Below are 550,495 nucleotides of genomic sequence, written 5' to 3' on the forward strand. Positions count from 1 at the left end.
TGTAGATTTGTGTGCATGCATGTGCACATGTATGGTAAATAGAGAAGTCTTTCTCTCAAGCCAAGTTTTAATTTCTCATTACTCAAGATCATGCGCTTTAGACAAAATCAAGTAAGGATGACAATGAACTGAACACATAATTTTTACCTGTGCCAATTTTCTCAATGTTCTATGCTACAAAAAGCAATGGTACTAAAACTGATTGGACATGGCATTCATCACTTAGAATGTAAAAGTCCTGTACCTTCTTTGAAGCACACTTGGGAAAATCATTTTGAGGCAATAATGCTTCAAGAGTGGCAAAGAGCTGTGATCTATTAGCTTTTCCATTGGGCAACCAGGGATGTTGCCATTTATCTTCATTTATGATGCCCATTCCTCCCAGAGAAGGCCCAAGCATGTCAACTGACATGCCAAGTCAGCAAATTACTTCAACTATTTTGACCAGTGGTTTCCCAATATAAATTTTGTTCACTTAATTTAATGCCTTTATTTGGAGAAATGTATTGTACATCTAGAAAAACTACTCAGACCTCTTTTTGTGGAGGAGCTGTATCAAATTGTAAATTTTTTGAAATAAAATGCCAAAATAGCAGCTTAAGAGATTGCCTTGAGAAGAAGATCCAGAGGTGACAGACTTACACAGACTGCTCAACCAGCTCCTAGCACTGCAGAAGGTTTAATCCCCATCATAAGCCCTCATTTTATATCATGCATAGTAGTTCTGCTTCTCTGATTAAACCATTACTAATACAGACATTTTGCCCCTTGCCCTCTCAAATCTTACCAATTCCTGTTGCCTCAAGCACTGAAGAGAAGTGTAGTTGGCTTAGTTTGGGTTCTCCCCGAAGCAAATTTTGAGAAAAGGACTTGAGAGTAGATAATTTATTTGGGAGATAGCCCCACAAAACACAATGAGGGAGTGGGGAGAGTGTGACAGGGAGGAGAGCAGAGCCAATAAAGAGTATATTGATGGGTGTTACCCCTGGGCTCTACACTGATGAGCAATCAGCCTCAGAGTCATATCCCAGTGGGCAGAAAGGCTGGACCTCGTCCACTTCCTTCCATCCTCTGTTGGGTGAGGGTTGCCCAAAAGGTATGAACTCCATTGCTCTTCTTGTGTGATCCTGCTTGTAGCTCCACGAGCTTCAAAGGTGCCAGACAGAGCCCTCAGGCAGGTGGAGACAGGTAGAGCTGCAGGTGAACTCAGGGGAACTGGGGGATGTGAGGTGTGGCATCAACAGCATCAGCTACATAAAACATGCCCTAATGAATAAACCCAGGACAGAGGATCAGCAAACATGGGTTTTGACTTCCTGTCTATGGTTCAGATATGAGCTTTGCAGTGGTGGAAAACTACCTACTCTCTCTGAGCCTCCAACTTTCCACTTGGGAAATGATGTCATTGGACTATTTTTCTAGGCCAGGTAAAAGTATACTAAACAAACACCTATAAGGAGGGATGGCATTATCAGGAGATGGAGAATCACTAACTCTCTCCCCTTCTTCAATTTGTGTCTTTAGTATGGCTGTCCTAATAAAATCTTAGTTCCATTTATAAGAATGAAATGTTATAATCTTTTCCTCTTGTCCTTTAAAAATCCCCATCACTATTAGTCAGATTTTGCTGCCTACAAAGCAGTTGGTTTACAACAACATTTATCTTCTTGTTTATAGTCTGCGGATCGGCTTTGTCTCAGCTGGGCTTGGTTAGAATCAGCTGGACTTGGCTCAAGTTGGGTTTATGTCTACTCCACATGATTCTCTTTGACCAGTTACTGGGGATATGCTCTTCTCATAGAGATTCACAGCAGTGGGAGAGGCAAGCCAAAGCGCATAAGCACATTTAGGGTCTCTGTTCCAATGGAATTCATTAATATCCCATTAGCCGAAGCAAGTGGGCATGGGTCAGGACCAAATCAAGGAGTGAAAAAGTGCACTAAGCCCACCATGAAGCCATGGAGACTGCAGGGATGTTTAATTCTGTCACTTACAGAGTAAAAAATTGAGAGCAATAATGCTACCCACCGCACTGTTGTTGTGCTCAAAGTCATCTTCCATGTGAGCCTTAATAATACCCACTCTCTTGGCCTTTCTTTAACCATTGTAGTATTGCCCGGTGTCTTAGTCTGTTTTGTGCTGCTATAAGAGAATACTACAGACTGGGCAATTTATAATGAAATAAAATTTATATCTTACAGCTCCAAGATCAAGGGGCTAACATCTGTCAAGGACATTCATGCTGTGTCATCCCATGGTGGAAGGTCTAACACGCAAGTAGGGGAAGGGAACTGAACTCATCCTTTTATCAGGAACCCACTTCCATGACAACCAACCCCCTCCCTCAATAATTCATCACAAGGAAAGATACCTCATGACCTAATCACCTCTTAAAGGTTCCTCATCTTAACACTGTTGTATGGGGATAAAATTTCCAACATGTGGACTTTGGGAGACACATTCTAACTGTAGCACCTGGCTAGGTCTGTCAAATAGGACTTATTTGTCCTCACTTGTCCTGGCATTTTCATTCCTGTGGGGAAAATGCTTGTAGTCAGTGATCTGTGCACACTGTCATGCAACCATTCTCCAGCTGCTGTGGGTGAGTGTTGGCTGTTAATGGTTCATGGTGTTCCCCTTCTCTGGGGTTATTAACAGATGGAACATTTTTCTACTGATGGGACATCCTACCCTGGAAGTGGCAGCCCAGAGACATAATTGATTTATATGGAGTACAAAAGTCAGCCTCCTTGCCTCAAGGGGAGGGTAATTTGGCAGTATAATTTATGCTCTAGAACCCCCTGTGAATCAGGCCAAGTCTAAATTTTCTTTGACATCACATTCTTGATTATCTCCTTTCTATCTTGCTTCTTTTATTCCCTGCAGTTTTCTCCTAAAGTATGTCCTCATAAAATCACATGCACCTAAGTCCTTTTTCTCAGGCTCTGCTCCTAGGGAAACTGACCTATCTTTTGATGTCTCTTTTAGTACCTTCTCTGTACCCTGCACAGGTCACAAACTGTAACTATACATGGAATACATAAAAATTTAGATTTTTTTTTAATTTAGGATGGACACCAGAAACCACCTCAAGGTCTACTCCAATATCCCCAGTCATCTGAAATAGTCACTTCATCTTGACCACGTGGCCATCATGATTTCTTAACCAGTATCTTACAAGATATGCATATGTCTGTAGTGCCTCCTTATTCATCACTAGAAAGAATTGTGTCTGGTCAGATGGGCCTCGACCTGGTGAGCTCTGAGAGTTTGTAGCACCCACTCTCCCTTTTCTTTACATGAAGATGTTAACCTGGGGCCCAAGGAGAGTTGACATTGATGTTCAGGGAAGGAGAAGGGCATGAAGTAAGCATGGTCTCTAGAAATTACCCATCTATGTTCAAATCATGGTTTTGCTGTTTGTAAGCTGTTTTGTTGGCCAAATTTGTTAATAATAAGCCTTAATTTCTATAAATTAAGGACAATACTTCAAGAACAAGAATGTTCTCCTTTATACCCAGAAATAATGTGCGTTAATAACTCTGATTTCCTACAAGACTGTGAACCACTGGTTGTCTGGCACTTTTTAGTAGCAGCCTGAATCTGAAGTTTGTTTCATGTGGAGCCAATAAGATTATGCAAGACTACGAGGCAGACCTGAGCCTGAAACATTATGGCAATAGCGTTCATTCATTAAGAGCTTCTTACATGGCAGCCCCTATGCTCAGCCCCTTGCCTGTGTTGCCTAGAAATCCCATCAACAACCTTATATTATTCCATCTCCTGACTCCTTGTAACTATGAGCAGTTGATTAATCAAGTGACCTTGAAAATGTTTGCAGCTGCTAACTTCCAACTCAGGAAATCAAGATTTAGAAGAAGGTAGAGGAATTGGACTAAAAAATATAGAAGTGTGTGGACTGGAAGGATTGTATGTTATGAAAAAACTCAACATGTGCACTCAGTGAGTGCCCAGTTAGAGCATCTAAAATATTTGGAGCTAAGAGGCTTGCAGGGTTTGTACCCCAATTATGCATTGAATGATGCATTTTTGTTTTCTTTCTGCAGAAGTAGGTCTTTATCATCACTTCAAGACCCACTGGTTCCATCAATTCTCCTAAAAGTACATGATGTCCTTATTTCAGTTTTCTTCTGTATGTCCAAATTCTTTCTCCAGCTTCTTCTTCATGTTCAGATTTCTGCCTTACCCCATATAAATTGCCTGGACTTTGGGGGCCTAACCCTGATTTAGAGGAACAGAGATAAAAAAGATAAAAATATCCTCCTCTCCTTTACACCCAGGAAAATGTGTGGTTTTCTACAAGGCTGTGAGCTGCTGGGTGCATAGTGCTTATTAGCAGTGCCCTGGCTCTGAAATGATAGCTCCGTGGGTTTTTTCCATATCCACATCTTACACTGGCACCAAATGCAGCTGTATAAATCTCCAGCCACTAAATTCTGCTCTGCAATTCCCCCAGGCTGTTCATTTATTATTAATTATAACCATTATTTACATAGAACTGGAGAGTTTTACGTCAAGGCTGAGGCCTGGCTGGGATGTAAAGCAGTATGATGAGCTCAGCGGCAAAACACTCCAGAGATCAGTGGTCTTGTCTGTCTGCACCGCTACCATCCCCTACTAAAGGCAGAGGTGGTGAAAGGAGGTGTGAATAGGTACAGACAGGAAGTCAAGGGAGGAGCAGGCCTTGCATGAGCTTTTGTTCTCTGACAAGTTTTCTTTTGAGGCACAGGGAGCCGCTGAGAGGCAGGGGGGTGATGCATTCTGAAGTTTTGTGGTTGTAATAGTAGATGATTTTATACAGGAATTTATTAATTTAATCTACAGCCAATCATTGAGTTTGATTATGTGCTAGGGTATAGAATACAGAGATTCACAAAGAAGACATGGTCTCGATCCTCCTGGAATTTACATTCTCTTGAATTCAAGGTCAAAAGTGAGGTTGGGACAGGAGTCTGGGTGTTGGGAGAGGGGAGGGCTGTGGAGTGGGGTGGCCAGGTGTCGGGAGTAGAAGCAGAAGCAGACAATGACTCAAGAGCAAACAGCGTGAATGTTCTTTTTTATGAAGAGCCATTCCATCTCAGCATGGCAGTTTTCTAGTCCTAGATTTTTGTTCTGATTCTCTCTTGGAAGATGAACTCGCAGGAGACTCCGACATCAATGGAGTATGGCGTCAGTTGCATTTAACACTCCCTACACCAGCTTTCTATGTGCTAGGCACTGTTCTGGGGGTTTTCCACACATTAACTCATTCAATTGTCACAACAACTTCTAAAGGTAGATACTATTATTGTTTTTATCTTGTAGGTGAGAAAATGGAGTTACAAGAGCTCAGCTATCTTGCTGAGCTATACAGATGACAAAACTGAGGCAGTCTGGATCCAGTGATTCTCTCACCCATGGGGTCCCTTGAGTGAAGATGCTGCCATACCACCCCCGGCCTCTTCTCACATCCAATTATCATTTACTTGCCCCCCCGCCAAAAAAAAAATTGATTGAATACTGACAACATACCCAGTGCTAAGAATACAGGGACAGAAAGCAGATTGGTGGTTGCCAGGGGCTGAGGCCCTGGAGGGGGAAGAGACAGGAACTGCCTAATGGATTATGGGGTTTTCTGCTGGGGTGATGAAAATATTTTGGAACTAGACAGAGGTGGTGGCTACACAACATTGTGAATATACTACATGCTACTAAACTGTTCACTTTAAAATGATTAATTATGTTATGTAAATTTCATCTCAATGAAAATAAAATATGGAGGAGGAGGCAGGGAGAGGCGAGGGAGGTGTCCCCACTGCCTCATAATGATGGATTCTAATAGAATCTTGCACATTTCTTATATGTTGCTGAGAAGACCCAGAGGAGGCAGGGATTCATTCAGCCTTAGTAGTCAGGAAAACTTTCACTAAGAGTTTCTATTTGAGCTGAGCCTTAACAAAGATTATAAGCTCAGGAGCCTTCGCAAGCCGGGACAGTCATGTATGTGTGTTGTCAGCAGAAAGCAGCAGGACATGGTGAAGACTTTGCAGGCTGAAGTGTCCAGACTCCTCCCAGGGATATTCAAAATTAAAAAATTTTAAATGTGATGGCCAAAGAAATGACCTTGTTGACTTCAGTTAAGCACATTAGGGGTGGATTTTTAACCACCCCTTTAAAAAGGGGTGATCTTTTTTTTTTTCAACAAAGTTATAAGTTTTATTAAACAGTGTTGGTGGGGAAAACATTTCAAGGGTTCCAAATAGGCACAGTTGTCTTGTATTTTTTGTCCAAAATTCAACCCAGGAAAGACAATTCAGTTACATGTCATCTTGACCTGTCTAGTGAACCTTTTGAGATTTGGCAAATGGAGTTCATCCAGCCTCTTCCCATTCAAGGTTATAAATATGTTCTTGTTATGATTTGTTTTTTCTCATTAGGTAGATGGTTCACTTGCTGACATGCCACAGTCTCAGCTGTTATAAAACTGTTATTAGAAAAGGTTATTCCTAGATGGGGCATACCTTCAGACTTACATAATGACCAAGGAACTCATTTCACTAGCCATGTTATAAAACACATTTGTGAAGTATGCCCCATATAACAACACTTTTTATTGCACCTACCATTTCCAATCTTGCACATTAATGGAAAGAACAAATGGCATCATTAAAACTCAACTGGTGAAATTTGTGGAAACTTTACAATTGCTTCTGGTCCTGTTAAATCAAAGGTCTGCATTTTTTTGGAAAACATGAGTTGTTACCTTTTGAAATAATCACTGGATGGCAGATCTTTTTAGCTTCCTCTGCCTTTGATATTCAGTCGATTAAAGGAGACATTCTCCAATATAATAAATAATTAAGGCTAAAGGCAAAAATCATACTCTGGTAGCACAATCTTTCCACAGTGTGCTCCCAGGAGACAAAGACACAAAACATCACAACCTTTAGCCTAGTGATTTTTCTTTGTTGCAAGAGGCATTTACATCAGGATTTCCTTCAACCTTGATGGAAAGGTCCCTCTCAGATGCTTCTTACCAATTCCAGTGCTGCCAAACAGGTATTGGCTCTTTTATTCATGTTTCTCACTTAAAGAAATCTTCTACCGCCTTCTGGAATTCTCTTACACAAGCTCAGGAAAAGTTTGTTTGTTTTTTTTTTTTGATGTGGGCCCTCCATAAAAAGTTGTTTTCAAAGACAGTTCATTGGCTATGCAGAAATCCTAAATTGCAAATCCATTCTGATTGTTTAATTAGGGTACTCCCAGCTGAGAGATGTTAAAGGCTGGAGTATACTGACTTCTGTTATTATCCAAGTCTATTGGAACATCCTGTGGTTTGACTCAGCAGGTGTGGGTGCAATCCTCTCACAATCTCCTGACTCCACTTTAAAGTCTTAGCCTTAAGTACATTCTTTTCTTTCACATTTGCCTCTTTTGATCAATATTTTTTCCAGAAAACATTGGAGATCAATTAGTGAGTCCGATTTTGTTCTTCACTGCCTGGATGGGCCTGTTTCAGGGGGTCATGTCCTTTGTTGAAGTATCTCCAGGTCTAAAAGTGTGTATAGCTAGATTGGGCCACATTTGAATAACGAGATTTTGAGGGGAGTGCTCTCCAGTCTGCTTAAGTCCCAAAAAAGTTGTCAAATCAGATATCTTTTCTGAACCATAGGCTTGATTGACTGTATTGAGCATCTTGGCAACCATTACTTTGGTTACACTGTTATTTCTAAGCAAACTCGTGTAAGGAATAACTTGAATAACTTAAATATTACAACAAGAACAACAATGGCAACAATAATCGCAATAGTGAGTAACAAAAGTTGAAGACTGAATGTTGGCCATGTTCTGACTTTAGAGAGTAGTCAGCTGAAGAGATAAAAAAGCCAAACATTTTAACACTGGACGCTCTAATTCACTATTTAGCGTGTGTATGGATTTTTCCAACTTGATCTCTACTTTGTTAGAAGTACTTATCCAAGTGTAACAGTGGGTATTGGCTACGGTGCAAACACCTCCTTCCTCAGCCATGATATAATTCAAGGCAACCATTGTACAAGGGAATAGAAGGCAAAAACCAAGACTATAGAGAAACCAACATATAACAGGCTGAATATTTCAGGGAGCTTATTCATATACAGGGGGATGTTGGGTAAGCAGTCAACTTCAGCTGTTGTCTGCTTCACTTCCAGGTCAATGTTAGCTTTAAGTTTCTGATTGCTTCTGAATTTAACCCTGATCTTAAAGGATGAGGAGAATTTTAATGGGAGAAGACACTTTCAGGTGGATATCTTAACATGAGTTAGCCCAGAAACAGACCCAGAGACAAGAATTTGGTGGCAAGTGGCTTATTCAGGAGGTGGAGGAAGAGCAGTGAACCTGGGAAGGGGGACATAGAAGGGCAGGGGCTCAGAAAGGGTGGACTTACATGCCAGTTTCTTCTTTGGGCAACTGGAACCTGATCCCTGTGTGGAAAGTTAGGAGTTTGTGTAAGACACACATTTCAGAATCATCCTAGTTTGAGGATGAGGGAGCTGGGGTGTTTATACACCTGTTACTATCAGCCATTGGCTCAGGGCTGCTGTCAGGGAAAGGAAGTCCTCAAAGACAGAAATGCAGAGGCTGACAGTTGGTCATCCACTGGGCTCAAGAAATAGTAAGGTTAGAGGGATGTGGGAAGAGCACCAACAGCATTTGATATAGTGAGTGTCCTTGCTGCAGAAGGAAGTAGAAATATCTAAGCAAAAGCAGAGTTAATGGCTTGTTGGCAGAAGGTCAGGATCTGGGCTACCTGACAGAGAGTCAGCCAATTGGATGCTCTCAGCACCTTGAATCCAGTTGATGATCAATTTATGGCTGCAGCATTTGGTGGGAGTACTGAGCCCATGGTGATTGGTAGTATAATAACCAGCCTGCTACTAGACTCCTCATCATCCAGTGTTCCTTGAGCTTTTCCACCACCTGAGCCTGGTTCTTCAGTTTTCCCTTTGATTCTAGAGAGTTGTTGATATCCTTCTACTAAAGTTTGTTCTCCACTTAAATTAGCCCAAGTCCATTTCTATTCGTTGCAACCAAAAACCTCACCAGTACAAGTATGGAATCGAATAACCTGCTTTAGGAAAAAGATTATGCTTAATGTGGGTGTCAAGGCATAAATACGAGAAGAGATGGAGAGCATAACTGTAATAATATAATACCAAGCAATAATATTGGATGAGGTCTAAAGAAAGAGAGTGAAATTTTGACAGAAAAGAGAAATAGTCCCTCAGTGCATAAAGCTCGGATGTCATCTGGGGAGAATTCTTGGATAAGAAGGGACTTGAGCTCTGAAGAAAACCACAGGAGTTATCATGGGAAGACTTGTCTTTAATCAAGATATCAAATGCCAAAATGCCTACAAGAAACACTGCTATCAGCTTCCTAGGGAGTGACCCTGAATTGACAGCCAAAAAGTGTGATCCATCTTCCCTCATCCAATTTCCCCAGAGGCCTAGCTTGGGTATTGCTGGTATCCCCAGGGTCCTTCTTAGTGCTTTGTAACTAATGGGTAAGATGGTTCCGTTCATTGTTTCCTCCTGTTGGTGTTATGTATTCGCCATTTCAATTCCTTCTGGCTTAGTGCTGAGAAACTGACTAGAGAAGGCAACAGGGCAGGATTAGCAAAGTGGCTTGAAATTTAACAACCACTTCTTACGTGATGCATGAAAGATTACTGTTGCAGTCTTAAGGTTCATTGGCAAAAAAAAATGCAAAATGGCCACCCAGAGTGGAAACACTGAGATATGATTAACAATCGATTATGCATTCATGTGAGATTTAGGTGCCAAACAAAAATACATGCTGGCTACAGATCACAGGTGGATACTTTGATTAGAGATTACAGAAGATAGTCCTTAGGAGAGGAAAGATAAAACGAAGAATGGAGAGAAAGTCTGAATGCAGAGGGAGGAGGTGAGGGGCTCACTTTCAGTTCTGCTAACAAGAAAATAATTGAGGAAAATCACTGCATTCAATGGGCCTTGGTATCTGTATCTGATAAGTCTGGTGGACAGTCAGCTACAGGAAGTGGACCTTTTGAATGCCATTCTCTCCCCAATATCCGATAGCCCTTATCCTTCCTTTCCACCAAGGTTTGTGCACACACCAACACTCACTCATCTGAGAATTACTGAATCACTGCGGAAGTCACCATTTTCCACAGGATGTGTTGGAAGCCAAAGGAAGGTAAGTAAGAAGCTCTGAGACACATTGGGATTGAACAAGAATGTTTTCTAAATTTCCTCCTATTTTAACTCTTGCTTTTACAAGCTGATGTTACTGAAAAGGCACTCCTCAGTTCTTCCAGGGTTTGGGTTATGTAGAGGGGGTCTGCCCACCTCTCAGGGAGTTGAGCCACTCTCTGCAGTTCCTTCCAAAGCAGCATCCTTAGGGGGCACATGTTGCACCTGAGATCTGGGTCTGAAACACAACCAGGAACTACAGTGGCTATCCCAGGACTTCAAGTATGTCCTGCAAGGTAAAATGTGTTGAGATCAAACTTAGATCTCTGGACAATTCTTGACCAAATCATGATGAACTTGAAGTTTGCCTTTGTCTCAGTGAAATTGTGGGTATCACATGGGATCCTTAGGAGCAGAGTATAAGCACAGATAAAATCAAGTCCAGGTTTGTCAAAGATCAGATGATTGTAGATATGTGATGTTATTTATGAGTCCTCAGTTCTGTTCCATTGGTCCATATATCTGTTTTGGTAGCAGCACCATGCTGTTTTGGTTACTGTAGCCTTGTAGTATAGTTTGAAGTCAGGTGGCATAATGCTTCCATCTTTGTTCTTTTTGCTTAGGATTGTCTTAGCTATGTGGGCTCTTTTTTGGTTCCATATGAAATTTAAAGTAGTTTTTTCTAATTCTGTGAAAACAGTCCATGGTAGCTTGACAGGGATACCACTGAATCTATAAATTACTTTAGGCAGTATGGCCATTTTCATGATATTGATTCTTCCTATCCCTGAGCATGGAATGTTTTTCCATTTGTTTATGTCCTCCTTTATGTCCTTGTGCAGTGGTTTGTAGTTCTCCTTGAAGAGATCCTTCACATCCCTTGTAAGTTGTGTTCTGATCTTTGACAAACCTGACAAAAACAAGCAATGGGGAAAGGATTCCCTATTTAATAAATGGTGTTGGCAAAACTGGCCAGCCACATGCAGAAAACTGAAACTGGACTCCTTCCTTACACCTTATACAAAAATTAACTCAAGATGGATTAAAGACTTAAATGTAAGACCTAAAACCACAAAAACCCTAGAAGAAAACCTAGGCAATACCATTCAGGACATAGGCATGGGCAGACTTCATGACTAAAACACCAAAAGCAATGGCAACAAAAGCAAAAGGTGACAAATGAGATCTAATTAAACTAAAGAGCTTCTGCACAGCAAACAAAACAAAAACAAAAACAAATACTATCATCAGAGTGAACAGACAACCTACAGAATGGGAGAAAATTTTTGCAATCTATCCATCTGACAAAGGGCTAATATCCAGAATCTACAAAGAACTTAAACAAATTTACAAGAAAAAAAAAACCCATCAAAAAGTGGGCGAGGGATATGAACTGACACTTCTCAAAAGAAGACATTTACGCAGCCAACAAACATATGAAAAAAAGCTCATCGTTGTGCACATGTACCCTAAAACTTAAAGTATAATAATAATAATAAAATGGAAAACTGAAAAACAAACAAACAAACAAAAAAACAATCATGCAAACTGAAAGTGTGCAAAGCAATCTTCACACTTGAACTGGTCTTGAAAGATGCCTATTAGATTGCTGGGTGGGAGGCATTTTAAGCCAAGTGATTGCTCCAAAAGCATGCATGCATAATTGCAATTGTTCTGTGACTTCTTAAATTTTTATCAAGACATTAAAAATTCTCTTCCTGTTGGCTAAAAAAAAAAAAAGCTCGTCATCACTGGTCATTAGAGAAATGCAAATCAAAACCACAATGAGATGCCATCTCACACCAGTTAGAATGACCATCATTAAAAAGTCAGGAAACAACAGATACTGGAGAGGATGTGGAGAAATGGGAATGCTTTTTCACTGTTGGTGGGAGTGTAAATTACTTCAACCATTGTAGAAGACAATGTGGCAATTCCTCAAGGATCTAGAACCAGAAATGTCATTTGACCCAGCAATCCCATTACTGGGTATATACCCAAAGGATTATAAATCATTCTACTATAAAGACACATGCACATGTATGTTTATTGTGACACTATTCACAATAGCAAAGACTTGGAACCAACCCAAATGCCCATCAATGATAGACTGGATAAAGAACATGTGGCACATATATACCATGGAATACTATGCAGCCATCAAAAAAGGGTGAGTTCATGTCCTTTGCAGGGACATGGATGAAGCTGGAAACCATCATTCTCAGCAAATTAACACAAGAACAGAAAACCAAACACAGCATGTTCTCACTCATAAGTGGAAGGTGAAGAATGAGAACACATGAACACAGGGAGGGGAGCATCACACACCGGGGCCTGTCAGGGTGGAGAGATAGCACTAGGAGAAATACTTAATGTAGATGACAGGTTGATAGGTGCAGCAAACCACCATGGTACGTGTATACCCATGTAACAAACCTGCAGGTTCTGCACATTTATCCCAGAACTTAAAATGTAATAAAAAAAATTTTTTTAAATCAAATTCAAGTGGTTTGCCAGGAAATACCAGTAGGAAATGAGAAAGTGATGCAAACCAACAAGGGGAGAGGAAGCTGGAGCATTTTCCTCCAAACCCTGGCCATCAATGGTTGAAGGTTATTTCCAGGGGTGCCAACTTTGTGGCACTTCTGGCTTGTCCTGAGTAATTTTAGAAAGGGCTCCTATATCCAGAGACAAAACATACAAACAAAACCCTCTCAGCAGAGAGCCTTAGGTGTTTGAAATAAGCAGCCTTCAGTGTGTGTAGATGACTACCACAGGAATCTCGGCAGGGCACTGGCATCATTTGCACTTGTGGGGGGCTGCACTAAACTCCTTTGCAGTTTATAAAGCATTGAACACATGATGACATTTCTAAGCTCTTTCACCATTCTTTTTCTCTGCTGCCCCCACAAACTACCATAATAATAATCTATCACAAGCATGGAATGCTGCTGCTGGTTTATAATTTATTGTGCTCAGCTCTTTCCTTTCATCAGTTATTTCTTTATTCAATCATTCAACCAAAATGTATAGAACATTCCCCAATCCCAGGAGCTGCAATGGGTCCTGGGGGCAAAAGCATGAACCAAACAGGTGCTACCTGCCCATTTCTGTGCTACTCAAATGAAGCAGATGGCATCATTAATTTGTTTAACGCTTACTCAGCTTCTAAGGATGGGTACTAATAGTATCTTGCTCATTTTATGAATAAGGAAACAGCAGCTCAGACAGTTTAAGAAATGTGCCCAAGGGCATACAGCTAACAAGTGGCAAAGCAAGGCCATAAATGAAGGGCAGGTGGGCATTACAACCGAGACTCTATCACCCTCTTCATGGCACCTTCTCCATTACCCGTCCTATGCTACTGGCTTCCTCATGGTGTCTTTGTTTGTCTATATGCTTTCTCTCCAATTATACACAGCCACTGTGTAGCTGTTATCTTCTTGGGAACCTTCTCAGTACTGGGCGCCATCCAATAAACTAATCAATAAAACTAATTTGTGCCAACGGGGGCCAGATGCACATATTTTATTACAGGCTTTCTGAACAGTGCCTTTGTGTGACACTTCATGAACAGCACTCAGGACTTTCACACACGACCTGGTAGCTGGTGGCCTCACTAAAAATCTTGCATGGAGTTTCTCTCCCGACCCATCTACTGCAGCACTGGCTCTGTTGGAAGGAAAGGGCTTAGGGTCATGTCAGAGTCCCCAAGCAAACTGCCTTCATCCCTAAGATCAGGTTCAAGAAGAAACAGAATGAGAAGCCCGTGGTGTTCATTCTTTGTAACTTTAGCAGCCGTCCTACTTAAAAGCACACTCTAGAAAGAGACTCTGATGGGCCTGGGATTTTCTAGAAGCTGTCGGCAAGCTCTCAACTTATAAATCAGGAATTTTAAATGAAATCTGGACTCCTAGGGAATACTCAAAACAATTTTTATTTCCAAACATGGTTCTTTATATTATGAAAAAGTAATAGTAATTCTAATAAACCCAATGTATTCACATATTGCACTCATGAAGATTTTTTTCATTCTCAGAAATCACCTAAAGTGAGCAACACAAGAAATCTAAAGGAAAGTTGTTGTCCAAATTTAATGCAAACTTGTACAGATGACCCAGCCCTGTTAACTCAGTACCACAAATATTCTCAAGAGGTTTCAGATATTCTCTCTCCACCTGTGGAAACTCTGTGGCTGGAGTGGGACCTCACCACAAAGAAAGTACCAAACACTCTTTTGTTTTAGATTTTTTTAATTTTTAATTTTTGTAGATACATACTAAGTGTATATATTTATGGGGTATAAGGGATATTTTGATACAGGCATACAATGATTAATAATTACATCAGGGTAAATAAGATATCCATCACCTCAAGCATTTATCCTTTTTGTTACAAACAATCCAATTATACTCTTTTAGTTACTTTTAAGTGTACAGTTAAATTATTATTGACTATAGTCACTCTGTTGTACTATCAAATATTAAATTTGATTCATTTTTTCTATTTTTTGTACCCATTAACCATCCCTACCTCCCCCTGACCTCCCCCAACTACCCCTCCCGGCCTCTGGTAACCATTGTTCTATTCTCTATCTCCATGAGTTCAATCGTTTTAATTTTCAGCCCCCACAGATAAGTGAGAACATGCCAAATTTGTTTTTCTGTCCCTGGCTTATTTCACTTAACATAATGACCTCCAGTACTAAGCACTCTTAAGTAGCTACACGTAGTTATGTGTCAAGAGAAGGTTTGTGCCTCACTAAGACCCTGATGAGTTAATCTGCTCAACACCACTGATATGCAGTCAGTAGGAAGTGCCATACCAAAGGGCAGTGGTCAGGGCACTGTGTTTAATAATCACCTCCATCTCAGGTACACACCCTGTGAGCTCAGAAGCAGGTGCAGTCAGGATGAGAACTTCATTTGGCTGCTTGTTTTTGAGTGCATAGCTTTCCTGCCAGCCTTTGTCTTCTTTTCCTTCAATGACTGGCTTACTGTCAACAGATAGATAAAGAAAAACATTCCCAATAAAGTCCCTTTTAAGTATTTGATCCTCTGAATAGATGAGGAATGATGTTTAAAAAGACACCCTCCATCAGACTTCTGCAGAGGAGTTGTTTTGTGACAAAAACCTATTCTGATTGAGAACATTACAGAAACATTAAAAATTCTTCCTCCAAAGCTTGGAAATTATGTTTTTCAAAATCCCTCAGAGGCTTTGATAAAGTCTCTAAATCTGAGCCATCTTGAGTTTGCTATTGGTTCTGATTTTTAGAAAGACAAATTGTCATTCTAGGGCCATAGCAAGTTCTTTTCCATTTCCCTGGAAAACAGAGCAAAGAAAAAGTAATGCCCATTTCAGCAAGGATCATATTTTAGTGTTTTAGGAAAAACTTGGAAATACAAAAATATAAGCTGGGCTAAGTTTTCATAATAAATGCCTTAAATGGTAACATGAATACTTTGTGTGATAGTAGAAACATGGACAAGATCTCATTTACCACTGGAAAGGTCTGCCAAAGGAGTGATCTCCACATTGAGTAGGCTCCATATGCTTAGGGCATATATGGTATATTAGCCAGGATTCTTCAGAGAAACAGAACTAACAGGACACATATACACACATATATGTAAACAAAGTTTTTTATATAAAATATGTATATATATCCACAGATATTGAGAGATAGATTGATTGACTGATTGATTGGTGTAAACAAATAAATTGGCTCCCACAATTACAGAAGCTAAAAAGTCGCACGATCTACTATCTGCAAGCTGTGTATCAGGAAAGTTGGTGGTGTAGTTCTAGTCATCCTGAATATGAAAGAAATAGCACCATACTTTGGATGCTGATTTGGAGGATATGTAGCCTTGTGGAGTACCTTGCCCCCTAGCTGGTGCTGTAATTAAATCCTCCAAAGGCCATTTTGTCATTTTATCAAGCCAGCTGCTTCAAGATGGTGGGAAACATGGTGAGACCAGTGAATTCCATAAGCATCGGCTCATTGTGACACTCCATTGCAGTGAAGTTAATTCCTTGATCAGAAGCAATGATGTATGAAATACCATGGAGGTGGACAAGGCATTCACATACAGTCACTACGCTCTTTGCTTCTTATAAGTGATTGATCAGTAGCATTCAATCTTCATTGAATATTTTGCATATCTCTAGGAATAAAATAAAGATAGCCATGTCGGTAATTTCCACCTAAATTGTTGATAGTCAATGCTGTAAGTGAATGAAATTATTGCAAGCATTGAAGAGGAAGAAATAAAATAGTCATTATTTACTGATGATATGATTATCTACATTAAAAATTTCCCAATATACAAACTATTTATTACTACAAATTCAGAAAGATTGAAAGACTGCTAGATATCTGATCAATACGCATCAGCAGCTAATTAGAAAATATAATAATGATGATAATAACAGTAATAAACCCATAATTAAAACCAACAAAAATGCTTTGAGATAAGAAATATTTATCAAAAGGAAGAGATCATGTCTTTTGTGGGAACATGAGTGGACTGGAGGCTATTATCCTCAGCAAACTAACGCAGAACAGAAAACTAAATATCACATGTTCTCACTTATAAGTGGGAGCTAAATGATGAGAATATATGGACACAAAGAAGGAAACAACAGACACTGGGGCCTACTTAAGGGCAAAGGGTGGGAGCGGGGAGAGGAGCAGAAGAGACAACTATTGGGAACTGGGCTTAATTCCTGGGCGATGAAATAATCTGTACGACAAACCTCGAGACATGAGTTTACCTATGTAACAAACCTTTACATGCACCTCTGAACCTAAAATAAAAGTTAGGAAAAAAATAAATATTTATCTAACAAAATAAGTATAAAACCTTCATGGGGAAAAACGTAAGACTTTAGTGAAATATATACCAAAAAATCTAAATAAAAGGAAAGATTATAGCATGTTCATAGATAGGATGTTGAAATTGCAACTACTCTGTAACTCCAGCAATTTTATTTCCAGGCATATACCTTAGAAGAATTATCAGAAATGAACACTGAGAGATGATTTAGAATATTCATTGTAGAACTGTATATAAAGGAAAAATAAAAATCAAGTAGCTTAACTGTCAATCAATAGAAGAAATGTATGTATGTGTGTATATATACATATATATGTGCCACATATATATAACAGTATTTAAATAAAATGGGAAAATATACCACAATCAAAACATATGAACAAATATGTGTGAGTTTAAAACAATGTTGATTCAGAAATGAAGATTGGGAAGAAATATACAGAGTATGATGCTGTGTAAAATTTTAAAACAAAGAAAATGAGACTGTGTACTTTCAATGAATATTCTTTTATGTAGTAAAAGTATAAAACTATGGCTGGTAAAAATGCATGCCACATTGTGAATCATGACTACCTCTGGGTGAGAAGGAAATGTGATGGGTAAAGGAATCAACTCCATGTGGAATTTTATTTTATTTTATTTTATTTTATTTTATTTTATTTTATTTTATTTTATTTTATTTTATTTTATTACGACAAGGTCTGGCTCTGTCGCCTAGGCTGGAGTGCATTGTGGTAATCTTGGCTTACTGCAACCTCTGCCTCCCAGACTCAACCAGTCCTCCCACCTCAGCCTCCCAAGTAGCTGGGACTACAAGTACGTGCCATCACGCCTGGCCAATTTTTGTATTCAGTAGACAAGGGTTTCACCATGTTGCCCAGGCTGGTCTCGAACTCCTGGGTTCAAGCAATCCACCCTTCTTGGCCTCCTAAAGTGTTGGGATTACAGGCATGATCCACTGTACCCAGTCAGAATATTTTATTTCTTAAGAAAAAAGAAAAAAAAGGAGAATCTGAAATAAACTATGTTGATATTTGTTAAATATGAATGGTGTGTTAGTTGTGCCATTAGTTAAATTCATAATCAATTATTGCTCTCAATTTATTTCATCCCTGCTTGTTTCATTGTAGAAATTAACCTTCCCATAAGTGATAGTCACCTAAATGGCAGGAACTGTATCATATACTTTTGTTTCTCCCAAAGTCCTTAGCACAGTGCTGTACTCACAGGTAATATGCAGTGAATGCATTTGTTTTAATTCTGATGAAAAATAGGGAACACTCTAAGTTACAATGAAAACCAGCAGAGGAAACCTCCTGGAAGTTATTAGCTGCATTCTCACTGTATCCTGGCAGAGCTTTGCATTGAGATCTCTCAAGAGTTCTTCTCACCAAAACTTTAATTCCAAAATAAGTAATCAGCCACCTCTATAGTGCAGACCAGAGTGTGGTGAGTTCTCTCAAAAGACCTCTTGAGTGTTTAGAAACGATGTACCTGATCCTAAGCACATCCATATAATCTCCCTGACAAAGGTGCCATTTTTTTATTAACCCACTTTATAAAAACCCTGAATATTTGTTCCCTTTCTTAGTCTCCACTCAGTGGTTTAAGAATTAATTACAAATCTTTTACCAGGCCTCATAGCAGAAAAATAGTAAGAAGTCCTCTGTGCAGGTAAGCCTACTAGAAACATAGTTGGCTCCAAATGCAGTTTCCATAGTGGGCCTCCTTCTGAATGTCTGTGCTGGTCTCATGGCTTCATACTACCAGAAGTTTGTAAAAAAGGACAACTAATCACTTCCTACAACTTGTCTTCAAGCAACGATAGAAGGAACTAGATCATCCATAACAAGAATTCAAGAATCACACACACCCCACTCCTTGGGAGGATAAAGGATGGGTATATAAATATGCAAATAATGAAAGTGAACCACACAGGTGAGCATGGGCACCTGGAGTTTAAATGTAGACCCCACCTGTGGAAGCCAAGAGATAGGATTGTTTGATGGAGTAGTAGATACGAGAGACAGGGGGATTCTCAGTTTAGAGAAAAAGACCAAGAGCCCAGTTACTGGTTTCATGAGGCAAGGCAAGAAAGTAGATGAAAAGGTCAACTTTTCTTTTCTTTTTTTTTTTTTTTTTTTTGAGAAGGAGTCTTGCTCTGTCGCCCAGGCTGGAATGCAGTGGTGCGATCTCAGCTCACTGCAAGCTCTGCCTCCCGGGTTCACGCCATTCTTCTGCCTCAGCTTCCCAAGTATCTGTGACTACAGGCACCCGCCACCATGCCCAACTAATTTTTTTATTTTTATTTTTAGTAGAGATGGGGTTTCACCGTGTTAGCCAGGATGGTCTCGATCTCCCGACCTCATGATCCACCCGCCTCGGCCTCCCAACGTGCTGGGATTACAGGCTTGGAAAAGGTCGACTTTTCATTCCATGCAGAGAAATGAAAATCAGAGACCAGTAATTTAATCTAGCATATTGGGCCAAAACTACCTCATTCTCCAAAACACACACACACACACACACACACACACACACACACACACACACACACACCAGACAGCACCCCCGACAGCGGTTTCCAGCATCTGAAATTTCACCAATGCTTAACAACTTCTTTGGATGAGAAATTATTTCTGATAAAAAAAAAAACTCTTGTTAAAATGCAAATATCTTACCGTGAAGTTAACAAATGAAGCCTTTAATAGTTATAAATAAAAGGAAAGTAATATTAAGTCTAGTCTGTATTGAATAAAACTCTATGAGGTAGCTCTTGTTATCCTCAGATGAGAAAACTGGTTCAGCACAAAAGGTCGTTGAATATTGCTGAAGGCCTCATGGTTGTCACTGGGATTTAAATCCACATCCCTGTGACAACAAAACCCTTGCACTTTCCACCACTGCATGCGCTTCGTTATCAGTTAATGGACAACTCAGTAGGCCCTGAAATTGGCACCTCCGAGAGCAATTTTGATGAGGAGTGAAGAACAGACCACACTAGGGAGCCGCCAATTGTGGACATGGGCAGATTCTGCAGCAAGCCTAGACCCCTGGTGAGGGGACACAATGGGTGAAATAAGCCTACCTCACAATTTGGTCTCTGGCTGGTCCCACTGTCGAGCTTGTTAATCTTCCAGATTTGCCAGGTGGCTCTTCATCCAAGACATCAAAGAACAGCTATATATAAAGTCACATTGGCCCCACTCCTATTCTGATAAACTTCACTTTGCCCACCGTTTCAGAACCCAGGACAGCTCCTCCTTCCCGGCCTACTCTGCAGAAGAAATGGTGCCCCCAGTAGGTTTTGAAAACTCCACATATAGCTTCCTGGCAATAGTCTAAATCTATAGACAGCAGACAGCATCTGAGAGTGGAAATTTAAAAAGCTATTAGTTGGTTCTGGTTCTGAGATTGGCATCAAAGGCTAAGTAAATAATGTAATGTTTCTAATCAGAGTCATGCAGATAGCAATTAGGACAGCATTACAGGGATTACTCATGTCGATCTCTGTACCTGAGATCAAACTCGGCTAATTTGCCACTCTTATTTTAATTCCATCAATTACAGAAATAAATTGCCAATAAAAGCTTATCTTTTGAAAAGGTTTGTTTTAACCTTTTATAAAGCACTTGGGGAAAAGCTAAAGAAGAGCTTCCTAAGCAACTGGTAATTGATCAAGTTTGGGAAAGAGATGCTGTGAAAAATACTACTTCAAACAACAGCAGAACACTAACAAATGGGGATAAAAGAGGAAGGGAAAGGTTTCCTGGAGTCTTCTGAAGCAAATAATTTCAGCTTAAAATGGAAATACATGTGGACCAGGCGCGGTGGCTCACGCTTGTAATCCCAGCACTTTGGGAGGCTGAAGCAGGCAGATCATGAGGTCAGGAGTTTGAGACCAGCCTGACCAACATGCTGAAATCCCGTCTCTGTTAAAAATACAAAAATTAGCCAGGCCTGGTGGTGTGCGCCTATAATCCCAGCAACTCAGGAGGCTGAGGCAGTAGAATCATTTGAATTTGGGAGGTGGAGGTTGCAGTGAGCTAAGATGGCGCCACTGCACTCCAGCGTGAGAGACAGAGGGAGACTCCATCTAAAAACAAAACAAACAAACAAACAAACAAAACGAATGGAAATACATGGGAAAACTGAAAATTATGTTTAGAACATAATATAAAAATGACCTAACGTGAAGAAATTGGTCTTTTCTACTCATCATCCATTCTGTCACCAAGTATTTGTTGAGCTCTTACTAGGTGCCAAGTTCTAGAAAGACAGCAATAAGCTCCATAGCAAGGTCCCTGACTTTGAAGAGCTTGCAGCTTTGTTGGAGAGATGGTCATTAGATAAATATACACATAGGCAAGTACAAAATTATTGTATTAAGAAGAGGTGGTAGGCGTGAGGGCAGCTATGATGTCATGCAATAAGATGACGTAAGCTAAAATGAAGAGGTCAAAAGAGTGACCCTTTGGGGTAGAGTTGCATAGTGGATTAAAGCTAGTCAGGTGGAGGAGAGGGGGATCATTCCACGCAGAAGGAATGGCCTCCTGACCTTGTCACAGGAGGCAGGAAAAACATCGGAAGATCTGAAAGAAAGCCAGACTGCCCACATACAGTGGCTGATATTTACTAAGCCCTGACTTCAAATCAGGTTCCATATAAAGCACTTCTCAATATTATCTCATTTTAATTAAATTATTCTTAATTTATTTGGCTTCATGAGGTTAAGTCACTTACCTAAGGACAAAGAATCAGTAAGTTTTCTATTTTAGTACCAAGGTATGTCATAAGGCTCTGGGGAGAAATCACCCAAGTTTTCCTTTTGAGGTGAGGGGTATGTAGTAGAGAAAAGTTGATGGCAAAGGTGGGATCACTGAGGTCTCTTTCAGACCCTTAATGGATATCCACTGGCCCAAGGGTTTGTGCTCAGCACTGTGTGATCAGCTGGTGAGACACAGAGAATTCCCGGGTTCTTTTATTAATCCACTAAGGCAAATATGCAGTTGCTGCAGTCCAAGAATAATGCCATACACATCACAAATGATGGACTAAAAAGAGAGAAATGAAAGAGACAGAGTAGGCTGTTGCAATAATGCAGGACTGGCAGAAACGGGAATACCAAGAAAAGTGGTGAAAAGAAGGACTGTGAAGGAAGGTTGGCTGGAATTTAGCAACTGATTGCATGGGGTGGGGCAGGGGCCAAGGAGGGTTCTAAGTCTTGATGGTTTCCAATGAGAGTGATAGGTCTTTGCCATTTCCAAGAAGGGTGATAATTCTTGGCCATCTCCAAGGAGGGTGATAGGTCTTGACCATCTCCAAAGAGGGTTATTAGTCTTGACTATCTCCAAGGAAGTAGTTCCTTCAAGGAAGGTGATAGTTCTTGGCCATCTCCAAGGAGGGTGCCAAGTCTTGGCTATCTTAAAAAAAAAAACTGATATGTCCTGACTATCTCCAAGGAAAGTGATAGGTCTTGGCCATCTGCAAGGAAGTTTGTAGGTCTTGGCTATCTTCAAAGAAAGTGATAGGTCTTGACCATCTCAAAGGAGGGTGATACATCTTGACTATTAACTATCTGCAAGGAGAGTGATAGTTCTTGGCCATCTGCAAGAGGCTGATCATGACCAAGAAAGATGTAACACAGTGGAAAGAGAAAAGTCAAAGGGGAAGGCAGTTCATCTACATGAAGGAAGCAATGTGGAAGGTCACGGACATGAATGAGAGGTTAACCAACACAAGCCCAGGGATCTCCAGCCCTGGTGTTAATGGTGCTGCTTGGACAGCAGATGAGGTATTGTACTGCAGCCACCACATTCTCATCCCATAGTCATTATGTTACTGTTTTCAGGCCAAGATAAATGTAAGACTTAGTGGATGCCCCAGGTCCATGTGGCCCCCTGGTTGAGGTGTGGGAACCCAGAAGAGTAGTCCAATAAGCAGCAGGCAGACCTCCTTTTGCTTCATGGACCTTGAATGTTCCTTCCTCATAACAATATGTGCCATTTTGTCCTGAAATACTTTCTATTTGTCTCGGTCTTCCCAGCTGAACTGAAGTTTGCTGAGGGCAACAAATGTCTCATGTCCTACTCGCAGTTTGTTTCCCCAGTGTTTGGCACAGATCCTGGTATTTGTCAACTTGAGCCCACACTAATGTCTAAAAAAGGCTTACTTATTCAAAGTCTGTCACTCATTACCCTTACTTGGAGGGTGGATTTCAGGAGAAAGTCTAAAATATAAACATTTTGGTTTGAGACAGAGAATCTTAGCTCTGGAAGGAGCCTTAATCACCCAGCCAGATTTCTTGATTATACATGAGACAAAATTCAAGTCCCCAAGACAGGAATGAATTATCCAAGATGGCAGAGCTAGGGTAAAAAAATCTAGCTTGCACAACTCAGTATCTCCCCATGCCCCATAGTAACACCTAAGTATTCTTTCCAAGCTTATTGCTGCCTAACTTTTATCGTGATTTTCACCATGATGTATGTCTTAGAAGACCAGTGTGCCTAAGGTGTAAGTTAGAGGGCCTAGAGAGAGAACACAGGACCAAGAACACACTCTCTCAGCCTCTGCTTCTGCCTTGACCTGCCCTGGTGCACTATAAGTGCATACATATGCATGGGGTTATGAATTAATGATTTCTTCCCAAATAGAGGGCTTAGCATCATGAAGGCAAGGACCAGGTCTTGGTTGTTGACTTCTATATTTAGGGCTATGGCATATGGTAGACAACAAAAAAATATTTGCATGACTAAATAAATAAATGGATAAATAGCCTCCCCTATTAATCTTCAGTTCAGGAATGCCATCGTAGCTAGGGAATTCCAAGCTTCTCAACCTCTTTTGTACCCACTGATCTCTATATCCCAAACTTCTGGGTAAAGAGCAACTGGTTAGACCCAGTGCTGGGAGAACTGATATGAATTGGATTAATATAGGGCATATAAGTTCTCCTATTTTGTCGAATGCAGCCAGAACTAAACAATTTCTTTTCATTCCAGGCTTTTTGAAGAAACAACATGTATTATTTAAAGAACAACAACAAAAATAAACCCTTGTAAATATTGCACTTCCATTTGCAAGCAGAAGATTAATACAATAATAACACCTTGGATATGAAAAACAAACACTCAGTGAAATGCAAACCTGGCTAAAAGAAATTGCCTTCTTTCTTGGAGAAGAGTCACAGGAGACTAGAACACAAATTATTTTTCTTAGCTCTGGGCCTTTAGGGTATCAAAGCTTCCTGAAAAGGATCATGCATCACGGAAAGTGTTAATGTACCTTATTATTCCATTTCTCTCTGATGAATTCTTTGGAATCAATAAGGTACTTAACAGTTAAGAATTTCATTAGGTTGCATTGCAATACCAGGAATCTCTTAGATTTATATAACACCTATCTTCAGCAAGTTCTTTTAAAGCAATCATAGAGGAAAATATGTTCTCCTGCTGTGTGAACTCAGTGAATCATGTCGACATAGGGTATTTTTCTCCTTGTGGACTCATTGAGTCTTGAGTAAGACAGAGTTTACGCAAGCATTGCAAGTTTTCTGTATGTTTATCTTGCTGTTTGTATGTTTCTAAAATATATAATTCCACTAAGTATGTGTCCAAAAGTGGCCTGAAAGATGAGGAGGAAAATAACTACACTGTTTGACAGAGAACTTGACTTGGTATTTAGCTGGGAAGATCAGACAGGAAGACAGGGAAAGTTGACTAATTCTGCAAAACAATAATGCAGAAAAAAGTCATAAGGTAGCCCTTTGCACAATCACTTCATGAAGGGTAAATCTAGAGGAGCTGAGAATTCAGGGGTGGGCATTTTCCATTGAGGCTGAAGTGTTCTGAGAAGAAAAGAGTTGACCTTGAAGGATTGGCAGAAAAGAGCACTGAGACTATTCCAAGAGGCATCCCAGAGTGACACAGTATTTGTGTTGATTATGCATTTCTTGTGATTCTTGTCTATTTCAAATCCATTCATGAAGACAATGATCAATGTAAAGACCTGAGTGGCTATCATCGATAAAGAAATAGAAATGAAGGTCAATGTTCTACCAATGCTGATGTACCGGTCTGAGCTGCAGAAGCACCTGCTTTGCAATGTTTCTCCATCTTAATTCCTTTGTAAATCTCACAATCATAGAAGATCCTGCAACTAAAACATTCTATTGCTTTGCGATTTAACCATCCTTTGATCTCTTAATTATACTAAGGTCCTTTGATAAAATAACCTGCTTCAACACAAGATTTAGCACGTTTTCTGTGAGCCCTACAAATTATATATAGCTACCAAAGAGTACAGAAGTTTCCCATTTATAAAGCTGATCCACATATACCGACTCGAACCCATCTATATATTTGTGTTCATTTGGCAGAACTTACAATGAAAATCAACTTCTCTGAAACCCTGTATGGTGCTGAGTGTTGTGAGAGATATCACAGCCTTGAGTCAAGCTAATTCACTGGAATCATGAATAGTCTCTAAATAGGCACATGCCAGGAAAATAAAAAAGGCTATTAAGAGAATGAAAATATCCAAGAAAGCCGTCATGGGGTAACAGTGATCAGGGGTTGGGAGGGAGGAAGACAGGATAGGTCAGTTCAATCCATGCATATTTGTTAAACATTTGGGGTTCTCTTTGCTTGTATACACAGGACTTCCTTAGAGTTTACAAATTTAGAGAGACATAGTACATGTGATTCATTTTAGAGAGTTTTTTTTCCTCAAGTACAATGAAATTCTTTTACTGTGCAATGAAAATTCAGCAACCATTCTGATCACCTTTCTGGTTTCTATTCCACATGCTTGGGACAGGTTTCTTTGAACCAGTCTTATCCCAGTGCATTATAACTTTGGTTTTACCTTATTTTTCTCCTCTGTGCATGCCAGCATATCAGTCATTTTCCTAAAGTTAATAGGAAGATTATACAGTAGTAAAATCTACTGGGAAACTTCTATGCCTTGATAAACACCCCCTCTTCCACCTCCATACTAATTAATTTCAGTTCTAATCACTTTATTCTTTGTGTGAAACAAAACATCTAAATTTGTTCCTTATAATCTTTGTCTACCTTCAGATTCCTAAAAATATCTCAAAACATGCATAAACATAAGGTTCTGAGAAGCAGGCTTTATCTCTTAACCCTTAGCATTTTTCAACTTGAAAACTTCATTGTCAGAGAAATCAGATGCCAAACATTATCTTTTTAGCCAAAGAAACATTTCCTATATCTTTGTGATGTTGCTTATTCAAAGTAGATTTTCTTATGTTGGTTTCAGATCACATTAATTGCACTATTTATTTCTTTTCCCTTTGAGATTGTTATTTATCTGTTCTTGCTGTCTCCAGAATACATTTCCTACTAGCAGGAAGCCCTGAATGATGAATAAATAGAATTTAAACTTTACCAGGCTTGAAGGCACTGATATATAAATTTTTTGTTTGCTGATAGCAATAGACTTTTTAGTAAAAAAAAAAAAAAAGACAGAAACGAACAAACAAAAAATAAAATGAAGCATCAAATTGGAAAAAAGAGGACATTGTCTCAAGTTCAGGGGCTTACACATCAATCTATGGGTTCTAGGGAAGTTTGTGGGCTACCTAAGTGCTTGGACTGTGCACTAACAAAGGAAAGTAGCAAGAAGGCGTTATGGCTGCCTCTAGGACCTTCATAGAAGCACAAAACAAGGTTTCATTCAATCTTCCTATTTTTAAATAAAACACTGGGGAAGCATATGAGTAATGATACATAAAAAAGTATGCTGTAGTGGAAAGAGCATGGATGGAGAGTCAGGGAACCTGGATTCTTGTCCTTGACTTACCTTCTCCGGAGGCATTTGATTTTTGACTGACTTTGTCATCTTTATATGGCTTGGCTACTTCATTTGTGGAATGAGAAGTTGAATAAAGAAAATTATCTTTTCTAGTTCTAATGAATAATGATGCTATAATAGTAAGTGCTTGCCAATAAAATGGAAGACCTGAATTCTCAGTGTGAGCTTCTTTCTCCTTGTGTTATACAGATCTAGAAACCTCAGCATGCAGACTGTAGAGCGTCACGTTCTACCTTCGGGTTAGTTGTCCTACTTTGGGTATGGTGAGACAGTGCAGAGAGCTGGAGTAGGTAACATTGTAGAACTACTCCTGTGCACTCAAGAGAAGGTGCCAGAATCGGGACTGTAGTGATCGCCACAAGGGTGGCCATTTGCTGGGATTCTGAATCAATGTGTTTCAAGGTTGAGAAGGCCTTCTGGAATATCCAAATGGATTCCATTAATGGTTGAATGAAGGGTTGTTTTAATGGAACTAATTTTATTACTTGTCTGCAAATCTATAATTTATATGGCTCTACCTTGTATCGTTCTATGGAAATTTTTGTTTTACCTCTTTATCATACCCTGAAGGCACTAGTACTTCTTATTCAATGCATGTATGGATGTTTGTATTTTCCAAGAAAAATACTATAAATTTTGTAAGATCCTGCCATAGTCAGCTCTAGAGCAATGGAATACCTGTGTGTATGATAACCTGAAATGATAAGGCCATTTCTTTTTAAGACTTTAAGCCTATTGCTCTAACTCTCTTTCAGCCCCTAGATCAGTGTCCTTTCTAATTGAACACATACCCCTTCTGTCTTCCCTCAAATTGTTGTCTCTCTTAGAAATGGAATAATGTGAGACTGCTGGCCACTATAGGTGATATGTCTGACTTCATCTTCTGTTATTTCTATTATCTTTCTTTGAAGGCTTCAAAAAGAAATGCTATCTTGTAGATGGTAAACCTCAGGCTGGTGAGTGCCATTTCAGGCTCATGGGAAGGAATTTGTTTCTTGTCTTGAACCCTTTTTGCTCCTGCCGGAGGCTGGATTTATTTACGATGTTATGCACTAACCACAGATCTGTAATACATTTGAAAATAGGAATGCCCTTGAGATGCTTGTCTTATTAGTTTGGCAGGTGGAAACAATCTTGCAGCTGGAATCCCTGGAGTACAGGGCAGGGCCATTGGATCCATTTGTTCTGAACCATCTACTCATAAATACCATTTATGAAATTAAGTTCTTACACTATGACTGGAGTTTGGAAAGAAATGGAGGGAGGAAGTTGGAAAGGAATATTCTCATAAGGGATGAGGGTGAGCTGTCTGGGAAATCATGTTCTTCATGTGAGAAAACGAAATAATTGTCCACACATGTTCACACACATAAGAGCAATTTACCCCTTTAGGACTGTGTTCTATTTTCATCCATCCCCTCAATGACATACCTGATGCTCTTTATCTAATTGATGACATGTCAGTCTTAGGATGTTTCACACCTTCTTTCATGAGTAAGGTAGTGTTAGAACAGTTAGAATGGAAATTCTTTACCTTCCCATTATTTGCAAAATAGGCTTTACTTGGGATCTTACCTATACATCTGGTCGGCCCAAAATGGTGTTGGCTTATGTCTGTTGTCATGGAATACTTGTTAATAGCATCCCCTTTCCCTGTGAAAAGGCCATGGTTTGAATGTTAAATGATAGAGGCACCGCAGCTTTGCCATGCTGGTACCAAGATGTCCTAATTACATGGACCAAGATGTTGACTTTAAAGTATTTTTTGGCCTGTGTCTATAAAGAGCTCATGACATCACAAACTGAAACAACTGGCTTATCATAAAGATTCATTAGCTAGGTGCAAAGACAAGTCAGAAATAGGGTTCATTTCCCTCTACTTTTCATGATGATCTTCTGCTTAATATGAGGTATGGGTTATTGTGGGGATGGAGTGAAACTCACCTAGAGGATAATTGTAAAGAGTGCTGCACTGTGATTTTGAGATGTCACATCACATATTCCTATAATGTTTGTGGTCAGCAGTTGCACAAATAAGCAGTCATGACTACCTGTAGAAGCCTTGGTTCTGACCACATCAGTGTACTGAAATGTAGAGCTTGTGTTAGATGACCTTTTCCAGTTTCTCTTCTTAATTCTCTCTACCCCATTCTTCTCTCTCCACCTTCTACCCAGAGGTAGCGAGAAGCCTAGCTCACTGTGTTTTGACTAGTGGTTAAATTAGAAATATACCTGTAGAGGTGAATCAATTACATAAGTGTTGATTTGTCATGGGACAGCTTTATGGTTGATGGAGTCTAATTGGTTCTTTATTTCTATATTTGGTATTCTGCCACCAGATAATATGAAAAACTCAATTAATTGCCATGGGATGATTAAGTCAATTGCTTTATATTCTAGTGTTTAATCAGTCAATGTTCCTGTACATACCACTGACATTTTGGCAGCATAGCAATTAAGGCACTACTTGCCCTATTTATAGGTAATGAATGCTTTGAGTTATACAAAGGCAATAATCCTCAATTACTGCTTTCCTAAATTCAATTTAATTAAAAATTTTCCCAGATTATGTCTTTTTCAATGGGAGAACATTAAGTATTCATTCTTATAGGCCCATGATTTAACATTGTAACTTGGTCCAATTCTTTAAATAGTAATGTATAAACTAGGATGCTTAGTAGTTAGTTTATGGGTGCACGTTTGAAGATTATGGAATTGATGGAACAATAAACAAATGCATGTGACTGAAAAACACCCAGCCCACTTGTGTAGGAGCACCTTCCAAATCACTGTCATATGAAATCATGCTGGAATATTTGTGAGCTTTGTCTTGACACTTTGTGAGGCCAAAAATGCTGGACTCTCTTTCTGTACTTTTCATAAATGCAGATCATGAACTATCAAGGCTGATTATGAAGTCAATGTTGGAACTGCCTCATATTTAGGTAGTGATGATCAATGATGATCAGTTGATATAAAGATTGTTTACAGATATATCTGCATATAATTCTGTCAACTACATGACAAGGTATTATTGTCTCCATTTTGCCAATAAATTGAGAAGCTGGTTTGAAGTTAGAGATGTAGATTTAAGAGTCATTAAGGTCCATCTCGTTTTGGAAAATAATAGACTATGCCACTTTCCAGAATCTTAGAAAGGAGTAATGATAAGCTGTCCTAGAAACCATTTGAAGGAAAGGAATGTCATTTCCTTCAGCTTATCATGAGAACTAGCCTTAGCCGAAGCAAGGTCACTTTTTTGAAATGCACTTGTTTTGTAAAAAGGATGGCTAGACTGACCCCATGCATTGAAATGTCCAGGACTCAAGCTCCTGTCCACCAGCTCCTTAGGGTCTTTTCAGCCTGCAGACTGGACGTGCACACAGTGGCAGGCAATGTATCTCTGGATTTTCACGCTCCTGGAGTAGATGAGCTGTGTTTGCTATAAAATGTCATGTTTGCTGTGTATCTGGGAAGACTTAATGAAGCATTGTGCACGCAGAGGCAGGATGATGCTGACATTAATCATCGCTGCTAACTTCTGGATGTGAAAGCAGATGGTGACACCCATGGCTTCTCAGACAGCACAGGTTGAGGATGTGAGTTGATCCTACTGGTTTTCCTTTAGAAGCCTATTTTCTTTTTCTGTTGTCATTTCTATACTCCTACTGAAGGAACAACTGTTACAGAAACACTTAAGGAATATATGGAAACATGTGTGAGTGTGTAAAGCTGTGTGAAACCAGCTTTACTTTATTCATCCCCTTTTTTCAAAGGAAGTTAATAAATATGATCAGAAACACTCTCTTGAGGAACAAGCAACAGGAAAAAATAATACTTTCCAAGAAGAACCAAAATATTTCAGTCCTTTGAAGGGCTAAATTCTGGGATCCCTAAAACTCTTTCCCTTCTATTAGACCTGTCCTGTCTTTTCCCAGTTTATTTCCTTTGTTATGAAAGCACCTGGGGAAAGGTGCTGGGTTCACATGGAGCCAACCAGGCATGGCACTCCCATGCCACTTTACTGTCAACAAAAAGGTTGACTGTGTTATCTATTCCATTCTTAAAGTTCTCCAGGCAGAGGTTTGTAAAACAGCATTGAGACTGTTGGTTTTGTGACACTGGGAGTCTTCTTGCTCTCTCTCCAATCTTCTTCTTGTCCAGAGTCACCATTGTAGTATTTTTTAGGCATACTGAAAACATTTAAGACCATGTTAGATTTTCAAGAGCCACTTGGTTGATAACTCATGGCAACTATTTTCAGAACACCAATGCAATTGCCAAGTGGGCTACCAGTAAGCCTTGACCTATTTCAGTACATAGGTACCTGTTTTGTTTTAGAGTTAACTGTTTACAAAAAAGTTAGAATTCCAGAACCAATACTTTCCTACATGAAAGTGCCATGGGATCTGGGCTTAAATGACCAGAGCCAGGCCTCTGATACTTTGGAGAGCAGCATACCCAGTCTTGGGATCATGCTGACAGGTTCCCAAGCACACTTCAAAGTGAAGGGGCTACTATCATCAGTCCCACATGCAGTTCTTATAAAAGAGACGACCCCAGGACATAAAAAAGCCTTTTATCACTCTGAAAACCTTTATTACTGTTGAGAAGCAGACCTTTTGCACCTTCTAATGATTTTATTAAGTACTAAGCTAACAGAACAAGCCCCCTTTTAGTGCCTGAAATAAATCATCTGACTTTTAAACCTTTCTTAAGAGACTATATAGATATGAAATTATATATAATGTTAAGAAAAACAAGGATAATTAAATGCTCTTTTATTTTTCAAAGGTGATAATGTTCATTTGTAATTCTTACAGAAGGTGCAAACTGTGAGTTGAATCTCCCAAAGAACCAGATCCAAAATAATTATTCTAAAAATATAAGAGCATCCAGCCAATAATCTAAGCAAATAGACACAAGGTAGCATTATACAGCCAATTAAGCTATACACTCTTCATGCGGCATCCCAGGAGTTAATCAAACACCCACTCTAGATGACAGACCAACAAGTGAAGGGAACTGGAAATCTTTAGGACCACCTTTGCATTTTCTGTATAAAGATGGGCACACTGCCAAGTCACCAGCAGACATGCATGTTGTTTGACTAGCAATGGAGATTAATTTTCATTAAACCATCTGCAACAGACCAAATTATTTGTGTCTCTCCAAAATTCATACGTTGGAATTCTAATCCCATTGTGATGGTATTTGAAGGTGGGGTCTTCAAGAGGTAATTAGGTCATGAGATTGGATTCCTCATGAATGTTAGTAGTGACCTAGTAAGAAGGGAGCAGAGAGCTAGCTCACTCTTTTTCTACCCTGTGAGATACAAGAAGACAGCAGTCTGCCACCCAGAGAAGGGTCTTTACAAGAACCTGATCCTACTGGTACCCTGATCTAGACTTCCAGTCTCTAAAACTGAAAATAAATTTCTGTTGTTTATAAGTCTATGGTACTTTCTTATAGCAGTCTGAACTAAGACACTACCTGAATTTTCCTCCCTGATCCCAGTTGTGACCAGCCATACACATTTGTAAATGTGTTCATGGAAGAGACTGCGGCCTTAAGCCTATAGGTGTAGATTTCATGAACTTGATCTACCTCAACTTTGCTATTTTTGCAGAGAAGAGTTGGGCCGCTCTATCTATTTCTGTACCCATCACCAATCTTTCTATCTCCCATGTGATTCAAAAATCATTAGTGTCTGGCAGATTGTATTTTCCAAACATGACTGTGCTTACATCTCCCATTTTATGTGATCTTCTTACACTGTAATTTTGACACTCCTCCCATTGAATGTTAGAGTTTATGTGCCCTGTCCTTGAACATGGACAGAACCTTCTCATTGCCATGACCAATAAAGTATAGTATACATGCTATGTGATACCCAAGAATATATCATAAAAATGCTATGCATTTCTGTCTTTGGAACACTTGGTCTTGGAACCCAGCTCCATGCAGAAGAAACAAACTAACCCACACAGAGAAGCTACATGGAGATTCCATGTATAGGTGTTCCATCCAACAGCCCAGCTGAGATCCCAGTCAACTGCCAGCAAAACCCACCAGACATGATGATCCCAGCCCAAGCTATCTAGTCACTCTCCTTGAAATCCCACAGCTTGGCCCCAGACATCATAGAGAAGCAGATAAACCATTCTCACTGTGCCCCATCCAAACCCCTGACCCACAGAATCTATGAGCAGAATCAAATAGCTGTTCTGTGCTATTAGGTTTTAGGGAAGTTTGTTACACAGCAACAGTAACTGAAACACTGGCAAAGCTTAGACTTGGCTTGCTTGCGAGCCCTGAAACAGAACATCATATTCTATCTTGAGAGATATTCTACGGCCCACAAAACCTCTCAAATTTCCACAATTTGCAATCTTCAGTGAGAGCCAGTCGGGGATTGTATGAGCTCAAAGTGGCTCAAGATGAACTTGGCTCTTTTCTGAAGCACACATTTTAAAAAGTAAATAAAAGTCTACTTTATCCTTTTTTAAAGCAATTTTTCAATCCTTTGGTGCCTCAAAGTATTGTATTATCTTACAGGAAAACCTGAAGAGGGAGATATGTCCTCCTTGCCTTACACAAATTTGAAAGTTCTCCTCTATCTTTAGGATGACCTCTTCTACTTCTTTCCACTCCCCTTCTTCTATCTACAGAAGACAAGCTCTCATCCAGACCCACAGAAGATGATTTACTAATATTTTATTTTGTTTATTTATTTTGAGACAGAGTCTCTCTCTGTCACCCAGGCTGGAGTGCAGTGGCACAATCACAGCTCACTATAATCTCTGCCTCCCGGGTTCAAGCAATTCTCCTGCCTCAGCCTCCTGAGTAGCTGGGACTACAGGCATGCAACACCATGCCCAACTAATTTTTGTATTTTTAGTAGAGATGGGGTTTCACCATGTTGGCCAGGTTGGTCTCGAACTTCTGACCTCAAATCATTCACCTGCCTCGGCCTCCCAAAGTGCTGGGATTACAGGCATGAGCCACTGTGCCTGGCCTGATTTACCAATGTTTTAGACTAACTGAATGCCTCAAATACTCTGGAGACCACTCATAGCATTCACAGTTTCCTTGCTTAAATAGTCACTAGAAAGAGCATTCATCCTTCTCCCAGGGCCATCAAAGCTCTGCTCTTGACAGAGCTTCCTGACATGAACCTTTCTCCATGCACGTATCTGAAAAGGAAAAAATAGAAGTCACTAATTCAGGTGATCAGATCAGCCTCTACTCCTGGAGCTTGTCCCAAAGTCCACATCTGTGGAGTTCAGTGGTAAACAATGCCCATGCACCCAAGTGCCCCTTATCAACCCAAACAAGGCAAAGGCCTCTTCAATTTCCTTTCCTCATCAATCTGAGGGGACAGACAATACATAATTTCCTCCTACATCAGGCTACAGCGAAAACACATCTTGTTCGGAACTAGACACTTACTCCTAAGAATGACAGTTTGATTCTAATCCACAGGAGTAACAGAAAGCAATCAAAGCAAAAAGCAGATGCAAGACCCTCAAACTGCCATGCCCTGAAACAGGGTCACTCCGGGGATCAGCTTGTCCTGAGAGCAGGAGGGAAACATTTGATGAAATGTAGGATTTCTGTGGCAGCAGAAAAGACCCCTGCATTATGGATGGAAGTCACCCTGGGAAAAGCAGCAAAAATGTTCAAAGGCCAAGGAATGATTTGTGACAAAGAGAGAAAAAAACTATAAGCAGCAGTAAAACCCAAAATTACTAGCTACCAAGCTGGTTATTGATTACCAGTGTCCCATCTGAATTCAGCCAAATCCTTAATCAAAGGGTTTATAGATATTATGCATGTTACAGTCTACAACAGAAAAGTTACTTTTTCCAAAGGTTTTATCCACTTTTAGGGTCATACTTGGGCATTTTCAGCCACGTTTGACTTACAGAAAAGAGAACTACACCAATTGTCACAATATTCTGGTACTTGGAGAGAGCTTTAAACTACATTCTGGATCAAATGGACCAAATAGAGATTTGCAGAACATTTCATCCAACAATTGCAGAATACCCATTCTTTTCAATTGCACATGGAGCATTCACCAGGATAGATTATGTGTTGAGCCACGAAACAACTCCTAACAAATTTAAGAAGATCGAAATCGTATCGAGTATCTTTTTTGACCACAACGGTATAAAACTAGAAATCAATAACAGGAGGAACTTCAGAAAATTTACAAATACATGAAATTACAATAGCATGCCCCCAATCACTGGGTCAATGAAAAGTTTAAAGGGAAAATTTAAAAATTTTTTGAGACAAATGAAACTGGAGACACAACATACTAAAACCTATGGAATATAACAAAAGCAGTTGTAAGAGGGGGGCTTCTAGCAATTAACATCTATATTATAAAAGAATGATTTCAAATAAGCAACCTAACACTGCACCTCAGGAAATTAGATAAACAAGAGCAAACTAAGAGCCACCCACTGTGGCTCAAGCCTGTAATCCCAGCACTTCGGGAGGCTGAGGCAAGCGGATCATGAGGTCAGGAGTTTGAGACCAGCCTGGCCAACATAGTGAAACCCCGTCTCTACTAAAAATAAAAAATTAGCCAGATGTGGTGGTTCATGCCTATAGTTCCAGCTATTTGGGAGGCTGAGGCAGGAGAATCACTTGAACTCAGGAGGTGGAGGTTGCAGTAAGCCAAGATTATGCCATTGTACTTCAGCCTGGGTGACAAACAGAGACTCCATCTCAAAAAAAAAGAGAACTATCTAAGCCTAAAGTTCATAGAAAGAAGGAAATAACAAAGATCAGAGCAGGAAATAAATTAAATAGACACTAGAAAGATAATAGAAAATATCAATGGAACTAAGAGTTGGCTTTTTGGAATGACGAACAAAATCAACAAATATTTAGCTAGACTAAGAAAAAAGAAAAAAGCAAGAAGACTCAAATAAATAAAGTCAAAAATGAGAATGTGGTCATTACAACTGATACAACAGAAATATGAAGGCTAATAAGAGACATTATGAACAATTATACACCAACAAATTGGATAACCTAGAAGAAACAGAGAAATTCTTTGCGTATACAACCCACCAAGACTGAATTATGAAAAACTAGAAAATCTAACAGACAAATAATGAGTAAGGAGATTGAATCAGTAATAGAGTCTCTCATCAAAGCAAAGCCCAGGGCATGATGTCTTCACTGCTAAATTCTATCAAACATTTAAAGAAGAAATATACCAATTTTTGTCAAACTCTCCTAAATAATTAAAGAGCAGAGAATACCTCCAAACTCATCTGGACACTATGTTGTACAAATTAAATACATACAATTTTTTCTGTCAATGTAAAAATTAAAATACAAAGCAAATTAAAGTTTCTAAAAAAGAATATTTTGTTACTAAACCAATTCTACTACAAAAAACCCACACAGTGGAACCTGGTATCCACTGAGGGCTTCTAGTCCACTGAGACCTCTATTCAATTGCCTCATCTCAATTTTCCACATACTGAGGAAGTCCACAGTCTACCAGATTTTTTGTGAATTTCTGGAATGTAACAATGTTCTTATGGTACCTCTGACTTGAGTTCATCTTTCAATTCATATTGTCTCTTCTAAAGCCTCCCAACCCAAAGATAAAACCCAGCCTCTTCCCCAGAATGCATATAAAATAACTACTCTCTTCAAGCATTTTGTAGGAGGAAGATCACCATGCATCATGTAGCAAGCAGTGTTGAAGCACATGGCAGGTGTTCCCACTCTTTTAAGTCTTTCTCATAAGCCTACTACCCCTAAAATCTTCCTGGCTCTCTGCTGTTACCTTCGACTATGGGCTGGGCCCTCTACTTGCTTCTCCCTCCTATCTCCTCTTTTCTGCCGTCTTTCTCTTCTAAAGAACAACTGCCCACCCTTCCCCCACTGCATTTTCTCCTACAGACCATTTAAATCATTTCTTTTGTTTTCAAGCTCCTAAAGAAAGTTAGTTCTGTACCTAACTGAAATCATGATGGCAACCAGTAAGATAAGGTAAGACTTGCCTCTGTATAGTAGCAGCAAGAAAGACACTTCTCATCTTGTTGCTTGAGTTTCTCATCCCTGAAATGCCAAGGTTGGATTGTGATTCCCCACTTTGGCATTTCCCTGAAGCCCACTGGGGAGCCAACATTGTGCATGTGGAAAAGAAATGTTAGCATATTGGCATCTGGGCTAATGAACAGATCTGCTAATTATGTTTTACGTGAAATGTGAAATTCAAAGAAAACATTAGGGGATATTAGCATTGCTAAACACAGTCCTATGCCATTTAAAAAAATATGTTTATTACTGCTCTGCCGCTAATCTCTTATGAAACTTCAGAAAATTAGTTAACATATTTAAGCTTCGTTGTTTTTCCAATCCTGCATTTGTAACATGCTGCAATCAGTCTTGGTGATTTCCAAGGCACACTGCAACCGCATTGGACAACTGTTTGATGGGAATATGCAAAAGATAAACCAACATGCTATGACTTATATTACTATTTTTAGGTATAAGCCCAATAGAAATGTATATATGTGCCCACCAAAAGACATGTATAAAAATATTCACAGCAGCACTATTTATTATAGCTCATTGGTGAGATGAATGATGCCCTCCCTAAAAGATGTATCTGCATCTTAACCCCCAGAACCCGTGAATATGCCCTAACTTATCCTTGAAGATGTTAATTAAGTTATGGATATTGAAATGAGATCATCCTGGATTACCTGGATGAACTCTAAATCCAATAATAAGTGTTCTTATGAGAGACAGAAGAGATCAGGGATAAAGACGAAGAAGAGGAGATGATCTTGTCAAGACAAGCAGAGATTGGAATGTTGCACAGCCATGAAGTGAATGGAACCACCAGAATCTAGAAGAGGCAAGGAAGGATTCTCCCCTAGAGCCTTCAGAAGGAGTGCAGCCCTGGTCAACACCTTAATTTCAGACTCCTGGCCTCCAGAACCGAGAGAGGATACATTTCTGTTGTTTTAAGTCACCAACTCTGTTGGTGACTTTGTTGCAGTAGCCCCAGGAAAGAATACAAGTCCCAAACTGAAAACTGTCCACATGTTCATTAATAGTAGCATGGATACAAGAATGGTAGTGTAGTCACAAAGCAGAATACTTTACAGCAATGAAACAAAACAAACAGCATGGATGAAACTTCATTAACAAAGACCAACGTGGTGTTAATGAAGGAAGCCAGACTCAGCGTGCATAATGCATGATCTTGTTCATATGAAGTTCAAAAACAAGAAAAGCCTCATTTTGTGAGAGACGTCAGAATTGGATCTACCTTTTAGAAGGGGCATTGATTTGGAGGGGGCACAAGAAAGCTCACTGGGATGGTGGAAGTGTTCTACATCATGATCTGGGTAGTGATTACATAGCATGCTTGTTTTGTAGAAATACTTTGAGTTGTATACTTAATATTTGTGCACGTTATTGTATGTATGTTCATTTTCAAAAAGAATTTTTAAACTATGTGTTTTTAGGCCGGGCATGGTGGCTCATACCTGTAATCCCAGCAATTTGGGAGGGTGAGGCGGGCAGTTGGCTTGAGCTTGGAAGTTTGAGACCAGCCTGGGCAACATGGCGAGACCTCATCTTTGCAAAAAATACAAAAATTAGATGGGTGCGGTGGCGCACGCCTGTAGTCCCAGCTACTTGGGTGGCTGAGGTGGGAGGTTCACTTGAGCCCAGGAGGTCAAGGCTGCAGTGAGCTGTGTTTGGGCCACCGCACTCCAGCCTGGGTGACAGAGTGAGACCCTGCCTCAAAAACTAAATAAAAATAATTAAACTTTTTTTATCTTAAAATCTTATTTACAGAATTAAATATTTTGTTCATATAAACAGAGAACATTTATCGGGGTTTATTATATGCTTTGGACTAGGTTAGAGAGAGGATGGTTGGCTATGGTATTTATATGAGGAGCACTTTGTAAATTTAAGACAGAATTGCTGCATACTGATGTAGCTAAATTCATATGTTCGGTGACTGTTACGATAGTTATTTAGGTTTCAAATATTCACATCTAAATATTACAAAAATTCCTCAAGTGTGAATTCTACTTTAAAGCCATTCAAACATGACCTTACAAAAGCAAGTCGACATCAGCTATTTTATATTCCCCACTCTGTTCGTGGCATTCATTTTAGAAGCCCGTAAGCTCACCTCCTCCAGGGGATTCCCCTTGCTTGCAGTTACATGTAATGTAGGTGACTGTATCTACCTGGTGCTGATGGATTCATCTTTAGTTTTTATTTTATTCCTCACAAGTCTCTGTTTACATGCTATTTTATAAGAAGCTCTAATTTTCGTATGTGTATGATACACAGCCTGTGTAGGTCTTAAGTATTTTTAGCATTTAGTCATCAAGACAAGAGCTTCAGGTACTGATGTCCAAATTGAAGGTGGGTTCATATGTTATAATAATAAATAATGCTAGTAGTTAATTATAATAATAAAGCAGTTTGCTTGCTATCTCGTGAACTGTGAATTTTTGGCTGATTGGACATAGGAGAGTGTCTACCAAAATCAACTATGTATTGAAATAATTAATATGAGCCTTTCTTTCTGGTAGAAAAAAATTATTTTGCTACTCCAGATGTACAGCCTTCTAGATTCAGTTATCACCAATTAAGCTCAAAATGTAAGAAATTGAATCTGGTTTTCTCAGAACTTGCTTCTGCTTCCCGAAAGCCAAGTAAGTGATTAAACAAACAGTTCAGTTAATTGAGGAGTTTGAGAAACTCTGTTTCTGTTCTGTTCCATGTATGGAAATTCCTCTCTTGCCCTCTTGTTGCTTTACATTTTCATCAAAATAACATCAAAAAGGATACTATAAATTAAAATTTCCAAACTTTTAGCTTTTTTTGCTTATTTACCTCCAGCTCCAATCCTTCCCAATTAGAACTTTATAACAGTGGGCACTGCCCCTGGACACATTTTCAGATGTAGTCTTGGTATTCAGAGGACTTTGGCAAGAAAGTGGATGCCAGTGACTATTAAGAGGCATAACCACTTTGCTTGGCACAATGGGTTATAATGTGTCTCTGGGGTGCTAGGATAGCCTATCTTGAGTGGGCGATTAAAGAGTATGTGTCAGTATTTGTAGAAGGGTTTTTCCTAAAGAACTAGGGTGCATGCGACATGGGCACGTGGGAGCAGATGGACCCTCAAGCGGTCCAATCCCTTGAGTCCTAAGGTTTTTTTGTTATTATTATTATTATACTTTAAGTTTTAGGGTACATGTGCACAACGTGCAGGTTTGTTACATATGTATACATGTGCTAAGTTTTTTTTAAATCAGTCCATGCCCTCTATGATTTTTTTAAGCCACTACTTATTGAACACCTCCTAGGTTCCAAGCACTGTCCCCATGGCTTTATTTGTGTTGTCTCATCTAATTTCCGTAGCTGATGCTGCAGTGTCCTGTGCATATACCTAAACACCCACCATCCTTTACACACTGTCAGCTTCCTACCAAAATCACATGCATCTCTTTATTTGGGTTTTTTTTTTAATTCTTTGGCCATAGGAGCATGATAAGCCATGCATAGATCAGACCAGATGTGCTGGAGAGTTACCACCCTTGAGGTCATCTCCCAGCCAATAATAGACAGGACATGATGAACAATATCCTAGCTTCCCAGCCTTTCAGGTGGGACAAATCTTGAGCGTGTTCTGTAATGTCTCCTAGAAGTCTCAGCAGGCTTTTTGCCCCAGTGCCCTCAGCATATCCTGTCCACTCATGCACTCTATGTTGACTTCCTTCGTCCTCTGTCTCACTTTCTACCTCCCTACTCTCCCAGTTTCTTGAGATCACCCTGCAGATAATCCTTGTTTTGAGATGAGCTTCTGAAGGGAGAAAAAAATAAGACAATTTTCATACACTTTTGATAAACCATTTTTATTTCCATTTTATAGACAAGGAGACTAGGACTCAAAGTGCTGTGGACTGAGTGTGCTTCCCTCAAATTCACTGTCGAAATCCTAACCCACAATGTGGTGGTATTAGGAGGTGGAATATTTAGTGGGTAGTTAAGTCCTAAGGGTGGAGCCCACATGAAAGGGATTAGAGTCCTTATAAAAGAGACCCCAGAGAGCTCCCTCACCCTATTCCTCCATGCAGGGACACAGTGAAAAGGCAAATGTCTGTGAACCAAGAAGCAAGACACTGAATCTGCCAGAGCCTTGATCCAGCACTCTTCAACATCCAGAACTGTGAGCAATAAACTTTTGTTGTTTCTAAGCCACTCTGCCTATGGTATACTGTTATAGCAGTCTTAATGGACCAAGACACAGAGTAATTAAGTAACTTGCCCAAGATCGTATCACTAATAAGTAGGAGAACTGGATTCAGTTTCACCTATACCTGTAGTTTCACTACAGCACACTGCCCTATAAAATTAAAAGAGTTACTTTTCCATGGAGATGGCACACAGATATGGATTCATGGACACAAACATCTAGAATCTGCACGTTCTTTCTTACTAAACTGATTTTCCAGTTTTTACATCTTCACGGGGAATTTTCTTGTTTCTTGCTCATTTGTAACATAGTAAGTTTGGTTGCGGCTTTGTGCATGATGCATACATGGTCGCCCAGTTAAGGTGACCACAATCTTATATTATCACAATATTCTATATATGGCATACTGGCTAGCTTCCCTGTCTCCTGCAGATCTGCTGTCTAATCCCCTTCACTCTACTCTCTGTTGCCCTATAAAACTGACAAAATCCCACACGTGAGCAAGAAGTCATGGAACCCAAAGGTCCCAAGTTCTGCTTTTTCCAATCATACTGTGGTAGTAACTGAAATCAGTTTTTCAAAAGAGTCAAAATTAGGTAGTGGGATATGATGAGCAAATACCTTTTGGATCCTTGATATAAAAACAAAATTCTCTGTTTCATATTGTAATAAAAATGCATTTAAAAGGAGTTAAAGAAAAATATGACCAAAGAGAGAGAAGTCTGCATTTTTAGATGCCCCAGAACAGAAGCACATGTTAAAATGTCATATTTTTCAAGTTCTCAAGATAAAAAGTAGGGCTGAATGCTTAAAAGTACAAAATGGGTATTTTTAGCTGTGGAAATGCGTAATGGAAAAAAACAGGTATGGGGAAATTGATAAGGTAAGCAGAAAGAGAGCAAATATCCAAGTAAATACAGGACATTTGCATGAGCAGAGCCAGGGAGAGGAAAGAGGAATTAGAAGGTAAAGAAAAAATAAAGTCATTTTTTACAGGCTCCATAGATTATGCCAAAAGAAAAAAGGGAATTCTGGCAGGGTGGGTGGGGGGAGGGGTATGACTCTTACAACGTCCTTCCTTGTTTAATAAAATTTTACCCACATTGAAGGCTCAGATCCACAGCCTTTTCCTCAACTAACTGACATTGTCTTAGTTAACTAATAACTTTGGGATTCACTTTTCCTTGTCTTTCAAAATAATGTCCACCTTCTTAGTTTTAGATGAGCACTTTGAAGCATGGGTACCTCTCTGGCTTGCCTTCCAGCCCCACTCAAACACCCAATCCTCTGGTATAGTCCTTTTGCATATTGTCAATTCTATATAGGGGTCATGCAATGCTTGACCTGGTCCATTCCCTCACCACCTCTCATCCCATCCATCCGGTTTACACCCACTTGTTCTTTAAGAACAACCAATGAGCTAAGGCAGGGGGGTTGACTGAGGCCAGAAGTTCAAGACCAGCATAGGCAACATACTGAGAACCCCATCTCTACAAAAATAAAAATTAGCCAAACATGACAGTGCATGCTTGTAGTCCCAGCTACTAGGGAGGCTGAGGCAAGAGGATCACTCAAGCCCAGGATTTCGAGGCTACAGTGAGCCATCATCACACCACTGTACTCCAGCCTGGACAAAAGACCCTGACTCATAAAAAAAAATAATAAAAATTAAAAAAATTTTTTTAAAAGAAAAAAGACCAACCAATGACATATTTTATGTTAAGTCTCCTTATTAGCTGCACTCAACAAGCCCTGTACCATCCTAAGTGGAGGTTAATATAGAGATTATCACATGGGATCTCAATTGCCTGTTTACTGCTCACTCTCATTCAATAAACTAGAAATTTCTTAAGGGTGTCAGGCTGTATTTCATTTATTTTTGTGTATCCAGAGCTTGACTGAGACACTTAAGGAGGTAGCAGGGGATTCATGTTAAACTGAATCAAATTAAATATGTTAAACATGATATTTGATTGAATAGATTTCTAAAGTCTTCCTTGGCTCCACAGTTCCCTAATCCTTTGTCCCAGGAGGTTTCCAGACATCATTTTGGATATTTGTCCTTAGATGTCTCAACATGAGGTAAAGTAAGGCAAGTGGGGTTATACAAATTGTACCCAATATAACAGAGTCACCAACAGGCCAATATCTGTGTTACCGCCACAGCCCAGTAAGCCTGGCAAAGCTCAAACAGGATCTCTTTTTAATGAATCTAAGTGGATGCTTCACACAATCAGGTTTAATTTTTGTGGATTAGTACTTATTTTATGGCGATGGTAGGCTGAATCACCTGCTTTTCTCAGATGTGTGCCTTTCAGATGGCCCAGGCTGGCAGAGGGTCCAGCACTCAGCTCACAGGAAACTGGGTCGCCTATGATACGATGTCACATCTTTTAAGATTTGGCAGTTTGGGAGGGAGCGGGTTGTGCACAGCAATCAGATGGAATTTACTGCTGGTAGATGGCGATTTGTTGCATTTTGCATTCTCCGTTGTACAATGTCTTTGATTGCTAGCACTGCCATTTCAGGTTTGACATCTTTCTATGGGGAACATCTGTGGCATGTAGCATTTTCCTCCGTACTGACAAGAAAGCAGACAAGACACTGCTAATTTTTTAAAATCACATGATACAGTGACATATACAGTAACAGTTATGCTGTATCTAGGCTTGAATTATTTTTCAACATTATTTGACAGCTACTAGTTTCTTATCTGGCTGCTTTCTCTAAGTTGTTGGGTTTTTTATTTTTATTTTTTTATTTTATTAATATTATACTTTAAGTTTTAGGGTACAAGTACACAATGTGCAGGTTTGTTACATATGTATACATGTGTCATGTTGGTGTGCTGCACCCAGTTGTTGGTTTTTTTTTGTTTGTTTGTTTGTTTTAAACTTACATCTTTGTGTCAACCTGGACTTCCTGGACTCTGATCTGAGGCTAAAATGATAGTTTTATTTTTCTCATTTCCTCTAGGGACATGGCCTTTTAAATGTGGCCCCCAGCCATGCAGAAAAGCCACAAAAGGGTCATCAGGGCCCATTCTTCTCCCAGCCCTCCCATTTCTTCTGTACGTTTTCCTTTTGATGTTTACTGTTATAATCTCCATCTCAAAATCTACCATGGCTTTTGCGGTGTTCCAGGTTGTCCCGGATAGGAAGGATGGTTCGGCAAACCGGTCTACACCAAACCTCAGTCATTTTGTGCTTGAATTCCTTTCCTTTCCTGTCATACACAATGAAATTATCTCTATGTAATTACTCTCAATTAGGAGTAGCATCAAATGAGTCCCTACTGGAAAAATTTCAGGCATCAATGGTAGTTTTGGGGAATGAAGGATTAAAAACTCTTCCACATACCTCCAAATAAAACTGGTCCTACCTTTTCCTACAGTACCTGATGTGACTATAGAGCACTGAACTGGCTGTCCAAATATTGGTTCTAGTTAATACACTACAATGCTGTGGGACCCTGGGCAGGATGACTGACCACTTTGGCCACAGTTTTCTCAAGTGTGAAAGAAGGGAATATATATTAAATGGTAAACACATTGCTTACAGATCCAAAATGCCACATAGTAGTGAATGGAATTTTCGAGAACATTTCAAAAAATTTCCCACACTTTGACATAAGATGACAAAACTAATGACAAGGCAACTCACTCTGGAGATTTATTATAATAATGACATTCTATTTGTTTTCTACCAAATAAGACATAAATACAACAAAAAACAAACAACAAAAATAAACATAGAATACAGGTCTCATTGTGGTGTAGCAATTTTTTTCCCACCAATATTTTGGTCGAGATTATTTTAATTGTTACCCATTTTGTACCAGACTTTGTGGATTTTTTGGTAAGATATTCCTAAGAAAAATAGTATCTCCTTGGAAGTTTGGTTTCTGGTGATATTTATTTCAGTTTCTAACATAGGATATGTGTTGGCTTAGACCAGGCACTGCCATCTTTACAGCTATGTAGGGTATTGGATTCCGTGTGACAAATTATGACGACAACTCATTCTCTGACATTCCTCCCATGTGGAAATGGGGTCTGTGTTCTCCTCTCCCTGATCTGGGCAAGCTCTGGGACTCCTTTGAGTAACAGAATGGAGCAGAAGCGACACAAGATGCCCCCAGACCCATCCCATAAGACACTGGCAGCTTCTACTTCCTGTCTCCTGGTACACTCATTCTAAGACTGCTCTTCCCAAGGAAACCTTGCTGTCATGTAAGAAATAGAAGTGTGACTGCCCTGAGGCCACCATGCCATTAGAAGCCCAAGCCACATAAAGAAGCTTTTGTTGAAACACCATGTGAAAAGAGAAAGAGGCCAAGGGATACTAACACACGAGACATGTGGATGAAGAAGTCATCTGTGATCTGATTGCTCTAGCCCCTGCAGCTCCAGCTGATGTCACATGAACCAGAGAATAAGCACTTAGCCAAACTCTTCCTAAATTCCCAACTCTCAAAAACATGGGCAAAATACGATGTTTAACCACTATGTGCGGAGTAGATTGTTAAACAGAAATAGGTACCTGGAACGAGCCACCAGGACCTCTGAGAAAGATGACTGTTCTCCTTTTTATGCAAAAATTATGAGTGGTTAAGTGTAAATCCATGACCTTCTGCTACAGGCAAAAACAGCTGGCCCTGTGACCAAGAGCCTCTTTTAGTGGGAATCAACAGGACATTGCTCCTTCATAAAGTCAAATATTTGCCTCTGCTAATGAAGCTGTGGAGGCTCTCTTTTACCAATTGTTTGGAAGAGCTTAATGGATCTAAAATCTCAGGTGGAGTGTGTTTGGACAGAAATGTGGGTAACGTTCTTTGAGCAGTGTTGTAAAAGCATGAATCAGCAGAACACCACTTCACTTGAGAACAGGATTTGGGGAGTAGAAATAACTGATAAAGCATCACAGATGGCCGTAAGTAACCTTCTTCTATCCTAGGATGCCCCGTGATGCACTCTGTTTTGCAGTGCAGAACCTCATTGGTAGACTTCATTTTGGAACTAGAGGAATTTTGGCCAGCTTGAGCCTATGCTATAATTATTTTTATAGTTCTTTCTATGTTGCTTTTTTTCTCTGTACTTAATTTGTGGGAGTAATTCCTTCTAGTTGCCAGTTTTGGGGGCTTGTAAAATTTATTAGCTGTTTACTATTGTGAATAGTGCTGCAATAAACACACATGTGCATGTGTCTTTATAATAGAATGATTTATATTTTTTTGGTTATACACCCAGTAATGGGTTGCTGGGTCAAATGGTATTTCTGTTTTTAGATCTTTGAGGAATTGCCACACTGTCTTCCACAGTGGCTGAACTAATTTACACTCCCATCAACATTGTATAAGCGTTCCCTTTTCTCCTCATTCTTGCCAGCATCTGTTATTTTTTGACTTTTTAATCATAGCCATTCTGACTGGTGTTGGATGATATCTCCTTGTGGGTTTGATTTCCATTTCTCTAATGGTCAGTGATATTGAGAGATATTGAGCTTTTCTTCATATGATTGTTGGCTGCATGTATGTCTTCTTTTGAAAAGTGTCCATTCATGGCCAGGCACAGTGGCTCACACCTGTAATCCCAGCACTTTGGGAGGCCAAGGTGGGCGGATCACGAGGTCAGGAGATCGAGACCATCCTGGCTAACACGGTGAAACACCGTCTGTTCTAAAAATACAAAAAAATTAGCGGGGTGTGGTGGTGGGCGCCTGTAGTCCCAGCTACTTGGGAGGATGAGGCAGGAGAATGGCATGAACCCAGGAGGGGGAGCTTGCAGTGAGCCGCGATTGCGCCGCTGCACTCCAGTCTGGGTGACAGAGTGAGACTCTGTCTCAAAAAAAAAAAAAAAAAAAAGTGTCCGTTCATATCCTCGGCCCACTTTTTAATGGGGTTGCTTGTTTTTTAGTTGTAAACTTAACTTCCTTATAGATGCTGGATATTAGACTTTTGTTGGATGCATAATTTGCAAAAATTTTCTCCCATTCTGTAGGTTGTCTGTTTACTTTGTTAATAGCTTCTTTTGATGTGCAGAAGCTTTTTGGTTTAATTAGATCCCACTTGTCAATTTTTGCTTTTGGCGCAATTGCTTTTGGCATCTTCATCATGAAATCTTTGCCCATTCCTATATCCAGAATGGTAATGCCTAGGTTGTCTTCCAGGGTTTTCATAGTTTTGTATTTCACATTAAGTCTTTAACTCATCTTGAGTTAATTTTTGTATGTGGTGTAAGGAAGGGGTCTAGTTTCTATCTTCTGCATATGGCTAGCCAGTTACCCCAGCACCATTTATTGAATAGAGAATCCTTTCCCCTATTGCTTGTTTTTGTCAGGCTTGTCAAAAATCAGATAGTTGTAGGTGTGCGGTCTTATTTCTGGGTTTTCTATTCTGTTCCATTGGTCTATGTGTCTGTTTTTGTACCAGTACCATGCTGTTTTGGTTACTATGACCCTGTAATATAGTTTGAAGTCAGGTAGCATGACGCCTTTAGCTTTTTTTCTTTTTGCTTAGGATTGTCTTCATTATTCAGGGTCTTTGCTAGTTCCATATGAATATTAAAATAGTTTTTTCTAGTTCTGTGAAGAATGTCTGTCAATGATAGCTTAATAGAAACAGCATTGAATCTGTAAATTGCTTTGGGCAGTATGGCCATTTTAATAATATTGATTCTTCCTATCCATGAGCATGGAATGTTTTTCCATACCTGTCATCTCTGATTTCTTTGAGCAGTGGTTTGTAGTTCTCCTTGTAGGGATCTTTCACCTCCCTTATTAGCTGTATTCCCAGGAATTTTATTCTTTTTGTGGCAGGTGTGAATGGGAGTTCCTTTCTGATTTGGCTCTTGGCATGTCTGTTGTTGGTGTATAGGAATGCTGGTGATCTTCACAATAGCAAAGACATGGAATCAACCTAAATGCCCATCAGTGATAGACAGGATAAAGAAAATGTGGTACATATATACCACGGAGTAATATGTGGCTGCAAAAAGAATGAGATGATGTCTTTTGCAGGGATGTGAATGGAGCTGAAGGCCAGTATCCTTAGCAAACTAACACAGGAACAGAAAACCAAATACTGCGTGTTCTTACTTGTAAATGGGAACTAAATGATGAGAACACATGGACTCATAGAGGGGAACAACACACACTGGGGCCTTTTGGAGGGTGGAAGTTGGGAAGAGGGAGAGGATCAGGGAAATTAACTAATTGGTACTAGGCTTAAAACCTGAGTGATGAAATAATCAACAAACCCTTATGACACAAGTTTGCCTATGTAACGAACCTGCACTTGTACCTCTGTACTTAAAAGTTAAAAATATTATCAGCTCTTTTTGATTTGTTTTTTAATTAATAGACTTTTTGATAGAGTTTTAAGTTTGCTGAAAAAAATTGAGAAGTAGAGTTCCTGTATACCCCTCAATCTCCACCAATATATTTTTAATATCTTGCATTAATGTGGTACATGTGTTAAACTGATGGGCCAATATTGATTCATTATTATTACCCAAAGTCCAGAGTTCACATTATGGTTTAGTCTTTTGTTGTACAGTCTAGGGGTTTTGAAAAATGCATAAAGACATATCCACTATTATAGTATCATACCGTTTTAGGTTTACAAAATTAGGGCAAAGATAGTACAGAGAGTTTCTGTATATCTCACAATCAATTTAGCTTTTTATAAACATCATACATTATTATGGTGTATTTGTCACAATTATTGAACCAATATTGATACTTATTATCTGAAGTCTATTCTTTATTGATTTCCTTAGTTTTTACCTAATGTCCTTTCTTCTTCTTGTTTCAGGATACCACATTACACTTAGTCTTCACATCTCCATTAGCTTTTCTTGGCTGTGACAGTTTCTCAGACTTTTCTTGTTTTGATGATCTTGAAATTGGTCAGTATTTTGTAAAATGTTCCTCTCTTGGCATTTTTCATCATTAAACTAGGATAATGTGTTTTCAGGGAGGAAAACCTCAGAGGTGAAGTGCTATTCTCATCACATCCTATCAAGGAACATACTATCAGTGTGATTCATCACTGTTGAATTACCTTTGATCATCTGGCTCGAGATATCTTTGCCAGGTCTTTCCACTGTAAACTTACCCATTATATCTCCCTGCTTTTCCGTACTGTACTCTTTGGAAGAAAGTCACTATGTAAAGGCCACACTTAAGGACTAGTAAACTATGCTTTACCTTCTTATGTAAAGAATATTTACAGAAATTATTTAGAATTCTTTGGTGCAGGAAATGTATTTATTCTCTCTCATTTATTTGTTTATTCATTTCTTTATATTCATATGGATGCAAGGACTTTTATTTTATTTTACATGTTGGATTATAATCCAATGCTACTTGATTGATTGCTCAAATTTTTGCAACTTTGACCATTGGGAGCTCTTTCAGTTGGCTACTGTGCACCTTGGCATACCCCATCCTTATAGGTTTGGATTTTTTGTTTTGCTTTGTTTCTTTTTCATCACTTCCTTACTTTCTGCACTGCAAGATGCTCTAGGTTATCTTGTGTATTTTCTTCCCCAGTCCTAGAATCAGCTATTTCTCCAGGAACCCTTTGTTCTTTTTACAGGAGAATGATATTAGAAACCAAAATCTGGACACTAACTTGCTCACTACTGCTGAGATGCCATTGCTTCTGCTTGCTCTCTGTGGAAAGAGATATATGTGTATATACTAACCCATGTATGTAAACATATCTATAAATATTTCTATATGTAACCATCTGTGTCTATATTGACCTAAACATAAGTTCATACTTATGTCAATACTAATCCATTACCATATGGATTGTTCTAGTCTCTTTCTACTTGCTTATCTATAATCTTTAACACCAATAATGAGAAACACAGATCCCATTATTTGCCATCCATTACTTAATTGTTTACTTCTAGTATACATGTGTAGCAGTTTCAGAATTGTTAACCTATGCCTGTACAGAAAATAACTTTATAAGTTAGAGCACAGTTTTAATGTACAGTTCCTTTTGCCTTTAGTTTTACAGGCTCCATCATTTCCAAAGTTTTCCTTAGTTTATCATTTTACCCAGCCTCTTTCAGTGAGATTTCATATATTCATACTTAGATATTTTTATGACATTCTGCATTGTATCCTGGGATCCCCTGAACTCCTAAATTATTTTTAAAATTTGTATACTTTAATATTTAATCATTATGCTGTGAAGTTCTATGAGTTTTCAAATGCTTAATGCCTTGTATTTACCATTACAGTATCATACAGAATAGTTTGACTCCCCTATAAATTGCCCTGTTCTTCACCTGTGCAACCTCTGAAATCCCTGGAAATTACTGATCTGTTTGCTGTCTCTACAGTTTGCCTTCTCCACATTGTCATCCAGCTGGAATCACTCAGTATACAGCTTTTTCAGACTGGCCTCTTTCACTTAGCAATATGAATTTTAAATTTATTGATCTTTTGGTAGTTTGAACACTCACTTATTTTTATTGCTTTGTAATATTCTAGTGTGTCTATGTACCAGAGTGTGTTTATGCATTTACTTCTTGAAGGACGTTTTCTTTGCTTTCACTTTTGGGCTATTTTGATAAAACTGTTTTAAAAACTCACATGCTGGTTTTATGTGGACCTAAGTTTGCAAATTTAAATACATAGGAGCATTATTTCTAGATTGTTTGGTAATCTTTGTAGCCATTTTGAGAAGTTGCTGTATCATTTTCGCATTCCCACCAATGAATGGAAATTTCTGTTGCTCCACATCCTTGCCAGTAGCAGGTATTGCCGTTTCATTTTTCACTTTGCTTTGTTTTTGTTTTTGCCATTCTAATGGATGTGTACGTAGTCATATCTTATCATTTTGTTAATTTGCAATTCCCTAATTATACTTAGTTAAGCATTTTTCATATGCTAATTAGCCATCTACATATCTTCTTTGGTAAGGTGTCTGTTCCGATATTTTGTCCACTTTTTTACTTGAATTGTTTGTTTTTTATTTTTTTGTTTTGTTTTTGTTTTATTATTATTATACTTTAAGTTTTAGGGTACATGTGCACAATGTGCAGGTTAGTTACATATGTATACATGTGCCATGCTGGTGTGCTGCACCCATTAACTCGTCATTTAGCATTAGGCATATCTCCTAAAGCTATCCCTCCCCCCTCCCCACACCCCACAACAGTCCCCAGAGTGTGATGTTCCCCTTCCTGTGTCCATGTGTTCTCATTGTTCAATTCCCACCTATGAGTGAGAATATGCGGTGTTTGGTTTTTTGTTCTTGCAATAGTTTACTGAGAATGATGATTTCCAGTTTCATCCATGTCCCTACAAAGGACATGAACTCATCATTTTTTATGGCTGCATAGTATTCCATGGTGTATATGTGCCACATTTTCTTAATCCAGTCTATCATTGTTGGACATTTGGGTTGGTTCCAAGTCTTTGCTATTGTGAATAGTGCCACAATAAACATATGTGTGCATGTGTCTTTATAGCAGCATGATTTATAGTCCTTTGGGTATATACCCAGTAATGGGATGGCTGGGTCAAATGGTATTTCTAGTTCTAGATCCCTGAGGAATCACCACACTGACTTCCACAAGGGTTGAACTAGTTTACAGTCCCACCAACAGTGTAAAAGTGTTCCTATTTCTCCACATCCTCTCCAGCACCTGTTGTTTCCTGACTTTTTAATGATTGCCATTCTAACTGGTGTGAGATGGTATCTCATTGTGGTTTTGATTTGCATTTCTCTGATGGCCAGTGATGGTGAGCATTTTTTCATGTGTTTTTTGGCTGCATAAATGTCTTCTTTTGAAAGTGTTTGTTCATGTCCTTTGCCCACTTTTTGATGGGGTTGTTTGTTTTTTTCTTGTAAATTTGTTGGAGTTCATTGTAGATTCTGGATATTAGCCCTTTGTCAGATGAGTAGGTTGCGAAAATTTTCTCCCATTTTGTAGGTTGCCTGTTCACTCTGATGGTAGTTTCTTTTGCTGTGCAGAAGCTCTTGAGTTTAATTAGATCCCATTTGTCAATTTTGGCTTTTGTTGCCATTGCTTTTGGTGTTTTAGACATGAAGTCCTTGCCCATGCTTATGTCCTGAATGGTATTGCCTAGGTTTTCTTCTAGGGTTTTTATGGTTTTAGGTCTAACGTTTAAGTCTTTAATCCACCTTGAATTAATTTTTGTATAAGTGTAAGGAAGGGATCCAGTTTCAGCTTTCTACATATGGCTAGCCAGTTTTCCCAGCACCATTTATTAAATAGGGAATCCTTTCCCCATTGCTTGTTTTTCTCAGGTTTGTCAAAGATCAGATAGTTGCAGATATCCGGCATTATTTCTGAGGGCTCTGTTCTGTTCCATTGATCTATATCTCTGTTTTGGTACCAGTATCATGCCGTTTTGGTTACTGTAGCTTTGTAGTATAGTTTGAAGTCAGGTAGCGTGATGCCTCCAGCTTTGTTCTTTTGGCTCAGGACTGACTTGGTGATGCGGGCTCTTTTTTGGTTCCATATGAACTTTAAAGTAGTTTTTTCCAACTCTGTGAAGAAAGTCATTGGTAGCTTGATGGGGATGGCATTGAATCTATAAATTACCTTGGGCAGTATGGCCATTTTCATGATATTGATTCTTCCTACCCATGAGCATGGAATGTTCTTCCATTTCTTTGTATCCTCTTTTATTTCCTTGAGCAGTGGGTTGTAGTTCTCCTTGAAGAGGTCCTTCACGTCCCTTGTAAGTTGTATTCCTAGGTATTTTATTCTCTTTGAAGCAATTGTGAATAGGAGTTCACTCATGATTTGGCTCTCTGTTTGTCTGTTATTGGTGTATAAGAATGCTTGTGATTTTTGCACATTGATTTTGTATCCTGAGACTTTGGTGAAGTTGCTTCTCAGCTTAAGGAGATTTCGGGCTGAGACAATGGGGTTTTCTAGATATACAATCATGTCATCTGCAAACAGGGAAAATTTGACTTCCTCTTTTCCTAATCAAATACCCTTTATTTCCTTCTCCTGCCTAATTGCCCTGGCCAGAACTTCCAACACTATGTTGAATAGGAGTGGTGAGAGAGGGCATCCCTGTCTTATGCCAGTTTTCAAAGGGAGTGCTTCCAGTTTTTGCCCATTCAGTATGATATTGGCTGTGGGTTTGTCATAGATAGCTCTTATTATTTTGAGATACGTCCCATCAATACCTAATTTATTGAGAGTTTTTAGCATGAAGCGTTGTTGAATTTTGTCAAAGGCCTTTTCTGCATCTATTGAGATGATCATGTGGTTTTTTCTTTGGTTCTGTTTATATGCTGGATTACATTTACTGATTTGCATATATTGAACCAGCCTTGCATCCCAGGATTGAAGCCCACTTAATTATGGTGGATAAGCTTTTTGATGTGCTGCTGGATTCGGTTTGCCACTATTTTATTGAGGATTTTTGCATCAATGTTCATCAAGCATATTGTTCTAAAATTCTCTTTTTTGGTTGTGTCTCTGCCCGGCTTTGGTAACAGGATGATGCTGGCCTCATAAAATGAGTTAGGGAAGATTCCCTCTTTTTCTATTGATTGGAATAGTTTCAGAAGGAATGGTGCCAGTTCCTCCTTTTACCTCTGGTAGAATTCGGCTGTGAATCCATCTGGTCCTGAACTCTTTTTGGTTGGTAAGCTATTGATTATTGCCGCAATTTCAGAGGCTGTTATTGGTCTATTCAGAGAGTCAACTTCTTCCTGGTTTAGTCTTGGGAGGGTGTATGTGTTGAGGAATTTATCCATTTCTTCTAGATTTTCTAGTTTATTTGCATAGAGGTGTTTGTAGTATTCTCTGATGGTAGTTTGTATTTCTGTGGGATTGTTGGTGATATCCCCTTTATCATTTTTTATTGCGTCTATTTGATTCTTCTGTCTTTTCTTCTTTATTGGTCTTGCTAGTGGTCTATCAATTTTGTTGATCCATTCAAAAAACCAGCTCCTGGATTCATTAATTTTTTGAAGGGTTTTTTGTGTCTCTATTTCCTTCAGTTCTGCTCTGACTTTAGTTATTTCTTGCCTTCTGCTAGCTTTTGAATGTGTTTCCTCTTGCTTTTCTAGTTCTTTTAATTGTGATGTTAGGGTGTCACTTTTGGATCTTTCCTGCTTTCTCTTGTGGGTATTTAGTGCTATAAATTTCCCTCTACATACTGCTTTGAATGTGTCCCAGAGATTCCGGTATGTTGTGTCTTTGTTCTCGTTGATTTCAAAGAAAATCTTTATTTCTGCCTTCATTTCGTTATGTACCCAGTAGTCATTCAGAAGCAGGTTGTTCAGTTTCCACATAGTTGAGCGGTTTTGAGTGAGGTTCTTAATCCTGTATTCTAGTTTGATTGCACTGTGGTCTGAGAGACAGTTTGTTATAATTTCTGATCTTTTACATTTGCTGAGGAGAGCTTTACTTCCAAGTATGTGGTCAATTTTGGAATAGGTGTGGTGTGGTGCTGAAAAAAATGTATATTCTGTTGATATGGGGTGGAGAGTTCTGTAGATGTCTATTAGGTCCGCTTGGTGCAGAACTGAGTTCAATTCCTGGGTATCCTTGTTAACTTTCTGTCTTGTTGATCTGTCTAATGTTGACAATGGGGTGTTAAAGTCTCCCATTATTAATGTGTGGGAGTCTAAGTCTCTTTGTAGGTCACTTAGGACTTGCTTTATGAATCTGGGTGCTCCTGTATTGGGTGCATATATATTTAGGATAGTTAGCTCTTCTTGTTGAATTGATCCCTTTACCATTATTTAATGGCCTTCTTTGTCTCTTTTGATCTTTGTTGGTTTAAAGTCTGTTTTATCAGAGACTAGGATTGCAATCCCTGCCTTTTTTTGTTTTCCATTTGCTTGGTAGATCTTTCTCCATCCTTTTGTTTTGATTCTATGTGTGTCTCTGCACGTGAGATGGGTTTCCTGAATACAGCACACTGATGGGTCTTGACTCTTTATCCTATTTGCCAGTCTGTGTCTTTTAATTGGAGCATTTAGTCCATTTACATTTAAAGTTAATATTGCTATGTGTGAATTTGATCCTGTCATTATGATGTTAGCTGGCTATTTTGCTCGTTAGTTGATGCAGTTTCTTCCTAGCCTCGATGGTCTTTACAATTTGGCATGATTTTACAGTGGCTGGTACCGGTTGTTCCTTTCCATGTTTAGTGCTTCCCTCAGGAGTTCTTTTAGGGCAGGCCTGGTGGTGACAAAATCTCTCAGCATTTGCTTGTCTGTAAAGTATTTTATTTCTCCTTCACTTATGAAGCTTAGTTTGGCTGGATATGAAATTCTGGGTTGAAAATTCTTTTCTTTAAGAATGTTGGATATTGGCCCCCACTCTCTTCTGGCTTGTAGAGTTTCTGCCGAGAGATCCACTGTTAGTCTGATGGGCTTCCCTTTGTGGGTAACCCGACCTTTCTCTCTGGCTGCCCTTAACATTTTTTCCTTCATTTCAACTTTGGTGAATCTGACAATTATGTGTCTTGGAGTTGCCCTTCTTGAGGAGTATCTTTGTGGCATTCTCTGTATTTCCTGAATCTGAATGTTGGCCTGCCTTGCTAGACTGGGGAAGTTCTCTCGGATAATATTCTGCAGAGTGTTTTCCAACTTGGTTCCATTCTCCCTGTCACTTTCAGGTACACCAATCAGACGTAGATTTGGTCTTTTCACATAGTCCCATATTTCTTGGAGGCTTTGTTCATTTCTTTTTATTCTTTTTTCTCTAAACTTCCCTTCTTGCTTCATTTCATTCATTTCATCTTCCATCACTGATACCCTTTCTTCCAGTTGATCGCATCAGCTCCTGAGGCTTCTGCATTCTTCACATAGTTCTCAAGCCTTGGCTTTCAGCTCCATCCGCTCCTTTAAGCACTTCTCTGTATTGTTTTTTCTAGTTATACATTCTTCTAAATTTTTTTCAAAGTTTTCAACTTCTTTGCCTTTGGTTTGAATTTCCTCCTGTAGCTCGGAGTAGTTTGATCGTCTGAAGCCTTCTTCTCTCAGCTCGTCAAAGTCATTCTCCATCCAGCTTTGTTCCGTTGCTGGTGAGGAGCTGCGTTCCTTTGGAGGAGGAGAGGTGCTCTGCTTTTTAGAGTTTCCAGTTTTTCTGCTCTGTTTTTTCCCCATCTTTGTGGTTTTATCTACTTTTGGTCTTTGATGATGGTGATGTACAGATGGGTTTTTGGTGTGGATGTCCTTTCTGTTTGTTAGTTTTCCTTCTAACAGACAGGACCCTCAGCTGCAAGTCTGTTGGAGTTTGCTAGAGGTCCACTCCAGACCCTGTTTGCCTGGGTACCAGCAGCAGTGGCTGCAGAACAGTTGATTTTCCTGAACCACGAATGTTCCTGTCTGATCGTTCCTCTGGAAGTTTTGTCTCAGAGGAGTACCCAGCCATGTGAGGTGTCAGTCTGCCCCTACTGGGGGGTGCCTCCCAGTTAGGCCGCTCAGGGGTCAGGGGTCAGGGACCCACTTGAGGAGGCAGTCTGCCCATTCTCAGATCTCCAGCTGCATGCTGGGAGAACCACTGCTCTCTTCAAAGCTGTCAGACAGAGACATTTAAGTCTGCAGAAGTTACTGCTGTCTTTTTGTTTGTCTGTGCCCTGCCCCCAGAGGTGGAGCCTACAGAGGCAGGCAGGCCTCCTTGAGCTGTGGTGGGCTCCACCTAGTTCGAGCCTTGTTTACCTAAGCAAGCCTCAGCAATGGCGGGCACCCCTCCCCCAACCTCACTGCCGCCTTGCAGTTTGATCTCAGACTGCTGTGCTAGCAATCAGTGAGACTCCGTGGGCGTAGGTCCCTCCAAGCCAGGTGCGGGATATAATCTCCTGGTGTGCCCTTTTTTAAGCCCGTCGGAAAAGCGCAGTATTGGGGTGGGAGTGACCCGATTTTCCAGGTGCCATCTGTCACCCCTTTCTTTGACTAGGAAAGGGAACTCCCTGACCCCTTGCGCTTCCCGAGTGAGGCAATGCCTCGCCCTGCTTCAGCTCGCGCATGGTGCGCTGCACCCACTGTCCTGTGCCCACTGTCTGGCACTCCCTAGTGAGATGAACCTGGTACCTCAGATGGAAATGCAGAAATCACCTGTCTTCTGCATTGCTCATGCTGGGAGCTGTAGACCGGAGCTGCTCCTATTCAGCCATCCTGTTTTTTATTGTTAAATTTTAAGAGGTCTTTGTATATTTTGGACACAAGTTATTTATCAGATAAGTGTTTTATAAACATTTTCTCCCAGTCTGTGGCTTGTATTTTTTCTCTCAAAATAGTCTTTTTCGCAGAAAATAAGTTTTTAATTTTAATGAAGTCCAAAGTATCATTTTTTGTGTGTGGATTATGCTATTAGTATTGCATTTAAAACCTCATCTCCAAACCTAAGGTCATGTAGATTTTTTCTTATGTTTTATTCAAGAAGTTTTACAATTTTGCATTGTACAATTACATTTATTGTACATTTTGAGTTAATTTTTTTGTGGGGTATATGTGGTTTTGGTGTTAGGGTAACAATAGCCTCCTAGAGTGAAGTAATAAGTATTACTTCTGCTTCAATTTTCTCAATGCTATTGTGGAAAATTGATATCATTTCTCCCTTAAATATTTGGTAAAATTCACTAGTGAAACAATTTGGGTCTGATTATTGATTCACTTTACTTAATAGACACAGGGCTATTTATATTATTTATATCTCCTTGTGTGAATTTTGGGAGTGTCTATGATGGAATTGGTCCATTTTATCTAAATTGTCAAATTTGTAATCACAGTGTTGTTTCTAGTATTCCTCTATTATCCTTTCAATGTCCATCCTTTATTTCTGATATTGGTAACTTTTCCTCTTCTCTCTCTTTTTTCTTGGTTAGTCTGGCTAGAAGTTTACCAATTTATTGATTTGTTCAAAGGACCAGCTTTTGGTTTGTTAGTTTTTTCTATTATTTTCCTGTTTTCAATTACATTGATTTCTGCTCTATTTTTTTCTTCTGCTTGCTTTAGGTCTAAATTCCTCTTCTTTTCTTGTTTCCTATGGTTGAATATTAAGTTATTCATTTTAGATATTTTTTATTTTCTACTATATGTAGTTAATGCTATCAAATTTCCTCTAAGCATTGCTTCAGGTACATCCCACACATTTTAATAAGTTGTATTTTTATTTTAATTTAAAGTATTTTTAAATGTTTCTTGTGACATCTTGACTCATGTGTTATATAGATTTGTGTTGTTTAGTCTCCTACTATTTGGTGATTTTCCAAATATGTTTCTATTATTGATTTCTAATTTAATTCTATTGTGGTCTGAGAACATGCTTTGCATGTTTTCTACTCTTTTAAATTTTGAAATGTGTTTTATGGCTTAGAATGTTGTCTATGTCTGAGAATGTTCCATGTGAGCTTAAGAAGAATGTGTATTCTACTATGGTTGGATGCAGTATTCTAAGAATTTCAATAGAGCAAGTTGATTATAATGCTATTCAGGTAAACTATATTTTGTTGCTATTTCTGCCTGCTTAATCTCTCAATTACTGACAAGGGGTATTAAATTCTCCAAGCATAATAGTGAATTTATCCCTCCTTCAGTTATATGAGTTATTGCCTCATGTATTTTGATGATCTGTTTTTAGATACATACATGTTTAGAATTGTTGTATCTTCTTCAAAAATTTACCCATTCACAATTACCCAGTGCCGCTCTTTATCTCTGACAATTCTCCTTGTTTTGAAGTCTGCTTTGGCTGAAATTAATATTTTCATTCCAGTTTTCTTTCGATTAGTATGGTTTCTCTTTCTCCATTGTCCATTTCTTTAATTTTAGCCTATCGGAGTCTTTATATTTAAAGTGAATTTTATGTAAACAACATATACTTGGGTCTTGCATTTTTATCTGACAATCTCTGTCTTTTAGCTGGTATATTTAGACTACTCATTCCAAGGGATTATTCATATAATTGCTTTAACATCAACCATGTTTGTAGTTGTTTTATGCTTTCCATGGTTTTAATTAAGTCTCTGTATTGTTCCATTTTATCTTCTCTCTTATTCACTTCTTTAAAGAAAAAAAAAAACTGTGGTTGCCCTAAAGCTTACAATATACATTTTTAGCTAATCTGATTCCATCTTCAAATTACATGCTTCTGCTTCATGAGTAGTGCAGGTACATTGAAAAAATATTCCCAATTTCTCCCTCCCATCCCTTGTGATGTTGCTGTCATTTAATTTCTTTTATTCTATGTTATAAATTACCCAGTACACTCTTACTATTATTAAATTATACAGTTACATTTTAGAATAATAAAAATGAAATATTTTATTTCACTTTCATTGATTCCTTTTTCCAAGATTCTTCATCTCTCTTTCTTTAAATAGACAAGTCTCACTTTGTCACCTAGGCTAGAGTGCAGTGGTGTGACCATAGCTCACTGTAGCCTTGACCTCCCAGGCTCAAGTGATCCTCCCACCTCAGCCTCCCAAGTAGCTGGGACTGCAGGTGCATGCCACCAGGCCCAGCTATTTTTTAAAATTATCTGTAGAAATGGGGTCTTGCTATGTTGCCAAGGCTGGTCGCAAACTCCTGGTCTCAAGCAATATTCTTGCTTTGGCCTCCCAAATTGCTGGGGTTACAGGTGTGAGCCACCACACCTGGCTCTCTCTCTATGTATATTCATGTATATGTTGCTTACTGATAGTGATACATTCTGGGGAATTCACCTTTAGGCAATTTCATCGTTGTGGAAACATCACAAAATGTACTTAAACTTAGGTGATATAACCTACTACACCTACTACACATCGAGGGTGTAGGATATAGCCTGTTGTTCCTTGACTACAAATCTGCACAGTATGTTACTGTACTGAATGCTGTAGGCAATTACAACAACATGATGTTTCTATATCTAAACATATATAAACATTTAAAAAGTACAGTGAAACTATGGTACAAAAACTACCATTGGCCCCAATTACTTAATGGGACCCAGCAATCCCATTACTTGCTATATACCCAAAGGAATAGAAATCATTCTACCAAAAAGGCACCAGCATATATATGTTCATTGCAGCACTATACCCAAAGCAAAGACATGGAATCAACCTAGATGTCCATCATTGGTGAACTAGATAAAGAAAATATGGTACATATACATCATGGAATACTACACAGCTATAAAAAACAATGAAATCATGTCCTTTGCAGCAACATGGATGCAACTGGAGGCCATTATCCTAAGTGAATTAACACAGGAACAGAAAACCAAATACTACATCTTCTCACTTATAAGTGGGAGCTGCACTGAGTACATATGGACACAAAGATGGGGACAATAGACACTAGGGTCTACTTGAGGTTGGAGGGTGGCAGGGATAGTGAGGGTCAAAAAGCTACCTATCAGGTAATATGCTCACCACCTGGGTGATGAAATCATTTGTACACCAAAACCCAGTGACACACAATTTACCCCTCTAACAAACCTGCACATGTACCTCCTGAACCTATAAGTTGAAAAGAAAATACAGTATAAAAGATTTTAAAATGGTACACCTGTATAGGACACTCACCATGAATGGAGTTTGCAGGACTGGAAGTTGCTCTGGGTGAGTCAGTGAGTGAGTGGTGCATGATTGTGAAGGCCTGGATATTACTGTATACTACTGTACACTTGATAAACACTGTACACTTAGGCTACACTAAATTTATGAAAAAGTTATTTTTTCTTCAATAATAAACTAAATCTTAGCTTACTGTAGCTTTTTAACTTGATACACTTTTAATTTTTTTTTTTTTTACTTTTTGGCTGTTCATATAATAATAACGTAACTTAAAACATGAACATATTATACAGCTGTTCAAAAATATTTTCTTTCTCTTTATCCTTATTCTATAACCTTTTTTCTATTTTCAAAATTTTTAATTTTTTTACCTTTTAGGCTTTATTGTTAAAAATTAAAACACAAGCACACACATTATCCTAGGCCTACACAGGGTCAATATCATCAATATCACTGTCTTCCACCTCTTGTCCCACTGGAAGGTTTTTAGGGGCAATAACAGGCATGGAGCTGTCATCTCTTATGATAATAATGACTTCTTCTGGATACTTCCTGAAGGACCTGCCTGAGGCTCTTTTAAGTTAACTTTTTAAAAAATAAGTATAAGGACTATGCTCTAAAATAACAATAAAAGGTATAGTGTAATAAATACATAAACAAGTAACATAGTCTTTTATTACTACTATCAAGTATTATGTACTGGTGGCCAGGCGCGGTGGCTCACACCTGTAATCAGAGTACTTTGGGAGGCCGAGGCGGGTGGATCACAAGGTCAAGAGATCGAGACCATCCTGGACAATATGGTGAAACCCTGCTCTACTAAAAATACAAAAATTAGCTGGGCATGGTGGTGCGCGTCTGTAGTCCCAGCTACTTGGGAAGCTGAGGCAGGAGAATCGCTTGAACCTGGCAGGTGGAGGTTGCAGTGAGCTGAGATCGTGCCACAGTACTCCAGCCTAGCAACAGAGCAAGACTCTGTCTCAAAAAAAAAAAAAAAAGTATTATGTACTCTACATAATTGTACACGATAGACCTTAGTACAACTGGCAACACCGTAGGCTTATTTACACTAGCTTCACTACAAACACATGAGAAATGCATTGTGCTATAACATTAAGATGGCTATGACTTCACTAGGTAATAGGAATTTTTCAATTCCATTATAAGCTTCTGGGACCACCACTGTATATGCAGTCTGTCCTTGACTGATACATCCACATGCAGTACATGCCTGTAGATTCAAGATTCTGACCTATGTTATTTCCTTCTTCCTTAAGAACTTATTTTAACATTTATTGAAGCACAGGTCTGCTGGGGATAAATTCCATCAATATTTGTTTTTCTGAGAAAGTTGTATTTGCTCCTTCACTTTTAAAGGATATTTTCACTGGGTATAGAATGCTAGATTTTTGTTTGTTTGTTTTGATTTGTTTTTTGTTTTTAGAGACAGGGTCTTGCTATGTGGGCCAGGCTGGTCTTGAACTCCTGAGCTCAAGAGATCCTCCCACCTCGACCTCCCAAAGTGCTGGGATTACAGGCGTGAGCCACCACACCCAGCATACTTTGTTTTTTTAATTAACAGTAATTTAAATACTGCATGCCACTCTCTTCTTGCTTGCATGACTTCTGATGATAAATGTGATGTAATGCTTATCTTTACTCTTCTGTTGATATGGTGGTATTTTTCTCTGGCTTCTTTTAAGATTTTTCTTCTTTGTCTTTGATTTTCTGTGGCTTAAATATGATGCACCTAAATGCAGAGCTTTGGTTTTTGGGCTTTGTTTTTACTTATTCTGCCTGATGATCTCTGAACTTCTTGGATTGATGTATGCCATTAACTTTGGAAAGTTCTCAGATATTATTAGTTTAAATCTTTCTTCTGTTCTGCTGTCTCTTTATTCTCTAGTATTTCAGTTACATATATATTACATCTTGTGAAATTGCCCTATAGTTCTTGGATGTTCTGTTTTTATTGTTCTTTTTTTCTCTTTGCAATTCAGTTTGGAAGGTTGGTATTGGCCTATTTTAAAGTTCACTGATTCTTTCCCCAACCTTGTTACGTTCATTCATGAGTCCATCAAAGGCATTCTTCGGTTATGTTACAGTGCTTTTATTTCTAGCATTTCTTTTGAGTTCTTTCTTAGAATTTCCATCTTTCTGCTTTTACCATCCATCTGTTCTTGTATCTGATCTTGTCTACTTTTTTCATTAGAGCCCTTTACATATTAATCATAGTAATTTTAAATTCCCTATCTGATAATTCCAAAATCTATGTCTCATGAGTCTGGTTCTGATGCTTGCTTTGTTTTTTCAAACAATGTTTTTCTTTCTCTTTGGCATGCCTTGTAATTTTTTGTTGAGTGATGGACATATCATATCAGGTAATAGGAACTGAGGTAAACAGTCCTGTAGTGTGAAGATTTATGTTACTCTGATTAGGAGTTGGGTTTTGTTTAATGTTCTCTATAGCTCCAGGGCCAGAAGCTTTAAATTCCTTAGTTTCTCATGATTTCTATTTCTCTTCCCTTGCCAGAGCCACAAGGGGATCTTTCTCAGTTCTTCACCATGAGAACCTGGTGGGTTTCCTCTAGGTCAAGTTCACAAAAGTGAAAGGGCCCCCTTAAGACCTGGGAATTTCTTCTTCTCATGCTAGTCTTATACTCAGCCTCCAGAGATTTGTCAATTTTACCATTTAAGTGCTTTTTAACATTTGACCAGTTTACAGTTTTCAACTTCTGCTCTAGGTAAGCAGATCTCATCTGTGACTCTCAGTCTCAGCATTCACCTTTCACTACAGACTTTTGCGTGGTGAATTTGCCCTGAAAAGTCAGTTTGCAGTGAAACTCTTGTGAATATGCAAATCTACAGTGTCAACCAATACAGTGAACTTAACCAAGAAATTGTTCTAATAATTTTTTTCTGTTCATTAAAGCAGATATTATTTAGGCACTATTTTTAGAAATTTAGTAGGAAAATCATAATTCCTATAAAAACATATGGATGTATATTCAATTTAAATAAATCTAAATGTGCTCAGAGAGAACATTCTTTAAAGAGAAGTTTTATTACTCACCAAAGCCTGAATACAGTTTCCCTTGAGAAAAACCATGGGAATCCTATAAACTAAATGACTTCCAAAGGGCTTACCTGATCATTTCTTTCTTTCCTTTTTTTTTTTTCTTTGAGACGGAGTCTCGCTCTGTCGCCCTGGCTGGAGTGCAGTGGCACAATCTCGGCTCACTGCAACCTCTGCCTCCCAGGTTCAAGCGATTTTCCTGCCTCAGCTTCCTGAGTATCTGGGATTACAGGCGTGCACCACCACGCCCAGCTAATTTTTGTATTTTTAGTAGAGATGGGGTTTCACCATGCTGGTCAAGCTGGTCTCGAACTCCTGACCTCATGATCCGCTCGCCTCAGCCTCCCAAAGTGCTGATATTACAGGCGTGAGACACTGCACCCGGCCTTACCTGATTATTTCTAAGGCTGAATTATAAAAGAAAAAATAATACACTGTTACATATGAAAGGTGCCCCCCTTTAATAAACTAGCTTTAAGTTTATTGTGCCTTTAATTGCCATTTCACTCAATAATAAAATCAAAAGTGATAACATAGAACAAAAAACAGTAGGCTTTTCTATTTCAGAAAATTTTCTTTTTCTTTGAACTTACTAATGAGTAGGAACTTTGGAATTATTCTGTATATGCACATGAAAAGACACCCTGGAAATGCTGTCTATGAGAGAACAATGGACATCTTGTTGACTTAACTTCCCAAGACTTCAAGGAAGGAATGAGGAATTGAAATTGCTGTTTATTCTCTATTCTATGTATTGGCTTTCAGCCACTGACAATTGAGAAAGTTACATGGATATATAATTTTTTTAATGTCTGTCTCAGCAGAAATAGAAATCAAAAAAGCAAAAGGTAGTCTGTGGGAAATAGATGTTGGGAAGGACACCTCAGGAAGATGAACCATGAACATAGCCCATGTCCACTCACCTGGGTTTCTCCTCTGCGGGCACTCTTTTTTTGCATTTGTTTATCACAAACCTTCTGCTTTCTCTGGTTGGACTCTGGAAAATGTGACATTATCAAGTAAAATGATTTTTGGAATTTAACTATTCAACTAGAAAAGACCTCAGAGATTTGGGGGAAAAAAAATCCCTTACTCATTTCTCAAAAGAGAAGCTGAAGCTCTGTGGGAGATAAATGACCTGCCCAAGATCACACAGTCAGAGCAGATGCAGGCTAACACCCTCTCTCTTTGCTGCCATCTTCTTTAGGAAGAGCAAACCAAAAGACAGATCAGAACTGTATGACATCTATGTAGACATGCCTGATCCTCTAGATTTATTTTATTGGCAAAGAGCGAGGTTAGAGGGAAGCTTGAATCACTTTTCATTTCAGCGTATTCTCTTCAGTTAAGCTGTCCTTTGAGTCATGTGTTGTTTTTCTTTTGGGCCTTTAATTGCCATTACACGGCACATAAAAATAACCCAAGTTCTTAACATGCGTATTTGCAGCAAGAACACTTGATTATATCTCTTCATCAGTCCTACCTGCAGAGGCCACAGGCCTGCGCTCTGCAAGGACTTTTTCTCCCTGGGGTTTTTCTTCTTTGTGTGGGGAGTTAGCGTTTCCCTTGGTGATGGGCCAGGTATAAACACTCTGCTTATGTAACAAGGCTCCGTTCCTCTGCAGACATGATGAGCTCTGAGGCACTATGGCAAGACAGTGACCGCACTAACTATCCTTTGGCTGGGGTGATAGTCAGGCAGTCTCTCTATCAAGATGCTCCCAGCTCCTAGGTGATCCTGTCCCAGGACCCCAATTCAGGAGCTGGCTTTCCCTGTTTATTGCACTTGGAATCTTTCTCCTTATGGGTTTGGATGTGTCCAGCTTTTATCTTGGAAATTTTTCCTCTCTACAGTCAATCCTCTCTCCAACTCAGTTAGTATGTGCTTTCTGCATCACCATTATTCCCTTGCTCGGCATTTACCTCATTTTTACCTTTCTTGCTCACTTTCACTTCCTGTTAATTCTCTCACTGTTAAATTCTTTTTTAAACTTCCCATAATCAAAATTACCATTTATTAATATTTCTCCCAGGGTCCCTTCTGCTGGCCCCTGACTGAATCCTCCTTGCTTCCTATTAACAATGCCTCCGCGTATTTCCATGTCATCTGATAGCACAAAATTACAAGCTCTTTGACACTCAAGTCTTTTTTTTTTTAATAAGACTACTTAATGAATTTTGCCTATTGCTAGACATAGAATCTGCCTGAAAAATACCAGGAAAATAAGATGAGGATGTCACTTAGCAATAAATACCCCCTAAATTATGAACTTCAAAGAAATATTGCTCACTCTGCCAATGGTTAAGCGATGCATCTGGAATCAAAGACTTAAGAAATTCCCCACCTCTGACATCAATAAGAAAAGGCTCAGGCTTCACACCTGTTTTTCCCTCTACATGGAAGGCTCTTTCTTCCACTCATGGCCTCACTATTTCCTGCTCAGACTTCAAGTGGTGAATGAATATCACTTCTTCAGGGAACTATGCCCTGACCCTCCAGTCTAAATTATATTCTTTGATTTGATCCTCACATCTGTAGCCCAAACTTCTCATCTGAATTTCCCGCTCTGGTATCCAGCTGTCTGTTTGATGTCTCCATCAGGTGTCATTGACATCTTAAACTTAGCAAGTACAAACTGAATCCTTCATTTTTCTCCCTCGCACCTGTTTATACCTTGGTGTTCCCTATTTCAGTAAATGTTCTAGGTAAATGTTAACTATTTACCTAGTTACTCAAACCAGAAACCTTGGAGTCTGTTTTAGGTTGGGTTTCTTAGACGCAGAGGCTCAGAAGGGGACTTCTGTCCAATTGATGCATTGCAAGGGAGCCCTCAGGAAACACCAGGCTATGCAGGAAGCCAGACAAGGCAGAAGCAAGAACGTGGCAAAGACATGGGTGCAGCTGGAATCTAGCATCAACCTGATGCCATGGACATCTGTGGAGCATGAGCAACACAAGAGTTGGCTTACTTTGAGACAAGAAAATGGGGCTTTGTTACTCTGGTCTCAGTGAGTCATTGGTTACAAGCTTCCCACTCCCACCACTTTTCTAGGTGAGTATGCTCCATTGCCTGAGGTCAGAGAAGGAGGACGCTGGGAGCCATTAGCAAGCAACACTCATACCCACTGGGGATAGAGGCACCAGCATGGTGAAGGGGCCTGCATGGAGTCCTGACAGAGCTGACTGTACCATCCTGAACTCCATTCTCTCTCTCACTGAACCACCCTCCATCCCACCAACATCACCTTAGTCCAAACCAGCTTCTCCACCTTGACTACTGTGCATTCTCTTGTCAATAGTTGTACTCCTCCTCCCTCCCACTAGAAGTAAGAAATAAAAGAATTAAGGTTGCTTTCTGAGATATAAGCTATAAGACCAATCAGAAAAGAAAAGTGGAAAGTCGCACTTGTAGGAGCAGAATGGCTTCCCTCAGCAAACTCAGACTGATGAGGTTAAGTGGACGAGCACACCCAAAGAAAGACCATTCCAAAGGAGCAGTTGTTCCTACAACTGGAAGCTACGCAAAGGGGAATAAGGGAGGGATGCACTGAGAGAGACCCCAGAAGTGTCAGTCAATGAATATCAATAATTCACATCCGATTGACAAGATAGAAATTCAAACCTCATTTTGACCTGCTGCTATTCAAGTCATCGACTCAAATCTCTCACTCCTTTGTTCTGATTCTGTGCTCACCAAGTATCTGGAAAGCATAGAGAATTTGAGTAGTTCTATGTCAATGACGTTTTTTTTCTCACTGCAAATAATAAATGGGCATTCCAGCCTCATACATCAGTATCTTGATTCAAAAAGCCAGCCAGTGGTGAGTTTCACAGCCTGCATGTCTAAGAGCCAAGACCCTGGACCATGACACATTTACCAAGTTGTATGGAAGATTGCATTTTCAAAAAAAAAAGAAAAGAAAAGAAAAGAAAAAATAAAATGGCCACAGCAAGATCTCTGGTTCCACATGGTCTTCCAGAACTTTTCCATTCCTCCATCAAGAAATGAGAGTCCATTTCCTCTCCTCTTGAATCTGTGTGGGCTTTCAAGACTGCTTTCATGAATAGAGTACAGCACAAGTGATTCTGTCTAAATAAAGGCTAGAAAGCAATATGGCTTCCACTTGGCCCTCGCTCTTTTGGGATGTTTACCTTTTGAATTTGTCGCCATGTTACAAGAAAGTACAGGACAAGGATATGAGTAGGTGTCCTGGAAGAGAGCCCCAACTAAAATCCTAGCCACCAGCTACCATCAACTGCCAATCATGTGAGTAAAAGAGTCTTCAGATGATTATAGCCCCAAGCTTATAGCTACCCAATGGATGGGGAGTGTAGAACAGATGAACTGTCCTCACCTAGCCATAGCCAAATTGCAGATTCATGAGAAAAATAAATGCTGTTGTTGATTTAAGCCGCTAAGTTTTGGGGTGGTTTTCATGTGACAATAGATAAACAGACAGAAAGCAACCTGTCTAATATTAGCAGATGGGCCTAACATTGCCATGCAACTACACGAATCTTTTTATTCATTCTTTATGTTCCTAGTTACTATGGTTCTTGGTTTCCAGTCTCTGACATGGGATGTTCATACCTGCTCAAGACTAGTCTTATATGCTGGTTGACTCTACTCATTCCTGTGGCTCCTGTGCCCATATATGAAACCTGGCACCATCTATAGCCTTGCCTGGGTTCTTCCCTCATGCTCCATTTTATTAATTTATGCATATTCCTGAGTACAACTTTTCTATTTATCCTCATTCCCTTGATGATTTCACTCAGTCACATAGATTTAATACCATTTTTATGCTGTAGACGGTAACATTTTTATCTCCAGCCTGAATCTTACCCTGAACCCAAACCCATACTGCTTACTGGATCTCTACACCTAGGTGAATAATGGACATCTCAAACTTAGTTTCCAAAACTGACCTCTTGATCTCCTACCACCCCAAAAATGTTTCTCTCAATCTTTCTCATCTCAGTAAATGGCAAGTCCATATTTCCAGATTGAAAATCCTAGACTCATACTCTCTACCTCCAAGCTACCAGAAAGTCTTCCATAGCATTATCTTTAAAATATGTTTGGAATCTAACCACTTCGTATCATCTTCTTGGTCACCATCCTGACCCAAGCTACTATCATCCCCCACCTAGATTATTGACATTGCCTCTCAAGTGGCCTCCTTGCCTTCATCTTTGCCCCCCACGCTGTGATCTATTTCCATCACAGTGGTCTGATCACACTTCTTCAACCAAATCCTACCTTACTAAGGATTAAAGCTAAAGACTTTTTAATGGCAAATAAGTTATTACATGATCTAGCTCCCTATTTTCCCTTGGACCTTATCTCTTACCACTTTCTTTCTAGATGACTATGCTGAAACCACACTGACCTTCTTGCTGCTCTTCAAATATGTTCTGCTGCTTTCCACCTGAGAACTTTTGCATTTTCTCTTTCCTCTACTGGAAATGCTTTCTCCCCATGTATCCACATGGATCAAACCAGGAATGCTGTCTCCCCATTTATCCACATGGATCAAACCTTCTCCTCAAGGCTTTGCTCAATATCACCTTTAGGGCTTTGCTCAATATCACCTTCTTAATGAGGCCTTTCCTAACCATCCTTCCTGAAATTGCACTTGCAGCCCAGCCTATCCATGCCCCACCCCTACTTTACTTTTCTCAAGGGTCCCAACCACCATCTGACAGTCTGTATGTTGTATTTGTTTGTTTATTACCTGACTCCACGTGCTACTATATAAGTTCCACAAGGCAGGGAGTTTTATGTATTTTGTCCACTATTGTGTCCCCATGGCCTAGAACAGTGTCTGGTATATAGCATACTCTCAATAAATGTTTGTTGAATGAATTAACTGTTGCCCAATACTGATGACTTCCAGATTTCCAGCTACAGCCAAAAACACTCTTACATTTTAGACCTACATATCCAACCACCTAATAAACATCTCAAATTTGAAGTTCCAAAGGCACTTTAAATGCTACAAGATCAAAACTGAACTTGTCTTCTCTGTTTTAGATCTGCTTCTATCACTGTATTCACTCTGTGAGTGAATGATGTCACCCTCTGCCAAGTTTCTCAAACCAGAAACCTCGGAGTCCGTGCCAACAACCACACTGTCTCTACTCCCCTCATCCAATTGGGTGCTAAGAACATGTCTTTTGAATCATCTTCTCTCACTGCTCTGCTTTAATCATTTCTCACCTAAATAATTACAGAGGCTTCCTCCAAGGCACACTCTTGGTCCACAGGATCGCCCCTTCTGCTACCCTTCCAAGTATCTCCACAGTGATATAACTTAAAGGCAATATAATCAAACCATCTCTCTCTTCAGAAGTCATGACTGGCTCCTCCATCTTCTAGATATTTAAGCCTGCAATTATTAGCATGGGGTTAAGGGGATCATCTTTCTATTCTAGCCTGATCTTCTGTCCCCTTCCCTTTTCAGTACTCCCACCTGGCTGCACTCTTTTAGGTTTCCCAAGCACAACCCTCCTTCCCAGGCTGCCTTTATTTCTGCATTCTCCCCATCTGTCTAAAAAAGCCCAGATCATATGTCACATCTTTAAGAACGTTAACTCTCCCACCATGGAATATCAATGGCTCTTTATCTGTACCTTCCTTTAGGTACTCTCTGTCATGGCCGTTCCTGTGTTCCTCGGGTCAGGGAGACAGATCCTCCACTTTCTCTCAGAGTGCCCTGACCCCAGCCAATGCTGTGACCTTGAATAAACGGGAGCTCAGTGAGAACCTATGAAATGAATGAATGACCTCCACAGTCCCAGGCATTGAATTCCATGCAGCTACTTTTAGTCACCAAATCTATCTTACCAGTCCCACTTGTTATCTCATTCTGTTCCCTCTCTCCATTCATTTAAAGAGTACTAGCATTACACTATGCAGTTTGCATCCAAAGAATCACAGGAGGTTCAGACAATATAAGAAACCAATTGCATCTGAATCCTCAGAACAAAATATTCATCCATTTAGAGTCAAGTTGGAAGGTCAAGTCTCTCTCTCACACACATATACATATGTGTATACAAATTATATAATAATATAGGTGTGTGTGTGTGTGTGTATATATATATATATATGTATTACATGAGCCAATTGAGTTTATGTAATTATGAATGCAGGCAAATCCCAGGATCTGCAGTATGAGTTGGAAAGCTGGAAACCCTGGAGAGTCAAAGGTTTAGTTCCAGTCTGAAGGCCAGGAAGCTCAAGACTCAGGAGGAGCTGTGGTTTCAGTTCAAGTCCAGAAGCAGGAAAATTTCTCTTACTTGGGAGAAGATTTGCCTTTTGTTCTACTCAGGCTTTCAATTGATTTGATGAGACCCACCCACATGAGGGAGGACAATCTCCTTTCCTCAATCTGCTGGTTTAAATGTGAGTAGTAATACCCAAAAACATCTTCACAGAAATGTCTGTAACAATGTTTACCAAATATCTGGGCACCATGGCTCAGCCAAGTGGACACACAAACTGTCACAGAGGGCAAGTGTACTACACTCCTTGGATCCCTTTTTACTAGTTTTCTGAGCCCTTCCCTTGGCTTCCGAGTGTTTGGGTTCCAATGGCTTGCATCTGTGCCTCTCTTCAAGGCACTCCCTGGGACTACTGGCACCACACTGCACACATGGAGCAGAAAGGCAGCAAGCACAGAGAGCAGGGGGTCCCATGGAAATTATCTTCCTCACGGTAGCCGTGGCTGATGACTGACTAACTGATGGTGCAGGAATATGGAAGCCCAGCACCCTTATTTCCAGTTGGGACTTTATTCACTCACTTACTGTGTCCTTCTGGGATTTTTTTTAATATATATAAAACATTGCACATGAATTCTTATTTTGGGTTCTGTTTCTTATGGAAACTGGCCTAAGTAAGCAACCTTTCTCATAGTACCTTGTTTGCTTTGATAAGTGTTGTTTTTTTCTTCCTGAAGTCAATCCCTACTCAGAGTTCAAGGAGACCATCTAAAATTTCCTAAAGCTTTTGCATCATCAAGTGGTCTATTAAAAGCCTCCTTTCTGTTTGGAATCACTAAGAAGCAAACTTCTGAGTTAGGAAAGTGTGAGCTCTGGAATCACACCTAGTTCTGGTCTCCTGTGGGCACACAAAAAAAGAGTCAACCTTGCTGCAATGTCCTGAGGGGAAGATATTGCCTTTCCTTCAAACCTTCCAGAATGAGAATTTGGAGCAGCCTGCCATTTGCTGAACTGCATGCTTTACTGTAAAACGAGAGCACAGGAAGAAGCCAGCTCTAATAATAATAAGATCCATTTAGCATTTAATCTACACACATGCTGATTTATATTATAATTGTAAGTTGCTAGAGAGGTATGTCTCCCTTCCCAGAGCCCCCAGTGACTGCAAAAGGTAATTACCAAAATGGCGCAAGTCTGCTTATCATGTGGAAGCCTCATGTTTTTTGAAATAACTTAACCCTGGGTGTCACTGAGCTTTCCCTGAAGAGAATTGGGAGCAGGAAATCCACTTCAATGAGTGAGATATTCCTTTTTCTTCTTGCTTTTTTCAGTACAGGTAGGTAACCAGGAGAGTGGGAAATATAGTCCTTTAAAAAACCTGATGATAAACACTGTCAAAGAAAGTCCTTTAGAAAATGGCTGCAGGATGTTCTTGTTTGTTTTGTTTTGTTTTTGATACGGAGTCTCACTGTGTTGCCCAGGCTAGAGTGCAGTGGTGCGATCTCGGCCTCCTGAGTAGCTGGGATTACAGGCACCCACTACCACGCCCGGCTAATCTTTGTATTTTTAGTAGAGATGGGGTTCCACCATGTTGATCAGGCTGGTCTTGAACTCTTGGCCTCTGGTGATCCACCCGCCTAGGCCTCCCAAAGTGCTGGGATTACAGGTGTGAGCCACCGCGCCCGGCCAGTATGTTCTTGAAACCAAGGCATTTCAGGGCATTTTCTGCTACTCGAGAATTCTGGCCATCAGGCTATGGAACGTTGGGCATGGTTGCACACACTCACATGCACTCACGTGTACACACACTTTCATATAGTTATTACTTTTTTAAAGTCTAATGCCTAGAGTGGCCTGGAATGAATGCTGACATACTGTGAGAAACAAAGAATGAGACCGGACCCACGAGTAACCAAATGAGCATTTCACCAGTCAAATTGAGTGACCAAAGGACAGCTAAGACCGTTGCATTCCACCTTCCCCTCTGGCCAAGTTTGCTTCCCAATCTAAGTTTGGCTTCTCGGTCTTCCCTGATCTTGACTATCAAACCAAGGCTTCACAGGAGATGAAACACCATTCTGTGAAATACAGTAGATGTTCACCAGGTAGATGCAGGGAGAGGGATTGCCAGCCAAAGCAGCAGCAATGAAGTCACGGGACTGGGAATGGAGCCACATGTTGGGGAGTTATAATTAGTTCATTACTCTAAAAAATAGAGTAACTCAACTCAAAAAAAAAATAAGGATGGACAGATAGGCCAAGTTCACCTCAAGGGGAATTCATATGTTAGGTAGGATTTTGAAATTAAATAGCTATCAAAGGTTTCAATCAAGGAAGTGATATGGTTCCATGATGTTGATAGAAGCTCATTTGGGCAGCAGTGTGGACAATGACCCAGTGGATCAGTAATGGAGGCAAAAACACTAGACAGAGCTGTTGTGATGTAAGTGTCCAGGTCAGAGGGTAAGAGCCAAAATATAGGATGAGAGGGGAGGGTGGATCACAGTCCCATTGGTTGGTAGAACTGGCAGGAAGAAAGGGTTTCTAGTGGATATGTCACTGTACGTACACATGGTGCTGTGGCAGGCGTCTACAAAGCCGGTCTCCTAGGACCTGTCCTCATCTCTGAAATGAGGGCCAGTTATGTTATGGGTGCTCACTAATTACTTGCTAACTCATTTGATCTGACATTCATCCCTCATCTCAACCATTCTTCAGGAGATGCCCTTACAGTCAGTAAAATGATGAAACAGCGAATAATGTAACTTCAGTGAGTCTCCTAATTTTTTTGAATCTCCGTTTCTACATTTATAAAAGGAGGCTAAGCAAGAATCCTTACTGATCGCTTCCAGCTCAAGTACTCCAAGTCAGCCAGTTCTCAGGAGAGTGAGCTGGCAGCTGCCTCCTGGGGGAATATTGTTGGAATTCTTGAGAGATGATCAGGCTGGGGGAGCATCTCCCCACAGCTCCCCTCCAAACCCAGGGCTAACCAAGAGGCAGCTACACTTAAGAATTGTATTTGTATTATTCACAGGCACTGAAACAGTCATTGTTTCGGCAATTCCCTTTAGTGGAGGAAATAAAACGAGCCGTATTGTGGGGAAGGTGGGGCTGTGTTTCCAAGGTAAGCTTGCTGGTAGTATAAAATTGTGTTTTTATTTAAAGTGAATTTCCAGTTGGCTGAATTTATGCTGCCTTTGATGCCTACTCAGTGCTTTGAATACAACCTGCTTGTCCTCGCTTTGTTTTCCCCATGCCCTGAGAGGGGATCTCTAGATTGCTGATTAAAAGCTATTCAGCAACAGCCTGCAAGTGCTACACCGATAACATTCTCTTTACTGATTCATCAGGGCTGCCCTGGTGCAGGTGGGAGACTGTGGCTGAGTCTCTCCAGACAAGTGTTGTCAGCTCTGGTTTGAGCCTTCAGAATCTTGTGGACAAAGAACCTTAAGGGAGGACAGAAAGTTTCCCAGGGCGGTCTTGTCCCAGACTTCACCCTTGCTTGAATCACCTTCCCATTTTGTACTTGGCTCACCAGAACACTGCTTTCCCTTGTCAATTCCGTGAAGTGAGTAGGAGGCTCTATGGTGAACACTGTGTGCTCCTGCTTTGAAAGAGAAAGAAGTGAGAGGTTCTGTACAGTTTTGCAGGGATTTCAAAGCTAACCCTTGATGACTGTGTTAAGGGAAGGCAGGGCTCACATGCAAGTGAGCCCTCAGGGCTAGAATTTCCCTTGATCGAAGTGCTGGCCTGAAAAGACCACTGGACTCAGAAGCTTTGCTTCCAACTTCATAGCTCCTTCATCTATAAAATCATGGAGAAACATTACTTAATCTCCACTACCTCTTACAGGTCTGAGACTTTTAGAAGCATACCCCTAGTAATTAATAGTCCTCGTTCTTGATTGGTGAAGTGAGCACAGAAGCCAAGGGAGAAATACATGAGTGCCGTTGGGTCCTTCTACCTCCATGCTTTAATCATGCTCATGGATAGGAAGAATCAATACCATGAAAATGGCCATACTGCCAACGAAATTTATAGATTCAATGCTATCCCCATCAAGCTGCTATTGACTTTCTTCACAGAATTAGAAAAAAACTACTTTAAATGTTATATGGAACAAAAAAAGAGCCTGTATAGCCAAGACAATCCTAAGCAAAAAGAACAAAGCTGTGGGCATCATGCCACCAGACTTCCAACTATACTACAAGGCTACAGTAACCAAAAGAGCATGGTACTGGTACCGAAACAGATATATAGACCAATGGAACAGAACAGAGGCCTCAGAATGTCACACATCTGCAACCATCTGATCTTTGATCAACTTGACAAAAACAAGCAATGGGGAAAGGATTCCCTATTTAATAAATGATGTTGGGAAAACTGGCTAGCCATATGCAGAAAACTGAAACTGGATCCCTTCTTTACACCTTATACAAAAATCAACTCAATATGCATTAAAGACTTAAACATGAGACCTAGTACCATAAAAACCCTAGAAGAAAACCTAGGCAATACCATTCAGGACATAGGCATGGGCAAAGACTTCATGACTAAAACATGAAAAGCAATGGCGACAAAAGCCAAAAGTGACAAATGGGATCTAATTAAACTGAAGAGCTTCTGCACAGCAAAAGAAAATGTCATCAGAATGAACAGGCAACCTACAGAATGGGAGAAAAATTTTGCAGGTGGATATCTGACAAAGGGCTAATATCCAGAATCTATAAGAACTTGAACAAATTTATAAGAAAAAAAAAACAACCCCATCAAAAAGTGGGCAAAGGATATGAACAGACACTTCTCAGAAGAAGACATTTATGCAATCAACAAACATGAAAAAAAGCTCATCATCATTGGTCATTAGAGAAAATCAAAATCAAAATCAAATGAGATACCATCTCATTTGAAATCAAAACCACAATGAGATACCATCTCACACCAGTTAGAATGGTAATCATTAAAAAGTCAGGAAACAATAGATGCTGGAGAGGATATGGAGAAATAGAAATGCCTTTACATTGTTGGTGGGAGTGTAAATTAGTTCAACCATTGTGCAAGACAGTGTGGCAATTCCTCAAGGATCTAGAACCAGAAATACCATTTGACCCAGCAATGCCATTACTGGGTATATACCCAAAAGATTATAAATCATTCTACTATAAAGACACATGCACACGTATGTTTATTGTGACACTATTCACAATAGCAAAGACTTGGAACCAACACAAATGCCCATCAATGATAGACTGGATAGAGAAACTGTGGCACATATACACCATGGAATACTATGCAGCCATAAAAAAGGATGAGTTCATGTCCTTTGCAGGGACATGGATGAAGCTGGAAATCATCATTCTCAGCAAACTAACACAGGAACAGAAAACCAAACACTGCACGTTCTCACTCATAAGTGGGAGTGGAACAATATGAACACATGGACACAGGGAGGGAAACATCACACACTGGGACCTGTCGGGGGTAGGGGGCTAGGGGAGGGATAGCATTAGGAGAAATACCTAATGTAGATGACAGGTTGATAGGTGCAGCAAACCACCATGGCACGTGTATACCTATGTAAAAAACCTGCATGTTCCGCACATGTATCCCAGAACTTAAAGTATAATTTTTTTAAAAAAAGAGCTCTCTAAGGTGCTGAGGAGCTGGAGGAACCAAAATAACTTATCTTGCAAACAGGGAAACTTCAGAAAATGAAAAGTTGTGCTCTTAATATTTCCACCAGGACAACAGGCCTGAACTAGAACAATGCAATGAACAGTGTCTTTGAGTACAAAACTGCTTATTACTAATATATGAACATTCTCACTGAGGCTTCTTCACAGTTTGTACCTGAAGAACAGAAATGATGATTACATGGAGAACCTTGTTCTGACCCCTAAGATGAAGTGGGTGGGTTTTGATTTCTTGTTACCAAGGTAACCTCTTTCAATGAGCCTTGAAAAGATAATTACTCAGTGTGAAGACTTTTGCTTTGCATGGCACACCAATACAGTTCACAGACAATCATTTACATAAGAAACAACCGGCACACACAGATTCACCTTAATTTTATGAAGTGCAACTATTCGGAGCATAAACATATATCTATAAAAGAACTTAATCAGCATTAATTTATAAGTATCTCATCTTAACATTTAAGATAAGTTTTTAGAGCTCTAAGGATTCAAAACAACAAGCTTGCCCAATTTCCCCATTTTATAAATGATACCGGGGCCTAAAAATTAAATTATAAGCCCAATAATCTCAGAGCATATTAAGAGCAGAAATGGGACTAAAAATTAGGTTTCCTGATTCCTGGTCCAGTGTTCTTCTCATCACTTTGTGTATTTTTTATAGCTCTCCACCCATGAGGCAGACTATATTTTTAAAATATTATTTTTAGTTATTTCAGGTAGAAATTAGTAATTGACAACACTTCAAAAATAAAGAGAAGCACAAATTACAGTAAAATATCATGTACTCTTTCCATCCGTAAATAACCATGTTAATTTTCCATATACATCCTTCCAGGCACCTTTCTACAGATGGATCCTATATTTTTAAAAAAGGAAGAGAGATCACATTGTACTGTATTTTAACCTACTTTTTTCCTTTAATATTTTATTGTAAATATGAGTTCCATGTCATTAAACTTGCATTTGTGGCAGCATCTTGCTGACATAGTTTATTTCCCATCGCAGTAACTTTTACACATGCAGACTCAGTGAAATTGAATCTCAAATTGGGCCTACCCTGAATTTTTTATGCCCAAAAGTCAGCCTCAATTTGCTCCAGACACAACTCTAGTAAATCCTGGAATCCAAAAAGAGAAAAACTGTCTTAGTCACGGCCTAAGGGAAAACAGTGAAACCCACAGCTCTTAGACAGCGGAAAAATTGCTCAGTGCTGTTTATAAGAGAAATGCATATTAAAATTGCAATTATCATTTTTCTGTTATTAAATTGGAAAAGGTCAACAAGCCTGACAACACATTGTATGAGAGAGCATGCAGTGTGGGGGGAAATCAGCACTCTTATGTATTGCTGTGGGAAAAAAAATCAATACAGCCTCTATGGAGAGAAACTGAGCAAAATCTATTAACATTATAAGTACAAACATCCTTCAGTTCAGCAACATCTTTCTAATTCTAGGAAATATTACTCATATTTATCTTCCAAAGTGCAAAATGATATGTGCTTGAAGTTAATGATTGCATCACAGTTTCTAATCAAGAAAGACTGAAATTATCTTAAATACCTATAAATAGGGGATTGGTGGGCTTATCCATAGAATGCAAAACCATGTAGCCACAAAGAATGTGGCCTTTTGCATACCCATATAAGGCAAATTCCAAGAATTAATGTTAAGTGGGAAAAGTAGAAAAGCAGGATAATGCACAGTGTGTTGCCATTTATGTAAGATAAGAAACGCATTAAATATCTCAAGAATACACAAGAGTCTCCTTTGTCATCCAGAATCTTGGGCACCATGGAAACTGATATCCTTGAACACGCAGAAACTTGGGTTCAAGTTTTGGCAAATCTCTACTGATTAGCAGCAAACAAGTTGTGTTTCTCATGTCACTTTTGTTGTTTATTGTTTATACAATAGTCTGCCTTTTCTCTTCTCTCTCTTTTTTTCCCTCCTATGGGTGTCTGCTTTCCTCATCAAGGAGATTGGTCAAATTCAATAGTGTTTAATAAAAGCTAGAAAGTGGTAATTTCTGTGTGAGCATAAGACTGTGATTCTCCAGTTCAACACTTGCATTTGTCCTTTTATAAACAAACCCTTTGACCTGAGCCCTAAATTAGCCCACCAGGCTCCAAACAAATAATGAGATTGAAAACAAAGGGGAGGTTACTGTCATAATCTTCTCAATTGCTGCTCATTACTGGACATCAGGGACTTGGACAAATATGTTCTGCAGATAGAGATTGAGTAACTGAGACTGGAACCCTGGACTTAGAACCTTGCTGCATCCTGGGGATTATGAGCCAAGTGCCTTCCCTAATGCCTTTCATAGCCACACATAGATGTTTTCCAAGCATGTTCTGAACTTTAAAGTGTAAAGCGTTAGGTCTCCTGTTATAAGAAAGAATCCAACTGGCTGCAGCCAGTGACTGTCAGCTCCGTTCTGCAAAAGGATGGTCCATGAGTCAGGGCATCAGGCCTGTTGCTATCCTTCTCTAGTTATCATGGCTTTGTCTGCTTTCTTTACATCATCATTCTTGTAGCACATAATTTGATGTCTTCCACACTTTCATATCTTGTGCTAGAAGTATAAGAAAAACAGATTATACCTTTAGATAGCTCCGCCAGCTTTTCAGAGCTTTAGTGATCTTGAAGTCTATTCTGTTTGATTTTTTAAAAAAATGTTTGTACTTCTATGTGTCAATGAATTGCTGAGGGCAAGAAATTCAAAACCCAAGTTCTCCCAGATAAAGGTTCGCATTATTCTTTGTGCCACCTGATGTCCTGGCAGATACTGTCAAGATCCCTTTCATAACCTCACAGCACTCACCTTTACAAAATGAAAGCAAATACCAGTGATTCTCTGCCTGAGAAGCTTCTCTTGCCTGTGTATAAGGAAAACCAAAGCGTCAGTTATCTCCAGAAGCAGTCTCTAACCAATGATGAACAGGAAGTTGGGTCCTAACGATCTCAGTTTCCTCATTCTTCATTTGTGATTACTTAGGCATGTTCTACACCATCTCCCAGAGTTCTCCACTGAATTACACTCCAGTTGTCCAAAGTGGGAAGCTGCTGGATCATACACATTTTTACAAATGCAGCAGAGATGAATGAGATAGTGAGAGTTTCCTTTCCAGTAATGAGATAATAAAATATCAGAAGAAATCCTAGTTAATAATACACATCTCAACCAATACTGGATTTTTTAAGCAATTTTTTTGTAAAATCTATGGACAAACTAGCCAGTGAAAAAATAAGACTTATTCCTTAAAAAGTGGAAATAAAGAAAAAGCCAAATTCAAAGAAGTAAACAGTGCTGGAACTAGCATTCTCTCTATGTGTCTCTGATCTCAGGCACTCTCAACCTTGAATTTTAGTGAGACGTGTTGGGGAACAGAAAACAAAACTCGGACCCAAACTGGGTGGGAGTCCTGAAAAAATATTCAACATAAAGCTGTGACCTTCAAGAGATAATGCTCTCAGGTGTAGACAAAGAAAAAACCCTTCCAAGAGGAGAGAGGATGTTAATCCATTCATGTCTCATGTCTTGGCCTTGGTGATGGGAGAAACATTAATAATAATAACTTTTTAAATAAACTTCCTTAGAAATCTCTGACCATAACTACCACCACCAGGTTGAGGGCAGAATTTCCTTAACCTATGAGTTCTGAAATAATCCAAGCCCTGACTGTAAATTAAAGTGTTCCTGGGTTAGTAGTATGTGTAAGAAACCAGCAGAAACAATTGCACATCCTTTTTAGAGGACTATCATCTTGACTCAAAACTCCAAAGCATTCCTAGAGACAAAGCTCCAAGAAAAATGAGCTCACAATCAAATATCACCACACACGGAAAACAAGGTAACGTGAGTGACAGGAAAGACAACAAGATAATCATACTGGCAATGACTACAGATATTGGAATTAACAGAACACAAAATAATTACGGTTAATACATGGGCAGATATAAAAGCATTGGAAATATGATGAAGGAATAAAAAACACCCAACATTGACCAGGTATTTTTGAAAAAGAAACAAATAGAACTTCTGAAGAAAACTGTCATGATTAACATCAGAAGTTCCATGGATGGGGGAAGCAGCAGGTTAGAGACATCTGAGATGAGAGCTCATGCATGAATGGGAAAGTGGATCTGAAAAAAAGTACAAGGAGATATACAGAAAAATGCAGTGCAGAGAGACGACAGGAAGGAGCATAGGATGAAGAAGTCCAACATGTGTAATCAAGGTTTCAGAAAGAAAATCAAGAGTCAGTGGGCCAGAAGCAATAACTGAAGAGATAATGCCTGAGAAATTTCCAGAACTACCTGCTGAAAGGATTACATTATTCCTCAGATGCAGAAACCGTATTGAACCCAATGAGCAGAAATAAAAAGAAGCTCATAAGTAGACATATCCCTGTAAAATTATATAATAACATATTTTTTATTTTTAAAAAAATCTTAGAAATAGCCAGAGAAAAAGACAAATATATGAAACTAGAAAGAGAGCTGCTGTGTCAATGACAGCCAAAAGCACATGACTGTGGAATACAATTTCAAAGTGCTAAGAGAAAAATAACTGTGAGCATAGAATTGTACAGCTAGCAAAGATAAACTTGCAGGGGGCAGTGGAAATAAGGTTAAAGACATTTTCAGACAACCAAACTGGAGACTATTTTGCCAAAAGATTTTTACTACAGAAACCTCAAAAAGAAAGAAAATGATGCCTGGAAAATTTAAGACACAAGAAGGAATGGTAAACAAAGAAAATGATAAGCATGTCATAGTAAATGTTTGGGGTTAAAAAATAAAGTTGAATTGAAATCCTTGACAGCAATAGTACAGAAACTAGGAGCTGGTGAATGGAAGTAAAACATTCTACAATAAAATCTTATTTTGTTTGTGAGAAGCCTAAAGATTATGCTGAACCTTAGATCAAAACTTACATTCAGTAGGTGTAGCATTTTCAAGGGGGCATGCAGCAGCCTTCTGAGAATGGGGGTACTCTGTTTCTTGATCTACATGCTGGCTACAGGAGGGTGTTCATTTGTGAAAAGTCAGTAAGCTGCACACTTGTAAGATATGCATTTTTTCTATATGTAAATTATACTGTAGTAAAAATTCAAAACATAAAAGAGAAATCACTAGGGTGACCATTTAAGTAATAGACTTAAGTAACAGGACTTACTGTTATATACAGGGTATATAAATAGGATATACAACTTCAAAACCAGGAGAGGAAATAAGTGAATTAGAGAAACACACACCAGATCAAAAAGAAAATTAAAAAGTTAAAAGATCAAGTAAAATTAAAAAAGAAAAAATGAAAAGAGCCAAATTTTAAAAATACATAAAAGTGTACTCAAATATATCTGCAGTCACAATCAATGTAGATTTGTTAAATGACACAAATTTACAGTCTGGATCTTTTCAAATGTGAAGAAAATGGTATAATAAATACTTAAAACAAATGATGAGATACCATACAAATACCAACTAAAGAAGAGTTAGTGCAGGTATTAATAATAAGCAAAATAGACTTTCTAGACAAAGCATTAGAAGTGTTAAAGTGAGGCACTAAAAACTGATAAAGATTTCAGTGCACAAAAGCATTACAGGAATTCTAAATTTCACAATAATGATATTATAGCTACTAAAATAAATATATTCACCCTAAGACTGGAAAAAATGATAAAGCCACCATTCTAGTAGGAGCTACTTAATTCTTCCTTCTCCGTAATTGAATGAAAGAAGATTTTTTAAAAGGCACAGTATAAAGATTTGAACAATGGCAGAAATCAAAACTTCCTCTTTAAAAAATACCATCCTTCCTCCAAAGGACATGAACTCAACCTTTTTTATGGCTGCATAGTATTCCATGGTATATATGTGTCACATTTTCTTTATCCAGTCTATCATTGATGGGCATTTGGGTTGGTTCCAAGTCTTTGCTATTGTGAATAGTGCTGCAATAAACATGCATGTGCGTGTGTCTTTATAGCAGAATAATTTGTAGTCCTTTGGTCATATACCCAGTAATGGGAGTGTTTCTGGTTCTATATTCTTGAGAAATCGCCACACTGTCTTCCACAATGGCTGAACTAATACACTCCCACCAGCAGTGTAAAAGCGTTCCTATTTCTCCACATCCTCTCCAGCATCTGTTGTTTCCTGACTTTTTAATGATCGCCATTCTAACTGGCATGAGATGGTATCTCATCGTGGTATTGATTTGCATTTCTCTAATGATGGATGAAGCTGGAAACCATCATTCTCAGCAAACTAACACAGAAACAGAAAACCAAACACTGCATGTTCTCACTCATAAGTGGGAGCTGAGCAATGAGAAAACATGGACACAGGGAGGGGAACATCACACACCATGGCCTGTCGGGCATTGGGGGACTAGGGGAGGGATAGCATTAGGAGAAATACCTAATGCAGATGACGGGTTGATGGGTGCAGCAAACCACCATGGCACGTGTATACCTATGTAACAAACCTTCACATTCTGCACATGTATCCCAGAACTTAAAGTATTTATATATATATATATATATATATATCATCCTTGGGAGAAACAAAATCATTTTAAAATGTGACCGCAACACCTGAAATAACAAAAACACCTTCAAATCTCTGGACAAATTCATTTAGAATGCTCTTTAAACAAAAATAAAACCTGTATTTTTTCTGATTCCAAAAACAATATAAAATGCTCATATAAAATTGCAAGATCTCAAGTATGATATGACTCTCATCATCACACATCTCAGATAAATAAATGCACTGTTAGGTGTTTGGTCTTCCTTAGATCTCCTTAATCTCGATTGCGAGTCAGGAAGCATTTTTAATGAGTCTGTGTTCTAAGAGTCATGCTCTTTGTCAAATCCACTACAGATGACCATAGTTTTACCAATTAATTAGGCCTCTCCACTCTGCTTTGATACCTGAAAAATAACTGGTTTGAAATTATGGAGGAAAAACCCAGGCCAAGGTATTAATTGATGTTTCAGGCTGCAATAAAGAGATGGCTTTTTCTGACCAATGAGAGGGTAGATTAATTAGCAGGATAAAACTTAAATACTGTTTTAATTGATTGGAACTTTCCAGTGTCCCTCCCTGAGCAATAATGTGGATATACATTAAGCTTTTGGGTACACAAGAGTAAGAAAAAGAGAAAAATGAGATAAGATGAACAGTGAGGTGTATGTTCTGGTGTTGCCCATTTAGAGGCAACAATGAGGGTAGATGCATTGGCTTCCAGTCACACGCCCTGATGTTCTCCCTTTTTCCCTGATAAGCAGCAGCTCAATAAGAGATTTGCCCAAGTGTTTGTTATTTTGCAGCCTGACAGGGAGGCACTTTCAAAAGGTTTGCTTTCTTCTTTTGCAGGACTACTAGGCATGTAGAGAAACTCTCTAGATGGTCAGTGTATTCATTTTTTATTACTTCCATAACAAATAACTGCTAATGGAGTGGCTTATATAACACAAATGCATTATCTTAAAGTTTTTAAAGTCAGATGTGCAACATGGATCTCACTGGGCTAGAATCAAGGTGTTGTCAGGGCTATGTTCTTTTCTGGTACCTCTAGGGGGGCATCTGTTTCCCTGCTCATTTGGTTTTTGACAGAATTCAGTTCCTTTTGATTGTGACCAAGATTCCTTGTGACCTGCCAGCTGAGAGCCATCGCCAGCTTCTAGGGGCCCCTGTCTTCCTTGACTTGTGGCCTCCTTTCTCCATATTCAAAGCCAGCAATGACAGATTGAGTTCCCCTCATGCTTCGACTCCCTTCTCCTTCTTCCAGCTTATCTCTCTCTCCCCAGCTGGGAAAGATTCTCCACTTTTAAGGACTTGTGTGATTAAAGTGGGCTAACCTGGATAATCCAGGATATTTTTTCCCTGTCTCAAGTTCTGTAACCTTAATCACATGCCAAGTCCCTTCTGCCATACATGTGAAGTGACACGTTCATGAGTACCAGGGATTAAGGCATGGACATCTTTGGGAGACCTTTTTCTGCTAACCACAGTGGGATAGAGAGGCGGTTCTATCACAGTCTGGTTCTCACAGTTTGGGAACCAAGTGAGCACTTCAAGCTGCAGAAAACCCTTGCATGGGAGAACGAAAGAGGATGGCTCTGTTCTTTCCTTTTTCCTGCTCTCCCTCCCCTGCCTTCACTGTCTAGATGTCAGGATCCAAGCCATGGGCTGAGGAAAGTCAAGAAGGCATAGCAGTCCTTCCTAACTGGGCTGTGGGATATCTGAGTGCATACCAGTGCATTCAATGCTTAAAGAACGCTTTTGTGGTTTCTTCAGGGTTCCCTACAGGGTATTTCTCTCCTACAGCTCTCTAGCAGAGGAGGTGCATCTCTATCCAGATGACAAATGCACACTGAGAAGAAATGCAGGAAGTCAGCCTGAAGGGCTCAAGTACATGGCAATAGGTGGAGTTGCAAGTGAGGACTCAACCATATGAAATGGGGCTGTGTAAAGAGTGGGAGACAGCAATGGCGGGGCTGTGGCTCAGGGACTGGGAACAGGCTCAACTATCCAATGCGCTCTAACATAAGGTCTTAATCTCAGTGGGGGGCTTCCCCAGAAGCAGACATTGAGAGGAAAATTCAAAGGCAAGCAGTTTACCTGGATGTTTCCTGCAATACCAGCAGGGAAGTTGGGATGTTATATAAGGAAGGGAGGCAGCCTATAAGGCATGCATTGTTATATAAACTAAGTGATGGACAACTGAAGCTTCATCCCATGGGAGAGCCAGGAGAAGCAGTGTGGAACACACTGCAGAGCTAGCTAACCTGAGGGGCAAGGGACCTGGGGAACTCACACACTGTCTGCTGTCACTCACTGGCTGAGTTTCCTCCTGGGGAATGTTTAATGCTCCAACACTTATGGCTTGTGTGGGCAGAGCATCCTTGTTAAAAAGTCCCCTGTCACAGAGTGGCAGGGCAGGCATCTAAAGTTATCAGCTGTACACTGGCATAGTAGCATTCTAGACAAACAAATGATGCATCCAGGCCTGGGGTGAAATGAAAGGGAAGAGTAAGAGAAAAGCATGCATGCTGTTGTTGAGCACTTTGAGGAATAGAATATATCCCACAATCTGGATAGGGATAAATCTAGAATGGAAAAGAGGGTTTCAAAAGATATCAGGTTCAAGAGGCCAAGAATATCATAGTGAGTGGGGTGCAATGACTAGTATGCAAAACAGTAGCAATAGAAACCAGTATGTACCAAAAGCTCATTTACATGGCATAAGAATGAGGGCAAGACTGTGGGGAATGGGCAGGGAAGAGGTGAGCAAGCCTTTATGGAGAAAGACTGGCTGAGACCATGTCTTCAAGGATGGATCAGAGCTAGCAGAACACTTTGCATCATTTGTTTTGGTAACCTCTTTCTGCTGTGACATTTAATTAAAGCCAGAAGGAAAGTGAGAGGGAAAATGGCCATGTCCATTGCATGAGGGGAAGGGGTATCTCCCAAAGTGCATTCTAGGCACAGCCATGGGGCTGTCCTGGAGCACAAGATGAATGCTGTTTGCTGTATGCTGAGATCGTCTCAGAAGAAAAGATCACACAGTGGTATTTCAGAGCTGAAATGGTTTTCTCAGCTCCTTTTTCCTAATTTGCTGGAGACTAGTTCAGAGAAAGTAATTAGAGTTGCTTTGGTAATGTGTTTGCTTTACCACTTTCAATTAAGGACAAGAATAAAGTGAGAGAAAGAGAGAGAGAGAGTGCACAACAGTGGAAGTACTTTTTAATGCTCCCACCAGTCCTCCATGCAAACTTGCACATTATTTTCTTGGTTATTTTAAACTAATGAGTCCCCAAGTTGTTTTATTTTAAGCAGCTTTGTTAAGGTATAATTAACATATAATAAGTTGCACATACTTAAACTATGCAATTTTGATAAGTTTTGACATATACATACGTGATGAAACCACTACTGCAATCAAGATAATGAATATGCCCACGATTCTAAAAGGTTATCTGTGTCTTTTGAAAACCCATCCTCCAGCCCCTCCTGCCCCTACAGACACTCTGAAACAGACAACCACTTGCTTTCTGTCACTATAGGTTAGTTTACATTGGTAGAATTTTATGTAAATGCAGCCGTGCAGCATGTACTCTTTTTTGTACCATCTGGAATTATCTTGAGATTCATCTGTGGTTTTTTATGTATCAATAGTTTATTACTTTTCATTGCTGAGTGGTCTTAAGTTTTCAAGATTACAAAATCAAATATTTCTTTAATTTTGAGATGTGGTCATTATATCATTTTCTTAGGGATGCCTTAATTAATTACCACAAGCTTTAAAGAACAGAAATTTGTTTCAATTTCTGGTGGCTTTAAACAACAGAAATTTATTGTCTTGCATTTCTGGAGGCTAGACTTCAAAATCAGGGTGTCAGCACATTCCCTTGGAAGGCTCAGGGAAAATTGTGCCCTTCTCTGAGCTTCTGGTATTGCTGGCAGTCCTGGGTATTCCTTAGCATGCAGGCACGTCACTCTCATCTCTGCCTGTATTGTTTATGGTGTTCTCCCCTGACTGTCTCTGTCTCTGTGTCTCTTCTCCTCTTCTTAAAATGATACCAATCATACTGGATTAAGGGCCCACTCTATTCCATTATGACCGTATCTGAATTAATTACATTTGCAATGGTCCTATTTCCAAATAAGTTCACATTCTGTGATTTCAGAAAGGACTTGAATTTGTAGGGGACAGCATCCAACCCCGGACAGTCATCCTACTTCATGAAATGTTGTATGGCTCTGTTGAATTAAGTTAGGAAAGGAGTGAATAATTTTGTTTTAGAATTCTTGACCTATCTTGAGATCACGTGAGCTAGGAATCACATTTCCCAAAGTGTATTCCAAATAATTACACATAAAATCATATTCTCTAAAAGTAGGATAGTGTGGTCAAATAAGTTTGATGAAGGCTGGTTTTTTTTTAAGTGTCTTTATTGAAGGCTTGTCAAATCTTTAACATGTACGACTAGAATAAACTTGGCTCTTTTCATTGCCTTTCTCAGCACAGCGTTGCTTTCAAGAGCTACAAATGAATTGAAAAGCAATTTAAATCTGTATTGCAGAACTCTTAACCAGAGGGAAAATACACTACATTATGTACAGTAAAAATGCCCCCAAGATCCCTATGCATTCCCACAAAGCCAACTGATCACCTTGCAGCAGCTGCCCCCAAATTATAGAGTCATCTGCTTAAAAAACCTCCCCAAACCTTTCTTCCAAAATATATTCTGAGCTAACCTTGTCTCTTCTGTCCCTTCCTCCACTCCCACCTTCCCAAATTCATTTTTTAATAGAAAAATGGAAAGCTGTCTGCCCTTTCTAACTTAGAAAAATTCAGCTTTTAGGTACTCTGTGGTTTTCCTTCCTAATGCAAATACAAAACTGTCTTAGAATGGATAAAAGGAGGGATGGTAGATGGTTTTCAATCATGAGAAAATCTGCTGAACTAAGTGGTGCAGGTTGAACCAAGGAAGAAGTTATGAAGGGAGGACAATGGCAGACATGCCAGGAAGATGGTACCACTATTTGTTCCAAGCTCAAACCTCAAAGCTTTCTGGTAAATTCCTGAACAAAGAAAATTGTTATCTTTGATACCTCTGGTTGGCCTACTCAAAAAGAGACTGCCAGGTGGACCTTTCTCTGCTTACTTCCAGATCATCAGCTTAGGCAAAAATTGTGCAAACAAGATTCACTGTGTCCAGACTACCAACAGTTTTATTTTTCTCCTGTCTTATGACTCCCGTTTTTGCCTTTGTTTCCTGGCTCATTCTACCAACTGACTCCTCATGTGAGTAAACAATATGAGTGCAAAATACACTAATAAGCATGCTGCAAAATAACTACAAACGTCTCTGAATTTTTCTTTGATAAAAAACTTTTTCTGGTCTCTGTCACATAAATGATACTTCACAAGGAATAACCAAGTGGGGTATACCACGTACTCCAGCTTTTCTGGAAGCTCTGCACTTGCCTTTGAGAGGCTTTTCAATGACAAGGCTTCAAATGTTTACGCACATACATTCAATTTGCCAGTGTTCTTACCAGCCAGGTCTGCGGACCCCAGTGTTTCCAGTTGGAAGCCAATAAAAGGTAGGCAAGCAGCCCATTGAATAACTACCAAACACAGGATATACTCAAAGCACAATATAATTTTTCCCTAACATCTTCCCTTTAATAGAAATTCTCTGCTTCTGGGTGAAATCTTACATAGGTCCAATGAGTTAGGCTACACAGTATCATGGTCACTTTAGCACATAAAGCCTCGATTTGGAAGTTAGACTGACCAGTTCTTGATAGTAATGAGATGTTTGGGCAAAAGTTAGTGTCCCATCTCCCATTCTCTAGCTAGGCCCACTGTGGCCTGTCAGTTTCAGGCAGTGGAGGCAGGGGTGGTTCCCCTTCATTCTTTCCCTACAATATTCCTCCCTCCCATAGCAGCTGACTGCAGGAAAGAGCATGGGCTGTGGAAAAGCCACCTTCTGACATACGGGGTCTGTTCTTCACCTTATGTCATGACTCTGGTATCAGGTATCAATACTTTCTCTTACAGATGCACTTGTGGGCTCTTCCAGATGCAGGCCCCATAATGTAGACCATGTTTCTTCTTTGGCTAGTCACAGTGTGTCCAGTTCATGGTCAGATGCTCACTGTTGGGGTTCTCCTCAACTCTTTGAGGGAGTCCCCTTGCCAAGGGTCTGAAATAGCTCCAGAGGCACTCTCTTTCATCCAGGGTCAGTGGCAGGTCCACGGGAGACACTCATACTCACTGTGACCCATGGTGGACAGGGAACACGCTCATTTCCCATATGCAAAAGCCACCCACAGACAACCACAAAAAGGTGTCAGCAGCCCTTCCCTGACCTCTGAATTTCTTGGGTTTGGAGACAGATTACCATCTCCTGGGTCTCCAAAGTTTTGAGGGGCTGCGTATCAAGTTCTGAATGGCCCCATTGAGCTCTTCTCCACAAACACTAAGATTGAGATGAAGGAACAGGTGATGTTTGTACACCTCCCAGCAGCACAACTTTCTCTAAATACTCATTAAAAACTCCTCTTTCGAGAAGTGTCTGAAGACATTTATGCAGCCAAAAAACACATGAAAAAATGCTCATCATCACTGGCTATCAGAGAAATGCAAATCAAAACCACAATGAGATACCATCTCACACCAGTGAGAATGGCGATCATTAAAAAGTCGGGAAACAACAGGTGCTGGAGACGATGTGGAGAAATAGGAACAATTTTACTGTTCCTACAGTTTACAGTTCCCACAAAATAGGAACTTTTGGTGGGACTGTAAACTGGTTCAACCATCGTGGAAGTCAGTGTGGTGATTCCTCAGGGATCTAGAACTAGAAATACCATTTGACCCAGCCATCCCATTACCGGGTATATACCCAAAGGATTATAAATCATGCTGCTATAAAGACACATGCACATGTATGTTTATTGCGGCACTATTCACAATAGCAAAGACTTGGAACCAACCCAAATGTCCAACAATGATAGACTGCATTAAGAAAATGTGGCACATATACACCATGGAATACTATGCAGCCATAAAAAATGATGAGTTCATGTCCTTTGTAGGGACATGGATGAAACTGGAAACCATCATTCTCAGCAAACCATCACAAGGACAAAAAACCAAACACCGCATATTCTCACTCATAGGTGGGAATTGAACAATGAGAACACATGGACACAGGAAGGGGAACATCACACACCGGGGACTGTTGTGGGGTAGGGGGAGTGGGGAGGGACAGCACTAGGAGATATACCTAATGCTAAATGACGAGTTAATGGGTGCAGCACACCAACATGGCACATGTATACATAAGTAACAAACCTGCACGTTGTGCACATGTACCCTAAAACTTAAAGTATAATTTTAAAAAACTCCTCTTTCTACATCTCACTGTCTTGAACCTCTAGATGAGGTGCTCAAAAATTTTGAAGCTGATTTTTCTTTGTAAATGCTGCATGTGATGAGCTGGTGCCTCACTTTGGAATTTCATTTCTATCATATCTTGGTTCCCATTAGAAATTTTAAGATCCTGTTAGAATAAGACGTGTTAAAGGGCAAAAATGATGGCTAGCACACCCTTTCTCTAATAAAGAATGCCAGAAATCGGACAGGCCTACCACTGTATGATTTTTCTCTTTGATGCTATACTGACCTGATTTTCTATGTATACATCATGTAGGAAAAAAAAAGAAGACCCATGCAAATGTAAAAAAAAAATCATGACTCAGAGCAAAAATAAAAGTAGCAAAGTTAAATTTTAAGTGCCTCTTTGAAGTTTTAAACAGTGCATTCCAAATTCCAAAATAGTTTTTGAGATAAAACATTTTTAAATAATTAATTTTAAAAACTACTTTAAGAAACAATCCAGATGTTCAAAATAAGTGGCTTATTAAACACATAAGTGTAGTTTATATTTTGGATAACTTGACAGTAATTACAAATAATCATCTAGATCTAAACTTGTTTTCTCTTTTAGTCATGTAAAATAACTCTACATATTTATGCATTACATGTGTTTGTTACATGCATAGAATGTGTATTGATCAAGTCATCACCTTGAGTATTTATCATTTTTATGCGTTAGTATCATTTCAAGTCCTCTCTTCTAACTACTTTGAAATATACATAATCTTGTTGCAAAGTATAGTCACTCTAGTCAGTGTTAAACATTAGAACTGATTCCTTCTATCTAACTGCATGTTTCTACTCATAACCAACCTCTCTTTAACTCCCCTCCCACTCAGCCCATCTTCTCAGTCTCTCGTATCTATCACTCTATTCTCTATGTTCACGAGATACATTTTAAGTGCTCCCTGAAATAGCTCCAGGAACACTCTCTTTTTTCCAGGGTCCATGGCTGGTCCACGGGAGACACTCATACACGCTGTGACCCATGGCAGACAGGAAACACACTCACTTCCCATATGCAAAAGCCACTCACGGACAACCACCAAAGGTTCTCAACAGCCCTTCAAGATCTCTGCATGAGTGAAAACATGCAGTATTTGTCTTTCTGTTGCTGGCTTATTTCACTTAATATAATGGCCTCCAGTTCTATCCACGTTGTTGCAAATGACATTATTTCATTCTTTTTAATGGCCAAATAGCATTCCATTATGTATATATACTACTTTTTTAATCTATTCATCCATTGATGGACACTTATGTTGACTCCATAACTTTGCTATTGTGAATCAGCCTATGATAAACATGTGAATGCAAGTGTCCCTTTGACAGGGTGATATTTTTTTCCTTCGGAAAAATACCCAATAGTGAGATTGATGGATTGTATGATAGTTTTAGTTTTAAAGAAATTTCCACACTGTTTTCCATATTGGTTATATTAATTTATATTCCCTCCAACAGTGTATAAGAGCTCCCTTTTCTCCGCATCCTCACCAGAATCTGTTATTTTTTTCTTTTTATAATAGCCACTCTAACTGGGCTGAAATAATATCTCCTTGGGGTTTTGATTTGCATTTCCCTGATGGTTAGCGATGTTGAGCATTTTTTCATAAACATGTTGGCCATGTGTATGTGGTCTTTTGAGAAATGTCTATTCTCAAAATATGTCCTGTGCCCATATTTTAGTGACTTTTTTTGTTTTCACTGTTTAGTTGTTTGAGTTCCTTGTATTTTTTGGATATCAGTTGCCTGTCAGATGAGTAATTTGAAAATATTTTCTCCCATTTAATAGGTTGTCTCTTCACTCTGTTAATTGTTTCTTCTGCTGTACAGAAGGTTTCTGGTTTAATATAGTTCCATTTATCTACTTTTATTTTTGTTTTCTGTGCTTTTGCAGTCTTATCCATAAAATCTTTGCCTAGAGTGATTTTTGAAGTTTTTCCTATGCTTTCTTCTAATGGTTTTATAGTTTTGGGTCTTACATTTAAGTCTTTAGTCCATCTTGAGTTGACTTTTGTGCATGATGAGACATAGGGACCCAGTTTCATTCTTTTGCATATGGTTATCCAGTTTGCCCAGCACCACTTATTTAAGAGGGTATCCATTCCCCAGTTTATATTCTTGGCAGCTTTGGCAAATCTCAGTTGGCTGTAAATACATGGATTTATTTATATGTTCTCTATCCTATTCCATTGGTTTACATATCTATTTTTATAAATATGGTTTCCGTTACTACAGCCTGGTGATATGTTTTGAAATCAGACAGTGTAATCCTTCCAGCTTTGTTCTTTTTGCTCCAGGTAGCTTTGGTTATTTGGGCTTTTTTTGGTTCCATACAAATTTTAGGATTTTTTTTTCTACTTCTGTGAAAAATGATATTGATATTTTGATAGGAATTACATTGAATCTGTAGATTGCTTTGAGCAGTGTGGTCATTTTGACTAGATTAATTCTTCCAATCCATGAGCATAAGATGTCTTTCCATGTGTTTGTGTTGTAGATTTTTTAATAGCGATCTTTTACCTCCTTGGTTAAATTTATACCTAGGTATCTTATTTTTCTTGTAGGTGTTATAAGTGGAATTGCCTTCTTGATTTCTTTTTGGGCTGTTTCACCCTCATTGGTGTATAGAAAAGCTACTGACTTTTGTAAATTGATTTTGTATCCTGCAACTTCACTGAATTTTTTTTTATCAGCTCTGGAAGGTTTTTGGTGAAGTCTTTTGGTTTCTCTAGGTATAAGATCATACCATCTGCCAAAAGGGACAGTTTGATTTCTTTTCCGATTTGGATGCCACTTTTTTTTTCTTGCCTGATTTCTCTGGCTAGGACTTCCAGTACAATGTTGAACAGAAGTGGTGAAAGTGGGCATCCTTATCTTGTTCTAGTTCTTAAAGCAAAGGCTTTCAACTTTTCCCAACTCAGTATGATGTTAGCTATGAGTTTGTCATATATGGTCTTTATTATTTTGAAGTATGGTCATTCTAATCCTAGTTTGTTGAGAGTTGTTATCATAAAGGGTGATGAATTTTGTCAAATGCTTTTCCTGTGTCTACTAAGATGATCATATGGTTTTTGTCCATTTTGTTGGCGTGATGTATCATGTTTATTGATTTGTATATGCTGAACCACTCTTGCATCCTTGAGATAAATCCCACTTGATCATGGTGTATTATCTCTTCGATGTGCTATTGGATTCAGTTTGCTAGAATTTTGCTGAGGATTTTTGGATCTATGTTCATCAGGAATATTGGCCTGTAGTTTTTGTTGTTTTTGTTGTGCCCTTATCTGGTTTCGGTATCAGGGTAATACTGGCCTTATAGAATGAGATAGAGAGAATTATCTCCAATTATTATGAAATTTTGATTGTTTTATACTGTTAAAAATAAAAATTAACCAAACATTTTTATGGCATGCCTTTTAATAAGTGTATTTGTATACTCATTAAAAAGTCTGAAACAATTAACACCTATATATTGAGAAAAGTCATTTCTGAGTGGTAGAATTGTAGGAAATTTTCAGTGTTTACTTAATTTAGTTTTAGTTTACATTTTTCTGCATTACCTGATTTCTTTAAATTGAATATTTTTATCTCTTAGAGTAAGAAGAAAAATTAAAAAGATGTTTTAATTGAAATAAAATATATTTCTTTCAAAAATGTGCAGTCTTTCAACTAACATGGTTGTGCTTGAGTTTACTGTTACAAAATGCAGTAAGAATTTTTCATATTAACCATAATTTTCAATTCTGAATTGGGTGGCTTTGCATGTAAATATGTCTTTAAAAATTTCTTAAAATATTGATGAGCCAAGCCACTTGTAAATAAGTCTATTTATAATCTCATGATTTAATACATATTTCTTTGATTCAGTGGTTGTAAACCAATTGTATGCAAAAAAAAAAAAACTATGAAATTTCAATTTGCAAACATTTTCCCAATCACACAATAGAAAAATAGCCTTAAGAATTGGGCAGCTTAAGTTCCAATTAAATAGATTGCTTATCCATATTAGATATATGCATCGTGTCTGTTTTCAATAATATATACAGATTTCTATTCTGCAAGCTTATTTAAAAATATATATTCTATATTCATTATAATATTACTATATGCTTCACTTATATCAATTCTTCCTAGGCCCCATAGGAGGAAATTTATCTGCTAATGTTACAGATTGAAGAAAGAGGAGAGAGACACAGCAGGGCATAATATGTGCAATACATTCTTAATCAGTCTTACTTGGGAATCATAGAGCTTATGGATATAGAGTAAATGTGCAGCAAGAATGATCTGGTATACCATTATCTTTTAATTGGAGTTTCTATTTCTGTCACTGTTTCATTTGCTCACCATAATAGCTTAAACCGTAGCAATTGGCAGAAGCAACATTGTTGGTTTGGACTGTAGACAACAGGACACATGCAAGTCTTTTATTTCCAAAGAGGCTTGGAGAGGAATTTTGGATTTTGCATAGATTTTGCTTGGGGAACAAATTGAATCTGAAAATAGCTAACTGCATTTAAATCAGATTCCTGAGAAGTCTTTGCATCCAAGCAACACCTGATGAGTCCTTCCCAACTCCTTTTCTTATTTCTTCAATTTCTAGCTGAAGGTTAATTTTTTACAAGTTTAAAGATGTATTTTCCTGCAAATGTTATATAAGAAGACTGAAAAATGGAAGGCTTTGTGTTTGTTGGGAGCTAATGACCCAACACATCAATCCATTCATACATAAAATGTGAGCAGACAACTTTGTCTTTGCATAATAGATGGTGAAATTTCTGATAGTACTTGTCTTTGTTTGGAGGCAATTCACAAATGGAAATGGGAAATGCTGAGCCTGGCTAGCCTAGACAATTACATTTCTATTTTCTAAGTTGCCTGTCTCTTTTTGCTCCTAAAAGTTAAGTCTTATCCTTACAAACAGCAACAGTGTTTGTTCCCAAACTTGTTTATACCACTTTCCAATTTCTGAAATTATGCACTCTTTAAATGTCATGTGAAGAAAATCAAATATGAGTGCAAAGAGATTTCTTTTTTATAAAACTTATTTGAATACTTTGGACAATCTCGATAAAGGTGAATAACTTAAAATTTGCTATGAATTAATTTACACTCCCCCCAACAGTGTAAAAGTGTTCTTATTTCCCCACATCCTCTCCAGCATCTGTTGTTTCCTGACTTTTTAATGATTGCCATGCTAACTGGCATAAGATGGTATCTCACTGTGGTTTTGATTTGCATTTCTCTAATGACCAGTGATGATGAGCTTTTTTTCATATGTTTGTTGGCTGCATAAATGTCTTCTTTTGAGAAGTATCTGTTCATATCCTTTGCCCAATTTTTTATGGGGCTGTTTTTTTCGCATAAACTTATTTAAGTTCCTTGTAGATTCTGGATATTAGCCATTCGTCAGACGGAGAGATTGCAAAAATTTGCTCCCATTCTGTAGGTTGCCTGTTCACTCTGATGATAGTTTCTTTTGCTGTGCAGAAGCTCTTTAGTTTAATTAGATCCCATTTGCCACGTTGGGCTTTTGTTGCATTGCTTTTGGTATTTTAGTCATGAAGTCCTTGCCCATGCCTATGTCCTGAATGGTATTGCATTAGGTTTTCTTCTAGGGTTTTTGTGGTTTTAGGTCTTACGTTTAAGTCTTTAATCCATCTTGAGCTAATTTTTGTATAAGGTGTAAGGAAGGGGTCCAGTTTCAGTTTTCTGCAACCATTGTAGAAGACAGTGTGGCAATTCCTCGAGGATCTAGAACCAGAAATACCATTTGACCCAGCAGTGCCATTACTGGGTATATACCCAAAGGATTATAAATCATTCTACTATAAAGACACATGCACACGTATGTTTATTGTGACACTATTCACAATAGCAAAGACTTGGAACCAACACAAATGCCCATCAGTGATAGACTGGATAAAGGAAATGTGGCACATATACACCATGGAATACCATGCAGCCATGAAAAAGGATGAGTTCATGTCCTTTGCAGGGACATGGATGAAGCTGGAAATCATCATTCTCAGCAAACTAACACAGGAACAGAAAACCAAACACTGCACATTCTCACTCATAAGTGGGAGTTGAACAATAAGAACACATGGACATAGGGAGGGAAACATCACACACCGGGACCTGTCAGGGGGTAGGGGGCTAGGGGAGGGATAGCATTAGAAGAAATACCTAATGTAGATGACAGGTTGATGGGTGCAGCAAACCACCATGGCACGTGTATACCTATGTAACAAACCTGCATGTTCTCCATATATATCCTAGAACTTAAAGTATAATTTAAAAAATAAATTTATGCCTGTAGTCCCAGCACTTTGGGAGGCCAAGGCGGGCAGATCACGAGGTCAGGAGATTGAGACTATCCTGGCTAACACAGTGAAACCCCGTCTCTACTAAAATACAAAAAATTAGCCGGGCATGGTGGTGGGCACCTGTGGTCCCAGCTACTCGGGAGGCTGAGGCAGGAGAATGGCGTGAACCCGGGAGGCGCAGCTTGCAGTGAGCTGAGATCGCGCCACTGCACTCCAGCCTGGGTGACAGAGCAAGACTCCGTCTCAAAAAAAAAAAAAATTGGCAAAAAAAATGCTATGAATTAAAAATGATATGACTGTAAAAGATTAGGGAGAAAAGTGTTAAAAGTAGGAAGATTCTATACTCAAATTATTTCCGCTTGTTTTTTCTACTGTCGTCATTGTAATTTAATTATTGTTTCTCTTTAAAGAAATTTTAAAAAATCAAAACTCATAGGTGAGTCAGAGGATAGTTTATGCAAGAGACACTAAGCATTCCTGACCACTGGGGATTGTTAACTCATCCATTAGTAAGACTCTTTCTGAATCCTATGCCCAGAGATTCTGATTTAGGCGGTGTAGGCACAATGAGATACAGGCATCTGGATTTTTAAAATTTTCACAAATAACTCCAATACACAGATGAGCTTGAGAATTACTGCATTAAAACAACATTTCTCAAACTATACTGTATACACTATCACCTGAGGATACTGTTAAATGCAGATTCTAGTTCACTAGGTCTGCAGCAGTGATGTCCAAGGTTCTGCATTTCTACCAAGCTTTCAGATGATCCTGATGCTGCTACTCCAGGGAACACATCTTGCGTAGCCAGTACCAAGGCCAGGATCTCACTACGTGGTGAGACGCACTTGCATGTATCTCATTGTGCCTGCACCACCTCAATCAGAATGCTGCTCCCAGGACTTAATCTTCTGGACCCAGCCGCAGTGACTTCCAGGAAATTGCACTGTGCAACTGAAGCTGAAAGCCACTTCCCTGGAAGGTTATATATTAAACTTGGCATCTGACAATCAACATATGTTGAGGCACCCTGCCTATAAACTTCTGCTAAAATATGTTGTTTGGTTTCTGTCCTCAGAATGGTTTCCCAGTTCTTCTTCTCCATTCTCTTATCTTTACTTATAAAGTTAAACTGTTGATTGAGGATCCTTCTTGAATAGATCATATCATTGACACCATTATTTCCACAAGACTTGCCTTATACAATAAATCAACTCTAAAAACTTTGACACGATGAACAAGCCATTCATTTGAGAACAGAGACCATGTGTTAAACTTACTCCAATCCTCCAAATTCAGCTCCTGGAGCTGTAAAAATAGCACATGGATTGAGAGCCAGATGTCATGTTCTGCAGAGAGCTGGTTTGGTAATAAGTTTCATCTGTGTGAATGTTCAATGCCTTGATGAGCTGAGAGGCCTGGTGTGGAGGAGGGCGGGAGGAAGGCTAACCCTTTCTGGAGAGGATCTTTGGGAATGCAAAGAACAACTTAAATATCAAATTCCACATCAAAAATTAGAAGTGTTGAATTTGATATAGCTGTTGGAATGACTGAATCAGAGCTTATTACCAAACCAGCAAAGATTTGCACAAATATGGGATTCATTGAGCAAATCAAGTGCAGAAATCTTTCAGACATTGAACATGTGAAAGGAATGTGAACATTTACTATATATAAAACACTGGGCTGTTCATAGGAGAAATGCAAATGTGAACCAGAGGTGCCCCCACTTCTGGCATACAACCTATAGAAAGAATCACATCTCATCTTTGCACAACAGATGATACTTATCTTATACTGAGCATTTTACATTTTTCTACCATTTAAACCTCCCAGCAGCTCTATGAAATGCTGCCATGATTCCCAGATTATTCTGCATAACACTACAGATTTCCAAATATATTCCCACAAATTATTTTATTTGATCCTCACAACAGCCCATGGGGTAAATTATTTTCCCTTTGCACACAAGGAAACCAAGACTCCAAGAGGTTAAGTAACTTTCTCAAGATCACACAGCTAGAAAGTAACAGAGTTAAGGATCCAGATCTGGCCAAGTACTTTTCCCCTCACACTGATGAAAATCTGGCTTACTTGAAGTGACCACATTACTTGTGTCTGTTCAGGCAGATTTATAAGGCTAAACTCACCATTTTTTTCCTTCTATCACAAAGTACCCAGCATCTTCCTATGACAAATGCAAATGTGCTCAGGGCTTCTGAGAAACCAATTGTTTTAGAAGCCACAGGGAAGGAACAATGTTATCTTTTTCAAAAATCTATACCTTATTCCTAATTTCATGGGTTCCAACCCTCTGCAGATTGTGGAAACATTGATTTATAGTGGCTGACCTCATGGTCCTCTCCACTTACCTGCAGGCAAGACTATCTTTGAAACAAACAAAAAATATAAAAACTTAAAAAACTATTCTAGTTCCAAAGACTAGTGAAAAAAAAATCAGAATGAAGTGTAGGTGTGTGGCTGGTTGCATTTCCCCAAAACAGCCACATCAATAAATCCTTCACATATGCTCCTCTTACAAGGTGACTCGACACTCTTCCTATAGAGAGATGAGTCTATGTCCTGCCTGATGCTGGGCAGGTTTTGTGACTTTAGCAGAAGTGCCACTGCATGACTTACAGGGCTAGGTCATAAAAGGTGACACAGTTCCCACCGGGTCTCTCAGGATGTTCCTATTGGAACCCAACCATCAAACCTACCAGATGAAAGAAATCACATGATAAAGCTCTGCCTAGATGCTCCAACCAATAGCCAGTATCCAGCATCAGACCTGCGAGTGGAGACACGTCTAGAGGATTCCAGCCCCATCACTAAGACATGCCTCTCCTTCCAGTCTTTTCAGCTGAGCTTCCTGACATCCAGGAACAGAAGCCACCTTGCCAAACCTATGCCCTGGCCAAACCCCTTACCGACAGAACCCATAATCATAACAAAATGGGTGTTTTTTGTCACTACATTTTGGGGTAATTTGTTAGATAAAAATAGATATCTATTGGGCAGCAATACATAACTAATAAAAGATGATGGAGCTTTCTATCACTCATTATGACTTTAATATCAGGCTTTCAGGATAATTGAATCATTAAATATGAGGCTGTTACATGTAATTTAATGGTGTTAGAAGTCCAGACTTACAGTTTCTAGTCACTGTAGTAAAATTAAAGTAATAGGTGTATTTGAAATAAAAGGGGAAAAAAACTCTTAAAATACAGTGTGTAATTGCTAACCATGCATCACTGAATGAGCAGGCACACAATAAAAAGCAAAACAGTGAAAATGAAAATATAATTCAAACTCAGTATATTATAGAAAAATAGAGAAAATGCCTTTTTTTAATGACCTACCAAGGGACATCAAAGACACAATTATAGCTGAAGCTTAATTTTGAAATGACAAAACACCTAATTACATTGTATTAAAGCAAAATGCAGACCAATTGGCAAACTAATTAGAAATGGATTTCATTTTCATACCATTTGTTCATGCATGTAATGTTATTCTGTTTCTTTTCCCTTCTCATTAATATGGGAAATGGAAAAATTACAAGAGTTGAAAAGAACTTGGAAAAAATTCGTTTACAGAAATATATATAAATATATATAATATATATTACAGAAATATATAAATATATCTAATACATGTATTATAGAAATATATAAAAATATATATTATATATTACAGAAATATATATAAATATATGTATTTCATAATATATATTTCATTATATATATTTCATTATATATATAACAGAAATATATATTTTATATATATATATATTAGTTCTGTGTGTGGATTTTAGCTGCTTCAAAAACTTAATGAGTTCCCAGCATCTCTGGTTTCAAAAAAACTGCAAATCTAAGAGTAGCTTAGATTTGTGACCTCGTTGTCCACTCCACTTACCTACAGGGAAGACTATCTTTGAAATAACAAAAAATATAAAAACTTAAACTGTTATTATAGTTCTAAAGACTAGTAAAAAAAATATCAGAATGAACTATAACTGTGTGGCAGGTTGCATTTCCCAAATATAATATAATAAACATACAATTATTAAACAGAACAATCAACTATGCCATTACTGTGTTGCAAGATACCTGCTGTGTAACTCTCTTGTTTAACTGTCTTTTCTCAGGGATAGAGATGCATGAACTTTGGAGAAAATGGGCTGAAGAGGGAGACAGAATCATAACAGTCTGCTTCTCCTTTATTCATCTCTCCATTTAAAGCCATGGTATTGATGGATCCCAATGCAAAAGTTCCATTCTCTTTGTAATCTCTCTTTATGGTTTTCTAATACTCAATTAATATTAAGAAATTTTTTTCAGCAACTTACTTCTAAATTTGGTGTCTAAGATTTTTCTCTCCTCAGAATTTACAAACAAAATATAAAACTTTTGGAAGATGCAAGTGTTCACAGCCTTCCTGACACTTTTACAACACTTCATGCCCTCAAAGCCCAGGAACAATAGTAATTTTCTTGTTTATTAACATTTCCAGGAAAGAATCACTACTTGCTTCTGCACCTCATCTCTGTTTTCAGATTCGTCAGATTCCACAAAGTCAAATCTAAAACTTACAGATAATTCCTCTTTCTTCACTAAAATGCTTAAATATATTAAGATCCTGTCTTTAAAAAGAAAGAATAGAGTTTCATGTGGCTCAATAGGAAAGACATGTTCAACAGGATTAATTTAATTAAAAAGCAAAACCAAAATATGAATAATGGGGAAGCCCAGTTATTAGTCAGGGCCTCCTCTTCCAAGTCAAGAGACAGTAACGCTGACACATGGTGTCCACAGCAATAACCCGGGAACATTTGAAGATAACCTGCCTGTGTAACCAAACCCAGGTTCAACTGCTTGCCCCTAGAAAACCAGATTTGAGAGACAAATGTTGGTGGGAGGAAAAGCAGGTTTATTTGGAGAGCCAGCAAACTGACAGGGTGGTGGACTATTATCTTAAAGCACCATTTTAAGTTAATATAAGTTGCAGGCTCTTTTTATGTTAAGGGCAGGGGGAAAAGGAGGGGATTGGGATCAATGGGTAATCCATGAACATGGACAGCTGTGTGCCAGCGAGGGTCTGAGTAGGTTGGGAACTTCTTTATCCTTGGTCAGGTCACAATGTTCCTGTAAATCTTTAACAAAACATAGTTGTTTACGTACTTCTTTAACCCTAGAGTTTAAAAAAACTACATAATTGCTGTTTTGCATATTATCTCAGTGCACTAAACTATCCTAGCTTATGTGCAGGAATAGGTAAAGCCCCTTAAACAAAAATGGAGTTAGTTATATTAGTCCTTTTGCTGTTTCACTGTTATACCTGGACCTCATGCACTGAGATACAGATTGAATAGAGCTGGGTCAAGACCTGAGTGTTGGACTCTTGAGGCCACGTGGGTGATTTTAATGCCCAGACAGGGCTGAGGTCCTGATTAAGTGGGAGGAGTCTTTCTTCCCTTCTACAGCGACTGCAGGAGTTGGGAAGAAGCAAACATTCTAAATGCCACTTTTTTGAGCAGTGTTGTGTTGGGTATGGTAGTAGGTATGTAAGAAGAGGGTAAAATTTGTATCTCTTAAAATTTCTTTTTTTACTTACAGAATTTTTCTCTCCCACAAGCTACTTGCCTTATAGTCTAGCTTGTTGGGGAAATGCACAGAGTGGAGCAAATCTTGTTTTTCTTTTCTTCATTTTGCATCTAAGATCAGATTCAAATCTCTTTGAATCCCAGTAATATAAACTCTGGGTTTTGGTGGATCTGAGAAATGACAGGAATAATAAACATTTATGAAATATCCAGAAGTTGAACCAAATAGCAAATTTGGGTGACAAAGCGCCCCCTCTAGTCTAAGCAGGTGTAGAGGCTAAAACCTGCAAAAACATCTAATGAAGGCAAGGTTTGTACTTTATTTTCAGGAAGCAGAAAAGCACCTGCTGTTTATTTATGCTTCTCTAAATGCAGGGTTGTTTTGTTTTGTTTTGTTTTGTTTTGTTTTGTTTTGTTTTGTTTTTTGAGACGGAGTCTCGCTCTTTCGCCCAGGCCGGACTGCAGTGGCGCTGTCTCGGCTCACTGCAAGCTCCGCCTCCTGGGTTCACGCCATTCTCCTGCCTCAGCCTCCAGAGTAGCTGGGACTACAGGCGCTCGCCAACGCGCCCGGCTAATTTTTTGTATTTTTAGTAGAGACGGGGTTTCACCGTCTTAGCCAGGATGGTCTCGATCTCCTGACCTCGTGATCCTCCTGCCTCAACCTCCCAAAGTGCTGGGATTACAGATGTGAGCCACAGGTGTTTTTAATCTAAATATGAGTGGGCTGGCTTTTCTTTCAAACAAGCTGTATTCAGCAGCTCCTGGAGTCTTAAATAACTTTTACAGGTAAGGCTGTAAGCTAAGCCACAAATCAAACGTACCGCCATTGCAGTCTTGGCTTTATAGTTTTGCCTTTTCTAGAATGTCATGTAGTTGGAATCGTGCAGTATGTAGCCTTTTTAGATTGGACTTTTTCACTTAGTAATATGTATTTAAGGTTCTCCTATGTCTTTTCACGGTTTGATAGCTCATTTTTGTCAGCACTGAATAGCATTCCATTGTGTGGATGTACCATAGTTTATTCATGCATTCACCTACTGAAGACCACCTTGCTTACTTCCAAGTCTTAGCAATTATAAATAAAGCTGCTATAAAAACATATGTGCAGGTTTTTGTGGGGACATAAGTTTTCAACTTCTTTGGGTAAATACTCAGGAGTGTGATCGCTGGGTCATATGGTAAGAGTATGCTTAGCTTTGCACGAAACCACCAAACTGTCTTTCAAAGTGGTTGTACCATTTTGCATTCCCACCCGTATTAAATGAAAGCTCCAGTTTCTTCATATCCTCACCAGCATTTGGTGTTGTCAGTGTTCTGGATTTAGGGCATTTTAATAGGTATGCAGTGTTATCTCATTGTTTTAATTTGCATTTCCTGTATGATAAGCATCTTTTCATATTTATTTACCATCTGTGTATCTTCTTTGGTGAGGTGTCTGTTCAGATCTTCTGCCCTTTTTTTAATGGGGTTGTTTTCAAAACTCTTCAAGAGTTCCTCATATATTTGGAAATAGTCCTTTATCAAATACATCCTTTGCAAATAAGAAGTGTGGCAACATAGTAAGGGCAGAACTGCAAAATAGAAGAAAACCTGAGTCTGTAATGATCATGAGATGTCTTAACGGGCTCAGTATCTTAACTCTGCATATCTTTTATGTGATAGAGAAAAATGTCTGTCTGCTTTTTTGCATTTTTTTTTGAATCAAAAAGAAAGTTGAAAGAAAAAAAGAGGAAGGAAGGAAGGAAGAAAAAAGCAGCATGGTGCTATTAATTTCCTTCCAGGCTGGGAACCTTCCTCCCCTCACCCAGCATCCAGGACATAAGAAGTAATCAATGCACATATGTTGATTGTGTCCCAAGAAGAAAACGTATTATAACCCTGTGTTCTTTGTTATAACGCCACAGTGATTATGTGAGAAAATAATTTTGAGCACAACTTTTAGTCTCAATACCTTCTCTTCTACTCTTTGTTCCCATGGTGCTTTTTGTTTTGTTTTAGAGTTGTCACATTTTATCTTGGCAACAGTGTGGTTCACATCCACTCTTCATGCTTTATCCCCTTCCTCTGGGGCAAAGCCTCTCCTCTCTGGGTCACATTTCAAGGAGGAGCTGCCATCACAGAACCCTGACCTTTTGGCTATAGCTAAGTGAACTGGAGTCCTTCCCTGGGATTTTTCAGAATCTTACCCCAAAGCCTATTACAAGCCTCCATTCTCTCTCTCATGTGCTGTTGAATAGCCTCCAATTAGTTGCCTTGTTTCCTTCCCCCTCCTGACCTCCCACAGACTAGTCTCAGTCAGTTTCTCCAAAACTCTATTCAGATCGTGTCAATTATCTTCTCGATTCTCTCTTTTGACTTACCATCTCACTCTGGATGAAATGCAGGATTTTCACCATTTCCCACGAGCTCCCTCACTTCATTTCCAGCCACTCTCCTCTTGCTGCCATGATGTTCCCTGTACATGCCGGGCACACTCCGACCTTGGGGCCTTGGCATTTCCTCCACCTAGAACCTTCTTCCCACCACCCTTCTTCCCAGCTTACATCAGTGGCTTACCCCTCACATAAGTTTCAGCTTGAATGGCACCTTAATAAAGAAGCCTTCTCTAAACTTCTAACACAAAATAATCCCCTGCCGGCACTCTCTAGGCACATAGCCTGCTTTTTTGTTCTTAGCACTTAACACTACCTGATGTTCAGGCATATTCTTTATTTGTTATCTGTCTCCTCCCATGAAATTTTAGCCTTTACGAGAGAAGAGACTGTGTTTGTTCACTGCTATTTCTCCAGCATTGAAGATAGTGTAGGTCCTCAACAACAAACATGTTGAATGGCTGTCTTACTAACCCATTCCCTTGTTGAATACTTCTACGCTAATGTTTTCAACCAAGTCCGAAGAACTTCTGAACGGACACATTTATAAATGTCTTAGGTAATAAAGGAACACGAAGAAGCTCAAAAATAATCTTATAAAAGTCCTTCTTTTTAAAGATGAGAATCTGAAACCCAGGGTGGGCTGAGTGAAGTCCCTAAGAACACACAGCTATTCATTGCACAGTTGCTTTGGCAAAAAAATAAAAACCCCGGCTGAAGCTGTTTACCAGCCTCACAAAGGAAGGCACCCATGCTGCGTGTGAGCCTCTCCTGATTTCAATTGCATCTGGAAAGCTCTGAGCAGGAAGCAGGTGCAGCCAGCTGGCTTTGTTGTCTCACAGGCCAAAGCAATATATGGCCTTGACCTAAGCATGCTTTCAAAGAAGGGACTGGGGAAGCCGTAGAACAGAAGGTCTCCCTTCCCCTCCTCCTGTCTCTCATTATCTTTGACTACACAAATGGATTCAATAAATATCTGTCAAGTAAACAACTCCCAAGTCCCTGGAGCCAGAAGTGGGACAGCATGAGGGAACATGCCCGAGGGGCACAGATCCTCATGCCTGGTTTCTTTCTCCCAGTTTCTGTTCCTTCCCCACCTTCTTACTGCATATCCGCACTCTCAAGAGGACAGTACGTTACAATGATAAATGATTCCCAACTTGTTTGATAGCAGAGCTCTGTTCTCAAGGAATCCCAATTAGAATCTCATGGATTTTTTCCAACACACTTTGAGAAATGCTGGCATAACATAGAATGGTAAAGTGTGAGGCAGTACTGGTTGGTCTTTTGTAGGATTCCCTCCATTTACAAGTGAGGGAACTGAGGTCTAGAGAGGTTTAGTGAAAAGCCAGAATCACCCATCCAGTTACCACAGAGCACACTCCATGTGTTGGCCTTTCTACTAACCCAGGCCACCTAGTTAATTATGCCAATGTTGATACCTGGTGAAGAATGAAATTCAATTGCATCATTCCCATACAATGCAATTCTTAAGTAAGGTACTTGTGTAGATAATTAAACCCTGCAAAGAGTTTATACGAATTTATTTAATAAAACACAACTTGTATAGTATACTTACATATATACACAATGCATGTTTATATATGTATATATGTATTATATATACATATATGCACATATATAATATATATACATACATACATGAAGATATCTCTGTGAAGCTTCAGATATATAAGGCATACAGAATAATATAAGAAACACTGTGCACAGACCATCCAGTTTAAGATGTAAAACATTCAAAATACTGGTGAATCCTTCTATTTAACCCACCTTAGAGCATTATGACTTTAATATGAATTTCCTAATTACCCTTAAGGTTGAATGCATTTTTGTATGTCCATTGACTATTCATGTTTCCTCTTCTAAAAATTCATAATGTAACTAGCCAATTTTTCTATTGGAGTGTTCATCTTTGTTAGAGTTCTTTATATTTTCTGGAAATGAATCCTGATCATATACACTGATTATACATATATTTGTGTGTGTGTGTGTGTGTATACATATATGTATATGATTTTTTTCCAGACTGTGGCTTGTCTTTTTAATTTCTCATTTTGGCCTACAAGAAACATAGGGTTCTAGTAAATTTAAATTTATTACTTTAAGTTTTGTGATTTTTAACTGTGAGAAATTCTTCCCTACTCAAAGTTCATAAAGATATTCCTCTATAGTTTCTTCAAAAAAACTTAATGATTTGCTGTTTATGTTCAGGTCTTTAATCCAACCTGGAATTTATATTTACAACATAGATTGTGAAGGAGGGATGCAAATTTATTTTTTTCATATAGTTAAGTAATGATCTCATCACTATTGAATATTTCATCCTTCCTCCATAGATTTGCAATGCCAGGTCTGCCATTTGTTGTTCCCATGTCTGCATGGACCTGTTTCTGAGTCCTCTCTTCTGTCCCATCATGTGGTCTCCTGAAGCCATAAAGCTGACAGCAGATCTGAGTTTTATTTTTCCTAATACAAAATCACAAAAGCTGGGTTATGGGCCTGCAAGACCTTCTTTTACTATCCCCCTTTACTTGAGTGTACATTTATTAATTTCTACAATAAAGAGTTAAGCAAACAGGTAACTACATTAGTAAATTATCAAGTGCATTGCTGTGTTGCAGTTGCTTATAGGTTATAGTGCTTGGGGCCTCCAAATCTCTGTTTTTTGGTTCTTCTCTTTGAAAGAAGGGTGTCTTCTTCTTATCCACCACCCATTGTCCTGGCTAACGACATTCAGCCCTAATGACTGACCCATTGGGAGCATTTGCTGACTGCCCTCAGGCTGTGCTGGCTGGTTGGCCTTTATCCATGTCTTCCTCCAACAAGGCTCTTATCCCAGTGTATCTTGGGCCTGGATTTTCCTGTCCGTTTTTGCCTTTACACTGAGCTCCCTGAGAGTAGGAATGTTGTCATGTATATTTGTTTATCCATAATCTAGCAAATTATGGACAGTGGTGCCTTATGACTATTGGACAAAGGACAAACTGGATAAGTAAATAAATATGAGTAAATGCTTAAATATTCTTTTAGGACTCATGATAAGTCAATAGAAAAAAAATGAAGAAACAAGCAGGTTGCTGACTCATAAATTTGGCCCTTAAAGTCTAATCAGTGCTGGGATGATTCCAAATGCTAAGACCCAGATTCCATCAGCAGAAGGACTGGAAAAAGCCCATCCTAAAAAGTAGTGTGTCTGGGAATATCAGCCAAATATGTTAACTAATGCATGTGAAAGCATTTTGCGAACATAAAAGCCCTACACTCCTATACAAAGTAACATAGCAAAACTATTATTAATGGCAACTTCTGGTAACTCTTACAATATTCCTCATTGCCTTTTGCATTTCCAAAACAGTAGCTTTTTAGAAATCCAAGCTGCATGGGAGAAATAATCAAGATCATTTCCTAAAAACATGAAGAAAAACAGAGTATGGATCTATCAACAAAGCAGACAGCACAATTCAGCAAAGAGCTCAAAGATAATATGACCTGCATGCCCCACCTCGATGACAGTTTGAAATGCACTTAGGAAAAATGAAAACCTTTTAACAGCAGTACTGATTATTAGTGAAAGCATATAGATAGTGTCTGTTTTGAGTGGTGCAACATTTTCTTTTTGTTTTCTGGATCAAGCACAAGTAGTTTCATGTTACTGCTACAAGTTGTTTTCACCAGGAGAGGAAAAAGCTTCCACGGAATAGGAGTCAGCAAGACGATTCTCTTCCCCATTCTACCACTTACTATTACGTAGTATCTCCTCTACTTTTCTTTGTTTTTTTTTTTCCTTTTATTTCTCTGAAGAAGTAGCAAGATGCTAATTCCAATAGCACAAGGAAAACGACCTATAATCTTAAAAATTAAATACCAGGAAGTAATGACTAACGATTATCTTTACAGAGAAGAATCTGGAGCCCAGAAAGGTGAAGAGATTAGACACAAGATCACATGGCCAGTGAGCTGCAAGCTTTCCTGACCTTAAATCAAGTGATCTATCCCCTCCTCTGTGGATTTTTTAATTAATCTGCATTACAACCCAAGTAGAATAAGTCAAGCAGATAATATGTAATGCCTTTTTGGACCAGAAAAAAATTGGGGCAATTTGGTAATTGGACCACAGATGGATTTGGTGATAAATTAGCAAAAGATTCCAGGCATTCTTGCTGCTGGATACCATGCATTAGGTGGTGTCACCTCAGAAGCTTAAGACTAAATTTTCTACCCAGAATCTGAAAAATGCCTTTATTTACTTAGCACAGTATGAGACTACAGAAGGCAGTGAGGTGTGGCATGTGGTTTTATAAAAATTAATAAAAAGAGTGTCAGAGGAGAAGGAAAAGCAAAAACAGATGTGTAAGCGTGTATAATCAGAAAGGCATTATGTACATAATCCTAGCAGCTTTATTCAATGGTTTATTCCATCTCAGTAATCATGTTGGTAGATGAGCTAATTGCAAATTTGTTAAATATTCATAACCAACGATTTCTGCTAAGTGACAATGAACTGTCACAGTTGAAAGGATTACAGATCCTACTATGACATGATTTCATAGGCTGCTTCCTGTCATTGCCCCCATATCCTATCGACCCACTTTCTACCTATGGCACCGATATTAAAAAGTAGGGCAAAGTTGTCACAAGTGCCCAGGTATGGAGAAGCAGACAGCAAGCAATGGCCTGTCAGTTTGACAGCAAATGAAATACTGAGGTTAATGCCTGCAGGTTTCGAGCTCAAAGCTCTTCTCCAATGCCCAAGATTTTGCAAGTAGGCTTGAGGAATACATTGTTCAGAGATCTATTCCATTCTCAACTCCTTTATGTAAACACTGCCCTACTGAAGTAGAGAAACTAGAATAATGCTTAAAATTATTTTCACCAGTGAATTTTTTCTGACTCCTAGAGCCTCGCTACTTAAAGTTGTGGTCTTTGGACCATGGGCATCAGCATCACCTGGAGTCTGTTCGACATGCGACATCGCAGGCCCCACTCCAGATCTGCTGCCTCAGGATCTGCATTGGAACAGGATTGGCATCCCCAGGTGACTATTATGCACTTTGAAGTATAGAGGAAAGCACTTCAACTTTTTCAAGAGAAACAGTGTCTTTTGTGACTCCAGATCACATGGGCATAGAAGTTTAGATGAAATAATCCAAAGACATGGGATTCTGATTTTTCAGGTGATCTGTTAATCCTTGAAGTGCATCTGGAGGTTAGCCCATCTGTTCTGCAAATCATAATTTCCATAGTTACTGTAGTAACTATGGTTAGTATCTTTCCTTTGTCCAGCATATGGGAATTTCGGTCTTTTACTGCTCTCTGTCAGCTGTCATGACATGCCACATGAGTTGAGTTTATTCATAGGTTTTCCATGTGACCCAAAGTACATTTTGTAGGTTAATTTCTTGGAATTCTTACCTTTTGTTAGGCAGTTTCCTCATTCAGTCAGAATTTGCTTACATCTCCACAGACACTTCAATCTTTCTTATATACCTGCTCATTGACAAGCCTACATTTGCCAATATCTGGTTATTCTATTCATAAAACAGGTTTTTCATTTCACTCTTACATTTGCCATGACAGTCATGATTGATCAACTAATTCCTTGCCTGTGTACTCACAGTCATGTGATCAGTCACTCTTTATCAAACATCTAAGTGCCAGGTTCATTGCTCAGTACTGTACATATATTATCTCTAATTTTCTCAGCAAAACAGTACAATAAGTGCTGTTTCCTCCATATACAGATTAAAAAACAGTTTCAGAAAGCTTAAGTTATTTGCCCAAAGCCACACAGCAAATAAATAATGAAGTCTAGATTAAAATACAGGTGAGCCCGAGTCTAAACTGGTTTCTTCACACTCTCCTATTACTATTTGGCAATTTGCATCATTACAATCACAATTTTGCATTTGCACAACAACATTATTGATCCCTCCTAGATGTTATAAGCATTGATTTCAGATTATGTTATGTCCATTCTTTTTATTTGAAAAAGAAATGGCAACAAATTAACCCATGTTCCAGTAAGGTCTCTTTAGATTGCAAGAAAGAGAAACTCACTTAAAGTAGCTTAAATAAAAAATAAGTGAAAATGTTCAGGGACAAGAAACCCACCTGGGCCCCATGGGGACCAAGGCAAGGAACATGGAGGATGGGAGCCATGAGCCAGAAACATCTCCCAGGGCCACAGTGTCTGTCTCCAACTTGTTCTCTGGTTGAGCCTCCCTGACTCACAGCTACACAGCACACCAGCCTCCTCTGGTTAGAAGAACACTCCCAACTTCAAGAAACAGCCTTTTTGTGTCCAAGTGCAGAGGGCCCCACTGTGAAAAGCCTCCTTTTCCACAGCCCACCCAAACCTGCTGAAGAGACCACAGTCCCTAATGAGAAGAAGCGAGACACAGAAGTGTTTTAACTTTTAGCAGACTCAATCCTTGCTTCATTAAAATATTATAAAACCCAGCACCAGAGAGCTATGGAGGAATATCTGGTCCTGTGGTCCTTCACCCCTGGGTCTAAATATCTGCATTTGATTCTTGCTGGGGTTCTCCCACAAAATCATGACTCTTCAAGCAGGAGAATTCTGGCCCAAGTTTCAAGATGTTGTTGTAAAATTAATGTCTTATTGCCTTCTTTCTCAATAGTTGATGGCCCCCAACTGGTTATCTTGACCTTAGATTTGTACAATGAATCAGAAGTTTGTGAAAGAGAGATGCTTAGGCAGCTGAAATGTTCATGAAACTATACTTGTTATGCTTTCAGATCTACAGGTTCCAAGCATATCCTCCTAAATGTTGTAGCCCTCACAACTGGTCATTCTAGAACACTTCTGCTTAATTGTTTTGAACATAGCCGAGTGTGACCACCTGGCCAACTCTACACAACTCTTCAGGTCTGAAACCTGGCATCAGTCAAATTTTCCTCTGTGTTTTCTAATCCAATTATGGGAAGACCAAGCCTGGTCCTTCCTTGCGTCTGTCTCCAACCCTAGTCAATTACCTGTGTCTATGGGCATGTTTAACAAAATCCCTTAAAACGCTGTTCGTTAGAAGCCACGCAAACTTGAATATTTAATTCAGTCAACAATCATTCTTTCATACATAAAATGAGCATTTATTCAAGGTATATTAATCTCAACAAAAAAATTACATAGACCTGGACCCTGCCATGAAATCCTGTGGACTTATGCAAGGCGGGAAGTGACGTGGGGTCATGGAACAAACACATGTTTGGTAGTACAAAAAAGTGAACTGGGAGAATTATGTACAATAAGTGCATGTCAGTGTTAACACTGAATCTAGAAGCAGACTTGAAGGGGTCCAATGTAAAAATTCCTTTTTCTTTTTTTTAATTTGTAATATTTATGGAGTACATGAGAAATTTGGTTACATGTATATAGTGCATAGTGGAAATTTTGTTTTCAAGCATAGTAGTTGGTTCCATTTCTGTGTTACAAGACCACCAAGATGCATATTTGAATAGTGTATTGCTGTTCCCAGTATCAATATGTCAAATGCCTAACTGCAGAGATGAGTATCTGGTATCACAGATGAAATAGGCTGCTATAGATAAATGATGTTTATATCAATTTTTCATTAAAAGAAGTCTAAACACATGAGGATAAAGACATCTCAAAAATGTCTCATACACTTCTCTGCCTTCTAAAACATGACACATTAAATATTTGAAAACTGAGAGTCAATGTGCAAAAAATTGTACCTTGCTAAATTAAAATGATGACCTCAAGGGAAATAAAGAATTTGCTCCTTCACTGGGTTTGTTGTTACTATTGTTCTTTTTAAAATGGTTTCTATGCCTTTCCTTTTGTTGGGAGTTGTAACTTTCTTGCTGCTTTCATTGTCTTTATGCAGTTACTAGATTTGCCACTTCCCAGTTATAACTGGCTGCTTCTAATCTGCTAAGGGTGGAAATTAGGTCATAGGGACTGTTACAAACATGAGTAAAGTGAGGGATAAAAGACTCAGAATTAGGAACTCTGTGTTCTCTTGTAAATTAAAGGCAGGAGATTTAGATAATAAACATTCTCATATCTACTGTGGATATTCAAAATGCCTTTTGTATGCTCATTACAAGTTTCCAACTGTGTTCCAGCTAGAAGGTGTGAGGTACGTGATCGCTGTACTACTAAGGATTTGCCATGAAGTACAGTGATCTATAAAAGAATATTCCAGACAAGCAATTCCTTACATCCACCTCCATGCCTGAAGAAGGGATGTTAGTCCATAGCCCTTAGAGCTGCAGCCTTGTGGAGAGGACAGTGCGGGCAGTGAGGGGGATCCCTTCCCATTGCAAGGGGGCTCTGTTCCTCCTGCCCCAAGGCAAGGCAGCGGTGTGAGCTTCTCTCAAGATTCAGGGAGATGGCATCGCATGCCTGAGTTGCAGTCTGGTCGTGCAGCAGATCTGTCACTTACTTACTAGAGCTGGGAAAGAACAGAATTGGAGAGAGATGAGAGGACAGAAGGGCAGTCTCCCTCCCACTGGTTGCTGTGTCAGCAAGAAGCAGATTTCCTATCAGTCAAGTGGACAGTAAAGAAAGTAACTGGTCTACAAGAAGGCTGCCGCCTGCAGTGTACAGCTACCAGTGGCAAGATCTGAGCAGGTACAGAGAAACTGAGCTGGGCAGGGAGCCCTGTGTGAAGGACAACACAGCAGGGGAGACATAGACCATGTGGTGGACAACAAGGGCCAGTCAGTACTAGCAGCAGAAGTATTTTTTCTTGAACACGCACTGATTTTTTAATTCAGATCTTCAAACCCTTTGTTTTTAAATAAGAAACAAATCCACATGGTTTTAAATTTAAAAGTTTATAAAGGGAATAGTATGAAAAATAAGCCCTGCCTTCTACCCCATCCCCAACCATCCAGTTCCCCAAGCCCCCTCTCAATAGGCAAATACTGTCACTAACTTCTTGTGCATCTTTTCAGAAATATTCAAAACATCCTCAAGCATATGCATAATATAAGTAAGTATGTGGATATGGGGGAGTCTGTATTTTTTACCAGTGGTAGCATACCTCACACATGTTTAGTACTTTGCATTTTTTCATTCAAAGCAACATCTTGTCAACCTTTATGTATCAGAAATGACATAATATCCCATTTTATGGGTATGCCATAATTTATTTAATCAGCTCTCCATTGATGGGTATTTGGGTCATTTCCAGTCTTGAATTATGACAAACAATGCTGCCATGTATAACCTTGACGTGATAGGCTGAAAAATGATCCCCCAAAGATAATAGTCCTGATCCCTGGATCCTATGAATGTTACTGGGTATGACAAAGATTTTGCAGCTGTGATTAAATTAAGGTTCTTGAGGTGAGGCAATTACTCTATATTAACCAGGTTGGCCTTATGCAATCACATGTATCCTTATAAGAGAGAGACAGAGGGGAATACATGGAAGAAGAAGATGTGGGAGCAGAGTGAGAAGAGATTTGAAGATGCTATTGCCTCAAGACCACAGATGCCAGAAACCCCCAGAAGTGGGAAGAGGCAAGGCACAGATTCTCCCCTAGAGTCTCCAGATGATGCGTGGCCATGCTGACACCTTGGTTTTGACCCAGTGATGCTAATTTCAGACTTCCATTTCATTCCATTTCATTCAAATATCCATTTGCATCCATTGCCATTTGTCTGTTGTGGTTTTGATACTTTGTCTAATCAATTTACAGGAATGGTCATATGTTCAGGTAACTAACTCTTTGCATCTTAGTTGCAATTTGTTTTTTGTTTGTTTGGTGTCTTTTTTTTTTTGAGACGAAGCTTCCCTCTCATTTCCCAAGCTGGAATGCAGTGGCATGATCTCGGCTCACCACAACATCCACCTCCTGGATTCAAGAGATTCACCTGCCTCAGCCTCTCAAGTATCTGAGATTACAGGCGTCCACCACAACGCCAGCGAACTTTTTGTATTTTTAGTAGAAATGGGGTTTCACCATGTTGGCCAGGCTGGTCTCGAACTCCTGACCACAGGTGATCCACCCACCTCGGCCTCCCAAAGTGCTGGGATTACAGGACAATTTGTTTTTATTTATCATTTGGCTTTTGACTTTGCTTGTCATAATTTTTACCACACAAGATTTTAAAATTTTTATGTAGTTAAATTAATACTTCATAGCTGCTAGCTGTGGGGTCGTGATTTGAAAGTCTTCCCTACATCAAGATTTTAAGTATTTTTTCCTAATTATTCATGTTTTCAGTTTTCATATTTAAACCTTTGATGCTTTGAAAATTCATTTTGGTGTAAGATGTAAGAGGTGAATTAAATGTAATTGTTTTTCCACTCATCTATCCTGGTATCCTAATACTATTCAAAATGATTCATCTTTTTAAACTTTTTATGTATGAAATGCGTATATGTATGTGGATCTATTTCTAGACTTTCTCTTTGGCCAAAGGGATCTTTCTGTCTACACGTTTTCAAATAATAAAATAAATCATGCTGTAAAACGTGAATTCTGAGTTCCTGTGTGCTACTCTCACAGAAAGGAAACAAAAGAACTAGTGAACACTGACTCTGCAGCTGATCATCTGAGAAACCACGTCGGGATCCATCAAGGCAGTGGGGGACACAGCAGAGAGGAGCCACGCCGGGCAGCAGCTTGTATGAGCTCAGCACAGAGTGAGGAGAATTTCTCCGAATGACTGAGTGAGTGAGTGAATGAGTGCCCCTGGGGGATGCGTGCTCTCCACGGGGACTAGTGCAAGACTGGCAATGGGAGAATCCCCTGGCCCTTCCACAGCCCCCACCACCACACGGCTTCTAGACTGAGGCAGAGAGCCACCTAGACATTGTGCGGGGGTAACTCTCAGGACAAAAGGGGACCTCTACAAGCCTTGGGCCCCACAGCAGACCAGCACCAGCACCAAGCCCCAATAGAGGTCACAGTCATGGTACCCGGGAGCAGTAGGGTTGCTCTACCACCCCTCACTGAACAGGGCTTACTGCCAGGCTTCTGGTCCAGCAATCCTGCTTCTGCCTGAACTCAGCCAGCAGCTACAGCTTCCTGCTGTCCTGGGAAGTATCCGGATGGCAAAGCAGGTGACTCCACCCATCCCTGTCACTGACAGCCAGACAGGCAATGCCTGCTAGCGTTGCTGGTCCAACCGTCCCACTTCTACCTGAACTCAACTGGCAGGCACAGCCTTTGTTGTCCTGGGAAACACCTAGACAGCAGGAAAGACCACCACACCCACCCTCAGCACTGGCAGCCAGGAGCACAATGCCTGCTAGAGCTTCCAGCCCAGCGGTCCTCTTTCTTCCTGAGTTTGCTAAGGGATGTAGCCTCCTGTTGCCCCAGAAACACCAGGATGGCAGGGCAGGTAACCCCACCCACCCCACCTCTCTTAGCCAGATAGGCAACACCTACTAGAGCCTTAAGCCCAGGGGTCCCACTTCTGCCTGAACTCTGCAGCAGGTGCAACCCCATGTTCCCTTGGGAAGCATTCAGACAGTAGATTAGGACCAACCTGGCTAGGATACAGCCTGTCTGCCAACTACAGTCCTTGCCTGAGGAAGCCCTGTGGCCCAGAACACCCAACAAAAGAAACATGGGCACAGAGACAGTAATTGAATGGGGCACCTTCAAGACCCAGGAGCAGACTAGAATAAAAGCCAGTTGAGTGAACCCACCTTATACCACAATCAAATCCCCAAGGACATCCAAAACAATAAAAGCAAAAAAAAATCCAAAAGACAGCAACTTCAAAGACTGAAGGAACATCAGCCCACACAGATGAGAAAGAACCAGTGCAAGAAGTCAAGGAATTCAAAAAGCCAGAGAGTCTTCTTATTTCCAAACAACCACACTTGTTCCCAGCAATGGTCCTTAACCAAGCTGAAATGTTAGAAACAGAATTCAGATTATGGATAGGAATAAAGATCATTAACATTCAGGAGAAAGTTGAAACCCAATCCAAGAAATCTAAGGGATACAATAAAATGACACAAGAGATAAAAGATAAAATGGCCATTTTAAGAAAGAACCAGATTAAACCAAGAGAGCTGAAAAATTAACTGAGAGTTGAAAAATTCACTTTAAGAGTTTCATAATACATTGCAAGTATTAACAGCAAAACTGGTGAAGCTGAGGAAATAATCTCAGAGCTTGAAGACTGGTCTCCAAAATAACTGAGTCAGAAAAAATAAAATAAAATAATAAAGAAGAATGAACAAAACCTCTGAGAAATATGGGATTATGTGAAGAGACCAAATTTATGACTCAATGGTGTTATTGAGAGGGAGAGAAAGCAAGCAACTTGGAAAGCATATTTGAAGATATTATACATGAAAATTTCCCCAATCTCACTAGAGAGGCCAACATTTAAATTCAGGAAATGCAAATAACCCCTGTAAGATACTACACAAGACGACCATCCCCAAGACAAATAGTCCTCAGATCCTCCAAGGTCAAAATGAAAGAAAAATTGTTAAAGGCAGCTAGAGAGAAGGGTTTGGTCACCTATAAAAGGAATCTTATCAGGCTAACAGCAGATCTTTCAGCAGAAACTCTACAAGCTGGAAGAAATTTGGGGCCTATACTCAGTATTTGTAAGGAAAAGAAATTCCAACCAAGAATTTCATATCTAGACAAACTAAGCTTCATAAGGAAAGAGTAATAAAATTCTTTTTAGAAAAGCAAATGCTAAGAGAATTTGTTACCACCTGACTGCCTTACAAGAAGTCCTTAAGGGAGTGCTGAATGTGGAAAGGAATGATACCAGTAATTGCAAAAACATACTTAAATACATATAGCATTGACACCATAAACACACACACACACACAATAAAATCGTCCAAATAACCAGCTAAGAACATGAAGACAGGATCAAACCCACACATATCAATATTAACCTTGAACGTAAATGGGCTAAATTCCCCCAATTAAAAGGCAAGTTTGATAAAGAAGCAAGACCCAACTGTATGCTCTCTAGAAGAGACTCGTCTCACACATATGGATATGAATGATATCCATAGGTTCAAAGTAAAGAGATGGAGAAAAATCTACCAAGTAAATGGAAATCAAAAAGAAGCAGGGTTTTCTCTTCTAATTTCAGACAAAACAGACTTTAAGCCAATAAGATTGATAAAGACAAAGAAGGGCATTACATAATGGTAAAGAGTTCAATTCAATAAGAAGATCTAACTATCCTAAATATATATCCACCCAAAACCACAGCACCCAGATTCAGAAAGCAAATTCTTAAGAGACCTACAAAGAGACTTAGATAACCACATAATAATAGTGAGAGACTTCAGCACCCAACTGATAATACGAGGCAGATCATCAAGGCAGAAAACTGATGAAGATATTCAGGACATGAGCTCAACATTTTACCAAATGAGCCCAACAGATATCTACAGAATTCTCCACCCCAAAACAAAAGAATATACATTCTTCTCATCTGCACATGGCACATACTATAAAATAGACCACACAATCAGCCATAAAACAATCCTCAGCAAACTCCAAAAAACTGAAATCATACCAAACTCACTCTCAGACCACAGTACAACACAAATAGAAATCAATACCAAGAAAATCACTCAAAACCATACAAGTAAATGAAAATTAAACAACCTGCTCCTGAATGACTTTTGGGTAAGCAATAAAATTGAGGTAGAAATCAAGAAATTCTTTGAAATTAATAAGAATAACAATGATACAATATACCAGAATCTCTGGGACACAGATAAAGAATGTTATGAGGAAAGTTCATAGTGCTAAAGGCCCACATCAAAAAGTTAGAAAGGTCTCAATTTAACAACCTAATGTCACATCTAGAGGAACCAGAAAAATAAGAGCAAACCAACTGAAAGCTAGTGAAAGAAAAGAAATAACCAAAATCAAGGCTTAACTGAAGGAAATTAAGATGTCAAAAACCATACAAAAGATCAACAAATCCAGGATATGAATCTTTTAAAGAATAAATAAGATTGACAGGCTGCTAGCTAGACTAATAAAGAATAAAAGAGGCTGGGCATGGTGGCTCATGCATGTAATCCCAGCACTTTGGGAGGCCGAGGTGGGTGGATCACAAGATCAGGAGTTCAAGACCAGTCTAGCCAATATGGTGAAACCCCATCTCTACTAAAAATACAAAAATTAGCTGGATGTGGTGGCACATGCCTGTAGTCCCAGCTACTTGGAAGGCTGAGGCAGGAGAATCACTTGAACCCGGGAGGCAGAGGTTGAAGTGTGCCAAGATTGCGCCACTGCACTCCAGCCTGGGTGACAGAGCAAGACTCCTTCTCAAAAACAAACAAACAAACCAACAATAAAAGAGAGAATATCCAAATAAATGCAATCAGAAACAACAAAGGGGACATTACTATTGACACAATAGAAATACAAACAAAAAAAAACTTCAGAAACTACTCTGAACACCTCTATGCATGTGAACTGGAAAACCCAGAAAAAATGGATAAATTCCTGGAAACATACAGTCTTCCAAGATTGAACCAGAAAATACTGAATACCCGAACAGACCAATAACAAGTTCTGAAACTGAATCAGTAATAAAAAGCTTGCCAGACAGAAAAAGCCCAGAACCAGACAGATTTACAGCCATATTTTACCAGATATATAAAAAGGAGTTGGTACAATTTCTACTGAAACCATTCCCAAAAATTAAGGAGTGGAGTCTCCTCCCTAACTTATTATATAAGACCAGCATCATCCTGATACCAAAACCTGGCAGAGACACAACAAAAAAAGAAAACTTCAGGCCAATATCCTTGATAAACATAGATGCAAAAATCCTCAAAAAACACTACCAAATCAAATCCAGCAACACATTGAAAAGCTAATCCACCACCATCATGTAGGCTTTATCACTGGGATGCAAGGTTGGTTCAACATATGAAAATCAATAAATGTGATTCACCACATAAACAGAACTATAAACAAAGGCCAATAACCATCTCAATAGATTCAGAAAAAGATTTTGATAAAATTCAACATCCCTTCATACTAAAAATCCTCAGCAAACTAGGCATTAAAGGAACATGCTTCAAAATAATAAGAGCCATCTATGAAAAATCCACAGCCAACATCATACTGAATGGGCAAAATCTGGAAGCATTCCCCTTGAGAACAGGAATAAGACAAGGATGCCCACTCTCACCACTCCTATTTAACATAGTACTGGTAGTCCTAACCAGAGCAACCAGGTAAGAGAAAGAAATAAAAGAAGAAATGAAAAGAATCCAAATAGGAAGGGAGGAAGTCAAACTATCTCTATTTGCATGTGATATGATTCTATACCTAGAAAACCCCATAGTCTCTGCCTGAAAGCTCCTAGATGTGATAAACAACTTAAGATTTCAGGATACAAAATCAATGTACAAAAAACAGTAGCATTTCTATACATTAACAACGTTCAAGCTGAGAGCCAAATCAAGAATTCAACCCCATTCACAATAGCCACAAAAAGAATAAAATAACCAGGAATATAGCTAGCCAGGGAGGTTAAAGATCTCTACAACAAGAACTGCAAAACACTGCTCAAGGAAATCAGAGATGACAGAAACAAATAAAAAAAATTTCATGCTCATAGATAGGAAGAATCAAGATTTTTAAAATGGCCACATTGCCCAAAGCAATTTACAGATTTAGTGCTAGTCCTATCAAACTACCAATGACATTCCTCACAGAATTAGAAAAAAAAAACTATTTTAAAAATCACATGGAACCAAAAAAGGCTTGAATAGTTAAGGTAATTCTAAGCAAAAAAAAAAAAACAAAAAAAAAAAAACAAAGCTGGAAGAATCATGTTACCCAACTTCAAACTATCTTACAAGGCTACAGTAATCAAAACAGCACGGTACTGGTGCAAAAACACTCACATAGACCAAGGGAAAAGAATAGAGAACCCAGAAATAAACCTGCACACCTACAATCTTCTGATCTTTGTCAAAGTTGACCAAAAGGAGCAATGGGGAAATGATTTTCTATTCAACAAATGGTGCTGGAGTAACTGGCTAGCCATATGCAGAAGACTGAAGCTAGACCTCTTCCTTACACCATATACAAAAACTAACTCAAGATCAATTAAAGACTTAAATGTAAAACCTGAAACTATAAAACCCTGGAAGATAACCTAGGAGCCTAGCAAAGATTTAATGACAAATACACCAAAAGCAATTATGACAAAGACAAAAATTGACAAAGAGGACCTAATTAAACTAAAGAGCTTCTGCACAGTTTAAAAGAAACTACCAAGAAAATAGACAACATACAGAATGGGAGAAAACATTCACAAACTATGCATCTGACAAAGGTCTAATATCCAGTATCTATACGGAACTTAAAAAAATTAACAAGCAAAAATCAAACAACCCCATTAAAAAGTGGGCAAAGCACATGAACACACAATTTTCAAAAAAAAAAAAAAAAAAACAGGCTGGATGTGGTAGCTCATGCCTGCAATCCCAACACTTTGGGAGGCCGGGGTGGGCAGATCACAAGGTCAGGAGTTCCAGACCAGCCTGACCAACATGCTGAAACCCCGTTTCTACTAAAAATACAAAAATTAACCAGGCATGGTGGCATGCACCTGTAATCCCAGCTACTCAGGAGGGTGAGGCAGGAGAATCGCTTGAACTGGGGAAGTGGAGGTTACAGTGAGCCAAGATGATACCACTGCAGTCCAGCCTGGGTGACAAAGTGAGACCCTGTCTCAGAAAAAAAGAAAGAAAAGAAGAAAAGAAAAGAAAGGAAAGAAAAGAAGGAAAGGAAAGGAAAGGAAAGGAAAGGAAACTATATTACAAGGCTACAGTAACCAAAACAGCATGGTACTGGTACCAAAACAGAGATATAAACCAATGGAACAGAACAGAGGCCTGAGAATTAACGCCACACATCTACAACCATCCGATCTTTGACAAACCTGACAAAAACAAGAAATGGGGGAAGGATTCCCTATTTAATAAATGGTGCTGGGGAAACTGGCTAGCCATATGTAGAAAGCTGAAACTGGATCCCTTCCTTATACCTTATACAAAAATTAATTCAAGGTGGATTAAAGACTTAAATGTTAGACCTCAAATCATCAAAACCCTACAAGAAAACCTAGACATTACCATTCAGGACATAGGCATGGGCAAGGACTTCATGTCTAAAACACCAAAAGCAATGGCAACAAAAGCCAAAATAGACAAATGGGATCTAACTAAACTCAAGAGCTTCTGCACAGCAAAAGAAACTACCATCAGAGTGAACAAGCAACCTACAGAATGGAAGAAAATTTTTGCAATCTACCCATCTGACAAAGGGCTAATATCCAGAATCTACAAAGAACTTAATAAATATACAAGAAAAAATCAAACAAACCCATCAAAAAGTGGGCAAAGGATATAAACAGACACTTCTCAAAAGAAGACATTTATGCCGCCAACAGACACATCAAAAAATGCTCATCATCACTGGCCATCAGAGAAATGCAAATCAAAACCACAATGAGATACCATCTCACACCAGTTAGAATGGCGATCATTAAAAAGTCAGGAAACAACAGGTGCTGGAGAGGATGTGGAGAAATAGGAACACTTTTACACTGTTGGTGGGACTGTAAACTAGTTCAACCATTGTGGAAGTCAGTGTGGCAATTCCTCAGGGATCTAGAACTAGAAATACCATTTGACCCAGCAATCCCATTACTGGGTATATACCCAAAGGATTATAAATCATGCTCCTACAAAGACACATGCACCCCTATGTTTATTGCAGCACTATTCACAATAGTAAAGACTTGGAACCAACTCAAATGTCCATCAATGATAGACTGGATTAAGAAAATGTGGCACATATACACCATGGAATACTATGCAGGCATAAAAAAGGATGATTCATGTCCTTTGTAGGGACGTGGATGAAGCTGGAAACCATCATTCTGAGCAAACTATCACAAGGACAGAAAACCAAACACTGCATGCTCTCACTCATAGGTGGGAATTGAACAATGAGAACACTTGGACACAGGGCAGGGAACATCACACACTGGAGCCTGTGGTGGGGTGGGGGGAAAGGGGAAGGATAGCATTGGGAGAAATACCTAATGTAAATGACAAGTTAATGGGTGCAGTAAACCAATATGGCACATGTATACATATGTGGCAAACCTGCAAGTACTGCACATGTACCCTAAAACTTAAAGTATAAAAATAAAAATAAATAAATAAAAATTAAAAGAACAGAAGTACCACTCAACCCAGCAATCCCATTACTGAGAATATACCCAGAGGAATATAAATCATTCTACCATAAAGACACATGCATGTATGTGTTCATCACAGCACTACACAATAGCAAAGTCAGGGAATCAGCCTAAATGCTCATCAAGGGTAGACTGGATACGTCATGGAATACTACACAGCCATAAAAATGAATGAGATCATGATCTTTGCAGAGGCATGGATGGAGCTGGAGGTCATAATCCTAAGTCAACTAACATAGGAACAGGAAATCAAGCACGGCACGTTCTCACTTGTGAGATGGAGCTAAACACTGAGTACACATGGACACAAAGAAGAGAACAACAGACATCTGGATCTACTTGAGGGTGGAGGGTGAGAGGAGGGAGAAGATCAAAAACTACCTATCAGGTACTATGCTTATCACCTTGGTGATTAAATGATCCGTACACCAAACCCCCGTGACCCGCAATTTACCTATATAACAAACCTACCTGCACATGCACCTCTGAACCTAAAATAAAAGTGTTTTTTAAAAAAGTGAATCTGGTGCTCCCCTCCGCAGCACATATACTAAAATTGGAACGTTACAGAGAAGATTAGCATGGCCCCTGCGCAAGGATGACATGCAAATTCGTGAAGCGTTCCATATTTTTGACACCACCTGCAGCCTCTGTAAACTTTAAAGGGCCTGCAGAGAATGCCATGCTTCTGGAAGATGATTGGTGGTCTTGTCTTCAGATGAAAAGTATTTGTGTTGTGATAAGGATGTTGGGGTAAGGGACTCTGTGTGCTGTGCTTTTCTCTAGCCGAGTGGTACTATAATGAGTCTAGGAGGAGAAACATCAGCATTAACAGGAGACTTGCTATAAGAAGCTAATTCATGGACTCTTTTCAAACCTGCAAAATTTTATTACAGTGAGGCCTAGAATATCAAATAATTTATATGCACATTGAAGCTTGAGAGGCAGAGCTTAGCTAAGTGACTCTCAGCCCAGTCTTCCAATAGGATCACATGGACAATTTGAAGATAAATCATCACCTGTGCCCTCCCCACAAATCCTGTTTATTGTTCTGGGTGGAAACACTTCTGTTTTTTAAATTAAGCTCCTCGCATATTACAGTGAGGCCAAGGTCAAGCATGAGGACTTCCAGATACTTTAATGAGAGGAACTCTTAACATTCAAGGACGTGGCCATAGAATTCTCTGCAGAAGAGTGGAAATGCTGGACCCTGCCCAGCAGAATTGATACTGAGATGTGATATTGCAGAACTACAGAAACCTGGGTGTTACTATCTGTAACCCAGACCTGGTCACCTATCTGGAGCAAAGAAAAGAGCCCTACAATGTGAAGATATATGAGACAGTAGCCAAACCCCCAGGTAGGTGACAGTGAATGAAATAGAGGACACAGGCAAGGGGACTAAGGTCAAGGAGGAAGCCAGGCCTTAAAATGTAGTTTGGGAAGCTCTGCTCCAATGAAAATAATTTCTGAAAAGGCTGCATTTTTTTCTCATATCCACCAACGGGGCATCTTCTGTCTCATGCTGTTAAATCTTCTAAGTATCCTCTTTTTTCTTTAGTGATCTCCCTTCAAGGTTACAGGGAAAACCAATGTCCGCTTTACCATTTGTAAGGGGTGCATGATCTGACTGTGGTTCCATTGCTTTTGGAGACACAGGAATATTTGTATATTGAGGAGCTCTATGTCGAAGTATTTTTTTCAAATATTCGTTTTGGATGATGTCTAAAATGTGTAGGGTGAGTAGTGGACATATTGGAATTTGGTTCAGAAATCCCGGGAACACTAGGGACAGATGTTGTACCTCTTCTGCTTTGTGATTTTTACTCCTATAGAGGTTACAAATATAATTCTACAAAAATTCTTATTCAGCAATTTTATCAGAACAATAAACGTTTTTCTAAATATTAAAAAATGTACTGTTATTTCAAAATGTTATTGTTTTAGTATAAACTGAGATTTGTGATTTAAACTCTGTAGGTGCAAATTCTCAAATTAAATATAGTATAAAGCACAGGTTTCCAACGTTTTGGCTTCCCTGGGCCACATTGGAAGAAGAATTGTCTTGAGCCACACATAAAATACACTAACACTAATAATAGCTGATAAGCTTAAAACGAAGTTTCATGAATAATTTTTGTGATATACGCCACCATAGATAAGCAAAAAAGTCCTTGCATTCAAAGGGTTGGTCACCGGTTTAAAGTATCTACTCACCTTCTAGATTTCTTAAGTCATTAACCAGCTTAGAACATTGCTAAGTGTATATTATGCTCTCAATCATTACCGTATTTCTTAATAACTATTATCTTATAATTTTGTCTTATTTAGTAGGAAGCCTAACTGAGATTCTGTCATCAAGATATATCTATCTATATCTGTATAAAAATGGCTGTCACACACACACCTATATAAGTTATATATGTGTATAGTAAATTCTTAACATTGTTGATAGATTCTTGGAAACTGTAAGTGAAGCAATATATAATTAAAGAAAACTAATTTTAGGGCTGGGCACAGTGGCTCACGCCTGTAATCCCAGCACTTTGGGAGGCCAAGGTGGGCGGATCAGGAGGTCAGGAGTTCAAGACCAGCCTGGCCAACATGGCAAAGTCCTGTCTCTACTAAAAATACAAAAAATTAGCCGGGCATGGTGGTGGGCACCTGTAATCCAGCTACTCGGGAGGCTGATGCAGAGAATCACTTGAACCCTAATACTGACATAGTAGTTAAAGTGTTTGCGGAAAAGAATGCAGGGAATAGTTTAATTACAACTTCAGCAGGGGGGTAGAGGTTGTAGTGAGCCGAGATCGCACCATTGCACTCCAGTCTGGGTGACGAGCGAAACTCTGCCTCAAAAAAAAAAAAAAAAAAAAAAAGAAAGAAAAAAGTAAACTAGTTTTACCAGAGTTTAATTGATACAAACAAGAGTTACGTTTAGTGTATAGCAATATTGTTTCATTTAAAGTTGCAGTTTTCAAGAACCTCTTTTGAACATTAGGTGAGGATTTACTGGACATCTGTGTTTGTGTGATATGATTTTTCTGATAAATAAAAATTGCATAACTATACAAAAAAAAAAGTAAATCTGGTTCTTGTGTCCATTGAGTCTCCTGGCTCCAGGCCAGAGGTGAAGGACATTGTGGGAACTGTAGCCTTGGAACCCCACAACAGAAGCCCCACACTACACCGTAACACCCATCTCCTGCTCCTGTCTGTCTTCCACGTGAGGTTAAAACACAACTGGGGGGCCTGTTAGTGGGGGCAACTAAAAGACACCCCACTAGAACCAGGGAATAAGACTTCCATTGAAGGGCTCAGGAGGAAGACATATCAGGACAATGCAGGGCACTTGTGATGGAAATGAATAAAAACCATCACGTTTTTGCCAAAATGGTTATGTAGATGCAAAGTTACAGTTGGGCTGGTGACCCAGAACAAGCACAGCTGCAGGATGTCTCAGGAATCCTCTAAGCTTCCCATCACAGAAACCGTGAAATCTCTGAAGCCGTCCAGGGAGTGAAAAATAAGCTGGCACATAGGGTCATGAGCACCCAGCATCAAAGACAGGAATTGTGTTCAGAACAGCAGCAGACGCACTGCCCCCTTCTTCCCACAGATCCAAACATGAGAGAGGAGATGTAAAGAATTTTATCTGACATATCCCTTTCCTGTGATTATTCACAAATTTTGCCACATTTGCATGCTGTGTGCAGCTCTCTTAAAGTATTTTCATCTTTGTTTATTCATTTCTTTAAACCTTTTTAAATGCACCACCAGCAGGTCTTCCAGTTCTAAAAAATAAAGTCAGTGAAGTAGATGCCAGTGGCAGGCAAGAGCAGAAAGGCCAGAGAGGCCAGCTTTTCTCTCATCATATTCGTGGTAGAAAAAGTTCCTGTCAATCAACATTGTGATAGCATCAGTCTTAAGCATTGCCTCAGACACCAGAGGCTCCACACAGAGATACCCAGGTGTTGCAGGACCTGTGCAGGCTGAAAAACCTTCAGAGCTCATAAGCAGAAAGTCGTCTACCCTTCTAGTTATTCTAGATGGGCCCCCATCTCAGGGGGAGCCCCAGCAGCAGAAAGCCTTATTAAAATTAAAATTAGCTAAGAAGGAAACAAAAGATAAACTTTTCCTCCTTCTTCCTCTTTAAAGCAGAATGAGTTATCCACTGGATTCGGAATGGTACAGCTCCCAGGGAACTGTGTGACAGGAAGGTCTGCCTGTGGCCGGCTGAGGGAGGAGGAAGAAAGCAATGAGAAAAGCTAGATCGAGACCACAGATGCTGCAGCTGAGGCTCATCCAGTCAAGCCTCAGACCTAGCAAGAGCAACTTCCCACAGTAACATTTTTAATCCCTGGCAGCACTTCACATTGAGCTAGTAACTCTTCCTTTAAGAGATTATATAGGTTTTGATAAAGATGTGAGTAATGTGAGCTGGAGGGCTTTGGACACCTGGAATAAAAGCTGCAGGCAAGATGGGAAACTCTACAACTTGTAATCTGAAAATACACAGTCCTAGTGATGTGTTCCTACATGTGCATGTGCATATATGGAGAGTGCCTTTTCTCCACTCTGTATCTTGCATAAACAAGAACTGATTGAGTTGGAGAGTACTTTTCAATTACAATCCATTCCATTTAAGAATTCTGAGCTGTCGGGCCTTCTTTTCTTTTATTGGAGCAAAGATAAGTCATATCCTTTCACAGGAAGATGAAGAAAAAAGTGTGAAGATAACATCAAAGCATAATAAAATGTCCAAAGCACTGATACATCTACACATTCAATCTTGCAGACTTTGATTATTAGGAAAAATGATCAAGGTAACAGAGAAACGAAGAAACTTACTAAGTGTTTCTCATAGGTACAGATTCCTTCTTATCTAGCTGTATTACCAGACACAATGCAATTTGCTTTTATTTACTGATCTCTCTTTTAAGCATCACACGTTAAAACTGCAAGAGGTAAAGATGAAATAACAGGTACTGGATTTATTTTTCTGCTTAAAACAACCCCCAAAAGGTAAAATTTGTTGAACAATGATTTTCAAAATATTGGACATCAGGCAATGAAGGACAGTGACCCCTGAGAGATGAGGGAAAAAAAAAGTCACCTCTACAATAACCGCAGCTACTACCTTGAGAGAGTTCCCATCCTTGGCAGAGTAATAAAGAACCAAGGTAGAGGCCAGCAGACTTCCTCAGTTTAAAGGATGGAGTTGAGGTCCTGGGAAAGACAAGGCAACAGAGTTCTCAGGACAGAGTACCAAAGAGGAGAGAGATATGCAGAGGGTCTCACTCAAATATTCAGCAAAGTACCAATAAGCACATACATGAGATTTCCTGAGGGCAGGGAAAGAAGCATTCCAAAAGGTGTAGAGGGAAAAGGACTCAAGGCCAGGAATAGTGCCTTTCCCCCAGCCAGACGTTCCAGTCTCATAATTTATAACTACCTCATAATTTATGTGTTTTCTGTTCACAAAGAAATAAATTAGAAATCGATAAGAGAAAGATATTGAGAAAAATACTTAAGTATTTGGAATCTAAATAATAAAGAAAATCAATGATAATAAATTAGAAATCAATAAGAGAAAGATATTGATAAAATACTTAAATATTTGGAATCTAAACAATAAAGAAAATCATTCTGTAGTGTGCTCAGGAGGATTTTGCATTGGTCATGGAGAAAAATTAACTGTTCTTGTCTTGCCTAACAAATTTTAAAAGTAAGATCCAAAAGAATAAAAGTATTTCCAAGTAAATGAACTGCATCCTAGAAAAAACAGCTCAAGAAAATTTGTAGAAATAAAAAATACCTATCATAAAACCAGATAATGCCTGACATCCAATCAATGATAACAAGCCATGGATAAATCGTGGAAAATATAATCTATAACAAAGAGAGAAAAATCAATCAATTGAAAGTGACCCAGACCTGACCCAATGCGATAATTAGCATTTGAGAACAACAAAACAATTATTATAATGGTATTTCATATGTTCAGAAATTAAGTAAAGACATAGAAATTTTTTTAACCCCAGTCCAATTTTCTGGGGACAAAAACTATAATATCTGAGATAAAAAATACACTGGATGGAATTAATGGCAGATTAGACCTTGCAGAAGAAAAGATTGATAAACTTGAAAACATAGCAATAGAAGCTATCCAAAATAAAAGAAAGAAAAAATCAATTTTCTCATATTCTGTTGGGTAGAAGCAAGTCATAAGTTTCACCTGCACTCATAGGATGGCATCATACAAGGACATGACAATGGGGGTCTCCTTGGGTGGGTCAATCACACCATTTAAAAAAACAGATGTGGGCCGGGCGTGGTGGCTCACGCCTGTAATCCCAGCACTTTGGGAGGCAGAGGTGGGAGGACCATGAGGTCAGGCGATCGAGACCATCCTGGCTAACACGGTGAAACCTGTCTCTACTAAAAATACAAAAAATTAGCCAGGCGTGGTGGCAGGCACCTGTAGTCCCAGCTGTTCGGGAGGCTGAGGCAGGAGAATGGCGTGAACCCAGGAGGTGGAGCTTGCAGTGAGCAGAGATCGTGCCACCGCACTCCAGCCTGGACGACAGAGCGAGACTCCGTCTCAAAAAAACAAAACAAAACAAACAAACAAAAAAACAGATGTGGCCTGATTAATATAAGACAAAGTAGATCTCAAAGCCAAGAATATTGTCAGAGATAAAAATGGTCAGGTCATAATGTCAAGAGGATCAATTAGTCAAAGAGGTATGACAATCCTATACATTTATGCACTTGCTTTTCGTCATATTTATTGACATATAATTTAAATACAGTAAAATTCACCTGTTGGTATACAGTTTTATGAGTTTTGACAAACGCATAACATCATATAACATAACTATCACCACAATGGAGATTTTTAAAAGTTCATGACCCCATAAATTCCCTTGTACCCTTCTGTAATCAGCTCCTTTCCCCACACCAGTCCCTGGAACCAGTAATCTGGTTTCTGTTCTTACACTTTTGCTTTCTCCAGGGGTGCAATATAAACGAAATCACACATTATGGAGCCTTTTTCGTCTAGCTCTTTTCACTTAGCATGATGATTTGAGATATAGCCAAGCTGTTTCATTCATCAGTAGTTCATTCCTTTTTATTTTTCATTCATTCATTCTTTCTTTCTGCCATATCCACTTAAGACCTCTCCTACTACAATAGTAAGTGAAAGCAGCAAATGTGAACATCCGTGTTCTGATCTTCGTCTTGAAAGGAAAATTTCCAGGCCTTCACCAGACAGGCTGATGTCTGCTGTAGGTTTTTGGTATAGATACGTCTCTAACTGATTAAAGAAGTTTCCTCTATTGCTACTTTGGAAAGTGTTTTTGTTTGTTTGTTTTTAATCATGAATACTTGATGTATAAAAGACTTTAAAATGAGTAAAAGGATTAGTGGGATCCTGACTTCCTTATTCATCTGGGTTAATCTCCACCTTTCCTCATCTTTGAGTTATTTCACAATTCTGAAGTTGTAGAAAATTGACAATAATGTGAATCGTTTTTACCCATGAAATACAAATTGAGTTCCAGGGAATGTAACTGATTATTGCCCTGGGAATGTAAGTGATATTGGCCAGTTTTGCATTTGGTTGTAAATTTATTTCAGTATTTTTCATTTAACTATAAATGTATTTGAACTAGTTGTAGCATGTTGTCAGATCCTCAATAATTAGTGAGTTAAATTTTTGACAGGTGCTCATTTTTATCTGTATAAGGATCATTTTATCCTTTTTTAAAATTATTCCTTAACAGGACATTTAAACAGTGCTTGGCCAGTAATAAATAATAAATATTAGCTCTTACTACATTAATTGTATTAATATTTAAAATGACTCTTGAGTCACATTTTAAGTTCATCTGGGGAAGGTGTGCTCTGAGGATACACTCAAGTGTCCAGTCATCTCAAGTGTTCATCCAGTCATTACTGAGCACTTCCCAGGAATAAGACAGTGCTCACTGTTAGAAATACAAGAAAATAATCATTTCTCTCCCCATTTTCTCTTCCACTGTGTGGAATGCTGGTTCCTGAAAATATCTCCAAAACAATCTGTTGAAAAGATAAACCTCAGTTTACCCTTCTGCAGTAAGTGAAAGCACTACTTTGAGAGTCATACTAGCACTTCACAGAGGGGCAGGGCAAAATAGGGATACTTAGGAGATTTTGAAGTCTGGTTTAAGGTGTGTCTTTCAATGGGGTTGGTGGTTGTGGGCTTGGTTAGGAATGGGCAATAATCATGTCAAAATCACTTAGGATTCATGAATTTGTGATGATGTGTTCAAAGACTTGGGGTATAAACTGTAAGGTGGTGCTTTCTACTGAAGAGGTGATAGATCTTTCAGGAAGTTTCTGGAATGACCAATCAAGTTATTTGCAACTTCCTGGGCAACAGTTGCCTAGAAGAGTGATGGCATATTGTTGAAGATAGTGGAATAGTGAAGTTGCATTGAGGTAGACATTAAGCTGTATGGGTAAGGACAGTTCGGGTCTCAGATGCCATCTTTCTTCTGTACTTCTCATCAAGCATCTACATTTATTGTCTTATTTTGATTGTTATATTTCTGGTGCAAGTGTCTAAATAATAATATAATGACATGAACAATAACAACAACTACAGCAAATGGTGTGTGTATTTTAGGCTTACTTGAGTCACGTCCCATCCTAATCTTTCAGAAATAACCTCTGTAATTCCAAAAGCAGCCCTATAGGATAGGACTCATTATCTCCACTTTATAGATGAGGAAATAGGGGTTCAAAGAGAGTAACTTGTGAGTCCTGCCCCCCAGGCCACTTACATCCTCAAGGCAATTGCCAATCCTGAAAACAGAGCTGATGATCCGAAATGCACTACTGACAACCTCATCAGGTTAGGAGAATGTATGCCAAGGTCCTGGGCCTGTCAAGGTAACCCCACTGGTTTCGGTCTAAGATTCCAGGAGTCAGGGTGAAATGAAAGTAAACTAGCTCTGACATAGACTGCAGACTGCTATAACTCTTCTGGGTAATCCAGGAAATTCCAGACCCTAAAGCTGGATTAAGATTATCCCTGATTACTAGTACCTATAGGTACCTAGAAAAATCCATGGAAAATCTTTGGAGAAAAAAAATAAGTTCTATACTGTAAGTTATTTCTACAAATAATTTTTAAAATGCAATATCCAGCACATAGTCAAAGACAGATAAACAAATACACAAAAAGACAAGACACTATAAGTAAAGATCAGCAGAAACAATAAACAAGAATAAGCAAAAATACATGAATATTGAAGAAAGCAATCAATGTGTGGGTAATTCTAAGTAACAATTGACTGTATAAGGCAGTAATGATGATAATATTATTTGTAATAATATTATGTACATCATAAAGAATAAAGTGAGAGCAATGAAACTGTCCTTCAACTCTAGAGTTACATGTTGAATCATATGGTAGATACTACAGGACCAAAGGGCAGCCAGCCACGGTCCATGAGCCACATCTGGCCTGTGGCCTGCTCTTTTTTATGTCAAGCAAGCTAAGAGTGTGTGTGTTATTTTACATTTTTCAAGGCTTATTTTACAAAAAAGAAAGAAAAATATGTGATAGACTTTATATGTTCTGTAAAGACATATGCATTTACTTTCTGGTCCTTTACAGAGAAAGTGTGGCCCTTGCTATGGAGAAATGACAATGAATGAACTGCAGTGACACACAACAACAACATGGATGGACCTTCAACACATATCACTGAGCCAAAAAGAGCAAGATCAAAAGAAAAATCTCTAATATGATTCCACTGGCATAAGTTTTGAAAGCAGACAAAATTATAGTTTGAGGATCCACTCTTTGGTGGTGAAACTATAAAAGAAAACAAGGAAATGGTTACCATAAATATCAGGAGAATGGCACATCTAGGTGAGAGAAGGGAATGTAATTGGGGAAGGGGCAGGTGGGGAAGTGAGCTTTAGAGTAGTGGCAATGATCTATGTTTTAATCTGCATGGCTGTTACTTCAGTGCTTACAATAATTTGTTAAAATGTATATTTATATTTTGTGCATTCTTTCTGTATCTGTATTCCATTTCAAAATAAGAGGGGTTTAAAAGGTAAACTTTATACAATTATTTTTTAAAGTGGAGGAAAAGAGGGAAGGAAGGAGGGAAGAAGGGAAGGAGGGAGGGCAGGAGGGAGGAGGGAGGGCAGGGGGAGGGAGGGCAGGGGGAGGGAGGGTGGGAAGGAAAGAAGGAAGGAAGGGAGGGAGGAGGGGAGTAGGGGAGGAGAGGGGCAGGAGGGGAGGAGGGAGGGAGGGGGGAGGAGGGGAAGAGGGAGGAAGGGGGGAGGAGGGGAGGAGGGGGGAAGTACCGTAAAATTTGGTCCACCAGGCAAGATCTATGTTCTTCATCTAAGTGAAAAGTAAAAGATGTTAAGCAATATTTTCAACGACCTCTTGATTTGATAGGTAATTTTACAGGAACTGACTGCCCATTTGTATGTTTTTAAAGCACTTGGCTTGAAGAAAAGGTCAACGTTCTTACTGTGAATAAAATATTTATGAAAGTAGCTGTGGCTTTTCTTTCTTTGTTTCCCCACCTGTGCCCAGACACCCCACCTTGCAATGTGTTAATGACCTACCTTGCCCATGCTGGTCTTAGTGCCTTTCAGGGGTATTTTCACCACATCCTCTCTCAAAGAATTGAGCCTTTTTTCCACGGTTTTCAAGGCTTTCATTCTTTTTCTATCTCCTCTTTTTCTCTGAAAATATTCCACTTACCTTTTCTTCCCTAACAGGTGGTAAGTATAGTGAATGACAATTTTTTAGAACATGTGTCACAAAAATTGTGGAGCTGCCATATTGCACAGCTCCAGCAGGAGCATTCACATCATGGCAACTTCCTCTAGTTGTGGAGTGCCCAGACCATATAAAACAGGCAGCATCCTGGCCAGCACTGCTTGAAGGAGTTGGGATTCAGATTTCTATGGGTTTAGGGTAAAAGGGGATGGGTTAAGTCCATTGCATAGAGGATTCAAGTTAAACAACAAATTAACTTCTTGCTCTAAAAAGAAGGAGCAGGGCATTTGCAGTGCTGTTCATAATGCAAAGCTACATCTGATTCGTGTGTCTCCTAAACTTCCATATAGATTGTTGGAGTTGATTTTCACACTTAAATCTAATAGCAGTAACCACAGTAACTTACGTTTACATAAACTGCATTAGATCTAGGTTTAGGTTGAGACTCTGACTCTTACTGATGTGTGAGCTTCAGCAAGTTGCTTAACCTCCTTGAGCCTCATATTCTTCATCCTGGAAAAAAAGTGATGATGATAATGATAAGGGTAAGTACCTATCATACAGAATGAAGTGAGAAATACACTTAATGCACAGTGCCTGGAACATTAGATAATGTTCTTATTATTTATTCTCTGACCATTCCTGCTTCCCTCCGAAAATATGTCCTGCAATCATCCAGTCCTCCAGTTCAGACCCCAGGAGTGACCCTCTGCACCTTCTAATCCCTCAGACTCCCCACACCCATCTCTGCCCTATCCACCAAGTCCCATCCAAGAACCTTAATTCCCACATATTTGTATTAGCTCTCCTCAGACTCTCCCAAACCTCTTGTGGGACACTTACCACCTTTACTGTCCCCTCTATTTACTCATCCATTGATTCATTCCTTCCCCCACTGTTATATTGAGTGCAGAGTAGCTGGAGAAGACTTCTTGGAAAAGGTGACATCTGAGCACCTGGGTCAGCTGAAGGAACAAGCATGGAGATTTCCAGAGAAAAACTATTCTAGGAAGAGAAAATGATGTGCACAAAGGCCCTGAGACAGATGAGTTTGAGGACCAGAAAGGAAGCAGAGAATCCTTTTTGAGTACTAGGAGATGTGGTTCTATGTAACAGGCCTTCTCTGGGTTCCATGAGGAGCCATTGACAGGTTTGAGCAGAAGTGTGACATTTTTGGAGCATCACACTCTGGAGGCAAGATTGAAAGCAAAAAGACAAGGTAAAAGAGAATTGCATGGATCCAGGTAGTGAAGACTAGGATGGTAACAGGTGGTCATTCTAAGACACGATTCTGATCAGGTCACTCTCCCTACCTGGCCCATGCACACACCACACATACACACACTTAAAACCAGCCAGAATTTTCCCACGCCTGTGGAATAAAGTCCAGACTCTGGACCCCTCTCCCAACTCGTGTCCTACATGCAGTCATGATTCTGTGCCTTCACACCTCTGTTCCCTCCCCCTGGAATGCTCTTCCCTCCCTTGTCTTTCCACTTATTCTTCAAAACTCTACTCTTATTTGAGCTCCCCTTAGAAGCCATCCTTGATCCCATTCTCTCTGCTCTTCCCAAAAGACTGAACTGCTTTCTCCTCTGAGCTGTCTTTGCCCTCTGTGCCATAAAACTATTATCACAATTATCACTGTGTCCTGTAATAAGCCACCTTCATTTCCAACCTATCATCCTGTAGGTTGTGAGCATTCTTATGTGAAGTATTCCCAGATTTTAAGTTTTTCTATCTTGGGCCCTTTGCACAATAACTGGCATAGGGTATGTGTTGAACTTGTAACTAATTTAATGAAATTGTAAATAGAATCTTCTTTCTGGTTAATTTTTTCAAGTAAAGCAGATTACCTCAGGTTGATTTGCTACATCTTTGCTAGGATGTCAAAAATGTCTGTTGACATCTCTTTTGATACTTTTATCTCACCGTTCATGTGTCAACTGCCAGTTGCTATGTGAGCTCTGATTCTGAATTTAGCAATAAATGCTCTTCACATTACTTTTCTCTCCACCGTCTATCTCTTCTGGGCTTTGAGTTCAATTCGAGCAGTGAACTTTGAGTTCTCTGACATCAGACTTCTTGACCTCCAGTCAATCATAGAGTAACTCCTCCCTCTCAATCAAAACCAAATAAAAGTTATATACCCTAGTTGAGTCAACTTGACTGTAGCCTTAAGAAAATCTCACCAAATGCAGCCTTACATGTTCTGATTTGAAATACATCATGTGTTTCCCTTCAGTCCTTCAGCAGGGGTTTGTTCTATTTCAGTGGGCACTAAAATACTGTCTTTCACAGATATTTCGCCTTGGAAATTTCATGGAAAGTTAGTAGAGTGATGCTACCAACTGTGTGATGTGGTTTGGTTTTGACCTTGCCACAATTCTTAAGGCCTGATGTGAATTTCATTTCCTATTGCTTATCCTGTGTGTGTTAACTTTCTGCTTGGTAAAATTGCAAGTTCCCAATGAAAGCATTCTACAATTGATTAGACCCGGGCCACCTGGCAATTTCTTTCTAATCTCTTTTATTGTGCTTTCCATAAAAATGACAGCCCTGGTATAAATCCTAGTTTAAATCAATACCAGTAAGTGCTAATCTCTTCACAGCACTGGAGATGAAAATGTCAAATGGCACCTGCTGGGCGTTAGAACTCCCACTGTAAATCATCAAAAATTAAAGCAACAACAAATTGATTTTATTTTCCTCTTTTAAAACATCATTTTAGATTCATTATTTTTTACAGTTAAGTTATTCTTTTTTCTTTTTGCTTATGCTCTGGTTAGATGAGATTGATGAACTGAATTTGGCGTGGCAAATGTGTTGATGTCCCATGACACAATATACAAGATCCATACCTGAATTAGGAAGAGCCTGAGGATGAAGTTGATGTTTTAGAGTGTGATGTATATATTTAAGTGACATTTTAATCCTTCTTCATGTGATAACACCACGATAACATGGAATCTTGGTTGAAGAAACTAAACCACAAGAAGGTATCTAGTAAAGCTACAGTCATGGAATAGAATTTCTAGTCCTTTGTATCCCCTCCTTGAGACTATTGTCAAAACTACCACAAGCTACACTAAAGGATGCTCTCAGTAGGAGTTAGCTGCCTGGAATCTGAGCATCTTAACAACAAGATATAGAAAAAAATGCATAGATAAATTGCTAAGTTTTCAAGTGATCCTGGAAGAATTGGGCAATAGTTTTTAAATCCAGGAAAAACTTAACTAAGAATCTTGCCCAACTTCCTACACTAGTTATTTTATCAAATAAGAAACCAAAACCTTGGGAAATTTAGTGACAGTCATGGTCACAGGTTTAAAGGCAATGCAGTAGATCTCTAGATATTTAATTAGGGTTTCTTCTTGTTTCATCACAGAGAAAATACAAGGACTACACCCACATTGAGCATGGGACATGGAAAAATCTGATGTGTGTGTGTATGTGTGTGTTTTCATAAAAATAGTTAATACTCAGAGAATAAAGTCTTAACATGTGCTAATAAAATGGAGGAGTGACAGGAAGAAACAAATGTTACAAAGTGAAGACTTAATTTAACTGTAGATACTTCATGACTTATGATGGGGTTATAGCCAGATAAATGCATCTCAGGTTGAAAATGCGTTTAATACACCTAACCTACCAAACATCATAGCTTAACTAGACTTAAACATGTTCAGAACACTTACATTAGCCTATGGTTGAGCAAAATCATTGAACACAAAGCCTGTTTTATAATAAAGTATCATATATCTCATGTAATTTATTGAAAACTGTGCTGAAAGTAAAAACAGAATTGTTGAATGAGTACTTGAAGTATGATTTCTGCTGAAGGCATATCACTTTCTCACCATTATAAATTCAACCATCGTAAGTCAGGGACTGTCTGTAGTTAGTTTCAGATTTACTTCTAGACAAAATACTTTTTATGTTGTGTGGTTCTCTTCCATCTCTCATAGAGGATGCTAATTGGCAAGGAAATGCTTAAGAAATATGTAAGCCAAAGGAGTGGCAGAAAAAAACTCATTCAGTTATACAAGGTAGTCATCAAGCAAGGAGCCCACCTTTGCATAATGGAGAATTCGGGACAGTTTCATGAACTGACAACAAAGATTTCTCCAATCCTTGCTTAGTTCATAAAGTTATTCATCAGTTTAAGTTCATTAACAGTACTAACTAAAGTGCAAGGCCCTCAAAATTACTTGTCTTTCCTCCATCAGTTTAAGTCTTGCAAGGCCAAGCAGATAACAGAAATGAGCAATGTGGACTCAGTAGAGACTGGCAAATTGTGAAGCATATGGAAAGGAAATAGCCTCTGCCTAGCTCTTACAAGCTGGGGGCAGGGGAGAATGAAGACACAATGTACCTAGCTGAGCTCACTTTTGCAGAGATGCCAGAAATCCAAAAATTGATGCAAATTATAAATTTATAAATTTGACAATTCAAAATCATGGAAACACATCTGGGGCTGCTAATGTGAGAGCTTTAACTAAGAATGAGAAACCACTTTAGGGTTTAATAAACAGGAAAGGGTAAACCATGGAAGGTTACCAGTTTCAGGGGACACCTGTAGTTTCTCTTAACAGTTTCCACTTACCAGTGAGCAAATGGTCACTGATTTCAGAGGTGTGTGTCATATAGCAGAATGAATTTACATCAGAAACAGAGAGGTCAGCATCTGATTGCAGGTTCTGAAGAGAATGCTACAATCAGTGGGATGAACAATGATAGGGGAACCAGATTGGAGTTGCCACTAGTTAAGCTATAGAAAACTAAGTGAATCACTCAACCTCTCGTGAAGAGTCTTTCTCATTTGTGAATTTTAGATTAAAAAATACCTGATTTACCTGAGCCACAGCTTTATCATAATAGACAGTGAACAGGAAATAAAAATAAAAGTTTCATTACAGAAGTGCGTAAGAGAATTCACATCCTTATCCCCTCCAGAACTGAGGTCCAAAATTCAGAAGGAATTAGAACTCCAGTGTGCATTCTGAGAAGAAACACAAAGGCATAGAGGATGGAAATAAGAATACTGAGGAATGGTGAAGTGGACAATGTCCGAGCTCTCTGCCCAGAGCCCTCGGGAACCCGTTTTTATCATTTCTGTGTGCCGCTTCCCAGCTTTTGTGTCCTTTTACTTCTAAAAGCTGCAGTGGTGCCGCTTACAGTGACTGCCCCAACGGTATTAGAGCTGCTTTGCTTATACAGGGAACCTGGGGTTTGTACTCCCATGATTTGGTCCTTAGCCAATGGCAGCTCCCTCAGAACAAAATTCTAGGATGTAATTGACACTCTAGAGCTGCCCTGCAGGACCAGGCTGAAGTGAGGATTTTTCCTGAAATCACACAATTGCTTTACTTCTTTCCTTTCCTTGTCCTGCTTTCTCCACTCCCTTATCAGAGTTTGTGGGAGCACTCATTCATAAATCACGTGTGAATCCTTCTCTTTTGGTGTGGTTCTAAGAGTCTGTACTAAAACATCCATACATTTATTGAAACTGGCTTACTTTATTAAGAACTATGTTTCCATTAAAAAATAAAGCATGTCTACTGTAAGCAGCAAAAAAAGAAAAAAAAAAGGGAAAAAGCTACATTTTTCCTGCAAAAATTTAAGACATTTTTACAAATAAAACAAACATTTGTTTCAGAGCTGAGGTTTTTGGGTGTGTGTGTGTGTGTGTGTGTAAGAGTTACACTTCAAAAGCTACATAAGAAATAGTTGCATCCTTCATGACATATCCAACTAAACAGTAATGAATTGTGTAAATCTCACTGTGCAACTAGCTGTATTTAGGCATTAGACAGGATATAATGGCCAAGAGATAAAACAGAACAAAAACCGTTTTAACTAAGACATTAAGGGTGAGATGTTACTATGTAAATCAGGATCTATCATTTCTTGGATTTGGGGATCAGATATGTTACTTCTTACAAACAAAGAGATAAATAGGGTAACATTTACAATTGTGTTATTTTCCCATATCCCAAAATAAAAAAAAATTCTTTAACATCACAAGCTACATCAATTAACAAATACCACTGTAATTTACAAATGCACAGATACATAATTGGGCTAACAGATATTTATGAAGCTACTTGTAACAGAAACAGTACTAAAATCATAACACATTTTTCAAAAATAACTTAGTTGAGTTCTTTATATCCGGTGATATTTCAGATACGTTTGGTAATGACTGCAGAAATCAGTAAGTACATTAAATCTCAGGAGTTTCTACTTTGTACTTAAGCACTGCGGGCTATTTGTTTTATTTTAGTGATCTGTTCAGTTGGAGGTATATCAGAACTGAAAACAGTATTCTCACAGATAATGTAATTTTAAGTCTTTTTTATTTGAAGACAGTATAAATAGGAAGAATATTGAAAAGTGAAAATTATCTTAGGCTGTTGAAGAATATCTTAGCATGCTGAAGGACTTTTGCAAGTCATATTATAGGTAACTTCCCTCAATTATGGTAAACAACTGATTTTCTAAGGCCATTTTTAAAATACAAGTAATTTAGTAAATATGAGCCCAAGTTTTGTATCATAGGAAAACTTTTGCCTAAAAATCTAGTAAGAAGATGGAATATCATTTTGAAACTTAAAACCTAGATGCTTATATCCAATAAAACTAAAATTTAATTGCAGAACAAAATATCAGTATTCTCAGGTACATGAGGTCTCAGGGAGAATAGCATGCTACAAAAGCACTGAGACATTCTCCAGAAGAGAGAAATTAATCCGACAGAAGGCAACGGTCTATGGGAAGAAAGACTGTGCAATGTTTATTTCTAATTAAAAGGTAATAAATGAGTATATCTCTAAGAATATTCGATCAAAATTCCAAATAATCCCAATGTGGCTGGAGGTGAAGTGAGGAACAAAACAAGAAATTGCTATTCTTCTTTTTTCCTCCGGAGCAATGACACAGTTATTGACAGCTTCAGACATTGATGGAGACAAATCAGCTGGGTTGGTCTTAACATGTTAGGAGAAAGCCCCTAAAGAATAAAAATAGTGCTGCACTTTCAAATCAATAGCGTAGCATTAAAATTATTTTTATAAAAGAAAAAAGGTTCAAATACAAGACTATTCGATATATGGATTTAAATCCTTTATTTCATAACAATGAGCCTTAGCTGAAGTATGTGCTGGTCACCTTGATTTTCAAGACATTTAAAACTATTTCATCTTAATTTGTTATTTTCAACTATTATCTTGGGGTATGTTTCATAATATATATAATGTATTACTACATATATATCGTATACATACACCGTAGGCACAAGTCAAAGTATTTTACAGATAGAAAATGTGATCAAGAAAACATAGTGTACAGGATAAAGGCCAACTTTCTCTCCTTGGCATTTACAGCCCCTTCATATTCTGGCCAAAAATCCATTTCCAGCCTGATGACCCTCTTTTTCATTCACTGACACCTCAGTTCTAACTGAGACATCTCCTTGGGCATCTTATCATTACCCCTGCATTGATATTCCCTGCCTCAATCTTCTCACATCTGGGCCTTTCTTCCCTTCCTGGCTCCTATCAAGGTTTCCCTCCCTCAGGAAGCCCTCCCTGCCCTGCCATGCATTAGTAACACACTAGGCCACTGAATATTCAGTGTCTAGGTTTCAGGGAGGGTCTTGTGATACATTCGTGATTTGCAAAGGTATGATTCATGATTGCAAAAGCAATGTCCTCTCTGCACTGATTTAATCTACAGCACTTTCAAATTTCAGCCAATGGTTACCTTGTCATGTATCCAAACTTTCTCCTCCCAGCTAAATATTGAGCTCCCAGGGGTATGGACAGACCATGGCTGATGCCCTTCTGAGTGCTTCCCCCATGCGGAAAGAGACACACTACAGAACCATAAATAAATATTCGTTAATGAAAAACTGACTTGTGGTCAGTTTATTATCCAGAGGATGCATTGAGCCTCATCCTTCACTTTTCCCACGAGTGTATTGCTGACTACACCCTACGGAAATTGGGGCTTTAAGGCAAAACATAATATAAGAGTTTGGAGATCTGGAGACCTTGTTTTGAGTCATAGTCTGCTGCCGTTAAAGTCCACAAAGCCTGTTTTCTCACCAACAAATGAGATAATAATGACCAACGCATGCAGTTGTAAGGATTAAATGAGAAAAATAATATAATAAAGATGCTTAATAGGTCTTTGTTGTTACTCTATGTTCATCTCCAAAGCAGCTTCTGTTACCAATCTTTAACCAAAACTCAAGATAACAATCGTTTGCATGCTATCAATTTCCTGGAGATTAGAGAGCAATTCTAATTGGAAGGTGTCCAGCAGAGAAAAATGGTTCTAGAGAGAAGGTCCCTCTGTCACTATGAAAAGTAAACCATAAGTCCCTTATTCCCCCTAGTTAGTAGCTTTTGTATTCTAATGAGAAAAGCGAAGTTTAGGGTCTCAATCCAATTCTACAATCATTTGTTGAACAATAACAAAATTTAGAAATCACTGGTTTTGCCTTCGCCTCTCCTCCAAGCCAGGCAACCCACACTCTCTCCTCTGCCTCCCTTTAAATTCTACCCCACATTCGATTAAAGTACTTGCTTTTCTACCTGCCAATTAACACCAGCTTTTGGGCTTGACCTCCTCTGAAGGCATTACTAGGTCCTCCTGTTTTCCTCCTACAGCATCCAATGGAAGTGCCAATCCAGTCCAGACCACCATGTGGTCCATGCTAAACCTCATGCAAAGGCAGGGGCGATGTGGATGGGAAAGAAGAAGCTTTAAGGGGAAGAAGGGAGTTAAAGCTGACTTTCCTCAATTTTCAGATTCCATTATGAGGATTCCACCCACATAGTGGAGAGGAGTTTCCACTGCTGGAAAAATAGAAGGATGGAAACCATAGTATTGAAAAAATGATTCATTATTTAAAGGAAAAGCAACCGGCCTTGATTTAAGCCATGCTGAAGGATGCTCAGCCTCAATGCAAACTTTCTGCTGTTCAGTTTGTGTCCACTGATCATGAACCCAGAAGCCTCAGATTGCATATTTGTTTAAGCCTTTCTTTTTCATTTTCCCTCCCTTGATCTGAAAAGCTTTGGTGATTACACAGATTGAGACAGAATTCTGTCACCAGAAAGAATTGTGTTCTTTGTTCTGTGGCTTCTCTTCATTAGATGTGTGTGTTGCCTTTATAAATCCCAAAGATTGTTTAGCAACCTGAGACTGTGATCCGAGTGGGTGATGCATGTCATGTGCTTTATTACCATCAAACTCAAGGACGACAGAAAAAAGAACAAGTCACAATCTGTCTGTTGGAACTGTTGCCTTCCCCTTACCCAGAGCCAACACGTAGCTTCTCCTGTCTTCCAGGAATCGGTCTTCCATGCTAACACAGGCAACCAACTCACAGCCAACGAGACAGGAATAATGCAGGGTAGATGCAGGAGAATAGAAAACTCCAGGCAGCAGTTTCACATGACTAGCAAAAGGAAACTATTGAAATAGGTTCAGAAGCTAGGGACTGATAAGACCCTGAAAAACCAGGGTGTAGGCCAAACCGACTAAGACAAACTGGATGCACCATGGCACTGGATTTGATATAGGACCTCACTATATGCTTGTGAACATATTGAATCACATACCCACCAGTGCGGTAAAGATACAAGCCCCAAAACCTGCAGCGTGACTCACTCTCTTGATATTCAAGTGCGTGCTCCCCTTTATTGAGTGTGTACTTTTGCTTTGCTATAAATCTCAGTTCTTTCACTATTTTCAGGCATATCTTGAATTCCTTCTCACCTAAGAGCCTGGACACCAGCTAAGGTTGAGGTTGCACTGACATTTGGGGACCTCGTCCAGCCCATCGGTATCATCAGAATGCTCTTTTCCCAGTGGTACCAATGTAGTGATATGAAAAAGCAACTTTCCTGCCCTGCCATGCATTAGTAACCCACTAGGCCACTGAATGTTCAGTGTCTAGGTTTCAGGGAGGGTCCTGTGGTACACTCGTGATTTGCAAAGGTAACTATGGATGGTAGATTTTCAAAGGAGTTGCCTTTACCAAAGAAATATAATAAAGAAAATTCCATTAAAAAAGGATACAATAGGACACAGGGAGAAAGTGAAAAGCAAAAAAGATGAGTTTCTCCAATAACAGCCTTTCTTGTCTTCTTAAGGGAAGCTGGAATGCTTGAGGGCCATCTGCAGGAAAATTTATTCCAATTAAGCAAGTCTTTTTTAGCATCTTTATGCTTGTGTCTGTGAGCAAAACCTTCGAATGGTGGTATAATTCTCTGCCCATAGGTGTTTTAATTTAATAGCACCTAGCTTAATTCTAAGCTCATAAGCACTCAAAAAATAAGTAAATGATTGATTCAAAAGAATTGTATCACTTGGACTTAGAAGAACTCTCAGAGAAACTGATGCTTAAAGAGGTTAAGTAACCATCTCAAGGGCATATAACTGGGAAGTTATGGAATCCAGATTTGAATCCAAGTGTGTTTAAGAAGCACACGCTCTTTCTCCTGATTGTGGAGATAGGACTAATAGGGGCACAATATCATGGTCAAGAGCACGGGCTCAAGGGAGGGTTCGGTGTGGCAGACTCCACGCGTTTGAATTCTGGGTTCACAACTTAGTAGCTCAGTGATCTTGCTCAGGAAAACAACCTAATCTCTTTGTTCCTTAATTTTAGCATATGTAAAATGGGGATAAGAAAAGTATCTACTTCAAAGCCTCATTTCAAGTATTAAAGGAGTTAACATGTGTAAGGAACTAAAACAGTGCTTGATATATAGTGAGTACTCAGTGGATCACTTCAGCTATTTTACATGATTATTGAAGTCAGGGAATACATTTCATCCAGTAATAAAACCTTCAATTTACATTATAAGTTGTTACGTGCTGGATCTCTTGAAAACATAATGCACGATGAGAGAGTAGAGGACAGTGACTGAAAATCATCACAATCTTCCTTTGCACAAGAATGATGCATTACTATCATCTCCATCACCACCTCATTTTCATTATCTTCATCACCAATTCCATTTCATAACACATTTGCTTCATGTCTCACTTACAGTCACAAACTTCTTTGATAGACAAGAAAGGGACCCATGTTGAGATCTACATTCTCAAATCAGGTTAAGAGGGATAGAGATGCTTATTTCACTGTCTATGTGTTTATACCTGATTCTTTCAACCAGGGAGACAGCCTGACCCATGGAGAAAGCACGAGTCAAAAGTCAAATGCATCCACCTGCAGGTCCTGTCACTGACCACTTAGCATCCCATAATATCACTGAACCTCAGTTTGCTCATAAGTAAAATAAAATTTTAAAAAATAGAAAATGTAGGTAGCATGTCTAGCTCAGATGGCTCTAGGCCCTTACTGTGACCCAACCATTTCTAATTTGGCACAAGTTACAATAAAAAACAAGCGTGATACCTACCTGGCAGGGCAAATACCATCATCACAAAGGTGGTTTTCCCAGGGTAAGGCTTATCCATTGCACTCTGGATGTACAAACTCCTGCAATTTCCCCAAATATGGGAAACTCGACTGCATCATTTGTTGTCATGGGGACTGCATTTGCACTTTCCCCTAATTTTAAAAAAAGAAGACGAGCACACTTCAGATAAGTAAAATAGAATTAATTAAATGCACGAAAGAGAGGAATAACCAAATACTTTGAGAGCTGAGCTAGTTCCTATAATTAGGCAATATTCATGACTCTGAGCCTCCTGGAAGTGAGGGCAAAAATGGAAATAAAAGAGTTTCCCCAAAAGGAAGAAGCATACCAATGCTTCAAAAGAAATAAAGTCTAAACTGACAACAGGTAATGAGATATTTCTCATGTAAAACCTTATAAGGGTAACATTGAGTGCCATGATAGATAGGTCTTCTGACATCAGTTTCATTTAAAAAATGCAGGCCAGATTTTTACTTGGATGCTTTAAAAAGGAACTTGGATAACAACTGAGAGGTTAACATCAAAATCCATTTCAGTTCAAGTGATTCTGGAGGGGATTAAGCTGATATGGTCTCAGAATGATGCCTGACAGTAATTAAACATAATACAAGTGCAGAATCAGGAAAGCATAACCACTCTGAGTGCTATGGAATAAGAAATTTTTTATAGGAATTCAACTTAACACAATTGTGGAAGGTGCTAGAGAATAAGGGTCCAAAAATGGGAGTTGGAGAATCAGGGGAAAGTCATCAGTCAGGCCTCCTGGAGCACTGACACCAATGGACACGTCAGAGGTCCCAGGAGAACTTAGAAGCCAAGCATGCCTAACAACCAGAGTGGGCCCCTAGCCGAGCTGGTGGAGGAGTTTATGGAAGTTCTTGCCACTTCACAGATAGTGCCTTTGTGAGTTTGCAGCCAAGAATCCAGTGGTCAGCCTGGAGTTGCTCTTGATCAACAGGGCTAGGAGTTAATAGGGAGAGTTGGACATGAGGTTGGGAGAGGCAGTGGTAAACCAGAACCCACCTGTGCACCTGTCTCTCTCTGCAAACGACAACCATGACCTTCAGACACTGTGGCTGTGTCCTCGCATTGCTTCTTCAAACCACCACAAAGTTCTCTTTGGCCAACTGCAGTCTAGAAACACACAAAGAAAAGGATTCTGGCAAACTTAGTAACAGGTGAGCCAAGTGTTTCCTGAACAAAAACCATGCAGAACTGCATTCCAGCCAGCAAAAAGGAAGAAAGAGAAAAAAATGGAGAAATAAGCTAAGGGTGCCTTCCTCCTTTCTCATAGGATGGTTTTTGGAAGCTGCTCGTGGCATTTCTTCTCTCATTTCAATGGCCAGCAGTTAAATCATTCTGTGGCCATATATCATCCTGGTTTTCAGGTAAAATTCCAGGACGTGGCAAAGAAGCCCCAGATAACTGCATGCTTTAATGCTTGACCTAACCAAAACCTCTGAACTGCATTGAAACTGATTCACCTTCCATGGCCTGTCTGGATCTAGCCAAGTCAAAAGATATACTTGAATAAACGTGACTAACACAATGGCAACCCAGCCCAAAATGAGGCTTCTAATGAGAGGGTGATAATACTAGGTGGGGCTGAAATACTTGGTCTTCTAGTCAGTAATATGATTATGCTTATAATAATATGATAATTTTACTGAGGATTTACTCTATACAAGGCACTGTGTATGTTTTATCCTATTTAGTTCCCACAATACTAAAAGGGTTCACAAAAGACTATATGGAGTCACCATAAGTTTAAAATCTTGCTCTAAGTCACACCTAGATTGCTAACAAGGACCAATCTAGGTCTTGAACTCTGACCTGTCTGACTCTATCACACTCACCCTCATTTTCCTTGTCTCCTCCCACACTGATGTTTAGAAAAGCAACAGAGCAAAGTGCTTAGCATGAAGGAGAGGCATTATGCAAATTTTAACTCTTAAAGGTATTCCCAATTTGCCCAACTATGTCATCAGTACTGGCTTTTACCTGGTGTGTAGCTATAATGTGCAAGTTGCGTATTAACTCCATTCCAGAGATTATCTCATGGTTCAAGATTGCTGCTCTGGCTCCAGCCATCAGCAATAGCTCTCAGCTAATGCAAGTGGCATCACCCTCCCCACTTCCTCACCCTTCCAGGGTTGCATAATAGTAAGATGAATAATTTGCTTAGAGCTCCCACACACTTTGCAAATAACATCCTGAGTTTCAGAATTCATGTCAGTTTGCCTGTGAGGCTAAACACTTGAAGTGCTCCTCCTTCAAAGTCACATAAACTATAAACCCAGTCCATGAGAGTTGGTCTTTTGGCCAGGACCTTATATACCTATTGATCTCGCCACTTAAAGACATCTTTGTTAATATATTGTTCCTAACGCTGTTGGGTAATTGAGGTCTTTGTTTTTCAAATGTTTATTTATTTATTATTTTAATAGACAAATTGAAACTTTAATTGACAAAGTAAAATTGTATATATTTTATATCATTTTTGAAATATGTGTGTAATGTAGAATAATTAAATCTAGCTACTTAACAGATGCATTACCTCACATAATTACCATTTTTGCATGTGTTGAGAGTGCTTAAAATCTACTCATTTAACAATTTTCACAAAGGACATGAACAGATACTTTTCAAAACAAAACACATATGCAGCCAATGAGCATATAAAAAAGCTCAATATCATTGATTGTTAGAGAAATGCAAGTAAAACCACAAAGAGGTACGATCTCATACCAGTCAGAATGACTATGACTACAAAATTTTTAAATAACAGATGCTGGTGAGGTTGTGGAGAAAAACGAACACTTATACACTGCTGGTTGGAGTATAAATCAGTTGAACCATTGTGGAAGACAGTGTGGCAATTCCTCAAAGACCTAAAAACAGAACTACCATTGGACCCAGTAATCTCATTACTGGATATATACCCAAAGGAATATAAATCATTCTATTATGAAGACACATGCATGTGTATGTTAATTGCAGCACTATTCATCGTAGCAAAAACATGGACTCAACCTAAATGCCCATCAATGATAGACAGGACAAAGAAAATGTGGCATATATACACCAAGGAATACAAGCAGCCAAAAATAAAACCACAAAATCAACAACAACAACAAAAAAGATTATGTCCTTTGCAGGAACATGGATGGAGCTGCTGGAGGGAGCTGGAGGCCATTATGTTTAGCAAACTAATGCCGGAACAGAAATCCAAATGTCACATGTTCTCACTTACAAGTGGGAGCTAAAGAGAACACATGACACAGAGGGGAACTACACACACTGGGACCTATTGGAGGGTGGAGGGTGAGAGGAGGGAGAGGATCAGGAAACATAACTAATGAGTATTAGGCTTAATACCTAGGTGATCAAATAATTTGTATAACGAACCCCTATGACAGGAATTTGCCTATATAACAAACCTGCACATGTACCCCTGAACTTAAAAGTTTAAAAAAAGGATACAACATGATTAATTATAGTCACCATATTGTACAATAGATCTCCTGAACTTATTCCTCCTATCTAACTAAAATTTTGTACCTTAAGGTCTGTGTTTTATTGTTCATATATTAGGCTCTGGTGAACAGGTAGAATTTTTTTTTTTTTTTTTTGAGATGGAGTCTTGCTTTGTCACCCAGGCTGAAGTGTAATGGCACAATCCTGGCTCACTGCAACCTCCGCCTCCCGTGTTCAAACGATTCTCCTGCCTCAGGCTCCTGAGTAGCTGGGATTATAGGCGTGTGCCACCACGCCCAGCTAATTTTTGTATTTTTAGTAGAGACAGGGTTTCACCATATTGGTCAGGCTGGTCTCGAACTCCTGACCTCATGATCTGCCCACTTTGGCCTCCCAAAGTACTAGGATTACAGCCATGAGCCACTACGCTCAGCCTAGAATTTTTTCCTGATTGTGAAAGTATAGCCTCTTTTTCTACTAACGGGTTCAAACTACCAATGATCTGGTCTGAAGCAGGTTAAAAGAGTCACAGTTTTTGTTTTGCATCCTCCATAGCACCATTATCCAAAAATGATGACCAAAATCATCAAAATAGACCCTTAGCAAAGATTCCAATAACTCCTAAAGACAGACCAATTTTCAAAATAAAATCTGTCAGATGCATTTTGCTTTATTTTGTTTATGAGTAAAGAAGCATCTAATAAGTCAAACTTCTGGTAGGGGAGGGGCATCTGTTGGCTAAAAGCAACATATATGTTAAGTCCAAAGCCTGTGCCAGGTGCTTTGAACCTACTTTTGCTTTAAAATATCTGATGAAGATTTAAGGATGGCTACATCACAGGTTTGTTCTAGTTCACCTCTACTATATGAACAAACCATCACAGAGACGGAATAATTGTATCTCTAGTCTTTCATGTTTTTTCCCTCTAACATTTCACTAAACTATACCAATTAATATTTATACCACATTATTTGAATGTGGCCTGTGTATTACAAGTATTTATTTTGGGACCACTTTAAGGAAATTTCCATAGTTACATTGTTGTGTGGTCTATTTATTGATGCTCATTAAAACCAATGTAACTGGAAAAGTATTTTTACTTTCTATAACTAACTCACCTGCTTTCCCTAAAGAGTGCCTCCTACTAACTCTAGAGCAAAAGTACTCCTGAGTATCTTTATGGGTTTGATATGTAGGTTTGGGACTGGAAATTTGAGGGGGCCTTGAGTTCCATGTCTCAGTTAATGAAATTCTTTCCAGACTAGCCAATCAGCACACAGAAAGCCCAGCAATAAAGGCAAGTAAAACTGAGTAATCTCCAGAAACTTTCAGATGCCATGGGGAGGATTAAGATTTCTCCAGGCCAAGCCCAGTTAGGGTTTGGAACAACTCAATTCAGGTCCCAAGGACTTTAATAAAATCTTCTGATCTCTGGGTCCTTTTTATTTATACATATATTCATGCATGCTTATTTAAAACCCAAAATAACCCTGTGGACCAGATAGCTCATGTATTATTTTTGATAAAAACCTGCGTACCAAAAGGTTTTGCAGTTCATCTATCACCATTTTGATAAGGGCGACAATCTGTGTCCCAAGATCCTTTAATATTCTTGTCATCAAACCCAGAGACTTTTCCAAAATCAGAATATGAAAAACAAGAGGTAGAACACAAGGTGAATTTCAAGTGCTTGCATTTCCAAGTGATGATTGTTGGAAATGTGATTGTAAGTCTGTACTGTGCTTTTTAATAACTTGATTGTGAAGCTGGAAAGACACTTCCTGCCCCTGCTTGGTGGTCTCATTAGATTACCATTCTCCTCAATGTTGGCAATTTATTGCAGTTTCCCTTTCCTATCTTTACACCATTCATTCCAATGCAGGGAAAAGATTTCAAAAACCACTGCAATGCTCCCATTAGTATTAAATCTTACACTTTAAATTTAAGATATTTAATATCAAAGCTGTGAAACTGCCAGATGGATAGATTTTTCTTATTGATTATACATTTAATAATTTTATGAGAAACTACATATTTATTTCTGTTAAGAATGATTGGATTGAAGATAGCTTAAAGAAAAAAACAGCCCAAATTCCACCACTATGCAATACATTCATGTAACAAACTTGCACATGTACCCCTGAATCCATGAAAATAAAAAATAAGACATTTTTAAAGACCTATTTCTTTGGTTAGTGTTCTTATAATAACAGAGTAAAACCTTATTTTTAAGTTGTGATTTCTTCCACACGTAAAAAAAAATTCTTTGTTGTATCAGCTAATTTATTCTCATCCTATTCATTTTAATATTTTTTCTCATACTTGGAACGTATCATCACATAAAATAATCACCTTTTGCCCAGGATAAAGTAATAAAAGAATTAGAAGAAACTTAGCCCAAAATTTATGCACAGACATTTGGAGTATTTCCATCTTGTGAACTTCAGATTTATTTTCATCCTGGCCTCTTATTTTGAAATTGCTTCTCAGAGTCATCACATTTGTGCCTGTCTTCATGGTAAATTGTTTTTAGCATAGCAATATTCTCAGATCAATTGCTGGTGGTAGTAATGTTAGTATCAATCATGTACAAACACGTAATAGCTGGGAGACAAATGAGATCTACCTCTCCTTCTTCTTTTAGCCAGGTACAATTTGCTCTTCTGAAAGATGTCTTTACTACAAAGTAATATCCTGGGAAGTCTGAAAACACATCAGTTAGGCACTAAGAATCCTTTCAGCCCACCTGATCTGCAGAGGCAGGAAGGTTCATCTCTGTGAATTGGCCAAAACCATGGACAGATCCTCCATACTACTGTACCAGATGGTGGTTCTGAGTGCTGTCATGGAGAAGCGTCCTATAACTTCTATCCTGCCTTCCTAAGCCTTCATATTTTTCTCCTTCAGTAAGTCCTCTTCCTCCTCCTCCTTGTGCTCCTCCTCCTCCTCTTCCACCTTTTCCTTTTTTGTAATTTCCTAGCCCTTAGATATTAGGATTTCCTGGTTGTTCACAATTTGAATTCTAGTTGTTTGGCCCTGAGGACTTTTCCCAAAATTGCTAATGGATTTTGCAATTTTTTCCTTGCCTCTTAATATGACTTTCCTTTGTATTATTTCTTTTGCCCAAATATATGTCACATTTTTGTTCTTCTAAGTTGTGTTCTTTTGTTTTGTTTTGTTTTGTTAATGTTGGCTACTGTGTTCACCCAGCCAGCCTCTCAGAAGGCTGTTTTCGTTATATTCATTACAAATGCTATACTTAAATATGTCATAATTTGAATGTAAATGTATCCCATGTATAGCATGTATCATATTTTACATAGGTGATATGTCAGTCAGGATGTCAGCATGAAAGAGTTGGTTTACACAGATGGAGTAATTGAGGAGAGTTTATTGAGGGACTACTTACAAATGTATGGAAGAATAAAGCAAATGAAGCATAGTGAAGTCCATGGGACTAGCAACAGACTGGAGTCATTATCCTGTTAGGCCTAAAGAGACAAGGGAATGGCAAGGTTAATGGAATCTGGAGAGGGCTCCCTGATGGGAGCTACAGCATTTGGGACAGGAATGAAGTTAGTATGCAATGAGCCAGCAGGAAGGGAGCCTGGAAAATGAAAATCCTGAGATGACTCTCCCACCCACCTCTCCAAGTTTTTAAACAGCACTTCCTGTTGGCTGAATCCAGTGGGAGGCCATAAAGCAATGAATCTCATTGATGTGGTCCATAAAAGCCAATCTCCAGGCACAGCACACAGTGGAGAACCATGGAGAGGAGATCTGAAGGGAAAACAGAAATAACCAGACACATATAGTATGCATTGTTGGATCTACAAAATAATGTTGAAAAATTGCAGAGGCATTATAAACCCAATATGATCTATATTGTACAGCCCAATTTATCCATATTGACCACTTGGTACTTACAGCAAGTGACTGATCTTCAGGGGTATCTTGCTCAGATACTTTGTCCTCTCTTGAGGATTAAAGCCAATTATTCATCATGAGATTCCTCACTCAATGCCACTCACCACTCAAAACATTAGACAAACATGAATAGGTAATCATCATTGCCTAACACTAGCACAGCTTGGAAAAACCTTCAGGTGAGTATATTCAGCCATACGTGAAAAAGTAACATCATGTTCTACCAAAATTTTTTCCTCAATTTATTTGATGATTTATAACAGCTTTCAAAACTCCCCTTGATTGAGGTTGAACATAACCCTTAAAATCTGAGAACAGCCACAGTGCTGTGGTTTTTGACGAATCACCCCAGCTAAAAGTCGCAAGCTCATGCTTCTTATTTATTCATCTGTTCTTGCCAAGGAAATTTGCCAGTTCCTCCTGGTGCATGTCTCCTGGGAAAAAATGAGAGGAGAAATAATAAGGGCACCTTGAAGAAACAATGTAATTATACATAAAGTACTGTAGGCAATGATGAAAGTTTAGACGATTTTGCCATCTCATGGAATTAAGAACAAGGGCCCTCCTTTCCCTGACAGTGGAAAAAAGATATGAAGACACATTCTGGCACAGATATGAATCTTTTTAAATATTTACTTTTAATCACCATTTTAATCCTGGCATTTATATACAGCTACATGGTAAAATGACTGACTTCCCTCATGAAGGCTGAACCCATGATTTGGCTATGTCACCCCCATACTCTAGTAAGCTGAGTCAACCCATCATCAACAAGTCACCAGATACAAATTAGTGACATGTTGATGCTATTGGCTAATAGTTAACATTGCTGTTGGGCCCAAATGGATGAAACGTCCTTCTTAACATCTACAAATAAATAACCAATTCATCAAATGTCACTCTCTCCACCTGGCACTTAGAGGATACGTTAGTATAGCACCGTACCGTTTACAACATTTTAGCTTTCTAGTTAACACCTTTCAATATGCTCCTGATTCATAAATTGTCCCTCACCCTAATGCATTGTTCATTTTGATGAACAGATATTGTAATAGACATCTGTTGTTTTTATCTGTCCAACATCCTCGCACCTTTCTCTGGAAAAGAGCCCCCATATTTTCCTCTGTCTAATAAAAACTTCTCCTTTCTTAGTCCACCTGGTTTAGCTTAGTCTAACATCCCATGTCAGCTCCAGAAGGCACAACACACAGGCCTGGCCAGGTAGCTGATTTCAACACTTGAACCCAATTGGGAAAGAATTGGTCACATGCTACAAGCCAAATTAATGAACTGCTATTCCAAAATTTTATAAACATTACAGGGGAAAAGAAACTTTCCTTTGGGGTTAAGCCATCAAAGAGGGTAATGGACTGTACAAGTGAAGATGGTGAAAGCTCTGCATCCAGCCATACCTGAATCTGTAGCCACCTCTGGACCCTTGAAGGATGTGAAACCAGAAATTTTCTTCATTGCTAAAGCCAGTTAGAGTTGTAGTTCTATCCCTTATAACCAAAAGAAAGAATTCTGATTAATGCAAGAGGGAAACTACAATCTGGAATGTGTCCAAAAATCTAAGGATAACATAACTAAATTCTGTTACCTATACTCAGGGCTTCATATGTTTGTATTATAGTTGAGTCTGAGCTGATCCAAGTTTGAAAAAGATAAGCCTTCCTTCTGTTGTCATCACCTTGAACATTGCCATTTGTGTCAGATTCAGCCCCCAGCAATGCTTACCTAGCCATTCTTAAGAAAATATCCAAAAGCACGCCCACTCTAATCCTCCAGTACTCTAGGGGGGAGAGTGGTTCATTTTTCCACGCACAAATGAGAGTATTAAAAGTTTTTTTCTCAACATTTTAGAACAACACTCCCCACGTGTATTACAGATATTAATCTTAAAAAATCAACCCTTTAAAATGGTTCCTGAGCCAATTGTTTAAATTATACTAACTTGTGAAAATACACTTTTTAATAAAAATATCTGTAGATGGCGGACCTTGCTTGGTATGTAGTTTAGATTACTGTTCAGCAAATATTCTCTTCCTTCACCCTCCCTATAAACAGTGTTGTGCTTGGCCATGTGATTTGCTTTGGCCAATACATTAGTAAACATGATGCAATAAAAGCCTTATTGTTTTTGCATGGATTGGCTTGGCTTGGATTTTAAGCTCCAGTATTAAGCCATGATAAGAGCACGTCTTGGGTAGGTAGCTGCTACCACTTTAGCCTGGGCTACAGAAAAAAATACGTGTGGAACAGACAAAAACCAAACTCAGCCTGGAACCTAGCTGAGCCAACCTGTAGCATGAAGTAAAACTACTCAGCCAATCCCATTCTAGATCAGCCAAACCACAGAAAACTGTAATGTGAGAATAAAATACTTATTGTAAGCTATTACAGTTGAGATGATTTTTTCCACAGCACTACAGGGGCACTATGTGACTGCTATACTTTGTATAAATGCACTTCCATGCTTCATGTACTATTGTATAGCTCATGCAGCCAGTATTCCTTAAGAGACAGGAGATGCACAAGAGAAGTGGGTCCTTGATCTAAAATATTATCATTGAATGTCAGCCCTTAATTTGATCTCAGACACAGTCTAAGCAAATAATCCCCATCCCAATTTACATTGAGACCAAGAGGGTAAAATGGCTTCCTTCAGATCACATGACTAAAATGACCTAGAGCCGACGTCAAACAAAAGAATCTTTAATTCCAGCCTCACGATCTTCCCATAACGCCACTCTAACCTTTCTTGGGCATTTATAGATAAATTCCTACTTTACTTTAACATCTCACTGTCCTTGCATTGATAATGCTGGTTCCTCTAAGGACTAGCTTATAGCAAAATACAGAACATAAAAACTAATGATATTGGACGTTTGCAAAGGTTTTCACTACCAGAGAAGGGAGGTAATGCCAATTTGTCTATTCCTTGTCCTCAGAGGTAGGCAAAGAGTAGCTTTGGCCAAGACTGCTTCCATTTCTTGCAAGTCTGTATTCTGAAAGTCTGAGTTTATTTTTTTCATCTATGCTAATAATTATTTAGAGAATATACTTCTATTTTCATCTTTTTGAATGTGTTCTATTAAATACATTATTTTTCGAAGAAAAAAGAACTATTGGATACTAGGTTTAATACCTTGGTGATGAAATAATCTGTACAGCAAACCTCCATGACACTAGTTTACCTATAAAACAAACTTTCACATGTACCCCAAACCTGAAATAAAAGTTAAAATAAAATAATAACAATAACTGAAAAAAATCGCTATAGCAAAATGAGCTGAGACCCTGTAGATCGTTTAAACCAGAAGTCATAAACTCAGATGACTTTAGGGTGAAAACAAAATCTCTATAGCAAAATGAACTGAGACACTGTAGATTGTTTAAACCAGAAGTCATAAACTCAGATGACTTTAGGGTGAGAAAAGTAAAACACTTGAGTCAGGAGGCGGGATGAGGATTCTTGTGAACTGAGCATATCAGGCCTTGTTACATGGGATGGGGAGAACAACAGCTACTAACTAGCTAATTGTGACCAAGTTGCCAAATCTTTGGTTATTCCAAAAGAAGTCACATCTCTGAATTTTTATGGGAAATAATAAATTTTTAAAGGATTGTGACTATTTTTATTGACACCACATCTCCTATAAAACATACCTGTGAACTGGATGTCACTGGTATGTAACTTCTGGCATAAATTAATGTACAGGGAATAACACTGCAATAAACATGGATGTTCAGATGTCTCCTCAACATACTAGTTTCATTTTCTTTGAATACATATAACCAATAATTGGATTAGTGGATCACAGGGACGTTTTATTTTTAATATTTTGGGGAACGTCCATATTGTTTTCCATAATAGCTGTACTAATTTACATTCCTACCAACAATGTATATGAGTACTCGTTTCTCTACATCCTTGCTAGCAATTGTTATTTTTTGTCTTTTTGACATTTACCGTTCTCACTGGGATAAGGTGGTATTTTGTCATGGTTTTAATTTGCATTTCTGTGATGTTGATGATGTTGAGCAGTTTTTCATACATCTGTTGGCCATATATATGTCTTCTTTTGAGAAATGTCTGTTCAGTCCTTTTGTCCATTTTTAAATTAGTTTATTTGATTTTTTGCTATTGAGTTGAGTTCCTTATATATTCAGAATATTAACCCTTTGTAAGACACATAGTTTGAAAATATTTTCTCCCATTCTGTTGGTTGTTTCTTCACTCTATTGTTTCTTTTGCTGTGCAGAAGCTTTTTAGTTCAATGTAATTTTTTTGTCTGTTTTTGCTTTTGTTGCCTGTGCTTCTGAGTTTTTATTTAAAAAATTCTTGTCTAGCCCAATTTCAAGATGCATTCCACCTATATTTTCTTCTAGTAGTTTCAGGTCTTACAATTACATCTTTAATACATGTAGAGTTGATTTTTTTAGATGCTGAGAGATTGGAGACTAGTTTCATTCTTCTGCATGTGGATATCCAGTTTTCCCAGCATCGTTTATTGAAGAAACTATCGTTTCCCCAACGTGTGTTCTTGGCACCTTCATAAAAAATGATTTGGCTATAAATGCATGAATTTATTTCTGGGTTCTGTATTCTGTTCCATTGGTCTATGTGTATGTTTTATGTCCATCAACAGGTTAGTGGACAGACAAACGGTTAGTGCTATCGGTCATGCAATGAATACTAACCAACAATAAAAAGGAATAAAATATTGTTACACATTACACTATGGAAAATTTCAAAATAACTGTGCTGAGTGACAGAATCTAGACCAAAAACAAGTACACATTATGTTATTCCCTTTATATAACATTCAAGAAATATGCAACCTCATCTATAGTGGTATAAAGCAAAGCAGTGGCAGACTGAGGATGGGTGGTGTGAAGGGGTGGGAGAAGTGTGGGAGGGAGCCATAGGAAAATGGCATGAGAAATCTTTTGGAGAAAATGGATATATTCATTATCCAACTGCAGGGATTATTTCACAGGTGCATACATATATCAAAACTAGTCAAATTACAAAACTAGTCAAACTTCACAGTTTACTATATGTTAACTATACCTTAACAAAGCTGTTTTGAAAAATTAAAAAGAAATTAATGCATAGTGAATGTGTTATTAGAACTTTAAAATATTCTAACTAGGTCTTATATTAATTATAATATCTGGATTGTAGGATTTTAAAAGAGAAAATAAATCTACAAACTAGGATTGAGTGACTAATTCTAGAAATATCTGTTTGTAAGGGTGTACTTTTTGGTTCACTCCAGTATCATAAGACAATAAAGTAGATATCATATAGTGAAATTCCCTAAAAATAGACAATGCCACGTTTTGCCAAAACATCTATGAAAGTATAGAATATTTTCAAAAGAGTGGAAAATATCTGAGAGCACAGCCATAAATTTATAACTGTTCCTCTAACATGTTAAGTAACATTATACATCAATTTATCTACTCAGGGTAGGTCGTTCAAACTGATACTAAATAGTGTATAATTATCCAAAGCATTCAGATCAAAGTAAGTAGTTTCCTAGAAGAATCTTATGTTTCATTATAATGGGCAGAGTTTACCTTATAAAATTAGTGTACACCTTTGAATGTGTTAAATTTTATTTTACACATAAAATTTTTATCTTTTAAAATTCCAGTTTATATTTGCTAACAAGGCATATACTTTGTTCTCTCTGAATTATTTCTGAGTTATAAGTAGTTTGAGAAATACAAAAAAACTCCTTATTGAAGATAATTTCCATAATTATTTAAAAAGTAAATTGAGAAAGATTTACTATGGTTTTTAAAAGATCATGAAAAAGGAAAGAGAAATAACACAAGGTAGAGAATTCATGAATAGGTAATCACTTTCTGCAGACAATAAGCAATGTTCCAATAAATCCTGAGAAATAACTAATTACTTTTCCAAGTGAGCAAACATTATTCTGTAGTCCCGTAGACCTGAAATGGAATCTAAAGATAGTGAATAGCAATGTGTTCCTAATTTTCAAAAGAAGATTAAAAGGGCCGCTCGTCCTCATTGTTTAGCTGCTTCAAATCCTATCAAAATAATAGAACCTAAATTAGCAAAAGAAGCAAATTTTCACTGTCCTGGAAAATAAGGAAGCGAGAAGTAGCTTTTGTTTGTGAAGAGATGATTGGTCTGAGTAAATTGGATGACTTTGATGATAATACAAAAGGAATATAACGCAAAGCACTGTAGATTCAATGCTTTGATGATAAGAAACACTTGAAGCCATATGAATTCTCTTCACTATATTAATTTAAGATGGCTTAAATAATAAAAGTCAGCTGAGAATTTTCAACTGAAGGAAAAACAGAGATAGGTTATTTAAGGAAAAGATACAAGTTGGTGAAAGCTATAGGAATTGGAGGTAGGACCAACTGAATCACAGTGATTTAGAAGTGGGTGCATACTGAGAAACTAAAATTTCCCAAGTATCTGAATTTTTAGTTATAGCAAATGTGAGAGTATATGTAAATACCAGAGGAAAATGAGGTGAGTTCTTGGAAAATAAGAATAGTCTGGTGGAAAAAAAAAACTTGATCAATGCTGAGTTCAAAATTGGGCAAAGATCTGTAAAGTGGTAACGATTATTTCAGAAAGCCTGCATATGGGCTGGAATGGAGGGAACAGACAGGGCAGGGTCTTTAGGAATAATCCATTGAAAGAGTTGACAGTCAATATGGTTTGGCTGTGTGTCCCCACCCAAATCTCATCTTGAATTGTACTCCCATAATTCCCACATGTTGTGGGAGGGACCAAGTGGGAGGTAATTGAATCATGAGGGCAGTTTCCCCATACTGTTCTCGTGATAATAAATACGTCTCATGAGATCTGATGGTTATTATAAGGGGGAGTTTTCCTGCACAAGCTCTCTTTTTTTGCCTGCCGCCATCCATGTAAGACCTGACTGGATGCTCCTTGCTTTCTGCCATGATTGTGAAGCCTACCTAACCATGTGGAACTGTAAGTCCAATAAACCTCTTTCTGTTGTAAATTGCCCAGTCTCACGTATGTCTTTATCAGCAATGTGAAAACAAACTAATACAACAGTACAATATGACAGTAGAGAATTGTTCCTACCTGATTAATGTACCATTACTGCATTTTAAATGTTTGCAATGAATGCAGCAAAAATGGCAAAGCCCAACCTGATTTTTAACAAGGCTGTATTTTAAATTGTGATTTTCAGTGGTATATACCCTATTTCTCTCCAGATTACACATCCCACACAATTGAAGAGAAATCAACAGAAAAATTAGATCTTTCTCCAGTAGTCCAAAGAATATTCAAAGGTTTGGGGGACTCTCCTACGGCTGCTTCTGGCTTGCTCTGTACCCCCAGTGGTAGGTTTTCCTTGGCATGATGCTCTATGAATCCAAAGTTCTCCTTTTAGAAGTACATCTAAATGTGAGTATCCCAATCATGCCTCAGGTGGTTTTGGTTTTTTAAAAAATCACCCAAGGTCTCTCGATTTCTAGTATTAAGCCATAAAATGGGAGAGTTCTAGTCTTGTTTTGCAGGACAACATCTTCAAAGAGACTATAGGGGTCTGTGGCACATCTGAGCCAGAATCAAACACCCGACGTCATTGTTACAGATACAAAAGTAAATAAATGAAAAGAAGCTCCAGGTATTGGTGATTTTTATATCTCGTGCTGTCAATCTGTTTGTGTCAGTTATTATTTTTTCAAGTACACAAAACTGATAAATATGAGACCATTTGGGGGAGGTTACACAAAAATAAGTATGCCTGTCGGCCACAATATGTTATTAAATAGTACTGTGGTCCTCAGCATTTCTCAAACTATTGATGATGCTTCCTACATTACAGTGTATGTTTTCACAACTCTTTGAAATTATAGACTTTTGGCTCTGAGGTATCTAATCCAACAGTCTCTTTTCACAGATAGAAAGATAGAGACTTTGAGAGGTGCAATATGTTGGCCCACAGCCAAGTGGTATACATACCTAGTACTAGCAGAGCCTGCAATAGGGTCCCTGGCAACAGGCTTCTAGGTCTATCCTCAAAATGTGCTGCTGCCATTCTCTCTACTGTCCACCTTGACTATTGTTATTGGAAAAAGGAGTTTGAGAAATAGTTGTCTAAAAGAGCAATTTGTGTGCACACATGGGTGTGTATTCGCATTTCAAACAGCAATGTATCAATAGACATCCAAGGGATAAATACATTTCCTCTTCCACTTGCTTACTACATTGTTGGGTATTGAAAATCTAGTATTTGAATAACCAAAAAAATTATCTTTCCATTTGCTATTCTGTCCTGACAATATTATGATGAGCTGTATTTTATGTAAACCACTAAAGAGGACTTATTTTAATTAGTCATTCAGGTTTTATATCATTTGTGGCCAATTTTACACAGTTTTAGTTATTTAAAATGTAGCTATATGAGATTCAACATTTACCAGCATTTCATATTTGGAAACCATTTAAGAAATGAAGTGGCCAGGCGCAGTGGCTCACGCCTGTAATCCCAGCACTTTGGGAGGCCAAGGCGGGTGGATCACAAGGTCAGGAGATAGAGACCATACTGGCTAACACGGTGAAACATGAAAACCTTGTGTTATAATCAAACGGATGGACTGTGAGGGGGTAAGCTGTTAAACAATAGAGTAATAGAAAGGGGGAACAAAGGCAGAAATGAGTCTCTGAGCAGTAGTGAGCTGAGGGGCCCAGAGTTGATCTGTTTCCCTTTATTAATACTTTCACCGTGTTAATACTTTTCCAGAAACCTTGCCTCCACCATGGCCCTAAGTCCTAACAGATAGCTTAATTTTCTTAGAGGAATTCAAATAACAATAATAAATAATGTCACATAGACTTCTAATGTTTTAATAAAAACCTTCAGCAAAGCCCACATTTTTATGTGACAATTTTTTAAAGGGCTATGAGGGAGCCAACTATGTCAGCAAACAGACATGCTCTGAAGACAGGGTGGTCCATGGCATTCAAAGTGTATTCGTTTCTACCGATGGTGCTTTTCTTGCATAGGTTCTGACTTGCGTAGATTTGGACTTCAAGCTAAAATAAAAAGAGAGGAATCTGTGTATACATGAGAGTGTGTGTGTAACGTGTCGATGGTATAAATAGTCTCTTCCTCTCTCTCTGAATTGCATGCACTTAAGCCCCTAAGAAAAGATCTCTTACCTCTTATCTAAGTAAAGCAGAATTTTGAGCTTTGAAGCTAAATGATACAATGAGATCAGTGTAAATACTCTTTAACACAACAATATTTGAGTAGCTTTGAAACAGTCGTCCTCATTTCGTTACATACAGAACGTTCGTGCTTCCTCCCTCTCAGGCAAGAAGCGGAGTCCGTCGTCAGCAGTTAGCAGAGTCCAGTGCGAGTGCACGTTTCTTAACCGGATAACTTAGTTGCCCCCGCCCCCCGTCGCTGCGCCCGAATTCGCCTCCAGTAGAAGACGTTCAGCGGGCGACTTGGCCCGGCGCCTGGGATCGGTGGCTATGCGTTCCCCAACTAGCACCCTCGCTGTCCTTGTGCAGTGGAACGTCCCCAGGTCTGAGAATGCACCTCCCGCCGTGTCCACCCCGGCCGCGTCTCTCCTGAAGGCAGATCTTGGAGGTGCAGCCAGGACTCCTAGAGGAGCCTCCTCCAGTCACTATCGCGGGTGGGGCGAGCCGGGTCTCCTGCTGGGCTTCCCAGCCGCTTCGTTCCGGACCTGCCTGGAGCCTACAAAAAACAAGGGCTCGTCCTTGCACTCTCGCCCCCCATGGATCACCCCTAGAAGGTGCTTTCCCCAACCCTCCTGGTGCCAAGGAGAGCAAACCTCCCCGGGGATTTGCCCAAAGTGGTGGGAGGAGGGTTAATATTTGCTTTGTTATTCGGATAAGGGGAGGCAAGTATGCCTTGGGTGTGTGTGTGTGTGTTTGAGAGAGAGAGAAAGAGAGAGAGAGAGAGGTGTTTTTGCAGCGGGAAACAAGCAGGAAGAGGCACAGAGGCCGGCGCCCCGGCTCCCCTCGGGGCCTCCGAGAGCGGCACACACCGTAATTCCCTTCCCAGAGCCTACAGATTCCCACAAACAATGACATCACTCCGCCGCCGCTGGCCTGATTACAGCTGGGGGGATTTTCCTGGGCGCGCGGCGGGCCAGGCTGAGATGGGGGAGCTCTCCGGTGCTGAAAGGGGCGGGGGCGCGGGCTCGCTGCGCTGCGCTGCGCTGCGCTGCGCCCCCAGAAGGCGGAGGCGGCCGGGCCGGGCCGGGCCGGGGGTGGGCGGGGGCGGGCCCGGGGCGGCCCAGGGCGGGGCCCGCCGCTTCCCCCGCCCTCATTGGCCGCTGGCGGACTCACGTCACCCGAGCTGGTGCTCTCCTCCAGCCCCTAGGGAATTGGAGCTGAGGAGGAGCTGAAAATGCAGATTTAGCATCAAGCACAGACCTACACTCGCTCTTTCTCTCCGGTACACACAGCTCCCCACATTCGCACCCCTGCCCGCGCGCCGGGCCGCCTGACTGCACGGCTTCCCCTCCAGCCAGATGCTGGAGAACACACATTGATTCGCTGCTTTCCAAGACCCTATTCAGTCTCTTTCTCTATACAAAGATTTTTTTAAAAACTATATATAAGAATTTTTTTATTTGCACCCTCCCTCCGAGTCCCCTGCTCCGCCAGCCTGCGCGCCTCCTAGCACCACTTTTCACTCCCAAAGAAGGATGAAGGGTGGTTGTGTCTTCCAGTGGAAGGCGGCCGCCGGGTTCCTCTTCTGTGTCATGGTTTTTGCATCTGCTGAGCGACCGGTCTTCACGAATCATTTTCTTGTGGAGTTGCATAAAGGGGGAGAGGACGAAGCTCGCCAAGTTGCAGCAGAACACGGCTTTGGAGTCCGAAAGGTAAGCTCTCCCATGCATTTCGCATGTTGTTTCAAAACGGGGGGGCGGGGGGGCAGCCCTGCGCAATCTCATTGCAGATTTGCAAGTTTTCTCTCTTTCTCATGCGATGCAGATATTCTGCCATGGGCTCTTTAACACGATATTGCCTCCGGTGATCTTTCACCGGTTATGTAATTAAAATGTCCTTCATCTGTACTAGTAAGGTCATCAAAATAATTTACTGCTCTTTGACTTGATGGCGAAAATAGGATAACACCTTTCACAGGATGCCATGCTCCCGGGATGCTGTCCGAGGTACCAAGTTCTCGAGGCTGCCTGGGGATGGAGGGATGAAGCCCTGAACAGCTGAGCCTGGCGTTGGCTACTTGGCCAGGGACGTCTCCCCCACCCCCATCCCCCGGAGAAAGAATAGTTTCCTACAGACGAGGCTGGACGTTTGGACACTGCAATTCACCTCGGTGTTTCTCCCACCCCGCGCCGGGAGGACTTCCCTCCCAGGGACTTCGGTCCCTGCTCCTCTCCGGGAACAACGGCTTCCTGACTCTAGATTTGGAAAGAAACTGGTCTCTAAAATCGGGGCGGAACTTCTGCGCCCTCACCCCCGCCCACGACCGCCCACCCCTGGAGCGCACTTCTGGTTGGCTCCCTAGTTCTCAACTCCCGGCTACAGGAGCTGGAGAGGTGGATTTTGAGGGGGATTCCCTACGGAGAAGTCGAGGTGTCCTCTCCTGATGCGTGGGCGGCCAGCCTGGCTTTCCCACTAGAGCGTGGGGATCCCCATTCCAAGAAGTTGCCAGAGTTCGACAGTTTGGGCAGATAGGTGAGCCTCCCAGCTTTGGACACCTTGGATCTCCTTTGGAGACTCCAGGGTACTCATCCTGGGAGGACAGAGGAGACAAGGGCGCTGGGTGGGGGCTGTGGCTGACCTGCGTGTCTCTCCTGCAAAAGATGTATCAGGGTTCTCCAGTGTCCTTAGGGGACCTGGCGCAGGCTGGGGTGGAGTGTGGGTGCAGAGAGAAGGTGGGGCGAGGGGAACCCAAAGGACAGAGATGTGGCTACCAGAGGGCTGGGTGGAGGTCCCTGAGATTTTAGGCTCCATCTCGCTCCTGATCCCAGGAAGAGAGAGGAGTGAGATGAGCGGTGGGTGCTTTTGGTTATTGGTTTTGCCTTGAAGGGCCGCGCAGACCGAAGCTCTTATTAGTCTCTTCTGTCCCGACTTCCCAAGCCTCCCGCCTCTCTCCCAGCCACCGCCAGGGTTCCTCCAGGTGTGGGGGCCTCTCCCTCCTCCTAAGGGCGTAGGCAGTACCGGAATTTCGACCCCAGAAGGGTCTGGCGACGAGTTTGACAGAGGTCTGGGAAGAGGCTCTGGGTCCGCCGGTGGCGCGCGGGCGGGTCTTGCGGAAAGGAACTTGTTGCTCTGGAAAGCGTGGGTGGAGCAGGGGAAAGAAGGCGCCGGCGGAGGGAGCACCCCGCTGTGGTTTTGGCCCGTGGCCTGCCGGCTGTTGTGAGAGACACCAACACAATAAAGAAGCCGACCTTCCTTCTTCACACGCCCCCCACCCCAAACTTGGCAAGACCCAGGACCCAAACGCCATTATGAAATATAATAGTGATTATTATTAGTTATACGGAAGCTTACGTGCTGGAGTCCTTACATAGATTTTTACTTAATCTTCTCAACATCTCTGAGGAGGCTACTATCATTATTGAGCCTATGGCCCCGTTGAGGAAATTGGTTCAGAAAAGGGTACGAGATAAAAACAGGCAAGGGCTTCAATCCAGATTTTTCAGAAGTGAACCCATGCTCTTTACTCCTTAGTACCCACCCAAGCAAGCTAGGTGCTTTCAGGGGATGTGGGGCATTGAGATAAGTTGAAAAGGGATTTTAATTCTTGAGTGTGATCTTGCTGCAGAAACCTGTGGCTCCCTCCCCTTCCCCCACACCTTTTCATGGGTGCGGGGGAGTGGGAGGGAGCCATAGGTTTCTGAAAACCATTGTTCTCAGTGGTTTTCTCTTCTCTTTGCTGCCCCCTTTGAAAATGTGCCCTTAGGATCAGAGATCAGATAACTAGGCCTCTTTGTCCTTCATTCTTTCTTGGAGAGGAGCACACTGATTTTGCATCACAACCTGAAACCTGCAGTTCCCATCTGAGAGACCTCTCTCCTTACTTCTCCATAACCTCTCAGGTAGTACCCCACAACCAAATCCAGTGATTTTTTTTCCCTTTTACACGTTTAAGTAACAGGGACTGCCTGGTGCAACATCTGCCTAGAATAAACCTCCTTTTGGATCCATGTCTTGTCCATTCTTCAAGACCTAAATTCAAACCTTTCCTGATGCTACAGACCACAGTGAGCTTTCTCTCCTCCAAATTTGTATGCGACTGATAGGCAAACACTGCACTACATAAGCTAATAAATGCCATCACTTTTCCTCATTATTTCATGTATATAAGTAAATACGGGTTCAGTTGTTGTATTTCTACTTAAAAGGTAAATATTCAGGGATGATACCTCCTATATTTCTCATTTCCTCCCTGTAACCAGCACATTACTGTTTTGCCAGCCTTGAAGGAAACTTCCTTGTCTGTATTTATTATCCCAGGTTTCCCAGACACCGTCCTATCTTGCTTTCATCATACTGTTTTGTACTTTTGCCAACGTTTGTTATTGTGCATCTTAGAGGCCCTTATGTCCTTCTCCTTCCTTGCTCTGATGCTTAGCATGCTTCCCAACTCCCTACTGCTCCCTGCTCTGAGGCTCAGTGTCAGACACAAAAGATTCTCAGTGGTTATTTATTCATCCATATGAAAGGTCACAATGGAGGCTAGAAGAACATGCTTTCTTATTAAATTATCTCATTCTAACCTCTCAAATCTATGAGAGAAATTACTGGCATCAGCTGTAATTCTCAGATGAAAACCTTAAGGCCTTGAGAAGTTAAGTATCTGCTTATATCTGAGAAGTAAAAGAACTCAGACTTAAAACCAAATTTGCTTAACTGAAAAATAATTGCTTTTCTACATCATGCTGCCTCCAGGAAGCCTTCCCTGACTGCCAAGAACTCTTCCCTTGAGACACAATTTTAGAGCTCTGCTATTTTCCCTTTTCTTTTTACTTTTGTTATATTTATCATTTATTTTCTATTAACACATGAACATGTCATTAGCTAATGGGTACGTGTATTTATGTCTTCAGGTAGACTATAAATCTTCCAAGAGGAGAAATGACATACTATATCTTTATATAGTCTCCATATCTAGCTTGGTGGCCTGTATATGAATATTTAATTGTTTGTCAATTATTTGATTGATTCTTATAAGACCATGAACAAACATTTGTTTTCTCTCTAAAATGAAATAAAAGCACCTATAACTTTACCTCTGAAAAGGTTATGGAGATTAAAGCTTTCTATTTTATCATGACCTGGCCCTGGCCCAAAGACCTATGTCCATCAGAAAAGATACTTAAGTCTAGGAGAGTGAATGAGTTTACAGTAATGACAAAGGCATTATTCCAAAGAGTGCCTTGAAATTCTCAAAATGCTACTAATTTTAATTGATTTGAAACAGAAAACAAAAATTATTTATTGAAGCAACCTGTTGAAGATTAACCAAAAATCAAGTGAGAGTTAGGGTTTAAAAAGAACCTGATATTATCCTAGGGGTTTCATTGTATTATGGTGTGTTTTATGTTTTATCCACAGAGGGCAGATGCTGAAATGATTACACAAGTAAAATCATGTGACCAAATGTGTGAGAATTTTTTAATTTTGAAAACAACCTAATAATCATTATGCTGCCAGGTAGTAAAAAATTAATAAATTTCTGGTCACTACACTTTTATTGAAGTATAATTTAGGAAAGAACACAGCTTAGGGAATTTTCACAAACTGAGCACACATGTGTAACCAGCACCCAAATCAAGAAAGAAAATATTACCAGTATCCCTAAGTCCTTTTCTCACTCGCTTGCTTTGTTTTCAGGTTTTAGCTTTTATAAATATAGCTTTTGTGGATATTAAAGTCTATGTATTTTGGCAAACACATATATGGCCTTCTACAGGGAATCCTAGAAATGGAATTGTTGAGTAAAAGGATATGCATACATCCAGCTTTATGAGACCATCAGTTTTCTATTGCTGTGTATCACTAAAAAACTTAGTGGCCTAAAACCACACAAGTTTGTTATTTCACAGGTTTCTTGGGTAAGGAGTCTGGCACATTTTAGTTGGGTCCTCTGCTCGAGTCTTCACAGGCTGAAATCAAGGTATAGCCTGCTGGGTCCCATCTAGAGGCATGACCAAGAATATTCATGCCTTTAGAGGAATTGAGTTTCTTGTGGTTTTAGACCTGAAGTCTTTATTTTCTTGCTGGCTGCTGGGCCAGGACCACTCTCATCCCCTGGAGACCTCTCCATAGCCCTCTCACACCTCACCCTTCAAATATCTGCCTTCAGGAAGAGCCCACTCTCCTTGCAAGGTTAACCTGATTCGTTCAAACCCACCAGGATTGTTTTCCTTTTGATTCTTCTGATGAACTCAGAGTCAACTGATTTAGGACTTTAATAACATTTGATAAATCTCTTCACTTTTGTGTAATCTAATCACAGAAGTGAAATCTATCATCTTCACAGTCCCACCTAGGCTGGCCACACTCAAAAGGAAGATGATTACACAGGGCATGTACATCAGAGAGCAGAAATCTTGGGGGCCATCTCAGAATTCTGCCGGCTACAGACAAACAGCCACATGGGTTTCCTAAGTAGTTATACCAATTTACATTCCCACCAGCAGTATGTGAGAGTTCCAGCTGCTCCACATTCTCACCAACACTAGATATTTTACATCTGTTTTCTTTTAGCCATTCTGGTGGTATGTAGTAGTGTCTCATCGTGACTTTAATTTGAATTTCCCTGATTATCAACTGAAGTTAAACACCTCTTCATGTGCTTATTGATGATTTGGATATCCTCTTTTAAACACATTTGTTTCAGATGCTTTGCCCTGAAAAGTTTTTCTTTTGGGTTGTCCATCTTCACTCTTTATTTGCAGGATTTCTTTACCTATGATGGATAGACATTTTTGGTCAGATATTTGTATTTTGAATATTTGATGCCACCCATTTAATGATATCTTAATGTCACAACAATGTTGAATCCAGATTATATGCTTTTACTTCTACTTTGTCATGCAGCCAATTGTAAGTCAAAGGAAGAATTATCTTGCAGTATTTCCACATCCCCTATCCCAAAGTTCTTTAGATCAAAATTGACAATATTTGGAGGAAAAAACTAAAAACAGCATATAGATTTGATCCTAAGCATTCCCTAAAAGATTTCAATCTAAGAAGACTTTAAGGGACAGTTCTTCTGGAACTAAAAGATTTACCACAGTAGCTAAGGGAAAATAGCAACCTGTAACCTTGCTTCCCTAGACATGGCTGCCATTCATGTTGTGCCTTAGATCGAATCCAAGCTCATCCCTCAAGACCTGTCTGGTTGACCTAGACCACAGTGTTCTCTATCCGTTTGGAGCTTTGATGATGTATAATCGATTCCTTTCCCTGATACCAGTCATAGCCATCAGAACGCTCACTGTCCCCAGTACACCTCTTGTGGCTGAAGAAAACGAGGAACAATCATGTTGAAAGGTAAAGATGACAGGATTTGGAATCAGATAGCACTGGAAACTTGGCTAGGTTACTAAATCTCTCAGAGGCTCATTGTCTTCTGAAAATGGTTAATAAAATATGGTGGCTGTGAAAAATACATAATGTAGTTAGTACATGTAAAGTTCTTGGCACAGCACTGAGTGCCTAGGATAAAATAGCTATTACTGCACTAGTAACAATAAGCAGGTTGTGCCCTAGTGACACTCTTTTCCTCAAAAAAGTAGCTGTGGGTTATACTTGTGAGGGCGTGACAATTGATTGAGTGAGGAATAGGAACCCAGCCCAGCAGCAATCCATCCATGGGCTAGTCATGACCCATGAGATGACCTGGCCCAAATTCAGTAAATTTAATTCATTATAGACCATGGTAATTATCTCAGCCAATTATACTGGATTCCTCAGGAAATCTGACTGGCTAGTTGCTCTAGAGAGGAGAATGCAGTACAGTTACCATAACAAAGCCCATTCAGGCCATGGGAAACTCAGACATTTTATCTAAGTTTCTAATAGCTTTCCAACCCCAGTTTCCAGCAAAAGACGCCTGTAACAGGCTGAAGAGCTAAGCACCAAATTCATTGCTCCTTCTTCATGGGCTGCAGCAAGACCACATTTCCCAGCCTGCCTTGTAAATAAGTGTGATCATGTGACAATTCTAGCCTGTGTAATGCAAGCAGAAGTCATGTGTACTTCTTCCATGCCTGATGCACAAGAATTCTCTATTGATTGTTTCTCTGTGTTCTGCTCTCCTCTGGGGCTTGATGATTGAGAACAGTAAATTTTGACACCAAATGCCAAAGCAGCATCACAAGATGAAAGGAGCCCAGGTCCCTGGTCCGTGAATTAGAAGACCTTATATGAGTGAGAAATAAACTGCTATTACATTAAGACACTGAGATTTGGGAGTACTGCCCAAACTGATATGCTGTCAATAAATATCCCTTTGCTTAAGTTGCTAGAGTGAATCTCTAAACCTTGAAGGCAAACCGAGCCAGATCACAACAAAAATTGTTCCAAAGTTTTGTGAGAGCACACATATTTTCACCATATACTACCAAACAACTTTTCAAATATTTGTGATTTGTCTTCTCCAGCAACAAATAGAACCCATTCTACACACTGTTCTTCCCGCTGGCAACCAACGTGCCCGACTCATAATAGGTGTTTAATATGTGCTCCTTGACTATGACTACAGTTGGACCACAAGGTGGTGATTTGTCCATAATCTCAGGTCGAAGGTGCTGGAAAAACTATTTTTAAAGAAACTATTCCTGTAGAATCCATTTCTCTATAGGCAGCCATTCAGCTAGGAAATAGAATTAAGTGACAACAGGGAAGTGGGCAACTGGCATGCTTCTTTGTTTCTCTAAAATTCCCCAACTTCGATATTATCAGTAGTAGAACAGATGAGCTCTTTGAACAAAGAAAGTAAAGTCTGCAGTTACAACCTGATCAAAATCCAAAAGAAGGGAAAGAGGGGAAATACACCTTTTTTTCTCAATTGAATGAATATCTAGAAATCAATTTCTATTTCAGAAGGTCTTATTAGCTATAGATCATAACGTTATAGCACATCAGATAGTGATGCTGTAGTTAAGTTCACGATAATTATATATTCCGCTCAAACTAACTGCTCAAAGAGGTCTGGCTTTAAGAATAAAACATGAAATCTGAAGTTCAATTTTTCATTGAATTCAGATCCAACGTTTCAAAAAGAAACTCTGTGCTGAATTTGTGAATTATTATTTGAGATACAAATAATCACGGGACAGCTCAAAAGCTGACATTTCTGTTTGACTTTCCTTATTAAGGTGTATTTATTTAGCTAAAGTCCACAAATGATTAAGAAGTCAAGAAATTACATCTGAGTCAACACTTTAGTCTGAAATGTATAGTTGTGTATTAATGGATGGTTTATATGCGAGACACATATGAAAATAATTTAACTGCCTTGACAATCTTTTGTCACTGAAGCTAATTTGACCACAACTTTTTGGAAATTGTTGTGATGTGCTGAGAGTGTCGATAAAAATAATTGAATAAAACAAGTTCTTACATTGAAAGTAGAACAATGACACACTCTTAATTTCCTGACATAGAGTAAAGTAGACTTGAGACTGTTACAGGGTATTGGCAGTTTCTCCATTAGAAAATTGACAAGAATGGGAAGAAAACTGTAGGATCCTGGGGTCGCTCTTTGTTTACAACTTTAAATTTGACATTAACTTCCATAAATATCCAATTGTTCTCCTAGTTTTTCCTAAATAGATTCATTTCATGCTCATTGTGTATCAAAGGCAAAAGAGTCCAAAGAAAAGTGAACAATATACAGAATCACTATTGGAAGCATCAAGAACATAAAGATAATAACTTAGGTTTAAAACATTTGTGAAGTGTTGTAAGTCATTAGAGAAAAAAGTTTTGACCTGGAATATTTGGGTTTCACTCTTCTAAAGTTTTAAGTAGAGGGCAAAGAGATTGTCAGCCTTGCTTTCTGTGTAAACACAGTGTCTGGCAAAACTAAGTCTACAAGAAATATTTGTTGAATGAATTACTTGATTGATGTTGGTATTAGATGTAGTAGACAATTGAATATCTTTCCTCTTAAGATTTCAACAATCACACACACAAACAAAAAAGTGAATCCTTCCATTTGTGAGATGGTAAACATCTCAATGTCAAGAGAATATTTTTACACATTGCAGTATTCATGAATACCGTGAGTGGACATAATCAAATTGAATCACGAGATAAGTTAGGAACCCTGATAATATGAAAAATGTAATAACTTTGATATTTTTGTCAGAATCACACATCATTATTTTAAAAAATACCAAGTAATAAAAAAATACAAGAAGGTCTTTTTTAATTATCTCAAATCTCATTATTCAGAAATAACCATTACCAGCTTTAGATAAACTCTATTGCAGATACTTCTGTATGAATATGTATAGAGAGAAGAGAGATATATAAATTGTTTTATAGAGCTGAGATCTCATCATATGTGCTATTTTAAGTTTTAAATCATTCAATTTAATTATTATAAAATTTAACAGAAGAGAAAATCAAAAGAAAACTATGGAAATTGTTAAACTTCAGATAAATATGCTATACAAAGGAGATATTATTTCCTAATATACCTCCCTAAAATTCATAAGAAATTATTGTGTCTAATATTTAGGAGTTTGTAGTTACATATTTTATACATACATGGTAGATAGGTTACATATATTTAATTACATGCTTACTTATTTAATTACATAATTCAACTTTTGTGAGTTATGGACTCAGTGCTTTGTAAAATGGGGAAATTAGCACCCTGACACTTTCTCTCAGCTTCCCTACTTCCACATTCCAATGTTTGTTAGGTATATCATTATTTTTGCATTGTGTTACATATAAATATTAACCTTCTACTAATAACCATAATTTATAGTATTGCTTATATTAGTTCTTTCTTAAAATTCTAATGTTACCACAAGTCCTTTTATCAGAACTTCAATTACAAATTCATTTATTCATCTTTTGAGTAGCTAGGTTTTACTAAAAAGTGAAGAAATTAGCCTAAGCATGAAAAAGGAGCTGTCTCAGTTTCAGATTAAAGGGGAAAAAATTGGCAGGGGAAGTCCTGTTTGTAGGTCACAGAGGGGAATGTGGTGATAATATCCACTTAGGAATCACAATTATTTCAGAGGATTAAGAGGCAAGGTCAATGTTCAGAGGGAAGGAAGAGGTGTTAGGATGGGGGCTTCAAGGAGATGGAAGTTCGGACACTGCTAGTAGACATGAGAGAGGGAGTGGACAAAGGACAGATCATGATTTCTGGGCAGTACTGCAGAGGCAAGTGGGAAAGAACGGATTTATGGTGGCACCAGCAGACATCTTAAGAATGTCTTAAGCAACATTCAGATTAGGGTTGAGAGGTGAGAGAAATGGAATCTTCCAAAGAATAGAGTGTCAATGAAATAGAAGAACAGGTAAATTGGAAATAACAGTGAGAGAGATGAAAGGGAGAGAGCTATGGTTGGTGAGTGGGATATTGAAGCTCAAGGCTCCAAAAATTGAGCACTTCCAGATAATGATGAAGTTCATGGAAGTGAATTATCAAAGTAAAAAGGAGATGAAGGTGATCAAGACACTAAAAGTAACATGCACAAGGATTTGTTCACATACACCTCATTCATGCTATGGCAAGAAATAGGATTGTCAAGGAAGACTGTTGAGAGAAAACAAAGCGAAGTCCTAGGACAAAATGTTGGAGAACTTTGGACATGAAAGGAGAAAGAGGAACCAGGAGAGGAGTCAGAACTTGGACGGTTGGAGATATGGAAAAAGAATCAAGAGCACACAGGCCTGTGAAAGGAAAGGAGGAGAGAGTTAAGAAGGAAAGAAGGAAGCAACCTCAGCCACTGGTTTTAGAGACAAAGTCATTGTTGAAATAGGAGGAGTCACCCTAGCACAGTGGAAGAGGAGACGAGTGTTAATTTGGGTCCCCAGATGTAGGCCCTGGAATAAGGACTTAAATGCAAGTAGTTTACTTAAAGAGTGATTCTACAAAATACTGGTAGAGGAGTGGGGAATTGAGATAAGGAAAGGAAGGCAGGAATAAAGGGTACATCATAAAGCAAGTTGTCACTGTGGGTAACTGGAACTCAATCCCACTGGAAAACTGGGAGCTGGTATAGAATATGTGCTTCAGAGTTATCCTGCCTGAGGGGTGAGGAAGTTGGGGTATTTATACACCCATTGCATTGACATATTAATTAATGATTGAGAGTTACTCCAGGCTGATGTTAACACTCCAGCATTTTGTCCTGGCATATGCTCAGACAGAGCAGAATTTGGCCATCCAGAAAAATACTTGCAAACAGATGCAGAGGTTGGCACCCACAAAATGGTAAGGCCTATCCAAGAGGATCTGAGTGTGAAAGTAACCATGTCTGCTACAGGAAAAAAGCCCAATCATGAAGGAAAGCATCAAGTGTGATGAAGTGGAGGTACCAAATATAGACCATCCCTTCAAGAGGTATAGTGGTTAAAATAGAAAAGTAGTGTTACAGTCACTTGATGTGGTTTTAAAGGTATTTATGAATTAATGATTTCTTAGCACTTGTCAGACCACTTGGAGATTGCTATCCCACCAGAATATTGTGACATACCTAGCCAATCAAGTCTGCATTACTCTAACTGGTTTTTCCAGTCATTTACATTTTTACAAATGATAATTATAATTATGAAATTACAGCCTTTCAGAACAGGAAGGGATCCTAGAAAGACATTAATTTACCCCTTCATTTAATAAATGAAGGAAATAAATGAGGGAAAGGGCATCGAACACTATGTTTGTATGCTTAACTATTCCAAAAAGCATTTGAGCCTTGTTGCTCATTGGCAATGGTTTAGACAATGCATTATTGATATCACTGAACCATCTTTCCAGACTGGATGAGATAGACAACTAGATTGGGTGAGACTCCTATAAGTGATTAGCCACATACACCAACTTGGTCTGACCATACTAATTCATTTCAGGTCCTCCTGATGTGCTTTTTTTGTTTGTTTTTTTTACCGTTTTACCTATAGAATTTTTATAAATTCTGATTTTCCAAACAAAGCTATTCATAGACTCAAGGATTCCACACCAACAACTATTGGGTTTACACTTGGTAAAAGACAGAATAGGAATTTATACTTCCTTGACTACACCCTTAGTGACTAAACAGTGCTATATATTTAGTAAGCACTGAATAAATACCAAAATAAATACTGAGAAAAAAATTTAAAGGCTTAGCATCATCATTAGATTTTCACTGCACACCCAGCCGATGTCTCATGAGATGGTGCAATCAGGAAAACCAAGTATGCTAGGAAGGGTTATAGGAACATCCTATTTAGTGCCTGTGTTAAGTGGATTTCATTAATTGCCCTTAATAGCCTAAAATTTTGTGACTTAATCATTAAGAATCCAGTGACAGAGGAGAATAAGGTGATCCACAAATCCTATTCCTCTTTGCCTTTAGCTTCTCCTCTATTTCTGTGGGAAGAAAAAATATCACTTTTATCAGGGCACCACCAATTCTCTTCAGTGATGATGGAAGCTCAAACCCAAGAAGGTAGTTGACATCCAAGAGTCAATTCTAGTCAGTTCCAGCTGACTATGTTTCTAGGAACTGTCACCCAAGAATGGGAGACCAAGAGAGACCTTGAAGAACCTAAAATGTGGGAAGAAGGATGGGAAACAAGCCATTTGTGATCTCTTGAAGTCCAGTAGCAGCACTTTAGGCAGAGGAGAAGGGACAGGGATCCTTGGAGAGTTGTGTCTTAAATGAGGTTTGTCATTAACCCAAATTTGGACCCAGCAACCGAAGCCAGAAACAAACCATTCTGGCCATAAACTAGAAAATGAGGAAAGGACCAAAGAAGAGTTATGGGAGTTTCAAACCAATGGACCAAGAAATTAGCAAGAGCTACAGTCATACCACAGGGACGTATAGAAGGAGAAGATTATTAAGGTCATTCAACAAACATATACTGAGTAAGTTCAGTAAACAAACATAATGCAACTCACTAAGACATGGATTTGGGAACAAGTAAGCAACTGGGATTCAATCTTACTGGCCTAAGATGATTCCAATAGATAGACAAAAAATCAAACCCCAAGGTGAAAACACTTTTTTTTTTTTTTTTTTTTTTTTTTGTGAGACGAAGTCTCACTCTGTTGCCAGGCTGGAGTGCAATGGCGTGATCTCGGCTCACTGCAACTTCTGCCTCCCAGGTTGAAGTGATTCTCCTGCCTCAGCCTCCCAAGTAGCTGGGAGTACAGGCGCACACCACCATACCCAGCTAAATTTTGTATTTTTAGTAGAGACGGGGTTTTACCATGTTGGCCAGGATGGTCTCAATCTCCTGACCTCGTGATCCACCTGCCTTGGTCTCTCAAAGTGCTGGGATTACAGGCATAAGCCACTGCACCTGGCCCATGAAAACACTTTTTAAGTCTCTGCTTGTGTTGCATTTACTAAGTATCATTGGCCAAAGCAAGTCACATGGCCAAGTTTAGAGTCAGTGTGGGAGGAGACTAACCAAGGGAATGGATACAGGGAGATATGAACAAAACATGGATCCAATTTCCTACTACAGGCCCCTCTGACAGTTACAACTTATCTGTGTTGTCCCATCAAAGGGTGAGGAAGCTGGGATGTTTAACCTCCAGCTACCATTTCTTCTTGGTTGATGGTTGCTCCTGGGGAACATCAAATCTCTCATACTTCTGCCTGCTGTAAGTAGACCAAGCATGCTTCCACTGCCAGAGAACACCCTCAGGAGAGCGGTGCCTGAAAGACATTGGCATCTGTATGTACTCTCTACAGGTGACCTCCAGGGTGGACCAAGGGAAGGCAGGCAGTGCATCAATATCATGTGCTACACAGAGGACCTAAAGTTACATAAAATTGAGGTTCGTCAGAGGCTAGAAAGAAACAGTTTGTGAGTGAGGCTGTATGTCAGATACCCTCTACGTGTCTCATTACCTAGGTGTCATTCTAGACTTGATATAAATCAGTGGTTCAGTCTTTAGGGGGTACATCATAGTTTGAATCCCATTGTGGACTGTTAGCCCAGCCCTAGAATAGTTGGTGTTTGTGGCTAATCCCTCATAGGAGTGTCACACAATCTAGTTGTCTGTCTCATTCAGTCTGGAAAGCTGGTTCAATTGTATCAACAATGCATTGTCTAAACCACAGCCAGTAAGCAACAAGGCTCAAATGCTTTTTGCAATAGTTGTTAGGCACATAAACATAGTGTTTGATCTGCTTTCCCTCATGTATAAAATGAAGGGTTAAACGAATGTCTTTCTAGGATCTGTTCGCGCTGATTACAGACAAATGGGAGTGCTCCATGTAAACAAGTCCGGAAAGTTTTTGTGATAGATTTAATATATAGTGCATATGAGGCCATGACTGTCAGCAGAAGGAAAGTCTCCACAAAGCAGGCAATAATACGTTGAGGTAAATTTACAATAAGGCTTATAATTTCAAGAGGTTTAAAGGAAGAGGTTTATAAAGAAAACCACAGGATGTGCAATGAAATGGGCATGGTTTTTAGGAGGATTGCAAGTAGTTTTGTCTGTCTAGATGACAAGAGACTGGGAGATGAGGCCAAAGAAGTGATCTGGGGTCAGTTCATGACCAGTCACCCATACTATGCTGAGGAATTTGGATTTTGCAGGTAGGTGGAAGGAGGCATCGAAGGGTACTTGGGAAGTGTGGCAGGATGGCCACATACAGGACATCCTAGGATAACAAGTTGAGCTAATAGTGACTTGGAGAAGCCTTGATCTCTGCCTGGTTTCTTTGTCCTATGGAATCACTAATTCTGGCAACAAGTAGCACATCATTTAATAGATGATGCCACTAGGAAGTCAGGTTATATGTCTTTGATCCCATTGCCACTGGATGATGGCATCAGTGATACTAATGGCTTGATTAATTATTGTCCTTGTAGTCACACTGAACGGCTGGTAGAGCAGCCAGTTCTATCCATGAAGTTTAGTCCAGCTAAGAACAAAACAATTAAATGTACCTCCCCTGACATATAAATATATGAATGCAGAACAAATCCCGTAACTTAGAAGCCAAGAAGAAAAGAAAGAACAGTGGTGTATCACCATGATCCTAGCTCACCTAATAGGCACATTACTCCCTGATATTCCAAAGAAATAATGCTCATTTTTAATTTTTTCTTTCTGGGATGATATATGGAAATGTTGCCTGAGGCTAGAAAGAAAGTTTGTGAGTGAGGCTGTATGTCAGATAACCACTACCTGTCTCATTATCTGGGTGTCATTCTAGACTTGATATAAAACAGTTGTTCAGTTCTTAGGGGGTACATCATAGTTTGAATCCCACTATGGACTGTAAGCTCAGCCCTAGAATAATGGATAACCATGGACAACACAAGCTGCTTCATACTGTTTTCCTGCTTATGGGGAAGAGTGGATCCTGGAATTACAGAAGAGAATTGAGCATTATCCGTGGAGAACAAATGCTTAGGAATGGCATAGGAGTAGGCAGGGCTGGCTTACAGCCAAGTGTACTGAGTGCTAAGTCAGTGACTTACCCCTCTCTCCCCTAATTTCCCTTCCACACAGCCTCTTACAAATCAGCTAATTACAGAAGAACATTCATACATGAGTTCTTATTTTATTAACAAGTGTGTGTTGAGCCCTATGAAGATGAGGCACATTGAAAGGGGTTGATTCTACAGGCAGAAAGATAACAGGTTCAAGTTTATGCCCAAGGAAAAGCACACTTATAGTTCTATAGTTCTGTAGTCTAGTTTATAAGAATTCATACAATCTGAGGTCTCTATTTTGCTATTGCAAATGTCTACTTTATGTGTTGGGGTGTGGCAAACTGTTTTAGCAATTGGTCTCTCGTTCTAAATGCAAAGGACCTTCTCAGACCATGCTAACCTGGTGACACACCCTAATAAGTTGAGGCTGAATGAGATCTTTTGTCACATCTGGTTACTCAAAGACGTGATGTCCTCACTCCACAGGCCTTGTGCTGTTGAGAGAGGAGCTGAAGTCACACATAAATAATTTAGGCTCCTCCACTGCATGAAAAGCATCTGTTTAAGGAGCTGTCAAGCTGTCCACCTCTCTAGTGAAATCATATTTACTTTATTCATCTGAATAATGTGGCTTGTTTGCCTTCTGTGTGAAATTGTCTTGCACTGTTTCTCATTGGTGGGTTTTATGGGACAGCATATGATTTTCTGTGCATCCATATGCCACTCTACCTCTGGGAATGGAATGGCTTCTTGTTCAGTAGTTTTGATTATTATAGCCCTTTATAGTTTATGAGTCATTGGGTTTACTCAAAATGTCCAGCTCCTCATTCTCATTTTTTTCTCTATGGCCCAGCCATGCCCGTCCTGAAAAATTTTTTAAAAGGAATAATAAAAATAAATAAATAAAAGTCATGTACTCTATATTTCATTTCCAATGAGTTGCTTCTTGTTTGGGTAATTTTTTATTGTATTAGAGACAGGGTCTCACTCTGTCACCCAGGCTGGAGTACAGTGGTATGATCATAGTTCACAGCAGCCTCCAACTCCTGGGCTCTAGTGATCCTCTCACCTCAGCCTCCCAAGTAGCTAAGACTACAGGCACACACCACCATATCTGACTAGGTTTTTATTTTTTCTAAAGACAAGGCCTGGCAATGTTGCCCAGGCTGGTCTCGAACTCCTGGGCTCAAATGATCCTCCTGTCTCAGCCTCCCAAAGTGCTGGAATTACAGGCCACCATACCTGGCCTTGTTTGGATAATTATAGCAACAGGAGTCCACCAAAGTAAGTTGTGTTTTTTTAGTTATTTGGCATTCTCACACTTGGATGCTCAGAAACATGTGAGTAAATAGCACTGAATGTACCCACAATTATGTCTTGTGCTCAGTTTGTAAGTCACTATTAGGTAGGTGAGACCAGAGCAGTTACTGTGAAGTGGAGGTAGCTGCATTTAAGACTGTGAACAGTGCATCAAGAAGCACACACCACAACGTGTGTAATGCCCCTGCCATGATACATCACTTCAATCTAATGATGAGAAAGCAGATGATCCCAATTGAGAGACAGTCTGCAAAATAACTGGCCTGTACTCTTCAAAAGTATTAACGTCATAAAAGAAAGACAGGTAGACTAAGAAACTCTTCCAAATTAAAAAAAGAAATGACAACCACATGCAACATGTGATCTTGGATTGAACTTTGGGCCAGATTTCTTATTTTTTTGCTATAAAGGATGCTATTAAGACAGTTGGCAACATATCAGTGATGTCTGTAAATTAGAAAATGATATCACATTCGAGTTAACTTTCTGATGTTGATACTTATACTGCCTTGTTCTTAGAAAACACACACACACCATCTACAACTTATTCTCAAATGATTCACCAAAGTAATACGTATATGTAGGAAAATAATTTTTTAAATGCAGTAAAATATTAACAATTGGGGACTCTGGGTGACATGGCTATATGAGTTATTTTCACTATTCTTGCAACTTTTCCATAAGTCTGAAATTATTTCGAAAGTAAAAAAATTACTGCTAAAAGAAAAAATGTGTACGTTGATGCAAAACTAACATTGAGGTCTCTCCCTCTATGAAATTGAGCTGGGTTAAACTTTGTCACCAACAATGGGTTTCTGTCCCAGCTCTGCCACTATAGAGCAGTATGACCATATCCACATAATTCAACTTTTTGAACCTCATTTTTCTCATCTATGTAATCCAGATGTCAACTAGAAATACCTGGACCCTTGAGATGTAGATAAGATCCACTCAAATCCCCATAATGTACCCTGTAGAAGTCTTAACCCTTCCCAATATTCCTTTAAATTCTAGGAGTGGAGCTAGATTTTCATTTTACTTCTGGATACAGTTTTCTACTTCTACCAAAACTTTCCAGTTAATAAATTATGTCTCCTTCCTACCCAAACAATCATTCTTCACAATGGTTACTTAAGTGTGAAATTCAGCCAACTCCCTTGATTTCCCTTCACCAAAAAACTCTTACCATTCACCCAAGGCATCTGTGACTAGAATGTATTTTCCTGAAGATGTCACAGGTGCCAGGAGGGGATTTATGTTGCAAACACAAAGAACTTTAAGTAAGCACTTGCTTTGAGGAGTCGTTTCATCCCCTCATCACTGGGCACGGGCAGTGGCCTCTTCCTGCCCGGCCTCACATTTCTTGCCAGATCCTCGCCACCTTCTTTTATCTGCCCCTTGGTTTCTTTAGTATCTCCTCCTCTCATGGGTGTGGGCAGATTCTTCCCAGGCAGAGCAGGTCAGATCTCCTTGCTCTCTAGGCACCCATGACCTCAGGTACCCACCAACCATCACAGAATTATCCCAAATAGAGACAGTTTCCTCCCGAAGAAGAGCTCAGATGATTACATTCTCACCCTCAGAGTCTCTGCAAAGTGAGACATAGTGCTAGATACTCGTGGAGGTCATCTCCAGTGGAAATATGCTGAGATTCTATGAAGTGCACCTGCTTTAAAAAAATGGAAATTACTTTTTCAAGCAGACAGATATCAAACACAAGTTCCTTTCCTCTAGCCTTGTTATCTATGTGGAATTTAATAGGGTACCAATAAGGTTTCACTAACAAATTACACTTTATACTGACCTGGCCAAATGCAGCATTCTTGTGGGTTATTCTAGCTTTTTAAAGGGATATCTTGCTTGTGAAGATACTAGCATGTAATTTTCTAGCTTAGACATCTACTTTTCACCCCTTTTTCTCCTTTATTTAGAAATAACTCTGACCCCAAAGCTGATGTTTGGGAGTAGTTAACTTCTTCTCTTGTTTTCTATAGCTGCTCCAAAGAGCTTGGACCTGACTACAGACCAAAGTAACAGAGAATTATAGCCTCATCTGTAATTGATAGGATTTTTTTTTTTGCTAGAATATCTGAGAGTATTTTTACCTTGTGTTCAATCTCATGAGTTTCTTTTCATTCCATATCTCTTATGATGTGCCTTCTGTCTTGTGCTTAGTGGAGTCCTAGACAGCTCAGAGCTAACAAGTGCAATGTGCATCACTCATTGGATCACAAATTGAGTTTGGCCAGCACAATGCTTTCAATCTGTTTGACTTGTGGAGGAGTACGTACCCTCCAGTTTACCACAATCCTCACCACTTTCTATTGTCTTTTACCTGATTCGCTTAGTTAGACAGCCTGCTTGACCCCCAATATATTAAATGTCTTACCAATGCCCAAAGAACTCCATAACCTTAGTCATCCACACTGAATAGCACAACTACTTAATAACTCTTTCTAGAATCTAGAACCTCCTGATCTTTTAAATTTACTCAGCAGGTATCTATGACATGATACTCTGCACCTAGGACATGAGCAAAACCGGTGTTGTCCCCATAGAGCTTTCAATCCAGGCATTCCGAGGACTGTGTTCTGAGAGATAATTCTTTCCAGCATAGCAAGATAATTTTGAAAGATGAATATTTAGGCAACATGTCAGTACCTCAATTTTCTTTTTCATTTAAGATTCTTCTGCTCCCTACTACTGTATTCGAAACCAGCCTAGTGGATGGCTCTTCCAATAAGCAAGAAGTATTTCCTTACTATAAAGTGTGTACAATCCACTTGGCTGTGGGTTGGAGCGGCTCTATTAGAATTGACTGGGGATATTCAGTTGGAGGTTGACAATGAGAACACGACAAGGCAGATGATCAGAGAAATTACAGTAATTACTCACAATCAGTCTTCGATAGTAAGTCACAAAATTAAAAAGGAGAATGTAAGTCACAAACGTAAAAAGGAGAATGTAAAAGTATGAACCAAGAGAGGTTCCATGTTCCTGGTTTAACAGTGGAATAGTAAATGCAGGATATCCCCCAGAAAATGCCTGAATGAATGGTGCCTCTACTCTGTGCTATGGAAGTTAGTTGGGTCCAACGCATTCCATGGGGGATGTGGTCCAAAGTGGACCTGAATAGTGTGGTCTGTCCCCTAGTGGTCCTAGGCTGTCAATCAGACTATCCCATCCTTGCCTGGGACAGCAGCTGTTGTTTCACTGATGATAAATAATTCTGCTTGAAAAAAAAAAAAGTGGTTTCTCTTTAGTGATGGAAATAGATACTTAATTTGTGTTTTAGATCAGACATAGTCACTCTTATGTTGTTGATAATTAAGAAATAAAATCACTCTGGAATTTGTTCTTCTCTCTCCCTTTGCTCTGAAGTTGAAACTCAGGTCTGTCTATTAGGTACCTTTAGAATTATCACTGAGATCATTTTACCTTGCACACAATCCAGGGAAATCAGTAATCATCTCTGGGCAGATATCAGTAATGTGCAAAACCCATTTCCTGCTTGACTTGGAAGGAGAAAGAAACGTTAGGAAGAGTGAAAAATGAATGGGGAAAAAGAACACATCAGTTCTTCTCCACATGGTCTCTCATCCTCCAGCAGCCTACCCCATACCTAAATTCAAATGAGCTTCCCTTTCTCTCCCATCCCTACTCCTGGGCATCATGTTCTGCCTATAAGAGATTGCATGCAATTGAAGGAAATAAAGAACGGTCTCTGAGAAAGTCAATAAAATGCAGAGCTTATCCCTGTTGGTAAAATTCAGGTCCCCAAATGAAATGGACAAGCAATTATCAACTGAGCCAGTTTTCAATCCTTGGTGATTGTTTTGTCTGCCAGTTTTTGTTTCTTAAACCTCTTGATAGCAGTCCCTCTTACAAATAAAATTATAAAAATCCTATATAGCAAATGATGTCCAGTGTTCTACCAAACTAGATCCCGACTAAGCCTGACTGAGGACCATGAAAACCAGCACAGTGGACAAACACAAAGAAAGCAGCCAAAGGAAAAGCGAAGAGTCTGGCCCGGGAAGCCTTAACTGTTCTGAGGGTTCTGAATCCATTTGAGAATCTTTAATAAGCAGTAGACTCTCCTGAGAACAAGCGAATGCACAGATGCACAAAATTTGGAATGGAGGCCATGCCAAGGTCACAGACCCTCTGGAGCATCTACAGATTCCCTAAGGGAAGAGAACTCTAGTGTTTAAAAGAAGCAGGAAATAAGCTCCATGAGAATTTAACACTTCTTTTTATCTGTTCACAATTGGTTGCCAGTTCCCTGGAGTTCCCTACTGCTGGGAAAATGGAGTGTGTGGGTTCAGAGAGGTGCTATAGCTTGGAGCCATAGTTTTCAGTGGGAAATGGAAGTAAGAGGAAAAGAAAGAAGACAATGAGAAGTGTTGCTGAGATCCATACATTTTTGTGGCATAATGAGAATTTCTAAAAACTCTGCAAGTCTGACTTAGCAGCATTATTATACTGTCACCCAGCCTGAATCTTCAAGCTGACAATTTGCTGCGAGTTCTTCGTTCACTTCTTTTTCTCCTTCCTTCTGGAACCATGCATATTTTGCCTTAAGGGAACAAAGTGATGATATAAAAAAGGGTGTGTGTGTGTGTGTGTGTGTGTGTGTGTGTGTGTGTGTTTCAATGAAGAAAACATTTCAAAACATACTAAATGCCCGCAGTATGAGAGGCTTCTTACTAGGATACTCAGGTGAATGTTTGGGAATCTACCACTGTGTTCAATATGTCTTTGCTATTTGCAAGATTTGCAGTCTACTTAAGAATCTCAGGAATGCATCGATCAGCCTTACATCCTTGAGGTCTGTGTGGGCAGCAAGTACCTTATACTACTGTAAGTCACATAGCATCTGTCTTTCTCTCCCTGCGGTGGAGCTTATGCTTGCACAAAGCTCTTAAGCAGCTGCTTCTCAGATGCTCAGAAGACAGTGGATCTTGGGTCTGCACTCCAAAAGCAAGAGACAAAAAAGGCCCAGAAAAATAACCAATGCCTACAGGTTAGTCTTTTGTTAGGTTCATGATCAGTCAATTTACCTGTTTATTGCATAAGAGTAAGCTCGTCAGAGGTTCAAATTTTAGCTTTATGAGACCAATTAGCTCCATTTTCTTTCATAGCCAAGAAAGAATCCCAAAGAATCCAGACTCATGGGTCCCAAGATCACAGCAGTGGGGATGTCACCCATCAGCCTGGCTGTCCTTGAGTCCCACTCATCTCCATCAGGAATTCCAGCCCAAAATCTCATGGATTCCTAGTCATGGTTACAAAGGGGATGGGACATAGAGTAGGACCACCACACAAGCAGTGTGGTAGGAAGGATGCTGGATTTACACTCAGGAGAGCTGGGATTTCTGCAGAGAGCTCCCATTCATCTGGTCAGGCCCTGGCACCCCCTGAGCCACAGTGTCTTCTCTAAAAAAATGAGGCAGCTAGACCAAGCCAGGTATGCAACTCAGTAGCCTAAGGTAACACAACCGTGGAAAGGGAGCTTAGTGTGTGACCATAGGAAGTGGAGGGGTAGGTGGGTTCTGATTTGAAACTAGGAAATACATGACCCTTCTGAGGTCATTCAAATTTCAATTTTAAAATATTTTTACATTTTTAACTTGCATCTTGGAAATAATTTAGACTTTAAAAATGTTGCATAAATAGCACACAGTTACACCTATGTTCATGGCAGCATTATTCGCAATAGCCAAAAGGTGGAAGCAAATCAAGTGTCCATCAACAGATGAATGGATAAACAAAATGTGGTATACAGGGTGGAATATTTAACCTTAAAAAGGAAGGAAATTCTGACACATGCCACAACATGATGAACCTTGAAGACACTGTGCTTAAGTAAAGTAAGCCAGGCACGAACAGTCAAATACTGTATGATTCCACTTATATAACCTAATTCGAGAAATCAAATTCATAAAGACAGAGTGTAGAAAGGTGGATTCCAGGGCTGGGGAGTGGGGACTGGAGAGTTACTGTGCAGTAGGTACAGAGTTTCAGTTTGAGATGATTAAAAATTTCTGGTAATGGATAATAGTGATAGTTGCACAATGTGAGTGTACTTAATGTCACTGAACTATTCACTTAAAAATCATTAAAATTGAAAAGTTGATGTTATATATATTTATCACAATAAAAACATTACTTTTAAAAAAAAAGCAGAGTTTCCATATACCCTTCTTTATTCAGCTTCCCCAAAATTAACGTCTTAGGTAAACATAGCAAAATTACCAAAGGCGGGAAATAAACATTGATATAATACTATTAGCTACAGGCCTTATTCAAAATGTTCCAGTTGTCCCACTAGTGTCCTTTTTTCTGATCCAGGATTCAATCCAAAATATGATTATATTTAATAGTTATGTCTCCTTAGTTTCCTCTAATTTGGAAAAGTTCTGCAGCTCTTCTTTGTCGTTTATGAACATGATGACTTTAAAGAGTACTGGTCAGTTATGAGTTTGTCTGATGGTTCTACCTGAATAAATACATGTTATGTATTTTTGGTGAGAAAATCACATGAACAATGTGCCCTTCTTAGTGCATCATAGCATGACTCATCACTGGTGAAGTTAACTTAGATCGCTTGGGTAAAGTGGTCTCTGCCAGGTTTCTCCACTATAAAGATACATTTCCCATTGTTTATTATTGTATCTCACCTATTAATTTTAGCACCTATTGGAGATGTTTGCCGCCCACAATTACTATTACTATGACCTTTTCTGAATGATGATATTCAATGTCCATCATTTCTTCTACATTTATTAATGGCAATTCCACTGTAAGGAAGAGTTTTCCCTGCACCTCAGTTTACATTTAATTTCTTATTTAAAAAAACACTAAAACAAGCCAGAATCATGGTAAGATACGTTCCTCTGATACCCACTGGCACTTAACAACTCCAAATTTTCTTTCTAGTGTTAAAAATTCTAAGTTCTAGGCCAGATGCAATGGCTCACACCTGTGATCCCAGCACTTTAGGAGGTCAAAGCAGGCAGATCACTTGGGGTCAGGAGTTCAAGCTCAGCCTGGCCAAAACAGCAAAACCTGATCTCTACTAAAAATACAAAAATTAGCCAGGTGTGGAAGTAGGTGCCTGTAATCCCAGCTACTCGGGCAGCTGAGGCAGGAGAATTGCTTGAATCCAAGAGGCGAAGGTTGCAGTGAGCCAAGATCGCACCACTGCACTCCAGCCTGGGCAAAAGAGTGAGACTCCAAAAAATTAAAAGTAAAAAAAAAATTATCAGATCCATAATGCTTCCTGCAATAAGAAACAAAAGGTCAAATTCATACTACCTGATAGTGTTCAAAGTAGAAAGTTTTTGGAAAGCAAAATACAGCACACATAACATTTTCTTCCTCTCCCCTCACTTTTTTTATTTTATTAAATCTTAATATTATCCAGAGTATATCAGCAGGATTAAGTAGAGAAAACATTTAAGAACCATTGAGCCTGGAATTATCACACGAAATATTTATGCTAAATTTGCCATGGGGAATATGGCTTTTAGTGAACAGGAACTAAATCACAAAAGCTACAATGTTCTAAAAAATTTTTATTCACAGAAAAGACCCCTGGTTAAGTTGGCTATGCCTTGAAGATCATCCAGTATCTGCTGATCTGAGTCCAGGCCTGTCCCCCTGTGCCAGGGATGTCCCTTGAGAGCCTTTATCTGAGCTGCTCCAAGACGGTGTCATCAGTTGACAGACAGAACCAATATTATTGTACAGTTTTATGTTAACACAGCCGTGAAAGCTGAAGAAATAAAACTTTTTTCTCAGCTAGCTACTTGTTTCTGTAGTCCATTGCTGAGTAACAAACCAACCCAAAATTTGGTGGTATAAAACAGCAATTTTATTACACTCATGAATGTGGGAATTTGTAATCCAGGCAGGGCACAGTGGAAATGGCTTGTCTGTGGTCCACGATGTGTGGAGGCTCAGTTGGGAAGACTCAACAGCTAGAGGATGACTGGTATGGCTGGAGTTGGAATCATGTGAAAGCTTCTTAATATGTGTATTTAACACCATAAATGGGATGACTTGAAAGCTGCGCTCTTCCAGGATTGTCAGGCAAAGCACTACACACGCTTCTCAATGTTGCCTGGGCTTCCTCATAACATGGCAGCCTGAGAGGAGTTGGACTTCTTAAATTGTAGGTCAGGACTTTAAGAGCAAGTGTGTTCCAGGGAACAAGGCACAAGTCTAATGGCCCCTTATGACTTAGATTCAGAAGTCACATGGCATCACTTCCACCATACTCGTAATTAAAGTGATCATGTTCCCCAGATGCAAGGGCTGGAATCATGGACCTCATTTCTTGATATGGGGAGTGTTAAAAAAAAAAGCTGTGGCTTTAAACAGCCACACTCTTTAAAATTAAAACACTAGAAAAATATAATTTTTAACAGAAGTGGAAAAGAGTCTCTTAAGCTGACTGCCCTCCCCTTTCTCCAAAAAGTCTAAGAAATATTCCCCAAGTATCCCTCTGATTGAAATAACCTCTCCTTTGGGTTTCCATAGCAGCTTGTGAATAACTCTGCTACAGCACATTCTATTCTAACAATAAAAAGAGTAACTTATGCTTCAGTGCAAGATATTATTCCAAGCACTTTTCATGCATTATCTCACTTAATTCCCATAACAAAAACATTTTATAAGTAAAAAACCTGAGGCCCACAAGGGTTAACTAACTTGCCAAAGGTCATAGCGCTGTTAGGAGGAAGAGCGAGAATTTAAACCAAGGCAATCTGGCTTCAGAACTCATGTTCTTAAACCACTCCACCACAGAGTACTGTTAATAGATTGCTGTGTGCAAATCTTCCTTCCCTGTGAATTGTGAGCTATTTGTAGGCTGAGACCATATCATCATTACCTTTGTCTCTCCAGCACCAAACACAGTGCCTGGCTTATGACAAGGAACACAAAAATACACAATAGAAAAATGCACGCAAGAGAAGAAACTAAAATGTCAATAAACATATGAAAAGATACTCAAACTTTCAAAACAATTAAAAATATTCGAATAAGATGACACATTTTGCCTATAAATTGGCTGCAGTTAAAATATCATTAATAAATGTCAATCCAGTGTTACTTAGAGAATGGGAAAAAGGATATTTTTATTCTTATTTACTTTTCGGTGAATCTTGGAATATACAACCTTATAGGGAAACTTTTCTGAAGTAGCTATCAAAATGATAAGTGTTCATAATCTATGACTTAGAGATTGAATTCCTAGGATATATCCTACAGGAAAACTCTCATCTATACAAACAGTGATAATCACAAAGCTGTTCATCGTAGCATTTTTAATAGCAAATTGATTAAGATATAGTTCACATGCCATAAAATTTATCCTCTAAAAATTTGCAATTCAGTGATCTTTAGTATAGTTGCAAAGTTGTGCAATCATTACCAGTATCTAATTTTAGAATATTTTTACCACCCTTAAAATAAATCCTGGACCATTAACAATCACTCTTCATTTCTGTTCCCTCTCAGCCCCAGGCAACCACTAATCTAATTTCCAGCTCTATAGATTTGTCTATTCTGGACATTTCATATAAAGAAGTGATACAATATATGACCTTGCTGTCAGGCTTCTTTAACTTAGCATTAAGTTTTCAAGGTTCATCCGTGTTTTTACCATGTGTCTTTGCTTAATTCCTTTCCATTTAGAAATAATATTCCATTGTACATATATATCATTTTGTTTACTGTTTTATCAATTGATAGAAATGTGGGTTGTTTCTAGTTTTTGACTATCATGAATAATGTTGCTATGAACATTTGTATACAAGAATTTGTGTAAATGTATGTTTTCATTTCTCTTATATGCACCCGTACATGGAATTGCTGGGTCATATGACAAGTCTATATGTTTAACATTTTAAGTAACTGCCAAAGAGCTTTCCAAATAGGCTGTACCATTTTACTATCCCACCAACAGTGTATGAGGGTTCAAATTCCTCCCTATCCAGGTCAACACTTGCTGGTTTGGGTGCAGTTGGGCAGGGGTTGATTTTACCCATTCTAGTGTGTGTAAAGTGATATCTCATGGTTTTAACTTGCATTCTCTGATGTCTAATAATGTTGAACATCTTTCTGTATGTTTATAGGCCATTTTTACTTCTTCTTTGAAGAAATGATTCCCCGAATTTGCACATTTTTAATTGGATTTCTTGAATTTATTGTTGAATTGTAAACATTTTTAAAACATTCCTGTGTGAGATCCTTATCAGAGATATGATTTTCAAAATTTTTCTCCAATCTGTGGGTTGTCTTTTCGTTTCCTTCATTATTTCTTTTGAAGTACAAATATTCTTAATTTTAATGAAGTACAATTTATGTTCTTATACTTTTGGCGTTGTATCTAAGAAAACATTGCCTAACCTAAAGCCATGAAGATTTATTTATATGTTCTATTCTAAGAGTTGTACAATATTAGCTCTTACATTTGGGACTACTAATCATTTTGAGTTAAATTTTGCATGTGGTATGAAATAGGAATCCAAATTCATTTTTTTCATGTGAATATCTAATTGTCCAAGCACAAAACTGTGCTTGAGCAGACTATTCATTCTCATTGAATTGTTCTAGCATCCATGTTGAAAATCAATTGACCATAAGTTGATTATCATAAATTATTTCTGGATTCAGTTTTATTCCATTAAACTACTATATGTCTCTCCTATGCCAGTACCATACTACTTTGATTACTTTAGCTTTGAAGAAGTGTTGAAATTGAAAAATGTGAGTCTTCCAACTTTGTTCTTCTTTATTAAGATTATTTTGGCTATTCTTGGTCTCTTGAGTTTACTTTTGAACTTTAGGATAAGCAAAAATGACAGCTGAGATTTTGAAAGTAATTGTATAGAATTTACAGATAAGTTAGGGAGCATTGCCATTTTTAAAAATCCGTGAACATGAGATGCTTTTCCATTTATTTAGATCTTTAATTTCTTTCAGTGATGTTTTGTACTTTTCAGTGTATACATCTTGCACTTCTTTTGTTAAATTTATTCCCCAGTATTTTACTTATTTAATATTATTTTAAATTGACTTGTATTCTTAACTTTATGCTTGGATTGTTCATTGCTTGTGTATAGAAATATAATTGATTTTGCATGTTAATCTTATATTCTGCAACTTTGCTGACTCTTGTCAATTCTAATAATTTTTCTGGATTCATTATAAATTTCTATGTACAAGATATGTCTTCTGCAAATAGAGATAGTTTTTCTTCTTTCTTTCCAATCTTGATGCCTTTATTTCTTTATCTTGCCTGATGGCATTAGCTAAAATCTCCAGTACACTCTTGAATAGAAGTGGCAAGAGCAGATAACTTTGTCTTGTTCTGGTCTTAAGAAAAGCATTCAGCCTTTCACCATTAAGTATGGTGTTAGCTGTGAGTTTTTCATAGATAGATTTATCAGATTGAGAAAGTTCCCTTTCATTCCTAATTTTTTTTTTTTTTTTTTTTTTTTGAGACGGAGTTTCGCTCTGTCGTCCAGGCTGGAGTGCAATGGCGCAATCTCGGCTCACGGCAAGCTCCGCCTCCCGGGTTCATGCCATTCTCCTGCCTCAGCCTCCTGAGTAGCCGGGACTACAGGAGCTTGCCACCACGCCCAGCTAATTTTTTGCATTTTTAGTAGAGACGAGGTTTCACTATGTTAGCCAGGAAGGTCTTGATCTCCTGACCTTGATATCTGCCCGCCTCAGCCTCCCAAAGTGCTGGGATTACAGGCGTGAGCCACCGCACTCAGCCTTCATTCCTAATTTTTTAAAGCATATTTATTATAAAAGAATGTTGTATTTTGTCACATGTTTTTCTGCATTGGGATGTTCATGTGGTTTTTGTTATTTATTCTATTGATATATTTATTATAGTAATTGATTTTCAGATGTTAAAACAACTTTGCATTCCTGGAGTAAATCCTACTTGGTTATGATGAAAATCCTTTTTATATGTGACTGGATTCAGTTTGCTACTATTTTGATGAGCATTTTTTTGCCATATTTGTAAGGGATCACAGTCTGTAGTTTTCTTTTCCTGTGGTATCTCTGTCTTTTCTTCATGTCAGGGTGACACAGGCCTCAATGAATTAGTTGGGAAGTGATTCTTCCTCTTCCATTTTTTGGAAGAGTTTCTGAAGGACTGGAATTATTTATTTAAACATTAGTAGAACTAATCAGGATTAGTAGAATTCATCAGTATTTATTTTGCAGAAAGTTTTAAAATTACTAATTCAATCTCTTTACTGCTATTGAGGCTCTCTGATAAATTTTTAAATTCTGTTATTGTACTTTTTAAGCTCCAGAATTTCTGTTTGGTTCTTTCTTCTTATTATTTTTATCTCTTTATTGATATTCTTTATTTGATGATTCACCATTCTAACACTTTCCTTTAGTTCTTTAGATATGGTTTCTTTGAACATATGTCTGGGTATAGTTATATCTATATATAATATCATGTGAATATTTATAGTTATATAGTTTAGTCTTTGTCTAGTAAGTCCAACATCTGGGCTTCCTCAGAGAGTTTTTATTATTTTTTCCTCTATGTGTGGAGCATGTGTTCTTATTTCTTTTTGTGTCTAACAATTTTTCTTGAAAATTTGACATTTTAAATACTGTAATATGACAGTTTGGAAACCAGAGTTACCTCTCCCCAGGTTGTTTTTTGTTGTTTCTAGGTTTTGTTGTTTTTACTATTGCTATTTGTTTTCCTGCACCCCCACCCCTGTTTTTTTTTCTTTTTTTTTTTAATTATACTTAAAGTTCTGGGATACATGTGCAGAACATGGAGGTTTCTTACATAGGTATATACGTGCCATGGTGGTTTGCTGCACCCATCAACCCATCATCTACATTAGGTATTTCTCCTAATGTTATTCCTCCCCTAGCTCTGCAACCCCACAGGCCCCAGTGTGTGATGTTCCCCTTTCTGTTTCCATGTGTTCTCATTGTTCAACTCCCACTTATGAGTAAAAACATGCAGTGCTTGGCTTTTTGTTCCTCTGTTAGTTGACTGAGAATGATGGTTTCCTGCTTCATCCATGTCCCTGCAAAGGACATGAACTCATCATTTTTTATGGCTGCATAGCATTCCATGGTGTATATATGCCACATTTTCTTTATGCAGTCTATCATTGATGGGCATTTGAGTTGATTCCAAGTCTTTGCTACTGTGGAACTTAAATAAATTTACAAGAAAAAAAACCCATCAAGGAGTGGGCAAAGGATATGAACAGACACTTCTCAAAGGAAGATACTTATGCGGCCAACAAACATATGAAAAAAAATACACCACCACTGGTCATTAGAGAAGTGAAAATCAAAACCACAATGAGATACCATCTCACACCAGTGAGAACGGCGATCATTAAACAGCCAGGAAACAACAGATGCTGGAGAGGATGTGGAGAAATAGGAATGCTTTTACACTGTTGGTGGTTAGTGTAAATTAGTTCAACCATTGTGGAAGATGGTGTGGCAATTCCTCAAGGATCTAGAACCAGAAATACCATTTGACCCAGCAATCCCATTACTGGGTATATACCCAAAGGATTATAAATCATTCTACTCTAAAGACACATGCACACATATGTTTATTGCTATTTGTTTATTTAATGTCTTTCTGGACTAATTCTATAAAGTCTGTAATTTCTATAATGTGCCATTGAATCTGCTTGGTTAACTTAATAGTTAGCCAATGACAGGGCAGAGGTTTTCTTAAAGACCTTGAATCAATAAGGCTTTGTTTTTTGTTTTTACCCTTTGCTGAGGGGCTCTGTTGTGTATATCGGGACATATCCTCAATTCTCAAGCAGGCAGTTTGAAACTCTGCTATGGCCTTCACCTCCTGTTTTTAAAGAGACATCAAGTCAACTAAAGGTGAGCACTTAGGGCCTTCTTAGATATTTCCTGGTTGTGTGTACAGCTCTGCCCATGTGTATGGCCTTCTAAGTGTCCAGGAATATATTAGAGCTTTGTAAAGCCTTCAATGGACATCTTATTCCCTAGATTCTTTTACAAAGGTTTTTGTCCAGCCTTTTATTTGCCCCAGTTCATATTGCTACTTCAGGAAATTGCAACCTTAAAAATTTGCCACTGATTATTTTTGACAAATTCCCTGGGGAGTAGGGCTTTTCCAACTGAGCAAACCCTGGGACAGATCAAATAACAACAAATCCTATAAATGGAACTTTTCCAGATAGCTTCCAGGCAATTATTTAGGGATGGAGCTTTTTAAATAACTCTAAACCCAGTCTGCACCCTCTACTATGTATTTGGCTACTGGTTTTCACAGCTGCTGTGATTGTGAGGTTGTTCGTGTTCAAAGATGCTGCAGAGCTATGAAGAAGAGCATGGTCATAGGGCAATCTAAAACAGCACAGAGTTTGTCATTATCACTGAGATTCAACTTTTTTATTGAATAAACACCCTTCGGGTTGCTGCAATCCTCTTGTTAATTTCCTGTGTTCTGAATAAGTTGATTTGGCAATTTTTTTCAGAGTTCTATTTGCTTTTCTATAGCAGTAGATTTTTGAAGGTTCTTATTCTATCATACCTGAAGTTTCCCCACCCCAACACACAGCATTATCTTTGAATGTAAAAAAAAATGGAAGCATCTTAATATGCATCAATAATGGAAAGGCTAAATAAGTCATGGTATAGCCCATGTAATGGAATAATATGCAGCCATTCAAAAGAAGGAAGTAGTCTAGGTGATGAAGTAGTATGTACCATAAACCCCATGACACGTGTTTACCTATGTAACAAACCTTCACATGTACCCCCAAACCCAAAATAAAAATTTGAAAAAAGGAGGTAGTAAGTGAAAGTCTGTGATAGCATCTGAGTGACAAGAGAAGAACCACTTTGCATAATATGTAGTGTGTGTGTGTGTGTGTGTGTGTGTGTGTTTAAACAAGGAAGAAGATCTAAAACTCACTCATTTGACTATTAAGGAAATAATCATTTGCTCTTACAAGTAGGTAGGCCTAGAGGAAAAAAAACAAAAAGGTAACCTAACTCCAATACTGCCAAAAAAGAAAACATGAAGAATTTTTACTTTGTTATCTGTGTTTTTCGGTTTTCTAAATTTACTCTACATTTTCTTTATATTAAAAATAAAATAATAATAATAAATATTCTTTAAGAAATATTTGAGCCACACTGAGGTTCTATGTGATCTAAAAATCTCATATTGGCCCCAACTATGTTAGAAAACTTTTCTATCAAATCAACCACATCTGCTTCCCTTTTCTTCCAAACACCGGATGGCAACACACACACCAAAACTTTCAATAGCAAATACTTTGAGTAGTGGAATGCTTTTTGATTTAGGGACTCTTTTGAGAATCTGATGAAATCATGTGTCCTATTGCCAAAAAAAGTACATATTTACATTATTTGTCTATAATTTGTAAACATTCAATTGAATTAATTAATCAGGTTAAGAACTGCAAACAGCATGTCTTCATCAATGTGAAGACATGTGGAGAAAAGGGAGAGATCTGGGAACTTCAAGCCCCTATATTTATACAGAAGAGAAAAAGATGCCCAGAGAGGAAACCACTTGCCCACAATCATACTGATGGTAACAGACCTGAGCCACATCCAGGCCTCCAAACTCCCAGGTCAAGGCTCTTCCCACCAAGTTACCTTGAATCATAGAACAAATGACTGGCCTGTTTAGGTTCTCCAAGACTCTTAGAGGCCCTGTGCCAAAGACAACCTCTCATTACTGTGACTTCTCTGACTGGTTCTGACCTGATTTCAAGGATCCTTGAGATAGGAAGGTAGAGGGAAACCAGACCTGCCATCCAACTGGTATTTACTAAATTTAGATGTTCACACTGTGCTCAGCCTGATAAAAGGCACCAAGGGGTCACAGAAAAAGCCCAAGACACAGACAGACAGTTGAAGATCTGTCACAGACAGCTATGAAGACATGACTACAAAACATCGCAGCATAATTCTGGAGCAACCAGGTGGTACCTGGGGTATGCACACTAGACCAAGGAAGGCAAGGAGAATCTGATGCGGGTGTGAATGTAAAGGCAAGGCTCCATGGAAAAGGAAAGGGAATCAAAGGATGTGCAGAAAGTTAAAAAATGGGGGAAAGAATAGAAGGTATTTGGGGAGCAGGAGGAGAGTGGACACCACATGAACAAAGGCAAGGAGAAGAGAAGGAGGACATTGATAGGGAAATAGAGGACCAGGTCTGACAGGAGGTTTGCCAGTGGTTTCCTTGCATACTTCCCTACCCCATGGAGCCCCTGCAAGCAGCCCCAGCTTTGGTGTCCCTGTCCCTGGGCCAACCCCAGAAGCTAACTATGCCTATGTCTACTTGACTCTCCACAGCTTCCCTTTGCTGAAGGTCTGTACCACTTTTATCACAATGGCCTTGCAAAGGCCAAGAGAAGACGCAGCCTACACCACAAGCAGCAGCTGGAGAGAGACCCCAGGGTGAGTTTTCCCCAGAAACCTGCCTCCCAATCTCTGCTGCCATGGCTGAGCCCACCGAGGGGGTGTGGAGGGGCTGACAGAGAATTTTGAAGTAAAGGCACTTAATGTACGATGATAGGGCAAATGAATGCTTTGCAGAGTCATATCAGGGACTCTCTGCTCCTCTGTCTCTGCATAATAAATAATCACAGGCCCCTTTGTATGGCTGGAGGAAGAGGAAATTGGGATACCACCCTTTTACTGGCTATCTTCTCCTGAGTTATTATTGGGTGAGGACTTCGGGTTGCCTGGGAACATGTTTTGGCCTGTGATGGATGGGAAGACAACAAGCAGTTTAATGAGTCATTTTACGGAAGGTTTCTACTGGTGAATCCACATGCTCAGAGGAGGTTGCCATGCCCCACGTTGTGAACGGAAAGAATGAGAGAGCCAGTCAGTGAGCAGTTCACGGCAGGCAGTGGACTTCTCAGTATCCATGCATGACTGTGGCCATGAGACTATCTCAGCCTTTCTTTTTATCCTATATTTTCTAGCACTGATCTAATTTGCCTTCATGTCTCAGCTGTCTACTTGATGTTCATCACCCCCATTTTTTTAATCTTCAGTCTTTACCTTGCTCTTGGACTCCAGGTCCCATTTTCTACTCCCTGTGATGGCTCAAATTCAACTTTCCCCCAATCAAACATATCATCTTAGCAACAAAGTGGCTTCTCTCCCAGTGTTCCCACTTCTTGCCTTTCAGAATAGGACCTTTAGTAATCATATTTTCCACCATCCCCCATACCTACACACTCATCCAATTGGGTAGATTCTGATTTCTGTTACAAGAATCACTAGGAAGGAAAGTATGTAATAACTCAGACAAGTTGTTCTCTGTACATTGAAGGCAGCGTAACCTCTTTCTCAGGACTCTCAGGGACCAGCTGATGAAAAGTGTGTCAGATGTTTGAGTTAAGGACTTTCACAGGAGATTTCTTTTGAGCTGATAGAATCTGAAAACTCATTCTTGTGGGGCTTTTCATGTGAACATTTCCCTGGGTTTAATTTGGGCTTCAATTAGGAATTCAGATAAAACAGTCTCTCAGCAGATCGCCAAATGACAGGCCACAGGCAATTTTTTCTTTAACTTCTCAAGAGTTCCCACCTTCCCTAAAGAGGAATTTCTGCTCTAGGAAGCCACTTTAACTTTACTTTTGCAGTAACAATTAAGCTGCCTGTGCTGCCAGCCAAGGCCAAGTATTCTTAAAGGATCTGTCATAGAAGCCAGCACCAAGACCTAAGGGAGAAGCTCTCTACTCTATGTGATAACAACCTTGGCCTTGGCTATACCAATTCATTGCCTGGGGATACCCTTGGGCAGCCATATGGACAGGGATCTTGCCCTGAACCCAAGGTGGGCACCAGTAGACAAAGATCACCCTGGTGCACCGTGACATTGGTCTTCCCTACACTTCAACCCTATGCCATAACCTTGCCATTTATGGCCAGTTGTTTTCCTTTTAGTTATGTATTTTCTTAAAAGTCCCATTGGCTACTCTTCTTCCACGATTAAAGGCGTTGCTCCAAGATTATTCAGAAACATATAAACTGGGGGCAGAATGAAAGAGACATTTAAAAGGCTTGGGCTGGGAAAGAGAACTGAGGCACAGTAGAACTCAAAAGTCCCTGTTTGGTCAGAGAGACTATTTAGCACCACTGGCCTGAGCTTTTCCCATTCTAACACATAGGATCTCTGAAATGCTGATTCTTGAAGTGTACAGTGACACTTTTAAAATATAAAATGGGACTAATTGGGTAATAAAAAGAAGAGATCAGTCGCTGGTGATTCTAATCATTTGTCTTTCTCTTCAAAATATTATCTGTTATCACCAAAAGGGGTGCCTATTTCCCCTTCATTATCTATTATAAGGATCCAGGTAGCCAATTGCCTCTATCTGGTAGTTGTAACCATCTGCCTTGCCCATGAAGACCAACAGAAAATAGCAGAAAAACTAAAGAAGACCAAGTATCCTATATCTTTTCCCTATCTTGTCATCATGGTTAAATGCTGGGGATGTTGTCAATAATAAACTCATTCTAGGAAAATAAATAAAGCACAAAAATCTCATAATTTTTTTCAAAACGAAAAAAAAAAACTGCTAATGATGACTGCCTTTTTCCAAAATATTAGATTAAGATCTGAGTCTTTCCTGCATGATGTTCTCATGGTTGTCTAATTTTGGCATCTGCTGATAGAAAAATAGAGTGGCAACTATTCTGAACCAAAAATCATTGACTATGAACAGTGCAAAGATAGTAAACTAAAGATTCTGCCTTGTGGGTTTATAGCTGTTAAACAAAAGGGTAAATAAGTCTAGTGTAGGAATACCCCAATTTGGGGGTTCTCAAACACATTCAAACAGGTTGCAAAAAGAAAAGTAAATGAAAGAAAAAGGGAGAGACCAAGTAGCCAGAAGGAGGTCCAGGCTTTTATGTCTTACATAGATGTGGCAAGTTATGCTTTATAAACACAGAATTTAAGAGTAAGTTGTTTTATCATTCCCTGAAATGTACTGTCTCCTAGAACTGCTAACGTTAACTACGGTTGCAGCCCCAGCCCCCAGCTTCCTTCTCCTTCCTGTCCCTGCACCACTTCCCAGTCTGTCTCACTCACTGTCTACAGGCTTGTGGTAAGGAACACAAAACCCAGGGAGGGTGGTCTGAGCTGCTATTCGCTTTCAGGGCTTCATCTACTGAGGTAGCTTTTTGACCAAAGAAACCTCCAAGCTCTGCTAGCAACCCAAGAAATAAAAAAGAAAAAGGTAGAAACCCAAGGTACTTTTTGGCTTTTTTTGACTTCAGGCCAGAAATTTCAATGATGTTTGCCTCTCATGTAACAACTAATTTTTATGCTAAAAGGAAAACAGAAAAAAAAAGGACTAGAAAGAGCTAAAGTGCTACTTTCCATGTGCTTATCTTTGTTCATCAATATGCAGACAATAGCTAAGAAAACAGATTCTGATGTAGACTGTGTTAAAGATGTTCGCTTCTCTTTCCAATTCTTCCTGCTAAAAGATTAGCTGACTGCCAAGTATCATCATTTAGATGCTAAAAAGCAAAAGTTGTGTCTTGTTTATTTCAGTAATATCTTTGCACAGTGAGATGTTCAGGAAATGACTGAGCATGTCAAATGAATGAATGATTACTATTTTTTCTTCAGGGTTTTAATCCATGGAATAGTATTGCCCTTCTCATTTTATATTTTCCTCCGTATCCCAAAATTTGTCTCCATTAGGAAATAGAAGTACTATATAGTCTTCTCCCTAGCACCTCTTTTACATACATTCTTAATTGTGGGTAACAGAAACCAATGACTGTTTCATTACTTCCAAGTTTTATCACAAAGAATCCCATGAAGAACCAGTTCTTAATTTCCAAAACCCAATCTGCCTTCTTCCTAATCATATTCACAGTCGTGGTACAGGCACCAAAGCAGGACAATGTGTCTGGAAGGTTTTGATAATGAAAATAATTTGAAGAGGTAATAAATCAATTCAACACTGAAATGAAATAATGAAACTAAAAATACCTTCTCAACATCAGGGTCAAAAACAAATATTTTATGCCCAAAAGCTCTGTAAGATTTGTTCAACATTAGCTAAAACAATACCAACAAATCTTAAAGCCAAACCTATCTTCAGTCCCTGGTCAACATATCAAAACCTCATAAATTCTACAAGTACCTGAAAAGCTTCTGAAGAGTAGATTTATTTAAGATAATATTTGCTTCCCAGCTCTGTCAAACCATACTTGCACATCTGAAATAGAATATTAAAGTGAAATATATTTTAAAAACATGAAGGACTCATAATTCTATGAGTAACACACACTAGTCTTATGGAAGCAAAATAATTTAATTAAAAAATAACCTGAACTTCATTTATTGAGAGAGGTTATATTTGAGAATTAAAAACATTTATTTCCTTTACTAAGTAATTTTACTAGACCATACAATTATTCCTCATTTTTAAACATGTTTCAGTTTTACAAGTCAGAAACTTCTATCAGTCCAATAAAAACTTTCCTTGCTTCTCTCATCTCAAAGAATGGATGATATTTCCTTTGTGTTCTTTATTTAGAAGCTATATCTTTCTAGCTTCTTTCTTATCCAAATGTATCCACATGTTTAATAACCATAAAAGGCAGCCACATGTTCTGGTAGTGATCTGTTTTTGGTCTTTAAGGGTCTATTCTTGAATATATCTGTGGAGTTTTCAAGATACTGCCAATAACCCACAAAATTTAGCTTCACTGGATAATATAATCACTTCAGAAATCTCATAATACCACTGGAGCAAAAGAAAAGTTTCCTATTCTTTAAAATCAACTGGACATGATTTATATGATTTGTGTGTATTGTGGCCAAACTCTTCTTTCCTTTCAATTATAGTAGTTAATTATTTGATTATTTATTATAAATTAAAAGGGAAGAGAAGGGAAAATGCTGTTACCTTTTGGAAAGTCTATTTTCTTTTCTTTCTTTCTTTTTTTTTTTTTCCTGAGATAGAGTCTCACTCTGTTGCCCAGGCTGGAGTGCAGTGGCACGATCTCAGCTCACTGCAAGCTCTGCCTCCGGGGTTCAAGTGATTCTTGTGCCTCAGCCTCCTGAGTAGCTGGGATTATAGGTGCGTGACACCACACCTGGCTAATTTTTGTATTTTTAGTAGAGACACGGTTTCACCATGTTGGCCAGGCTGGTCTTGAACTCCTGACATCGGGTGATCCACCTGCCTTGGCCTCCCAAAATGCTGGAAAGTCTACTTTCAAATTGAAAATGTCACGGAGAAAAATCTCCTCCCCCTCTTTTGTCTTGACCACACCTTCCTCCAGTGGATAACTAATGGAATTTGAGGTGACCTCTACTTACCATCACCATGACTGCATGAGAGCCTCACAGTCTGGGGGCTGGGTAAAAATAGAAATTAGATAGTTTTAGTGCCTTTTTAAGGGATTTATACCCAAAGGATAGGCTGTTTTTTATCCTTATACTTGTTAACTCTAAGAGGATGAGGTCTGAGGTTGTGAGGTGCTGCTCTGAGAAACATATAGAAATTTTCCAATTTATCTTCCAAATGTTTTATTGAAGGAAAAAAAAAGCATATAGATTTGATTATATTTTACTTATTAAGAAACATAGTCATGGTAAGTTTATTAATATTATGAGAAACACAAAAGGGAAAATAGCATTTTGTATTTTTCTAGAACTTTTTATTCTACAGGGCATTTGTGGCTGCTATTTCTTCATATTCTCATTTCCTTGTAGCATAAATTGGACAAAGGGTGGATTCTGAGTTCCCCAAATTCTCATGGTTTGTAAGGAGACTTAACCACTCCATGGTGCTGCGCTACACTGATTTGTATTCCATAATTTTCCCTGCTCCTCTGCACAAAGAGAATTATAGAGCAGGAAGAGTCTTAAGGAAACATTGATTCAGCCCTTGACCTTGAAGCATTAAAATATAATTTTACCATTGAGGCAAAATAGACCCAGAGAGAGAGAAGGTGACTTCCCTGGGGCCACACAGCTATAACTGATAGGAAGAAAATAAAACTCGTGACTCCTCTCAATATGAAGTCTGATTTAAGTAAAAAACTAAGTGAGAATTGATACTGCTTGTGAACCTCTCGTTCTTTAAACAATTGTTTGCACTAATTAGTCACGAATTTTCTCAATTAAAAATAATGTGGTGAAAAGAAGTAAAGTTACCTCCTGAGTTTATGTCACTTATGTGAATTCAGTGAGCTCAGCTATAAATGGAAAAGTGAAAAAGAAGAGGGAAATAAAAAGTGTGGCACTTGAGCTCACTGTTCTGCTCAATTTGCTTATGCCCTGGAGTGGCCTTGAACTGAAGGCAGCTGAGTATGCAGTTGGCCTCGGTTCCCTGGTGACCCTCACAGTGGAAGCATTTCACCTTTCTGGGGGTGAGCCTGTAGCATTTAAAGACAATACTTTTGATACAAAATATTTCCTAAACGCAAGCTGACTTCTTCATTTGCTGTGAGAACAATGGGACACGACCAGGTTCCATTGTGAAAGGGAAATTCCACCCTTGTGATGTATTGAGACACAGTATCAGTTTCTAACCATTAAGGAGTTTTCAAAGTTAATTTTAACCATGCATAAGTTCCACTTTGCACACTTTAGAATTCACTCCCTAAGGCGTGATTCTTCTAGGAAAAATTAAACAAAGATGGGGTCTTCATTTTGGATTTCCCAGAAACGGACTCTGAGATGCAGAGTTGTATGCCAGAGACTTCTTGGAGAGCAAGGAAGAGAACACTGGGCAAAGGGAGAAGCTGAGCAAATGGGCTTTCAACAGGGGCCTCAGTCAATTTTACAGGAAACTCAGAAACAGGGGTGGCCCTTCAGAGTTACCCCAGTGTGAGGCAAAGGAACCGGACCTTTATGCCCCCATAATGACCAGTTATTGGCATGGGTACTCCCTCAAAGGAAACATAGTCTTAGGTAAATCACGTCCTGCTACCAAAGGCAATTCTCAGTGAAAGAAACTCTGAGCCACATTTAGAAGCTGGAGGAAATATGTGAGGACCCTAAAGAGGAAATCTGGGGAGTGCGCCACAGTTTTCATTACACCTGCCATGCCCACTTCACTCAATTTGTCTGTAAATTCACATTTGATTCAAGAGGCATTTTCTGGGATCTTTGACCTTTCTGGAAGAGTGGACATGGCTTCCCAGATCAGGAGCTCTCCCTGCCCAATCCAGCTCCCCACCCACCCCTGCTGCCCTTTTCCAGAGATTGCACTGAACTAAGAGGGGAAAACATGAATCTGTAGGCACATGAGCTGGACCATATTTTGAACCCAAATAGTGAAGCCAAGAGACCCAAGTGAAGCAGTTTCTGACCTAGCCTCCCATCTGTGGCCAAATTCATTTTCTAGATAACATGCCAAGAGGTCAGCGAGTGTAAACCATTCATGAGTGATGCAAGTTGAGAGTTACTTGACAGCATCAGGAAAAGGAGAAACGCAATGGGGGAGGTATGCATAAGAAGCAGGGCAGAGGTATCTTCATGGATGCCCCAACCTGTGGGAAAAATTCATCTGTTCTAATCCTCTGCTTTCAGAATGTGGCAGGGAGGACTTTCAGCATCTCCTCTGGGCATTAAAGACATGCCTGGCTTCCCAACTCAAAGAGCTGCTGCTGGTGCTATAATTAACTATTTGTGGGGAACAGGGGAGAATTATTTACCACAGCTACAGAAAGGCACAGGGAAAGCTGCTAATGGGTAAGCCTGGTTTTTTTCTAGATGCTGTTTTTTTCTAGATGTTCATTTTTAAATGATGGGTACTGTTCGTGCTGTCATGCTTCCTAAAGGAAAAGCGGGAACTCTCTGGGAGGCATCATGCTAACAAAGCCAGAGATCTCTTGGGAGTTTTAACTTTCTTTGGGAGAATTCTTACAAGCCCTGGTATAGAGAAAAGTTAACACGGAGAAAATTGGTGGCTCTGTATCGTCTTTACAATTTACAAGGTGAAGAGTCTCTAATGGTGGGCTAGCAAACCTTTAGGACTTCCTGGGAAAATCTTAGATGTTTGAAGGGCAAAATTCTCCTGATCTGCCTCACCTGATTCCATCCCCAACCTTCCCCAAGATGCAAAAGGAAATGCATTTATATATCCAATGCATATATATATATATAATGCATTTATATAGCCTCTATTATATCTTCTAAAAATGATTATATGTGTATGCTTATTAAATTCACAATGTAACTCTCTTATCTAGTTGTTGGCTAGCAAACGAGCATTCATTCAGCAAATAGTTATCAAGCCCAAACTACATACAGGACACTCTTCTGCATACTGAAATATAACAGTGAACAAGACAAAATCCTCCTCCCAGGGGGCTTGTATACTAGTGGCGATGAAGGAGAGAAACAAAAAACAGATGACCAAGCAATTGTATGACTGGTGGTCAAAATGCTGTGAGAATGAGTAGAGCAGAGTAGGGGAAGAGGGAGTGCCATAGAGGGGTGTTTCTATTTTATAAAAAGCATCCAGGTTTGGCTAGTCTGGGAAAGTGGCATTTAAATATAGACCTGAAGGAGATGAGGAAGGTATTCATGTGGATATCTGGAGAAAGGGCACTCCAGACAGAGGAACCACCAAGGAAAAAGGCCTGGAATCCAAGACACACCTGGTGTGTTCCAGGAACAGCAAGAATGCGAGTAAAGCTGCAAAGGAATGAGTCAAGGACAGTGGGGAAGGAAATGAGGTTAGAGAGGAAAAATAAAGCAAGAGCATGGGCGACATGATAAGCCGGGGAAAGAACTTTGAATTGACTCTGAATGAGATGTGGCTTCTCTGCCTATGGGCAAATAATAGACAATGGGGTAGAGGTGTGGATGAGGGACAACTGGACTAGAGAGATCCATGCAAGGCGATTGCAATATTTCAGAAGAGAAAAGCCAGTGGCACGGGCCAGGGTAGAAGTGGTGGAGGCAGTGAGAAACAAATCAGATCTGGGAGTATGTTGTGAAGGTAGTCTTCAAATTCGTTGATGCATTTGCTGATGGATTAGATGAGGAATGGGAGAGGAAGCGAGAAGGCAAAGGTGACTCCTAAGTTGTTGGCCTGCATTACTATAGAATGAAATGGCACTTACGCATATGGACAAGATGGTGAGAGGAGCAGATTGATGGGGAGTGGTTAGGGAATTAAGAGTTTAGTTTTAAGCACGTTAACATTTGAGATTTGTATTAAGTAACCAAGTGGAGATGATGTGAAGTGAACAGATGGACTTAAGGATCTAGGAGAGAGGTCAGAGTTGGAGATATAAATTGAGAGGCATCCATCTATTGTTAGTGTTCAATGCCAGGAGACTAGTTGAGCTTACCTATGAAATGAGTGTAGATATAGAAGAGAAGATTTGTGGGACTGAGCCCTAGGGTACTCTAAGATTTAGAAGTCAAGGAGATAACTGGGGACCAGCAAAGGAGACAGAAAAGCAGCAAGTAATCTAGAAACAGGATCAGAGGTCAAGAGAAGACCAACTTTAGCCATTGTGTTCTAGCTTGTCTACATTTTACCATAGTAACTTGGCCATCCCTATAATTATTTCTTATTAGAGGTATCAATGTTTCTTCACTTTTCCCCTCTCTGATCTATTTTTCAAACGCTTTCTCAACGGCTATTGAAATACATGGTTCACACATGAACTTATGAAATTAAAGGATACTGATGTGTCTGGGCTGGGTAGTGTGCTTTAAAGCAGCAGGAGGTCACATTTGACTCAGAATGTTGAGAATCTAGCTCTTAAACCTGCAATCCCAACTAGGCACTAACTCAGAGCCAAGACCGCGTTCTGCAAGCTGCCAGGTGAAGTTACCAGGAAACAGCCTCTGTTTGACATGTCAAGGGAAGAACCTGAATTGGGCACCTCTTTTTAATTTTGAGAAACTGTAAAAGCCATGAGAAAGATCACGTTTGACTGTAAACCAAAAAGAAAAAACCTTACCCTCCAATTAAGGAAAATAAAATTCTAAGTTATTGTTGATTTAATTCTGATCATATTTTCATAGATTTCAGAAAGATATAGTTTTTAAAAGAATTTCCTGTTAAGATTCAAAATTTTTTCTAGGATATAATTTCTCACTCCTCAAACCTCTGCTTCAAAATAAATTTTACTCAATATTTAGCATAAGGAGACTATAAAGTTCCTTAATGGTGACATAAATGAACAGTTATAATCGTATGTCTATCTAGCTACTGAATATTTCTAAGATAACGTTTTGTGAGGCAAAAGTGGTTTGAAGTTGGAGATGCCTCAAAAAAATTTTTTTTAATACTCTTTAGAACTCTTTCTGGGTATTTTAAAATTGGTTTAGCTATTTTTCCTTTTTGATGCCTATTGACATGTTTGTGATCACATCTCTTTCTATAAACAGGTTTCACGATCTTAAAGCCAAACCAAGGGAATTTTGAAAATGAGTGGAATTGAATTCCTGCCATTTCCAGTAATTTCAAAGCCTTATGGGTTCAGGAGAGGATAACATTGCAGCCAGGTCTAGAAATGAGTAAACAGCAGTTAGGCAAAGAGATTCATGTCTGAATAACAACCCAATTGCTGGAGTTTATCTAATTGGTTTGCCATTATCTGTACCGAAAACATTGTGTTTTTCATCTTCTCTACGATGAGCGTGTCCCATTTAGCAATAAAGAACTTATTGCTTGACAGAAAACAGGTAAGACAAAACAATTTTCCATTCCCCCTGAAAAGGGAGAGCAGTCCATTCCAAGTAAAGAATAGTTAAATGGATGTTAATTTTTAAGGACACCTTAGAGAATCAACATGAGAAAGTTTCTTCTCCCAACAGAAGCAAAGCAAAGCAATTAAAACCTATTGTGTGGAAAGAGACCCAAATAATTGTCTATTAGGGAGAAAAGGAACATGATAGAGTCCAATTTGAGGTCATTCTTGAGTTCCAGTACTTACACTGACACCAATTAACTGTGCTCTCCTTGAACAAACCGTTGTTTCCCCCAGTCTTCAGCTCTCTTGTCTGTACAATGAGGAGTGTGGACTAGTTAGTCTGTAAAATGCCCTCTGAGGTCCTAAATCTGAGATTCCAGGGACTAACCTGAAGCCTCTCCAACTGGTTAATATCAAAGCCACGACTAAAAACCCAGCAATTCTAACCAGTTTGTGATCCTTCCTTTACATGTCTTTCTTTTCATCTGAGAAATAGGACTTTTTCTTTAAACCAATGCTATAAAGTGTTTGCAAGAACTAGCATTTATGTGTTGGTATCCTCAATGTATAGAACACAACTTCAAATCCTGTACTGTTCAAACCAATTCAATAGTACCCTAAAATTCCATTTCTTGTCTCGGGGGAAATATTAGATTATGAGATAGAGGTTATTCATCCACTTCAAAGATAATAGCTCCTCTATCATGTTTTATAAATTGGGATTTGGTTTAAGATTTCCCTGGTATCATGGGTGTGAAGGAGTGGGGGTCCTTAAAATAAAAAATAATGTTTGAAAACCTTTGATCGCTAAACAAGTTCGATTCTTTAGCCTAGTCAATCAGTGTGTCCAACAGGGATAACAAGCTGGATGCCTACACAGGCCATGCAAATAAATTACAAATTGAGGTGGGTCAGTTGTAAGCAAAACAGCTACTCAAGCAAGAGAATAAACGGCAAAATGATCTTCTCCTCTGTGTGAGGAACACAACAGAGAGTGGTGGGGACTGTGGTGAACCTGAGTGTACACACCCTCTTAAAAGGAGGAAGCGGATTCTTATTCTCAGCTAATTGTTACCTCCAATAACGGACGCCCTGGTTGCCACATCTACAATTTTGAAGAAAAGTAGCAACTACCAATCTTTGTAAAGATTCTTTTATCTTTTAAAAAAATATTAGTGATTAAATTAAAATTTCTTAACACACTGTCCAATCTAAAGAAAATACATCACCAGAACAAATTTTTCCATGCACTACCATTTTGCAGTCCCTACTCTACAACATTCCAGGACAGGATGAAACCTGATAGAACACCTCTATGACTAGTCCGTGACTTCATTATTTGCCAAGGTAGTCCACATAAAAGTTCTTCCTTAAGGGAATTCCAAAGCTACTTCCTTGTAGCATTGGTTCATAATCCACATTCTCCTTTCTGAGGCCAAATTAATCTATCTTCCATGTGAGAACCCTTCAAACATTTGAAAATAGTTGTCATGCCCCCTGGACCTTCCTAGAGTAAGCATTCTTAGTTCTTTCAGATGTTTTCATTGAATTTGGCACTTCTTTCCCATGCCTTCCTGATTACACCTCTCTGAACATTACTGGAGAACAATACATTATAACCTCCAGGTCTGCTCTGATTATTTCAGAGTAGTATTGCATGCTCACTTCCCATATCTCCCACATTTTAAAAGCTATTCTTCTATTAGCACATCTTAAAATCATTTTAGCATTTTTTGGAAGTCATAGATCTCACATTGATTAATAGTGAACCTACAATTAGCTAAAATTTCTAGGTTCCTCTAAAATTCACTCATAATCCATCCTTGAAGGATCGAGGTATTGGTTCTAAAACAAGGAACCTTTAAAAAGGATTTATTTTTTGAATTTTCATCTTATTAGAGTTCATTCTGACCTGTCAAGATTTTATTAGATTTGGATTCAGTCTCCTTTCCACTTTCTTGTCATCTATGATTTTGATCAGCATCAATATCTTCAACAGTTCTTAAGAAAAAAGTTAAATAGTACAAAGAAAAATGACAAAGTTCAGAACCCTCTGCCAGGATGATATGAATCTATTAATATAGACTCTAAGGAGTATTTCACACTGACCCCATATTAAAAGGAAATTCTAAAGCATCCAAAGTTCTAAAAAATCATTCAAGTTAAATGAAAAAACAGTGTCTCACCAGGGAGGCTATTTGAAGACTGTTAATATGGCTTAACTCCATCACTCTGAATCTGGTTGATTTGTGTGTGTATATGGCTCTCTGAGAAATCAGTTTATTTGCCATGGAACAATCTAATTTGGTCATTCACATGACTAAAAGTACCAGACCAACATGTTTTCAATCCAGTCCCTTGAGGCAATTTGAATTCTGTTGATAACTTGTCCACACACCTGCTACTGATGGATGTTTCGTCATGAAATTTTAATCAGAGAGCCAAAGTCAATGGGTAATTGTTAATTTCAAGGGTGCCAGGTGGCACTCAAGTGTAGACCAAACCAAATTTTTATAAAACTTAATAAAGTGATTTCCTTTAAATGAGTAAGTCAAGATATCTCAGACATAGACTAATTCAGCTAAGGATCATATTCTCCAGAGCTGAAATATTAACTATCATTGAACTTCTATCAGTGCTTCCAAAATAATTATTCTAACACTTATTCATGTGACATGGGCAAGTCATTTAACCTTCACTAATTGTCTTCATTTTATCATCTCTACCATTAAATAACAATGAAAGTCCAAACGACTGGAAATAAATTGCCTTAATTTTTAATCCCTATCATGGAATTACAATGAAAGTGCAAATGTCTGCCAATACATGCCTAAGACTTCAAAGCTGGAAGTATGACTCCATCTAAAGTACATGTTAATTTCGCAAATACATTATAACTTTGCCAAAGCAGAAAAGGTGATAGTGTCACCTACTCCTTTTGCATCCTCTTAGTTCTCTACTTGTTTTCCTTGCCTGCCCCTACTCCATGAAAAATATGGGTGTGAATTAAATCAGTGTTCCTTAAACTGTGTTATGCTGGAGTCCTTGGGTTTTCTTCCAGAACGTTGTGAATAATAAAGATATTAGTTAGGATAAACTAGATTACGCTGCAGTAACAAATTAACTTTTAACTCCCAATGGTTTAATATACAAATGTTTCCTTTTCACTGTGCTACAAGTCACAAGTCCAGCATGAGCTGGATAGATTTGATTAATACAATGCTGTTGAAAGTTTCACCATCTTGAAACGCCACTATCCTAGCACATGAATTCCAGGACACTGGAAGAGAAAGAGGAAGTGAAAGCATAATAAGCTCTACCCACTTGTAAATGCTTCAGCTTGAAAATGTTACATATCACTCTGCTCACCACCCATTAGCGAGAACTAGGCAAAATGAATGTCTTAATGAAAAGAAGCTAAGAAGTGTGGTTCTCCCATGTGCTCAGGAAGGAGAGACAAACTGGATTTGGGGAGCAGTAGAAGTCCCTTGCATAGTGTATTTTTTATTCAAAACAATAATAAACATGTGAATAAAAGCCCATATTCTATTATTCTGGGTGATCCTTGGGATTGAGACTTTCCCATAAGTTCAGCACTCATGTTTATAATTGTATTGGCAGCAATACTACCATCCAGTCTCTGGCTATTGAGAAAGGGTGGGATACACCCTGGGATGCTTCTGTTGTCCTAAAATGATTGGAACATCTCTCTTCATGTGTGACCTTCTGCAATAGGGCCTGGCTCCTCCTCTATCCATAGGTAGAGTGAAGGCTCTGTAACATTTTATCTGGTAGAACGTGGTGGGAGTGATACTGGGCCAATTCTGGGCATAGCCAGCCCCTACCTGACCTGGTAGCTTCTACTCCTTCCTCTCAGAAGCTAAAGAATTGTGACTACCCTGAGAACTCCATGCTGTGAGTAGGCCAAGCCAGGTGGAGAGATTGATATACCGTGGGGAGAGAGAGAGGCCAAGGAGCACCAAGATACCAGAATTATGAGTGAAGAAGCCATCTCAGAAGTGGATCTTTTAGCCCCAGTCCCAACTGCTGTTACCTGGAGACAAACAACCCAGTCATGTCTTTCCTGAATTCCTGACCCAAAAAATCTTGAGCCAAATAAACTGGTTGTTTTAAGCCATTAGTATGTGGTGTAATTTATTATGCAGCAATAGATAACAAGAAGACAAATGAATTTTCCCAGCAGTGCAGAAGGGATGAGTGGTGGAGAACTGAGTCATGGCATAAAGCACATTAAAATGAACCCCAAGACACTACACCCCAGCAGTCTACAGCATAGTCACATTGTGTTTTAATCAGCATTGCTTCTTTGGCTATTATTGTTTTTGTGGTGTTTATATTTAACTAGTAAACTTGTCTTAGTTTTATAGTTGTATAGGAACCATAATCATTAGGAGTTGTTATTCTATCTTATTTTGTGCATATTATTTATATATATATATATATATATATATATAAAATGTTGGGCGACTAATGAAAAATGGTTTTCCTTATAAAAGAGTCCATTTCTTGTTTAAATTTATTCGAGTTTAAGAAATAAATGCATTTGAAAAAGATCTAAAAGAAGTAGGCTTTTCCAAAGTATAAACTTTGGCATGAAACAGAAGCAATGCATCCCTTTTGGTGCAGTGATATCAGCAGGTAACAGCATACGTAGTGAGAGGAGAATCAAAGGAAGAATTGGGAGTTCCGAGTTCTAATCACAGCTCAGCCATTTATTGTCTATGTGGGCTCCAGGTAACCACTTAGTTTTATGGTCCTCAATGTCCCCATCTGTGAAATGATTAATGACATTACCTGTGCTTATTTCATGGGGTTACTCTGGCAATCAAATATGATAGAAAGAAAGGTTCTCTGAAAACTGTGGACTTTTACTATTGTTCATAGAGATTCAGGCCAGAGTCTTAAGTTTTGTGCTGACAAATCTAAAAGTAGCCTGACTAAAAATGTGTAGCAACTGAGTTTAAAAGAAGCTCAAATAAAATTATCTTTAAAAACTCAATCCAGTGTAAGATTAAATAGGAAATACATTGGATTTACATTTTCTTTGAAGTATAAGGAAACGTGCAGTCTGCTGGGATCCATCACACTGCTTGGTCTGGAAAAAGAAGAGGGTGAATTCAGAACTCTTGTCCCTCTCTAAATTCTTGTAACCTTCTAATCTCTCTGGAGTGTAAACTTGTGGCCAAGATTTTGAGCTCTGGATAAATTCTAGTTTTAATCTCAGGTCCACCACTCACTCACTTGCCAGTTACATAAGTTTACATTGTTATTTAACATCTCACAACCACATCTGTACAATGTGGGTAATAATAATATTACTTATCTGAAAGGTTGATGTGAGCATTAAATGAAATGATGCTAGGGTAAACGTTCAAAAGATGACAGCCATGACCAATAATATTTTGTTCTCTAGCATTCAATTACATGGTGACTGATACTGATCTCTGAAACTTGCCTATGTAGTAGCATTTTTGTTCACGGCTGTCCTTTAGTAATTCTACATACCATAAAAAAATTAGTTATGCATGGTGGTTTTATTTTCATCTTACCAAAATGATAGTTTACAGTTTTAAAAATCAAATGCAAGCCTTATAATTAAAAACAGAAGCATTTTGCTCCAGCTTTCTCAAATCCCTCAGAGGCATTATCCACCAATTCTTTAAGTGTTTCTTGTGCTAATTAACTCCACATTTTAAAATAATATGTGTATGCTGAAATGTGTGGATTTGCTTCATTTCAGATGTTGTCTATGGGCTTTCTTCTATGGAAGATGAGATTTAACTTTTAAATTCAACACACACACACACACACACACACATACCATGTTTATATTTTTTCTGGCTTTTGAATATAGATGTATCACAAGATGGGGCTAGGTTAATATTCAGTGTTCATATTATTGTGAGTCCTTAAGTACTATTTACAGCTGAGCCATTTATACCAATAACATCCCTTCCTCTCTCAAACAGCTTTTTGTTTCCCTGTAGTTAATAATGGCCCTGTGATGCCCTCTCTCACCACTCCTATTCAACGTAGTGTTGGAAGTTCTGGCCAGGGCAATCAGGCAGGAGAAGGAAATAAAGGGCATTCAATCAGGAAAAGAGGGAGTCAAATTGTCCCTGTTTGCAGATGACATGATTGTATACCTAGAAAATCCCATCGTCTCAGCCCAAAATTTCCTTAAGCTGATAAGCAACTTCAGCAGTCTCAGGATACAAAATCAATGTGCAAAAATCACAAGCATTCTTATACACCAATAACAGACAAACAGAGAGCCAAATCATGAGTGAACTCCCATTCACAATTGCTTCAAACAGAATAAAATACCTAGGAATCCAACTTACAAGGGATGTGAAGGATCTCTTCAAGGAGAACTACAAACCACTGCTCAATGAAATAAAAGAGGATACAAACAAATGGAAGAACATTCCATGCTCATGGGTAGGAAGAATCAATATTGTGAAAATGGCCATACTGCCCAAGGTAATTTATAGATTCAATGCCATCCCCATCAAGCTACCAATGACTTTCTTCACAGAACTGGAAAAAAAATACTTTAAAGTTCATATGGAACCAAAAAAGAGCCTGCATTGCCAAGTCAATCCTAAGCCAAAAGAACAAAGCTGGAGGCATCACGCTACCTGACTTCAAACTATACTACAAGGCTACAGTGACCAAAACAGCATGGTACTGGTACCAAAACAGATATATAGACCAATGGAACAGAACAGAGCCCTCAGAAATAATGCCGCATATCTACAATTATCTGATCTTTGACAAACCTGACAAAAACAAGCAATGGGGAAAGGATTCCCTATTTAATAAATGGTGCTGGCAAAACTGGCTAGCCATATGTAGAAACCTGAAACTGGATCCCTTCCTTACACCTTATACAAAAATTAATTCAAGATGGATTAAAGACTTAAACGTTAGACCTAAAACCATAAAAACCCTAGAAGAAAACCTAGGCAATACCATTCAGGACATAGGCATGGGCAAGGACTTCATGTCTAAAACACCAAAAGCAATGGCAACAAAAGCCAAAATTGACAAATGGGATCTAATTAAACTAAAGAGCTTCTGCACAGCAAAAGAAACTACCATCAGAGTGAACAGGCAACCTACAGAATGGGAGAAAATTTTTGCAACCTACTCATCTGACAAAGGGCTAATATCCAGAATCTACAATGAACTCAAACAAATTTACAAGAAAAAAACAAACAACCCCATCAAAAAGTGGGCGAAGGATATGAACAGACACTTCTCAAAAGAAGACATTTATGCAGCCAAAAAACACATGAAAAAATGCTCATCATCACTGGCCATCAGAGAAATGCAAATCAAAACCACAATGAGATACCATCTCACACCAGTTAGAATGGCAATCATTAAAAAGTCAGGAAACAACAGGTGCTGGAGAGGATGTGGAGAAATACGAACACTTTTACACAGTTCGTGGGACTGTAAACTAGTTCAACCATTGTGGAAGTCAGTGTGGCAATTCCTCAGGGATCTAGAACTAGAAATACCATTTGACCCAGCCATCCCATTACTGGGTATATACCCAAAGGATTATAAATATTCTGCTATAAAGACACATGCACATGTATGTTTATTATGGCACTATTCACAATAGCAAAGACTTGGAACCAACCCAAATGTCCAACAATGATAGACTGCATTAAGAAAATGTGGCATATATACACCATGGAATACTATGCAGCCATAAAAAATGATGAGTTCATGTCCTTTGTGGGGACATGGATGAAGCTGGAAACCATCATTCTCAGCAAACTATTGCAAGGACTAAAAACCAAACACCGCATGTTCTCACTCACAGGGGGGAATTGAACAATGAGAACACATGGACACAGGAAGGGGAACATCACACACCGGGGACTGTTGTGGGGTGGGAGGAGCGGGGAGGGATAGCATTAGGAGATATACCTAATGCTAAATGACGAGTTAATGGGTGCAGCACACCAACATGGCACATGTATACATATGTAACAATCCTACATGCTGTGCACATGTACCCTAAAACTTAAAGTATAATAATAATAAAAATAAATAAATAAATAATAATGGCCCTGTAATCCCAACACTTTGGGAGGCCAAGGTGTGTGGATTGCTTGAGCCCAGGAGTTCAAGACCAGCCTGGGCAACAGAGCAAGACCTCTGTTGCCTTTTTTTTTTAACTTGCTCACTTTCCTATCTCCTTATGTCTAATTTTTCCCCCTACATTGTCTAATAGTTTCCTAAATTTTTTCAGTATGGTCAAATGCATCCCCTAAATGATCCATTGCTTTATTTGGTTGTCATCCACCCTAGAGATACCATCCTTTGACTTCACGATGTAGTGGTTGCTTTCTGGACCAGCTCATACCTCTTACCCTAGCACTTCCTTCACTATTATCCCAGGAATTCCCTGTTGGCTGGATAGTGTTGGATTCCTCTTTCCTGGAACCCCTTCATTTCCCTATCTCAGATTACTTCCTCATTCCTATGCAGAATGTCCTTCATGAGAGGTGACTTTTTAGGACTTTTAATCTGCATTCAAATCAATTAATAGTTTGACAGGTTATCAATTATTAGGTTGGGAATAAACATCTCTCAGAAATTTGCAAGTATTTCTCTGTTATCTTTGCCTACAGTGGTGCCATTGGGAGGTCAAGATCATTCTAATTCCTGTTTCCTGGTATTCCTCTTTCTCTCTAGAATTTGCTCTTAGTTCTCTGCATTTTGTAGTGAAACTCGTTTCTCTTATTTGATTTTTTTGTTTGTTTTAAGTTCATTTTTTTCCATGAAAGCTATGTTTCTATTGACATGACATTTGAGTATTCATTGCAAAGCTTTAAAATGTGTGTGGCCCGGTGGTGGCTCACGCCTGTAATCCCAGCACTTTGGGAGGCCGAGGCGGGTGGATCATCTGAGGTCCAGAGTTCGAGACCAGCCTGACCAACATGGAGAAACCCCGTCTCTACTAAAAATACAAAATTAGCTGGGCATAGTGGTGCATGCCTGTAATCCCAGCTACTCCAGAGGCTGAGGCAGGAGAATGGCTTGAACCCGGGAGGCAGTGGTTGCTGTGAGCCGAGATCGTGCCACTGCACTCCAGCCTGGGCAACAAGAGCGAAACTCCGTCTCAAAAAAAAAAAAAAAAAAAGTGTATGGCCCATCCACATGCAAATATCCTTGTTTCTCTGATAAAATTGCTGATTGTATTCTTGAAGTGTTGATTCAATAAGTGTTTTCAAAACAACACTTTTTTATTTTTTTATTTTATTTTTAATTACAAAAGTAATGCATTTATGCATTTTTATGCTAAACATCCAAACAAATGTAGAAGACAAAGAAAAAAACACACTTGTTCCAAATCAAGCTCATATCCTCCGCAGAAGAAAACACTATTATCAATTTAATGTGTAGCTTTCAGACATTTTATTATATGTCAACATGGTTATACATGCACATATGGAAATAGAGAGTTTAATTTTTGTGGTAAGAGTTTTTTAACCAAAATTGAATCGTATAGTATATACTATTTTGCAAATTCCTTTTTTCCATTTAGTAGTATATCTTAGAGAATTTGACTTATAAGTACACACATATTGAATTTTTCTTATTAATGACTGCATAAGATTCCAAAATGTAGATATACTATGGTGGAAATTTCTTTCAAACTTTTCACTACATAAACAACATTGCATGCTTCTTTGTGCACAAATATAATTGTTTCTTTAGGATAACTGTCAGAAGTGAAATTGATGGGTCAAATTTGTGTTTTGGTCTTGGAATTATGCCTTATCCCAGAATGATGCCATGTGGAAGTTAGACACAGGCCCTTGTGTTTTAGAAAGTGTGGCAGAGCCTTCTCAACTTCAGAGTCACCCAGAGGAAGTTATAAAAGTCAGAAGGGACCTATGGCTACATATAGTGGGCCATGTCTAATAAGAAGGTAGTTTTGTTCCAGAATTCTTTAGGTAGGGAAATGCTCTAACATCTGTTAGCTCTACCTAAGACAAATAGAAGATTCTCCATTAATTCCCCAAGTCAGGAAGTGATAATGAGGTACACCTAGTGCCTGGGTGTTTAAGATCAAAATGATAGCTGAGTAATTAATTGGCACTTTCCATGTGCCTTTTGTCTTTCTAGCTGGCCAAATAAGCATATCTGACAGTGTGTGGCAAATGATAAACTCCCACACCAACCATGTGGAGGCCCGTATCTGCTGCAAAAATCAGTTGTTCCGATTTGCTTTTCAGCAACCTCAGTGGATTGTTCCTTTCTATCCACTGCATTTTCACTTGTCTGGAAGGTCTTTCAAGCAATATGACTATAATTTGCAACCAAATCTGATCTCCCGCCATATTTGCCTTCTCCTTCTTTTTCCTGGAGACTTCTTTCTTCTCCCTTTAAAAGCAAATATTTTCACTTGAAAGTATAGTAACCCAGGTGAGGTTCACCTTCAAGACTCTCCATCTGAGGTCAAACTGGGCATGTGACATTTCTCAGTTGATTTACCGTCCACGTTGACTACCCATCTATTAGGCAGATTTTGGAGATAACCTCTTTGTCCTCCTAACTGTGCAATGGAATTAGGCTTCTCCCTTATCGACAATGACCCCATACCTAACTTCAGCCTTCCTGGAACTCCCTTTTTATCTGAACACTTCTCCTGGCCCTGATGAAGAATGCAGTCCAGAAGGAAAGCCAGTGAACTTTAAGGTCAGGTGCTCCTGTCCCTTGGGAGCAAACCTCGGTAAAGACTAGATCCCAAATGTGGGTGCTATATACAACTAGTTCCACCGCTTACTATGTTACCGGTGTTCCCATGGTGATGCTGAGAATGTTACAAGGACCTTTCACTCAGCTATTGTATCAGTTCAGGCTGCTTGGTCTGGGCATGCCAATAACCATATATAAATGTTTTGTTTCTCTTTATTCTAATTAATCTGCCCACTTAACTTGGCTGGTATGGCTTCTCATCCCTGGCCCACCTTTTATCATACTCTCACCTTTATGTTTGCTGCCCCCTGTTGGTTGCTGTGAATCCCAGTGAATGCTGTATGTTAGCCAAGCAATTGCAGGCCATGGCCAGCCTATGCAGCAAGCCAGGTGTTCTGATACCTTTTCTTGCAGGAATGGGAATGTTTCTGAACCCTCTGGAAAGTGCCCTGCCACTCTCACCTGATTCTCATGCTTACTGGTCCCACCTGTGGATAAAGATTCTCTCTGGGAATTGCAGGGAAGCTGCCATTCCTAGTATGATGTCCCAGTAAGCCACTTGACTGTTGCCCTTAGGTACCTCCCCTTCCCCATATTATTCTTAATCTTTGACCTTCCCAGTGCCATTCACACAATCCATAACAGTTCTCTCCTACCCTGGAATATTCTCTATTAGTCTGACTCCACCTTTCAGGAATTTCTCATGGTGTATGCTCCACTGGGGGCACCCATTTTGCTTTCTAATGCAGTTAAGGATGTCTATATAGGCATGTATATATTTACATATATATATATGGATTTATGTTTATATAGCTGTGTATCTGCACAAATGGCAGACAGACAATCCCTACCTCTCTCTTCATACACACACACATAAACACAACACACACGTATGTATGTATATGTATATTCTGCATATCATATTATAGGATGATACATATGTATGTTAATATCAAAGGATTCAAAGAAGGGAGAAAACATGGGAAGTGGCTCTTAGTCTGCCATTTGCACTGAGTCCTCTGTAGCTTTAAGAAGAAATATCGATTTATTTCATTGGTTGTGCTTGTTTTTGACCCAAATGTTCACTTTAGCCCATGGTCTGATCTTTTCAAAGACAAGCTTACTCAAGCAAAGAAAGAGGAAAGCTCCCCATTGTCACGTCGAATACAGATAAGTTCATGCCAACATAATACCTCCTCCTCATCTTATTTCTGTAGCTCAGGATAAAAAGATAATCTCCAAAGGAGGCCTAAAAAACAGCCACATTAATTAAAGGAAAGAGATTTTTTTTTTCTAGGAAGTGCCTAATAACTAACGGACAAGCAAAGGAGACTCATTAGTGGAAGTATTTCCTTTGAAAGGGCACACACGCTGTGAAAAAAAAAAAAGAAAGGGTTATGCCAGGCTTTTCTCTTTGTAAATAAAGTGACACCTTTTATCTTTTTTTCTGTTAATAACACAGGCTGGGGAGAATGAGTCTGAGGGAGGCTTGTAGATAAGCTGGCATGATTTGAAGATTATTCAGATCTTTAGTTTCTTATTTCTCTATGTTCTAGGGTAAGACTTTTCTTCATTGTTCATGGCCTTGTATAAAGAATGGTTAGGAATGGGGATCTTAGGGAGTTAGGCTTAAGAGTGGTGGCTTAGACTCCATTATCCCAGTTAACTGATGAACCATTTGCCATGAACACCTTTGGTAGGTCATGCTCCATTTAGCAACTGGGCAGGGAATCCGATCACCTCAAACACTACATTCAAACAGAAAGGCAAAAGATGCTATAAAAGCTAGATGGAGAGATAGATGGATACACAGATAAATAAACCTGATAGAAAGATTATAGATAGAGATATAAATAAATATGTAGATAAATGAATAGGTAGGTAAAGAGACTACAGAATAATTAGCTAAATTCTGTAGAAAGACCTAAAAGGGAAAAGATATTCACAAGCGGGGGCATTCAGGGTGAGCTTGAATCTTTAAGGAGATTTCAAAAAGGCACAGAGTGATGTCTAGGATTTGCATGATAAACTGGAATCTTACTTGGAGCACATTTTACCAACACCCCATAATGAAGGTTACACACAGAAACAGCCTCAGACTCTCCAGAAGGAACTGTCGAATTTGATGAGCACACATAGAGCTAGACCAAATGGATGGGGTGCTGAGGCTGGGCTTCCATACCTTAAGTACCTACGAATCATGTGAGTGATTAAAAGATTTCTTAGGCCAGGCCTAATTTCTAATCATCTCTCACTCAAGCCAGCATATGGCCACTGTATGAGTTCAAGAGTGAGCATTTTTTTGAAACGCAGTTAAGACTTCAGTTTCCTGCACTGAAGAACTAAGTCACTGGCAACTTGTCATGCTAGAGAAAAAGGCAGGGGACAATTCCATCTCAGGTATCATCACTTCATGTTGCTTACCCTACCTACCTAAATCCAGCTAGCATGTTTGCTCAGCCCCAAGACAGCTAGAGTAGAAATTACTTATCCACTTCTCCTCTACACAAACCTCTCTTTATGAGTACAGATAAGGAAAACAAGCCTGCCAAATGACAGTTTGTCATTGCAGGAGCCATGGCCAGAATCCACATTTCCCATATCTAATGAGTGTGACTCCAGCCATGTTCTTCATTTACATTTATATCGTTCACAGGAATCCATGTAGCCCTGACTCTTGTGGGCATTGTTATATCAACTCCACCCCCACCATTGCCATCTCACCTGGTTTGGGAGTTAACAAAGCTCTGTCATCTTCTGAGTACTGTGTGAGATGGCCCAGAAAGGTATCATTGTTCTCACTTGGGAACATTGTTCCCACTAAATGGAGAGATGGAGGTTTATGGAGCTAACAGTCAAAGAGTAGCAGTCACATCCAGGTCTTCAGCAGCACCAGGCTTGGCCCCGTATACATGAACTCTGACTGCTCCATCACTAACAAGGCACATCTAATCTGGAACTGTGCCTTATGCTTTGCTAACTGTGAGATACAGCACACTATTGGCAATGGCTTTCATCCACTCCATCCACCATCACCACTGGCTCTACTTTGCAGGAGTTATCTGATCCATTTTCTCTGTTGTTTCCTTGTGAGGGAGAGCAGACATGCACAAGCTATTGTCAAAGGACAAATTACAACAAATTTAGTTTAAAGATCTCGCTGGGCTTTATAGCAATTTTAGAATTGGTCAACACTTAATTCCATAAAATAGAATAAGTGTTCCAATGAGCCTAGCAGAAGAGGTTGGCTTTCTAGACAGAGAATGTAATTGTACTAGGTTTGTTGCCCGATGTGCATGGCAAATCAATATGCCAAGACACTGGATTGTGACAGAGAAGAGATTTAACCATAGGGCCACCAAATGAGGAAGAGGGAGGGAAAATCAAATCTGTCTCCCCAAGGAGTTTGGGGATAGAGTTTTTAAGGGTTATGGAGTGGGCTGAAGCATGGAGATTGTTGACGGGGTGAAGAGTACAGAGTGAAGTCATGGGACAGGGAGATAAAGAAACTATATTCTCACTCTGATTTCATTACTCTGTGGGGGATTTCAAACTGGTTGGCAACAACTGTTTTGCTGGAATTCAGAATCTGGAAAACACCTTAAGCAATTCTTAAACAAAGTCTTGTGATTCGAATGTCAGAGATCTTATCTATAGGAACAATGGGGATGCCAGTGGTCAGTATCAGTGCTCTGTGACTATCAGGTTCAAGGAAGTGGATAAAAGTGAAGGCTGATTATTTACTCTTATTTATAACTATATTTCTGTCCAGAATTCTTCTTAACCCTGTGAGGATGGCTTCAAGAAGGGTTGAAGAAAGCAGAAACAAAGAACAAAGGATGTATTCATTATTTTTCAAAGTTACTTTTTCTTGTAGGGTGGGGACAGGGAAATAGAACAATAGAAAAATAACTGATTAGTTAACATCAAGTCATGTCAGGCTACTTATTTTGTGTAAGGAATACAGCAGAAGGAACTTTATTACCATGTCGATTGACAATTAAAACTGACCTGCTTGGAAAATGGCTGTTATTTCTGTCTCCCGATTTCTCAGAAGGCTGGATAATGTCATAGTTTAGGTTTGGTGATGTAGAACTTTAGCATGGGTGACTCTATTTTGATTTTTAGTCTGGTCTGTTGAAGTCTAGTGCAAAAGTTTAGTCCAAAACAACAACCTCCTATAATTTTTAACACTGTAAATCTCTCACTAGCCCTGAATTCTTCAGTAGACTGTATTTTGAGTTCCTGCTGCAGACAACTGCAGACAGATTGGCCACACAAGAACAGTAACCTTCAGACCAAAGCTCAGAGGAAGTGCCAAAACATGTACAAACCCTGGATGGGTTCTGGCCCTGGCAATCATGAGCCATCATTACTGTTAAGGAATTAGGAGTGGAATAGTGGAATTTTCCTTGCTCCAGATTTTAAGGACACAATCAACTTCATCCAGGCCCCAGCACATCACAAACCCACCTATGAGTCAGTACTAATGGCAGGACTAGTGGCCTCAAAGGACACTTGAAGAAAAATTGTTACTTACCAGACCCCACCAGAACTGCTGAGATGATCCCATGTAACCCTAACTACAGAGTTACCTTTAGTTTTTTTCAGTTAAATTGTATTTTATGTGAGTTTTAATTGACACAAAATATAATTTTGAAAGCCTGCAAAAAATGCATAAATGTAAGGCAGAAATGGCCAGGACATTCCTCCAAATAACTCTGCCTGGAAAACAAAATCTTGCTGTCATTACTGGATTGTTCTTGTTTTCTCCACATGAACAAGGTTTGGATAATGAAGTAACAGCTCTTCCTGGAGCCCCATTGCCAAAAACTAGCAATAAAGGAAGACCTTACTACCTAACACATGTGGCTACTTGAAAATTATCTGAAATAAAAACAAGCCAGAATCAACATAATAGTGTATAACAAAATCCAGATGTCTCTTGAATAAAAGGTTAATCAAATGCTAATGTTAAACAAAAGAGTTTCAAAGGCAGGAGGAAGAATGTTAGAGATAAATGAAGAAATTAGGTGCAGCCTCTGTATGACTTGGAAGAGCAAGCTCTCTGCACAGGATCATTTTTTTTTTTTTTTAGGAAATTAACCTTTTCTTTCACACCTAGAATATGTCAGATGCTTTATAAGAAAGGCACTAAATACTTTTCCAGGAGCTTAATCTTCAAAGTACAATCTACTAAGATGTACCTGGAGGAAGAAAAATGTAGCAATTCTTGCAAAGCAATGCTTTGGATATTACCTTTCTGCCATATTTTGGTAGACGTTTATATATAAATCCTGGTTTGGTCAGGAATCCAGTAAGAATTTGCAATGTTTTTAAAAGCCCACCTGCTTTGCTCATGAATTGCAGAACAGCTCATGCCCATCTCCACAGTACCCTCTGCCCTGGTCTCCATCCCAGTGAAGGGGGTTGTGCTCACAGTCTGTATCAGAATCAGTCAGGGTTCTCCAGAGAAACAGAAGCAATAGGGTGTATACATACAGGTTGTATATGTAAAGAGAGATATTTATTTTAAGGAATTGGCTTATGCAATTGTGAAGGCTGGCAAGTCCAAAATCTGCAGGGCAGGCCAGCAGGCTGGAAATGCCAACAAGAATTGATGCTGCAGCTCGAGTCCATGGCAGTCTGGAGGCAGAATTCCCTCTTCCTTAAGCAGACCATAGTCTTTTCTCCTAAAACCATAAGATAAGACCCACCCATATTTTGAGGGCAATCTGCTTTACTCAGCTCTGCTCACTTAAATGTTAATCACATCTAAAAAAAAAAAAATACCTTCACAGCAACATCTAAACTAGTGTTTGACCAAACATCTGAGCCTCGTGGCCTAGCCCAGTTGACATATAAAATTAGCCACACATCCAGTGGGCAAGACAGACAAAGTCACAATAGACATCGAAGGCTACTGGCGGGGACTGAGAGAAAGTGGGGAGTCTACAAGGGTGAAGGAGAGGAAAGCACCGTGAAAAATACTTGCAAATATTTATTCATGAGGTCGGGAGGCATTTCAGGGATCTTGCACCAGCATGTGCGTGTCTGTGTGTGTGTGTATGTGTGTGTGTGTGTGTTAAAATGGGGAGGAAATAAGAGAATGATACAAATGAAGCTGAGGAAGTAAACAGGTCAAAGAGGGGAGGGTGGATTCTTTCTTGTCTGCTCAAGCATAGGAGCAAGTGGGGTCATGCAATTTTATTTTATAACTAGTGGCTTAAGCATCCACTTATCTTATGGAAGGAGGTCCTCAATTCTCCAAGAACCCTGGTGCTTCAGAGTCAGCAGTGCCATTAGCAACTACAGGTGGCGCTGTCCTTTCTCAGGAGAGCACCAATCCTACAACTCCTTTGGTTAAGATTATAACCCTGGCCAGCCAGTATTCCCCCAAGTCACCCTAGTGGGAGGCCTGGGGAGCCTTCCTAAGCCCCTGGGCTTTGTGTCATACCTGGCCATAAGGCTTGCCTGCCTTCATGCTCCAGATAGCTTTACTCTAGTGGCCTCGTTGCCCTTGCCTAACACCTCACCTTGATGTACCCTCCCCCAGCTCACCCTGAAAGAGCAGCCTGACTGGGAATCTGGGGTTGGGGTGTTTTTCCTTTCTGTCCCAGAACGCCCTGTCTTCCTCATGCAAGGTGATGAGCTCTCACCCAAGGGCTGGCTCTGCAGGCTGGATCACACAGCTGTACGTGCCCTTCCCCACTTCCCATTCTAAATCCACCTGATCAAGCTGGACTCCTTCACCAGGCCCTTCCAGGAACGGACAACTCTGCTCTGAGGAGATCCCTTCTCGTGGAGGATGACTCGGCATGTCCTTTCATGCAGCTTCCATCTAACCTCTACCTCAGCAGGTGTCTGCTACCCTAGGGCACATGAGGATGCTCCCAAAGCCAGCAGAAATCCAGGACAGCATTTCAAGAAGGGGAGAGGCCAGGGATTCTGCAACATGGTCTGTCACAGAGGAGGGTGGCTTCGATGGACAGCAATGGCAAGACCAGAGCAGGTGCAATTCCAAGGGTGCAAAGACAGCTCTGGGTGCTGGAGAAAGTCAATGACAGTGAGTCCCTACTCACCTGCTCCACCACTAATGGCTGCAGCAATGCCACGGCTCATGTTCTGGGCTGAATTGTTTCCCCCCAGATTCATATGTTGAAGTCCTAACCCCCAGTACCTCAGAATTAGACTGTAATTGGAGATTGGGCCTTTAAAAGGATAACTCAAATGAAGTCACTAGGGTGAGTCTTAATCCAATATAATGGGTGTTTTTATGAGAAGGGCAAATTTGGACACAGACACACAGAAGAAAGACCATGTGAAGACGTAGGAGAGGAAGGCCATCTGCAACCCACAGACAGCAGTGTGAGAAGAAACCAACCCAGATGACACCTTGATCTTGAACTTCTAGTCTCCAGAATCGTGAGAAAATAAATTTCTGTTGTTTAAGCCCCCCAGTCTATGGTACTTTGTTACAGCAGCCCTAGCGAACAAATATACTGGCTTCAATCTAAATCAACTTGCAGTTAGCAATTTCAAAAAACTGCGTGAAGCTATCCCAAAAGGCTATCCGCAAAGGAAAGCTGCGTTCTTGTGCAGTACTATTAATAGATTATAGAAGGAAATAAGGATGACAGATGTTACTGGAAACCACCTTGTGCCTAGAAAGAAGCATTTCCTTTCTCTCAACCGAAGGACAGCAGCAAGGTCCCAGATGGTGCTGAATAAGCAAGTGATCAAATATCTTATCATTTTGGATATAAATCAATGCAGTGATATTACCTCTCAAACTTTGCTCAATCACTTAGCCTTGTTAGATTAGTCAATATCTAGGTTGAAGAGCAAAATGAGAGTTGGAATTGGCCTTTTCAAAGTCAGATTTGTGTACCTAAAACAAGCCAAATTAGTTTTGCATTAAAAAAAAATAACACAGCAAGTCACATATGCATATTTGAGGGTCACTATGAAGCTCCTTGTTTAACAACTAACACTGATTGTAATAATTGTGCCACTGTGGTTCTGAATGTCAATAATGGGAGAGGTTCTGTGGAGATGGGGTATATGGGAACCCTCTGTACTTTCCACTCATTTTTGCTGTAAACCTAAAACTATTCTAAAAAATATAGTTTATTAATTTTTAAAAACTGAAAATAGTAACTATTTAAAAATACTTTTACTATTCAAAAAACCAACACATCAATTAGTCTGTATCTATCAATATATATATTTTAGAGAGTATCACTTTAAAAATAAAAATTACCCATACCCAAAGCTAAACATCATTTAACTTTTTTTGTTTATATCTTTTCAGTGTTTTGTCTCTCTCTATTTTTTTTATTTTACAAAGCTGACTTTCTACTGTAAAATCAATGTTTGTTTTACTTTATAATATAGCTTTTGAAAGCTGCAATGTTTTTCATTGTATGGTTATAGCATCATTTATTTAACAATTCCTCTATTTAGGAAAAATGGCCATTTCTAATTTTTTTTAGTAAATGAGATTCAAAAAACAGTGTCAAAATAAATTCTCTTTTGTACTCTTTAATGTACATCTGATTATTTGCAGAAGATAAATTTCTAGAAGTAGAATTGGTGCATTCATCAGCTTGCTCATTGTTTAGGTTTTTTAACACATCTCTGTCAAGAGGGTATTATTAGCATTTTTCCTCTGTCATCAATTTGGCAGGTCAGAGATGGCATCTTATTTTATTTTAATTTGCATGTACTTGATTTTTAGTGAAAGCAATTTTTTCCCACATATTTCTCAATCATTTATAGTTTTCTTTGGTGAGAAGACAGGTAGCTTGAGTGTGTGGCTTACAGCATCTATCACAGATCACTGCCTGGCACACAGTAGGTCTTCAGTTAGTGACTGAATTAATGATTTACCCTGTGTTCTTGTCATCTTTTGGGAAGTGCTCCACTTTTCCCTAAGGATCTGTATGATCCCATTTTGTCATAAGAATATTAGCCCATTTTCTACCATTCATATGGAAAATGGTTTGTTCTCTTTTCTCATTTAAATTTCTAATAATCATATTTGTCCCTGCTAATTATCACCATGTGCCCAGCCTGGAATGTGTACTTTACATATTTTATCTTGCTTAATTCTTACCACCACCCTAGGAGGTGGATGTTATCATCCTGTTTACTAATGGAAATATTAAGACTACTCCTAGACGTTAAATAACTGGCCCTGGTCATACTCTCAAGAGACAGTAGCACCTAGTTCTGTCTGATATTCCATAAGCCTTCACCTACAGTGCTATATCGCTTCCTTTTAAATTATATTTATGTGGGATTTTTGAAGGAGGTAATTGTCTTTGTCTATTTTCTGCTGCTATGGCAGAATACCAAAGACTATGTAATAAAGAAAACAAAGAAAAGAAGTTTATTTGGCCTACAGCTCTGGAGGCTTGGAAGTCCGAGAGCATGGTGCTGGCATCTGGTGAGGATCTTCTTGTGTTAACCCATGGTGGAAGGGCAAGCAAGCATGTGAGATAGCGAGAGGAAACGGGGACCAAACTATACTTTCCTGAGGAGCCCACCCCCACGGTACCTAAACCATGCCCTCAATAATGGCATTTATCTATTCATGAAGGCTCCACCCTCATGACCCAATCACCTCTTAAAGTTCCCACCTCTTAATATTGTTACAGTGGCAATTAAATTTCAACCTGAGTTTAGGAGGGGACACTCAAACCATAGCAATAATATATTCACCTGCATCAAAAATAATATATATAGGTGTGAAGTTTAAAAAAAAAAAATTCCTTCCCTCATTTGCTCATTTTTACCCCTACTTACTTTAAATAACCACTATTACTAATGTTGCACATACAACCTTCTTGAGCCTCTTTTATGTATATACAAAATATGCATATATATTCTTCTCCCATCTTTTTACACAGATGGCAGCACACTATAAACACCATTGTGTATCTGCTGTTTAGACCTTTCTTATTAGTACATGAGCAGCTTCCTTGTTTTTGTTTTGTTTTGTTTTTGTTTACAGACAAATGATATTCCATTGTATGAATTGATTACATTTTAGCTAACCAGTTCAAATGTTACTTAACATTTGGGTTCTATCAATCTTTTGCTATAACACAGTGTTACATTTATTGTTGACCACATATGCAGGTATATCTGTAAGATAAATTCCCAGAAATAGAATGGTTACAGCAAAGGGTATATATAATTGTAATTTTGATAGATGCTACCAATTGTCCTCCACAGCAATTGCAGTGCTTATATTTATGGTACTTCTGAGGTATAGAAGGTTTTTATTTTATCAGTTAGAAATTGTGTTTGGCTGCTAGGAACAGAGACCTAACCACAGCAGCATAAACAGATAAGGGTTTTCTTTTCTCACAGAAATGGAATCTGGAGGCAGGCAGTATAGAGCTGATATGAGAGCTCCACAAAGTCATAAGGAACCTAGGCTCCTTTATTTTTTTGGCTCTGTCATTCTGAACATATAACTTCCAATCTCGAGATCACAAAATGACTGCTGAAACTCTACTGTCACATCCCTGTTCCAGACAAGAAAATCAAGAAAAATCTAGGGGTAAAAAGTGCCTTTCATAGGAGTCCAAAAATATCATTGCCCACACCTTTTGGCAAGAAATATTGGGAAGTATAATTTTGTGACTGAGCACATTGCGGTCCTCAGTAATATAAGGGTTCTATTAGGAAGGTCGAATACAGCGCATGGATATTGAGTAGATAAGCAGCAACCTCTAAATGTGTCCCATATCTTGATCTTTTTATTCATAGAGTCCTCATTCCAAAATCAAATACATATTACCTGCATTTCTTTTTATTTCTTTCACGGCCTCAATTTTAACTTTAATTCATTTTGCATTTATTTTAGTATGTAGTATTTTAAAGCATTTTTTCTTGTTTTAGAAAGAAAAGAAAGGCCTTAAAGATCTGCCCCCATTCCATCTTTCCAAAAGAAAGTAAGAAAAAATACTTCTATATTTATAAGATAAAATTACAAAAGTATTAGGCAAATTAATTAACAATATGCATCTACATGGTTAATCTATTTGGAATTTATTTTTGTGTATGGTGTGATACAGGAATTTCTTTTGTAGTTAGCTAATTGACTCAATATCACTTACTGATTAATTTATCTAGACCTGATTATTTGGATTTATTATATACAAATGGTTTAAAATCAAATATTTGGATTCAATTTCCATTAAGCTTATTGATTATTAGGAAGAGGAGAAATTGATACCTTTACAATGTTGGGTCATACCCTTCAAGAATATGGCATATCTCAATTTATTCACATCTGGTGGGTTCTTCAGCAGAATATCATCATTTTCTTTATTTAGGTCTTACATATTTCCTGTAGGTCTATTCTCAAGGCTCTTATAGCTGGGTTATTATTGTGAATACTTTTTCTTACTAAGTTTTCTGGGTTTTTTTTTTATTTTTGTTTGAGAGTGTCTAGCTTTGGGGCCCAGGCTGGAGTGCAGTGGTGCTATCTCAGCTCACTGCAGACCCTGCCTCCTGGGTTCACACGATTCTCCTGCCTCAGCCACCCGAGTAGCTGGGACTACAGGCACGCACCATCGTGGCTGGCTAATTTTTGTATTTTTAGTAGAGACAAGGTTTCACCATGTTGGCCAGACTGGTCTTGAACTCCTGGCTTTAAAGGATCCACCTGCCTCGGCCTCTCAAAGTGTTGAAATTACAGGCATGAGCCACCACACTCGCCCTTATTACATTTTCTAAAACTTTATTGCTAGTACATAGAAAAGCTATGAAGTTTTTACGTGTTGATTTTCTCCAGCTTGCTGAACTCTTATTAAGGTAACTATAAAATGATTCTCTCAAATTTTCTAAGAAGAAACTCACATAAAGAATAAATAATGATTATTTAACTTGTGTTTTATAATATATTTATATCTCACACATTTTTCTTGCCGTTGTTTTGGCTACAACCTCCAGACTAATGAATAATAGCTGTCAGTGTGGACATCCTTGTCTTGTTTAAGATTTTAATAAGAATGCCTCTATTTTGTTTTTATGTCCTTTGGCTTCTAACAAATTCCCATTATCATGTTTCAGAACATTTTTTATGTTTCTAATTTATACAGAGATTAATCAGACATGGAAATTTTATCAACTATATCAAGTATACTTGAAACATGTATCCACATGATCACATTGCATTTTCTTTTAATGAATTAATTTAATAAAGTATATTATATGAATAGATTTCTTAATATAAAATCATTTTGAAATGACTAGATTAGATTTTACTTTGTCATGAGATTATCTTTTATTATTCTTTGGATTCAATTTGTCAATATTTTATTTAGAATTTTAAAAATCTATATTCCTAAGATTTATTTGTCTATAGTTTCCTCTTCTGGCAGCCTTCTTCTCAGGAATTGTCCAGCCCAACAAATGAACTGGAACGTTTGTGTTTTTCTGTGCTTCTTTACAGTTTAAATGGCAAAGAAAACATGCCTCTTGATGGTCAATATAACTCATTTTTAAACTGGGCTGGTCCAGTCCCTTTTTGGAAGTGTATCTTTGGGGTTTCAATTTCTTTTAAGCTTACTGTCTATTTAGGTTTCTACCATTTCGTTAGTCATTTTTGGTAATTTACATGTTCCTTGAACGTACTTATTCACCTCAATTATGAAATTTGTTGTTGTAAACTTGTATAAAGTATTTTCTTATTAAAAAATTCTTTCAGTATCTGTACTTATATGCTTTCATTCCCAATGTAATGTACTGCTATTTTCTCTCTCTCTTTTTGATTATAGCTTTAAAAGATGTGGGTCTATTATATTTGCCTTTTCAAAAAATCAAAACTTGGCTTTATTAACCAATATTCGTCTCTTTGGGGTGGGGTGGGGAAGACTGTGTTTCTGCTTTTATCTTTAAAATGCCTCTTTTCTGTGAAATTATTATTTCCTTTGAAATTTTTGTTTTTGTTTCTTGAGTTAATGGTATGTTGTTTTATTTGTAATAAGAGCTATATATGTTTTATTAATAAATAATGTTTATTAAAAATTTCTCTTTTTGAGTTAAGGTTTGGATTGACCTCACAGGCTTTGAAATAAAGTCTTTCATTTTTATTTCTCTCTAAGTAGTCTATAATTATTTTTAAGATGAGTATTTGAAGAAAATGAGTATCTGCTTGGCAATTGCAGTTTTCCACAGAACTATTAATCCAGCATATTCGTTGTGCTGCATAAATCCTCTATATCCTTATGTTTTTTGCTTTTCCTGGTCTGCCAGTTTCTGAAAAAAGTAGGTAATGTCTCCACTATAATTGAAGTCCAGTTGATTTCTCCTTTTATTTCTAAGAGTCCTGCGTTATGTATTCCAAAGATATGTTGACCGCTTAAAGGTTAGTGATTGTTGCTTCTCTTAGTAGATATTCCTTTTAATAGTGTGAAATATTTCTCTTTGTTTCTTTGAGTACTTTTCATGTCACTCTGTTTCTCCTAATGTTAACATTACCAGCCCTGTTTCTGAGTTGGTGGTTGTTTTCTATTTATTTGCAGACCTTCCACCACCCGTTCCTACTCATCCTTTCTCTGTTAGGTGTGTCTGGGTTAACAATTTATAACAGGTGCTTGCTTTGGTTTATTGAGTTTGACAACACTTGCCTTTCATGAGGCATCCAAGTCATTCACATTCAGTAGGAATGTGTCACTGATTACGTGTCCCTTATAGTCCTCATTTTAAGGCCTGCGTATTTTATACTTCTCCACTGTTTTCCTTTTTCCCTTTCTAGTCTTCTGCTGGAATAACCAACTTTACTTTATTTCTCCTGCCCTCACACAAGAAGGTTAGACAGTTTCAAACTGAATTCAGAAGCCACAGTCCATTTTCCTCTGAGCTCTGTAAAATATATTACATGTTCTCTTAGCATTTGGTATTTCCACTGGAAAGTCTAGTACCTGGGAAGCTCCATTTGATCCTCCTTCCTTTATAATGTTTTTCCCCCTTGTCTAAAAGTTTATAGGACTTTTCCTTTATCCTATAAATTCAGAAATTTCACTAGATGTGATTTATTTTCAGTAATCTTGTCTGTCATTCAGTGAGAGTTAGCAATCTGAACACTAAAACTTTTCTGCAAATCAAAAATATGTTTGCCTGTTTTCCTCCATCTCCTCTGTTCTCTTCTTCTCAAACTCTTATTACACAGGTGTAAGACACACTAGGTCTCTCAACACTTCTTACCCTCCCTTCCTTTACTTCTTTCTCTTTGCTCTGGGATAATTCCTTGAATTCATTTTCTTATTTATTAGTTTGGTGTTTAGCAATATCCATTTTATTGCTAAATTAAATCTGGAATTTTAATAGTTTTTAATTGCTTGGAGAGCTCTCTTTTTCCTATCTCTTGTTTTTCTCATAGCAAATTGTTCATATCATAGTGATAGAAGCATCCCTCACATTTCACTGACATTCAAAATTGTAATAATCTTCCCTGCATTTTCAGTTGTTTCAGTGAGGTCTGCATTTATACGCAGTTAACACACACACACACACACACACACACAAACACACACACACACACCTCTCTCAAGAGTTTAATGCATGCCAGATATTGTTTTAAATGCCATTATTACCACTTCCCAAGCAAGGAGACTGGACAGAGCCTGGAAGCCAACCCAGACAGTCTGATTCAGAGCCAGGAACACTCTACCACCGTGCAATACCAGCATTTGTTCTTTACGCTCAGCTGGGTCTCCTATTTCAAGCTGCTACTTCTACAGATTTGTCCCTAATTTTTCTATCTGCCTCATTTTTATTTACTTATTTATTTATTATTTATTTATTATATATTTATTTATTTATATTATATATATATATTTATTTATTTATTATTTATTTTAGAGACAGAGTCTTGCTCTGTTACCGAGGCTGGAGTGCAGTGGCTCACTGCAGCCCAACTCCTGGGCTCAAGCCACCCTCCTGCCTCAGCCTTCCAAGTTGCTGGGACTACAGGTGTGTGCCACCATGCCCAATTAATGTTTTAAATTTTATTTTTGTAGAGACGGGGGTCTTACTATGTTGCCCAGGCTGTTCTGGAACTCTTGGCCTCAAGTGATCCTCCTGCCCCAGTCTTTCAAAGTGGTGGGATTACATGTGTGAGCCACCGTGTCTGGCCTCTCACTTTTACAAATAAAAATAATGTATCCATATTGATAACCACTGTGGCCTGCACCCAGCCCCTCCTCAAGCAAGCTGATAGCAGGGCATCCACAAATGTGCTTGTGTGAGGGGTGGCACAGACCTGGGGTTCAAGCCATGCCAGCTTCTAAGGGTACACAAAGTTATAATCCCATAACCTCAGAGGGTGCAGGACTCTGATGTGTTTCAAAGCCCCAGAATCTGGTGTCTGTCCGATTTTACTGCTCCAGCCTCTGATGGCCAATGAGCAGAAATGTGACTGCCAGTGTAAAGCAGCAAGACAGCCTAAGCAAAGCAGGCTCCCTTGGGCCACAGACGTGGCTTGGCAATGGTGAGTGCCAAGGGCCTCTGAGCAGGACACAGACAGGGTCCGCTACACAGCTCAGCGTCTCAAAAACTCCCAACATCCCAGAACAAGACAGAGTTAATCAGCTACATAAATTGAGTTAATTAGTTACATAAATCATGAAATATAAGTTGTTCTTATCTAAAATTATAAATAATTACCAATTTTTAAAGATAAAGATTAAATAAGATGACCTTTTGTAGATATCCCTACTGCTGACACTGCCAAACCACTCGCGCCCCTCTCAGCACTTCACCTGTGCTCACCTGGACGCCATCTGTTTCCTGTCTTCCAGAAATTCTTCCAACCTGGCCTGTCAAACTCAGCCTTCTGGGTTTTCCAGCTCTGTTGCATATTTTATCCTAAATGAACATCCCTTCAGTTATTTCAGCAGAATTTTGATAGGGAAGGAAAGAGAACACGTGAGCTCAAATCACCTTAAAAATGAGTCTTGTATTTCTGGCAGATTTTATGCTGCATATTTTTAAATTAATTATCATAATTTTTTATCAGAAGAAAGTGTGAGAAGGATTTTTCTTGGTGAAGTCACTTCAACCCTAAAAGTTTGGGTGAATTCACGGCTACTGTAAAGGTAAGCCACAAGCCCACTTACGACAGCTCTTCACAGTAAGATAATGTATGTCTAAAGATCCTCCATTCGTTGGACTCAAAGATATTTATTTTTGTTAAATATCATATTTCCTTGCAGACCAGAGAGCAGCATATCTAGAGAGTAAGCTAAGCTTAAATGAGCTTCAGAGTGGCCCCTTTATATATTTATTTTTAAGGGCATTTAAAAAGATTAATGTATCCATGACATAAGAATACAATTATAATTGTATAACCTTCATTAATTAAAAGAGCTGACATTTAAGCAGAGAAGTTAGTAAACAGGGTATTGTATGCTGTGGGGACAGCCAAGTTCAAAGTCAAAAAAGGAGCTGTTTACATTAGAGAAATAGCAAAGAGTCCTAGGTAGCAAGAGGAGAAGGAAGCAGAGAGCGATACAGAACAGTGCCACACAGAGACGTGGAGTCCAGATCCTGTTGGGTCTTGTAAGCCATGGCAGTAAGCTTGCATTTCCTTTGTAGAGGGAAGTGAGAAGATCTGGGATTTGGGAGAGTAGTTTGGTAACTCCATTGAGGTGGTGTTGGTGAGTGTCAGGTGCTATGGTGGAGTTGCCTGGGCAGAGAGAGCTATGCATCCTCGAGTATCATCTGGGGAACTAGGAATAGACTTATCATGAATGGATCCAGATTCAACACTACCGTCTGAAGCAGCACTAGCTCAGGTTGACTGGACTGTGCACTTCAGGCTGCAGGAGGGGCTCAGGGGGTTGCCATGGGTCTCTTTCCAGGACTAGCCCCTCCCTGGAGCTTGCTCATTACATGGCAATGGCAAGAGCGGTTTATATACTTTGACAGGATATTATTTGGTTCAGAGTCATCAGGGTTATCCTCTTCGTGAATGTCCTTCCTTATCAATATAAAATCATATCATGTAATGCTTTTTGCCTTTGAGTCTACTTCTTCCAGGATAAACACTGCCACCTTTACTGTCTTATTATTACATCAGCCTGATACACCTTTGCTAATTCCTTCATTTTTTGCCTTCCTATGTCAGTTATTTTTAAGCTAATTTTTTAAAATAACATGCAATTGGATTTTGCATTTTGATTTAAGCTAAAAGTATTTTTATTTTAGTAAAGCACTTTAAGGTATTTTCTATGTATTATCAAAACAAATACATTTGCTCTTATAACTTCTAGACTAGCTCCTTTTTCCGCCCTTCATTTCATGTATTATATTTTTATTGCTCTTTTCCTTCCTCTTACGCTTTGAAAACTTAATCCATCTTTTTATTCTTCTCATGGTTGTCATAAAATATAAACATATTTTAACCCATTTTCTCTAATTATAAAATGTCAACTATCAAACAATATTTATTATATCAATCCTGAGTAAGATACTAAATTTTAGCACACTGTTACTTCCTCTGTACTTGACTACTTTTCGATTTTAATTGATAGAGGTGGGGTTTTCATGCTTTGCTTTCAGCCACCCTCCTCCACAGTCTACATTTTATGACTCAGCTTAAAAGGAATGGTTCTCACCACATAGAAATGGGGTGATTTTGGCCCCAGGGGACACTTGGCAATGTTGGGAGACCGTTATGATTGTCACTGGTGGGAGGGTGGGTGTTTGCTACTGGCATCTAGTGGGAAAAGACCAGGAATGCTGTTCGACATTCTACAATGCACAGGACAGAGTCCACAACAAAGAATTGTCCAGCCCAAAATGCCAATAGTGTTGAGACAGGAAAATTCCATTTTAGAGGTTTTGTGGCTCTTATGATAATTGTAAGTTAATATTACTCATTGTATTTAAATTATTTTTACCACCAGTACTTTCATATCCTCACTCTTAAATTTTTAAATTCCTGTTTATCCCTCGACGGGCTAGAAAATATTTTTAAGTAATTTTTTTTTCAAGTAGACTCTATAGAAAGGAGGAATTACACTTCCCTAAGCTGCCAGTATTTGAGCAAATCTTTCTAACACTCTCAGACACACTCACTGGAAGCAGATGAAGCTATTAGTCAGTCATTCCCCAGCCTCTGAGAAGGAATATTTTTCTTGTAGATGTTTTCCCTCATATATTTGCACATGTTACACTTCCATTTGTTAATCACCTGTCCTTATCTTACCCGTTTACCTATTCCTATAGTCTATGATGCAATACTTTTATGCATTTTAGCTCTTGCATAATGTATGTGTTACAAATATTTAACCTATAATAGTTAAGATATCACTGATACTTAATATTTCTAATTTTTAATGTACAGAAAGTTTAAAAGTTTATTTTTTTAAAATTTACCTCACTGTCTCTTCCTTCACTTTTTTGCTAGAAAGGTCTTGTCTATTCTGAGATCAACATTTTCCTAAGTGCCTCATTTATTTGTTTTCACATGCGATCATTTTAAGCCATGAGGATTTATTTTGGTGTTTGAAAATACCCTCAAATTGTTAAGCAATTCTCATAATTTGGTTTATTAAATAATTCATCCTTTCCTCTCTAATATGAAATGCTACTTTTATGGTGTACCAAACACAAGGGCCTGTTTCTGCAGTTTATGTCTTGTTTCATCAAATCTATCTTTTCTTACCCTAAATTTTATTTCAATTATTTTGGCTGTATAATGTTTTTATATTTGCCAGTTTTCCTTCATTACAATTACTTTTAACAACCATATTTTTAATTTTCCTTGCCCATTTATTCTTTCAGAAGAATTCTGGAGCAATTTAATCCAGTTTCAAAAAAATAGCCCTTGGGACTTTTGGTTAGAATTGTATTACATTTCCAAATACCGGAAGAATTATTGCAATACTAGATATCCTCAGCCCATCTTCCATTTCTCTTTTCTTCTACAATTTTTATTTCTTTATTGTTTCCTCTGAGTTCTGGAAATTTTTCTTAAGTTTACGTTTTCCTTCGCTAATCCAATTTTTCACTTAATCTGCCATTCTTCTGGTGCAGGGGTTTTGAATGTGGTAATCCTATTTCTGTTCTTTATGTGATCCTTACTGATATCAAATCATTTCATTTTGGGGACTCTCAGGTCTATTTTCATAACTTTGGGAAGTAGAAAAACACTCTTTCCCCTATCCCTTGCTATATGTCTATTTTGGTGAAAAGCATTGACTAACTCTTTGGAATGAACAAAGCTAGTCTTCTTAGAGTCTAGGGATGTCTCTGTTTTTCCTTGCAGAGACAGGTCTGTATTTAGCCCCCTTGCTCACAGTTGAGAGATTGCTGTCCACATACTTCAGGCCCAGAAAAGGAAGGAGTGAAATGCTGAGATTTGCTCTGGTTTTATTTCACCTGTTCAGAGACCCAGGGGAAAGTGTCAGAGCTCAAGGGATGGTCACAGCATCCAGCCTGACTCCCACCCCTTCTGCTGAGATAGCCATGAGTTAGCCCCAGCAGTCTCCACAGTTCACTGGCTACACCTGCCCTCATTATAAGTCCACAGCCCTGTCCTCCCAACAGAGCCATCTGTGTCTATTGAACCCAGTGTGTGCACTGCTGTGGGCGCCTGTTACCCAATGGCATTGATGGAATTAAAATGCATCTCCCCAAGGCCTGGCCGGCTGAGTGACAGGGCATAGTTGGGTTCCCCAGAGGTCCTTGCCCATTCCCCAGAGGTCCTTGCCCATTCCCCAGAGGTCCTTGCCCAGCCTATCTGCATGAAATATGGAAGAAATGCTAGCTAACTTAAATTATGCATGTTGTCTGATTTACAGCCCAGGTATAGGTTTCAGTTTTTGCATCCCTTTTAGTTCCTTCTGCAGTTTAGGAGGATGACATTGACATCTGTGTCCAACCCGCTGTCTCTCTGGATATTTAAGAAGTAGAAAGGTGGTCAAGGGAAAGTTGAACTTTATTTATGTCTCAGTTTTTACAGTGAGAATATTTTTATTTTTCTCATTTCTCATTTTCATATTTTTTAGTTAATAAAAATAGAAAGGTTTTAAACAATAAAGTCCAAGATAATTCCTAAAACACTGAATTTTTCCGAATGTGAGTTGAGATTTTACCAAAATTACCCTCAAAAGGAGCAAGTTGCCTTCAGGCGAAGTCCTCACAAAGCCTCTTATAATAGTATGTAATAGTAAGTGCTCTCAAAATTATATTACTCATAAAATAAATTTGTATTTAGGAGAGGCATAATTTGCCTTAACCTTAATCAATGCTAATTGAGCTCTTAGGGAAATGACCCAATGAAATAAGTATAAAAAGGATGAAAAGAAACTTAATGAAGATGTAGTCACTATTGCTTGGGAAGGGGCCTTGCACTTCAAGAGTGGGGTGTCGTTGTTAAAAAGCCTTCTAAAATCAATTTAGAAAGCAAGACACTAAGATTGCAGACCATCATCTACAGGATAAGCAAAGAGAGCAAATGTATTTGACGTTAGAAATTTGGGAATGTGAACTTAGGTCTTAGGATAAAATTTCCAGCACTGGCTGGATGTGGATGCCAAGAGTTCTGTATCTCATCATTTTGGTGGAGGAGACATTGCTAGCAGCTCTGCTCTGACAACTCTATGTGAGACTCAAAAAGCAGCTGGAGGAGGAGGAGGGCTCTGATGTCAAAGGCCCCTTGGAGGAGTTAGGATAAAATAGTGTCAAGAACTGTGAGAGTAAAAAAGCAGTGGTTTGAAATCAATATTCCATATACATAATTTTAAATGTGTGTGAGTAAACAAATAGATTAATTTCCATAAGGAGACATTTGACTGATTCATCTACAGTCCAAAGAGCTTTGATATTTAAGTTGCCTATAAAACATTTTTTGGATAGTCTTCTTGGAGAAAATGGGATATCACCTCATATTAGAGATTGGAGATCACCTTTTATTTGGATTTTTATTTATATAAAGATACATATATTATGACCAGGCACAGTGGCTCACGCCTGTAATCCCAGCACTTTGGGAGTCCAAGGCAGGCAGATCATGAGGTCAGGAGTTCAAGACCAGCCTGGCTAACATGGTGAAACCCAGTGTCTACTAAAAATTCAAAAATTAACCAGGCGTGGTGGCGCACACCTGTAATCCCAGCTTCTCAGGAGGCTGAGTCAGGAGAATTTCTTGAACTGGGGAGGCAGAGGTTGAAGTGAGCTGAGATCATGCCATTGCACTTCAGCCTGGTGACAGAGCAAGACTCCATCTCAAATATATATATATATTATTATATTTTTTCTCCTCTTCAATTTACATACTTGGTACAGCAGCCTTGACCTTCACACCAAGTCAAAGTGTGTGAACCCAGAAATACCAATGTTTAGGATGTAGGCAAGTAAAAAAATCACACGTTTTATCTAACATCTCTCCATAGGCTGTCCCTGCTTAACCCAGAACTTCAGGCAACCCCAGGCCTTGAGAAAACAAAAATATTCTTATTGGGTTACAGTAGGAGTTTTGTGCTCAAGTCAAAACAGGTGATACTAAATTTTTCTTAATCTTCGAATTCCATGACCCTATATCCACTCAACAACTCCCTCCACCAACCCATGTCAGTTTCTATCAATTATTCTTTGTCATTTGCCCTGAGCATGTTTAAGTTTACCAATTTAAACATGCTGGTAAATGGTCTGAACCATTTGAAAACAATCTGAAAAACAATTTTTTCAGATTGTTTTGTTGCTGTTGTTTACTATTGCTTCTTATGTCCCATTCCTTGCCTCCAGGCCTCATTTTTCTTCTTACTGAAGCACACCCCTTGGTAGCTCTTTCAGTAAGGGTCTGTACCGAAAACATTTTTGGAGCCCTTTATGTCCGAAAGTGTTCTTCACATCATGTTCACTCTTGATTAATGTATTAGTTGGTAATAAAATTCTAAGTTCACTTCCTTTACCTCAAGAAACAGTGGAGCTATTCTCTTTATCTTCATGGGTAGACAGCCCTGTTTCAACTCCTGAATTCACACAGAGAACCAGGATCCAGGCTGTGCTGTGAATGAGATTTGTTTGACCCCAGTCATCAGAAAAGCTTTGAGGAACGCACTATGATGTTGTTATTCAGTACTGGTTACGAATAGCATGGAAAGCTTCAGATCTCACCCTTTTCCCAATATGTTGTTGGTGTTGTTATTCTTGTCTCCTGTTTCTGGTTGAAGAAGAGCTCCCTTCCTTGTTTTTGAACATGGAGATATATTTAATATTACCCTTTTGTATTTGATCTATGTTTGGAATGAGAAGAAGGCTCAATGTGAGCTCACTCTGACATCTTGAACCAGAGAACTTGAAAAAATTTAATAAATCTATAATCCATTTTTCTCCTAAACTTTTTTCTATAAATTCTCATCTTTTCTCATTTGAATTTCCCCACATCTCTAATGTCAAGTTGCTTTTTCCTATATTGTTCAATCTCTTGCCAGGCAAAGGGATGGGTATAGCTCAGTGATTTAAAAAAAAATATATATATAATATATATATTTATATTATTATAATATAACCATACATATCTATTTCATATAATATAGATAATTATATATAATATATATTAGTATAACCATATATATCTATTACATGTATATTATATATTACTATATTATAACCATATATATTACATATAATATATAATATAAACATACATGATATATAATTATATATTAATATAATATATAATATATGTAATAGATATGTATGGTTATATATTTTTGATATATAATATATTATAATATAAAATATAATATATATATTATATTATATAATATATTATAATATAAAATATAATATATATATTATATTATATTATATATTAAAAATATATACATTTTTTTTTGAGATGGAGTCTCACTCTGTCACCCAAGCTGGAGTGCAGTAGTGCCATCTCAGCTCACTGCAACCTCTGCCTCCCGAGTTCAAGAGATTCTCTTGCGTCAGCTTCCTGAATAGCTGGGACTACAGGTGCGTGCCACCCCACCCATCTAATTTTTGTATGTTTAGTTGAGGGGAGTTTTCGCCATGTTGTCCAGGTTGGTCTTGAACTCCCAACCTCAGGTGATCCACCCCCCACCCCACCCTCCCAAAGTGCTGGGATTACAGGTGTAAATGACCGTGCCTGGCCTATATATATATTTTTAAGTGAGACCTCTCAATTTATGACTATATGTATTGGAGGTCTCATTCCAGAACCATATATATATACATAATATATAAATATATATTATGTATATTATATATATTATAACCATATATACCTATTACATAGCTATATATGGTTCTGGAATGAGACCTCTCAATTCATGATTATCCAACTGGGAGTCTTTTGGGAAAGTTACTTCACCTCTGTAAGCCTCAGGTTTTTCATCTACAAAATGGAGATAATAAGCATAACAATTTCTTAAGGTGGTTTTGGAGAATTAATGATACTTGGTAAGGAAAGTGCATAGCACAAAGTGAGCACTAAATAAACATTAGTTATTTTATTATGACCTATTGTAAGTTTTTGTGTTTTTATTCACATTATGCAGGATCCTAATGTCTAGATATATTTCTGCCACATAGTAGCCATTCAATAAATAATTATGAAGGAATTAATAGCAGTAACAGCTCAAAAGCCTAAAAGAGAGAAAGTAACAGTATATTTTGAGTTGGGGAGATGGAATTTCAGCATAACATTCTTTAATCAGCTTTTCAATCCATGATTTCTTATCTTTTTAAGAGCCAATTACTGGTTAATAAATAGAATTTTCTGAAACGGAGCACAGGAAGCTATTGTAGGGACACTGGACTAGCAATCTGGGTAGAAGATTAACTTTTCCTCACTTTTTCTTGTTTACCTATTTTCTACACTTAGAAACTTTTCTGTGTTGTGTAATTTCCATAAGGCAACTTACACATTTTTTTAAAATCTGTGAGCCTGATGGGATAATTGATTTTGAAGTCACTCCTTCTGAGTTTTAATTGCAGCTCAATTCTTAATTGTGTGACCATGTACAATTGAGCTTATGACTCAGTCTCCCTATAGGTAAAATGCAGATAATAATAGATAGCAAAAGTTTTTGCTTATTGTTTTCAAAAAGAAGCCATAGTAGGGAGAGAATTTTTCAGTACCCAGAAGCTGCGACAAGAATATAGTTAAAAACAATTCCACCTGACCTCCTATTGTGTTTTATTTTGTTTTGTTTCTGACTGAATCATCTGCTACAGTTAAGCCCACCTCAGCAGGCTGCAGCTCCTCCCAGCTCTCTCTCCTTTCAATCTCATTTCACAAGCCTAGTAATGCTTCCATTGCCTCCTCCTGTTACCATTTCTTTGTTTCCTACAGGTTGAGATTCAGGACGTTCTAAGAGGGAGGTCAGTTTCTGCTCCATTGAAAAATAATTATGACAAAGCAGCATTTCCCAAAATATGTTTACTAATAAATGTTAGGCAAGAAAATGTTTCTATGGCCCAGGAATTTAGGGAAACACTCGTATAAATAATATTAAACAGATGTCTTTATCTTAAGACTATTTGACGTTTTAAATATCAGAAGATTCTGTCACATTTCTGAAAAAGGGGACAGGATAAGTCACTTGCAAAATGAAAAATTTTTTTTGAGGCATCTGGAGAACTACTTTTATGAAAGGTACATGTTGGGAAATGTTCTGATGGAGCTAAATCCAAAGAGGATAGTAAGACAAGAGGGATGATTGGAGGGAAGAAGGGAAGGAATTGTGTGTAATCTGGTGACAAGAGCAGCACCATCAAAACCCCAGGCTTGGCTGCAAATCTCGGCTCTCTGCCACTTCCCAGCCATGTGATTGAAACTGGTCACTTTAATTCTTTTACAAGCTGTTTTCTCATCTTTAAAATGGGTATAATACTACATCTCTCAAAAGGTCATTATGAGAATTTAATTAGAAAAATCAAGCACATAGCCTAATAAGTATGCTCTCAAGACAATAAAAAACATAAACACAGAAAAATGTCTTGTTTTCCTTATGTATTTTTTGCATTCCTAGCATTTGCAATGGCATCAATCATAGTAGGCACTCATTAAACTTTTGCTGAATAAATAAATGAACAAAAAAGCTTTATCAATTCACCGAATAGGTAATTAATCAAACCTTTGCAGGTGTAGCACTATGCCATATACACAAAAACTAAACAAAATATTATCATTGTAATTAAGTTGAACAGGATGCATTTTGCTACTGTTAGGCATTCGCATTGTGAGTGCTACAGTCTTTTCTTAGCCTGATATTTTTCTGCAAATGTGTTACTTCCAAAATGAGGGCAGAATTTGCATGAATAATGTTTTAGTACTAAACACTGTATTTATTAGGATGAACTATTTTTATAGGGCTTTCTAAAACGCAATTATATGGACATAAAGATGGACAATACAATCTTATCTCCCTTTAGCCAAAGAGTATTGGCAATGCAATTTGTGCAAAGTTTATGTGAATTCCTGTAGTTCCTCAGTCGTTTCTTGGTTTGTAGATAAATTATTATGTTGAGTAGATTCTTTGTTTTCAACTTGGCATTTTGATTTGTTTTCTTACTCGTTTTCTTGACACCAAACAATTAAATTATGCCCCCCCAAAAAAAACGCATAAAAATAAGCCCTTTGGTGACTGAACCTGCATACAGACTGATGCAGAAAAGGCTGAAGCTTCCCAAAGAGGATTGTTTGAATTCTCAAACAGAAGATGGCCCCAGGCAGGCAATAACTGCTTCTGTCTAGTGGGCATTAGATTTATAAAGTGAAACTGCTTTTCTCCAAGTTTAAAAGTATAACATGTAAAAGTCTGACCAGGCCTTGCACAAGTGGAGTGCTAACGAGAAATGGGAGGACTCACTGAAGGGAGGACACTGTTCTCATAGGAACAGTGACTCAGTGCCTCGCAGTACCCTTCCCTGATTTCTCATTATTGCTCCATCTATGCAAGACTGGGTTAAACCACTGGGTTCACTAACAGAAGCATTTCCAATGACTCCAGAATCTTTTTAATGTCCTATGTAAAGAGTTCAGAGCAATACATGATGAACTGCACACAAACTCTTTCGGCCTTGATAACTTTCCTGAGGAAATAGATGTCAGACCTAATCACAACTCTTTTGCCATTAAGTCTTAGGGGAAAGTTTCTCTTGAAACTATATTGGTATTTGGAAAAAGCTTTGAATCTAAATGTCATGCATCTCTCATTTAGATAGATAATTTGTGAGGGAAAATAGTCTGGATGCTATTGGCTTATTCATTCGTTCTACTAAAGGTGGAATGATATGTTAATGTCTTATCAGCCAAGTCAACCTAGAAATAAGAATGTCAACCATGTTAAATTGTAAGATTATTCAATCTTATAGATTATAATTCCCTATAGCATGCAGAGTTATTTCACAGGCTTTATCTTTTTAATTTGACAAATTTTTTAGAGACCCTACTTGCCAAGAACTGAGAATATGAAGTTGAATAAGGAATAGTCTCTAATCTCAATCAATTTTCAGACTAATGGAAAAGTCTATCGTAGAAACAGTTGTTATGAGCTCTAAAATCATAGATGAAGAATAATTAATTCTCATTGCTGACCAGAGGTAAATAGAAAGAAGAGTCAAATTTGAGCTGAGAGCCCTAGAGGGATGAAAGAGAGTTTGTCAAAGCCCATTCTGAAGTGAATAACACGGTCATAAAGAATGAGCCATGGGGAATATGACAAACAGCCTAATGTGGCCAAAGGGTGGTGGTGGCAGTGGCAGAAGAGAAGCAGCCTGAGAGATGGCTAGGGCCAGAACAAGAGCCATAGGATCTCTACTAGTACAGGTGGGCTTCAACTATCCGCGTTTTTACACGTTGCTTTGGCAAACTTGAGCGAGTTGATGAATGCCTTCTATCCCTTCACCAAGATTGTATTGAATACTCTTCCATATACCTACCAGCAGTGTTCTAGGCTCTGGGGATACAACATACTCCCTGACTTCATAGAGTTTGCATTCTAATTAGGTATGACAGATAATTAATTTAAAAAGCAATAAATAAAAATCTATATATCAAGAAATAAATACTCTGCAGAGTATTAAAGCATGGAATATTAGTCTTTTCTCACTTTGCTATAAAAAACACCTCAGACTGGGTAAATTATAAAGAAACAAGGTTTAATTGGCTCATGGTTCTGCAGGCTGTACAGGAAGCATAGTGGCTTCTGCTTCTGGGGAGACTTCTAGAAGCTTCCAATCATGGCAGAAGGTTAAAGGGGAGCAGGCATCTTCCATGGCAGGAGCAGGAGCAAAAGAAAGAGTGAGGGGAAGGTGCTACACACTTTTAAACAACCAGATCTCACAAGAACTCACTCACTGTCATGAGAATGGCACCAAGGGGATGGTGCTAAACTATTCATGGGAAATCCACTCCCCTGACCCAACCACCTCCCACCAGGCCCCACCTCCAACATTGGGGATTACAATTCCACATGAGATTTTGGTGGCGACACAGATCCAAATCATATTACATGATAATGTGATAGAAGATAAATAGGTGGTACAATTAGAAAAGATGGTCAGAAAAGGCCTCTCCAAAGAGCCTACATTTGGGCTAAGACTTCAATCCCCCCCAAAAAAGAACTAAACATGCAAAGATCTGAGGGAAGAGCATTCCAGGCAGAAGTGCAAAAGTCCCGAGGACAGAACAAATTCTCTGTGTTTTAGGACTAGAAAGAAACCTGGGTGGCTGTAGTGAAGGGAGTTTTGTACATGTATCAAGTAGCTATTGTTGCATAATAAGCCATCCCACAATTTAATGGCTTAAAACAACAATGGTTTATTTAGCTAAGTATTCTTGCATGTCATTAATTTAAACCGAGTTCAGCTAGGTGGGTGTCTCATACATCTATGGACAGCTGTGGGTCATGGAGGCAACTTTGCTGATCTTAGCCAGGACCTCTAGCATTTCTGGGGTTTTCGTGGGGGCATTTGAACTGACTCAACTCTGCCCCATGTGGTCTCCCATCTTCCAGGAGGCTAGCCCAGCTTGGTGACTATGTAGGATCCCAAGGAGAGCAGAGGCTCCCAGGCTTCTTGAGGCCTAACCTCAGAACTCACACACCACCACTTCTGCCAAACTCTATCACAGAGTAAATATCAAAGGAAATCAAAGGCCAGCCCAGATTTAAGGGGAGGGGAAACAGACTCTGACTCTTGATGGAAGAATCTGAAAAGTCACATGGCAGAGGGAGTGAATGAAGTAGACAGGGAGCAGTGAAGTATTGTGGCCATTTTTGCACAGTCCACCATAAAATTGAAAAGATTGACCAGAGACAGATCATGGAGGGCTTGGCAATCTGTACTGATGAAGCCATGGACCAGAAGAGAAGTGAGCCAATGAAGAGAGTTTCTCTTTTCACATGGCCATAAAATAATAGTGAGGGCTATGACAGCAAAGAGGAAACAAAAGCTGTAGTGATGAGTGTTAGACAATTGATGAGCTGGGAGAGACTTTGTTGATCCAAATGCAATCTTCTCATCCTTACTGTGTTCCAGAAAGTTAATAGAAAAGCTGAAGTTCAAAAACAGTCTCCAAAATTTATTTAAAAAGCAATGAATAAAAATATATATGTCAAGAAATAATAAATACTCTGCAGAGTACTAAACCATAGTATATTAGTATGTTCTCACATTGCTATAAGGAAATACCTGAGACTGGGTAAATTATAAAGAAAAGAGATGCTGGGCATGGTGGCTCATGCCTGTAATCCCAGCACTTTGGGAGGCCAAAGTGGGCAGATCACTTGAGGTTAGGAGTTCAAGACCAGCCTGGCCAACATGGTGAAACCCCGTCTCTACTAAAAATACAAAAATTAGCCAGGCCTGGTGGCAGGTGCCTGTAATCCCTGCTACTCGGGAGGATGAGGCAGGAGCATCACTTGAACTTGGGAGGAGGAGGTTGCAGTGAGCCAATATCATGCCACTACACTCCAGCCTGGGTGACAGAGCGAGACTCCATCAAAAGGAGAGAAGAAGAAGAAGAGGAAGAAGAAGAAGAAGAGGAGGAGGAGGAAGAAGAAGAAGAGGAAGAGGAAGAAGAAGAAGAAGAACAAGAACAAGAAGAACAAGAAGAAGAAGGGGAAGAGGAAGAGGAGGAAGAGGAAAAAGAAGAAGAAAGGGAAGGGGAAGGGGGAGGAGGAGAGAGGTTTAATTGGCTCATAGTTTTGCAGGCTGTACAGGAAGCATAGTGGTTTCTGCTTCTGGGGAGGCCTCTCGAAGCTTCCAATCATGGCGGAAGGCAAAGCGGGAGCAGGCATCTTCCAAATCAGGAGCAGGAGCAAGAGAAAGAGCAAGGGGGGAGGTGCTAAAACGCACTTTTAAACAACCATATCACATGAGAACTCACTCGCTATCATGAGAATGGCACCAAGGAGTGCCATTTCCATACACGAGTCATTCCAACCACCACACTGTCCCCCTGATAAGACTTGCTGAGACATTTGCTGATACCTAATTGGCTTAGAAATGCAAAAGTACACCTCTAAAGATGAAATTTGACACTTTCCCCCAGGCTCTGTCTGGAGGTTGGGTTGCTATCACGAGGTAAAAAACATTGATGACAATAAACAATCATGATAATATTTTCTTATGTGGAAATTTTATTACCTGATACTTGCAACATTTAAAAGAGCTAATGAAAATAATAATATATTAATAGCCAACACTGGTTGAGAACTTGCCTTGTTCCTCTTATCTTGACCTCTGAGATGCCAAAAATAAATGTTGCCAATCCGTGCATGTGCAGTTATTCAAGCTATATTTTCTTGAATTGAAATATAAGTCTTAAAACCAGTCTGTTCCCTCACAGCAGATTGATTTCCTTGAGATTAGAGAGTAGGTTTCATTTATCTTTATGTATCTAGTAGGTCATATAGCATCCTGCACCAAGTAGGCCATCAAAAAATATTCATGGATGCAGTGGCTGACACCTGTAATCCCAGCATTTTGGGAGGCCGAGGTGGGTGGATCACGAGGTCAGGAGTTCAAGACCAGCCTGGCCAAGATGGTGAAACCCTGTCTCTACTAAAAATACAAAAATTTTTATTTTTGTATTACGGGCGTGGTGGCACACACCTGTAATCCCAGCTACTCTGGATGCTGAGGCAGAGAATTGCTTAAACCTGGAGGGGCAGAGGTTGCCGTGAGCCCAGATCGCGCCACTGCACTCCAGCCTGGGCTACAGAGCGAGACTCCGTCTCAAAAAAAAAAAAAAAAAAAAAAAAAAAAAATCATGGAAAAAGTGAATGGTCTTCCTCAGGGATAGAAAGGGTAAAAAATGTTTTTTAATTAGAAAGATCAACAACTAGAGTAGTTTGAGCCCATTAAACATAGAGCAAACCTCGTTGGACACCCTCCATTTTCATGACTGTGTATAAATTGAACAAGATAATGAAACCTTCTGCTTATAAGAAAAAATGTTAGTTTCTATTCTGCATTGTAGTAGATTTTTAAAAGATTTCCATTGAAAACATCTACTTTTTAACATTTGGTGCTAAATTTGTAAGTTCCTGTTTCTGAAAAAAATTCACTTAAGTTGACTAATTTATTTCCTGATAATTATTACATGAATATCTCATATGTATATATTTCTTTAAAAATTTAGGCACCTATAACCTGATTCTTATCCCAATAGAAGCAATTAAGGGGCAGGTGGTGGTATCACCTTTAACTGAAGTAGTAAGCTGTTGGTCTTCCAAGATGACCCAGCAAGCAGATGACTGAATCCAAAAGTGGGTGATTTATCATGTCATTCTGGGAGAACGTGAAGAAGTTCTCAGCTTTTAGGATGTACCTTAGGCCAATCATGTGCACGTTGACAATGATGGATGTGTCTTCATTATGTAGTTTATTATGGATAGATCAGGGCTGGGACAAGAACCTACATCTTGTGATCCTAGTACAGTACATTTTTAGGAAGCACAACCCCCATAGATGACCCTACAAGGAGCCTATACTGGAGTGAAATAGGAGGCTGTGAGTTTTACAAGACATCAAACAATGGCTGCAAACTTGATTTTATAGGTTTAGTAATATCTCCAGGGAATAATTCTCTTTCCCTTTCCCTACTTCTGTAATTGGTATATACTCTAAATGCCATTAGACCCAGCTTGCTCTAAAGATCTGTAGGGATAGTATTTCTCCCTCTCCCTCATTCAGTATGTGCCCATGTCAGGCCTAACTGAACACAGGGACCAAATAAATAGAAGATATTCCATTCAGATTTTATAGCCTGACTGCTTTACTCTGCAACCTCTATTATTGAGAATTATCTATTTTGACTGCAAACACGTCATTTCATCAAAGGTTCTTTACAAAGCAGATGACATTGAAAAGCAGCCTCACATTTTTCAGGTTTAGAGACTAGATTTTTATGGACTTCGAAACTTGGAAGTCAGCTCACCATTCTGGCATAGTCTTCCTGCCAAGCCCAAATTCTGAAATCAGTGTGGGAGCAATCAGAGGGTGACATCCATCTCAGAGTCAAAGAAACAGGGGACTTCTGATTCCTTGTAATTTCTCTAGAAGTAAATCCTCTTTTCCTTGACTGGCACTCTTCTCTTTTGAGGGCCAATAACAACCTACTCATTAAGAACCATTTAACATTTTCCAAAAATACTTCCAAAACCATTAACTCATTTGATCCATGTATCAATTCTATGAAGTCAGTAGGCCAAATATTAATATTTGTAGGGAACAAGAAAGCCAAGCACGAAGTGTTCAAAAAACTAACCCGACAACAAACTGAAACCCTGGATATTATCAGGATAACAAAAAAATCACCTGACCTGACCCCCAATTAGGAAATTTCCCACTGTCCTATGCACTGTTCTGCACACAGTAGGAAATTTCCCAATTAGGGGCCAGGTCAGATGATTTTTTTTGTTATCCTGATAATATTCTTCTCTTCTAGACTATGAGAAGAGAGGTGCCATAGCAGTGGAGAAGCGAGTGTGTGTGTTCCCAAGAATATTTTAGGTATGGCCACCAAGTTAGCCCTAAAGAAATTACAATTAAACTAGGAAATAGAGCAGATAAACTCTGTGTCTAGAATTCTAAACTTCTTAGATTTATATGTCCTAAACCCAAGTCTTTCCCGTCTCTTTTCAGGCTGTTCCCACAAGTACTGACATTACTTCCAAAGAGGAGAATTTGATTCACTAATCTAGTGAAAGCATCTTCCCCTCTGAATTCACCATCAAGACGAATGCTATCCACTAGAAATATAAAGGAAGCCACATAGGTGATCTTAAATTTCCTAGTGGGCACATTTTAAAAAGGAAGACAAGGCAATTAAAATATAATTTTAATAATATATTTCATTTAACCCAACATATCCAAAATATTACCATTTCAACACATGATCAACATTCTAAACTACATTAGTGAGATAGTTACACTCCTATTTTCATTCTTAGTCTTCAAAATCCAGTGTGTATTTTCCACTCACAGCACACCTCAACTCGGACCAGCCACGTTTCCAGGGCCTCAAAGTCCACACCTGGCCAGGAGCTGACAGTCTAGCTCCTGTGAGTAAGCTAGTCCTCAGATTTTATAAAACTCTCTCTTCAGGGTTGTGCTCACCTTCCCCCTCCCACTCCTGCTGCTCCTGACCTCCATCACCAGAAGAGACCCCAAGAGCAAATCATATTTTTGTTTCCAAGAGGGCCCACTGACAACACTAAAACCCAGGAGGAAGCAGTTGACTTAAGACCTTCGAGTGACTCACTTTGTAGGAAAAGCAGAGAAAGGCTGGCAAACAAGAAAAACATAAGCTCATTTTTCTCCCCCTCATCAACCTCATTCCCCAACCTGTTTGCATCCTGAAGAGGGCAGAGGCCTCCAAAGTTGCTTTCTGGGTCACTGCGGGGTGATTCACCCAACAATAGGCTATAATTTACAAGGTTTTTCTCTGCAAGTCAACTCTTGCTAATGGAAGGACGACATGAATGTTGAGGCTGACAGGCTGGAAGATAAGAGTAGTTGTTTGTTCCCTCAGCCCATTGAAAAATCCAGCCCCAAACCCATTTGAAGAACAGTTCCTAATAGATAATGAGACACAAATCGTGTGTACCTGATTGTAAATGAATAGCTCATATGCACAAAGCAAACTGTAAAACCTCCATTTCTCAGCCAGGATAGCACTCCATTAATGATGTGCTTTTGTTTCTTCCAAAGACTAAGTGCTCCTTTCCAGGAGAAAATAGACCTCAACCTCACCTCCCCACCCACCATGTCCCTACCTCCACCACAAAGAGACTGCATTACCCTGAGTATTAATATACATTGCCTAACAAATAGGCAGGCAACCAAAAACTGAGCAATTTTAGCCATTTAAACCCTGTCTTGAAATAGCAACTCACTGGATAAATGGACCTACCATTTAGCAATTTTCAAGATTTCCAACCTGCTTTGATTTCCTCTCTAGGTAGCTTTTTATTTTGTGTTTCAGAGGGCATCAACTTTGCAATATCAGGAAGAACCAGAGCCAGGCTTGAAAATAATGCTGAGACATCTAGACTCAAACCCGGGACACAAGTGGGAATGAATCAAGCTGGGCGGATTTTTCCAAATCTACAGGAAGTGAAATTCTTCTGCTCCAGGCAATGTTTATCACCCATGTAGAAACCTCATTGGTTTGGCAATTGTGAGCTAACAGGGTATGGCCTGAGTTATGCTCTGAATAGGTTACAGTTACTGCCTTGGATGTGAACGATTTGGGGAGGGACAAGTCTGTGCAGTGGCCTAAAGTGAGGCGTGAGTTGGTGCCTAGCTTGTCTGTGAAACTGGGTTTGTTTTTTCTGCTTTTACTACACATTAAGCCAGATGAACACCAAGACACCAGTTGTTACTTTTGAATGATTTTTAAAATTACATCTCTAGTAGGGAATATTGATTTACTTTATTGATTTTTAAGATCCTTTCTAATTCTTTAGTGTCTGCTAGTCAGTGGCCTCAAAAATTGAATTTTCACGTGTTGTCTTTGCCACTTAACATTATCAGAAGCTTCTTGAATGTTTACTAATAGAAGTGTGACTCCTTTCATGCTTGCTGTGTCTAATGTTATTTTTGTGTTAGCAAAATTGCTCTTCAGGAGTATGCTGATGGCTAACTTGCAGAAATAGAGATTTAGGATGGACATAATGAAGGACTTCCCTACAACACGGGATATTAAATGCTGAAAAAGGCTTTTCAATTCCTTTCTGAAATAAGCCAGGGCCATAAGCACTTAGCCCACTCTATCGAAGTCTCCCTGAGAAAACCCTGCGGCTTTCTCTGCGGATTCCTCCAGCCCAACACCGAGGAACCAGGGCCTGGGACTTCTGGAGTCCCTCCCAGGACTAATTCCCGCTCTGACGCCCAGCACGAATTTATCATAACTGCCTGACTCTCTCAGTGTGGTGTGGTGGTGGTGATGGTGTGTGTCTTCCTGAGTGTGTTGGTTGGGGATGTGGTGGGAGGGGTTGGGCCAGAGAGTTGAATAAAGAGGAGGGAAAAAAAAAAGGAATTAGATTTTTCAGAACTGCACAACCAAAGATTTGCACACTTATTTATAGAGGTGAACAGTGAGCTTGGTTGACCCTGGATGCTTTTCTGCGCTGTAAGGGAACCAGCGGTTGGCCGATCACTCTCTGGCCCTCCAGAGGCGGCCTCCCTCCTACGCGGAAAGCGGCCCGGTGCACAGCGCCCAGCTCCCGGGTTTCTGTCGGACCTGGGACTCCCGGCGCCTTTCTGGTGCCCTCCACGCCCTCCACGGGCAGGGGCGGAGCTGAGGGGCCCACACAGCTCCCTCTGCCCCAAACGGGCCAGAGAATGAGTAGGTGCCTGCAGCCAGGGGCGCGCCCATCCTTTCGCACACGACAGGCTCCTGTTCTCTAGGCAGTGATTAAGTGAGAAAAAGAGAAGCCTGGCTTGGGGGTGAGTCTGGCGCTGGGTGAATGTGAATCGCCGACACGGTCTCCTGCAGGGCTGCGGCGTCCTGGCCCGTGGCTGTCATTCTGTCCGGGTGCTTCACCCCCGGCCGGTGTGAAGCCAGTGTGAATCCATGGCCCGCGCGGACACACCCGCCAAGCAGGCACAGGAGCAAGGGGCTCTAGCTGCGTCCACTCCCCAGGGTTAAAAATTAACCGTCCGGCCTTGCTGGCATCTCTGTTGACAACGCGATCATTCCTGCTGGGAGCGAGTGCGCCACAGAGATTAACTCTGCCTCTCCAGTCAGACCGCCTGGGTTCCACTCCTAAGCCTTACCCTCTTTAAGGCTCGTTCTTCATAGGTCAGGTGGATCTCAGTCGTCCTGACCGCATAGGGTTGCTCAGGCATGGAAGGCACTCGGCACCTGGTGTGGGCAAGTTGTGCCTGCTCAGTAAATATTAACTACCGACTCACAGGACATGCCTCTCTTTTTGCTACCCTCGCACGTTTCTTTTCTCGTTTCCTTCTCCATTGTTACTGACCTAGGGTTGGCTGATATAAGTGAAAAACACCAAGGGTGCCGTCTGTTATCTAAGTCATGCAAATGCTTTAAAATTATATGTCTGTGTATGTATGAATATACGTATCAGGCTCTGGGCACATAGAGGTGAAATATCATGTAAGCAAGCACTTGTACAATTTTCTTCAGATAACAAGCTTGAAAACACAGCCTCTACTTGTTTCCTTCCCTTCCCTGTCTCCCTTTCTCTACCAGAGCTTTCTGGACCATCTCCAAATAAACTACTTGCTCTCAAATCCCAGTGTCAGAGTCTGATTCTAAGTGAATCTAGAGTGCTGGCAATCCAGAATCCTTTTCCAGGATTCAGGATGGAATCTTACAGGAGATACACAGTCCTATAAAAAGTTAGAATAATAACGCAGCATCAATTTGTGCTTGATCATTAAGCTAATAATGCCTCCTTTCTCCACCACCCCCATGTTTCTGATACTGTGATGTGTGATGTTGTAGTTGTGAAATGTAATATTGTGATGTGGCAGACAGATTATAAGAGTTGAATGCACCAAGAGATTTCCTGTGACATTATAAGAGTTGAATGCACCAGGAGATTTCCTGTGACATAAGTAATTCTCAGGCCCTATGAAGTGCAGGCTTTAAAAAAATCTGGTTCAGCAGCCAAAAGTCATTAAAAATTAATGCTAGTATTTTCTCTCTCAGAGAATGCTAATGGGAACATGTTCTAAAGTCCACTTTTCTTTCCTTCCTTGTTTTCTCAGCTTTTTGAGAGTGCCACATTCTCTCTTCTTGCCCTGACATCTCCCAGCTTCCCAAACATTCTGACTCAGTCTTTTCTTCTCTCCCAACAGATGCTCCTGCTAGCTGTCAGTTAGGTAAATCAACTTAGCCTCTCTATATGCATTAATTCTCTCTCAGCTCCCAAACTCTCCCTAATAAAGAAGAACTTGAGAGTTGACTCAGCTGTCCCCCAGTACAAAGTGGTGGGCATAAGGGAGAGAAATGTGAATTACTGATACATAATTTTCCCCCTATTAAACTTTATTCCTTGGAACATCTTTGTGAATTCTGCAAATTCACAAAGATATTCATAGTCCTATATTCATTTGAATTATCCAAAGCTCCTTCCAGACCCAGTTGACCCATCTTTTCTTTCCTTTTCTCACTGGAGTGGGCATAATTTCCTGCCATTTCCTACTGTGCTGCCGCCAATTCTGGCTGTGTCCATTAGTGTCCCTCTTGACAAACTTGGATTTGAAAAATGGGCAACTAAATCTTCATTTATTAGACGTGTTTTTCTTTTACTAACAGCTGCCATCTGTTCCTCTCCACCTCAATACAACTCCCCCAATCCCTCCAGCATCCTTTTTGGACATTTTCATTCCAGTTCCTCTTTATTCATGTGCACATTCAATTGTCAGACAGTTTTTGAAAGAGTAGAAATAAGAAGTAACAGAAAATAGAAATAATAATAAAATACTACCCCCAAAATAAAAGAGACATGGGAAGAGTTTCTTTTTTCAAAAGGGAACACATAAACAACACATGAAATGTTGGAAAATAACAAAGAAAATAATTTTTTAAAAAAAGATGTAGACACAGGAAGGACAATTATGGAATGGCTGGAAAGATTAATAATAACCAAATAGCTTGAGGGTCGCCTGCAGCAGAGATGAAGAGAATAAATCAGAATAGAAAAAACGTTTGCCCGATTCTATTTTACAGACAGTCTCTTAAAATGTATGTGTCATTCAAATTTGTTTTGATGTGTCAGTCATCTCCAGCATTCATCCTGGGCTTTGGATGCTACTTAGTTGCATGACTGGATGTGTTCTAAGATCTGCCATGCAGGTTATATTCTGATTTACTTGCTTACAGTGAGCTCCTAGCTGGAACATAGTTCTGAATGCCAAAGAAAACCAAAGACAGAACACTTCCAGCTCAATTTCCATCTATAAAGTGGTCAAAGAAAACTCCAGTCCTTGAACTTGTGTTCTAGTCTTTTATGCACTGTTTAGAGGTTCTGCAGGGGCTTTATGCCTGCCCTCTATGAGAGATGAAGGATGTTACTGGCTCCTGATGAATGGACATTTAAGATCCAAAATGTATTGAAGTCGAGTTGTCATCACGTTTTTCATTTGCCCAAGTCCTATATCCAAAAAAATGATGTTTTTCATCATTTCATATAGATGAAAAACAACATTACCAGCCCCTGTTTCAAAGGCAAAATGCATTCTGCATTGTATATGAGTTGGGTAATGTCAAGTGTCTGTGATTGCAGTGTGGGAGTTGTTTTGGTCTGTTTTATTTTGACTTAAGTCAGGAAACAATAAGTATGTTTGTCATTTTCCAAACAATATGGTCCAAAACCACTTGTGGCTGGTGGTCTTTCATCTCCACGGGGCATTCCACCCAACAATCACCATCTGCCAGGGACGCCTACGAATGTCAAAGTTCTGCTAGGTTTCTCTGAAGCCTGCTTCTGCTTTCAGCAGCTTTGAATAAGCTACAGGGCCACAATTTACTTCTATTGTCATTTCTTCAGGGAGATAGAGAGAAATACATCTGCCACTTTAGACAAGAAGCCCATGGGAAGAGTACACACACAATCAGAACAGCCAGAGCAGGATTATTCAATTCAGCTGCAATCAGAAATGGGGGAATAAGACAGAGAAGAAAAACCCCATCTCGTTATGTGTAATGCTCATTTCTGAGCCAGTGTTTGAAGACAGAGCATGCTTTGTGAGAAAAACATATTTTTTCATCAGATAGGATGTAATCAACCAAGAATTAATCATTAGTGAGTCATTAAATAATTAATTGTAAATTGTAACTAATTTCTGATTATTAAAATGATTTTTTTTTATACCTGGGCTCCTATAATTCCCCATTTTAAATAGTTACCAAGCTACGCCCCAATAAGATAAAGACAAAAAAGTTGCAATAAGTTAGCTTTGGCTATGTAACAAACCATTAAGACATAATAGATTACCACAAAAAGTATTTATTAGTTCACTATAATCTGGGTCAGGCATTTAGGATGAGTTCCGCTAGGCAGATCTTCTGCTTGTCTTGCCTGGGGTTCCTCACGCAGAGGCAATCAGCTGATGGTGTCAGTAGGAGCTGATTGGTCTTGAACGGCCTCACTCACATTTCTGGTTTTAATGCTGGCTGCTGTCTGGGAGGTGCAAGGGATTGGGCCCTGTATATCTCCAACAGAGTAGTCCAAGATTATTCACATGCTGGTGGTCAACAGTGTTCCAAGATGCAGCAAGACAGAACAAGCCCCAGTGCAGAAACATTTTTCAAGCATCTGCTTATAGCATGTTTACTATATTCCACTGGCAAAAGCAAGTCACTTGGCCAGGCCTAGGGCCAGTATGGGTTGGAAATCTCAAGGGGGTGAACAGTGGGAGGGGGATATAAATCAAGGACGTTACTGCAACAACCTACCACAGACGTATCCTTGAAAATGCTTTTATCCGTATCACCAGACCAAAACTCTAGGGACTTTGAATCATGTAAGCATGTGCCAAAATGGATCTCAGCTATCTTCAAATCCTTCTTTGGACAACTTAAATTCAGAAAGGTGACTTTTTTGGGCCGAAAGTCACATGACTAACTCAATACTACATTAATTATGAAGGTATTGGCAAGCATCTGGAATCACTGATATAGTAGTTTCACTTAATTTTTAGGATAGGAAAATTTATTTATAAGGGGAAAAATCTATCAGGACTAAAGAGTCTAGAAAATATTTTCAGAAAGAAAAGACAGAGCTCAGGTGGGCAGGTAAACAAGCAGATGTAATGAGGGAAAACCAACTGAAGCTCAAGGTGTTATGTTTTTCTTATATTATTTTCAGATTCATAAGGCAGTACTTCTCAAACTTCAATGTGCGCATGAACTGCCTTTCTAGGGAGAGCTGCTCTACTGCAAAAGGTGTATGCCCAGGAGACACTTAGCTCTCATCCGTGTTGTTCCCAGAAATCATATAGAACTCACAGGACATACTCTGAAACCTGAATTCCTCCTCCTACAGTGCACCTTAGGGAGACTCGTTCCCTTGGTCGCAAGACACATCCTCCTGGAATCAGTGTCTTCTTTTCATAACTGCAGTTATCCACTGCAGCAGAGAAGAGCTGAATTCTCATGTCTCCCCTCCCTAGCCAGCCCACTTGGTCTAAAAGTGTTTTGTACCCAGGTCAAGTTCCTCAGGCAGCACCAATGTGAAAGTGAGGAAGTGAGACAGAAAAGGGAAGAAACACCATAAAGTGTGTGTTTTCAAGGAAATTACCAGTGTGGGCAACTGGGACTCAGTCTTGCTGAGCACCTCTGGGAAACTGTGGAGAACATGACTCAGTCATCCACCCAATGGGAAGAAAGTTGGGTGTTTATCCACAAACTCCCTGTCAGAGACCGCTGGAGGGTGCTCGGGGAGGATTAGTTCTCCAGCACATCACTCTTCCTTAGGCACACAGCTAGTGAGTCAGAGAAAAGCCTTCAGGCAGAGACAGTATTTTGGGGTTTCTAAAAGCAGCTTCAAGCTTGTACAGGAGAATGCAGAAGGAATATGGGAAAGGCTAGAGTCCTTCTGCCTTAACCATCGCCAGAGTACTAACTAGAAAGTCAGGACTAGCTTAAATGTGTAATGGTTGTGACTAAAACCAAGGCAAGCACATGAAAAGCAACACATTAGTAAAACAAGCAAAATGTTAGGCATCAAACAGCCCTGTCGATTATTTCTGCTTTTTCCCCCTTCTGTTGACTGGTTGGGTTATGTTGTTGTTGTTATGCCAACCCATAATGTCTCAGCTGCCTTAAATAAAGTATTTGTTTTCAACATTATTCACCCAAGTTACTCAACAGGAAAGCAAAGATTTTTTCCTTGCTTTCCATTAGGAAGCAATATTAGTTTGATCTGGATTTCATTCTGTCCCTGTCGTCTCTCAAAACTGTGACCTCGGCCAAGTTATCCTCCCTCAACTTCAGTTTCCTTATCTGTTAAAAGACAATAGCAATTCTGACCACATAGGATTGCAGTGATAGAAGTACGTAAGCAGCCCATCCATGAAAGGCACACAAATGTTGTCCTCCTTCTTCCCCACTCTCCAATACTCTCCTCACTGCTGAGGATTAAATTCAATTCTACTTAATCAATTTATGTTGAAGTTTTACTGTGTGTAGACTCTGTCTTGGATTACATAGCAAGTATAGAGCTAATAATCCTTTCTTTCTAATAGCTTTCCATTTTGGGGAAAGACAGGCATATAAAGCTCTAACAAAATCAGGTAATGATAAGTACTTCTTTCAATGTGAAGAGCATCATGCTCTGATCCTACAGGGAGAAACAAATTATCCTCTATTTTCTTGTAATTTACATAACAGTAGTTGATTCCATAATTCACTCTCAACTGCTAGAGTCTGCAAGATTCCCACCAACTGCCATCTTCAACAGAATTGTATTACACATGAAAAAACCTTTGACTAACCTCTAATTGATTCCGACATTCCAAGAACTATTAAAAAGAGTTGAAAATAATCTAGAAACTGCTGACTTGTATCAGGCATAGATTTATTCAGACAAAACAGAGAGACAGAAGGATTTTGAAGTGAGATGGTTTTGTCAATTGGGCATAACAAAGGAAGAAAAATAAAAATTATCGTTCGTGCTTTGAAAATCTCTCTTGTGATGTACCTCTCTGCTACAGTACCTGGCATTTAGAGGTGTTTAACCAATGTTAGGGAAGAAAACTAACACTGGTTAAACACCTCTAAATGCCAAGTACTATAACAGAGTACTCATTCATCATTTTATTCAATCTTATCTACTCTTCAAAGCCCACAAAAGAAACCTGTTGATCAAGCAAAGCTTATCATACTTCCTTCAATAAGAGAGAACATTGTCTTAATGGAGAATGGTTTTAGGGCCTGAGCTGGGTGATTTCAAAGTTGGTCTTGCAAGGCAGGGCACTTGTTGGGACTGGAAAAGTTTATGAAAAGTTTCTTTGGGTTGGTAAGCATATGGAGGTAAGGGTCTCGAAAGGAGTATTGATGAGTAAGTCATCAATCTTGATAAGTAAGCTGTTTCATTGGTGTTATGGGATAAACTGTGCCCCTCTAAAATTCATAGGTTGAAGGCCCAACCCCCCTTCCTCAGAATGAGACTGTATTTGGAGATAGGCCTTCAAGGGTGTAATTAAGGTTAAACAATGTCATATGGTTGAGCCCTAATCCAATATGACTTATGTCTTAGTTCATTTGTGCTGCTATAACAAAATGCCATTGACTGAATAATTTATAAAGAACAGAAACTTATTTCTCACAGTTCTGGAGGCTGGTAGGTCTAAGATCAAGGCCAAGGCCAGCAGTTATGGGGTCTGTCAGGAGCCCAGTCTCTCCTTCCAAGATGGCACCTTGTTGCTGCATCTACCACAGGGAAGGAACACTGTGTCCTCACATGGTAGAAGTGATGGAAGGACAAGAAAGGTGAACTCTCTCTGATGCTTCTTTTATAAGGGCATTAATTTATTCATGGAAGTGGCACCTTCATGACTTAATCACTTTCCAAAAGGCCCCAGTTCTTTTTTGTTTTGTTTTGTTTTGTTTTTCTGGAGATGGAGTTCATTCTGTCACCCAGGCTGGAGTCCAATGGCGCGATCTAGGCTTACTACAATCTCCGCCTCCTGGGTTCAAGTGATTCTCCTGCCTCACTCTCCCAGAGTAGCTGGAACTACAGGTGCGTGCCACCACGCCTGGCTAATTTTTGTATTATTAGTAGAGATGGGGTTTCACCATGTTGGCCAGGCTGGTGTCAAACTCCTGACCTTAGGTGATCCGCCCACCTCAGCCTTCCAAAATGCTGGGATTACAGGCATGAGCCACCGCACCCAGCCAAGGCCCCACTTCTTAATACCACCATAATGGGAAGTAAGTTACAACACATGAATTCTGAGGGACATTCAGACCATAGCAAATAGTGTCCTTATAAGAAGAGGAGATTAGGACACAGACACACACAGAGGGATGACCATGTGAGGAAACACAAGGAGAAAACAGCCATCTGCAAGCCAAGGAGAGGTGCCTCAGAGGAAACAAAACATGCCAATACCTTGATCTCGGACTTCCAGCCTCCAGAACTGTGGGCAAATAAATTTCTGTTATTTATAGCCACCTGTTCTCACAGCCCTAGCAAACTAATATAATCGGTTCACAGTCATCTTTTTGGTACTTCCAGGAACAGGAGATTAAGTAACATACCCAAGATTACAAAGCTATTAATGTGGAGTCAGGGTTCTAACTTCAGTCTACTGAACTACAAAAGCAAGTTCTGCATATTTTAAACTTTCCTCTGAAGCAGAAACAAATTATAAATAGGGACTAAATAGAAAGTAACTAAAGCTTTGTTATATGTTTCTTCAATTGCTCAGTTTTCCATGGGCAGCACAGGGCACTCATTGCTGTTTCTTTCCTACAGCCTCCAGCCTAGGACAGCATTTTTAGTTTATAAGATATAAAAGCCAGCCAGTGTTTTATCCAGGTGAGCTGACACTCTTGTGTCCCACCCACTGTCCTCAGGCCTGACCATTTGTGGGAGCAGAGATTCTGTGATTTCCAACTGCCAATACCTGCAACTCTTCATCTTAGGCAGTTCCCACTTGGCCCTGGTTCAGGGCAGATTGGAAGTTCTGAGTAGTGAATGCTCCCCACCAGAGAAGCCCTCAACCAATGATTGATGGGAGTTGGTGGACAAATACCCCAGTTCCCTCCTCCCTCACGTGGGATGACTCTGAGACATGTTTTCTGTACTATTCCCAGAATTCCCCAATGGGATTGACGCCTAGTTGTGGACAGTAGTAACAAGCCTGATAACATACCTTGTATTGGCTGCCTTTTCTCTCCATTGGTGCTTTTTGGGATTGCCTCCTAGATAAACTATACTCAAGTCCTTGTCTTGGGGTCTTCTGGAGAAGCTCAAATGATACCAGGCTATAACCACTGGCTCCAATCTGACAGTCACCTCCCATCTCCAACACCTCTGTATGGATCTCTAGGTTTCTTAAGCAAGAGGCCACTTTCTTTAACATGACCTGGAAGAGCTGGCATGATCTGGCACCTACCTACCTATTCTTATCAGGGTTCTTAGGTTTAACAACAGAAGTAGAATCTGGGTAACTAATGCAGAAAATGAATTTATTACAAGGGCATCTCTCACAGAATCAGATTAGCAAGATGGGAACCAGGCTGATTTAGAGATGAGTAGCCAAGGCCCTACCATAAGAACCATCGACTTAGGACACTCCTGCAGACCCTAGCCCACCTTGGTCCTGATCACCCTCTTCCTGCTGCCAGATTCCACAACCCAGATACTCCCCCTACTGCTGAATGTTCAGCTATCAGTAGCCCCCATGGAACTCTCTAACCAGTATGTACCCTCCTGGCCCTCCTGAAAGACTTACAGCCTGAGAAGGAGCTGTGGGCTTGATATGCTTAAAAAGCATGCTCCCACAGTGCATGGAGAAAGGTCTCTTCCCCTACTTCAGCATCTGCAGAAGGAAATGGGGATGTCCCAAATAATCAGGGCGCTCAAATACTGGGTTGCCAGAAGACAGACCCCCTACTGCCTCACAGCCCCCTCCTCATCCTGAAGTCCAGCCCTACCGGGCTTTGTGCAGTGTCGCGAGGCCAGCATGCTTCTCCTTGCCACACAGTGTGCATAGAAGGCTCCCCTCTTCTGCCCAGTCAAACTCCTCTTGGCTGCGGAATTCAGGTCAGCCTTCCTCATGGAAGATTTCCTGAGACCACAAACATGTCAGATCCCCCACAAATGCATGCACAACAGCTTTCCTTTGAGAAATTCATCTCCCTTGTAATTGCATGTCATTTGCCTCCCTCCCAAGAAGTCAGCTCCCTGTGGGTCCAGGCTGTCTCCACTTTTACTCACCCTGTGTGCTCAGCACCAAGCAGAAGGCCCAGCACATATTAGGTACCAAATAAATGACTGTTGAAGAGATGAATAAGTGAATGAACACATTTATAAGCAGCTCAATTTTGGTTTTTCACAAATCACTACACAGTTTGTAAATAGCAAAAGACATTGCTATGAGGTGAGGCAGCTCATATTTTCAATGAGAAAGATGTTCTCTCATGACAGACACTAAAATAACCCAATGGGGCGTGTGATCACGTTGATTACATGTTCCCAAAGAAATACTTTTTTAATACCAAATATTTTTCAAAGTTTTTATAAAGCCTTCCATCTACTCAATGGTAGGTCATATCTCAATTAACTATTGCTACATAACAAGTGTAACAAGTGTCTCCAAAGCTCAGAGGACAAAAACAACAATCGTTGGTTATTGTCCATTCATCTAGAGGTGGGCTGGGGTAAACTGTTCTAGATGAGGCTCAGCAGAAAGTGACTATGCTCCACGTGCCTCTCATCTTTCTTAACTACTAATGGGCTATCCCAGGCGTGTTCTTCTCAAGCCACCAGTGGGCTAGCCCAGGCATGTTATTCTCAAGCCACCAGTGGGATGGCCCAGGCATGTTCTTTTCAAGCCATTAGTGGTATAGCCCAGGCATGTTCTTCTCAAGCCGCCAGGGGCCTAGCCCAGGCATATTCCTCTCACTGCAATGACAGAAGCAAAAGAGGTCAAGTGGAATCACAGGAGTCCTCTTAAGGCCTAGGCTTAGTCATGGCCCACTGTCTCTTCTGCCCCCATGCCATTAGCCAACACAACTCAGCATGATCAAGTCCAAAGTCAAGAGTAGGTTAGTACCTCCACCCACAATGGGTACAGCAAAGGATGAAAATTCAAAGCCAACGAGCAATCTACCTCAGTATTAGAGGTCAGGTAAATGATAAGAAGCATTTAGAAAAGCAAATGGCCAAATGGCAATCAAGCCCTCCATCAGCGTGTATGTTGTATGCCTTTGAAAAGCTGTCAGAGACAGTACTTGTCAAAACTGTCAAAGTCATCAAAAGCAAGAAAAGTCTGAAAATTGTCACAGCCAAGAAGAACCTAAGGAACTATGATGAATAAAAGTAATATGGAATCCTAGATGAGATTATAGGTCAGAAATAAGACATTAGTTAAAAACTAATTAAATTTGAATAACATATGGGCTTTAATAATAATATATCAACATCATGTCATTAGTTGTGAGAAACGTACCATACTAATGGCAGATGTTAATAACAGGGGAAATTGGGTAAGGAGTATATGGCGACTCTGTGCTTTCAACATTTTTATAAATCTGAAACTATTCCAAAATAAAAATAAAATGGTTTTAACAAACACAGCAGTCAGAGATGGAATGTGGTTTATGACAGCAAGAATTATTGCTTGTCTAGACTCAACAAGTTCTTAACCTTATTACAGTCTTACAAATGACGGATTTGTTATCTAGGGAAGAAAAAGCCCTCTTCTGGGACTCTGAGACAAAGGATTTATTTGTACCCACCTGAGACGTGCTCAGAGAGGGACTGGAGGTGCATGGAGAGGGCTCCTGTCAGAATCTTCAATCCGGGGGAGGCCAGCTGCCTGGGATGTGGGGCTGCCTGCCCTCAGTCCCTATGCAGCCTCCCTTTGGGCTCCTTCCAGCCTCACTCCACTGTGATCTCACTCTTCTCAGTATATCTGTAGGCTTCTCATCCTCCCCCTTCTTCTGTCTCCTCATCTGTGTGAAAAGACTGGATGAATTCTAGACCCAACTCCAAGCTTCTATACGTTTGCAGTAACACAACGTAAACAGGCTAACTTAAAAGTCCACAGCTACAAGATCATTTATTTTTCAAAATCTAATTGAAGTCACAGCTCCTTTCAAAGAAAGCACTGTTGACCTCAAAGAAGGTATCCTGAGACCACGAACAGATCAGATCCCCGACAAATGCATGCACAACAGCTTTCCTTTGAGAAATCCATCTCCCTTGTAAATGCTGTGTCAATCACATTCCTCCCAAGAAGTCAGCTCCCTGTGGGTCGGGGCTGTGTCAACTTTGGCTCACCCCTGAGTCCTCACAGGACATAAGCAGATGCATTTTCCGAGGGCGCCCGGCCTAACTGTAAGTCTCGTGAAGGCAGGGGCCAACATGAATACATCCTGTATCCTCCAAAGATTTAGCAAAATGCTAGGTCCTGTGCCCTACCCCGACCCCCACCCGCAAATACCAAGGAAGGAAGACGCTCTCTGCCCCTTCCCCTCTCCTCCCTGGGGCAGAGCGGCGCCCGGACCTGCTCGCTGCCATGGCAACGCGGCGCTCCCTCCCATAGACAGTGCACGCTCCACGAAGTCACCGAGCAGCTGCTACCGCTGTGTCTCCGCCAGTGCCATTTCTGCTTCCTCGAATTTTAAATTGGCCAGGATAATACAACAAATTAAGGTATTTGCTGGTTTCTATTACCATTTTTTGGTAAATCACTTTTTCCCTATTAATGCATGGGAAAGAGAGTGCCAGCAAACATACCATTAATTTCACTGAGAAAAAGCTTTAAATGCTCAGTCATGTTTTTCTAATACAATTCAGTGCTTCCAAATTTATTTACTGCTGCCTCAAAAACCCCAAGTAAATCATGCTTTTATACACGCACGCGATGCCCATGTTGAGAAGAAATTTGCTAAGGGGCTGTGTTTGTTGAATCCTGAGCCTGCCTCTGCACCTAGAACAATCCCACCATGAAATGAAATGAATGCTTGCAAAGATTTCTTACTTCCTCCTTTAAAGAGTGCTAGGAAAATGAACAAAGAGGATAAAAGGAAGCAAGCTCATCATGCATTCACCAACGTTAAATTTCCAAACGGTAGTTACAAAGCATTTTTAAATTTAAGTTTCATTAAAGATTTGGAAATATATTGTTTTTTTTCTCTGACTTCTCCCAGAAAAGTTTTTGGGATTTGGGAATTTTATGTGTAGGTTTCCCACAATGGAGTTTCCTTCCCATGTATGTGTGTGTGTATTTTAATATATATATAATTATATGTTACACATATCATATGCAATATATAAATATTACCTAACATATATTACATAATTATATATTATGCAATTATATATATTATAAAATTATACATAATTTTATATATTGTAGAATTACATATAATTATAGAATTATATGCAATTTTATATATATTAAAATACATAGACAAACATAATTTAGTACATATTTATTAGCAGTGGGGATATTTGTAATGCAGATAATTACCTGCAGCTTTAAATGACAGTTTTACTGATACACTGTATGTTTGGTGAGAAAGGGTGCTATGTATGGTAAACGGAAGAGGAGAGGAGGACACAAGTTCAAAGCCGAAAAAGGTTTTGGAGATTATCTTCCAATCTAATGCCCTATTTTACTTGCCTAGAAGATGAGGACCAGAGGAAAAACTGACTTGGCTAACAACACACAGTCAACTTGTGGCTGAGCTGTGAGTTAAATGATGAAACTGAAGCAAAATCACTTGGATTTCTGCATGGGAGTTGTCGACAGTCATGAAATTACACTCAAAGACTCCAGTGCATTCAACTAAATGTCAATTAGTATCTAAACTTTGCCAGAACACAGCAAACAGCAGAGCTAAGACATCCTGTGGGTGATCTTCCCTCCCTGCAGCCTGGCTTGATGAATTAGAGTTCTTTGGTTTTCAGAACATGGTTGCTATTTTCTTCTCCAGCTCCATTAGCAGGTTGGGAATGGCACACTGGCTTTTTAATTAAAAATAATAATAATTAAAATACCAAACACAGTGTTGACTAAAAACAAACCATTATTCTTCCTTAATCACTTAGGCTTAGTAATTTATCTTTGTATTTGGCAAAACTTCAAAAGGAGTAAATCAATGTTAAATCCAAAATTTAATGACTCGAGGGTTTTTGGAGAAAAAGAAACCTAGCAGTACATCACAATAAGGCAGGAGCCAGAATAAGTCTGGGCTGTTTTACAAGTTGCTGTGTTCTACCACTAAAAAGAGGGTTATAAATATTATTAGTTATATATGAGCTAACCCCAAAACACCTTGATTTCCTTACAAATCACCTTTTATTTTTAAACTTATGAAAATGTTCCCACTTATTCAGAAGCAAGATCATTTTATATAGAGTTCTACTGTTAAAAACAAACACATTCTGTTTTATTACTGCAAACCCTACATGTTTCTCCATAAGCTTTGTCTAATATTTAAACTGAAAGACTTATTACACATATTGAAGTGCATATAATGTTCCAAAATAGATGGTCACCAAGTTTAAAAACTTCACTCTCTCAGCTAACACGTGCATATCTTTAACAATTGACAAATTACATATGCAGGATTGGTACACAAAATGAAAATTAAAAAAGAAAAACAATTGACAAAGCGAAGCATATTTGCATGTATTAACTCATTTGTTTTGATCTTGTCCTATATTCCTAAAAGTCACAGAAGATAATCTGTTATGTAAATATATGGTCAGTGTAGAAAATTCAAGAAGTATATGAAGGAAAAAAAGAAATCTCCCTCTATATCGAGCCCCTCTTTCATCTCCACACCCCGGAGGTAATCATTATTATCATTAGTTTGGTATCTATCTTTTTATAACAGAACTGGCCAATAGAAATGTAATGTGAGCCACAACTGTGTACATAATATGAAGTAGCCACATTTCTATAATAAAAGCAAAGGAAATGAGAGAAATTAATTTAATAATAATACATTTATGTAACATAGTATATCCAAAATATTATCAACATGTTATCAGTACAAAATTATAATGAGATATTTTACATTGTTTTCTTGTACTAAGTCTTCAAACACCAGTGTGTGTTTTACACTTAGAGCACAAAGCAATTCAGACTGCCAAGTTTCAAGTACTCAGTAGCCACACAGGGCAGTGACTACCTATGGGACAATACAGCTCTAGACCTTCCTTTCTATGTGAGAGAGAGACTGTGAGATAGTATATCAACTAAGAATTATTGGCCGGGCACAGTGGCTCACACCTGTAATCCCAGCACTTTGGGAGGCCAAGGCGAGAGTATTAAGAGGTCAGGAGTTCGAGACCAGCCTGACCAACATGGCAAAACCCTGTCTCTACTAAAAATAAAAAAAAATTAGTTGGGCATGGTGGCGCGTGTCTTTAATCCCAGCTACTCAGGAGGTTGAGGCAGGAGAATCCCTTGAACCAGGGAGGCAGATGTTGCAGAATCAGGGAGGCAGAGGTTGCAGTGAGCCAAGATCACACCACTGCACTCCAGCCTGGGCGACAGAGTGAGACTTCATCTCAAATAAAAATACATAAATTAAAATAAAATAAAATAAAATAAAGAATTATTTTGCTGCCAAGAACAGAAGTAATAATGACTGAAATAATAAAGTCTTCAATCAGGCTATGTAACAGGAAGTCTACAGGTGGCCAGGTCTGAGGCTGGACCAGCAGCTAACAATCCAGGCCTCAGGATGCTCTCTGCAATTGTCTCAACCATCCCCTGTGGTTGTAAGATGGTTACTGCGGGTCCAGAGAGCACATCTTCCTACTCCAGCTTCCAAAGGCAGGAAGCAGAAGCATAGCTGAGAAAATGAGAAAGAGCTCTTTCTTCATTCATGAAGGGGAAAAAAATCTTTGTCAGATGCCCCCTTTATATCTTTTGCTCAGAACAGATCACATGGCCTTCCCAGGTTACAAGGGAAGCTGGGTAAGCAGGTGTCTGGCTCTTTTAGTCTCCACAGTGAGAATCAGTCACAGGAGATGGGGATTGAAAATGTTTAAAAGGTAAGCACCCAAAGAACTAACATGGATAGATCTAAAGGTAGCGCTCCTGACTCAAACAGCGTTCTTACTTCAGAGCTGGATGGACTCTTCCAGCACACTCCATGTGGGCTGTGCTGATCACACTTCCTTCATAAAGTATGTAAAAGAATGTTTCAGCACATCTGCAGCACGTTGGACATTATTAGATTCTCAAATAACCCCGTACAGTTTACACTTTCATGAGTGTCACCTTCATTTTACCCAGAAGTTAAATAATTTTCTGAGGTCACAGCCAAGAAGAACCTGAGTCATGAACCATCTATTAAACCCAGGCCTTCTGTCTACAAACTCGCTGCTTTTTCCATTCTCAGCTGCAATCCACCTGACAAGTAAAGAATACTTCATGAAAATTGAAAGTATAATTAAAGAATCTCAAGTTGAATTTTATGACAAGTTTGAAAACCCAATGTAAGACCCTTCCCAGGATAAGCTCTGGCATTTATAAAAATCCAAACAGCCAGTCTGTGACTGACCACCAGAAAAACAGATCTTGGGGCACTTAAATGAGCTCTCTACTGTGAACCACTCAGAATTGCTTTTATTATTGGAGAGAAGGTAAAAATAATGACAGCAATGGTGGTTCATAATCTTCAAAGTATTTTTATGCCCATCATCTCATGTGATTAAAAAAAAAAAAAAACCTCTGAGGTTGGCAGAAGTGTGCAACCTTATTTGATAAATGGTAACTAAGACTCAGAAAAGTAAAGTAATTGGTTCAAAATCAAACCTGTAGGCTAGGACCCTGGTCTTGGATGCTAGGAACTATGAGAAAGATGGATATCAGAAGTCATTAGAAGCTCTTCTATTATCAAAACTTTCTCAGTGGTCTAGGCACTGGTTATAATAATAATTATAGTTCACACTTACAGAGCATTTATTACATGCTAAGCACTGTTCTGAACCCTTTACATTTGTTAACTTATTTAATTTCATGAGAATCCTATAAAATTGTGCATCAGTGCTATGTCTTCATAACAAACTAACGAAACTTGCAGGTGTTCACAGCAATATAGACAGTTACTTCTCATTAACAGCTACTAAATGACTGGTTGAGGTTTGGCTGATCTAGGGTGGACTCAGTTTGGGATGGCTTTGAGCCCAAGGGTTGCGTTAAAGTTTACTTCTGATTCATACAAATAATACCTTGCTTGTAAATTTCACACTCAATGGACCTCACACACAAATACTATTTTCTTAGTCCTCCTGAGTGGGAGTTGGAGTGTCTTGGTGGAAATGGGAGGATTCTGACAAGTAGAGAAATGCCCTGATAGCCACCTCTATCAAAAAGCCAAGTGGAGTTGAAAATAGGGCACTGGATTTGATAAGAAAGAGATCACTGATGAAGCTGTCACCTGAAATCTGGGTGGGACACCATCAAGCACAGCTTTCTCTAGGGCAACAGTTCTCAAATTGTGTCCCCTGAACCAGCAGCACCAGTGTCACTTGGGAATTGGTTAGGATTTTCTAAGACCCTGCTCCAGACTTACGGAATCACAAACTCTGAGAGTGGGGCCCAGCAATATTTGTTTTAATAAGCTTTCCTGAGGATTCTGATGCTGCTTCTAAATGTGAGCACCACTGCTCTAGAAGGACACCGAGAAACTGAGCTGTGCACAGCATTCACCATTGCTGACCTGCTAGAAGGTTGATGGTTTTCACCGTAGCATTCGTAATCTTGGTTGTATGCACCCTGCCTTTATTTTACTATATATGCAATATAGTCTTTGAAGTCCCTGTCCTACCAAGAGAATCCTACCTTATTTTGGGCTTTGGCTGCTCTAAAAATGAAAAGTTTTGAAAAGCACAAGTCACCCTAAATTGGATCCCGGGTTGTTTTTTGATGGGGGCATAAAGAACATCATTGGGACAATTGATCAAATTTGAATAAGGTATAGATTAGATAATAGTATTGTATCAATGTTAATTTGCCAATGTTCACAACTGAACTGTGGCTATGTAAGAGAAAGTGACTGTTTCTAGGAAACACATACTGAAGTTTTTTAACTTCAGAGAGCATACTGTTTGCAACTTTCAAACAGTTCAGAAAAAAATGATTTTGCATGTGTCGTATGTGTAGAAAAAGAATGATAAAGCAAATGTGGTAAAATGTTATATTTAGAAAATCTGAATGAAGAGTATGTAGGAATTCTAAATACTCTTTTGCCAATTTTTGTATTATTTCCAAATTAAAAGTTTACAAAGAAAAAGCAAGTAGATCCACCATGACTTGTGCTCCAAATGTATGCAACTGATTTTGCAGAATCTCATGCTTCATGCTCTATCCTGTTTTGGAGCATAACTTTCCTCCCTCCAAAGGAAACAAGAGACACCTATGGAAATGCTGATGGAGCGAGGGTGGTCACCAGGCATGGAGCAGCACAGGAACACAAGCTTCTTGAGGCCTCCCAACTTGATAATCTTCACAGCTGGAAATGTCCCCCTTCCTTCAGAATTTCTCTGACATTATTGTCTGTCCTGGGATATTATTGCTCATTTGTTAGTACTAAGAAGTAGTTTAAGAGAGCAGTCTCTGGGGCCACTTCATGTATTTATGGCTTCAAACAGCCAGGGTTCAAATTCTGCCTCATCCACTTTCTACCTGTGTGACCTCAGGCAAGCCCCTGTGTCCTCATCTGTAAAATAAGGATGATAATAGTAACAAGGATTAAATAAGTGTAAAGGGCTAAGAACCGTGCTAGCACATGGAAGTTATTCAGTAAGTCTTCACTGTGCTATTATTTCCATACATTTCTTCCTTCTAAGTCACTGCACATATATATATGGCTTCAAATCTAGATAGTTGTGTATTCATAGTATGTTCACAACATGTTCAATTCATCTGGCCCATTCTCTCACTTCACACCTGAAGAAGCGGAGACCCAGAAAGGTTAAATAACTTGCCCAAGTAACATAGCTTGTCAGTGTTACTTACCAGCTCAAGTCACTTGTGCCTGGAATCATTTCTCCCAGCACACTCTCCAGATTGGGGATCTGAAAGAGCAGTGGCGTGGGCACTCTAATTTTCCAGAGAAGGTCTTTATATAGAAAACAGTTTTGCCTGGAGGGAGCCAGAAACCTCCTGATGTAGGAATAACGCCTCTCACTAGAGTCATCAGAGTCACTGGAATGAGAAATTACCGGGTACCACAGGCACACTGAATTGTAATTTATTTTTCAAATGTGTGATAAGTTGAGGACACCGGAAATGAGCATGGTACAATGAGAATCAGAAAACAGTGGGTTAAAATTTCCCAATTAACTTGGGTATGCCACATAATTCCCACAAGCCGCATTCTCTGCATCCACAAAGTGCAGTTAGTGGTGCTTCTCTCTCAGTGTGGTGACAGCGATCAGAGCGGATTCTTACGGGGGAGCAATGAGTCCAGGGCCATGGATGGCCAAAAAATGTTCTTTGCTTCAAAAAAGGTGATGGCTGACTTTGGGGCAGAGAAACTGGTCGTAAAGTTGAGGCTGGGGAGGGCCAATAGGAAGGGGCCATGAGGGGTGGAGAACAACACCTGGAAGAAAATGTTCCTGCTCTGAGAGAAGTAGAAGACCTGGAACCACAGGACCAGTACTTCTCACCCACACATCTATTGTATGGGCCTGGGATGGAGATCTGCGCCACCAACTGAATCTTCAAGCGAGCACATAAAATAGTGGTATTTCATTTCTAATTACACATTCTGTCAGTCATGTTGGGTTTCCCCTGCAATTAACTGGCTCTTTACAAACACATTAGCATATACAGCCAAAGGCATTGGTTTCAGACTGAGGCAAATCTGGTGTAAAACCGGCAACTCAGAAATTGTGTGACTTTGGGCAAGTTACTCAGAGTTTATGAAGTTCAATTTCTTCATTCGTAGAATGGTGGATAATTGTTCAGTTACTATTGCTGTGTAGCAAATTACCCCAGAGCCTAGAGAAGAAAGGAAACCACAGTTTTTTGGCTCACTATTTTGTGGTTCAGGAATTTGGGAAGGGCTTGCGGTTCCCACTTGGGATGCCATATACTTGCAGTCAGACGGCAGCAGAGATTGGGGGGGTTGTCTGAAGACTCAACAGGGCTGGATGTCCAAGATGTCCCATCACATGGCTACAGGCTGGGAGCCCAGCTGAGGATCAACCATAGGACCAAAGCTCAGCCTCTCCAGGACCATAGTCTCAGGGGGCTCAGACTTCTTTACAGGCTGACTGGCTTGCCCTAGGCCAAAATGCAAGATGTCCTTTTCTGACGTATTCTTGTAAGTCAGACAGCATCACAGCATCACTTCGTGTGTGTGTGTGTGTGTGTGTGTGTGTGTGTGTTCCTTGTCTAGTTTTTATTTGTTTGCTTGTGGGCTCTTTTATTTATTTCAGTAGGTTTTGGGGAAACAGGTGGTGTTTGTTTACATGAAGAAGTTCTTTAATGGTGATTTCTGAGATTTGGCGCACCCATCACCAGAGCATTGTACACTGTCACCAGTGTGTAGTCTTTTATCCCTTGCCCCCTCCCATCCTTCCCCCTAAGTCCCCCAAAGTCCATTGTATCATTTGTATGCCTTTGTGTCCTCATAGCTTAGCTCCCACTTATAAGTGAGAACATACGATGTTTGATGTTCCATTCCTGAGTTGCTTTACTTAGAATAATGGTCTCCAGTCCCATCTGGATTGCTGCAAATGCCATTATTTTTTTCCTTTTTCTGGCTGAGTAGTAGTCCATGGTGTGTGTGTGTGTGTGTGTGTGTATCATATTTTCTTTATCCACACATTGATTGATGGGCATTTGGGCTGGTTCCATATTTTTGCAATTTTGAATTGTGTGGCTCATCACAGCATCACTTATTTCATGATAAATCAGTGGTTGAATCAGTCACATGCTCAACCAGGTCAAAGAGAGGAACATAGGTTCTACCTCTTGATGAGAAGAATATCAAAGAACTTACAGATATGTTTTAACACTATCACAATTATAATACCACTTTATAATATTGTTGAAAGAATTAGATATATAATCATTGTAAAGTATTTTGCATTTGGTGCTATTGTTAAGATTTTTATATTTGCATATAGCAGGGAAACAGGTTGCTGCCTCTGAGCTGGAAAGATGCAGGTTTTAAGAGACAAACACAGGTATACGCCATCCTTTCTTTAAGCCACAGCTTTATAAAAACCTAGTCACTCGAACCCAGGCTAGCAACTAGTTGAATGCCATTGATTGCTTAGAGGAATTAACCAAATACCTTCTCTGGGTCCCTAAGATGCATTGATCTCCTGCTTTCCTCCCCAGCACTGTGCGAATGTCACTGAATGATGGGAGGCTGTTTAAATGGGTAGAAATATTGATTTTCTTTCTACCTTTTTGAAAGTTCTTTGCCTACCAGGTGCTGAGCAAACATCAGGCAAACGGCAGTCCACATAGAAATAGATGATGTGAGGAGCAACAATGGCAGTTATGGCTTCTGAATATGAAGCTGGTTAAGCAGTAGGTGCCCCCACTACACACTGTGGTTTTAGATTCAAAAACTACACATCATTGTTCACACTTTATCATTTGCTAATTGATAATACAGCTCGCCCCTGTGGCACTAAGTAGCATAGTGGAAAATATTTCCAACCAATCCGTGGAAACAGCTCCATCCGTGTCTGAAGAGGGTCGACTGAAACCTGAGATGAACTGAGGGCCAGTGACGGGGTAATGCGGTGCATTTCAGAGGCTGGGGTCTGCATCCTAGGTGTCCACGTGCAAAACTGGTTATACCCTTGGAAATGACAACAGTGTTCTGTCTTAGTCTGTGTCAGAGATGACAGATAAACACAGGTTAAGAAATTTCTGGGTTTCTTTGATATAGAGGACATCCAAGAAACCATGCATCAACATTAGGTTGCTATTGACACCCAAGGAAACTGATGTGTGGTTAACTTCTCCGAAAGAAAAAGCCAGGGGTTCCCTCAGGGAGCCAAAGGGCAGCAGATTGGAAATCACTCGCAATTCACACCATTGGAAGGAAACCAATGATGGAGGATGGAGAACAGCCCTGTTTCCAATATGTGCTTCCTAAAGGATACAGTCCCAGAGAACTTGCTTCAAAGAACAACAAAGGAGAATCCCCAGAGAGTGACACTTTTTCATGATTTTGTCAGATACTCTGAATTTAAGTAGATTACTGCTTTCAACAGAATATGACGAAAACCACAGTGGGGCATTCTTGGGCTTGCTTTTCAGTTTTTGCGATGTTCTTAGGGAAAAGGTCTTACTGGGTCAGGTCTGCCAGGCTCTGCCCTTGGAGCACATTTTCAGCACTTGGTTGGAAGAAGATTCATTTAACCCTCAGCTGTAGATGAGAACAGGATGCAGCAAATTTACTGCAAACCAGAAAATACAATTGGCTTTTCTATCCAAGAAGGAAATAAAGAAAAATCTGCCTTATCTTACTTTATAAAGATAATTCTTTTGTTTTCCCTGAAATAAATAATCATCATTTAAAAGCATTGGGAGAGGTGTGCAGTGACTCAGGCCCGTATCACAACATTTTGGGAGTCTGATGCAGGAGGATCACTTGAGCTCAGGAGTTGGAGACTAGCCTGGGCAGTATAGGGAGACCCGACTCTTTAAAAAAAATGTTTTTTTAATTAGCTGGGTATGGTGGTGCGTGCCTGTAGTCCCTGCTACTCAAGAGGCTGAGGCAGGAGAATTTCTTGAGCCTGGGAGGTTGAGGCTGCAGTGAGCTGTGATCATGCCACTGTATTCCAGCCTGGGTGACAAAGCAAAAACCCATCTCAAAAAAAAAAAAAAAGCATTAGGAGAAGAGAAAGAGGGAAATAAGGTCTAGATGTCCCCTTTCTGCATACAATGTGCCTGGGTTCAGGTCAGATCAGGCAGGCACTGGAACTTGGGTTCAGGTCAGGCAGGCCCTGGAACTTGGGCCAGTTGCTCTTACCTGTCCCTGAACTCAAGCACTTCCACACCTGTGTTCCCTCCAGACTCAGGTTCTTTCTTCTAGAAGAAACCTTACATTTTTTGGGGGGGGTGGGGGGGGTTGTGTTTTTGTTTTTTGTTTTTTGTTTTTTTGAGACGGAGTCTCACTCTGTCTCCCAGGCTGGAGTGCCGTGGCTCCATCTCAGATCACTGCAACCTCCGCCTCCCGGGTTCAAGCAGTTCTCCTGCCTCAGCCTCCTGAGTAGCTGGGATTACAGGTGGGCACCACCAAGCCTGTCTACTTTTTGTATTTTTAGTAGAGATGGGGTTTCATCATGTTAGTCAGACTGGTCTTGAACTCCTGACCTTTTGATCCATCCATGTCGGCCTCCCAAAGTGCTGAGATTGCCGGCGTGAGCCACCGTGCCCAGCTAACCTTATGTTTTTAAAATTGTTGTTGTCGGTTTTGTTTTCAAGTGAACTTTTTGCCTGTTCTGTCAGGATCATTTCAGGAGAGTAGCAACCCTAAAGAAAACTCTCTTTTTCTTTGACATAAAACTTATTTTTAAAAAATTAAATAAATACTTAGTGAGTTCCTACTTTGCATCTGGCACTTCCGGGAACTCAGAAACAGAGTGAAAGAGGGGTCATTCCCAGGGAGAGGGATGGTACTAGGAGATGAGACAGGACTGGGACCTTCCTAGAGCTCTGAGTGCTATTGGGAGGGCAAACAAATACATGTCATTCCTGGAATGATTAGGAGACACTGGCAATTCAAAGGGAAGACAATCTCAACACACTAGTGCAATGGGTGAGTCCAGATTGATAGCAGAACTTCCAGCAAATCGACCCTCCTTAAAATTCAAGATAGAACTCTTAGAAAGGATATAGGAATGTTCACATAGCATCTTGTTTTTGAAGTCATTTTGTGGCCTCATCAAGGAATCCCGTCTAGTTTTCATTAAGAACAGCACACATTTTTAGGGAGATTTATTCAACAATTACTATAACAAGACCCTCCCCTAGAAAGCTTCTTAGGGATACACAGCACTTTTCAGACTCCATACAACAGTTCCATAAAAATGATCAAATTTCACATTGTGAAACGAGACACGATGCAGCTTTTAAAAATGCTGACGAGGCATGAACAACCTGGTGACTTTCATTTGTTTTTTGACCTGAGCATGTTTTGAAGTGGAGGAGACAAGTGAACAAAGTGAACAGAAATCAGTGAACTCCATCAGAGAACCACGGTAGGCTTGTTCACAAGCTGCTGTGAGCCACCACGTCCTGGGTTTCTTTGTTTTGCAGCAACAGTAGCTGGAACACAAACATTGAGCTCATGATCCGCCGACATTTCCTCATTGGCTTTGGCCATTTAGCATTGCAGGCCCAACCCATGTTGATTTTTTTATTCCTTTACAATTAAAATGTTTTGGTTGTTTTTGTTGTTGTTGTTTCTGCTTGAAGGCTTCTGGAATTTTGTCTCTATCACTGCAATTTAAATATTCCCTGGAATATGGCTAAATACAGATCTCATGTTATTAATCTTGCCTAGAGTGAAGTGAGCCTTTCAGTCTCTACACTGAAGTGTTTTGCTTCGTGGCTTTTCCAATGGTTCCGTTTATTTGTTTGTTTGTTTTCCGGGAATATTGTCAGGAATATTCCCAAGCTGAGGAGCTGGTACACACTGATAAATCTGGAACTGCCCAGCTCCCCTGTCATTGCTGCCCTCGGTCTAAGGACCAGCAATGGAAAAGAGTAGAGTGGCCTCCTAACTGTGCATAGACTATGGGCTCAGTTTACTGTAGATTACAGTGAACACTAGCAATGGACATGTCATGAGTTAATGCTTTGACCTTGGGATTTTAGGACCTAAGACTCAACATTTGCCTTTTATAACATCCATGCAACCCACCCCTGCCTGTTATGTGACGCATTCCCCTCTCAGGCCTAAGTTTATAGCTCTCTGGCTATAAATTCCTAAGCATGGGGTCTACCCCAAATGCTGGCACCAATAAGAACAAATGGGACAAGAAAACCCACCCTTTACTTCTAACTTCTGAGGCTCCTCAGTAAGGAGATATTGAAGCTTCTAGAGTAAACACACAGGTGTCATGGAGGAAGAGTTGTGCAGGTCCCCACGAAAAGATATCTGACTTGGGATCACTCCCATTTGATAGCAGTAGCATTTGCTGTTGAGAAAGCATTCAGAAGTATTCCCATCCCCCAAACTAACTATAACTTTATTGTTGAATCTCTGTTTCTCTGCTCTGTGTCCTACACACCTATAATTTTCCCCTTTCGACATTTTAATCTCTTTCTGGTAAAACTGCTAAAATTCACCTGTCATTACCAGTCCATTTCTGCATTGTGAATTCTGCTCTTTGCTGCTTTCAACCCAGATTTAATTTGGGTTTTGTGCTGGGCATCCTCTTCTTGTCTCTATGATTCTTCAATTTACCTTTTGTTCCTTTTTACCTTTTGTATCTTTTGTTTAAAAAGGTAAAATTCTTCAATTTTACTGCTTATCTTGTGTTTTTTTCCTCTCCGTCTTACGGATTTGGGCTCCTATTTTGTTACAATCTTGATGTACATCCTAATTAATACACCAAGGAATTTCTTCTGGTTCTTACGCTTAGTTATTTTGCAGTGCAGTGTTTTTCCCTGAATCTTCAGCAGAATGTTCCCCTCCCCTGTTCCTTGCATTTTTCATTCCAGCTCTCCTATGTGGGCTTCTTTTTTCTGGCTTACTTATTTTTAAATGAGATAAGCTTTACCCAAACCCAGAATTCACCTCCAGACTCACTGCTGGGTTGTCTCTGATCTGTCCATTAACTAAATCACCTCCTGAGAGATAGCATTGGAAGAGCACAGTTCTTTGCCAAATTCTCAATGTTTAAAGGATTGGCCGGGTGCAGTGGCTCACACCTGTAATCCCAGCACTTTGGGAGGCTGAGGCGGGTGGATCACTTTGAGGTCAGGAGTTCGAGAGCAGCCTGGCCAACATGTCTCTACTAAAAGTACAAAAATGAGCTGGGTATGGTGGTGCATGCCTGTAATCCCAGCAACTTGGGAGGCTGAAGCAGCAGAATCACTTGAACCCAGGAGACAGAGGTTGCAGTGAGCCGAGACTGCACCACTGTACTCCAGCCTGGAAGGCAGAGCGGGACGGTCTCAAAAATAAATAAATAAAATAAAAGATTGCAGGGTTTAAATTGAATCTCTTCCTACCCTTACTGCATATTTCTCTGACATTCTGAACAAATAAGTGATTAAAAAATGACAATCCACCAGCGTTCTTATGTTTCACTCACACACTTGAAAGTTGTGATTTATAGCTCCCGAAGTGAAGCGGGCCGCCACCAGTATCTACCTCCTTTCCATAAATTGTGTATTTTGGAAATGTATATGTCTACGTATTATTTTATGTTTACCCTTTCAAAGAAGGGGTCTTGCTGAAAAATTCTCTTGTTTTCAGGAACCCTACAGAGATGGACTGTCAAATGTGTTTATCTATTCAGCTGCACTGAATAGCTACACTACTTAGCAGCAATTCCTTTGAATTCTAGCAGCAGATGGACTATGAGTTCTGCTTTTCATGGCGTGTCTTGAGTACTTCAGTGAGAAACTCAAGAGCACTAGGCAAGGAGTTAGTATCCAGAAGCCTCTTTCAGACAAATGATTCTGGCAGAAAACTGTTTTTAAGAGGGACAGACACAAGAGTAGAATAACCACATGTGCTCTCAAAAGTCAGACTTGTTTACAGAAAAATCTATCTCCACAACTGTTTTTTCACAGTGTTCCATGAACATGCTCCAGGGCCACCTCTCCATACTCACATGTGCAATATGCATTTTTGCATCTTTCCAATCCTGTCCAGTCTGCTTCAGCTGCTGTTCAGTGAGAACCATGTGTTCCCAAAACTGTAAGTTTAGCCTGGCCATAGGGGTAATTGATTTTCTTTGATTTGTTTGTATAAAGCACTATCCAGTCCCATTTTACAAGAAGGAGAATTGGAGTAGACAGTTTAAGGAGTGGACTACATACTGTAAATGTTCTTGAGTGATAAGGTGTGTGTCACACCCAGCACCAGCAAATTACACATACACACACATACAGCAAAATTAGCATCATTCAGAAGTTCTTCCCACACATTCCAAGAAACAGTGTTGAGATGGTGTTATTATTCCATGCTTACTTATTTAGAATGCATTTAGTGTTAAGCAATCTATAAAGCTCTTGTTTGTTTCTTTGCTTGTTTTTTTGTTTGTGACAGAGTCCTGCTCCGTCACCCAGACTGGAGTGTAGTGGCGTAATCTCCGCGCACTGCACCCTCCACCCCACTGAGGTCAACCAATCCTCCTACCTCAGCCTCCCTGGTAGCTGGGACTACAGGCATGTATCAACATGCCTGGCTAATTTGTGTATTTTTTGCAGAGATGGGGTTTCACTATGTTGTCCAGGCTGGTCTCAACTCCTGGACTCAAGCGCTCTACCTGCCTCAGCCTTCCAAAGTGCTGGGATTACAGGCATGAGCCACCAGGCCTCTCCTATAAAGCTCTTTAATAAACTTTTTTTTTTTTGAGACAGGGTCATGCTCTGTTGCTCAGACTAGAGTACAGTGGCACGATCATGGCTCACTGCAACCTTGACCTCCTGGGCTCTAGTGATCCCCACCTCAGCCTCTCAAGCACCTGGGACTATAGGTGGGCACCACCACACCTGGCTAATTGTTTTCTTTTTCTTTTCTTTTTTTTCTTTTTTTTTTGGTAGAGATAGGGTCTTGCTATATTGCCCAGGCTTGTCTTGAACTCCTGGCTTCAAGGAATCCTTCCACCTTAACCTCCCAAGGTGCTGGGACTACCGGCATAAGCCATGCACCTAGCCAACATTTATTTTTTATCACAACACAGCGAGGTTCCTGCTATAATTATCCTGATTTTACAGGTGAGAAAACAAATGTACAGAAAGCTTAAAAAACTTGACTAAGGCCAAACAACTAGCAAGTGGTAGATTCAGTATGTGGGCCTAGACAGTCCTTCTCCAGAGACTGACTCTCACTATCCCTTTATTCAGCACTCTCTGTATTGCATGAGAAAAAATACATGTTGCATCTGTAGCTGAACTTCATACAACTCACACCAACTACATTTGGGAGACAGATTCATTTATTTACAAATTCCCAGTGGCCACCAAAACATCTGATAGTTAAAAAGCCCATCTTAAATGTTTGTGGAAATGAATGGAATTGGATGGTTTTAGTAGCTTCAATTTGACTCATCTAAGAAAATAGTCTAACCCACATGTAGCTGTCCTCCTGAGGGTGGCCTCTGTTTTCACTATCTGCCAGCCATGAAACACGGCTGCTTCATCCCTGCATAGATATCTTCAGTAAAACTTGTCAGCAACCAACCTCACTTCTCCAGCATGAATATTAGCTCTCTTTCTGCATGCGGGAGGCAGAATAATGACCTTCTCAAAGATGCCCACATTATAAGCCCTAGAACTTGTGAATATGTTATGCCACATGGCAAGGTGGGGTTAAGGTTTTAGACGAAATGAAAGTTGCTAATAAGCTGGCTTTGAGACAGGGAGATTATCCTGAATTATCTGAATGGCCCCAATGTAATCACGAGTATCCTTACAAGAGGAAGGCAGAAGAGAAAGTCAAGGTGATATCATACAAGAAATATTTCATCCACTGTTGCGGCCGTTAATGATGGAGAAATGGGATCATAAGCCAAGGAATGAGGTAGCCTCCAGAAGCTGGAAAAGGCAAAAAAAGAATCCCTTCCCCCCACAAGAGCCTCTAGAAGGAGCACAGCCCTGCTGACACCCTGATTTTAGACCTCTGATTTCTAGAACTGTAAGAGAATGAATTTGTGTTGTTTTAAGCCACTAAGTCGGTGGCCATCTGTTACAGCAGCCACAGAAAACTGCCCACCGCAGGATGAAAAGCCACTTTCTCCTGGTATTTCTCAAAGGCTAATCTAAGAGCATGGATTGTTCTGTATCTTCCAGGAGCACTATTGCAAAGTCGATTCATTACTTTTTTCATTTGTTCCGCATCACCATGCTGGGGCTCATTAACGCCCTGTCATCGGGTGCTCTGTGCGTAAGTAGAAGTGTGTTAAGAATCAATCGCTCTGACCTTTATTCCCTGTTGGTGTTTTCTCATTCGTGGGCTGCTTGGCTTGACATATGAATTACTCTCCAGCTGCCTGGTGCTGGGGAGGCACAGTCACCAGCCCCCAAATATTTCAGACATATGCCAATTGCAATTTCAACACACATTTTTTTTCTACCGTCACCCTGGAACTGTTCCATTGGCAACGCATGAAATATGAACAAGAGGAAATAATTGACAAGGCACCACTATTGACTAAGGGGCTAACCTTTAAGAAAGATTAAAAACAGATGTCCTTGAAGAAGAAAGAACTGAGGAAGTGAATTTTCTCTCCTCTTAACTCTTTAGTTCATTGTCCTCATCCAAAAATTAAACTAACACACTCTGACGAAGGTTTAAGGAGATCAGGAATTTTCAAGAATTCATTTGTATTCTGTAGCAGACAGCTTGTTTGTTTGTTCCCCATTGAAAACTTACAAGAAACAATACTGCAACCTTTGTTATAGCAAATAACTGGTGGGTGTATCCCTCCATGCCAAAGACATGCCAAGCATAAAAAATGTGCCTAGAAAAACAAATAACTTTGGAAGGCTCTTTTCCCAGTGCCTTCTTACTTCCTTTGTCTTAGTCCTTCTTTCTGTGATGGTGCCCAACCTAAGCCCTGGATCCTTTGCTGTTGATTTCAGTAGCATTTCTCCCTGACTTGCAGGAAACTGCCCAAGGCTTTCAAAATTACCTTTTCCATAAACTCCTGTTCCTTCCTCGAACCAATCTCAACCAGCATCTTTGCAAAAAGCTGCCTAATTAATGACTTCATGCACAAGTGTGGGTAAGTGATAACACCTGGATGTGTTGCCCTTCCCAGAGGACTTGTTTTCCAAATCTTTTCAAATAGAGACATAATCAGCCTGGATAATGAGTGCTCAAAACTAAAGCTTAACCCTTCATGGCAGGAGTGTGGTCAGTGTGCGTGTGCTCAGGGGAGGTGATATGGGTCATTGGAGGCTTTCTTTGTGCCCCTCAAATCACATGATTTGTACCACTACCCAAATGCTGCCCCTGCTTCCACTCTGACGATGAAATGATTTCATGAATATATTGACCATTATAATTATAGCCAGTGACATTTATAGTATGCTTCATTATTCTCAACAAGAAAAGTTTATTTCATGTCATCCTCACCAATAAGCCTGTGAGGTCAAGAATTCCATCATGTCCATGCTATACACCAGAAATCAACAAACTTTCTGTAAAGGGCCAGAGAGCAAATATTTCAGGCTTTGAGGCCATATGGTCTCTGTTGCAATTACTCAACTCTACGGCTGCAGTGTGAAAGCAGCCATAGGCAGTGTATAAACAAATGGGCATAGCTGTGTTCCAAAAAAGTTTATTTACAAAAGCAGTCAGCAGACTAGACTTGCCAAACCCATGGTCTGGATGAAGAAAGCACAACCTGGAGAATTTGAGGCCCTACCTCAGAACATGCACAAATCAGAAGCAAACCACCTCAGAACCCAAACCCTGTTCTTTCTTACTTGAAATTCGGTGCTCTTTCACTGAACCACACGGTTTGGGGCATAGTCTTTAGCATTCAGGAGAGTCATGACTTTGGATCAAATCAAGAATACTCTCCACCCACCCACCTCCCCCGTTTTCATCACACACACCTGTAAGGGAGCAGCTGGGGCTGGGGTACCATCATTAGCCTGTGGCCATGGAAACAGAGTCAAAGTAACTGACCCACAGGACCAAGACACATGACCTTGATGCTATTAGCTCTTTCCATTGAAGCTTGCTGGCCATATACAGCATAATTGAATGAAACTGCAGAACTTCTTCAGTCAGATCCAACTGTGCCTTCCAGAAGCACGTTAATGAGGCCCCCCTCCGGCACAGAATGGGAACTAGGCAATCCAGACACGTCCCCACCCAGCATCCTCCTTCTGGTTCACTAGCAGAACTGGATCATGAATCAACAAAATGAAGGAGGCTTTGCAAGAACAAAGCTTTTGGAACCTGTATTCCTGGGTGGTGCTGGAGCCATTCATTCCTAGCCAGGTGCCATGAGCACTTTCTCTGTGGGCCCTGTTGGCTCCCCTTTACCTCTCACCCCCAAACGCCTTTCCAGGGAGGTGTAGTGCTGAGTGCACTGGTCAGATGTGGGGACACTGACTGGTCATAGCTGGAGTGAAGAGGGACAGAGACTTCTCCTCGTCCCCCCTACCATCCTTCTGTTCCTCCTCCTGTTTGTCCTCCCAGGAGCTCTCCTTATTAGACTGAGGCCCTTTAGCCCACCTGCAATGGGAAACAGAGCCATTCACCTGGCCCAGGCAGGCTCTTTGGGGTGCTACAATGTGCATGGCCAAAGCTATTCATGTATTAAAGAGGCTTAGCGAGCTTTGCTTCTTTACTGCACTTACATCTCAGGAGACACTCATTGAGAGGAGCATGTCATTTTGGCCAAGAACAGCATTTAGGGACTTTCTAGCTTCTCTAGAAAATTGTCCTGTCAAGCACACCTCAGTCTAACCATTCCTGCTGTAATATCTGGCATAGATCCTCCATCTTTTAATATCCTTTTCCTTAATATAATTTCCTAAATCCATCTCCTAACATTCCCCCACCACCCTGGAAACAAGCACAGCCCTGGCTGCAATGCACATGTTCCAACCAACATAGAAGCTGAGATTTCACTTTCTCGGGGTTCTCGTTGGCTGCCTTGGCACCTCGCTCCACAAGAAACATCTTTGATCCCTCCCTAATTACATTGATTTATCTCATGGTATACCTTGTATCCAGAGCTTTAGATGATAGATAGCAATTTGTTAATACTTGTCACTAAGACTCAATGACTGGAACTGTGGTCAGAGGCATGCAGCCATATCCTCCCTCCTCAACTGATCATCTTTATTCTTGCAAGATGGGCCAACCTCTCTAAATGAGGGCAATCAATACTGTGCATTCAGCCATAATCATGGCTTAACTTGGTATTCTTTGAAAACTTAAGCTGTGTAATTTGCCTGTAATTGGGCTTTCCAAAAAGTCATACCTCCTGCTCAAGGAGGCAATTAAGCCGGCAGACTCCCTGTCTGCTGCCTGCTCCCTCCCTCCTGGCATCTGACTGCCATGGGCCAAGTCTTCCCTCCGCAGACCTCTCTCCTCTCCAGATCCCTGTTTGGATCTCAACAACCAAAGCCAGCAGTTGGCGGCAAAGCAGATGAACTAGAACATCTGAGCCTTGGAGAGGCCTTTTTCTTCCATAATCTCCCACATCACTTCCATCAATCGCTTTTGGGGATTTCTCGCTTGATGAGCTGTGTCCAGCTCATCAATTCAAACACTGAGATAACACACCGCATTGCAAAGGCAAAGGCAGAAAAGCTAGAGCCCCAACAGTGAACCCTCATGTAAACCATGGACCATGGGTGATGACGATGTGTCAGTGTCGGTTCAGCACGCGTAACAAATGCACGCTGTGCTCCAGCAGGGATGTTGATAATAATGGGAAGGCAGTGCATGTGAGGAGACAGAGGATATGTGGAACTCTCTGTGCCTTCCTCTCAATTTGCTGTGAACCTAAAACTGCTGAAAGACACATAGACGAAAGAAAGAAAGAAAGAAAGAAAGAAAGAGGAGAGAGAAAAAAGAGAAAGAAAGAAAGAGGAGAGAGAAAAAAGAGAAAGAAAAAAGAAAGAAAGAAAGAAAGAAAGAAAGAAAGAAAGAAAGAAAGAAAGAAAGAAAAGAAAGAGAGAGAGAAAAGAGAGAAAGAAAGTCTAACAAAAAGATGTGGAGACATGCCCCTCATGCAGATGGGGACTTGTGTTGCATTTAGGACACACTTAGGAATGGACTCCAGCTGGCTTCTCTTCTCACATTTGATTTGCTTTGTCTTCAGTTAGCTAAGAGCAAGAAGATTAAAGTCCAGGCATCTGGGCAACTTTGGAGTGAGATGAGCCTAGCTTGAGGTGTTTTGGAACAAGGGAAGTCACTACCCCACTGCCTTTCTACATTACAAAAACATTAGCAAAATTATAGAAGTAACTGCTGGCATTTCTTGAGTTCACACAGTGGGCCAGGTGCTTATATGCACCATCACTTTTGATCCTCACCACAACCAAAGTACACATGGGAGTGGAGGAGCAGCACAGTACGCTACAGAAGTACATAGCTAGACTGCTGGAGTGTCGTGTCAGTTTGCGAAGGCTCTCATATGGGGGGCCACAGCCAGGGTGGCTTAAAGAACAGAAATGTATGGAGGTAAAAGTCTCAGATGAAGGTGTCATCAGGGTTGGTTTCATCAGGGCCATAAGGGAAGGACCTGTTCCAGGCTCTTTCCTTGGCCTGTAGATGGCCGTCTTTTCCCTGTGTCCTCACACCATTCCCTCTGTTGGTAACAGTGCCTGAATATGATGACACCAGTTATATTGGATGAGACCCCACCCTAATGGCTTTAATTAGTGACCTCTTTAAAGACACTATCTTCAAATGCAACCTCATTCTGAGGTACTGGGGGTAAGGACTTCAACATTTGAACTTAGAGGGAAGAGAGTCCAGCCCACAACAGGCATGACCCGTGGCTCTGCCCTTGGCTAACCATAGGACCCTTAACCAGCCACTTGGTGTCTTCATGCCTTCATTCCCAACCTCTCATGTGGTTGTCGGGGAAAATAACTGAGATAATGTATATGAGTACTCAGGCCACTGCCCAGCGCAACAGTCAGCCCTCAGTAAGTGTCAGCCATCACTAGGGTTTATCCTTATTTTACGGGTGAGCAAACTGAGTCTTAAATGGGCTCCACAGCTTGCTGGAGACCCCACAGCCAGAGAACAACAGGTACAGCAGGGCCTGTAACTCATGTCTGCCTGTCCCCAAGACCAAGCTCTCATCCACAATCCTATGCTGCCTCCTTCACAATATTACACAGAAGGCAGCTGTGTGCCTACAAAGAAGTCAAGCTATATTCCCCCTTCTGTGAGATGAAGGATACACAACCCAATCCATCTCAATTCTTACCAGCTTCCCAAAGCGTGAAACAAAACTTCCCAGCCCTGCCTCTAACACCTTGTGAGAGGAAGAACTTACCCTGTCCCTATCTGGTGCCCAGCTCTGTGAGCACACCCCAGAAATGCCTCAGATCCTCTACCCTCCCCAGGAAGATAACAGTGACAAGGATGACCAGGCCAGGGCCCAGAGGTAACTTCTACCTTCAGCCCTAATCCTGTGTCCCATATGGATGCGTCCTCAAGCCCATCCATGGGTGTTAGAGCTAAAGTGTTTTAACCTACCAAGAAAAAAAAAATCCTCAGACTATAATAAAGGCAAGGTATCTTACCATGCAAATTAAGAGGTTTTTCATAAATAAAAGATTCATGCTCTTTGGGTACTTTTGCTACATTTTTAATACTTCCTCCAGCACACTGGCTCACTACGCTGGATGCTCATTTGAATTACCTGGAAAGTTTTAAACACCGCTGAGGCCAGGGCCCATCCCTAGCAACTCTCAGTTCCCTGCTCTGGTGGTTGGCCTGAGCATAGGGCTTTTGCCACCTTCTCAGGTGATTGCACTGTGCAGTCAAGGCTGGGGACCTCTGCTTCGTGAGGACACCTTGTTTTCTTGTAGTGACGTTAACTCCAGTCTCTGCCTCCTCCATCTCCACATGCCTTTCACTCTGTGTGTCTGTATGTCTTCACATGGCATTCTCCTTGTTTCTAGGCCCTCTTAGTATAATGACACCAGCTGTATTGGATTGAGAACCCATCCTAATCTAGTATGAACTCATCTTAACTAATTACACCTGCAGTGACCCTATTTCCAAATAAGGTCACATTCTGAGGTACTGGAGGTTAGCGCCTTAATATATCTTTCAGGACAGCACAATCCAACCCATCATAGTGGTAAATAAAATAATTCTCAGTGGCACAAGAAATAATTTTACACAATCAAGGACATCATAGATTAATAAACCAGTATTTTTAGCAACATGTTAGTTTTGTGTTTTATGCTCCTTTTCTTGCTCTCACTTCAAGCAAAGACGTCCCTCACCATCTTTGGAGGCAGGTTTCCCCTTTGCTCCCCTTTCTCCTGGCCCCTCCTACCCCAGCACAGTCAATGCTAATTAACAGCTGTTTAATTATCAGCCCAGCAGGGAAGTGATCATGGCCCAGGTCCTCAGAGAGTTATATGCACAGTTAAGTTGTCCCAGATACTGGAAGGTTGGCTGTGTTATGTGCCCACAGGGAGAGGCAATGCGGCCTAGTCGAAAGTTCATAGCATTGAGAATCCATCAACCTGATGACTCTGCCATGTTTTAACTGTTGGACAATGGCTTCCAAACCTTTTTTTCCTCAACTGTAACAATACCAACCCCACAGTTTTGTTGGGAAGATTAAGGCCAGGCGTGGTGGCTTATGCCTGTAATCCCAGCACTTTGGGAGGCCGAGGCGGGTGGATCACCTGAGGTCAGGAATTCGAGACCAGCTTGGCCAACATGGTGAAACCCCATCTCTATTAAAACAAAAATTAGCCAGGCATGGTGGCGAATGGCTGTAGTCCCAGCTACTCGGGAGGCTGAGGCAAGAGAATCGCTTGAACCTGGGAGTCGGAGGTTGCAGTAAGCCAAGATGGTGCCACTGCACTACAGCCTGGGTGACAGAGCAAGACTTCATCTAAAAAAAAAAAAAATTAATGTAGTAAAAGTACCTTGTTAAGTATACAATCATATGCAAATGCACAGGGATGTTTTCTGCTTCATCTTAGCATGGTCATAACTGGCACATCATAGAGAGACTAGAGGTGGGTAAGGGATGGGTAGAGTTGCTTGGGTAACATTTGTGCACCAATGTCAAATTAAGGTTCAAAAGTTGAACTGGAATTGTGAAATAGCCATCTGTTCATTTTAAAGAAAATATTAACTAGTACCAATTCTACTGAAACTATTCCAAAAAAATCAAGGAGACTCCTCTCTAACTTATTCTACAAAGCCAGCATCACCATGATACCAAAATCTGGTGAAGACACAGTGAAAAATGAAAACTACAGGCCAATATCCCTGATGAACATAGATGTAAAAATTCTCAACAAAATACTAGCAAACCAAATCCAGCAGCACATCAAAAAGTCAATTCACCACAATTAAAAAGGCTTTATTCCTAGGATGCAGTTAGTTCAACATATGCAAATCAATATATGTGATCATCACATAAAGAGAATGAAAAACAAAAACATATTATCATCTCAATAAATGCAGAAAAAACTTTTAATAAAATCCATCATGCCTTCAAGAAAAAAACCCTCAACAAACTAAGCATTGAAGAAACATACCTCAAAATAATAATAACAGCCAGCTATGACAAACCCATAGTCAGCATCATACTGAATGGGCAAAACTGGAAGGATTCCCCTTAAGGACAGAAACAAGACAAAGATGCCTACTCTCACCACCCCTATTCAACATAGTACTGGAAGTCCCAGCCACAGGAATCAGGCAAGAGAAAGAAATAAAAGGCATCCAGGAAGGAAAAGAGGAAGTCAACTTATATCTCTTCATTTATGATATGATTCTATACCTAGAAAACCCTAAAGACTCAACCAAAAGGCTCCTAGAACTAATAAAAAAAGCTTCAGTAACATTTGGGTTACAAAATCAACGTGCAAAAATCAGTAGCATTTCTACACACCAATAACGTTCAAGCTGAGAGCCAAATCAAGAACACAATCCCACGTATAATAGCTATAAGAAGAATAAAATACCTAAGAATACATTTAACGAAAGAGGTAAAAGATCTCTACAAGGAGAACTACAAAACACTGCTGAAAAAAGTCATAGATGACACAAACAAGTGGGAAAGCAGTCTACGCTCATGGATTGGAAGAATCAGTATCATTAAAATGGTCATACTGCCCAAAGCAATCTACAGATTCAACACTTTTCCTATCAAACTACCAATGTTATTTTTCATAGAATTAGAAGAAACTATTCTAAAATTCTATGAAACCAAAAAGAGCCCGAATAGCCAAAGCAATCCTAAGCAAAAAGAACAAAGCTGGAGGCATTGCATTACCCAATGTCATATTATATTATAAGCCTACAGTAATCAAAGCAGCATGGTAGTTGTACAAAAACAGACACATAGAACAATGGAACAGAAAAGAGAACTCAGAAATAAAGCCACACACCTACAACCATCTGATCTTCAAGAAAGTCAACAAAAGTAAGCAATGGGAAAAGGGCTTTTTATTCAATAAATGATGCTAGGATAACTGTCTAGCCATATGCAGAAGAATAAAACTGCACCCCTTTCTTTCACCATATGCAAGAATGAACTCAATATAGATTGAAGATTTGAAAGTAAGACATCAAACAATAAAAACTCTAGAAGAAAACCTAGGAAATACCATTCCAGACATAGGTCTTGGTAAAGATTTCATGATGAAGACTCCAAAAGCAATCACAACAGAACAAGAATTGACAGGCGGACCTAATTAAGGTGCTTCCGCACAGCAAAAGAAACTATCAGCAGAGTAAACAGGCATCCTACAGAATGGGAGAAAATATTTGCAAACTATGCATCTGACAAAAATCTAATACCTAGAATCTATAAGAAACTTAAACAAATCAACAAAAAAAATCCCTATTTTAAAATGGGCAAAGGACATCAACAGATACTTCTCAAAAAACATACAGGTGGCCAACAAACATATGAAAAATACTCAATATCACTAATCATTGCAGAAATGCAAATCAAAAACCACAGTGAGATACCATCTCACAACAGTCAGAATTGCTGATTAAAAGTCAAAAAATAGGCTGGGTGCGGTGGCTCATGCCTGTAATCCCAGCACTTTGGGAGGCCACGGCAGGCGGATCACGAGGTCAGAAGATTGAGACCATCCTGGCCAACACTGTGAAACCCTGTCTCCAAAAAAATACAAAAAAAAATTAGCTGGGCATGGTGGCACACGCCTATAATCCCAGCTACTCGGGCGGCTGAGGCAGGAGAATCGCTTGAACCCGGGAGGTGGAGGTTGCAGTGAGCCAAGATCATGCCACTGCATTCCAGCCTGGTGACAGAGCAAGACTCCATCACGGGAAAAAAAAAAAAAAAAGTCAAAAAATAGTAAATGTTGGCAAGGCTGTGGAGAAAAGAGAACACTTATACACTGTTGATGAGAACGTAAATCAATTCAGCCACTGTGAAAAGCATTTTGGAGATTTCTCAAAGAACCTAAAACAAAATTATCATTCAATCCAGCAATACTATTACTAGCTATATACTCAAAGAAAAATAAATCATTCTACCAAAAAGACACATGCACTTTTCTGTTCATTACTACACTATTCACAGTTGCAAAGACATGAAATCAACCTAGGTACCCATCAAAGGTGGACTGGATAAAGAAAATGTGGTACACCTCATATACACCATGGAATACTATGCAGCCATAAAGAAGACCAAAATCATGTCCTTTCCAGCAACTTGGATGCAGATGGAGCCCATTATCCTAAGCAAATTAACACCTGAACAGAAAGACAAATACCAGGTGTCCTCACTTATAAGTGGGAACTAAACATTAGGTACACATGGGCATAAAGATGGGAAGAGTAGACAATGGGGGCTACTAGAAAAGAGGAAGAGCAGGGAAAACAAGGACTGAAAAACTGCCTATTGGGTACTATGCTTACTACCTGGGTGATGGGATCATTCATACCCCAAACTTGAGCATCATGCCATATATCCATGTGCCCCCTGAATCTAAAATAAAGTTGAAATTACAACAAAATTTTTTTAAAATGTTTAAAAGATATTCTCATAGAAATAATAATGATACCCAGTAACAAAGACTTCTACTTTCTTATGTTTTTTATTTGTACAAACGTGTAAGCCAACGGTCCTATTTGAGGAAGCATTCTAAAACTAAATACAGAAGTGAACTATATGTTATTTTCTGAGAAGGGGAATAATTAAGTTGTATGCATGTTATTCGTATCACATCTAAATGGTAATAAAAGGTATAGTGTATGGAAGGCTAAAATTCAGAGAAGGAGGAAGAGAGAATAAGTCAGTGACCTTTTAGTAATAATGTGAAAATATAGTTTAGACACTCGGAAATATTTCTCTGACATTAAGGGCTTTATCATACATGGAATTGTAACACTGCTGTCTTTCCCAGAGGTCTTCTAAAATAGTTTATAACCTAATCTGTCTGGTCATGGTAATTTTATTTATAATGGAAAACAATCTAAATGACTAATAAGAGGGAAATGGATAAATTGTGGTATATGACTCTGGAACATTTAGGTAGCCATTAGTATTTAATTTTACTTAAATTTTAATTTTAATTAAAGTATGATAGCTAAGTAGCAGCATATTACAATTCTTATGGTAGGATACTCAGTGAAAAAAGAATTCACAACTTTATAGTATGATTACTACTCTTTAAAAATTAGGTATGAATATGAATTAAGATTGAATGAGAACCCAGAACAATAAACATGATTAATAGGGTTACATGGTATCATTGTGGGGAAAAAAAAAGTTTTCCAGTTATTTGTGTGTAACAAGTGAAAGCATATATTGTTAAAGGTGTTCGTCTCTTTCAAAGTGTAACTGTGGACAAGAAGATAAACTGACAGACTCAGAAAGCCCCCTTCAGTCTCAAGACTCCTAAATTCCTGAGTTGCAAGGAGGCAGTGCCCAGAGAATGCAGCATTCCTAAGCATCACTAGTTTCCATTAAAACCTAATTTATGGAATTAAAAATTAATTTCATGGAAATGAATTTGAGCAGTCTTTTCATTAGAGCACACTTGGTTTAAATGAGTTTGGAGTGGTTGTAATAGCCATTCCTGCACTGTTATTTATAAAGGTGAAATCTGATGTGAGTATTTTTGTTCTTACACTACTGAGAAACAACATATTGCTTAGAGTTTTCAAACTTCCATGTGATAGTTGCTCTTGCTCCCCGAAGATCCTCTCAGGGAAGTTATTTATGACAAGGAGTCCCATAGAATGGGAATCCCTCAGTGAAAGTCAACCAAGGCCTCCGATTAGTGAGTAGAGCAGATAAAGGCCTCTCGTTGTGGGACCAAAATGGGAAGAGGCAATGGCCAAAGTGAGACACCTTCTTTCCCAAGTGCAAGAGGCACTCTTGCTTCCATAGTGAAAGAAGGTTGCGAGATGGGTGTATCTGATGGCTATGTTTCCAGGCGGAGAACTATACATTTACTTCAACATTTTAAACATTCTGTTAATGAATATGCACATGTGTGCACGCGCACACACACACACACACACACACACACACAGAGCTATGGGAATATGCTGCACAAATCTCTGACTTCAGGGAAAATAATTGACCAAGGCCCCCAGCTGCTGCACTCTGAAATCTGTCACTGTGCCAACAAGGCCACACTCCCCCCAGTGACTGCGAGCAGCAGGGGAACTCAGGCAGGCCCATTTCTGGGAGACACAGGGCTCCTCAAATTTAATCCCCAACAGTTTTACCAAACCATCCTTAGAGTACAGGGGAATCAAGGATGAATTTGCCCAACTTTGTTCACTGTTCTTTACTTGGGGTCAGACTTACATCACAGTTTCTTGTATTTTTCTTTCATAAAATACTTGCACATTTAATCCCATCTTGGCAATGGCTTCCTAGAGGATATACATGTGTGTGTGCATATATATGTACATATGTGACAGTATGAAACACACATATATACACACATACACACATATATTTATATATATACACACATACATGTGCATAAGTATATATATATGTATATGTACCTTTGAATCATAATTTATCTCCATTTGATGGGCACTAGTTAGGTCCAAATTTTTGCCGTTATAAAAATACCCATCTATCCCATTTTTCTAATTATTTCACATTTCTTTGGGGAGATTTTTTTTAAGCTTGCCACAGTGACTGTGACTGTCCTTTGTTGGAATACCTCCAAAGAACTCCCAGAGCCAATGCCACACTTAACACTTGTTTTCCACATGTATAGATTTTCTGGTGTGGCTACAATTTCTCTGGCAAATGAGCTTCAGGCCTTCTCATGTCAGTGTGCAGAGTAAAGAACTGAGGATCTAGCCTTTCACAGGATCCTCTGCAAGGCAGTGCAGTAAGGAGGGGAAGGGTTTTCTGCCCCGTCTGCGGTCTCTTCGTTCTTCTCTTCCTGCCGTCATTCTTGACCTGGGCCCTGCTGTCCTTCTCTCATCTGGTATCCATTAGAGTTCTTGATTACAAGCAACAGAAATGGATTCTGCTTCACTTCAACCAGAGAGAAGTTGTCAGGAAGATATCGGGGGCTCACAATCAATGGGTGGCTGGAGGATCAGTCTTGAAAGCTCCGGGGCTGGGTTGCAGGAACATAGTGAGGATCTTTTACTAGGAGAGCCTGGTGAGGGAACCTCCAGGATAAATGGGCTCCAGGGGATCCTGGTCCTTGCTTCACCTTCCCAAGATTCAAATCCTGGGAAAGAGACACCCACAGAGGCACCCCTAAGGTAGAGGGAGACTCTAGTGCCTGCAGCAGGCGGGCACCTAGAACTTCACTCCACCAGCACAGAACCTGATGGATTGGAAGTAATTCCCCCAAATACACTGGGGAGATTTGGGAAGAGGAAAAAAAATGTTGGGATACAAAATATAATCGTAATATCCAGCAGCACCCTTTTATATATGTGCATAATCCTTGAGTTTGTACATGTTCGGAGACTGGCCACAACTGTTGCATGATAAATTAGTCTTTGTCCAAGTGAAAGCAAGTTTCCTGATTAAGACAAAGCCTAGCCATTGCCAGAAGCTGCTTGAACTAACTCAGCTCCTAAATTGCATTTACATCCAAGAGCTTGGGGTTCTTTCTGGCTGTCCAAAATTGAAATGTTGTCAGTGCAAGGACACAACACCATCCATCAATTTCTTGTCAGAGGTTCCTCTCTTACCTTCTAGGACTTTGCTATGGCATTTGTTGGCTCTCCAGGTCAGCCTCATTGTTTGTCTGTTTGTTCTTGTTCTTGGGGAAGTTTTCTTTTTCAGCAGATTCTCAAACGTGATAGCACTGTCAACAAATTAAAGACTGGGAAGCCATCCAGAAAAATTATCCATGATGTTTTCACTCTCTCCCTTCCTGAATCCACATCAGTCCTCTCTCCTTAATAGAAATGTTCCATTGTTTTATTTCACTTAATGACCCCTACCACATTATCTTCTTTAAGAATACTTTACTCAGCCAGGTGCGGTGGCTCATGCCTGTAATCCCAGCACTTTGGGAGGCCAAGGCTGGTGGATCACCTGAGGTTGGGAGTTCAAGACCAGACTGACCAACATGGAGAAGCCCTGTCTCTACTAAAAATACAAAATTAGCTGGGTATGGTGGCACATGCCTGTAATCCCAGCTACTCAGGAGCCTGAGGAAGGAGAATCGCTTGAACCTGGGAGGCCAAGGTTGCAGTGAGCCAAGATCATGCCATTGCCCTCCGGCCTAGGCAACAAGAGCGAAACTCTGTCTCAAAAAAAAAAAAAAAAAGAATATTTTTCTCTATCTAATTCTTACTTTAGGGAAACTCACTTTGAGTCATCACCAAAGCCTGTCTGTTCAGTGCAACCATAAGTAAACGCTCTCATAAAATAATGGTAATGGGTCAGGCACAGTGGCTCACACCTGTAATCCCAGCTCTTTTGGAGGCCAAGGCGGGCAGATCACTTGAGCTCGGGAGTTCGAGACCAGCCTGGGAAACATAGTGAGACCCCCTCCCCATCTCTACAAAAAAATACAAAATAATAATAATAATGGTAAGGTGAGCATGTATATGAGATGAACTTACTTTTGCCAAAGAAAAAAATACACCTGATAGACAAATGAAATTTGGATTCATGGAAAAAAATTCCAGAAGACGGAATGTTCAGATTATATTCAGGTAATATGTCAGCATTTTCATTCCAGGTAAAGATGGCTTTGCAGCAGGAAGGATTTGACCGAAAAAAGCGAGGTTACAGAGACATCAATGAGATCGACATCAACATGAACGATCCTCTTTTTACAAAGCAGTGGTATCTGGTGAGTGTCTTTACGTCCTTTTGGACATTTCCCATCTTGAGACTCTGGATAAAAGATGAATTCCTGTATCCTCATTATTCACTAGGATGTTAGCCAGTATCCAACTCAGTGACCCTCTCTGTCCCCTTACATATGTATTGATTTTCTGTCACCACCTGTGCATCTAGTTCTCTAATCTGCTTTCTTCTGGAACTGCTAAGTAGCCCTGGTCTCCTAGGGTGGAGGCTATGACCAACAACTGATGGAATTCTCTTCAGTTCTGAAAAAGTGCACCAGTGTATGACTGAAGATTTGCAAAACTATATAAAAGTCAAATCAGAGGTCTGGGAAGAGTAATGCAGGGGTTTCAACAGACAGAGTAACAGGGGACATAATGAAGTCATAGGCCTAAAAGAAAGGATCCAATGACTTTGCAAGGGGCTAGCAAGAAAGCTTGGAGACTAAAGTAGCAAAAAGAGCATCTATTAATGCTTCCTAAAACAATGGCAGGAAATCAATTCCATGGGGCTTAACTGATGCAGGCCTGGAGGCACTAAAACCCATTTTGTCTGGTGAAGTGAGCATTTTGAGGGTCACCAACAGTTCATCATGATCCATTTGGACTGGCCAAGCTATGTTTAAAAAGGGATCAGTGACTCCAAACCAACCTGAACTGCAGGGCATATTGACAGAAAGGGAGTCACTAATTTGCAAATGTGAATGAAGCTTTATTTTATTTAAGATTAAAAAGTGATGAACAAGAGAGAGAACTAAATTACAGCCTTGTGGACGGCTACATTACAGGAATTCATCACAATTTCCCTTCTGGGGCTTCAGAGCTTGACTCTGACTTATGCTTTTTGGCATGGAAGTCCGAAAATCCAATATGGGTAATTGAATGAGTGTACTTGTATTAGTCAGGATAGGCTAGGTTTGTTGCAATAATGAACAACCCTCAGATCACAGTAGCTTATCAAAAGCAAGGCTTGTTTCTCACTTTTGCTACACGACTAATGCTTCATAATTGCTCAGAAACACAGGCTGACCAACCTCCATCTGAGCTCCATTCCCACACTGCTTTCATAAGCCCTTCAGCAAGGAAAAGGGGCAAATTGTAGAATTTTTAAAAGAAACTCTTAAAGCTTCTGCCTGGATGTGAAAAAATGGCACATGAGATCACATGTCATTGGCCAAAATCAGTCATCCACCATTCTAACTTCAGAGTGGGTGGAGAGGTGTGTAGTCTTAACATGTCTCTAGAAGAAAGAGCACAGTAAAGTTTTTAAAGAGCCCCAATGACAATCATACAATGTTTTAGCAATATCATAACAGCCACTGATCACTGTGGGCTTTTGCCAGTACAAGCTCTGACTTCATCATTTTTTTTACAATCCATCCTGGAGAAAACCTACACAGTACAAAGACACATGAAGATTGGGAGTGGACATATTACTGTGGAATTGCTCTTTGTTTTCCTTTCTTTCTTTTCTGAAATATTTTTGGGGGCCAGGATGAGGGGCCTTAGGATTTATTTTTCTACATTAGAACATGCACTAAAGGTGAGCCAGTTTTCTTTAATTCAGTTCAACAAATACTTTTGAACAAGACTTAGTGTGGTGGCACTGAAATTACAAAGATTATCTAGGACATGTTATCTCCTGCAAAAGATATTGTTATTTAGTAAGAAGTTATATTCAAATAAGAATAATCCAAAACAATATGCTGTAAATTCAAAACATGAGGTATAAACAAAGAGCTATGAAAGTGAGCATTTAATTCTAAATCAGGGAGGGTTTCCTGCAATAGCAGCTCTCTTATAGAAAAAGTTTAAAGATAGTGATCTAGTTATAAGATATTAGGGGATTGAAACTATGTTTGCATATTTACAGAAAACAGAAAACACAAAGTGTTTATACCAAAAAAAAAAAAATGGAGAGGAAACACTATAGGTAGTTTGGGAGGGACACCCAAAAGTACTGTTTCATGGAAGATGTGGCCTTTGAGCTGGTCTTGAAATATTAGATGGCTATAGAGCATGTCAACTAAATATGTACATGGGTGCTTTACAACACCAAACTAATACCATTCTCTGCTTTGAAATTCCTGTACCAGATCAATACTGGGCAAGCTGATGGCACTCCTGGCCTTGATTTGAATGTGGCTGAAGCCTGGGAGCTGGGATACACAGGGAAAGGTGTTACCATTGGAATTATGGATGATGGTGAGTATTTTGAAGCCTGTGCCTCTTTTGGAAATAAGCGTGCCTTTGCTTGCCTTTTGATAAAAGTTGTATTGTTTTGGAGATGCTAACCAGAGATGGAACAGCAAGATACTGGGCATGATGGCCACACTGCACTGTGCCCAAATCTTCACCTTTCTTCCAATCAGTGGTCCTCAAACTTGAGGTTGCACTTAACAAATATTTTTTAATTAATAAATAATAAGCTAAACAAATGAATAAATGAAAGCTGCCTATCACTCAACCATAATTTCTTACTGCTTACACTTTACCTTAAAATGTCCTCTAAACCTCTTTATATTTACCATCAATTTCTCTAGACCCACACTATCCAATGTAGTCACCACTAGCCATATGTGCCTATTTAACTTTACATTTTAATTAATTAAAGTTAAATAAAATGTAAAATTTTATTTCAATTCCTCAATCACACTAGCCTCAAGTTCTTGATATCCACATGGGGCTAGCAGCTGCTGAAATTCAATTCCATTTTCATCATCACAGATAGTTACATTAGCGTGACTCTACATCCATAGAACAGCTTTTCAGTAACAGGATTGGAGCTTGGGGAAATTTGACTTTATTGCTGCTTCAGAATGAACCCTTGTAAAGTAGCCTTTGATAACCTTTTATTACAGACATCCCTTACATGTTATTCAACCTGCGTGCCTACCAAAGACTTAGCAGAGCTTCATTTTCTATAGTTTGTGATATGAAAACCAATGGGCTTGATGAATTGGCATTTTTCCAACTACACACGTCCTTGGCCCTGCCAAGATTGTGGAGAATTGCCGCCTGTGGTCGTTTCACTGGGGATGTGTTTTTGCCCTCCATCACCCATCTGGGTCTGCCAGCAAAAAGCTCTACTGTGCATTATTGACCCAATTATATACAAAGGCTACACAGAGATGAAACAGTTGAGCCTTTCCCATCTGAAGATCCTCAAAGAACAGAACACTATGTTCCTTAAAGTAAGGCTTTGAAGCAGAAATGACAGAGGAAACCAAGAGGAGCCAGCCTGCTTAAAACCTGCGTTGTCTTGTGTGGGCTCATTAAATATCAACATAAAAACAATGCCTCAATGTTTTTTGATGTGTGAGACATTTTTAAGTGGATGTAAAACCTTCCTCCAGAGGCCAAGGGCTCTCACAAGAAGAAAGGAGCCCTGCATGAGAGTGTGTGTGCTCAGATGTCAGGAGTTTATAAATGTTTCTTCTTTTCTCACACTTGTTCTTGAAAACTGTTCCAAAGGGGTTCAGGCCGGCTCACCCAGGAAAACAATGCATCAGGGTTTGGGGAAAACCTACCTAGGAGATATTGTCATGACCATTTCTAACAGCATATCCTACTGGGTATCCCCAGCCAGGGATCAGAGAAGCCACCCTAAAAGTGGCACTAAAGTGCCAACAGATGTGCATTGCTCTGCTCTTAGGAAACCTCCAAGAGTACTGTAGATGCCCATTTCAGAATACTTTAACTGAAAGCTCTTTGACTGACTCCTAAAGTCATTGGCTCCTGACTCATTTCCACATGCAAAGGCAAGCCCTTTAGGAAGTCTCAGCAGAATTTCTCATTTGATGTTCTTTCTTCAGCTGATTAATGGCCTTTGGGTTCCCAAAAAAGTAAACTCTGACCCCCAATTACAATTCCTGGTTTCTTCTTCGTTTTAGTCAATTACTGCTGCAGAACAAAGCATCCCAACATTGAGTGGTTTAAAAAACAACCATATTATTATCTGTCACGGTTCTGTGGGTTGCTGGAGTTCAGCTGGGCAGTTCTGCAAGTTCCACTGGAGTCTATCATGCAGGTGGAGTCAGAAGGCAGTTGACCCTGGAGTCAACTAGAGGCTCCAATGGGAGGCTGAAAAGGCTTAGCCTCCCTCCCCTTCCATGGAGTCTGAGGACCTCTCCTCTCACATGAGGCCTCCAGCAAGGTAGATGGATTTCTTATAGGTGGCTCAGGACTCCCAAGAGTAGGCCTTCCAAAAGAGAAGAAGCAGAAGCTGCCAGTCCTCTTAAAGGCTAGACCTGGAATGGGCACCGGTAACTCTGCCACTTATGTTGGATGAATGGTCCCAGGGCCAATCCAGATTCAAGTGGAAAGGAAATAAACTCTGAATTTGTGGCCATTTTTAATGCATCACATGCTATTCCATATGATAACTGAAGAAAAGTATCCAAGTTCACTGTTGAATAGCAAAATGAGAACATTTGGGACAAGGGCAGCTCCCCACATGGTGAGGACAAGGACAGATGCTCTTGCCATGTAATTGGCCATCTCTGTCCTCACAGCTAGAACCGGGAAGGCTGGCAACATCAGTACTGCATTCTCTCTCTTAATGACCTGCACGCACGAATGGTATGGTGCCATGTCCCAGACATTTTCTTGGCAAGATATTCCAAAATAAAGTTAAAGACAGACACAGATGCCAACCCTGACACCTAAGGACAAAACTAATGTCATATTCTATCAACATTGTCTCTCCACATGTTGGCCTGTGTGGCAAATGTTCAATCATCTGCGTGCAGAAGTTTAAATTTGTGGACAGCCAGTTTTAATCGCTGCCCTCCCATCTCTGGTTGCCCAACTCCAAACTCAGCCATCATCCCCTCTGCTGGATCCAGTGACTAATGGATGCTCAATAAATATCTGCTGCCTTCACATAGGTACAAAGCAATGTCATTTCCACATGCTACATATCACTAGGAGAGGACCTCCATGGTTAGCTGCTGTCTAAAGGGGCAGAAATTATTTCGTAAGGGTCTACTAGGACATTACACGTATGTAGATATTAGCAAGGACCCCACTTAATGATGACAACTTTCTCCCTTTTACTGTAATGGAATTGTTTAGAGTTGGGAACTTGACCTGGAAAATGGAATGTGATCATGACAAGATACAGGGATGGACAAGAGTCATCCAGCCCAAGAATAATTCAGGGCAGATGGCTGGTTCTCAAGATCACACAAGATCAGAGAAGGCATGGGTCAAGGCCCTTAGCCATTATCAGATGGAGCCAAGGAAGTGAGATGGAAGGCCAGTGAGCTAAGGTCAGAGGGAGCTTCAAGCTGAAGTAAGAATAAACAACTAACAGTAAAAACGACAAACATTTATTGAGTAATCACTATGTGCTAGACACTGCTTAGCATTTTGGAAATACAACCACAGTTATTCCCTAAGGTTGGTATTATTATAATCACCATTTTACAGATGAAGAAACTGAGGTTTAGGGAGGCAAGAAACTGCCCAAAGTCTCACAACTAATTCTAACCACCATTCTTGGTACTTGGAACCCAATCCTTTGCTCTGCCTTCCTGGTGAGACTTTATGAACGGGGGCATCATTCGAAATAGCATTAGGAGATATACCTAATGTTAAATGACGAGTTAATGGGTGCAGCACACCAACATGGCACATGTATACACATGTAATTAACCTGCACGTTGTACACATGTACCCTAAAACTTAAAGTATAAAAAAAAAAAAATGACACCACCAGGATGTGGAAATTCTCCAGGACAAAAGACAGTTTTTTCAATAAATTCAAATAAATAAATAAATAAAAGATTCAAACCTGAGGACCAGATAGTCACCCACACCCTTCTGAGAGATTTAGAACTCTGCATCACATAGAAAACAGTAGGAAGGTCCAGCAGGGTGACTGCTCCAGTTACTTTTGCTGCATAACAGATAATCCTGTATTAGTCCATTTTCACATTGCTGATAAAGACATACCCAGACTGGGTAATTTATAAAGAAAAAGAGGTTTAATAGACTCACAGTTCCATGTGGCTGGGGAGGCCTCACGATCATGGCGGGAGATGAAACCGTGTCTTACATGGCAGCAGGCAGGAGAGAGAGTGAGAGCCAGGTGAAAGGAGTTTCTCCTTATAAAACCATCAGATCTCGTGAGACTTATTCACTACCACGAAAACAGTATGGGGGAACCCACCCCCATGATTTAATTATCCCCCACCGGGTCCCCCCAACAAGATGAGATCTGGGGGAGGACACAACCAAACCATATCCAACCCCAACACTTAGCAACTTAAAGTTGCTATTTATCTTTAATCATGATTTTGTGGCACAAGAATCTGGGAAGAGCCTGGCTGGGCGCTGCTCACTCAGTGTTGCTCATGCAGTTATGATGTTAGCTGGGCTGCAGTCTTCTGAAGGCCCCGCTGGGCTGCACATCCATGATGGTGCACTCCTATCGCTGGTGGTTGTTGCTGGTTGCCACTGGAGCTCAGCTGGGACCGTCAAAAAGAGTGCCCACATGTTGTGCTTTACTAGAATTTGGTCTTGATGTCTTACTCACCAGAGTGGCTATAAACTCTATCCTGCCCCAACAGGACTCCAGGGCATTGGCTGTAGATGTTTACAATGTGCCTGTCTTAGTCCGTTCCTGATGCTATAACAAAATACCTTAGACTAGGTCATTTATAAATAACAGAAATGTATTTCTCACACTTCTGGAGGCTGGGAAATCACAAATTCAGTATCTGACAAAGGCTTGCTCTCTGCTTCCAAGATGGCCCCTTGTTGCTCCATCCTGTGGAGGGGACAAACACTGCGTCCTCCCCTGGCAGAAGGGGTAACAAAGGGATGAACTCTCTCCCTCAAGCCCCTTTATAAAAGTATGAACCCCATTCATGAAGGCACAGCCCTCAAAACCTAATCACCTCCTAAAGGCCCCACTTCGAAATACTATTGCAACTAGGGATTAAGTTTCAACATATATTTTAGAGGGACACAAACACTCAAATCTCAGCATTTCACCCTGCCCGCAAGCACCCCACCCCCTGAAAATTTGTGTCCTTCACATACAAATACACTTATTCTAGCCCAGTAGCCCCAAAAGTCTTGATTTGTTCCAGCACCAACATCAAAGTCTAAAGCCCAGAGTCTCATCTAAATATCATCTAAATCAGAGATGGGTGAAACTCAAGGTACGATTCATCCTGAGGCAAATTGCTCTCCAGCTGTGAACTTGTAAAATCAAACAAGTTACGTGTTTCCAAAATACAATGGTGAGACAGGCATAAAACATACATTCCCGTTCCCAAAGGGAGAAATAGGAAAGAAGAAAGGAGTAACAGGTCTCAAGTAAGTCCAAAATCCAAAAAGGCAAACAAATTCTGAGGCTTGAGAGTAATCTTTTCTGACTCTATGTCACACCTTCTGGACACACTGGGGTGGGAGCTGGGCCTCCAAGGCTCCTAATGACCCCTCCCCCAAGGCTTCACTGGGCACAGCCCATGCAGCAGCTCTCATGGGGTGGAGTCTCATGCCTGCCATTCTCCCACACTGGAATCACATGTTAGTGGGTCTGTAGTTCTGGGGTCTCAGGGCAGTCCCACCCCCACAGCTCCACTGGGCATTGTCTTAGTGGGGGTTTTCTATGGTAGCCCCACCCCATGGCAGTTCTCTGCCTGGGCCCCGAGGCTCTAGGGTTAGGGTTAGGGTTAAAGAACTGGAGCTCAGAGCCAGGGTTCTGACATGCTACACATCTGAAGTGAACTATTAACATTCTACCTAGGAATGTGCACATGGAACTCCTTCCTAGTTCCTCAAGGTCTCCAGGACTGTCACCGCTTCCTGAGAATTGGGACTATTGTGGATTAGACTTTCCAAGAAGCTTCAAATTGATGATAGGATGCTAATGATTTATGAACAAAATTATAACCAAGTATTTGTCATTTCTGTGCCACATTTATTATGATTGGCTGGTGATCAGTCGGTACCCCCATAGGCTGTGAGCCATAGATAGTTGTACAGCTCAGGTTCTATGTCTAATCACCTGCGGTTTTCCAGGACCGACACTGTGCCTGGCATTCACTGCTGAGAAATAAACAAAAGCATGAAGTATAAGAATGAATATGAGAATATTGTAAGAATTAAAAATAAGCCAATTAGGAAGATGTGTTCAGTACCTCCCACCTTAAAAGATAATCAAATATACAAAAATATAAAAGTACTATCTAGTTACCAAATTACTATTTTCCATTCTTCAGTCCATTATTACTTTTTCCGAATCATGTTTGTTGTCCTTCACAGTCGTATCAATCATTCTCTTTCTCAGACCAAAGTCGGTATCTGTTCTAACTTAACACTTAGTATTCCTCTTAACCTAATTTAAGATCGTTTATTTTAATTAGGCTAAATTTATCTTGTTTTAATTCTAATTTCCTTCTGGTCTCAAATTATCTCCTTGCTCCAGTATTTTCCCTTGACAGAGAACCACTACTATTTATTGGAACATTTTTCTCCTTAACAGCTTCCATTCTCAGAACATGAAGCCATGTTTTAAAAATTGACTTCCTGTTGGAAAATATATTCTCTGGGTGTGTCTTTTTTTACACTTATTTAGATAAGTTTGTTTGATCTAGCTAAGTGTGAAAAAAGACACACCCAGAGAATATATTTTAAAATATAAATATTTAAAATATAAATTATATTTTTGATAATTTATATTTAGGTATAAATTATCAAAATTTTTCACCCAACGAGTTCACAAAATTTAAGCTATCTTAACAAATAGAAGCAATTTAATTTCAACACAATATGCTGAAACCAAGTGGATATTTTTTAATGTTTCTTTTCTTCTGCATATGCACACTACTCCAGAGATGTGGTAGATGTTAGGACTAATGATGATAAGAAATAGAATGTATTAAGTGTTTACTATAAGCTGAAGACTTTCAATGAATTGTCTCTAATCTTGAAAACTGCTTTGCAAAGTAAATAATAGTCCCATTTCAAATACATGGAAACCAAAGCTCACAGAGATTATGTCACTTGGCTAAAGCCACACAAGTGTTAGTGTCTGAGCCCGGAGTGGAACTGGATCCGCTGATTTCAAAGCCTATGCTCATCCCCAACTTCACCCCACAGCCTAAACTGACCATTTTGCTGGGGGGATATTTCTTGGTTTGCTTTTTGGGATTTGTTTGTTGTTTTCTTTTAGAGACAGGGTCTTGCTGTGTCTCCCAGGTTAGTGTGCAGTGATGTCCTTATTTTTTGTAGAGACAGGGTCTCACTATGTTGCCCAGGCTGGTCTTGAACTCCTGGCCTCAAGCAATCCTCCTGCCTCAGCCTCCCAAAGCACCAGGATTACAGGCGTGAGCCACCATGCCTGACCAAAATTGACCGTCTTTGAATTAGGATCCAGAACAAGGGTTAACAACATTTAAAAATATTTGTCTTTAAATATTCTGATGCCTTTCCCTCTGAAGACCTCGGGAGTCAAGTGGGAGAAGAAGGCATAATGATTTGGGGAGGGGACTATAGTCTCCCAAACTATAGAAAGCAGCCATAGTGACAGCAATTGCTTCACTCATCAAAATCAACAGTGAAACCTAACACACGTACTGTAGATTAGTGACTCTCAGTCCAGTTACTAATTGTATAACCGGAAAAAAAAAAAGAAAAATTTCTGTTCAGAAATATGCATCCTAATACAAGCTCTTTTGGGGAAGGCAAATCTCTAATGGTGGCCTAGCCTTAGTAAGCATGCAGTGAAGGTAGCAGCCTTGGGACAGATTTAATGATACTTCAGGCTTTTAGATATTGCATCCCCATATAGTTATTAAATGCACCAGCTGCTGGGCCAAGTATACCACGTGCATTCATTTCTTTAGTCCTTACATTGTTCTCACCCCCAGTTGATCAAAAAGGAAAACTAGCACAGAGTCCAAGCAACTTGCCTGAAGTCTTGCAGGCAGTTATCAGGGTGGTTGGGACTCAAATGCCTGTCTTTGACTCCACAGACCTACGTTTGTAACCATTATGCTAGATGGTGTCAAGAACCTGCCCTGTTTCTTGGAGGGCTAGATGCTCAGGTGTAACTGCTGCAAAGATTATGTGGTTTTGCAAACCCAAATGAGAGCTTTTCAATTGCCCTTGGAGTTTCTTGATGCTTTCTGAGGTCCAAGGGTCTGACGGAACTCAGCAGTGCTCATAGTCCATGATTTTACCCTTGGAACGACTACTGGGCAACAAGACAGGCCACCATTCAGGAGAAAGCAGGGCTCCTGCTGAGACATTCAAGCCTCAGGCTTCCTGTAAAGCCACATTCTGAGGAGACAAGCCTCAGCTCCCAACCAGCAACACCTCACTGGAAACCATTTGCCCTTTACCTAATGGCTTTTCTTGCCCAGCCATGTTCTCTTATTATTTCCATGCCAGAGTACCTTCTCCTAATCCATTGCTGTCCGTGCCCTGTTAAATAATAATCACTTTTCCTCCCCAAGGCCAGTTTCATTTCAGAGAAATGCCAGTTGATGCTTTAAAAATGTCAAGATTTCTACAAATCTCTTTTAGATCAGTGCTCTGATGAGCCATCCATCTCACTGTCACAAAGCCCCTTAGTGCTGACATTTATGTCAGAAGTGTTATCCTTGGGCCTCAAACTCTAATTGGCTTCACTCTCAAGCGTGTCTTGGGCAGCTGTCTCTCCGCTCTGGCAATGCAGCCCACCTTCACACCTCCACACAGAAGGGAGGTGCGAGACTGGGAGCTGTGTGATGGGGCACTCGCCCCCATGGCAAGCCTTCTGGCACCAGCCCCATAAAGAGGGCACTTTCTTGGGCAGCTTTCCTGAGGACACAGTGGCAGGTATTAACCTTTGGTTCCTGTGTTATTGTTGTCTTTTCACAGGGATTGACTATCTCCACCCGGACCTGGCCTCCAACTATGTAAGTACAAGCCAACTTTGGTGGGGAAACAGATGCATCTTAAATGTCCTGGTGTCCCTAGCTATTAGGAACATGCACGTGTCTACATGTCTATACACATGCATGCAAGTACAGGAGCATGCACACACACACACACACAGGAGTACACCTGCTGGAACATATGCACGCACACGTGGAGGAACACACACACAGGAACATACACACACATGCATAAGCACAAAAGATGCACGCGTACTCATAGGCACACATGCATGCACACACAGACAGCCACATGGGCAGCCACACTGGAACTGTCCATCCCATTGGAGCCACAGCTCAGGACACAAGCAAATGGACAAGGCATGTGGCCTGGCAGCAGGCAAAGGCAGTGGCTTTGAGAGAAGAAAGAAACCTGACGTCTGAAAGAGCAGAGTGCCAAGAAAGTAGGTACAGGGAGGGAGAAGAAGAGAGAGACTTGGCAAGGTTTAAATCAACTCTACCTGATGATATTGAATTGAAGGGTGGAAATGAGCCATTTGGGTTCTTGTTGGACAAAACCAAAGGCAAAAAGCCAAAAACTGCAGTGACTCACATTGCAGCCCCAGCTTTATGAAAGTAAGAGCGTTATCTTTTTTGATTATTTGTGTCACTTATGACCACTCCACTGACTTTCCCCCATAACATTGAGAATTACTATCCCTTGACAAACAAGCAATGTTAGCAGAGAATCACCAAAAGCCCTGCTGGGCTGGAACCACACACTCTAATTTTTGACTCAGCAAGTCACACGCTGCTTTCCTGATGAAGCCCACAAGCCCTTTAAACAGAATCGATCACTTATTTTAACCCCAGGGAGTACAAGATTCAAGCATTGGTGTGTTCACTTAAAATTATCCAAATTATTTCTAAGCTATGCTTCTGAGACCTCCAGATCTAGGTGTAAAAAATGTTGTCTTAGTCATTGAAGAGACTCATATTTAGAGAACAAGGGCTTGCATAAAAGAAAGGATGGTTACCCAGCAAAAAGTGTTTGGAGGTCACCAGTCTGGGTCATTTGTCCTGGAAGGCGAGTGTCTCTACGTTGCACAAAGAAAGTGGGAATATTCCATGTGTTTCATGCACTGGGCAACAAGAAACAAGGCATTGAAGGGATCTTATAAATCTAGAAGAGCATAAATTGAGAGGAGCATCTTTTTTAATATTAGGAAAAACTATTAAATGAATCATTGGCAGAGTCCAGCCAATGTGGCCCCAGAGAGAAATGACAGAAATTAAACCAAAGCTATATTCCCAGCAATGATAATAATCCATGTCTATGGAGAAGACCATTGTAAACTGCCTGTGCCAGCGGTCCTGTGTGTGGAGTCTAAGGAAACAGCCCTTCTCCCTGTCTCCTCATGGTGCCTTCCCTACTGAACATGAGTGGAGCTGTCTGCTGGTCTTCTCATGCACTTCCTTAAAGGGACTGCCCTGGACACAGTCCTTGCTGCCTCCCCCTGACTATGGCTGACTCCGCTAGTGCCTTCACCTTTCCCTGCCTCCTCCATAACTGCAGGGCCCTGGAGATGTGTCAGGCAGGGGATTGAGAAGTGCTGCATTGCATTTTCTCCAAGGCTCTGATGTATCTGGGGCTGTTCCTCACAGAGAGCAAGTGTGGCAGGGATCATGGCCTGCAGGGTCGGTGGTCCTCCCTCCGAGGGCTGTCCCCACTCCACCCTCTGCAGACAGAAGCATTGATATTCTCCGCAGTTCCCTCCATCTCCAGGACCCAGTGCCTCACAGGGCAGCCACGTGGAGTTCTGCTCACTTTCCCAAACCATCCTTGGGGAAACAATCATCTTGCCACTTGGAGGACTTCAAGGTGGGGTGGTACCCATTGGGCTGGAGAGCTGAGGGCACATGGCCTGTCTCCTGTGCATAGCATAACCCCACAAAGGCCTAAGACATGGAGACCGACCTCTGCATCCTTCCCTTCTCCCTGCCTAGCCCAGGCAGTTCCTGTCAGGCTGCTCCCAACTCCAGCTGCCAGATTCGAAAAAGATAGTCATTCACTGGGGGCAAGAATCCTCTGGGGTTCCAGTGAGCTGCAGGTACAATGTTAGTGGATGGTGTGATCTGTCTGCCAAAACCTTCATCTGAAATTGGAATGTGAAACCTCCATATTGAGCCGTGCCAGCTTCTCTGAGATCTGCAATACCAGAATATACCTGAAGAACTCTTATCGGTTCTGTGAGTCTCAAGTTCTTTTTTCTTCTTTTCTTTCTTAAGAACATTTTTCTGATTAAAAAATAAATGCATGTTATCTGTCAAAAAATATGAAAAAGCATAAAACAGATTCAAAACTAGCCATAATACCACCATTCTTATTATTTTGACATATTTTGGGCCTTTAATTTCTATGTGTCTATTTTTAATGAAATTGGGCTCTTATTGCATATTCTTCCCTTCTGCTTGATGTGCCATAAACATTTTTATGTTATTAAATATTCTCCAAAACATAATTTTAAGGGCTACATGGCATTAGCTCATGCTATAATTTATTTAAACATTCTGATCTCCAATTGTTGAACAATTAGGTTGTTTCCAATCAGTGTTTCACTGTAAGAGGGAGATGAGATGGCAGACAGTAACATGGGTGGACTCCAAGCCATACCATGCTAAGGAGAACTGAAAGAACTGGAAAAGCTTTTCCTGGAAAAAAGAAAACAGGCACATTGAGTATGTTTTCAAATATTTCAAATTCTCCTGGTAGAATGAGGCATTCCACTTGTTCAGTAATTTCTCCCAAGAAAATTCTCACCAATGGGTGGTAACCACAGAAGCAAGATTTTAACTCAGTCAAAGGAAGAACTGTCTAGTGATTAAGATAGTAAATTATTGGGAGGCCAAGGCAGGTGGATCACGAGGTCAGGAGATTGAGACCATACTGGCTAACACGGTGAAACCCCGTCTCTACTAAAAATACAAGAAATTAGCCGGGCGTGGTGGCACGTGCCTGTAGTCCCAGCTACTCAGGAGGCTGAGGCAGGAGAATCGCTTGAACCCAGGAGGCGGAGGTTGCAGTGAGCTGAGATTGCACCACTGCACTCCAGCCTGGGCGACAGAGGGAGACTCTGTCTTGAAAAATAATAAATAAATAAATAAATAAATATAAAAGATTAGTAAATTAATGAAAGTAACAAATTCTTCATACCTGAAAATATTCAAGAGGAAGTTTGATGGCCACTGGTGGGATGTTATTGAAGAGATGATAATGTCTATGCTGAACTTAAACTAGATGAGACCTAAGAATTGAACAGAAAATGTGATTTCTGTACAAAACTGCACATCTTGATAACTTTCATTCAGAGCAAAGTCTGAGTCTTCAACTTGTATCAAACACTTGGAAGCTGACAATGAAATTATATATATTTACATATGGCTGTGAAAATGTTCTGCCTCTGGTATAGACGAGAAAACTGAACACCTAACTATCTCATGCTTGATTCCTCAGCAGAGGGTCCAAACTGGCTGGTTTTTAATGGCACAGTGTCTCTCTCACCCTGTGTAGAGTTCAGAGTGGCAACTTCGGAGCGACTAACCACATTAATCTTCTTTATTTTTAATTAAAAATTTTACACTATCATTAACACAATGAGGACAGCAAATAGAGTAGACCAGCCCAGGAGAGCAATGAAACCAGTAGACAGTGATAGGCTCGAAAATTGTTTGAGCAGAGAATTAACAGGCAGCTTCACACCTCGTTAAGTGACCTAATGGCTTGGAGGGATGAGCCAGCCTGGTGCCCCTTGAGAGAGAGGTACTTGGTGGAGTCTTTGCTTGGGTTTCCCTAGAAGCAGACTCTGAAGCAAGGGTTTGAGTACAAGTAGGTTATTTAGAAGAGGATTCTAGGAAGCAGGGGTAGAGGACAGGGAATGAGTCCGGGAAGGAAAGGTAGCTTGTAAACGGGGCAGTTATCAAACAAGACAGCACTGTGGGCACTGAGGCTTAATCTCACTGGGCAGCTCTGGGAGACAGCATAGAATATGTGAGCCAGAGTGATCCCCCTTGGGATGTGATGCCTCAAGAAGCTGGGGTATTTATGTGACAACTTCGTCAGTCATTGGTTGAGGGCTTGTCCCAAAAGATGTTCCTACCTCCCCACAGCCTGGGGAAAAGCCCTGGGCAGAGGTGCGGGTACAGACAGCTGCAGCTTACCAGGGACATGAGGGTGTCAGGCTGAAGGGGGATGTAGCAACGTCTGCCCCAGAGATGCCTTGGAAATTCATGAAAGGTTAAAATAAATAGACATGTTCTATGTTGAAAAAACTCCTTGTGGTTACTGATTTATTTTCAGTGAGGATTGAAAACTCTACCCAAGGCTCCTCAAAAAAATTACTTTATAATCAAACCAGCCAAAATGTTTCTGAAAGCAGAATTATTTTCAAAGCTTGGTTATTCTGTATATTAAGAGAGGAAACAGCATATGCTGGTAGTCCAATTTATTCCCATTAAACTAAGAATAAAAGACTTGGAAAATTGCAAATCAATATATAAATGTAAGTTGTTAGTGTTAATCTAATTCAAAAAATCCACACTGAGCCTGCTGAGTGTTGGGAGTAAAGGATAATAACGGCCACTTGGATTATTACTCTATTGTTCTATGATTGAATTTCATCGGAGGGATCCAGTCCCACTGGTAAAAGTTCACTATTCCAAATAATTAAAATTTTTCTTTTTCTATCCCAATAGTCATGACACGAAATGAGTATTAGCCAAGAGACTATTTTAGACCAGGTTAAAATTACAACCTCCTTTACCCATCTTCGCTATAATAACTGGGTATTTTCTCTAAGTCAATACAATGGCTGTGGATTGAACCTGCTATGTGCAAGCCCCAGAGGAAGAGAGATAAATAAGACACAGGCACTCTCTAGAGAAGTTGGCAGGTCAGTAAAGATGCAAGCATGTGAGACATGACTGTCAGGTGAGGGGCAGGCAGACAGGGAGGTCGTTGTCTCTTTACTCTGAGCTCCCAATCCAGTGAGGATTGCAGGCTGGGTTCACAGTACTGGCCCAAGCTCAGGGGTTCTGTTAGGTCTATGGAACAAAGGGAGACTTCTTCAAGAACATGTGGAGTGTGACTTAGGTGGCAGCTTTCAGGGCATGGAGGTGGGTGGGGTAGAACGTCTCCTGCTTTGTAGCTTTGCTGAAGCTACAAAGGTGAAGAAAAGGCTGGTGGGTCTGTAGAATCCAAGGAGAGCCTTCTTGCTGTGTGCTGGGTTTTCTCAGAAGCAGAACCTGAGACAAGGATTTGAAAGCAAGTCATTCATTTGAGAGGAGATCCCAGGAAGCACCAGCTGGGAAGGAGGAAATTGATGCCAGAAAGGGAGAGTGGCCCAGAGAGCAAATTACCCCTTAGGGCAATGGGAGCTCAATCTCCCTGGGGAACTCTGGGAAACAGTGTGGACCAAGTGGGCCTCAGAGTTACCCACAAACTCCTGTCAACCACTGGGTGAAGGCCACTACCCAGGAGTAGAGATGAGGTGGGGAGATAGAAGGATTCATTCTAGACAAGAAAAATAGGGCCCTGCAGACAGAGTCTTCAGCAGAGTTGCATGTGCTGACAGTTGGAAAACAGCCAGCTTGCAAGGGTAGGGTTCTGACAGTTGGCAGTAGTGGAAACTGAGTCAAAGCTGAGATGACTCATGGCTCCCTACCTCATGATGCAGCCTTAGAGGAGCATATCAAACATCTTTGAATCTTAATTTTTTCATCCGTGAAATGGGCAAAATGGATGTCTTGTCAGGTTTGTTGCAAGGTATCCTTGAGATAATATGCGTATCAGGCCTGGCACATAATAGATGCTCAATAAGCATTCATTTCCTTCTGTCTCAGAAGAGTTGAGGTTACAACTTTGCACAATTTCGGGTTGTCCTGATGGAGAAGCAGGGGTGTGCCTCAAGAAACCAGTGCAGTTGTTCATTGGACCTCCCAGTGAGCTTAGGGTCATTAAAAGAAGAAAGGACAACTGATCCAGGCTAAGTATAAGATTGTGAGGGTTGCAAAGTTAAGGGCAAAAATCAGAGGATACCAACATAAATCTCAAAGGCTTTGAAAAACAATATCCAAGAAAAGAGAAGGTAAAGGCAGGGAGAAGACCCATTGCTCGTGGCCAGGGATGTAATGAAGGATGCCCCCAAGGAAGCGGCATTTCTGACCTGCATCTTCTTCCCTGTCACATACCTTAGAACTAGATGAATATTCAAGGATAGTCATAAGGGAGGGTTAATCCCTAAGGTGGGCAAAGGGATTATAAGGTAGCAACTACCCCAAGTGAGGTTTTCTCCGAGCCAGGGAAATCTCCTGGTATTTAAGCCACTGCAGGGTGGGACATCAACTCCTGTTCTGATGGCTGGGAGGATGGGCCACTTCTTGCACTCCGTCTTCTAGCTTGGAAACTGTGAGTGATGCTCTGAGCAGCTCCAAGATCCTGTGCTGAGAATCTGTCTAGATTCATGACACTTCATGAGCTTTTCCAAGAATTCTTGAGTGCAGCAAATACAGAAGTTTGCATTGACTCAACTCCACATCCTTCCCTAGACCACAGCGTCTGCCATGGGACTCTGCAGAATCTCCCTTTAAAGAGGTGAAGTGTATTTCCTACCCCTTGACTTTGGATTGGGCCTTGTGACATGTTTTAAGCAATAGAATAATCTAGAACTGACAGTGCCAGTTTGGAGCCTAGGCCTTAAGAGGCCTTGTGTGCTCCCAACTGCCTTCCCACGCCTCTGCCATCGCCATTAGAAGGGCATTCCCAGGCTCTCCTGCTGTACCCTAGAGGAGGGTGAGAGACATGGAGAAGAGCTGCCCTGCTGCCACGGCCTGAAGCACCACCACCCACACTGGCCTACAGAGCTGCAGTAAGAAGCAGAGCTGCCTAGCTGAGCCCCACCAAAATCACCAAACCTCAGCCAATCCACAGAAACAAGCAAGCCAGCCAAGCTCAGCAGAGCTGCCTAGCTGAGCCCAGCCCAGAGCACCTAGCTGCCAGCTGAACTGTGGACTCATAAGCTATCTAAACACCTGCTGTTATATGCTGCTGACATATTATGGCCGTTTTGTGTAGTAACTGTTACAGCTGCCCATGCTAGACCCCCTTCTCCATCCTCCTACAGTACTTGAGGTGTACCCCAGTCTGGAGAGAATATTGGCTTCTAGGCCTATCCTAGACCTACCGAATCAAAATCTTTAGGGACAAGCCTCATAGTGTGTATTTCTTTTAGAATATTGGCTTCTAGGCCTATCCTAGACCTACTGAATCAAAATCTTTAGGGATAAGCCTCATAGTGTGTATTTCTTTTGAAGCACTCCGAGATTCTGATGGTTAACCTACTCATTCATTTTGGCACTTCATTCATGCATTCAATCATTCATTCATTCAACAGTGCAGTTCACCTGTAATGTTTGACTACATCACAGTTAGATCATAAGCTCTTTGTAAGGAAGCGTGTACTTTGTATGTGTTTTGTGTCCCTCTTAACACTTATCACAGTGTTAAGCAAGCACTTAATACACATTTGTTAAATTGCATTAAATGTTAACTCACCAATATTATTGCAAGTAATACCAGGAACTAAATTATATGATGACCCTCTATCGACGATGATCAGAAACTGCAGCATGCACAACCCTCTGTGTAATTCCTAGTTCTCAACCACCTCATAGGTGGATGCCACCATTGCCTCCTTCATCATGCATGATACTAAGGAAAGAGAGGACCCTGGAACCTAACTGAGTTCCTATGGCTGCAAGCCTGGAGAGAATACGATTCGAGAGGTGAATAATCCACATGCAAATAACTACAAGCTATTTCCTTCCTTTAATGTCTAGAATCCCTCAAGTTGCTGGAAATGCAATTAGGTTCCTAGATAGGAGAGGACAAATTATGTTCTTTGGTTCCGTTCAAAATTTGGAACATTATTTATGTTCCAGGGTTGCTATTTCACCAACAGAAGTGATCGTAAGAGAAAAAGGCCCACCCCTACATTCCTGCACTTTTCCATTCTTTAGATGGGTCCTGACAGGTGACTGTCTCTGAAGTGGGTGCCTGCTGAGAGCTCAGAAGAGCTGCCAGCACAGGAAGTACCTTGAGCTTGACAGAAGTGTGCACATTGGGCCCCAGGGGGCATGTGGCCTCCATGATAAAAGGGCGGCAGCAAGAAACCGGCACAGTACTCAGCCCCGAATGACTCAGATGTTATGAAGTATTGATCACATACATTGCTTCTGGCTTTTAGGCCTATGAATATTTAAATAAGCACATTAATATTGCATATGAAATTGAGGCTTAAATAACCTTTGTTTCTTATTGAAAGGAAGGGCTGGCATTTTCAATGTGCTCTTGAATGCTGGCTGGATCATGATGAGCACTTTAGCACCAGGAGATCAGACTGAATACTGAGAATGGGAAATTTTTAAAAATCACTTTGATAGACCGTCAGTCAAATGACTATCACTTAATGCAACTCATGTACTAGAGGAAACTATTTATTTTTACAGAAACATACTTTGCTTTAAAAATAGGGAAGAAATGAAAACTTGCTTAACAAAATGAAACTACTTGTATGGACCTAAACTTACAGCTATAGCTGAAAGCAAAGAAAATATCTGGTCATTCTATTATTTTTAATTATTCAATTGACTAGTATTTGTTTCATTGAACTTAGTCAGCATTCAAGAAAGCCGTATTTTTCCCACTGTGCAAAATGCTATACTAGGGGCCTGAATTATGAAGTGTGAAAAATCCAGTCCCTGACCTTGGGGGGTTCACGTGTAAGTATATAATTACATTATAATATGCTTAGTGCTAGCCTGGAAATAAAACACCACCCACATAGGAATGCAATAGCTAGAAAAAGCAAGTCAGCCCTAAAAAATTAGAGAAAGAAAGATACTTAAATGCATTTAAAGAATGCAGCTCACCACATGGGGGATGAACTTGTTTTCTTGGGTCGATACAGCATATGAATTCATCTAGAAGCTTCATCAATACGATACTAGACAAATGGGTAATTGGATTTCATCTGGAGATTTGCTTCCACCTAGAAGCCTAGACTTAAAAAGTAGCCCACATCATTTCCTTACCCCAAATTCCCTAAAGCCCTTCAACAGATTCTCATCTCTTTGACTAAATTTAACTGGCTTAAAGACCAGGGTAATGTCTTCCAACTCTTTTACTCATGAGCGAATGAACCAGAGGCCTCATTCCCCACAGAGATCATTAAGAGAGACTTCATAAATAAAAGACTGAATTATGGATGGATGGACGGATGGATGGATGGATGGATGGATGATTGGATGGATGGATGGTTAGATGGATGGATAGATGGATGGATAGTTGGATGGAATGGATGGATGAAAAGATGGGAGGATGCTAATGAGACTATTGGGATTTTATTCCATTTATCACTAAACACACCTGTTCAGAAAAAGTGTAGCAATGTTTACTGATAAGCCACAAGAAAGTCATTTATGCAAATATAAGAAAATTGAAAGATTACTATTCTGAACTGCCTTTGTTCCTTTCTTTGTCTTCATTATCGGTATATACGCACTGAATTCCCAAAATGTGAAATATTTTACTGGCTTTTTTATTTGGGTTTCTATCTCATAGAACCAAAAACCTCTAGGTGACCAAGCCTTACAAATAATTAACTTGGCAATAACCCCTGGCTGCAGCTGTGATTCAAAATGCTGCTCCTGCTGAGCTGACATCCATTTTCACTTTGTCCCTCTCCTCATGTGCCTGTTTCCCAATCATACTGTCTTAAAGCCACAGTTCTGGGTGTCTAAGGCGGGCCTGACCAGATTTCTGAACCCATGTCCCCCACCCAGGAGGGGAGTAGTGGGTTGATGCCACAGCAAAATGGGCAGTCATCCACACTGCTTGCCTATGTCTTGTTGCCAAGCAACAGAGCCCAAGTGGGTGTGTCCACTAGAGCCACACCTACATGGGATCATTGCCTGGGCAAATGTGGATCTGATGGAGACCAAACGTCTGATCCATCATCCAATTACAGTTTTCTGAAGCAGCAACAAAGACCAAGAAACAATGCCCAGGCCTCAATTAAGAAGGATCAGACTCTGAAGCCATGGAGTCTTCTAAAATATGATAGAAGATAAATTTTGTGGTTGTGTCAAAGAATCATGAGTACTATAACTGTCATTTTGGCTAGAGCCCATTCTTACCTTTAAAAGCTCTTAATCATTTTTCCTTGAAGACAAAGACTTGATGGTAGGCAGAATTGTAAAATGTCCCCCTAAGATTTCCACCCTCTGCTGTAAACACTCTGTATAGTCCCTCTCTTGAGTATGGCAGGACCTGTGAATATGATGAGATATCACTCTTACAATTAGGTTATTAGAATGCATTATATGGCAGAGTTAGAGATTTTTTTCAGATGTCATCAAGGCTCCTAATCAGTTGACTTTAAGCTAATCAAAGGAAAGACTATCCTGGGTGGGCCTGAACTAATCAGGTGAGCCCTTTAAAAGGTAATCTACAAGTCAGAGAAGGAAGGAGTCAGAGAGATTCTAAGCAGTGGAGGCTTTCACCTGTTGGCCTTGAAGATGCCACTGCCATAATGTGAACAGGGCCACATGGCAAGGAATGGCGGACTCCCTGGGAGCTGAGGCCTCACTCCTACAACCACAAACGACTGAATGAACTTGAAAGAGGACCCCAAGCCCTAGATGAGACAGCTCCAGTGACACCTTGATTTCAGCCAGGTGAGACCTTGAGCAAAAGCCCCAGTTAACCCACGTCCAGAAACTCTGAGATAAATTTGTGTTGTTTTAAGCCACTATGTTTGTAATAATTTGCTATACAGCAATAAAAAAACTAATACAACCTTCTTGATTATAGTGGATATTTGAGCACAAACTGAATGACTTGCTGTCTCTCTGAATTAATAAAAATAGACCACTCCTCAGTTTTTACTTTTTCTTAATATGTTTACTTTTATCTCAAAAATAAGTATACTCTGCCTATTGCCACATGGGGCCCTTTCATAAATAATAATTCTGCTGCAATGAGAGGCTCAGAGAAATTTAGTGAGGAAGTTAAGAAGAGCTCTTGGGCCAGCCTCGCTGAATTCAAATCTCACGTCCAACTGCTTCTTAACTATGTGCCCTAGGCAAGTTAATCTCTCTGTGTCTCAATTTCCTCATCTGTAAAATGGGTTAATAATAATACTGATCTTACTGGTGATTGTGATAATTCAATTCAGTAGTGCACACAAGGCCCTTAGAACTGCCTCTGGCTCATAGGACACCCTCAATAAGCATTCGATGTTGTTAAGTCCCCTGCCCAAGATTGCACAGCTAGAATTCAGCAGGGAAGAACACAAGCCTAAGGTGGTCAGACCTCAAAGTCTGTTCTCTTAGCCTCCCCCTCCCTTCCTGCCTTAAGGACACATATGAATTTGCAGAAAGCATTTTTTAAATGAAATTAAAAGGGGCAATTAGTGTGTTATTCTAAGTTTTCTTTCCACTTTCCTGCTAACAACTAGTGTGTTATTCTAAGTTTTCTTTCCACTTTCTTGCTTCTCCGCCCTCCCTGTCCTGCCTCCCAGAATACTTTACTGGTTTCCCCTGGGAGCACATCCTTAATAAATCACTTGCCTACAAGCTTTCATCACAGGGTTGGCTCCCAGGAATCCTGATCTTACATTAGAGCGTCTGGAGCTTTAGGCAAAGCAGAATTTTCCATCCTACATGGCCAAGGCGGAGAGAATCTCTGACATAGAAATAAGATTAGCTTCTCCACCATGGTAACCCTGCTGCTGACTCCCAACCTACGGGAAATTATTTTTCACAAAGAAAGAATCTTTAATTACTAACCAATAATTAAAACCTGAAGCCAAGAACAGGAAGCCAGACTTTGGCTCTTAGCAATGTTCCTTAACATCACCGGGAGTATTATGGTGAGGTCTGCACTTTCCATGTGGCATGCACACAACCTCTCCACAATGAGTGCTCTGCTAGGCAGAAGAATAAGATGTATTACAGTGTGTAGGAGATGTTTTCATTAAGCTATGGAAAGAGATGGATTATGTTTTATAACTCAAGCATTGCCAATTTTTTAAATAAGGAGTTCAGTGTAAGTCTAAGCTATTCAAAGAGCACTAGTTCACAGACTCCCATTGAGGTATTGCAAGCCAAAAAAAAATGCGTTGTTTGATCTTTATGGCCCTCAGTTTCCCCATCTATAATTGTCATCCCCAACAAGATTCTCATTGTCTCCAGAATCAAAAGAGTATAATGATTATTCATATGGCTGATATGAACACTGGGTCTTTGTTGATCAATCAAAAAATAGAAATTAAATGGAACTTCTGAGAATGTTCAAGGTGTTGAAGCTATTCTGGTATGGGTACTGGACCACCCTCCCTTTTTTTCTCCACAACACCCCACAAGCATACACACACATATTCTTTCTCTATCATGTAAAGAATGTTCCAGAACACTAGGTGGAAAGGAGCCAGTCCCTGTGTAGAGGCCTGTGTGGTGACAGATGGGCACTGAGTCATTTGATACAGTCAGCACCTTGCAGGAATTCTTACCAGGCACTTTACCAACAAAAAATACATTATCTGTGAATAAAACCATGGCCAAGGCTATTAACCACTTCGATTAATCACTCACAAGCGGTCACAATGATCCTATACTACATGGCAGCTTTATTGGGGAGTTTTGATTTGTTGCTTGCTTGATTATTAATAACTCGCAAATCCATCTCTCCTCCCATGGAGAGTCGGTAGTTGGCTAACGAAGTATGAGAACCATGTGTTGTCTCCCACCTCTTCTCCCTGCCATGGTTCTGATATTTCTCCATTGATTTCTGTGGAATAGCAGGAGTGTTAGTTCCCAGAATTTGTTGAGTATTTACTGTGTGTTTGGCCTTGTGTTTTATATGCATGATCACATTTAATGAGCGTGTTAAGCCAGTGAAGTGGGTACCTTCTTACCCACCTGTCATAGACGGGAAACTGAAGATCAGAGAGGCTAGTGATTTGCCTTAGCTCACACAGACAGTGAGTAGCAAAATGTGAAGTTCACCATCTGTCATGCTGCCTTCATTTAACCTGGCCCCCTCCAGTCTCCCACATCTTACCAAATGGCATCGCCATGGTCACAATGACTAAGGTGCTAAACGTTACCATTCTTGACTGCTGCTCCCTTCTTTTTCCCCTCAGCCACCCTATCTGCCAGCTCTGCTAGGCAATACACCTGCCTCTCTGTTCCCACCACTGGCATCTTGGACCAAGCCAGCATCACTTCCCTCCTGGACCCCACAAAAGTTTCCTGCTTCCACTCTTACCCTCTGCAATGCATTCTCCCCAAAACAAGCAGAAAGGTCGTTACAAAGAACAAAGTAGTGGAAGCCATATCACTTCCATGCTTAAAACCAACAGGTGGCTCTCCCCCTTCCCTGTGAGACTTAGCCTGTTTGCCTTTGTCCTGCTTACTCACGATGAGCCAGACTCTACAATCCAGGATTCTCCGTAATTAAAGGCTTAGAAGACTGTCACCCTAGCTCTTCCCACAGTTGAGTCCATCTCAACTTATATTGCACACCCTGTGTAGCCACTTCCTAGTTCTTAAGATAGTCTGTGGTTCTGTATTTTTGTTTTGTTGCATGTGTTCCCCCATTAGAATGTCAGCCCCAGGAGGATGAGGCCACGGGGATCTGACCTGTCTTGTTCACCTCTTTATCCGCAGCACAGCACCATGGCTGGAACCGAGTGAGTGGTCAGTAGGTATCTGTGAGATGACTGACTGGCTGAGGATTGAACACTTGGCTTTCCTCTTTTTCTTTTACCTTCACCTTTTCATTTCTTCTGGCCATGCTTTCTCCTCACATAGCTCCTATCTCTGTCTTTTTGCTATGCTTCTCCTTATTTATACCTTAGTCAACACCAGCATTTTGTTATGAAAGAAAAGCTGCAGGTCAGTGCCACAAAGAAGACAATTTCCCCAGGAAATGAACACTTCAGTACTTCTTTAGTAACTTCTGGGGAGAAATGCTATATTTCTTCATAGCTACAACCAAAAAACAGAAAGCCTCTCTATCCAAGACTGCCTTGTCCATCCCAAGAAAACAGAGAACTACAGAAAGCAGCAGGAATGATTCCCTTGATGCTTTTAATTCATTCATTTGTGTTATATGCAATTAACAATAGGCCATCTGATTTCTCAAAGCATGCAATTTCAAGCTGAAAAATTAACCTAGGTTATTTTCCACTCAGTTAAGTATCAAAAAGATTTTGAAAAATAAAAAAAAGAAAAAGAAAGAGGAAAAAAACCAACATGAGCATGTTCTTAACTAATGAGCTATGCTTATCCACTGTTCCACTAGAAGAGAATTTTCCAAATATGGACACTCTATTCACAAGTCTCTCTTGAGAAACGTGGTGTTACAGTGTCACCATTATTAATATTAAACTTGATGCACCATATTTACAAATCCTTCCAAAGGGAAACAAACCTGCCCTGGAAACAATGCTTATAATTATAATCGTGGATTCTATCTGTTCCTCACAGGGAATGCTTAAAATATCAATTTAAATGCAAATGAATCTTATCATTCCAAATTAGACTCATCCCATTGTGTTGAAATTAATATAGAAAATAACACCGAACACCAAATTACAAGTAATTAATATTGACACTGTGAAAAGTATACACTCTCATTTTGATATTTGGGGAAGAAAGTCTTGTCTGTGCGTGTGCCATTGTGTCCTATAAGCAACAACTAGAACACAATACCCTCAGTGCTAGTAATCATGCAGGATTAACATAGCAAAAATCTGAGAGGGAGGACAAATGGCAATGATACATCTTAGAATCCAGTAATCTATTCTTTGGGTCTGAGGAAAAGCACTTAAATCTGTATTTAAGTGACTACATACTATTTAAAAATAAACTATTTGAGGCCAGGCCTGGTGGCTCACACCTGTAATCCCAGCACTTTGGGAGGCCGAGGTGGGTGGATCACCTGAGGCCAAGAGTTTGAGACCAGCCTGACCAACACAGCGAAGCTCCATATCTACTATAAAAAAAAAAAAAATACAAAATTAGCTGGGCATGGTGTCACATACCTGTAATCCCAGCTACTTAGGAGGCTGAGGCAGGAGAATTGCTTGAACCCAGGAGGTGGAGGTTGCAGTGAGCCAAGATCGTGCCATTGCACTCCAGCCTCCCCAACAAGAGTGAAACTCTGTCTCAATCAATCAATCAACAATTTGAGTCTTAAAAATTAAAATATTTTTCAAAGGCTGAACACAGCGGCCCATCCCTATAATCCCAGCACTTTGGGAGACTAGGGTGGGAGTATTGCTTGAGCCAGGGGTTTGAGACCAGCCTGAGTAACATGGCAAAACCCTGTCGCTACAAAAAAATTAAAAATTTGCTGGGCATGGTGGTGCATCTGTAGTCCCACCTACTCAGGAGGTTGAGACGGGAGGATCTATTGAGCCTAAGTCGAAGCTACGGTGAGCCACAATCACACCACTGCACTCCAGCCTGGGTGACAGAACGCGACCCTGACTCAAAAAAATAAGAAAAAGTATTTCTCTTAAATGCAAAGGCAAAGAGGACCTTTGTCTCTTCTGTACCTAACGTAAGGGTTGGCTAACTACACAGATTCTGGCCACCTGTTTTTGTAAATAAAGTTTTATCGGAACGCAGCCATGCTCACTTTTTTACTTGATATCTATGGTTGCCTGCATGCTCTAAGGGAAGGGTGGAGTAGTTGTGACAAAGTCCATATGGCCTGCAAAGCCTAAAATTTTTACTATTTGATCCTTTAAGAATAGGTCTGCTGAAATCCCCTGGTCTAATCAGTTGTGTGTCAAGATGTAGGAAAATGGTTTTGTTAGAAACTTAAGTCCAGAGAGCTTCAAAACAGGCTCCAGTGACAGCTGTAGCACCTTCTAGCAGTGTGACATCTGGAAAACTGCTGAATATCTTGGGGGCATAGCACCCTCATTTGAGAGCTGAGAAAATTGAACTCTTGTCTGTTGTAACTCTAAAATCTTATGAAACTCTCCTCCCTTCCAATAAAATCCCTGATTAAGAAACAAAAGCTGAATTAGTTTTGTTAAGGAAATGGAATCGTCAAGTAGTTTGAATCTAGTTAATTTGCTTTTGAGAATGACAGACATTAAGTCAAAGTGATGCTCCCTTTCCATGCATGATGCTGTATACACTAATCACTGGGGCTGAGTGATTTCAAAGAGTTTTGCATTCATTTACTGTCTTAGCTGGGATTCCTCCAAAAGCTGACTGTGAGACATGGATCCACAAACCAGCATTTTATTTGGAATTTGGTGCCAGGAAGCACAGGTAGGGGAGCAGGGGAGTGAAAAAGTGCAGGAAGTCAATACAGGGTGTGCACAAGTGTGTCCTACTGTGGGCAACAGGAGCTCAGTTCTGCTAAGCACCCCTAGAACATGAGTTAGAACACATGAAGGAGAAAGAGTACAAGTATGAACACACCAACTCTTATCCATCATTGGTTGATGATTAATATCAGGATGGAGAGAGGAACAATTTCCTATACTTCTAAGCTGCCATATCATTGGTGAATTTGACTCCAGAGATAAAGAGATAAAATGCTGACAGATGGAAGTTGTGTCAATGTGCACTGACATGCTCAAAGCAAGGAGTTATTATGGATGGGGCATCTAATAGCATCTAGGACACTTACAAAATCAGAGGTCTCCAATCACACATCCCTATTTGTAAAAAAATTTTAACTGGGCTCTCCTAATACATGTATAGCTATTTATTCAGACAGTATATGTATGTACTACTATCAATGGGCTATGTACATTATAAAGCATATTCAAGAAAGAAAATTTTAAAGGATAAAATATAAATAAATATTAAAGTTAAAATGCACACTCATGTTCATGGTAACATTATTCACAATAGCCAAGAAGTATAAGCAACCCAAATATCAATTAATCAATCGATGAATGGAGAAGCAAAATGTATTACATACATATAATGGAATATTATTCAGCCTTTTTATCACCTTAAGATCCTAAGGTCCTAAGATTATTTATTCAGAATTTCAGGAAGGAAATTCTGTTACTTGCAGCAACAGGGATGAACTTTGAGGACATTACACTAAATGAAATAAGCTAGTCATAAAAAGACAAATATTCTTCTGATCCCACTTATATGAGGTATCTAGAGTAATCAAACTCATAGAGACAAAAGGTGGAAAGGTAGTTGCCAGGGTCTGGGTTGAGGGGGAAAATAGGGAGTTATTGTTTAATGGGTATAGAGTTTTAGTTTTGCAAGATGAAAAAGTTATGAAGATTATTTGCATAGGTACTTAACATTACTGAACTGTACACTTAAAAATGGCTAAGATGATGAATTTTATGTTACATATTTTTTACCACTATTACAATGAATACATCGTTTTTTAAATCAAGGTAAAACAAGGCTTAAAAGATTTCCTCCCAACACTCAATGGATCATCCAGCACATCCTCCCAAGTGAGCACAATCCACTTTTGAGATCTTTGCACTAAATACCTAGCCTGTAGCCCTGCCCTCAGTGTAATCAGCAAAAGATTCTGTATTAAAACATAAAATCCTCTGTCCAGCTAGATGTTAAGGTCTCTGTCTTTAAGGGAGATAAAACAGAATAATAGGAATGGCACCAATAAGGATCATGCAGACAGGTAGATCTGGGTCCAATCCTGCCACTATATTTAGTTACTGTGATTTGAAACAAGTTAATTAACCTCTCTGTTGTACATGTTGTACATTCCTGAGATATAAAAGAAGGATAGCAATATGCCTTCATGTTTTCATTCAACACCTAGTTATTGAGAGCTATGCTACACCAGAAACTGTAGTATATTAGTTACCTATTGCTGCATCTCAGATTACCCCCAAAACATGGCAGCATAAAACAAAATACATATATATATTTTGTTTCACACTGTGTTTATGAGTCAGAAATTTAAGAGCAGTTTGGCTGGGTGGCTCCATGTTTCTCGTGAGGTTGCAGTCAGCATGTTGGCCATGACTGCAGTCAACTGAAGACTCAACCAGGGCTGGAGGATCGACTTCCAAGATGGTTCACGTGGTGGCTGTTGGCAGGAGGCCTCAGTTCCTCCTTGCACGTGGCTCTCCACAAACTGCTTGAGCATCCTCATGACATGATAGCTGACTTCACCCAGAGCAAGCAATCTCAGAGAGGGACCAAAATGGAAGCTACAATATCTTTTATGATCTAGCCTCAGAAGTCACACACCACAATTTTGAAATGTCCTATTGGTTATATGGGTCAGCCTTGTTCATTGTAGGGGACTGTATACAAGGTCATGAATATCAGGAAGCAAGAATCCCTAGGATCCCAACTGGGAAGCGGGGACAAGTGGCTGAATAGAGCAGACATAGTTTCTACCCTCAAGGACCTTAGCAACTAGAGGGTAAAATAGACTCCAAAGAAATAACTACAGAAATAATTATGATCTAGGTGCTTTGCTACAGTGGAAGAGTACTCGGTGATATAAATGTGTTTAATATGGAGAACCAGATCTGGGCTACCAGTTAAGGGAAGGTTTCCCTAGAGTAGCTATCCCTATGCTGATACCTTAAGAATGAGGAGGAGTTAGCCAGGAATCTGGAAGCAGAAGGAACAGCTTGTGCAAAGACCCTGAGGCAGGAACATGCTCAGCCCTTTCAAGGATCTGAAGAAGGCCAGTGTGTGTGTGCTGGGGGAAAGAAGTATATCAGTACGGGAAGGAAAAATATGGCATGAGATGACATTGGAGAAGTAGAAAGAGAATCGACTGTATAAACTTTCTGAGCCATGAGGATTCATAACTTCATCCTAGGAGCAAAGGGAAGCTTCAGGGTGGCAGGGAGGGGGAATAACATGCCTAGATTTGGCATTTTTCAAAGATTTGCCTGCTAAAGAGACAGATTGGGAGTGAACAAGAAAGGAGGCAGGGAGAGCAGATGGGGGCTTTTCTAGGAGAAAGATTATTTGCCAAAGAGCTGTTATGGTTAAAAGGAAGATAGAGAGAGAGAAAGAATGTAGTTAAAGCACCCTGAACTTCAGAGGTGCTCCCGAAATAGTCTTTCTCTCTTCCTCTTAAAACAGAAACCTTCAGGGACACCTAAAATAAGATGATATCTGCAAAACATATATCTCTAAAAAAAGCAGACAAAAACACAATCACTTAGCGCGGGCCTCATTAGGCACCTCATAAGTGCAGGCACTAGGGTCCTGAAGGAGTCTTGTGCACAGGAAATTCAGGAGGGGAGTCAGCAGTGAGCTTAAAGCCTCGCTCCACCACCAGCAGGAACCCGGACTGACCCACAGACAGCGCTGAATAGCATTTACGATGCTTAATCAGAAAGCATGCAGCGTTGATCTGGAAATTAATTGGATGCTCGGATTTTTCGCACATCATGGAGAGTTAGATGTTACAAAGATTTTGACAGGAATATATTTAGTAACACTATCACTGATGTTCAGTCTCAAGCAGGGACCTGTATCTACTCTGGGGCTCATTATATTCTGAGTGACAACGGGTGCTTAGTAAATCTCCTTTGATTATGATGATCAACCAAGTCACTCAGAGTGTCTTTAATAGATAATGAGAAATTGTACCAGAGTTGGGGTTCTCTAAATATGAAATCAAACTGCAATTCTCATGACCCACTGTGCTTTTATTTATTTAATCATTTTTACTTAACTGATTCACTATTTTAATAGGTAGTTTTAAAAGTTAACTGTACATTACCGCCATAAATGGAAAATCTCACTTGCCATATAAATAAGACAATCATAAAAATAGATACCGTCTACCCCTAAAATCTGCCATGTACAGCTCAGGTTGGGCACAGCACACCCTGAGAACTGCTGGACCTGGATGTGCTTGTAGTCAAGGGTCTTGGAAGGAACAGCCATGGTCATCAGTTCACACAGCCAGGATACAGGGAATATGCCCTTATGTGACATAGGGCATATATGATATAGAGTATATGTCCACACATTCCAATATCAATATAGGGAGAGAATGGTGGAGAGAGAAAGGGAGATCTCTCAAATTAACAACAATGAATATCGACTGAACCTGAAGAAACAGATGTTCTTTGGTTCATGGAAAGGGTGTGAACAGATGCTCAGGCCTGAACACTGCTCAGACTTTGCAGCTTCAGGGACCATCGGCTAAGAGACTTGTCTTCTGGACTTACTGCCTGGGGTAAGGACCAGGGCTCATTTATCTTATCTCTCTAATCTGGGGAGCTGTGAGGACTAGAATGGGTAAGGGTTCAGTGCAGGGTTTACAGCTGCTGAAAGGTCCCTGTAGCATTTCCTTTATAGGAAAATCTGATGGATATACTTAAAGATAGGTATTTGTGAGGGTGAAACCTACCTACAACCTCTTACACTGCTAGTGCAAATGTCAAATGGTGCAATCCCTTTGGAAAAAGTTTGGCAGTTTCTTGTAATGTTAAACACACACTTAGCATACAACCAGCAATCCCACTCCTAAGTATGTACTCAAGAGAAACAAAAACGTATGTTTATAAAATGGCATATACATAGCAGCTTTATATTTGCAAAACTTGGAAATAATTCCAATGCCCGTCAACAAGTGAATGGATAAATAAAACTGTGATGTGTTTATACAGTGGAATACTATCCCACAACAAAACAAACAAACTGCTGCTGCATACAGTACAATAGGCAAATCTCCAAATGTTGTTAGCTACCAACAAAGACAAATGCAAGAGTACATACTCTCTGGTTCCATTTACATGAAGCTCTAAAGCCGGCAGAATTCAGATACAGCGATAGAGATCAGAACAGTGGTTGCCTAAGGTAGGTGAAGATTAACTGAGAAGGGCATCATATGGTGAGACAACTCCTCAAGGTGATGACAGTGTCCACTATCTTGATTGGCATGATGGTGACTCAGATTTACATACTGCTAAGATGCAGCATGCATGCTTAAGATCACATATGCTACTGTAAATTATACCTCAATTAAAAAACATGATTTAAAGCACAACCTATAAGCAAAAGAGCCAGTTTAGAAATCAGTTACCACCAAAAATGCCCTGTGAATGTGGGAAGAATGAGTGGAGAAGCCTGCCCATGTCTTGCCTCAGAATTTTCACTGCCCACCTGCTCACCTCCCTAGGTTGTCTCAGGCATAAACGAAGATGATAGATGTCAGGGCACTTGGAAACTCTCCAATCGCTGTACACTCTAAAAGGGGTCTAGTTTAATCATTTGTACTAATTTCTTAGAAATGCATCACTCTTTTTTCCTTATTTGCCTTTTTAATATAGAATCAAGGCTTGCTCATCATCAAAAAGATTCAAACATTACAGAAGTGTAGATAAAATAAAAACTGCAATTTCCCTTCTCTCTCCTCTCCTTTTCCTCCTCTATACAGCCCACTCACTTTCCAATTTTGGTGACGTGGCAGTTCTGCGTGGATCTTTCCAGATTTTTTTTCTCCCCCAACTGCAATCATACAGTACACCGTATCATGCAACCTGCTCTTTTATTTAACAACATATTCTCTCCAACAGTGTGGATACGCCGTCATTTGTTTAACCAAGCCCCTAATGATTGACATTTTGGGTTTCCCCTAAAGTTTTGCTGTTATAAACTACGAGACGAATGTGTTTCCTTGATCTTCTTCAAATCCTTGTGTGAATATCCCTTTAGAATAAGTTCTTAGAAGTGAAATTTCTGAGTCAAGTAGTACATGCAATATTAATTTTAATAAACCTTATCAAATTATTCTCTGAAAAGATTGAATCAATGCATAGTCCTCCCAGGAGAATCCCTTCTCATTTTGATCTCAAAGACGGGAAAAATAAAGTTGAGAGAATGCTGAAATATTCAAAGATTCTCCCATGCCCTTGAAAAGCAGAAGTGGAGCTGACATCAACATGGCCTTATTTTCACTGCTGACTTCAAACTTCCATAATGAGGAAATAAAACACATGATTTAAAAAAAATAAAAAAACTCATCAATGAGATTAATGAGAGTTGAGAGCCTATGACTTGAACATTTGCTGGTTAATAGATGTAGGGATGGAAACAGTGTTGTGCCAATTACTGTAATTAACCAGAAATGAAGACAAATGGAAGGGAGCCTCTTCTGCCCACCAAGCTTCAACTTAAATGCTGAGTCATGAGCTACTGGTGGAGGCTGGAAGGCCAAGACCTGGGCTAGTGCTGGGAAAAGGAAGTAGCTCTTATTCTCCCAAATGTGTGCTGGGTGCTCAGAAACAGAGACAGTGGGACCCCATCTCTACAAAAATAAAAATTTAAACATTAGCTATGTATGGTGACATATGGGTGCCTGTAGTCCCAGCTACTCAGGAGACTGAGGTAAGAGGATTAGTTGAGTCCAGGAGATCAAGGCTGCAGTGAGCTATGATTACACCACTGCACTCCAGCCTGAGTGACAGAGTGATACCATGTGAAAGAAAGAAAAAAAGAAAGAGAGAGAGAAAGAGAGAGAGGAAGGAAGGAAGGAAGGAAGGAAGGAAGGAAGGAAGGAAGGAAGGAAGGAAGGAAGGAAGGGGAAGGGAAAGAAGGAAAGGAAGGAAGGGAAGGGAAGGAAGGAAAGGAAGGAAAGGAAAGAGAAGCCATCCTGTCAAGGAGTCCCAAATATCCCCTGTCTCATGTAGCTCATCCTTCAGGAAATAGGACACTTTCCAACTAACACAGTTAGGCTATATCCCCCAAGGTATTATGTTTTTCCTTGAATGGAGTCAAACACTTTCTAAACTCGAGAGAATATGGCCCTGAAGGAAACTATGCCTGTTCCTGTGATGAAATGACCTGACAGGAAAGCACTCAGCATCTTGCTGACAAGTCAGGAAGAACTCACAACCTGCCCAGTGGTCATTTTAGTCAATTTTGGGGGGAAACAGTTCTTTTGAATAGGTCCCCTAAAAAAGGCTCGAAAGAAGAATTAGTACATTCCAAAGCTGTGATTAGAAATCATCATAATTTTCTACCAGGAGAAGAGCATTTTATTATTACTTAAAATTACTCTAGTCCAATAGCCAATTGCTATATTTTATGTTAACTTTTATTTACAGGAAGTACAATGTATTCCTTTTGGTGCACTGTTCCATGAGTTTTGACAAAAGTTCATACAGTCAAGAGGCAGAACATCCCCATCACCCAAAAAACTTTCCTCCTGCTGCCCCTTTTCCCACTCGCAGTCCTGGCAACCACAGATCTGCTTTTTATTCTTACAGTTTTGTCTCTTCTAGAATGTTATACAAATGGAATCATACAGTATACAGCCTTTGAGTCTGGCTTTTTCAAGCATTTATTCTTTATCAATGTGGTTGCATATATCAATAACATGTTCTTTTTCATTGTTGCGTAGCATTCCCTTGTGTGATGTACCACAATGTGTTTATCTGTTTTCCAGTCTGGGAACATTTGGATAACTTTCAGTTTGGATGATTATAAATAAAATCGTTATATACATCTACACACAGATTTTTGTATAGAATTTAGATGTCCTCTGTCTTGGGATTGAGGGGCTGTATGGTAAACCAACTGCTCTTTAATGTCTAGAAAATGTGACAGTCCTCAGAGTCATGGAGCCTAGAAAACAGTGCGGTTGTCCCTGGAGTTCAGAATGCTTTACTCTGTAAATATCATTCTTACTTGGATAGCCTTGGTCTGTGAGTAAATGTGCTATGATAGGCGTTGTGTAGCCGTTCATCCCAGCTCTGTCCCCAGAATCAGATAAGGACTCATGCTGTGAACTCTGATGCCTTCAGTCCAATGAGACCAGAACATCACTTGCCCGTTTTTATTTTAGGTCTCGTGTCAAGCTAAGCTAAGATACTTCATTCCTTTTTCTTTTCCCATCAAATTTTGTATCTTAAAAGTTTCAAAAAAATTTATAAGCAAGTATATCTCAAGATTTTTAACTGAATGAAATAAATTTAAAAAAAATTCTGAGTATTTTTCCATTTGATTTTTTGGAAAATATATGCAGTTCCCAAATTTGAACAATAAATGTGCATTTATAATGTAAGATTATGCTCCCAGAAAGCTAAAAAAAAGTTAGAATTATCATAATTACATAATCCCTATTATACTTCAACTCTTAGACATAATTTTTAATCATTTATCTTCAAAAAGATGAATATTTTTAAATTTTTTTTCTTTTTTTTCAATCACTATTGAGCACAGTTGAGTTAAATCCAGTAAGCATTCTGTTGGGACTAAAGATTTTCTGTTCAAAGCACACCTAATGATTTCTCTCTTGTTTCAATTGTATTAAATTTATGAGACCTCTATTTTATCTCTAGTGTCAGTTTATTTCATTTCCATTTTCCACTTGTTTTCCTAAAATAACAACAAAATGCAATTAAAATGTGTAAATAATGCTGCTTACAACACCTCCATAGCTAAGTGTGGTATAAATAAAAGTGGTATGGCACTAGCACATTAAAAAAGGAGGCTTGAAATATCAACATTTAATGTAAAAAAAGTACAAGTACAGTAATGGAAAGCTGAATGTTTAAAGATTTGGAAACTCTTGGAAGCATGCTTGTGTTGCTCTACCGAATTCCAAAGGCAAACAGTTTTATTTTAATAATTTCGTTAGCTGGGCATGGTGACATGTGTCTGTAGTCCCAACAACTTGGGAGGTGGAGACAGGAGGATTGCTTGAGCCCAGGAATTTGAATCCAGCCTGGGCAACATAGCAAGACCCTGGATCTGTTTTCTGTACCTATAGTTTTGTCTATAATAATAACAAAATAATAATAATTTTGTTAATGTTCAGAGCATGAGTGAGCTAAACCTGACAACTCTTATAATGTCAAATGATACTGACGTCAACAAAACAACTTAGACAATTCTTGAAATTTGCTTATTTATCTGATACATTTGTTGAGAGTCTATTATGTGCAAGTGGTATCAAGTAAAAAACCCAGTGCATATCCTTGAACCACTTGGAGAGAACTGGAGGGGATGGAAAAGCGAGGGATATCTGTTCACAGCAGAGTGTCATGTGGGGAGAGGACATGTCCTTGAACCACTTGGAGCGAACCGTAGGGGATGGAAAAGTGAGGGACATCTATTCACTGCAGAGTGTCATGTGAGGAGAGGACAAGGAACAGGGAGGCACGGGAGTTGGATGAGCTCTCTTCCTGGTTCTTGAAAATGCCACGAATGTTGGTGGTAGCAGGAATGGCAAAGAGCACCATGAGTCAGGGACGTGTCATCTCCAAAAGGTCTAGGGCAGAGTATTTCCTTCCCAAGAAACCAGTGTCCCATAATTCACCTGCTGGAACCCCTGTGCACAAAGGGATTGTGTGATTAATGTAGATTTTGGTGTTTCATCTTGTAGCAACTTAATAAGGTATGTGCCCAGCTTCTAAATGAAGGCTATAATCACTTTTCCATAGTTTATGAATTATGAAGTTGGATTCCCATCCCAAATGCTGTCCAAGTTTTTTGGCTTCAAAACCAATTAAAATGATGAATAGCTGTGAAAAGAACCAGAAGTGCATTTAATCTTTCTTCAGAACAGTTGGGGATCAGTTCTTTTTTGTCACATTTCACATTAGCTGGGAACATAAAATTGGTCTTGTTCAAAGGTTCAAACTACTTCTTCCTGAAAGAGAACCGATCTACTTAACTTTTTTTTCCCCAGCTATTATAAACACTGAGATATTTACAAAGTGCCTTGTACTTCTTTCTGTTTATCTCCCAAGGTCACGACACTCTATTTCCATCTTCTCTTAGCAATGTTATCCTAAAAAGAATCATCAAAGCAAAGATTAACTGTTACAAGAAAAAACAAATAAGCGAGAAGATTGCTGACAAATTTTGGGGGTTGGTTTATTATGGATGCAAAAATGAGTAGAAACTCAAGTCCCTGAGTCCACCTTTCATGACGGTAGTCCTGATTTTGCTATCATTTAATACATCTTAGGTCTTAATGTTCTCACTCAGTGCTGAGTGTGCTGGGATAAGCAAGGTGTTCACAGTCTTGTACATTTTTTTCTTTACTTTTTATCATAAAAATGAGCTGCAGATGTCATGCAGTGCAGAGAGAAGAGAATGCTTTCTGAGTCAGAAGGTCACATTTTTTGTACTCAACCACTTCTAGCTGGAAAACCTTGAGCAAATTACATAATCTCATGGAGACTCAGTTTTCTTACCTGTAGAATGGGGGTTATAATATTTAATTCTCAAAACTGCTGTGGGGCTCACACAAAATTAATTTGTGCTGAATTACGCATATTTGTAATTTATACATAAAACTTATATGTATATGTATAATAGCAACAGACCCCTGATACAGTATTTATTATTCATATACCTGTCGTTTTGACAGAAGGAAAAAACATCATCTAAGATGTGTTTTAGACAAAGTTTCCAATCAATGATATTTGGACACAACAGCCCCTTCGATGAGGTGGACTCAGCTATCAGTGAACTCATCTTTGCTATTTTTAGAGCTGAAAAAGGAGAAGCAGGTGATACTGAAGTTGTGTAATCAGTCTCAGGGGGAGGGCTATAAACTAGTGTCTCTGTCTCTCTCAGGACATCTGGACTCAAAGGTAGTGGCCTCAACCTCGCCAGCCATTCAAAGGCAAGCAGAACTCTCACAGAGGAGGCAAGGGCGGAGAAGCTTTGAGCATCTCTACAACATCAGAGAACACCCAGTCAAAAGAGAGGGAAACACAAATTGACTTGTACCTCATCACCTTGACAACACAAATTTAGACTCTGGCTGCTACATTATCTTCTGGTTCCTTTTCCGGAGCTGCTCTCCTTGAGCTGATTTACACGGTTGCTATTGTAGACCCTTGACTGTACACCCAGTCTTTGTGGAACTCCAAGAATCAGGCTTCAGTTGTACTTTGAGCCAGCTACACTGGGCCCCTTCAACCCTCAGCCTTCTCTCCAGGCAAGTCCATAACTGCAGCTGTGGTAAGCCCATCTGCAGGCTGCCCTCTTCCTGTCCTGAGTCCCGAAGGGCATCCCTGTGTGATCACTGGCCTTAACCTCTCATTAAGCTATCAAAGCTACCTTCCACTGCTTTTCTTAAACCCATGTCTTTTCTATTTCCTTCAACTTCAAATTAGCCATTGTTTCCACATCATCCTCTCATGACATGATAGGGAATGAAGTGATGATGGCTCACAGCACTGCTGGGGCTGCTTTTACAAGAAGCTCACTCAAAGTCAACTTATTTTTTTTTTTTTGAAACAGGGTCTCACTGTGTTGCCCAAGCTAGGATGATACAGTTGCACAATCATAGCTTGCTGCAGCCTCAACTCCCAGGTTCAAGAGACCCTCCCGCCTCAGCCTCCTGAGTAGCTGGGACTACAGGTGCGTACCACCATGCCTGGTTAATATTTTTTATACTTTTTGTAGACATGGAGTCTTGCCATGTTGCCCAGGCTGAGTCAAGGTCAGTTTTGTCATCATGGGGGGCATAGAGAGACCTCAGCAGTGAAGGCCACTAGGAAATGGGAGAAATCCAACCAGGCTGGAACAAGGCTGGGAGAATCGGCCAGTTCTAGGGCAGTTGCCTAAGTAGAATGGGTCATGAATTCGAATCTGCTTCAAGCGATACTCAGGTCAAATTTGGACAATGAGGCCAAGCAAAGACTTGAGCACAGAATCAAAGCACACCTAGAGTTACCTATGTGCATCTCCATTTTTGCTAAATCCAAATTACACCTTACTATACTGTTAACTTTTATTTGTCTATATCATTTGTTGGAATCCAGAAAACATACATTGTTTCTTTCCAGGAAAAAGTCAGGTATAAAAATAAGTATGTGTTGAAACATAAGCACATTTTAAAAAGAAATTAGCTCCTATTCTCATTCCTGCAGCTTGGCATTGAGTTTGTCTGTAATTGGGTGTGTTTTAAAATTAAAAATTTGAAATAAACTTTAAGCAGCAGGAGTCAAAAATAATTCAGACCGTAATATTCATCAAAACTTGTTTAATAGCAGGAAACCCTCCACTCTGAACTTTTACTCTTCTTTCTTGCAGAATCAATCCCTCCAGCAGCCCTCAACTACCAGAAGCACAAAAATTCAATATATGTTTTTTTTTTGAGATGGAGTCTCACTCTGTCGCCCAGGCTGGAGTGCAGTGGCATGACCTCGGCTCACTGCAACCTCCACCTCCTAGGTTCAAGCAATTCTCTGCTTCAGCCTCCCAAGTAGCTGAGATTACAGGTGCCCACCACCATGCCCAGCTGATTTTTGTATTTTTAGTAGAGATGGGGTTTCACCATCTTGGCCAGGCTGGTCTTGAACTCCTGACCTCATGATCCACCCACCTCGGCCTCCCAAAGTGCTGGGATTACAAGTGTGAGCCACCGCCCCCGGCCAAATTCAATAACATTATGCTTAGTAGTCACACACTTTCTCTTGTTTTCTTTTGTTTTCTTTGGCTCATTAGACCTCTCCTTCAGAACCAAAGAAATCCATTGTGACAACTCTGTTCTCAGAGCTGACTTTTTCCATAGAAAGAACTTCAGTCTGAGACATGCCAAGGAGTTCTTGACGCTCCCAAAATTAACACCTTTCAATCTTTACTATTAGAGATTAACTTGTTTCCATGCCCATTCTCTTCTGTTAAAGCAGATAATATTGGGAAAGGCAATGTCTGAATGTATTTCTGCCAAGATGTCGATGGTTTATCAAAATCAATTTCTTCCTGTGGAAGAGTTTAGGTGGAAGGGGAGGAGAGAAAGTGAGAGAAGATTATAACAGGGAGGCTATGGATGCAGAAAGGAAAAGCGGGGAATCAAAGGCAAACCTGCCACCCATTTCACAAATAAAAGAATCAGTGTGAGCTGGATGCAGTGTCTCATGCCTGCAATCCCAATACTTTAGGAGGCCAAGGTGGGAGGGTCGCTTGAGGCCAGGAATTTGAGACCAGCCTGGGCAACACAGTGAAACTCTGTCTTTACAATTTTTTTTTAATTAGCCAGGCATGATGGCACACGCCTGTAGTTTCAGCTACTCTGGAGACTGAGGTGGGAAGATCACTTGAGCCCAGGAGTTGGAGGCTGCAGTGAGGGATGATTGTGCCACTGCATTCTAGCCTGGGTTACAGAGTGAGATCCTGTCTCAAAAAAAAAAAAAAAAAAAAAAATGCAGATTCAGTCAGTCTGGGCTGGGGCCTGAGATTCTGGATTTCTGACAAGTTCTCAGGTAATGTCAGTGCTGCTAGTACACAGATCACATTTTAAGCCACAAGAAGGCCAGGATATGAGGTATGAACAAAGGTGTTAGCTCAGTGGTTCTCAACCTGGACTATACATCAGAACCACCAAAAGAGGTTCTGTTGGGTTTGTTGGTGGTTTGGTTTTTTTTTTAAGCTCCTGATGCTCAAGCCCCACCCCAGATTAATTAAATCAGAATCTAGAAATTGCTCAAGTATTTGTATTTCTAAAAGCTCTCCAGGTGATTCTCTTGTGCAGCTTGAGTTAGGAACCACTGTTAGTTGATAACTGAAGGTGCTATTAAAAATTCCATAATATATGAGCTCATGAAGGCTAATGAGACACCCCAGCTAAGGGCATCTTCCTCTGCAACAGCAACTTGCTATTGTACAGTGGGGGCAAACAGTTGGTGCTCAATAAATTTGTTCAATGAAAAAAAATAAGTGATTGGCTGAATGCATGAATGAATGGAAATGTTTGAAGTCAACAGTCTATGGAATGAAAAGGATTACAGTCCTATTATCAAAATGACAAGTGGCACGATGGGTATTTTAAGACAGATCATCTTTTCCATCACTCTTTCAAATACCCCATAGAAGTACTTAAATCTTGGCCCACTTTTAAGCCTGACTTTGTTAATAACTGGAGGAGTCAAAGCCACAAATTTTCCACACCATTACTTTATTCCAGTGTTTCCCAAACCAACCAACAGTCACTATACACTTTTGCTACTGGTGTTATTATTTACCTAGTGTGTTTCTTTAAATTGACTTACTTTTTAACATAAACAAATGTATTTTAAAGGGAAACTATAAATCACTATTTCAAATAGAAAAGCAACTAATATTCCATGACATCAGTAGAATTGACAGTCAAAATAAATGCAATGTAAGCAACTGAAGCAGGGTGTTTCTGCCTGCCAATGCTTGCCTCTGTCAGATAAGAAGAAGGATTAACAAGTATAGGGAGGTGTTAAAGCCATGGGGGCACTTAGCAGAGACTTTGTCACTGGCATAATAAGAAGGATTGCAGGAGCGTTTTGCAAGGAGCCACAGTCCTGCCGTGCGATGCCATGTTATTTAACATGAAAAGCAGGCACCACGTGTAAGCACCTCATGGCATTTTCAGTCAATGATTGTCAAGCTGTACTCAGAAACCCAGGGGCCACCAGGTAGTGTTGAAGAGGCTCTAGAAAAAAGAGGAAGTATTTCAGATTCTGAGGAATTCAGTCGTCAGTGTTATTTGTCTTATAGAGAGTATGGTTTTTTTTTTTTTTAAATCCTACTTCTATAAGGAACAACATAATCAACAGAGAACAAAGAAACAGGTTGAACCGTGCTGTTGAAATCAGGAGAATTAACCTTCTCATTGGAGGCATATTTGCTGGTTTAGGCCTCAAAGGCATTACATCAACCTTGGATGAGACAATTTACTAAATAAAACCATGTTATTAAAAAAATGAATGGACCATACAAAATAATACATTTCATGTGCTCCTCTAGCTCTTTAGTGAAGTACGGCCCTCTGGGAGGTTAAATTATTAGCTAAATGTATATACTTGGATTTAAACAGAATGATCCACTGATGTTCTAGGAAGTAAATGCACTAACTTATTCTTTTTTATTTGCCAGGTATTTGCTTTTCTTTTAAACAATGCATGCAGTAGAATATGATTAATATAATTCTGATGCAGAAAAGCAAGATTGCACACTTAGGAGAGAGGCCTCTGGAGCCAGACTGCCTGGTCTAAATCCCTGCTCTGCCCTTCATCATCTGTGTGACCTTGGGCAAAGTATTCAACCTCTCTGTGCCTACACTGCCCTGCTTATAAGATGAGGATGACAATAAGGGTATTACCCACATAAGGACATCATAAGGATGAGTAATGCATACAAAATATCTAAGAGCCCCCTATACAAAATACGCACTCCATATGTGCTACCTGATATCATTACAGTAAAAAAAAATTACACAAAATGTAATTCTTACTAATTTTAATTACAAAATGTAATTAAAACTAAGTCTTCCTTCCACCCTAGACCCCACGCCTCTCCCCAGGCAAAGTACTGTAAAAAGACCCTTGTGCTTCTTCTCAGAACTACTCTATACTTACCATCAAGTCCATCCCTCTCTTCTGTGCAAATGGGAGCCTACTATCCACTCTATTCTACATATTGCCTTTTTTGCTTAACAACATTTCTTGGGAATGAGTTCATTGCTAGTTTCATATCTCATTCTTTGCCAGAGCTGCAGAGTTTTGCATCATATGGGTGCACCAGAATTTCTTTAACTCATCCCCAGTGTTGGAGATTTAGGTTGTTTCTAATATTTCACTATTACAGTCACTGCCGGAATGAATATATTTAAATATACATCTTTCATTCATATGGAAGAATATCTTTAGGGTAGAGTCTTAGAGGTGGAATAGCTGGGTCAAACAGTCCATTCATGTTTATTTTGATAGATATTGCCAAATTTCTCTTCAAAGAGATTGTGCCAACTTCCATACCAACCAACCACATACAGAAGCACCTGTGTCCCCTCATTCTCAAAATAATATTTTAAATACATTAACAAGATATACAAGGTAATCAAGTTTTTTAGTCTGTTTGAGCTGATATAACAAAATATCTTAGACTGAGTAATTTATAAGCAACAGAAATCTATTGGCTACAGTTCTGGAGACCAGAATTCCAAGACCAAGGTGCCAGCAGATTTGGTGTCTGGTGAAGGCCTGTTCCTCATACACAAGGACTTCCTGCCACATCTTCACATAGCGGAAATGTTAAACAGGCTCCCTCAGGCCTCTTTTATAAGGGCACTAATCCCGTTCATGAGGGCTCCACCCTCATGACCTAATTACCTCCCAAGGACCCCACCTCTTAATACAAACACACAGGGGGTTATATTTCAACACATGAATTTTGGAGGGACACCAACATTCAGACTATGGCACCAAGGAATGCTATTATATGGAAGCAGTTATCAAAAGATTGAAATTACACATCTGTGAAATGCTAACATATGTCCTTTATTAATGCATCAAATAACAAAATCTAGTGGCAGGAAGGGGTGTGCTGAAAAGATAGTTTTTAGCATACCGGCAACAACCCTAATGTGGAATGAAGATACATGTTGATGATATGCTCACAGGTACTGCTAATAATACTGTTGTTTGTACTTCCCATTCGTAATTGAAGGAAATGCTTGATTTGAGGTGGTGGCTAGTGCAAATAACAATGTAAATTTTTCCACCCAAGTTTTAGAGCCTATCTTGGAGCCAGCTCTTAGAGCCTCATTCCAATGAATGGCAGCTTATTTTTAATACATCAGGTCAGCTCCAGGAATGTACGCTTTTAGGGAAGCTCTTAAAATTCATGTGTGGGAATCAGCCTCCATCTAGCCTAATACATGCTTCACTGGCCTTCTAAAATAGCAAGCCGAGCAAGAAGACTTAGACAGGCAAAGGCCACTCTAAAGACACCCTCTGGAGGTGTCTGTCTCGGCTGTTACTTAGAGCAACTGTTTGCTCCTTCCTGCAATACAGCTGCACTCCTCCACCACAGGGTTTTGGAAAATATCAATTAAATAATATATTTTAAACAACTTTGAAAAAGATAAAGCCATCTTTTTAATTTGGGGCACCCTATTAGCCATTAAGAATTAATGTTATTATCTCCTCATCTGTTTAGTGTTTAGAACCTCTCCCAAGTCTGCTGATAATGGTGGCAATGAGGGCCAAAGGATGGAGCTGCTTAGCTCTGGTAAATACTGGCCAGGCACAGAGGCTCATGCCTGTAATCCCAGCACTTTGGGAGGCTGAGGCAGGCAGATCACTTGACGTCTGGAGTTCGAGACCAGCCTGGCCTGGCCAACATGGCAAAACCCCATCTCTACTAAAAATTAGCCAGGCATGGCGGCACACCTGTAATCCCAGCTACTCAGGAGGCTGAGGCAGGAGAATCACTTGAACCCTAGGGACAGAGGTTGCAGTGAGCTGAGATTATGCCCCCACACTCAAGCCTGGGCAACAGAGCAAGACTCTGTCTCAAAAAAAAAAAAGGCATGGTGGCTCAAGCCTGTAATCCCAGCACTTTGGGAGGCCAAGGCGGGTGGATCACGAGGTTAGGAGATCAAGACCATCCTGGCTAACATAGTGAACCCCATCTCTACTAAAAGTACAAAAACAAAATTAGCCAGGCGTGGCGGTGGGCTCCTGTAGTCCTAGCTACTCGGGAGGCTGAGGCGGGAGAATGGCATGAACCTGGGAGGCGGAGCTTGCAGTGAGCCAAGATCACGCCACTGCACTCCAGCCTGGGCGACAGAGCGAGACTCCGTCTCAAAAAAAAAAAAAAAAAAAAGAAGAAGAAAAGAAAACACAAAATGTCCAGCCACCCAGGACACAACTGTGTGGCCTGACCGTTCAGTTGTATCACTCCTCTTATCTGGAAAGTGCTCCAGTGACTACAGAAGTTGCTAGAATTTCCAAAAGCAAGAAGAAAGTAATGGGAAAATGTGTCAAATCCACAATGGGAGAACACTGTGTCACTAGAAAATTATATGACCCTGGCAACCTTAGGAGTATGGAAGAAAGATTTCAAACAAATTTCTGACTATGTATCTTTTTCTAAATTTTTTGAATGCTGAAGAAATGTTAAATTTCATTAAGTTTTACAGCCAGATTTAATATAGACATAAATCCCTTTAATGTTCGTTTCAGTCAAAAGTGAGCGGAACATTATCGTCAAACCAGTGCATGTGGGAGAATTACTTGAGGAAAATCAAAATAGGCACAGTTGGGAACATTAAGCCGTGGCCATATTAGACGCAAGTAGGCGCAATAGCAAAATTCTTTAGGCTCTAATGGACTGGGCTATTTTGCTTCTCAGTTTTCATACAGATGAGTTTGTTCTGGGGCAATATGGTTGCAGTTTGAGAGTCTATCTGAAGGAGCTCATTTCTCTTTCATTAGTCCATGAGCACAGTGCAATTTCAGCTAATACTGTTACACAGCTCCTAGCTGGGTTATTTGGTTAAATGCCTTCAGGGAAGGCAAGACAGAATAAAAGGACAAATGTGATGTGGTTTCTTGTTCTGAGTTCCTGTAGCTGTGGAATTACATTGGCAGTTAATCATTACCACGTTGTACTCGTGATCATAAACTCCTGTTATTTAAGATGTTATTCAAGTCTCACAAGAAACATCTTGTCTTCTGTGGCACAATTTCCTTGAGGTCGGGTTTGTGCACAACTATAACCATAGAGACCTGTTTCTTGTGCTTCGTGGACATGCTAGTAGGTATATAGTGCCATTTGTGTGAAATTGAAAATGACATTCCCTACTGGTGGGTGAACTGGGAAACAGCACCCTGTCTATGGGCAAATTAGAAAAGATGTCCCCTTCTGGGTGGACAAATGAGCAAAAAGCAGCCCCTCTGGGCTGACCAATTCTTTTTTAAAGCCTCCTCCACCTTGGGGTGTGGGGGTGGTGCACATGGCTTGGTAAGTCCAATGCAGACCCTAGTTGCTCCCTGTGGGCAGGAACCCCTGGCGCAATGCACAACCTGCACAACTGTACACAACAGCCCTGATTACAGAATCCATTTTCACAATTTTGTAGTTGGACCACAGAGTTTGCCCCTCAGTACTCTAAAAATATCTGTTCAATCACATCTGTGGATGTCCATATTAAATACATTGGTCTTCTTTCTTATGGCAAGTAACTGCCACTCTCTGCCAAGGGCAGTGTTCTAACCTTGGAAACAAACAGGACACTCATAGGTTGAGAAACAGAAGAACTAGAGGACGGTGACTCCTAGGGGCTTGACCAGTGGTGGGCAGTGGAGTGGTGGAAACCACGGTGGCACCTCTTCACCATCGCAATGTAATGCTCTCCTCAGCCTCCATCATTACCCGGTGAGCTGGGGCTCAGTATCTGCCTGATAACCCACCTTTGGCTAGCATGAGACACACGAGGAGCAAGCTTCAAACTCCCAACAAGGTACTCAGCCTAGTTCATACCAGATTCAGTGGCTGTAGCCCAGGAGAGAACGAGGTATGGGGCACGTATGTCTCAGAGCAGAGAGATCTGCCTAGAAAGACGAAGACTGAGTGAGAAGCTATAGTGTGGGCTATCAGAGGGCAGCCTGGAAGCCCAAGAGGCCTAGGACATTGGTCAGGGATTGGCAAACTCTTTCCGATAAAAGGTCACTTGGTAAATACTTTAGGCTTTGTGGGGTTTTGTCACAACGACTTATCTCTGCTGTTAGAGTGCAAAAGCAGCGACTGGCAATTCATAAACAAATGGATGTGGCTGTGTTCCGATACAACTTTACTTACAAAAACAGGCCATGGGCTGATTTAGCTGGTGGGCCATATTTTGTGACCTTTGCTGTGGGTGATCAAAGAAAGAGGACACAACAGGAGAAGTCAGGTGAGGCATTGCCCATACTGCGTGGGGCAACGTGCTTGCCAGCTTACATTCCTTGTTTCATTTTATCCTCACAGCAACCAACTAGTAACAGTTTTACCACCTACATTTTGAAGATGAGGAAACTACAGTTTCTAAAAAATAGGAAAATTTCCAGGGTCAAAAACAGCCTCATTTCAAAACCAAGTCTGTTTGACTTGAATGTCTCTCTTCCTTCCCCTACATCAAGCTGGTACCTGCAGACGTATTTGTCTAGGGCAGCCCAGCCAGGGAAGCCCATTGATCACAGAGGCATTAAATTCCAGATTTGAAGGTATGGATGGCAGTGCCAGGGCCAGGTGCAATCTCAGGAGCCTCAGAAGCTTCTCTGTGGATGTAAAAGCAATGGGCACAGCCACCATTGACTGCAGGAGCTCTCACCTCTCTCATCACCAGCCGTTCAGATAGACAAGCCCCAAATCCGAAAGGTGTCATCTGTGGGTCTGCGTCTTTGATAGCCAGGCAATTACAGCACCTCATATATAAAAAGCCAGAGGAATCTGTGAATATAATAAGTGACTGTCCTTTCTTAGCGTGGTGCAGGCCATCTGTTTGAAAAGTACACACTGCAAACAATGCCAAGTTGTAATTATTAAACTTTCTAGCTAAGAGCGAGTCTCATCTTTCTTCCTAATTATGCATTCAAATATTCAGAAATTAAGCGTTAGAATTATTATATACCAGGGATGGGTTTTTTTCCCCTGTGCATTAAACTTTTAGAAGAGAACATGAGCCATCATCAGAAGTTTCTCCCAGAAATAACTCCCAGAGAAGCCCTGAGGTCAGCTTGGAATCAACCCAACCTTCTCACTTTCGGTGTGATGGTACAATGATAATTCAAGTTCTTAATGATGACTCTGAATCATCTCGATCCTGAATCATCAGAGATTAAATCATTTTCACCAAACAGCTAGTATTTTCTAAAGCAGGAAAATCGATTAAAGGATTTCAGTAAAAAGTTAGAGAAGTCCAAACAAAGCAAGCATCTGGCAAGCCTCGGTGACCAGTACATTAAATTCACCAAACACCACCTGCTCCAAATGTCCATGTTAATGGCAATTATAGAAAACTCCAGTAGCATTCAAGGCCAGTTTAACTTATTCCTGTACACAAATAACTTTATGGGAGACAGCATTGTAATTCAAATCAATAAATGACTCGGTTTGGCTGTACAAGCATAAACAGAACGCTTGCAAAATATTGTTCCTCCTTGCTAGAAACCATTTGATTTTTAGCCAGAAAACATACAGCCAAACAAGAATAACAACTGTTTGCCTTCCTTAATGTTCAGTGTAGACTGTTACCCAAGGAATTAAGCATTAGTCATCAAAACTTCATTGCAAAGGCAACAAAATAATTGGGGTTCCTGAGTTATCATCCATTTCAACATTCAGAGGCCAATTTGACCCCAGACAATACAAGGTCTTTCTTCTTGTTATAAAAGTGGTTGCAGAGTTCTGAGGGTTCTCTGCTGTAAGCTCTGCTCTCAGAACTCTCCAGGTCCTGCTTCCAACCCCTGCCATGTCCGGCCAAACTATTTTCCCAGAGTCAGGAGCAGAGCCAACAGCCTCACTCAGACAGACCCCAGTGATAATTATCAGCCCAAAAGATAAGCCCGAGTGGAAAGTTTGAGAAGCCAGTCACTCAGGCAGCAGCTACAAAAGGACAAACACTCTCTAGTTTTCCCTCACTGACTTCATTTCCCTCTGCCAGCCTGATAGAAACATGGTCTCAGTCCGCTCAGGTTTTGCCCCTGTCCTCCCTGTCTCCAGAAGCTCCCTCAAGCTTCAAAAGATTCATACAGCCTTCCAGAGAGGGAGACGGGTACCTACTGCTGGTTTTCATCATCTGTCCACTCTGGCTTCTGCAGTAACACCATTCCCATTGGCCTCGGTGGTCAGTTCACCCGGATCCTGCCTAAACCCTGGATGCTTATTGTCCTGACCACCCAAATGTCCTAGGCCAGCTAGTTCTCAGCGTCACATCCTCACCAACCTCCGCTCCTTGCTCTGCACTGGGGATCAAGGGAATGCAGGATGGAGCTGCCCCAAGCCTGTAGCTCAGATGCCTCACAGGGGCATTTCTGATCTGCAACACTATGTCCCTGTTGTGAGCTGAGTCCCAGGCCTCTCTGAGGTTGGACATCCCAGCGTGCCCCTTCCCACTCCAACAGCACACCTCAGAAAGAAGAGGCAGCCTCAGGGGCGTGCTGAGTGGCCACGCATGCTGGATTTCCACCCACCTCACCTTAGGGAATTTTAATTTTTTCTAAAGAGAAACAAACCAGATTGGGCAGATACTCTTCCAAGTCTACTGCTTAAGTTTCAATCTCAGCTTTGAAGCCCAGAAAAAAAAGTATTAACTTGTGTTTCTCTCGATATTCCTACCCCACTAACTATACCTAAGAATGCTGTTATCTCTGAAAAAATTCAGAGGTTAGGAGAACAGAAAACACTTGGGGAAGACAAGTTACTATTTCAAAATAGTATCTCTGAAAAAAAAACAGAAATCCAAATATCGCATGGGAAGTCAGTGGGAGAAAGGCCAAATCTGAGAGGGTCTCCCAGGAACAAGGATTGTGGGCCAGATACAGAATTAAACTTTAAAAGTGAATGAAAGCAATCTGGGGTCTAAGTGGGGAAGGAGTCGAAAAACTGGCGACTTGCCAGTAGTTATGGTCAGTGGAGACGAGAAGACTTCCTCCTCTCTGAAAGCCAAGTATTGAATGAAGACCTGGATCCTGGAATAAAGGATCGACATGCTTAAGACTCCAGGCAAATGACTGGGCCAAATTTCAGGGTGACTCCTGCCCAAGTACAGCATTTATTTAAATAAATTAGCATTACAACTCTGATTATTACAACTACTGGTGATTTTGTCATCTAAACAATAAAACAAAAATTAATGGAATTAGTGGAGTTGCTCTTAAAAACATTATGCCACCACATTAGGCTTACAAACTCAAGTGTGTCACAAACTCAAGTGTGTCACAAAACTAGTGTGTTATCTTATGATAAAGCACAGTTCCTAAATATGTCTCAGGACCCATAACATCAAGAAATGCCAAAGCTGGAATGTGCCTCTAACCCACTGTTTCCTGGCCCAGTGTATACTGTGAACCAAGAAGCCATCTGGGGTCTTCATTTCAGACCCCCAAAACAAAGGAGAGGAGAATGAGATGAGGAAAAAGGAACTTGAGAGAGATCAGCTTCTCCAAGCAAGCAGAGAAGGGAATGGGGAAGGAAGGGGTTATTCACTAAACATTGGTGGGTCATCTCCCATTACAGACCAGAATAAAAGGCAAACCAACTAAAGACCTAAATGTTAAAAAAAAAAAAAAAAAACCCACAAAATTGCTTAGACAGTTTTAGTGGCTACGTAATTGTTTTATGTGGGGAAAGATTCTCAGTGGGAAAAAGGAAGGTGCTGGATGACAGAAAATAGTACACTTTTGACCATATGCTCTAGGGCATAAGAGTTCATACAGATACTTATTGAAGTTTGTAATGGTACATTTCTTTGTTTGATCTTTCGATTGATGTCTGTTCCCGCAACTAGGCTATAAGTTACATAAGGGCAGGGATGCCACCATTGTATTCCCGTACTTAGCAAAGTCTCTGACATATATTGGACTCTTAATGATATTTGTTGAGTGAATAAATAAGGTCAATTGTGGACAACGTCAGGGCCTTGGGCATGGGGTTTAAAACCCATAAGGGGAAAGGAAACCAGCCTATGCTAGTCTGAAGGAAGAAGCTGGTTATGAGCTTTCTGTGTAAAGCAAGGAAACTCTAGAGGCCATCTCACTTGTGATGTGAGAACCAGAACATCTGGCCATCTGTCCAAGGGAGGATTAAGGAAGCTTACCCTACACCTTGGGTTCCAGGTGAAATCCATTAACCACAAGGGCTACATCAACTTGAAAGGAAGACAGTCCTGGAGAACACAGGGCTTAAATTTGCTAACCCCTTGAAGGCTTGAAATAGGATGAAATGGGGAAGCCTGAAAGAGAATATCAAGAGAGGATGGAAAACCCCAAAGACATGCTTTGGCTCCAACACAATTTTGTAAGGTTTGGTCCAGTGCAGCACACTAACCCAGCACTCCAGGGAAGACTAGAAACGTTTAAAGTCTCCCAGCGCTTTCCCTTTACTGCACCTCTGGCTGTACGGACCTAATGAGATGCCTTCTGTTTTTCAGAATGCCGAAGCAAGTTACGACTTCAGCAGCAACGACCCCTATCCTTACCCTCGGTACACAGATGACTGGTTTAACAGGTAAACTGGGCCTTGGGAGGTCTCTTTGACTTTAGGCTTTGGGGTTTTATTCTACTTTGTTTTGTTTCAGGCTTGACTACCACCAGCAAAATAATCCCCATGCTTCATTAAATTATATTGTGATTTTTCTTCTTAGTGGTTACATTCTCTAAAGTGAAATTTTTAATATTACAATCTTCCTCTAGAATAATCTTTTGACTGTTTTGTTCTGCTAACTTGAAATTATTTGCTACTTTAATCCATTAAAGAGAAAAGAAAATAGAAATAAGAAGTTCTTTCTCAACCCATTACAAGGTGATTTAAAACATGCTGATTTTGCTTTATGTGTTGAAACTGTTGTAGAGAAGTATTTTGCCCCATGGGTCTATGTGTTTTTGAAAAGCATTCTGTACGCTTTCTGCTATAACCCCATAACAGCTCATGGAGTCCCTTTCAACAAAACAGTAAGTGTGATTGGCAGAGGTTTGAAGTATTGCTTGGGACAAAGATCCTATGATGTCAAACTACCCAAACAGTCCATCCAAGAGAATAATTTTCCTTCAGCTTGTTTTGCCACTAAACATGGAAATGTGGTCTCTTTTTTCTTCAAGTAAACATTTTTCTTAAATGGTTAATTACATATAAGAGATATGAAGAAATAAAGATGTGCGGTTTGCTCAATGAAAGAATACTGTAATTTTTAAACCTAGTGTTTCCCTGTTATTGACGTCCTTGGGTGAAGTTCATAAAAACATATGAACTTCAATTAGTTGTATAAAAATATATGATGTGCAGAGCACTTTATCCATTTTTTTTTATTTCTCATGGCACTCTAAGTAGCACATAAAACAAATGTTGTCATTTTTAGTTTAGTGATAAGGAAACAGGCTCAGAAGGGTTGAAGGGCTTCCTTGGTCAAACAGTTAAAATTCAAGTCAAAGCCAAGATTAGCCCCATGCTTCAAATTATTTCCAAATCCACATTTGTACTATTCTTTGCTGAGTATCATTTCTATTATTTGATACAGGCAGCATGATGACCAGAATATGTTCAAGGGTAGAGCCTCGGTGGACAGGAAGCTTAGATTCTGTCTCTAAAGTTAGCAAGTTGACCTGAGACCCCTCAGTCTCATCAAGGGTTGACACAGGGTACACAGGTTCTGAGTACAAATGCAGAAAATAAGAAAAAAGAAAATAAAATTTAATTTTGTAATATTTTGTAAAGATCATTGCTGATGTCGGATAGCACAATTCATTCTCTATCCACATCACCTGCAACCTGAAAATGACATACAATGCTTGGAGGTGTGTGTTTAGAGGATGAGAATGTATAAAAAAGGTCTGAAAACTTTTGGCATGAAGTGTGTTTTATCTCTGTGACTTCTAACCCTAGATGGTAGCATATATTTAGCAAATAAACCATTTCAGACACAAGAATGTGAAGTTACCAAATGTGTGCCATTAAGCTGGGGTTTAGACAGAATTGGCAGTGGCCATCCAGGGCACAGTGCTGAGAAGGGCCATGAGAGGGTCTGGCTTCAGCAGGATTGATTACCAGCTCTCCGCATGAATATCAGAAAGTGCAGTGGCAACATATCCACTGGCTACTTGCTGTCTTTCTGTAACTAGTAGGTACTAAATTAGTCTTTGATGGATTGATGTAAGCACAAAAATATAACCAATGGAAAGATTATCCCCCAATCTCATTTTCTGAACCCAAACAAAATCTACCCTAGTCAAATCTTCCTGGGCAATGTGCTATAAAAATACTCCTTAAAAAAACTAAAAGGTTCCACTCCAAGATGGCCAAATAGGAACAGCTCTGGTCTGCAGCTCCCAGCATGATCGACGCAGAAGATGGGCAATTTCTGCATTTCCAACTGAGGTATCTGGTTCATCTCATTGGGACTAGTTGGACAGTGGGTGCAAGGGGTCGGAGGATTTCCCTTTCCTAGCCAAAGGAAGCCGTGACAGACTGCACCTGGAAAAATGGGACACTTCTGCCCAAATACTGTGCTTTTCCCATGGTCTTAGCAAACAACAGACCAGGAGATTCTCTCCCATGTCTGGGTTGGCAGGTCCCACGCCCATGGAGCTTTGCTCACTGCTAGTGCAGCAGTCTGAGATTGATCTGCAAGGCAGCAGCCTGATGGAGGGAGGCTGAGACTTGAGTAGGTAAAAAAAAGTGGCCAGGAAGCTCAGACTGGGCAGAGCCCACCACAGCTCAGCAAGGTCTACTGCCTCTATAGACAGCACCTCTGTGGGCAGGGCATAGCTGGAAAAAAGGAGCAGAAGCTTCTGCAGACTTAAATGCCCCTGTCTGACAGATCTGAAGAGGGCAGTGGTTCTCCCAGCATGGCATTTGAGCTCTGAGAATGGACAGACTGCCTCCTCAAGTGGGTCCCTTACCCCCATGTAGCCTAACTAGGAGACACTTCCCACTAGGGGCCAACAGACAGCTCACAAAGGTGGGTGCCCCTCTAGGACAAAGCTTCAAGAGGAAAGATCAGGCGGCAATATTTGCTGTTCTGCAATATTTGCTGTTCTGCAGCCTCTGCTGGTGATACCCAGGCAAACAGGGTCTGGAGTGGGCCTCCAACAGCCTGCAGCTGAGGGACCTGACTGTTGGAAGGAAAACTAACAAACAGAAAGGAATAGCATCAACATCAACAAAAAGGACATCCACACGAAAACCCCATTTGTAGATCACCAACATCAAAGACCAAAGGTAGATAAAACCACAAATATGGGGAGAAACCAGAGCAGAAAAGCTCAAAATTCTAAAAACGAGTGCCTCTTCTCCTCCAAAGGACCGCAGCTCCTCGACAGCAACAGAACAAAGCTGGATGGAAAATGACTTTGATGAGTTGACAGAAGTAGGCTTCAGAAGCTCAGTAATAACAAACTTGTCCAAGCTAAAGGAGCGTATTCTAACCCATTGCAAGGAAGCTAAAAACCTTGAAAAAAGGTTAGATGAATGGCTAACCAGAATAAACAATGTAGAGAAGACTTTAAATGACCTGATGGAGCTGAAAACCATGGCACGAGAACTTCATGACGCATGCAAAAGCTTCAATAGCCGATTTGATCAAGTGGAAGAAAGGGTAACAGTGATTGAAGATCAAATTAATGAAATAAAGTGAGAAGACAAGGTTAGAGAAAAAAGAGTAAAAAGAAATGAAAAAACCCTCCAAGATATATGGGACTATGTGAAAAGATCAAATCTACGTTTGATTAGTGTACTTGAAAGTGACAGGGAGAATGGAACCAAGTTGGAAAACACTCTTCAGGATATTATCCAGGAGAACTTCCCCAACCTAGCAAGGCAGGCCAACATTCAGATTCAGGAAATACAGAGAACACCACAAAGATACTCCTCAAGAAGAGGAACCCCAAGACACATACTTGTCAGATTCACCAAAGTTGAAATGAAGGAAAAAATGTTAAGGGTAGCCAGAGAGAAAGGTCGGGTTACCCACAAAGGGAAGCCCATCAGACTAACAGTAGATCTCTCGGCAGAAACCCTACAAGCCAGAGGAGAGTGGGGACCAATATTCAACATTCTTAAAGAAAAGAATTTTCAACCCAGAATTTCATATCCAGCCAAACTAAGCTTCATAAGTGAAGGAGAAATAAAATCCTTTACAGACAAGCAAATGCTGAGAGATTTTGTCACCACCAGGCCTGCCTTACAAGAGCTCCTGAAGGAAGCACTAAACGTGGAAAGGAACAACCAGTACCAGCCACTGCAAAAACACGCCAAATTGCAAAGACCATCAATGCTAGGAAGAAACTGCATCAACTAACAGGCAAAATAACCAGCTAACATCATAATGACAGAATCAAATTCACACATAACAATATTAACCTTAAATGTAAATGGGCTAAATGCCCCAATTAAAAGACACAGACAGGCAAATTGGATAAAGAGTCAAGACCCATCAGTGTGCTGTATTCAGGAGACCCACCTCACGTGCGGAGACACATATAGGCTCAAAATTAAGGGATGGAGGAAGATCTACCAAGCAAATGGAAAGCAAAAAAAAACGCAAGGGTTGCAATTCTAGTCTCTGATAAAACAGACTTTAAACCAACAAAGATCAAAAGAGACAAAGAAGACCATTACATAATGGTAAAGGGATCAATTCAACAAGAAGAGCTAACTATCCTAAATATATATGCACCCAATACAGGAGCACCCAGATTCATAAAGCAAGTCCTTAGAGACCTACAAAGAGACTTAGAGTCCCACACAATAATAAGGGGAGACTTTAACACCCCACTGTCAATATTAGACAGATCAACGAGACAGAAGGTTAACAAGGATATCCAGGCTTGAACTCAGCTCTGGACCAAGTGGAACTAATAGACATCTACAGAATTCTCCACCCCAAATCAACAGAATATACATTCTTCTCAGCATCACATCGCACTTATTCCAAAATTGACCGCATAATTGGAAGTAAAGCACTCCTCAGCAAATGTAAAAGAACAGAAATCACAACAAACTGTCTCTCAGACCACAGTGCAATCAAATTAGAACTCAGGATTAAGAAACTCACTCAAAACCACACAACTACATGGAAACTGAACAACCTGCTCCTGAATGACTACTGGGTACATAACGAAATGAAGGCAGAAATAAAGACATTCTTTGAAACCAATGAGAACAAAGACAAAACATACCAGAATCTCTGGGACACATTTAAAGCAATGTGTAGAGGGAAATTTATAGCACTAAATGCCCACAAGAGAAAGCAGGAAAGATCTAAAATCGACACCCTAACATCACAATTAAAAGAACTAGAGAAGCGACAGTGAACAAATTCAAAAGCTAGCAGAAGGCAAGAAATAACTAAGATCAGAGCAGAACTGAAGGAGCTAGAGACACGAAAAACCCTTCAAAAAAAATCGATGAATCCAGGAGCTGGTTTTTTGAAAAGATCAACAAAAGTGATAGATCACTAGCAAGACCAATAAAGATGAAAAGAGAGAAAAATCAAATAGACGCATTAAAAAATGATAAAGGGGATATCACCACCGATCCCACAGAAATACAAACTACCATCAGAGAATACTATAAACACTTCTACACAAATAAACTAGAAAATCTAGAAGAAATGGATAAATTCCTGAACACAAACACCCTCCCAAGACTAAACCAGGAAGAAGTTGAATCTCTGAATAGACCAATAACAGGCTCTGAAATTGAGGCAATAATTAATAGCCTACCAACCAAAAAAAGTCCAGGACCAGACGGATTCACAGCCAAATTCTACCAGAGGTACAAAGAGGAGCAGGTACCATTCCTTGTGAAACTATTCCAGTCAACAGAAAAAGAGGGAATCCTCCCTAACTCATTTTATGAGGCCAGCATCATCCTGATACCAAAGCCTGGCTGAGACACAACAAAAAAAGAGAATTTTAGACCAATGTCCCTGATGAACATTGATGCAAAAATCCTCAATAAAATACTGGCAAACCAAATCCAGCAGCACATCAAAAAGCTTATCCACCACGATCAAGTCGGCTTCATCCCTGGAATGCAAGGCTGGTTCAACATATGCAAATCAGTAAACGTAATCCATCACATAAACAGAACCAATGACAAAAACCACATGATTATCTCAACAGATGCAGAAAAGCCCTTTGACAAAATTCAACAGCCCTTCATGCTAAAAACTCTCAATAAACTAGATATTGATGAAATGTATCTCAAAATAATAAGAGCTATTTATGACAAAACCACAGCCAATATCATACTGAATGGGCAAAAACTGGAAGCATTCCCTTTGAAAACCAGCACAAGATGAGGATGCCCTCTGTCACCACTCCTATTCAACATAGTGTTGGAAGTTCTGGCCAGGGCAATCAGGCAAGAGAAAGAAATAACGGTATTCAAATAGGAAAAAAGGAAGTCAAATTGTCCCTGTTTGCAGATGACATGATTGTATATCTAGAAAACCCCATCGTCTCAGCCCAAAATCTCCTTAAGCTGAGAAGCAACTTCAGCAAAGTCTCAGGATACAAAAATCAATGTGCAAAAATCACAAGCATTTCTATACACCAATAAAGCTGAGAAGCAACTTCAGCAAAGTCTCAGGATACAAAAATCAATGTGCAAAAATCACAAGCATTTCTATACACCAATAACAGACAAACAGAAAGTCAAATCATAAGTGAACTCCCATTCACAATTGCTACAAAGAGAATAAAATACCTAGGAATCCAACTTACAAGGGATGTGAAGGACCTCTTCAAGGAGAACAATAAACTGCTGCTCAACAAAAGAGGACACAAACAAATGGAAGAACATTCCATGCTCATGGATAGGAAGAATGAATATCATGGAAATGGCCATACTGCCCAAGGTAATTTGTAGATTCAATGCCATCCCCATCAAGCTACCAATGACTTTCTTCACAGAATTGGAAAAAAACTACTTTAAAGTTCATATCAAACCAAAAAAGAGCCCGCATTGCCAAAACAATCCTATGCCAAAAGAACAAAGCTGGAGGCATCATGCTACCTGACTTCAAACTATACTACAAGGCTACAGTGACCAAAACAGCATGGTACTGGTACCAAAACAGATATATAGAACAGAACAGAGGCCTCAGAAATAACACCACACATCTACAACTGCCTGATCTTTGACAAACCTGACAAACACAATAAATGGGGAAAGGATTCCCTATTTAATAAATGGTGCTGGCAAAACTGGCTAGCCATATGTAGAAAGCTGAAACTCGATCCCTTCCTTATACCTTATACAAAAATTAATTCAAGATGGATTAAAGACTTAAATGTTAGACCTAAAACCATCAAAACCCTAGAAGAAAACCTAGGCAATACCACTCAGGACATAGGCATGGGCAAGGACTTCATGACTAAAACACCAAAAGCAATGGCAACAAAAGCCAAAATAGACAAATGGGATCTAATTAAACTTAAGAGCTTCTGCACGGCAGAAGAAACTACCATCAGAGTGAACAGGCAGCCTGCAGAATGGGAGAAAATTTTTGCAATCTACCCATCTGACAAAGGGCTAATATCCAGAATCTACAAAGAACTTAAACAAATTTACAAGAAAAAAACAACCCCATCAAAAAGTGGGTGAAGGATATGAACAGACACTTCTCAAAAGAAGACATTTATGCAGCCAACAGACACATGAAAAAATGCTCATCATCATTGGTCATCAGAGAAATGCAAATCAAAACCACAATGAGATACCATCTCACACCAGTTAGAATGGTGATCATTAAAAAGTCAGGAAACAACAAATGCTGGAGAGGATGTGGAGAAATAGGAACGCTTTTACACTGTTGGTGGGAGTGTAAATTGGTTCAACCATTGTGGAAGACAGTATGGTGATTCCTCAAGGATCTAGAACTAGAAATATCATTTGACCCAGCAATCCAACTACTGGGTATATACCCAAAGGATTATAAATCATGCTACTATAAAAACACATGCACACATATGTTTATTGTGGCACTATTGACAATAGCAAAGACTTGGAACCAACCCAAATGTCCATCAATGATAGACTGGATTAAGAAAATGTGGCACATATACATCACAGAATACTATGCAGCCATAAAAAAGAATGAGTTCATGTCCTTTGCAGGGACATGGATGAAGCTGGAAATCATCATTCTCAGCACACCATCACAAGGACAGAAAACCAAACACTGCATGTTCTCACTCATAGGTGGGAATTGAACAATGAGAACACTTGGACACAAGGCGGGGAACATCACACACCAGGGCCTGTCAGGGGGTGTGGCAGACTGGGGGAGGGATAGCATTAGGAGAAATACCTCATGTAAATGACAAGTTGGTGGGTGCAGCAAATCAACATGGCACATGTATACCTATGTAACAAACCTGCACGTTGTGCACGTGTACCCTACAACTTAAAGTATAAAAAAAAGAAAATTTAAGAAAAACTAAAAACTCTAAGGAAATGTCTTCTCTCTTAAATATTTCATTTGCAAACTTGTTCTTAAAATTATAATTTTAAACCAGCTAAAAACCTCCAATTAGGACTAATTAGTGCTTAGGGCAGTAAAACTCATCATTGTCAGCGGTAAGAATTCCCAAGTGTCCAATTACCCAAGACACAGTCATAGTGACTCAGGCAAGCATGATCCCCATGCTTTAGGGAGCCAATGACTAAGACAGAGTGTCCACTTTGACCAGTAAATGGGTTCTTTTCAATTATCAAGTCATTTTCAAAGATCCTCACGCACTATGGCTTGTTATTACAAAGACTGGATGATGCCACCACTCAAATCGCAACTGCTTTCAAACATAACTACCATTGTAAATGATTATGGGAGGCTGGTGAGGTGAAGCTCAAGTCCACAGCACCAAGAAAATCCTTAGTTCAAAACATCACCATTATCCTGAAGATGATTCCTGCTTGAGTGAAGGAGAATTTGAATAAAGCGTCCCTTCCATGAGTGTAGGATATGTTTATTTAAAAACCCCTCTGGGATGAAATGATATTATGCCTGATGTTTTCTTCAATATTACTTATGGCTTGTGGCAGGAGGGAAGAGAATGACTGAAGTATAGAGGCAATAAAATTGGTTATGGGTTAATCATTGTTAAAGCTCTGTGATGAGTACATGGGATTTTACTCTATTTTTGTATGTTTTTGATTTTTTTCTAATAACAAGAAGTAAATTTAACTAGCATACGGCATAAAAAGAGGTAATAACAAAACTAGGACTTCAGTTTGGTATCATGAAACTGTTTTGGTGTGCAAGCTTCCAAGGAGCTTGCAATGTCAAATGATTAGGCAATAGATGCCCAAGTTACTACAATGCAAAAATGTAGCCCAGACTAAAATAACACAAGGACAGCTAATGCAAGTTGAACAGTTACTGTATTTAAGGCACTGTTCTGTGTTTTGCATGTATTCATTCAACTAATTCTCGTAGTAACCCTCTGAAATAGGTATTATGATTTTCCCCTTTTGGAAACTGAGGCACAGAGAGGTTAAGTTACTTGTGCAAGGTTACAGGGCTAATAAGAAGTGGAGGCAGGATTTGATGCCAGTGGGTCATTGGTCTAGGATTTTATCTAAGGCAATAGGTAGAGTTGGGAGTAGGGAACGAATGTATCCCAGGGCAAGGATATAATCTGGACAAAGATAGGCTGGCGGGGAGGTGCAAGATATGTTCAGGAGGTGGTCTGGATAACTGCTGTGGGATTTGGAGGCTGGTGCAGGAGGCAGCATTCTAAGAAGGATCCGCAAGTGAGGTGGAGCATAAAAGGGTTGAAAAAGTTGCTAGGAGAAAGAAAGAAATTCTGTGGTTGGGTCAGAAACTGGGCCAGGGGCATAGATGAGGCTCATTCTCTCATTACACTCAAGATAATGCTGCTACTCTCAGAAGCCCCAATAGCCTGGAGCCTGGCACTTGTTGTTGGCTGGCATAGGACCCAGCATGAGCCTCCCACCAGCTGTGCAGACACCAAGGCATCCCACAGGTTCTTCAGGTGTTTTCTGGGCACAGGCACCAAATCCGATGCCCCATCTCTGTTCAGCAGAGTTGGGGCTCTTGAGAAAGGCTGGTGTCAGCATGCCCTGAAACTCCAGTATAGGGCTGACATGCTGAGCAGCGATAGGCTTGTTGCTATTAACTATTCCAGCCACACTGACTGCCACAAAGGCTAGTTACAATGCAGGAGCAATTGCTTCACAGGAAAAGGCAGTGGCTGTCCAGCAAGAGATTCTCACTGCTGTGAAAATAGAAAATAAAATGCACTATAGGGGACACTCAAAGAAGTAAAATGTTCCCCTTGGTTGGGAGACCGAGTTCAATAGCAACACATCTCTCCTAGGTTTTCCTGACACTTTAAACCATCATCTCATACCCTCTGCATTTACTCATTGTTTTCCTCTATTAAACTCCACGCCAAGGGTGCTTTAGGAAAACAAACTTCATACATATGCAGAACTGCTTTTAGGGAATGTGTATATTAGAATAGCTTGCCTTGTGCTCGATTTGCTTTTGTTGGATTATTCCTGTTTAAGCAGAGCAAGCGTATTTATTCTACTGTGAACCATTTAATAATTACATGCAGTATCTGAGCTCCAGGGATGTACTTGAAATACAGTTAAGACATTTTCAAAAAGAGTATAATTTTCTCTTAGCTTGCAATGAGCAAAATACATTTGACCAAACAAAATAATAATAATACTAACTCAAATTGCAAAAAGGTAGAAAATACACATTTAATGAGCATCAGTAATGTGCAAAACAGATATAACTGATTTGCTGAGAGCTATCAGGATTTAGCATCACATTTTTTTCCTTGCTGGCACTCAAAAAATATTGACTGACTGGTTGATAGATGAGTGGCATACCTTTCAACCATGCCAAGATGTTGAGTGGCCTTGACATCTGTCCATTGTCAAGCTGCCGGCTGCTCTCAAGGTCTGCAGCCCACGTTTTGTCAATAATCTTGCAGCCCTGCTCATTTTAGGTCAATGTTTGGTGATGCATTGCAGATCTGTATTCCATTACTGTGCTGTTGTCCATAAAAATCTCTCTTGCATAGCATTTCTTTGACAGGCGTTCACTACTGAAATGTCATCCCTGCCATTGACGATATTTATGAAGCGTTGGGGATGCAGCATACTCTATCTATTAAACCCTAAACAGTGAGAGATTCTAGGTTAGATGCAATTCTTGGCTGCAAAAAGTTTACTATAAATTCAGGAAGAGAGAAGACATTTATTACTCAAGCAAACAAAATGGAGGGAAGGAAGATGGATAAATGGAGGCTGAAGAACATTTATCTCTTTGTGAGCCAATGTGATTGATAGCATTAGTTAAACCTTCAAATAAGAAAGGTTTTCTGGGATTAACTTTTATTTTCTTATTAAAAGTCATACTTCATTCTGAAGAACCCCAAGCAACAGGCCACAAAAAAGTGTGAGAAAAAAGGCCCTCTCTGGTTGGCTATTTTCACACTGATGTAAGCTGATACCTTACCCTGGTGATACTTAATGGTTTGGGAGTAGATGAACATCTTTCCCTTATGTCTTTATGAACTAATTCTGAAACACCTCCTGGATAATAAAATGCAAACTGTTTTCAAAGACATAGTCTTTTTCATGTGAGCTTTAAGACTACCTCATCAGTCGATATTAGCTCAAAGGTTACTGCTTGTAACCAACCCTTTCTACATCCAAACCAGAGCACAGTGAAATCCAACAGCATTTAATTTTTAAATTTCTAGTCCCCTACATGGATTAGAAAAGTATTTATTATTTAAATTTTTCCTTCAGCTAAAAGGAGTAGATGTAATATAGATTTAGGGGTTATGGAGAAAATTATAAAGATTATAAAAGAAAGACCTATATTTGGGTATAATTAGTTCTACTTTGTAAGCTAATGTGTACATGCCATATAGAGATTTTATGGTACTCAGACGGCAATAACTCTTTTCTTAAGAGAGAGAAATACAGCACATTATGTAGACAAATGTAATATTATGTTAATTGCTTGGTATGGAATGAGTGATCCCTGAATCAGTTCCCTTATCTATAAACAGGGACTAAAGCTCCCACCTTGAAGGCTTGTACTGCGGATTCAAGACAGGTATAGAGTGCTTGGTACAGAGCATGGCACATGGTAAGCACTCCCTAACCGACAACCAATAGAGTTGTGAAATTCAGCAAAGAGATTTCTACAGGAGCTAAGTCAAAGATTATTCAACGACGAAGAAAAGTAGGAGAATTTATGCTACAGGAGTAAATGTAGCATTCACCCACCTTTCTCAGACATCTGCTCTCTCATTTAAGCTTTTGACAGAAACTGGATAACAGTCAGCTCAAGGTTAAACTCTCTGTCAAGATTCTAGTGCCTGTGTTTCTGCATTGCTGACTGAAAAAGGAGTTATAGCCAAAGATAACTTGTATGCGTGAAACAAAGTTGATCTATTAGGAAAATTGAAATGTCTAGCATCTGGCCTCAGAAAGATGAGGAGTCTGCTCACTTCTCCAGAAAGCAATGGGTGCTTGCCAGCAGACTCAGGGACTTCCCCAGAGGCAGCTTTGCTCATTCTCACCTGTCACCTATTCTAACCTATTCTGCCTGAGCTATTCATTTCTCATCTATTCTATCAAGTAGGCTCTTGAAACCCCAAAGTCTTACCGTGTAGAGCTCATTGGACATTAGCCAGCAAACGTGGTCAATGCCAAACTAGCCAGGAAGTCTCTGCATTTCAGTTCTAATATGTCTAACACTGGAGCTTCTTTCTCCAAAGCCAAGGGTGAAAAGACTGCAGCTGGCCACCATGGGTCTTCTGTTGTCTAAGAATCTGTAGATGCAGAGAGACTGGAGACCAGAAGACAAAGACAGCTTCATGTGCATGAACTTAGCCAAGTTGCACACTGGCTTGCTGACTAATCTGTCTTATCTCCTTATCTCTGTGAATGCAGATCCCTGAAACACTGTTGTAGAAACTGGTTGTCAGAAACAGAACTAAGGAGTCAATTGAAACAATCATAGGACCAGTAGCCAGGAAAGGAAGAGAGGTAAAAAAAAAAAAAAAGACGAAAAAATATCTCCACATCAAAATTATCCTAAAATCCACTATTCCAAAATACCTGAAAAAAATACACCTAAAAAAACTAAAAATCAGGATATTAATTTGTACTATATGAAATCGGTTCTATGAAGCAGTCTTGAAAAAGACTTTATAATAAGTTATTTTTAGTTTGTTCAGAGTGATAAATGCATGGGTGACATATATTTTAAAGAAAACTAAATGATGGTGGAAACATAGGCAAAAACAAAAGCATGGACATGAAAAGAACCAATTGCAGCTGAAAAATACAGCCTGTGGAATAAAATCTCAATAAATGGTATAAAATCTAGCCTGGATGCACTTGAGGAGTTAATTATCGAATTGAAGATAACAGCCTGTTTATCAAAAACCTACAGCAAACATTATTCTTCATGGTGAAGCTTTGATAGCATTCTCTAAGTCTGACAAGATGTGGGTTCTCCCTATCATCCCTTTAATTCAACACTATGCTACATTTCATAGCCGATCAAATAGTTATAAATCTAAGAAAAGGTGTGAGATCATTAAGAAGAAAATTATAAAATTTACAAAAGAATAAAGGAGTCCTAAATAAATAGAGTGGCATACTAAGCTCAGGGATAAGAAGATGGAACAATATAAAGATATCATATCAAATTAATATATTAATTCATTGCAATTTCAATTAAAGTTTCAATAGATTATTCAGTGGAACTAGACAAAATTGTTTTAAAATTGATATGGAAAAACAAGTGGCCAAAATAGAAGAAGACAAATAAGGAGGAGGAAAAAAGGAGAAAAAAGAGGAAGAGAATGAAGATAAAGAAGAAGATGAGGTTGAAGTTCAGCAACAACAGAACAACAGCAAGATGGGAAGCTTTGCCGACCGGATACCAAAACATTACACAACCATAATAATATGAGATTGTAGGGTTAGCATACAGAGAGACAAAAAGATCAAGAAACAGAATAAAGAGTGCAAAAACAGACGCCACATAAAAGGAACCCTAATATATGATTAAGATAGCAATAAAAACAATAAGGAAATGATGGAGTGAAGGTATTCAATAAATGTGATAACTATGCACATGGGGAGAAATAGGCACCCACACCACATACTGAGCATAAATAAATTCCAGGAGAATGAAAGACTTAAATGGATATAAATCTTTTAGGAAAAAATAAAGAAAAACATCTTTATGATCATGACATAGGGACTGATTTCTTCCTTTTTCTCCCAATTGATTTAGAAGTTTATTTTGCCAAGGTTAAGGGTCATGACCCATGACACAGCCTCAGGAGGTCCTGAGAACAGGTGCCCAAGGTGGTTGAGTTAGAGCTTGATTTTATATGTTTTAAGGAGACATAAGACATTAATCAATACATGTGAAGTAGACATTGGCTTGGTCTGGAAAGGCAGGACATCTTGAAGCAGGGGCTTCCAGGTTATAGGTAGATTCAAAGATTTTCTGATTGGCAATTGGTTGAGTTATTACCTAAAGACCTGGAATCAATAGAAAGGTGCGTCTGGGTTAAGATAAGGGTTTGTGGAGACCGGGGTTCTTTTTATGTAGATGAAATCTCCTAAGTGGCCACTCTTAGAGGCAATAGATGACAGATGATTCCTGTTCAGACCTTTAAAAGGTGCTAGACTCTCAGCTAATCTCTCCAGGATTGGAAAAAGATCTGGAAAGGGCAGAGGATTCTCTACAGAATGTAAATTAGGGATGGATTTCTTAAGCCACTAAACCACATGGAAAAATAAATGATTAATAAAGCTGGCTACATTAAAATTAAACACTTTTGTTCAAAAAAAAAGTCACAATAAATAAATTTGGAAGACAAGCCACAGACTAGAAGACGTGCAGCAAATTTTATGGAAAAAAAGGCTTAATATACAAAATTTGTAAAGAACAGCTACAAATCAATGAAAAATAAATAAATACCCTTGTAGAAGAAATGGGCCAAGGTTATTAACAGGAAATTCACAGAAAAGAAAATCTAAGCCAAATAGCCTATGAAAAGATTACCTTGCTAGTGATGAGGAAATGCAAAATGAAACAATAACATACCATTTCACACCAACTGGACTAGCAAAAATGGTAACATTCGACAATGATCAATGTTGAAAAGGATTGAGCAACAGGATTGCTCAATACATAGGTAGTACATAGCCATATAACCTGTTTTAAATCCTACAAGAAGACCTCAGAGAAACTCTTCCTTATGGGTACATGGAAATAATAAACAAGAATGTTTCTTTTCAAATTATTTGTAATAGCAAGCAAATTGCAAACAAATTAAATACCTATCATTAGAAGTATAAATAAATAAACCACAGCATATTTATAAATGGATTATTACACAGCACTAAAAATGGATGAACCAGAATTCACAAGTTAACTTCAGAAAATGTAGCAAATGAAGCCAATTTTACATAGATCATACACTAGGAAATTTTTATACAGAGTTTGAAACATGCAAAGAGTGACATATATGCATACCTGATTATAAGTTCATAAAAACGTTCTGAACAGCAAACTTAGTACAGTTGTTACCTCTGAGGAAGCAAAGAGGGGAAGGAATGGCATCAGAGAGGGCCTCAATTGTATCTGTAAAGATTTATGTTGTTTCTTGGTGCAGAGGGGGTTGTTTTTTGTTTTTTGAGACAGAGTCTCACTCTGTCGCCCAGGCTGGAGTGCAGTGGCTCCATCTCGGCTCACTGTGACCTCCGCCTCTCTGGTTCATGCGATTTTCCTGCCTCAGCCTCCTGAGTAGCTGAGATTACAGGCACGCGCCACCACGCCTGGCTAATTTTTGTATTTTTAGTAGAGACAAGGTTTCACCATGTTGGTCAGGCTGGTCTCAAACTCCTGACCTCGTGATCTACCCACCTCAGCCTCCCAAAGGATTACAGGCGTGAGCCACAGCGCCCAGCCTTTTTTTTTTATTTGAGACAGTCTCATTCTGTCACCCAGGCTGGAGTGCAGTGGCGTAATCTTGGCACACTGTAACCTCCAACTCCTAGGTTCAAGCAATTCTCATGTCTCAGCCTCCCGAGTAGCTAGAACTACAGAGACAGGCCACCATACCTGGCTAATTTTTTTGTGTTTTTAGTAGACACGGGGTTTCCAGGCTGGTCTTGAACTCCTGACCTCAAGCGATACGCCCACCTTGGCCTCCCAAAGTGCTGGGATTACAGGAGTGAGCCACCACACCCAGCCTATAAAGAATTATGTTTTTCTAAAAATAATCCAAAGTATGAAAAATGTTTGGCTTTGATAGACTTGGATGGTGGCTATATGAGAGTCATCGTACTATTCACTGAAATTGTCTATATTTTTTAAATATTTCATAATTTCACATATTTAAATAATAAGCCTGAGCCAAAATGGAAACCCCAAAGTGTCAGACAGGCCCATTCACCATTAAAAGACCCACTTCTACACACCAGCCTCAAAGTGTGCATTAAATAAACGAATGCCAAAAGTCCATCATGCACCCTGCACACACCTAGTGAGAGGGTAGGGGAATTCGACCACTAGACAAGGCAGCCATTTTTTTTCTGTTCATCAAAGACTGCTTTGTACTGATCCTTGTCACCCAACATCTCTTTTTGTGGGATCCTTCAAATTAGTTTATGTCACTTATTATTAGAATTTATCCTTCCAAAACAGTCTATCGAGTAGGATCTAATAAAATTATAGGAATAAGATTAAAGTGTGCTAGTTCAGGTTATCCTAGTAGCTGTAACAAATAAATCTTGGCCCTGAAATATTAGTGGCTTAGTGGCTTAGCACCAAAAAAAGTGTATCACTCACCCACCAGTCCATCTCTGTGTTCCTGGTGGAATAGCTCTCCTCTAAGCAGTGATTCGGGGATGCAGACTCCTTTCATCTTTGGCATAGGTTTCCAATGTTCCTGGGCTTTTTTGCATCAAGCTACTTGAGGGCAAAGAGCGTGAATAATTGCCCAAGGGTAATTTTTATGGGCCAGGTTTACAAATAGCATTTACCCATCTGCTCACATATTTGCCATAACTCAGTCACATGGCCACATACAAGTGCAAGGGAGGATGGGAGCCTTACTGCAGCCTGGGGAGAAAAGAGAATCACTGGTGACCATTTAGCATTTTCTGCCACCAACAAAATCCATGTTACAGAGTGAGAGACAATACTGTACCAGAATACCTAGTTGAATGGTGATATGGTTTGACTCTGTGTCTCCACCGAAATCTCACCTTGAATTGTAATTGCCATAATCCCCATGTGTCAAGGGCAAGACCAGGTGGAGGTAACTGAATCATGGGGTCAGTTTCCCCCATGCGGTTCTCATGATAATGAGTGAGTCTTACAAGATCTGATGGTTTTATAAGCATCTGGCATTTCCCCTGCTGGCACTCATTTACTCCTTCCTGCCACCCTGTGAAGAGGTGCCTTCCACCATGATTTTAAGTTTCCTAAGGCCTCCCAAGCAATGCTGAACTGTAAGTCAATTAACCCTCTTTCCTTTATAACTTACCCAGTCTCTGGTATTTCTTCATAGCAGTGTGAAAACAGACTAATATGGGTATTAGCAAATGACTGAACTAAGAAACCAGCAAAAGCAGATTTAATTACTTAGTTACTTTTTGTTTTAGTCATGGTTCTCCAGAGAACAGAACCAGTAGGATGTGTATACATATAAAAAGAGGTTCATTATAAGGAATTGGCTCACCTAAGTCTGGAGACTGGCAAGTCCAAAATCTGCAGGGTGAGCCAGCAGGCTGGAGACCCTGAGAGCCAATGGTCCAGCTTGAGTCTGAAGGTAGCCTGCTATAGAACCAGGAAGATCCAACGTTACAGGTGAAGTCCAAAGACAGTCTTCCAGAGAATTCTCTCTTCTCAGAGGAGGCCAGATCTTTTGTCTATTTAAACCTTCAAGTGATTGGATGAGGCCCACGCACATTATGGAGGACAAGCTGCTCTAGTCAATGTCCACAAATTGAAATGTGAGTCTCATCCAAAATACCCTTGCAGCAACACCTAGAATAATGTCTGACCGAATGTCTGGATACCTCGTGGCCCAGCCATATTGACAAGTGAAATTAACCATTACAATTTTAATCTGCATGTTTCTAATAGGATTACATGATAGTTAAAGATCATGGTTAAGAGCAGGGCTTTGGAAGCAGCAGACCTGAGTTTGAATTCTTGTCCTGCCTCCTATTTGAGAAGTGACTTCACATCTATCTAAGCTTCAGTTTTCTCATCTTTAAAATGGGGATAATAATAGGCTGTTGTGAGGATTTAATAGGATAATACATGTAACTCTCTCAACACAGGGCCCATCTCATAGTAGGTGCTGGTAAAAGAGGTTGTTTTATTCATATTGCTGGATATATCTAACACTATTCCCTAAGTGTAGTACATATATAAATACATGCTTTTGGCTGGAAAAACAAAGTGAGATGATCAAATCACTCTGGTGGAAAAGCCAGCAGTGTGGATGGAAAAGGTGTGCCTGTTCTTTCTCTCAGGAAATCCACAGGGTTGGGCACAGGGCCTCAGGTTTTCATTTGGACACCCCAGCAGCCCCTCAATACAGGCTATTCACAAAAGCCCCAATACAGTCACCCTGACAGTCCAGCTGTGAACCCTGGCTCCCCACACGTGAGCCATGGTGTTCCTCTAGCCTTGTTCATTCATTGTGTCAGTAATCTACTGCCATGATAATGCTGCATAACAAATTATTCCAGAATTCAGTAGCTTGAAACAATAAGCATTGATTATTGCTCCCAAGTCTATAGGTTGGCTGGAAAGTTCTATTGATCTGGACCAGGCTAGGCTTGTCTTGGCTGAGCTCACCCTTGTCTCCCTGGTCAGCTGGCAGGTTGCTGGGGGCTGATTGGTTTAGGATGACCTCACTCACATGTTGATGGATTACTGTTGACTGGGGTGTCAGGCATTACAGGTTATGTGTCTTTCATCATCCAATAGGCTAGCCCGGGCTTGCTCACATGGAGCCTAGACAGGGTGGCAAGAGAAAGCAGAAAAGCCACATGGTCTCCTGAGGCCCAGGCTCATCACTTCTGCCACATTCTTTCAGTCAAAATAAATGACAAGAGAAGTCCAGATTCAAAAGCCCAGGGTTGTGAGAAGGCTTGGTGCTAGGAACAATCGTAAGAAACCTCTATTTATGGCTGATTGCTAATTAGTGTTGCCTAATTTAGCAATGAAATGTTTCTTCCCCTATGTTCCTCTGGAGAGCCCATGGCATTCCTCTCTCCCGCTTAAGGGCCAAAATTAAGATACAGAAGACTTATTTAATATCTTTACTTTGTTCAAGCTGGTTCACATGCACTTGTCCTCCAGCCTTTGGTGAACTGTTTTAGGACAGGGACAGGTTTAACACAAGGGCCGACCTCTGCAGTGACACTGGGTTTACATATCTGGGTACATGATAGGCGGGTTTCATTCTTGTTCCAAAGAGAATTTTGAGGCATGAAATATGTAGCCTTTATGGAGGCAGGATTTACTTTGACTCATACAGAGAAAGAAAATGTGTGTGTGTGTGTGTATTTTCAATCCTTGCATGTGATATTTTTAAGGGCTGGTGCGATAGCTTTGCTTGCCCCAAGAGGATGTCCCAGACAGTGCACTAGTTGATGCTGCAGAAATGGAAAATTCCTAGGGATATGTAGCCAATGAACCCCTTCACCCACATTTCCTGATTGTTTGCCACAATTTGAACAGTGAGTGGAAAGACCTTGTGCATTTCGCAGGCCATACTCGCACTGTCCCAGCAGACCTGGGAATGTGCCCATTTGATTCAGTAGTTGTTCCACCCACCATTAAAATGGACTTTTCTAGCCAGGCTCAGCGGCTCACAGCTGTAATCCCAGCAATGTGGGAGGCTTAGATGGGAAGATCGCTTGAGCCCAGGAGTTTGAGACCAGCCTGGACAACATGGGAAACCCCCTTCTCTACAAAAAATACAAAAAATTAGCCAGGCGTGGTGCACACACCTGTGGTCCCAGCTACTGAAGAGGCTGAGGCAAGAGAATCACCTGAGCCCAGGAAGTCGAAGCTGCAGTAAGCCAAGATTGCACCACTGCATTCCAGCCTGGGTGACCGAGGAGACTCCGTCTCAAAAAAAAAAAAAAAAAAAAGAATAAATAAATATAAATAAAGTGGACTTTTCATGGTTGGATCTGGTAGTTCCAGATGATTTGTACCATTGGAATCTTTTGCATCTTGAATGCTGTTTGGGTCTGAAAACACAGCCTTCTCAGTGATTCAGCTTATGCTTGTTTTATTTCTCTATTGCGGCTTTACAAACCACCCCAAAATGGGGCGCTTTACAGAAAACTAAAAGACAGGTAGATAATGGTTTGCTCAGCACTTTAAGTCTTCACAGAACTTTAACGCAAGGGCTGACCTCTTCCGTGACACAGGGTTTACTTGTATATGATATGCAGATTTCATTTTTGTTCCAAAGAGAATTTTGAGCCCATGAGAGATCTAGCCAAATTCGTTTCACTGCATATCTAACGTGTCTTTATATTTTTCCAAAGCCACGGGACCCGATGTGCAGGAGAAGTTTCTGCTGCCGCCAACAACAATATCTGTGGAGTTGGAGTAGCATACAACTCCAAGGTTGCAGGTAAGCCATCCCTGCCAAACAGAGGCCCCCACTAGGTATCACACTGATCTCAAGGCTGACTGTGGCCCAGCAAAAAATCCCACTGGTGCAGAAAAGCTAGGATCCACAGATTTGGCACAAGTGAAAAAAATTTTTTTCTTTTAACCTGCATAACAATATCAATAGTTTTAAATTTTTAATTTAAGCATAATATAAATTCAAAAAAGTTAACAAATCATAAATAAGCTAATGACTTTTCCCAAACTGGCCATACCCATACAGTGATCAGGAAACAAAACATAACCAGCACCCCAAACATGTCGCCTTCCAGTTACTACTGTGACACCCAAGAATAACCATGATCTTGTTTTTTAACAGCAAAAAAAAATGGTTATTGCCAGTTTTTGAAATTTATATAAATAGAATTGTCAGTCACTACTCTTCTGTGTCAGTGTCAATAACATTTTAATGAGTCTCAAATATAGACTATAGAATACAAGGTGGTGTGTATAAATTATTTGTAAACATACTCAGAGCTCTTCAAAATGTTTTGCACAATGGAACTCATCTTTAAAAAGAGAAATTCTACCTAGAACCTTTTTCTTACATTTCATTGGGTAGGATATTTAAGAATTTCCTCTTGATGGAGCCTTTAGAAATAAGAGTGGCAAGTCACTGGAAATTTAGAACCCAACATCCCTCCCCTCTCAGAAAAAAAAAGAGAGAGAGACACAGACAGAGACAGAGACTGAGAGATTCATAAGCTTTCAACGAGATGTCTGAGAATGGAGTGGCACCAGTCTTGTTCCAAGTTTTGCATCAAATTGATTCTTAATTTATTCAGGCTGAGTCACCCAACCTTGTTTTTCTTTTTTCTTTTCTTTTTTGTTTACAACTGTCCTGATATTTTCTTTTCCTGGCAATTTAATGGAACCATAAACCTATTTTCTGCTGACACTCCATTTCCATGGAACTAAATAAAGCAAAAGTAACCTATACAAACCCACTATTAACCTCTTTTCAACACTGTTTGCTAAGAGGCTTGCCTGAACTGGGTGCTGAATGTCACAAAAGAATACATCTGGAGGTTTCTAAAATGTAAATAGAGGAGGCTTAGCCCCTGGGTTTCAGCTCTCTTTACTTTGTGCGCATCCAAAATGCTGGCATTAAAATGTCAGGAGCCATTATGAGCTCAGGGGAAAGAATATCACTCGGTTAATATTTTATAAGCCAGGCTCAGACCTGGGATGGAATCTAAGGAAGGCGGGTTCTCTACTCACAGGACAGAACTGGAAGCAACTGAAAAATTCAAACCTGAATTTCTTATTCACACACCCAAGGTAACTGGTTTTTGGAACAAAGTAAAATGACCACCTGCAAAAGTTAAAAGAGTTAGGGGGAGCTCACAGCTTTCTGGAGGTTCCTGGGAGCTTCTTTTTCCATCTCCTTCTTTTCCTTTTTTCCTCTTCTCTTATTATTTGCACTCTGAAAACACCTGAGCATTGAGTGCTCATCAAATGTATCTAATTCTCCTGCTGTCTTAGTTTGCTCTTCCTAAAAGCAAAACCTGAGACAAGGATTCCGGGCAAGCAGTTAATGTGGGAGGTGGTCCCCGGAAGCCAGAGTGAGGGAGTTGGGGAAGAAGACAGGAAAGGAATGGAGGCCAACGAAGTGAGTCTCATGGACAACAGGGGCCCCGTCCTGCAGGTAATTCTCTGAGGGAGTGTGGAGAACACCCCTCAGAATTGACCCCGCTAATGTGAGGAGGCTGCGGCATTAATCTGCCAGTTCCCATCTTTCATTGTTTGGGGGTGCCGTCGGGCCTGTCCAGCCTGCCCAGCTCGCTTGAACTGAGTGGAGCTCCTTGAGCAGAGGACACCCCCAGGCAAAAAGCCAGGGAGCAGGCCAGAGGACCCGGCGGGTGCAGCAGCCTCTGCCTCGCCTGCTGAATGCAGCCTGACACCTCAAAGACGCGACTGGGCTTCTGTGAAGCCCAATGACAGCTAGGGCATCACAGCAACGTTTTGAGGTTCCAGAAACCAAGAACAGCCATCCAAAGATTTTGAGCAAGGGAGGCTCCTTTCTTTCTTTTCCCACTCCCTTAGCCCCAGCTTGGCTCCCCTGTGACCACGTACGCTGGTTCTAACTACAAGGGCTGCGAGACTCCAGTCCCATGCCTGTGCCTTAGGGAACCCAGTGTCCTGTGGCTCCCTGGGGCGTCAGCATGAATTCTTGAGGAAGCACTGGGGAATTACTCATGGATTGCAAAAACAGCAGAGTTTATCTTACAAATTTAAGGAAAACATTTTATTCATCCTGGCTGGCAATTCCAAAAGTTGGCTGGTTTTTAATTATTTGCTAAAAATGAGCCAAACCCTCCAGAGAATCTTTCCATTCGGGAGCTTTCTGGGCTAAGGAGGTCTAAAGCGCCACCTGGTGGCCAACTCGGATCGTTGCTGGTCTCAAAGTCGAGGTGTTCGTTCGTTACAGGTTAGGGGGGCGCCCCTGTGATGTCTGAGGTCCTTCCCCAGCACCCCTCCACGCTGTCTCCAGAAAAAGCCCAAAGTTAAAATGTGGTTGAATCTTAACCCAGGGATTCAAAAAAGAAGAGTGGAGATTGTAAATTGAGTCCTCTGAACAGAAGAGAGCATTGAGCGTCTCTGCATCTAACTGAGTTCCTCTTCTGTTCATAAATTTTTCTCATTTTTCCATCAAGGCTCCTGTCTTTTTCTTGTTGATTTGTAGGCATTCTTGGTGTGTCCCAAAGGTTAGCCCCTAACCCATTTTAATCAATGCAAAGATCTTCTCCTTCATTTCTCTTCGCGTCCGTCTTCATTTCAAACTCCGTGACATGTAGACCCGCACATACGGGATGTCCCAAAAGTCATCCTGCAGTCTTCAAGCTTTAATAACCCCAGGAACATTATTTGAAAGTTTATTTACATTTCCATTTTCACTGATTTAATTGTATAAATTTCGAAGAAAAATATTACTTTTTTTATTTTGAAAATGCCTTTATTCAAGTAACTGTCTTTTTAAAAAAAGGACCCCATTCCTTCCTTCTTTCTTTTTTCATTTTAATTTTTAAGTAAACAACATCTTCAATCAAAAAGATTGAGTCAAAAATTAAAATTAAGTGTGTTATTCAAAATCCACAAAACCAAGCAAATGTACCACAAACAATGACCTTCCAAATGATGGTTTTTGCAAATTTGTCAAATGTATATTTCTGAAAATATTAAAGCTCGAGACCACATCAAGGAGTCGTAACATTGTCTCCTGCCTTCAGGCCTTTTGTGTGGTCCATAGTTACTGTGGGCACCTTCCTGTTGCAGGGGATGGAAGCTGGCGGACAGGTCCCCTGCCCCATATAGCTCACAGTCTAGGAGGAGACAAAGACAGGGAGCAAATTTTAAAAAATCAGATAACAACTCATGAAAGAGGACAGAGAGTAACCAGGGCTCAGGGACAAGAGGCGCCTGAGGGTGGGGCTCTACAGTTCCTCACTGTTCTGGATTTCTGCAGAGACTCTCAGAGCAGCCCCAAGAGGGGGCCAGGCCAGGTGGGTTTGGTCCTATTCACCTTCCTTTTTAAACCAAAGCACACAGATTTACACACTGGGCTTCGGGATGAGATCACCTTTGATTGAAGATTTTGAAAAATATTTAAAAACCACACTGTTGACCATTGTGAAAATGCCGTGAAATTTCTCTACCAGCTATGAATTGCTTTCACATATTATTATCACTATTATTATTGGCCAATGAATCTCATAACACTGCAGATAAACATATTTTATCTGAGCTTTTCAATAAACAAGTAAAAATCACTGTAAGTACAATGACTAACATGAGTTTTCAGAACCTAAATCCTGGATGAGCATGAATTTCCTCCTTATCATCCAGAGCTAATATTCATGAGCACAAAAAGTGGCATTGATGAGCACCGAAGTTTGTGGGCAGATGTAGTATTTACTGGAGGCAGGGAGAGGCACACCTTGTGCAACAGGAGCAGAGGCAGAGAGGGTGCAGCTCAAATCCCCTGGACATGCAGCCCCCGGGGCACCAGGGCTAGCCACAGTGCACGCTGCACAGGCAGACAGAGAAGGCTCTAAATGAATGGAAGAGACCCAGAGTCACCTCTACTCATTAATGTGCTGTGCAGGCCTGCCTGGGGTCAGATAGAAACACTTGATGTGTGCCTGTGTCTGTTCTTGCCCATCAAATACACACATCAGCATTGTTAGGGATGTGAAGACACAGACTCCTAGCTCCTTTGATTTCTCTCTCTCTCTCTCTCTCTCTCCCCCCCACTTCCTTCCCTCCTCCTCCTCCCCCCTTCCTCCCTCTCTCCCTCTCTCTCTTCCTCCCCTCCTCCTCCTCCCCCCTTCTCCCCCTCTCCCTCTCCTCTCTCTCTCCCTCCCTTCCTCCCTTCCTCCCCTCCTCCTCCCCCCTTCCTACTTCTCTCCCTTTCCTCTCTCTTTCCCTCTCCTCTCCCTCTCTCTCTACCTTCTCTCTCCTACACTGTCCCTCTCTCCCTCTCCTCTCTCTCTGTCCTCTCCCTCTCTCTCTACCTTCTCTCTCCTACACTCTCCCTCTCTCCCTCTCCTCTCTCCCTGTCCTCTCCTTCTCTCCCTAACTTCTCTCTCTCTCTTACACTCTCCCTCTCTCCCTCTCCTCTCTCTCTGTCCTCTCCTTCTCTCTCTACCTTCTCTCTCTCTCCGACTCTCTCCTTCTCCTCTCCCTTTCTCTCTACCTGTTCTCCCTCTGCCTCTCTCTCTCCCATTCTCTTTGTCTCTCTCCCTCTACCTACCCTCTCTCTCTCTCCCAGTCTGTCTGCCTCTCTCCCTCCCTCTATCCTTCTCTCCCTCTCTCTCACTCGGTCTACTCTCTGTCTCCACCCCACATTCCCCTGTAGCTCCTAGAGCATCCAGGGGCAGAGGAGAGGCCTTCCCTAAAAACCCTTGGGTCACGCTGAGCCTCTGTCTTGGCTGCATGGTGCAGTTGCTTGCAAAATTAATACTGTATCTCATTCAGTTAATGCATGCCTCATTCCTCTTGAGCTTAACAAGATTAAAAGAATGTCGGGTGCCTGGTCCCTGAATATGAATGAGAGACTTGCTCTCAGCCTGTGGCCACCCTATAATGTTAAAACGGTCAGAAGATTAATACACATCCACTCTGAGGTTCTTGCGCAGCACAGAGGGAGCCCATGAAGGTGATAAGAGCTGCAAAGAGGAAGAGGGTTCAAGGCACAGCTGGAAGTGCCATGCACCAGCCCTGGCAAAATCCAGGGCTGGCATTCGTTGGTTTGTGGGGCAGCAGAAACCTGCTTTGGCCGGGGTTGAATTTCTCACCTTCCAGTTGAGTGGGCCATTCAGTCCTGGTCATCTGGGCACTAGGCAAGTTCAAGAGCATCTGAGCAAGTGAATGCCAGCCTCTGTCTATTTCCCACCCACAGAGTGGGCGTGACTTTGCACAAGAAGAAGCTGCACTGACCAGTTTATTCTGTGGCTCATTGGTCACCTGCACTAAATAAAGTTTTTAAATAAATAAAAACATAGGTGGACCAAAAGCAAAATACAGAGTCTTAAATTTCCTATCTCCTTATAAAATGAACCATAAAATTTAACATCTGGAAAGTTCAAACCAAAGACTAGGCTTATTCTAGATAATCTTCCTCCAGGAGAAAGAATGCTAACTGATAACTGGGTGTTTGTTGTCAAAAATGGTGATTACACTTATGGGTTAATAGTAGAAGATGGATAAGCAGAGCCTGTTATTCATTCTTCTGGACCTGTTATTTGTGTTGGGGAGAAAATCAACTAAATAAGGTAATAATGCCAGATATTTATTCACCAAATATTTGTCAAGCTTAAAATAAATACCAAGCATCATGTTGATCCTCAAGGACATGGAAGTGAACAAAATAGACACATGCCCTATACTCAAAGACCATGCCATCTGGTGGTGTATGAAACATGCAAATAAGTAGTTGTGATAGAAGGTTAAAGGTACACAAGAAGAGGGCTATGAGCACTGAAGAGGAAAGTGAGATCCTCGAGTCTCCTGAGGACTGAAAGTAGTAGTCCCTCAGGAAAGAAAGCAATTTCGTGTCCATTTCAGCTGCCTGGCAAGGACCTGGGTGGCTTTTAATTCGATTGACGTGCTCGCCATGTTAGAGAGTGAGGCTTGTGAAATAGTGTCCTTCAGGCACAACATCCTTTGGCCACCAGGGACAAGGAAGGAGTTTTGGGGCCCAGATTTTGACTGTGCATGGCCCAACCCCTTCATTCCATAATTGCAGTGGGTGGAAAGACTCAGGTCAGCTTCACTAGCACTCTAAGCTCCATGCCACAGAATTGTGAACCCACTGACCCATCCAGATGACAAAGCCTGGAGAGAGGCATGTGACCCCGTCAGCAAAGTTTTGAGGGTAGTGATGGAGAGACAGCACACCCAACCCAATGGCGGCTACTGAGATCCCCCTGGAGAGGCCTTTGTGGATGGCCGAACGGGGACTGGAGGCCTAGGAGCACCAGCTCTGCAGGGGCAGCGCCAGCACCTTCACCCTGTGCCCCTGTGTCTTAGGATTGTGTGTCCCACACTATCCTGGACTGCAGGACTTTGCTCCTTCCCAACATTCTGTGAGAAATCACTCCCACGAGGCATCAGAGAGGAACACAAACTTTACAGCGATGCTATAGGGAAGAAAGGAGAGGCGGCCGTCAGACACAGAATTACTAATACAGTTTAGAATGGCCATCTCTGCCTTTCTGTCCTCTCCAAAGTCCCTCTCAGCTACAGTGCAAATGGGAGTTCCTCTTTCCTGACCCCACCCGCTCCTGCACTGCCCCTGCCCCTCTCTCTGTCCCCTGCCCTCTGCCCTCTGCCTGCTGGAATTTCTCCTCAAATATCAAATATTGATTGCCTCCCCCATCTATCATATGTAGTAGCTTTATTTCTCCCTTAAAACTTGGCTGCAGCCGACACCCAGTTCTCTGAGGCCAAGCTTCTACTTAGAAACGAGCTTATCAAAGCATCGCTTCAGCAAAGGTGGTCTCTCCCATTATGAATTCTAGTAAGTTTTGCTAGGGGAATAAAATTGTCTTTAAATCATTACATCAGCAAAGATGTGGGTGGGATGCAGAAAGGAGCCAGTAGGACCGTCTGTGCCTCTTTCTTGATCCCTGGACTGCACAGTGGCCCCAGAGCACCTGAGATCTCCAACCCTTCCAAGTACCCAGGGCCCAAGCCCTCCTCCACCTCCTTGTCTCCTGCGAACTGGGGAACCCAAACATGGTGTCCTCTGCTCAACGTGTCCACAGGCATCCGGATGCTGGACCAGCCATTCATGACAGACATCATCGAGGCCTCCTCCATCAGTCATATGCCACAGCTGATTGACATCTACAGCGCCAGCTGGGGCCCCACAGACAACGGCAAGACAGTGGATGGGCCCCGGGAGCTCACGCTGCAGGCCATGGCCGATGGCGTGAACAAGGTAAGGGGGCCGGCCCCCTAGGCCCCGGCCACTCACAAGTTGGGACAAAGTGGGTGGAGGGGTAGATGCAACTGGGTGAACCACTGTCACCCTGTGTGTGAGTCCAGGTCCTGCAGGAATCAGACAGCACAGGGGCTTAGCCATGCAGGAGGCTGACTGCAGGGAGGCCTGTGATGGATAAGGAGAGAGGGCAGAAAAGCCTCAGATGCGATGCCTACCTGGCTCCTGCAAACGACAGTGGGAAGGAAGGGGCCGGGGAGGGAGGGTCTCAGACAGCAGTCCCCACGCCAAAGCTGCCCATCACAGACAGAAAGGGGCCTGCACTGGCACCCCCACCACCCACTCAGTCGTTGGCTGGCAGTAGCACACAGGATGTGGGGTCTCGGCGCACACAGGGCGGTAGATCCAGGAGGCAGCAACCAAGACTATGACCACAATGCTCGTGGGGCAGGGGGTCTGAGCATGCATTCTCACAGCTGCTCCTGAGATTAGCCCAGGCTTGGACAGAGCTGAGGAGAAGGAAGCTGGGCAGAGCCTCCAAAGGGATGAGATGCAGGTCAGTGCTGCATAGGGAGGGGAAGGGGGCCCCTTCTCTGAGACGCTGGGGCTGGAGCCACCCCAGAGGAGACACGACCCCAGGCTTAGGGACCAGAGGATTTCTGGGCTCCAGTCTATCAGGAAGTGACTTAGCCTCGCCTGTAAAACGGTGATAATGAGGGGTCACTATGATGTATAAATGAGATAAAGATGCAACTGCTCGGCACTGAGAAGTGCCTGCAAAGAGTCAGAATTTGTCCCAGTCTCGACTGCCGCTTAAGCAACCACCCCAAAACTTCATAGCACAGAACACAACTCCTTTACTACGCTTGGGATGCTCTGGGTTAGGAATTTGGACCGGGCACACTGGGGATGGCTCATCTGTCCTCCATGATTCCTGGGGCCTCAGCCGATAGATTCGTTACTTGAGCATCCATTACCAAACTGTTGTGTCTTCATGAGCTGTTCTGATGCATCCATCTACTTGCCACGCGTGGCACAGCTCCCACCCCTAGGCTTACGCAGTCTTCTCAGGCCTGTCCTGGCTGCCAGGCCAGCAGTTGTCCCCCCCGTGCTCCCAGAGGACTCTCTGTAATCAGCCTGGACGTGGGACTCACACCACAAGGTCACTGCCGTGTGTGGAGTGAGTGGTCTGGTGTTAAGTGAGGGAAAGGACAGTGTGTGAGATTTTGTGTGTGGCTTTTGCAACTCCATTTTGGGAATGTTTTTAAATTTGCTTCTTAGATTTTGGTAAATTTCAAATAGATGAAATGGCTATAGAAACCAGCACTATTATAAATATATTATAAAATGCATCTGCTCCACATACACATTTAAGTTATGTACAGTCTGTTTATGGAAAATGCATAAACTCATTACTTATACATTGATAACACTAAAATAAGTGAATGTACAGAACACTATGTTTAACGCGGGCATAAAAAAGAGAATATTGAAGAAAATAAGAGTGGGCAATTGAAGGCTGCTTTTCCATACATTTCTTGAGGTCAGAAAACATGTGTTTTCCTGCCCAGACCATCCTCAGGAACTGGCCTGGGGCTTGAGAACATAGTGGATGAGCTGTTCAGGGGGCAGATATGGAATTAATGCAGACACGAAATGTTACGGTTGAGAGGCTGAAAGTCACATCGAAATCTATGACTACAATGGATGCCATCGGTGCCCACCAAGATCCCCTTTACCAGGCCTGGGGGCCACCCCAGCTGCTGTGAGTGTTGGCTGCTGATGGCTCACAGTGGCCCCTCTCATGAAGCATTTCCCTGACAATGGAATCTTCTCTCCCAGAAAGTTATGCCCCCCACACCCAGGGCACAGCCCACAGCCGATGACTAAGGCAGGAGCCTGTTTGCCTCCAACAGGGAGGAGTCTTCAATGCAATTTATGGTCCAGAGCCCCCTGTGGGCCAGGCCAAGGGAAAGCTTTACCCAAGACTACATAGCTTTGGAGTTCCTTCCCCTCTGTATCTTACTTCACTCCCTTGCTCTCAGGTTGCTCCTGAGAGCCCTCCCTCAATGAGTCTGGGGCAGCTGAATCTCTGCCTCAGGCTCTGCTTCTAGGGAAAACCTCCCACAAACACTACCTCAAAATTTACCCCATTAGGTTTCCCTTTTTCCTTTGGCTGCCAGGAAGCTTAGAACTAAGTGTGTGCCTATTACCATTGGTTTTTTAGACTAGGTTTTCTTCTACCTTTTTTTTTTTTTCTTTTGAGATAGGGTCTCACTGCATCACCCAGGCTGGAGTGCAGTGGCACAATCTCAGCTCACTGCAGCCTCAACCTCCTGGGCTCAAGTGATTCTCCTGCCTCAGCCTCCAGAGTGGCTGGGACTACAGGTGCATGATACCATGCCCAGCTAACTTTTTGTAGACATGTTTCACCATGTCGCCCAGGCTAGTTTCAAACTCCGGGACTCAAGAGATCCTCCCACCTTGGCCTCCGGAGGTGGGATTACAAGCATGCAACACCGTACCCGGCCTCTTCCACCCCATTTTTCTCCATCTCTTCACCACTCACAGCCTCCAAAATCATCCCTTAGCTTCTGTCCCTGTGTCCGTGTTTGTATTCCTAGTGAGTCTAAGCCTCTGAATGCTAGGCAATGTAAAATTTGTAAAAGAATTGATGAAATGAGCTCAGTCTGATTAGATTATATTTAGCCATGAGAAATCTAACTTTGGATCCTTACTAAATTGTTGCTTGCTTACACACATTCCTAGTCTTACCAGACTAAAGCATCTCACTGGACAAAAATTGGCAAGTTCACATGTAACTTCCCCAGAGTCTCAGCCCTAAACAATAGTAAACAATATTTCAAACCAAGTGGAACCCTTCAGCGCAGTGGGTGGCCAACTTTGGTACACAGCCTGGATCTAACCCCCAGACTTGCTTTGCAAAGACAGTTTCCTTGGGACACAGCCAGGCCCTTCCAGGCCTTTGTGACACTCTGGGCACCTCCAACCACAGCTGTCACAGGCCCCAGGGGAAGGAAGCACATAGGGTACCAAATGAAGGGGCTCATCTCTCAGAATCAGGCTTTTCTGGATGCTGGTCAACGTCTCTGTCTTCACTAGAGAGCCAACACTGCACAGCAGCAGGTCCGTCCTGTTGCAGGGATATTTCAGCAGGTGGAGAGCTCTTGACAGTGGAGAGACCTGAGTTTTAACCTCAGTCCTGCCCCCCATTGGCTGGGGAACTTTAGACTAGTCGGTGTCTCCATTCCTCACTTTTTGCAAAATGGTCTGAGTCAGTGCTTCTCAAAGTGTGGCCACAGCCCACCTGAGAGAGTGAAAAATGCAAAACCTCAGCGCCTCCTCCCCTCCCACAGATGCCGCATTTTAACAAGATCCCATTAAAGTTTGCAAGGTGTTGCTCTACGTGATCTTGAGGATCCAAATCATCTAACCCTGAGATCCTAAGACCCTAACATATGGTTTCTTAAAACCTACAATGAATAGAAAAGGGCAGCAGGGGTGACACATTTCCACAAAGGAACAGCCCTGCATTTCCTCATCAGGACGATGGGTTGGACGGGTGTGCTGTGTGATGGCTGAGCCACACGCCATTTGTCTCTGCGTTGAAGAAACAGAGACCTAGGTAGCCCAAATAAATTGGTTTCTTGTAAGAATGCACCAAGAGGGGCTGGGCATAGTGGTTCACGCCTGTAATCCCAACATTTTGGGGGGCTAAGGCGGGTGGATCACCTGAGGTCAGGAGTTCAAGACCAGCCTGACCAACATGGTGAAACCCGTCTCTACTAAAGATACAAAAAATTAGCCAGGTGTGGTGGTGGGCACCTGTAATCTCAGTTACTCAAGAGGCTGAGGCAGGAGAATCACTTGAACCTGGGAGGCAGACGTTGCAGTAAGCTGAGATCATGCCATTGCACTCCAGTCTGGGCATCAGGAGTGAAACTCTATCCCAAAAAAAAAAAAAAAAAATGCGCCAAGAGGGATCAGGGCAATGAGATAGATTCAGGCAAGACCTCATAGTGCCTGGGACCAGACAGACATCCTGATCCAAGGTGGCTGCAGGATGCCAGCCCCAAGAATGTGTGGAAAGCCACAGGAGGGCTCTGCGGTCACGGGGCTAGGCCACACTCACACTGTCTGCTTCTCCCCGGTTTCGTGGCTCCGGCTCTCCAACTCACCCTTCCCCTTCCTTGAGGCTTATGCTTAGAGGTGTTTCCACTTGGACACCACCCCTTTGGCACCCTTGCTTGTTACAATCTGTCAGCCTCTGCTCCAGCTGCCACCTGCCCTCAATGCTTTCAGGGAAATTTTGGCTCAAAATTAGGGGAAACACCCCAAGATGAGCCTCCAAAATCAAGAAGTGTGGTTCTGTTGGGAAGGTTCGGAACTTGCAGGGTCAGAGGCCAGTCAAAAGGTTTCTAACAAAACCCCTTTCTTTCTCCTCTGAGGACATCAAAGGGTAGTTGTCTATATTCACAGTCTTCTTAGACATCTGATGGAGTAGTTTCTTCTGAGCTGTTGAATTCTTTCAAAGGTCTGAACAGAAATATAAGACTGTATGCACCTGTATTAATCTGTTTTCATGCTGTTGGTAAAGACATACCTAAGGCTGGGCAATTTGCAAAAGAAAGAGGTTTATTGGACTTACAGTTCCACATAGCTGGGGAGACCTCACAATCATGGTGGAAGGTGAAAGACATGTCTTACATGGTGGCAGACAAGAGAAGAGAGCTTCTGTAGGGAAACTCCCCTTTTTAAAACCATGAGATCTCATGAGATCTCATGAGACTTATTCACTATCAAGAGAACAGCATGGGGAAGACTCGCCCCCATGATTCAGTTACCTCCCACTGGGTCCTTCCCACAATATGTGGAAATTCAAGATGAGATTTGGGTGGGGACACAGCCAAATGGCATCAGCACCTCTTCTGTTGTGGGTTCAATTGTGTCCCCAAATATTCATATGTTGGGGTCCTAATCCCCAATACCTCATAATGTGACCTTATTTGGAAATAGGGTCATTGCAGATATAATTAATTAAGATGATGTCATATTGGAGTAGGATGGGCCCCTAATCAAATATGACTGGTGTCCTTATTTAAAAGACAAAAAAAAAAGAAAAAAAGAACAGGAACATCTGGGCACAGATAGGCACACAGGGAGAACAGCATGTGAAGATGAAGGCAGAGGGGCTGGGGATGCATCTACAAGCCCAGGAAAGCCAGAGATGGCCAACAGCCCACCGGGAGCTGGGAGAGGAATGGGATAGATTCCTTCTCCAGAACTTCTAGGAATGGAATTGAATCTATTATGTCTCCAGAACTTCTAGAGATGGATTCTATTCCTAGAAGTTCTGGAGACGGAAGTGTCAGCAGGGTTGGCTGACGCTTCCGTCTCCAGGACTTCTAGGCAAGAAATTTCTGTTGTTTAAGCCACTCAGTTTGTGGTCCTTTGGTTGTTACTTTGGTCCTTTGGTTGTGGTCCTTTGGTAGCAGCCCTGGCAAACTAATGCACCTTCCAGTCTTAGAATGGATCATCAAAAAGGAGGTTTGGCAGTGCGGGAATGACCTGCTCACTGTTCAAGGTCACCTTGATGTCACCTGGCCCTCTCCTTTACAGCCAAGATGGCCAATAGTTGATCCAATTACGACTTTTTTCTTCTAGTTCAGGACCTTGAGAAGTCTCCCTCCCTCCCTTCTCTGATGTAGCTTCCTCGAAGGAATGAGCATGTGAAAATGCTCACGATGCAGTCCTAGGAGAGAAACATGTTTCCAAGTTAGGGAGAGTGCTGGGCTGAAATGCTCCCAATAACATCACACTGGGAGCTTGAAATTCAACATGGAAATTGACAAACACTAAAAATAAAGCCCTTTTATGCCCCCTTCAGAGAGCTGGTTGTTAAACATTTAATAGCACACCCCTCGTTAGAGGACTCTTCTGACTTCCCTTAAATTATAGCACTTACATACCTATGTGTTCTCCCTGCAAGTAACAGCCACCCTTGCCTTCATGAGTCTGGAAGTTCCCTTTGGGAAGTGGAAAAACTGGAGGAAAAACACCTGAAACCCCAAGGTTTTATGTTTCCCCAAAATGACAAGTTTCCCAACCAGAGTCCTAAGTTACCCCAAGACTGTGGAGGACAACTTTTCTAAGTCAAGGAAAGATCTCACACTTTAAGGAATTCACCACTTTTACATTAAATACAAGGATCCCAGAAACACAATTAAGAGATGGGAAACAGAGTCCTCGAAGTGAACATCATGGTGACAGCAGCTAAATGTCCATTGCTACACTGTTTAGGAAATAGTGAAGACGCTTTATTACAAGGTTATGCCAGTCTGCTGTTGAAACTCAACCCATCTGAAACAGCAACAGGAGCCCAACATTTGAGTGACACAATGCGGTTTACAGAGAATGTCTGCCAACAGGATCGGGTGGCAGGAAAGTGACGTCTCTACCCTGTTTCAATGCCTGGTCTCCTTAAGAAGCATTTAGGATGAAATTTTTGATGCACAGACAGCCTGTTTCCCTATTGCATTATTTATTGTGTGACTGGAGAGAAATGGTTACACATCCAAGCCCCAGACCAGGTGACAGCAGGTGCCCAGGGGAACAGTTGGCAGATTCCCCCTTTCCTCAGCAGACATGGATTTTCACTGAGAGGCACTTTTTTTGACACCTGAGGCCAAAAGAGAGTCGGGAAGGTAGGAGATGTGTGTCCTCTGTCCAGACTGACAGTGCAGATGGTGGCAGCGCTCCGCATCCCTGGGTGCCCCTGTCATTTTCCACAGACTTCTGCACTTCTCCACTGCCTCTCGAAGCAGGATATTTCTCTCTCCTCCATCTGTAGCCTCCCTGGCTGCAGGTGAAAAGGCCCTTTCAAGTGTGATTGTCCTGCAAAGCATGCCGAGCCCGCTGAAGCTTAAGAGAAAAATTGTTATGACTGATCTTCAGATGACAGCATGTACATCTTTTAGAAAGTGGAGTGAGTATGATGAAAAATACATTATTTCACATTTGACTTTTCCCCAAGAAATGGGAATAAATTTCCCCAAGCAATGGGAATAAATTTCCCCAAGCAGTGGGAATAAATCTTTCCTTGTTTCAAGGTGACATTTTTTGGACAACATTGTAGCATTTTGGAAGTGAGGGTTCATTGTGCACTAGCGAAGGTTTTCTCCCAGTGACTTCCACTGCCTGGTCTACTCTAAGGAAAAATCCACTTCTGAAAGGCAATCTTCACACAAACAAAGGAGTCAGAGAATTACCTGTTACACAAGGCACTTCTTACGTTTGTCTTTCAATTTTATCATCCTGTACACATGTTTTGTTTGACCAACATAGTAATGATTAAAAGGAAGAGAACAAAGAGGAGATGGATAAGAGACTTTTATCGGGGCATGCACTGTTTGCCATAGATCCCACCATTCCCAGTTGTCTGACGGCTGCTTCACACAAACATCACCTACCTGACTCCTTAGGGATTTGAAGTTTGCACCTCCTACATTTGCTTAGTAAATACTTGAGAGAAGCAGTGAGGAGTGGGCAAGAAGGAAATCCTTTTTTTCTTTTGCTTAGTAGTCTATGTGTTGGGTTTACAGTTACAGCATTTTTCACATTGTATATGGGAAGAGGGTGACAGTCAGAGGCCCCTGAATTACCAGAGGGTTCAATAATTGACTTCTGTCTTAGTTTTAGATCTCCTAGAAGCAGATCCTGAGGCAAGATTTGGGATCAAGTAGTTTATTGGGAAGGTGAAGAGAATACCAGTGATGAATGGGAGGTGTGGCAGGAAAGAGACAGGGCCAGTTAAGGGTATGTTATCCTGCCAGTCATCGCTGTCAGCAACTGGAGCTTAATGCCACTGGGAAACTTCATAAAACCACACCAAAACTTGAGAACACACCCTAAAGGTATCCCACCCTGTGGGAAAGGAGCTGGAATAAAACCCATTGATGAGGTTTGTTCCCAAAAGCTTGTAAATGCCCCAGTGCTTTCAGCCTGAGGACAGATGCACAGAGCAGCCTTTCAGCCTCTTGGGAGGAAGCCCTTAGACAAAAAGATGCATATGCTGACATTTGGAAACTCCCAGGCACAGGGAATTCTAAAGCCCAAGGGATATGGGCTCACACACAACTCCCAAAGTGCAGCTTAAGCAAAACCTAACCTGAGACTTCGAGTCATCACTCTCTGGATAAATAAAGCACTGGCAAGGTGATGTGTTTACTGTTCAGGAAAAGGATGTAGCCCTTGCAAAGAGGGAGCTACAAAAACCAGCCATTATGGGACACAGCATCTTATTTTGCTCTGACAACCGGAAGGGGAATTCGGGTGACGCTAGAAGGTCTTGAAAGTGACAACTGATTCATGAACGTCTTTCCACAACTTGAGGAAATGCAGCCACCCAGGGCAACCCTGGCACACCTTTTGCTGGCTCTGATGACTACATCCCAACTTCTTCTTAATCACTCTTCAGAGTTGCTGCTGGAGGGAATATTTTAGGAATATTTAAAGACAAGGCTACAAAAATTCTCTAAGGTACAGATGAGACAGCGCATCGATTGTTTACTCCCTAAGGGGCTGCAAAGGGCAAAGCACAGAACTCAGGTCTTCTTCCAGCTGGAATGTATGGACAGGGACCACTTACAAGAAAACCACCATCCAGGAAAGCAGGGGACAGAGAGCTGCCTGGGGAGACAGTGATTAATCAGGCATGGGCGAGGGGAGGCCACAGTGCCTCCTGCTGAAATTTAATCAGAGCCACGGGTCGTACACCATGGCGGCGAGTGCCAGGGCCTCTGGCAGACGATGAATGCCTCCTGCCAAGGAGCTCTCACGAATACCCTGTGAGCCCAGATTTATGCTCTGCAGCCAGATGAAGGTCGCAACTGAGCAGAACTGCTGCAGCGTGGAATCTGCAGTTCAGCCTTGGAAACAGCTGGTGCCGTTACCGTCCTTCCTTTCATTTCTGGGATAAAGAGAACTAAGAGAAAAGTCTGGTGGGTTTCGGGTGATCCTTGTGACCAGCCGTCTCATTTTGCCAGAGACTTTCCTGTTTTTAGCAGTGAAAAGTCCTACATCTCAGGAAACCCCTCAATCCTGGGCAAACCAAGAGAGTTGGTCACCCACCCTTTGGCGCTATTAGTAGCGTTGGCCCACCTGGGCCCAGTGAGAAATTCACCCGAGGTTAGAAGTTGACATGAATGTAAACTCAGCAGCACCTCTGACATCAGAAAGATTCATCACTACAATGGCTGGATCCTTTGAGCAGTGAGACAGAATAACACAGGATTCTGACCTCCAAGGTGGTTACACGAAAACCAGACAATAACTAAAGACAACCACAGGCGCCATCAAACACTGAATCGAGGTGAGGATTTAAATCAGAGGCCAGGGCAACTGCATCATCCTTAGCTTGGCTTTTCCAGAGAACCTGATACCCTACTCCCGCTGAACTACCACAGAACCCACAGGGACTCTGCAGAGTCTGGAACTGACCAGTAAAAGTTCCAAACTACAAAGGATACCATCTATCATCACTCCCACTCACAACTCATTGATTAAAATGGCTTATAAGACCTCACCCAACCACAAAGAGGCCTGGTCATGGGCTCAGACCGTGGACAGTTTGCAATATTTAGCAAGCAGCAGCAATGACTACCACAATGTGTACCGAAACAGTTAGGTAGCTCAAGAGGTAACCAGTTGACCTAGTGAGGACAAATGTGCAGATGTCGAAGATGTTTGTGAATAGTTTGAATAAAATTTGCCAAAGATGTTCATGAATAATTTGAATAAAATTTTTCATGAACTATGAGTGCAGAAAGGCAATATTCATAAATCAATACATTGTTTCATGTGCAATTTAAAATATGAGTTTATTTTAAAATTCATATTTTAAAAACAGATTAAAGTAATATAATGGAAAAGTGTCTGCAAGTCTAAATCCAACACATCAAAGAAAAAGGAAAAACTGAGTAAATATATATGCATATAGATAATAAAAATCTAGCTCAGTTTCTTAATACAGGAAGAGCTCTTACAAACCAATAAAAGGAATACCATGAGGTCAGGCGAGGTGGCTCACACCTGTAATCCCAGCACTTTGGGAGGCTGCGGTGGGCAGATCCCTTGAGGTCAGGAGTTTGGGACCAGCCTGGCCAACATGGTGAAACTCTGTCATCTCTACTAAAATAAATAAATAAATAAAAATAAAAATTGGCTGGGCACAGTGCTATGTGCCTGTAATCCCAGCTACTCGGGAGGCTGAGGCAGCAGAATACCTTGAAGCCAGGAGGCAAAGACTGCAATGAGTCGAGATCACACCATTGCACTCCAGCCTGGGTGACAGAGCTATACTCTGTCTCAAAAAAAAAAAAAAATCTATGAAAGAAAAAAAAATAGGCAAAGGATATTATCTTTTGGGGCTTGGGGCTTTGCTAAATAATAAAGCAAGAATACAAATGAGCAGGAAAGACACAAAAAGATAAATTCAACTTTAGTGAAAAAATATATAACTCAAAACAATGAGGTACTATTTTTACCCACCAAATTGGCAAAACTATTTTTAAGAAATGACAATTCTAAATTATGACGCATATGAGCTGAATATAGAGTTCTCATGCACTGCTGGTAAACATATAAACTGTTAACAAACTTTATCAAGAACAATAATATGGCAGATGGACTAAGAATCGTCATTCATTTTTTTCACCCAAAATTTCCTCTTTTAGAAACACTGCCTAAGAAAATAAACATACAAAGACATATATAAGATTATGTTCATTTTAAACATAAAGCACTTTTTTAAAAACTAGAGACAGCATTCCATGTACATTCAAGAAGAGGTGTAAATAAATTGCGGAATGGCTATTTCATAAAACTAATAAAAAATTATGGTATAGAAGAGTATTTAATCACATAAAAAAAGTCAATTATATAAATTGTGAGAAATACATTTTAAGCAGGCCAAGAAAGTTGATCTATTTTTATTATCCCAATTTCACTTTCAAGCCCATTCTTATACTTTGCATTTATATGTAAAATTGGCAAGAATCCACAAAATATCACCAGTGATTATCTATTCATGTAAGATTATAAAGGATTTTTATTTCCTTCATCTTCTATATTCCAATTATTCTATAATAAATATTATTTTCATAGTAAAAAATACAATGACTTTTTCCAAGGTATGCTAATGTTGTATTAAGAAATTAAGGTGACTGGAAAATAAAAATTACTATAATTGTTTACAAAAAGATAAGCTCTCCCAGGCTTGCCTCACCAGGGGCCTGCACCCTGCACCCATACCAACCCCAGACCAGCACCTGTTCTGGTCATTAACCCTGGTGGCTACCCATTGGTTAGGGTGGAGGGACTGACTCACTTTAGCCACAAGTTTCTCAAAGTGGGATTTCCACCTCCTCAAACGTAGGCAATGCGCTGGGGACACAGCAAGCCACTGCACAAGTCTCTAGCTGGAATGTCACCTTAGCTGACGGTAAGCAATTTGTAACATTCTTTTTATATTATGAGCAAAATAAAAAATTTGCTTGAATGTTTCAGAAATTTTGGGCTTGTGAGAGGCTACTTAAGGCCATGCCCAGCAAGTTCCAACTCACTGCCCTCACTGAGCAGGGTTTCTCAGCCTGGGCATATGGACATTCTGGGCAAAATACTGTTTTGTCAGTGGTGAAGAGGTTGTCCTTTGCATAGAAGTTTAGTAGTCTCCCTGGCCTTTATGGACTAGATGCTAGTAAAACACACATGGTTGTGATCACCAAAAATGTCTCCATCACTGCATCCTGGAGCAAAAGTCCACACTAGTTGAGAACCAGGGTGGTTAAGTACACTCCATAGTACCTAGGTTAAAAGTTTCCATTTGGTAAAAACTTTTGAGAAACACTGTAATCCCACTAAACTCCAAAAGACTGGCAGAATTCACAGTGGAGTTGCACCACTCACTTAATTTCACCTAAATGCACTTGCCTTTTTTTTTTTTTTTCCTTTCACCCGGGCTGGAGTGCAGTGGTGTGATTATAGCTCACTGCAGACTCCAGCTCCTCAAACTCCTGGGCTCCTCCCAAGTAGCTAAGACTACAGGTGTGCCCCACCACGCCATCCTAATTTTTTCTTTTGTACAGATGGGGGTGAGTGGGCCTCTCGCTACTTTGCCCAGGCTGGTCTCAAACTCTTGGCCTCAAGTGCTCCTCCTGCCTCAAGCCTCCACTTCCCAGAGCACTGGGATTACAGGCATAAGCCATCAGGCTGGCCTACTTGCCTCAGGCAGCTGACAGCCGTTCCACTCACTGAGCATGAGCTGCAGGATTAGGGTGGAGACCCCGCCCCCCAGCAGACAGCCCCACCCACAGTGCTGGCTCTTGGGTCATGGCCTCCCTTTGTCCTTCAGCTCCAGGGCCACCCTCTAATCCATGGGTGACTTCCCATTTCCCTTTTGGGTTTTAGGCTTTCCTTTAACACCTATTCCCTGGATAACATTCCCTCTGTTGACCTGCCAAGTGTGGCAATATTTACCTGGCGGAATCTCAATTGATATATTGTATATTTATTGGGATAATGTTACATATATATAAACATACATATATATATATATATATATATATATGTATATTTGAGACTGAGTTTTACTCTTGTTGCCCAGGCTGGAGTGCAATAGCGGGATCTCAGCTCACCGCAACCTCCGCCTCCTGGGTTCAAGCAATTCTGACTCAGCCTCCCGAGTAGCTGGGACTACAGGCATGCACCACCACGCTCAGCTAATTTTGTATTTTTAATAGAGACGAGGTTTCTCCATGTTGGTCAGGCTGGTCTCAGACTCCCGACCTCAGGGGATCCACCTGCCTCAGCCTCCCAAAGTGCTGGGATTACAGGCGTGAGCCACTGCACCTGGCACATTTATATATTAACATAGGGAAAATTGACATCTCTGTGATCCTGTCTTTCTATTCGAGAATATGGCCAATATCTTTCCATGGGATCAAATCTTCATCTTCGTCCCTCCTTCCATAGAGTTCAGAGAGTTTCAAAGCCTTATTTAGCACTTCCTTTGCTTTTTTTTTTTTAAGTTTGTTGAATTTCTTCCTTTTTTTTTTTTTTTTTTTTTTTTTTTTTTTTTTTTTTTGAGACGGAGTCTCACTGTCGCCTAGGCTGGAGTGCAGTGGCGCGATCTCGGCTCACTGCAGGCTCCGCCCCCTGGGGTTCACGCCATTCTCTTGCCTCAGCTTCCCGAGTAACTGGGACTACAGGCGCCCGCCACCTCGCCCGGCTAATTTTTTGTATTTTTAGTAGAGACGGGGTTTCACTGTGTTAGCCAGGATGGTCTCGATCTCCCGACCTCATGATCCGCCCACCTCGGCCTCCCAAAGTGCTGGGATTACAGGCATGAGACACCGCGCCCGGCTCTTCCTAAGTATTTTATCCTTTGTGTGGCCAGTGTAAATGGGGCTGCCTGTAGGGTGGCTGTGGGGACTGAATAGGATAATATGTGAAGTACTTAACAAGTCCCTGGCATGTAGTAAGTGCTATAGAAATGCTTGCTGTGATAGTCAACCTTTGTTTTCTGCACTTCTTCCTCTAACAGGTTATGGTTTAGATGTGAGCCATAGTTGTTCTGTCTCGATTTCTGCCTAGCTCCTGTTCAGGTGAAACTGAGAGGCAGAAATGGATCAAGCCCTAAGCAGATGCCCAAGATCAAGGCACTGGCAGGTTCAGTGTCTTGCGAAGGCTCACTCTCTGCTTCTAAGATGGTGCCTTGTTGCTGTATCTCGTAGAGGGGACAAACACTGGGTCCTCCCATGGTGGAAGGGCCAAAAGGGGCCTAGCTATTTCCCTGGAGCCCTTTTATAAGGGCAGTAATCCCATTCATGAGGACCAAACTCTCATGACTTAATTACCTCCTAAAGGTCCCACCTCTTAAGACTATCACGTTGTGTCTTAGGTTCTAATATATGAATTTGGGGGGGACATATAAGTTCAAACCAAAGTAGGGTGGCATGCCAGCAACAGCCCCATCCCATAACCAGCTCTTAATCCTCTTATGGAGGTCCCTTCCCTACTCATTTCTGCCCCCAGAACTAGAGATTTTTCCTCACTGGCCCATCTTCCCTAGAAGCCAGAGACTTTTTGGTGCTAAAACCCAATCACCAGAAGCAAGGACACAATTATTATTGCTTCATGTGTCCTATCTAGCTTAAGAAAACAAAGTTTAATATTCCTAGAAAACGAAGCATTCTTGTGGGCAAGTCTCATGGTTTAAAACAAAATTAACGTTTGCTGTTTACTGTTCATGGTTCAGACACAGGCTGACAATTGCTCTCTGTGTAACAGTGAGCTGGCTGCATAACAAACTGCCCCAAAACTCAGTAGCTTAAAATAACAATCATTTAATTTTGCTCTTGGGTCTACAGGTCAGCTGCGTTGTTCTGCTGATCTGCACCAGGCTAGGCTAATCTCAGGAGAGTGAGTTTGAGACTGGCAGATTGAGGATGGCTTCCCTCCTGTGTCTGGCAGCTGGCAGCAGGGGCAGTGAATTTGACTGGAATACTTCTCTCTTATCAATCAGGAGGCTAACCTAGGCTTATCTTCATGGTGCAACGGAGTTCTGGGAGAGATCAGAGAACATAGGAGTTCTTGGGACTGATGCTTGGAACTGATACAGAATCACTTTCCCCCACATTCTATTGGCCAAAGCAAGACATAAAGCCAGCTTGGATTCTAGGGGTACGAAATAGACCACTCCTCTTGATGGATGGGGCTGCAAAGGCATAGTGCACAGGGCATAAATACAGGGAATCATCAATAATTTAGGGTCACAATCAATCTACCACACTCCCCACACCAAGAAGAGAATGTTTAGCATCGATTTCCTTCATTTCAGCAAACGTTGCTTCATCTCACTAGCAGTCTACATATGGACTGATTCAGGAGAAAGTTCTGCAGATGGTCAACCTCACTCACCCATTTATTTTGAAACACATCGGTTGTACTTTGCTTTTTTTTTTTTTTTTTTTTTTTGAGATGGGGTCTTGCTCTGTCACCCAGGCTGGAGTGCAGTGGCGCAATCTCGGCTCACTGCACCTCCCGAATAGCTGGGATTACAGACATGCATCACCACACCCAGTTAGTTTTTGAATTTTTAGTAGAGACAGGGTTTCACCATGTTGGCCAGGCTGGTCTTGAACTCCCGACCCCAGGTGATTCACCCACCTCAGCCTCCCAAAGTGCTGGGATTACAGGCATGAACCACCGCGCCCGGCCACACTTCTGCTATTTCTTGATACCAAGCCCAAATCTGAGTCTGTTTGAGAGTGTGATCCTCCACACCAACTGTAGGGATGATCTATTTCCCTCGCTGTCCTGGTTTCTGAGAGCAGTTCCTTGTTTTGGTTGGAGTTTTCCAGCATAGATTTACCAAGATGCTGAGAATAGTTCCCAGCTAGTGGTTGAATAAATATTTGTTCACTTGTCGATTCAATCAATCACAGGCTGATTAATTCCCAGTGCTGTTAGAAGCAATTGAAAATGTCACATCTGATTGTCAGGCGGCAGAGAGCACTTGGAGGTAATCCAGTCATCTCTCTTCCTTCTGGCTTCTCCACCCTCAAACCACTGATTCTGTGTCAGTTTCAAGCGTAAGGACCATGGACACCTGGTGACCACACAGGGAGAGACTTTCCCTGACAATCTCTTCTGTCTTCTCCCTCTAGAGGGTAACCAAGCCACCCTGGGCCAGGCTGTGGAGTGGCTGGAGGTTGCACCTGCCCCTTGCCTCCGGCACTGCATGGCTGCACTCCTATCCACCCTCCCAGCCCACAGGTGAACACTAAGCAGCCCCAAGCCCCATTGCCTTGGGGTAAGAAAGTGGGAAGCAAGAAACTAATGGTCCAATCCTGGGTTGTTTAGGTAGAGAGGAAAATACTCAGAAGACAAGGAAAAGGATTTTTAAGAACCTCTAAGAACACGGTTTGAGGAGAAGAGCCATGCTAACTGTAGGGACTTATGCAAAGTTCGCCATTTAAACTAATTAGCATGTGGCAATAACTACTGTGCTTACTACTGTGTGTTTAAGGTTTTATTCACTGTGTGTTTTACTTGATCATATTAGACTTTCCTCCTACATTTGGAGTTCCCTTGCTCAAGTAAAATGTCATATATTATGTGTTCAAAAGGATTCTAGTATCCAATTGAATAAAAAAGAAAAAATATATACATATGCACACACACGTAAGATTTTTATATATTGTGGAGTAAATGTATGCTTTATATTTATAATGTCTACATATCATATTTAAATTTATATATCGATATATAGCTATTTAAAATAAAAGGTATATATCTTCTATAAATGTTTTGTATAGCTTATGTAGCTAAGAAAAATTATATGTCCATATACTTGCATTTTCACTAAAAAATGTCCGATACATAAGGAGATGTAAGAATGAGATAATAATTACCTCTAGAGAGTTGTTTTTTATTTTCCTTTCCATACAGTTAGACTTTTCATCGTGAGCATGTACCACCTTTCTAGCTTTTTTAAAAAGCAGTTTATTTGTAAATTTTAAGACAGTTCTTCCAATTTTCTTACCTCATTATCCCCAGCTTAAATTGTAAATTCAGTTGACTTTTTTAGATTGAATTCTTCCTGGAAAAAAAAAGTTTCCCACAATGCCCTGCCAGAAGGATATGGTGTCCAACCCAGTTTAAAAAGTGCACCCAGTCTTTAGGTTCAACTGCTGAAGAAGCCCAACCCCTGGGCTGGAGACCTCCCCTGCCCCCTCGCAGCCCAGGCTGTGGGTAGCGGCAGCGTCTCCCCTGCTCTCCCCAGGGCCGCGGCGGCAAAGGCAGCATCTACGTGTGGGCCTCCGGGGACGGCGGCAGCTATGACGACTGCAACTGCGACGGCTACGCCTCCAGCATGTGGACCATCTCCATCAACTCAGCCATCAACGACGGCAGGACTGCCCTGTACGACGAGAGCTGCTCTTCCACCTTGGCTTCCACCTTCAGCAACGGGAGGAAAAGGAACCCTGAGGCCGGTGTGGTGAGCACGTCCCCTTCTGTCCTTGTTTCCTTACGGCCACTGCACCTCTGTGTCAGGGTGGGATGCTGGGACACTGGCTTGCTCCCCTCCTGTCTCCTCCCTCAGAGCCTGAACTAAAGCTCTGAGGGGAAGACCCCTTTTCTCTATGCCCAGCCCTGCTTTCTAACAAAGCACAGACCTCCCATCTGCGAGCTAGTAGCATGATCAGTGAGGACTCCTTTCTGGATCGTTTTCCATAGATTTTCTTGTTTATTGTTTCTGGCTTACAAGTAATGATGAAGTCTGGTTTACCAATCAGTTGCCCCATTCCATCACTTACAAGAATAACTAACTCATTGTAAGAACCAAGGCATCACACTGTAACCCTGTCTGAAACAAGAACCCATCTGTTTATTTATAGCAATTTAAAAAACAACATTCATGGATGGACTTTTCTGGATCCATAAACCCCCTAAAATTGCACACACATCTGTTATTTTCTCAGGGAAAGAGTTGTGATTTTCATCATATTTTAAAATGGAGCCATGATTTTTAGAACAAAAAGATTAATAATCATAGATTTATTGTTTGTTGCTCTTTTCTGAGCAAAGAAAAAAAAATCTTCCTTTCTTGGCAACTAGGTATAATGGTGAATTTTCCAAGCCCCTGGGAAATACATCATCTGTAAAGCATAATAAGCTTTTTTGGATCTTTTCCTCTCTGGAGATTTTGCTCACAGATCAGCCTTTTCTTACACCTCCAAACCAGGATTTAGTAGGTGGTTCAGTAGTCATGCATGAGTTATATCCTGACTGGCTGCACCCATCTCCACTGAGGCTTCTCAAGACAGGAGGACAGGAGCTCAGGACAAAATCATTAGTACCATCCAGTGTTTCAATCCCACGCTCCCACGTGGGATCCCAACTTGGCAAGATGGCCATGCCCCTGCGTGAGCGAGGAGAAGCCCTTTACCTGGAAGGGACGCAGACCTTAAAAGCCTGTCCTTCCCACGAGCCCTCCTGCATTCCCCCTTGGTCTTGGGGAGGATGAAGAATGTGCCAGCTCCTCCCAAACAGAAGGGGGCTTTGACCCCTCTTATCCTGTAAGTTGTATGGACAGAAAGGGAGAAGGGCAGAGCAGACAGGGACAGGCGAGGTGACACTTCACTCTCACGCCTGAAAGCTCCACTCCCTACCCCAAAGACCTCTCGGTGGTGTAAATTCGTCCTCAACCCGTATTTATGACTCTTTCCACTTCGGCTGGCTAAAGGCCTTGAGTTTCCTCCGAGTACTATAATTTTGCTCAATAGATGCCCGTAAACCTCCCTGGTAATTTCTTCCTCAAAATAATAAGCTCTCTTGAGGATCCTACAGACAGAGGAAGAATTCCTGTCGTTTATACATGATTTTAATGAACACCCTGGCTCTCACAAACATTGAAAATGAGGTTTTTCACTTTGTGAAAGTCCTTTAAAAATCTGATTACCAGTCTCCCCTCTAAATAAGAGTTGTGGAGGTGATACCCACATATTGGGTTGTCTTGACTCAACACATCTCAGAATCTCTCCGTGGATTTTAGATGTAGAGAAACATGTTTTAATAGCCTGCCCTTCTAGAGAGACTTTAGCTGAGCATGTTGATTCTTTCCTCTTCGGGAATGCCTTCTTTCCCCCATGAAGGAAAAAGAAATGCTGATGAAGTGGCCTTTGGCCTTTCCAAGGGCCAGTCCCGATGCGACAAAACTAGGGTGGGGGTATTGACATCACTTTCCACTTCATAATGTTTCCTTTTAGGTTTCAGGAAATAAATCTCTCTGTAGTCTCTGGAATAGCCACAGATATGCTTCTTTGAACAACTCATTTATCTTGTGGACACTGTAACTATAACTGACTATGTATCCCCTTTTACGTGGGCTACTAGGAAACTCAGATAAAACCTAGGGCAAAAGAGAGGCATATGGATGCTAAGTTTATCCTTAGTTTCATCTTAATCTTCTTGGGAACAAAGCATAGGTTAAATAAAAGGAGTAGGCTGGGGCCAGTGACTCATGCCTGTAATCCCAGCACTTTGGAAGGCTGAGGCAGGTGGATCACCTGAGGTCAGGAGTTTGAGACCAGCTTGGTCAACATGGCGAAACCCTGTCTCTACTAAAATTACAAAAATTAGCCAGGCATGGTGGCACGTGCCTGTAATCCCAGCTAATTCAGGAGGCTGAGGCAGGAGAATCGCTTGAACCTGGGAGGCGGAGGTTGCCATGAGCCGAGATCATGCCACTGCACTCCAGCCTGGGCAACAGAGTGAGGCTGTCTCAATAAATAAATAAATAAATAAATAAATAAATAAATAAATAAATAAAAGGAGTAGATAATCCCCTGCTCCACATTGTGCGGGGGTTCAAAATAGCGTGATTTATTCACTCATTACTCATTATCTTCCCTTCCAGGCAACCACAGATTTGTACGGCAACTGCACTCTGAGGCATTCTGGGACATCTGCAGCTGCCCCCGAGGCAGCTGGCGTGTTTGCACTGGCTCTGGAGGCTAAGTATGTTCATAGCTCTGGGTCCAGGGCCAGCTCTGCAGGGTGGACTAACACGTGTCTCTCTGCCCACATGCCAGGTGTCCATGGAGGGAAAAGTGGATGTGAGAGGCCATGAATAGTCAGGGCCAATGAACTCTGCTGGGCATTTCTAAGTGGCCCATGTGCCCACCAGCACACGTGTGTGTGCATACACACACACACACACCATAAAACCACATTCCTGGGAGCGCACAACACCCAGCAGCACGTATTAGCAACTTACTCAGATACCCAGTGAAGGCACAGAGATATTTCTTTCTTCATCAAATTTACCCCTCTATCCTCTGTGTATCCCTGGGCTCTTCTACTCCAGTGATATTCACAATCAGCTACTTGAAGACAAATCAAATTGCCAAGCTGGTGTTTCAGAACATGTGGCAAACAAAGTGGTCCCACTCAAGATTTGTTAATTTGTGAAGTGGATTCACTTTTTAACACTGAAACAAGATAGGCAAAGTCATGCAGTGTAGACCAAGATATGGGCTTTCCTGGGAAACCTTCCAAGCTGAAGGTAAGAGGAGACCATCTCCTATGTCCTCACCATCCTATGGAGAGGCCACATATTGCTACTGCTGAACACACCTTGGATTTGAGTAGCAGTGGAGGTACCTGCCCACCTGCTACTCTGCTTTCTTTTAATGATACCTGGGGCTGGCCTTATGTCCACAGAATGAACACATGGGCTTCAGACACCACACACATAGTGTTAGTGTAAGTGCCGGCTGTGTAGAGAATTGTCAGAGAATGCAGTTCCCAGCAACTTGTGAGAAGTTGGATTCAGTCTCCTGGGGAAGGAGAGCAGAGTTGCTAGGCAACCAGGGCTCCCAGCGTCAATCTCTAGGCAGCCCTGCTTGTCTCTCTCCACATATGCAGTGCATTTTCTGATTTGCAAAGGAGGCAGGAGTTGGTTCCTAGAATAGAAAGGGGCTTCAACAGATTACCTAGTTCAACCCTCTACCTTCACAAGAAAAGGCATAATTATCCTCCCTTTACAGATAAGACCCCAAATTGAGAGTGACTCCTCCCTTTGGACAAGTCTAAACTTTGATTCTTCTAACAAAATTCAGGTAGAAAATGTATGATGCCAAGACACTGGTCAAAGCTCAACTATTAGGCACAGAGACCTCTGCCCTATCAAGCACAGAAAACAAAATTTACTCATATCCAATGTATATTTCCTGAAGATAAAACTGTTCATCTCAGGGTCTGAGTGGGCCCTGGAGCCTGAGCTAGCCTTGCTCACTGCATCCGCAAGGAGACAATTAGCAGAGCCTGCTGCCTGTAGCTGAGCTGCGCAGAGCCAGGGAACAGGAGTGCTCCAAAAGCGAGAAGGGTTTCTGGTTGCCCTTTCAACCTCAGAGGTCAGGACTTGACTCCCAGTCTTCTGGATTTTTGACAAACAAAATCCTATGCCTATGCCTAGATCCATAGGCACACAAATGGAAGACCTAAATAAATCAAAGTGGAGGAGTGAGGCTGCTGGACTCCTAGAGATTCATGGCTCTGCCTTGATTAGTCACCATTCTTTTAGCACATACGTCCAGACATCCTACAGAAAAGAATGCAGTCACCATTCAGGCATGCTTTGTTTTGAAGCAATGATCATGAACTTAATATTCCCTGCTGGCATAAAGAGGAAAAAAATATAACACCTGGCAGCTTGTGGGTAAGTCCATCACGGGAGCCGGTCCTAAAATTCTTCAAAATACCAACTTTCTGAGGTTGGAAGCAGACCCTGAGATGAGATTTTGGTGCAAGTGATTTATTAAGGAAGGGATCCCAGGAAAGGCAGTAAGGGAGTAGGGGAAACAAGTTAGGGATGGGGAAGAATCCAAGCAAAGGTTCAACTTCAAAAGTTCTGGCCTCAGTCTAATCCCGAGTGTCAATTAGGCCTCAGAGTTTGTTCTACCTCCAGGCAAGGAAGCAGGACTGTCATATTCTTATATGAGTCAGTCATCGGCTAAGAGCTACTCTGGAGAAGTAAACTCCAAGGCATCTCTAGCTTTAGGCAAAGCGGCTCCAATAGCCAAAAGTGAAAACCATTGGTCAGGATGAGATACTCCAAATGAGAGCCCAGAGGGCTGAGGAATAGGGCCTCCACAGAGCAGTCCCACAGCTCATCTCTCTCTTATCTTGAGATAAGGTTACAGGAAGTGCTCATGCATAACAACAAATTATCTAAATGTATGTCCATCAGGACCTTGAAAGAGAGAGAACAACACTTCCCCCGTCATGACTGTAGGGGAGAAAAAGAAAACCATCTCTCTCTCCTAACCAGTTGTCACTTTGTAGTTTAATATCATAATGTACTTTTCTGCCTAATGCTTGAAAATGCCTACTTGAGTCACAGGAAATATTGCTCCCATCTCCCAGTATCACCAATATCAGAGAAATTTCAAAGAATTTTAGTGGGGGATGACTGCCACCTTCGAATATTTAGGTTTCTCTCATATGACCTGGTGCTTTCTCTGTGGTCCTAGAGGGTGAGCTAGGTTCGAGGGGTAGATGTCATAAGAAGATCAGTTTTTGACTCAAGAAAATCATCTGGAGTAAAGTGGTCCACATGCTGGACTGGAACAACATTTCCAAAACTGACCTTCCAGGGGATGGATTTTTAATGTAAACTCTTTAGCGAGTATAGTATATAGAAAGAAATTCATTAGGTGTGGCTCCATGACATTTTAACTAAATGAACAGACCCATGTAGCCAGCACCCAAATCAAGAAACAGACGATTTATGTGCCCTGTTGCTCAGCAGAGCAAGAGATTCCTCCATGTTCCTGTATGTAGTTATAGGTCATTCATTCTCATTGTTGAATATCACTCCATTGTATAAATGGATATTTGGATTGTTTCCATTTGGGGCTACTATGAGTGATATTGTTAGGAACATTCTTGTACATGCCTTTTGGTGAACATACAGATACATTTCTGTTGAGCATCTACTAGGGAGTCAAAATGTTGGGTCATTAATATACGTATGTGCAATTCTAGTAGATACCGTCAAATAGTTTCCCGAAGTGGGTGTACCCATTGACCCTACCTTGAGCAGTATATGAGAATTACAGTTGCCCCACATCCTTGCCAAAATGTGGTATTATTAGTCTTCTATATTTTAGCATTCTTACGGATGTGCAGTGGAGTCACATTGTAGTTTTAATTTGCACTTCCCTCATAGCTAGTGAAATTGAGCACACTGGGTAAAGTTTTTTAAAAAATACATTCCCAAGCCCCACCCAAGCCTCATAGAATACAAATCCCTAGGGATGGGTGGCCCAGGAACCTGACTTTTCAATGCCTGTTCCCCGGGAATACTTAAGCTGCCAGCCTGTCGCTGATCTGTGGACTAGGGTGTGAGGATGATCAATAAGGCAATAGCTCTGTGAATCTATGACTCTGGGTGCAGAGTGTGGGTAGCTGGCTTCTGCCTCTGATTAGGTGTTGGTATTCAGTCAAGACTTAATGTTTCTGCATGAAACAATGAATCCAAATAATAACAGAGACAAGGGTTTATTTTTCTGTCATGTGAAAGAAAATACAGAGATAAGGAACCCAGGGCTGGTTTAGGGTACCAGGGTACCATTGTGAATCAGGGAATCCAGCTCTTTCTAGCTTTCTGCTCCTTTGCTCTGCCACTTTCATGTTCTCTAGATGTGCTGGAACTCCAGCCACCATGTTTACATTTCAGGCAGGAAAAGGAGAAGCACAAAGGGCAAAAAAATAAATAAATAAACAAATAAAAGAGAGAGAGAGAAGGAGAGAGAGAAAGAAAGAGAAAAATAAAAAAAAGAAAGAAAGAAAGAAAAGAAACAAAGAAACCAGCTGAGTCAGCCATGTTGAAGGGGTTTTCCAAGGAGCCCCACCCAGTGGCTTCTGCTTATTTCTCATTGGCTAAAACTGTCACATGACCACTGCCACACTTCAAGGGAGGCTGGGAAATGTAATTTTATAGCTGAATGCATTGCTGTTCTGAATAAAACTGAAGTTTTCTTAATAAGGAAGGAGAAAAGATAGATATGGAGGGAAATACAACTGCTAATGTCTTCTGACATCTAAGTGGACAATCACTCATCTCTGGATCTCTATTGTCTTATCAACAAAAGGTAGCAAGTTAGATCATCAATAAGGTTCCAATGACTTCCTGGAATATTTTAGCTCTGCTTCTGAAATATTGTTTTTTTAGGGAAGTTAATATTTTAATTGGATGTCTGGTGATTTTTAAGGTTGAATATGCCTTAAAGCTGAAAAACGTTCATTTACATACTTTTAAATATTGTGGTCAATACTTAGGAAATAGTAATCTAACTTACTTTAACTTCTGATATATATGATATATGTTATCATTAATAATAATAAAGTCTTTTTATTCAGTGTCCAGCACTGTGCTAGGTACTTTACATACATAATTTACATTTACATCCTGCAACAAACCTATAAGGCCTTATGCCCATTTTAAAGATGTAAAGGCTAGAGCTCGAATTGTTGAAGTAACTTATCCAAGTTCACACAGTTGGCTTTAAGCATTAGGATGCCTGTTCCACTGGGCTCTCTGTGGAACACAGAAAAGGCCCTGCCACTGTCTTGCCTGTGGGGCTCACCACTCATCCTGCCATGGCAATGGGCTGCAGTGAATGAGTTAGCTCTTCCTCAAACATGATGCACAAAATCAGGTTTCACTTTCTTGGAGATGAGATTTTCCACACCACAACTACACCAGGGAGTCATGAAAACTGAATTTCCTCTCACATCCTCATAGGACGTGAGCAAACAAAGGCTATGGAGAAAATACCAGCTTGACTCACAAATGCATTATTTTTCTCAGACTGGAAATAATCCAACCTTTGAAATTATTTTTTAATCCTATCAAAATTTAGAGGATAGACTCAGAATTTTAAAAATGAAAGAAAATGAATGGATCTTTTACGACTCCAAACATCTCTTATGATGAAGAGAACAAGACCCAGAGAAGTGAAACAACTTGCTCCAGGTCACACAGTTTACATTGTCAGCTAAAGATCGGATCCAACAAGTAAAGGGATTAAAATTCTCCTGTTGACTTCTAGAATTTACCAGATGTTAGGAGAAGTGATTCCTCCAACCTTAAGACTACAGCATCATCTTTAAAACATTTCCATTTTCAATTTCTCTAAAGATGCATGTGCTGACTTTAAATTACTTTTGCTGCCTTGATCATTAGGAGGAAAATGTTAATTGGGTTCAGGGGAACTTGATGCTGTAAATAGAAGTACTATGCTCTGAAAGAGAATGGTGAGGGAACAGCCTTGCACACGAGAAAAACAATCCATTCTGTTAGAAGTCAGGTTCCTACAAAGGATAAATGCTTGAGGTGATGGATACCCCATTTACCCTGATGTGATTATTATGCATTGCATACCTGTATCCAAATATCTCATGTACCCCATAAATATATACACCTACTGTGTACCCACAAAAATTAAAAATTAAACATTAAACAAAAAGTCAGTCTCCTGGTCAGCCACTTCCTAAGAGATGCTTGCTGACCCCTGGACCCAAGTTTCTCAGATTTCCTGATGATCAGAATCCTGGAGTGCTTGTTAAAAACACAGATACCCTAAGCCCACTGGAGATCCATAGAATCAGAATCCCCAGGGGAGCCCCTGGAAAGCTCTATTTTTCACCAGCACCCCCACAAGTGCCGTCCAGGAAGTTAGGAAGCTCTCCCCTGAACGAGGTTTGCTGCATACTGAAAATACTAAATGTTTGGAGGAATCCATGGAATCAAAACCTCTGAGCCTGGACATCATTTTTTTAACCATCCCCAGGTGATTCCAATGTGCAGACAAGGTTGAGAACCACTGTCCCAGACTACCAATGTTCTCAAACATCACTGTACAGAAGAATCATTTGGATTAAATGAAAATTCTCAGGCCCACAATCTCCAAGATGCTGATTCAGGAGAGGTGGAAATTCACATATGTCACTAATGGTCCTGACACAAGGGGATTGAGGATCACAGTGAGAACTCCTGACTAGGATAACACAGGGGCTCCACTGATGCCTCCCTCAGCACCCTGAGCTCCCCCATCATGACAGCCCTCACATTTTCAATACTGAGTTGTCCCTCTGTCCCCCTAGGCTATCAGCTTGTGGGGACAGGGACATCCGTCTGACATGCCCAGAGTTAGCACGATGCCTGAATGTGCTAGACACTCAACAGACATCCATACAATCACTTCATTGCGCAGTACCTTCTCATATATCTGCATCTTATTTTCCCGACTCATATAAAACATTTGAGAACAGGGAAGAACATGTCACATTTCTTGTCCTACAGTCTCCAAAACAGTGACCTGTATATCGCAGATACTCCATAAATTTATTTTTTAATTATTTAATAACTATCACCTGTAATTCTTGGGCTGCTATGGTACAATTAAAGCAGGTTGATGAGATAAATACCTACTTTACAGAATATTGTAGTCTGTCAATTCCTAAATCGTTCAGAAGGGATACTAGAAGGAACCTGGTTTTACTCTTCAGACATATGCAAATAGCAGGTCAAACAGTGTCATAGACTCAGTTACACTGGAGAGTGAACTATGCTGTGGTTTATCTCAAAAGTGAAAAGTTCCTTGTTCTGAAACATTATTTCTCTCTCTCTCACACTCTCTCTCTTTCTAAAATGCACCCCATGAGAATAAATCTGCAGAGAAACATTTAAGGGAGCCCTTCTCCAGGCATCAGAAGTACAGCCCATTTTCATGGCAAAGATGAGAAATGAGAAACCTGCTAGCCAGCCCTCTGGTCATTTAGATCCTCATTTGTCAACACTTCTGAGATTAATAAACTCAGAATCCCCTTCCAGCAAAACACTCAGTTTTTAGCCATAATCAACTTAAGGAACTTTTACACCATTTTACATCATTTACACCATTTTACACCACTTACATCATTTTACACCATATGTCCAAGACATGTTCTGAATCTCCTCAAATAAGCATTGACCTTCCTTGGAACTTGCTTCTTTTCTTTTTTTCTTTTTTTTTTTTAATTATACTTTTAAGTTCTAGGGTACATGTGCACAATGTGCAGGTTTGTTATGTATGTATACATGTGCCATGTTGGTTTGCTGCACCCATTAACTCATCCTTTACATGAGGTATTTCTCCTAATGCTATCCCTCCCCCATCCCCCCACCCCACACACACACACATGACAGGCCCCGGTGTGTGATGTTCCCCTTCCTGTGTCCAAGTGTGGAACTTGCTTCTTAATAGAAGAAGGTCTGCATTCAAGAGCACATGGATCATTTGAACTCTTGGTTCTGATTCAGATCTTCCAACCAATGAACTTTGCATATGTTGAAATTTTATCAAATGAGTTATGTTGCTCCTGGTCCTTTGAATTGTTTGACTTCTGAAGAGAACTGTAGTGCAAGGTTTTGCCAACTTTTTGACCAGAATCCTCGGTGAGTAATAAATTTTGCACTGCAGCTCAGCACACACACACAGCTACCCTCCAAGTATTTCATGAAAAAATAGCTTCCTGTATTATGTGCAGGGCATACTGCTTTTCTATTCTGTTCCGTTCATTTTTTAAAATAATAACACCAACCATTAAATCACTGGTTCTCAACATTGGCTGTCTGTTGGAATGGTCTGAGAAGTTTTAACAGTTTCCAATGCCTGGGTCTCACTCCCAGAGATTCTGATTTACTTGGTCTGGGATGAGGCCCTAGCCATGAGATTTTCAATGCCCCTAGGAGAAAATTTTCATGTGCAGTCCCGACAACCTGTGCGATAACCTGGCCCAAAAACAAATCATGATTTGCAATTTGAAAAACATAGACAATGTGTAGTAATAGACACTAATTTCCAAAAACAATAACATTTACAAGAAGACTAGTTTATTCACTGAACAAACAATGTGCCAAGGACCATCCTGGACACTAAGGATATAAATATGCTGAATATAATTTCTCTACCCTTGAAGAACTGGTACCCTCCTTTTCAAAAATGGAACACACCCACATGCCAGTTCCCAGATGAAGGGACAGCAAGACCAGCACTCAGAAGCTCCCTGTATCCCCTTCCAGTCACTGCCCCACGAGACTGACCACTAATATGACCTCCAACAGCATAGATTAGTCATTCTTGTTTTTATATTTTAAACAGATGGAATCATACTTTATGGTCTCTTTTCTGCCTGGTTTCTTTAGGCCAACATGGTATTTGTGAGATTTTTCCACGTTGTTCAGAGTACCTGGAGTTCATTCATTCTCACTGCTGTATAGTACCCCACATTCTATAAGTTACACCTCAATTAGTTTACTCCCTATTTTTTGGATGGCATGTAGGGGTTTCACAGTTTGGGGCTAGGAGCATTCTAGTACACAGGTCTGGTGAATATGTACACATTTGGTCAGGTATATGCCTAGGAAAAGAATTTCCAGGCCATAGCTTAAGCTTAACTTTAGAAGATACAGCCAAACAGTTTTCCAGTTTAGTTGGAATTACTTGCACGCTCATCCACAAAGTACATGTGTTCCAGTTGCTCCACATATTCAACACTTAACATTGTCAGTCTTTTTCATTTTAGCCATTCCGGTGTGTGTGTTAGAATAGACTTTTGAAATCAATTTATGTAAGTAAGAAAAGCAAGAAGATTTCTTTAATTGACTTATATAGTGGTTTTGAATAGTGTCTGGACACCCTCCCTTGAATTTGAGAGTTCACAGAGATTCCAAAATCTTACGAGAGGTCTGTGTCCTGAGTAATATTTCTCTTAATCATTGTGCCTCTCTCCCTCTCTCACCCTGCCTTTTGCCCTTGCCCTCTTGCTCTCTGCTTCCTGTATCCAGCCTGGGTCTGACCTGGCGGGACATGCAGCATCTGACTGTGCTCACCTCCAAACGGAACCAGCTTCACGACGAGGTCCATCAGTGGCGGCGCAATGGGGTCGGCCTGGAATTTAATCACCTCTTTGGCTACGGGGTCCTTGATGCAGGTGCCATGGTGAAAATGGCTAAAGACTGGAAAACCGTGCCTGAGAGATTCCACTGTGTGGGAGGCTCCGTGCAGGACCCTGAGTAAGTGGGGGTAGTGGTCCCTCTGCTGCATGTGGAAAGTGCCCCTGAGATGGCTCCATGGCATTGGCATAATATCACATTCCCTCTTCATGTTTGGGTCAACTGTATTTTTTGTTTGTTTGTTTTTTTGAGACAGGGCCTCACTTTGTCACCCAGGCTGGAGTGCAGTGGCGTGATCACAGCTCACTGCAGCCTTGAACTTCTGGTCTCAATAATCCTCCTGCCTCAGACTTCCAAGTAGCTAGGGCCACAGGCATGCGCCACCACACCCTGCTAATTTTTTTTTATTTTTTGTAGAGACAAAGCCTCACTATGTTGTCCAAGCTGGTCTCAAACTCCTGGGTTCAAGTGATCCTTCTGCCCTGGCCTCCCAAAGTACTGGGATTACAGGTGTGAGCCACAATCCTCGGCCTGGATTTGACTCAGGGACAACCAGTTTCCAAGCAGAGCTGCAGGTTTGCATAAATCCAGGAGGCACCATTTACATAGAACACAGAACCCCTGCTTTTGGTTGTGAGCCTTAACTGTTTCAGTGATGTATGCCATTATTTCTAAGGGCACAAATCAACCACTATAAACATCACCCAGCTCAATAAGGAGAACATGACTAACATCCCCAAAGGCCCCCCGCCGTGACCACTGCCATTAACATCCCCATGCCAGCGTAGCCGTATTCTTACTTCTAACTCCATAGCTTAACTTGCCTGTTCCATACTTACTAGAATCATACACTATGTCCTGTTTTACAACTAGATTATTTCGCTTGGAGTTATGTTTGTGAGATCCAGTCATGTTTAATGTGTACTTATAGCTTTTCTCATTGCTGAAGAGTGTTCCAGTCTATGACTATAACACAATTCGTTTATTCATTCTACCTGTGGGACAATCTAAGGACTTGATTTTCCTCTGAGTGAGGTGGATTTTGCCACTTGGAGGGATTTGTGTATGGGGTTCCCTACACAGAAACCACAGCGTTAGTCAACTGCACCCACTTCCCTTCCAACTGCCCCACCTTGGCAAGTGGATTGGTCAGTAAGGATACTTCTTAATTTCTCTCTGTCCTCCTTGATGCATTAGTAAAATGGAGATAGTAATTTTTATTATTATCACTGAGGTATTATTTACATGTCATCAAATACACAGAACTTAAGTGTATCATTTGAGTGTTGATAAATGTATACACCCTGGTAACTACCACTGAATCAAGAGATGAGGCATTCCATCAACCCAGGAAGATTCGTCATACCTGCTTCCAGCTCGTCCACACGCTCCACAGGCACCCTTTGTTTTTGCTTCTCTCTCTGTAGATTCGTTTCACCAGTTTTCAGACTGGACTGTGTCCAGTTTCTTTTTCTCAGCATGAGGCTTGTGAGATTCGTCCAGGTCACCATGTGTAGTCGTAGCTCATTCATTCTCATTCTACCTTGAGAATACACCTCCGTGGCTTACATCATTTAAATGGTGGTAAAATTCATTCCCTGCCAGGGTCATATTTCCGAGGACCATCGAGCCTGGCCAGAGTCCAACCCCTCTCAGACTTTATCCTCCTCGCCACTCTTCATTGGTCCTAGACTTGCTGCATCTCTTCTACTCAGTTACCCAGACCTGAATTCCAATCTTGACTTCACCAACTTAGACAATACTTTTGACATTTCTGACCCTCTGCTTTAGCAATTCTCAACCTTTGTGCCCTGTCTCCCTTTGACAGCATGGTGACGTCTATGGGCCCCATCAGTCTAATGTTTTCCAAATTCATTAGATAAAATGCACTGGATTGCAAAGGAAACCAATTATGTTGAAACCAATTAGAAAATAAATTCATGCTGAAATATATGTCCCCTTGTCAGCACATTAAGTAAAAAGCTCTAGTGGCAAGTCTAATGGCCACAATAATTTCAGAGCAGCAGTGATGACTAATTGCTGCTGCAGGATCCATGCAGTGGCTGTGGTGGGACACGAAAATCTGCCAGCTCTTTGACAAAGTCCGAGGAGGAGCTAATGCCACTCTGCTTTGTGGCCTGCATTCATAATCGAAAGAGAAGAAAAGTTTCTGTTATAATCTAGTGAAAATTAAGATGTGGGATTTTTTCCATTGAAATTATTAGACCCCCTGAATTCTATCCAAATGGGCCCCAAAATAAGAGATTTTTTTCTCTTTCCTCACCAGTAAAACGGAGCTAATGTTTTTCCTCCGCAGGCTGCTGGGAGACTTTAGCAACACACAAGTCTACAGCAGGCACACAGTAGGCACTTAATATATGTAACATTGCCTCTCCTTCTCATCCAAGACTGGATGTGAACACTTCTAGCTTACACCTGTAGAATCAAAAGACAGTAATCTCCTAGAATTTTTGGTGAAATAATTGTCTGATTTTTATGCAAATTCCAAATCATGTATCCTCTCAGCCTAAAATATCCTCCAATGGACAAGCATGTGCCCTGGGATGCCCATCCTCCCATGGGCCAGCAGCCTGCCATAGATGGGCAGCCTACCATAGGTGAGCATCCTCCCACGGGCCAGTGTCCTCCCGTAGATGGGCAGCCCACCATAGGTCAGCATCATTCCACAGGCCAGGGTCCTGCTGTAGACGGGCAGCCCACCATAGGTCAGCATCTTCCCATGGGCCAGCGTCCTGCTGTAGACGAGCAGCCAACCATAGGTCAGCATCATTCCACAGGCCAGCGTCCTGCCGTAGACGGGCAGCCTACCATAGGCCAGCATCATTCCACAGGCCAGCATCCTGCCGTAGACGGGCAGCCTACCATAGGTCAGCATCCTACCACAGGCCAGCGTCCTGCCGTAGACGGGCAGCCCACCATAGGCCAGCATCATTCCACAGGCCAGCATCCTGCCGTAGACGGGCAGCCTACCATAGGTCAGCATCCTACCACAGGCCAGCGTCCTGCCGTAGACGGGCAGCCCACCATAGGCCAGCATCATTCCACAGGCCAGCATCCTGCCGTAGACGGGCAGCCTACCATAGGTCAGCATCCTACCACAGGCCAGCGTCCTGCCGTAGACGGGCAGCCCACCATAGGCCAGCATCATTCCACAGGCCAGCATCCTGCCGTAGACGGGCAGCCTACCATAGGTCAGCATCCTACCATAGGCCAGCATCCTCCCACGGGCCAGCATCCTGCTGTAGACGGGCAGCCTACCATAGGTCAGCATCCTCCCACGGGCCAGCATCCTGCTGTAGACGGGCAGCCCACCATAGGCCAGCATCCTCCCACGGGCCAGCATCCTGCTGTAGACGGGCAGCCTACCATAGGTCAGCATCCTCCCACAGGCCAGCATCCTGTTGTAGGCGGGCAGCCCACCATAGGCCAGCATCATTCCACAGGCCAGCATCCTGCCGTAGACGGGCAGCCCACCATAGGCCAGCATCCTCCCACGGGCCAGCATCCTGCTGTAGACGGGCAGCCTACCATAGGTCAGCATCCTCCCACGGGCCAGCATCCTGCTGTAGACGGGCAGCCCACCATAGGCCAGCATCCTCCCACGGGCCAGCATCCTGCTGTAGACGGGCAGCCTACCATAGGTCAGCATCCTCCCACGGGCCAGCGTCCTGCTGTAGACGGGCAGCCCACCATAGGCCAGCATCCTCCCACGGGCCAGCATCCTGCTGTAGACGGGCAGCCTACCATAGGTCAGCTCCTCCACGGGCCAGTGTCCTCCCGTAGAAGGGTAGCTCACTATAGGTGAGCATCCTCCCATGGGCCAGTGTCCTCCTGTAGACGGGCAGCCCACCATAGGTCAGCACCCTCCACGGGCCAGTGTCCTGCTGTAGACAGGCAGCCCACCATAGGTCAGCATCCTCCCACGGGCCAGCATCCTGCTATAGACGGGCAGCCTACCATAGGTCAGCTCCTCCACGGGCCAGTGTCCTCTCGTAGATGGGCAGCCCACCATAGGTCAGCATCCTCCCACGGGCCAGCATCCTCCCATGGACAAGCATCTTCCCATGAGTGAGCATCCTCATTGTTTACTCACTGAACCCCTAGAAAGTGGCACCAAGTGGATTACTGCCAAGCTGAGTATTTTTTTCCATGAAACAGTCCATGATTTAAGAAGGCCTCACTCTAATCAGCACCACATGGAAAAAATAAGGCTTCAGCCCAAGCCCTATAATAATCTAAAAACACAGAGCTGCCCAAGTCCCAAGTGATGTTACAAATGTCCTATAATAAAAATAGCTACTCTGCACAGTTCCTCACCATTTTCCAAAGCTGCTGTGTCCACACATCATTTCTGTTCACTCCCGTATCCCTCCTCTTGGCAAGACAGACTTCTCTGAGTTCTAAACAAGTTGATTGACACAGTCAAGGCCACAGAGGCTGTAAATGTAAGACTGGAAGTCACTTTTATTGAGTGCCAACTGCATGCTATGTGCTTTCCTACACGTAAGCTTTACAGCCACCCTATTGTTGAGGGTGTGCCTTATACTCACACAGTCGAGGTGGGAGCAGGGGTGAATATTTTGCAGCCTTAACAACAAACTGGTCCCATACTGGGTGTCAGGGAGAAACACCAACTAGGTGTGGTATATGCTAGGCCCATTTACATTACTGTATTTAATCCTTGTAAGCCCAGGAGTAATAATAAAAAGTATTATTACTTTTTATACACAAGGAAGCTGAGATCCAGAAAGGATTAAAAAAAAAAAAATGTGCTCAGAGTCACAAAGGGCAGAGCAGGACTTGAAGCAAAGCCCATCTAAACCCAAACCCCAGGCTCTTTTCACTACATGACCTTGACCTTAATCAGCTCCCGTGCATACAGGTCCTACATTAGGCCGTATGTGAGAGCAGACCTGCTGTGAGCTCACAGTGCCATTACTGATGACAGGAGGTTGGGAAAGGTCAAGGGCATGCCAAATGTCATCCAGCTACTAAGCAGCCAAACTGGGATCTGAGCCCAGTAACTTTGACCCCTCACGGTGGGCTCTCAGGTATCTCAGTGACTCCCCCTGGAGAATGTGAGGCTTGGGTGGGGGAGGGAGTTTCAGTAAACATTCCCCTGGGGATTCTGAAACACCCACCTAGTGGGTGCTCCCATCTCCCAAACCCCATCACTGGCATTCCAGAGGCCCTTTTCACTGGTCTACAATGCCAAGGTCTGCCGTGTCTTTTGGGAATGAACAAAGAGACAAGACTGGGAACCACTGTCCAAATGGGGGATTTAAGGCTAAACCCTACTCGTCATAACTAACTTTACCCAAAGTCAACATGAAATGGGCGTTGACAACTGTTTGTTTCCCTTGTTAGAGTTCAGAATAATTTCTTGAGAAATTGGGAAGTGCAGTGACTTTCTGCAGTGGTGAAAATGTTCTGCACTGTCCAATACAATAGCTTGTGGCTATTGAGTGCTAGAAAGTGGATGACCGTGATTAAGAAACAAGAGTTTTCATTTTATTTCATTCTAATTAATTTAAATTTAAATAGCAACATGTGGCTAGTGGCTACCATCTTGGACAGCCATGTCTAAGGCACATCCGGTAGTTACATCTTAGCAGGAGGGATGCTGAATTGTGCAAACCGAATGGGAAGTGGAGATTTAATAACATAAACTCTATGAAGGGGTGTCAAGAAGATGAGACTGCAAGAAAGGCTTGCTGGTCCATTTTATAGCCTCATGCCTTCCCCCAGCACGACATCCAATTGCAGCATCCTAGAAGCCTAAAGGCGGCCTTGGGAGGGTGCTAGTAAGAACTGCTGCTAAGAACTTCTCTCGGAAAGTCACTGGGATAGCACTTTATTCCACTATCTCATTTAATCACAGGAGGTTGGCATCCCTAGTCTTAATTTAGGTGAGAAAACAGGATCAGACAAATAAAGCAAACGGCCTTAATTCCAATGTCCTTATCCATTCCACAAGGCCCTGGGGCCTGGTACCTCATTCCCTTATTGCAAAAGGAGAAAGACTTACGATGTCTGTGCCTTTACAGACACTCTGCAAGCAGGGAGTGGGGGCTGGAATGTCCCTCACAGGCAGTGCAACTGGCACGATATCTACACTTACTTGCATATAAGCAATATTTACAATTAACAAAAAGGCAGCACCGTTGCAGTATTTAGGGGAAGAGTTAGCTTGGAATGTACTGCGGCCCTCTTAGTCAAGCTACGTGTCAATACCAGGCTTTATTTTCTGAGATTGCACTGGACAAGCCGGACGGACTTCTAATGATCATCAAGCACCATATGATTATGAGAGAGGGCAGGAGGGGAGCACCACGGGAGAGAAGGAGAGAGAGGGAATGAAGGCGTATGCTGAGATGAACGGCAGTTTATCTCCCAGTTTCTGAATATGCTTAGCATTCCATCATAATCTGCATACATGTGGAATTTAAGGCCAGAGAGAACACTGGAAATAATGTTATCCAAGTCCCTGTAAGGAATCTGAGGTCCGGAGATGTGATCATCCCAACATCTCACAACTATCCAGGAACTTTATGCAAGATCAATGCAGTGTTTTCAATGAAGAGAAATGGGAAAGCACTATATTTCAGCACTAACTCAGTTGGGGCCTCCCAGTGGACTGGGCCCTCGTCTGTCATATTCATGGTGTAACCCTAGTGCCTACAATAGTGCTGGGCATATAGTAGACAGGTGATAAATATTTTTTAAATGAATGAGGGAATGAAAATATTCAGCCAGCAGCAGCCGGACACAAGGGAAATGTCTGACTGCTGGCAATAGGACCGGCGGGCCAGCAAGGCAAATGTGGGAAGGAGGCTCTGCCTTGGTTGGAAGGGCTCTGCCTCCTCTCAGTGCCCTCCGGTCCCTCGTCCACCCCCACACCAGAACTTGTTCTCAGATGCAGATGAGTTAGGTCTAGGGCAAATACACTTGTTGAAGAATGCAGAGGCTCCACAGGGAGATTTGGAGAGCAGCCCCAGGGCTGGCTGTGCCGCTTGACAGAGGAGGCCCTTGTGACCACGAAGCACACTCGAGGAGCGGTGGGGTAGAGGAATCAACAGCCGTGGCAATCGCCACTCTCCATAATGTGCAGGGCTGCACAGAAACAGCTTCCAAGGTGGAGTGAGTGGTGATTGTCAGGTTTGTGGGTTTCCTTGGCATTAATCTTCCCGGAGATGGAGTCAATTTGAAAAGCAATTTTCTAAAGAGGCTTTATCAAGAGAGTCAGTGAAGGATGCTCAGCTACAATCAAAGGGGAAAATACACCTGGCTGTGACCAGCTGCACCAGCTGTGTGTAGAATGAGCAGAGCCAGCCCAGGCCGGCCCCATCAGCCAGCTGGGAGTGACCTGTCCAACACAGCTGCCCCCAGCCCCTCTGGGCACCCTGAGGGGACTGTTCACTGAGCTCCTTTAAGGCTGTGCCAAAATATGTGATCCAGCTCTGAAGTTTAAGTGAATTTGGAAATAAATGTTAAAACCTGGTATCAATGCCGGAAGCAGCATGGGAGTGAGAGGTCAGCGTGTGCTCGGCCCTGTGCCACCTGGGGGACTGTGGACCAGCACTCCCGAGCTGCAGAGGCTTCCTGCACAAGTTCATGCCCACCTCACTCTGCTACAGGGGGAGGAGAAAACCTCACCATGGCCACCTGCTGAGTGTCCTCATGTGACTGCCACAAAAGCAGGCATCTTGGGCACTTGAGAAAGAGTGGCTGTCATTGTTACTATTGTGATTATTCTATCAAAACAATCACAGCTTTATAACTTTTTCTCTTTTTTTGAGACAGAGTCTTGCTCTGTGGCCCAGGCTGGAGTGCAGTGGCACGATCTTGGCTCACTACAACCTCCACTGCCCAGGTTCAAGCAATTCTCCTGCCTCAGCCTCCTGAGTAGCTGGGACTACAGGCATCCACCACCAAACCCGGCTAATTTTTGTATTTTTAGTAGAGCTGGGGTTTCACCATGTTGGCCAGGCTGGTGTCGAGCTCCTGACCTCAGGTGATCCGCCTGCCTTGGCCTCCCAAAGTGTTGGGATTACAGGCATGAGCCACCACAGCTTCATAACTTTATCTTACAGTTGAAGATTCATAACACAAGAAGCATTCCCCAGGTCCTCCTGGGAAGCAACACCTATTTCTTGACACAAGGCAGTTTAAACACTTACTTGCAATGATACACAATAAAATAAAGATACAAGCCACCCCCACAACCCCAAGTTTGTCTTTTATAAGACTGGAACACTAGGATTTTGCATGTTATCTCTAATAGGTCAAAGAAGAACTCTTTTTTTTTTTTTTTTTTTTTGAGATCGAGTCTCACTGTGTCACCCAGGCTGGAGTGCAGTAGCGTGATCTCAGCTCACTGCAACCTCCGCCTCCCGCGTTCAAGCGATTCTCCTGCCTCAGCCTCCTGAGTAGCTGGGATTACAGGTACACACCACGATGCCTGACTAATTTTTGTGTTTTTAGTAGAGACGGGGTTTCTCCATGTTGGTCAGGCTGGTCTTGAACTCATGACCTCGTGATCCAACCCCTCAGCCTCGCAAAGTGCTGGGATTACAGGCGTGAGCCTCCGCGCCACACCTAAGAACTCTTAAACCTCCAGAAAGCATGCTTCATTTTCTGCAGCAAATGAGCTCCAGATCATGGCCTGGAAACTAACACCCCGTGACTATTTAAAATGTTTCTGCAGAGCCTCTTTTTGTTCCACCACCAACCTCCTCCTATTTAACCTTCTTATAAATTGATAATTCCTGAGCATATATCTCCTTTTTGCTTTAAAATAAGAATGTTTCATTCCTTTTCTTCTCATAAAAGCAATACATGGTCACTGTAAGAAAATCAGAAAATGCAAGTGAGCAAATAAAGAGAGAAACAAGAAACATCTGGAAAATACTGTTCCTAGGCTCTCCCAATGCCACGATGCCAGCCAAAAACCTGACCTGTGAGGGGAGAATGGTGTTCTTTCTCTACCAAGTTCGCTGCCTCTGGAATTCACAGCATGCTTTTAATTTAATTTCACAGTAACTTAATATTCTCAGAAGAGTCCAGCCACATGTCTCCTCTCTCAGCAGACCCAGCTCCTGTGCAGGAAGCAGTTCACGTGGCAGGGCAGGATCGGGGAGTTTTTCTAGCTGGCAGTCTCTCCGTGGTGCTGAAAAAGCCAGACTCCTCAGCCAACGTGAGAAGAGTTGTTCTGGTGCTGGGATGGTCTCTTATGATGGAAGGAGAGAAATACAGATTGGACCAAACCTGAGATGACCCTCAGGCACACCATGGCTAAGGGGGTTTCAGTAGATGGTGACAGTGCCTCTCGTTCAGGTCCCCTTCACTGGACTATGCACCACCCCAGCTACTGTGGGCATTGGCTGCTAACTGTGGTCTTCTGCCTGTGTCTCTGAAGAATCACCCTCAGGGGCTATGGAAACCTGGCTGAAATAAGAATACATAAAACCCATGCTCCTGCCTCCAAGCGGGACAACTGTGTGGTGGCGTTGATGCTCCAAAGCCAGCATGGCCTGTGACCCCCAGGCACACCCCAGTGTCCAAGGCTTCTAGGAAAATGTGTGATTCTTAACACAAGTTTGTGTGTTTGTCCCTACTCCCACCTGTCTTTCGGCTTTCCAAGGTGCATGGAATATGTCTTTCAGTCTCCCTCCATCTCTCCCTTGCACCCTCTATCACAAATGCACACCACTCACTCTCAAATAAGACCTTTAGCCTGGGCAATCGGTGGCCTGTGTTCTAGTTTCCCCTTCTCAGCCTCGCTGTCATTTTCCCTCCCTTAGTCTTAGTCGCTAAGGCCTTCCCCATGAGCGTGGGGCTCCTGGGAGAAACAGATACGACAGCCGCCATGGAAGATTCACACAGACAGGAACACACCGGCCCTTGTTGTTCTGCCAGTGAGGCTCCTTCTTGGGACTCAAATTCCAGGCTCCTCTGCCATGCCCTTAATGTCAAAGTGGTCGCCGGCCTACATCTATCTTTACAATAACTTCTTAAGGGCTTTTTAAAGAAAGCAAAAGAAGTGAGGGTGACTGAGCCCACAGATGGAATGAGGCCCATATTCTGTATCACCAACAATGACATGAATATAGTCAATAGTCCTCAGACACTGTGCAGAGGGATGTGGTAATCAGTTTCCAATTGCTCTTCTCCAGAGACAGATAACACCTGTTTTAGGTTGGGTTGCTCGGAAGCAGAGCCTGAGATTGGGTTTGAGTACATGTGCTTTATTGAGGGAGGGCTTTTCAGGGAGAACTGTAGGAGAGTGAGGGATTTGGGAGGGGCAGAAGTAGCCAAGAAAGGATGTGGAACCAGGTATGTGCATGTGGCCTGACCCACCGGGGGCTTTGGAGCATCAACGCCACCACACAGTTGTCCCGCTTGGGGGCAGGAGCATTGGTTTTACGTATTCTTATTTCAGCCAGGTTTCCATAGCTCCTGAGGGTGATTCTTCGGAGACACAAGCAGAAGACCACAGTTAGCAGCCAATGCCCACAGTAGCTGGGGTGGTGCACAGCCCAGAGAAGGGGATCTGAATGAGGCACTATCACTATCTACCAAAACACCCTTAGCTGTGGTATGCCTGAAAGTCATCTCAGGTTTAGTCTAAACCATATTTCTCTCCTTCCATCATAAAAGGTCATCTCAGCACTAGAACAACTCTTTTCACGTAGTGAAGGACCTTATAGTTAATTCACAGAAACTTCATGTATGGTGGGCTGTGGTCTTATTTCTAGCAAAAGTGGCTGTCTCATCTCTGATTCTTAGCCAATTGAAGAAATATTTTCAGTTTTCCACAAGGGAAGCAATGCCATTTTTCTGCCAGAGTTTCTACAAATTGACTTGTAAAGGGTCTGTCACTATGACTCCAGTCCACAAGGGTCCTGGGTGCAAATTGGGACAGAAAACAAATTTTCTTAGAATTCAGCTGGTGTTCTGAATTCCTAAGATAATAGTGACTACTGCACTTGACAAATGATTAGTGATGTTTTATAATATCTATAATGATTGCCACTCAGTTACAGTCTTTGGTTGTTGGCTTGTGAATTTCCTTCTTGAAACTTTTCAAGAAGCCCCAGACTACAGGAAAGAAAAGAGAGCTCAAATTCAACACAGAACTCAGAGCCAGGGTCTCTCTTCCTGTTATCATTCTCTGCTTCCTGCAACTGTGCTTCTCAAAGACTCCCAAAGCCCCTCTGGTTCAACTCTAGAAGGAAAGCCCGATTCTGGGCCTGGCTGCTTGTCTGCCTAGAAACCCTGTGATAGAATGTGTCATTTCCCTCATACCTTGAGGTTCTGGATGAATATTTCAGAGTCCTCCAGAGAGGTGGCCAGAAAACCTGCAAAACAAAGCTGCAGTTCCCCCAACTGCTTTTCCTAGAGCCTGTGAGCCAGGAAAAAACTGAATGCCCTTGAAACAGAAGGCCAAGAGACTCTCTGCCTGTTGTTGTCCTTATCAGATTCAAATTCAACATACATAAACAATTTAGACCCGCGCTGTCCAGTACAGACGCAACCAGCCACACGTGGTTATATAATAACATATTAGATTAGTTAAAATTGAATAAAATAAATTGAACATTCATTTCAGCACTCACATGATCTATGTTTCAATTGCTCATTAGCCACATGTAGCCAGTGGCTACCATACTAGAGATTATATATATAGAATATTTCCATCATCGTAGAGTGTCCTATTGGCCAGTGCTGGTCTAGACGTTTGTAAATATACTATGTATATGAGTATACATGTATATACACATATAGACACATTATATATATGTGCATATATAATGTATGTGTAGGATAATTTATCTTGCCAGCAACTGTTCAGGGCAGGAATTAATAGCTCAGATCGTGCAAATACTTGCCCACAACTGGACTCGTACTCTGAGACTCTTTGTGCTACCCTACACAGCTGTCCACTGCTGGGCTAGAGCCCCATCTTTAGTTATTTATCACCTTACCTGTTTTGTTTCTGATCTTGTTCTGAATAAATAGCACCATCTTTGAGAAATCCAGGTTATGGCCCTCATTACCCCGACCTGCAAAGTTGGCTTAATGCCTGCTTTCCACCAAATGGATGGTTTCCCCAGATCCTGGGAACAGAAAGACCACCCCCACCATCATTGGATCCCCATAGCTGATGGACACTCCATACATGATTCAGCATCAGTATCCGGGGGTGGGAGAGGGGAATACAGCAGTACTCCATGAAACCGTTTAAGTCTATATTTGTAAAGTTCCTCCAGAGAGTATTAATGAACTGCACTGTATGTTTCAGCAAGCCCTCCCAGCTTCATGGTCTTGGTTCCTAGGGCAATGCAGAACCAAGGCTTGACTCCAACTGGGCACATGACCACTGTCTTTTTGTAAATGTGCTTTACAAGATGTGTGTTTAAAAATATTTTATTTATACTCCAAAATAAAAGCCATATTGAGGAAGGATATTTGCATAGGCAATGGGCCAGTACATGTGCCAAGCATTGTGCCTGGTATTTTATTTTATTTTATTTTATTTATTTATTTATTTATTTATTTATTTATTTTTCAGCACAGGAAGATAATATTTATTATATTTTAACTAGAAACAGAACAGATAGCAAGTTCACGAGGTATGAATATTTTTTTCTTAAATCAGGCTTAAACAACAATAATAAAAAACAAGTCTGCATATATATGTTGGTCACTATTATAATCTTCAAGGGCACAAAAGCCAGCAGCATAAAGAAACATGAATAATGACTGAGAAGTTTTGATGTGCCAAAAACAAAGATCACTGCGTTGAACTCCTTTATTTTGTTAATATTATTATTAAACATTTAACAGGTATTAATTATTGTTATTTGGCAAAATATCCAACATGCACATGGTATTCCTACAAGAATATTGCCTTAATATTGTTAATATTAACACTAAGTTTATTCCTCTCCAAAATTCAATGAGTTATGATTCCACTCTATATAAGTGTTAGTGTTAGTGGTAATATGCAAAACTGATTTTGTTTGCAGGGTTAAGTAGCAGATTGACTTCGCATTTGGTGGCCAGCTGTGTACCCTAATTTTTATCTATTTTCTTAATAAATTTAATTACATTTCATAAGCCCTGAGATAACCTGCTAATGATTGTATACTTTTAATCTATACTTTATTCCACTCTATTTGAACCCCACATAATAAGTCTTCAAAATTATTTACAGATGGTTGTAATTAAAGCAATGACAAAATTTACTACTTGTATAGATAAGACTGATAATAAGGCCTTTAACTAAGAGTTGCATATTTTATATGCACTTTTAACTTGCTAGGAGCAACTCTTAAAATTACATCTATCATTCTGTCAGAAAGCAGTTAAGTGCTTTTCATCTTGCTTACTTCTATATGTGTAACCAGACTCACTTTTTTCCTCCCGTGTAAACCAACTGGTTTTTTTCCTTCCCCAGATATTAATACTTGTCTTCCAACTGAACAATTGCTAAAAGGAACTTAGCATTTGCACAGCACATTGATAACTATAGTGCTTAGCAGAGACATATGCCCATAATAGGCATCTGATAAATGTTTGTTCCACATGGAATGAATTGTAAGGCAGCTGTTTGAGTCATATACTGTTCATCATATACTGCAACTAATTTTGTTTAACTAGGAAATTCAGTTTACCAGATTTAATTCACCCTCAAGTATAAATCCAAAAATTTTAAATTAAAAAAAATCGATTTACTAATCCTCAGAAAAAGTAAACAAGTTAATCATAGTTGTTACTATGCTATTAGTTGATAGAAAATTTTTAAAAATTACTTTCCACTAAATATTATGTACAACTAAGTGAGGGGAAGAAAGTTTTAAAAAATGAAAAGATATTAGCTAATTCTCATCATTTTCTCCACATTTATCCTTGCAGCTTATTTGTTCATATATTTATTCCTGTTAACTTCTCTAGCTGAAAGAGAATTTTATTATCTGAATGGAGTTCCCCATCACCTTACGTACAAAATATTAGTGAAAAGCTAGTGTAAATGTAAGATTGTATTTTCATGTCATGCCATATTTCTGCATTTATTTTTTGCTAGCATTAAATTTTTCGTATTTAAATGATGCTGTATAGAATATGAGATAATCTGCCAATTGCTATGATATTGCTTGCTTACAATATTCAGTTTTTGTTGACAGCTTTAAAGTATATTGCACACTTGTCATCTAGCACACTAATAAATAACTATTTTTGAAAGGATACACTGACAAATTCTTAAGTTAATGGCTTTAACCCAACATTTTTAGTCAGTTAAAGAACAGCAATGGCAAAAACATTGACAATACAGTTCATGGTCCAGTTCTCCCATCTTACGGTACAGGTTCCATCAGATGTGGTATCCCAAAAACAGGAGCTGCTGTGCGAAAGCCATATGCGCTCTTCTGGACCACTGCACAGTTCACAATACATTTATAAGCTTTTCCCAACTTAAGCAGATGTGTTAACGATTATTCCACTATGCTTGCGGTCCACTGGTCGATGTTGTTGTAATTATAATCTTCACCACCTAAAACCCCATCTGCACACTCTGACAATATTGTGGGCTTCCTCAGCATTGAGGCCAACCTCGTCGCAGTGGCGATGGTACTCCTCCATGGTAGCGCCTGTTCTCCCTGGGGGCGGAGCGACGCCTGTGCCTGGTATTTCATACATGGTCTTATTTAACCACACAAGAATCATACGGCCGGGCGCGGCGGCTCACGCCTGTAATCTCAGCACTTTGGGAGGCCGAGGCAGGCGGATCACAAGGTCAGGAGATCGAGACCATCATGGCTAACACGGTGAAACTCCGTCTCTACTAAAAATATAAAAAATTACCTGGGCACAGTGGAGGGCGCCTGTAGTCCCAGCTACTCGAGAGGCTGAGGCAGGAATGGCGTGAACCCGGGAGGCGGAGCTTGCAGTGAGCCGAGATGGCGCCACTGCACTCCAGCCTGGGCGACAGAGCAAGACTCCGTCTCAAAAAAAAAAAAAAAAAAAAAAAAGAACCATCCACAATGACAGTGAAACTTCGAGTACTTAAATAACCTGCCCAAGCTCTCATGAGCAGTAAACATAGAAGCAGAATTCTAATCCAAATGGGTTTATTCTCAAAGTCTGGAGTCTTTCTGTTACACCACGCAATCCTCAAATGCGGTTTCCTTTTTTCCTTCTTTCTAGTGCAAGAATCTTTGAGCTTCTCCCACTCCAAGAAGGCCATCTCCAGAAAGGAGATTGCCTGTAAGGACAGCCTAGAGAGTACTTGGGCTTAACCTCGCTCCAACTCTCGCCAAAGAGTTCCCCAAAGTCTCCTGATCATTCATTGGACTGCCTTTCACTGGAATTAATTTACCCATTTTCAGCTTTTCTTTTTTTTTTTTTTTTTTTTTTGAGGCAGAGTCTCGCTCTGTCACCCAGGCTGGAGTGCAGTGGCGCGATCTCGGCTCACTGCAAGCTCCGCCTCCCGGGTTCAAGCCATTTTCCCGCCTCAGCCTCCCAAGTAGCTGGGACTACAGGCGCCCACCACCAAGCCCGGCTAATTTTTCGTATTTTTAGTAGAGACAGGGTTTCACCATGTTAGCCATGATGGTCTCGATCTCCTGATCTCATGATCCGCCCGCCTCGGCCTCCCAAAGTGCTGGGATTACAGGCGTGAGCCACTGCGCCCGGCCCAGCTTTTCTTAATGGTAGTAATGGCAGTCATATTAGCAACAGCTTCTATTTATCAAAGTACTTAGCACTTTGAAAGAAAGGCATTATGAGTTCCTGCCTCAGTCTGGGTTGTCCCAAAAGTCCAACCTGAGACAAGACTTGGGTGCTGACAGTTTTTTGAGAAATGATCCCAGGTAACACAAGTGAGGAATTGGAGATGTAAAATAAGGAAGGGGAGAAAAGCCAATGAAGAGTGCATTAATGAGCGAGTTGCCACCGTGGGCAGCTGAGCTCAGTCCCACTAGGGACGCTGAGTTGTCACGCTGAGGAATAGAGAAACCGGGGTAAAAACCTGTCAGTCACTGGGAGAGAGTTACCCCTCAAAGGTTAAATCCCTGCCACCTTTGGGCCGCCCTGCACGCAGGCTGTGCAGGCTTCCACGGAGGTGGGAGGGAGCCCAGGGGGAACACAGGGAGATTCTCGTGCCTCGGGTGGGAAGCAGTGGAGGTGCAAGGGAGCTTCAGCTGCAGGTGAACTCAGAAGGGACTTAGGAGACTCAGGAGGGACATCACAGCATCTACTACATTCTCCTTCCACACAGAAGGTTCCAAGCATAAGTAACTTGCTCACAGCCGGGCGTGGTGGCTCACACCTGTAATCCCAGCACTTTGGGAGGCCAAGGCAGCTGGATCACTTGAGGCCAGGAGTTCAAGACCAGCCTGGCCAACATGGTGAAACTCTGTCTCTACTAAAAATACAAAAGATTAGCCAAGCGTGGTGGCACATGCCTGTAACCCTGGCTACTGGGGAGGCTGAGGCATGAGAATCACTTGAACCCAGGAGCTGAAGATTGCAGTGAGCTGAGATCACACCACTGCACTCCAGCCTGGGCAACAGAGTGGGACCCTGTCTCAAAAGACAAAAAAAAAAAAAAAAAGAGATAAGTAACTTACTCAGGCTCACACAGCCAGTGTGGGAACTAAACCCAGGTCTGTCTGATCAACCCCAAAGCCCTTGCCCTTTCTGCTACCTGAAGCTGCCCTCAAAATCCCTTGTAAGGTGCACCCACCACTGCTTATCCTATCTCCTCTTCACTCTGCCCTCAGGAAAATACCATCCACTGGCAAGTTGGTGCTGACACTCACAACCGACGCCTGTGAGGGGAAGGAAAATTTTGTCCGCTACCTGGAGCATGTCCAGGCTGTCATCACGGTCAACGCAACCAGAAGAGGAGACCTGAACATCAACATGACTTCCCCTATGGGCACCAAGTCCATTTTGCTGAGCCGGCGTCCAAGGGATGACGACTCCAAGGTGGGCTTTGACAAGTGGCCTTTCATGACCACTCACACGTGGGGGGAAGACGCCCGAGGCACCTGGACCCTGGAGCTGGGATTTGTCGGCAGCGCCCCGCAGAAGGGGGTGCTGAAGGAGTGGACCCTGATGCTGCATGGCACTCAGAGCGCCCCATACATCGACCAGGTGGTGCGGGATTACCAGTCCAAGCTGGCCATGTCCAAGAAAGAGGAGCTGGAGGAAGAGCTGGACGAAGCCGTGGAGAGAAGCCTGAAAAGCATCCTTAACAAGAACTAGCGCTACACATCCGCCTTTCCCACCGCCCTCCCTCCCCAGCTCCGCCTCTGTCCTCGCTCCGCGTTTCAGGCAGGCACCTAGCAATTCCATCACCCGTACAGGCAATTCCGTCTTCTTAATCTGAAGCTTCACTCACTGTCAATGATTATTTTCATTACAATGGAAACAATCTTTTTTACTCTATGCCCCAAATACAGCGTTCCCAACAACATCCATGTCCTATGTGTGACTCTAAATTCTTTATTTCTGTCATTCAAATGGGTGATATCCTGAAAAAAAAAAAAAAAAAAAAAACTGGGACAGCTTTCCCCTCATTTTTTTTTTGTTTCTGAGAAGAGAAAAGAACGTATTTTAAAAGCCACATAGAGTGACTCCAAGAACAATTGTCCATGGTCTCAAACAAGGGGCTGTTACATAACAAGAAAATCAAAGCTGAGGACAGGGGGTGAGCGCCACATCTCTGAAAGCACAGGAGACACTGTGCTATAAATCCTTTGGGGAGCGATGTTTTGAATTTAGTGAGATTTACCAGGGATGTAGATTAAGGTGGTGTGATTCAAAAGATGCCATTCATAGACAGCCCTAGTTACTGTATGGGGAAAGAGATCCAGGAAGCATGAGTGCTGGATATTTTACTACCAATGCCAAGATAATTCACTCTACTCAGCCGCCGTGGCAAATATAAAACTTACAGAGCGCGGCTGTGCTCTCACCAGCTGCTGCTCTGAGTTATGTTAAAATCCGCTAGAGCAGCCCAAATTTTTCTCAGTTTGTATAGAGTTCATCCCAGCCCCAATTTTCTGGGGCTCCTCACATAGCTACCCAAAAAAGAAAAAAAATTAAGACAAGCCTGGCAACACACCTGGTGAAGAGTAGTTTACTAGCTTTTCAAACAAGAATGTCCCTTTTCCTAAGTCACTTTGAGGTTTCTCAATCTGATCTGAGTGAGAGGCGACAGGAGTATTTTTTTTTTTTACAGCTTTACACACACAAATGTGGGCTTTGATTTCCAAGTAATATAATGGAAGAGAAATCTCATACTCCCCCACAGTTTGATGTCATTAATGTGTTGGGAAAAAGGCCTCTGTCCCGGAAGAGTCATGGGAGGTGAAAGGGGCACGTTTGAAGATGCGAGCGCTATCTTCACATAGTTCTCCAGTTGTATGGAGCCTCTTCTGCCAAGAGAGGGCCATGCAATTCATCCCAGAGGAACCTGAGGCCTGAAGGAGGTGAGAGAAGACCTCTGTGAGAAAGCACACAGTCACCTTCTCGGCAACTAAGCAGTCCCTGAGACCATTTAACATGCAACCCGAAGGTTACGGTCAATCCCAAAAGTCACCACTCCATTCCCAACTAGACATTACCAAAGTGACCTACCCAGAGATTGCTTCTCATCCCCAGTCCCAATGCACATCCATTCCCAAGAAATGCTTTGTCTTCAGCCTCTCCAGGCACCATCTCCCTTCCTGTGGGAGCACAGAGCTTAGCCTGGAGCACCTTTCCTTCAAGCCAGCAACACAGAGCACTAGGTTCAATTCCCTGAAGGTGGCCACTTTAAGAGAGAAATCTGAAAACCCCATTTGCTTTCTTTTCTCCCATATTGGCATGGATTTCTGTCTTCTCTAACACCTTGTGACCTTCTCTATATCATGCTTTAAAGTGTAATAATATGATTTTTTAAAAGAAATTTATTACTTGTTGCAAAGGTCTTTTTAAACCAGTTTAGATTTCAAGAAAAAATAAATGGAAATCATCGAAAATTCATTTCACATTAATGGTCTAAAAATAAACCAAAGGACATTATGTGTGCATGTGTGTATAAGTGCACACAGAAATATATATACATATGTAGACTATATACATGTGTGTATATATGTGTATATATACATACACTTGTATAAATGTATATACACATATACCTATAATGTGTGTATGTGTATTTATTGAAGAAACAGATACCATACTCATTTCTAAAAGAATATTCAGAGAATATCAAGATGATTCTGGCTGAAAAAGGCCAGTGGAAATTCAGGTGAAAATGTTCATCAATTCCCATTGCATCACCTCTGTAATTTTTCAGCTCTCTGTATAAACATTAAATGTCTTATATAGCAGCAAAAATATAAAATAGTTGTCCATATTTTCACAGGTGTGGTGTAATTTATAAAATTAGAAAGCAACTTATCAGCTACTTAAGAGAAATGGCAAGTTTTGATATGAGTATACAATATATAAAAATATATATAGTGCTATATATAAAAATATTTGGTCTCTATTTCATTTTTTGCATCAGTATTAATACTAAAATATGTCTCACTAGTGATGTTTTTATGATATCCCTGATCCTAACTGAAGAGACAGTTATTTATAGTCATTTATTTTAAAAAATGAAAATAAGTGAATAATGATTAATTAGGTTAACATTGTTGCTCCCTATGACAAAATTTTATAAGCAAATTTCAAAAGACATGTTGTAAATTAGGAGGCTCAACAATAAAACATTACGCTCCAGAAATTATGTGAGATGTGCTATATCGTACATGAAAATACTTTCATCCATTCTAGGAACGGATAATTTAAAAATTGCCAAAGAGAGATCTAAAGAGCCTGCTTTACTAAGTATGCATAAAAGACTTATAATTAACATATAAATCATACACAAATTATTATCTACAGCAGTATTTTTCAAACTCTAGTTACATCCATTAGTGGGTTGTAAAATCAATTTAGGAAGTCAGTTTTTAATAAAATAGAGTAATTTAGAATACAGTAGGAGAGAAGAAAATCACAGGATAGGATAGAATAGAATACAATAGAATAGAATAGAATAGAATAATCAAGCATAATAAGGATAAGTATTGTTTCCTGAAATATTTGTTTCAGATGTGTGTGTGCACACGTGTGTGTGTCTGAGTGTGTGTACTGGATCACAATGTAAAATACATTTTTCATTGTGAGTGATGGTCAAAAATCTTTTAGAAACACTATTCTAAAATATATTAATCAGGCTAGACTAAGTTATGCTATAGTAACAGACAATCTCAAAATCTCAGTGGTTTAATACAACAAAGGTTTATTTATCATCCACACAAATTCCAGTGAAGGTTCAGGTGACTCCCCAAAGCCACAGACCTCCATGCAGTGACTCAGGATCCAGGCTGCTTCACCGTATGGTTTGTAATCATAGCACAAGGCTGCTACAATCACCATGCAGAAGAGAACCCAAGGAGGACATTCATCCACTCTTCTATGTTTAGCCTGAAGGAGACACATGCATCGCTTCTGCCCGTTGCCCACTGGCCAGTATTGGGCAATAGCCCTGGCTAAATGCAAAGCAACTGGGAAATCCGTGACAACTAAGGGAATATTTGGTGAGCATTAGAGTCTCCACTACAGAGAGTGCTTGACATTCCCTTAAAACATGTTCTTAAGAACCGATTTAACATGGCAATCACTCTTCATGGATGGTACCATGAACATTATTACAAACTGGCTGTACCTTACCCCATAGACCACAGACTACTCTAGAAAAAGACCTTAATAATTATTCATAAAATATTAATATACTATATTTACCAAAGTTAATTATAAAAACAATTTATAATTCTGTCCTCTGATATAACACTTAAACTCAATTATTAAAATCTTAGCTGGGCATGGTGGCATGTGCCTGTAGTATCAGCTACTCAGGAGGCTGAGGTGGGAGGAAAGCTTCAGCTCAGGAGGTGGAAGCTGCAGTGAGCCGTGATCACACCACTGCACTCCAACCTAGGTGAAGAGCAAGACACTGTCCCAAAAATAAATAAATATAAACAGAGTCTGTTACTAAAAATAGATATTGGCGGATATAAGGTCCAAGGTTTGATCTTGTGATCCTGAGACACTCCTTTTTAATACTTAGGTTTAAAGATGGATTTCCAAAAGATTAAGTTTAAAAAATGATTTTTAAAAATTCCGATAGAGTTACTACTCTATGTCTTCATTCCTATCACTTATAAGTGAATGCATGGTTTTCATGTGATCAGCGCATTTGCTTGGAGTGATTATATGAAAACCACACAGTGTAAGACCTTCAGGACACATAAGTATTTTATAGTTAACAGAAAGAAGTGCTGAATTAGGGGAAATGGCAATCTCACAGCTAAAGGGTTTAGATGCAAATAGTCTAATTTGGTAGAAATTTCTAAAAAGCAAAATGCAAAGATAAAGGACAGTGGTTGTGGAAGAGAGTTAGGGGATCCTTAAAACTCTGGAATTGTGAAATGCCAGAGACAGAATGTCTCCTAGGCTAATGTAGGTGGTTCAGTTGTGGCCAGCAGGGTGGTTCTTTGTCTCTAAAGAATAAGTCAAGGGAAAGGGTGGGAGGATGGAGGGCACTCAGCACATGGGAGCTTAGAATAAACGAGAGTCAGGGTGACCAAAGCTGGAAGACAGTGTCTGGCAGCATTCAGGGTAGGGAAACATGAAGCCTGACATAAGGGAGAATTCCGGTCTCTGAAGAGCTGAATTCTATCGAGGGATACAGGCCAATACATTGGCAAAGCCACCCCCAGAGAGAGTGCATTAAAACACCACCACTTGCCAATGGTCCCATTGCATGCTCACCCACAGCCTCCTCATGCCTTATGCAGCTTCCCAAGAATATTAACACCGGTATAAAAGATCCAAGCAGCTAGATCTGCAGAAAACAACACCCTCTCTTTGAATTGTAAACTAATCAGCTAGTACTTGAGTTTTTCCATTAGTCTCTTGTGCATTTAGTTGAACCCTTTCCTTGGCTTCAAAAAACCCTGATCAAATTTGGTTTAAGATGTATAAGGGACCTGGAATCAAAGTCTGAGAACCTGGGGTAAATTCTCCAAGCCAAGGTCCTGGCTCCATGTTTCTCTTAGAACTGAGAAGAGACTCACATTTGTGAACCTGGGAATAGAATGATCTCAGGTGAGGGATGCACTCAGCCTAAAAAGATGAAGATTCTGTGTGGCTAAATGTTTAATGCTCATTCATACATGATTTGCGGTGGGATGGGATGGGAAGGCAACTAGAAATCTCAGCTCACAGAGTTTCAGGTGCCAGAAGAGCCAAATGAGGCTGGTAATTCCTTAGGCCTAACGTCACTGTTACTGATTTCCAACCAGGAGGCTTTGGGCCAACCTGCCCTCCCCATCCCAAGATGGGGTGTGCCACCTCACAACACCCTCAAAGATGTCCCTCTGAATCTGAGAGGATATCCCATGAGCTACTCAAACTGGATGGAGGGAAGAAGCTAAAATTTATCTTTTTCTTTTCTGGCACCATGACCCAGGACCACTGATGGGCCACAGGTGACAGGCAAGCTCCTGGTCACAAGGATGCAAGCATGAGGGTAAAGGGGCAGGTACAGCTGGTGAGGGCATCAGCCCAGTGGAGTCATTGACCAGGAGTGTATCTTCTGATAAAATAAGTTTCAACTCAAAAACTCTGTTTGAATACAACATAAGTCAGTGTGGCTTTTTATGTTGTTTGCTTGCTTTTATCCATGCCTGAGAAAATGGAGTCAGGTATTGTACCAATCAAGATACCAATCATCAATGTGCCAAATGCCATGTGAGTTTTGGGGTGACTTCATTCACCAGCAGTGTCCTAACCACAAATCTATGTTAGAAAAATTTTAGGATAAACTTGATAGTAATGGCTGCTTGAAGATTTAGTTTGTTTGTTTTTCGGGGTTTTTTTTCATTTAGGTTTTGTTTGTTCGTTTGTTTGTTTGTTTTTGAGACAAAGTCTTGTTCTGTTGCCCAGGCTGGAGTGTAGTGGCATGATCTCAGGCTCACTGCAACCTCCGCCTCCCAGGTTCAAGCGACTCTCCTGCCTCGACCTCCCCTGGTATTACAGGCATGTGTGACCATGCCTGGCTAATTTTTAAAATATTTTTAGTAGAGATGGGGTTTCACCATGTTGGCCAGGCTGGTGTCGAACTCCTGACCTCAGATGATCCACCTGCCTCAGCCTCCCAAAGTGCTGGGACTACAGGAGTAAGCCACCATGCCCGGCCAGATCTTTCTTATAATGTAAGCTTCAAGTCGAGGAGAGAACGAAATGGAATTTCCCAACATGAAGGTGGAAGGAAGAGACAGGTTCCAATGCCAGGTTTAGAAGTGTCTTCTGAGATGTTAACTGAATTTTGCGGCAGACTGTTGGTGCATCCTCTGTATCAGGGAGTCTGCAAACTATAGCCAAACCCAGTACGCGGTCTGCTTTTGTAAATACAGTTTTGTTGGAGACAACTGTGCTTGTTTGTTGTTGTATTGTCTATGGCTGATTTCATGCTACCACAAGAGAGCTGAGTAGTTACAGCAGAGGCAGTGTGGCCTACAATCTGGCCCTTTACAGAAAAGGTTTGCCAACCTCTGCCCTATATCTCCTTGGCCCACCTAAAGGTTATCTGTAGACAGTTTCCATGCATGCCAAAGGCCATTCTATCTCTCTGCCCAGCTGCAGAAAAGCCCCAGACCTCATGTGGAGCAGGCCACAGGTGATAGGGCATCAGTGCCCTAGGGCCACCCTCTCCTGAGGAGAAATGGGATAGAGAGCTGGTAGACGGAGAGCTCAGCTTCCTCACCTCCTGCTTGGGACAATTTGAAGATGTTCCACCCGCTCTCTTGAAGGGTCCCCAGTGGGATGGAGCCCCAGCTGCTCACAGTGGTGGCCACCTCATTAATGCCCCCTGCGTGGACACATCCATTCCCCATCTCATGCCTCCTCTTTCTCCAGTCAGGAGACAGAAACCGTACCAGTGGTTTTAACAGAGAGAATTTAATACAAAGTACCATACAATTAGTATAATGAATTGTTACCTAGTTAATTCAAAAAGCAAAAGAAAACACAAGAATCACATGGACCAAAAAGTCCAACATTTGTGGGAGTGGGGGGCTCACACAATGAAGATGCCCTCCTGGCTCGGGCAGGATCCTAAGGCATCTGTGGCACCCCAGCCTGCCTTACCCACCCACAGTGCCCGGAGGTGGAGCACAAGTGCACGTGTTAGGACCTAAAAGATGGGGAGTTAAGACCTGGCAGAGTGAAGCCAGAGGAAGCTCAGGTGGAGGTCTGTAGTGGTCCCGATGTGCAAATCAGTCATCTGACTTGGGTACAGGTGCATGAGGCCAAAAGATTAGAGAAACCACCCAGCAGCTGGTTCATGCCAAGATTTCCCTCAGGACCACTGGCACTCTCTCACAGAAACCCATGCAGATTTTTTCTTGTAAAACCAACGCTTACAGTCCTTAGGGAGAAGCCCAGCGGGTGGTATGGGGCTGGTTATGGAATACAAGTGCCTAGTGGGCCACTTCTTGTCAGCAGACCTTCAAGAAGCAGCTAGCTACCACCTAAGAGGAGAGGTTGGAATTAATACAACTTGGAAGTCTCAGAGGTGGGAGTGTGCTGGGACCCAGACCAAGGAGGGGCATCAGCAGGCTAGTGCAGGTATCTCTGCAGAGACTGCGATGAGGCTGGTCCTGCAAATGCTGGGAAAATGGAGAACTGGACTCAGCTGCTGCTACAGGAAGGAACTGCCACTGCCAGGGTGAAGAAGCTGTCTCAGTCCATTTGGGCTGCTGTAACAGAATGTCATAGACTGGGGACCTTATAAACAACACAAATTTATTTCTCACTCTTCTGGAGGCTGGGGGATCCAAGATCAAGGTGCCAGCAAATTCAGTGTCTGGCAAAGGCCCACTTCCTGGTTCATAGATGGCACCTCCTCACTCCAAACTCACATGCTAGAAGGGATGAGGGGGTCTCTAAGGTCTCTTCCATAAGGGCACTAATCTGGTTCATGAGGGCTCTGCCCTATGACCTAATCACCTCCCAAAGGCCCCACTTCCTAATACCTTCACCTTGGGGTAAGGCCTTCAACATATGAATTTGCAAGGGACATAAACATTCAGACCACAGAAGGATTGCTGGGGTGGTGTGGACAAGAGCAGAAAGCAAACAAAAGCCAGCGAGTGCCTTCTCCCTCCTCCAGACTTTCAGTCTTCCCCCAGCTCCCCTCTAACAGCACCTCCCAGGGAGCAGCTGGCTAAGCAGGACCTGGCTGCAGAGTCCCAGCCCCAGCATCACTGGGTAGAGAGGGGCAGGTTTGAAGCAAGAGACAGGAGCTTACTATCCTTCCTGCAACACCACCCTAACAAACCGCCTGCACCCAAGACCTTTCTCCGGGTCTGCTTTGGGGGCAACCCAACTTCATCCAAACCTCCTTATCTGTTGATACCTAACCTTATTACTTAGCAGTTATCTTTGGGGTTACAAGCAAAGAAAACCAACTCTAACTAGCGGAAACAAGTAAGCAGTATGTCAAAAACATGTGGTGTAGCCCTCAGGCCTGAAGAACCAGCCAACACCATCCTAGAAAAAAGACAGTGATTGGAGCAAGGCTGGGGACCCGGAAACACAGCAAGGATTGGCAGGCAACCTTGCCGGGGTCTCAGGCGGCAAGTGCCAGCACCTGCAGCCTGCGCTATACTGGACTCAGATTTCTAATTTCATTGAGGGTGAATCTGATTGGGCTGGTCCGGGTCACTGGCCCACCCTGAGGCCAGAGGAAGGCAGAATATCTTGATACATTAGGGTTGTATCCAGTGTGGGAGGAGCGGCTACTCAATACAAAATCAGGGCTGTCACCTGAGGGACGGGAGGTAGGAGTGGCAGATGTTAGTCTGCTGTCTCAGGTTGGGTCCTCCAGAAGGCAACCCTGAGACAAGGAGTGAAGGGCAAGTCATTTATGTGAAAGGAAGCATCTATATCTTGAGAAGGAAAGTGAGACAGGAAAAGGAGGAGGCCAATGCTGGAGGCACTGATCAGTGCATTTCTTCACAGGCATCTGAGGCTCAAACCCACTGGGGAGCTCCAAGAGACTATGTAGAATATGCCTAAAAGTTACCCTAACAGCAGAGTGAGAGGGCTGGGGAAGAGACCTGCTCCTCCAGGTCCCATCCACCCTTGATTGAGGGCTGCTCCCGGGAGCATGAACTCCCCAGGACAACCAATCTGCCCAGGTATGGACCAAGCATGTGCCTGTGGCCACAGGAAACTCTAAGGCAGAGTCGCACACGCCTGCCGCGAGAAGCTGGAGTGCGGTCATGAACCAGAACAGGGAGACTTGGGGGATCTGGCGAGACACCCTGGGTGGCTGATACAACAGCAGTGACGGGTCACTGACTCAAGTGCTGGGAAGATGAGTGGGGCAGGGGCTACCACACAGCTGCTGTATGGAGCAGGCACTCTGGGAGAGTCTTGCTCCCAACAGACCCAAAGCTGCCTCAGGGAAGAGGAGACCAAGGCCCTGCATGGATGCTGTCGGGACCCTGCATAGATGCTGTCGGGACCCTGCATGGATGCTGTCGGGACCCTGCATGGATGCTGTCGGGAGGCCTGCTCTGACTCCATGTTACTAACAAGAAACTCTTTATGAAACCAAAGATTTCGTGCGTGTTTCAGGACCCTGGGGAGAGAGAAAGCCCAGAAATGAACCCATTCTGCAGCTCTACAGAAGAAAACAGAACTAGATTGGGACAGTAGAGTGTCAAGAAAATGAGCAAGTGAGTCAAATCCCTGGGACCCTTGCACAGTCAGAGCCCGACTAGGCTCTAAAGCGTGCACTGCAGCCAGCCCTGCATTTCACAGTATCGGCTCAACCTTCAGGCTGAGGTGCACCTGCCAGGAAATGGTGCTTACCTGGTCCCTGCCTCCCACCCTCACCTCACCTCCTTCCATTGACCCCCTGCAGTCCCCTTTATGTCTCCTTGAACAGGCCGAGTTCACTCCTGCCCCAGGGCCTTTACACGTGCAGCTCTCTCTGCCTGAAATGCTCTACCCTCAGCTCTGTATGTTATACCCCGTGTTGTCATTCAGGTCCCACATCACCCCTTCACAGGGTCTTCCCTTACCACCCAATCCAAACTAGACCCCCAGTCATTCTAGCAGGTCACGCTAGTTGAGTCCCTTCATGGTAGAGTCTCTGACTTTCTCTTCGCTACCCGCGTGCATGGCGTTTCCTTCCTCCCCCACTAGAACATCACATCTGTGAGAGCAGGACCACGTCCCACTGTTCCTTGCTGTCTCCCAGTGACCAGGACCATGCCTGGCACAGAACAGATCCCAATCCATTTTTCTTGACTGATTGAATATAATATAAAAATGACCTTTCTTTCTAAAGCAATACCCCCTGCCTTTTAAAATAATATAAACTGAACACATAGTTCAGAAAATAAAAAGACCCAAGGAGGAAAAGAAAGGCTTTGCAGTGGCTGTTGAAGCTGAAGATAATAGACACACAGGCCCAAAGCCTAGTACATCCTGGGCTCCAGCTAATGGTTTCTATCATTCTCCCTTAAGCTTTTAAGTTATAAATATTTCAAAACTCAGTGGAATGGGTTCCCCATTCATCTTTTAGAAAAAACAACAAAAGCCTAATTCTTTCTTGAAATCCAAACCTCAAATGAATTTGGAACAAGATTGTTTCAAGCTCTAAATAGAAAGGAAAGGTGACTCCATTTAGTATTATATTATTTGTAACCAAGAAATAACAGAATGTAATTTGTGACTCTGTCAACTTCCTCTAATTATGTGTAGTTGTCTCACCAGATGCTTTTTGTAGGCTGATACTATAACCCATTTAAACACATTTACTCAGCTCCCTTAATGTACTTTGGAGAAGCTACACAGGGAAGGAGACTTTTTTTAATTGGCATAACTTATTTTTGGACTGTGAGTACAAAGATAGATACTGGAGGGCAACATAGACATTTGTGTAAAGATTCTGGTTTTGAGTAATTTCTGTGTTTTAGGATGTGACACAGTAAGCACCTGTGTGCATGTGTGTGTGCACACGCAAGATCATGCACACTCACATGGCCACTGCTATATTATGGTAATTGAGAGCATTGATAAGTCTGAAAAATCGCTCCTTAATGGCACAGCACACTGTCAGGCACATAGTACATGTTCAATAAATGCTTGCTGGACTAATTAACTCACTTCTAAACAAGGAACTTACATAGTGACACTTCACTTTGCTTCTTGAAACCTGACCTAGGTTGCAATCTCTGAGTGAGAAAATTTTAAGTATCTCATACTAAGTACATTTGGTACACATATGGTGGCAGATGACACTGGTGCACTGCCTATGACCCCTTGACCCTTAGTACTTCCTTGTATTTCCAGGCCTGACTTCCAAATGCCAGCACCTAGACATCTTTGCCTGAGAGCTTTCTTGGCCCCCAGAGAGCACACCTCCCACTGACTGCCAGGAGCTGGGGGATTAATACCCCAGCTCCCTCACCCCTCAGGGAGGCTGACTCTGAGGCACGTGATCTATGCTGTCTGCCAGAGCTCCTCAGTGGCCCCTGGTGTGAGCTGATTTGGTGGTAACGTCCTCCTTATTGGTTCCCTTCTCTTCCCTGCCTTCTCCACTCTCCTACTTGTGCATCCTAAATTCATCTTCCAATGAAACTTCGCATTCTCTGCTTTGGGATCAGCTTCTGGGGGAATCCACATTAAGAGAGATGCCTTTAATAATTTCATCTCTAGCAAAACACTCATCCACATAAGCACACACTTGTGCTTGAAATGGAATGAAGATGAGCCGATGTCATCAACCAGCATGTTTCTGTGTGAAATCCAGATGCTATCTGAGTCTCTAATGAGACTTATGAACCAGGATGAAGAGCATGTCTCTTTCCTAAATGAGGATGGTATGGTGGCCATTTAACAGAGCATCCCTGTCCTCATGAAGCTGACCCACCTACATTCCCAAGGTCCCTATTAATTAGACAAAGGATGTGCAAGCAAAGAAAACATTTTAATGAAGGCTGCGTTGGCAATGCCAGATGGGTCAACTATGGTCTAATCCAAACAGGAACCCTCACCCTTTTATCATTTGCTCTAAAATATCAAAGCATTACCCCTACAGTGGCCCCAAAGACATTTTAGCCCATTAAGCCTGGGCATTTTAAGAGCTCTTCTCTCCTGATTTCTTCTTGTCTGACTTTGTCTTTCCAATCATGGTCTCCACGATCACAGCGGTTTCTTCATATGTCTGAATGCTCTCCGTGGAAATCTTCTCGATAGATTCCACCACTTCCACTGTCTTATAGGCCAAAGCCTTGGGAGGGCCTTTTTCTGGCAGGCTTCTGCTCCTAGTCCCAAGCACCTCAGCTCCATCCTCATCAGCCGCAGGCTTTGGAGGCTCAGGTATAGACGGTTCCTCTGCACCGGGTGTGACCATGGCACAGGGTCTCCTGGACTCTTCGTCCCGCTCCTCACCCTCACGTTTCTCTTCAGGGCCTTCCAGCTCTGCACCATCTGGCTCAATCTCCTTGTCTATAGGCTGCTGGTCAATTGGTTGTCCATCTTCTTTCTCCTGCAGACCCATCTGCCCATTCTCTAAAGGGGGCTTGGGTGACTCAGGAGAGGGCTCCACCTGGCCGTCATAAAGCACAGAGTCTTCCGCAACAGAAACAGCCACCCCACCTTTAGCTGTGATGGAGGAGACATAGAATCTAGGGTCCACGTAATTGGCATCCCCTGTGACCAGCACGTGCCGCTCTTTGGTGTAGAGCTCAGTGGGGGTCTCAGGCTCTTTGGGGCTTCTCACTTTCTCCTTGACCTTCCTGTATAGTTTCCCAAAGCCTTTGCTTATCTGCCCTCCATCTGGCACATCCTCTGGAGCCCCTTCTTGTGTCAGGGGACTTACTTCTTTACTTTCTGATTCAAACTTAGATTCACTTTCCTCTTTAAGCACCACCTGTACCAGCTTTGTGTCTTCCAAACCTTTTAATGGTGCATCTTCCAGAGCTCCGTTGGTTTTGTCTTTTGCTATAATCTCTTTTCTCCTTGGAACATTCTTGGGGAGGGCTTTTTGTCTTGGTTTTGCTGCTGTTATATCCTGCAGAGCTCTGGTAAGATCTGGAAAAACACACAGGCAGAAATTCCAGTATAATTGTCATTGAGAGAGAAAGAAAATACGCTGGTTGGAAAATAGGCTAACTCTCTCGGAAACAAACGCCTATAGTACTAGGGTGGGGCTTCCTTCATCTGGAGCAGAAGCAATGGAAGAAAGGCCCTGGCTTTGTTGCTCCATGGCCCAGGCTGAGGTCCAGCTGGGTGACTCTGGACAAGTCACTGGATGCCTTTGGGCTTCCAGAGGGAAGGTGCTCCCTGTTCTGACACCCACAGTTCACCACCACACCAGGCAGAACCTACCAAGGTATGCAAGGCCATTGTCCTGACACTCAATGGGAGCCCTAGCCCCTGTTCCCACTGCAGCCCCACTGAGCTCACAGCAGACACTTGGATCCACAGAAGCCCATTCCTCAAAGTTATTCTCTCCTCTGACTTCCTCAAAGGAGAGATGACAGAGCTACCTGGGGGCTTCTGACATGCTCAGATGGCCTTGGGCCTGGAGATGGAACCCGTTCACGGTGGATCTACCTCATTCCATATTTAGCTCAAGCTAGATAAATGCCACCCGGCTGTGATCAGCCTCCCCTTCCTCCCAGGCCAAGAGAGGAAGCGATGCTATGAAATTCAGAAATGACAGGAATCCCCTGCCCCAAGTCCACCCTCCTGCTTCCAGACTAGCTGAAAGGAAAAACTAAAAGTTGAAGAAAACACATAAAATTCTCACCTGGTATAATCTATGAGGCTTCCGGGCTCCACCCACATAGTGAATTTTGAACTTTTTCAGCCCAAAAGTCATCCCCTGCATCCCTTCCCACTGGTAACCACAGGGCAAGACCGATCAAGCACCGGCATCAAGCACGGCTGATTCACAATAAAAAGAGAGCCAGGTGAGCCGGCAACAGCAGACATGGGTCACAAAGCCACAGGTGCAAGGGATGCAGAGAGGGACAGGGCACAGGAAAACTGCTGGGAACTGGTATGCGAGGAGGAGGTGCTTACAGGACTGCACAGAATCTCAGGGCCCAGTGCCAAAAAAACCCACAAGACCCCTTGTTCCAAATTATTAAGAATTTCAGAACAGCATTAGCAGAGCATTCAGCCAAGCTGGGACCGTTCTGAGAGCAAGCCCCTGCAGGGCCGCACGTCTGCAGACCTGGCCCTGGGCGTCCAGCTGCAAGGCTGTTCCCTTTCCAACCATGTTGACTCTGGAACGCCATTTCCACAAAGCCCTCTGAGCTATCTGGAAATAAGGATTTCAAGGCCCTATATGCATGAGCATCCATATTACCACCTTCTCTTTTCTCCCCAAATGCTGGGCTTGTTCAGAACTGGGAGATTTCGATGTGAGGTGAGGTCTTACAGACCAAATGTTGAAGGCAGATGCCACATTTACCAGCCAAGCTGTTTCTGCCTGGTTTGAGGGAGGGGAGAATGAGAGATGACTGAGCAGCCACTCTGCACTGGACACCAGGTTACACGCGTTGGCACAAACCCTTTGATTCAATGTGGGGAGGCGGTGGGATGTGATCCAGTGTTCACTTACTGCCGAGCGGAGGGAGCAAGAAGTGAATATTGAGTTGTACTTTTTGCCCAATTAAATGCCTTGTGTTGTAAAAGTTATTGCTGTCAAACCATAAAACAAATATAAAAATACAAAATAAATGCCTCACATTAGGGATGGCATGCCCAAGGTAGCCTAGCCCCCTAGTCGATTTTTCTCCTTATAAACTTCTCAGCTCAGTCACTTAGCAAGCCAGAGAGGGCAGAGGGTGGGAAGGAGTCCTCCTTCACATAAAAGCATTTAATTTCCAGATGGATCTGAAGCAAGCATGAATGTTAAAGTCAGGAAGAGAGCCGCTGGGTTTCTTTCCAGACAGAAAAAAACAGAAGTCCAGTGTTGGGGAGCGTTACCTTTCCCACCGGATCCAGTGCTGAGAGAGACTCCATGGCTCTGGGTGAACAGGGGAATGGGAGTTTCAATGAAGGCAGAGGTCAGCCTGGCAGAAAGAACCAGAAAGAACAAGCCAAACAGAGGTCAGGGGCAAGAGCGACTCTCGTTAATGTTGAGCAAAAATGAAAAAAAAGCTTTCTCTAGACCAAATTGCTCACGAATTAGATATCATTTTAAACAGACAGCCATACACACATTTACGTACTGGATGAGGACATAAAGGAAGTGATCATTTCTTTGAGTTCAAGAGTCATAAACTGTGAAACATACCTACAAAAAATTGTAAGTGGGGATTGCTTATAACCTAAAAATGCCACTTCTCCATGAGACAGTGCCTTTTTTATTTTTTTGCCTTTTGTTTTTTTGCCTTTTTGATTTTTTTAATTAGAGCAGTCAACCCAGGCTGAAGTATTTAGGGTAAACAGGGTATGATATCTCCAACTTAAGATATATGTATATACACGTGTATATACTTGTGTGTGTATATACATATATACATACACGTGTATATACACGTGTATATATATACACGTGTATATACGTGTATATATATATACACACGTATGTATATATGTGTGTGTATATATGTATATGTGTGTGTATATATGTATATATACGTGTATATATACACACACATATATACATATATACACACACATATACATATATACATATATCTACTCATATATACGTATATACATATATACGTATATATGTACACACACACATCATATATAAATAGAGAAAAAATGATAAAGCAATTGAGATAAAATATAAACAACTGGTGAATCTGGAGTATTCAGGAGTTCCTTGTTCTATTCTTGCAACATTTCTATCAATTTAAAATTAGACCAAAATCAGAACTTATAGATAAATAAAAGAGGTATCCAGTCACCTTTCTGTGAAGCCCTGTCCCAAAACAAAAATGTTTACAAAGTCACCGAAATGCCAGCTCCAGACTTATTCTTGCAGATGTGTGCATAAAGTGTTCACTGTGACATAAATATAATGTGGAATCATGCCAGATACACCGACCAGCACTGGAGAAAGAAAAATAAAATCCTGCTTCTCCTGCCAAGCATTCGAGTGCTCACAGCCAAGAGAGAGCACCCAGCGCGAAGGGAAGAGCTGCTCCTGGTGGGGACCTCAGTTGTGGGGGGCTTCTCTTTTCATTCAGTCGAAACCCAGGAATTTAGCAAGACTGAAGTGAAGAATCACAAATTAATTCCCAACCCGTTCTCTGGAAATCACGGTAGCTATGAATACCAGCATAGCTGGAGAGAAAGAGAGAATTTCCCAGCTTTCTTAAAGTGAGTAGGGATCGACTCACAGCTCCATTATGGAGAAGACCAGACAGCCACATAGTCACAGCCACAGACTGACTCAGCAAGGTGCTAAGAATTGTGAGGATGGCAGCAGGAGCATCACCAACACCTCTGAGTGCCCTCAAGTGCCAGGCTCCGTGCCAGGTAGCTCACCTGCAGCACCTCATTAAATACTCCTGGGCATCCCACCTGCTGGGACACTTATGTCCCCAGAGGCCTATGAGCAAAACACAGGCTTCTCAGTGAGGCCTTTTCTGACCACCCTACTTAAAACTGCAAGCATTCCCCCATCACCCCTATTGCCACCACCCTCCTCCCTGCGGGAACTTCCTCCTCGGCACTGGTCGTACCTTCATCCTCTGTCTCCCCTACTAGTTATCCAACACCCATGGGGTCAGGAATTGTTCTGTTTCCTTCCCTGACACATGCCCACTGCCTATAACTGTGCCTGGCACACAATAGGCACTCAATAAAGAGTTGTGGAAGGAATAAGTGGCCTGGATGGGGAGGGCACACGCTCACCTGTTGCCTTCAATCTCGATGATACGATGATACCGGTCCAGCTCATTCTTCAGGGTTTGCTGGGCGACCGCCAGCTGCCGGCAGTCGTAAGAAGACTTCTCCAGGACCCGCTCTGTCTCCTCAATCTCCTTGCGCAGTGTCTCAATCTGCTCGTTATAAAGCTGAATCTCATCGTCATAACACTCATGGGCACTTTTAATAGCTTGTTCCAGAGTTGTTGTCTGTGGGCAAGGACACGCTGTAAGAAAATCCATCCCCCTTCTTCCCTAAGAGACAGACCTCACCAGGATAAGGAACCTGGACTCGGTGAATGTTTTATGTTGTTTGTGTGTTTCTCTGTCCATTCGAGATTAGCAATGAATCACTTTGGAATCCTTAAGCTAAAAAGCAATGTGAAAACTGAGCTCCTGTGTCCTTACACAATTTTTTTTTTTTTTTTTTTTTTTGATAGAGGATCTCACTTTGTCACCAGGCTGGAATGCAGGAGTGCAATCTCGGCTCACTGCATCCTCGACCTCCCAGGCTAAAGGCTTCCACCTCAGCCTCCTGAGTAGCTGTGACTATAGGCAAGCACCAACATGCTGGGCTTTTTTTTTTTTTTTTTTTTTTTTTTGGTAGTGATAGGGTCCCACTTCGTTGCCCAGGCTGGTTTCAAACTCCTGGCTTCAAGTGATCCTCCCACCTCAGCCTCCCAAAGTGCTGGAATTACAGGTGCGAGTCACCGCACCCAGCCCTTCTTGCACTAATATCAGCACCCTCTGCAATTAGCCCATAAGGAGGCCCACCCCAAAGGCAGTCTGAAGACAAACCTAGAAAATAAAACGAAACCTAGGCCAGGTGGCTCACACTTGTAATCCCAGAACTTTGGGAGGCCGAGGCTAGCAGATCACTTGAGGTCAGGAGTTTGAGACCAGCCTGGCCAACATAGTGAAACCCCATCTCTACTAAAAATACAAAAATTAGCTGGGAGTGGTGGCACACGCCATAATCCCAGATACTTGGGAGGCTGAGGCAGGAGAATCACTTGAACCTGGGAGGCAGAGGCTGCAGTGAGCCAAGACCACACCACTGCACTCCAGCCTGGGCAACAGAGCAAGACTCTGTCTAAAAGAAAAAGAAAAAAAACTTGCTATCGGTGGAATAATATGTATAATTCAAATAAAGTACATTCTTCAGACTTTAATGAATTAGCATAAATCTGATAGCAAAAAAATAAGTAAAAAGAAGCACATACTAAATAGATAAGATGCTACCTTTATTGAAATACTGAGTGGGAGAAAAGTTTCCTTGTTCTCATTCAGCTTTGATTTTCTCCCGAGTTTGGATCAGCAGAGTTACATTTATGTTTTGGTAGCTAAGGTGTATGTGTGTGCCCTTGTGTACACATAAAATAATGTCAGAGAAATACAGTACATTAATCAGAGCAAGTAAAAATTAAGGGAGGAAAGCAGAAAGAGATAGTTTTATATTCAGTGTAAGAGGTTGTGATGATACACAAAGACCCACAAACGCTCAGTCGTGGGCCACATAACAGTACTGCAGTCAACAATGGACTGCATATAGGATGGTGGTCCCATAAGAGTACAATGGAGCTGGACAATTCCTGTCGCCTTGTGACAACCGCAGCCATCCTAGGGCCGTGGAGCCACACGTTCACTCACATGTCTGTGAGGACGCCGGCGTAAACAGACTGTGCTGCCAGTTGCATAAAAAAAAGTCTAGCACATGCAATTATGTACAACACATAATACTTGACGATAATAATAAACAACTATGTTACTGGTTTATGTATTTACGATACTACACTTTTTCTCATTATTTTGGCGTGTAGTCCCACTTTTAACGAGATGTTTCTGGTAAGATAGTGATGCCGCATTACCCCAGCCGCAGCCTCCTACAGCTCACGTTTCCCACATCTCTTGATTGCAATATTTTCTCTTGTGCTTGATCAAGTGTTATTAAAAAAGAGTCAAGAAGCTTAAAAAAAATTTAAACTTTATAAAGTAGAGGCCGAGATATCATGATTCTTTTCCAATCTCATTCTTGAGTAGGAAAGAATTTGACACGCATGGTCCTCAAAAACAAAACAAAACAAACAAAACCACACTTCTACCTAGCGCAGCCCTTCTGGAAGCCAGGGTGCACTGGAAGCACCTGAGGGTGTTAAGAGTCTGACTCAGCAGGGATGGGGGGCTGGAGACTCCGCCTTGCTCACCAGTTCCCACGTGATGTTGATGCTGCCGGTCCATGGGCCACACTTCGAGTCACAAGGGGCAAGACACACATCTATATTCAACTTCATGTATGTCCACTGCAGGCATTTCCTACATCCAGACCTAAATGTACCTACTGGACACCCTGGAAGATGATCATTGCCATCAAAACCCAATTCTTCACTTTATACACTTTATGCCCTTGGATCATGAAATTCCTTAAGTGAAAATGTAGCTTTCAAAGGTGTTCGGCAAATGGCCGGGTGTGGTGGCTCACACCTGTAATCCCAGCACTTAAGGAGGCCAAGGCGGGCAGATCACTTGAGGTCAGGAGTTCAAGACCAGCCTGGCCAACATGGTGAAACCCCATCTCTACTAAAAATACAAAAATTAGCTGGGCGTGGTGGCCGGTGCCTGTAATCCCAGCTACTCTGGAGGCTGAGGCACCTGAACCCGGGAGGTGGAGTTTGCAGTGAGCCGAGATCATGCCACTGCACCCCAGACTGGGTGACAGAGCACCCCAGACTGGGTGACACAGCGAGACTCTGTCAAAAAAAGAAAAAGCAGGTGTTCAGCCATAGATCTGTTGCATTAGAAGGGAAGAGGAAGGGAAGAAAAGGTACGTGTGCTAAGCACTTTGGGGAGATGTCTGTCCAGTCCACGTTGTCCCTGTGTCTGATGTCAGCCCCACCCATCCAAAGGCAGGGTCCCAGCAACAAGATGACCCCACTCTCCTGTGCAGAGTTATAGGACCAGGGGTGGGCCTGACCTAGGCTGGCCTGTCACATGCCTTCTCTCCTGGGAATCTGGAAAGGGGTCTCAGAAATCGCAGAGTTGGTGGGAGGTTCTAGACAACAGGGACACATGAACGGGTCTGAGGCTGCCGCTCTGGAGTGGCGAGCTTTCATGTGCATGGCAAAGTTGAGAAAGGTAATTATTTGGAGAGGAAAAGAAATGAAGCCTAAAGGCAAAGACAAACAGAAATTAGGGAGCCGTGGCAAGAGAAGGAAGAGATGGAAAAGGAGACGGAGAGCAGCTGCCTCAGCTCCCAGTTCCTGGTTCCTGATTCCTGATGCACACCTGCTCTCAGATTTCATGCCCTGCCTTTTATACCCTGCTCCTTTGGAAAAAAAAAAAAAAAAAGTACCTTTCCGGTGGAGAAAACTGGCAGACAGCACCTTAACCAAGTGATCAGAGTTAATGTCACCTGTATGAGGACACAGCCACATAACGAAATACTCAGGACACAGCGTCACTCCATGGGGGTCTTGCCAAGAATGCAGAACCTCCATCTAATCCTGAGAAAACATCAGGGAAACCCAAAAGGAGAGACATGCCACAAAGCCACTGGTCTGGGTTCTTCCAAAGCATCACGGTCATGGAAGACAGAGAAAGACTGGGGACCATCCCAGTATGGGGGAGACAATCAAGACATGACACCTAAATGTGAGTAGGATCTTGACCAGGAAAAAACACGAGTGGAGCAACTGGTGAGGTTTTAGTGCAGTCTATTAATACGACAGGACCATTGTTAATTTCCAGGTTTTTATCATCGGCCCGTGGTTTTGTGGAAGTTGGGTGAGGGGTATATATTGGAAACTACTGTGCTGTTTTTGCAACTTTTCAAAAATCTAAAATTACTTCTGAATAAAACAAGAGTCCCCTTCCTGTTTCAGCTAGTGTGATCCAGTTTCTGTTTCTCCCAAGAAATCTGGATTCAAACAGTCGCCTGTAATAGCAAATACAAGTCAGACACACTAACGCCTGGTGCAGCCACATCTCACCCACACCAGAGTGTTCAGACACTCCAGGAAACACTTCCAAGGAATATGGGGATTGAAAAGACCCCTTTGAGCCCCAAATCTCAAAGAAGTGTTGGAATTACATGGTGAGGGAAGTGTGTGGGGCTGTAGAGAACATAGAGGGGCCATGTGTTGAGGGATGGGGCAGGAGGGCTCATGAGACAGACTATTCTCACTTTTAATTTTTGAGACAGGCAGGGTCTCACTCTATTGCCCAGGCTGGAGTGCAGTGCTGCCATCAGGACTCACTGAAGCCTCCACATCCTGGGCTCAAGCGATCCCCACACCTTTGTCTCCTCAGTAGCTGAGACCACAGGTGAATGCCACCATGCCCGGCCAATTAAAAAAAAAATTTTTTTTTGTAGAGACAAGGTCTAATTATGTTGCCTAGGCTGGTCTTGAACTTCTGGGCTGAAGTGATCCTCCCACCTTGGCCTCCCAAAGTACTGGGATTACAGGCGTGAGCCATAGCACCTATAATCTCTCACTTTTCTATGTTTGAAATCTTCCATAATAAAGAGTAAAAGAAAAAATTACATATGAAGAGAATGTACCCCAGATCACTGACCCAGGAGCTCTGGGGTGGCCGTTCCTTTTGGGTGTGGGTTCCCCAGCCCAGAGCGGGGGTAGTGGCTCATGCTGATAAGTCCTAAGCTGGGTCAACTCATCAACCTCACAACAACCTTATCAGGGAAGGGCTGTCATTATTTCCACTTTACAGATGAGGAAACTGAGGCACACTGGCAAAGTGGCTTGCCCATAAATACCACAGCAGGATTCGAATCTACCTGAACAAGGTCTGAAACACCTCCCAGAACCAGGCCACCCTTGTCCTGCACCTCAGCCTCCTCCCTGCTGCAGGCAACAATATGCAAGCACACACGTGCATGCACACACACACACTCTGTCTCCAGGGCCCCTGCAAACTCCCCATTCCCACACAGCAACAGGCCAACACCAGCCTGTTCTCTCTGAAGACATGGGAAAGTCAGTGTGAGCCATGCAGAGACCTCTCCTTGCAGGTTTTCACTTAGCAAAGTTTTAAACTGTAAATAGAATCACAAAGCATCACAGAATGGGAAATGAGAGCCCAGGAAAGTCACCTGTGATCTTTCTACCCTACAAGTGGAGTGCAATCTTTTTATGTCTCATGAAGTGGTGATTGTTGTTTTTGTGGTAGTGGTAGGGGGTGGAGGGATGGGGTGTTTTCTTGGGTGTGCATTTGTGTTTGTTTGAAGAAGGCTGCACGTTTTAAAGGCTGGAGATCCTCTGCTGGAGCACTGCGGGAGGAGCTCCTGTCCTGGGCGCCCCCACAGCCCCCATCCCCCACACGACCATGAGGCCCAGAGCCCTCCAACCCCGCACTGGTCGCAGATGCTCTACGGGATTCTGCTGAGTCCAGTGAAGTGATGACTTGGTTTATAAAAGTGGACTGATGTCTATATCGATGTGGCTTTTATAGCTCCATAATTTAAACCTTTCATCAGAAGGAAGAGTGTTCAGGAAAACCAGTAAGAGCTCCTGTCTCAGGAGCTCAACAGGAATGGAGATGCCTGTGACGAGAGCCACTGTGGCACGGCATCCACTGCCACCCAGCACCAGCCTGGCCGAGGAGAATGAGACACAGACCCTCCTCTAGAAGGCCGCAGTCCAGCAGGGGAGGCACGCCCGGGGCATCTCAGAGGAAGAAAGGGGCTTCCAGGAGGAGGCAGGACCGGTCCTGGGAACCGAGGAAGGAAAGGGACTTCCAGAAAGGAGAGAAGGAATGAGCAAAGGGGAGGTCCCAGAAACTGCAGGAGGGGTCAGGAGACGAAGAGAAGAGAGGTTGGCCCAGGGTTCCTCCAAGGGTGGGGCCATGTGGCAACCTGAACTTTATCCGGAGCCAGGTGACTGCTATTTCTGCCTGGACCGTTAGATTGCCTGGTTTATATCTGTCTCCCCACTGGGCTGTGAGCCGCTGAGGGCACGACACAGGCAGGAGCCTGACGCGAGCCCCATCTGGAGGGGTGAGCTCTCACCTCAGTCCTTAGGACCCCAGACACCTTTAGGTGCAAGGTTTTTTTCTTGTTTTTGTTTTTGTTTTGTCTTAAAAAAAAAAAAAAAAAAAAAGGAAACTCATTACATACTGTCTTACACAAACTAAACCACTAGATGGTGCTAAGTGACTTTAATGAGAAATGAGACATGGGCGGTTCCCACTTTGCAATTTTAAAAAGTGACTTTACTTCCCTGTCACAGAAACTCTCAGTCCATGCAATTTAGGGAACTAGAATTACCTGTCCTTTCCTCTCCACCTGTCCGAAGTGCTTCCTCCAGGGCTCTTACGGGTATATGTGCACTTATTTGAAGGAGGGGCTTCCAGCTTCCAGCTCCAAGCCCAGGCACTATTCTCCCATCCTCCGCCCAGCGTCTCCCTGACTGCGCCCGCAGAGCCACGTGGAGGGCTTGTGAAAACAAGGCGCACCGGCCCGCCCCGGAGCTCCTGGGTCAGTGGTCTGGGGTGCCTGTGAATTTGCATTTCTGACAAGTTCCCAGGTGGTGCCCCCGCTGCTGGGACGGGGACCTCACCCTGACGACCCCTGCTGTGGAGAGTTCGGGAAGCTTCGGACGCCCTAACCATAGGCGGAACCCGCTGCCACGGCCCTGGTGCTAGCAGACGCTCTCTCTCGGCCCGCCCTCCACCGAGTTCCGGCCACAGTGCGGGCCCTGCCCGGCGGCGTGCGGCCACATCTTCCTTCAGCTCTAGCTTAGCTGCTACATTGGGAAGCCACTAAAACCTTTAAAACCAGCAAAAACCCAGCCACAAACATTTGAAATGAAGCCCAAGCCTGGGACACAGGGGGACCAGGTGGAACATTCGCCCCCTCCCTGGGACCCGCCCCTACCCTGTGGTTCTCAGTGTGGCTCCTGGACCAGCCGCAGCACCATCACAGGGACACCTAGACATGCAGCATCCCGGGCCACACCCCAGACCCACTGAGTCAGGAGCTCCCGGGCGCACCCAGCCACATCTGGGTTTTCATCAGAGCTAAGGAGGCAGAATTTTGGCCCCCGTGACCTTTTCCCCTTGGTGCTACACCCTTGAATATGTCACATGGCAAAAAGGGACTTTGCAGATATAATTAAAGTTCTTAATCAGTTACCCTTTTTTAAGGAAGGGAGTTTATTCAAGATTATCCCCTAAAAACAGAAGTCAGAGAAACGCGTAAGTCCAAGTCATTGAGATGAGACGCAGGAAGAGGGTTCAGAGTTCGCTGCCGGCTCTGAACGTGGAGGGGCCTGAAGCCAAGGAGCATGGGCAGCCCTGACAGCCACTCCTGGCCAGCAGCCGGCAAAGAAACAGGGTCCTCACTCCTGCCAAGAACTTGAATGAGACTGGAAGCAAATTCTCCCCTAACAGCCTCTGGACAAGGGCCCAGGCTGGCCAACATCCTTCTTTCTACCTTTTGAGACCCAGAGCAGAGAAACCGATAGGACCCACCCAGACTTCCCACCTACACAACTGCGATGACAGGGGTGCTGGTGGTGACTCTTCAAGGCAGCAACAGAAAATGGACACAGCCGTGTTTCATCAGCTCCATGCTACAGCTTGTTACTGCGTGAGTATAAGCACATCTGTCATTTTATTTAAAATGATTCAGTAATATTTTGATAACTGTTTTAATATAATTAGTTTCTTTTTTTTTTTTTTTTGGAAACGGGGTCTCATTCTGTTGCCCAGGCTGGAGTGCAGTGGCTCAGTCTCAGCTCCCTGCAGCCTCAACCTCTCCAGGCTCAGGCAGTCCTCCCATGTCAGCTTCCTAAGTAGCTGGAACCACAGGCATGCACCACCACGCCCAGCTAATTTTTGTATTTTTTGTAGAGGTGGGGTTTCGTCATGTGGCCCAGGCTGGTCTCAAATTCCTGGACTCAAGCAATCCACTCACCTTGCCCTCCCAAAGTGCTGGCATTACAGGCGTGAGCCACCACACCCAGCCTGGTTTCCTTTAAATTATCTGTATTTTATTTTATGCCTTTACCATCATTTTTCTGAGAAGCGGTCTCCATCAGACTGCCAAGGGTGGGAGTGGAGGAGGCAGCACAGAAGAGATGTTTGAGACCCTGCTTTAGAGACGAGGGCAGCAGGGAAAAGCCAGGAAGTCCTCCTGCAGCCACTCAGGACAGAAACAGGCGGCCAACCAGCGGTTTCATTTCATGTTCTCAGAAACCAGGTTAATCTGTTGTGAAATTTCTTATTTTGATATTCAACAAATACCTGTACATAAAGAGAGGAACATTCTTTTTGTCCTGGAACTGGAATTTGCCATCTAGGCTGGGCTCCTTCATCTTTCTCAGTATCTCTAGGGCAGTGGTTTTCAACTTTATCACCACCACCCCAGGAAAAAACACATTTCTCATTGCGAGCCATACACATCAGATAGATGTGTGTGTGTGTGTGTGTGTGTGTGTGTATTTCAGCATATCCATATGGATATAGAGAGATAAAACAAGGGCTTCACAAAACAAATCCTCCCTTTCACTTGCTGTACACTGTTTTTCTTATTATATTTTAGTCTAGCATTTTGTTGACTTCCTTTTACATGCCAGTCAATTCTACTGAGTTCATTTTACATCCAAAAATGAGTTGTCACTAGCCGTTTGGAAAACACTGGTCTCTAGGACCACGACTGGGCTTGTATCCACGTCCCTATTCACATACACAGCACACACACATACACATGACACACACGTACCACACACACTTCACATATACATCCCACATATATCACACATACCATGTATATCACACACACCCACCCCATGTACACAAACACATACAACCCTTATTCTATCCTGTCAGAGCCTCAGAAGAAACCACACAGGCCCCAGTCACCAGGATGAGGCACATGGTCCCTGAGCCAGGGTTTGTCTCGCAAGAAGGAGGAGTTTTAAGTGCCTTACTTGGTTTCTCCTGCTGCGATCGTCAGTTCAGGGGACCACCACAGACCCGGGTTTGCTTTCCAGCAGCCCCTGAGAGCTGCTGCACTGTGAGTTTTGTGTGGTGCGTGCTGGGATGGGAATTAGGATGTGAACTCCAAGGTCCCAAAATGAAATCCTGAGCAGACATGGGGGCACTGGAAATCAATAAAAAGCGCTACATCTAGTTGTGGCTTCACATTTTTAGACAGAGTAACACATAACATCCAAATGGTCCAGGCTTTCTGAAGCGTCCGATTTTTACACGTTTTGCTCTCTTGTCCCCATGTGTATTTGTCAAACCAAATGTCAACTTACTTTTTGGTTTGGGAAATGTGATTAGAGAGCCATACAAAGGTGCAGTATTTTAACCCAAGCGTCCCTGTGGAATGACCTGCTGTAGGGTAATGAGAAAGAGAGAGAACCGGAAGGAACAAAGGAAGATGAGCCGGCAAGTAGCCAAGTAGGCACAGGCCACAGGACAGCGTGGGGCTTTTCTGTTTTGTTTTCAAATTAAGCTTCACCCAAAAGGGGTGGGGGTAGAAATGTGAGCTTTCCACCAACACGTTTCTAACTAGAAGCAAACACTGATACAACCACTCTTGCCAGGTTGTAATCAAATTCCGAAGGAGAACTGTGACCATGAGAAGGAAAACAGAAGCACAGATTTGAACAAGTGGAGGATAAAAATCCCTATGGTGTCCGTTTCTTCTTATTCTTACGAAGCTTGACCTGGGCAAAATGAATGCATGATGCAGACACTGGGGCAGCCTGAGCCTAAGACTCGGTGGGGAGGGCATGACTCGAAGGAGTCCCAAGGGGCACCTCTGAGGGGCCAGGAATGAGCGTGGCGCCTGTGTCCCCCAGCTCAGGACTCTCCCTGTGTCCTGGAAAACTCCTCAGTCCAGGCCAGAGCAGAGCGCTTGGCCACCCACTCAGAAAACCCCGTTTCTGCCAGGAACATAGGATATGTTCAGCGTGTGACAGCTCCTCAAGCTGCATGCATGTGCCTGCGTGTAACACCTCCATGAAACATGTGGGAAGCCCCAATGCACACGCGGCAGACTCGAGCGTACCTGTGCCTGCAGCTCCACTCTCTGCGCCTGCAGGTGGGAGAGCACCTCCCGGCCCTCCTCCAGCTGACTCCGCAGGGTGGCCACCTCCCGCTCCGTCAGGAGCTTCTCCTGCACAGAGAAGGCCAGAGTCAGACTCATGGGACATGCAGAGAGGAAAAGGGCAGAGAAGGTGCGGGGCCCTGGTATGGGCGGAATATCCGTGTCCCCCTGAATTCTGTGTTGAAGCCCTAACTAACTCCCAAGATGAAGGTTTTAGGAGGTGGGACCTTTGGAAGGTGTTAGGGTTAGATGAGGTCATGAGGATGGGGGGCCCCATCATGTGATTAGGGTCTTTGTAAGAACAAGAAGAGACACCAGAGCCCCCACCCCCACCCCCTGTCTGTCTGTCACGTGAGACACAGCAAGAAGGCAGCCGTCTTCAAGCCAGAAAGAGAGCCCTCACCAGACACCAATTCTGCTGGCATCTTGATCTTGGACTTCCAGCACCCAGGACAGTGAGAAGTAAATGTCTGCCTGTCGGCCCTCCCATCTGTAGTGTCCTGTTATAGTAGCCTGAGAAGACTAAGCCAGGCCCACAGCACAGCCATCAATGCCTTTTGCTTTGTCTTCAAAGTCTGAACCTCCTTGGGAGTGTGAAATGCCGGGACCAAGTACCAGGAGACCAGAGCTTAGACCTGGCTGTGCCATGAACCTACTAAGAGACTCTAGAAAAGGCATTTGACTCTCAAAGCCTCTGTTTTCCCTTCTGTGAAAAGGAAAACCTGGAATGCACACTCTCGAAGAAAATGAAGGCTGGTTGGAGCTGCGAGCCATACGCTGTGCTCGGATGTCAGCGCAGCACAAAGCAGGAGCCATCAGCCCCAGTGGGTGAAAGGGAAGTGATGCTCCAGGGAATGGCTAGAAGGAAATCCTCTGACCTCTCCACACTCTGCCAAGCAGGTCCCTCTCTCCTGACCTGCCTTTCCATGTCTATTCAAAAATATTCAAATTGTTTCACAAAGGCCTGACTGCTCAAGAGCCATGCATTCTGACACAGAGCACATTGACTTGAAGCCATGCAAAATCAAACACCAAGTCTACAATGAGGGTTTCTGTGTCCAGAGGCTGCATGGAAGACAGCCTCTGCTTCAAACACCTTACAAAGTGGCTGCAGCAATGACACAGACATACAGGAAAGTGACCGTCTAACTTGATTGTAGAATTGCTAAGCTAAGACTCATAAAGATGTGACACTTTCTCAATCGGTGCTTCTTTATCCTGAGCATGCACACGAGTTCCTGCGGATCTGGCTAAGATGCAGATTCTGCCTCAGTGGGTCTGAGGCTGGACTGGACACTCTGCACGTCTCACAAGCCCAGATGATGCTGATCGATGACATCAAAGTCAGTTTAGTGTCTGTATACTTATGACTTAGAAGGGTCTTATTACAAGGGAATAGATGATACAATTCAAAAGGTATGCTCGGATGTAAAACACCTTTGAGTTAGAGTTGGGTTTGAAAAATAAAAGTAACATCTCTGGAAAGGAATCTCTGGGAAAGAAAATTAAGGCTTCAGGAAAAGTTTTTTTAGGCCTTTGTAGCAACCTCAGTTACATCCACTAAGGAGAACAGGATCCTGAAATGGTAACTGGTGGGCAATTCAGACAAGACTATCCTCATGAATGCCAAAAAAAGTAACTTTCCTGTCGCTTAGATGATACTTTGCAGGGTTCAAAAGTGTCTTCTAAAGCAAATTTGGGGATTTCTTTAGCTTTGTATAAAATAATTAAGACGAAAAAGTTCAGGCAGCCGGTGACCCCAGCCCATGGGTTCTGCAGCAGTTTGTCTGCATGCTGGTCCTGGGCAGGCCCCACCTCCTGGGCAGCCCATTCATTGACTCGGAGCATGGCCTGAGCACACATCTAGGCAATTTCAAGTGTCACCAGGGCTGAGAGCCACCATCCTAGGTCATCCTTGCAAAAAGACCCAGAACCTTATCTCTTGACCAATCCACCAAACCCTGTACTAGCCTACCACAACCTCTGAAGAAGGGACACTGTAACATTTTTATTTAATTTGCATCATTTCCAGTGTTTGTGGGGTTTTTTTGTTTCTTGTTTGTTTGTTTGTTTAGAGACGGGGTCTTGCTATGTTGTTCAGGCTGGTATTGAACTCCTAGCCTCAAATGATCCTCCCATCTCAGCCTCCTGAGTAGTTGGGATTACAAGCATGAGCCACCTCACTCGGTACCAGTCTATATATATATATCATGCTATGCATCACAAAATTCCATAAACCATATTAGGAAAAGCGTTACTATCCCGTTGAGCAGCTAGAGAGCCAAATGAAGAAGGAATTTGGAACATAATATCGGAAGTAATTTTTCATATCCAAATCTTAATTTTTACAAATTGGCTTCAACAATCTCTATCCTTTCCCACTAGTTTCAATGCCACAGGCTCACATAATCATTAGCAGAGCTCCGTCTTGGAAATATATTCACTAATTATCTGAGATTATCTGTATTTGAAATTCATTATCAGATTGATAGGGAGAATAAGGAAACAAACCAATTTTTTAAATGGGCAAGAGGCTTGAGCAGATACTTCCACAAAGAAGCTATCTGGATGGCAGATGAGTGCACAAAAGGATGCTCAGCTTCCTTAGTCATTAGGGGATGCAAATTAAAACCACCACCATTAGAAGAGCAAAGACACACTAAAAAGCTGACATACCAAGTGCTGGCAAGGACAGGAAGCCACAGAAACCCTCACGCATTGTGGGTGGAGATGCAACAATGGCACATCGCTTTGGAAAGCAGCTTGGTCATTTCTTATAAAGTATGCAAGGAAGAACAGCTCATAATTCTCAAGAGAAAATACCGAAGAAAATGGTCAAGGATGCGGTTTACATCCTCACATGTCTAAATATTGGCATTTACAGTACAAGTAAAATATCAGAAGAAGAAACTTCAGATGAGAATACAAGGCAGGAGTGGGGAGTGGACCCTGGTGGCCGCCCTCACAGTCCAACCTGTGAGCCCTTCTCTGGGAGTCTCCAGGTACAGCTTCCCTCCAGGGCTGGTTTGCCTTTTCCTGCTTCAATTCTTACCTCCCTCATCCCACTCGTCACAATGGATGCTGGAGGAGTGGTGTGGATGATCTGCTGCAGGATGCTGATATAGGTCTGAACTTCCAGAAGATTCTGTTGGGGGAGGGAAAACATTCTCATTATAAGTTGAGCTGCGCTGGTTTTTCCTTCTAGTACTAGATGAGAACAGGAATGGACACTTCCGCACGCTCCCTCATCACAGACAGGACAGACCATGACCAGGTTCAGGAGGAAGAAGAGACTGATGCATTTGCTGCCATGGGTGGGCCTGCCCACATGTGCACCATGCTCATTCCTGGCACCTCAGTCTCCTTTAATCTTCACAAGAACAACGGGGCCGATGAATAAACTAAGACTTGCCTTATTTCACTGTTTCTCTTCAGTTACATTGGTGCATTGGTCTTCACAAAGCCCTGGGTGGCAGAGGCACAAAAAAAAAAGAGAAAAAAACCAGCCCTCGCCAGACATGGTGGCTCACACCTGTAATCCCAGCACTTTGGGAGGCCAAGGCAGGTGGATTGCTTGAGCCCAGGAGTTGGAGACCAGCCTGGGCAACATAGTAAGACCCCATTTCTACAAAAAATGTTAAAATTAGCTACGTGTTGTGGTGTGCACCTGTGGTCCCAGCTACTTAGGAGGCTGAGGTAGAAGGATCACTTGAACCTGGGGGTGGGTGGAGGCTGCAGTGAGTTGTGATCACCCCACTGTACTCCAGCCTGAGTGATAGAATGAGACACCGTGTCAAAAATAAATAAGTTAAAAGGCCCTGGAGGGCACAAAGGACCCTTTCCAACACCAGCAGTGTTTCAAAGAATGGGCTTTGGTCAATCAGGCCTGGACTAAAAGACTTACTGGCTATGTGTGACCTCAGGCAAGCTATTTAAACCTCCTAAAATGCAAGTTCTTCTGTAAAACAGGGATAACTATCTGTAGGGATGCTGATCCCCTTTACCCGCCAGTGCCCCTGTCCCCAGCTCTGTAATAACAGATGACACAGCCCTCTCCAGAAAGCAGCCCTTGGCCAACAAATGGTCATCTTGTCCAGGAAGCTACCAGGCCCTGCCTCATCCCCAACCCAGGCCAACGACTGACAGCACAGGAGTACAAAAGACCAACTCTCTCAACTCCTTGAGGGACCCAGCTGTGGTGTAATTCACATTCACACTCCAGAGCTTCCTGTGGGATCATGAGAAGGCCACAGCTGGACTCTGGCTGAGGACAAGTCCTTGCTCTGCTCCCTGCCCTGTCCTGCCCTTTTCCTCCCCTTCTGCTCAGAGCCCTCCACTAAGACATCAGTGACAAAAAATCACTACCTAGAGCTCTGCTTAGAGGAAGCCTGACCTGAGCAGTATTTCACAAGGCTGCTCTTGGGATCCAGTGAGATACTACAGGGAAGCCTCACAGTGTGAGCGATCATCATCACCGTCATCATCATCATCATCATCCTAAATGGCCTGGAAGAATTATTTGAGCTGCTTCAAAACTGGCCCAGGCACTGTTCCCAGGATTCCATCAAGCAGGGTAGAAGCAAGGAGGTAGGTGGGGAGGAGGAAATGGCTGGGCCTGATGGAAAGTTGGAGGGACCCTGATTGGAGCAGACAGGCCTGGTGTACTGAGGCAGGTACACACTGAGGTAGGAAGGGAACTGGAGGTTCACTGAGCACTTGCCAAGCTCCAGGTTGTACCCGTGTTCCCACATTGTCTTAGTTTGGGTTTCCCCAGAAGCAGACCCTGAGAGAGGGATCTGAGTATCTGAGTGCAAACAGTTGACTGGGCAATGATGCCAGGAAACATGACGGGTGGAGTGGGAAAGTGAGGCAGGAAGGGAGAGCAGTCAGTGAGGGCTATTACCAATGGATCACCACTGTGGGCACCTGGAGCTCAATCCTGTTGAGTATCTCTGGGTGCCAATGCAGAACAAAAGCCTCAGAGTTGGTCTACAAAGGCGAGAGGGAGCTGGTGTGTTTATACACCAACTCCCATCAGTTCTGGCTGAGGTTGCTCCCTGCTCCTGGGGACAGGAGTTCCCCAACACCCCACTACAGGCGGAGCAGCCTCCAGCTGCTTGGAGAAAGTCCTCAGGCAAAGCTGCAGGGATGGCAGTGGGAGGAGGCCAGAGCCCCTGGAGAGGGAAGCCCTGAGGCACCCACAGGTCTGCTACACTACTTCACCCACGCCACTGCTGGGAAGGAGAGCCTGCATTTGCATTTTGAAGATGAAAAAGCAGCTCAGAGAGGTTAGGCCACTCACCCATGGTCAAACAGCTGCAGAATCTGATCTTTCAATTATGCCAGGGCCCCCCAGAATCAGGCCTGTGAGGAACTGTTGGAGGCTGGGGGAGTCTGAGCACTGCAGGAGAGGAAGCTCCTGAATAATGTGCTCCTGCAATTAACGGGCTCAGAGGCAGAGCTAAAAGCAAGACTTTTTAATGTATTTTCTGAGCGGAAACAGTTGATGGACTGTAGCTTAATGAAGACAGATCTATATAAAATCACTTTGTAAATTATACTGTACAATATAGATACTAGTTCCCAACCCAAAACACACCCACTACTGCCCACTCTTCAAAGCACATCTAGCTCATTAAGCACTGTCCAGTGACCAATTCACCCCTATTTGGTTCGAGGGAAAATGCACAAAGGTATGCCACTCTAGCAGTCTGTTTTCAGCCACAGTACCCTCGGCTTACCTGATCAAACCCAAACTGGGTTTTCTAGAGGAAGGGCTTCAAGGGGTCATGATTACCTTCTTGTGCCTGTCCTTTGCCGCACTGATATCATCTTGCAGAAATTGGGCTTCCAGCTGAAGGCGCAGGTTATGCAGCAAGGCTTCATCAGCTTCCTGCAATGAGAGCCACATATCCCTGGCCACAGGCACCATGGAGCATAGGGGTAAAGCTGGCCAGGTATATGAGCACACAGACCACCCGGGAGCTTACTGAAATGCAGACTCTGGTTCAGTAGGTCTGGGAGGGGTCTGAGATTATGCATTCTAGCAAGGCAATGGCTTAGCCCATTGGACCTGTTCTAGAAGAGCAGTTCTCAACAGAGGGTGATTTTGCCCCCCAAGGGGACATTTGGCAGTGTCTAGAGACATTTTTAGTTGTCACCACTTTAGTGGTAGGGTCCTTCTATTGGCAACTAGTGGGTAGAGGCCAGGGACGCTGCTAAATACCCTACAATACACAGGACAGCACCCCCCACAACCCTGCACACAAGGAATCCCCTTGCCTACAGGGTCAATACAGCCAGGGTTAAGTAACCTTGATCTAGAAAGATCGGAGCGCTAGGTATATTTACATACCAAATAAAGTTAATATTTAAGTAACGTCTATATTTGTTCTATATCTCATCATCAGTGAGTTGGGTTTCTAAGACTGAAGGAAAGAAATTGTTTTCCCTTAAATCCTGAAATCTGTATTCTCGCAGTTTTCTCCCAAGGACTGTTAACATTTACCTTGAGAAGATGCATCTTTCATACAAAAATGCATTTTTTAGAATGACTGTTTTGTGAATAGCATTTGTTTGTTCCTCTAAGGTTGGAAACTACATTGATCACAAAAGGTTGAATTTTCTCAGGAAACTTTCTGATAATTCACTGGCTCTTACCTCATTGATCTTGTTTGGTTACACCAAGTAGGTATGAAAGAATTATTCATGCTCTTAATAAGATTGTGCTATGATGTCCAGAAGTGACTTATATACTTTGGCATCTTCGGTGTGATATTACAGGTGAGCATTACTTGGGTTCATCAGGATTCCCCACTCTCCCAAGATACCTCTGCCATGCACACCTGCCAACACCTGAGGCCTTGGGAAGTGAATTTTTACTGACTTATTAGTGACTTGCTAATAAACATAATGAGTATTAGCAATGGGCTCTCATTAATCAAGGGGAACACATGGTCTGACTAAAATATGTAAGAGACATTCTCCACACTTGCATGAACAGAGTTATGACAGTCACGATATGTGGACTGGCCATGAGATGTAGAGACACTCCCCGCCCTTGTGCTACTAGGGTTTCGGTCTGGCAAGGCCTTGAGACTGTACTCTTAAGAAAGGCACTTGGGGCCGGGTGCGGTGGCTCACACCTGTAGTCCCAGCACTTTGGGAGGCTGAGGCAGGCGGATCACCTGAGGTCAGGAGTTCGAGACCAGCCTGACCAACATGGAGAAACTCCATCTCTATTAAAAGTACAAAATTAGCCGGGCATGGTGGCACATGCCTGTAATCCCAGCTACTCAGGAGGCTGAGGCAGGAGAATCACTTGAACCTGGGAGGCAGAGGTTGCAGTGAGCCAAGATCATGCCATTGCACTCCAGTCTGGGCAAAAAGAGCAAAACTCCGTCTCAAAAAAAATTAATTAATTAATTCAATAAAAATAAAAGGCACTTGGTTCCTTAATTGCTCTTGTGAAAGACCGCTGGTGTAGTAAGATTTCTCATTGTCTGATGCTGACAAGAAGGATCCTGAAATTCTGACTCTATTGTAGCCTCTGCCTTCAATGAGCTTTCCATGCAAAGTGTTCTCTTAGCACCTAAGACACCAGAGCTGAGACTTCATGGAGCCTACAGAGAAGGTTGTATGGACCTTGGGGGCCTGCATCACAATAAATGTTAATATTTAACAAATCTCTTTCTGTGTGAATTTGGTCTAAAGCATTAGCAAGATGGTAGGGGAGTGGCCAACCCTCACCCAACTCAAACTTCTGAAGCTCTTTTATCTACCCAAGAGAACTGAAGATTTTATCTTACAGAACTTGAGAGTTGTACAAGATCAAATTAGTCAATGTGCAACCCTTAGGAATGTATTTTAAAACATTTCCTTCCTTTTCCATCAGCCATCTGCAGTGGAGCTGCCACCAAAATGCAGATTTTTGTGAAAACCCTCACAGGGAAGACCATCACCCTCGAGGTTGAACCCTCGGATACGATAGAAAATATAAAGGCCAAGACCCAGGATAAGGAAGGAATTCCTCCTGATCAGTAAAGACTGATCTTTGCTAGCAAGAACTGGAGGATGGATGTGCTTTGTCTGACTACAACATTCAAAAGGAGTCTACTCTTCATCTTGTGTTGAGACTTCGTGGTGGTGCTAAGAAAAGGAAGAAGTCTTACACCACTCCCAAGAAGAATAAGCACAAGAGAAAGAAGACTAAGCTGGCTGTCCTGAAATACTATAAGGTAGACGAGAATGGCAAAATTAGTCACCTTCATCGAGAGTGCCTTTCTGATGAATGTGGTGCTGGAGTGTTTATGGCGAGCCACTTTGACAGACATTATTGTGGCAAATGTTGTCTGACTTACTGCTTCAACAAACCAGAAGACAAGGAACTGTATGAGTTAATAAAAGACATGAACTAACAAAACAAAACAAACAAACAAACAAAATCATTTCCTTTTGCGTTTCCTCCTGCCTCAGCCTCCCAAGTAGCTGGGACTACAGGTGCACACCAACACACCCAGCTGATTTTTGTATTTTTGGTAGAAACGGGGTCTCACCATGTTGGTCAGGCTGGTCTTGAACTCCTGACCTCAGGTAATCCACCCACCGTGGCCTCCCAAAGTGCTGGGATTACAGGCGTGAGCCACCGTGCCTGGCCAACTTTAAACTTTCTAGAAGTAGCCACATTAAATAAAATAAAAAGAAACAGGTGAAATTAATTTTAATAATATATTTTATTTTACCCAGTATACCCAAAATATTATCATGTCATCATGTAATCAATAAGTTAGTAGTGAGATATCTTCCATTCTTGTTTTCAGATGAGGTCTTTGAAACTGCTGTGTATTTTACACTCATAACACATCTCAATTCGAACTCCCCACATTGCAGGTGCTCCACAGCCACATGCGGCTGGTGGCTGCCATACTGCATGGCACGGCTCTATGGGAGCAATTTTCGGCAATGGAACATCTTGTTCCTCCTCAGTGCTCCTCCAGGTTTCTGCTGCAGGGTGAATCCCCAGGTAAGGAACTCTCGACAGAAGAGGGAAGGACACCAGTGTCCAGAGTCATTCCTCACCCCGTAGACTCTCCTGCCTACTCTCTCCAAGGCTCCTCCTGATTCCTGGCCCTGGCACCGGGCTCCTGCTGCCACCAGCACCACTGCCCACTGGGAGAAGCAAGAGCTCCTGGGAAAACCACTCCCTTCAATAAATCTACACGTGGTCTGAAGTTTTTGGGGTTTTTTGTTTTAAATCGGAAATAAAAGAATGAACCAAATTACAAAAAGGGACTCATTTTTCCAGATCCAGGACACTGAACTGTCCAAACTACAAGAATATGAAATCTAACTATGGGACTTAGCTTCTGAGCTCATTCATGTGTTTAATTAGCCATTGACCTTTAACGAGCTCTGCCTTCAGGGGGTTACCATTCTGAGCCCTTAATGATGGGTCCTCACATCCTGCGACCCAGGGACAGTGAGGGAGGGTCTAATGAAAACTCAGCTATAGCGTTTCTTCTTCCAGAAGGCGTGCGCTACCCGGCCCGGGGCGATCAGACCCAGACTGATGCACTCATGCAAATCAAGGCCTTCCTACCGCAGGGGAAGTGGGCAGGCCCCTTGGAGATCCTGGTGTCTGGTCTTCTGAAATACCCAGAAGTATTTCACAAGCCTGGGAAGCCCTTTCATAAGAGAAATGGTGGAAAGGGAAGCCTGAATCTTTCCAGCAACAGAAAAGGGTGGAGGATTCAGAAAAACCCTGGTTCATTTGTAAAATACCAGCCAGACCTCAGGAAAGACGGAAACCAAGGCAGTCCCAGGAACCTAAGTAGCAGGAGTCAAGGACCTGTCCTCAGAGTGACCCAGCTCTGAATCAGTTCATCCCTGCATCCCTCCCTCAGGAGAGCTGTGATTGGCCAGCATGGGTCACATGACCACCATCTTGCCTGACAGCTGGACCACACGATGTGAAGGAAAATCACAGTGTTCCCGGACGCATCCCCACTCCCTTCAAAGGCAGTGGTTCCCTGTGGAGTGATTCTCAGCCCCGGGGATGGGACCACACCCTCAGAGAGGCCTGGCTAAATCTGGGCCAGAGGTGCAGGAGTATTGGGTGGATGTTGTTCTATCTTCCCTCTGCCCCTCTTAAGACTGCTGAGGATGGGGTGGGGCACAGAATTCTCAATCACTCTTAACAAAATGCATCCAAGATTGAGCCACAAAGCTGAATGACTGGAAACAGGGCTTCAAGGACCCTTTGTGTTATTATTTATAAGGACTCAAACATTCCAAATTTTAGAAATAGAAGGAACCCTGGGGTCACTGGTCCTCAAACTTTTGTTAAGCCACATGTGCCATCCTTTGAACAAAGCAGTCCATGGAAGCCACTGTACTGAAGCAAAGCCAAGGGGCCACAGGCATCTCCCATGCTCAGCTGCCCTCTTCCCTCAGAGACCCTTCAAGCAACTCGATGCAACATGAGGGCTCTGCCAAATGCACCTTGAAGTCCAGAGCCTCCCTCCATGTATGCAGGGCTGAGGCCAGACCGATGCAGTGCTTCATTGAACTCGTGAATGGAAGTTAGTGGAAGATAACAGGCCTGGAACCTACCATGGGCTTCTCTCTCCTAGCCAAGAGCTGAGTGCTAAGCCCTGATTCCATCCTTCGAGGTGCCTGTCATTCTTCCCCACCTCCCTCCTAGGATTGTGTCAAAACCACCAGCACTGGGTCCCATCAGTTAAATCTTTAAAACTGCTCATAGTGATAGTAAAAGGCCAGTCAATATGTATTCTTAAAATAGGGATTAAGCAGATGTTTCTGCAAGCACACTGTCCTGCTTTGAAGATAATCACCCGATAAGCTGACCCCAAAACCCCCAAAGGTGAGTAGGGCCCACTGGAATGTACAGCTGCTGATACGCTGAGGAAAATTTGTTTTGGAAGTGTTTTCTTTTGTTTGCGCCAGAACTCAGAAATGTGTAGACGCTTGTGTTTTTATTATGCTGTGGATGTTGTCAGCTGAATTTTCAAAAGCTTCACCAGCAGAATCATCTAGATTTTTCTGAATTGAGATTATGGGTCAATAGTCTAATTTTACAAAACATTCCAACTCTGATAATTGCCTATGTCCTAGATCTAGACCAGTGGTCCTCAAAGTGTGGTCCCTGGATCACAACACCTGGGAACGGATCAGAAATGCAAATACTCCAGCAGATGCCAGACCTACTGGCTTAGAATTTCTGGGGCTGGGGCCCAGGAGTCTGGGTTTTAACGTGCCCCCCACCCCCCACCCACCTTTCACCCCAGGTAACACTGATGCACACTGAAGTTTTAGAACCACTAATCTAGACTATTTACAGCCATGTTTTTAGAAAGGAGCTGGAGAAATAACTAGAATTTGGAGCATTATTGAAAATCAGTCATTTTTTAACTCAAATGGTGGGGATTAAAAAGGAAAAAAAAACAGCCTTGCTGACCTATTCACAGGGATCCCAGAAACTCCATTTAAAACCCAACTGCTAAAGAATGGGTATTTAAGTTCATTAAGAGTTCTAGTTAGATGGAATTTAATTAAAAAACACTTTTCCTTCAACTCTGGATGTCAAAAACCTCTCCAAAAATGTTATGGCTGTTCTTCCAGGTGCTAATGTTGGCCTGGAGGGCACTGGACAAATTCTACATGTCTCCACCCTCTCTCTTGCCTCTGCCTCAGTCTCCTCAACTTTGCTGTCTCTCCCTTTGCATTCATCCTGACTCTTCCTCCGCTCCTCTTGCCTCTCCACCCCCAGACTCCTCCTCTTCCTTCCCAGTTTCCTCTCCTTCTCTTCTCCTGAAGTTCATTTCCGGGCTCAGAGGAATTCTTGGGCATACAAAGGCATAACCCTGAAGGTAGAGCTTCATGCCTGCACCATTTTATCCCCTAAACTCCCTGGCCTCTTGCTGCTTTCCACAGGCACATTTAAGAGACACATGAATTGCATGAAAAAGTATATATGTCAGCCTTTAAATATTTTTAAAATTGTTTTTAAGTGAAAGCATTTGACTAGAAACCACATCATTTTAAAATTCTGGGAATTTTAAAGAGAAAAGGAGAGGGAGATTTTAAAGTCTGCTGCTTACAGTTTCCTTAAGAAAAGCAAATCAGGCATCATAGCAGACCAGTAACTTCATACGTATATATTTGGTGACCATGAGATCTAGAAGTTAGCAAACCCAAATATTTTAAAGTCACCTGGAATTCCTACTACATCAAAAGGCTGAGAAGTTGAATAACTTTGGCCATAGGTTGTAGGTAACGTGTTGAGGAGTTTATTTCACTTCTAAGTGCACAGCAAAGAGTGGCCTACTATAATTTATCTGGCTGATAAAACTACAGGAGCTCTTTCCGTAGGCTTGATTACACGGGCAGCATGAAGAAATGCATGGTGGTTTTGTGAAGGCAGGGGCCATCAGTCCTTTCACATACACTGCAATATCCTCCAAGTAGGATGCAAAGACTGGATCAGTGATGTCCCACGGCCACACCCAGGGATGAATCCCTTCCACAAGTCAGACCAAAGGAAATGGCCACTGAGACTGAGCTAAAACCTTGTTGATCTGATGTAAGAAAATACCCAAAACCTGCAGGCCAAAATCACTCACACGACCAGCTGATGCGATGTGAATTTTAGCCTCTTTCATGTCATCTGATGATCTCAGCAGAGAACAAAAAGTTCCAGTGTTCACCTGGCCCTGCCCTTGAGGGACTATTTGGGTTCTCCAGAAGTGGACCCCAAGGCAAAGACTGGGTACCTGTGGCTTATCTGGGAGGTGATCCCAGGAAGCACAGGTAAGGGAGGGAAGTGAGCCAGAGAAGGGAACAAAACCAATGAAGGAATGTGACGAGCAGGTTGCCATTGTAGACAGCTCAGTACGGCTGGGGTCCCTCTGAGGGACCATGTGGAATGCGGCTCTGAACCATCACTATGAGGGGTGGGGAACTTATCCACCTATCCCAGTCCACAGCAACTGAGGGTTGTTCCTGGGGTGTTAACACCCAGCGCTTCTGGACTATACTGATGTGGGCCATGCATGTTCCCAGAGCCCGAGATGCAGGCAGTGATCAGGGTGTTCAGCGTGTCTGAGTGACCACTGGCATGGCCCAAGATGTGTGGACAGGACACCAACATCAAGGTCCATGGGGCCACCTATAGCCAAGAACTCTCTGGCTTCGTGTCTGGCCTCTGAGTAATACCGGTTCCCTGACTATTCTTTGGAGGTAGAGAATGAACCACAAATACAAAAGACCCCAACTCCTGTCTACACTTACCACGGCTGAGCTGCGAGGCTCTGAAGTCATTTAACCTCATCAAGGGTGAGTTTCCTCACTGGCCCAGAGAAGGATTTGGAATAGGTCATTTCTGAGAATAAAACCTGCCCCCCCAATAACCACGGGCTGTTCTGAGGCTCCCACAGGCTTGCACAAGGCCCTCCCCAGCTCCCTGCATCTGCCTGCTGTGTTTATGATTTCTACTATTATCCAAGGACCACCTGCATCTTATTCACTCTGTATTTGTCTTTAAAGGTACTCATTTTTACGTAGGTTTATTTGGAAAGGAATATTTTATGTCATCCGCTGTAAATAACAGGTAATCATAAAAAATTCACAACTATTAAATATCACTCCTCCATGCACTTTCTAAAGTCACGTCCCATTTCAACAGGGTTCTGCACCCACACTGTGGAGAAAACCAAGCTGGCGTCTGTCACATCAAGTGCTCTGTAGTAATAACAGTGATCAGGGATTGAGCACCACCAGGTGATGGGCAAGTCATATACATTATTACATCATTTAGTTCTCACTAGGCACTTTCACTCCTATGGTGGGTGGGGAGTATTGTGATTCCATTTCACAGATGAAGAAACCGAGGCTCAGAGGGACGAGGCAATTGGCCCACAGTCTCACAGATGCTCAGCTGTAGCAGGAGGTTCCTAGTCACAGGCTACACTCCTCGCTGGGGCTCTGCAGCTCACCTGCGGGCAGTACTGTCTTACCTGGACCCAGGGGCCAGTCATGCTAATTGCCTGTGCTGGTCTCATCCACATTCTTGGTAGCATCTTTCCCCAGAACCTTCATAATATTCTTACAGGGCTGATACTTCAAATGTCCACACTCTATGTCACAATATACATGAAGGTGTATTATGCGATGCCTTTTCCTTATTTTTCGTTATCTATGTTGCCTTATTTTTTCTACTGAGAATATGGATTGCTTTTGTAAAAAGAGAAAAACAACAGAAAGTTTAAGCTTGTTTTTTAAATTCACTGTCATTTTCCATCAAGGGTAAAAGAGGAACCCCATTCTTTCTCCCCTTTATTTGAAGAGTACCCAGGATGGCACTGCGTGAGTGACAAGTGAGGACAGATGCTCACAAAGCAACATGTGGAAGTGTTGGGGAGAGGGCCTCGGAGGGCCTGAGGGGTGCTGTGAAGGGTGCTGGGTCCCCGTGTCTGAAGGCCATGTTCTGGCAGTCTGAGGTTGCACCAAACAGAAGAATGGGGATGAGCTAAAGGTGTCAGCAGAATAGCAGAGTGATGTCAGACACTAATAAGGCCCAACTCCCAGCTCAGATGTCCAACAGGCTCGAGGCCATCGTTCTCCAAGCCAACTATTGAGCGTGTGTCCTCAGGGCCTTCCTGAAGTGCATTCTCACTGCCATCTCTGTGTTTCTATCTAGGGTGCCCAAGTGTCCTACTAGCTGTCCTGAGAGTCCCAGCCTGCATTGACTGACCTGTGTTATTACAAACTGCACCCTCTTTTGCACACTGTCCTGGTTTGAACATATCATACGTGCTCACGCGCAGAGGGGCAGGTAACATAGACAAAGCAAAATTGGGTTTCCCCTAGATTCTAGTTCTGATTTTCCCCTCAACCAGCAGAGTAATCCTAGACAGCAAAGGCTGGACAAAGTGAAGGGATGGCAAACATCCGGCGCTAACCCTGACTGTCCAAAGAGGCTGCTTGGAGTTCCATGTGGCAAAGAAGCCTAAAGCATACCTGGGCATGGCAGGGAAGAGTCTGCGGTTTTGTCAGCAATTTTGATGAGTTGTAGGCATGGAAGGGGCGGGGAAGGGCAGCCCATGTGCCCTAATCAAGCAGCCTTTCCACTAAATAGTCTCCATGAGTCGTTCTGCTCTGACATTTGAGCTCAAAAACGATCAGAAAAGGGCCATGCTTAAAGCTATGTGCCATCCCTGGTTCTGTACAACCCTGGTGGTCCAGAATCATTCTGCTTTTTGGTGGTGGGATTCTCCCAGCAAAAGCAGAAAATCCAATCAGTTAGTTAGAATGATGATGAAGAATCCCAAGAAGGAAATCACCACTGTTCTGTAAAGAGCAACTCCACATAACCCTGCAGGAAAGTCAAGTGGCTAGGAACCCCTGGCATCTCCCCTGGGGCTATTGGTCACGCTATAAGAGGGAACTCTAGAGGAAATAGAAATTTCTTCCTCTGTTATCTTGAGACTTCTGTGGAGCCGCAATCTCAAAACTCTTAGCCAACAGGACAGAGGTATCACTGTGTCCAAATAACCACTGCCCAAAGTAAGGTCCTTCCTAAATTTGGTGTTGGGGATCAGTATGTCTGACAAGTAAAACAGCAGCTTGTCATTGTAACGCCGGCAGGTTTTGCTAGCCTAGCATAACCAACAAGCTTCATAGTCTGTGTTTCTCTCGTGAGAGAGGGGTGTGTGTATGGGTGTGTGAGTTCACTCATAAAGACTCAATTGAAATTAACAAGTCAAGAGAGAGAGTGACTGCAAAAGAAGTAGTGACCGCCAAAGTAACACAAAGAGGAAGCCTGTAAAACCTGCACTTCCACCATTCCATTCAACACTGTAATTAAGCTACGTAAACCCAAGGATGTGTTCCGCTCACCTTGTTAAGCCGTTCAAGCATTTCTTTTAGCAGGAGTTGACATTCGCACTCATTTTCATACCTGCAAATTGGACACATAAGTGAGAGTTGGGTAACTACCATGCTTTCACATGTATGGATCACATAATCAGCATTAAATTCAACCTGGGTACGATGCCCTCTCCTTTAAGGAGAGGGTCTTAATTTTAAAGTAGTAGCTAACGAATGCTGCATTTCCTAGCTGACTGCCTCCCAATCAGAAAGTGGTACCATTTGCACACCGCGTGGGGTAACCAGGGGCAGTTAGCGGAATAGGAGTCTCCCAGCCCGAAGGCACCAACCCCAGCCCCTACAGCCTTATTCCAGCCACCCCAAGGATGAGGGAATTATATCCTGGCCGATCTATAACCCAAGTGTAGCAGTGGCAGAGATGGGAGACTGCCCTGCACAATCTACACCACCATTAACCTGACCGTACTTGGATTTCCTATAGTATTTTATTTGCTGACACATGTAATTTGTCAGTTTTTCTGGATTATGTCATTTAATCCTTACATCACCCCAGAAGAAAGCAGTTATTGTTAGTGCTGCATTAAAGATGAAGAAACTCAGGCAGATGCTCCCCACACTTTTCCCTCCTCCCAGCAGCATCACTCCCCACACAGCGATGGCCTCCTCTGGGCAAATGGGTGGGGCAGGCTGGACGTGCCAGGGAGTCAGGGCCTCTGGGAGCAGCCCACAAACTCTGAATGAGGCAAATTGGAGCATAAGTACCCCAGCTCCTTTTCTGCTCGGCTGGGACAACTGAGGCACGTCCCTCTGGGGAATTTTAACCCTAAAGAGAGAAGATTCCTTCCTAAATGACCCCTCCCCTTGTTCCCTATAAGGTGACCCCCAAATGCCCATTCTTGCTGTCTTCAGGAGTTACAGCCCTTGATGCTTGGCAAGCACAGGACTGCCTAGAAGGGAGACTACATTTTCCAGCATTCCTTGCAGCCAGGTGTGGCCATGTGACTAAGTCCTGACCAATGGGATGGAAGCATAAGTCTGCATGGCAGCTTCCAGATACCTTTAGTTAAGTAATGGTGTATGTGTGCCCTTTGCTTCTCATTTTCCATCCCTCCCTCCATCCTGCAGCCAGAAACATGAATGCTGCCTTCCTGAAGGCCACACAGAACCTTCTGTGTCCCAAATACTGTACAGTATCATACTAAACTGCTTAACCAGACCTTACACAAGTGAGAAACATTTTGGATAAGCCAATGACATTTTGGGTAAGCCAGTATCACTTTTTCTGTTTTTTTCTGTATGGCGGGGGGGGGGGGGGGGTGTGGTAAAATATGCATAACATAAAATTTACCAACTTAACCATTTTAAGTATATAGTTTGTGATAGTAAATATATTCATAATGTTGTGAAATCACCACCAACATCCATCTCTGTAACTCCTCATCTTGCAAAGCAGAAACTCCGTACCCATTAAATACTAACTCCCCATTCTCCCCATCCCCAGCCCTGACAACCACCATTGTACTTTCTGTCTCTATGAATTTGACACGCCCAACTACCTTATGTAAGTGGAAGCATACAATATTTTTCTTTCTGTGACTGGCTTGTTTCACTTAGCATAATGTCTTCAAGTTTCAACCATATTGTAGCATATGTCAGAATTACCTTCCTTTTTAAGGGTGTATAATATTCTATGTATCGACCACATTTTGTTTACGTATTCCTTTGTCAGTGGACACTTGGGTTGCTTCTACATTTTAGCTATTGTGAACAGTGCTGTTATGAACACATATATGCAAGTAGCTATTCAAAACCCTCTTTCAATTCTTTTGGGTATATGCACAGAAATGGAAATGTTGCATCATATGGTAACTCTATTTTTTAATTTTTTGAGGAACTGCCATACTGTTTTCCACAATGGCTGTACCATTTTACAGTCCCATCAACAGTCCATAATTTCTCCACATCCTAACAAACACTTATTTTTCTGTTGTTTTTTGTTTTGTTTTGTTTTTATAGTTGCCATCCTAATTGGTCTGAAGTGGGTCAATGTCAGTTTGGAGTTTCTGTCCTTTATAGTTGAAAGCAATCCTAATTAACACTGAGCCCAATCCACAAAGCATAGTTTTCTGTGCCCTTGCATGCCCATGCCATGGGTTCAAGTCAAGTATTCTGCAACCATGAAAGGTGCTAGAAAACCACACCACCATGTTCTCAGAAGGAAAAGTCGTGAACTGAAGGAAGAACAGTTATGAATATGTGCAATGTGCACGCATTCCCAGATCTAAAACCATCTGCGAAGCTGAGTTCTATCTAGGAAACTAAACATCTCTGCATAAGTTTTACATTTCACACCAGGATGTTACATTTGGTAGTTTATTTTGTGTGTTGCCGTAACAGAGCCAGAAATTAGTTTTTAAATTATAATTAGCTTTGAGAATAAAACTTAATAAAATCTAATTTTCTTATTGCTCTTTCCTGCTGGAAATATCTAAGAGTTTCCATAGCTTAAGAACATGTTTGAGGATCAACACATTAACCTGATATTGTGAGTAATTTTCATGCTGTAAAGACAAGTCTAGATATTATATTAAAGAGAAGTGATTTCCGGGCGCGGTGGCTCACGCCTGTAATCCCAGCACTTTAGGAGGCCGAGGCGGGCAGATCACGAGGTCAGGAAATCGAGACCATCCTGGCTAACACGGTGAAACCCTGTCTCTACTAAAAATACAAAAAAATTAGCAGGGTGTGGTAGCGGGCGCCTGTAGTCCCAGCTACTTAGGAGGCTGAGGCAGGAGAATAGCGTGAACCCACGAGGCAGAGCTTGCGGTGAGCCGAGATCGCGCCACTGCACTCCAGCCTGGGTGACAGAGCGAGACTCCGTATCAAAAATAAAATAAAATAAAATAAGAGAGAGAGAGAGTGATTTCACTACAAAGAATTCATGATGTGTATATTCATATAAGTATATTCATAAAGTGAAAAAACTGGCTTCAATTAACTGATTGTTTTACATAAATTATTTTTAGTTTTCAACAATTTGAATAATTGACTCTGTTGTTGTATTTTGATAGTTTTGTTTTTATTTCATTCTTGTTTTATTCAGTGTTTTGTTTAGTCTTTGACCTGTTAAAGACCTGATTTTGAAATTATTCAACTGCCAGGTAGAGACTATGCCTAGCACTGGCATGGAACCAAGCCTGCACATACTAACCCATTGCTGCATTATTTTCCCCTGGCTTTAGGTAGCCATCAACTCACCTCTGGAATGTAAACTCCAGCCTGGCATGTATGTGTATGTGTGTGTGCCTATGGATGTGGATGAGCATTTCTATAATGATTTTCAGTTCCCACTACCACAATCCAAATGTCAAAACTTCTCCAAGGGGGCAAAGGGAGGGAATAAATTAATATGAATTTTAAATAAATCACAGAGCCTGATGGAACTGCTTCATGATGGGCATATAACTCAGAACCAAGTGCAATCAGTAAAGACCAGGAAAACCCAACATGGCCTTTCCTTCAACTAGGACTCATGGATGTCATGCTTACCAGCCAAAGTACAGTAGACTATGGTCTAATGCCAACACAAAGGCCATCCAGGGAATCCTGATAGTCCATCAAGCTGCCCCGGATGTCTGAGCCACAGGGCACTTTCCCCCTTTGCTTTGGAGAACATGAGCTTCATCTGAATGAGGTCCTATTTCTGGGCCTTACACTGCAGGAGTCCAAGAACGGATTCTCTCAAGATACAGTGTTCCTGAAAGAGCATAGGCCCAGGGTGAGAAAACCCAGGTTCAAGTTCCGCCACCCACAGGCCCTCTCCCAGGCTCAGTTTCCCCATGAAGTTCTGTAACAAGTGGATTTTCAGGTCCCTTCTACCAGCTCCAAGTCTGTATCTATAGATTAAACCCCAAGACAAAAGAGCTGACAGGAATCGAATCAATAAATGTGATTTGATAAATGTGTTCAGAACACAACAATGAATAACCTGCCCAAGATTCAGATTGAGAAACTGGAACTCAAACATAGAGCAGGTTTAGAGAAATCCTCTGACTACCCTACGCCAAGGGTTCCCAAATCTGGCTGGAATGACCAGTGGCACTCATTAAAAATGTTTAAGCTTCTGGGCCCCACTTGAGGTCCAGGGTAGGGCCTGGACATCTGTATTTTAAAATTCATTTATGTAATTGTAAATGGATGAATATCTTACATGGTTAAATAATTTTGTGTGTGTGTGTGTGTGTGTGTGTGTGTTTGTGTGACAGAGTGAGACTCTGTCACCCAGGCTGGAGTGCAGTGGCACAATCTCAGCTCACTGCAGCCTCCGCTTCCCAGATTCAAGTGATTCTCCTGCCTCAGCCTCCCGAGTAGCTGGAACTACAGGCGCATGCCACTACACCCAGCTAATTTTTGTATTTTTTTAAGTAGACACAGGGTTTCACAATGTTGGCCAGGCTGGTCTGGAACTCCTGACCTCAAGTGTTCTGCCTGCCTTGGCCTCCCAACGTGCTGGGACTACAGGCGTGAGCCACTGCACCCAGCCCATAGTTAAATAATTTTTTTAAAGATATAAAAAGATGTTCTGTTAAAAGTCTCCTTCCCACCTCTGTCTCCCAATTGCCCAGTTCCTACTCACTTATCCCCCTCAGGTAGCCAGTGTCATTGGGGCATGTGCCCGTGTGTGTGTCTGTGTGTGTGTCTTTGTGTGTGTCCTGAAATTCTTTTTATGCAAGCAAAAAAAAAAACTCTACTCTCCTCCCCTTTTAAAAGACTAAATGACAATAACATACTTTTTTCCACTGCATAGTATTCCATTACATGGAGGAAGCACCTGTCTCCTTTTAATGGGCATTTATTTGGTTCCAGGCTTATTGCAGATCCTGCTGCAGTGAGTATCTTTGCAGGCATGCCATTGCACACCTGCTGGAGTGTACCTGTTGCAGTGAGTATCTTTGCAGCCATGCCATTGCACACCTGCTGGAGTGTACCTGCTGCAGTGAGTATCGGTGCAGGCATGCCATTGCACACCTGCTGGAGTGTACCTGCTGCAGTGAGTATCGGTGCAGGCATGCCATTGCACACCTGCTGCAGTGCATCCTATAATACATTCCTCGAAGTGGCCTTCTGAGTCAAAGAGCACACACATTTATAACTTGAAAAAATGTTGACAAATTGCATCTTTTTTTTAACAGCTCCTATGTGATTTTAACACATTACTCAATCTGTGGGAGGGGAGACCATGCCCTGGACCAGTGCTTCTTAGTCTTCGACATTTAACTTTTTAAACCGAAAATCACCTGCGGAGCTTGTTAAAATGCAGATTCTGATTCTGGAGTTCTAGGGTGGGCCCAAGAATCTGTATTTCTAGCAAACTCCCGGGTGATGCCAATACTGCTGGTCCATGGACCGCACTTTGAGTATCAAGACACTAGAGGACACATACTGAGCATAATTCCCAGGTGTCAGCTGCTATGCCATGAAGGCAATTAGACTTAGCATGCCCGGGACCTAAATTCCAGTCCCGGGACAGCAATTCGCCAGCTGAGGGGCCTTGCCCCAAATCCCTACATTTTCTGAGCCTCAGTCGCCTCATCTGTAAAACAGGTGCAGTAAAGATAAGTATGTAAGGATTAAATAACATCGGTACATCTCAAAACCAATGTGCTGAGCAAAAGAAGCCAGACAACAGAGTACATCCCGTAAGATTCTATTTTTGTGGAACTGTAGAATAGGCAAAGTCAATCTATGGTGATAGAAATCAGAATGGGTGCCTCCTGTCTGGGGCAAAGGTGGCTGACTGGGAAAGGGGAGGAGGGAACTTTCAGGGGTAGTGGAAATATCTCACTTGTTTTCGTGGTAACACGGGTATATACATTTGTCAAAACTCACTGAAGTATGCACTTCAAATCTGTGCATTTTATAACATGTAAGTTATACCAAAATTTAAAAATAGATGAAAAGTAAATGATACAACTTCGTGTAAACTGTGACGTGCCATCAAAATAGAAGCTAGTCTTAGCTTAAGGAAATGTGCCACCTGCGTGCAGGGATGAGGTCATCGATCGACAGGGGACCAGAGACGGCGCTCCACCCCTGCATGGTAGCAGCGTGCTCCCAGCCCCGCGCCGCCGGGACGGCCCACGCCCTGCCTCGGTTTCCCCCGATGGCCGCCGCTTACTTGCTTCGGAACTCGTCGAGCGCGCGCTGCGCCTCGGTGCCCTGGCGCTCCAGCCGGGCGCGCTCGGCCGCCAGGTCCCGGACGCGCTGGCGGTTGCTCTCGACTTGGCGGGCGAGGGCGTCCTCGGGCCCGGCCAGCTCGCCCAGGCGCTGGAAGGCATCCAGCTGCCTCCGGAGCCCGGCATGGCGCTGCTCGAGGGCGCGGGCCCGCTGGACGTGGGCGGCCACGCGCTCGCCGAGCCCCTGCAGCGCCGCCAGGCTCGTGGCCCCAGCCCAGCCCTCGTCGGCCGGGCGCTCGGGCTCGGCGGCGCGCGAAGCCTCGTCGGCGTGCTCGTACTGCTCCTTGCGGGTCTGGAAGACGTAGCTGCGCCGGTACATGGCTGCTCTGGCGCGGGCGCGCGGGCGGCGCCGAGCCGGCTCTCCAGGAGGCCCCCAGCGCAGCCCGCAACCCGCTAAATAAACACCGGAGGCCCCCGGCGCGCTGCTGGGACGTTCCAGAGCCGATCAGCAGTTGGGCGCCACGCTGGGCCCGGGCCCGGGAGAAGAAAAGAGCAGCGGCCCGCTTTGTGCGGCGGATTAGCGGCCCATACAGCTCCGGGGTTGGAAGGTTACGCTAGGCAATGAGGTTTTTGTTCCGTGATTGTTCAGGCCTGTTGCTTTTGATTGAATGGAGGGTCAGGGGACACGGGAGGCATGACGCTCTTTTCACTGGTTCCACTGGGGACTGTGAAGGAATCCCCAAGCGAACTCTTTAAACTTGGACTAGCTCAAGAGCCCAGGGCTTGTCACTTTGTCTCCTCTTGCATTCAAACTGAATTGTAGAACTCTTTAACAATGCCATTTTTTTTTTTTTTCTGATTACTTAAGCAATTCTTTTTTTTTTCTTTTGGTCTTTTTTATTTCCAATTGCTCGGTTATGCATGCAATTCTTTTTCATAATCATAACATGACGTTTAGGACCCTTCTGTATAGCAGAGGTTCTTAACCATGGATGCAAAATAAAATGGCATGTCTCCATTAAGTAGTGAGATGTGGCGCAAGTAATTTCTTAGTAATACCCGTGCATAAAAGCCTACAATAACTTAGGAGACATGCACGGTTATGTTTTTATAATTCACCCATGCTCTGATGGAGTTTGACATGCTTTCTTGAATGGAAAAAACAAATAGAGCCCCACCCATGGGCCTGTAATAGGTGGTTCACGCCTGTAATCCTAGCACTTTGGGAGGCCGAGGCGGGCGGATCACCTGAGTTCGAGGCCAGCCTGGCCAACATGGTGAAACTCCGTCTCTACTAAAAATACCAAAATTAGCCAGGCGTGGTGGCGTGTGCCAGTAATCCCAGCTACCTGGGAGGCTGAGGCAGGAGAATCGCTGGAACCTGGGAGGCAGAGGCTGCAGTGAGCCGAGATCGCCTCACTGCACTCCAGCCTGGGTAACAGAGTGAGACTCCGTCTCAAAAAAAAAAAAAAAGAAAAAGAAAAAAAGATTGCTTTTTTCTTTTTCTTTTTTTAACATAAAATGTAATACAAAAAAATTTTAATAAAAAATGAGACGGGGTCTTGCTATGTTGCCCAGGCAGGACTCAAACTCCTGGGCTCAAGTGATCCGCCATTAATTGGCCAACCCTCAATTCGAGAATAATAAAGGATTTTGCGCCATTATGTTCCATTTTAATTTTCATTATGGAACTAATAGTTGGATTTTAAGGACAAGCTTTTGAAATATTTATATATAATTAATAGCTAGACTTTGACAAATTTAAAAGTAAATTTAAGAAAAGAAATTAATACCACTTGATGAGAATGTTTCTGAATGTAAAATTTTGTCATATCTCCAACTTTAAAAATAAGTATCAAAAGGGTTGTTTTCTTAAAAGGATTAGTAGTACCATATAATTACTAACTATATGGATTGTGTGTGATTATACTACAAATTAAAGTCATAGTTATCAAAGATAGAGAAAGAAAATTACACAGATCTTTGTGGAGTTTATTATTACACCAAATTATTACCTCAAGATAATAGATTCCGTCTGGAATAAAGCTCTGCAAGGCCCTAAACTGTGCTGGTGGCATGGTTATTGTTCTATTTTCTTAAACCATTTAAAATTAGATTTGGCCAGGTGCAGTGGACCACACCTCTAATCCAGAACTTTGGGAGGCCAAAGTGGGAGGATCTCTTGAGGCCAGGAGTTCAAGACGAGCCTTGGCAACATAGTGAGACCCCCATTTCTTTTATTTATAAAAATAAAAATAATAAATAAAAATACATAAAATGTAATTGTATGGTCAAATTGAGGATAACCACATGAATATTTTTGTAGGTGCACATATACCATGCTGATAGCATGGTAAATTGACTTCAGGCTTCCTCACGAGAGCAAAACCAACATATAGCAAGAGTTATAAAATCATTTGTTCCCTATGATACCATGTATCAGTCAAATATTGCTACAAAACAAAATAGAAGTATTTATCACTGCATTCCCTGGGGCTGGGAGCTCAGCTGTCTTCCAGCTGTAGGTCTCCTTTCAGCAGGGGCTGCTCTGCTCCCAATGTCCCTCAAGCTTCTAAACTAGCAATGAAAAAAGCACAAGAGCAAGCCCAGCCACACAAGCTCATCCCAGGCCTTTGTTTGCATCATGTCTGCTGACATCCCATTGGTCAAAGCAAATCACATGGCCACAAATAAAGTCAAGAGGAAGCAAGGAGGAGGCAGGGCTCAGCCTGAGGCCCTGGCAAGGGTGTGGGTGGATAATCCCATCATGCTGGAGCGGAGAATCAGGACCCACAACTCAATCGACCACACATGGCAATACCATTTGAGAAAAATATATTCTAGAAACATAACAAAAAATTCTTTCAATTTAATCCAGTGAAATAAACACTCAGAAAATATCTCCTCACAAAGCGTAGCCTCAGAGTTAAATATTGCACAAAATCAAGTCTCTGCCCTCAGGGTGCAGGAGGCGAATCCATACTGACTAATGAAAACACAAGATAATCTGGACAACTTCTAAAATAAAGATCTTAGCAAAATGCTGTGGTTGTATTGTCTAATTTCAGGTGCACTGGGAAATGCAATCCTGCTATGTGCTTAGAAGGAGTGTGCAATATTTGTCGACAGCCCTAAAGACCATATCACTGGTGGGAGACCATTCAGTAGGAGTAGAGATCGTATGCATAAGGAAGAAATCATTGCTGAATGAATTTGTTAATTCAAGAGACATGTTTGTAGAGATAGATTCCACAGGACTTGATGAAAGGTCAGCTATGGAAGAGTTACTCTAAATACAGTTGAATGGCACTCGTTTGGGGGCAGGGACAGGAAATGGATGTTTTAGAATAAGAAAGATCTGAGGTTAAGTTCTGGTCCCATCACTTCAGTAAGTGATTTAAGCTATCTAGTCCCAGTATGGAGACTGGTAAAATGAGAATAATCACTTATATAAGTAGGGTAACCACACATCCCAGTTTGCCTAAGACACATTTACACCCACTATCTCAGCGTAAATATAGCAAGCATCATCTTTCACTCTCAAGGGTATCTTGGTTTGTCCGAGAAATACACGTCTTTTATCTGGCCTGCATAACCTGAATATATAGCCTATATCTGATCATAAGGAATCATCCAGATAAATCCCAAAGAAGGAACATCCTATTAATAAAAACAGAAGGGGGATGGTATTCTATAAAAATGTTAATATCATAAAAGACAAAGGGAAGCTATGAAAATGTTCCAGATTAAAGGAGACTGAAGAGACAGGACATCTAAATGCAGTATAGGGCCGAGTGTGGTGGCTCATGCCTGTAATCCTAGCACTTTGGAGGCTGAGGTGGGTGGATCATCTGAGGTCAGGAGTTCGAGACCAGCCTGGCCAACATGGTGAAACCCCATCTCTACTAATAATACAAAAAATTAGCTGGACGTCGTGGCTTGTGCCTATAGTCCCAGCTACTCGGGAGGCTGAGACATGAGAATTCCTTGAATCCGGGGGGGGGCAGAGGTTGCAGTGAGCCAATATCACGCCACTGCACTCCAACCTAGGTGACAGAGTGAGACTCCATCTCAAAAATAAAAATAAATAAATAAATGCAATATGGATCCTAGACTGGATCTTGTATTGGAGGAGAAAAACTGCTATAAAGGTTATCACTAGGTTCATTAACAAAATTAGAATATAAATAGTAGATTAGACCATAAAATTGTATCAAGATTAAATTTACTGAAGTTTATGACTATGCTACAGTTATGTAAAATAATATCATTATTCTTAGAAAATATACTCTGAGGGCTCAGGCTGGGCACAGTGGCTCACGCCTGTAATCCCAGCACTTTGGGAGACCAAGGTGGGCGGATCACGAAGTCAGGAGTTCAAGACCATCCTAGCCAACATGGTGAAACCCCATCTGTACTAAAAATACAAAAAAATTAGCAGGGCATGGTGGTACACACCTGTAGTCCCAGCTACTCGGGAGGCTGAGGCAGGAGAATCACTTGAACCCAGGAGGCAGAGGTTGCAGTGAGTCGAGATAATGCCAATGCACTCCAGCCTGGCGACAGAGCGAGACTTCTTCTCAAAAAAAGGAAAATATACTCTGAACTATCTAGGAGCAAAGACCCATGATGTATGCAACTTATTCTCAAATGATTCTGAATAAAATGACATGTATAAATATAAACATAAATAAGTATGAGAGATAGAAAGGAAATATTAAGAGGTGAATCTGGGTTGTTTGTACTATTCTTGCCATTTTTCCTAGAAAGTTTGAAATTATTTTCCAAAACACCTGCAAAAAGTGTGATCACCTTTGCAGTATAGACATTTAATAAATATTACTTGCTTTATGTTATAGCTATATATATGTATAATGGCTAAGAGAGGGAGAGGTGCAGAGAGGAGAATGGCTTAGCAAACTGCAGTAACAATAGGAGAAAATGGGCTATAACCATTGAACAATTTTACTTATTTATTTTATTTATGTATTTATTCTTTTAAAAAACAGGGTCTTGCTATGTTACCCACACTGGTCTCAAACTCCCTGCCCTCAAGCAATCCTCCTGCCTCAGCCTCCCAAAGTGCTGGGATCACAGGTGAGAGTTAGCACACCTGGCCCCACCAAACAATTTTAACCTTGTGGAATATACTATGATATAAATAAAAATGCTTATAACAAACTTGAAGGGGAAAAGAAAAGCAAAATACCAGATGCATGGTGATTTTAGCAGTACAAAAATATCAGAAATTAGTGAAATATGCCAGGTTTAATGTTCATCATATCTTTTATTCCATTTAAAGTTGTTTAAGGCTGGGTGAAGTGGCTCATACCTACAATCCCAGCACTTTGGGAGGCCAAGGCGGGTGGACTGCTTAAGCCCGGAAGTTCAAGACCAGCCTGGGCAACATCGTGAAACCCCATGTCGACAAAAAATATAGGCACATGCCTGTAGTCTCTGATACTCAGGAGGCTGAGGTAGGAGGATTGCTGGAGCCTGGGAGGCAGAGACTGCAGTGAGCTGAGATTGCACCACTGCACTCCAGTCTAGGTGACAGAATGAGACCCTGTCTCAAAAAATAAATAAAATAAAGTTATTTAAATGTAAAATACAGTTTCAAAATTTTTTAATTAACATTTTTCTTCACTAACAAATATCTAAAAGCCTGAGTAAAATAGGCTTAGATGTTTTGCCTTTTAGTCAATTTCATACTCTAGCATTTTGAGCCATCCCTTTCAGTTAAGATACATTCTGAGTTTGCTTTGGACATTTTACAGAAACAAAAGGTAATGGAGGTAATCATATATTCCTTAGAGGTGGGTTTCACGTTAGGTCTCTGCTGCCTACTATTGTGTGACCTTGAACAGGTCAATCTGTTTTCTAAAATGATGGACTTAAGCTAAAGAATATCTAAGGTTCCTTTCTGCTTATTATGAGCAGAATTGTATTCCTCCAAATCTCACATGTTGAAGTCCTAACTCCCTCAAAATGTGGCTGCCTTCAGAGATGGGGCCTGTAAAGAGGTAATTGAGGCTGTTAGGGTGGACCCGTCTGTGGTGCTTTGTTCTGGAAGCCCTAGCAAACGAATACACTGCTCTAACACTCTGACTCTGCACCTTTTACCATCCGTCCTTTTCCCAGAACATGCAAATGTCTGCCACAAGAGGGCCACCCTATACTAAAATTGAATGCCCTGCCACATGGTCCCACCAGGGTGCACAGCTTGAAGCCTTTCCACCAAACTGGACCAACTCAAAAGGTAAGTCAGCCATGGAAAGTGACAGCCCAGGGGTAAAAGGGCAGGCAGACCCCTGGCTCCCGGATCCCTGCTATCCCTGCTCCCTGTAGCCAGGCCTCTCCATGAGGCCCCAGTCTCTAAAGACGCACCAGTGAAGTGTGCTCAGTGCTCCTGGAAGTGATGAGTCTGTAGGAAGGGTCACAGCAGATGGAGAAACACACTCAGAAGCAAGGCTCTCTCTCCAACTAACTGCACACACGCAGTTGACTCTGAAGAGTTGCTGGAAAATGAAGCCTGAGATTCAAACACTATCAAAGAGAGCACTAAGCATCCAACCTGCTTTTCTCAGGGTCTAATTCAGAAACTGAAGCACCAAAAAAAAAAAAAAAAAAAAAACAAATTTGTGTGATAGCAAGTGTGTGCCTGGTGCTTTGACTGACAGGCACCGACAAAAGGCAGGATTACCAAATGTAATGCAGAATCCTAAACTGGACCCTAGACTGCAAAAATAAAATCTATAAGGGACATTGTGATGACAACTGATGAAATTTGAATATGGAATGAGGATTGATAAAAATATTGTAACAGAGTTAAAATGTCTAATTTTAAACATTGTATTACGACATGTAAGAAAATGACCTTGGCTGGGTGCTGTGGCTCACCCCTGTAATCCCAGCACTTTGGGAGGTCGAGGCAGGAGGATTACTTGAGCCCAGGAATCCAAGACCAGCCTGGGCAATATAATGAGACCCCGTCTCTACCCCCAAAAATACAAAAATTGGCCGGGCATGGTGGCACACGTCTGTAGTTCCAGCTACTTGGGAGGCTGAGATGAGAGGATCACTTGAGCCTGGGAGGCAGAGGTTGCCGTGAGCCAAGACTGTGCCACTGCACTCCAGCCTGGGTGACAGAAGGACACTGTGTCTCAAAAGAAAAAAAAAAGAAAGAGAGAAAGGAAAGGAAAGGAAAGGAGGAAGGAAGAAAGGGAAGGGAAGGAAGGAAAGAAAATGACCTCGTTCATAGGAAACTGGTTTGGGGATAAGGAGGCATGATGTCCAACTTACTCTCAATGGTTCAAAAAATAAATAATAGGTATGCATTTATGTTGATATAAACATATAAATAAATACATAAAATAATAAAGCAAATGATTGGTGGATTTAGGTAAGAGGTATAGAAGTTCCTTTTACTCCTCCTGCAACTTTTCCATAAGTTTGAAATTGTAACAAAAGAAAAAGTTACCTCTCAAAATCCCAACACCTCCAGGAAAATTGTGCTGAGAACAGGTGTTTCTTAATGATAGCAAGAAAATGCAAAAATCTTCCTTTGATTCACCAGATGGTATCATGATCTCAGCAACCAGGATTTCATTGACAACCACGGTAGGAGTTTTACACCTACCGAAATGATGGTACGGATTTTCAGAGACATCTGGACTTGCCTTCTCTGCACAGTCTCAGAATGTCCTTGAGACACTGTCGTACCAACTCATCGTCATTCTGGTTATGCATGAAAAGCAGCCCTTCCCATGACCTCAGAAATGCAGAAATGAGTCATTGTCCCAGCAGGTGCCATCCTCAGGACTGCGTTTGGAGAAGTGTCTTTTACAGTTATAATTTCTGTGGCTATAAATCTAGCCATGGTATTCATATTTCTGCCCTATATTTCTCTCTAAGATATCATTAAACAAACCTACCACCACTTTCAAGTTGGGTCAGCCTACATCTGAACCACAGCCCGTTTCCTTCTGGGAATACACTGTCAAGTGGTTTGATATATTACCAAGCCACAGTTGTCCAACTGGCATGGCCACTCTGTCCTAAAAAGAAGGATGTTCCAGCCCTGCTTTGTATCAGTTAGGAGATAGATCCCAAGGAATTGGGCACATGCATCCATGAATATATTTCTTCTTCTTCTTTTTTTTTTTTTTTTTTGCAATGGGGTCTTGCTCAGCCCAGGCTGAAGTGCAGTGGTACAATCTCAGCTCACTGCAGCCTCAACCTCCTGGGCTCAAGCGACTCTCCCACCTCAGCTGCCAAACTAGCTGGGACTACAGTGCACACTACCATGCCCAGCTAATTTTTAAACTGTTTCATACACACAGGAGTCTTGCTGTGCTGCTCAGGTGGTCTCGAATTCCTGGCCTCAAGTGATCCTCCTGACTCAGCCTCCCCAGGTATTGGGATTACACGTGTGAGCCACCATGCCCAGCCCATGAATATATTTCTGATAGAAATATACATTCATATATTCATAGATTGAACATACATTTGGGGGCTGGGCATCTGGCTCTCGCCCAGCACTTTGGGAGGCTGAGGCAGGTGGATTGATTGAGCACAGGAATTTGAAACCAGCCTGGGCAACATGGCAAAACCCTGTCGCTATATATAAAAAATAATAATAATAACACAAAAAATTAGCTGAGCATGGTGGTGTGTACCCCTGTAGTCCTAGCTACTCGGGAGGCTGAGGTGGGAGGATAGACTGAGCCTGGCAGGTCAAGGCTGCAGTAAGCCATGATTGTGTCGCTGCACTCCAGCATGGGCCACAGAGCAAAACTCTATCTCAAAAAAAAAGACAAAAATTAAAAAATGAAACATACATTTGGGTTGTCCATTGTTTTGTAGGTCCAGGTCTACTTTTCTATTAATATCAGTAGGGACTGATTGAACACAAGAGAACATGTTCTATCTTCCAAAGTTCACTAGCTTCCCAGCGTTGACCTGAAATTGGGGGGCACAACAATAGTGCAAGCTATTTTATGAACTATTTTCATATTGTGCATACAGTTTAGGATATAGTAAGGTACAGTTTAGGAGTATACTATATATTTTAAGCCCCTCAACGCCCCCTCAGACCTAAACTCCACATGAAGTTTTCTAATGAAATTCTAAAAATAGTCAGTTTACAGAAGTTCGCCATTGTTTAGCAGGGTCTGGCCAAAATTCAAAGAATGACCTATTCCAACCATCTGACTTGTTAGTTCATTTGGTAAGGAGCTACAAGTGATGTGAATATTTCCTGCTATTCCACCCTCTACCACCTGCCTGCTCATGATCAACTCCTACTGACTTCTATGCCTTCATTTATTTGAAATTTATGTCATCAGGCTTTACTTCTCACCCAGCATACATCATCCTTTTCTCCATTTGCCTGACACCCTCAGCTTTGACACCAATATCTTCCCTACTCCTTTACACTTCCCACCCAACCCCTCATGTATATTAATGTATGCAGGAAGATGTCTAAAGTGGTCTTCAGTTCTACACACCCACGCCCCCATACCCCAAGACACCATTCCAGTTAAGGTCCCCCGCTGTTTACCTGGCAGACCTGCTGTATGAGTATCTTCACTAGACTGCAGCTCTTTGAGGGCAGGGCTGATAGCAATGCTGGGCATCCCTCAGTGGCCATTGTCCACCTGAGGAACTCCCCAGGTGCCCACCCTCCATCCTTCTCCATGCCTCTCTAAAACGCTGAAAGCCTGGCCCTCCGAGACTGCATCACCTCTCACGTCCTCTAGCTTCCTGTAGGGTTTGGCAAATGGGAGTCACTGTCAGGAGATCAAAAAGACTCCCTTCCTGCTTCCCTTCTGCTCTGGCATAATCTCTCCTCCAAGATCCTTTCCTCCTGCTCCTTTAAAGCCTACAGGTAGTAATAGTTTCCCACTGTTGCTACTACACCATGGGAACTTCACCATGCTTTGTTGATTCATTTGGCTCGTTAGATACTAGGAACGCTGGGAGCTACAAAATCTCATTCAGCAACTAGTTAAAGCTTCTGACACAAAGTGGATGCCCAATAAAATGAATTAAAGAGTGAGTGAATATTAGAGCCAGGAGCTGTAGCATGCACCTGTAATCCCAGCTACTTGAGAGGCTGAGGCGGGAGGATCACTGGAGACCGGGAGTTCAAGGCTGCAGTGAGCAATGATCATTCCTGTGAATAGCCACTGCACCCCATTCTGGGCAACATAGTGAGACCCTGTCTCTAAAAAAATAATAATAATTAGTGAATATTAGATAGAAACTTGAAATAAAAGATAAAGTTTTTGCATGTTGGGAGGTTTGTCATGAAACTCTTAAATGGGAAAGCTGAATAGTGCTTGGCCAAAGATGGATCATTACAAGGGATCTTACCAGCAGTTCCAGGCCCTCTCATTCCACATTCGCTGATTGGGCTGTTTCAAGGGGCATGGTCAAATTTAGTAGCAGTCCAAAATTGAAATTTACTTTGCTGTCTGCTATGATGGCTAGGTTTACATTGTCTGTCATCATTAGAGGAAATATATAGGGACAGAACAAAAATACATTTATTAAGAAAGAGAACAGTGCACCAGTCAGCAGAAAGACTATAGTTATAAGACACATGAAAAGAAAAAGTTAATTCCTTGGAAAAGAGCTTTCTATTTTAAGAAGATGAACAAAATAAGAGAGGTCCTTAAGTGATAGCTAATGAAGACACTTCCCAGGCATCCTCAATGGCTGTGGCTTTTCAGATGTCAACCGAAAACAAAATCCATTACAAAGCGTAGCATCCAAGTTGGATATGGGTTGCTTATTTTGTTCTGTGGTCAGCCTTTGCTGAACATAGAAGTCTAAACCAGAGCCACAGAGCTGTGAGTGGTCCTTGTCTGTAAAATGCACTTGGACTGTCCTCGGTGACCCTAATTGCATGACTTGGCAAGAACAACAATTAAATAGGATATTTTGGACCAAATTCTCTCAGAGTACATTATTTTCTCAAGGTAACCTGAGTTTTGGGGTGACACACACAGTGTAACCAAAAGTGCCACTTTGCGAGGGTTTGCTAACTGATGTCCTCGTAACCTCCAAAATCAATTTCAGGGCATTGCAGAGTCAACACATCAATGTTCCCCTGCCTGCATTTGGGGCACTTGCTGGCTGAGTCGCCTGCAGGAGTGTTCTGGAGTTGCCTCTTAGGAGATCATGAGAGCCAATTGCTAAATTTTCAGGAATTTTGCAAGCTGGTTGACACCTCATCGGTAGCTTGAAATTGGAAACGGTGAGAGTATCTACACCACAGGAATGATAAACACTACAAATGAAGACATTTCTTTCCTAGAAAGTCAGCTGTTGGCCAAGCATTGTGGCTCATGCCTGTAATCCCTGCACTTTAGGAGGCCAAGATGGGAGGACTGCTTGAGCCCAGGAATTCAAGACCAGCCTAGGCAACATACAGAGACCTCATCTCTACCAAAAAAAAAAATTCACCAGGTGTGGTGCCATGCACCTGTAGTCTCTGCTACTCAGGAGGCTGAGGTGGGAGGATCACTAGAGCCCAAGAGGTCAGGGCTGCAGTAAGCTATGATCGCACCATTGCATGCCTGCTCTGGTGACAAAGTGAGACCCCATCTTAAAAAGAAAAAAAAAAGTCAGTTGTTAAACATTTACTAACCTCACATTACCTATGAATAATACCATATCTCTAGTGATGGAAATTTTGGCATTCTTTCCTCAGTCTCATTAAGCTCAAAGAGAGTCTTCCTAAGTGTGTTGTTTAACATGGAACCCTAAATTTAAATGCTAAGTTTTAAAAAATTAGACTAGAATTAGAGTATATAGCCTGAGAACATGGTTTGTTTTCATTTCTAGTTGGCTCAAGATGTTTCTGAAAAATAATTTATAATAAATTGCCTTATAAAGTTAAAATGCCTTCCAAAATTTTATAAGTCAATTTCAAAAACTAGGGAAGTCAGCCAGTAAATAAAGAGAGAAAGAGATTTATCTCAAAATAGTTTCGGCACCACTAGAGGAATCTGTCTCTGTTTCAGTGGAAAAGGAGGCAGTTACTCCTAGCTAATCTCAATATTTTCTTTCCCCTGGAATAATGGCTGACCATTGGCTCTGTTGTTTTTGGCCAACTCCTCTACTGAAACAAAAATTTTGTAACTGCAGTGACCTAACTTGGGAAACAATTTTATAACATTTTCTAGGAACCACAAATCATTTGTTTCATTCTTTCTGAAGACCAACAGTGGCGGTAAGCAGAGAGTGTCTTTTGCCGTGTAACAAAGAAAAAACTTGATAAAGTCAGCAGCCAGAAGAGCATTTCAGTTCAAAGAAGGGTCATCCAGAGCCCATGAAATGTTGTCTTTCACATCAGGAATGAATATGCCTCACACAGCGTCATGACCGACTAAAACCCTGGATCAATCCAACTTGTTATTAGGGCATAAATGGTGACCTTTATTTATCACACAATGAATTTTAAGCTGGGCAGCCAGTTTTAAGAAAAACAGCAGCAACAGTGTTAGCTGCAAAAACATTTTAGAAGAGCTAGGAGAAAATAAAACATTATTGAACTTCTTCATGCGGCTAGAAAAAAAAAAAACCTTCTGGCATGTGACTCAGATTTCCATTGGGTGAATGCAGACTCATCCAAGTTATGCAACATTATTACTGTTGATAGGTTACAAAAAAATCTATCAGCTCATCTATCAGAAAAATCCGCCAGCAAAATGCCCTCAAAAGCTTATGAAATATGTACCAGTGAAGATATGCGAAGCAACTTGATATGCTGTTGTAGGACATGTGGTCGTGAAAACTATGTCCGCTTAAGTTAAATAGTCTGGATTTAAATCCTTCATGACCCATTAGCTACATGACTTACACAAGACACTGAACCTCTCTAAGCCTCACATGCTTCATGTATAAACTGGAGGTGATAGAAGTTCCCAAAAGAGTTGTTGTGAGACTTAAATGTTGTCTGGCATATGGTAAGTGCTTAACAAATATCTGCCTTTATTTTTTGCACATGGTCTATGTTTATTTTAAGCATCCGTCTTAGCTTGAAGTCCCCCAGAAGCCAACTCCGTGGCAAGGATTTGAGTACAAGTAGTGTATTTTGGACATGATCCCAGGACACCAGTAGAAGAGTGGGGAAGTGAGATGGGGAAGGGAAAGTAGCCAATGATGGCAGGGTGACCACCATCACCATGGGGGCAACTGGATCTCAACATATCTAAGGGTTCTAGGAGACAGAGTAGAATGCATCACAGAGATATCCCAGGCAAGGGATGCGAAGCTGGGTACTTATCCACCAATCCCCTAGCCATCATTGGTTGAGGGCTGCTCCCTACACAGCCCCAACTCCCAATTGTGCAGCACTTGTGGGACAGAAAGTGACAGATGGTTTAGAGTAAGCAGGCTTTAGCACATAGAGGTGAGTGCTGAGGGGGTACAGGGGTGCAGCACAGCCACTGCTACAGCCCCACATTATTGTTTTCAGGTAATCAAATTAGCTGAAGTACCTCTACATAGTTATTTTAATAGATCAGCTCTCTAGAGATAATAATGTAACAAAACGAAAGAGCTGTGTCTACTCTATGCTGGTTTTAATGGAAGTACTAAGACAAGAAATAAATTACCTAACTTAAAAAAATCAGTATGAGAGTTCCCATTAAATCAACACAGAGTTGGGAATAATATATGGAGTTAAAACCATAATTCTGTTTTGAACCTCTTACCACCTCCTGAATATCCATCACCTAAAATTACAGATGTATCTGTTATTTTTCACAGTGCTGTGGAATAGCCAAGCCGTCATGAAAACGTAAAACATCCCTCTTTTTCCAAAAATCATCAAGCTTTTAGCAGCTGTAATAATAGGCTTCCCCAGTAACTGAAACCAATCAAGTTTTTAGGACAAATAACATTTTAAGACTTTCCCATGCATCCAGACAAAGGTTCAAATACTAAAATGATCATTAACACCTACAAACTGCATTCCCAAGCTGAGAAATGTATCTGTTACATAATCTGATCATTTGTGTTCTTGTCATGTGAAAAGGGGAAGTCAATATTTTACTAACCTCTCATTCTTGGGCTCTCAATGCAATAGAAATTGACATGAGGACAAAAGAGTTTTCCCAGGCGAGGCTTCAATGGAGCTTATGCCCAGGCAAAAGGGAGGTAGCACAAGAGAAAAAGAGAATTGCCTGACTGACTTTCCAAAAAGAGCAGGTAGGGCTTTTTTTTACTAGGCAAAGCATGAGCATTGACACTGGGGGTAGGGTTTGCAGGCTGGGCTGGACGAAGCACAGGAGAGGTAGGGTATGCAGGTGGCATAACTGGTTGTGATGGTTATCTTGAGTAATGGGCCATCTGATGGTCTGGCCAGCATCAACAAGGCTGTAAATTAATTGTTCAGCATTCCTTCCTTGGTTTGATATTTAGATTTCCTAAGGCCAGTTCCTGGAATTCTTTAAGTAAAAGGCATGGTTAAACATTATGAAGGAGGGGGCCGGGCACGGTGGCTTATGCCTGTAATCCCAACACTTTGAAAGGCCAAGGTGTTAGAGAAGCAGGAGCCTAAGACAGCCAGAGTGAAAACATTTTAAAATCAACTCCATCTTAAAACTAGTGAGGCACACTCTTTTCCAGTCACAACCCATGGTCCTAAGGTGTTTACAACCTAGGAGGCAGCTTGGTAATGCCTGAAAGGGCAAACTCCTACAACAACAGAAAGCCTAGATGTCCCAATACCAATAACAAGATATGCTTTCAAGATCATTATACTTATGCTTTGATGTACTTGCACACTAAAATGCCAAAGATAGTTTTCTTTAAATCAACAGAATAATACATTTTGTCATGCTGTCGGCCCACCTGCACATTGGCACAGCTTAGTTTAGTCTTTACATAGACAAGACCCCATATGAGAAAAACTTGAAACAAAAATGGTGTGTTCCTCCTCTTGCTTTCTGAAAATGTGCTACTCTGTGGCAGAGTAGCCTCCAATAAACTATCTCGTCTTTCATCACACTTTACCACTTACCTTGAATTCTTTCCTGTGCGAGATCCAAGAATCTCCTCCTGGGGTCTGGATCAAGACCACTGTATTAGTCCATTTTCGCACTGCTATAAAGAACTTCCCAAGGCTGGGTAATTTATAAAGGAAAGAGGCTTAATTGATTTACAGCTTCGCGTGGCTGGGGAGGCATCAGAAAACTTACAATCATGGCAGAAGGGGAAGCAGGCATGTCTTACATTGTGACAGGTGAGAGAGAGGGAGAGCACGTGAGACTGCAGGAAGAACTACCATTTATAAAACCATCAAATCTGATGAGAATTCACTCACTATCATGAGAACAGCATGGAGAAACCGCCGCCATAATCCAATCACGTGGGGATTACTCGTCCTCTCTCAACATGTGGAAATTACAATTAAAGATAAGATTTGGGGCTGGGCAAAGTGGCTCATGCCTGTAATCCCAGCACTTTGTGAGGCCAAGGCAGGTGGATCACCTGAGGACAGGAGTTTGAGACCAGCCTGGACCAACATGTTGAAACCCCATTTCTACTAAAAATATAAAAATTAGCTGGGTGTGGTGGCACACACCTGTAGTCCCCACTACTTGGGAGGCTGAGGCAGGAGGATCCCTTGAACCCGGGAGGTGGAGGTTGCTGTGAGCCAAGATCACACCACACTGCATTCCAGCCTGGGCGACAGAGTGAGACTCCATTTAAAAAACAAAAAAAAAACAAAGAAGAAAGCAGCTCTTTGTTTCAGCTAGGAGCGGTGGCTCACGCCTGTAATCCCAATACTTTGGGAGGCCGAGGTAGGTGGATCTCGAGGTCAGGAGTTCGAGACCAGCCTGGCCAACATGGTGAAACCCTGTCTCTACTAAAAATACAAAAATTAGCCGGGTGTGGTGGCAGGTACCTGTAATCCCAGCTACTTGGGAGGCTGAGGCAGGAGAATTGCTTGAACCTGGGAGGCAGAGGTTGCATTGAGCTGAGATCATGCCACTGCTGCACTCCAGCCTGTGTGACAGAGCAAGACTCCAACTCAAAAAAAAAAAAAAAGATTTGGGTGGGGACACAGAGCCAAACAATGTCAACTCCTTTTTCCAGTAACAGAGGCAGGAGTATTCCTTGAGTCCGGGAGCTTGAGACTAGTCAGGGCAACATGGTAAGACTTTGTCTCTGTAAAAAATTAAATATAATTAAGGAAAAAATAGTAAAATAAATAAATAAATATATATATGAGGGAGGAAGTCTGTCCCATTCCTATTGTACCTCGATTCCCCCAGAGAGATTTCATCCTTCTTATTCTTAAGGAGACAGGGCCAAAGATCTCATCTTCCGAAGCTGCTTCCTGCTGAACAGGGTTGTCATCCTTGCCTAATTTTGAGGGCATTGAAATCTCTCGCTTACTGTTTTAAAGACCTGTAAAAACTGGGCTCCTCCTGGGATGGTGTGGATTGGAATATTTGGGCCATTATTAGCTTGATTCAGAACTGTTGAAGCCTGGAAGACATAAACTTTAACCATCTGTACCCCTGTTGAATATAACAAATAATTATTTTAAAAATCAAATAGCACCCAATGATAATTAATAAAATGCTTAAGCCCAGTTTAACAACGTTTGTAAAAAGAAATTGGATGGCATTTGGAATCTAAGTGAATTGGTTGGAAAACCAGCCTCCTGCTGTCTAAAACATAAAGCAAGTGAATTTTTAATAAGAGACATGTTTTTTTTCTTTTTCTTTCTTTTTTTTTTTTTTTTCGAAACAAGGTCTCATTCTGTTGCCCAGGCTGGAGTGCAGTGGTGCAATCTCAGCTCACTGCAACCTCTGCCTCACAGGCTCAATCAATTCTTCTGCCTCAGCCTCTCAAGTAGCTGAGATTACAGGCTTATGCCACCATGCCCGGCCAATTTTTTTTTTTTTTTTTTTTTTGTATTTTTAGTAGAGACAGGGGTTTCACCATCTTGGCCAGGTTGGTCTCAAACTCCTGACCTCAGGGGATCTGCCTGCCTCAGCCTCCGACAGTGCTGGGATTACAGTTGTGAGCCACTGCACCCAGCCAATAGAGGCATTTTTATGGAAACGGGGGAAAAACAAATATTAATAGTGGGCATAATCTATCCAGAGAATGTTAGTTTGGAGTTGTAGCCTGGAAAGAATTTAAGATCTAGTCCAAATTGCAGAAAATAATGCAAAAAAAAAAAAAAAAGAAAAGAAAAACCCTCAAAAACGACAGACAAGGCTAGAATCTAATAGCATGTGTATGATAATGTTTTTCTCTCTAGTCTCTCATTTTTATTAAAAACAAATTATGGTACGATCAATTTATTTACAAAATAAGTTTTAGTCTTACTATTCTTGGCCTGATGATTTGCATAAAGTTCACCAATAATAATTATTTGCCTTATAGGCTCTCTTAAACTGGCTTTGCTGAAACTTTTTACATAAGAAATCTCAGATTCAGACTTGTTAAAGCCTCAAGCCCAGCCACAAATTTATCTGTTCCTGCAAATACCTGTATGAATTGGGTGAATTCCTCTCCTCTGGAGGTCCCAAGATAACTTGGGGTTCTTGGGCCATTAGAAAGTGACATTCTTTTCTCAGCAGGTACAGAGACTGCATAGACCGAGTATGATGCCAGTCTTCTCCAAGGGGCTTTTATCAGTTCTTGGAGTCAACCTCAATTTTTAAAAAATCAGTCTAAAAGCATAACATTTCAGTCAAAGCCTTGGTAAAATAACCAGTCTCCAACTGTGTATTTTTACAAAAGAAAACAGATTCTTATACTTATTGTTTTTTGGTGGTGGTAGTTTTGTTTGTTTGTTTGTTTTTTAGATGAGGTCTTGCTCTCTCACCCAGGCTGGAGTGCAGTGGTGTGATCATAGCTCACTATAGCCTCAAACTCCTGGGCTCAAGCGGTCCTCCTGCCCTTGCCTCCCAAATAGCTGGGACTACAAGCACATGCCACCACATCAGGCTAATTTTTAAATTATTTTTTGTAGAGATAGAGTCTCACTATGTTGCCCAGGCTGGTCTCAAACTCTTTGTCTCAAGTGATTCTCCTGCCTTGGCCTCCCAAAGTGTTGGGATTATAGGTGTGAGCCACTATGCCAGCCCCATATTTCCCTTTTGCAGCACTTGATCTTGGCTGCATGAATCCAGTTGCTTCTGTGTTTTGCCATGTTTGTTATTCCTTCTCAGCCTCTAGAACAAATCCTCTTAAATATCACATCTTTGAATTACTGGGGTTCCTGGTTGTATTAGTCTGTACTCGCACTGCTATAAAGAAATACCAAGACTGAGTAATCTATAAAGAAAAGAGGTTTAATTGACTCATGGTTCCTTAGGCTGTACAAGAAGCATGGCAGGTTCTGCTTCTGGGGAAGCCTCAGGAAACTCACAATCATGGCAGAAGGCAAGCAGGGGCAAGCACGTTTTACATCACCAGAGAGGAGCAAGAGAGAGAGTGGGGAGGTGCTTCACACTTTGAAACAAGCAGATCTCATGAGAACTCTATCACGAGAACAGCACCAAAGGGATGGTGCCAAACCATTCACAGTCCAGGCACAGTAGGCTCATGCCTGTAATCCCAGCACTTTGGGAGGCCAAGGAGGGTGAATCACTTGAGGTCAGGAGTTCGAGACCAGCCTGGGAAACATGGTGAAACCCCGTCTGTACTAAAAATACAAAAACTAGCCTGGCGTGGTGGCACACACATGTAATCCCAGCTACTCAGGAGGCTGAGGCACAAGAATCACTTAAACCCGGGGGGCAGAAGTTGCAGTAAGCCAAGATCGTGCCACTACACTCCAGCCTGGGAAACAGGGCAAGACCCTGTCTCAAAAATAAATAAATTAATTAAATAAAAAGTAAACCACTCATAAAGGATCTACCCTTATGATCCAATCACCTCTCACTAGGTCCCATCTGCAACACTGGGGATTACAATTAGACATGAAATTTGGGTGGGGACATAGATCCAAACCATATCACTAGGAGATCTGTCCCAAGCCCACTTCTCTATTTACCCTCAGAATAGTTCTCAACCTTTCCAGGCCATGAGGTAGTACCACTCAGGATTGCTTTCAGATGCACACAACAGGCTTACCCACATAAGGATTATTTTTCTCTAATTGTTGCCAGGAAAGGGGTCCTGACCCAGACACCAAGAGTGGGTTCTTGGACTTTGTGCAGGAAAGAAGTCAAGGCAAGTCACAGAGAACAGTGAGAAGAGAAAGCTTATTAAAAGCCACTTAGTTACAGAGTAGGGTGTCCTCAGAAAGCAAGAGGAGAAATGTCTCATCTTTGTTTTAAATTTTTCTTATATAGGGTCTTACCTATAAAAAAGTTAAGCTATATCTACCTGTTGGGGGGCTGACAGTGTCACAAAATGTATTAGTTTGTTGATTTAAAGAAAACTGTTCTTGGCATTTTAGTGCATAAGTACATCAAAGCATGACTATAATCCTTTTTTTTTTTTTTTTTGAGACGGAGTTTCACTCTTATCTCCCAGGCTGGAGGGCAATGGCGTGATCTCAGCTCACTGCAACCTCTGCCACCCAGGTTCAAGCTATTCTCCTGCCTTAGCCTCCTGAGTGGATGGAATTACAGGTGCCCATCTGCCCACCACCACACCCAGCTAATTTTTGTATTTTTAGTAGAGATGGGGTTTCACCATGTTGGCCAGGCTGGTCTTAAACTCCTGACCTCAGGTGATCCACCCGCCTCGGCCTCCCAAAGTGCTGGGATTACAGGCGTGAGCCACCGTACCTGGCCAACTACAATCATTTTAAAAGCATGTATTATTATGCAATACCAGGACATCTGGACATTTTTTTCTGTCATAGTTTATCCTTGCAGGCATTGTTAAGCTGTTTCCTCAGCTGTAAACATCATATAACCACAGGTCATGATAGACAAGAAATGTGCCTTGCCAGTTTTACGATGGAGTTGATTTTAAAATGGTGCCACTCTGGCTCTCCTATGCTCCTGCTTCCCTAACATGATGACATGCAGTCCAGAGGTAGGCAGTTCAGGGCGAGTGTGGTGGAGCCTTCAGTCCCAGGTTCATTCCAACTCTTCACTCTGCTGGCTTTAGTATGTGGCTTAGTGCCTGTATTAGGCCATACTTGCATTGCTATAAATACCTTAGACTGGGTAATTTATAAAGAAAAGAAGTTTAGTTGGCTCACGGTTCTGCAGGCTGTACAGGAAGCATGGCACCAGCATCTGCTCGGCTTCTGGGGAGGCCTCAGGGAGTTTTTACTCATGGTAGAAGGCAAAGGGGGAGCTGTCTGGTCACACAGTGAGAGTGGGAGGAAGGCAGGGAGGTGCCACACACTTTTAAATGACCAGATCTCTCAAGAGTTCCCTCACTGTCACAAAGACAGCACCAGGGAGAAGGTGCTAAGCCATTTATGAGTGATCCACACCCACGATCCAATCACCTCCCACCAGGCCCCTCTTCTAACATTGGGGATTACAATTCAACTTGAAATTTAGAGGTGACAACATCCAAACTATATCAGTGCTCAAGCTCACAGATGGCTGCTACCCTTAGGCATCACATCTGTACCTGAAATCACTTGTACATCTACACCACCAATCTTATTCATGTATTTATTCAACAAATATGTATTGACAACCTACTCTGTGCCAACACTCTTCTGGGCCTTGGGATACAGAAGTGAAAAAAATAAAATAAGGCTGGGTGTGACGGCTCACACCTGTAATCCCAGCACTTTGAGAGGCGGAGGCGGGTGGATCACCTGAGGTCAGGAGTTCAAGACCAGCCTGACCAACATGGTGAAACCTTGTCTCTACTAAAAATACAAAAACATTAGCTGGGCATGGTGGCGGGCACCTGTAATCCCAGCTATTCAGGAGGCTGAGGCAGGAGAATTGTTTGAACCCAGGAGGCACAGGTTGCAGTGAGCCAAGATCACACCATTGCACTCCAGCCTAGGCGACAACAGCAAGACTCTCTCTCAAAAAGAAAAAAAAAGAAGAAAATAAAAATCCCTGATCCCTGTTCTTGTGGAGCTTATATTCAATTGGAGAAAACAGAAAGTAAATAAGATAAATAAGTGAAAAATAGAGTATAATAAGTGGTGATAAGTGTTACAGAGAAAAATAAAGAAAAGGGAACTGGGAGGATGGTGGGGCATCTGGTAATTTTAGACAGGGTGGTCAGAGAAGACCTCACTGAGGAGGTTACATCTGAGTAGAGAACGGAAGGAAGTGATGGGAAAGCCATTTGGATTCTTGAAGAAAGCGCGTTCTAAACATGGGGAAGAATAAATATAATAGGATGTGCCTGGTTTGTTCAAGGAAGGGGGCAGAGGCCATCATGGCAAGAGTGGGGCAGGTGAGGATAGAGTGCGGGTCAGATGAGGTCAGGAAGAGCAACGAGAGGACAGATCCCACAGGATTTCTACAAATCCTCCATAAGGATTTGGCTTCACTGTGAGAGTAAAGGGAAGCCTTTGAGAATTTTGGCAAGGAAGTGGCATAAACTGACCTACAACTTAACAGGATGGCTTTCATGGCTGTGCTGAGAATAGCATAAGCAGAGAGACCAGCCAAGAGACCATTGCAGTAATCCAGTTTAGAGGTGATGGTGAGTTAGACCAGGGTGATAGCAATGGAGGTAATGAGGAGTGATAGAATTCTATATATATTTTGAGGGTAGAACCAACAGAATGTACTGATGTGGGATGTGAAAGAGAAGAGACAAGGATAAAATCTGAAGCTGGAAGGATGAAATCGACATTTACAAGATGGGGAAGACTGGAAGTGAAGCAGATTTGGGGGAAAAATATCAAGATTTCTGTTTTAATTATGAGAAGTTGAGATGTCTATGAAACATCCAAGGGCAAGTGTTGAATAGACAGTTGCATCTACAAGTCAGAAATCTAGAGAGAGGTCAAGGACAGACATAAATTTGGGAACCAACAGCAGAGAGAAGATATTTAAAGTCATGAAACTGAATCAGAAAACTAAGGGAATTAGTGCAGAGAGTAAAGAGAAGAAGTCTAAGAACTTAGTATGCATGGGGACTCTGGGGATCAGCGGTTAGGAGATAAAGAGGAACCAACAAAGGAGCCTGAAAAGGACCAGATAGGTAGGTGGAAAATCAGGAAGAGTGTGTGGGATTCTGGAAGCCAAGTAAGTAAAGTGTTTCAAAGTGAAGAGAAGATATGACTGACTATGTTGTATGAGATGAGGACTAAGAATTGGCCATTGGATTTAGCAATGTGACGTTCCATGGTCATATGAGTAAAAGCAGTTTCAGGAAAGTGGTGGGGAAGAAACTATGAGGATGAAATGCCAAACTCAACAAGAACAACTAAAATCCATGGAATAAAATTCACAGGGTAGACAAAAAAACAAAAACAAAAATCCTCAATGAAAGAACAATTACTTCAATCAACAACTTCAACAAGTATTTAGTGTTTATCATCTATGTGCCAAGTGATATTCGAAAAATTCATTGGCAATTCAGTGATGAAGAAAACAAAGTACCTATACTTATGGAGCAGATATTCTATTAGGGTTAAAGAGACAATAAACAACTAAACAAATATACAATGTGTCAGTTGCTGATAAGTGCTTCAAAAATCATACAGAACAGAAAGAGGATAGACAGTGGAGGCAAGTGGGGTGGCAAACTACTTTAGATAAGGTGATCATCAAGGCCTTTCGGATTTATTAGTAGAGAGCTCATCTTATATCAGTTAGAATTGGGATCTTTGAAAACACCTGTTAAAAATATATAAACATATATATATATATATATATATATACACATATATATTTCTGATGGCAAGTCTGAATAAATACAAGAGAAGTCACAATTTAATTATCTTTGGCACAAAGATAATTAAACTACAGTTGCAGATGGCATATTTTTAGCATTAGGGAATAGAAACTATTATGTACAGTATTATGTCCCCCAAATTTAAAATCTACATAAAATGCACGATTTTCTAGAAAAAAAGACAAAGTGCCAAAGTTGACTCAAGAAATAGAAAACTTGAGAAGAACAAAAGAAAATATAAAAATTAGTTTAAGGCTGACTTTGTTAGATTTATGTTTAAGATCAGGTCTAAGGACCTGCTGGTTTCTCAGGCCAATACTATCAAAGCTTTAAGGTACAGGTAAGGCTTGCCTTATATAACTTGTTCAGAGAAAAGGCAAAGAAGGAAATAGTCCCAATTTATTCTTTATTTTGTGTTTTCACAAACACAAAACCAAAATAAAACATAGGCCTTCCTTGTGAAAATAAATGTAAAGATCCTAAGTAAATGACTAATAAACCATATCTAGCAGTAGTTCCAGAGAACACACCTCAAGCCCGAGCAGAATGTATCATAGAAGGCCACAATTGTTTGGCATTAGCGAATCCATTAATATAATTTACTACATTAACAAATTAAAGGAGGGGAACACCTAGTTAATGAAACTAAATACCCACCACTGATGAAAAGTCTTACAAAAATAAGACAAGAAATGTATTTGACATATTAAAGGATATCTGCCAGAAGCCTAACAGAAAGAGCAGAAGAGATGATGGAATATTAGAAGCTTTTCCACCAAAGTCAGGAACAAGATAAGGATCGCCACCAGTCAGCATTATGCTTCCAAACCTAACCCATGCAATGACAAGAATTAGAAATTAGTTATAAAAATTAGAAACAAAGAAATAGAACTCTCATTTGTTGCTTATATCTCATTCCCATAACGTCTAAGAAAATTAAGAGGAAAAGTATTAGAATTAATGAGGGCTCAGTAAGATGGCTGGCTATAAGACTAATAAACAAAATCAAATGTTTATCTTTAATAAACAATAATGAATTATAATTAACTAAAAATCACAAAATACCTTGAAATAATCCAATTAAGCCATGCATAGACTCTACATGAAGAAAAGTAGGCCAGGTGCAGTGGCTCATGCCTGTAATCCCAGCACTTTGGGAGGCCGAGGTGGGAGAATCACATCAGCCCAGGAGTTTGAAACCAGCCTGGTCAACAAAGTGAGACCCTGTCTCTACAAAAAATTAAAACAAATTAGCCAGGCATGGTGGTGCATGCCTGTGGTCCCAGCTACATGGGAGGCTGTGGCAGGAGGATCTCTTGAGGCTGCAGTGAGCTGTGTTCGTGCCGTTGCGCTCCAGCCTGGGTGACAGAGTGAGATCCTAACTCACAAAAAAAAAAAAGAATAGTACAAAGTTTTACTGAGAGTCACAAAGGAATGCCCAAACAATTACAGAAACATGGCCGGCAGTGGTGGTTCATGCCTGTAATCCCAGCACTGTAGGAGGCCAAGGTGGGCAGATCACCTGAGGTCAGGAGTTGGACACCAGCCTGACCAACATTGTGATGTCCTGTCTCTACTAAAAATAGAAAAATTAGCCAGGCATGGTGGCCCACACCAGTAATCCCAGCTACTTGGGAGGCTGAGGCATGAGAATCGCTTGAACCCGGGAGGCAGAGGTTGCAGTAAGCTGAGATCGTGCCACTGCACTCCAGCCTGGGCAACAGAACGAGACCCTGTCTCAAAAAACAAAACAAAATAAACAAACAAAACAATAAGAATTACAGAAACATGCCATGTTCACAGGTGAAAAGAATCAATATTGTAAAGATAATGGATTCCCCACAAATTGGTGATTAAAAACTGTGCAATACCAATCAAATACCATCAAGATTTTTAAATAGAACTTCACAAGAAGATTGTCAAATTCATATGAAAGAGAAAATGTATAAGGATAACTAAGGACAATTTTTACAAGAAGAACAAGGGCCCATCAAATATTTAAAATATACAATAGAGCCAGAGTAATGAAAAAGGTGATATTTGTATAAGAATGAAGAAATCAGTGGAGAGAATAGAGCAAGCAATAGACCCATGTTGGTCCATTTCTACATGGGAATGGAATAGATGGTAAAAATGACATTTTATACCAATGGGAAAGGATAGGCTAGTTAGACAAAAAGTTTTGGGGAAAATGGATATATATTTGAGAAAAAATAAAGTTCCGTATCTCACAATATATAAAACTAATTCCAAATGAAATCTTGGTGGTAGAAAGGCTTTCTTAAGCAAAATTTAAAATGCAATCATCAGCTGGGTGCAGTGGCTCATGCCTGTAACCCCAGCACTTTCGGAGGCCGAGGCGGGAGGACTGCTTGAGGCCAGGAGTTTGAGACCAGCCTGGGCAACATAGCAAGACTCTACAAAAAAATACAATAGTTAGCTGGGCATGGTGGTGTGTGCCTGTACTCCCAGCTACTTGGGAGACTGAGGTGGGAGAATCTCTTGAACCCAGGAGTTTGAGGATGCAGTGAGTTATGATCACACCACTGCACTCCAGCTTGGGTGACAGACTGAGAGCCTATCTCTAAAAAAGAAAAAATTAAAAATAATAATAAAAAAAACACAGGAACACAAAACTATCTATTACTATCTATTGATCTATCTAACTATCGTGTGTGTAAATAAGCAAAACCTGGAAGGACAGACTTTGTTCTGCACATTTTAAACCAGTAGTAGAGCTTAAATTTGGTGAGGGGGGAAAGAATTGCAGGGGAGTGAAGGTGACATTTTTCTACCCAGAGTTTTTTTTTTAATAAGAAGACATTCCCAGATAATTTATATAATTAAATTTTTTAAAACGACCTCTTTATTATTATATAAATATGTGGCAGGAAAATTAATAGGGAACATTTATTTTCTTTCTTAGACATTTTCAGCATTTTTTTCCCCTGATAAATCTGTATTTTTTTAATAGCCAGAAAAAATGCACCAAAGTGGTTTCCCTTCTGAAATTATTTTTAATGGTGTTTGGCTCACAGCAGAATGATCCAGGCCCATCCGTGTCCTGGCTCAGGGCCCAGGCTCTCTCCCTGGCAGCCAGCGAGGTGATCTTGCCAGAGCTATCCCAACTGCTGCCTCCCTGGCTGCCAGCATCACCTTGGCTACCTGCAGAGACACTCCTGCCACTGCCTCACTGGTGGGGGGAGCTCCCTCCTGTTGCAACACTGATTAATATAAGATGAGTGGAAAAGCAAAGGGAGGGCAAATACAGAGGGCCAGGCCATGCAAAGGAGAAGTCCGTTTCTGCAGCATTGATACCAGGTCCCACGTCAATCTCTCTGAATAATCTGGCCCTCACAGTTTCTCTTTGGAGAAATTTGAGATACGCTTCCCAGCAGCTGGGTCAAAGGGCCTTTGAATACAGCGCCTCATTGCATATCCCTTCCCACCTGCACTGGTGTTGCAGACCATGGGGGGACCTCATCTCTCCCCTACCTCAAGGGGGCTTCTCTGCAGGAGCTTACAGAATGGCTTTAGCTTTCTCTGCCCCCCTATGTCCCCTACAACGTATTCTAGTGACTCAGTCCTGGGCCCTCCTGGCTCAAGGGAAGTCCATATATCCATGAGTGGTTGTAGGAGGGTTGCTGGCATGACCCAGCTAACTTACTGAATCACCTTTTCAGATTTGGTGCCTTCTTCCAGGTCTCTTGCCTGGGACCTTCATGCGCCTAACAGTCTCTTTTGCTGTTTTATTTGAAGCATAGAATTGTAGCCTGAGTCTTTCCTCAGTTTATTTTGTGATTGATCCTCCTTACCAAGTATTTATCGTGGTTCCAGTGTGTGTGTTGGGGGGTGATTCTAAAGAACACTGCTCGTGAGTCACGCTGCTCTGTTAATAAACCTGTTATGCAGGAAAACCCAGCTGAAAGGCAGATCCAAGCTGCTCACTCCCAGCTGTTAGTAAGTGGATACAATGGCCTTTTCATTGGGTATGAATTTTAGTCTATTATATTTTCTTTAGAAACTAAAATCAGCTGATGAGAAGTTAAAGTAATGCTGACTTTTTTCGTAAGAAATAAAAACTCGACTCAGGAGGACCCCAGCCATTATTTGTGGCTCACATTCTCTAAATTTCATCTGAAAAGTTGATATTCCAGATTCCTTACATCTCTCCAAGATGCCTAGCATCTTATACACACAAAGATGGGGGAGTTTTTACTCAGCAAGAAAAATATTTACTTTCCTTTTTTTTTTTTTTTAGGAGAAAAATACTTGTCTCTTCAACCTCATTAATTTTTATGATGCGTAAAATTTTTTCATTACATTAGCCAAAAAGACTCTGGACTGAATAAAGTATAGCACCCAAACCATTTAAAATGGCTTCCTGGCTGGGAAGACACTGCAGTCAACTCAGGGAAGTTTCTGGCCTTGGGAAAAACAAATGGAACTTTGGCCGTTCAAGAAGGGAAGCTCAAGAATCCAGGCCTTGCGTGCTGCTTTTTTTTCTCTGAAAGCTTTTGGAAGTGGAGCCACACTTTATTTACCGAATACGCACTTCTTGTTTCTTGTAACCATGGTGCTTTAGTTGAGTGTGTCTTATGTCAGACTACTGCTGAGCCAATATTTATCATTTTAGAAATGTCCATGAGTCATAAAACAAATGTGCAACCCGCTTGCTGTACCTTCTACGGGAGTTTCTTTCCTAGAGTTCTTTAAAGCAAAAAGAAAAAATGCTAAACCTAGAATCCAACACTTGGCATTTATCAGAACACTTACATACTTTCTCCAGCATGGAGGCTCCTTCTGTGAAATTTGAAAATCCATTCAGCTCACATCCAAGGTGTGCTGCCTGCTGCCTGAGGTACCCTGCCTACCCAGGACTCCAAAACCCTCTCCAGAGGGCCAGGTCTGGGCTGAGAAAGAAAGGAGGCTTTAGAGGTTTGCAGAGAGGAAGTGACTCACTGGCTCAAGGGGTGGGAGGGAAGGCTTTCCACAGGATAGAGAATATAAATGAGTAAGCAATTCCTTCCACTTCCAGCATGGAAAATTTTACTAGGGGACCACCTCTTAATGACTGGGCCTGAATTTAGTGACCACTCACCTCCACTCCCCCTTCCAAAAAGTAGAGTAAAGAAAAAAAAAAAAAGCAGGACCAATTGCAAGATGTGATGTTGTTTGCCTCATTTACACGTAAGGATGTTGAAGCTAATGCTGTTTGATCTCTTGTGTCAATCAGCTACCTTTGCCCAGACATGGATAGGTGGGAGAACCACATTAAGTCTACAATCTAGAAAACTACAGCAATTTATTGCTTTTGCCATTAAAAAACAACAACAACAACAACAACAACAAAAACAAGTCCTCTAGAGCCCTGTTTTGTCTAGAGCCCAAGGCCTAGAGTTTATAAATCAAAATTTAAGAGCCTGCCTTAGTATTACTAGAACAGGATACTTCACGAATTGCTAAGACTGTGCCAGGCACTCAGTATCTCTTCTGTGGAGTGCAAGCATCACCTTTTAGAGTTAAAAGGGTCAAATTAGTCAACATCTTGAGTTTACAGGTGGGGACAAGGAGTCCCAAAGGGGTGCACCTTGCAGAGGTCCTATGGCTACTCAACAGTAGGGCTAGGCAAGACTAGAATTTGTGTCATCCAGAGCATGGGTCCCCACCCCTGGGCCATGAACCAGTATTGGTCTGTGGCCTGTTAGGAATGCGGCGAGTGAGCATGACCACCTGAGCTCCACCTCCTGTCAGATTAGCGGCGGCATTAGATTCTCATAGGAGTGGGAACCCTATTGTGGACCGTGCATGCAATGAATCTAGGTTGCACACTCCTTGTGAGAATCTAACTAATGCCAGATAATCTGAGATGGAACCGTTTCATCCTGAAACCACCCCCCTGCCAACCATCCCCCTGCCACCCCGTCTGTGGAAAAATTGTCTTCCACAAAACCAGTCCTTGATGCCAAAAATGTTGGGGACCTCTTATCTAGAGTCAAATACCTCACCGAAGGACTGGCAGTGGAAATATTGGAGCAAAACAGTTACAGTAAAAGGCACTCAAATTTCAAATCATGACCATTGGCCTTTGGCTATCTGTTTTTGGTGTTTGTTTTCCTTGAATACAACTCAGAGTTCCCTCATCAGGAAGAGCTGGGTTTCTTTGGCTGAACCATCATTTGACATCCCTCCTGCTACCCCCCAGAAGACAGGAAAATTAGGAGGTAAGCCAGAGCAGACCCCAAAGAAAATAAAAAAACAGGGAGGAAACCCATTACATATCTACATCTATCTTATGTATCTTGGTCCATAGGGTCTAATTTTTTTTGGTAGGACATCAGGCATTCTCTTCCTCCAAATATCCAACTTTGAATAAACCCTCCAGCCATCTCTTCCATATTCATATTTGCCAACATAAGTGACGAATGATGTCATTAACAAACACTCACTTCCTTCCTCTGTGGATGCTCCACTCATCAAAGATCCAGTAACATCTCCCTGGTATGATCTGCTGCACCAGGTAGGATCCTGAGAATTCCCAAGGGAACTTGGGCCAAGTTTATCTTGGCATTTCTGTTTTCACTTGTGATCTCCTTATTCATCTTCATATTCCTGGTAGCTAACATGGCCGCAGCTGGCACACAGTAGGACCTCAGGAAACATCCTCAAATCTAAATGAAAAAATGTTCAGTTAGATGTGACAGTGGCTTCCCATTGTGAATATAAACAAGATGCCCACCTGCATGCATTGGTATCACCTCCATATCCCAGCAGGGCTTCAGCACTGCCCTGACATTACTTGGCAGCCTCTGGGGTGGGCGCTTTGCTGGTTCTGAGTTTTTCCTGCCCTGTAGTAGCAGCGGGTGAGGCAGAAGTCTGCAGGGAATAATGGGACGAGCTGGGGAAAAATGAGTCCCAACCAGAGAGCTTGCCACGACCAGCCCATTGCTGTCTGTGACATGCTTTTTCCTCCTCTGACTGTCACTTTCCTCCCTTTCTTAACCACTGTGTGAAACAGTCCTTTCATTTTTTCTAAAGTGACTTATTCTGAGCTTTTAGAAAAACTCTCTTGTTTTTATATGTTAAGGTTTACTGCGAAATTTCTAGTCTCTTCATTCCTATCCTTCATGATTTTATGACTTGTGATTACACTCAATCCTGCATGCTGAAGAGTCTGAACTCATTTCATCTATCCTTAAAAAAATGCTTGATTTCCTTGTTTGCCCCTTTCTGAATATTTTGTGGTTCATTTTTCTTTCTCCGGAAGTACAACAACCAGATCAGAAGTGTAAAAAGAATGTATCATGGAGGTTGGGCATGGTGGCTCATGCCTGTAATCCCAGCACTTTGGGAAGCCGAGGCGGGCAGATCACGAGGTGAGGAGATGGAGGCCATCCTGGCTAACACAGTGAAACCCCGTCTGTACTAAAAATACAAAAAAATTAGCTGGGCATGGTGGCAGGTGCCTGTAATCCCAGCTACTCGGGAGGCTGAGGCAGGAGAATCGCTTGGACCCGGGAGGTAGAGGTTGCAGTGAGCCCAGATCGCACCACTGCACTCCAGCCCAGGCAACAGAGCGAAATTCCGCCTCAAAGAAAAAAAAAAAAAAAGAATGTATCATGCTTATGAAAAATGGAAGACAACTTGGAGAGATCCCCAGGATATAGTGCTGAATGAATGAATAAAAACAGGCTGCATTTCTGCATGTATTGTTCAGACCGTTTGTGTTTTATAAAATGCTATATTTTATAAAGTTCTGAAAGGCTCTGTGTTGATGAGAGGTGTGATGCCCACTCTGACCTTGATGTGTGTATGTGTGTATGCAAGGAACCGTGGGCCTGTTCATTTATCCTTGCACTGGATTTGCTTTTTAGAACATTTCCCAAAAACTTTCTTGAAATATTTAATTTATTAGATGGGCTTCAGGGCAGTTCATGAGCTCCCTAAGGCTATAGGCCAAGCTTTGTGAGTAGAAACAAATGTCCGTCTTTCTAGAGAGAGGGTTTATACTTTTTTTTAATTTGTTTTGTTTTGAGATGGAGTCTTACACTGTCACCCAGGCTGGAGTATGACGGCGCGATCTCAGCTCACTGCAACCTCTGCCTCCTGGGTTCATGCGATTATCCTGCCTCAGCTTCCCAAGTAGCTGGGATTACAAGCGCACACTACCACATCTGGCTAATTTTATGTATTTTTAGTAGAGATGGGGTTTCACTATGTTGGCCAGACTGGTCTCGAACTCCTGACCTCGTGATCGGTCCACCTCAGTCTCCCAAAGTGCTGGGATTACAGGCATGAGCCACCGCATCCGGAGGATTTATACTTTTTATAAGAATCCCAGGCCGGGAGCGATGGCTTACACCTGTAATCCCAGCACTTTGGGAGGCCAAGGCAGGCGGGTCACAAGGTCAGGAGTTTGAGACCAGCCTGGCCAGCATGGTGAAACCCCATCTCTACCAAAAAATACAAAAACTTAGCCAGGCGTGGTGGCACGCACCTGTAATCCCAGCTACTCGGAAGGCTGAGGCAAGAGAATTGCTTAAGCCTGGGAGGTGGAGGTTGCAGTGAGCCAAGATCACGCCACTGCACTCCAGCCTGGGCAACAAAGCGAGACTCTGTCTCAAAAAAAAAAAAAAAAAAAAAAAAAAAAGAATCCCAAAGGGAATATATATGGCCTAAGAGGGACTAAGAACCACTGGTTGAGATAATTGTACTACTTTGTACTCCATTTTCTCATTGTTTAACTCAAGAAGCATGCTATTATCTGAAAAACATACATAATTGGTCAATCTTTAATGTTATAAAATAGTGGTATATGATTTTTACTCTACCATAAAGACTAATAGAGAAATCAATAATGTCGCCATGTGGTACTGTATCCTTCCCACAAATATACTTAAACATATTTAGCCTTTTCCTAAAATAGATGCCAGGGCCCTTGGGGCTGTCTGATCCATCAGCACCAGGCTATGGGCAGTAAGGAATGTCCAGAATGTATTTTCTACAGCTTCTATTTGTTTTACTTTGCCAATTAACCTCCTCTGTGGTGTTAAGCAAGCAACAAGACATACCTCATTTCTCTTGTTCAGCCTCACTCACAAGTGCTGTGTCATGCGGCCTGTTGGTAAAGGGCTTGGGATCAGATCCTGTACTCCTCTGGGCTCCCAAGGAACGTCTCTTCACCTTACCCCATCTGTGGGATGAGGCCAGTGATAATATCTAACTGTGGCAGTCACTACTGGTTATCTCCCAATATCCATTTTCTCCTTCTTCCTTAGTAAAGGAACAACAGTGTCTTAGCTGAGCACACTGCTAGTCAGAGAACAGACCATGTTTCCCAGCTTCCCTTGCAGCCATATGACTAAGTTCTGGTCAATGAGATAAAAGGAGAAATCCTATATAGTACAGGGTATGTGGTCTAGAAATATGGTATAAGTTTCTGGAACCCACCCTCCCTCCCTCCCTACCTTTCCTTCCTCCCTCCCTCCCTTCCTTCCTTCCTTTCTGACAGAGTCTCGTTCTGTTGCCTCCCAGGTCAAACAATTTTCCTGCCTCAGCCTCCGGAGTAGCTAGGACTATAGGCACATGCCCGGCTAATTTTTGTATTTTTACTAGAGACAGGGTTTCACCATGTTGGACAGGCTGGTCTCGAACTCCTGACCTCAGGTGATCCACCCTCCCCAGCCTCCCAAAGTGCTGGAATTACAGGTGTGAGTCACCTCCTCCCCACCACCCCACCAGTTTCTGGGATCTTTCTATAAAAAAGTGGATGCTTATGCTGGGCAACATAGGGAGATCTTGTTTCCACACACGAAACATTTTAAAATTAGGTGGGGGCAGTGGTGTGCACCTGTGGTCCTAGCTACTTGACAGGCTGAGGTGGGAAGATTGCTTGAGCCTAGGAGGTTGAGGCTGAAGTGAGCGGTGATCGTGCCACTGTAACTCCAGCCTGGGTGATAGAGCGAGACCGTGTCTAAAAAAAAAAAAAAAAAAAAAGAGGATACCCTTTTTATCTTTTTTCCTCCTTCTTACTGCCTAAAATGTGGAAGCAATAGCTGGTACTCTAGCAGTCATCCTGGACTGTGAGGTAACCTTAGAAAGACAATCTATGCACAACAAAGCAACAGTATAGAAATTGGGGCCAGGTGTGGTGGCTCATGCCTATAATTCCAATACTTTGGGAGGCGGAGACAGGAGGATCACTTGAGTCCAAGCATTCCAGACCAGGCTGGGCAACATGGCAAGACTCTGTCTTTACATACACAGACACACACACACACAGACACACACACACACACAAATTAGCTGGGCATGGTGGTGGTGTGAGCTTGTGGTCCCAGCTACTCAAGAGGCTGAGATTGGAGGATTGCTTGAGCCCAGGAGGTCAAGGCTGCAGTGAGCCGTGTTTGTACAACTGCACTCCAGCCTGGGTGAGAGTGAGACCCTGGCTAAAAAAAAAAAAAAAAAGAAAGAAAAAATGAAGAAATTGGGTTTTGAGCACCACCAAGTCAATATAACAAATCTGAATTGTTTGGCACTGTACTTCTATGTGTGAAGTAAACCATATACGCATACACACACACGTAATAAAGCCTTAAGCCCTTATTTTGTAAGTCTTTGTTACTTGTAACCAAACACAACCCTTACTAAACTACCACTTCTTTGATTCATTTAAACTACTTCTTCTTCTTCTTCTTTTTTTTTGAGAAGGAGTCTTGCTCTGTCACCCAGGCTAGAGTGCAGTGGCGCCATCTTGGCTCACTGCAACCTCCGCCTCCCTGGTTCAAGCGATTCTCCTGACTCAGCCACCTGAGTAGCTGGAATTATAGGCACCCACTACCGCGTCCGGCTAATTTTTGTATTTTTAGTAGAGACGGGGTTTCACCATGTTAGTCAGGCTGGTCCTGAACTCCTGACCTTAGGTGATCTGCCCATCTCAGCCTCCGAAAGTGCTGGGATTATAGGTGTGAGCCACCATGTCCGGCAAAATGCACAAATCTTAAGTTTTGACAAATGTGTATACCCATGTAACTTTTTTTTTTTTTTTGAGATGGAGTCTCACTCTGTTGCCCAGGCTGGAGTGCAGTGGTGTGATCTTGGCTCACTGCAACCTCTGCCTCCTGTATACCCATGTAACTTGAACCCCTAACAAAGTAAGAAAAAAAAATGACCATCACCCCTGAAAGCTCTGTCAGACCCCTCTGCAGTCAATCTCCACTCCCACCCTATTTAACACTTATTCTGATTTTTTTCACTATAGTTTTGCCTGTTCTAAAATTCCTCAAACTTTGAATAAACTGTCAGTGGAGAGTAAGTAGATGAGATTGTCAACTACTGTAGGAGGGATTATAAATTGGTATATCCTTTTTAGAAGGCTATCTGGCAATATGTAATTAGTGAAATAAAATTTATGCATTCCTTTTGACTTAGTAATTTTATGGGAGGAATTTTCTGAGAAGTCTACCAGCTCATGTATGCAAAGAAGCCAGTCCCAAGGCTGTTCACTGAAGAACCGTTTGTGAAAGCAAAGGATTGGAAATATCCTAAATGCCCATCAGTAGGGGAAAAGTTAAATGAATGAACAGTCACACCTTGCAGCAATTATAAGAAATGATTTATTGATAATGGCAAGATTGCCAGGACAATCATTAACTGCACAAAAGCAAGTTACAAGATGCTACATACCCAACATGAAACCATTACACAGAACACCAATAAAAACAAAACGAAACACAAAACATATGCCCAAGGTCTATTTCTGTTAGTCCATACAGCAAACTGACATCAGTGGTTACCTCTGAGGAGAGGACTGGGATTATGGGAAAAGAGAGAAGGTGCTCAAAGGGGTTTTTCCTTTATTGTATTGTTTTAATCTTTTACAATAAAACTACACTTGTGTCTTAGAGGATTAAGTTATTTTTAAAAGAGACTACTGACGGTCGGGCATGGTGGTTCACGCCTGTAATCCCAGCGCTATGGGAGGCCAAGGCGGGCGGATCACTTGAGGCCAGGAGTTCGAGACCAGCCTGGCCAACATGGTGAAACCCCATCTCTATTAAAAGTACAAAAATTAGTTGGGCATGGTGGCGGATGCCTGTAATCCCAGCTACTCGGGAGGCTGAGGCAAGATAATCGCTTGAACTCAGGAGGCGGAGTTTGCAGTGAGCTGACATCCTGCCACTGTACTCCAGCCTGGGTGACAGAGCAAGACTCCGTCTCAAAAAAAAAAGACTACTGACATAAATAGGGATAGGAGATAGGAAATAGGTGAATTTGTGGAGAGGGAGGAGATAAAGTTTTTTTCTATGCTGTATATTGACAGTGTTATGTCTCCCAGCAAAGGAGCTTTCCCCAGCCTATCTGTTAATACACATCTCTCTTCAGGCTCCTCGTTAATGTATCATTTCTTCTTCCCTGCCGCTTATATTAATGGTTTTAAATGAAAGTGCCTATATGTTCACAGATTAAGTATGCAAAATGTTTTCTAAACGAAATTGAAATATACCAATCTCATATTTAAGGAGAGACCTTATGTGTCTTGGTCTGTTCAGGCTGCTATAGCAGAATACCATAAACTGGGTGGCTTACAAACAACAGCAATTTACTTCTCATAGTTCTGGAGGCTGTGAAGTCCAAGATCAAGTCACCAGCAGATTCAGTGTCTGGTGAGAGCCCACTTCCCGGTTCATAGATGAACCTTTTTGCTGTGTTCTCACAATGGTGGAAGTGGCAAGCAGTAGTCTAGGACCTCTTTTTTTTTTTTTTTTTTGAGACAGTCTCGCTCTGTTGCCCAGGATGGAGTGCAGTGGCACGATCTCAGCTCACTGCAGCCTCTGCCTCCTGGGTTCAAGCAATTCCCTGCCTCAGCCTCCTGAATAGCTGAGATTACAGGTGCCTGCTACCACGCCTGGCTAATTTTTGTATTTTTAGTAGAGACGGGGTTTCACCATCTTGGCCAGCCTGGTCTTGAACTCCTGACCTCATGATCCACCTGCCTCAGCCCCCTAAAGTGCTGGGATTACAGGTGTGAGCCACGGCGCCCGGCCTAGGACCTCTTTTATAAGGGCACTAATCCTACTAAAGGGGGCTCTGCTCTCATGGCCTAATCGCTGTCCAAAGGCCCCAACTTCAAATACCATCACATTGGGGATTACCTTTCAGCTTCCGGAGGGCATAAATCTTTATTAGTCTATAGCATTGTATGAAAACTCTTTCCCTCCGTGTGGAGAGGAGGAATGTCAATGTCTAGAAAACCTGGGTGTTAAATGCAGAGGCTGAAGTTCAGTGGGACCTAAAAAAAATGGGGGCTCATCTTAAGTTATGATAAACTGATATATAAGTTTGATAAATTGTAAAACATCTTCAGATACTGGTTCACTTACTCAACACTTATTAAACACCTACTATGTATCAGGGGCTATGCCAGTTCATACATACGCATCTTAAATACCCCATGACCTCAAGGAACTCCCAGCTATCTGGTAGTAATGGCAAATGCACATAAATAATTACAGAGCTACAGTAATTGTAGGGAAAAAACCATGAAACCTCCTAACTCAAAGTATAGCATCTGCATCTCCTGGGGCCATCTAAGACTCCACCCCTCAACCCCGGAATCTGCAGTTTAACAAGGATCTCAGGTGATTTGGATCTTTATTAAGATTTGAGAAGTGGCCGGGCGCTCGGTGTCTCAGGCCTGTAATCTCAGCACTTTGGGAGGCCAAGGTGGCCAGATCATCTGAGGTCGGGAGTTCAAGACCAGCCTGACCAACACGGAGAAACCCTATCCCTACTAAAAATACAAAATTAGCCGGGTGTGGTGGCGCATGCCTGTAATCCCAGCTACTCGGGAGGTTGAGGCAGGAGAATCGCTTGAACCCGAGAGGCGGAGGTTGCAGTGACCCGAGATCGCACCATTGCACTCCAGTCTGGGCAACAAGAGTGAAACTCAGTCTCAAAAAAAAAAAAAAGATTTGAGAAGTGATGAACTCTGGGATTATAGAAGGAACTAGGGGGGTGAAGGAGTTGTAAGGGGTACGGGGCACGGAAAAAAAAAAGAAGGAACTACTATTGATCCTTGGGAAGTGGTAAGAGAAGTCTTCAGATGCGAAGGGTGATAGGAACATCCCAGGCTGAAAAAATAAGCAGGCCCATGATCAAGGTAGTTAGAACTAGTAAGAGGTGTTCTGGAATGAGAAGTTTCGTCTGGGAGGGGCAGTGGGCACTTAGGAAGATATGGGAGATAGGGCAGAAAAAGTAGGCTGAGGCCAGAGGCAGACGGGCCAGACTGACCTGCTGAGGATTATGGAGGAAGCCACAGCAAATTTTAAGCAAGAATGTAACAAGACCAGTCTTATGTTTGGACCTAACTCTGGTGGCAGAGTGGAGGACGAAATGCAGGAGAGGCTGGAGCAGGCAGGCAGGCATGTATCCTTAAATGAGCACCATCCACTTTTGGACTAGAAAGGAAGTCTGAATATTAAGAAGTGTACGGGCCACAGGGTCCTAGGCAGGCAGAAAAACAAAGGGTTCCAGCTGCAGGAGGATACAGGGGGGTTCCTTCTCAGTTCAGGAGTGTGGTCTCGGACTGGCATCTTCAGCATCACCTAGGAGTTGTTAGAAATGCCCATTCTCAAGCATCATCTTAGAAGCAGTGAGGGAACCTTGGGGATGGGGCACACAAATCTAGCTTTGAACAACTTTTCCAGGTGATTCTGATGCATGCTAAAGAACCACTGCTCTAGCCCGCCAAAAATCATGTCTCAGGTGGTAAAGGCTTAGAACTGCACAACTTGCTGTCTTTTTTAAAAAGAACGAGGGTAATGAGAAATGGGTTTCTATGTTGAGTGGGGCAGAACAAAAGCCACATACAACCCAGATTTTACATAGTGCCAGAAAAAAAAATACTGACCATCTTGTCCAAAAGTCTCATATTTGGAGAATTAAAATAGTTTTGGTCGAGGCCATGATGTTCTCGGTAACCTAAATTAATTTATAAAATTCTTTCTGTTCCCTTTATTTCCCACAAAAACACCCGCAGCAAAAACGCTGGGATTCATCTGGGCCCTCTGAAAACCGTGTTTCCGACGCAACCGCCCATTAGAAAAACACAATTCCAAATTAAAAACCCGGAGAACTGAGCGGCGGGGCTGGCGCCACCGTCCCGGGACAGCGCGGCCTTTCCCAGCCACACCCCTGCGCGCCGCCGGCCTCCTTCCCCGGCAGTTCCCAAAGATAAATAAATCCTCCTTGTTTTTCCAGACCTGAAATTAACGGTGACTCACAGAGCACTCTGCATGGCCACGGTCGCCTCGGGAAGGAGGAAAAATGTGCAGACTTTTTTCCCCCTCACGCGAGGGCAGGACAAGCCAGACTGGGCCAATCAGGGGAGGGCGGCGGGAATCGCACCAAAGTAGGTAAAAAATGCGGGAGGCGTCCCCGCTGCCGCGGCCCGCGACTCCGCTCCCGTGGGTCCTCCCCCAGTGCGTTCCCCCTCCTCGGGCCCTGCCCTCCCCACACCCAACATCTCTCTCCTTCCACCACCGTGTCCCTCTCCCTCACCTCTCCCCTTCCCCCCACCTCCCCCACTAAGTGCCCCCTCGCCCCTCCCCCCACATCCCCCTCCTCTCCCCACTCTGTCCCCTTTCCCTCACCTCTTCCCTCCCCCCACATCCCCCTCCTCTCCCCACTCTGTCCCCTTTCCCTCACCTCTTCCCTCCCCTCTCCATCCCCCTCCTCCCCCAACTATGTGCCCCTCGCCTCTCCCCCTCCAAATCCCCCTCCTTCCCACACTCTGTACCCCTCTCCCCCGGCTCTCCCCTCCTTTTCCCCTCCGCGGCCTCGCCCCGCCCCAGCGGCAGGCAGGCACACCTGGCCAGGTGGCTGCCTCCCCGCGCGGGCCGTGCCTGCACAGTGGGTGGGGCGTCAGGTGGCCCCGCCGAGGAGGCGAAGGAAGGCCACCCCTCCCCCATCATCTTTTGCCCGCCCCTCGCCAGCAGGAGCCAGCCCAGTCCGCCTTCTAGCCTCCTGCAGACGAGAGAGGACGCACCCCCACCCCTAAACACTTTCTGGTGAGGCGGACCCTGCCCCGCAGCTTTCAGCAGAGGAGGGAAGCTCCCCTCCGAGACTCTGGATAGCCGCCGGGGGGGCGTTGCCTGGCCGGCTGGTTGCGTAGCAACGGCAGGCGGTGCGTGACGTGCGCAGCCGCGTTCCGTCCTGAGGCGCGCCCGCCCCGGGGTAAGCTCGCGCCGCCGCGTCAGCTCAGCGCTGGGTCTCTCGGTCCCGCAGCCGTGAGGAGGACGCTCTGCATACTCGCTGCCCGCCGGCTCCCTCCCCCGCGTCCCTGCGACCGCCGCGGCGAAGATGGTGAGTAGGAGGGAGGCCGAGGCGTGGGCCGAGGCGGCCGGGAGCAGTGTGTCTCTGGGGCGCCGCGGAGTCGGGGCTAAGGGGGTGAGCCGTGCCTCAGCCCGGGGAGGGACCCGGTCCGGCTGCAGTATCCGGGCCGCGGGTGAGGGGGGTCTCTGGGCCTCCGTCGCCCGCCGTCCTGGCTGGGCCCCCGCTCCCCGGGGTGGATCCGCGGTTGTTGCGCAGCTCCCAGCTGGGGCGAGGCCGCCGCCCTGAGCGTGGCCTCTGCGGGTGCCTCCAGACCCGGCCTTGGAACAACTGGCTAGGGTCGAGCGCCCCCACCCGCTCTGTGAAATCCATCCGGGGGTCTGCACACCGAGGCCGGGGAGTGGGGGGCGGGGGGCGTCGGAATCCGGCCACCGTCCGTGTTGGCGTGGGTTTCCCCAGAGCTGGCGCTGAGGCGCTTGGTGACTTGTGCGCGTTCCAGCCCTTGAGGTCTGTCCATCTCAATAAGGAAGATAAAGCCTTTATGGAACAGTCCTAGAGCACGGAATGATCGCTAACGAGCAGGATCCTGGCATGATTTAGAACGGGGTGGCCTTGCAGCTCCTTTGTTTTTTTCTTTTTATCTGGCAATCGGCTTCCAGCAGCACTCTCGTCGTGCTTGTCAAGCTTGGCAGTGTCTGTTTTAACCCTTCCCTGCCCGATCTGTCCGTGTATGGTTAGAATTTTTTTTCTGACCTGTAGACAGTTGGACTGTGCCAGAACTTGGTGCGCAAGGTGTGGGCATAATGCTGGGATGCTGATACAACCAAATTTAAGAGCTTTAAAAACCATTAAAATACTGGAGTCACCAAAAAGTAAACAGGTGCTCATTAGTATATTCTATATGATGGACATTTTGCTTAATTTACATATTTTCCCCCTTTACACTGTCACTCTAATTAGCTATTTAAAAACGTATTCTCAACTGAACTATCAGTTGGAACATTTTGTCATTTTCGTTAGTCTGCACACACTGTTACCATTTTTGGTCAGTGATTTGCAGGCATAGCCTTACCAGACTTTGCTAGAAATATTACACTGTAATTGCATCTGTCTAGATGCAGTTGGTACCAGCTTATCTGCATACAAACTGTTTTCACTGTGTAACAGTTTTGGTTTTCTTAAGTTATTACAACTTCCGTGAACATGCAGGCGGCCCCTTAGTGAAAGAAAAGATTAACCGGTAGTTTCTTGATGACTGTAGATATGTATGTAATAGGGATTTGATACTGTTCAGTTTTTGGTTCTTCTTTGGTTTAATGCTGTAAGCTACAAAGTATCAGCATCTTGAGTCTTTTTAATATCTAATTATTAAAAATTTAATAACATTTTAAATGTATATGCTACTTTATACTAAAAGACTTAATCTAGGGGCTTTGAGTTATGGTACGCTTAAGACCGTTCACTCTGTGAAAGTGCTTTGAAGCTTACTAGGGTCTGCTCTAGAGACTTTTGATTTGACATACTTTTTTATTGAGTGGCTAATACAGACTTTATTTTTCTGTTTGAAAATAAGAGACCAAACATTTTACCTTTAGTTAAATGCTTAAGTTAAATGCTTAGTTTCAGTTAAAGCTTAACTAAATTCAAGGAAGGAAGAGTCTGTTATATTTCCTGGTTCTTGTGAGGAGTAGGAGAAATAAAAATTAGAAATGAGCGATTTCCAAATACGCTTCAAAATTGTTGGCTTTAGGGAGATGAAGAAGACCTTACAAGTTACTCTTAGAGTTCAGATTATAGACCCCCCATTTTTAAAGGTTATTTTTGTTTTTAGCCTTATGAGCGCAGGAGCATCTTTGTTTAGTTCAGTGATTAGAGAACATTGTGGGTTAGCTCTTTTGGTTAGATGCTTGGTTCCAAGTTTCTTTTAAGATTAAATTTTAACTACCGATGGGTTTGTTCTAAATTAGCAGAATCACTTCCTAGTACTCACCAAGTCTTTTAGAAGCACCTGAAATAAAGCAGTTTGAAACCAGCTGGGCACTTCAGGATGAGATTAGATGTTTTCAGATGTCTCCCCCAACAAAAAACAAACAACGTCTGCCTCCACGTGAACCACAATTACAGACCCCAAACAAAACGTGTGTGTGTGTGTACTGGGTGTGCCAGCCTCCTTATACAGAGATTGCTTAGTAGCCCATCATCAAGTTACTAGGGTTATTTGCTCAGTAGTTCTACTGGATATGGATTGAGACATCACACCTAGACTTGCCTAGCTCCTCTTGTAACCAGAGTATCTTTTATGCTTCTTGGAAGGTAAGAGTGTGTCTTGCCCCTGAAGTAGAGTTAAAAGGTTTGCACGATAATCTAAGCCTTATCCTAATCTGAACTGGGGTCTCACAGACTGAACTAATTGGCGCAGTATTCAAGTATTCTAATACTTGGTGATTAGCAAAAACACTACAACCCAGTGAAATAGGTTGGGCATGTATTCACATGCCTATTTAACATATGAGAAAACATTGTAAAGGATTAATTGACTTGAGACAAATCACCTTTTCCAACTCCAAGTTTTAAAATAATAATTTTGAAACATTTTAAGCAGAAAAGTACACGGAATAACAGATCCTTTTGTACAGGGAAAAAAGGGCTATCTTATTGCCATATTTCAGGTTTTTATGTTATCATTACAGCTAAATATGCATCATCTTCCTCATCCCACTCCCTTCCCTCCCTAGAGTTATAACCATTCCTGTGTCAAAGACATAATATCCTGGCTGGTTAAGGAGATGATTTTATTCAGGCTATTGCAATTAGGAGAGCATTCCTGATTGCCTTATTTGAAAATATGCAACAGGCCAGTTCTTTGCAGTTACCTGTTTCCCAGAACACAAAACGGTGGGGTGGATTAACCATCACTGCTTTCTGAGAACACAGAGCTCAGGTAAAGTTCACAGTAGTCACCTGAAATTGATATTCATTGATAGTTCCATACTTTTAGCTACTTAATCATTCATATGTATTGCCTTGATGTGCTTTTAAAACTTACGTAAATACTGTGCTTCATGTATCCTTTTGCAGCTCTGTGAGAAAAAATTAAACTTTGTGGGGTGGTTTTTTTTTTTTTTTTTCAGGGGAGGGCAGCTTTTGGATTTATTTGTAGCTTTGGTTCTTCAACTGCTGAATTGTGTTCTTTTGTATGATTGTGCAAGTTTATCCATTCCCCTGTTGATAAACATTCAGCCATTTCCTAATTTTTTGCCTTTTTTTGGGTCTATTTAAAGTTTTTATAATAGGCAATTTCCATGTCATATATTGCTATATATTACTTCTCTAGCCCCAGTGTGTATCTCTCCATGGTATATATCTAGAAGCGGAAGCCCTGGATTGGAGCATACATATTTTCTACTCTACTACTGGTTCGTTCTGGTTGTATCTCATCATTAACAGCTTGTTTCTACGTTGCCTTTCACCACTTAATAAGAGACTTGAAACCTTTGCCAGTCTGATGGTTGTGAAATGGTTTCTCATTATTTTATTTTGCATTTCTTTGATTACTAGTGAGCTGACTCTTTTCATATGTTTATTGCATCTTAGGTTTTCACACGCGTGCTGCATCCTGCAAACCTGGCCATTCTGTAAATACTTATCATCTTCACCTAAGCTTATTTGCAGAGCCGTAAAGTAAATGTAGCAGTAAAAAAAAAAAAAAAAAAAAAATCAGCTGGACACAGTGGCCTATACCTGTCATCCCAGCACGTTGGGAGGTTGAGGCAGGAGGATTGCTTGAAGCCAGGAGTTGGAGACCAGCCTGGACAATATAGTGAGACCTTGTCTGAACAAAAAAATTAAATAAAAATTAACTGGGCATGCTGGCATGTGCCTGTACTCCTAGCTATTCGGGGGGCTGAGGTGGGAGGATTGCTTGAGCCTGGGTGTTAGAGGCTTCTGTGAGCTATGATTGTACTACTGCACTCCAGCCTGGCCACAGCAGGAGACCCTGTCTCAAAAAACAAGAACATGATTATCAATACCAGAACCTCATACTGAGGAGTAATATTTCTCTCTTCTGGCACATAAATTTCTTTCCAGGCCCCTTACCCAGCTAATTACCAGAAGTTCAATACTTTCTCTTAATTCTATCCACCTGCCATTTTTAGGCCCCTGGTAGTGGTAGAATGTAGAGTGACTTAGGACAGAGTTCTTTCCTTCTTTGCCAAGGGCTGTGGAGATTAACGTCCTTCACTTTACACTTACCCCTCTCTTTCCTGGCAGTTCCTCTAGCCAAAACGTAAAAGCACACACAGTAGATATATGGGAACAATGCACTTCTGCTAAAATTTGCTGTGTACCTAAAACTTCTCTAAAAAATTAAAAGTCTATAGCTGGGCGTGGTGGCACATGCCTGTAATCCCAGCTACTCAGGAGGCTGAGGCAGGAGAATCGCTTAAACCCAGGAGGCAGAGGTTGCAGTGAGCTAAGATCGCACCATTGCACTCCAGCCTGGGTGACAGAGCGAGACTCTGTCCCAAAAAAAAAAAAAAAAAAAAAATTAAAAGTCTAAAAAACAAACATGCAAAACAAGTAAACATGACTGACTTACTTTCTTTTCTTTCTCCTTTCCTTTTTTTCCTTTCTTTTTTCTTTCTTTTCTTTTTCTTTTTTTTTTTTTTTTTTTTTTTGAGGCAGACTCTCTTGCAGCCACCCAGGCTGGAGCTCACTGCAGCCTTGATCTCCTGGGCTCAAATGATCCTCCCACCTCAGCCTGCGGAGTAGCTGGGACTACAGATGTGCACCATCACACCCAGCTAACTTTTTAAAATTTTCTGTAGAAATGAGATTTTGCTACATTGCCCAGACTGGTCTCAAACACTCTTCCCGCTTTGGCCTCCCAAAGTGTTGGGATTATAGGCATGAGCCATCGTGCCTAGTGACTGTTTTTCATAAATAGAATTTGTTTAAATCAAAATTGTGTTTAACTTAGTATACAGGAAGACTTCAAATTTTTGAGTTTTTATGTTAATGTAACTTTATATTTTCTTTCAGTAATACTTTGAGATGAAGCACACTATATTTGAAATTTGAAAAAAAACTTGCAAGTCTTGAAAAACTGAATTTAACATATAAATGCGTTGATTTTGTCCACAGAACAGCACTCTCGTCTCTGAGTAACTAGAGCTAGTCTCTTCATTGTACTGTCATTTGCATATGTAAACCACAGAGCATAATAAATAAGTAGAATATTGTGAAAGCATTTTTTTTTTTTTTTTTTTTTTTGGAGGCAGGGTCTCATTCTGTTAACCTAGGCTGGAGTGCAGGGGCGTGAACACAACTCACTGCATCGTCCACCCTCAGGCTCAGTCAGTCCTCTACCTCAGCCTCCTGAGTAGCTGGTACTATATATAGGCAGGCACAACCACTCCCAGCTAAGCTTTGTATTTTAAAAGCTTTACATATATAAAGATGGGATTTATAAATATAAATTTATATATAAAGACGGGGTTTATAAAGATGGGGTTTCACCATGTTTGCACAGGCTGGTCTTGAACTCCTGGGCTCAAGTGATCCACCTGCTTTGGCCTCCCAAAGTGCTGGGATTACAGGCATGAGCCACTGCGCCCAGCCGTGAAAGTATCTTGAGTTTACTTCTCTTGTGGCATAACATTTCTGTCTAGATTGTCCATGAAAGTCATACACAAAGATTTACACCTAACACTTCAGCAATATTGTAACCACAACTTTTCTTCTGTTCATGCCTCCTTTCATTGATGTTGGAAGTGAGAAGTTTTCACTTGGAATTGTGCTTCTGAATTACCTCCTGCTCATTTTTCTTGAAATTTTACAATTGGGAGAGGCATAGACTTAGACAAATAAACATCGGTTTTATTCATCTCAGTAATACTTTGGGCTAAAATGTTATATTCATCATTGAATCTGCTGTACTAAGACCCCCATTGAGTTGAATATTTAGAGTGATTCTTAGCTCCAAGATTAGTCTTCTAGTAGCTGATACTGTAATGCTTACATGCTGCCAACACTATTCCATGTTTTGCTTTGTTATGTTTTACGTAGATTTTTTGTTTGGAGGTTCTAGCAGGGGAGCGCAGCTGCTCATATAACCTTGACCAAAGACCGGTTCTCCTCTATCAGGAATGGTCATCCTCTTTGACCGAGTGCATAGCTTTGAGAGGGACGCACATGGAGTGGTGAGGGAGGAAGGGGACACCTGCCTAGCCAGCCAGATCAGCCGAATCAACCCTGGTGATCAATGGGGTGACAGATGTTGCAGCCAGATCGCCCTCACATCATACGTAGATTTTTTAAAAGCAAGTGATTTCAGTAAAAAATGCAATTAAAGTTTTAAAATTAACAAAGTTATCTCTAATTGAAGGTGTGAAAAGAATGAGAACGTCTGTTGCAACAAGGCATAGATGAGTGCTTGAAAGATAGAAACTTAAGTTCATTCTACACCTGGAAGGTCATTTGTCATTGTGTTTGTGCTTTTGGATCACATCAAAGGAAGATTGTTTACTCCTTTGAACATTTTTACATTACTTCATAGGTTGTTATTTCTATTTGCCTTATCACAGGAAAGCAAAGATGAATTTCCTACCCTTGTTTCTATCTTGGCTTGCTTTCAGAAAATAGCTTGTAAATGTAATTAGTGTTTATTTTAAAATGGTTTCACAACTTTTCTGTTGCTATTTTCATGTACAGGTGGAGCATCCCTAATCTAAAAATCCAAAATTCTCTAAAATCCCAAACTTTTTGAACACCAACATATTGCCGCAGTGGAAAATTCTACATCTCACCTCATGTGACAAGTCAAAATGCAGACAAAACTTTCACACACAGAATTATTTAAAATATCATATAAAATAATTTTCAGGCTATGGGTATAAAGTGTATATGAAACACAAATGAATTTTGTGTTTGGACTTGGGTCCTATTCCCAAGCTATCTCATTATGTATATGCAGATATTCCAAAATTTGAAAATATCTGAAATCTGAAATGCTTGGTACTGGAAGGTACTTAACCTGTAGTAATAGAACTAATACTAAAGCACAGCACAGGCAAATACAGGTAAGGCTTCTCCAACTTGCTCTGGAGCAATCTTTGAAGTCAGTTGTTGAAGCTCAGGAGTTTTGAGGAATTCTCAAATCATTGTAAGAATCTGCAGCCTGACCAACATGGAGAAACCCCATCTCTACTAAAAATACAAAATTAGCCAGGCATAGTGGCAGGCGCATGTAGTCCCAGCTACTTGAGAGGTTGAGGCAGGAGAATTGCTTGAACCTGGGAGGCGGAGGTTGTGGTGAACCGAGATCACGGCCGCTGCACTCCAGCCTGAGCAACAAAGCAAGACCCTGTCTCAAAAAAAAAAAAAAAAAATCTTTAGAGGAATACTCTAGTTATAAGAATATTTCATCTTTAGGCCAGTGTTGTCAAATGGGAAGAAAATACAAGCTATGTATATACTTTTAACTTTTCTAGTAATTATTTTAATATACTTTTAACTTTTCTAGTAATATTTTTAAAAATTGAGAAATTTTACTTATAAATTGTTTGAAATCCAGTATATATTTTACACTGAAAGCACGTGTCAATTCAGGTGCTAAATTTTCATTGGAAATATTTGATCTGTATTTAGATATGATAAAATTTACATTTGAAAAAGTAGATTCATATACTCAAGTTGCTCCAGACCTACTTACAAGTTTTCCAGTAATGGATAAGAATAAATTTTTAGAATTTAAGTTAATTAAAATTAAATGAAAATACAGTTCCTCAGTCACACTAGCCACATTTAAAGGACTCGTTAAGTCACATGTGGCTAGTGGCCACTTTATTGGACCAACCTAAGACTTTGTGAGTTGGCCTACTTAATTTGTAATGGGAAGTTGGTATGCGTACCAACTAAATTCTCTGCATTTCTGCACATGTCCAAGAAACAATGCTGAGATAGCATATGAATTTCTTTATAGGACTTAAGATGTTTTATGAAACTAGACTATTGAGCTCTTTTAAGATGGGGATCGTACATTCCAGTAGCAAGATACCACTCTCATAGTAGGCCCACATAGATGTTACTGAATGAACATGAATGAGTGAATGGGAGAGGGTATTCTTAATTATGACAAAGGACAGGTTCCCATGGAGGTGGATTCCTTTAATTTTTATACCTTCTATTCCCACATACCTTTTTTAATGCAATGGAAATTGGGTTTTAAGTATTGAATTAATTGAATAGTACCTCCCCTTTGTATACTGCATGATAATTTACTTTGAGTCTTACAAGTAAAAATCCTTCAAGATAGTTAAGGCAGTTATTAGAGTAATACCTTTAAAGTGATTGTGGCATATTGAAAGTCCTCAATAAATGCCAGTTTCCTTTCTTTCCTTAAAAATGAAACCGTGGAATTTGATGCTCATTGAGGCATCCTGAACCATAGAAAAGCGCTCAAAAGCCTAACAAATGAAAGAGCAAGAAGTGGCCAGGTGTGGTGGCTCACGCCTGTTACCCCAGCACTTCGGGAGGCCAAGGTGGGTGGGTTGCTTGAGGTCGGGAGTTCGAAACCAGCCTGACCAACGTCGTGAAACCCCCTCCTCTACTAAAAATACGAAATTAGCCGGGTGTGGTGGCGCATGCCTGTAATCCCAGCTACTTGGGAGGCTGAGGCAGGAGAATCACTTGGACTTGGGAGGTGGAGGTGGCAGTGAGCCAAGATCCCGCCATTGCACTCCAGCCTGGACAACGAGCAAAATTCCGTCTCAAAAAAAAAAAAAAAAAAGCAAGAAGTAATGCTGTCTTACGTAACTTATAAGTATTTACCTTATCTCATTCAACCCTTATAGCAACTCATTGAGATAGATATTATTTGTGTTAAACTATACTGCCACATTAAAAGCATGTGCTCAGTGTCTGGCTGCTGGGTTTTTTTAAATCTTGACTCTGCCACTTGCACTAACTGTATGACCTTTGGTAAGTTCCTGACGCATTCTGTGCCTCAATTTCACCATTCTTCCAAGTGGGAATAATAATAGTACCTACCACCACAACAGTATGAATGATGCATGTAACTAGTTTAAAGCAGTGGCACAGGCCAGGTGTGGAGGCTCATGCCTGTAATCCTAGCACATTGGGAGGCCAAAGCAGGCAGATCGCTTGAGCTTATGAGTTCGAGACCAGCCTGAGCAACAAACATGACAAAACCCAGTCTCTACATAAAATACCAAAAAAAAAAAAAAAAAAAAAAAAAGGAAAGCAAGGTGTGGCAGCGCATGCCTGTGGTCCCAGCTACTTGGGAGGCTGAGGTGAGAGGATTGCTTGAGCCCAGGAGCTTCAGGCTGCAGTGAACCAAGGTTGCACCACTGCACCTCAGCCTGGACGACAGAGCAAGACCCTGATCCCAAAAAAAAAAAGCAGTGGCAGGTAGTAAAGTGCTAATCAGTTTATCAGTGTTAGCTAAAATAAATAGTGGCAACCTTAGATCTAATTAGGTAAATAGTCTTTTGTTATTACTTGCTATCCAAGTGGAAGAAGCCAGAATCATTTATTTAACTCATTAAAAAGGGATTCCTGCCTGACTAATCAAAAGGCAGTTTATCCTTCAAGGGCCAGCTCTAGGAAGACCTGCCTGACATGACACCTCCCTCTTGTCATCGTGTCTCATACAGAATCACTTATTTCCTGGGCTGTCAATGCATGGAGAGCTTGCTGCTGGTGCAGCATTAATCATATATAGGATTCTTTCTTATATCTGTTATCTCTACCCAACTGGATATATCTTTAGAATAGTTCAAAGTTTTGTTCATCTTTATATCCTGTATTCATCTTTATATTCTGATGACACCAGTGTGTGCCTCAGTAGTTGTAGAGCAAATGAAAAGAGTTGGAGGAGTGCATTAGAATGTGTTTCAATAGTTTTATTCTTTCTTTAATATTATTTTACTTGGAATCATTATATATAATCAACTTTTTAATTTGAATTTTCAAGTGACTTGATTCTTGATGTAAAAATATCATTTTACACTCTTAGTTATATTTTTCCTGGAGTAATTAATGGAGAACTAGACAGTTTTGCATCGCCCTCAATGTTTAGAATAACAATCATTTATTCAACAAATATTTGAGAGATTTTTGTATGTCAAGAACTGGTCCAAGCACTAGGGAAACAAGTTCTTTCCTCATGGAAGTTACAATCTGATATGGAGGAAGAGACAAAAAAGACAAGATCATTTCAGCTGGTGAAAGTAGTATGAAGAAAATAAGGTAATCAATAGGGAGTACTAAGGCCAGGCGTGGTGACTCATGCTTGTAATCCAGCACTTTGGGAGGCTGAGGTGGGTGGATCACCTGAGGTCAGGAGTTTGAGACCAGCCTGGCCAACATGGTGAAACCCTGTCTCTACTAAAAATACAAAAATTAGCCAGGCGTGATGGCGCGCGCCTGTAATCCCAGCTACTCTGGGAGGCTGAGGCAGGAGAATCACTTGAACCCGGGAGGCGGAGGTTGCAGTGAGCTGAGATCGCGCCATTGCACTCCAGTCTGGGGGACAAGAGTGAAACTCCGTCTCAAAAAAAAAAAAAAAAAAAAGGGAAGTACTGGAAGAGTTGGGCTACTTTAGCTAGAATTTAGAGAGGGCCTCTTTTGAAGTAGGACTTACATGGCAATAAAGAGCTAGCTATGTGAAGAGCATTTAGGGCAGAAGGAACTCTTAAGTAGAAGGGCCTGTAGAAGAGAATGAGCTTGACATTTGCCAGGGACAGAAAAAAGGCTTGTGTGGTTAGCATTCAGTCAACAAGGGGGAAATAAGTAGGAAATAGATTATAGGCAAGAACTAGACCAGAAAGGGCCATTAGGTCAAAGGTGAGGAATTTGAATTTTATTCTGATGGCACCAGGAAGCCATTGGGTGTGTGATGGTGGGGAGGTGTTAAGTAGTGTAGTGGAGCGAGATATGATTTATCCCTGTGGTTGATGTGTAGAGACATAGAAATGGGGACAAAGACCAATTAAGAAACTATTGCTGGCTGTGTATGGTGACCCACGCTTGTAATCCCAGTGCTTTGGGAGGCCGAGGTGAGAGGATCACTTGAGGCCAGGAGTTAAAGACTACCCTGGGCAACAGAGAGAGACCCCGTCTCTACCAAAAAATAAAACATAAATAACCAGGCATGGTGGCACGTACCTGCAGTCCTAGCTACTTAGGAAGCTGAAGCAGGAGATTACTTGACCCCAGGAGGTCGAGGCTATGGTGAGCCAAGTTCATGCCATTGCCCTCCAGCCTGGGTGACAAAGCGAGACCCTGTCCGTAAACAAACAACAACACAACCAACTATTGCTTTATTCAGATGGTAGATGGTGGTAGCTCGAATTAAAATTTGTTAATAATGAGAGGTGGTAAGATTGGATATATATTTTGGGGGTAGAGCTGGAAGGACTTAATGATAATTTGGATGTGTGGCATAAGGGAAAGAAGACTATCAAAGATGGCTCGTAAGGCTTAGACCTGATCTACCAGATATTTGATGGTGTCACTATGCTTGAGGTCCTATAAAAGAAGCTAAAACAAAATAGTTTAGCATAAATTGAGGTTCTTAGAATTTTGAGGAATAAAAAAATTGATTCAAAAGTTTTATAAATCTTTAAAATACCATAATTTCATAGTTGATTATATAAAAGTAGTATATATTCATTGTAGAACATTAAGAAAAATTTAGCTGTAATGACAGTTCCAACCAAAGTATTAACATTTGGGACATTTTCTTTTAAGCCATTTAATTTATATTCTCATTTTTTCAAGAAGTAATTATTAACTACCTTCTAGGAACCTGGCACTGTTGTTGTAGGCTCTAGAGATTCAATAATATACAAGAAAAAGTCTCTGTCTCTATGAAATATACATTCTTTTTTTTTTTTTTTGAGACTGAGTCTCACCCTGTTGCCCAGGCTGGAGTGCAATAGCGTGATCTTGGCTCACTGCAACCTCCGCCTCCTAGGTTCAAGCGATTCTCCTGCCTCAGTCTTCTCACTACTGGGATTAACAGGTGCGCGCCACCACGCCTGGCTAATTTTTTATATCTTTAGTAGAGATGGGTTTTCAACCATGTTGGCCAGGCTGGTCTCAAACTCCTGACCTCATGATCTGCCTGCCTCAGCCTCCCAAAGTGCTGGGATTACAGGTGTGAACCACCACACCCAGCGCTGAAGTATACATTCTAATGGGAGAGACAGTTAAGAAATAAGTAAACAAATAAGATAATTGCAGATTGTATACATATTATTATGAAAATAAGGGAATGAGAGAGTGACTATCTGGAGACTGCCAATATAGATTTTTCTCACACACTTGAGTTAATCTATAAAGGATAAAACTGTATTTCCCATTTTCCAGTGTGACGTGAGTGCCAGGATAATTCAGTTGGGGGGAGAATAGTGTTTTCAACAAATGGTGCTGGGACAATTGGATATCCGCATGCAAAAGAACGTATTTGGATCCCTGCTTCATACTGTATGTTGTATTTAACTTAAAATGGATCATAAATCTAAATGTGAGCACTAAAGCTATGAACTTCTAGAAGAACACATAGGTATAAATCTCTGTGAACTTGTGTTAGGCAATTTTTGTTGGTAGTTTTCCTGGCCTTTCTAGGCAATGACACCAAGAGCACAAGTGACAAAAATAGATAAATTGGACTTCATTGTATTCAAAAATGTTCATCAAAGAACACCATCAAGGAAATGAAAACACAACCCACAGAATAGGAAAAGATGTTTGCAAATCATATACCTGACAAGGAGCTTGTGTGTAGAATATATTAAAGGACTTACAACTCAACAATAAAAAACCCACTTGTTTGGGCAAAGGATTTGAATAGCTGTTTGTCTAAAGATGTGCAAATGACTAATAAGCCAATGGAAAAAACTGCAGAACATCATTAGCCATTAGGGAAATGCAGATCAAAACCGCACATACTGCTTTGTACCTGCTAAGACAGCTATAATGAAAAGATTATTGTAGCAAATGTTGGCCAGGCTATGAAGTTGGAGCACCCATACATTGCTGATGGGAATGTAAAATGGCGCAATAATTTTGGAAAATAGTTTGGCAGTGCCTGAAAAAATTAAACTTGGGAGCTACCGTATGACTCAGCAGTTTTACTCCTACCTACATATCCAAGCAAAATGAAAATGTATGTCCACACAAAAACTTGTACACAAATGTGCATAGCATTATTATTCATAGTTGCCAAAAGTGATAATAACCCAGTGTTCATCAGTTGATGGATAGGTGGATAAATGTAGTATATCCATGCAAGGGAAGGGAATATTATTTGGCAATAAAAAGAAATGAAATACTGATACATGCTACAACGTGGATGAACATTGAAAATATGCTAAGTGAAAGAAACCAGTCCCAAAAGATGACATATTGTGTGATTCCATTTATACAAAATGTCCAGAATACACAGATCCATAGAGACAGAAAGTACATTAGTGGTTAGCAAGGGCTGGGGTGGGTGGGAGTGGGAATGAGGAATGACTGCTAATGGGTTTGGAGTTTCTTTTTTGGTTTTTTTTTTTTTTGAGACAAGGTCTCTATCACCCAGGTTGGAGTGCAGTGGCATGAGCATAGCTCACTGCAACCTCTACCACAGTGACTCAAGTGATCCTCCCACCTCAGCCTCCTGAATAGCTGGAACTACAGGCCCATACCACCATCCCTGGCAATTTTAAAAAGTTTTTTTGTCAAGATGAGGTCTCACTATTTTGCCGAGGTTGGTCTTGAACTCCTGGACTCAAGTGATCTTCCTGCCTCAACTTCCCAAAGTGCTGAGATTACAGGCATGAGCCATTACACCCAGCCCAGGGTTTCTTTTTGTGGTGTTCAAAATGGTCTAAGATTAGGAAGTGGTGGTGATGGATGCACAACTTTGTGACTATACTGAAAACCCGCTGAATTTACTACACTTTAAACGGGTAAATTTCATGGTATATAGAATATATCTGTAAAAACTACTTAAATTGTTTAATAATATCATGCATGTACATCACCCTCATGTTAAATTTGTTTTTATAAGAAATACTCTGTCATCTTGTGCATAAATCTTGCATTTCTTCAAAAGAGAGTCCTAGGTATGAAATCACTGAATCAAAAAGGTGTGTGTATTTCTAATATAAAAAAATATGCTTACCTGCAGGGCACAGTGGCTCACGCCTGTAATCCCTGCACTTTGGGAGGCTGAGGCAGGCGGATCACCTGAGGTTGGGAGTTCGAGACCAGCCTGACCAACATGGAGAAACCCCATCTCTACTAAAAAATACAAAAAAATTAGCCGGGCATGTTGGCGCATGCCTGTAATCCCAGCTACTCGGGAGGCTGAGGCAGGAGAATCGCTTGAACCCAGGAGGCGGAAGTTGCGGTGAGCCGAGGTCACGCCATTGCACTCCAGCCTGGGCAACAAGAACGAAACTCCGTCTCAAAAAAAAAAAAAAAAAAAAAGGCTTACCAGAGAAAACTTAGAAAATAAAGAAAACTAGAGAGAAGATAAAAATCACGTATAGCCTCACTTTTAGAGATAAAATTGTGGAACTTCTTTTTCTTCTGTACTGTTTTTCATAATTGAGATTATACTGTACATGTAACTTTATATCCAGCTTCTTCATTCACTGAAAGTAAGTCATAAGTATTTCCCACATGCTTTTAAAAACGTTGCATAAACATGATTTTAACAGCTGCATCAGGAACTATCCTGTGGATATACTATCATTTACTTTGCAGTTCTCCTGTTTTTATTTATTTGGGCTGTCTGTTTTTTTAGTATTATGTAGATTATTTTCCTAGAATAAATTCCTAGAAGTGAGGTTACTGGGTTAAAGGGTCAATGGGTATGGATTATTGTAAGGCTCTATGATATAAATGGCCAAATTGCTTTCTAAAAGATGTTAATGAGTAATAAATAGGGTTGCCTGTGGTGGAAGACAAATCTGGAAAAGTAGGTTGGTTTACGCAATAAAGGGCTTTTTATGCTCTGTTAATAAATAAGGACTTTATCTTGTGGGTGCTTGGGAATTGTTAAAGACTTAATCTTGGGAGTGATAGGAGATTTTGAGAGTAAATGAGAGGGAATAGATTTGAAATACACATTTAAGGAGGAATTGGCAGAAAACTAGAAAACTAGAAAACTAGGTGTGACTGGGAAACAGGTAGATTAGTTAACCAGCAATATCAAATCTGCTTCATATTTATCAATTTGCTAGTTAACCATCCAGAGAGAACTAAGACAGCTTGTTAAACCAAGGAGAAATTTTTCACATTTAGCTTACTGTTTGGTTAATATGCTGTTTCTCAAAGAGTAGAATACTAAAAGTATTATTCACCTTGAAATAAAAATTAGATATATAATTTAGTATAATTTACATAAAGTGAAATTCACCCTTTCTGGTGTAAGTTCTGGAAGTTTTGACACATATATATGTACACACACATATATACACACACATATATAGTTGTGTAACTACAGCCACAGTCAAAATATAGAGTAATTCCTTCACACAAAAAAAATTCCTCATTAATCCCTCCTCCTATCCCCAACAACCACTGATCTGTTTTTTGTCTCTATAGTTTTACCTTTGTCATGTAAATGGAACTGTACATTGATACACTTTGAGTCTAGCTTCTTTTCACTCAGCATAAAGCATTTGTGCCTCAGCAATTCTATTTTATTGCTGAATTTTATTCCATTCCCCAGTGGAGAGTTATATTTTATTTTATTATTTATTTTTGTATTTATTTTTCTGGGTTAAGGAGCAGAAAGTTTAATAAACAAAAAAGAAGAGAGAGAGAGAGAAAGCTTCCTTATGCTGAGAAAACAGGTCACCCAAGAGAGGGTCTCCCTGGAGAGATATATTTTAATTTTTTCTTTTCTCAGTTAAGGATGGGGCAGAATATTAGAAGGATTTTTTTCCTCTTTCTAATGCTCATGAATCCTTGAAACAGTCATTTTCTCTACCTTAGATAAAACTAATAGAACTTACTATTGCACACTTGATAGACTACAGTATAGTATAAACAACCTTTATATGCACAGGGAAACCAAAAAATTTGTGTGACTTGCTTTATTGCTATGGTCTAGAATTGAACTTGCAGTGTCTCCAAGGTATGCCTGTATATACTAGGAAAAGGGACATATTTTAGGACAAAACCTATGGCTGGCCTCATAGGCCCCAGTTTCATCATTGCAGATTTTGATTTATAGCTGCAGGTGATGGTTGTGCCTAGGAGAATGGTAGGAGGTATTGTAATGGAATCTTACTGTGTTAAGAGAACTATTACCCTTCTCTTTGCTGTTGGTATGGCTTTGCTGTTTAACCACTTAATAGTCATGTGGAGAAAGAAGAGATACACATTAAATTCTTAGGTTTGTTTTTAATTCGTAGTTTTGATTATCAGAGAACAAATGGAAATTACTGTTTCAAATCAGTCTTAAGCTGTGGTTTCTTTATCCATAACATTCTGTTACCCAAAGATTTCAATAAAAATTGGCCACATTGTTAACTAGAAAGAGTCGAAGCAGCTCTAACTAGATTTTCTGGTTAATATAAGAGTCTTTGCTTAGTGCATGGAAGGCCTTATGTGTGTTGTTTTAATCAGTCCTTTTGAGTTAGCAGTATGATAATTCACATTTTACAGATGATGAAGCTGAGGATTAAAGAAGTTAGCTGACTTGCCCAAGTTACAGGATTTTAGTAAGTCTGATTCAACCCTGTGGTACACTTTCTCCTCTGGTTAAAAAGGTCTTCTAAGGTTAAATGTTCCAAATTCTGTTTTTGAGAATAACATAGCCAGTTTAAAAATATATATATATTCAGTATTTGACTTGCTCAATTTTCCCAGTTAATTGTAAAATCAGAAATAGCCCTGTGTGTAGTATTGTTACATACAATGAAGTTATCTTTATTGCTGTTACATAAACCTTATATTTTAAATCCATTATTTCACTTCCTCCCCAATAACTAGGCTTTTGTTTCTCAATGAATAAAAAAAAAAAACTCTTGTTATGGCATCTGTAAGAATTAAGGTCTTTGCTTAAAGTCAAGTCCTTTTTATTTTTTTGAGACAGGGTCTTGCTCTGTTGCCCAGGCTGGAGTGCAGTGGTGTGATCTTGGCTCACTGCATTCTCCACCTCCTGGGCCCAAGTGATCCTCCCTCATCACCTGAGTAGCTGGGCTACAGGCATGTGCCACCACACCTGGTTAAGTCAGGCCCTCTTGTATGAAACTTTATGATGATCCTTCATTTTGGTTGTTTTGACTCTTTCCAAATTAACACTCGGAATAGGTACTTTAAAAAAAAAAAAAAGAGTTTATCTGAATTTCTCCCAAGATTTCTTCCTTGCCCTCAGAAATAGTTAACCATAGTTAATTGTAGTAAACTAGAATTGAAGTCTTTACCCTTGGAGGCATTATTCTTTTTTTTTCTTTTTTTCTCTTTGAGTGACTTTGATATTAGAGGCATTAGTCTGTCATTGTGTACATGATAACTGAGTTTCCTGATGACAGCAGGCATCAATCAAGCTAAATAATATATTGTTTTCTGAGGCAGAAAACTATGAAATATGGTCAATAAATTTGTTTACTCCAGACATACTACTTTGGTATTAACAGAGTTAATTTTATGTGTTACTTTATATCAAAATATTTAAAATTTAAAATTTCTTCAGCTTTATTAGCTACACATCAAGTATTCAGTAGCCACACTTGGTAGTGATTACCATATTAGACAGTGCAGAAAAGGGACATCTTCACCTTATGTAAAATGCTGATTTACTGAGCACGAGACCAGTACATAATGTACTGTTCCCTGCTTGCTTTTTTTCTCTTGCACAGTGTATGACCATACCCTCCTTCTTTCCCCTCCAGGCACGTTTCCCCTTTAAATATTGAAGACCTCAAAATCATCTTTGCAGAAAGGCATAGGCCACAGACTGTTTCTGTGCTTCTGGGTTCTTTTCTTCTAGGCATGTCCTAAACCTTGGCAAAATAAATTTCTAACTTGATTGAGACCTCAGATACCTTTGGTTTACAGAATTCACCTATGTCCTGGAATCCCCTGTTTGAGTTATGCCACCTTTCCAGACTTAACCAATGTACACTTTACCTCTATTGATTGATGCCTGCTTGTAACTTCTGCCCCCCTAAAATGTGTAAAATCAGTCTGTCACACAACCACCTTGGGCACATGTTCTCAGGACCGCCTAAGGCTATGTCATCAGCATGTCCTTAACCTTGGCAAAATAAACTCTAAATTGAGGGGAATAAAAAGGAACATTTGGCTGGGCACGGTTGCCCACGCCTGTAATCCCAGCACTTTGGGAGGCCGAGGCGGGCGGATCACAAGGTCAGGAGATCGAGACCATCCTGGCTAACATGGTGAAACCCCGTCTCTACTAAAAATACAAAAAAAATTAGCCGGGTATGGTGGCGGGTGCCTGTAGTCCCAGCTACTTGGGAGGCTGCGGCAGGAGAATGGCGTGAACCCAGGAGGCAGAGCTTGCAGTGAGCTGAGATCGCGCCGCTGCACTCCAGCCTGGGCAACAGAGCGAGACTCTGTCTCAAAAAGAAGGAACATTTGTATCATCACAGAAAGTTCTGTTGGACAGCACGGCTCTCTAGAACAGTGGGACGAAGGATTTAGTAAGGCATGACTTCAAGATGGTGGTGGTGGTGGGGAGAGTGTTTCAGCACTCATTTACATATGGTCACCTGTATCCTCTGACTACTCCAGAACTACTGTTTACCTTCTTCAGAGAATAAACTCCAGAATTCCAGGGGTAAGGGGCTGGCAGCAGGATGGCGTTCAGGAGGGAGTCTAGGGATCTTTGCTTCTCAGACCCATTTCACTCATTCTTCCTTATTTGAACTTCCATATTTCTTCTCTTCTTGTCCTGGTGGACTTATGTTCTTTTTCTTTTTAATCCCATTTTTATACTTTAAGTAGAGTTTTGGTAGGGAGATGTATATATTCAACCCCTAACCCTCCCTCCCCCTACTTTTTTTTTTTTTTGAGGCAGTCTTGCTGTGTCGCCCAGGCTGGAGTGCAGTGGTGTGATCTCTGCTCACTGCAACCTTCGCCTCCCAGGTTCAAGTGATTCTCCTGCCTCAGCCTCTTGAGTAGCTGGGATTACAGGCACACACCACCATGCCCGGCTAATTTTTGTATTTTTAGTAGACACGGGGTTTCACCATGTTAGCCAGGCTGCTCTGCTGACCTCAGGTGATCTGCCTATCTCAGGCTCCCAAAATTTTGGGATTACAGGTGTGAGCCGCAGCGCCCAGCGAAGTTCCGCATCTTAATATATAGGACCTGTGAGGCCCTGAACACTTCTGTGAAGCAGAAATGTGCTGAAGAACTTGTCACTCTCATTTTATTTATTGTCTCAGCATTATTGTTCAGAGGCATCAATTATAGCAGCCAAAAGCCCAAATATTTTGTCATTAGTCATTCTGTTTCTATTGGCCCTTGTGCAAGGCATGGTATAAATAAAGTAGAATCGTGAACCCAGTTTTTAACTCCCTAACTCCTTTGAGAAGTTGGTAGAAGTAGGTAGATTAAGATGCTGATGACATTTTTGCCAGTTTGAAAATTTGCTATTGAAAATTTGAGTATTTGTCTGCAGTATCCTACATTCAAATATTTCAGACTTTACCTTAGAAAAAATTTTTTTAATTAATAATTTTCTGAGGTAGTTAAAATAGCTTTCATCCTGTTTTCTCTATTAATAATAAGGATCATGTGAAGTTTAGTTGTCATTAATTATGTAGCCAAGGTCAGGTGTCTGTCTTGAGTTTAGTAGTACGGAAAAAGACCACCGTTTCTGATTTTTTTTTTGGTTTAGGAGGGACTACTGTAAGCTATCATTGCATTTAGCTTTTGGACTGGTTCAGTTATTTACAAAAATCAAATTAGAAAAATTTAATGCTCACGTTTCAAAGGTCACTATCCTTATGCTAGAATTGAGAGAATTGTTATTTTAAGTTGTGTTCTGTCCTCTGCAACTGTAAAATACCCAGTGTTCCATATTCTTTGTAACATTTACTTCCCTCTGTGAGTGAGTAGTAACATTTTTAAAGAAGCTTACACAGTGATTCTTAAGTATGCAGGCAGGGCCTCAGATGTATTGATTTAATCTCTGAAACATTATTTCACAAAAACTGTGCCAGAGGAGACTCAGACAGGTTTGAGAACAAGTTAAAAACTGGTAGTCAAGCGAGATAAAATGCAGTGAAGTATATTTTTAACAGCTATTTTTTGACTTGGGGGTGGAGCTCTAAGAGCAACTGTTCTCCAGTGGTCACTGGTACATGGAGAAACTGAAGTTGTGGATAACATATCTTTTTAAGGTAATCACAAAGCTCTTGTTATGATAGCAGTCTATTTTTGCTCTCAAGATTTTCCTTCCCATTTGTGCAGCAAACTTGGTGCTATGTTCAGAGTATCCTTTAATGGTCTTTATTGTTAAAACTGTGTACTTGAATATCAGTACCTCTTAGAAAATTTTTTAAGTAAAAACAATTTGATTTTGCTTTTTTAAAAATAAAGTTTAGGTTTCTTGACAAATGAGCAATTAAATCTAATAACCTAACATTTTAGAGAAATAACTAGGGCTGGGCCTGGTGGCTCACACCTGTAATCCCAGCACTTTGGGAAGCTGAGGCAGGAGGATCACTTGAGGCCAGGAGTTCAAGACCAGCCTGGGCAACATAACGAGACCCTGTTTCTACAAAAGCTAAAAAATTAGCCAGGTGTGGTGGTGTTTGCCTGTAGTCCCAGCTACTCTGGATGCTGAGGTAAGAGGATCGCTTGAGCCCAGGAGATTGAGGCTGCAGTGAGCCATGATTGTGCCTCTGCACTCCAGCTAGGGCAACAGAGCAAGACCCTGTCCCCCTTCCCCCCCCCCCAAAAAACCACAGAAATACTAAAAGAATGGGACTGATGGGAAAGGCTCTTTTAGGTAAAAAGATAATAAATATCTGTAAAGCAGATAATTCTGTATATTGGTGTTACAGCCACTTTTGTTTTAATATTCACCATGATGTTGCTTTGTGATAACAAATCATCCAAAATTAATACAAGAACTCTCAACTATTATTATAGATAAACTATTATTTAGTATAAATTGGCTTTTTTTGGGGGGGGGGCAATCCTGTATATTTTATTTTATTTGAAACACTATTTCCAGAAAGGGCCCATAGGCTTTGCCAGGAGTCCGTGGCACACACAAAAAATGCTTTGACTTTGGACCTACTAATATTGGTAAAATAAAGTACTCTTACCACTACTGCTTCATTATAAAAATTTTGCCTGTAGGCAAAGAAGCCCATATAGCAATGAGCTATGATTTTATTCTCTTTCATGAAATTTCAGAGCAATCTTAGTGATCATCACCTGAAGCTTAGTGTAAATACAGACTCTCAGACTCTACCCCAGATATTCTGAATCAGAATCTTTAAAATCTGCAGGTGATTCCTGTGCACATTAGAGTTAGATAATAACTGATCTAGTCCACTCCCCTAAATACAGTTAAAGGAACAAATTTAATTCAGAGATAATGACTTGCCTAAGGTGACATAGCTAGTTAGTAGAGGAATGGGGATGGATTGTTACTCTCATGATTTTAGTGCTTTAAGATATCTCCTTTTGGTCTCTGAGATGTTAATAAATTGCAGTTACTTTAATCATTATCTTCTTTCCATCTACTAATCTTTACCCCAGATTTTCAGTTCACCCACTAGAGGCAAAGACGTAAGAGAGCTACCAGCGTATTGAGAGGAGATACACAGGCACTACGAGAATGGAGTTTAGAAGAAGGTCAGAGCCCTGGGCAGTGTTGGGCCAGGCTTTAGGGTTAGTATTCCGTGCTTTCTCAGTCTGCCTCATGGTTTTAGTTTTACTGTATAAAAATCATTATCAAGAACCTAGGGACTGCAGCCAGGCATGGTGGCTCATGCCTGTAATCCCAGCATTTTGGGAGGCCAAGGCAGGGAGATAACTTGAGCCCAGGAGTTCGAGACCAGTCTGGGCAACATGGCAAAACCCCATCTTTATAAAAAAATACAAAAATTAGCTGGGTGTGGTGGCATGCACCTCTAGTCCCAGCTACTCAGGAGGCTGAGGTGGGAGGATCGCTTGAGCCCAGGAGGTCAGGGCTCCTGCAGTGAGCCATGATCACATCACTGCACTCCAGCCTGGGTGACACAGAGAGACCTTGTCTCAAAAAAAAAAAAAAAAAAAAGTCTAGGAACCGGTTATTTAATCTTTATTTCTTTTATCTCGGTTTTAATATTCACCATATCTCAAGGATGTGGTAAGTAAACCATGGTATAATAAATTTAAGTATATTCATTAAATCTAACATATACTATACCTTGTGGGTTTATTATTATTTTTGCAGGCAAAATTTAGTATATAGTGTTCCTAGTCATGAAGAGCCATACTACTAGTTACTAGTCATGAAGAGCCATACTACTCTAATATCAGAGCCACCACAGTGGGGAAATTAAGGAAAGTGAGCATTTGGCATTATTAATTAGCCTCCTGATCACCATACAGACTCCTTCCTTTCCACCTCCCCTCTCCCAGTCCAGTGATTGTCAACTACAATTGATTGCACCTATGCAGTTCCCATCACTTCCTCCTTAGTACTGCTGCCACTACCCTAGTGAAGGCCTTTTGCACCTCTTGCTTGGTTGCTGAATTAGCCTTTTAGCTGGAGTGCCTACTATAATTCTCTTCCTCTTCTTGTTCTCTTATGCATGGCTTCATGTATTTTCCCAAAGCACAACTCTGTTCCTCTTACTCTTTTTAAAAATATCCAGTCTCCAAACCCCTGAACCTTCTGTTGGAGGCCTTTTCCATCTCATCCTGGTGCGAGTCTCCAGTTTCCTTCTCCCTTATCCTCCTGCCATGTTGTATTTGCTGGGTTCTCTTTGTCAGGAGCAGTCTTTTCTTCCTTTCAGTCCCCTTGTTTTAGAGTGCTTTTAAGTCCCCTTGTTTTAGAGTGCTTTTAAGTCAGCATGAAACTCTACCTGATGAACTGTCTTTCTGTTTAAGCTACTTTCTTTAAATTCCCTTCCACTGGAGTTTATCAAGGAATAGTGTATATTCTACCAAGTATTGAAGCTTTATATGTGTTGTCCTTATCTTCTCCATAAGTCAAACTAATGATTCATCTGACTGATCTTTGATTTTTTTTTCAGGGTAACACAATAATGAATAAGACAGACACCGTTTATCTTAAGGAACTTACGGTCTTTAAGAACTTGTGGCCTTAAGGAGATGATATTAAGTAATTTTAAAGATAGAGCATTGAAGTGGTAGGAGGTGTTGTGTGGTAGAGATACATGATCTTATGGGAGCATGTGATACTGGTTTTGATGCAGAAGACTTTTCTGCGTAGTGAGAATTGATCTGACATCTAAAGAGTATTAGCCAAAGAACTGTAGGGAAGTGCTGTCTAGGCAGGGTGTATAGTATGAGCAAAGACCCTGAAGTGGGCTGGAGTATGGCAAATACAAATGACTGAAAGAAAGCCAGGGTAGTGAAATTGCAGTGTGTGGTCTATAAGATAAGGCTGAAGAGGTAGGTACAGCCAAATGGAACCCATTGTTGGGCTGGGGGTGGTGGCTCATACCTGTAGTCTCAGCACTTTGGGAGGCCAAGGCAGGACAATAGTTTGAGGCCAGAAGTTTGAGACCAGCTTGGACAACATAGTGGGACCTTGTCTCTACAAAAAAAATTTAAAAAATTAGCTGGGCATGGTGGCACGTGCTTATAGTCCCAGTACTCAGGAAGCTGAGGTGGGAGGATCACTTGAGCCCAGGAGTGCGAGGCTGCAGTTTGCTATGATCATGCCACTGCAGTCCAGCCTGGGTGACGAAGTGACACCATATCTCAAAAATAAATAAATAAATAAATAAATAGCTATTTTTTACCTTCAGATCAATGGAAAGCCACTGGACTGTTTTAAGTATGGTGATCAGATTCATGTTTATGTAGAGGATGAATTGGAGGGTAAAGGTGATGGGCAGTTGGTATGGGCAGTCTTGTTGTATTAGAACCGCAATAACAAATTAAATTCAAAATCTCAGTGACTTAACACAGTAAAGATTTGTCTCTGTCACGCAGAGTCCAGAAGGGTTGGGCAGCCTTCTCCTATCATGAAGTATGCTTACCAAGGTCATCTTGGTGGGAGAAAACAGAGCTTTAAGATCACTTTGATGTTTTAAAAATCATTTTATTGTGGTAGGATTCACATCTAAAAAGCTGTATTTAGTGTATTTAAAGATCACTTTTAAAGGGCCAGGACTGGAAGTAGTTTACATAACTGGGCCCAGCTTGGCTGTTCAGAACTCAGTCATACAGCCAACTCAGCTTGCCAGGAAGGCTGGGGAATGCAGTCTTTCCTGTTCAGCCAAGAAGAGAAAACAGTATGACGTATACATATCCTAATCTCCCTCCTCTGCAGCCACTTGAGGAGTTACTGCAGTCCACGTAAGAGGCAATGGGAGCTTGGACTGAGGGTGAAATGAGATGAATGTATCAGAGAAAGATGAAAATCCAAAGAGTAAGATAATGGAGGAGTTGCTAAGAACATCTCTTAGGCTTGGAGCCTTATTGTGACTAGGAGGGTGGTGATAGCTACTGAGAAAGGAAGACTGGTTAGAAATGGACCAGCTTGTTTTTTACTTTAGACATGTTGTGTATCACATGCCTTTGAGACACACAACTGGAGATGTGAGATAGGAAATTGAATGTAAAGACTAGAAGCTCAGAAGAGCAGAAGTCTGAACTAAGTTTTGGCTTAGATGATTGAAAGCTTGAGCTTGGGTAAGCTCTCTGAGGAAGAATGCAGAGTTCGTCCTTTCCTTCCACACTGCCATCAGCCTCTGCTTTCCACTGCATTGTCCTACCACCCCCACCCCTTGACCTCAGCTGACCTTTTGGAGGTCCCCAGAGCCCTTTTTCTTGTCCTTAGGTAGTTCCTTTTGGAACTCCCTGTCATAGCTGTTCTGAATTGTTAGTAGTAGTAGATTGGAGGAGTGCCCTCAAACCCATCCTACTCCTCCTGCCTTATACTTCACAGAGAAAATAGAATCTTTCAGACACAATTTTTGGCAGTGTATCTTCCTTCTACCTCAAAACTGTCATTTTCCCTTCCTCCCTGTTTCAGAGAAAAAAATGTTTATCTTTTTCTTAGGCTAACTCTCCCATCTGTGCTGTGGATCTTATCCATTTCTTTAGATCTCTGATATTGTTAATTGTATGAGTGATTAAGATTATCTCCTCTGGAATTGCTTGAACCCAGGAGGCAGAGGTTGCACTGAGCCGAGATTGTGCTGTTGCACTCCAGCCTGGATGACAAGAGCGAACGTCCATCTGAAAAATAAAAAATAAAAAAACAAAAAAAGTATCTCCTCTGGAGCCAAATTGCCAGAGTTCAAATCCCAATTCCTCTATTGTTTACTCTGTGACCCTGGGCAAGTTATTTAATTTTGCTATGCCTCAGTAGAAAAATTTGCATCTTTAAGATGCAAATAGTGATAGTAGCTGTCTCATAGAATTGTTGTGATTTAGAAGTGTCTATCAATAGTAAGTACTCAGTGTATGTTTTAATTTTTTTTTAACGTTTTGGCTCTTCCTCTTTATTCCTTCAAGTTCTTAAATATCTAGAACAGTTACATCTCCCCAATCATAAGACAACTTGCATGAAGTAGCATTCAGTCTTCCCTTTTTTCTTCATTGTTAACCATCTTACGTTTTCTGTCTTTACCTCTTCAATTCCCCATGGGTCCCCAGTCCATTATGGTTGACTTCTGTCCCATTTCTCCCATCTGTTGAAATGTTCAGAGGCCCAATTGCCAAGCCCAGCGGTCTGTTTTCATTCTCTGAAATACTGCAGAATTGGCTGTTGATGACTTTCCTCCTCAAAATATTCTCCCTTGCTTCTAAGATGCTGCTTTCTTCCTTCTTACTTTTTCTTGTTAGTTTTCTGATTACTTCTTTTTAGTGTCCTTGATGGGTTTCTCTTTTTAATTTTTACATACTCAGTGGTGAGAAACTAGATTGGTTTTTCTTTTGCTGCTTAATGTTGGTGACCCCATGGTGTGGGCTAGTCCAAAATATGGATTAGGTGAAGCCTTCCAACGAGATCCGTGCTCATATTTCTGCCGCTGTCTGGTCATCTCCACCTAGATGTCTTGCACAGTCTTCAGAGTGGATGTGTCGTACTGTGCCATATTTCCTTTTCTGTTCATATATCGCAGTCTAGTCACTAATCGAGAGAATCCTGGGGCTTCTCTGATACCACTCTTTTGTGTCTCATTCAGCTATATTGGTTTGACTTTGACATGTCCTTGAATTTTTCTGTTTTTAACCTCACTGCTGTAGTTCACAGCTTTCTTCTCTGAATATTTGTAATTGTGTCAAAATTGGTTTTCTGCTTCCAGTTTCTGTGCCAGTTTCTCCTTCACAGTATTCAGTGTTAATTTGCTCAAGCACAAGTGTCTAATGGTATAAGAAACCTCCACAAACATCACTTCTGATAGAAAAAAAGACAAAATTCTTCCTTACTGAGGTTTTTAAGGAGCTTGTAAGTTACAGCCAGATTTGGCTGAGATTTATCTGTTTTATAATTGCAGAATGCACATTTACTTTGTTTTTGATTACTAGTACATCATTGATTTAATTTACAAATCAGAATTTAGAATGTTTGAGATGCTTAGATATTGATTGATGTATTTAAAGATTGGTTGATTGAATATAAGGCTTTAGATGTTGCCTTCCTGCTTTTAGAAATTGCTTGTTGGGTCAAATGTGACTTCAACATTATGGACTAGGGAGTTAGAGGGATTGGGATCTGTTTCTAGTTCTTCAATTTTTGTTGCTTTGAACATTTTATTCATCTGTTGCAAAATGAAGATTCTTAACTTGCTTAACGTAAGATACGTTGTAAAGATCAGAAATATGGTACTCCTAAAGCAGTAAAAGGTTTAAGAAAAGTGCTTTTTAAAATTAGGAATGAGGTAATATTGTGTACTTATAAGTTTTCTAGTCCTAATTTTCTGTTTCTGCCACTTTATTAGAGTGAATGTTCATTTATGAACAGAAAATGTGGAGTAGATGGCATTGGAATGTGTTATTTAGAGATCTTTAATGAATGAGATGATGAAATAACCCAGTTACCTTAATATTAAGTAAATGGTAGGATCTTAGTGTATCTTTCTCCCAGAATTCTTGCATGCGTTTTAAAGTGACAACTTTATTTTTATTTGTTTGTATAAATGTATGGGGGTACAAGTGTAATTTTGCTACATGCATGGATGGTAGCAGTGAAGCCAGATCTTTTAGGGTATCCATCACCCAAATAACATACATTCTACCCATTAATTAATTTCTCATCCTCCCCCGGCTCTCCATTGTCTGTTATTTCACACTCTGTCCAGGTGTACACATTATTTAGTTCCTATTTCTAAGTGAGACCACATGGTATTTGTTGTAATAACTTTATTGAGGTATAATTTACATACCACCAAGTACAGTTCAATTCAGTGGTTTTTCAGTATATTCACAGTTGTGTATGCATCACTCCTGTCAACTTCCAGAACATTTTCATTACTTCAGAAAGGAACCCATACTCATTAGCAGTCACTCCCCATTCCCCTTTTTTCTCAACCTCTGGAAACCACTAATCTACCTTCTGTCTGTTGATTTTACCCAGTTTGAACATTGCGTATAAATAGAATCATGCAATAGGTGCCCTTTTCTGTCTGGCTTCTTTCACTTAGCACAGTGTTTGTCAAGGTTCATCCTTGTTGTAGCATGTATCAGTACCTCATTTTTTTAATGGCCAAGAAATATTCCATTGTGTGGATATACTACATCTTAAAAATCTATTCATCACTAAATGGACTTTAGGATTGTTTTCACTTTTGGTCTATTTTGAATAATGTTGCTATGAACATTTGTGTACAGGTGTTGGTATGGACACATTTTCATTTGTCTTGAGTATATATACCTAAGAGTGGAATTCCTAGGTCAGGTGTTAACTTTATGTTTAACTTTTTGAGGAACTGCCAAACTGTTTGCCAAAGCAGCTGTACCCTTTTACAGTTCTACAGTAGCATATCAGGGTTCCAAGTTCTCCATGGCCCCACAAACATTTGTCATTGTCCATCTTTTTTATTTTAGCCCTCCTAGTGGGTGACTCATTATGGTTTTGAAGTGAAGAGGTATCTCATTATGGTTTTGATTTGCTTTTCCCTAATCACTATTGATGTTGAGCATTTTTTCCACGTCCTTATTAACCATTTATACATCTTTGGAGAACTGTCTATTTAAATCCTTTAAAACTGTTTTTTAATTGAAGTATTTGCCTTTTTTTATAATTGAGTTGTAAGGGTTCTTTATTCTGACAAGTTCCTTGTAGGATTTTTGGATGTTTTCTCTCATTCTGTTGGTTATCTTCATCTTATGTGCATTTTTATTTCTTAAATGATTTGACATTTGGGTATCATTAATATTTTTCCATTGTTTAGTATTTAAATTCTATTGCTTATGATTCATTTTTCCCTTTTCATTAAAAAAATTTTAGAGGCACGGTCTCCCTATGTTGCCCACACTGGTCTCAAACGCCTGAACTCAAGTGATCTTCCTGCCCTCTCCCTCTAAAGTGCTGAGACTACAGGCATAGCCACTACCCAGCCTAAAGATACCATTCTTGACTCAAAGCATGGTTTTACATAAATTGACCATATGACCCAACAATTCCACTCCTAGTTTTCTACCCAAGAGAATTAAAAACATGCCCACACAAAACCTTGTACACGAGTGTTTATAGCAGTGTTAATAGTCAAAAAGTGGAAACAACCCAAATGTCTATCAACTGCTGAATAGATAAGGAAAATGTGGGATATCCAAACAATGGAACATTATTCAACAGTAAAAAGAATGAAGTAACCAGCCGCTTTGTCATGCACCTGCAGCCCTGGCTATCTGGGAGGCCAAGGCAGAAGGACTGCCCAATTTTAGGAGTTCAGGGCTGTAGTGTGCTATGATCATTCCTGTTAATAGCCACTAGGCTCCAGCCTGGGCAACATAACGAGACCCCATCTCTCATGCACCCCATCCTGCATCATGGCTGAACTTTCCAGATACTTCACAGTTCCCACCTGCTTAGCCAGGGAAGGGCCTTGCTGAGGAGTCATTGGCACTTGGCTCTGCTCCTTCAGCTTCTTCACTGTCTCATGGTCACTCCACAGGTCCCTTTTGGTGCCTACCAGCATACCAGATACATTGAGGCAATGATGGGAGACCTCTGGGTACCACTTATGCCTCACATTGGCATAAGAGGATGAGTTGCCAATGGAAAAACAAATGACAAAGATATTGGTCTGGGGATAGGAGAACAGTCACAGTTGGTCATATTCCTCCTCTTGGCCAGTGGTGTCCCACAGGTTCAGGCTGATGATTTGGCCATCCACAGATGTCTGGGTGCTGTAGTTGTCAAAGACATTGGGCATATACTCCTTAGGAAAGGCATTTGTTGTATAACTGATGGGGAGGCAGGCTTTGTCTACAGCCACATCTCCTGCAGTCACACATTTGATTGTCTACATTCTTCCCTTAGTCTAATCATCCTCCAGTGCTGTTCAACCATGACTGGCAGAGCCTCCTGGGCATCTCTTGTTGGGCTTTATAATTCTTGCTTTAGAAAAGCTAACATGCAAAACAAAGTAGTTAATGAGGCATTAACAATTATGGATATAATAAAGTTAATGTAAATAGCACATTCCTCAAGATGAAAAAATTAAAAACTGGTTTAAGATCTTGTGCTATCAAGATTTTGTTTAACTGTCCTTCAGCCCAGAATAGCAAGTATAACATAGCAAAAGGTTATTTTTCTGGTCAGTATAATCCCTAATTAAGCTACCTCTTTATTATAGCAGTAGACATTTTCTTATTTATTCTAATCTTAGTTTAAAATTTGGAATTTTTAAGTGAAATTTTAATGGCAAGTGTGACTAATACTGAATATTGATCACATAATTTTGAAATGTGAGTAGAGCAAAGACCTCTTAATAAATCTTTTTTTTTAATTAGAGAAAGAGATGCTGTAGGGATGGAAATTTCCCAGTCTAGCAGCTATGACCAGCTACTGTGTATTACAAAAGGAATTTTAGGTATCATGAATATACATACTGGGAAGATGATCTGCCTGTGGTCAAGGCTCTAAGCAACCTGTATAAGAAGAAAATAACCCAGCACCTTAGGAAACACTTCTTTTGAGGTTCTAGGGTAGGAGAGGCTGCTATAGTTGAACGTTTCCTTACCCCTGTGCAGTAGTGAGGAATGGCATATATTTGTGATCTTTTAAAAAGTTTGATGTCTAAAATTAGTAGTGATTACATCTCAAATTTCTAGTTTTTTAGTTAGATGATATACCTTTAAAATGTTAAATATATGCCAATCTATAAGCATAATTTATTATTTTATGTTTGGCACAATAAAAATTGTAAGTCTTTTTCTCATGTATTTTCTCATCATAGGCCTCAGGAGTGCAAGTAGCTGATGAAGTATGTCGCATTTTTTATGACATGAAAGTTCGTAAATGCTCCACACCAGAAGAAATCAAGAAAAGAAAGAAGGCTGTCATTTTTTGTCTCAGTGCAGACAAAAAGTGCATCATTGTAGAAGAAGGCAAAGAGATCTTGGTTGGAGATGTTGGTGTAACCATAACTGATCCTTTCAAGCATTTTGTGGGAATGCTTCCTGAAAAAGATTGTCGCTATGCTTTGTATGATGCAAGCTTTGAAACAAAAGAATCCAGAAAAGAAGAGTTGATGTTTTTTTTGTGGTAAGCATGTTAGAAATATTGAGCCTCTGTAAAACTCATTTTGTTAGCACTCGGGAAAGGAAAACCAGTTCCAGCACCAAAGTAATTTTTATTCAAACTATTTGCAGTTGTTGTCATTTAATTTTTATTTACAGGTTTCATAATGTTACCAGGGCTGATGTTTATGGGACCCAAACTAAATTTTGACTATTTTCTATCTACTTGTTATGTGACTCTCAGTAATTTTTTTTTTTTAATGGGGAAAGGACAGGAGGCATCCTCTGAATGTACTGCTTTTATAAGCTAACATTTCCTACTTCTTTTAACTTTCTTACTTATAAGCCAAAACCCTACTTTTCCAACGAGCCATGCCAGGAACCAGCCTTCTACTCTTTTAAATTACACCCCTTCCTTGTGCCTCTGTGGTCTGCTACCTTTGAAGAAATTGGTACCATTCCCTCCCTGCTATAATTTGCTCTGCAATTGCACTGTTTAGTAGTGTAGTCACTAGCCACATGTGGCTATTTAAATTATTTAAAATTAAAAATTCAGTTTGTTAGCTGAATGAATTACCACATTTCAAATGCTCAGTAGCCACATCTGACTAGTGGCCACCTTATTGAGTAGCACAGATACAGAACATTTCCATCATTGCAGAAAACTCTGTTGGGCAGTGTTACTCTAGATAGTGAAACAGTGCTATAAAGTTATTTTTGTGGCCTTTTTCTTGAAATGTTGTTTAGTTATTCTGGTCTTTTCAGGCAAGTCGGTATTTGAGATGAAGCTTTAGAAAAAAGTTACACCTGGATCCCTCATTTATTGAATATTATACTATTATACTGCATTCCTTGATATGGCCAGGAGTAGAATTCTTTAGTTTCCAAGGGGAGGGAGAAATGGTAACACTACCTGATTTTTTTTTTTTTTAGAGGGGCAAGGATTCTCTTGATACTTTGGCCTGAGTCAGGGCAAGGCAGGGAGGGACTTAGCTTTTAGCTATGTGCCATCAATAGCTTGGAGTGTAAAAGGGATATGGGAGTAGGAGATGCAGAGGATTGTGGTTTAAAAAGGAAGATAACTCGAGGTCACACCTCACTTCTATTTCAGTAAGCTTTTACTGCACTTGATTAAACCAAGTTGCTGTGAGGAATGCAAATATGAGGTCAGGGTGCACGTATTCAGGCAGCTTAGAGTCCATTGAAGCTGGTACATAAGACTGAAAATTAACAAGGATTTGAATGAAGGTGCATTTACTGAACTTTATTTCTACTACACGCCAGCTATTGTGCTAGGGCCTGGGAAAACAGCTGTGAATAAAACAGGTTAAGTCCCTGCTCTTCTGGCATTCACAGCTGAGTGGCAGATAGGCCAGCTAATGGTTTAGGCTTTTAAATTGGTCGGTATTTCCTTAATTTGCAGGTATTTTTTCTGCTTTTTATGTATTTTGTAATTATGAAAAGTATGCATCCTTACTTTTTTTAATGTGGAAAATAATAGAAGAAAGGAAATTTAGTGTTAGTGCAGTGGTTTATTTTGCACTGTTACACTATTACTTAAGAAAAGGTAGAACCTTATTAAAGGCATTTTCTATAACAAGCTCCGCCCATGGCCCAGGGAGCAGCTCTTAAAGTAGTTTAACAATTTGGTTAGAATAAAATCAGAACAGCTGATGCTTTTTTATGTTTCTGACCTATTTTCATAAGAAAAGTACCCACTGTGCTGGGCACAGTGACTCATGCCTGTAATCTCAGCACTTTGGGAGGTGGAGGTGGGCAGATCACGAGGTCAAGAGATTGAGACCATCCTGGCCAACCAACATGGTGAAACCCCATCTCTACTAAAATTAACTGGGCATAGTGGCACACGCCTGCAGTCCCAGCTACTCGGGAGGCTGAGGCAGGAGAATCGCTTGAATCTGGGAGGCAGAGGTTGCAGTGAGCCGAGATCGCGCCACTGCACGCCGGCCTGGGTGACAGAGCGAGACTCCGCCTCAAAAAAATAAAAAATAAAAAGTACCCACCCTGTAGCTCAAACATCTGCCAGTCCTGAGGTTGTGATGGCTCTGCCTCCTTCACTGGACCTTAGGATTGGGAGGAATAAGCCTCTGAGAGACAGACTGCCCTTTTTCCCAAGAATGGAATCTCTGCTCACTAGGGTAAGGGGTACACTAGGTGAGGTCCACATGCCAGTGCTCATGGCTGTTGAATGTCCTGGAAATACGGCAGCTAAATGGAATTATTAAATGCTCAGAAGTATTTAGCTATACAGTAATATCTTAATGACCTCCAGTAGGCTCTTGGAAACTACAACTTTAAGCAAAACAACATACACCAGGTCCTCAAATAACGTCATTTCTTTCAATGTAGTTTTGTTATAACATTGAGAAAAAAAAATACTGGTTTTGGTATATGTCATTTTGTTTTAAGTCACAGGCTCCAAGAACTGATTGACAATGTTAAATGTGGACTTACTGTACTGCATCTTCTCTGTGATATTTTAGCAGTGTGGCATGGAGGTGGGCCTATGGGTTGGCGTACAGAGGAAAGAAGGACCTCCGTGCAAGCAGTCTGAGTGGGAGGGTTTCTGTCCGTTACTAATCATCCTTATTCTTCAGTGTTGCTGCTGAAGGTGCTGTGACGCATATGCTGTGCTTCTAACACGCTTCCCTTCAAGATGGAGAACGCGCTCCAATGTTATAAATATAAAAAGATAGTAATAATATTGACAGTTAAGACATAATTATTGGTGAGTTGCCATTTAGAAATCTTTAGAATCATGAGATTATACAAGTGGATTTAATATTTTTTTCCAGAGAATTATTGAAACGTGGACGCCCAGATCTGTAATTAAACATGTATTGTTATGTTAGACTAAGAAAACAAGTACCTGTGGGATCAAAACCTGCTATTGGAATAGATGAAGGGACTGGGGAAGTCTAAGAAAAGGACTTTTATTTGTAATTTATTCTTTTTTTTCCTTTTTTTAAAGTTTTTGATTTATTCTTTTTTAGAAAACAATCTGAAGCAAAGGTGCCAAAATATTAGCATTTAATTCTGGGTCACACGTACTTACGGATTATTCTCTGTACTTTTATGTATTTTAAAACTTTTTTCCAACTAGAAAAACCGTCAAAAACCTTGTGTAAATATTAGCCCGAATCCAATCCTTTATTAATAATAATGAAAAATACTCTGAAGAAAAAGAATTGGGTTATACAGTGAAGTACTCGGTGTTGGTTCTTTCATTATGGCCACTGTAATCTGATTTTTAATTGGTGATTGTCTTTTGCCACCAGTGGTTCTCTTCTTTTTTCCCACCCTGGTCAACCTGAGTGATTCTACATATGCCTATCTGTAGCATTTCCTCTCTGAGCTGCTGGGGAGGTAGAAAAAATGTGCAGTTAAGAGAAAATATCTCAGGAAAGTCTGAGGATTCTCAGCAAATGTTTACACAAGCAAATGTTTAACAAGTTGCAAGTTATACTTTCTCTAAACCACTTTTTTCATTTTTGGTATCTTTCTATCTAGGGCACCAGAACTAGCACCTCTGAAAAGTAAAATGATCTATGCAAGCTCCAAGGATGCAATTAAAAAGAAATTTCAAGGTACGTTCTAGATGACCTCTGAATATGTAGAGGTATGGTGAACACTCAGAATGGGGCAGCACCTTTTCTGAGAAGCACCTTATTTTTTTTGCAGAGCTTCGGGCACAAGGGAGAAGTGTTACTTGTTTTGAGAAAAGCAGAAGACTGAATTTGGCTTTCCATGTATCTTCTGCTTTGTGCTGGTTGCTCTGGGTCTGCCCAGCCTGTGTTTAATAACTATACCCTTGACATTGTCTATATATATCGTTTATTCAGGCTGGTTTTAAACTAGTTTGAGGTGCTACCAGTTTTCTCATGTAGGAGGTGGAGACTGATTGTTTAACATTGGACATAATAGTAAATTTGCTCTTGCCTTTGAATGTAGTTGTTATAATAAAGTTGCAAAAAGGAAATGTACCTAAATGAGAAAGGATGCTCTTTTCTCCAGCTTTACTGTTGAATGGCATGATTTTAGGTAATTAATTCATCTGTGTCCCAAGGAAAGTGCACCCACTCCTGAGCTGGTCAGTTGTATTTGACTTGCCACTGGGTGATTGGGATCCTGATGAGATGGCCTGGCCAGACTTCAGCCAGGAGAAAATGTTGGTATGATGGAAAGAACGTGCATGGGGCAAGTGCCCAAAGGCCTGCACTGAGGGCGAAGCCTGTCTAACTGCTGTGTAGCCTTGGCCAGAACTGCTTAACCTCCATGGGCCTTGATTCTCTCAGCTGTAGAAGGGGAGACTTGGTCTCATGTGTGAGTTTTAGTTTAAGAGTTTGCCCTGCCACCTTCCTGCCATGGCTATTTCCAAACAGCTGAGTGAGCCAAGGTCACAAGGGCTTGGCCTGATGTTGATTTTGTTTTGTTTGTTTTACTGTCACTGGTTTTTATATTTTCATGGTAGAACAGGTTTGCCCTAGCCTGTTTTACTTAGTTTGGAAAAAAAAATTCTTGCTTCCTTTCCCGAGCCTTGCTGCTGCATAGTTTATTGCCGGGTCAGGTTCTTCGTGCATTTGGTTTGATGTTTGGCACCCCCCAGAAGTGTGTCACTGGGTTGCTAACTGACACTTTTAAATCCTTTAGCTTCAACACTTTCCCAGCCCAACCAAAAGGTTCACAGTGGATTCCTTATTATCTTTATTCTGCATTGCCTTTCAGTAAAGGGAATTGCTTTGCACACTTGATTTGGTGATACTAAAAGATAGTGGCCGGCCGGGTGTGGTGGCTCATGCCTGTAATCCCAGCACTTTGGGAGGCCAAGACAGGTGGATCACCTGAGGTCAGGAGTTCGAGACCAGCCTGACCAACATGGTGAAACCCTGTCTCTACTAAAAATACAAAAAAAAAATTAGCCGGGCGTGGTGGCACATGCCTGTAATCCCAGCTACTTGGGAGGCTGAAGCAGGAAGAATGCTTGAACCCAAGAGGCAGAGGTTGCAGTGAGCTGAGATCGCACCATTGCACTCCAGCCAGGGCAACAAGAGCAAAACTCTGTCTCAAAAAAAAAAAAAAAGATAGTGACCATGCTGCCTTTTTTCTAATGAAAGCATCTACTGGCTTTCTCAGATCAGTCCTGAGTAGTTCAAAAGCTGACCTGCTGTGCTTTCAGCAGCTTGAGAAATAATGGTCTTTAAATGATGGGAATAACCATGCAGCTTATTTAAAAGACAGTGGCCATTTACAGAGAAGCTACTATATGTAATCCATAATTGAGCTCGTTTTTGCATTGTGGTAGTGTAATTGTTCTAAGAAAGCAATCAGTAACATATTTCACATAGTTTTCATTGTGATCGATTTCATAAATGTGTGTGTAATACCATTGAAGAGCCAGCTGTTTACTTTTCAATACAGTTGACAAAATCAACTGTGCAATCAAAAATCATTTGTATTTTTATGTTTTAAAAACCAAGAAAATTTTCTTACTAGACCTGCCTTTTAGCTTTTTAGCAAAGTACAACATATCTTTAGAAAAGTGTATGTCACAAATTATTGTAGAATGTGTTGAATTTTTCAGAGTGAACATAATGGTTATTTCTTAATCTAATGACCAGCACCCCAGAAGCCTCCCTGGTGCTGTTCCCTTCAATTCATAGCACTTCTGCCTGCCCCTTCCTCCTCAAAGTAGCCAGCACCCTGGCTTCTAACAGCGTTAAGTTAGCGCGGGCTGATTTTGTATGCTATACCTATATATATAATAGAATATATGCATTTTAAATCTGGATTCTTTCAGTGAATGCTGTTTGTGAGGCCCATCTATCTTGATGCATGTAGTTACAATTATTTATTCTCGTTACTGTGTAGTATTCCATGTTTGTATATACCCCAGTTTATCCAGATTAGAACTGGTCTTTTAAAAGTTTGGTTATCTTAAGAGAAAGAGGTAAACTGCTGCCATAATTCTAAATAGAAGTGTTGTTTTTCTTCTCTAGGCATAAAACATGAATGTCAAGCAAATGGACCAGAAGATCTCAATCGGGCTTGTATTGCTGAAAAGTTAGGTGGATCCTTAATTGTAGCCTTTGAAGGATGCCCTGTGTAGATTATTCAGTGCCACAAATTGAAAGCTTCCATGTTTAATGTTATCCTCTTGCTATATAAATAAAGCAAATATATTTAGGCCAGGGTCTCACTGAGGGGGAGCTGTCTTGTCATCTTTTAGAGTAAACTAAATATTCTATAAACATATGCAAACAGCCCTAAATAAATCTGAAGTCTAAAGTTTTATTGATGTGAAATTAAATTCTTATTGGCCAAATGCCTGTTTTGATGAGTTGATTTATAAAGATTTTTGTTAAGCTCAGGATTTTAAATTACACAGTTCACAAAACATTAAAGGCCATGTGAAGAGAATTATTACATCTTTATTAACCTCAGCATTTACTTTGTTTCTTTTGCTTAGGAAATTGCTCATAATCTGGTTATAATTTTGGTCCAAATTCTTTATTCTTCCTTGAGCTAAGCAGAATAATGGAATATAATATGTCTTCATAAATATAACAACACTAATACACTAATAGTAAGATTAAGTTAGGCAGTCTTCTACTTCTACCAAATGTGTAATGGAGATTGCCTCAAAATTGTGTCCACATAATCCACGCTGATCTTGCAAAGCGCTATTTCAAGCACATCATTGGAATACAGGAAGTAGCCCTGCACCTGCCAGTGAGCTCGCCGTTCACTGATTGGAAGAGTGACCTGTCATCTTGGAAATCATTGTGTCTTCAGGAGAATGTGCAGTGTCTTGTAACAACTAATTATAATGCAAATTAGGGCTACATTTTAATCTGCTTTGTTAATGAAAATGATAAAACAGAATATTGACAAGCTAGGACACCTGTGGTATCTTTAATTGTATCTCCTTCAGAAGTTTGCTTCTTATGGTATAATAAAGTATGGAAGAATATTGAGTATATGTTTACTCTGGGCCTGGGAGAACTTAACTTTCTAGAGCAGTTTGTTGACTTGTGTGCAATGGGGAGAGGTACCATGATGACACTCACAGGGAGCCACTGTTCACTGACACTTGGAAGCGGTCATTGTTAATATCACGGGCATAACACTTTGAACGATATAGAGATGCACAAACAGTTGAACTTAGAAGTAGCAGTATTGGCTTTATGTAATAAAGGAAGCATTTTTGACTTATGTCTCGTGTAATTTTCGTGTGTGAATTGGGAATACAGGATTTTGCCTTCCATATGGGGTAAGTCATTGAGGTTTGGGTATTTCCAATAATTAAGAGTTAAGGTTGGCTGAGTGTGGTGGCTCACTCCTGTAATCCCAGCATTTTGGGAGGCCGAGGCAAGAGGATAGGCCAGAAGTTTGACAATCAGCGTGGGCAACATAGTGGGATCTCATCTACTAAAAATAAAATTAGCCGGGTGTGGTGGTGCACGTCAGTAGTCCCAGCTACTTTGGATGCTGAGGTGGGAGGATCACTTGAGCCCAGGAGGTGAGCTGAGATCGTGCCACTGTACTCCAGCCTGGATGACACAGCAAGACCTTGTCTCAAAAAAAAAAAAAAGTCACAGTTCCCTCTGGTGAATAAGAAAGTTGGTGTAAAAGTTGGGAACGTTTTCAATGTTTATTACACTATAAGTGTAATAAATATTATACAAAATTAGAAATTCACATTTAAAATTTAGAAAATAGAGAAAAGGGAAATTATACATTGTCCTACCACATACCATCACATGGTTAGCATTTTGATACACAGCTGTGCATTATTACATGTCAAAGACTGCATATACTATGGTGGTCCCATACAATTATAATGTATTTTCTACTGTAATTAGATACACAAATACCATTGTGTTACAGTTGCCGACAGTATTCAGTATAGTAACATGCTGTCCAGGTTTGTGGTCTAGGAGTAATAGGCTCTACCATACAGCCTAGGTGTGTAGTAGGCTATGCCATCTAGGTTTAAGTGCAGTCTAGGGTGGGGAACATTTTAATGTTGATCCACACGCCAGGTTTTTGTGAGACAAGATTATGCTTAAAATATTTTGGAATTGTCTAGAAAATAGTGCTGGCTGCTTGTCATTCATCCTGAATTTCTTGTTTCTTTACTTTGTAGCAATGCTTTTAGTGTGGGTTTTGTTTTTTGAGACAGGGTCTCACTCTTTCCCCCAGGCTAGAGTGCAGTGGTGCAATCATAACTCACTGCATCCTTGAACTCTTGGGCTCCAGCAAGCCTCCTGCCTTGGCCTCCTAGAGTGCTGTGATTACAGTTGTGAGCCACTGTGTCCTGCTAGTGATTGTGATTAACAGGCCTCCAGGAAAGTGCCATAAGCCCAAGACTGCCGTACTCAAAAGTCAGCCATGTAGGTAAAGCAAGATATTTGGTCAAGGAATTTTAGAAGGAGGAAATTTTTCCTGTGGTGTTGGCTTAAGTGTGGCACTGTTGTGCGTGTGTGAGGTGTCTTCTGTGGGAAGGATTTCAAACAGTACAAAGGGATGTGATGTAAGCATCTAGAACTCACTCCAGAAATTGAATAAAATGCTAGTAGTTAGTCTCTAGGGGAACTTTTGAGAAAGTCTTAGTGGATTCCTGAGGCCCAAGAATTGTGCTACCAAGCACTCAAGGCGATTCTGGCACATCATTAGGGTTCAGACCTCAGCTGATTGGTCTACTGTTGGTCAGGAACAAAACTGCAAGTATACTCTGTTTCCAGAAAATACGTTTACCTCTTCACAAATGCTAACACACTGCAAAAATATGTTTGTGGAAAGCTGACTTAGTCTCATCTAGCGGTTACTCTCTTGCCCTGACAAAGCAGCAAATAAAGCCATTGCTAACAATTCAATCAGAGCTTGACTGTGAAGTTATCTCATAATATTACTCTGCAAAAACAGTGGACACAGTGACTTGGATAATAGGTTTGGTTTGGTGGTTTCCTTTCCGGAGAGTACTGGCTGCCACAGGCACAGCAAGTGCAACTTGTTTCTTGACTATAATTGCCCTTCGGACCACCAGAGACTGAATATGCCCAACACGCATCACTTCTTCGTGATTTGGGGCATTTCTGAAATTGAGAACGGGCTCTAGACTGGGTTCCAGCTGGACTGCAGCTGGAAGGGACAGTAATGGCATTATGGCTGGTGAGGGGAGTATTCCAGGAGCCAGGGTTTCAGTGGAAGGCAGGCTTGAGTACCGTTTTGTTACTGAGGGCTCTCTGGGTTCTGCACAGTCCCAAAAGGGCACTGGGGAAGGGACTTATGGAGCCTCTGGCCAGTACCCTCAGTAACCAGCCCAGAGGTGAAGTAACTTGCCTAAGGTTAATCGACTCACAAGTGGCAGAACTGGGACAAAAACTCAGATCTCTTGGTTTCTGTTCCTGAGCTATTTCCACCACCTCAGGAGAATTCACTTCATTCCTCTTATAATTGGATCATCTTTCCACATTTATAACATCTGAAATTCAAAGGTTAGACTTTGTTCAGTGCTAGGGGTAAGATTTGAAAGGGCCAAGAAGGAAAGCATTTCTTTTGCGCTCTGAGCTCTCGTCAGACCCAGCCCTGAAGGAAGTGTAGTGATGGCATCTGTGGAGGGCGTGGAGTGGCTTCTAGAACAAAACCTCGCTTTCCCCGCACCTGTCCCTCAGGCCTTGCTGGCTCCCTGCCTTCACTGCACCGCTTCCGTAGGTGTGGCCTGCAGGCGCAGCACCGTGGTGCCTGTGTGTTCCAGAATATCACATGGAGACACCTGAGGAAGCTCGTCAGGGCGCAGCTGTCTGTGAGGGGCTTCAGGTCTTGTTGTGCTGTCTATGGGCCATGTTAACCTGGAACTTCACATCTACTCTGTGGGCTCTGATCATCTTCACCCAGTGGCCCAAACCCAGGGTCTGGCTTTGTGAAGCTGGGCCAGGGAGGAGCAGTGGTTCCTCTGTCGGGCAGCAGCTGGGTGAGTCCTGCCTCCACAGTGAACTTCATTCCAAGAACAGCACAAGCCAGTCCTCTGGTGCTGCCTGAGCTCGGCTACAGCTGCAGGACAGGGCTGCGAATGGCCAGGCCAGTGACCTGTGCCACGCTGGGGAATGCTGTGGGGCCTGGGGGGGGGGGTGCTGCTAGCCCCTTCCACAGGAAGTTTGCGAGGGCTGCACCTCAGCTGGCTTCCCTGGAGCCTGACATGGAACCTGGCCTGGGACAGTTGAGGAGGCCCGGCCCACCTGAGGCAGGGCCCAGCCGGCGGCCTGGCAGACTCAGGCTCCCTCTGCCCACCTGGGAGGTACCACTGCCGGGCCTGAGGACTGCTCTGGCCCTGCTGGGGCAGGCGGGGACAACAGATGATGGGCCCTTAGAACTGGAGCTGCAGGAGAAAAGCTCCCAAGTGGCATTTTCCTGAACTCCCAGGCCAGCCGCACAGGAGTCCTACACCCTGTGCTACCTGCCTTCGGCTTCCTCCCTTCTGCATGCACAGACCTGGGGCTCCCAGCAGGTGGCCTGAGGGAGCAGGCTTTTAGCCAGAGTCCACGAGGAGGCCACTGCCCCTCACAACCCAGAGGCGGCAGCGTGGCACCCCAGCATCCCTTGTCTCTTTCCCCAAGGTCTCCCCTTTCCTCTGCTCAAAATGGATACCCCTGCCCCATTCCTGTGCCTTCAGAGGGGATCAGCCCAGCATGGAGCGCTCAGTCTCGCAGTGTGGCAGGTCGAGGGGGCGATTCGGTGGCAGCCCTGGCACAGGTCTGTCCGTTCCCCACACTCACCGGGGCCCACACCACTGACCTGACCTACAGCCACCCACGTGCAGAGTTCTGCCTCCTGCAGGCGGCCTCCCTCACCCAGAACCTGTGCTCCCACTCAGCCCCCTGTACCAGATGCATGGGGCGCGGATGCAGGGGGCCCAGTGGCTGTTGCGGGGCGCTCAGCCCAGGGTGTTCTTCCCTGGGCTCCCCACATTGCAGAGCCCAGCCCTGCCCCACAAGCACTGACCTCCCAGGCTGCGGGGCCTAGCCACGTGTCAGAGAGGTGGGTTTGAACCTGCCCAGCCTTTAGCCCGGGGAGGTACCTTCACTTCCATGGGGCGGGATGCACCTCACCGGGAGGACCGAGGGCTCGCTGAGCGCCAGGCACAGGGCGGGAAACGGGCAGCCATCAGGTGTCCTTGCGGGCACTTCCTGCTACTCAGTCTCCCAGCCAGAAGCCAGGATGTCAATGTCCCAAGACCGTGGGATCCCTTTCTGCTTCAGCCTCCTCTAGAGAATTCTAAAACAAGCAGGCTTGGCTCTCCCTGCTCAGAAACCTCAGTGGCTGTACTGCCTCCCCAGTCCAGCGCCCCCCAGTCTTGGTAACCTGGCTCCACAACAGGCCGTGCCTCACCCCGCCCTCCACGCCTCTACGCTGCTGCTGCCTGAGTGCCAGCCTCCCTCACCTCACACACATCTGCTCTTCCTGGGAGCTCAGCTTAAGCCCACTTCTCCAGGGGCCTTCCCAGGACTCCCAGCACCCAGAACAGCCATGATGCACAGTGCCACATACCATAGCTGGGTGGCCCACAGGCACTTCCTGAGAACTGACATAAGGTCTAGGCCGAGCAGTTTGAGGCTAAGCAGTTCAAGGCTGCAGGCAGAGGCCGTGTGGGGGGCTGAGGAAGGGAGGCAGACAGACGCACACCGCGGGGCTTCCCTAGGTCTTGAGGTTGTGAAAACCATGAGTCACTGCCACCACCTGAAGGGGCCATGCACGACAGAGATCCCAGAGCACCTGCCAAGCTCATAGGCCTGTGGAGACCCCGGTTCTTGCTGCCACTGTCCCTGACAGAACCCTTCTCACAATGTCGTCCTACAGGACCTGCCATCCAAGAGCCCAGTTGACCCCCAACCAAGTTCGGCCAAGCAGACCCTCTCCCAAGATTCTGAGGCTTGGCAGGGAGATTAAAGTGAACAGTCCTTGGTCAAGGCAGACCCGCCTTCCATTCCGGGCTTGGTTGGGGCCCTACTGTGACTCTGAGTCTCTGAACGTCTTTGTGGACTAAGCTCCAGGTTCCTATTGTTTACACTCAAAGAGACACACTTCTTGGGGCCAAAGACCATGCTGTCAGGGGCCGCTGAAGACACTGGGTCTGAGGGTCGTGGCAAACCTAAGCTGGTTTCTGCAGGTGAAACTCCACCTCCCGAGGGCAGGCAGTGGGCTGCTCCAGCCCTGGCCCACCCTCCTGGGGTGTGGGTGTCTAAGCCCCA

At 41.3% G+C, this 550,495-nt stretch overlaps 4 protein-coding genes, 1 long non-coding RNA gene, 2 other non-coding genes and 1 pseudogene across 11 annotated transcripts; 6 read left to right on the top strand and 2 right to left on the bottom strand.

The window, feature by feature from the left end:
* Positions 1–123,782: 123,782 nt before the first annotated feature.
* LOC112438050 (U6 spliceosomal RNA) lies at positions 123,783–123,889 on the top strand. The gene has a single exon (XR_003026548.1). It is a non-coding gene; the product is annotated as a U6 spliceosomal RNA (small nuclear RNA).
* Positions 123,890–145,490: 21,601 nt separating this feature from the next.
* LOC112438040 (U1 spliceosomal RNA) lies at positions 145,491–145,653 on the top strand. Its single transcript, XR_003026542.2, has one exon. It is a non-coding gene; the product is annotated as a U1 spliceosomal RNA (small nuclear RNA).
* A 17,677-nt stretch (positions 145,654–163,330) lies between these two features.
* On the top strand, positions 163,331–419,623 carry PCSK2 (proprotein convertase subtilisin/kexin type 2). The gene is made up of 12 exons (XM_003810593.3): positions 163,331–163,829; positions 196,288–196,392; positions 294,661–294,774; positions 296,866–296,974; positions 305,651–305,688; positions 345,626–345,702; positions 365,809–365,897; positions 373,204–373,379; positions 390,244–390,459; positions 392,881–392,981; positions 401,860–402,087; positions 418,776–419,623. Exons 1-12 carry the CDS (start codon positions 163,653–163,655, stop codon positions 419,260–419,262), a joined length of 1,917 nt encoding a protein of 638 aa, XP_003810641.1. The 5' UTR covers positions 163,331–163,652; the 3' UTR covers positions 419,263–419,623.
* LOC117977209 (dynein light chain Tctex-type 3-like) lies at positions 412,541–418,769 on the bottom strand (annotated as a pseudogene).
* Positions 419,624–431,085: 11,462 nt separating the features above from the next.
* BFSP1 (beaded filament structural protein 1) lies at positions 431,086–474,579 on the bottom strand. 2 transcript variants are annotated; one of them, XM_057300926.1, is made up of 8 exons: positions 474,561–474,579; positions 462,007–462,067; positions 451,889–451,984; positions 449,144–449,236; positions 446,053–446,160; positions 436,006–436,226; positions 434,119–434,204; positions 431,086–432,210 (listed from the first exon to the last, which is right to left on the bottom strand). In XM_057300926.1, exons 2-8 carry the CDS (start codon positions 462,025–462,027, stop codon positions 431,255–431,257), a joined length of 1,581 nt encoding a protein of 526 aa, XP_057156909.1. In that variant the 5' UTR covers positions 462,028–462,067; positions 474,561–474,579; the 3' UTR covers positions 431,086–431,254. The 2 variants fall into 2 exon arrangements, with proteins under 2 accessions (XP_057156909.1, XP_003810644.3); XM_003810596.5 differs by lacking the exon at positions 474,561–474,579 and adding an exon at positions 468,176–471,193.
* LOC106634171 (ubiquitin-ribosomal protein eS31 fusion protein-like) lies at positions 454,003–454,545 on the top strand. The gene is given in 2 exon segments (XM_034947632.3): positions 454,003–454,153; positions 454,156–454,545. Coding segments are annotated over 2 exon segments (495 nt in total). The 5' UTR covers positions 454,003–454,011; the 3' UTR covers positions 454,509–454,545.
* A 31,574-nt stretch (positions 474,580–506,153) lies between the features above and the next one.
* On the top strand, positions 506,154–545,459 carry DSTN (destrin, actin depolymerizing factor). Of its 4 annotated transcripts, none has more exons than XM_063600786.1 (5): positions 506,154–506,415; positions 506,999–507,368; positions 537,944–538,251; positions 541,758–541,834; positions 544,244–545,459. In XM_063600786.1, the coding sequence occupies exons 2-5, from the start codon at positions 507,366–507,368 to the stop codon at positions 544,351–544,353; spliced, it is 498 nt and encodes a 165-aa protein (XP_063456856.1). In that variant the 5' UTR covers positions 506,154–506,415; positions 506,999–507,365; the 3' UTR covers positions 544,354–545,459. The 4 variants fall into 4 exon arrangements, with proteins under 4 accessions (XP_063456856.1, XP_063456857.1, XP_063456855.1 ...); XM_063600787.1 differs by having other exon boundaries at positions 506,291–506,419; XM_063600785.1 differs by having other exon boundaries at positions 506,296–506,415; positions 507,002–507,368.
* LOC134729666 (uncharacterized) lies at positions 507,379–517,760 on the top strand. Its single transcript, XR_010110961.1, has 2 exons — positions 507,379–507,452; positions 510,930–517,760. It is a non-coding gene; the product is annotated as an uncharacterized LOC134729666 (long non-coding RNA).
* Positions 545,460–550,495: the final 5,036 nt, after the last annotated feature.

This window comes from Pan paniscus, chromosome 21 (assembly GCF_029289425.2).
Source record: "Pan paniscus chromosome 21, NHGRI_mPanPan1-v2.0_pri, whole genome shotgun sequence".
NCBI lineage: Eukaryota > Metazoa > Chordata > Mammalia > Primates > Hominidae > Pan > Pan paniscus.

What these genes read in the sequence shown, in the direction of transcription:
- PCSK2 (XM_003810593.3), top strand. Translation starts at nt 163,653, where the DNA reads ATGAAGGGTGGTTGTGTCTTCCAGTGGAAGGCGGCCGCCGGGTTCCTC. An exon ending in CATTGGAATTATGGATGATG is followed by an intron (nt 296,975 to 305,650) that starts GTGAGTATTTTG and finishes GTCTTTTCACAG; the next exon opens with GGATTGACTATCTCCACCCG. An exon ending in GGCTCCGTGCAGGACCCTGA is followed by an intron (nt 402,088 to 418,775) that starts GTAAGTGGGGGT and finishes CTCTGCCCTCAG; the next exon opens with GAAAATACCATCCACTGGCA.
- BFSP1 (XM_003810596.5), bottom strand. Translation starts at nt 468,552, where the DNA reads ATGTACCGGCGCAGCTACGTCTTCCAGACCCGCAAGGAGCAGTACGAG. An exon ending in CAAAGGACAGGCACAAGAAG is followed by an intron (nt 449,237 to 451,888) that starts GTAATCATGACC and finishes CTCCCCCAACAG; the next exon opens with AATCTTCTGGAAGTTCAGAC. An exon ending in ATCGAGATTGAAGGCAACAG is followed by an intron (nt 434,205 to 436,005) that starts GTGAGCGTGTGC and finishes TCTTTCTGCCAG; the next exon opens with GCTGACCTCTGCCTTCATTG.
- DSTN (XM_063600786.1), top strand. An exon ending in GAGTTGATGTTTTTTTTGTG is followed by an intron (nt 538,252 to 541,757) that starts GTAAGCATGTTA and finishes CTTTCTATCTAG; the next exon opens with GGCACCAGAACTAGCACCTC. An exon ending in AATTAAAAAGAAATTTCAAG is followed by an intron (nt 541,835 to 544,243) that starts GTACGTTCTAGA and finishes TTTCTTCTCTAG; the next exon opens with GCATAAAACATGAATGTCAA.